This window comes from Molothrus ater, chromosome 1 (genome assembly GCF_012460135.2).
Source record: "Molothrus ater isolate BHLD 08-10-18 breed brown headed cowbird chromosome 1, BPBGC_Mater_1.1, whole genome shotgun sequence".
Classification (NCBI taxonomy): domain Eukaryota; kingdom Metazoa; phylum Chordata; class Aves; order Passeriformes; family Icteridae; genus Molothrus; species Molothrus ater.
The window spans coordinates 13,895,694-14,472,409 of NC_050478.2; the positions used below are offsets into that span (position 1 = coordinate 13,895,694).

At 38.9% G+C, this 576,716-nt stretch overlaps 1 protein-coding gene across 11 annotated transcripts; it reads left to right on the top strand.

Moving 5' to 3' along the window:
- The first annotated feature begins 24,616 nt into the window (after positions 1 to 24,616).
- On the top strand, positions 24,617 to 476,957 carry PARD3 (par-3 family cell polarity regulator). 11 transcript variants are annotated; one of them, XM_036401877.1, is made up of 25 exons: positions 24,617 to 24,745; positions 73,201 to 73,302; positions 173,558 to 173,738; positions 203,159 to 203,337; positions 218,153 to 218,284; positions 249,948 to 250,039; positions 252,997 to 253,080; positions 261,889 to 262,014; positions 263,379 to 263,758; positions 274,611 to 274,750; positions 276,255 to 276,383; positions 280,218 to 280,256; positions 292,883 to 293,071; positions 293,551 to 293,721; positions 303,713 to 303,863; positions 310,460 to 310,649; positions 315,478 to 315,629; positions 316,662 to 316,706; positions 322,925 to 323,152; positions 329,878 to 330,094; positions 352,087 to 352,197; positions 370,344 to 370,598; positions 461,101 to 461,221; positions 470,425 to 470,552; positions 473,947 to 476,957. In XM_036401877.1, the coding sequence occupies exons 1-25, from the start codon at positions 24,626 to 24,628 to the stop codon at positions 474,338 to 474,340; spliced, it is 4,056 nt and encodes a 1,351-aa protein (XP_036257770.1). In that variant the 5' UTR covers positions 24,617 to 24,625; the 3' UTR covers positions 474,341 to 476,957. The 11 variants fall into 11 exon arrangements, with proteins under 11 accessions (XP_036257770.1, XP_036257779.1, XP_036257878.1 ...); XM_036401886.2 differs by having other exon boundaries at positions 315,478 to 315,626; XM_036401985.1 differs by lacking the exon at positions 352,087 to 352,197.
- The last annotated feature ends 99,759 nt before the right edge of the window (positions 476,958 to 576,716 follow it).

Consider the following 576,716-nt stretch of genomic DNA (forward strand, 5'->3'; position numbering starts at 1 on the left):
ATTGTCTGGGGCCTGTGCAATGTGCTTTTTATTTTTCACTATTTTATACCACTTGTGTTGTAACTCTGATGGTTAGGCTTGTAAAAGAAGGAAGGTTTGTAAGTGCGAGAAATATGTGTGATTAGATCAGCTGATAGAAAATGTGGTCAAGCTTTCCAGTCTGCATGCATTTCAGCAAGTCTGATGCAGATATCACTGGAAAACCATTATTCCCAGGCTGCTGATATATCTGTTGGAGCAGCAAAACTGATCTAGGAGTCCTTCACCCTTCTAGAGCTTCTCACTCCTCCCCCATCCCTGCATTGACTGTTCCCTCAGAAAAGGACTATGCTGTAAAGCCAGTGAAGTCCTGCAAGTCATTTTGAAGTAACCAAACAAAAGAAAAAGTAATCTGTAATTATGTTAATGAATTAGTCTGTTTGTGGGAGAAGTGATTTTACCAGTGAGTTTCAGTACCAGGAGAGCTGACAGATTGAAATGAAGAAAAAGCATTTGCAGCACAGAAACAAGGAAACAGAGATGAGACGCTGAGAGAATTGCAATGAACATAAACTTTATGTCCCTATTTATTCTCTATTCAATACTGCATCATATTATAGTCATATTTGAGCCTCAATGTTTTGTAAGTCTCTCTTCAGAGTCAGATGTGAGAAGGAGATACTGTTTTGTGATATCTCTTGGGGAGGGGTAGACGATAACTCTGCTTTTTATTTATAATTCACTTGAGTTTGTTTTGGCATGTAGGGGTTGACAGGTTTCCCCCTGCATGCTCTCCAAGGAGCTCTGGCACACTGCACATTGTGCATCCATCACAGGCTGCTGTACAGTCTGATGGCTGAGGAATTAGGAGCATTTCTTGTAGACCTTTGGGGGCAGGCTGGCAGCTTTGCATTTCTGATTCTGGCAAGGTGTGGTTGTATTCAGTCCTCTGATCCTTTCCTTTTTTTTTTTTATTTTAGAGTCTGAAAGATTGAGTGTTTTCTTGAAATCTCTGAGATTGGATTCTGGAGAAAGGCATCCTTGACAGACCTTTCTTCCCTAATAGGCTGTATTTCTCCTCCATGTGGCTGCCAGTTTGAGGCAATATGTGACAAACAGAAGTGTCTTGTTAATGGGAGTTTTCTTACTGTATGTGGTGTTTGCTAGAGAATGAGCCCAATTACTTCTTATATTTCTCATGCTCTGACATGAAAGTAACATTTATGCCTATCAGGTTTGGGATATTTAGATATTTGGGTATCTTCTTACTGGTGTAAGAAGATGTGACAAGTAGAAGCTGAAGTTTGTCATCATTTGTTTTCTTCAAAATTCTTTGCTTCCTCTATTTCTGCCCCCTCAGAGTGGGTGGTTATCTTAAATGTGTCTAAAATTGAGACCCTCACAGCTGTGCAAATTGTGCAGTAACCAAATGTTTCAGGTGTCCAGAAAGGAAAGCTCCTTCAAGAGCAGGAGCTTTTTTCGGAGTTAAAAAAAAGAAATATTTAGAATTCTTTTGACCCTGCATCATAGCATGAGCAGCTGTCACCACATCTGACTGGGAGCCTGAAGGATTAGAAGGAAAAATCTTTGTTCACTGCAGAAAGAAAAGTTTTTGTAGTGGTTTTATGCTGTTGTGCCTAGTGGTGGGAGCCCTTCCTAATTCCTCTTCACCCCCTTGAGCTTTATGTCATCCCCAGCTCTCCCCTTGTCTATAAAACTTTCTGCCTTCATGGTTTCCTTAATTTTATGAAGATAATTTTGTTTTTCTAAAATGCTGTCTCCCAGCACTTATGTACAGAGTTCCAGCCCTGTCTGCATTAAAAGCTCCACTAAAAATTCCAGCCTAGCCCTGGCTGCCCATCCCTGTCCCCCATGGCCACATCTCTGTGCTGGGTCTGCTTTGGGACAAGGACCCCCTCATCTCAACCTGAGCAAAACCAAGAGAAACAATTGGACATAATAATCATAGTGCACACAAGGTCACTGTGTTAAATGTGGCATGGGTATCTTTCCAAAGGGGTTTTTAACTTCCTTAAGTAGAATCTATTAATATGGGATGCATATTGCAAGTAAAAGTGTGCCTTCAGCATGAAAGAAAGCCCTAGCAGCTCAAGCAAGTGGTTAAAGAATGGTAAAGCAGGAAGAAACACATGTATTGTTATGAAAAACATATGAAAGAAAGCTACCTAACTAGATTCAATCCTTATGCCTTCTTAAAGCATGTAGCAAAAATAGCAAATATGATTGTCTCTCTGTAGTTTTCAAATTTCAGGAAATAGCAAGTTAGAAGGAGGGAATATCAAGTACATACAAGATGAGGAATTACAGGCTTGAGAGGGAGACATTCTGATTCAGCACTGTTGTGTGTGATGCTCTTTTCTTAGTTTGCTTCTTGTAAGCTAGAATTGACAGCCTGTGTTTCCTTCCATATATTTTGCTAATAATGCTGGTGGATTTATGTTGGGGAGAATTTCACTGACTGCACAGTAAGAAGGTTTCTTTGATGTTTTTTGGTGAAGCTTTAGCAAAAGATTTTTAAATCTAAACTTTCATCTCAGACACTACTCTGAGATGTATTTCTATTTCTGCTGCTGAATTCAGACAATGAAACTGGCTTGGTAAGAGTAGATCAAATTCAATATATTTATTAATTAAGTTTTCTAATAGTTTTTTGGCAGTGTCCCTAGTTTGTATTTTAATATATGTATTTAAAATCAGCATTTCCATATTTTGCCACATTGTGGACATTTTCTTTTCTCTGACTTGTTGGTTACTAAAGAAGTGGACACGTAGTGCTCCCACAGTCAAACCTTACAGAGATTGAGGCAGAATTCCTGCCAATGCCACGTGGTGTTTTGGGCTGAGTGAAGCCTTTCAGGAGAGAATCACTAAATAATTGATCTGCTTCTCTGTCTCAGTCAATTGCCATGCTCCACTTCCCCTGCCTGTGCTTGGCTGAATTCTCTGTAAAGTGATGGCTGGAGCAGCACCTGTCTCACAGGACAGGTGGTGCAGCTGTCCTGGCTCCACCAGGATCCTGGGACACAGCTCCTGGGATCACAGTTGCTAGAGGCAGGAAAGCTCTTTTGATAGATCTACATCCATTTTACTTTATTTTATTTTATTTTACTTCACTTCATTTTTTAAAATTTTATTTTATGTTATTTTATTTTTTATTGTTATTTTATTTTATGTTATTTAATTTTATCTCAATTTTATTTTGTTTTAATGGCAAAGCAGAACAACTCTTGTTTGATCAAGACATGAGGATCATGTAAGAAACTACCCAGCAGTTTGCTTTAGCATCTCACCAAAGTCTACACAGGCATTTAGAAGTTATTTCTTGTATTTTTAAACTCAGAGGGGGTTCTTGTGCTGCCCTCCAAGCAGCAGCTGCCCTGTCAAAGCAGCAGAACTCAGCCTGGTGAGTTCTTTTCCTGCTGTTGCTGTGCTCCCCAGGGTCATGCCATGGGCTCTGTTTCTGGAATGCAGGATGAGGTGCTCATTCACCACTGGAGAGTACATTTGTGACATAGTTGAAGGGAGCAGCTGGTTCTTGCTGAGGTCCCTGTAAAATTTATTGGCAAGGGAGTAGCAGCGAAAAGCAAATTTCATGCAGAAGTTTTGTTTCAAAGACTCCATAGGTGACTGTGATGTTTCCTGTAGAAAGAAATATTTAGGAAAAATATTTGCATCCATATAGAAAATTGTCTTAATGCCAAATTCCTGTAGGTTTTGCATGTTTATTTTAACCAAATAATGAACTGTCCTCTGACATTAATTAAAAGGATTATATCTGAGATACATGAGGGTCAGTACTGAGTATCCTGCCATGGAAGGGTGACGTGGAGTTCACTTGGCAGCAGCATCAGATCAGCCTCTGTCCGTCCTTCAGCTGTGTCCTTCAGACCAGGTGTTCTTCATAGTGAGATACCAGGCTTGGGGTAGAAGCCACAAGAGATGCTCAGTGCAGCTGGGGCACCTGGAAGTGCTCCCTGGAATGATGCAGACACTTTGGGTCTGCATTGGTGTTTATAACAGCAGGGGCAGCTTGGCAGGAAAGCACAAGTTCTTTGTAGCGAGGACATAGCATGGAGGTGATGCAGCACAATAATTACTTGGCATTGAATTATTTTATGTTTTTTAAAAGTGGGTTCTGGGCACATCTATGCAAGCTTTTTTTTGTAAACCATAGTGAGCTGCCAATCACATTTGAAGACCTGTCCTACAGAGGAAGCTTTTCAGAGCAAATGTTTGCCAAGAGCTGAGCAGCTCAGTGCAAAACTGTGAGGTTGCACAGATGCACAAAAAACCCCCCCAAAAATCCTAACCAACAGACAAAATTAGTGCTTACTGTATCTGTTATTGATTTGATTCCAGTATCAACTCCCAAGGGATTGCCCTGAGAGCAGACTCCTGTGGTTCTTACAGTGGTTAATTCATGCTGCCCCTGTGAGCACTTCCATCCCAATCTACAAGGGCTGGTCAAGTAACTTTGAGAAAAAACCTAAAGCAGTGCATATAAACCATATAATTTGTAATGATGTATTTTAGGACTTTTCAAGCAGATTCATTATTTGGGAAAGTCAAAATAAATTTCCTACTTGTGAAGTTCATGGACTTGCTGTCTACAAATTTATCACTCTGCAGCTACCAGTTATACCTAATATAGCATATGCACTCAATGGGCTGTCCCCAGACACTGTGAAATTACTTAATGCTCCTTCATCAGAAAAGAGATATTAAAGAAGGAAATATAGACACTTTGGTTTGGAGTTGAAATAAGTTCAAGTTAATGGAAATAAATAAAAGATGAAACCATAAGACTACAAATTATTGCTCAGTTGAGCTCAGTGAAAGCATGAAATCTTAGAAGCAGAATTGTTTGTCTGTGTCATTGTTTGTTTTTTACATGATGTATGTAAATGTATCATCTGGTGGTGATGTACAGAGGGAGTGGATGGGGACGGGGGTTTCACCAGCAGCCAGGGATGGGCAGGGTCAGGCTTCTGCAGGAGCTGGGCATGGGAAAAGGACAGTGCAGCATTCTGAGAATAATGCAAGCTCTTTGAAGGGTAGCTTTTACCCATGAAAAAGGGCCTGGGGGATTCATTTATCTCTGCTGCTGCTTTATGGGCAAAACCCACCCCAAATCCAACATACAATAACCACCAGGGCGTTGGAGATGTCAAACTGAGAAATCTGCCTGTTCTAATGGGGTTCTCCAGATAAACACTAATGTTGCTGTGCTCACAGTCTGGCTGCAAACCTGCCTGAAATCAAGAATTTTGTTTCAGATTGTATTGATTGGTGATATTTTTACTGCTGTATGGAATTTGGGGTTTATTTCCAGTGGATGAGGGGGAGATCAGCCTAATTTCTTTAGCAGCCCATGAAGTGCATAGCAATATCCAGGTCCTCAGTTTTATTACTTTTGTTTTATTTTTCATATTTATATTTTATATATATTAATTTCTATGTATTTCCATAAGTTTTATATATATGCTATATATATATTCCATACTTACTTAGTCTTATTACTTTTATTGGAAAGTAAAACATGCTACATAAATTTGTGATACAATTTTATGTTCATGGAAATAATATCTAAAATTCTGTTATCTGGAAGATAGTAGGGATAAAACAAGAGGAGGTAGTTCCTTTTCACAGCCTCAGTATCTCAGTATTTGTCCTCCCAGCCCTCTGGTCAATATGGACTTTTGTTGCCTTTTTTAAGTTTTAAGTAAAGAGCTTCGATCTTGTTTCATTTTGACCTTTTTGCTGCCTTTTTTGCTTTTCCCAGATCATTCCCACAAAGCCATAAACTTCATCTCCTTGCTACAGTGTTCCTCACCACCACCTACATTGTTAAATTTCCAAACACTGCAACAACTGCCTGATGCAGTAGTTTTTCTCATTTTGGCTAGTTTGTTCCTAAAAGGAACTTACTAATATTTCTTGTTATTCTGAAAGAAGACTACTGGAATGTCCATATTCTGCTTCTGTCAGGTGTTTTTAGATCTTCACAGTATTAACATAAGCTGTAATTTTTTTCAAGAAGTTCTTGAGAAATGTTTTGATTGATGATCATCAGATACTCTGTGCTTGGCAGGACAGATGCAGCTGAGAGTACATGGAACCTGTGCATTCCCAACCTTCCTGTGCTGGGTCCTTCATCTTCTCTGCTCCCAGTGTTCCCAGTCAGCCCTGGGCAGAGTGGGGCTGGGCAGCAGCTCCTGGGCACTGGCCTGGCCTTGGGCCGCCACCCAAGCTGCTCCTGCTGCTTTTCCAGCAGTGGAAAGTTGCTGGGGTTTGTTAGTCCATTCCAGATTCCTCCCAGAGTCTGCTATTGCTACTGGTTCTGACTACATGAGAATATTATAAAGGCACAATCCTGTCCAATTCAAAGGAGGTTTTGGTGGGAAAGCAGCCCAAGGTTGTCATTCATCACCCCTGGGGCCCTTGCCATGTGTTTGTGTGCCAGCAGGAGCTCCTTGCTGTGTGCCTGGGGAATTGATGTGTCCTGGTCTGCCTTAGGAGTGCAGGGCTGAACAGCAAAACATGCAACTTTGCAGGAAAAGTAAAAAATTAATAATAAAAAGTGGGAGCACAGAAAATCTAGAGATGAGGGAATATTTTTGTGTTTCTTCAAATTCATCAGAATGTGATTTATGGCAAAAAGTGTGGCATTAGGTCCTGCTGTATGAGACAGAAGGGGAAAATTATGTTTTAGAAAATCTCAAGGTGAGATGGGATATTAGAAGCATGATGGAAATTTTTTCCTGGTAACTAAACCTGCAAAGCAGAAAACCTTTTAAAGAAAGCCTATTTGCTGAAATGGAAGACAGGCAGTAGAGGGGGTGGTGATACATGAGAAACAGTAGGAAAGAAAACCCAGCTGGGAAAAGAAACCACCAGACCATCTGTACCAAGAAAAGGGTGCACATGGCATCCTCTTTTAGAGGCAAATCCCCACACAAAGGTAGGACTTGCCATTAGTTTCAGAAAAGTATTTGTTTCAGTCTGATTTTAAAACTTGTAAAACTTTATATACAAGAAATCACTGATGTTCAACCAGGGTCTATCAGAGGTTTTATAAAGTAATGGGCAATGGTAGAAAATTTTAGACAGCTCAGAAGACAGGAGCTGCTTCATTTCATGCTTTCATTTCTTTAGGAGATCATTTCAGTATCTGTTTCTATGGCATAGGAAGGGGTGGGGTGTCCCCTCACCCTGGGGAGCTGAGCTGTTCTGGGAGCACCAAGCTTTTGTCCCAGCATCTGGTGGCAGCAAGGTTGTCACAGTGTCATGTGCTTGCACTTTGCTGCTGCGGGGAGCTGAAAGCATTGCTCCCAGAGAGAAACCAGGGGGCTTGCAAAATGTGATTTGCAATTCCCCTTCACTGTAGCTCTTTTAATTACTGGGGTTTGGGATGTGCTGCAGTAAGCCAGCACATTCCTAAAAGTGTGCCATTTTAAACAAACACATGGTTACACACTGGTCCAATTCCTTTGTTTTCCTCCATGGGGTCAACAGTATTTTCTTGGATGCAAGACAGCCTCATGCCCACAGGCTAAACTTCAGTGCCCTGAGACAGAAACATGAACTTTAACTAAGGGCTGAATAATAAAACAGCCAAGGATTTCACCTCTGGGGCCCTTGAGCAGAAGGTCACTGGGCTGATACTTGGAAAGAGATGTCTGTGTGCTGGGAGGTTTGTATGTATAAATAATGCAGTGACTGTGACTCTGCCCTCTTTACTATGGTTTTCCCAGTGTTCCATGGACACTTAGCCAATCTCTTAATCAAATGGTTTTAATGGACTAAAGAAAATGAGTGTGACAGTGCAGAGTTTGGTGATGACAATTACTGTAGATGGGTTAATTCTGATTAGCCTGGAGGCTTTAAGTCTGCACTAGACGTTTTTTTTTTATCTTCTAGCAGCAGGGGATCTGAAAACATGGAAATATGTAATATTAATCAGTCATATAAATATTTAGTGTGGTGCTGGAAGCTGTGAAGAAATGCCATGTGGAGATTCACACTAGAAATACTCTGTCTTCTGTAGTGTTCCCCAAAACATCTGCTCCTAGCTCTGAGGTTACAGTAGTGAGCTAGATGGATCAGGGTTCTTGGCACAGTGTGGCAGGTTTTATGTCCTTATACATGTGGTGGCTTAGTCTGGCTTGTGGCAGTGGTGCATTTCCAAAGTGCTTATGAGTTAACAAAAGAGGAGGGAGCAAAATGTGTGGATTGGAGGATGAGAATCAATGGGTCTTTTGATGCTTCCATTAAAATTTAGAGACAGTTTAAAATTTCTATTTAAGTGTTAACAGAAAGGATGTGTGCAACACATTAATGAATATAACTTGGTAGTCAAAGGTGTATTTTGACTGAGAAATATTATTTGACTGTTTATTGTATTGGAATCTAGGTGTATTTATAGAATCATGTAGTTTGTGTTCTTGTAGCCTGGGCCACACTCTGCTTGTACTCCTGGTATTAACCTGGTAAACGAGGATTCTGATTGCAATACAGATATAGAGATGGTGCTGCTGGGAGCAGAATAAAGTAATCCAGAGTTACTTTTGAATTGGCAAACTTAGAACTAGTAACATACCAGATCACAGCCATTGATGAAATTCAGCTGATGAGAAAGATGCCCAGCTTAGATAAGTATTCTAAAAACAGAAACATAACTGTCAGCACGTGCATTTATCTGTAATATTTAGTAGTTCCAAAAGTTTATAGTACTTCATTAAAGTAAAAATGTCAACTGATGTTATGGCTTGCTAGCAAGTGTGCTGACTAGTTTTTCAGAATTTCCTGTGTACTTTTTATTTCCCCAGGAAATAAAGGAGAGCAAAATTTGTCTAAAGCGATATCACTCAACTCACATTAAACCATGCAATCTAATACAATATAACTGTTGTATTTCTCCACAAAGTTGATTTATTTGCTCCTGGAAAGGCTCTTCTTTGGGAAGGATGTCCTGTAGGAATTTTGGTCCTGAGTACTGTTGATTGTTTGTTACCTGCTGCTCCAAATGAGTCAGGCAAACGGAGCAGAGATGCTCAAAACTGCTCAGGGAGATGCCTTCCCAGGATGCTGCTCCTGAACACCTTTTGGGTTTATAGCACTGAGACATTCCCAGAGCCAAAGGAAAAAGGAGATTCAGAAAATTATCTCAGGATTAGAGTGTTAGAAAAGTGATCCTCATGTCACCTTTCCAATCTCTGACTTGCAGTCTCCCGTTGTGCTACACCCAGCTGCTGGCCCAGTGCTCTGCTTTGGAAAAGCGTGGTTGCAAGTTGGGGCAGGTTAGTTTAGGCAACACTTGCTTTGAGAAGTCATTGCCTTCAGATGCCCATGCACACACCTACTGCTTTGTCCATAAATAATTATATGTGCATTAGATTACTCTGAATCCTAATTATGACATACATTTAGTAAATTTGAATGAAATTGTGTGTCCATGTTATATTTGGAAATGGGCTTGGTTTTTTTTTTAAGTTGAAAAAAAAGCCTGAGAGAGGCTGATTTCACTGATAACTTCTTTAGTTCTCTCTTTCATCCACCTGTTGTGTCTTCTTGTAACACTTACGTGGCAGGAATTATTTCTATAGACTTTGAAATGCACCCAGTGCAGCTGCTCATCTTGAGCCACAGACACTACAGTCTGCAGGGCAGGAGGCAGCCAGAGAAGGGGCTGGCAGGAAAATAGGGCACTTTATGACCCCTCCCTGTCTTGTATGCCAGCCATGCCTAGGAGACCCCTCTTGTTGTTTTAACTACCTGAATAGTACATGCAATGAGAAATATTCTGTGTACTGCAAATAAGTCACAATATTTCCAGGATTGGTGTCACACTGAGGAAGAGGTCATCCAGTTCTTACTGATAATGGGAGAATATCTTCCTTATAATTCACATGGAGAAAGAGGCATTTTTGAGTCTAATAACTTAAATGAAAAGGCAGTGATCATGGAGCTTACAGCTCCTAAAATATCTCTGGCTCTGCCAGTGACTCACTCCACGGCCCTAAATACCCCCAGACTTCAGCTTCCTCCTCTGTCAGAAGGGGAGATGAATAAGTACTTGTGTTTAACTGCGGAGATGATGCAAGACTTAATTAGCTATGTTTGTTGAGAGCTCTGAAAATGTGGAAATGTCACTGCTCTTGATCATCTTGAATAGCTGAGGGCCTGGCTTGTCAATGTGTTACTGCCAGGCCCCTCTTCAGAAGCGAGTGGGACACGTGGAATCTCCTGGGTTTGTTTGCCTGCCTCGGTGCACAGCTGAAGCTTGGCTTTGCATGTCTAAGTAGGTGGACAGAAACCTGCTGGTTTCAGGAGGGAGGGTCACATCCCACCTGCTCCTGGGTGCACCAGTTCCAGGTTTCCTCTGGGGCCACGTTAGAGAAGGTGCTACGAGCGCCTGCCTCCTTAGCCTGAGGTTACACCTGCCTGCTCTACAACTGTGTTTTCTCTTCTGTTTTGTTAACAGGACAGCTCATTGGTGGAGGCTATTAAGAAATTATGGCTCCTCTGGCAGGGCTCCGGCAGGAGCTGTACCAGCAGAGAGCTGCCTAAACTTATAAAAACAAATCAGAGAGGAACATGATCAGAGGAGAACAACTTCCATGCCAGTGACCAGGACCTTTCAAAGCATGAGTTTTTCAAGCCTTTTTTTTTTTTTTTTTTAAATGAGGCTGTGCTCATTCAATTATCCATTATCTCATTCTGAGTTCTCTCTTCCTGGGGCTCAAACAGCCCTTGGGGAAAACCCTTGTTCAGGGCCGGAGGGTTAGGCAGGCTGCTGGAGGAGGAGGAGGGCTCTCTTCAATGAGCTTGTCCTACCATGCTGCAGTGAAGTTTCACACACCCAGGCTGTAAAATGGTTCTCAATGAACTCTTAGCCCCAAATATAGGCAGCTCTTCCTACAGATGTACAGGAAGGAAGGAACTAGAAACATGAGTTTTGGATATGACCTTGACATTTCTTCATACCTGTATTATACAAGAGCCTGTATACTTCATATTTCAAATGGCTGATGCATTTCACATCCCATGCAGTTCATACATGGCCCACAACTTTACTGTTGTTCATTAATCAGGTTAAACCCAGGCTCCTTTTGCAGAACAGGTGGAGTAACTCTGTGCAACTCACAGAGGCTCTCAGTAACTTTAGGTTTGTGGCCCATGGACTCTGAGGTGCTACCAGTAAGAAGCAGCAGGTAAAAAACTCCCCATTTACTGTCAATAGGCTCTAAATTTTAATGGAAGCATCAAAAGACCCATTGTTAGTTGTTTGGGGTCTACTCACTGAACAGGACTGAAGCCACTAAACATAAGTTCCCTAAAGAAAGGCCAATGGACTGTGGGTATCGAGCTATCAAGCACAGATGGCCCACAGAGAGAAACGCCCAAGCAAGATGAAATGGTTACAGCCTAAAATTAATCTTTCTGTAGTTAACCTCGTGTAATTTTGTGGTCACTGAATTACAGAATAGAAAGAAATGAGGAAAATGCCTGGGGCCAAAGTATGATTTTGGTGATAAGTGATTTGGAAGTAATAATAAAAAACCTTTGCTGTGCCCACCTAAATATAGGTTAAGAAAATAAAATTTATTACCTATTGCATACATTTTGACAAAGTTAGAAGTATACACACATAATTAATTGTCTTGGAGGTTTTATTTAAGTGACAGTAATGAGACGTGCAATTCTGTACCTTTCTTTTAAGTTGTATCAGCATGTCTGTACTTGAAAAATGTTAACAGGTTTGTTGGAAAATCTTGCTGTGATTGGCCAAGTTTTTATAAGTTGCAGCCTGATCCAGTTTGAACATCTAGATAAATATTAACCACTCTCAGGCAGAAAATCAATATTGGCTTTATTTTGGTTTCTTTTTCACTCTGTGACTAGCCTGCCACAGGTAGGTCATGCCACCCTTCCTACCCACCTCTAATATATATATATCTATATATCTATATATATATAGATATATATATCTTCCTTCAATGAAGGAAGACAAAATGAAGACCTCATAGGGTGACCTGGCAATTCCTCCAAGGTGCAGTGCCACGTGGCACACACGAACATTCATCTCCAGACCTCCGTGAAAGAGCAGAACAGTTTTTCTTTCACATAACTCAATTTTATTTTTACAAGAATGCAATGCCATTGCTACTACTCTCTTCCCTCCTTCCCCATTTATCTCTACCCTGCTGAAGGTGAGCTTTCCATTCCTACTTTTCTCATATCACCCCAATACTCTCGGGCTGCCCTTGGCCCCCTCCCTGAGCTCGCTCACAGGCAGCAGGTTGTGGTGGGCGGTTGTCTTGCTTCAAGCTCCTCAAGCTGGAAAACTCTGCCAGATGAATCACTTTGCTGCCTTATTACTGCAGTTAGAAGCAAGCCAAAACTTGCCATTCACGAGGTAACTTTCATTTTGTTCTCCACATTGTTTCTTTGCCCTTGGCTTCCAGAGCTGAGGTATTTTTCTCTTCTGCCAGCTCTGCTCAGATCCAAAAACAGGCTGAGTGAAGTAGTAACTAAAACTGTCTGAATTCAGGTTACTGCTAGAGATCTTCACTATTTGCAGTTATCTATCTTTTAAACATGCTGGACTCTTCTGGTTGACATGAACAGTCAAGTTCAGTGCTGTGGGTTATTTCACAGTCTGATGAGAAACTGGTGATGAAATAAGGTGTGTCTGTGGCACAGTCCTGTTTATTTATAATCAAAGCCTTGTTTTCCACTACTATAGGGTAGATCTTAAGCAGCAACAGTTTTTCAGATCTAAATCCTATTTCAGGCTCACTCAAGCCTATTCTCAGGTCCATATATTCTTATATGCTTCTATTGCTTGCTCTCTCAGCTTCATGGACTTCCAACTCCTCTTCATCTAACATTGCAAAACAATACTAAAGAAACTAGTCCTTTTACATGTGTCTCTATTTTGGGTGGTGATACATGGAATGGAAGCTGTGTGTCATAAAGCAGAGTTGCAGCTCCTCTTCCTAGTCAGCCTGCTTGATTGCAGATATTAACACGGTCAGATGGGAAATCCTTGCATTTCTAGGGAGAAGTGAGAGCAGGCAGGTAGGGCAGACAGTGCTTGTGTCCAAGTTGCTTTTGGCAAGAGAAGACTTTGGCCAGAGAGAAAGGTGTCAAGAGGAAGAAGAAAACTGGTCCTGTCAGCCTCAGATTCTTATTGTTCCCTGGGTTGCAGGAGAAAAAGCAGATGCTTGAGATAATAGATTGGGGTTTTGGGCAGGGAGGTGTTTGGCTGTATTTTCTCCAGGGCAGTGGTGCCTTACCAGGTGTCTTTCACCATCAGGTGAAATGCTTCTATAAAATGAGTGCTGAGGACATCTGCACTGCTGGAAGAGTAAACTGGATTAGGCAGCTTGTGGAACAAAGCTCAGGAGTCCAGAGGAACATCTGCCCCCAGGGAGGGCAGGACTACCTGGATGTGTGAGTTACTCCAGGGGAGGCAGTGTAATCCTCAGAGCAGATATTCAAATATGAATATGAGCCTCAGCCCCATGACAGTGAGCCAGATTTTCCTGCAGTGAGAAGGCAATCAGACTCAGGATGGATCCCTTCCGCTCCACTGTGAATGCTAAAGATCATTTGGAAATGTGCTCTCTTGTAAGTGAAGGGTGCTGGACTGAAGGCTTTGGCATGGGGACACCTTTACTGAAAATGACCACCAACACTCTCTGCTGTGGCTGATGAAACTGGTAGCTCTGATATGTCTTTTATTTCACATCAGAAAAGCTTTGACTGTCAGTTCCAATGGCTGGATGCTATTCTTTGACCAGTGGAAGGTCCAGTGCAAAAACTAATATATTCTTCTTCTGCCCTTCAATAAAATCCCCATAGTTCAATGACAAAAATATACTGCATTTCATCTGTTTGTTTAAAGTTTTCACTACAATTATCAGAACACTGTGGGGAAAGCCAAGAAATAAATTATGTTTCAAATAAGTATCCTGCCTCTCGTGAGTAGGGTAACACAATATGCACTTTTCCTCAAGGCTTTCCAGAGTTTGTAAATACTAAAAAAGCATATTTGTGTCCAAGAAAGTACAACAGAAGACTATTCAAAGCTGAGTTTGTGCCCTCCAATAAGAAGTTTAAGGCTTCCCTGTTTTGATGTATAAGAAAGCTTATTAATTTCCTTAGCTGTGGTACCAAAGATATATTGAATAATTTTGTGTGCATGGAAGTGCTAACTCCACAGCAGAATAGGCAGACACCAGAAGAATGATGCTCTTGATCCTTCTGCCTATACAGTACTGGTTCTGTGAAGAGAAAACTTTGCCTACTCATTAGTGCTCAAAACAAGTGTGCTAACAATGATTAAATCAACCCCCCTCCAGTCAAACCAGTAATGTTTTGTTCCCCTGAGTTAGAGTAGACATAAGGCACTACACAAGTGAAATCTAGAGCAGCATCTCCCATGTCTGATAAGTCTGGCACTTTTCACCATCACTAAAATTATCTCCAGCCTCCCACGCACTAAAACAGGGCTTTACAATTAGTTCCACAAGTGCCAGTGAGAAGAGTCTCCCAACGATGCCAGCAGCTACAGCAGAGTTTATCCTTCTGTATTTGCAGAGAAAGGTTGGATCCTTCCTGTTCCACTTGGGCAGCCTCAGGGAAAGGCCTCACTCAGCCCATGTGTCTGGATATTTGGTTTTATGTCCCTTCTGTGGGCACTGTGATTAAAGGGGAGCTTTACCTTTTCTTTAGTAGCTGAAGAAATTTGAGACCACAGAGGACTGTGGCTTGCTGCAGGGATGGCTATTTCTCAGCTCTGGTGATTAGCTGCAAGAAATATTTAGAGAGGAGAGGAAAAAACTGCCAAAGGAGAAGAAGAAGGCTGCATTTCAAAAAATGAACAGAAAGAGAAATCATGGTACTGATGGGAGACCAGAGCTGCAATGTTAGCAAAAAGAAGCTCCTGCAAGGGCTTTATATACACAGCTCTCACATCCCTCAGCTGGGTGTGTGTTTGTGTTTGCATTAGGGATGAAAAGATTTTATTAGTAAGCAGCTGTGAATTATTGAATATATCTTGGATCAGTATACATAAAGAGAAAACAAAAATAGAAGAAGGAATATCAATATTGCATAAGCAGTACGAAAAAGCTGAAAAAATGTCAAAGGGAATAGGTGAAGTTATGATCTGATGAAACAGAGAAATATGCAACTAGAAAAAGTATCATATCTGAAAAGCTTGAGATGAGAGTATATAATATTATATATTAATACATACAAGAGAATATGTAATATTATGTATTAAAAGAGACAAGAGAGTATATTCGGTGCATAGTAATTAGAACTGCAAGAAGATGCTATGAAAACAAAGCTGTCCTGTAAAAGTGGGCAAAATATATAAAATATTTTCATGATGAACAGCATGAATCCAAATTCGCAGCCATCACAAGTGAAGAACAAGTTCAGGTAATTGCTATATGAAAAACAGGGTGCCAGGCAGTATGCAAAAAGAAAGAGATCTACACCTAGTAGATGTTTCTTGTCTGAAAAAAACCCTAATCTTGAACAGATGCATGAATAGAAGGATCTGACTGAGGAAGGAGAGGGTGTGATCAAACCAAAAATTTCTCAGGGAAAAATCACTCCATGCATCCAGCTCTCTGATGAGGCTGTTATTTAACCAGTGGGCCTTGTGGCAGAAGTGTAATCCTATGCAAATATTAGGAGTTTAAGTACTGACCTAAGTCATGTAATGTATGAGCAGCCACATTGACTACCACCTTACCTTTACCAATTTGCCCATGTACATGGCATTCAAATCAGCCATTTTACAGCGAATTTCAGTGCTTATGTGACTGAGCTAAAAACCATCAAATTATAAGATAAATTTGTATAATAATTTTTTCAATTTTCTATGCAATCTAAGCACATGTAGAGATACAAGTGTACAAAAATATGTAGAGACAGTTAATTTCCAGAGTTAATACACTGTAAAAAAATAAGACATTTTTACAGCATTGCTAATAGGAAAAAAAGAAATATTCACATACGTTGCTTACAGTTGAGAAAAAATTAAAGCAAACCTAAGAGAACACATGAAAGTGGAAGTCAAGTACACACTAAATATGCTAAAAATTCCTTCTAGATCTAAACCAGGTTGAGATCTACAGATGCTAAGTGGTGGATATTTAGTGTTTCAGAAAATTTTGATCAATAGACTTGCATAGATGACCCTCAAGCATTACTACCACCTTCCCCATGTCTGAACCATGCAATTCAAAGGGTGTGAAAGGTTCTGTCCTGGACAGGGTGCCTGTCTGTAATGGCTCCCCACCGTGCTGAAAGAAGCAGGGTGAAATATCAGAGCTATTAATCTTGGAAGACAAAACCAGGTACCCTCACAGAAGGGACACCCTCATGGAGCAGGCAGCCCAAAGCTGTAACCAGTGTCTGCTCTGTGTCCTGCCAGGGACAAGGACAAGTCAGCAGCACAAAAAGCAGCTCTTGAGCTGCTCCAGTTGAGTCGCTGGGATTTTACCGTGCCCTGGCTGTTTCAGTGCCTTGGGACACTGTGAGTGACACTGCTGTGATTCAGAGTGTGTCAGCTGGCTGTCAGGTCAGTGGCCTGCAGGAGAGAGGGGGAGAAATCCCCAGGCAGGATAAACTGTTCCTCTCCAACTTTAAGGTACCCGTGTCCATCGCAGCTGCACTTTGTGACAGTAAGAACTGAAAGACATGAGCTCCCTCCACATCCCTGCTCAGGAGCTTTAGACGTTGAAATCTGTTGCAGGTGGGAAAAACATAGAGAAAACAGCACTCATTGCATTCTTATTTTGAGCTGTGAGCTGGGTAAGTGTTGGATTCTGCAGGAAGAAAGTTGAAAAACTTTAGCAGTGTATTGATAAATCTTGTGGGGAAAAAAAACACATTTGCAAAACCCTACATCAAACAATTTGCCTACCATGGTACCATTTCAACAGCTTAAGAAGAAATTGCTTTCCCTGATAGAAAATAATTGTTTCACCCCAGCAAATTTAAATGGTTGAACTCTTACACTTCCATACCAGAATCAGTGTTTTATTTCCACTGCCTTTTTGCATGAAGCAGTATCGTGTACTAGTGACTCTATACTTCAACTCATCAATCTGAGACATAATTTAAGTTCTTAGTAATTCATTTTTAATGACTTTTTTTCCAAAAGAGAATATAAACTTTAGGTAACTTACTGAGGTAATATAATATGTATATATGTACATATATATATATATATATATATATAAAATGCACACATTCTATATGAAGGAAGAGTTTTTAAATCTAGAATAAACTGAAATCCTAGAACAGGTGACATGATAAATGAAGGTGCAGTGTCAGCTGGATTAGTGTGGAGCCACAGTGTGAACTTTGGCAAATTAGAAGGCTCTTGAGTTGCTAATTCCGGCTGCAGGAAGATTGGTAGAGCTAATCTTGTCCATCTGATCTATCTGTTTTGGTTTGGATGTATGAATTAATCTGCTTTAAATTCTTCTCTCAAATCTGAATACACAGCCCTTGCTGACAGTAGCAGGACCTGTGCTCAGGTGTGGTCCTGAAGACCATTCTGTAATTATAACGTGTGGGAAATGTTGGTTTTTAGAGATGCTCCTAAGTGTTTCCTTGAGCCCTGGAATGTCAGTTGCTGAGGGGCCTTTTTGCCCAGTGAAACAAGATCAGACCTGAGTGAAGACTTCATTTTGGCACTGAGCAGTGGCTCTCAAGCTGTTGTACTGCTGCTCTCCACAGACACACTCCTGCAGCATGCTCTAGTCCATGTGTTATCATAACAACAGATTAAAACCCAAAAGATGGCCTTATCAAGTGATTTTGTTGTCATTGCTTTTAGCTCTACTCACCTGTTGCACCTTGATGGGCCTGATATCCTACCTCTGCCAGGACTAGTTAGTTGACTTTGTATTGGAGAAGACAGCTTGGCTTTGATTACAGATTTTGAATCTTTGCAGATCAATTTAAGCTGTTGGGCTTCTGTGAGGAATCAAAACATCCTTATGCTGTATAACACTGTACTGAATTTTGGAAAACCTACACATTTACTGTCATAATCTTTTCAGTCTTGAATTAAATAGATTACTGGTGGCATGTCACAATCTGTCATGTATTTTAGCTCTTGGGGATTCTCCTATTTCATGCGAGTCTTCCTTTTTACTGATTTCAGCAGCTGCAAATACTTTTAAGCAAGACAACAAGAAGGGAAGGCAATAAAAGGATGTGAGGTGGAAAGAGAAGTGGGACTGAGTATGGAAAAGAGAATAAAATAGAGAGGAGGGGAAGAAAGAAGATTTTGAGGCTAATGAAAGGAAAATAAGAGAAATCAGAATGAAAAAGATCATGTGTCACCTCTTTCTGATTAATTTTTTCTTATGTTTGTCTCCTTTAAGTCAAGAACTATCTTAAAAGCAGTGTTCAAATTCCAGCTGTTTGCTTTTGCCCCATTCCTCTTTCAAGTACATGATTCTGGTCATAGCATGTATTTGGAAATTTTTGGAAGTTCTCAGTGAGTAGCTCTGCTGCAGCAGTGAAGGTGACTGTATATCCTGGTCACACTCCCTGCAAGGAAACGTGTAACACATTCCCTGCTGGTCCTTCATGCTTTGACACTTGACTGCTGGCCTGTGCCCTAGAAAAGGCTTTCTACAGGTGCCATGGGACTTTGCTCAGGAGCAAATATTTATGCAGGAGTGATAGCATGTGTTTGCAGCAGGAGTGTATTTAACTCCATGTGGAACAGAGATGAAGGTGTTCCAAGTGCATGCCCGTATTCTTATCCCTCTAAATTCCTGTGCAAATTGGAAAGTCTCTGCTGTAATATCCTTACCCCATGCAGTCCTCCCTATTACCATCAACACAAGCACAAGCTGAGCAAGGGATCTATTTCCCTTAAAGCTTTATCAATGTTTTCCTGCAAACATCAAGATAACATGTTTTTGAAAGCCATGACACTTTCCCATTCACTTTCAGTCCAGTGAGGATGAGAACAGGGTGTGAAATTAAATAGAGATTCCTAAAGAGGAACACCAGCTGAGAAATATATTCTTAATATGTTTATAAACCACATGAATAATTTGTGAGGCAGAATATATGTTCTATCATGTTTTGATAGGCCTTTTGACTAACATATCCCGTGGGTGTTCCTCTTCATGTCACAGGAAGGTATTTTTTCAGGAATGCTCATCAATAGATAAAACCTGATAGTGGCAAATAACTTGGCATAGCTTCTCTTCAGCAAATGGGTTCCTCTGGCAGTATCTGAATTTGTTCCACCTCTGGCAAGTACTTGACAAATGAGCCCAGTAGTGTAGCTCTGTGTTGATATTGTTTATTCGTTATTTGGGTAGAGCAGATAAGGCCTGAGGGCTTGATCCAAAGCCCACAGAAGTCAGTGAAAAGACTCCACAAACCTTTTTTAGTCACTGGAATTCTGTATTCTGTGTTTCAGAGCTTGGAAATCTGTGCCAAAAACTTCATCAATAACTGAAAGGCTGGAAGAAATGCAAAGAGCAAACTTCTGAACAGGCAGAACGAAAAAGAAGGAGAAGGAAAATATCCAATAAATTCTCATCAGAAACAAAATGTCTCCAAGTAGCTTTTATAGGTGAGGCTTAAAAGTAAAGTAACTTCTGACATTTTCAAGGAAGTACCAGGCTTCTAAAAGCTTTAGGACAAAACTCAAATGGACATTTGAGAGTCTCAAAATCATATATTCTATAAGTACCCTTTAGTTCAGTCTACTGTATTAAAACACATTCGCCTAGATTTCTGATGCTGCTTTTAAATCTCTTCAATTCTGCTATTTTTAACAGCTTTATTTTTACGATTTTTAATAGTTGCTGGTAATTGATAAGTTGCACAAATTTAATTTTACTGATGATATGTTTATGTTTGTGTTCAATATTGTAGGGCTAGGCAGCAATTACCCCTCTACTTATATTATCTAGTATTTTCCATGGTGGGAAATATTGTGTTTAGTTTTTTATTTTTTAGGTTTTGGGAAGCTTTGATGGCTGAATGCCTGGAGCTGTCCTTTCAAATTGGTCAGGGATAAAGTTCCAAATCTGTATAAGTGCTTCTTCTTTGTCCTGTGAAATTATGCATGGATTTTCTGGTCTCAGCTGCTGACATTCAGCGTTCCTGTTCTCCCTTTTCCTTTCCTCTGTAAAGATTGCTGAATGATTCTAATGATTCTGCTTCCTTACCCGTGGGTTGCCTTTAAGGGCCCACATCAAAAAGTAACTTAATACATTTTAGTTCAAGCCTTCCCAGATCTCTGCTCAATAAGCTATTATTGATAAAAGTTAGAGAAAGCAATTCCATTTAAACAGTACCATGATGACTGAAAACCACCAGAGCATTATCAAGAAGCATTATCAAGAAAACTATTCAAAATCCTTGAACATAATTCTTTTAAAAACAGCATAAGACCAGCATAGATATGGAAAAAGAGAGTAGTGAATTTACCTATACACATTCTTTAGCCCTAAACACCTTCCCACTACCTGAAGTTGCTTGAGACACAGGTTGGAGCCCCTGGAAAGGGTAACAGTCTTGTGGCTTTTCTTGAAAATCATACATTGTTCTTTGCTACAATTTCCTTCTTCTATTATACCATGAATAAAGTCCTTGTCTCCCCAAATTCGTGTGTCTGCATCCCCTAAGTCTAACATTAATACATGCACGATTCTGTGACTACCTTTTACTGATTTGAGGGCTTTTCAGTCCTGAAATCCTGGACTCTTTTGAGAAGTTCTAGAAAATAAGTTTTTAGTCAGTTTCATTTATTTTTTTCAGATCAAGGCTAGGCACAACTATTTAATAAGCTTTAATGATTTTCTAATTCATAAAAGAAAATCCCTTACTCATTTGTGGAAGAACCATCTGTATGGCAGGAAAAAAGTCACAAAATATAACAGCTGAGAAATCAAGCCACTGCTATAGCTGAAAGATTATCCATGGAAAGATCTCAGTCACAGACATGTTTACTTTGGTTAAATTTCAGAGTAAAATGTAAATGATTCCAACTCTAAATTCAGAATTTTGAAGAAGTTAAGGCTTTACCTAATAACTCAGCAGAAGTGTTACAGCAGGTAGCTATCTTAAATCATTAAAACTAGTACTGTTTGGAATATCCCTAAAGCTTTTTCACAAATGGCACTTTTTTAAAAAAAATGTAATTCTTCAAGGAATACTCTTGCTGTTCAGTTTGACATTGATCATTCTACAGTACTGAATGAACTTTAATTGGTTTAAGGAAATATCTTTATTTAGAATAGAGTGAACTTAAAACATACTGTACCTGGAGTTGGTATTTTATTGTGAAACCAGGGAATATCTGTATGCCATGAAAAAACTACTAAACCTGAACACATCCAGAATTATTCCATAAAAATTCTCTACTGTAGAGTATAAAGGTGGGATAAACTGTGAGACAGCTCTGGAAATCAGCATCATTCCACTGTCTGAATATTTTAATATTCACATAAAAAAGGCTTTTTATAATCTGCATTTAATTGCAAGATTCTCACTCCTTGCATGTTTGCAGTGTCTACTCAGGGGCTTTCAACTGGTTGGCTGTTTTGAACAAAACTTGACTAGTGATTATTAGTAGTTGCAAGCTCTGATTCCCTCCATCCCTTGCTCCACCACCTTCCCGTGAGACAGATGATGTCCTCATGGAAATCCTCCAGCAACGTACTGTTAATAAATGAATTGTCAGGTTCTGTGGAATGTCAGCTCAAAAAAGTTCAACATCCAGAGCTATATATGTGCCACCCATATTGCAGCGTGGATAGTAGTGGTAATTTTTGTAAACCAGCAACTCTTGCCAATTCTTCTCCTGATTAGTATAATCCTTTTCTCATAATCTCTTATAATAATGTTTTATACTTCATTTATCTTGCATAATTAGACCTCATACAATCTCACAGCCTTGTTAGATTTGTTTTTTAAAGTTCATTCTTGCTTTTAAGGAAGAAGAAAACAAAAACTATATGTGGTACATTTTATTAAAAATGTTTTCAGAAGGGTGTATGTATAACTTGTGTGTGTATCTAGTGGGGAAGAAACTCAAATCTTGGAGGTTCTCATTCCTGTTAGGTCTATCACTATTCATGTGCAAGTCTTTAAGTTTTGGCCTCAATCAGATCCCAGGATAGACTTGATTTCTTGTACTTCATTACTGATTTTTCCCGTTTCACACATTTAATGGAAAAACTATCAATATTTCTTTCTAAACTGTTGGAGTTTTTTTCCAGGAGAGTGTTAGAACAGCTGGGAAAACTGCCAAGTAACTTGTTAAATACAGTAGGAGCAGGAATTAAATCACAGAAAAACATGAAAAACCTGTAGCTGTGTCTGAACAGTGAAATAGTTACTGTTGACCAGCAACAGTATTAAGCTTTATAAATGTCAAGTTTTAGAGTAGTGTGTGAAAGCTTCTAATATGCAACATTATGTTTTAGCAGATAAATGCAGATGACAACCAAAGTATAATGTGGAATATTACAAAGTCTATGACATTGTAAATTCTTGTTAAAAACAGCCTGGGAAGAGGCTCTACTGACTTCACATTTTCATAGTCCTTTCTGCAAGTTTCTTAGGTGATGTATATTAAACCAAGGATTTATAGCTCTTTCATCCTTTCCCAGCAGCTCTTATGATCATCTAGAAAGTACAGAAGCAGCAGGTTAGAGGACATTTTCATCTTTTTCCAATAATAAACTTGATGAGCTATGGTCATAAAGCTGCAGAGTGTACCCAGTTGTCTCAGTCATGAGTTCTAAACTGTTTACACTGGATTTATTTTATTTCTGCCTTTCTGAACTCCTGCACGCTGTCTTGATTCCACACAAGTGAACACTGGGGATATGACAAAATGTAACATGGCAGGTGTGCTTGTTTCCTGCTTTAAAAGACAGACTAGATCTCATATTAAATTCAGATATATTAGTCCAGATAACTCAGGTGGGTAACAGTAATAAAAATGGCATCTAAGCTAAAAATTATCTGTAGGTCAGGAAATTAATTCTTTGATTTTGTTAGTGTCCCAAAGCTTTCCAAAACTGAAATTAATAGAAAAGGTTCTATGGATTTCAATGAAATTGAACAATATGCATGGAACCAAATTAATATAAACTGACTCCTCCATTTTCCATACTGGAAACTTAACTAGAATGCAAAGGGTTAGGGATGCCATTCTCACCCTTGACTTAACAGGGCAATAATTCTACCTTTGATGTTTTAAAAACATCATTAATCCTGCTCCTTACCTCTGTACCTACTAAGCCGCAGACAGCTTTGCCATTTGTACCAGGTTTGAAGTTCTTAAATTTACTAATACTGTTGCTAAGGGAACAAGAGCATTCTGCCAGCTGGGACAGCTGCTGGGCAGGGAGCACCAGAGGACACGTGCTGAGTTGTCCGATGTTGTAGAAGGATGTTGACATTATGTGCTACAAAGATTGCTTGAATTTCACATCTTTAGTGCTGTGTATAAGTTCATGAAAAAAAAATAAAAAAAAAGGAGAAAGTTTTTTTAGCTGCTTTCCTGTCTTCCAAACTCTGCTTTCACTCAAAAGATATATATTGTCAGGCACACTGAATGACCAATGAACTGTGCAATTCCATTGTCCTCAATGAAATCCGTGGAAAAAAGTGCACGATACCTATAAACCCCTATGACTTCTGACGGCTTTGCGGAGGAGATTGCTCAGCGGTTCCATTGATGCCGGTGTTACTGATGATGCAGGAGGTTTTGCACAGTGTAGGTCCTGTTGCGTTAACAGACGCCCCAAAGACCAGGGAGGCCATCGGGTTTCGGCCGTGAGCGGTGGCCGTGGCCCCGGACCCCGGGAGGTACAGCAGCCCGCCGTGCTGCCCTGCCGAGCCCCTTCTCTGCGGGGCCGTGCCTCGCTTTCCCGGAGCCGCGTACCTGAGGCAGGGCGGCGGCAGAAGGAGCAGCAGCGGTGCCCGCTCCGCCCAGTGCACCACCGGGGCCGAGAGACCGGGATTTCGCGGGGCTCCTTGTGCCGGTGCGACCCCGGCTCCGCATCCCCGGTACCCGGCGGGGCAGAGCGAGCCGAGGGCAGCCGCAGCCCCTCAGGCTCGGTCGGGGCACTCTCCCCGACCGTGTGCGGGGCCCGCCGGCTCCCCCGCCCCGTCCGCGCTGCCGGCGCCCCGCGGAGCCGGCCGGCTGCCCCCGCCCCGCCGCACCGCCCCACGCCTCCGGAGCGGGAGCCAGCGCCGCCGCCCCGCCCGCCGCCGCTGCGCGCCGGGGCAGGAGCCGAGCAGGTGGCCGCGGGCAGCGCTGCGGCATGTGAGCGGCCCCCGGCCCTCGGGAAGGCAGCACCGGCCCCCGTCCTGCGCTGCCCTCCCTTCCCCGCGCCTCGCCGGGCCGGCCGCGACGCCGGGGCGGAGGCAGGGCGCCCGCAGCGGCAGCCCGGCGGCGGCCGGGGGCTGAGCGCCGCGCCCCGCCGGGGGGCGGCCGTGGCGGAGGGCGGAGGGGAAGAGGAGGAGGAGGAGGAGGAGGAGGAGGAGGAAGGCTGCGCGGGGCCGGAGGGACGCGGGAGCCCCCCGGCCGCACAGGATGAAAGTCACGGTGTGCTTCGGGAGGACGCGGGTGGTCGTGCCCTGCGGGGACGGGAACATGAAAGTTTTCAGCTTGATCCAGCAAGCGGTGACCCGGTACAAGAAGGCGATCGCCAAGGTGAGGGGCGCGGGGAGCGGCGCCCGCGATCAATATGGCGCTTCCCGGAGTGGGGAGGGAAGAGAGGGGGAAAGTCCGGGCTGCCCCGCCGGGGGGAGCGGCGGGAGCGGGGCCGGGGGCGGCCGGCGGCGGCGGCGGAGCCCGCGGGGAGCGAGTGCCCGGCGCCACCGCAGGGAGCGGGGGGCGGGGGGGCTCGGCCCCTCCGCAGCGGCCAGCGCGGCCCCTCCGCGGCTCCCCGCGGGCGCCTGGCGGGCCTCGGCCCTTTGTTCGCCGGTGCCCGGCGGCCCCCGGGGGTGTCGGTGCGGGAGCCGCCCGAACCCGGCCGGCAGAGCAGCGCGGGGGCCGGCGGTGCCGGGTTTGCCCCGGGGCGGGCGGCGGGGCCGAGGCGCAGCGGGCCGGGCGGGAGTCGCGGCGGAGGGCTGGAACTCCAGCTCCAGGCTTCCCGGCCCTCCAGGCCCGGCGCTGAGGGCGGTGCGAGGGGACCCCGCCGCAGGGGCGTCCGGCGGCGCCCCGCGGGCCGCCCTCCGCGCCGGGCGAGGCTCCGAGGGCCCCCAGCAGCGCGGCCGCCCGCGGCACCTCCGCGCCCGCCGGGCCGCGGGGGAGGCTGCGCGCTGCGGGACGCTCCGCGGGGCCCCGGGGTGCGGGGGGCGCCGGCCCGGGCCGCGGCGCAGCCCGACAGCCGCCCGCGCCGGCCTCCCGTAGCCCCATGTTGAAATCCCGGGCTGTGCGTGTGCAGGCAGTTGCAGACTTGGCTTTCCCTCCATGGGCAACTTGTTGGGCTTTGAGTTTCTTCCCTTCCTTTTTTTTTTTTTTTTAATTTTTCTTTCTCTCTTTCCTCTCCTCCTCCCTTTCCCCCCCCTCCCCCCTCCCGTACTTTCTTGCTGCTGCAAACTTCTTTTTAATCAACTGGTTTGTTGGGCAGTGTAACCATCGTTGGCTGAGAACTTCGGCAGTGCCTTTCCCCTTTCCTCTGCCTTATCGATCCAAGTTTTAGTTGTGCTTCTCCCCCTCATCCCTTGTGAGACATTTTACACTTCTGATCCTGGAAGTTTTACTTTGGCAAATGCAGACTGCCAGGTTGTCCTGAAACATGCAGTGGAAGGAATATTATGAGGGGTTCATTGATTGGTTCGAAGTGATTGGCGAGAAAATTTTTAAAATCAGTTTTTTCATAGAGAATTCCAAATGCTGGAAGAAGAAAAGTAACTGAGTTTCCCATCACCTCCCCACCTGATTCTTAAAGAGCATGGTTTTGAAGACCACAAGCATATTCTGATTCTACCTGGAAAAAGTAAAATGATTCTCGAGGATACGGCTGTGGCTGCATACCAGCTGTCATTCATATACAGCAGTTAATGCAGATGGCAGTCTACTTGCATATAGGAGGCTGTGGCTGAGAGTACCTCTCTGGTTAGGGAAAGCAGTGAACACTCAAGTGTGACTGTGGAACACCGAATGCCTCATTGGGCCATTCAGATGAGAAGTGTTTGCAGCATTTGATCTTCAGTATTACAGCATTAATAAAAGTAATTATTTTGTTGTGTTTTGTTCCAAAACTGGCCCATATAACTCCTGTGGCAATGGGCTGCATCCTGGCTTCCAAGTATTTAGTTACATTAAGGGGTAGCAGTTGCCTTCTGCAGCATCATGTTAAACCCGGGAGGGATTGAAGTTATAAGCACAGGGGAGACACACGACAGTCACGAGGAAAAGGTTACATCATTGCAAATTTCATTTCGGAACAAAAGTGGCCCACCTGTGGAAGCCTGGGAGGGAAAAAAAAGTAACTCTGAATATGGCCATGTAATTAAAGAGACAGTCTGCAGAGGGGCAGCCAGACTTTGACTGGTATCAAAAGCTCTGCATCTTGGGTTAAAATGACACAGTGGTTTTATTTATTAGTATTTATATGGTGGTTATGCTAAATGCCACTGGTACGGACTTGAGGTAGCTGCAATTACCAAGATTGTTTCTATTAGATGGAAATTCTGTGGTTGGAAACAGTAGCAGTGTCCATGGACTTTCTCTGAGTGTTTTATATGGTCACTGTCAAACCTTACTTCTAACTTAAATTTGCTGAACATTTTCTGTGGTGATGTTTAGGTGGGAGGAAACTGGATGTTACAGTAAGTCAGTTTTGTAAGTAGGTGTATAATACTGTTTGCTGTGCTTGCAGTAGTGTAACATAGTAATTGTATGGTTTGGATGCTGGAATTCCACAGATGACTGTATTTTCATAGCAGTTAGATGGTTCCTTTCTGTGCTAGTGTAGCAGATGAGCAAATCTTCAGTTCATAAGGAGACAGGAAAGGCGACAAAGTAATTCCTAACTGAGAGGATCAAAGTATATGTGCCCATATGAACTTACAGTCTGGCAGCTGGTATCAAGCTGACACTGAAATCTACAGCACCACCACTATGCTCGTATGGAAAGAAGCATATCTGGTGGAAGATTATTCAAAATATTTGAATGAAGTTTTTGGTTTTCATACTTACAGGAAAAGCAGCATTTCTCATCCTGCAAGAATGTGTGTGTCTACAATGTGCAGCAGTTCTTTCAGGAGAACTCCTTGAGAACTGAGCTGTCAGCCCTTCCCAAATTTCCCCCTGCTTTGTCACGGTTTCCCAGTTGTGATTAGCAGTAGGTGATCTGCACAGTGCACTTATGATGTCCCTGTGCAGTTGTAGTGAGGCAGTCCAAAACCATGCTTGACGAGTGCCAGCAGTGAATAACTTCAAAATTTGACCTCAGTGTTCTGGCTTGGTATTATTTAGGTTGAAGAGACATGTTGAGAATGGAAAAAGTACTTATGGAGAACAATCCACATAACAGTACAGTTCTCCTCTCTGTAAAATTTTAGGAGTTCAAAACATACAGGTAGCAGAACTGCAGATAACTGCAGTTAGTTCTGGGTGCTATGTCTTTGATGAGGATTCTGAGTGAATCCTCAAATTTATTCAAAAATTTATTATGGATTAACACTGCTGTCAGTGCTAAGTCTTTGTGTATGAAATTAGTTATTAATATGACAGGCTATGTTTAAAGGCTGGTCTTTGTAGCATGTATAAATTTTTCTGTTCTTTTGCTCTTATTCCAAGAGAAGCTTTGTGTCTGAAACATGATGCATTCTTTCTGCAGGTTGTGTTTGCGGGAAATGAACAAGCAAATGATAAAAGATGTTTGAAATGTCCACCTTGTTCAGGGCAAGTGGAGTCAGCAAAATCGATCATGTTAAATGAAACCCAGTTTTCATGGGGGCACGCTAATGGTGCACTTTGGTGTGGCTGGATGGGGTGATGCAGCCTCTGGCACAATCTCTGCCTGAGCCTTAAAGGAGTACAACTTGGGCAGGGGACAGCTGGCCTGAGGAATGGTAGTTGCATTTTCCAGACCCTGCTGGTCACGGGTTGTGGAGATTTAGAGTAGTGTAGTGCCAGCAATTAATTTAATGGTTAAAAACTTGCAAGAAGGTAAGGGTGATTTAAGAGGGGAGGTCAGCCACATCTGAATGGTTTAATGTTGATGGCAAGAGATGATGGCCTGCACCAAAAAGGAGAAAGCAGACAGGCAGTTGAGATGAAACATTCTTATCAAATATTGAACCAGTGTTAAAAGGTGGAAAATTATATGAAAATGATATATCGAGCAACTATTGAAAGAAAGTAATTGTGCATCTTGTAATTTTGGTTTGATCTAGATGTTGCCAGAGATGTTTCTGACTTTTTTTGTTGACTTTTCACAGTTGGCATAATTTCTTGTGCTTTGATTTTTGCAGAGGATATTGTAAGCAGTTTAAATTTTATCTTCTTTTTCTTGCAAGTAAAAATAGGTATGCATAAGCAATGGGTAGATATAATTAAAAAAAATCATGTGATGTAAATGAGCATGGTAAGCAAGAATATGAAATAGGAAATTGTAGATTTGCTGGAATTGTTCAGTGTCATGTTGAGTCCCTAGAGGAATTGTTTGGTTTCCATGATAGTTCAGGCTGATGCCCTGCATATCATGAGCTTGCAGTGGTGTTCCTAGATGTCATATATAACCCTAATTTTCCAGTTAAAATAAGTAAATTAACAGTTTTTCTGCTGAATCAAAATGAATTTAATAGAAGTCTTGAGACACCTTTTCCCTTTCCTATGCCAAATGCTGTAGGAGATGAAGTTTTGTGGGGGTTTTGATGTTGCATGGAACAATACTTCAATTGTTAATTTGAAAACTGCAGTGCAGTAATATTTGTGAAAAGAAATTGTAATCTGCTCTTTGATAGTGTTAGAGGCTGTTGCTGATAAGAGACCAGAACTCCAGGAGAGTTGGCAGTGTAAGCAAAGGTAACAGGTGTCAGATGACCATATTCTCGTGTAATTTCTACACTGGGGGCTTAGGCCACCCAAAGCTTAAAGCTCCATCTCTTTGGTAGGTCTGACATTCATCAGCAGGGAGTTGTGAGGGAGGAAGGTTGAAGCCTGAGTGATGGTGTCTGTGAAGCTTGCTTTTTTTTCTGTTTTTGATTTTACCCCCCCCCAGTGCCAGCTAACGGGGATTATTTGCTTAAAAGTCAGTTCTCAGACAGCTGGTTCTCTGTCAGGTACACAACGGCAGCTTTGATGCAAGTTATGTTCTGTAGAGCAAACAGTTGCACAGTTCCTCATGACTGTGTCACTGGGGCATCGTTTGTAGAGCCTGACACATGGCTGGGTCGGTATGAAAATCTGCTGATTTTACTTGGGCTTTGTGTTGTTCTTGGCACATTCTCTCCTTGAGCCTGACCACTAGGTTTTTGCCACAGGCTTAAATGGATCTGCCACGATGCCCATTCAGTGACCCCTTTGGCAATACTCAAGGGCAGCAGTGGCTAAATTTAGCACAAAAAAGATTTCAAGTTCTTTTTGATTGTGTGTGTGGTTTTTTTTTCTTTTTTCTTCTTTTTTTTTTTTTAGATTTGGATTTAATTTTTCTATATGTGCAAATCTCAAACCTTTTTTAAGTAGAAAGAAACCTTACAGGCGATTTCCAGAATACAGAATACACAGGAATCCTCTCAACCCCAAAAAGGAACCAAAATGCTAAAAGAATCCTTGTCACCCCTGCTGCTCAGTTGGCTATCAGTTTAGTTCTGGCTGACACCCCAGGATGATGTGTCTGGGCTCTGCATTCAGTATTGGCTGGAGAGTATTTCAGTCATTTACCTGAGGTCAGCCAGGATTCCGTGGGGCTCTGGGCAGTTTTCTCCAGCTGGCTCTTGACCTCTTCACTGACGCTGGGCTCCCAACAGTGCAGTGAAACCCAGCTGATAGGAAGGTCATTTTGCTGGGGCTTGGTGAGCAGCACTGGAGAGATGCTAATTTAAGGAAGATCAGTACTGAAATGGGTCATGATTGCTTCACATTTAGAAAGCTGCTGTGTGATCCTGCAGGTTTGGTGCTGGAAATGCAAGGCTACAGTGATAAAGTCCCTCTGCTCATAATGGAAAACTTTGTTTTAACCTCTTTTCTCCAATTCTGTCTGTGTTTTCAGCCAAATCAATGTTTTCCTGTTATTGGCTCATCTGTAAATACAGGTGGCTCTTGCCCATGGCTAGAGAAGTTGCAGGGTGAAGGTAGAAATGAACCTTTGGGGTGAATGTGGCAGTGGCTGCGGAGGTCCCTGGCATGGGGACTTGGCTGTACAGCAGCGCTGTGCCCGAGGGACCTGGGGCTTGCAAGGCAGGGAGCTGCACAAGCCCTGCCATGCCCTCTCTGCCAGCTCTTGCCTTTGTTCTGTGCCATCCGTGCTGCAAGGGAGGAGGCTCGTCTTAAAAAGGCCTGAGCGCCATGCTGGGGCTGTACCCCTGTGATTTGAGCAAGCAGACACTTGGGATTATTCAAAGCTACTAAAGAAGACTGAATTCTGTAGTGTTGAAAAAGAGGGTCTTGAGAAGTGGATACCCTGTAAGCCCTTCAGCTTTGAAGGTGCTTTCAGCGAAGGATGTGTGTGGTACTGCTGGGGCTGGCTGGTGTGAGCAGCACCTATCTCTGCCTGGATGGGATGCACCATGGATTTCAGTTTGGCATGATGTGGTTTCTCAGTGTTTCACTGTTACTTACAGAGATCAAAGTGAAGTGTGTGTTGGTGGAAGAGTGGCTGGAGAGTGATTTCCCTTTGAGCAAAGCACCATTCAGCTGCTGAGCAATTCCTGTAGCTCTGAGGAGAGCACTGTGGGGGAGACTGTGAAAATGCTCAGTGCATTTGGGGAACGGTTCCTGCAGGCAATCTGGGGTTTAGGGAGTTGCCAGCCTTTCTTCTCCTGCGCAATATAGCCTTCCACCACTGGAAAGCCATCTGATTCTCATAGCTTTTTACACTTTAACTTCACTTATAACAGTCACAGATGTTTTAGCTCTGTTACAAAAACACCACTGGAAGTAACACTTTCTCAGTTGCACCAGACTATGACATCTTTTGGTCGTGGCACATTTAATCTGGTAAAAGAAGATGGAGTAAATGGGGGAGAAATGCTGGTGATCTTAGTTATACAGAATATGGTTCATGTAGCTTTAAAACAATTTCCTGGTTCTTCAAAGGAAAACAAACTGTTTCATCCAAATATAAATTGAATGGATAAAACATGCAACAATGCTGAACCAGTGCTTATGTATATTGAAAATAAAGTGGAATTCTTCTAACATCAATCCAGAAAATAGCACAGATGTTCTCACTCAGAAATATTTTCTGAGCAGTAAGAAAATAAAAAGTGAAGCAAAAAGTATTAAAAAATTCTGGAAGATACTTTAGGGCATCTGTGCTTTATTTTTTTTTCCCTCCTTTTTAATATACATTATATACTTTCTTTGTTTCTTTGAGGTCATTTTGATGTAATGCTCAGCAAGTCTGGTACTGGAAAATGGATAAAAAACCACCAAAAACCAAACTGCCTTTGAGCTAAGTTACATAATCCAGTGGGGCTGTTTAAAAAACCAAGAAAGTAAAAAGAAAAACAGCAGCACAGACATACATAATACTTGTCAAAATGACTAATATTGCTAGTGAAAGAGAAGTGAGTCAAATTTTAAGTTGGGGAAAATAATTTTAAATTAACAGCAAATATTAAGGCCTTTTTGTTTTTTGAGAGAATCACATTAGTTGCAGTGTTAGGTTTTTTTTTTTCTTATGGGTATTCTTAGTTATTTTCTCAAGTTGGTCCCAGGTATTTGTTAAATTTGAAATAATTTTAATAACTATTTTGTGGCAGTATTTTTTTATTCTCTTTTTTTTTTTTAATTAGGTAACTTGTTGGTAACTTATTTTCTACTTCAATTCCCTGTGGCACAGTGATGCACGTTAATCACCTATTTAGTCCCAAACAAAAGGAGAAATGCATTCCTACTTTCATACTAAAACTCTTGGACTGCATCCCACGCTCTGCATCTCAAGGCTAGGGTCTCTGGTGCAGGAGAGGAGGAGTGAAGACCAAGAGGGTTTCTGTGCAAGGAGATGATCTTTGCTGTCCAGGAGCACAGATGAGCATCCCCTGGAGCTGGGCCCTGGGGTGCTGCTGTGTTCCTGCCAGAGACCATGGCTTGGTGCTGGACAAGTTGGCTGGTGTTGCCTCCAGCTTGTCAGGATGTCTGTGGTGACAGAAATAGAGCTGGCAGAAGGGAAATGACTGTGGGGAGAAGGATGATTTTCTGTAGGGTTGAAAAAAAGGATGGGGTGTCCTTAGAGTTTGGTGAAAGGAAATGTGTAGGGGGATACACTATAAGACAATAGAGGTAGTATAGAAAGTAATCTTACCCCTTAAGGAGTTGCAGCTGAGCCAATCATTAGAGATTGGGAACAGGCCTGACTTGAACGGGCTGCAGCTGTAGCCAATCAGGAGAGTGTTATAAAAGAGTGGATTGGGTGGCTGGGGGGAGCTGGGCTCAGTTGGCTGCTGTAAGAAGAAGGAAGAGTCAGTGCCTAGAGGAGCTGCCTATGAGAAACATCAAGGAGGTATGAAACTCTTGGAATAAGGAGACAACACTGTGAAACCTTTGCAATATAATGATAACAGAAATGCTTTTGAAGGATAGATGGATATGGCTCCCATTGCTTTTTCTTTTCACCTGAGTGGGAAATGGGAGTTTGCATGGAAGCTAGACACCAGTGCAGTACATGAGGTACAGAAAAATGGAAAGATGGGAAGAAATGGGTTAACTTGGTGTCCTGGAGGCTAGCAGTCCATTTAGCAAGAGGATGAAAAATTGACCTCAGTGGTGCAACAGATGTCACCCAAAGGCTTTTTTTTAAAAATCAACCTGTGGAATTTATTATAGGAAGCTTTTTTTTCTGGGCAATGAGCATAGTGAAAGTAGTGTATCCCTGATTTGGTGGGGAAAATAGACTCTGTTTTGGAAAAGCAGTGTCACGTTTTTGGCCGTACTCTCCCCATTTGCTCATACTCAGCCTGCTGCTGATGCAGTGAAATTACGAATTTGTTGCAGGAGGAGCAAGCTGGTATATCGTTAGCAGTTTTCTTTTTAAGTGGCAACATTTATAGGATTTTTTTTTTTTCCGGGTGTGCATGTCTTTACAGACTCAGAATAGCAATTTAAAATGTTTCTGGTGTTGATGTGTATTGCTAGAAAAAAAATAGTTACGTGGGTATAAAGTATTTTAAATGGTGATAGAACTTCTGGGAGTGCCTGTATGTTTGTGTGTGCACCCACTTAGGTGTTTTCATTTGTTTGAAGAAATGTAGCCACATTTAGTAAATGGAAAAGTAGTTTCACCTTACCCCATGTTTTTTGCATGTGCTTTCAAAGTTGTGGAGTTACTCTATCTTCCCCCTAGGCAAAGGCCACATAATGTTTTTTTCTCCTTTGTTAAATGTCAGAAGCAATATCTTACTTGTGAGAACCTTGCAGCAATACACATCCTTGTGCATATAATGAACAACTTTGTTCCCAGTTCTTAAGGACCCGAACAGGAAGGAGCTGAATTCAGCAAATATTGGAAAAATTACTTCTGGGCTTGCTGGAGTGTCTCTGAGACCATACAGCTGAAAGTTTTGTTGCTATAACAACTTAAATGACAGTTGGAAAACCCCAATAAATTGGAAGCTTTAGAGCCTTTTGCTTCTTTAATAAGCTGCTAAGTGAAATAACAAAGCTTGATTTAATTTGACCTCTTCAAGAACCTGTTGGACCATATATTATTTGTGTTGTTTTAAGTGTGTATTTGTTTGTGCTGTCAGTTTGCCCCACTGCCTTCTTATGAAGACTCTGTGCCTGCAGCTGTGAGCACCAGGAAAGCAGCCAGGTACCAAAAGAAGAAGAATTTAGGTAGCAAGGCTGTGGTGGCCATCCATTCCTGGTGAATGAGCTCTGGCCTCAGCACTGTGTGCAGCCTGAGGAGGGAAGGGATTTTACTCAGCTTGAATTTGTCTCTGGCAGTAGCAGGCTGCTGGAAGACTGCTAGCCTGAAGTGTTAGGCTTTGCTAAAAGTTGAAAAGTATTGTGCAATTATAGCAATTTGGAGAGTATTACAATAGTAGGAGAGTAGTCTTCTCTGTACACCTCAATTGTTCTGCTGGGTGTTTCTGGTTTTTGTTGTAGAGATGAATGCTGGTTAAGAGAAGAAATGCTGCTGCTTTTGCAGGGAGATGAGGGGAGGTAGCCCAGCAATGGCTGTGGCTTTCCTGGAGTGGGGTAGCCAGCTTTGCAGGGCTCCTGTGAGGGGGGTGTGTGTGGGGCTCAGTGAGGCAGCAGGTCAGGTTTGCTTCAGGGTGAGCGTGTGCCCTGGGTTAACCCCTAAACACTGCCAAAGCTTCTCTTGTGGCATTGTAGGAATGAGGTACCTGGGGTGGGGGAAAGGACAAGACCCAGCACAAGGGACTTGTCCACCCTCAGTCAGACTGAGCCCTGTCTTCTGGACATGGTGCAAGTTCAGAGCATTGTTGCCAAAACCTCTATTGAACTTTTTTTAATGTCATTAAGAATACTGATTTTCGAAGATAGGTTTGATGGTTTTTGGTCTCATTGAGTATTTTAAAGCTTTAGTTGTTCTTTCTAGTTCTTTTACAAATGAAAAACAACGTAAATGCTGTCTGTAATAATGCTGGAAAATTTGAAGTTTGAACAAAGAAATATCAAGAAAAAGTGGACTGGCTGAAATAAAGTAGCACTTTTAAATTCAGGATACTGTGTTAACATAGGCTCTCTTTGTAAAAAGGCCAATGAATATGACTTTAAATGACTATAACTGTATGCAAAATATGTATATGTTTAAGAACTTCCATTTGAAGAGAAAACCTATATTTTCTTGACTTAACTAATCTCATCTGAAAGAAAATGTTTTGCTCTGTATGTAAAACAGCATATTTAACTTGTGGTTGTGTTAGGCAATGGATTAGTCTCTTCACCGTGTACCCAGTGATCATTCAGGAACGCAATTCTTTGGTAAACTAAACCCAGATGTTAATGTGTGTGAAATGTAATCAGTGTCTTATAAGTCTCTCCTTTATTAGTAGAGCTGTTTGAAGTAAATTCCTGATGACCCTTTTGTTGCTTTGGTGTTGCCATAAAATAGCTGTTGTTAGCTTGAAGCCCCTGCTAAATTGGAAGCCACAGGTAATGAACATCCTGCGTTGTATCTTTTGGTGTTTATGAAATATTTAGCTCAAAAAGCCTTACCCTGTCTCTGTGGCGGTAAGAAGTTTCTTTTGCTGGTGGAATTGCCTAGCTGAGGAATGGAAGCAGCAGTGAAGGGGAGCTAGCTTGTATGAAAGGCTAATTTGTGCTGAGTTAAATATTCTTGTGATATTTGAATATGCGGTCGTTAGCTCGAATGTACTGCTGTTTACCTTTTAGCACCTGGAAAAGTCTAAACAATTGGCTGCAGGGAACTGTGTCCTAAATCTGCTTCCAAAATACTTCTTTATAACTGTGTATTTCAGACTTGATTAAATCTGCTTTTTGTGGTGGTATTTTCCCAGTGGCCAGTGTAAATGGCTGAGGAAAGGTTTGGGCAGTGCTCTAGTGTTGTGCTGTGGGCTGTTCAGTTTGATGAGATAGATCTACATAGTTGTTCCCTTTATAAAAATGCTGTCAAGGTGGGCCTGTATACGCTTATGCATGCACATTGCTCTTCTCAATTAAAATCCCAATATTTACCATAGCCATCCACTGTACTTGAGTCCAATTAGTATGAAATGGTCTTTATTCTAAATTGCTTTAATTTCATAGTTCAGTACTTGCTTGGTCTCATATCAGAACAAAATAAAAAGGCTTTAAAAATTTGCTCTATGTGAAAGTTATTAAACTATTTGCAATCTTTAAATCATAATAGCTAATTCTGTAAGCTGTCTGTCTTGTTTTCATAGATGCATAGAGTGGTTTGGGTTGGAAGGGACCTTAAAATCACCTGCTTCCAATCCCCTTGTCATAGGCAAGGACACCTTCCATTAGACCAGGTTACTCAAAGCCTGATCCAACCTGGCCTTGAACACCTCCAGGACAGCAGAGAAGTTGCAGATTTTATGGGTTTTATGCGTGGTCTGTGTTACCCTTTATAAGACCATGTATTATGTCTGTGATTAGACAGTGTGTAAAGACTGCTTTAACTCTAGCAGCCTTCACAAGCTGCTTCTGATTCAGTGAGCCAGTGTTTTGTTGCCTTCTGAAAGACTTTGTTTCCAAAGGCTGGTGGATGCCAGAGACATGGTGAATAGAGAGAATTAAGACACAATGAGTCCACATTTTTGTCTTGGTCACTCTTGGGGATTAAAGTTGTGTGTGATACTGAAGTAAAAAATAATAGCTTTTCTGTAATTAATTAGTGTTTTAGAAACATGCTGTGTTATCATTCAAAATTTTCCTGTCACTTTTTTCAAAAAGTGAGCTGTTCGTCCTGAGCTTAAGTGTGGAGTGTGATAATTCACTTTGTGTTTTGTGTTACTCTTCAGTGTAAGGTAGAAGCTGAGATAGGAAGCAGAGATCTGAACTCAGCCCTTTGCAGCCTGCCTTTCACCTGATGGGCTGTTAGGGAAGCCAGCCTTTGGGGAAGACCACATGGCTTTGGGTTTGTACATTGTGTCTAGATGCAATAAATAATAGGGTCAGTTCTTTGCAATTGCAAATTGTGCATTTGTCAGCATGAACAGCAATTCAGAGACAGCCTGGTGCTGCTCACTTGCTTTGCTGAGAGAAAAGGGCTGTGAGATCAAACACTGAGCTCAAAGATGCCAAAGTCTGTCTATTTTAACTTTGTGGCTCCCCTCTCCCTCTTTCTGAATAAGTAGGACTACAAATACAGCATGGTATGTAAAAGCAAAGCTGTGGAGTCCTCCCCCCCACTGCTTGCATCTTTATATATAGTTCATTCTGCTGATCAGACTGTCACACCTGCTACCAGCCTCCTTCAGAGAGCAGATTGCAGCCTTGCAATTTAAGTGCTCCTAGCATATGTTGGTGATATACACCAGCAGCAGGACAAGGCTTTTAGCTTTGACAGGCTCTACTGGTTTGGGAATGTTGGTAAATGGACAAGGGAGAAAAAAAATAATGGAGTAATTTTGAAAAAATTTTAAGTAAATATGCAGAAGGATAAAGTGAACTAATGAAATCTGCCACTTTGTTGTTTTGGTTTTTTTAAATCATGGATTTTAATACATATTATGCTTGGTATAGAACTCCACAAATAAAACTTTCCCCTTTGTGTTGTGACTTACACTGTTGCTCTGGTCATTGCCAGAGTGTTGAATTTCCACATATGTATCCAGACTCGCTGGTGCTGGGTTGTACTTGCTGTGTCCCATTGCAGGCACCAGCTCTGTTACTGCAAGGTGAGCAGAGGCTCTGATTCGCTGTGTGGTTGGGCTGCCATGGTATATTCCTCACTAATAGATGAATAGTTTTCATAACTTATTTTTATTATAGGATGAACTACTTCAAATTGCCTAATTTTTAACATGGAGGTAGGGTTATGTGTACAGGTTGTGCAAGTTGTTAGAAAAGACTGAACATTTTATGTCCCTACACAGTTAAAAGATTCACTAACTCAGCTCTAATTCAGAAGTCAGAGCATCTTCAGAGAAGTTTAATGTGGCTTCAGTAATATACAGTAAAAAAGTGAGTGGTACTTTTTTGTGAAAACTATTGCTTACTCCAAGTTTCCTGCTGCACAAGAGCCTGAGTTATAGAAAGAGATATATGTGGGAGTGAACAGGAGAGACTAAAAGTGCTGTGGTTCAGATTTAAGGAACAGTTACAGTGTCTTTTGGTTCTTTTCAGAAACATTGGCTGAATCTTGTGGTGAAGATGCAGGAAATAGCTGGTTAGTTTTGCTTTCCTGATGCTGTGCTTTCAGAAGGGAAATGCATGTATCAGTGCCCTGCTTCTTCAGCTGTGAAAGAGGGCACAGAGTAGGAGTGGGCTCCTTTCTATCACTGCTTACCAAGACAGGCCTGCATTAACTGGGAAGCTGTGTAGGTTTATTCCAAACACAGATGATGGAGTATGGGATTGCTCACCCGGGAGCAGCATTGTGTATTCCTGTGGGTCATTCTCTGCAAGGACCTCATTAACACATGCATTTCACAACAGCACGATGTTAATTGCAGCGAGTACTGGCATTAAGTCCTTCTGTGGTTTGCTCTTCATCTTTCTTTGACCTTAGGAAACAGAAATGTACTTTGCTGTACTTACTGCTTGTGCTGCAGCAAAGCTGTGATGCGCCCATCAGTAGTAACAGCATGCAACACCCAAACTATCTGCAAGGAGGTGGCTCTTCAGCACCCACTCCTCTTAGCAGGGCAGTTTTCTTCTTTGCTTTGCCACCTTTCCCTTCAAAAACAAAATCGGCAAGCAAATGTCATAGCAGGAGATGGGCACGTATGGATTTATCCCTGCAGAGTGCATAGAGAAAGCAGGCACAGGAGGTCACTGGCTGATCCAGGACCACACAACCAGTTTGGAACCGAGCTGGAAATAATGTGCTGACCTGCTGACTCCTTCATTGCAGGACTGTCTTTCCTCCCTAGTATGGATGTAGTAAAATATTGCTGTACTCAGGCCTTCTCCTGTCCTGTAGCTCAGACACTGTATGAAAAGACACTCCAAGCTTCCCAGGCTGAAAAGAGAGTAGCTTGTGGTAATTGGCTGTTGGAAAGAAAGTCTCTTAGTTTTAGACAAGTGTGGAGTCCATCATGTTAAACTACTTAATAATGTCTGTTGCTTATGTAATTTTTTCCAACTTGGGTTGAAACTTCCATATAAGATTAGTCCTTGACAGTGTAGGATGTTGATACCAGTGTTGTTTAAATGTTTATAACTTAGAATGTAAATAAAGGAAATGCTTTTGTTTGACTTTAGTATAGCTATCTAAAGGGATTTATAAGTAGTGATTTTTGTTTAAGTGACACACTGAAGCCAGATGAGGTCTGTCAGTGATGAATTTGCTTTAAATATGAGAAAATTGGAGAAGGGAGAATATTAATCCATTATAGTAGAATTTAAGTCAGCATTTCATTTTTTTCCCCATTCAAGTTCTGTAATACTCTCTTAATACAGAAGTGTTGTAAATAAAGGTGGACATGGCCAAGAAATCTGGGTAGTGGGTAAGTGCTCTAATAGTGTTCAGCTGCAGGTAAGAGCGAGCTGTGTTCGTGGTTATGCAATTTTTTTAGATTGATGGGGTTAATTGCCTTGGTCTGAACTCTCTAGCTTGTAGACTACTGTGCTACAGATGCTGATTTATAAGGAACTCAATCTACCAAAACTTTTTAATCCCTTCTGCATACAGTGCTGAAAAAAGGTGTTTTCCCTTTGTTAGGTGCAAGCTGTCATATTAGGGTCTCTATATTATAATTATAATGTTGTATTAGGATGGATCTCTATATTGTGAATGAGGAAACGTGCAGGGCTGCAGTAGGGCTAGAGACAGCAAACAGGCAAGTGCTTGCTGTAGTACAAATTAAATAATAATAGTATTAAACCCTGAAAATTGGCGTTTTTCAAATCATAATAAACCAGTTCTTTCAGAATGATTGATTTGAATTTATCAAATGGTTTAGCTTTTGTATTTTAAAAGCATTCTACAGCATATCTGCCATTTATTAAAACTGCTTTTGTTGAAGCCTTCAGGTTTTATTAACTGCTGTAATAGTCATTGTGTTATCTCCAGCATTCTGCAAAAATGTGGCTGGTGGACTATGCAGCTGGGGGAATTTATGAAATAATTTTAGATGATATTATAACTGTTTTTCATCTTTTTCCTCTAGAACCTGTATTTTCAAGTGACTCTGCACAGCTTTGATAAACATGCTGTTACTAGGCATGGAGAGCCTGAGAGATTTCCATGAAAGCTTGTAGAATATATTTCTTAACAATTTACATGAATTATTTTGTGTTTCTTGTTATTTTGACATATCCCTCTTATTTTAGACAGCTTTCTCCAGTAGAAAGCTCCTGAGAAAAGAAAAGCTGCTTGTATTTAGATTTAACAGTCCTGAGGGTAACAGTGCTGATGCTTTGCTTCCTTTGCTGCCTGTGGAAACAGCTGTTCCTGACCTGTTCAAGGGCATCTCTGTTCCTGGCTTTTTCAGAAAAGTTCATTCTGTTCTACTACATTCTAGCCTTATTGTTTTCTTCTGCTGTTGTTTCTGATTCTTACAAATGATTTTTGCACAGCCGTGTCCCCCCCTGTTTTTCGAATGTGCTGCTTGTACATCAAAGATTCTAGTTTAGAAGGTTTCCTCATCCTCCTGCATTTCTGAGTTGTATAATGATGCTATGGAAAGAAATAATGATACTTTGCAAACTAGTACTGTATTTGTTTTATTTTATTTTTAGGCTTCCCACTAGCTGTCTTTCAGCCTTTCTTGGAGCTTGTTTTTAGCTGTTTTAAACTCAGGCTATTCCCTATACCAGAACAGTAATCAAAGGATTCTGAGCTGTCCTATTAATCTTGCTGATTAACTGATTAGATGAGTTGTTCCTTAAGGCATGTAGTAGCAAACAGAAGGGGTGGCTGCTGGGCAGGAATGGTCACAACAGCAAGCTTTTGCTCCAGACTCTCTCCTGAGCTCACCCTGTGAGGAGGATTCACAGTGAAAGATTTTTAAGCTACCAGCAATACTGTCATGGGAGTCCTGCAAATGCTGCTGAGTCAGGGCTTTTAACAAAATAGTTGAGTTTTATTGAAAGCAATTGAATTGCAGTGAGTGGTGATGAATGGATGTATGGTGGTAGGGCTCTGCAAATTCAGATGTAGATATTTTTCTTTACCCTGTAGTTTGTAAGTGGGATGTGTTTCCAAACGAAGATTGTTCTGATAATGACTTAAAAGGCTATTTCTGTTTCTGTTCTATCCCAGGTTGCATTTATATTGAATTTGTACACCATTAAATAACTTTAAAATATTTATTTAAGAGCTAGTGATACATTTTTTTCATGTGAACGCTTTTACTTAATGTTAAGATGGTGTATAGTCAGCATTTCATCCACAGAAAATGCTTTGGATGAGCTTATTACCAAGCAAGCTGGATATAGAATCAATATTAGAAAAAAACCCTCTGAACTGAGCAATGTGAAATAGAGGAAATAATTTAGTTAAAAATGGAAATTGATAATTGTACTATATATCTATATACTTTTCACTGAAGTACAAAGCCTATAAAATCAGGTATATTCATTGATTTACAGGTTGCTCAAACATGACTGTGATCTGAGTCAATGGAACTTCTTTCCCAGGAGAAACCAGCATATCCTGAGGGTCAGAAACCCTGATGGACACTTCTTTTTTGAATCTTGTTTCCAGGCAGAAAGCAAAATGTTCTCATTTTTTCTCCATCCTCTCTTTTTTATTGTTTTTTCCCCCCTCATCTGGAATTGATTGTAGCAGTGGGCACTGTGTTTTCACAAACCAAGCATGCTTCCATACAATTGTGATATTTGCTTGCTGCTTTGTCAGTCCAGGGCAAACTGTTCAGTCTCTTTTCTTTTTTTTTATGGTACCTCCTTTTTATTTCACTTTTGCAGTGCATGAGCATGGCTGTTAACATTCAGCTGTATTTGCACAAAAGAATAAACAGGAGTTATCCCAGCTCTACTGGCCACTGAAATACCTTATCTGCTTTTCTGTAATTATTAAAAAGCTTATTCGTGTTTTTCCCTGTATCTCATCTACAAAGCATAAAAACTTTGCCAGCATCTTGTAGTTTGTGCTGTATGAATCAATGGAGAAAATAGTCTGCTGTGTGTCTGGAATTTGATATTTACCTATGAAATCTGGAAGGTAGAGCATTTGAAAAAGCAAACCATCTCAACCCTTCTTTTGCTGTACTCTGTGAGAATGCCATGCTTAGTAAATATACTTTGGAGTCTTGGAATGAGCATGTATGGTACCAGGCTGCTCAGGGTAATGGTTGTTTTGTTGTGGTGTGTTAGGGGATCAGGTTTGCTTAGAAACTGGGTTAGAAGTACCCTGAAATCAGCAGAACTGTGCCAGGCAAAGGGATCTGCCAATACAGCTGCCTGTAAACTTCTGGAGCTAAAATCTTAATGATGCCCATTTGGCACTTTGTGACTTGCAGTTTCTTCAGGTAGCAGCCCTGCAGTGGGATATATGTGGTGTCATGAAATCTGTGCAGTGCAGCTCCCCACCATGAGCAGGGGTGGCCTTGTTCCCAGGAGTGACCTGTGCAGTTCCCAGCTCTGATCAAGGCTGGTGCTTTGGTATGATTGGATCACTGGGGATTACAGCAGGGAATGGTGGTGGGAAGGAGAGAAGGCCAAAGGGTTTATTTGTGTTGGGCAGTTGATGTCTGTAAGCCTGCTCTTTGGATGAGGTCAGTGTCACTGGTGTCACTTGCTTGGGTCACTCTGCAGTAGCACTTGTGGAGGGAATTGCTTCATGGGGGATTGTGACACTCGGGGACAGAGGGAGCTGCTGGGTTATCCTGTGTCATTACCCTTCCCAAAGTTGCCATGAGTGAGTGACAGCCTCTCCTGGACACCTGTCAAAGAGGTTCCCAGGGTTGGCCCTGCTGGCCTTTGAAGGACCTCAAGTGAGGCTGCAGCCAATGCATTTCAAGGTAAATATCCAGCTGAGTGATTCTTCTGCTATTGAGGATTTGCACTGTAGTCTCAGTTTGAATACAGGACATGACTATTTGGCCTTGTATGTTGACACTGATGTGATGGGTCTTTGGTTTTCAGGAGTAGATTATCTTTGAATTTTTCTGGTAGCCTTGGAGATCCCCATGAATAACATTTTTCTTTACCTCTGGATAATGGCAGGCTCTGTGATGACAATCATCCTTCCTGTTCTGGGTAAATATTTTTAACTAAAAAATAATTGATATGGAAAACTGAGGAGAAAAAGGGTAAAGTAGTAAGAGACTACATTTGATCTTGCAATGGTTTATCTTCTGGATAACCACAGGATTGAATTTCATTGGATTTTAGTTACAGGAACAGAGTCCATAATTAAGGAGTTAAGTGTGTATCCTCAGAGTCAGGTTACTGACATTTTGAGGAGTTACTTAAGTTAGCTTAATTTTTGTTCAGAGGTGGAATTGTTATGGGTTTGTATTTATTTTGATATTTCTTTTATTATCTCTCTTACACACACCAAGATTGTTCTGAAGTAGAGTTTAGTTGCTGTTTTATCAAGAAAGAATTTGAGTTTTGTCCTCAAAAACCCCCAAAGTTTCCAGAATGTGTTTGGAGTGGCCCTCTGAAATGCCCTCCTGTGACAGAGACCTCTGCATGGGTGGCATTTCTCTTTGGTTGGGGGTGTATGGAAGCACTCAGTCATTCAGAAGCCCCTCTGTGCCACTGCAGTAGTTTGGGAAGAGCATGAAGTTTCCTTTTGGAGTGAGCTGACATCAGTTGCTGTAGGTAGACTGCTTCTCCTCATGGGCAAATATTGAGATTTGAGCTGTCTGGCAGTCTGGGGAATGTGGTTCCCAAGTGAGGGGGCTGCTCTTCAGCTGCTGATAAATTGCATGAGTCCAAGGATCTGCTGGATTCCTTTCTAGCAAAAAAAACCCCACAATGATGTAAACCAGTAACTTATCTTTAGAGTTTTGTTTTCTGCAGTTCTGCTGAACCCTGTTCATACTCCTGAGCAATGCATGTGCATTCTGAAGTGTCTTTGCCTTTGTGGCTTAGGGCTTACAAATATCAAAACTCTTTGAGAGTAGCCCATTCACTGGTGAATGGTGTTGGTGATTCAGATAGCTATTTTTGGGGGCAAAAAAAATCCCAGAAGATCTGAGCATGATTTTTTTTTTTTGTTTAATCATCATTTTTTGCACAAGAAATGATGCATTTTTATCATTCACAAGCTAAAAAATGTAATAGAATAAGTTTTCATATAATTTAGAGTAATCAAGTAGTATCTTACCTTATGATCTTTTCTATGCACTGCTGGTTGTGTCTTTTTGCAGTTGAGAGGAGCAATAAAAGGAATGGTGAATCAGCTGGGATGACAGCTGAGTCAGGCAGCCACCCTGCTCATGTGTGTGCCTGGACTCTGAGCGCAGCAAGGCTGTGTTGAAGCTTCAGGTGTGCATTGAGAGAATGTGTTGAACTTAGATATTCACAGTGGAGTGGGGGTGTGTACCAAGGTGTCTGTGAGGAAGAACACAAAGGTCACATTTGCATGAACAAGGAGAATAAAGATGTTGAAGTTTTCATTGAAAAGGCTTGTGCTTGTCAGGATTTATCCACAGAAAGTGTTTGGCACTTGGATTTGTGTGAATTGTTGCTTCTAGATGTGAATGCTGCTATCTCCAAAACTCTTACTCTTGGTTTTGTTTCATATTCTATACTGAGAATTAAAACCCACTTTGAGAGACTTACAGGGGTTGTTCTGTGTAACTGTCAGCTTCTTGTCCATGACTTAAGACACTCTTGTAGCACAATTTCTTCTATTAAATGCTGCTGGTTTACACAGAGACTATGCACAAATCTCTAATTGATACTAGAAAAGCTCTTATTGATACTACAAGTTCAAATCCTCATACTTAGTCTGTCTTCATCTCCTTCACCTTGGTTAAGTTTGATGTGTAGGGCAGTGTTTATGTAGCCTAACTGTTAATCTACAAGATTGGAGTCTGCATAAACTCTGTTTAGAGGCAGTGCAGAGAAATAAATGTGTTTAAGATGTGTCCTGAAGTAGCCATGTGCAGTAGCTCAGTTTTAGAGTGCAGCAGCTGGCTGCAGCATGCTGCAATCACTTTGGCACACACATTTCCAGTCCAGGTGGCTCAGGTGGGTCTCAGTCATTCCATGTGTCCCTTTGTCACAGGCCACTTTTACACTAGGGTGTGATCTTGCTGAATGGCTGCTGTGTGTATAAGTAAATATATGCATGGAAAAAACACAGCTACCTCCCTGAAAATTGCTAATAGCTCATTGTGTGGCCATAGGTGGGTTGCACTGTCTTTACATGGGATAGAAATGTTGATGCCTTGCAGGATGCTGTGAGGGCTAGACAATGTCTGTGAGATTGAGATTGTGCATATTTATTAATTTCTGAAGAACAGACTTCCCTCTACTCTGGGGACTATTTAACTCCATGGAGCTGAGCCATGTTGAGAAAGGCTTCTTTGTATCTGTTCTTGGGAGGAGGAATTGGTGCACTCCAGCTTCTCCCACTTAAGCCACTTACTCCAATTCCATCAATAATTTAATGGTTTTTTTTTTTAAGGTCAGCAACTTAAAATTATTTCAAAAAATCATACCTGTGTTTTTCTAAACAAGCTCAGATAAACTTTCCAAACCCACAGATTTAAAGAAAAGGAACATAAGACCCTGTTCGTAGCTATCTAATTTTTTCCGTGTTACTGCTTCCTAGTTGTTTAAAACTTCACACTTTTTACATGTTACAGTACATAATTTAAAATTGGTTATTTCAACCAAATAATTGTTTCAAGATCCCTGCTCTTTGTACAACTTTGAAAGCAGACAGCTAAGTGGTGATCACATAGAAGCAGATAGGTTTTCCACATGCCTTACTCTTACAGATGAGATGTGAGGTATAAATATTAGGAACCTTGGAAAAAGTGCAAGAGAAGTACCAGGGTTGTATTGCCACTTCTGTGTAGTGAAAAGTGGTGTCAATCAGGTTCACAGGCATGTTGCAGCACATCTAGAAGCTGTTTGAAAAGAAATCAGAGCCATTGTTACTTCTACTGTAAACATTTTGTAACTCTGATTAAAAAGTATAAGCTGAAAACAGTTGTTCCTGCAAGTAGGGAATTGTTATATAGTGTGTTGGGGCAACCAAAGTGTATTGTTAGGCAATTTAATGTAATTTAAAAAATGAAGTTTGTAGTGGAATGCCCTTATGGAGGTAGTCAGTGTCGGGTAAGCTTCATCTACAGCCAGCCTGTTACAAAGATAAGGAGGTCTAGAATTTGCAGGCAGTTACTTGCACTGTTTTGGAGTAATGTTGATGTTAACAGCTTGCTGATGTTGGTAAATTTGGCAGTAAAACTTTTTCCAGTTCATTTCGTAGCATAAACACTATCACACACAAACAGGTTGTCTCAATATGTTGGATTTTTTTCACCTCTCAGAAGATGTACTGAGAGGTGAAATGCTCATTTGCAGTCTTGAAGGGCAATGTTTCTAGTTCAGGATGGGCAGGCATCAGGGGCTTTGTACCACTTCTGTTGTTCTTGAACTGAGATTTTTGTAATCCCTATTATTATACTATTTATTGCCTGCCATTGCTTAGCACAACACTAAGAGTTGTTTCAAGGCTACAAACCTAGCTCTTCTGCTGAAACAGTTTTAACTGCCAGAGCTGTTTTGTGCTCAAGTTAGAGGAATATGGAATATTCATATGGAATATGCAAATACATTTCTCTTGGTTGTTTTGCAGGTCATGTCTTTGTTTATGTGAACAATGAAAAGCCCTTCTCCAAACTTAGTGTTTCTTAGGCTAGTGATTGCAAAATCTGTTTAGAGATTTTTTTTTTTTATTTTTTAAAATGTTTTTAAAAAAAGGAGGAAACTTTCAGAAGATCCAGCTTCTTTCTCAGGACTGGCTACTGGTGTCTTATCAGGGAGCCTTCTTTTTGTGTCTGCACTGCTTCTCACTGTAATCCTTAGTAACTCCCTGCTGTGTGACTGGTTTATTATTGCTATTATTACTGTTTTTCCCAGTGTGGGTCTTACCCAGTGTTTTTCCCTGCAGTATTTGGCTGTTTGTTGAGTTGGCAGATGAAGGGCAGGTGCTCGTGGGCACTGGGCACTTGGGAGCAGAGTGCCCAGTAAAGCAAATCTGCTTCTCAGTGCAGAGCCCTGTGAGTTCTTCCACAGTTTCCATGTTCTTGCCAGTTCTTCCTCAGTTTCCATGTGGCATTTTCCCAACGTTTCCTGGTGAACACTGATACTTATATTTGGATGTACTAAAATTCACGTATAGTATTGTTAACATGGTGTGAAGCCAGAGGAGCTGCTTATGTGGTGAGGACACCATTAGTTTTTTAATTTGTAGCTGCTCTTGTACTTTGAAATGATGCTTCCCAGCTGGGAAATCTTGTTTCTGTGAATCCAGGTGGGAATTCTCACCCTAGAGAATTTTATCTCTGCCTAGTGTGAACAAATATAAAATATTATGAATAGCAGTTCCCATGAAACAGTAAATCAGGACGTGGTGAGTTAGTGATGAAGGAGCAGAGAATCCATTGGTTCAGCCAAATTCTGTTGAAAGGCAGAAGATGCTTTGCTATCTGCAGAGACCTGTGAAGCAGTTGGGTTGGTGCACTGGGTGTTCAGGACAAAAAACCAAGCACCTTTTCAGTGCACAAAGCTTGCCTGGTCAGGCCTTGCTAGCATGAGAGTTCACACCAGGTAAATCCTAAAATTTCAAGTTTATTACTTACTTCCTTGAAGTTTTTAATTTGTCAGAATATTCACTTTAGACATTTGCACAAATTTGAGGTTCTTGAAAGTCTTGCTGTGCCAACATTGTCAGGCTGATACAAGTGGGCTTTGAACACCTTGACGTTAATAGTGGTTTGAAATGGGGTATTCAAATTAACAACTCCCAGCCTTAAACTAGACTGCTCTAAAATCTTTCATGTTCTGCATGGTGGATGTTCAACATAGAATTTTACTGTGAATTATTTAGAATATCTGTGCTCATTAGATGTTGGTATCTGAGTGAAAGAAGTAGGGCTATCTAGCATTGTAAAAATATATACCAGTATCAGCACTGGTCAGAAGAAGGAATTCTTCCAAGGAAAATGTAATATCTCTTTAAATCACATTGCTTTCAGGTGTTATTTATTCTACTGCAACTTAAAAGATTTTTTTGGGAAAAAACAACATGAGAAGACTGAAAAAACTGTTAGGAGTAATTGCACACCTCATCAGGGAGGTTAGCATACAGTTACCTGTAATGACCATAAGATTGTATTTGTTATTCCTACCATTCCTCTTTATTTGGAATGATATTCTCAGTCCTATAGCCAGGCTTTTGAATAGTGCTCTAGAAACTGCCACTGCTTTGTAAAATGGAGTGAACTTGCAGAACCAGTAGGTAGCTGGAGTGTGAGAGATTCTAAGTTTTAGGCTGGTTTTTTTTTTTTTTTTCTTTTTTGTTTTTCACCATCACTGATGGTGAAATCAATAGCAGTTTTAGGCTGTATGCATTTGTCATCCTAAACATCTTTTTTGATCCTGAAACAAGATATGTGTTAACTTTTCACTTGTGATTGGGGGCTATTGCAAGTTGAGGTGTTGACTCCTGTAGAAGCAGCAGCGCTTCCCTCCTTAATGGGCATAGGGAGGGAGCTTGTGCATGACTGCCCCCAGGGCTGTGGGAGGGAAAAGCCTTCTGCTGAGAATGTGTTGGAGCCAAAATGGAACTTTTTGGGTGAGGCAAGCAAGTGGTCGCTGTAGGAGAAGCTTTGGAAAATGGCAGCAGTGGCAAGAATGGGGAAGAACCTGATGAGCAAGTAGGTTAGCTCCCAAATGGAGAAGGGTAGCCAGAGGCAAGGAATAATAAGGCCAAGGATAATCATCCTTCTGGTAATGCCTGTACTGAAGAGGGAAGAAGGTTCAGTTATGGCCCTGCCAGCAACACTTTGAAGTGGACCAGAAACTTCTGTAGCCTTTGGACAAAATTAGTGAAAAAAATAGTTGTGAAAGTATTTTTTTTTTCCTTTTGCTTAAGAGTTCACTGGTGAGGGGGAAGGGAGAGCAGTCTGTCTTCAAGGAGTGGGGTTGAAGAAGCATTTGTGTTACGTATGAAAGAAGAGATAGGAACCAGGAAGGGAAATGGTTGAAAATGGCGAGTTTGTTTGTAATCATGGGAGAGCTGGAGGACAGCAGAAGTTGCCTGAGTGTATACACCAAGATGAACTTGTAGTTGAAGGCAACATGCAGTCAATTCAAGTCCTCCTTGAGCTTTTGAAGGGGTTACCATGCTGGTACTGCTGGGGGTAACTCAAAAAAAATTTGTGACCCAGAAACTACCACTGTCCTTCTCTGAAGGCACCTCTTGGTTTCATTTGATTAATATTTTAGTAGTGAGGGCATTAGTAACACCTAATGCATGCTGACAACATTTTTCTATATTTAAACACTTGCACATTTATTTCCCCTCCCCTAGTTAATAAGAATGCTTGATATTCACATTCCTCTTTCTGCACAAAAGAAAAACTGGGGCAGCAGAATGCTGAGACTCTTACTTCAAATACTGTGCACCTACAGGCTCCAGTGAAATCCACAGGAGGAATATATAAAGGTTTTTCCAAGTCTGAGCTTTGTTACCCATCTATAATTCTTTTAAGAAACATTGGAGGAAAAATTTGTGGTTTTCGTCTACCACTGTGTTCTGCCTTTCTGCAGCACAGAAGCTAGTAGATCTTCCCCTCCTCCCATCATTTATGCACATGTCTACCTCCTTATAAATTATTGGCATGTTCTCTAGTTAATTCTTTGATGACAACAAAACGATGCTTGTGTCTTGTTTCAGTAGAAAGCAATTTCCCTGAGGTGAATATCTCATTGCTTTTGCATTGCTGCTTTGACTTAGCTTCCATTTTCCCTTCTTCTTGCTTTGTAAATTGATTTAAAAATAAAATCATGAAGGACAGAGACAAAATGTTTCATTTTGCTACAGGTATTAGGTTACCTGAATGATACAGCTGAAAACAGAAGAAGTACTGAAGGGACAGTGCAGAGGATATGCAGCTGCAGAAATCTCTCTTCCACTATTTATGCTGCTCCTTGTCAAACTCAGCAAATGATACCAAAATGTGTAATTGCTGGATCTGTAAATAGGTCTGCTATGATGTAAAAATCTGCTGTTTTCCAGGTGGGTGGTGCCCATCTCTCAGCAGTGCATGGTAGTGTGACTGCCCCTCTCAAAGGGGGGAGATGGGGTTTCATTGCCTGGTCCCACTGAAATGCACACACAGCATCTGAAAGGTGGGGCCTCTCCCCATCCTGCCTGCAACTGGGATGCTTTGCCTTCCTCTCAATTAATAAATGCTCAGGTGTTTGTTAACATGATTTATTCTTTTATTTATTGTCAGAGGCATTTAAGTGTAAATAATTGCATTCAGTTTCACTGTTCATTTCTTTGAGGCAGTCTCACTATTTGCATAGTTACTTGCAGGGCTTTCTGCTATTCATGAAAAGTTTCAAGATCTTGCTACTAAAATATTTTAGTATAAAATTAACTGTTATAAAAAGTGATGTGACTTTTTTCTCAGTGAAATCTGTAGTTACCTTAGGCTGGGAGGAGATTGCTCTTTCAACCACTGAAAAACTTTGAGACAATTTTCTATATTGACTTTTTTTTATTCAGGAGAATCCAAAAATTGATAAATCCTTTCCATGGAGTAGTATGGTTTGTTTTACCAGAAGTTTTACTGTATGTCAGGATATACAGGTAATTACAGAAGCTCATTTGAGGTCCTTGGGGGCAGATAATGAAGGTGTGAAGGTTACCCTTGTGTGTGCTTCGCTGCTTTGTTGGAGAGTCCTGTGCCGGTGATCCCACTGCACTTGGTGACTGACAAAGAACTGTTTTGCAGCATAGATGGCTTACAGAGGCTGAGGTTCACTGGCAGGGCTTGCTGAGTGGTACCTTGTGTTCCCTGGGGTCCTGTGCACCTGCAGTAGGTCCAGTTGTGGCTGTGGCCCCTCCAGCTTCCCTGGGCACAGCGTGTTGGGCAGTCCCAGCAGTGCTCCCTTGCCCTTCACCCTGTACTGGACTGCACCTCATTTCCCATCTCCCTGCAGCATCCTGAGCTGAGTGTTGGGACTATACAAAATGTTGCCACCTGCATTTGCAGATATGTTTGGTGCCCAGAGCAGCTGCTGACTGGGCTGTGCTGCTGGGAGCCACCACAACACTGAAGAGTGTTGGTATTTGTGGCAGGTGGCATTGGTGTCCTTTTTAAGTTTATAATGTGTTGTGAGCCTCATTTCTGCTTCTGCACTGGTACTGTATCTGTTTAATAACCATGCCCATGTCATTAACAGAGACGATAAACACTATCTCTAAGAATGGAAGCTTTTGTTAGCTTATTGAAGGCACAGTATTTAATGAAAAATTGCTTTGTGATATTTTGCTTTTATTGCAAAATTCTCACTTGAGGTCGTAAAAGTCAGAGTCTTGCTCTAAGTTTTCCAGCAGTGGTATTCCCAACACACCCTGTAACTACAGAAGGCACTAAGCATCCTGCCCATTTTGTTAGAACAGAGCTCTCTAGAGTTCTTGAGAGGCAATTCTTGCTATATAAATACAGCATTATGCTAAATGTTCTTTGAAATGAAAAGCAGGTATTCCCAAGTCTACTGTTCAAGTACTGTTCTTGCAGAGAAAATCTGTTTTGCTGCTAAATCTTCTGATACTTGAGGGTAGCTGTGAAGTTAAAGAACCTTTCCAACATAACAACAACAGCAGATTAAAGAAAACCACTAACAAAAAAAAAAAGCACCCCAAAGAATCCCCAGCATCCCCTCCCCAACATGTATTGCCCATACCCTCTTCCTCTCCCTCTATTTCCACTGTACTCTTATTTTCCCTCTCAAATGAAGGAACCATATTCTTTCCAGACAAGATGGCTGAGGCTTGCCCATAATTTTTCTTTTAGAAGTATGAGCTTCTTTCAGTCTAAATCAATGAAAAAAGTAATCCTGAGAAAGCAAATTGTTTGCTTGTACTTCAGCATGTTAGGAAGTGCATGATGTGTTTTTTAATGGGGGCAGGAATATGCAGAAAATGGGGGAGAGAGCAGAATGTATGTGGCTGTTGCAGACTCCTTTTTGAGTGTGTTGTTGAAGGCTTCTGGCACCAATTCTGAGCACAGTCTGTCTGTTTCAGAGTGAGCTTCCTTTCCTAAAGCTCTCACTGGAAATAATACTCTGCAAAGTATAAATGTACACTGAGGGACATCAGGAAGGGAAACCTTTAGCCCACTTAAGTGTAATGCACAGCATTGATTCCTGCAAGAAGAACTGCTTAATCATAAGCTTTAAAAAAACAAAACAGCTGAGCTTGTTTAAAAGTGAAGCTAGTGAAAACAAACCTGAGTCAGGATGTACTGGAAGCCTTATAAATGTAACTATGATATATGGATGCACCAGATTTTTAATCAAAGGAATAATTTTATCCTAAAGAAAGCACCTGGGGGAACAGAAGGGAATTGGAAGAACAGAATAACCTACTATCACCCATGTTTAAATTTCCTTTGCCCATCTTTGCTGCCATACTCCAGTCTGCATTTGCAGTGAGGTATATTTGTATTCACAGTCCAGCAACTCTGGGTGTTACAAAACAAAATGAGATATGCAGGATGGTTATATTAAGAAAAAAAAGTCTGCAGAAAGTTTTAAGACCAGAAAACCAGACATCCATAGTGCCAAGAGCCCAAGTGCAGATTGGATCTCATGAATGCTTCACGAGGGGGGGAACAGTGCCTTGGCCCTGCTGGGTCTCATGTTGGTTTTGAGTGACTGACCTGGGGTGCAATCTGAAATACAGTTGAATGCAAAATCATTTTCAATAGAATAGGACTTGTTTTAGCAGTGAACTCAGTTAATCAAAGAAACTGGTTTATATTTGTTTTGGTTTCTGTACAACACGATGTAGCAGCTAAATTCTTGGGTATGGAGTGGCCATCTACACTGTGCAGCAGTACCTACATTTTAATAGCACCAATAGCTATTTCTCCAGCTAATGTTTCCTGTTTTAAAGGCTGCAATAAATCAAATTCTTTTTGCTAAGCATTTTGTGTAATTAGCTTTATAACTTGTGTATATAGGGAAAGCCATTTTAGTAATACTCTTAAAAGTTGAAGCAAAGCAGACAAAATATTTTACTTGCTTTGCCCACAGAGTCACTTCCCATCCCTGTCATTTGACAGTTGATTCTCTTGCTTTCTAGTACCTTTACCAAAGAGCCCCAAACAAACATAAGCAATGATAAAAAAAAACCCCAAACCAAAACAAACAAAAAATTCCTATGTTTCTTGGAGGACAGATGAATCATTTTGTAGAAGTGGCTGCTATTTATGATTTTGTGCATTTTCATTTTCCTTATTATTTAAGAAGATTCAATAGCCACAAAATGAGTAAGTTATCAGAGAAACTTAGTGTTTTCCTGCAAGAAATCTTGCGAAATGTATAGGTTTTTTTTTTTTTTTTTGTGTAATGCCTGTTTGCCAAATGGTCAAGGCTTCACAGGAGCTGGTCAGAGTATGTGAAGGGCTTGGTGTGATGTGACACTGGTGCTGGAACCCTTTGGTGTGTATGTGTGAACAGCCAAGGGACTGTTGCAGGTGTGAATGGTTTGGGTGGTGGTGTTGGCAGGAGAGGGAAATTGGGAACTCGGTGGTTGGGGGATGCTTTGTCTTAAGGATCATTGAAATAACGGGGTGCACATGACTGCAGAGTGAATTCATTAAGCCACAGGGGGACTGCCTTCCCCTCTGCATTTCTTGCCTTCCAGTAATGATTTGTAAGGAGCTGGTCCATGCTACAAGCTTCAACAGTGCATTATGCTGGGAATAATTCCTCTTGTTCTCTCATAGAAACAGTGGGGATTTAATGTACAGAAATGGCTGCTCAGTGGCAGCTTAGTGTTTGGGCAGTATATTTGTGAGGATGTTGAAGACTGTTTGTGGCCTGGTTATCTGTGGTTTCCTGGTTTATGGTGGCTGGTTGACATGGCCTTTCTCCTCCCCCAGAGATAGATAGTATGCATCTGTGATTTCTGCTATGGTATCTTTTCCTTGGTCTGTGTGGTTGTAAACCTTGCTTGGCAGAGGGCTTGGAAAACCTACATAATTTAGACTTTTTTCTTTGTATTTTTCCCCCCCAGTAGGAAAGGTGAGGAAGCTGGGAAGGATCTTGTTATCCTTTGCCAACCTGCAGTGAATTTGCCTAGTGAGCCTCCCATCCTCCCCTGTATCTTCAGTGACAGTCCTTGGTGGAATGGAGGAGCCTCTTTGCCTGGTTGGTTTTGCTCACCTGAGGTGCCAGGTGCTGGCCCTGGTGGGAGGAGAAGCAGTTGCTGTCCAGCAGACCAAGGGCTGTTGGTACTGCTGGCCAAAGTGCCTGTGAGTTGAATTTGAGGCTGTTTATAGCAGCTGAAGCCAATGTGAGCCAGTGCTGGTATTTCTTTCCCCACCCTGTTTTCCCTGCTGTGCTTTGCATTGCTGCAGAGACAGCATTTGGGAGCTGCTGACTTGCAGACCTTGTGAAAGCCAGTTAAGGAGAGATGAAATAGCAAAAAAAACCCCAAAAACCCTAGGCTGTACTGAGGGGTGTAGGGGAGAGCTTGGGGACATGAGCTTGCTTAAGGTGCTTAATTTCCAGGGTCCACTGGTCACAGCAGCCTTGGGTAAGTCACAGTGCCTGTGGGTCAGCATCAGGTGGGTGGAGAGCTGTGTTCCTCAGGCTCTGGCTGGTGTTTTGTGCCTTGCTGATGCCATGCTGTCCCAAGGGGAATGAGATTCCTATTCCATCCTATCAGGCACCTCTGCCCCACCTCTGGTTTGGGGCAGTCCTGTTCCTCTACCCCATCCCTGCTGTCACCCATGCTGCTGAAGGCCAGGCTTCTGCAGGTGGTGGTGGGGCATGAAGGGATTGCCCCAGGTATGCCAGCATTTGAATTTTGTTTGAAGACCTATTAGATAAGTACTAGATTATTAAGCCTTGGTTCTTCATTCTCCTTTCCAAAAGCAGCTGAAAAAAAAAAAATCTGTATCTTGAATTACAAAATAATTTTAGTCTAGATTTTAGTTTTTTGAAAATGAAGCATTTACCCATATTAATTTAACTACAGTAAATAAAATACTTTTATCAACCTAAACAGGAACAGAATTAGTAACAAAAATGTATATAAAAATACCTTAATGGATGGGTGGCTTAGGTCTTGGCAGTGGTGCTTTTTCAGGGACAGGATGTACTGTTGTGCTGGGGAGTACAATATATGACCTCCAGTTGTTTCTGTCCTGCATGTTGTAGCTGAGCAAAACTTCTAGTAATAATATTACACTGAAATTCCTTTATTTAGCCTTTCTTTCCTTGAAGTCACAGGCGATATGTTTGAGAATTCTCTTTTAGTTGTTCTCTGATATAAACCAAATCTGCTCTCATCTGCTGAAGGAGGGGTCATATAAACTAATGAGCTGGCTCTTGTATAGACATCTTTCATATTATGACACACTTTCACTATTTATGCATATGTGCCAACTGCCCTGTGTCATAGCCCGGTGCCTGCTTTATAGCAAAATGACAATTTTCCTCTTTGCACATTTCATGGGTTAGGGAAACCAAGTGTATTTCTGAAATTCATTTATTGGCTTTGCTTCCCAAGTGCTTCTTACAAGAATTTCACTAGAATAAAATGTGATGCTCTATGCCAAGTTAAAATGTTTTCTTGAGAGTGAGCAAGAAAAATAATGCAGATGTGGTATACACATCTTGGCAGAAGACTGGGGCTTTTTATAGCCTATCTACCATCACAGCTCAAGCTTGGCAAAACATTCCTGTAGCATATGTATATGGCTTTTCAGACAAACAGTAAACAAAGTTTAATGTGGCTTTCAGCACAGACTGAATCTCTCTGGAGTTGGGGACGCTTTCTCCTGATTTCAGTGCCATTTGAGCCAGACCAATTATGTGGTTGCACGTTTGTCTTGGCCTTTCAGGATAGTCTCTTTTGGATTTAGTCTGTAATCAAAAGAGAATGTCAGAAACAGAAGTCTCAAATAACCTTTTCCTTTTGCCTATAAGACTGAAACAAGAGAGACTTATGTAGGCAGGAACAATCTAAAGCTAAATACAAAGTAATTGCACAAAATCCTTATTATTCCACTGTTTCTGGGCTGCCTTGTGAAAGTTTGAACTGCAAGTTGTAGTCAAAAGACAAACTGTATTTTACAGAGTTTGGCCAAAATGATAACGAGCTTTTCTTTTAGAGGATAGAGAGAGATCTGTTAGAAATGACAAATTCTGAGTTCTCCTCAATCCCTCCTTTTATATCTTTTTCCTGTAACATTTCTGTGCTGTGCTTAGAGCTTCTTCTGCTTATCTTTAGAAGATGGATGACCATCACTGAACTGATCCTGTGCCTTCCCCCCTGCTTGCCATAGCTAACCCATGCTTCATCCATATAATTTAGACTCTTAAGCCTTGGTGTGGGACAAAGCCCCAGAGTCTCTAAGGGATTTGTGTAATTTTCCCAAAGACTGTTTTGCTGCTGGTTAGAGTATATTAAAGTTTATTTCTGGTCTGAAGCCCCCTTTTATGTTCTTTCTTTTTGGCTACAGAAGCAACCAGGCAGAGAGAGGCAAAACAGAGGAGCCCTTCTGCCATGCGACACAAGCAGTGTAACAGGCATGAATGCTGTACTTCACTCCTGTCAGAGAAGTGGAAAGTGCTTCTCATTTCATTGAACTCGCACCAAAATAGGCTGGGTGTTCCAGAATTATAAATAACTAAATTAGCACTGACAGCTTATGGTTACCTCCTACTTGTGGAACACCCCTGTCCACACTTCTCTCTGGAAATAAAATGAGTTTTAGGAAATCCAAGGAAGTACATCAGTAAAATTTCAATTGGATCAACTATGAGCTGTAAGTTTTCTGAAGCAGATGGCCCATCTCTGGCAGGATTCTGGTTCCTGCTGAAATCTCTGGCTTCTGTGTTACTGTCAGAAATAAGGTGGGGTAGAGGAGGAGGTGGCAGGGAGCTTCCCCGTGCGTCACCGCATCAGCCACGCGCTGCTGCCCTGCAGTTCTGGGCGTGCTCTGCGCACCCCACCCAGCTCTGCTTCTCTTCACGTTTTTCAATAAGTACCTATAGCCTCACCTGGCTTGGATACTCACAGAAAAGGTGAGCTCAAAATAAAGCCTTGCATCTACATGTCTAGTATTTGAGATCTGAAAATCCTAAAGAAAATAGAACTTTTGTCTTTTACCCTATTGGATTGTCATGGTGGTCTGAATAAAAATACACACATATTTTTGGTTGTGACCAAGGTCCAGATTTTTCATCCTGAAAAATCTCTGTGCAGAGTGATATATGCAGTTGTAATTATTTATGGAACCATTTCTGATACCTCTCATTTGTACATTGACTTAGTTGTTTCAGTGGAACATTTGTCTTCTGAACATGAGTGAGAATGAAAGCTTAAGCACAATCTTGTTTGTTTGTTTGGTGTTTGGAAGAGTAGCTGTTTTGAAAACATGACCTTTTTCCTGTGAATCTTGAAGGTGGCTTGTAGCTTATCAAAAGACAAGTGCTAAACTATTAAAAATTTCAAGGAAATTTAATTTTTAATTAAAAAAGTTTATTCAGAAAAGACTCATGTAAAATTCAAAGTTGAAGAAATGTTGTTAGAGTTATCATATGAGGTTGTAAATTACCGCTCTAAAACATCAGTGTGCTAAATTCAAATTGATTTAATTTAGAAGATGTCTTCTAATTATCTAATTATTTCATCTGATAATTCAGGTCAATTCACATTGATCTGAATTATCTGATAAATTTACTTATCAGATAAATTTTACTGGTCTCCTTTTACTTTACAGACCAGTGCAGAGAACAGCTTGAATATGTTCTGTTGTGTTGTGCACCGTGATTGTACTTCTCATAGGAAGGATGAAAAACTCCAGAGTTCTAGAGGATGTGTGGTTTTTTTTTTTTCCCTGTCTTTATTTTAGGAGCATGTTTGGCTATTACAGTATTCTATTTGATCTCATCTGATGTAGATAGTCCAAAAATAATGTTTTATACAAGCTTTATGATTCTACAAGTTTTTCAATCCAAGGCAGTTTAATATTTTTTTTCCTAAAGCTAAATGATTTTGCAACAGCCATGGTTCCAAGTAATAGAACTAGCTAGTGAACACATTTTTTGTTGTGTAAAAGTAAGGTTTTTTTTTTTTCCCCCCAACATACAAATGAAAGGGATAGCTTTTGTGAAAACTACTTCCCAAAATGCCTGGGAGGGCTGTTTCAGAGAGAGCAAGTCTCCATGGGACAGGGATGCTCAGCTGGGAGGAGGGAGAGGACTGGCAGCAAGGTTGTACTCTGCAGAGTTTCCCATAAACCTGCAGCTTTTTCAATGCATGTTGGATGTCTTAATCACTCACATTGAAGTCTTTTCTAGAAAAGCTTTGGATCAAAGAAAAGCTTTGAGTAAGCTGACATTTTTACTTCAAGCTTGGTTTGCACAAAGCTGGCATTTAAGAAAGCTTTCTCCTCAGGGTGAGGAGGATTCCCAGCATCTCTAAGTTGGCTAAAATATTTCTTTTTTCAAATGCCAAAATTTTACTTCATTGCTAATTTTTACGTTTTACTTTGTCTTTCTTGATGAAAGGGAACTGCATTCTAATGTAACAACGTGCAATGTGTGTAGAAGACCAGAGTGAAATGACATCAGTCTTTTACAAAATCAGGAGAGTAGAAGGTGTGTGAGTCATCCAGTGAAATAAAAGGTTATTAAGGCTAAATTTTACTGTATGATGCAAACCTCCTGATGAAGTCCAGGCATATGGACTTGGAACAGAGTTTTGGCCTAGCTGAGGGTGTTTCTGTGAGTCAGTGTCTGATTTCCAACAGCTGGGAGAGTCCAATCCCTCCCTGTATTCTCTGTGTTTGTGTCCCATCACCTACCTTAGAGTCATGGGATTTATTGCATCCACTCCTATAAACAGTCTGGTTTTTACATTGAGGCCTACATGACTCTGTTTCTTGCCTCTCCCTTTTCTTCATCACTAATGCATGAAAAAGCAGCAAAGCTTTGGTTTAGTTTTAGAGGAGCTGGGGTCTGTGTATTGGAAATGCTGCCTGTTGGGAGGACAGCAAAGATCCTGTCTAGCTTTATCAGTCTCTTGCAGCTGGTGCATCTTGCTCTGTGTCTTAAGCAATGAAAGTTCATGACCTCTGAGCAGCTCACTATATATAGACCAGGATCTTGCCTGGGAATTCTCCTGGCAGCCTGTCTGCTGCAGCCCTGGAGCAGCTCAGTGCCCAGGTGCAGGTGCTGTGTGTAACCCATTTGTGTGTGCAGTTGTTTGTCCCACTGGTGTGTGCTGGGGCTTTAATCTGTACATGGCTGGGAGTTTCTCTAGGAAAAAGGCCTGTGAAAGCAGCTCTAAGACTCTCTGCCAAGCTGAGGATTTCTCCTCTGGAAAGCAAAGCCCCCTGTTCCTGGAAAATAAAAATGATGTTCTCTAATGGAATATTTTCAATTGTGTAAGTGTACATAATTATTCTTCTGAGTCAAAATAGAGTACACAGAGTACATGAACAGTCTGAGAATCAAAATAGAAAGATTTTGAGGTGGACTTCTTCAAGAACAGTATTTTTGGCTTCAAGAACAGGAGAGCAGGTTTCATATACAAAAGTGTGTGTGTGTATATATATATATTTATATATAATATGTAGGTATACACACAAGGTTGCTCTTTTGATGCTTGCAAGCTTCTATCAGTCCAGACATCTTGATATTTAAAAAAGTATGAGGGACTTATAAAAAAAAAATCATTTAAGTTATTGAAACCTCCATTGTATTTTTAACAGTGCAGTTGCTATTAATATAGGAGAGATAAAACAAAAGCCTGTTGGTTGCTACAGGAAAATTGACAAAGTAAAATTAGTTTATTTCAAGTGTTTAACAAAAATACATGGATGGAGCCTTGTGTTTAGATGAAATGATTTAAAACTTTGGTTGGTTTGTTGCAGCCCTGGCTGGGGAATTGTTAGTGTATGCTATCTAAACCATATGCTAAACCAGTCAAAAAAAGATGCCATATTTTAGTCTCTTTCTATTCATCCAAGTATTTTCTTTTTTCTCTGCTATGCTACAGAACATCATGCAGATTTTTCTCTGTAATGGGGTTTAAGACACTATCTCTGTGTACCTGCCTGTAGCCTTGGTTGTGCTCTGATCATTCAAAACTAGCCAGAGATAGTACAGCCACCTTCTCTATCTGCATTTGGGTAGGAAACCCATTGGAGAGATCCCAGGTACTTAAAATCAGCAGATTTTCTGAAAGAAAAGTTGTGCAGTTTCTAAGAGCCTTTTTTTTTTCTCTACACCTTATTAGACTGATTTGTTGCTTATTCTTCTTAGTCTCAAGCACACTGTATGTGTTTTATAGGAGTTAATTGCAGAAGACAGAAGTTGAAGTATTTTAAAAAATACTGCTTTTCTGTGGACACATGTGAGCTGCACCTAAATAAACACGTGACACACGTTTTTTTTCTATTTTATTTAGGTTTTAATCAGTCCTGTGTGAAACCTATTTTTGCCATGTTATGAATAATTCTTAGATTCTCTGTATGTATACAATATAATTAGGCTGTTACATTGAAAACATTTTCACTAAGGCTCTGAAAGCTCATAAAGAACTAGAAACCTGGAGTTTTCCAACTCTGGTTTGACTAAGTAGGGGATACTCTCTAATTTGTCTAGCAGAAGAGAGGAAAGATAATTACTTGGGTTTTACTGGACTTGAAGGTATAATTCTAGGTGGAATATTATGATGTGCTTGAGTATATTTCTAACATTGTCACATTGTCCCTGTGTTTGCAATTGTAGTAATTTCTCTGTACCTTCTGCCAAAATTTACTTTGTTATGAAGATGGGAATTTCTAATTTAGGCCACAGTATAAGTTATGACTGAAAACATCCCTGTTATATCATTCTTATATTAATCAAAACTTCTGGAGATGCAAATTTTCTCAGCTCTGAGCTGAGAAAATTAAATAGTTGTTACCATTTTTCATGTGATAGACTCACAACTTAGCTGAAAAGACTTGAAGGTTTACTTCTTGTTCAAAATAGGACTTGGCATTGCCTCACTGATTTAATAGTTATTTTTTTAATGCTTTCTTTTCTGGTCAAGAAGACTAGCTGGTTTTGCTTCTCTCTTAATAAAATCTCCTGTTTGAATTGGGACGAGTGCAGACACGCTGTTAGAGATTGAAGTGATTTTGGAAGCCGTGTAATGGGTGAGAGTTCAGTGTAGTGCTGTTAGCTGCTCCCTGTCACTGGAGGTGACAAGGGACAAGAGAACTAAGGAAGTAAAAGGAGGTTTTAGTGCATTAATGGATCCATTCTCAGGGCTTAGTGTGGTGAACTTTGCTTATGTTAGTGGGTGCTGGTGCAGTTGGCTCTGGGAGGGGATTGCAGTGTCTGGTTGGAAGAAATGCTGCTGTGGTAAATGGAAGGGGTGTGCTTTTGAATAAGTGTGTTCCAAGAGCTGTCATCTCTATTTGCTTTAACCTCTTGGAATGCCTTCTATTTTCTGCTTCTGGCCAGGTATGGAAGTGTTGGTGTGTAATAAGCAGATGTAGGTTATGGAGGAGCAGAGTGGATTTTGAGAAGCCAGAGTGAGAGGGGAGGTTGTGGTGCAGCTGGCAGGTGATTTTTTTGTATTTATACCAAATTATGGAACTGGAAGTGAGATTGAGGGAGGAGATTGAAAATGAAAAGAGTCCTCATTAAGTCATGAGTAAGGTTCCTGCATTAGAGTTTTTCTGTTATGGGCTCTCTTGACTACTCAGGAGTGTGGCAGTGAGATTCTGATTATACTGGGGCTAGCCTCAAGCTTAGACCTGAGCTTAGTTACTGATTTGAAAAAGAGGATTACTGTTGATTTGTGAGGAGGAACTGTTACTGTTGATCTCTGATCAAAACATGGATGTGAATTAAAATGGCAGGAAAGATAAAATGTGGAGCTGGTACCAGTTAGCATTAGTTCTGCCTTGATTTCCTGGTGAGGTCTCCAGCCAGATATGGTGCTAATATTTTTTCATCTTAAACATGGGAATACCCTACAGCATGCTCAGTCAGTAGCATGTAGCACTACAGCCATAGTAAACCTTAGTGTCAATTAAAAAAAAAATACCTTCAGAAGTAATGAATACACTTGAAAACAGAATATATAATCCTTGAGAGTATTGTTTATAGAAGTTTAATTTTAAGGTACTTCCTCTCCTTCACACTAACATAAAATGCTGCATTGCAGTTTGTGCCCTGGGTTAGCAGCAATCAGAACCTTGAATTCAAAGAGAATTGCAGATCTGTTTTATTTAACCTTATAAAATAAGCATGATTATAGTAGTTGAATTTATATAGTGATTGTTCTTGAAGTTTCAGAAAAGCATTAGGCATGTTTAGAAGAGAGTGACTACATACTTAAATCAGTGCCGCTAGAAGGAATTGAAATTACACTCCTTCAAAAAAGATTGAGCAATTTGGAAAAGTAATAGCTAAATATTATTGCTACAAATTGTTCCCTGGAGATGAAAATAAGGCCTGCTTTGGTTAAAGTATCTTGAAAACTATTTAAGAGATAAATTAACAGGATACCATGATTATTTCCACATTGCTTTTGCAGATATTTACTAGTTTTCCTTGGTGGGTTTGACCTGGAGGTACCTGCTCATGTGTCCAGGAGTGTGCTAAAGACAGATTCTGTTCCATGGGTGTCCTTTAGAGATGAGATGGTGGAGTGGTGGGGTCTGGGGGTCCTGGCCTCGTGTCAGCCTCCTTAGGCAGTGTAGAGAGCTCTGTCCATGAGCTGGGAAGTGCACACAGGAGAGGAGGACAGAGATGGGGAATATAGTTATAGTCTTGAGACTGGTTTTGTAGAACACAAGGCAAACAGCTAAAGCTTTCACTATTAGCAGGGTTTTCCTACAACAGGGACACCAGTAGAAATGCTCCATATATCTCTTCTGGTGTTGATCTGTAGGTGTTTTTCAGCATATGTTAGTTTGCCACTTTACGTGTTCTGTTTACCGGCTTGATCCAGCAGCCATAGGAGGCGTGTTGCTCCTCCTCTAGAGCAGAGAGGGAATCGCTGTGCAGGCAGTGCCCCAGCACCGTGCTGCTGCTGTGTGTGCTGCGGGGCAGGGAGTGTGGGGCATCCCCTCCCACCCTGCTTGCAGCAGCTGCAGAAGGGCAGGGGACCCCTGTGCATGGCTGACAGGGTGTCAAGCACTAGGGATGCAAAAGCTCTAAATCCTATCAAAAACATGCAATATCATAGCTGACCTAAATTGAGATTAATCTTTCTGTGATTCACCTAACTTGTACATTCCTTCCATATGGTTCAGCAAAGCTGTTTACATTGCTAAGTCCTACCCACCAACCCTTGAATTTGAAGTTCCCTGAGGAATAATACAGCCATGAGGACAGAGAATGGTATTTAATATTCTGTCTTAACTTTATATTTACCGTGTGATGGATGTGCGAGGCAGTGTATGTAAGAATGATTTTGCAGTTCTCTGTGTTAATAGTTGTTTGGAGTTCAGATACTGCATGATTAATTGACTGTGCCCATTTGGGAACATTTATCAGAAGTGGTTGTTTCTATCTTTCATGGTACTTAAGATTAATGGCCCCCAAATGAAAATCTTATTTCAAGTACATTTCTGAAATAAATTAGGCTCTTCCTCTTAAGCTGGTTGTCACTTGGGTAGACAACTCTACCCTCCTAAATTTTCTCTTGAAACATTTTACCGGAGTCACTTTTTTTTTGTTTTGTTTCATTTAATTAACATCTATCAGATGTTGGTCTACAACATACAGATCTGTATGTGCAGACATGTAAACGTGGTTGGTTATTCCAGTAAAACCCATCATTCTGGTCTAAATCTAGTAGTGCATTTGAAGAGCTATTGTGGTGGCCGAAAAAAAACCAATCAACTGCTTGAATCCAAGTAATGCTGCAGTGATGGGTGGAGGTAAATCAACTCGTGGAAGAAAGAGAAAGCAATTCTTTCATCAGACTCACTTATGGTTCAATTGTCAAGCTGCAATCCTAGGATGTTCTGCATTTCTTCAGCATTGTTGCCCAAATTCTAAATCCCTGCATACAAGATTGTGCACCATTATAGACAGTACATTTCACTGCATGTTCATGAGCTATGGATTTGATTACTCCAAGTCATATCTGTCACCTGGAATTAATACTAATAATTAAAAATTGTTATCAAGAAATAGTTTTGTTGCATTATTTGTTGTGTATGGATGCAGATTATGAAGTAAGCTCTGTGTTATGGCAAAATAGGCTAAAAAGGGCACATTTATGTTTCCTTACTTGTGGATTTGCCACAATTGGAGTTTGTGGCAGTGCTTCAGTAGATGTCTTGAATTTTTTTTACATGGGATTGAAATAAATCCCATGTTAAAGTTTTTTTGCAGTTTGGGCAGGACACTGTTATTTGGTGCTAACAGCATGGGAATAATGGAGTTTAGAGATGCAGTGTCGTATTTCACTTCTTCCCCTTAGCAAACAGAACATTGTTGCTCACAGTGTAAACTATCAGTAATTGTGGTGAAAAGTGTGTTATTCTTTCAAAGCCAAAGGTAAAGCTTTATTCTTCATTTAATGATTATCAAATTTGGCTGCCTCATGCGTTCTAGTGGCAGCACAAAGTAACTTTTCCTTTTTTGCAGGTGCCTGACTTGGTGCTAGTATCAGAGTCCAGGTGCTGACCTGGACCTGCCCTTTGGTGGTGGCACCTCCTAGTGGTTACAGGGCTGTGTGCTGTGAAGAAGTGTCATCGTGTCATTAGGTTTGACAGTGAACAATGTTTTCAGTACGATATTTTTGGAATAGACTGCCAGGAGACATGGGAAATATAGCCAGAAGCCCAGGACCTGGGGCTGTTGATCAGCAGCTGGGCTGACTATGAGCCAGTGTGTGGCCAGGTGGCCCAGAAGGCCAGTGACATCCTGGCCTGTGTCAGCAATAGTGGGACAGGGCTAGCAGGACCAGGGCACTGATTGTCCCCCTGTAATGACACTGGTGAGGCCACACCTTGCCTGTGTCCTGCTTTGGGCCCCTCACTACAAGAGAGACCATGAGGGGCTGGAGCATGTCCAGAGAAAGGGAGCAGAGCTGGTGAAGGGTCTGGAGCACAAGTCCTAGGGGGAGCAGCTGAGGGTTGCTTAGCCTGCAGAAAAGGAGGTTCAGCAGAGACCTTATTGCTCTCTACAACTACCTAAAGGAGGTTGTAGCAAAGTGGGAGCCTGTCTTTTCTCCCAGCTAACAAATGGTGGGATGAGAAGAAATGTCCTCAAATTGCACCAGAGGAGCTTTAAATTGGATCTGAGGAAAGGTTTCTTCACAGAAGGAGTTATCAAGCATGAAAAGAGGCTGCCCAGAGGAGTGACTGAGTCAGCATCCCTGGAGGTATTTAAAAGATGAGTAGATGTATCACTGAGGGACGTGGCTTTGTGGTCAGCTTGGCAGTACTGGGGTAACAGCTGAACTGATGATCTCAGAGATCAGATCTTTTTCCACCCTAAGCAATTCTGAGATTGTGCCTAGTCCTGCATTGACAGAGAAGGAGTCCCATGCAGTGCCACAGGCTGGGCTGGGGACAGTGAGTGGGCAGGAGCCAGCCCTGCACACTGGCAGCAGGGCATATCCAGGAGACAGAGGAAGGGACCATCCCCCTCTGCACAGCATGGTCCCTGTCCAGTTCTGGGATGTCCTCAGGTCCCTTCCAATCTGAATTATTCTTTGACATTAAGCTATTGGGCATATAGAGGTTCTGTTCTATTTAATAAGTAATGAAATTATGCAGTACATAGGAAAGTTGATTTAAAGCAATTAGTGATATGATTTCTCATGGACTGGTATAGATTGCTTCTAAGTCAAGTGGATGAGTTAAATAAAAATTCCAGCCTTTCCTGATGCATGAGGGTAATGTATCAATAGAAAGAACTTGCATATCCTTGTAGGGTAGGAAGACAGGAAGTTTACTGCTACAGCAGATCTTGGACTACTTTCCTTACAGAAGGGGAAATTACCACTTCATTTCAGAAAAGCAAGGATTTAATATATGTATTCGAAAGTTTATGTAAACTGTGGAGTGGCTAACAGCCAAATTTACCATTTTTAATACCAACCTTTTGGCACTTGAAGCAAGATTAAGTAGTTCCTTGATGATTTTTTGTACTCCAGTAGTAATTCAGCACAACTCAATATGTAGTAGTGTTCCAGCATTTTACTGACCAAACCCAGTTCAATTAATGGGTTTTAGGAGACATTTAATTGCTGAAGTGGATGACTATCGGTCTCATTTTTTGGCTCACAGGCTTCTGTACTGAGGACTGGCATTGATAGTGTAATGTGATTAATTTTTAAGTAAATGGTTGTTGAAACTGGGCATACAGGCTGCATGCAAAGCCCAATATTACTTTTTTTTTTTTTTGCTTCATAAACACCCTGTGTAACATTTCAGTGTCAGGAAGAGTGATATTTGCCATATGTTCAAATTCTGTCTTGGATAGATTTCTGGTAAGCTACAGCCCTTTTAGCAAGGCTGGGAAAGCATTGGTGAGTGCAAAAGTGGAACAAGATGCTTCAGTGATCAGGCTTCTCTGCTTCTCTCTTTTTCATAGCTGGTTCATATCAAATCAGTGTGCATCCCTTGGTTGAAGACATTATGTGTAATCTGGTGTGTTTGAAAAAAGTCAAATCCTAGACCAAACCCTTTTGTTACAGCATGAAGTGTAACCTTCCTGTATGTGTATTCCTCTTTCTCAGTAAAACAGAATAGCAAGAAATTAGCTGTAGTGTGGTGCATCTTCAGAACAAAGAGCAGTTTTACAGGTTAAGGATCAATAGGATGAAAGGGATAAGGTTTATTTTCTGCTGTACAGCATTCAGCTGTGTTCTGTTGTAGTCTGTAGACCTTTTTTTTCTTGACTTCATGGGATACTGGGCAAGTCTATGTGAATGTGCTCTAAAATTCATGTGAGGGGAGTGATTGATTGCAGGTGGAGTGAGGTCAGAAATGGAAAAGATAACTGTCCCTTGAACTCATCACCTGGTAACTTAAGAGTTGCTACAGGTGTCAGTTGATTTCTGAGCCTTTAGAAGGGCTGCTTTCATTTATGTTAAGTGTTTTTGTGGCTTGTGCCCTTGCCAAGACAGTGAATGCACTTATGTTGTACCAGTATTGCCACTGTCTGTGCTGCAGCATCAACGTCTTTTCGAGAGCACAGTCGGCTTTGGAGCTGCTTTTCCCACTGCTGCTTGTGTGTGATATGCAGCAGATTGTGGGCCTGAAATTCGAGGAGACAGATGATGGGATAGAGATGCAGTTTAGACCCAGGGACTTGTTCTTGCTGGTTTCTCAGGCTGTGGAAGGTAACTGGGAGCCAGCTGACGTTGCAAGCCTTCATGGCTGTCTTTTGGCACCTGACTGCTTGTTTGGATGGTTCCCGCCTGCAGCACAGGGCTAGACAGGGAAATGAATGAATTCACTGGCAAATTTTCAGTTATATTAGTTTTTTATTAACCATAGTTTCCTTTCAGACAGCATTAACACGCCCAAGTGCCATATGCTGCTGAACAGACAAGTCCAGTACACACCCTAGCCTGGTGATTTAGTTGGTTTTTATCTGTGTGTATTGTTGCCACAAAGGCTTTATCTATTCTCAAAAAACTCAATCCAGTGAAGATAGCCACACACATGGCCTTATAATCTTGAATTCCAGATGGTTTTAAACAGAAATGAATAATATATACTCATTTCCCTTTATATCCTGATTTATAATGAGAAGTTATATTTACGTACTTGGTTATGCTTCTTCTCTGTCCTTCGTCCTGGTGGGCGAGTCTGTTTTCCTTTGAGAGTTACACTGAAATACCTGTTCACAACTGTCCAGCTGATAGTGGTTTTTAAGAATCATATAAGGATCTGTGTTAAAGCAAAAACCTATAAATGATATCTAAATTTAAATAATTTCAGTTGGCCTTGATAGGCAATGGTGAGCCTCTAGGAGCTCATCATGGCAAAGCCAATCTGTTTCCCAAGAGTGTTGTGTGGTAAAAAATACACTTCCTCTTTGGACAAGAACAGATCAGAAAATATAGGAGTGTAGAGGGGAAAAATACCTGTCTTACTTGATTTCCAGATGTGTAAAAATTTGTAGTGGCAACTGGTCTGCACTCAGTTCAAGGGAAATGCAGTTGGGAAATGTGGGCCAAGTTAAGAAGTACAGAGACCTCTTGGGGAGAGCTCGGTGTCCTCCCTCAGTAGTGTTCTCTGCATGGGCTTCAAGCAGCACACAAGAAGTGACACACACACTGCTCTGCCATGCCAGCTCCAAGTATGTAATCGTAGCAGGTAAATTAATGTCGTTTTTCTGATGCTTCAGGACATCCTGCTGGTGACAGGTGAGATCAAATCACAGTAGTGGGCACAATTAGTAAACACTAAGCATTGTTCATCAGGCGTTTAGGAGCCTGATTTTCTGCTTTCTGTTAGATTGCTACTTGTCAGAGGTTTGTGGTGCTGTCTTGTAAGATAGGGACAAAGTATTTTCAAGAATAATCTTTTTTACTGTTACTTTTAATGTTAAATATTTCAATATATTTTTGGAAAGGGTAAATTTGTGAAAACCAAGACACATATTTAGATGTAAAGGAATAAGAAATCTTCCTATGCCATTAATAAGAACACATTGCTGTTTCCATTCTGATTTCTAGATATTGTTTTCCACATATGGTCCTTGTTTCCATTATGTGGGAACATGAAATTGTTAGCTACAGAATGCTGAATGATACTACTTAAACTAATGGTTTTCTCAGTTTTTCCTTTGTGCTTTTTAGAAGTCATTTTATGTAATAAATGGAATGGGAATGGCTGCATTCTTGCTGCCTTTGTAATGTGCTCTTGCTTCCAGTCTCAGTGCTGGTGTTCACTTAGCAAATATTTAACTTCCATTGCTGAGGATTAGAAAATGTGGTGCTCATGAGCTTAAATTATGAGTACCTTTATAATCATCATCAAGTTGAAGAGTTAAATGGGTGTAGACAGGAAACAGGAGATCTGACTTGCTTAGACTTGAGCTGAGTGATGCAATATTTAAATGAAGATATTATAAATCAGGTTTTGCGTTACTTCTATCCTTGTATTCATTCAATGAACTGAACTTGCTGGTTCTTCTACATGAACTAGTGACAAAGGCATCTATGCAGCTTTTTCAAAATAATTGTACTTTGCTAACTTACACACTGGTGGAGCAGTGAAGCTAATGAGTTCTCATCACCACTTGTTTTTCTGTCTAAATGCATTGCAGATTTGGAGGGTGCATTGTTTTACACAATCATAGCAGTGAAAGAATATAAATGTAGCTGTGTTTTATTGACAAAATACGAAAATCTGGTTCTACTATACAAATTTGGATTTTGAAACGGCAGCATCATGTCTAAATGGTAACTCTGAAGCAGGTTTCCTGAAAAACTTGTGGGAGGTGTCAAAAATTTTCTTTCATAGTTTTTTTCCTATTTTTTTTACACCAACTTGACTTTTATCAACTTGATTTACTTAGCACTTTTTTTTTTCTGTTTAATAACTAGAAGACATTTTCTTGTGTTAGCACTCTGTTGCACATGCCCTGAGCAGATTGCTGTGGATAAGTATTGGTGACAGTCCCTCGTTTTTGACATCTCAAGGAGATGAGAGCCCCACACTGCCACCCAGAGAGGGGGATCCCAAAGGTGTTCAGGTGTCCTGAAGGAGTGACTGGACCACTTTGCTCCACAAAGTTATGTCAACTCCAGTAAACTCTGGAAATAGCCAATTTTCATTTTAGGAACTGGTCTGAGCCAAAACAGTCTATTTGACTACTTCAGAAAATGTTTGAGGACTGTACTTCTGCTATTGCATAGGGAGCTGTGAATATCTGTTTACTGACTGAGACTGAGAAATGCAGCTGGACTAAGCCATGAATACAGATGCACGTGTAACATCCATTTAGGAGTACTTGAATTCCAATCTGTGTCAAGTCTGGTTCAGTTTCTTTCCTATTTAGCAGACAGTGCACATGAGCTGACTCTAGTACAACATTATGTTCCTTTTAGACAGATCACAGAACAGGAATTTAAATGTGAACATATATGCAGTTTGGTTTTTTCATGTTGTTTGGTTGAATAATATACAGAAATAATTGCTAAAACTGGGAACCATAAATGGCTATGGATTTTCATAACTTGGTAAAATCACTAGTTTCAGTGTTGTTTTTCTTTTTTTTAGTTTCTTTTTCCCCCTAGTATAGTGTAACTAATCTCTGTACAATGTGAGTACTCCTTTCCCTCCTAGACCTCTCTCTCATCCCAGTTCTCCCCCACCAAATCCTTGATTTATGCAAAACCTTTAATGGAGTAAAAGGGCCTCAAGAGAAGTTTGTTCTGATGTTTGGAGAGGGCTTTAATGACAAGTTGCATTGTTATTTCATATTTACTTACCAAATCCCGCCAGAGTAAGTTCTTGCCAAACTAGTTTTCTATATTTCTTGTCTGGTCTTGCTCACATATTGTTTTGTATCAGGACCTTGTCTGACAGGAAAAGCGACCAGAGCAGTTCAGGCTATGGCAGTACTAATAGGTGATGCAGTAAAAATGAAGTATATCTAAAACTTCTTATGCAATATTGAGAAACTTTTAAAGGAAGTAATTAGTAGAAGCAGCTTATATATCAAAGCTATTTTTAAGTAGATTGTGCATGCTGAAATAGCACAATAGTTATTCAGAAATGGGTGTTTCTGCTATTGATTCTGTAGTTGTGAATGTTTTTTTACATTTGCCTTGGAGGTAGGAAACAGTTGTGGTAGGAAGCAAAAACACGAGCATACGTGGATATTGAAGTTGTAGTTTCAGCTTCGGTGCTGTTAGTTTTGATGGATGTAGTCAGGTCACTGAGCCAGTATTGCAGTTACCTGTTTTTAATGTTTCCATTCTTCATTAAGAAGATTAATTGTTGCAAACAAAAATGGTGAATTGGGTGACGTATGAGGGATCAGGCTCTCTTAAAGCCCAAAGTAAGTTTTCTGTCTGTGATTTTGCAGTGAAGGCTGGCTTATGGTTCAATTCTAACTTAGCTTTGAGATGGAGAATCTCAGCAGAGGAAACCTGAGTTGAGTCCTTCAGGAGTGCAAGGTGCTTCACAGCTTGTCTGATTGTGTCTTCTAAATCTTGGTCTTTGCAAATGTGTTTCAGTCTTTAGTAGATATGAGAGGCAGAGATTTTATAATGGGCTGGAGGATGACCAAAAATCGTTTTTCATTTTAATCTGAGAGCAGAGTTTGTAAAGACTTCCCTTCCAACATGTTTCTTAAGAAATCTTGAAAGATTTCTGGTGTGCACAGGTGACTTTGTCCAGCCCTGTCTGTGTTAGTGCAGTGGAGTATTCAAACTTACAAGTTTATCCTAGTGTTTCCATTCTGTACCTTTTTTACAGAGCAGGTTTGTGTATTAACTAGCTATGTAGGCACCTCTATATGCATGACAGTGTGAATAATGTAATACCATTTTTAATTATTCCCAAATCTTTACTTTTAAAAAATGTATGCTAAGTTATCTCCTGTAATATGCTACAACAGTAAATCAGTTTAGAGAAAACCCACATACTAGAAATCCAATTAATTGTATAATAAGTGCTTGCTTAGAAGAAATGGAAGGTAATGATATTTAATACTTAGAGAAATCAGAGAAAAAAGTCTGTAATTTAACTTTTGGAATAACTAGCCTAATTACTGGAAAATGAAGTTCTGAAATCTGATCATCTAATGATGATGACTTACAGCAGTATTTAGGAGGGTGTACTTATACAAACAGTGAAGTAAGTTTCATAGTCCCAGATATCTCCAAATTATTTGACCTATGCATATATATCATATGCAAATACAGAGAGTTCTAGGATATTAAAGCCAAGATGAATATCTGCTTGTTCTTTTGTGCAGCATGTTCTGTCAGGATTTAAATACGTATATGGATTTAAAGGAATTCTGGTAGTCCCATTTCTTGTCCTGTTCCAGCTTTGAGAAATCAAAATATTTTCAAGCCTTTTAGGGTGGAGGTTATTTATTTATTCATGACTTCTATTTTTAGTGTGGGTGGGTTTTTGTTCAGGTTTGGCTTTGGTGTGATGTTTTTATTATTTTGGTTTGTTTTGTCACTCCTAGACATCATACATAAAAAGGCTCACGCTAATTGCTATTTTTAGGAAGTCGGGAACTTTGCAAGTGGATGCAATTTTGATGATCCTCCTAGCAGAAACTTTGTGCAGCCATGACTTCTCAGTGAAAAGCAAGGGAGCTCTTTTACTATGACACACTGAACAACAGCCCAGGGCGTTGGGGGGTGTATTGAGAAGCAGGATTATGTAGCATGATCAGGCCAGGTGGTTACAGGGCAACTTTCCCCCATTAGGAAACAAATCCTTTAAGAACAGCATGTCAAGTACTAACCAGCACTTGGGTCATATGCTGGAGACACTTTGTGGCACAGCCTTGCTCCCTATGGCTTCCTTTGCTATCAAAAGTAGTAGTAAAGACTGTAAAGCCAGTCCTCCCAGTTACTGCTAGACACCTGTATAAACACAAAGCCACATGCACACATTTGTATGCATATATGTGTGTGTGTATATATAATTTTTATTTTCAAATATGGAAAATGCTCTTAGTACAGGTTTTAGATATTCCATTTACCACCTCTAGTGAAGGACACGTAGAAAGCATTTTGGTGGTGTTTAAATGTTGGTTTATGCCTTTTATAACTGTTCTGTAAAACCCTCACATCTTTTACAGCTGTCTGTAACCTTTTGTGCCTGTTGATCACTACCTGGCATGCTTTATTATGTGGACAATGTATTTTTCTTCCTTTTATGGAAGGAATATTGGGAATGTAATGTGCAGTAATATTTGGAATATGTTGGAGTCCTATGTGTCAGTGATGGGATTGTGACTCATGCAGATCTGATAGAAGAGGGAAGACTACATATCTAGTCTAAAGCAATTTAAAAAAAGAATGTGGGCTTTACATCTCAATTTACATTTATTTACAGATATATGACCTAAGTAGATGTTTGATGTCAAGAATTTGTAGGGCTGTGATGCTGACTATATGATGGAATAACATTTTCCTGTTGGCATATGATAATCTGATACTATTTTCTTCTTCTTTTGTGCAGGATCCAAACTACTGGATACAAGTCCATCGACTGGAGCACGGGGACGGTGGGATCTTGGATCTTGATGACATTCTTTGTGATGTAGCTGATGACAAAGACCGTGTAAGTACACATGGCTACGAAAGCAGCATGGGCACAAACTGATGTCAGCCCATCAGTGGTGTGTTTCCTCTATGTGTCCCAAAGTGGGAGCCGACACAGAGGTTTTAAACATTTTTTTATGTAGTTTGCCTGACAGATGTGACAAATTGGTTACTGTCAGGGTTTTTCTTTCAATTGAAATAATGGGTTTTCCATCCTTTCTGGTTCTTTAACAGTTCAGATAGGAAAAGGAGGTTGCAGGGGTGAAAATACCTCAAACAGTGGAAAATAAATGTGCAAAAAGTAAGTTGATATTGTAGCTGTGTGTTACCAGTTAAATATGTGCAAAAAACCCTGCTGGTTTTAAACTATTGAGTGTTGGCTTTTTTTTTCCCTCCAAAAATTGTTTTTGGAGGAATTGCTAGTTACACAGAACTTGAGACAATAATTATACACTGCTGAGCCTTGAGTGCTTTTATTCTTTTTTAAGTAGTGACTTAGATCACAGTCAACTAAGAGGCCTTTTCTTTATTGGCTATTTGTTGAAGTTATAGATACAAGTATCTTTGAATTACTTGTTCAAAAAAATGTGCGTAAGAAACACTGTGGCAAACTGCAAAGTCATGTAAATATGCGACTTTTCTCTAGAAAGCTGAAGCTCTTGAAAGCATCTGAGCCTGGTACAGACTTCAGTCTGGAAACATGTTTCAGGACCACACTCCTTCACAGACAGTATCTTTAATTGCCTCTGTTGGAACTGTCGAGGCTCCTTGAAAACTGGCCAAATGATGACTCTTAGGCTAATTTTTCAGAAATACATACTTTGCCTGTAGTTATTTCTTGTGACAAAACTTAATTGACATGGTTATTTGAACCAGGACTTTTATAAAGAAAAATTATGTGAGGAGTCTTGGGACATGAAGACTCCTCACTGTCTGAAATGTTGGGATTGCTCAAGCTGTATAGAGTAACAGTGCTGAGTTTTCAGGAATTTCTTCCATAAAAATAGTGCCCAGATAAGATTTCATGAAAAGCTAATTAAAACCTCTAGTTGGTTATCTCATATTCAAGTGCTCAGCTGTGTGATTAGTTTAGCTTTTGCTTACAGGCCTTGGGGAGGCTGGTGCAAGTTGTCACTAAATATAAATATTTATATATATACACACACACACACAGACTTATTTGAATAATGCACTTGTTAGCTCCTCATGTGCTTTTCCCCTCAGAAGTTTGAATTCTGGTGACTTCAAGACCTTATTCTTTGGCTGTTACCTTGCCTTGCTGCCTTCAAGTGGGGTAATTCCTCACAGTGAAACTCTGTGGGTGTTTTTATGTGCATGACTAATAGCTGAAAAACTCTGACTGCAATTGAAGCAAGCAAAGTCATTATTACAGTATTGGTTTTGTGTATAGATGGACAAGATACTTAGCAGTTAATAATATTTATCTCTGCATTTGCCAAGCTCATCTCTACTGATGGCACCTATGAGTTAAATTTCCTTTTTTTAAAGGACCTTGCAGCATTGATTAGGAAGGTGCAATATGAACATGCACTGTGCTATCCTGGTTTATATCCTTGAATTAGTCATTCTCACTTGACCTTCACGTTTGGGCCTTTTCAGGTGTTTTGGTCATTAGTCATGGGTTTTTAGTTTCCTGTAGTGTGTTTTAGAGCAGACCTTCCTGGCTCCCTTAAGTTTTGTGTTGTTACTTTGCCTCCATAGCAAGTGTATCAACTGGTTTTGTGTTGTTAGAACCTAATACACACCTCATTAATGCCAGGTTTGCAATATATTTCCAGTTAGGGATATTTTGTATCTTATCTGTACACTTAAGCATACCTTATAAAAAGGCATTTAAACAGATGGTGTCTAAACATGTAATTAAATGATTACTGAAGTCTGTAGGATTAGCTGTGCTTAAAATCAAACATTTGCCTTTATCTCTCTTTTTTAAAATTGGGACAAAAATGTCTAGGATATTGGAAAATTGAACACTTAATGTTTTAGTGTTCATTTTCACGAGGAACTTCCTTACATTCTTGAAGAGAAGTTTGTTGTGTTACTTACTACCTGGCATCTGAATTTTTGAAAATCAGTTTGCTCTTACCATGGTTCTTTAGACTTAAGGATCAGTGATGAATGTAATTTTTGTCTTTGGTGATGCTTTTATGCTATAATTGTGCAGTGTCATATCAGCACAATACAGAATGCAGAGCAGCTAAGGACCACTTGTCCTCTTGATGGATTTATTGCTCTGTGTAGTCAACTGCCATAGTAAAATAAAGCACTTAAGTGATGTGAGGAATATATTTACTCCTATTCCACTGTCTCCATGGAGAAAATGTTTTGTCCTATAACAAATACAAAGACCCTTAGAGCAGCTGTTCTGAATGGAATGAGAGAAGTATCTTTGATGGTGTCCTTCACATTAAAATGTAGCATACTAGGTTGACTTTGTTAAGCTTCTTCTGTGCCTATATTTTGTAATTCTCTTGTCACTTACTACAGCAGAATGGATGAGTAAGGGTTAGCCCTTTCAGTCGCTTTCTGGAATAATTTGTGATGCTCAGTGTTGTTCCTCCTTAAAAAAAAAAAGAGTAAAACATGAAACAAACTACATGGAAAACTGATTTTGCTAAGCTGTTTGTTCCTTTGTTTGTTTCTGAAACAGCTTTACTTAAGCCCTTTAACTTATTTCATTGAGAAAGTGCATAAATGACTCTAACTTAGCCAGCATAAGATGTGGGCATTTATTCTGCACTTATCACTGTGTGTTAAGTTGCTTGGTTAATGCAGTTAAAGGTAATAACCTTATAATAAAAAAACTAAATGCTTATTTGAATAAGTTTTTTTAGAAAACTTTTTAATATCTATTGAAATGTACTTTTTTCAGGTTTTACTATGGAAATATGGGTAGTTTTCAAATATGGAAACACAGAAATGTTTTTTACATTTATATATCTCTGTGTATACCTGAATACAAATGGGCTGAATTGTTACTGTTTTTGAAAAATATTTGGCTACAGGAAACAAGATCCCATTTTCAGCTAGCATTTAGTCAGCTGTGTAACCTACTTTGATTATTTTAAAAATACAGGTTTCTTCTGTGTGTAGTGATTAAACCAATATTTTAAGGATAGGTTAATAACCTGTTTTGTTTGCATTTCTGTAACTTGCAAAAGGAGCCCTCTCCATGAAGACTCTCAAAAAACATATGTCATCTTGGTAAGTTTCCAACTTGATGATAGCATACATGATGACCTCAGTTCAGTTTTTAGTAGGCAGACATTCTCAGCAGCAAAAAAACCCAACAAACCCAACTGCAGGAAAAAAAACCAGAACCCAACCGTTTTTAACTGTGTTTTCTTCAGCTAGACTGAGGCACGTAGACACTTTGGTAATTCTCATACTTTGGATGCAATATGGAAGAGCTTATTCAAAGATTTCATAGACCCTCATTTATCCATGAAAAAATGTTGAGAAAACTGTGGTGTAATCTCATTTAAAAAAAAATGAGCAACGAATAAACCCAAAGTATGTGTATGAATATAACTTGCTCCCATTTGAATTCTCAGTGAAATAGTAATTTATATTTTGAAAAACTTGAAAAAAAATTGTTTGCAATTATATGTAATTTTTTAATTAATAGAAATGCTCAGACTGTTGCTCAGTGGGAAGCTTTAGAGATCAAGATGTCTGTGTTTGGTGTAGCTATATTGCTGAAAATCAGAGTTTCTTCTTCCTGAGAGAAGAAGGATCTGCTATTAGCAGCCACAGGTTGTGATGATCAGCTTGGCTAATAGAGCTACTTTGAAACAATGTAGGTGTGAACCTAGTGTCAATTATTCCTAAATTTGTTTGCTCCAATGTACTTACTTTTGCCAAGTTAATTTGGGATTAACAGCCTGTACATCCTAAAAGCCTTAGCATCTTATAAATTCCTTTATCATTGCTAAATTCAACACTGGTTCTTAAAAATAACCACAGTAATTTGGTATATGCTTAGATTTACAGCCTGGCTTTATTTCTCTAAACTAAGGCAGGCATGGACCTTCTTTGCTTGACTTAACATTTTCAAATGTTCAGTCAGCTCTTCACCCTGCACAATTCCTGCTTACATCCTCTGAGTGCAGCGATAAAAACCAGAGCAATATGGTTTGGTCTGGAGTGGAGTCTCCTGCTTCCCACAGTGTTTGTGTGTGTGCTGCTCTGTCTGGCCCAGGTCACTGGAAGTTCAAGGTGATGTTGGTGCTTAGTGCTGCTTAGATGAACTTTGAACCTCCCAGAAAGACACAAGAAGCTGTTGGTTTGAGTGGAATACTTCTGGTGAGAATGGGATGGAGATTAATTTCATGGATCTGTGTTGAAATGAGATTTGTAAACATGCATGAACTAGAGTTAACTGTGTTAAGTAAGCAAACTGCAGCTGAAATTCAGTGAAATCAATTGTGCTTCATTTGCATCTGCTTTTAAGAGACCTACAGAGATTCTATTAATATTATTATGAAGGTAGTGCCTGCTTGCTTGAAGTATGAAGATTTCTAGTGAGAAAGTCATTGAGCAGCTTCTTCACATAATGTGAAGGCATATTATGACCTTTTCCCAGTGTAGTGGAAAGGAAATGAACTTTTGGGTTTTGTGTTAAAACAGATGGTCAATTCTAAATAATACTGTTGTTTTGTTTACTTCCTCTTGGAAAGCTCTGTTGAGTTAGAGAGGCATGTGATACACAAAATGTGGTTTGGAAAGGATGACTGTATTTTGTTTGTAACAAAAGTTAACTGGATGCCTACACAGAAATAAGGCTATTTTGAGCAAATGCATTCTAATGTTAAGGTTAAAGGCTAGCTAGGGACTGAAGGGCTGTGATTACAGGATCCTGCTGCTATTGATGCTTGCTTTCTCACTCTTATTTTTTGGGCCAGTTATGCAAGACCCCACTGTTGTAGTAAATTCAGGGTAGGCCAGTGACAGCAGGATGCTGTTAGAAAGAATGAGATTCTGCTAACACTGTGCCTGTTCATTCACTCAGAAATCTTCAAGAGCTTTTGAAGTCAATGAAAGCTGTGCAGATAAAGTTGTTATCTTTAGATTTCCATCATTACATCATCAGAATACTCAAAGTAGTGTTGTTTATTCTAAGTTTTGGGTGTCTCTGCCTCATTTAAGCAAACGTGCAGCAGAATTTACATGTGATTTCTCTTTGATTCTGCAAGTTAAGAATTAAACCTTAAGAGTAGAGAATAACAACTTTTTGTGCTTCTTGTTTCTGCCATTAACCGATTAACACCCTGGAGTGAATGAAGAAGCATCTTTTCCAGGTCCCATGCAGCATATCTGACAGCAAAACCTTAAAATGCCCCAAAAAATTACTCAGAAATCTGATTTGCAGTATTTACTATACCATGATTGGTATACCCTTTTTCCCCTCAAAACCTTTCTATCAAATTCATTTTCAACTTACCAACTAACTTTTCAACTTCCATGATTATCTTCTGCCACACTGTGCAGTTTCTCTCTTCTTGTTCTGTGCCTTCATTCCCAGTATCCCAGGAAAACAGATGACCTTGAAACAATTTGTTGTTACTCACAAGTGACTTGGCAAAACACATTTTGAGCATAAGGCATTCTTTTCTTGTAACAGCTTAAAATAACTGTTTGAGCCACCAAGCTTGGGAAAGTATTGATACTGGGAAAGAAACCCATCATATAGCAACCCCATGATTATTTTCTGTTAAAAAACTTCAGTTTTTGAACAATGGGCTCTTGATAGCATCTACTGTTTGGTGGTGGTTTTTATTTTAATTATGCTTTTAGAGATTGACGTTTTGTATTACTGCAATTCTGAAAAATTGGTAAAACCAGAATGTGTCCATTTAAACCAGGTGTTTTTGCATTAACACTATTGACTCAGTGCTGGGATGGCTACATGATGCTTTTTAGGTCTGTCTTGCTGATGAATCTAAAGTAGAAAACAAAGTATTTGCACAGCCTTTATTTTCAGTTGCTGTTTAATGAAAATGTATTTGAAATAGCATACTCAAAAGATAAATATTATCTGCAGTCAAAGAATGGAATTTAAATGCTTGTAGTATTTCTAATAGTAAACTAAATTTTAATTTCAGTGTTTGTGGATGAGACTAATAAATAATTATATATCCATGGAAGCGAGGAAGTGAAGGTCATAATACATGAATATTGGAACATGCATTTTTCAATCCCTAAGAGATATTAGATGTAATTAAATGTTGTCTCCTAACTGTAGTACTTAGTTTTTCACCTCAGCACTGTTCTTCAAATTGTTAATCTCATCATCACTTAGTTTTTTCTAGCTATGTGGTGACAGCATTTTCATTCATGATTTGCTGTGGATTTTTGAGATAAATTGCAATTCCTTTCCTGTAATGCTGAAACAGTTGTATTTTTGCACTAAGAACTCTCATGTAGGAGAGGACTGACATTTGTAAATCCATAAATCAGTTTCCAGGGAGATCTGAAGAGCTGCAGGTAAATCTGACTTCTGAAAATTGAATATTTTGGTAAAAACTGTCTCTGAGGAGTAGCAGGCTCATGCATGAATATGATATACTGGGGAAGATTGTGACAGTATTGTCAAGAAAGTAATATCTCACAATATTATGCCTGTGTTCTCAGCAGAAGGACAGACCTGAGCAACAGTGACTGGATTAGCACAGTCAAAAAGCTCCACAGACCTGGCATGGAATAAGAGGAAGGGTTTTATGGATGTGTAACTGGTTTGAAGTTGGAAAATAGACCATGTATTGTTCAATATATTTGCAATTGTTCTGAAAGAAGAGAAGGAAGATTTGAGTACTGGAGTGACAAATTCCATTATCGTGTGGGAAAACGCACATGGATGGTGGATGCTGCTCATGAAGAGTTGCAGAAGCATTCAGGGAGTAGGCAATAACATGCTGGATCATTTTGGCAAAGGTGATGTGCTTGAGGAGAGAGACTGCTTTAACTGAATACGCAAACTAATGAGTTCTGAGCTTGCTCTTAGGATTGGGAGAATGTTTCTGATTTTGCAATAGACCTCTGGACACAGTGGCTTATGTGCAAGGCACATAACCAGGTCTCAGAAGGCTTCCAGCAGTTTGCCCTGTCTCTGCCTCTCCCCAGTATTTTCATCCCGGTGCTGCTGCTTGGCTCATAAGGGCTCTGGTAGATTTGTTCACTCAAGGGGCAGAAGACTCTTCCTTGCAAAACAAACTGAGTATTTTTCTGCTATTTCATGAATATTTTAAGTTCACCAATGGACCTGGCAAGTTGAGGAGCAAAGGGAGAGGACTTTGCAGCTGGGAGTGGTTGAGGTATGAAGGAATAAGAGGAAGAGTGGGAACATGACTGGGCTGAGACCTTGCTTTTCAGTGGTGCCTATGGAGCTGCTGGAGTGGTCTGTGGTGCAGCAAGGTGTGGTGGGATCTCTCTGCTGTGTGTGCTGCTGGTGAGCCCTCTGCTTCCTCCAGCACCAAACCAAGCAACCAAAAATGATTTTGTAGAGATAGCAAAAAGCACAGAGCAAATGCCAACACTGACTCCAGGTACAGATTAACATCCTCCACCAGCAGTATCTAAATGGACCAGGATCTCAGTCTTGAAAAGATGTTGTCAGAAGCAAACTGTAGATGGCTGTAGAATCAGAGGTGATATTGAGAAGTGGTTCTTTGTTTTTTCAGTGCACGCTCTGGGGTGTCAAGTGAAACTGTCATAAGATTAGCTGTCTGCAAAAGGTTTTCCAACTTTTCTTGACCTTAATTTTAATCAGAATATCTGTAATGTTTATCAAATGTCATAGATACTTAAAGTTTTGGAGGACATGTTTTTTCTTGAGATGTCATTTGCAAGCACATAATACTGAATTTTCTGCTTATTTTAAGCCTTCGAAAAGGTGATGCTTGTAAATCATGGAAACTGGTAGTTTAAATAGGATTTCAGTTTGTGAGAAAAAGTTTCTTTAATCTAGACTTCGGTGAAAACCACAGACTATGTTGAAGTGATGATGGTCTCAGTGTCAAATATTATTAACATTGAAGGGTCAGTATGTGGCTACAGGTAATGACTGCTACAGTATTATAAACACATCACAATTAAGAGACTTAGTACTAAAAATATTTAATAATGGATTTTTTCTATATCTTGTAATAATTACAGAGTCACTGGTTAGCTATAGTTGTAGATAATATAAAGCTGTGCTTTCTAATCCTTCACAGTGTGATTCTCCACAAAAATGTGCAGTGAATCTAGAATTAGGCCATTATGGCTAATAAATACTTAACATTCTGATAGCTTTTGGTTAATTTTAGCAACATCACTGTGTCCTAGAGGTAGATTATTCATCCTCCAACAAAGGAAGAAGTTGCAGCAAAGGTTGGTTATGGGGATTCATTAATACTACTCTCTTACTCCTTGATATCAGCAGGTCTTAGAAGAAATGCTGTTCCAGCTTCACAGATATTTCCTAACAGAGGTAGTGAGACTCATACACCAGAGGACTGACCCATATTAGAGCTTAATTATAGTAATGGATAATCCTGCAACTATAAATTATTCATAGTTGTTTTGTACGCCAAGTAGCATCCTGAATAAAATAGGGAAAAGTTTCTGGAAAAGACCCTGGTTAATGCCTAAGTTTGTCAAAAGGTAGTTTTCCTCCTTGTCTTTCAACAGGGATGAAATGTTTTGTAGAGCTTGGCCCTTTGGATGTGTTTTGTTTAATGGAAATCAGTAGCAGCAACTCTCGGGGCTCTACACCCTTGTAGAGTTCCTTGACTAACACCTTATGTGAGAGAAACACTGCTGCCTAAACACAGTCCTGTACAAAAGCTGCAGTCTCAGCTGTCTGATAAGATTCCCACACTGTCCCTGGGATGAGAATTCATTACCCTCTTATCCATTGATACCAACAGGCTTGAAGAGACTGTGGTAACTGTAGTTATTTCCAAGGAAGGACAGTAAGGTTCAGAGTCAGGTACTTTATTTTCTAGTTGAGTTAGAAGTTGAAGTATCTCCTAGGTTTGTAGTGTGAGTAGTCTTACTGAGTAGGAGAGAGCACAGAATATTTAAATTAGATTAAAATAGGGCCCCTAGAGCATTTAATGGGGTGGTTACTGCATGCTGAAGGTTTCTTCAGAAAGGGCCTTGGATCCAAAGAGAGGAAAATAATGCTCTCTTTTTCTGCGGAGCTTTCACCGGTCTGACTTTTCAGTTGACTTCACAACAGTAGCCCAGAGAGGAAGGAGTTAAGAAGATGCTTTGAACCCAAAGTCTTCTGCTTCATCCCCACACCCTGTTGGTGTACTTCCACACCCAGTTGGTGTGCAGGGAGCTACCTCCCGTTCACCTTTAGCGTGCTCAGCAGGATAGTCACTACGTTTTCAGATTAGCATCACTGCTGAAGCCTGTCTGAGTTTAAACAGCAAGAAGGAGTTCTGTCTGCTCTTCAGTGACATTCAGCATTGCAAGACCATTGGATTCTTTCATTTTTTGCAACCTGTTGGAAGTACTGAAACTGTTCTTCAGTGGGCTCCATTCCTTACAGGCTGCTAGATTTTCCTGTAGATTGAAGACTGTTTCATACAAGCTTGGTGGGAGCTTGATGATACTGAGTTTTTACTTGCTTGGGATGCTGTTTACTTGAAGGTAACCATACTTTGGATGAAATGGCAGACACACCTAAGAGGAAAATTACAAAGAAGTCATCGTCTTTTTCATATGATCGCCGGAGAGATTCAGTGAAAGTTAGGAGACAGTCCAAGTCTCTCAGCTTTAAGTCTGCTACATTGGGTGCTCAGAAAAGGCAGGCACAGAAGAAGCAGGTTTGTATTTGGATATTCCTCGCAAAAAATTATTGCCTTCTAACTTTTTGTGGAGTTTGTAAATCTTGCTGTGTTACTATGAAGTGGTAAGCAATGTCTGCTGACTTGCAATCTGTGTGTCTCTAGGTATGTGTGAGCATACAAGCTCGTGTGCAACTAAAGCTGGATTTTTTCCTGTAATATTTCTTAAGAGCTAGGTAGGTTTTTGATGTTAATTTTATGCTGAGAAAAGTCTGCATCTTTTCTGCTTTTAAGACGTGATTTATGGTTTCTGTTTTGTCTCAAGGAATTGGTCCTGTAGTGCTCTAAGTGTCCTGTGAGCTTTGGTAGTGTTGTTTGTTGTGCTGAAAAACATGATGGGTGCTGAAACTTTTGAAATTATTCTTCAGATTACAGCTGTTCCACTGCTCTTCATTGTTATTATTTTTTTTAATGTTGAAATGTACCAGACTGAGAGCTTTAGGGAGTGAAATATCTTACTTATTCCAGAACAGGTAATGCAAGTCAACAGAAGCACCTGTTCTGGTGGGACCAGTTCTTGGGTTAGAGGGCAGTTTAATGCCTTGGCAGTGCTGCTCTGCTGTAGTAAAAGACTTTCATGCACAGGTCTTTCTTTATATTTTGTTGCTGGGATCTAATGAAATGAAATTTCTCCAAAGAGAAGAGGCACTGTGAACTATTGTAAATGGAATAAAAAGTGAGTCAGTTCGTTAAATATCTTTGTGTACCGATCCCTAAAATTTCATCTAATATGGAAGGAGTACAGGATCACTGACTCTGATCCATCTCTCACTTGTGTGCACATTCTTGAAGGGTTTAAATGAACTTTTACAGGGAATTTTTCATTAGCTGTGTACAACATCAAGTGCTTTAACATTTTGCAAATAGTGTTTCTTCAAACTTTGGTATAAGATTAAAAAAACAATGTATTTTATATGTGTAGGACAATATTTGGTTTTATTACTATTTCTCTTGTTCTTGGAATGTTAAAATGTCTATTTACATAGCAAGAAATTCACCAGTAAAATACTAGAATATTCCAGCTTATGGGGGTTCTTTAGTGTTAATTATAGGCATAGCTGAAGCTGTTTTTCTTGAATTGAAGTTCCAGAAGTTCAAATGAGGAAATACTTGAAGAAATCAGAGAAACCTTCAAAAGTTCTGCAAGCTCTGACAATCCTGCTGCGCTCCTACCCATTATTTGATGCGTTTTTTAGAAGTAAAAATAATAAATCTCAATTTTATGAAAGTGTTAAATACTCAACGACATCTGTGAACGTTCAAGTTCATTGAATCTTTTGGGGAACTAGGCTACTCACATCAATTTCAGAATTTTATTTGTGGTTGCAAATCAGTGAGTACCCATGTATTTTGATTTAACAGACCATATGGTTCTTGAGTCCACTCATTTTTTGGATGTCTGCCATGGTTACTGTGTGACCTCTAGTGGTTAATGAAAAATATGCTCAATTACTGAATTCAGGCTGTTGCTTGAACAAGTTCTCAATGTGTGTTCTTGTTGGTTTAATTATTTAATCTTCTAAATTCTATTTTTATGGAAAATAAAAGTGTATCATCTGCTTTAGCTACATCTTTTATAGTGTCACTTCCAGAAAAAGTGCTTTGTTAAAAATTCTTATTCAGAGGGATGTGTGTCTGAACTCCAGTACTCATGGATGCAGAATTATGGGAGTACTTTTAAGAGACTTTTACTACTTTGGCTTGGTTACAGTGTGTTAGTGGGTGATACATCTGAAATGAAGCACTCTAGACAAAGGTCCATTCTGATAACTTTTGTGTATTGGAAAGATCTAAATAAGGGCTTTTCTTACTCAAGAATGTATTTTTTCCCCTTCTAAATGCTCCAGTAACTGTAAGAACAGTTAATTTTTCCTACAGGCTTGGTCTTGTTTCCATCTTCAGATCATTATAATTGAGACAGAACCATTCTTACCTCCTCCCTGCCCTCCCCCCTTCCCACAGGGGCAGCCACTTCTGTGTGTATTGGAAATGCTCTTGAACACAAAGCACAACTGCATTTGTTACTGTTGGACTTTAAAATGATGGGTTTGAAGTTAGCAGAATCTGATCAGTTTTTGAGCAGCCAGCCCTACCTGTGCTCAGTGTCACTGGTGGGCACACAGGCTCCTTCCAGGCCTGGGTTACTGAGTGAGCAGAAATTCACTTACAGCACCAGGAGAAAAGTTACTAAAAAATGCTTTTCTTTGTTGATTGAGTTTCTTTCTAATTTTTTTTTTTAAAATTTTCTAATAGATGCTTGACATCTGAGAATATTTAAAACTGTGCTTTGGTCTTTGCTGTTTTAGGAGACAATAGGAGACTTTGCTGCTCACAATGTATGTGGTTTTACTTGGGTGGTTCCCTGGAGGAACAATACTTTGCTTCTGCTTATACAGGCAGGCAAGCCAAAATTATTCTTTTAATGTTTTGGTAGATTGATATCAATCAAAGTCTCTCAAAATCACAGCATGTTGCAAAAGCTTTTTCTGCTTCCTTGGCCTCCCTTTTTTGCAGTTTAATTTCTTACTTTACTTTTTTGTGGTAAAATTTCATTTTTATCTCTCCCCTAATGAAAACTATTAAATTACTGGTAAAATAGTAATAAGAAGCTCAGAACATTTTTAAAGAAACATTTTTTTCATTTTCTGAATTACAGTGATGTAAGAAAATGCTAAGGCCAATTGCTGTGCATCTCTTGCTGTTCTGTGCGTTTTTTTGTTAGCTTAGCTAACTTACTAGAAATGGAAAATCATGAAGTGTTCAAACCCAACAATATCAAATATCCTATCTGATGTAGCAATGAACCTCTTTCAAGATAATCTTCCCATCAAATTATTTATTAGTACAGACCACTTTTTTATTCTATTGCTTTCTCTAGGCTTATCTGTTCTGAGGTAGAACATCTGGTAATTACATTCACTGGTTGCTGGTATTGTCATATTGGTTGATCTGGATAGAAATCACATTCCAGAAATATGTAGGCTGATCTTCTTAGGTGTACACGTATTATGCAACATAATGTATAAAATATTTGATAGCTTTGAGAGAAGTGATTGTCTCTTGTTGTGTTTTGAATGAAGAACAAAGTCAGTTGCATGATGTATAAACTGTAAATAAGTAAAAATTTGACATCAAAATCCATATGTGCAGGAGACCATAAAAAATAGATCCAGTTTTATTTTTAGCTGTTTTGTGAGAGCCTCTCAAGTCTTATTTCTCTTTTCATCACCAGCCGACTGATTACTGGGACATGGGCTGGAGCCTCAGCGGATTAATTAAGATCTGAAATTGTTTTCCTGATAACTACTTATGTGTTGCACACAGCATTTTGGAACCTGGCAAAGTTCCATGCTCATACAAGGCTTGCATAGATTGCAGATTTGTGGTTTATTCACTAATATTCTTGTTTTTCTTCCATGGAATGCTACAGAATTGAGATGACAAACTTTTTTTTTCCTTTTAAGCTCTATAATTCTTGAACCATGTGGGGTTCACTGCCTGCTATCCCAGATGCAAGGCAATGCATACAAAGAGGGTGTTTTTAGAAAATCTTCCAGTCCCTGTGTTTAAATATGACTCAATTAACAGAAGTGTTCCAGATGCCTTGTTATGAGCATCTGAGAGCAGGCAGAGGCCTAGGAGTTACACTTTCTGCTGTCTTATTAGAAAGAAACACTGAGTGGAAAATGGCACTGGGAGGGTTGGTGATGTGAGGGAAGAGGGTTGCCCAAAAGGGTAATGATTTTTCACATCAATATGTAGTAGATGTGCCAGGACCAGGACTATTGGTGTGGGGCAGGTCTGGTGAGCAAAAAAGCCATAGCACCAGCTACCAGCAAATGGTAATCACTAAGATGGTGTAATCACTAAAGATGTGTAATCACTAAGCAGTAAAGAAAAATCAATTAATCTCATTTCATTTTAAGATTTTTTTTGAAAACCATGATCTACGATTACTTTTCATCTAGTGATTTTCTTCCTATCTTTTGCAAGAGTTTGTTTTGAATTCTCTGGGGAATCTTGAGTGCCGCCTTTGGGGAGAGGGAAATCAGCTTTAAGTGTGAGCCTGAGGATTTGTTGTGAAAAATATGATCCTATTTTTTTATTTTGAATGAAACCAGACAAGCGTGTAAAGAGGAAAAGCATGTGATGTGTGTAACAGAGCACTGGGAGGTAAGAGTGTGTAGGTTCCTCTGGCAGCTGCATTGTTAGTAGGAAGTTGGTCTAGCAAAACTCCTTCCCTGTGGAGCCTGGCAAGCTGTTAACCATAGTGATTGGCTGTTGTTATTGAAGCTGTGGTTGCAGCAGGTCAGGTGGGTTGTAGCTGCTGGAGTAGGCTGACCTTCAGTTAAACAGAGGAAAATCAAAGCAGAGTGGAATGATAGTGAGAGGTTTGGCCATGGTCAGTCTTGAAGTCATGTTTTCCTTTTCTTACTGAGGCTTGTTCATGGAGATTGTGGTAGATGTGTGTGTTGGAGTGCTCCCTACAGCAGTGTAAATCATTGGGCCTTGATGGCATTTGCTGTGGTGGTGTTGGTTAGTGCTCTCCTTGCTACTGATTTCCAGTGCACTGAGAGAAGCTGTCCTCTTCCAGAGTCATGGATTCCTTCTCTTGGTGCCTTGTCCTGGAAGTTATTATGGTATTGCATACCATCTCAAGACTTATTTTGTTGTGGTCTTCGAATAACACCATGTTGCCAGGAGGTTTTCAAATTTAGTTGGTGATTTCTTTAATGCAAGCAAAATACTAGACTTTATTTCGACAATTTAGAGGTTCATCTGATCTCAATTGAGTGATTATTTTTAATTCTGTTTGAGTAATTGTTGTTATATGTCATGTAAAAGCTAACATGCTTCACCATGCTTTTTGGTTCCTGAAAGTGTGGCTTTGTGGCAGATTTTAGCTGATCTAAGACAGTGGTGGTGCTGCAGATGAGTGTGACCTCCCACCTTCCCTGGCCATGGCTGTGCTTCCCACCTCTCCTGGCTTCAGCCCTGGGAATTGTTGGTTGTGACAAATGGAGTCTGTGTGCTGATAACTCTGCCAGAAAAAAAAAGGACAGGTCATAGGAGAAGGGGAAATAGAATGGCCTCTGGTGCAAGGAGCAGTCTGATGCTGGGAGCAGCTTTGCTGTCAGCAGAGCTCTGGACATTGCAGGAGAGAATGAGTGTCCCTGAGCAAAGCTGGGTGAAAAAGGCATTCAGGGCTCCAGCCCTGCTAGCCAAGGGAGCACAATGGCCAAGTGGCCATTCCATTTGGCAGTGCAGGATGTTACCCATGCTGAGACAGGAGGTGCCAGGGAAGGCAGGTCCTTGTTCTTGCTTGTGCCCACAGAGGGCTGGTGGTGTCCCACAGAGTACTGGGTTAAGTTTGGCCAAGTGCAGTGTGCTGAGCTGCTGGGTTCTGGGTGTATTCACCAAACTTCTCCCAGCTGCAAATGCTCACCCTACCTTGGCTGAATGCTTTTGATCTGCTGTTGCAATGTAGGCACTGAGGAGAGTAAGAAACAAAACAGAGTCAGAGCTACAGTGGTTGAAGGGACCTCTGGAGGAGTCAAGTCCAACCCCTTGCTGCAAACAGGTCCTGTGTGGTCTGGATCTGAGCATCTCCAAGGCTGCAGATTGCACAGCCTCTCTGTGCACCTGTTTCAGTGTTTGCTGACAAGGTGAAAAATGGTTTCCAAAGCCTCATCTGACTTCCTGGTGTTGCAATTAGTGTGACTATTGCATCTCCTCCCATTTCTGGGTCACCTCTCAGAAGATCCCAGCTCTGTTTTCTTTCTTCCCACCCATTAGGTCACAGATGACAGCAACAATCTTCTTTTAGCTTCCTCTTTAAACTGATTAAGCCCAGCTTTCTTGGCATCTCCTTGCAGATCCTGTGGTCCAGCCTCCACTGTGCTGGTGGCTGTGACAGCATGTTGCAGCTACTGCTGCTGTCCCAGCCTGCTCTGCAGGAGCTGCCAAGGGGGTACACTCCTGCCTGGCCTTCCCAGTGCTGCCCAGTAGGGATCTGCCCACCCTTCTGTGCAAACTCAGCTGGCACCCAGCCAGTACTGCTGCACACTGATTATTAATTTAAAATTCTTGGTGGCATTCCCTGATTAGCAAGAAGCAGCATGCATGCTTTTTTTTTTTTTGCTGCTTCTTGTGCAGCATTATGGGGATAGGTGCATTTCAAAAGAAACTGTTACCTGCAATAATACTTTCTAGGTTTAGCCATTTTGTTCCAGTTAAGGAGGGAAAAGCCTGCCAAATACAACTAGATGGGGCAAAAAAAAAAAAAAAGAATGATTTCTGGATATATGTATCATAACACTCCATTTCAAAATGTTCACATTCTCAGGACTTTAGCAGAAACAGTTAGTTAACTAACAGAAAATTAGTGTTTTAGTACCCTTTAGTCCCCTTTAGTACTTGTACTTACAAGTATGTTTTAAGTGCTATGCCACTGTTTTTGTGGAATGGTGATCCTTGCATGGTACAAAAATTGTGTGAGTTTTTTTGCTGTATAAGCAGTATTTTGACATGTATTTTGAACAGTTGCTGAAGTTCTGAGCGAATGGTCTTTGTTTTCATTTTAATACTATAAGATGAAGTTATGTTTTAATGTTACAGAATTTCCTAATGGAAAACGATTTTATCTCATTTCCAGCTAAGATGATGTCACTTTTGTAATAGCAACAAAGTTTTGCCCCCTGTTGTCCTGTACAAGAGTGAGCATTTTGCTTTACAGCAGCTTGACTTTAATATTTCTTGACGAAAATGAAAGAAAATTATTTTTAATTGTCTAAAAATATGTCCCCTGGCTCAAAGTATACTTCTCAGATAGAAAGCAAGCAATGTTTTGCTTTCTCAGCAATTTCTGTCACTTGAAGTGTGAATTGATCATGGAGGTAATAGCACATGGGGAAAATCCAGTGGGAACTGTCTGATTTCATACATGTTTCAGTTCAAACACTTAACATTCTTTTGATTTGTAGACTGTAATTTTCACTGACAGTATTAGTGGCTTTTAGAAGAACAGCCCCTGACAGATGACATCCATCTAACCAGCTGCTGCTTAATCTGACTTCAGGCTGAATATTGTGTTATCTGACTAATTTGAAATACAGTAAATATTAATGACTGTTCATCTGTTATTTAAAATAAACAGAAAGTAGCGAGAGAGTGATGCTCACATTTCACGCTTCTGCTGTAACTGGCTTCTTGTCACCTGTGACTGACAGCTTTTCTTCTAGGGTACTTTCTTTGTGGAAAATTGATGTTGTTTTAATTTTCTCTTTTCTCCCACAGGCTGTATTACTGTAGTTTTCAGTAGGGTCAGTAATAGAGAGATGTCTCATGTGGTCTAAGTTTAAAACTGAAAAGTCAAGATCTTAGTGTCCTTGTCAATCTTAGGAAAATTACATTTCAGATGAATTAGATGTAGTCAAGAAATGAAAAATAAAAAAAATAGCAAAAATAGTGCATTATAGATTTAGAATCATAGAATCAAAGAATAGGTTGAAAAAAGCCTCTAAGATCATCAGTCCAACTGTTAACCCAGGATGTCCAAAGCCACCACAAAACTGTGTCCCTAAGTGCCACATACACACTTCTTTTAAATACCTCCAGGGATGGTGACACAATCACTCCTCTGGGCAGCCTCTTCTCATGCTTGATAACCCTTTCTGTAAAGAAGTCTTTCCTAAGATCCAATCTAAAGCTCCTGCCTCTGGCCATTTCCTTCTGTTCTAGCACTTGTTAGTGGGAGAAGAGACGGACCCCCACTTTGCTACAACCTCCTTGGTTGCAGTGAGCGATGAGGTCTCCCCTGAGCCTCCTTTTGTCCAGGCTAAACACCACCCCCAGCTTCCTCATCTTCTCTTCCTAAGACTTCTGCTCCAGACCCATCACCAGTTCTGTTCCTTTTTTCTGGACACACTTCAGCACCTCAGTGTCATTCTTGTGGTGAAGGGCCCAGAACTGGAAACAGGACTCAAGAGTCACCAATGCTGAGTTCAGGGAACAATCACTGCCCTGGTCCTGCTGGCCACGCTATTGCTGATCCAAGCCAGCATGTCACTGGCCTTCTGGGCCACTTGGGCACAGGCTGGGTCATGTTCAGTCCCCCCAGGTCCCTTTTCTTCCTGGCAGCTCTCCAGCCACTCTTCCTCCAGCCTGGGGTGCTGCAGGGGTTGTTGTGACCTAAGTGCAGCATCCTGCACTTTGCCTTGTTGAACCTCTGACCGCTGTTGGCCTCAGTTCACTGATCCAGCCTGTTCAGATCCCTCTGCAGAGCCCTTCTGCCCTCCAGCAGATCAACACTCTTGCCCAGCTTTGTGTTCCCTGCAAACTGACTGAAGGTGCCCTCCATCTCCTCATCCAGATCATTGATAACAATATTAAACAGATAACGGAGACACTGAGCCCTGGGGAGCAGCATTGGTGACTGGCTGCCAGCTGGGTGTAGCTCCATTTACCACCACTGAGTCTGGGCCTTACTCAGCCAGTCTTTTACCCAACAAAGAGCATGCCTATCCAAGCCATGAACAGCCAGTTTCTCCAGGAGATGCTGTGGGAAATGGTGTCAAAGGCTTTGGTAAAGTCTAGGCAGACACATCCACAGCCTTTCCCTCATCCACTAAGTGGTCACCTTGTCATAGGATGAGATCAGGTTGGTCAAGCAGGACCTGCTTTTTTATCAACCAGTGCTGGCTGAGCCTGATTCCCTGGTTGTCCTGGATGTGCTGGGTTGTGGCATTCAAGATCACCTGCCCCATGACCTTTCCCCGATCTGCGGTCAGGCTGACAGGCCTGTAGTTTCCTGGATCTTCTGGGACCTCCCTGGTTAGCCATGGCTGCTAATGAATGATGGAAAGGGGCTCTCTGAGCATTTCCCCCAGCTCCCTTGGTACTCTTGGGTGGATCCCATCTGGCTCCATAGACTTGAGTGTGTCCAAGTGGTGTAGCAGGTTGATTCCTTTGGGTTGTGGTGGTTTCATTCTCCTCCTCATCCCTGTTTTCCAGCTCAGGGACTAGGTACGTGTAGAACTGCTCTTTAATATAAGATTGTGGCAAAGAAGGCATTCAGTTCATTGGCCATTTCCTCATCCGTTGTCACTGTGCTTCCCTCTGCATACAGTAAGGAATGGAGACACTCCTTAGCCTTCACTTTGTCGCTAATGTTTTTATAGAAATTTTATAGAAATGTTTTTCTTGTCTTTCATGTCAATAGCCAGATTTAAGTTCCAGAGCCAGTTTGGCTTTGGTCCTTCAAATTTTCTCGCTGCATAACCTCACAACATCCTTGTAGTCTCCCTTTGTGACCTGTCTCTTCTTCCAAAGGTCATAAGCTCTCCTTCTTTCCCCTGGAGTTCCAGTCAGGCCCATCTTTCTCCCCAATGACTTGTCTTTCAGCATGGGGGGCCATCCTGCTCCTGTGCCTTTGCACTTTCTTTCTTAAAAAATGTCCAGCCTTCCTGGGCTCCTTTGTCCTTCAGTACTTCCCAAGGGAATCTTGTCACCCAGCTTCCTCAACATGCCAAAGTTGGCCCTCTGGAATTCCAGGGTCACAGTTTTGCTGCCTGTGGCAGTTCTGCCTCTTTCATATTTCAAGAATCAAAAGTTATCATTTCGTGAACTCAGTGCCCAAGACTGCCTCCAACCATCACATCACCCATTAGGTCCTTCTCTGTTTACAGATAACAGGACCAACAGGCACCCTCTCTAGGTGACTTCCTCACCAGCTGTGTCAGGAAGGTCACCTTCCATAATCTGCAGGTACCTCCTGGACTAGTTCTCTGCTGTATTTCCAGAAGACATCTGCTAAGTTGAAGTCTTCCATGAGAACGAGGGCCAGCAACTGTGAGTCTTCTGTCAGCTGCTTATAAAGTATTTCCTCTGCAACTTGATTCTGGTTGGGTGGTCTGTGACAGATTCCCACCAGGATATCCACCTGGTTGGCCTTCTCCCTGATTCTTTCCCATAAACACTCAGCTCTAGCATCACCATCGTTTAGCTCTAAGCAATCAAAACTGTTCCTAACATATACAGGGCTACCCAACTTCTCCTTCCTCTCTGTCCCTTCTAAAGAGTTTATGTTCAACCCTTGTAGTTGTGTGTTATGTTCCCATGATGGCAAATATGGCAGCTTTCTCCTGCACCAATGGCTTTTATCTCCTCTTGTTTTTTATATTCAAATAGAGCCATAACTTTTGTAGGAATGGAAATGGTTTCAAATCTTTCCTTGCATGGTTGCTGAAGCATAGAATAGAATTCATGACCAAAAGTTGGAAAGAGGTAGTGCAGAACAGGATGATGGTTACAGTTATTCCTCCTGGTCAGAAAAAAAATTTACACAGCTTCTTGAACTTAGATCTGCTGTGTGCGATACATATTAAAGTGATGGTTGGGAAGGTTACTATCAACTTAAAAATGCTTTAGTTGTTCCTGTGCTGATCATGTTTAAAATGAGTGATGGAAAATTTTTATAATGTAGTTTTCTATTTAATTTGCTAATTCCTTGGATTAAAAAAAAAAAACCAAACCCCCAAACCAAAAAACCCACTAAAGAGAAGCCTCACAAAACCAAAGAAATTGCACAGAATCGTTTCCTGAAAAGAAAACCCCAGAAAATTGAGGTGGCAATAACTCTACCGTTTGTCTTTCATTGCTTTCATTCTGGTTTTATTGAGAGCAAGATCAAACATGAAGTGTTCGTGCTTGAGAGAGCCACAGTGTTCCACAGTCTGTCACATTTGGGGTCAATTTGTTCATTAAGGGCTGTTCCAATATTTAAAATATTGTGAACTTTAAACATTGCTGTTAAACTGCCTTAGGTCCTCCTCTACAGACCTCACTTTACTGAGTTACTTTCTCTTCCTCTGTTAGTACTTTGGCATGTTCAGGCAGACTACATTGATTTCTTTGTTTTGAATATTGTTAATCTTGTTGCTCATTTTTCATCAAAAATAACTTTCATAAATCTGTCAGCTGTCAGAAATAGAAGTCAGCTTTGCAAACTTTTAAAATATTGCAATGCATTTTCATTAAAACAAGTTGACAGCAGAGAACATATTTCTTTTCTTGACACCATCACAATGCTTTGATGAATGACAGCGGGCAGTGGTTTTTTCACTTCATGACATTGTTGAGGCACAATACCAGTGCTGCAGATGCAGACTGAGACTCCCAACTCTTCCCTATCAGCTCCTGCACCTGTTTGCTCCACAGACAAGTGATGGAGCATTGGCACTGGTGCTTGCTCACAGACATGGGCAGATCTGCATTGGGGGAAACAGATGCAGACAGTGGTGTAATAGTTTGTCTTCTTAGAATGACAATCATGTCCTGAATTATTCTGAATGTTGATGCTTGCTGCTACAAAACAATGCACTGAACTTCAGTTCTGTACATGTAAAAATATGTTGAGTTACTGAAATATAATGAATTCATTTTTCTTTCTCCTTCCATGCTCCATCAGAAGTCAGATGGAATGAATACAGACACTTAACTCAGATGCAAATGAACTAAATAACTTGAGCATTGCCTTTGGCTTGATGTCTTTGAGTTGGCATTTAGGCATCTGAACAGCTACGTGTGGATTACAGAACAGGGAAATAAACTTTGTTCCCCCCTGTTATACATCTTAAAAGAATAATAGCTGACATCTACTACTTAGTAAAAATGTAAGACTTTAGTCCTTCCAAGTGATAAAGTGGTGTTTAGTAAGCAAATAAGCTCTGTAATAAACTATTTAAATCTTTGGATATGGAGCCTTCCTTGCTTAACTAGCTTGCAAGTTAAAGGTTTGTGGCTGTAGGCAGCAGGGTGCAACCTGAGCAGGGTAGGTCTTCAGGGCATTTCTGTCTAGCTCTCTGCATCTTGGCTCTCTTCTCTTAATTCCCATTCTCAGTCTTCTGAGTGGCCATCAAATGCAAAAGAGTATTTGCTAGTAACGTGAAGGTTTGTTCTGTAAAGGTGTTACAGAGCTGGTGTGTGGTGCCTGCTGGTGCAGAGATCAGGATAACCATCTTGATATACCTGTTCATTCCCTTCCCCACTCCCTTCTTTTTTATGGCTTCCAAAAAGCAACTGTGTTTTTATTTGCCAAAATAAAATAAAAGGGCTGTTATGTGTACACTCACTTCACTTTTAGTGGGAAGTGAAGTGCTTGTTTAGCCCCTCTGAATGTATTGCATCCATCTATCTTATGGAAAGGGCAGTGTTTCCTTCAGATTTCCATAGGACCTTCTAGTTACTGTATGGATATTGAATCCAGGTTAAACAAATACTTGGAACTGCTCTTACCTGTTCTTAATCGTTTCCAAATGTAACAGCTTGGTGATATGGAGCTCAAATAGGCTCCTTTTAAATCACTCCAAAAGTTGATAGGTACTTATTGATGCATTCAGTGGATTTATGTTTTGGGAACTTGCAGAGATTAACACATTAATCTTCTGCTGCATTTTAGTAAACACTTAATGATTCTCGTATACTGAAATTGAAAACCTGTTGCAAATTTGAACCCAGCTTGTCTTTGCTCATACTGTTTAGATCAGCATTTGTGTTGGACTCAAAAAATGGAGCAGCTGTATCTCATGCTTTGATCAAACAAAAAAATTACCTTTAGGCTTACTGATTTTGATTCAAGTTTCTCTGTTATAATCCTAAAATTGTACCATAGAAATCATAATCTGAAGAAAATTGTCCCTTAAAAAAAATTCTAGTTATATTAATTTCTAAAATGCAGCCTGCATTTTTAAGTAACTTGTCCTTTCTGTTTGTTTTCAAGTTTCTTTTCATCGCTACATATTTTCTTAATTCTACTGCTAGAAAGCTGGTTTTACAGAGAGACTGAAGTGGAAAAGCATATGGTTTTTTGTTGCTGTGGAGGGAATTATTCTTGGAGCCATGACAAAATTAATAAGAGGGAAAAAAGCAATAATTTTTTTTGTTGGTTTTACTTTCTGCTTCATTATGTGTTTAGTTCAGTAGATAAATCAATAGGAACATCTGTAACACAGTGAATTAATTTAATAGAAAAAGTTTGGAAGGAGTAAATTAGTGACATGACAGTGAACTTCAGTGTAGATGGAATTAAGACAGGACCTATATATATTTTTTAAAAGTGAAAACTTTTTAGATGATGGTGAAAGAAAGTAGGAAGTCTCCAGATTTTAAAGAAGAGCATTCCAGTACAGCATATAAGCAGAATAAACAGAAATCCCAGTGATGTAACTGTGGAAGGAGAGAGGATGCACATATTTCTCTTCTGGGAGTCAGCAGAACAACTGGAGGACCTCAGGGGAAGAACTGATTTTCCACTCCTTCTGTAGCTGGCTGTGTTTTGACTCTGTCACAAACATCCTGTATGACTTTGGGCAAGTCTGTTTTGGAGAAATTGTTGTTATGGTACACCTTGGTAATGAGGAGAAGGAATGTGGCACAGCCAGCTCGGATTTTGTTATACAATCCAACTGCTTGCAAGCAGGAGCAGAGTCTGAGTTGACAAAGGAACAAACACAAAGGAAGACTTTGCAATTGTTTGCTCCTCTTACATCCTGATGTTTTCATGAATCTGATCTTGTGGGGAGGGTGGATGTATTTTCTGTCTCATGTGTTTGTTAGTATAAGTCATATTTGATACATCTGTTTGGGTTACTCTGGTGGAATTTGGGTGATCCATATAGTATTTCTCACTTGGATTTCTGAAAGATGTTTGACAAGCTCTGTCCCCAAAAGCTCTAAAGACTTAACAGCTATGGAATAAGGGAGAAGTTTGTCTATAGCTAACAGGAAAAAAAAACAAAGTGGGAAATAAAGTGGAAGGGTGAATATCAAGGTTTTATTGTCAACAATAGAAAGTCACCAGCATTTTTTTTTTGAGGTGACTGAGACTTGGCTCTTAGACAGAACTATAAATGAGCTGTAGAGGGAAGGAAAAGATGCCAACACTGAGGGATGATCCCAAACTATTTGGAGTAGTAGGGAAGGCATCTGTCACAGTCTTTCATGTCTGGTGATCAGAAGACTGATCACTGTGTGATGGGCATTACATTGATAGATGAAATGAGTTCAGTTAAAGGTTGTGGGGTTTTAGGGGGTTATTTCTCCCCTTTTCAAGTTTATATCCAAAGTAATGAGCTTTGAGATAGCTGTTGGAACTAAGGACAGAGATCTTGTGCTTACAGTTTCTAACTTAACAAAAATATCTCTGTAGTCTGTAGCAGAGGGTCGAGTAATTTTTTTTTTTCTTTTTATATCACAAAATGTAATGATTTGTAATGGTAACTTCTTTGTAAAAGTTATCTGTAGAAAAAAAATATTTATCATACTTCAGCTATATTTAGCTTTCTGTATTGGCATCAGTAGATGAATCTGTAAATTATAATTTTATTTTTAAGAAACATAAATCTTTCTACTTTTCTAAGATTGTTGTGCTGATCTGGCTATAGCTAGGTATTTTGCATCCTCAAATAAAGATGTTGAGATGTTATTTGTCTGTGGAATTACAGTATAGAATGATATTCATTATGCTTTCTTTAAGTGTCTAGTTTATAAAATACTTTAAATTTTATATGATGTTTGTTGATCTAGTGATGTGGATTCTTTTATAGCTATTTTTATGCTTTTTTCCCTACTTTTACTACATTGTAATTGTTATTGATATGATGGAGAGATGTTTCTCCCATCTAGTGATGTAGCAGTATGGAAATGGATTCAGTAAGTGTAAGTATGAGCATTTGTTTGTGTTCTGTCCATAATGTGATAGAGTACTTCTTCATCTAGACTATTTATATGGAGGTCTAAGTGAATAATAAAAGACTACAGTAATTCAGTTTCCTGTTTTTTAAACTGAGAAAGATCTGAAATAGTCTAGGCAATTATATTGGAGTAAATGTGTTTGTGACCCAATAAGAAGTACCTCCCTGTCCTCCCAGTCCATTTAAAAACCAGTATATTTGCCCTAACCCTGGCAGTTTTTAAAGCCAGGTTGGGTAATGCCTCGAGCAGTCTGACCTAGTGAGAAGTGTCTCTGCACATGGCAGGGTGAGTTGGGATTAGATGATCTTTAAGATCCCTTCAAACTCCTTAACATTCTGTGATTTTGTGATTTGGAATATGCCTAATTTGTAGTATTCAAAACAATTCTTAATATTAGAAATTAAACAAATTATATTAAAACCTTTTCAGATATGTTTGCCTTGATCAGATGCTCACAAATGTGATGGCAACACATCAGTGTGTGATGTCCCTCCCTGAAATTTAACTCTGACTAGTGTGAGGCTCCTCTCTGTGTGACACCCCCCTTTTTGGGTGACAGGTTTGTCTCTGGATCCTGCTGGAGAAGCAGCTGTGCTTTGGCTCCCCTGAGCTGTGTTTGGTGGAGCCTCTCTGGGTATGGGCCACCAAGGGAGCGTAAGCAGATGAGCGAGTGGAGCTCAAGTCAGCTTCTGCAAAAGCTGTGTGTCCAGATGCTGTCAGAGCTCCAATTTAAAGAAGTGTCTTGGGTGCCTAAATCCCTTGACTTGGACAGACTCCAGGCACCTTACCCAGTGCTGATAAGTTGTTTGTCAGAAATGATTAAATTATAGGGGCATGCTTGTTGTCTGAGTCTGGTTCTCTCTCCCACCCCTCTCTGGTAGCAAGCCTGGCCTTGGCCGTCGCAGTGGCTCCTCTTGCTCCCCTTTGTCCCTGTTGGCAAAGGAAGCCCAGGAGTCTGTTTAAAACTGGGGATGCAATAAAGCAGTTTTCATTAACAGCATGCAATTAACTGGGGGGTGATGCAGGTCCTGGCTAAGGGCTCCTGTTGCTCTGGGCCTTCTCTGTTGGCTTTCCAGTCAGGTTACCTGTGTTCTGTTTTACTTGAGCTCAGGCCAAAATGAAATGGCATCCAGCTGACCTAGTTGATATTTAATCTCCTTTGGTGCTTCAGCCTCTGTGTGTTCCAGGATTGGATTCCTCTGGTTTGTCTTGTCAAATAAACATCAGCATTTAAGGATGTTAGGTGGGTAAGAGCATTAGGTGAATTACCTGCTTCTCCCTGTTAGCAGTCTGGCAGTTCATACAGGTAGTGCCAGCATTGTCACAGGTACTGTACACTCAGTTAAACTGGGAAATTTGTATTTTCCATTGAGTGGCTACAGCTGTGTTGAAACTTAGATGTGTCGAGCTGCTTAGGTTTCACTAAGTCTACTTAAGTTATTTAAATAAAATTTTTTTTTGAATGAATCATTGTTTCAGGTGTTTTCAGCAGTACTTGAAGTGGGTACATGAAAAAAGAAATGTAGACTATAATAGATTTACAACTTATGAAATGGATATTAGTTTATAATAGTCTTTCCCCTTTAAAATTTTAATAATGGCATATTTTTATGTGATGTTAATGAGCCCTGAAAGTAAATCAGCATTTAAACTAAGGTCAAAGTATCCTCATTTGTTTTCAGTAGACATTGGGAACTAGTATAGTTTTTAGCTGCATTTATATCTTTCTCAAAAACATGGTACAAAGTTAAGTGTTATGGGGATTTAATCTCAAATATACACTCAGTGTATTTTTTTCCCTCTGTGTTTTAGAATTTGCCCATTTAAGGGAATGTGCATTATACATCTGTATATTCTGTATCTCTATATTTGTGGTTTCTTAGGTTTTTATAAGCATTTGGTAAATTTTATACTGTAGAGATCATATGTGCAGTTCACTGCATACCATGCATTAAATGTTTTTGTATAGATTGTTAGCTTTTCAGCATAAAACATTAAGTGCTTTGAGATCTGTTACATAAAGATTTTGAATGGGAACTGGGTACTGAGATGACAGTAAGATGTGATTTGTTATGGCACAGAATATTGCACATTACTGTAGCAATTGGCAAAATTTCCCTCACTCCATTTATCCCATAGGAAATCTCTTGTTGATAAGAACAGCTTTTATTCAAAATAAAAAGCTCTGCATGGTTCTTTGCACTGTTTTTGTGGTAAAGGTTAACTGGTAGGTCCTAATTGCATTTTTCATGTTGAGTGCATTCATATATTTGAAGAACATTGGCAAAAACTGAGGTTCTACCATTGCAGGGGCATTTCGGCCCTAAGGGTGTTGTACTGAAGAACAGATCATAATCTGAAATTCAGTTAGGTTTGCTTGATTGTGTACACACACAGGGGAATGTTGCTTCTAACTTGAGTAGAGACAGCTTCAATCCTGCTAGTGGTTGTGAGAGGTTACTTGATTAAAATTCACCTGCAACTGTATCTTGGTTGAGTAAGGAGCTGTACCTGTAGCATTTGCATACAGGCTTTTTTTATTCTTTTGCAAAAGACTTTAGAAAGGTCCTGGGTGTTATTTTTGGATCCTTTGGGATTTAAATAATAGGTAACGTGTACAATTTGCATGAAAATTGGGATGATCTGTATTTCTAGGCAAGCCTTAAAGATCTTTGTAAAAGTCTCTTTTTCACAGCATATTTAGTATGGGCAGGTGAGCATAAGCTTGGTGCTCTCAGAGCTGCTCTGCAGCCCCTGGTTTGACACCTGGCTGTGCCCCTGCCAGGGAGGGGCAGCAGTCAGGGATGGGGAGCTGCTCTGCCTGCTGTAGGCTGCTGCATCCTGGAGTTGTCCACCATCAATATTCTCTTTTGATTCTCTGCATGTGTGTAATTAATAGGAGAAACTATTTGAGAGTGACCCGCAGACAGGTACAGGGCATTGTGGCCAGCTGCCTAATTATTGGCGTTAGGAAGCATTTGGAAGTTGCTGGTGTGCACTTTTAGAAACCTAACAGTGAAGAGTCTGTGTAGATTTTGATGGATTTGTCCATTGTAATAAAAGATGATTCAAGTGATTAGATGTGCAGTGATGAAGCATTAATTTTCTAAACATATTTATCAGGAAAAGGTAATAATTGTAGTCTACTTGATAATATTATACACATCACACTCCTTTTAGCCAATTTTTCCCTGCAGCTGTGACATAATTTAGTTGACATATTTGAAAACAGGTATGAGAACTTGTGCATTTATAATTGCATCTTCAGTATTAATATAATTGTGTTTTCAAAAAGGTGTCTACCATACAAAAAGGGTCTAGAATTAGGGTAAGTTATAATGATCCTCAAGAAAATACTGGGGTTATATGTGAAGCAGATGGCCTTCCTTTTCAGTGGAGAAAGAAGAAGCAGCCTGGATGAAAATGAACTCTTCTCTGTGGACTCAGGGCTTTGCTGTGAAATGACTCAGAGTGAACAGGGTGCTTTCCACAGAGGTACATCCAGAATAACCCACTCATCGCCCTCCAGGAATTCTTTGAGCCCACAAAAAAATCCCTTTGTCCGTCTAGCTTTTAAAAACATCTTTCATTGTGATAGCTGTATTTGCTATTCCATTTGCTTTCCTGTTTCTTAGTCGAATGAAGAACATGGAGACACGAGCTACCTCTTGTGTTCAATCTGCTTAATTACACTCAGGGGCTTTTTAATTTTTTTCCCTTTCCATCCCCACAACAGGCTGGGCAATCAGTAGCTTTTAGTAAGATTTCAAATAATTTTCAGAAATATTAAAAATAGTCATGTAGTGTTTTTGCTCTTATGCAGAGAGGTAGATGAGGCATTATTTCTACCTGTGAGATACATACTTTTTTGAAGACTATTTATGGAAGAGCTGTTCTTCATTTTGCATTGATGAAAATCAGTATATGCTAAAGATATCAAAGATAGGAGTTTACAAAGCTGTTTTTTTTAAACTTTCTATTAAAATGTTACAAAATCTGTAACTTCTTCAGAGACATGTAGGTCACTATAAATGAAGATGGATAAAATAACCATAGGTGCAGTTTTATGACATTCATTTTTTAGTGTTTGTTCAATAGACAACAAAAAGGGTATTGCAAATGCCAACAAATGACTGTGACTGTTGGATCATTTTTTCCCTAGGTGTTTGGGAAATCTTTGTTATATTTAAAAACTGTTTATGGGAAATTTGGCCAGCTAATTTGTAGTACTAGTGTATCTGTTTTGTCTTAAAGGATTCAAACATGATTAGCTTCTGTAAAAGGAGCAGATAATGCTACAGCTTTTATAACATATTATAGTATGATCTCAGCTATCAAATTCATGTCATTGCTTGAAAGTTCAGAGTTCTCTTTTCAGGAGGATGTTGTTACAGCCTACAGTTCTTTGCCCTTCTTAATTTGTTGACTCCTAGACATTTTCCTTTATTAATTTCTCAATTGCTTTTTTCTATTTCTTATTCCAACTTATTCCAGCTATTGGAGACATATCAGATATATGAAACTATTTTGAATCTGAAATTAAGAAAGAAAATGAGAATTTTTATAATTTTTGGAGGACAAAGATGACTAATTCTCATTTGGGGTGATAACAGTATAATAGCAAAAGTAATTTCATAATGTGTTTATCTTCTTAATCAGACAGCTTAAAAACTAAAAACACTGCTTTATTTCTATATTATTTGACAGCAGAACAGCAAGGTACCAGAGCATGACTGGTGTCAAGTGGAAGTTTATTACTTGAGTTCCAACACTGTACTTGATCCAAGCCAGTAGAGCTGCAGATTTGCACAACTGTCTAAATAAATAGCTGAGAGCATGGTGGTGTGACAGGGAACTTCCTGCAACTGCAGAGTAGCATATAAGAGAAAAGTGAAATATTCTGGATTTGGGGTCTTCTGTCCAACTTTTGTACATCCATATGTGTGTAAACATGAAGATAGGCTCTCTGGAACTGTGGAACTGAGTTTCTTTCAGTGGATATCTAGTACCAGCTGTAAATGAGAATGCAAAATATTAACAATGTATGGAGAATATTACAAGTCTAGGGATTTTTGAGTGCTTGACTGCAGTCTCCTCTGTGATGATTTAGTATGGTTTAAACCCAACAGTTCCTGTTTATGTTTGAGGTTAACTTCTCAGATGTTTAAAGCTGTCCCTGTCAATAATTTGATCCCCTGTTAATCCTTAAATTTTTGCCCTGGGATGCTTTTGCTTTCTTGTTACTGACAGGTAGCTGAAGATGATTTTTCATTCTCCTTCTAGTTTATTTGAGCCCTGAAATGTTTCTGTTACCTACAGTGTAGCAGGAATGTAGTACAAGATATTTCTGCTGGATCTTTCTGTGCATTTTAGAACACCAGAGTTGCTTGTAGAGAGCCATAAGCATGAGTTTGTTTCCCAATTCAGTAAACTGTTCCATTAAGCACAGTACTTCTTGATTATGGGGTCTGCTTTCTAGTTCTTTATTTCTTACAGCATTTTATATGTGACACAGATATATATCACTGTGCAGGTTTGTATATATTTCACATGGCCTTGGAATGTGCTTTAAGTGTTATTATTTTTCAAAATATAAGCACACTTTTTCCCCCCTTATGTTATCACAGCAGACAGTGAACCCAGGTGCAGTTTTTGAGGAGTTTTGATTTTCTGGTGTGGTGTATCCCTGGCCCAGTATCCACTCAGCTGAGGGTGCTGATGGATGGGCTGCCTCACTTGTTAGCTTTCTCTGGATACACTTTGCTTATGGGCTCCCCACAATTTGCCTTGTGTGCACAAGTTTTGCAGTTTATTTGTGCACAAAATCCAGTGGAGATCCCTTCTGAGATTTGTGTGTGAAGGTTTATTTAGATGAGGGGGAAGTGGCTTAAGGCTTGCTTTCAGCTGAGAGATGGAAGCAGTGAGCTTTCCTTTGATGCTCTTGTCCAAGCTCTGCCAGGGCAGGATGGAGATGCCTCATGGGCAGACCAGATCATGCAGCTGCTGCTCTGAATTCTGATAAATGACACCAGTTTTGCAACATACCCATTTTCCAACATCCACATTTTCAAAATTTGTTCAAAATGAACAGTTTAGCCTTGGGTGTGGTTAGTTGTTTGTTTAAATGCACTGCATTGCAGCCTTGGGCTTTTCTCCATTTAAGCCCTTCCCTCAGGTTGTTTTTGCTGTGTTGGGTGTCTCAGTGTGAATTGAAGGCACTGTAACGTGTGGCTGCTATGGGCACGTGGCTCTGGTAGGGGGGCTCCTGGCCAAGCCTTGGACCCAGCATTTCTGTTCCTGTGGACCTGGCTCTCCAGTGAATGCTGCTCATCCCAAAGCAATATTTTCCCCTGGAAGACAGTACATTTAGTGCTGGGCAAGTAGGTAAAGTCATTTCAAGGAGGAAGAAGTATTTCACTCTTGTTTTATATATTTAGGAAGCTGCTACTGGTTTTTTCATTTGCCTCACTTTCAACTGTTTTATGTAATTCAGCTTGTTTCAAGTTATTATTCTAGACAGTCACTTAAATAAAAATAAACAATTTAAAATACATCATTAAAAAGTATGTTGTTCCCAAAATGGAGTCAATGATGTGTCCCACAGGACCAGAAAATGAACCTCAGAATATTATGGACAATTTAAAATGGGCAGATTTAATTATAGCAGGAGTGTGCAATTACTGAATGAGGTATGAGAGACATGGGAAATGTTCCCATCTAAATAATGACCAGAATGTGCTTGTTCTAATAATATTCCATAACACATTTAGGGCCCTAGGATTACAACACTTTCAGGTTATTAGAAGATGATGATAATAGTGTGTTTTATTGCCAAATTACTACCATACTCTCTGAGGTATGAAGTGATATTAATGGCCATTTTCAATAAGGAATAACATTTTGCAACATCAGTAGCATTTAACCATATTAAAATATGTTGTGTTGTGCAGTAAAGCCCTGGGGTATAGAGATGAAAACTAAAGGGTTTAATTTTGAGATGCAATTGGGAAATTATTTGGACATTCCGAAAAGCTTTAGGGTAAAAATACATTAATGAGGTAAGTTTTTTAACTATTTGCAATAAATAAAAGATGCATGTGTATTACCTGATTGTAATTTTGGTTTATAAAAATGTTAAAATCAGTGCATGGCTTATATTCTGTTTAGTGTGCTATATAAAATTTCAATTATCTACATGTCTGTTAAATCTAGAAATGAACCAATAAAAGAGAGAATTAGTACATATATGTAAATGGATACTGCTTGGAATGCATATTAAAAATATTTTTCATAGCAGAGGAAGCTTCACAGAATAGGTGACAAGATAACATTCAGTTTCTCTGGTAGCATATTCTCTTAATGAGGAGAGCTCTGTGTTCATATAATTTACCAACAGCCATTCTATACAGATTTGTCTGCCTCTTTAACTGTAAATATTGCAGTATTTGTTTTGCCAAGGTCAGATGCTCAGACTTGGTGACATTATTGTCATTGATCTAATCAACTGTAACTCTTGTACCATCTGGTTAAGTTATTATGTTAATTCAGAGTAAATAAGTTAATTCCAGTCACTCAGAACTGCCAAAGATGGGAATTTTTATGATGTCAAAATATGTCTCTGAAGCTAAATAAACCCTCTGTACATCTTGTGTTTTATGGAATGCTGTAAAAACTAAGGATGGATTTTCCTATGGGAGCATCACTTTCATTTGCTTAAAACAAATCTGAGTTTTATTTAGAGTCGTAAAAATAAGGAAATCATATTGTGGTTTTATAGTTACTGTAAAATACCATAAAATATTTCTAAGTTACCATCTTCTGTTGAGTCAGCAGCTGAAGAGTTGCATATGATACACATTCTAATTGTACATGATATCATTTTATACAAATACTGTTAAATGGGCTCCATAGAATACATTAAGGGTTGGTTTGCAGCCATGATCTTGCATTTAATGTCAGATCTGGAAGTGTCAGAATCACAAAGCTTGACATGGATCTGTGCAGAAATAATGTGAACAACTTGCTGTCTGTTAACTTAGAGCTTTAGTTCTGCTTAGAGATATGAAAGTGAAATCTGTCCTTAATTCTGTGCTAGATCATGGAAACTTCAGTTCTGTTCTCCTGTAATGTACAAAGATCACGATTTGAGTAAAAATTCAAGAGGTTACATTTTAGAAATCCTTGGAATTTGTTGTAAGTTCATAATGAGAATATAATTCTTATGATGATAATGTGTCTTCATAACATGAAGAAGCGTTCAGTGTTTAAGCTAAAATCTATGTTTTGAAATCCTGGATTAGAATCACGAGAGTCTGATGAAATATTAAGGACTGGAAATCCTGAAATTTTAGTTAGGACTTGAATGAATCCTGGTTCAGCTCAGATTTGATGTGTATCTTTTCTTTCCATACTGTTATGAAATGGTCAGTCTGTGACTTTTAACCTAGGGATGCTCCAGCTGTCGTAGCTTTTCTTATCTCACAATTATTTTGGTATTTAGGATTAAAATAAAAAGTCTTGTCCTCATCCTAAGCAGAAACTTGGTTAGGCCATGTCAGGGTAATAAAATCTGGAATCCCACAAGTGTTCATGGTTTAGAGCTGTGGGGCACTGCAGAGGTGCTGTCTGGTAGCTCTGATACAGGAGCATGGCCTTGGGAGCTGTTGTGTCTAAATGAACAGAGTCATTTGAAAGGCTCTCAGGCAAGTATTGGTGTTGATGGCATAATATGCAAATCATGTGCTTGGCAACATGGTGTGTAATGCAATTTGAGATGCAGTTTTAACTAGTCCAGTTTTCTGCCTAATCACTTAAAAGCAATATAGAGACTTAAATATTAAGCTATTTATGTTGCTCTCACAGTTTATTATGGTTTATTTGACTGGATATTGTTTAAATAAAAGTAAGTTTGCATATGGAGGTGCACAAGTGGATTAAATGGCTCTTGTAAGTAGGGATAATAACTTGACTTTTGTAAACACTGGTAGGTCTGAAATGTATATGGTTTTCTGATGGCAGAAACAAGTAAATGAGCTATTTTCTCCCATTCTATATTCAGAAGTGCAGTCACCTGCTATGAAGTAAAAAAAAGTAGTAAGTAGGGACCTCTTCTCCTAGCAAAATTTATTTATGCTAGGAGAATATTTTTAATGCATTTAGTTTGTCTGGCTTTGAATGAAATGTACCATGTCTCTGCATACAGGATTTTTTTCTCTTTATTTCATAAAAAAAGATGATGTAGTTGCAAAGTAACTGTTTATTCATCTGAAAGGCTTTTTCTGTACCCCTGTGTGGGATAAGTGCCCTGAGACCCCTCTCCTGTTATTTCTGGGTCCTCGAGTAAATGCTCTGGGGTATTGTTGATTTAGCCTGAGACTCAACTATTTACTTTCTACCAGGAAAAAAAAGAAAAAAAAAAATCAAGATTACTTAAATCTGAATAATCTGAATAGAACAAAGGGGTCCACCAGCAGAACATGGTTGCTGTGCCTCAAGACAGGAAGAAAATGAGAGCTATGGAGGGAAATGGACCTGAAGTGATATTACTCCTGCCAGCCTTGGAAACAGAGTCCAGAAGGAGCAGAAGGAGTTCTTAAGTTTTTGCTGAGCTTGATTTTTTTTTTTTTTTTTTTTTTTTTTTGCTCCTGGATAGACACAGCTGTGGCTTGGAGTAGCAGTTGGGTTTCTCCCATATACCAGGCAGTGTGGGAGACTGCCCAGGGAGAAGGTGGGAGAGGAAATCCCATCCCATTGTCCCTGCTGTGCACTGTGGAGCCCAGGCTGATGTCAGATGCCCAGGGCAGCTCTCTGCTTATGCTGCTCTGCTGGGGCTCACAGCTGGAGAGAAGCAGCTGTCCAGTGTTGGCAAGGCTGGTTTGAACAACTGCATCTAGCCTAGGAAGAGGATTTTGAGAAATAGAAATATTTGCAATAGTCTTAAAACCCTGTCAGACCGAGATTTCTGAATTTTCTCATTTATAAAATCAAAATATTCTTAGTGTACAGCAGCCAGTGCTGCTCTCACCAGAGTCATTATTTAGGCCCTGGAAGCATAAGCAGCCTGATGTTGTTTAATTTACTGAAATAAGTGTAATCCCTTAGTGAATAATTGAAATTACTGGATGTAGCCAATAGCATTAGATAGCTCACAAAGTGACATGTAGGGCTTTGGGGAAAGCTAATCTTTTTGTTTTGGCTTATCACAAGATTCCTCTTGATATTCTGCATAAAATTTTATCTGTTCCATATCAAACAGAGCTGTGGGTTTTGTAGCTTAAGCAGTGACATTCCTTTCAAAGTGCTGCTTGTGTGACAGATTTGCATGTGCTGGGATTGGCAGCGTAGCAGCTCCATTTTCTGTGTGGAAGATGCACTAACTGTTCAGCAGAGGTCACTGTGAGTTTGTGCTTGAGACATTTTAGTGCAACTTATCAAAATGTAGTACTGAAAATATTAATATTATGACTAGGAAATTCTTGTGCCTGCATTAGCTTTGAAATGAAACTGTGTGAATTTTAAGAAAGATCTTATTTGTGAAAGTAGAACGTGGAGGTGATTGTAAGAGTTCAAAGAAACCTGAATAGCCTTAAGAAATGTGGCATGTGTCCAGAATTTAATCATCTTTAGTATTACTTATCAATATTTATCCAAATGATCACTTCTGTGGAAGTCTCTCTTCCTCCTCCTCTTTCTTCTAAAATGTGTTGCTTCTCCAGTTGCCCAAGAGCCAGGTGTGTCTGACCCTTGCACAAATGTTTTACACCTTCCTGAAGCTCAATTTCCCTGCACAGAAAAGCACCAAGATGAAGACAGAAAGGACTCTGCTTTTCCTGTTTCTTTGTTGACTTACTGAAGGCAGCATTGAAATCAGCTGTGAGTTCCATCTATTTTCCCAACTGTGTACATTTGGTCTTGTTCCCTTCATCATCACAGTAAGCTTTTTAAGTTTATGGCAGCAAAATAACCTTTTGCTGCTGTTTTCCCCCTCGACTGTGTACCTCTACTCTGCCATTGCCATGGGGGGATCAGTAGCTCTCATCTGCTGTTGGAGAATGTTTTCAAGTTACAAACAAACTAAACCACCCTTAGAGCTTCTGAAAAATGCTGGTTTCAAGCTTTTTCTTCTCCTGCTACCATTTGATAATTACAGCTGTGAAAACAGTCCTTGGACAAATCTCAAGAGTCCCCCTTCTTCTAAAGACAGTTTCCGATTCTGATTAACCAGAAGCTAATGAGGCTTTCAAGTCTTCTGGATTTTTCACTTGATCTTATTTCTTCAAGGGCTTGTATAATCTTATTATGGAAATAGTGCCAACAGATGTTCACAATTCTGCATCCGCTGCAGCTCCATCACTGTAAAGGCATGGGAGGCTCCAGAAGCTGATAGCAGAGAAAAGCAGGTGGAGTTAGATTGTTGCTACGTGTTTGCATGGAACAAGGAGCTCTGATTCCATTCAAGAAAATACAGGAAGGAAGAGTTCATTTGAGCATGGATGTTGCAGAAGAAATGATGTTTGTGGAATTTACACTGGGAGTCTTTTGTTAGATCAGCAAACAGAGCCTTGTCCGAACATCTGTATTCTCATTTTATGTTGATCCTTTATCAGTTTTATTTTTTGTCATTGCCCTGAGGAGAAGTTAACTGGAAACTCAGCATGGTGAGCCTTTCAGTGAATCCTACCTCTATTTGTGACTTAGGAAACAACCAGTTTTGGTGGTTGCCAGAAGTGGAAACTGTATCATTAGGTACAAGCTTCTTTAACTTTGTGGCTTTTCAGTTCTACTCCAGTTTACTCATAGTACCATAATTTGAATACCAAAAGACCTCAAAGAGTGTCCTGAGGGTGGAAGGACATGTAGTGGTCAGTGGCATTTGTATGTTCCTCCTGCTCTCTGTAGTGAAGTTTTCTGAGTATGCCTCATTCTCAAAGAAGCATCTGGGGCAAAGATGGGTGGCAAAGGGGTTGATCTGTCCCCCACAGGATGAAGAATTGTGGGTCCAGCTTTGGCAAGGACTCAGAAACTCAGACACAATCTGTAGTTACAGGCACCCTCCTTGGGCAGAGCCCCTGTGGTGGGTAGGAGTTTGTAGCCAGCAAGTTGGAGGTGGAATATGAAGCCTCCATCCCTTTTGAGTGAAACAGGTACCACAGGGCAGGTGTGTACAGCTGTGATCAGAGCAAATGTTCTGATGCTTCCAAATGGGTGGACTGAAAACAGCATTGTTGGTGTGATGTTCTCTTTGTTCCTTCTCTGCAGCATAATGAGACCAAGTCAACTAACACAAAGTGCAATAGGAGTGCTGGCTTAAATGGGCATGTAAAATTTGTGGCCAGAATTTGAAAAATAAAACTGCCTAAAAGTGTCAGTTCCCCCCTTGCCCACCAGTGTTTCTTCTCTGCAATTGTATCTATATATTGTTTTGTCCCATCTGAACATTGCATGGTGCTTTCCAGCTGGGTCTTCTGAAGATGAACTGTACTAATTAAGATAACATTAAGATAGTAACTGGCTGTACCTCAGTAAGATCAGTAGTTTACTGTTAGACCACACCCTATCACAAATTTTCCTTTGACTAAGATACAAAATATCCTTTTGACCACAACAGGTTAGTCTACCCACAGAGCATCATTCTGTGGCAAGCCTGTGCTGAAGTATTCCTCAGCTTGTAATGGTTCAGATGTTGCTGTGTAGGTGCAGCTGGAATTCCTGGCACAGGTATTTCTGAAGTAAGTAACTGTGACTAAGCAGGTGCAAACAGCTGATCTTCCTCATAGTGACATGACAAAATTTACAGTTTATGGCTTTTTTCCTGTTTGAGAACTTAATACTGGAGTCTTGGTGTCTTCAGAATGGAAAGATTTTGGCCTGACCAGCTTGCTGTTTTTGTGTTGTTTTTATTGTTGTTGTGAGTTTTATTATAATTATTATTGTTTTTATTTTTTATGATTTTTTTAAACTTTAGGTAGGAGGACATAAGGATTGGAAACAGGCAGCAACTCATCATAGGATCTGAGCAATGCTTGCCTGCATGGCATTGGGGTCTCAGAGAGGGTGATCCTTTCAGTCATTATTGTTCAGCTTTTGTCAGTAATCAGAACATTTTGAAATATTAAAACAGAAATTGCCAACTCATCTTCTTCGTGATAAAACGTGCATCAGTTTTCTGGTCCCATTCCCAAATTGAGTAAACAAAATAGAACCCCTTCACTTGTGCTGTCTTTATGGAAAATGGACATGATGTTGGGCTTTTCTGAATAAGATGGATGAAAAATCATAGACAGCTTATTCATGATAAGGTGTGGAGAAGAACATTGTGACGGGAATGTAATTTTAACACTGCTATTACAAACATATAGAAAATGTTTCATGCATGGCACTAGTGGTCAAAAGCATTCTGCTTGTTAGAACTAGTACCTATGGTGTGTGTATGACAGATCCAAGATATGAATAAGTTTTATATAAAACCAGCTTGTAACTATCTTATTGAAATGTATTTTTATAACTGTTAGTGCTGTGGTGTGATTCTGCAGTCTCTTCAGTGAACATCCATAGTTCTAAGGCAAATATATAAGTAACAATGAAGAAAAAACTTTGAAATTCAGCAGTAGTTGTGTGCTTCAAAGCATAATATGGTTCAATTCAAATAGGTGAATCCTCTTCCCAACCCTCAGCCATGTTGCTACAAACTTTTAACAAAGGTAAGGCAGAGGGCATCTTCAAAGTCTCACATCATTGGCAGCCTTTACACAGACATGGCCTTGCAGTGACTTCAGCTGCTGCTGTTTGCACTTCAACAAGAAATACTGTTCCTAATCCCATTCTTCTCCTCTCCATATCCATGTAGGGAGTAATTAATTATGGTTATTTATTTGTTCTTATTTGTTTACAAAGTAATTATGAAAGATAAAAATAAGAACCTCACCATCCCATTGTTTGGTGACCAGCTGCTGCCCAGGATTCAGCTGGAGGGCATTTGAGAAAAGTGATGGAGCAACTTCCTGAAAAAGGAGGCTTAGTCTGCATGCTTGCTTCCTTAAATCTCCTTCCCTACCAAACTTTGTTTCTTTCAAAATAGAGTATTTAGTGTCCTTTGATATGCAAAGTATTAAAATGGTGATGAGCAATGAAAACTATCTTTCATTTTATCTCTACTTTGATTAGTTATTGACACTTTGTCTCCTTGTGATCCTCCACATATTAATATTTAATATGCAAAAGGCTAGGGAATTCAAAATTATGCAAACCTTTCATATTCTTCCCAGCAATAACCTTGCATAAGAAGAAATATGGACCAGTTATAAGAAGAAATAGAACTGCAGCTCCTCTGGGCTTGGGTTGGTTTTAGTTCTTTGTAGGTTAAGTTCCACTTGGTGATAGTGCTGAGTGCTTTCTACACCTTTTCAAATGTAGATACTGAACTGGGAGTGAAGTTAACCTTCCAAGCAATTACACAGTCTCCTTTCACAACCAAGCATCACTTTCTTTGCTGCTGTTTTGGAAGTATCTTTGTTTATTTATCTGTGTATGTATAAGGATTTTGTAGCAGTTCTGAAGCGATGTCTCAGTTTGGGTTTTGTAGCTAATTATGATCTTTTCTGAAATAGTCTTCTGAAAGTGGATGTTGCAAGTAGTTAGCTAAATTGAATAGAATTTGGAAATGTTTTTTGGTCCAAATTTGGTAGACGTGTGAAAACTGCTTCCCAGCTCAGAGTATCACTCATCCAATTTGCTGATTTAAAAGATAAGATTGTTGACTGTAAATTTAATCTAGGCAAGGTCATTGGGAAAATTTGGAATCAGCTAAACTGGGAAAAGGAAGAATGTCTTTGTGTGGAACACAGGCTTGATCTGCTGAAATTAATTTTCTCAGTGGAGAGGGTAAAGGCTTTCTTTCTTTTCTCTCGTTTTCTCTCTTGAGGTTTGTTGCCTTACTACATGCATTCTTAAGCTTTCAAAACAATCAGAAAACTGGAGCTTCTTCTGAAAACCTACGAAGGAAAACAAAAAAGCTCTAAGGAAAACTGGCTGATATTAGTGATTAATGTGCAAATTAAGATACTAAACAGCTCAGCATTAAGTCTGGCCTGGCCTATAATAGTATACTATGGCAGCAATCTCTAAAAAACCCCAAAAAATTCTCTTTGACGAAGAACTGCTTTCTCTGAGAAGGCTGAACAATTCTGGAAGCGTCTGCCACTCTACAATATGTGCATACTCTCGGTGTGTTTGGCAGTGCTAAATGCATTTGCTTTTAAACCAGCTAGCATATTTGCAGCCAAATTTATTTGTCCTCCTGCAATCAAGCATCCTAAGTATGACTGTTTAGCATCAAAAACTTTTTGACAGGAATGAGTTTGCTGCATTTCCTGTGGCTTGCAGGGTCTTGAAGCCATCAGTTTCCTTAATGCAAAAGTCTGCCCCAGCCTTGGTGGACATGTCTGTGAAGCTTCACCAGAAGGTGGAGATTCATGTTCCTCCTCTGATTCCTCTGAGCCACAGCAGTAACCACATGTCCAATGGCATTTCTTCCAGGCTGGGAAGCACATACACCAGGAGTGCTACAACCTTTTGGACAAAATTTTGGTTCCTTGTTTACAAAAATAACTAGGGAGCATAATTTGACATGAAGACTGAATTAGTGGAGAAGAGAGCTGGGCAGATGGCTTAATACTAAGATTTATCAATCACCTGAGAGGCTGAACATTAAGTACTTGCATACTTCTTCCTATTCCTAGGGATCTGTGCACTTTTAATTCCTCTAGTACCCTTATTTAGGTGTCATCTGGTCTTTTGTGATGTGTACTTTTATAAAAACCCAATTGGGTAGTGAAATATTTTTGCTACAGGTCTGCAGCTGGAGTGCTAATGAAAGGTCAGCTGATCACTGTAGACAGTCCTTTCATTTGTGTTATTGCTGTTCTTTTGGAAATTACAGTCTCTGTTAATTCCCTGGCCAGCAGAAGAAATCATGTCAGGCCTTAGCTGCTTCAGTGCTGAGCAAGGTGTTTGAACTAACCTGGGTGCAAGGATGGGGTCTGCAAATCACACCCCAGAACTCCTCACCTTAATGCTCTCTTCAGTGTCAATGTAGCTTCCTAAGTGTTAGGCCATCTTCTTTTTCAACTGTAAGATTTATTAATGACTTTATATTTATTGCTTCCAGTAATGGAAAATAGTGAATTGAGTTTAACAGAATTTTCATTTAATAAAAAAAATAGTAGTTTTCTGGATGTCTTTTTTTCTTTCTTCTTTTTATCCATGTCATGGCTTTTTATTTTGTGCAGGGTGTGGATATATTTTCATTTCTGTTGGCTGTGTGCCTTTCCCACCCAGCCACACGAACAAGAGGGAACATCTTTCAATTCAGAAGTTGGCAAAAATAACGGAGCAGCAAAATTCTCCCCTTGGGGAGAACGTTAGGTGTTCTTTTAAGAATGTGAGAAAAGCAGCAGGTTTTTCCTTCAGGTACCGGGGTGAAAATTGTTATCATTGCATGGGATCTTTCATTAACACAGAACAAAGGCAACACATGGGAAGATATACAGAAAAGTGCTACTACTTGTGGGCAATACCAGCTTTTCCTTACCAAGGATTTGGGACATTTTGGATATTCCTTATGTATATTAACATGGAGTTTTGTAGTTGGTACTGAATGATGTTTCTGCTTTTCTAAAATTCACTTTTCATCTTTACTACCCTTCTTCAGGAGCCATGACATCACCATGAAAAATTAGTTGAATACAATAGTTTAAATTGAAAATCATTCATTGCTGAGGAGGTGTAATAACAACATGTATGGGAATAGCTTCCTCTTTTCATATTTTATGAATAAACCAAATCCAATAGATTATTCAGTTATGAAGGATCAGAGAGTTTTAGTCTTGATCAGAGGGTGCACTGATTTGTGCCATTAAGCAGTTCAAATACTTGCATTTGTCACAGATCTACTGTGGCAGATGGAGGATCCCAAGGGATAATTTGCTGAAACTCAGTAGGAACTAAAACGTAGCTTGCAATGGAATGGGCAGCAGCAGGAGAGTGATGAGGAGAGCAGCATAAGAGGAAGATGAGCAGCAGTCTTGCATGCTGTGTTCTGGAGCAGTGTGGCTTTTTGGGTCAGATTAATATTAGAGTTAGTGCTTCTGTTGCAAAGTTTCTGTTTGGCTGCACTCTTTTACAAAGCACGGAAGACAAGTCTTGTCTGCAGGTGTTTGCAGGTTTTGAATTCAAGGTTGACGTGAAGAAAACTTGTTTCAAAACATCTGTTGTGCTGAGGGCTGTGGTGAGAGTAGTAGGAAATGCCTGAGTGTGTTTCTGTGTATCTGCTTAGACATAGTAGGGAGAACTCCTGTCGTGATGTCTCTGACAATAACACGTACGTAACTGTAATTTTTACCTTGGTTTCCAGTTTATTGATTGCAAATGGTGTAGGTTGTTGCTAGTGGGAAATCCTGGTAATTGCAGCAGAGAAATGGTGCCTTGACTGCTAGGATGAAGAAACCTTCTGTGTTATTGCAGAGGTCACTGAGGTTTGTAGAAATTGGCTGCTTTCTGGAGGATGTATTTATTGCCATATTTAAGATATACTAACTGTGATATCTATGTTCCCAGAAGAGCTCAATATTCTGATGTTCTAATGTCACTGTTTGTAGTCAAGCTTTGTCATTATCATTTATAGGGCACAGTCAATGAGATCAGTGCTTTACAGAAATGAAGTTCCTGGTCAGAGGAGTTTTCATTCTAATTATGTAATTAACATGAGTTAATTTATTAGCTTGCAGATGAATGAGGATTAGCAAAATGATAAAAAGTGGAAAAAACCTATTAAACTCCTATATATTGTGCTTTTCTTGTGTTTGCACAGACTTGGACTATACCATCTCATGGAACAGTTGTTTCACTACAAGAATTTACACACTACATTTCCTATATGGATAAAACTGTTGTCCCTGGTAGGATGGAAGTAAAAGAAATGTTCTAAAATTAAAGCAAAACTAAATTACATACTGTGATTGGATAAATTTAAAAAAAAATACATTTCAGGGAATGTACATAATATATAATGCATATATTGGTAAAATATTTAACATCTGCTTTATATTACTTGCAGTGACACCACTACAGCATTTTCTCAAGGAACTTAAAATTGCTAACACAGTTACATAGCTGTAAGTTACCAGGCTGCTTGGGACTCGAACATCTGTGGAGTAATTGCTTCTCTGTGATTTTTAATTCTTTCCCTATTTCCTTAGATGGTTGGTTTTTGGTTTGTTTGGTTGTTTTTTTTGGTTTTGTGTTTTTGATTTCTTGTTTCATAGTGACAGTTGTAGTTAGCTGCCTCATTGCAGAGTCATTGCAGTTCTTCCTTCTTCAGAGGCTTGCTAATGGCAGTAATTGATTAAGGAGAAGCATGTTAAGGTGTCATTATATAACCACTGAAATGCTTCTTCCCATTTCATGGTCAGTGGCTCTTGTTGACCCTGCTGATTAGATCATAAATGCAGAAATGTCCTACTGGAAGTTCCGAGGTTCAGCTAAGGGCAGGAAAGAAGAAGCTTTTAATGCTGTTTTTATGTCAGGCCTTGTTCAAAAATAATACAGATTTTTATTGATGCATTTCACATCTATGATATAAATTGTTCTTGGGAAAAATAATGCTTGCAAAGGTAATTTGGAATATAGGCACAAAAGAATATAGACATTCAGTGTTTATTCTCTAATTTAAAGAAGTGGTATTTGTGTTTGTATTTCATAATACATGACACATAGGTATACATGTATATATCTACCTAAAAACATCAGACTGTGGCAAAATAGGCCTTTCACTATTGACTTTCTTGTTTGTTTGCCTCCTACACACAAACGTTTCTACCTTTATGTGTAAATAATCCATAAGTACTAGTAGGTAGAATGATAATAATTACAAAAGATGACTAAAAATAATTATGTAACCAAATGAAGCACCTCCATGATGCAAAATGTACATAAAAAGCTTTAGAATTAAAGCTTTTTATGTACATTTTAAGCTTCCACACAGTAGTTTTCAAGATTTTTCCTTTTTGAGTGTAATTTCTTGTGGCTGGAAAATGCAAACTGGAAACCACATTTGGCTTTAGCTGAATGTGGAGAGCTTAGTTCTGCTGCCCAAAGCTCTGCTAATGTTGTAACACATAGAAGTTGAGTATTTCCTTGAATCTCACTTTGCATGCAGGCAAGCAGGAAATAATCCTCATGTTTAACCAGTGCTGTACACAAGAGGAATATTTTCAGTTATTGACCAGAAGAGCTCAAGTGTTGGTTGGTAAAGATTTTTCTACCCCTTTCTACTGAATTACATATATTGCATTTGTTCCCTTCTAGCCTCTTCCGTCTTGCCTTGCTCTTGTCTTGGCTCCTTTATCTGTGTAGTTTCAGTTCTTCATTCTTACTCAGGAGATTTTATTATTATTTTTAGTCTCTTCCTCACTTTCTCACCTTTGAAAAGATTTCTTTCTTTTATCAGTTTTCCTCTTGTATCAATTTGATTCCATCATTAGTAAAAGTGTCTGCTGTACTTGGCTTGAGAGGGAAATAAAATCAACGTGCCCCAGCAACTGATGATACTTACAGCAAATTATAATCTAAATTAAACAGTGTACTAAAACTTGCTGTTATTTCTAAAGAATCAGTTTCTATAGGTTCTGTCAGATTTTAAAAACATAAACATTTGAAGGCCTGCATATTCGATCTGTTTGGTTTTATGGCTTTTCTGCACCCCAAGTGAAATGTATTCAGGTTAGCTGGTTCCTGTGTTGCCATCCTGTCTAACCTTTCTTCCGGGCTAGAAAATTGATAAGTATCTGATAACCACTGTGGAGACAAAACAGAAACATAAAGATCATATGTTGTGTAATCATCCTGATTACTCTGAGCAGTACAATGCTGCAGGTTTCACTAATCAAGATTAATTGTGATCTAGGCTACCTGGGCTGTCATGTAGAGTGGATTGTAATTAAATAAAAATATAATCATTTTAACATTGTGCCACTAATATGTATTTACAATAGGTAGTACTTTTGAAAAGACTCTTTCTCCATACAGTGATTAGGAAGCTGAGTTGTATTTTCTAACTGCACAGATGTTGTTAAAAGCTCCTATTTCAGGCCATAAAGACTTATTATATTTGAGGTTGTACAACAAAAGAAAAATGGTTAGTACATCTGTCTGTTATGTGAGACGTTAAAACTGAAAAATCTGGAACAGTAGAGATGTATGGAAAGCCTCACTTATGTGTATGTGTATATATATTTGTTTTAAATATGTGATAGATAATTTATAGTGGGGTATTGCTGAGAAAAAAATGCTTTGACAGGTCTTGACAACTCAGAAGAAGAGAATATTTAATACAGCATATAATAAGAGAATTGCCTCTGTTTCAGCATTCTCAGCATTAGCTGGCAGGTCTTAACTTGACTTTCATATGGTATCTTACTGTTTTTATCTCGAATGGATTGTACAAATGCTGTTCTTTAAGGCCTAATGAACCAAAACATTTTGGGCTATGTATGCTCAGGTTGTTTTTTGTAGGGGCCTAAATCTATGTTTCTGAACATTCTGTTTTGTATTCTGACAGCTAGAAATGTAATAAGCTTAAATATGTCTTCTTTCCATGAGGAAAAAGGAGTGCATCCTAGGCAATCATATGGAAGAATAAAAAAAATATTTTAGCATGCAAGTGGATTTCTGCCCATGTACATACAGAATGTTCTTTTGGGTGACTTTTCCCTCTGCTGCTACTGTTTCCAACTCTTGACCATTGCTTTTATTAGGTACTGCTTTGCTGGGTGTCTGTTCCTTGCTGGTGACACTCAGTGATAATGGAGTGCATACGCTTCCCAATGGTACATACATGATGGAGTACATGCAATGTCAATATGCTGGCTGCGTCTGTTCTCTGCTGTCCAAGGCTCTGCCTCCCCGTGGCTTCCTGCTCAGGCAGGATATTACCTGGAGAAGGTTATTTACTGACCTTGCATGGGTTTGTTGAGAGCCATGCTGGGGTTGGGAGGGTATCAAACACTTGCAGGGAGATTGTACTGATGCTTGCTGGGGGGGAAGCCATGGTGTCGTGAGCAGCGCCGTCTTGTGTGCTTATCCGAGATTTTATCTGTGAGCACCAGCTACAGTGGGCTTTTTCTAAGTGTGATTTTCTTTTAGAAGATGTTAGAGTTTAAACCAAAGGAAATGAAATTCAAATGTGCTCTCAGGTATTATTGAGTCAGGCAAATAAGTGGATAAAAGCAGGCAAGCTCTTGCAACGTCAGGGATCTTTGCCCATCCCTACAGGCTGGCCGGGCTGTTGTAGGTGCGCTGCCTTATGTGTGGTCTCCAGGACTGGGTCCTGCTCTGTGGTGTCCAGGCCTGTATTATTCACTGGGCAGGCTTTAATGGAGTGACCTGTACACAAACACTTGGGTGGGGCACTCTTCTGCTTGGAGGAAATATTTTTGAGCCTCATTCCCAACAGTCCTTGTGATGTGGCCGCCCTAGCAGGCAGCGCTGATCTTTGGATGCTGGGTGTCTCCCAGGGCCTTCAGAGAACACCCTGTTTGCAGCCTCAGACAGGCTACAGGACATCCCTGTTACTCTGTCATTTAAGTCTAGGCAATGAAATCACATTTCCTAAATAAGTTATGTCAGAAAAAATTACTGTTTTATATAAAAGCATAATCTTAATTAAAAAGCACAAAGCATATGGGTTTTTTTTTTAAAGAATCATATCAGGAAAGACAGTATATTTTTCCTTTCTCAGAGCTGGAAACATAAGAGACACTTCTAAAGTGGGTTGCCTTTATTTATTTGGTGTCTCTATGAAAATGTGAATATCATGCTGTGTGTCAGATACTACTGAACCTGCCACATGTCCCAGCTCTTCTCCTTGGGAGTGAGTAGCTTTATGCGACCTCTGAAAATGATCAAAACTGTCTTGTTTCATGGCTGACTTTGAAGATGAGTCGCTCTAAATTGCTTGTGCCTCAAACGCTGCAGTGTAAGTAGCAGGGCTCTGAAGAGGGACAATTTCTCCCCCCATTTCTGAGCTGCTGAGTGGGTCAGAGGTGTGGGTCACACAGCTGAGAGAGGTTGCACTACAGGATGGAAACAAGAAAGCATTGCTGTGATTAAAACCATCCTTTATTCAACCTGTATAACTGCACACTATCAGAAATTTGTCTTTTCTAAGCAGATGTGCAATGAGTATTATTTATCTAATCATAGTAAATGAGGCAATTTAATTTCCCAACTGAATAGAATTAAAGCATGCCATCAAGCCTCAGCAGCCATAGTTCTGCCCAAATTCATGAGACTGTGAACTTCATAACCACAGCTAAGTATTGACACACTATTGACATCTAGGTCCTTTTATGCCTTCTATTCCATGTAATGGTGGAAGCATTTGGAGGGTAGCCTGAAACGATGGGCAGTTTCTGTACTTGTGTGGGGGAATAGAATGTAAGAAAATAAAGACAGTGCGAAGGTCATCTCACCCCTGAGGAGTTGCAGCTGTACTAATTACCAGAGATTAGGAACAGGCCTGCCCTTAACAGGCCACAGCTGTGTCCAATAAGAAGAAGAGTGCTCCAAAAGAGTGGGTTAGCTGGGTGAGGAGAGAGTTGGAGTTTGTTGGCTGTCCTGTGAAGATGGAGTCATTGCTGTGAGGAGCTGCCCATGAAAAATCATCAAGAAGGTATGGAACTTTTGTAATAAGATGACAGCATACTTGTGCCTACTCCTACTGTAATCTTTCTTTTAAAGAGGACTTCCATGTATTTCTGTATACATAAAATATGCGATTTCCTCCCTGTAGACACAGTTCACTGAAGAACTTGAACAAGGAACAGTTACATTCATTTAATTGCAACTATTTCAACTGAAATTTAACCTTGATTATTAAATGCTTTGTGGAGTCTGGTTTTGATTGGGATGAAATGGTTGCAATAGGAAATGGATCCTTCTTGGCACTTTCCCAGGCTTCCAGGCTTGTAGAGGTGTTGCTAATGTTGTCTGTGGTTAGTCTTTGAGGATTTTGAAAAAAGGGGGAGTGAAATCACTTGACAAGATAAAATGCTGCTTCTTTTTTTTTCCCCATTTTCTCCTCCCTGAGGGAGACCAGTTAGTTAAGTCTCCAACTCTTCTTAGCTCTACCTTATGGAAACTTTGGATTGCCAGGAAGTTATGGTATTACCAAGTCAAAATAAAAATTTGACCAAGCACTTGCTAAATTTTTAATTGTGGGGGTAAAGAAAAGAAAGACCTCATTATTTTCCATCATCCTGTTTTGACCTTTGTGTTACTGATGTTTTTCATACATCTATTTGACTCTTTTGCATTGCAAATGTCTCAATTCTGCTTCCTTTTAATGAAACTTGATGGAAAAGAAATTATAATTTCCTTATTCCTTATCTTTAAATATGTTTTATGATTTTTTTAATTGTTAATTTTCCCTTATATTTGAGCTGTTTCCTTTCTTGGGTTTTGTAATAACAAGGATTTCCTTTTAGTTTCAATAACAGTTTTAACTGAGCTAAACAAATGTGTACATTGAAACCTCTTTTGTGTAATTGTGTTCCTAGATATGTTCCACAGTTTTCCCCTTGATCTTTAAGTGACAATAGTGTCTATATGACATGTGCATATATAATTAGTACAGATATATACTCACACCCGTGTGTGTTCTAACTTAGGCTATTGTCGCTTAAATTCTTACATGAGCTGTTGGCTGACTTGTTCCCTGGAAGCTCATTTTCTTTTAAAGTTGAAACTTCTCTAGGAGATACAGTAAAATGAGATTATGGTTAGATTTCCACTAAGTAATCTATATGGATTGACTATTGCTGAAGGCACTTTTATTTCCTGAACAAAAGAAATGTGACTTTGTCTGCTTGGGTTTATTACTTTTAAATTAATGTGACTAGTGTAAGTCAGATAGGCTTAGTATGCCAAGTATAGTGCAGCTGTTTAATACTTTGATGAAATGTACTGGAGCAAGTGGCAACAAGGCATTTTACACAAGTAATCATACTGCTGAAACCACCAAAAGTCTGTGTTTTCTTTTGGTTAGGCTTTGATTTTTATGAACAGAAGAGATGTTCTGGTCTTCAGAGGTGCTTACCACTTATTTAGGAAAATTGGTGTGTGATCTGACAGGGGGTCTCTTTCAGCTGGGATTTGATTTTTTTTTTCTGTGTCCCCCTCAGAGATTCTCTGCAACTTGCTGTCAGTCCTTCTGGTAACTTTGCAAGTTCAAGGAGTTAAACTGCAATAAGCTCTTTAATCTTATAAGATTTAAAAAAAAAAAAAGAGACAACATCCATAAAATTACATGTTAGGATAAAAAATTACGGTTTTCACAGTAAAAATGCTTTTGGGAGTTGTTCTCATTAAATTTGGCTTAAACATTTGGAGTTGGAGTTTCAGTGTAACAGCCTATCCAAGGGGGTTGGAGGTCAGGTCTGTTGTGCAGATGTTTATTTCAGCTGGAGGCAGCCTGGCCAGTTTGAGCAGAGCAGGACATGAGCTGGGGACAGTGGGCACTGCAAGGGCTGGTGGGGGCTGAATTACACAGACTCAGTTATTTCTACTGAGCTGCTTTACAACAACAGATACCTGGAACAGGGGTGGGAAGGAAGGTGCTGCCTGTCTGGGTGTATGTTTGACTAGTGGAGGAAACCAGGTAATGAAAGAAGAAAAAAGACTTGAGGGAAGGGAGCAGTGGAAATAAACAGTAATAAAAAAAAATAAAAGAAGTTAATCTTGTTTTTCTCACAGAACTGTGAGAAAAAGCAGCAATGATTTAATAAAAACCTTTGTTAGTCAGAAGTGTTTTTTTTTTCTCCTCCCTGTTCTCATTTAGGGTAATAACCTTATTCAAAGTAGCAGATTTTGATGGAAATGATAATTTAATAATCTTTGGCTCACCTATTAATTTTTCTGTAATGGAAAACAAACTATCAGATTCCTGCTTCTGCAGAGCTTTTAAGCCCTCTACAAAAAAAAAAAAAGGTAAACTTCTTTCCTGTCTAAACAATTTTTGTGGGGATGGCTGTTAGCCTAGGAGTAGATGAAAGAAGCAGTGACGTACTAAGAATTGTTTTTACTAATAATCCTTATATAGGTACATTTTTGACAGAGGTCTGATTGAACAGAGTTATGTAGTTGAATCAAAAGTATTTCAGACACAGACTCCTTGTTCTGGGAGGGCATGGTATGCAGGAGGAATCCACACATCCTCACTTTTGAACTGTGATTTATCTTGTGTTTTTTTTTTTTTTTTTTTTTTTTTGAGTTGTGGCCTGTAATGCTGGCACTTGACTAGGGCAAAAGACATGTTTCTTTCCATGCTTAGTAGAGGTCTAACTTTTTTGAAAAGTGTCTTGTAGCAAAACAGTAGCACTTATTTGGTTAAAATGTAAGTCCCAACTGATTAAAGCATTTCACCCATATCTGTCTTCAGATTAGAAAGTGCAAGGAAATGAAAATCTAACTTTTCTCACTAGCTTGTGATAGCAATTAATCAAACTTTCTGTAATGACCACAGTCAAACTTTATTGCTACCATTTCCCATAAGCTTTCTTAAATACTTCTTTGGAGAAGGAATTTTAGAAGTAGCAAGATCAACTCAGCTGTCGTGTTGTGCTTAAGAGGAAGATGTTTTCCATGATGATTCCCTCTTCTTATTGCTTTGGTTTTTTTCCTAACAGGGTCTTTTGCATTATATGTCAAGTCCTTTGCTTGAGAACAATTTGCTTTTTGCTTTAGAGAAGTGACAAGATTTAATCTCCACTTCTATTGAGGAGAGAGAGAATTAATAGAAATTTTACTGAAAACACTAAACAACTAAAAATATGCCAGTTTCAGGCAAACACAAAACAAAACAAAGCCCATTCTGTATTTTCATGTAAAGAAGTTCTTCTGGTGGGAGAGAAAATGAATGTTAAAATTTACCACTGGTTTTAAAGACATATTTATACATTGCTAATATAGACACAAGTTGCTTGTATGTGAGAAATCGATAAAAATCTTCTAGATGTGATTTTGTTTCTTTTTCTTTAGGAAGAAGATTGACAGATGATTTTGGGATAATACATAATAAATCATTACAGAAAATTGTTTTGTTTTTGATGTAGAAAAGGAAGAAAGCATTGTTAATTTAAGCAAAATACACTTTTCTTTATTCTTAACAATAATCTTATCCATCAATGGCTTTACCAGAACACCATGCTTCTCTCTTTACATACTCTATGTATATACATTAGTCTGTATTGGCCTTAAATGATCCAAGCAGACCACCAATTAGTAGTAAGGAATCCTTCACAGTGTATTCTAAAGGTTGCAAAAGAACCATGGCTTGAATCATTATTGGATGCTTTATTGAGGCTTGTAATAAATGTTGCTTAGCTCTTTGGAGATGTCTTGTTCCTCTTCAGGTGGCTTACTTTAGAGGTTATAGACTTCAATTTATTTTTAATGCTGTGATATAGGATTACTTATCTTCTTATTTTTACCTGTTAAAATTTTGTCTTTTCCTTCCAAGTATACTCCACTGCTTGTGACATCTGACTATTTTTCATTCTCTCTTTATGTTGGTCATACTGCTATCCACAGTGCAGCTTGGCTGCTCTATTTCAATACAACTTGTAGGAAAGATCCATTGTAGATACTCAAGATCAGAAGATGTAGATACTGCCCCGATCTTTATTTTACTGCCTTTTTAAGTCATTTACAATAAATGTAGTTATCCACCAACCTGGGCTACTGATACCTCACTTTTCCTGTATTAAAGTATTGCTTCTTTACCTTCTTGTCGGTGCTTGGGCAGAAAAGTGTGATATTTTCTTCTGTGCAACTGTCCTCTTGGCTAGGGGAGTCTAACAGGAATAGTTGTGCAATGTGATTTAACAGTTTTTATTCTTATAGGGGAGCGTGAGGAGATGAGCAGACAGTAAATGGAGAGCACTCTTGAGGTGGGCTCCGAGCTCCTGTTCCCAAAAGTTCATCTGACAGCAGAGGGAGCCTTGATTCACACACCTGAATTCCATGCATACATTTCAATTAAGCTGATACCAATTACAAGGGAATTTTTCCCTGGCACAAGGGTATTGGGACTGTTACGGAGTTGTGGCTGGCAGTACCTCACGTCAGCCACCAGATATTGAGCCTTCTAGCTTGCAGACTTAATTACAAATCCATGGTTTACTTCTGCAATCTGTTGTGCTCAGCAGTGCTGGGACTGGTGATAAGTCTATCAGTTTTTACTAGGTCAGTAACACATCACCAGCATTAAATTCTAAATGGCAGCTTCTGTGTACGCTGCCCAGGCTATCTCTGATAAAACATTAATCATTTCAAGGTTCCATTCAAACCCATTGATAGAAATTGCAAAATGTAGTTTAGCTTTGAGAATTAAATTAATGTTTTCTAATAGCTCTAACCTATTCTATGATTTATTGGTTCCACTGCTTGAGGGTTTTCATAATCTAAATTGGTGATTACAGATGATACACAACATTGTGTATCATAAATAGGAATTATGTGTCTGGTGAAAATGATAATGGGTTTTTGTACCTTGTATGTATATTAGTACATTCAGTAGTATATTAAAGCCTATTTTAGAATTGGAAGATGATTTTGCCCACATATAGATCTTCCCATCTCATTCAGTCAGTGCATCTGCTGCTGTTTACTCATCCTCCTCTAATTTGATAAATATGTGCTGTGTCAGAACATTATAAAATTAAAGGGTGTACCTGTGGAATCTTGTTTTCTGTGATATGCTTTTCTTATTATTTTTTGCTTGTTTTTGAGGAGACAGTTTAGACTGTAACACTGTTTATGATTGCTGAGGAAATTTTTGCCCAGAGCTTGATTGGTGATGAATGAATTTACTGGTTATGCCTGGGAGGATTATTTTTGCATAGCCAAGCCCACCATTGGATGATCTTAGTAAACATGGAGAAGATGATGTGAGTATCTTTGTGGACAGTGGAAGTTTTATATGTTTTCATTAAAGATTTGGCATGTGCTGTTATTTTTCTTTGCTGACCCGAATTTCCACCCTACAGTGCTGGTGGCCAGTATTGGGCTGCTCTTTCTGTCATCGTGGAGTTAGTGGGCTCTACAGTCTCTGTCAACAAACAGTGGTTTTGAAAGGCTCTTGCTGTTGGAGGAATTGAAAATATCTTTTTATAAAAAACAAAATCATAGAATCATAGAATGATTTGGGCTGGAAGGAACCTTCAAAGGTCATCTAATCCAGCCCTGGGCAGGGACATCTTTCACTAGACCAGGTTGCTCAAAGCCCCATTAAACCTGACACAGAACACTTTCAGGAATGGAGCATCCACAACTTTTCTGTTGCCCCAAAGATGAAGTATTCATAACTTGCCTGAAAATTAGTATGATATCTCTAGGAAGTTACCTGGAACAACTGGCTTATAATAGTGATCTATAAATTCTTCCCTTAAACATTTGCTTTAATTTAAATCTTATGAAGAATAGATATTAGAAAACCCCAAATATTGCTTGCTTTTCCTTTTGTTCTTTATAATGTGAAGATATACAGTAAAAGTTAATGCCCAATTTAAGTAAAATTTAAGTAAATAGTGTAGTGATTTTTTGATAGAAATAAGCTATACTTTTAAACAAGGTATTTCTTATCAAACAGTGCAAATCCGTGTGTATTTCTTATTTATTGTCTATACATTGAATTATAGAGAAACTTGCTTTAGACAAGACTTTCAATGAAACAAGGAAGTCATTTATTACATACCTCTTAGAATTTGTAAAGCACTCAGCTTTCATGGTGATGACCATTTATTATTATTTTTATTATATAAATTCTTAGATAAAGAGAAATGGGTGCCAGTAGTGAATTAAATAAAACCCTGAATTGATCAATAACTCAATTTAGTTGAGAATTTCTTTAGAAAATACAGTGGTATTAATCAGGAGAGAACACTTCAAGTATAAAATTTGATTTTCCTAGTGGAAAATCAGTTTGCTTTATCAAAATCCTAGGGTCTCTTTCCCCCTTTCTGTCCCCCTCATGTGATTCTTCTTCTTCAGTAAAGCTAAATCAGATTTGTCTGAAGCAGTAATTGGTGATTATCTCCTAACTGCAAGACACAGTTGAGCCTCTTTGGTTAATCCTATCTTGCTTGCCATCTCTAGTGAGTCCCAGCAGGCAGGAGAGAGGACTGCCATGTGGTTTGTTTTTCCTAGGAGGTGTAATTATGGCCAAGAGCTCTGCAGATTGTGGAGGGAAGGACAGTTTTACCTCAGCAAAGAGATGTGAAATGGTTGGGGTGGAGAATGAATTCCTTCCTCAGTGTAAGGTTCTGTGGCATCAGGAGAGATCCCAGGTTGTATTCACAGAGTCACAGAAGATGCTGGGTTGGAAGGGACTCTGGAGGATCCCAGAGTCGAGCTCCTGGCCCTGCAGAGCCCCATCCCCATGTGCCCAAGAGTATTGTCCAAATGCTTCTTGAACTCAGTGTGAAAAAGTAAAAAAACCTTGTGGAAAAGTTTCTGTATTTTTTAAGCTTTCTTGTGTACTCTTGCATGATCTGTTCATTATTTGGACTAATGAAGTGTTACAAAATGAAATTTACCTAATGGAAAAAATCCTTACTTTATTCTACACAGAAATTAAAAATGAGAAGTGAGGATTATTTGTACTTATGCAATTTTCTATATTCTATTAAAAGCTGGGTTTTGCTTCACACTTGAGGAAGGATTTATCTGCACTCAAGTGTCATTATTATTATTGTTGTTATTATTAACAACGGGGTAGTTTAATAAAAGTTATCTATCACTTCAAATCCTGACTAACTTGTTTTATTGATGCATCTTAACAGCACTTTGTCAAAGATAACAGTTTCTGTAGAAGTAAGTCTCTTCTGAGAGATGTGGAGAACCTTTCAAGTGACCTCTGTTGGAGCCAAAAGGGTGATTTATAATTTTATTAGCAAAGTTTTCTCTTCTAGACAGCTTCATTAGATGTTTTATGGGAAAAGAAGTGTTTTAAAAGTCAGCTACTAGTTTCTTTCATTTATATCCCAGAAAACCTGACTGCACCCTTAGTGCCAGGTTTGTGGCTCCTTGGCTAGAGTCCCTGTTGCTATCAGAACAATCCTATGTAGTATGGGAAAAGCAAAATGGTAATGAGATTGCAATTTCATATTTATGAATTCATTTTACATCCTCTCTCTAGTCTGTGTTGCTTTCAATTTTGGAGAGCAGATCAATATGATAACTTACATATCAATCTCTAGGTAATGTTGCATAAAACTAATAACCGTAAAGGAACTTTTTTCATAAATTGCTGATTTTTATGCCTTGTGCTCTTTTAAAGCATTTTTACAGTATTTTGATATGCGTTTTAGTGATATTGTGGTGGAAGGAAGATTTTTTTTAATGTAAGTCTTTGATATGTAATTTTGTTAGTGCAAGTGAAAAAAAAAAATATATATATAATGTTTCTTCAAGAACTTCCCATTTTCAATTTACCATACATTTGAAATTATGTTGCATCAGCAGACTGCTTTGTTGTCTTACATATTGTTGTAGAAAATATACTGAAAATCTCTCCTACCTGGCAAAAATCTATTAGTTGTTCCAAAAAAGCATCTTGACAGTATTAGGACTGTCTATCTTGTATGTCTGTATAATACAGTAGACTGAATTTTCAGGCCATGGGCAAATCTTGTGTATGCAAAATCCATTTTTAGCTACTTTGTGCCTGTTCCTAAATCCTGTCTCTTAAAATGTCAGTTGAGTAGAAGCAAAGCCTCTAAAAAAGCTGTAGCACAACATCTGTGATTTCAGCAAATCTCCTGCTTCTTGTGTTTGGTGCATTGCCTGAGATGCAGCCAGGCTCAAAGGCTCAGTCTGCAAGGTTAACATGGAGACACTCACATCATCAAGGATATGTTAAACAGAAAAGAATTAAGGGAGATTGAGGGGAAAAAAGTATTTAATTTGTAATAATTGTTATTAGCATTTTATAGCTAAGTACCTTCCTATAGATCTCCCCTTCTCCCCTCTTCTTGAGGTCAGCCAGTGTAAATAGTTAAATGTACAATAAGCTTGACATTCCTTGTGAGTCCCAACTCAGAGTATTTTGTGAAAAACTTAAGAACTGCAAGCAGCTGTCCAGTCCTTGTAGGGGAAGGTATAGCATGGATTCCCTGAGTAGTGCTTGCACCTTGTCAGCTCTGGTCAACCCTGTGGACGCTGGTCAGAGAGTTCAAGATCACAATTGCCTCCAACACTGTAAAGGCCTCAAGAGGGAGCTTGCTGTGAGATAAGCCACCACATCAGGAGTGTGAGATAAATGCAGAAGAGAGGAATTTGCAACAGAAAGGAGCTGATTCCAAGCCTGACAAGAGATGATGCTTGGTTTGCATCCTGGTTAATGCATCTGGACAAAAATTCCCCACTCTGGCAAATTGGAGAGGAAGTAACTGCTTATACACCCATCACTCCAAGTAATGGGAGTGGCATCAACGCTCTGTGGGTACCTGGAATTTGGACTGTGTAAAGGTGGTACCCTGGAAGAACAGCTCTGGGACTGCCACCTGCCAGAGGCCCAAAGTGAAAGAAGGAGCAGCTGGATGCTGCTGGATCCATGATGGGTGGGGGTATCTTTCTGCTTCATCTATCTCTCTTGCTCTCCTTTATTTTTCTCCCCTTCTGGCACCCCCTTTGCCCCCTTCTCCTCACTTTGCTATTCCTTTCTGTCTCTCTGCCTCACATTTACTGTTAAATAGAAGCTTTTGACTGTGGCTTTTGATCTTGTTTGAACCATAACGTAGGCAAAGGCATCTCTCAATAATTGAATCACAACAACACATGGTGTTCTGGCATAGGAATGAAAATTAACCTACATGTCTCTAATTGTTATATTTTCCTCCTGCTCTTCTTGCTTTCTGTATTTGGCAGTAAGACTTCAAGTTCCTTTTCAGAAAGTGCTGAAACTACTGATGGTGTGTAGCTTGTTTTCATTTTGTCCCGGACAAATTGCAGTAGTAGAGTGGAGCCTGTAACTTTGGTAAAGTCAAACAAAGATTTTGTCCTTTAAAGATAAAATATTAGTAATTGATACATCTTTTTTAGGCCAAGGGGGTATGACAGTAGTCAGATTTTTCTTCTGATTTCTAGTAAGCAGGAAACTGTCAAAGCTTGCTTTATTTTCTGGAAAAATGTTCATTTTCTTGTGAGGCATTTTTAGTGCCTTAAGCAGTATAATTACTGCTCTTCTAAAGAATAGGGTTTGTTTTGTTGAATTGCTAATTGCCTAGTTTTACTGAGAATTGGTATGTGCATTTTCCTCCCATCCCCCCAATGATTGTAAAAGACACATGGGGTTTTCCTCTGCCTTACATATTTCTTATGTATTAGATGAAATTCAGAGTGGGTGAACAAGGAATAGTAGGCAAGTTTCTGACCTATTTACTCTATCTTGTAGTTCCTGTGAGTCTCTCAGAATGCAGTTTCTGAAAACAAGTAACAAATACATAACTTCAAGCTACTTTTTGGGGCACAACAGCAGTATGCTACTTTCAGCATTTGCATTTTCAATACTGTTGTATGATGGTGCATGATGAACCTGGCTGGTGGGGTCAGAGCAACTAATTTCCTGCTGATATGGGTTGGCTTTTCAGATGTGGTAACAGGATTAAAATAAATTCTGTGGCCAGGAAATGTTGCCATCTCTAGTTGTGTGCTTGCAGATTATGAGAATGTATATGTTCATGGATATTATGTGCTGCATATGAAAGAAATAATTACCTGATTTGGTTGTTTGAAATCTGAATTCTCATTTCTTAGATAATTACTGAAGACACAATTATATTTAATTGTTTGAATTTTCAGTTTAATAAGTATTTTTGTAATTGTGGCTTCTTTTTGTTCCATTCAAAATTCAATGAGAGATGAGATTTTTCTTTTTTTTGGCTAGTCATTAGTATTCACAGCTCTATCAGACTGCAGTTCAAACTCTTCACTTGTTTTTGTCACAGAAGATGATGGAGCAAGGTTGCTTAGAAACACTGAGCCACACTCGCAATGGGAGATATCAATCTGTTGTGTGTGCTCACCTGCACATGCAGGGCAGAAAATTGAGTTTTTCTGCAGATTATGTTAATTCATTGCGAGTTTGTTTCATCTGTAGTATGCTTAAATATAGATAAACAGACATTTTGTTTTATTAGATATAGTGAGAAAAACTATTGACTTTTTTAAAAACAGTCATTTCCAAGTATGACAGTTCTAATTTGCCTGCATGACTTCCAAAAAGAAAGTGTTACTATTCTTGGCTGAGTTAATCAACTTGTCTTTTATTGACAAGTTGCATAAATTGGAGATTTCATGATCTATTTATAACATTTTTTTCTAAGTTCCCAGCTTTAGTCTTCAGTTCAAGAAAATATGTCTGCTTGACTACCAACAGCAATTACATTTTTCCCTAATCCAGTGGAACTCTTGATCTTTTTAAGACTGGACTAAAAATAAACCAAGTCACTCAAGTTATACAATTTTTGATCTTTTCAGCTATGAGTAACTTTGCCTATTTTTAGACCAGCTGTAATTGTACACTAATGTGCTGGAAAAGATAAATGTAGCTTTTAATCAACTCTAACTTCTAAGCATTTCAATTATTTCACTTATTAAATATGCTGAAAATGCATATATTTCCTCCTGTGAGTCTGGAATAGACTTAGTGTATTTTCAAGGGACTTAAAATTTTTGCATCACTGAGCTCCTACCTTTCTCTTTAACACACAAGCTGTTGTATGGGGAGGTTGTTGACATGGGACCCAGCTTTATTTTCCTTACTTTATGATGAACTGATTCTCTTTAAGTCTCAAGAACAAGAAATCAGGTTAAGAGTTGTACAACAGTGCTTCTGTAAAGCTATACGATTCTTCTGGGTAGTTCATACAGTAACACAACAGAAAATTAATAGTATAACTATAGTGGTGCTAATGTAGTAACAAACCAATAAAATGGCAAGTGTGAATAAGCAGGAAATAATTTAATTCTCAGTTCAGTTTTCACTAAGATTTTAATAAAAATCAGAATGAAGTTCTGTAATTTATTAGAGCATGTTATGTGTTGCCAATAATTGAATTATTCTGATGCCCATAGACTTAGATATTTTTGAGCTGCCTCCTTGTCTGAATTTTTTGCATGCTTAAAGATAATTGAGTCTGACTTTTCCTATAATAGGTACACTCTAGTAATAGACCCAATACAACCCCCGAAACAAAACAGCAATTTATTATGACATACATCCTTTGGAGTTACAGGAAAATATTTGGCAAACTTTCTTTTCTTTAATTCATTATGAACATAGTACAGTGTTAAGGAGGAAATATCTCTAGTACTTTATAAGCCACCATTGTCTCCTGTAGCTTCTCTTTAGATCGGGTGTGGGCCACAACAAAACAAGAACCCAGAACTATGGTCTTTGTCTTTTTACACATCTGTTATTTCCCCACATTGTACTATCACAATCCCTTTTATATTTTTGTGTTGAGCACTACTTTGCATTGTATAACTTGGTTATATTCTTTTTAATTTGACTCTGCATTGATTTCCTAGTCTGTGCAGTTGGTTTCCTGCCTTTCTGTTGGTGCAGCAGGTGGCTCTATGTTTGAACACAGCTACGGATGAGATGTGCAGATATCTGGGCAATTTTCAGTCCTGTAGTTTCTTATTAGGAAATAACATTTTAAAAATGCATGCTTATAATGCTGCAAAGTCAGAACACTATCAAGTCAGCCAGGTAACTTGGCAATGGTGAGGAGCCAGATCTTTCCTGAAAGTAACACCGTGGAGATGAGGTTTCAGGAGAGCAGGGGAGATGCACTCTTGTGTTAGTATGGATGAATCTATTACTGTGGCAAAGTAAAATGTGCATTCTTCATTACACTTTTCAGGTTGCTCAGACTGTGTATGAAAACAATCCAGAGTTAAAACCATCCATGTCAGTAGTTGCTAATACAACTTCACTACAATGAGATCCCAGCAGAAAATACAAAACCTCCTACGCGTATTAATAAGAGGAATTCTCAGGGGAGAGTCTGTAGATCGGCTAAGGCAGAGGTATGAGGAAGCAGAGACAAAAATATTCTCAAGAGTAAAATTGAGAGGGGAAGCAAGTTCAATATGCTCTCATTTTCTTCTGAGTTTTTCTTTCTCCTGGCTTTGTGGTGAGTCCTGCCATTTCCCTACTGCAGGAACCACCAATAATTTGTAAGAGCAAGTGTGCCCAAGCCTCTGCCTGCTGCCTTCAGGCTGCAGTGAGAGTGTTTTTGTAGTGTTTGCTATGAGTTGTTAGCATCATTTTAGAGCATTTGACACACGATTATGAGGTCCAGTATTGCAGGTAGATTGTTTGGGTGGTAGGGGAAGGGTGGGATTGACATGCTGTATTGATGAAAATGGACTTGGCTATTACTACAGACTCTTCCTTGTTTGTTTGTTAGTGAAGATGCAGGTAAAGCTGCAGAGGGAATGATGGCTGCTCTTCTCGCCTCCCTTTACTTACCTAATGATTATTTGAATTAATATTTCATAGCTCTAGGGTAGGTATCTTTTTCACCTCTTTTGAGCTCCCTTACTGCTGACTCTCAAAAACCCCAGAAACACCCCAGCCATAAAGCAACAGCGACTAAAAAACTTAAGCAAAATCAAATAAACAAACAATCCCTCTAAGATGCTGAATACCAGGCACAGAATTCAGTTTTTGGTATGACAGTGGGTGATAGTGAAGTTGCAGGAGTATTTTTAATATACTTGAACAAGATTTTGTTTTCCATTTGGTTCTTCTTGGTCTTAGTTGCAAAAAGTTAATACTTGGTTGTGTATGTGTATTTGTAGCTTCTCATGACTAGAATGCTCACACATAGCAGAGGCAAAATTTAATTCTAATGCTGCCTTCTCAATGTGTTTAGTAAAGATAGGGGGCTTTTCCTTGTAGTAAAATGAGAGGGTAGGAATTTTTAGTGTCATCATTTCTGTGAGTTCCTCTGGAAGGTGGGCAGTAGATAGTACATGGAGGAGAGTTCTGTGTCTGTGGTTCAGGAATGAGGAGAAGGATCAATTGGTGAGAGCTCAAGCACACTGCAGTAGGAAATGGGTGTACAGAAACTCTTTCTCTCTCTTGGTCAAGGGTAGAAGTCAAGTGAACCCATATGTATGGTGGAACGATTGTAAGGTCTTAAACAAATTTTAAAACTGGAAGGCAGCATTATAATGTTTAAATTGAAGTGGCTGTACTTTGTTAGGCAGAGAGAGTCATTGTCTTGAGCCCCCGAGTCTTGTATTTGTGCTAGAGAATCTCCATTATCACATGCACAGTAAGACTATCTTTTTTTTCATTTTCTCTAATGCAGAAGTTAGTTCACAAATTGAGCTTGTTTAACTGAGCTAATTTGGTGTCATTATCAGTCAATATATCAATTGAATGTGGCTTGTGTTTTGCTGATATTTGGGAGCTTTTATTAAAATGAAGACCTCTGCCTCTATGCAAAACATATGCATCCTTTATTGCCAAAGTGTTATTTAATTCACTTTGTGTTTTGTGACATTTTACTCTTATTTTTTGGAGGAAAAAGAATTGTTTTTCTCAAACAATGCTTTGTTGCTGTTTTTTTTCAAAGTTAGAGTGAATTTTTTTTATCCTACTTGTTTAGGACAGGGCTAAACCTATAAAATTTGCTGAAATTTCCTTGACATACAGAAAGGAATAGTAACTTGCACATTCTTCTCCTGTATGCATTTTTCATTATAAGAAAAGATTTATGGTTGTAATATGACCCTGTGAATTGAGCCACTTTCTGCAGAGTGTTGTTTTAGCACCTAAAGCAGCAGGAATTATTGGAATGCATGTTTTGCATTTTGATTTCCATCCTATAAGGTTGACCTTTAGTTTCTCTTCATTTTTGTCATGTTTGCTTTTCTTTATGCTTAATGGGCATCAGTGTTGCTTTTTCTTCATATTGATAATAGCTTTCAGTAACTTCTGTCTTTGTTCACTGGGAGAGATAAATAGTTTAAATCTTGATTAAATGCCATGTTAGATGTTGAATTATTCTTAATAAACCCTCTGCTATAAAATCATGCATAAATCTGAGTGTATTCTTTATGTTCCTCTGGAACTGCTGACTGTGTTCAGTATGCATTTCTGGTGCAGCTTTGATTTCAGAGTGAAATGGAAAACATTGTGAGAAAAGAGAATATTGATTTTTCTTCTAGTTAAGCAATGGTTTTCCAGGTGACAGAGCTCAATTATATTATACTGGATATTGGACTATTCAACATATGCCTTTTTAGTGAAGTGATTCTGAACAGTAATGTCCTATATCTTAATTAAACCAATATTTTGAGGGCAGTTGGATAGAACATACATTTGAAAATGTAAATGTCAAGTATATTGTACCAAGGCTTATCTGTTAAATACTGTGAGGTTACTGCCCAGATGAGGCTGCTGGGAATAATAACAATTGTTCAGCCTTTTCTTTTTCTGTTGCTGTGTAATTGGATCATGATGTTTGTCCATTTGATAACTACCTTAAAGTGCAAATTAGGCTAAGTTGGAAGTGGATGTAAAAACATGTTATTTAAATTTTTAATTACTGAGTTGGAGTAGGTGCTTCATGGGAGGTCAGTCTGCAGGCCTCTCCCTAAAGCCTTGTCAGAAAATTCCACTTAATGGTAGAGAAAAATGCTGAAAGAGAAGAGGTGTCTTGAGTGGCAAAGACAGCTTAGTCACTTAAAGGAATTGAATGCACTCTTTAAAGTAGGTGAGAAGCTGGCAGTGTGTAATGCAGGCATGGTTTGTGTTCTATATATACAATTCAAATTCTGAGGTATCCTGACTTTGTGCTGTGTGGGTGTGTGAGTGTGTAGGGAATCAGTTTCAGGGAGTAGGGACACATTCATGGCCTGTTTGGGAAGCACTGTATAGATTTAGTTAGGTGGGTTGCAGTTTCTATATTGATCCAAAGCCATTGCAAATAAAGTGAAATGAATGCTAATAGGATCTCATTAACCTCGTTGATTTATGCATGTTAAAAGCTCTGAGATTTGCTGTCTGCAAGATCTTTAGCTTCCAGCTTTTTCTCCCTTCCTCATCCCCAAGTAGGCACCAGTGCTACCAGTGCCATGTACAGAGAAGTTAACTGTATCAGTGCAATGCAGACATGTTGCTCTATAGCTGGAAATATTTTAATAAATCAGGAAGAATAATATATTTTTAGGTTGAATGTTTCTGCTTCCCTTAAATAACAAGGACAGTTCTGAGTTTTAAAAACTGGTCAGGATAGTGATTCATGCTAAAAGTACTGTAAGGGACAATTTACAACTAGTTTCAGGAATGTTTTGAGATTGGATAAGAATATGGTGATACATATATGTGTGTATATATATATATATATATATATATATATATATATATATATCTACTGGTGCTATCCCAGTACCAGTGTGCCAGTATGACAGAAATAAATGGCTTGCATCTTACACACTAGCAGTTTTGTATTCCTCTTGGTTTTTCCTACCTTAGTGTAGGTTCTCTGAGTTATTCTTAAAGGAAAAATAAGAAAAATTTCCATTTCTTTGAAGTTAGCAGAAGAAAGCGACGTCTCATCTGTAGATGAACAATCAAGATAAAAATATGCCACTCTTTCTTTAAGAGACAAGTAAGTGGTGGTCCAGCTATCTCAGAGCTTCTGTGTTGCTTTGGAGGATGTGACCTTCAGTTCAGTGAGCACACAGGGAGGGTATCTGTAGCCCTGTTTCTTTATTAAAATAATGCAGAGAGCCTGGGGAGAAGATCAAAAAGCAAAGGCTTCTCCTTGTGCAGTTTGGTGGTGTTTACCTTCATTCTAGCAGCGCTTGATGGATACCATACGTGTGCATGCCGTGGCTGCCAAATGCTGATGCATTTCTCTTTGGGCTTTGGTGCACATCTGACACAGTTCAGACTTGGAAGGTTTTGTTCATCTGGATTAGTGGAAATTGCTGGCTGAGGGAAGCTCGATGAGTGATCAGGCAGTCTGACTGTAAACCTTTTGTATTGGAAAAAGATTAAAAAACCAAACAAAAGCCACCACGCCTTACTTCATGAAGTTGAGATCTTTTGAGAAGTTTTGTTCTATTCTATGTGGAAACAAATTAGCATTTCCAAGCAGATTAAAAAGAGGAATCAGCAGAACTATCATCTCAGAAAGATTAACTAAGGCCTTGAATTTTGTGAACATTTTGTGATATTTCTTCAGTTTTCTTTTTTTTTCTAACTTAAGGGTCCCAAAAATGAATGCAGAAAACAACATACTTCCACATGGTTGCTGTTGTATGATCATTCTTCTAAAAAAATGCACCGAAATTTTTGTCCCTTGCTTAACCTATGAAGATATGCCCTTTCTGTCTTAAAAATGAGATTAAGATCTGTTTTAAGTATTTTTCATAATAAATGCAACCTCCTGTTCTTTAAGGACATACAGTTCCCATATTCACTAAAAAAAAGGAGAAATAAGCCATTTTAATTTATAACCAAGAGATTTTTTTTTCTTTTGACCATCAGTATCTTTTGACCAGTGCCATCAATATTGACAATATGAGAGCCCGTGCTTTCCATACAGCTACATGAGCCACTGTGAATGGTACAGGTTTGCTTATGCTCTGGTAGCTTTGAGATTTGTAACCTGCTTTGCTGTCTTCTGGTGAACAGAACATCCCCTCCTAAGCAGGATTCCCATGGATGTCTTCCTCCTCCACATGCACTTTGCACAGATAATGTAGCTCTGTGGAGGAAATACTTCCACACAGATGTTACATGAAAGACATATAGGAAAAATAACCTTATAATCTGATTGATGTGTTGCTGTCCCATATGAAGCACAGGCCCCAGCTCTGCTGACCTTTTTTGCATGCCAGGAGCTACCTCTGCCAGGTGTCCTATTGAACTTGGGTGAATTTTCTGGGCGTGGAAAATTCTCCTTCCATGGACTGGAAGTTTGTGCTTACTCTCTTGTGTGAATCACAATGTGTATGGGTGAGTCTTCTCAAGAGGGAGTTATTACAGATTTTGAGCTGAACCTTGGGTTCTGAAAAGCTAATATTCCCACCAAATTGAAATATGAAAGACATGTCTTGTGTAGCTTGCTGCTGCTTGCAGCAGTGATGGGCTTTGTTATCTAGAAGCTCTTTTAACACTTTGCCTTGATAACTGAAGGCAAGAAATAATATGGCTGCATTTTCCCAATAAAAGCATTCTGGTTTTTTGAAGTTAACTTTGCAGACCCTTGTTGCCCATATCTCTGAGAAGGAAATGCCATGAGGAGTCCAGCTCTTGCCATCTCTGAGGTACAAGGGTGGTGCCTGGCCTGCAAGGCAAGGGCAGCCTGTGGAGGATGTGGGTTCATATTTGTCTCTGTCAGTGTGAAAGGGGAGAGGTTTTGAGCTGCAGATGGAGAGCTGGAATGAGTCAGGAGAAACAGCAAGGAATTCTGCTCGGTATGTTTTTTCTTGGATTTATTTTTTCTCACCTGCAGTTTTTATTTCTCCTAAACATTACTGAGAATACTGGACTTGTATTTCTTGATATATTAATAAGTTTGTTGCCTCTTTAAATTGCAGTAGTTTACTTTTAATCTTAATGACATTTTCTCTCTATGGAGGTTCTGAGAGTAAGGAACTAGTAATGCTGAAACTCACACATCTGTTGGTATATGGGGTTAATGTCCTGTCTCAAAATTTATAAGATCATAATCTGTTATAAGGAGTTTGAGGGACATTTTTCAGACTTAGCTATTGAAGAAAAATCAGACTCAAAGTAGCAAGAGTGTTCAGCCAGCCCTTCTGCATTCTCTCTGGACCATGGCAATGTAAGGGCTGAGTCCTGCGCTTGCTCACAACAGCCCTCCCCATGCACCACTGCAGGCTTGGGGAAGAGTGGCTGGAAAGCTGCCTGGTGGAAAAGGGCCTGGGGTGCTCGCCAGCAGTTGGCTGAACATGAGCCAGCAGTGTGGCCAAAAAGGCCAGTGGCATTCTGGCTTGTCTAAAAATGGTGTGACCAGCAGGAACAGGCCAGTGATTGTCCCTCTGTGCTCAGCACTGGTGAGGTCCCACCCTGTGTGAGTCCTGTGTCCAGCTTTGGGCCCTGCACTAAAGAAGGACATTGAGGTGCTGGAACATGTCTGGAGAAGGGCAACCAAGCTGGTGAAGGCTGTGGAGAGTCATATAGGAACAGTGAGGGAGCTGGAGGTGTTTAGCCTGGAGAAAAGGAAGCTCAGTGGTGACCTTATCACTCTGTAATTCCCTGAAAGGAGGTTGTAGCCTGGTGGGGCTTGGGCTCTTCTCCCAGGCAACCAGTGACAGGACAAGAGGAAATGGCTTCAAGCAGTGATAGGAAATGTTCAGGTTGGACCTTAGGGTGAATTTTTTCACAGAAAGAATTGGAATGGGCTGCCCAGGGGAGTGGAGTCATCATCTCTGGGAATGTTCAAGAAAGGACTGGATGTGACATTTAAAGCTAGTTTAGTTGACAAGATGGTGTTCGGTCAAAGTTTGGACTCATTCATCTTGGAAGTCTTTTCCAGTCTTTATGATTCTATGAAGTAAAATAAAAAATTGGCTCAATCCATGAGCATGTTGGGCTATATGCCCTGATGTTGGCATTAGCTGCTATCTATAAATATTCTTGTCTCAGCTTTACATGGGATTTAACTGGGAGATGTTGGGTCATTGTTTTCTTGGCATTCAAATATGGAAACCAGCCAGCTCAAGTAAAACATGTGATGCTTGTTAGGGCAAACTAGACACGAGCCAAGTCTCGTGTCTGACGGCAACAGGAAGGCAGTTGTTTTAGCTGCCATTCACTGGTGATTTTGCTGAAAAATGATGTATAGTCTTTCCAAATCAGTTATGGTCTTTGGGAGATGCCAGTCTTTGCCAAACTTGTCCCCTTGCTTTTTGTCTTGTATTCATTTTGGAGTTATGTGAGAGCATATTACTAGAAAAAGTGGTTTTTATTTTTCAGGCCAAGTGCTACAATCTGGGATAACTCTGTCCTTCAGTCAGTCTTCATCTCTGTGGTACAGTTCTTGTTGAGACAAATGCCTCACTTATTTGTGTCTGAAGAGAAACCAAAGCAATACATTCCAACTGACAAAAACTACCACCGTTCTGGATCAGCCTGTTTCCAAAATGCTTCAGACCCTTACTGAGAGTGTCCCAGGAGTGCAACGTGTCCCCAGTGCAGACTGGAGCTGGTGGCTCTGTTATCTACAGCACATAGTAACTGTATCTTATGTATAAAAACCATCTTTGCATACATATGGCAAACAGAACAGTTTATTTCTGAAAAACAGCTTAGCTGTTACTGCAGCTTGCTGATTCTGACCTAGGAAGTCTTCTTGAGGCCCAAATTAGAGTTTCTTTGGGTTTGCTTGTGCCTATGACATCATTTATGCAGACTGTGGGCTTCACTATAATGCCAAGTATGAAACAGCATCTTGTGAGGAATTATTTTTGAACAGCTAATTATAACATTATAAGTAAAAAACATTCTGTATTCATTTTCAGCAGACTCTTCTTTAAAGTTTCTCATCAGTTAAATTTATTTTATACTCATATCAGCTCTGGTGGTAAATACTTTCTTCAACTATATTACTGCAATTTCTGAGAAAAATCTTGGATTTTTATTTCCCCTGTTCATATGATGTTCATATTGTGATGATGATGTTAGGAAATGTTTCATCTCTCTGTACAATCCCTCATGTGGATGTGGACTCTGAAGAACTGTCTTGGAGATGTGTTTTGCTTTCTTCTGGTTAACATGTCCTAAGTTTCCTCAGAGGTCTTAACAGAGGCCTCATAATTTTTTTATCAAATACCTTTTAGTTAACCTTCTTAAAGGATTCATAGCTGAAGATCAGCAGGGAATAAAATATATTGATTTGGAGATAATGACTCAAATTCTTCTGTGCTTTTTTCAGGATGTATTTTGTATGTATCTTATAAAATGTGAATTCTGCAAGCATTGTGAGCAGCTTGAGGATAGAAATAGTTGCACAGGATAAGGAATGCAGGGACCAAATTTCTGACATACTGGGGCAAGTAGTGTTTTTCAAATTGTGGTTTTAGCAATGTGAAAGGTGATGTCCTTGCTGAATAAAATGTAGGACTACAATTGAAGAATGTAGGTTTCTGTTCTATGTTCTACAGATTTCTGAAGTCACTTGCATAGACATTTAGTCTCTTAATAACCTTAACCTGACTTAATAATAGTGTTACAGGCACTATGAAACATTGGCTTGCCTTGGAATGCTAATTAATATAATTTGGACATTTATGTGGAGATGCAAACATACTGTGAAATAATTTTATATTAAAGCTTACCTGTCCAAGAGAGTAGATGGAACAGGTACCTTGGTAGTTTCAGTCTCTCCCCTAGGGTTCTGTCTATAGCAATCCATGTCTGTGTCCCATTAGTACTGAGGTGAAGTTGTGGCATTACCCTGGTGTGACAGCAGTTCCAGTTATTGGAACTTTGTGTTTGTGGTGTCTTAATTTCTAAGCCAAGCTGCAGTGGGCTCTGCCAGGATTTGCCAGGTTAGGTTATTCATTGGAAAGTAGAAAACTAGACAATCTCTTTCTTTTAAACATGGTGATGCTAACACCAAGTTGCAAGGCCTTTCTATGCAAGCATTTTGTCATAGCCTTTTAGAATTTTTTTTCACTTTCTTTGGTTTGCAGAGACCTTTGGAGTGTGCTAGTGAAAATACAGACTTCCTGGCAGTGAACACTTCCTGGCACATTAACACTTTTTGATTTTCAGAATTTGTTTTTGCAGGCTAAGGAGTGGTTCCCAGACCACCAGCTGTTCCAGACCTGGAGGTGAAATCCTGTTGTTTTAATGTTTTTTCTTGAGCACTTCAGTGTTTCTATGGTTTTGCTAAAGCCAAAAATGTCTGTAATTTTGCTGTAGGGTGACTGGAGTACATGAAAGGAGAAAAAATAAGGTTCCATCTTAGTATGTTTTCATGAGGTGATCAGCATACACATGTATGCCAAGTCTCCAAGGATTTTAAAAAGTGTTTGATAAGTGCAGTATTGAAAAGGTCATAATACAGCAGTGTGCAAACATGTAGGTAATCATGTTCTCATGCCAAATTGTATTGCTGCAGACTTCCAAGTACTGGATTTATTATTAGAAAAGGTGGACTTAAAATGAACTCTGAAAGATGCCTTATGGGAGGAAGCCAAATCTATGAGGACTTTCAGAGGTACAGGAGGAAGCTAGTCTTATGCCACACACACAAAGTCCTGTTCTCAAAGATGTTTTATTCTTTTGACTTTCATTTTGTACATTATTTACAGAGAACATAGAATGGAATTTATTGATGGAAAAATAATTTTCTTTTATTGATGGAAAAATAACATTTTTCATTAATGTATGCCAGTGTTTGATGTTTGTTTTCCTTCAGTTTTTGTCTAAGAGAGTAAGTCTGGCATTAGGATTGAATTTGCCTAGTACAATGTTGGAAGTAGGTAATCCAATCCTATTTTTTTCTTCTTGGCACCTCAAAAAGGTGCATGTTTTACATGAAAGTGATATCAGAAATGGAGTAACTAAAGGCTTTTTATTTCAACATTTATTCCAGGAAAATGATCAGGCTAATAAATAGCCAGTAGGGAGAATGATAATGGAAGAGCAAGTCAAAAGTATCATGTATAATGCTTTACATGTAACATATTCTGAACTATTTATTTCCTTGAATGCCCCTCAAGTCAATGTCTGCCAGCTTTAACTGGCTAGAAGGCAAACCCTCTGGGTGGTTAGCAGGCTGTGTGGACCCCTCATCATGTTGGGTTCTCCTTGCTGGTTTCAGTTTTAACCTAAGCTCTAAAGATCTTTTGAAGGTCTCCTGAGCAGTGGGTTGATACAGCTTGGGGAAGCACTGTGTCAGTTATATTCCATCATCTTGGATGGGCTAAGGATAATTGCTTGCTGCTTTTCTATGGATGTGAAGGCTCTGGATGCTTCCCATTACCCTTGCACCTCATGGTGTGTTTTTTGTCTAGTAATTGTGGATTTCAGCCTTTGTTTTACAGCCCTCAGCATATTTTTTTTCTTTGTAGAGAAACCAAAACTCCATTGGTTTAATAAAAGCATTTTCAATAATTATACACACTAATGTGTGTCCTTTTATTGTGATATTAATGATACATAACCCCCCCTGAATTTGTCAGCCTCAGTCAACTATAAAGATAAACTGAGGAGCTGTGATTTTTAGCAGAACATTTTGAAATATGAGCAGACTGAAAAAAAAATTACTGCTATTACAAACCATACTTCTCTGCAAAATTGGTATAAAACTGTACTTTAATATAGAAAATCACATTGTGGATCATATGGAACATTTCTAAATGGTATCTGCATCTGTTGTGTTTTTCTGCTAGCAACACTTACTTCAGAAGTGCTTTTTTGTTGTTCATGTTGTGTACTTTTAGTTACAGTAAGTGAGCAAGGTCAAATCTTATTGCGGTTCTGGGAGATTTTTTTTTAAAAAATTGCTTATCTGCATGTTTTGGTGGATGGGTAAGAAAGTCTATTAAAGTATAGAAAAATAATTGAAATTATAGTACAGTTCTTCTGTTAGGTGCTGTAGGAAACACATCCTTATGGTAAAAGGTACCCTTTAAGTTTTTTGGGAGGCTGTATCATTTATTTGTTTGGCCCTTTTCTTTCATAGCAATGGTTGGTACTATACAGTTTGTACTATAGAATGAGCAGCAATCCTGTGCTTCTCCCCCTTGTGCTAACCTGAAATAAAACATTAACCTGTGGGGTTTTTATTGCTGCATTGTTCCTGTTACTGCTCACTCCATTAGAAGTGTCAAGCAATACCAGGCAATGGTACATACAAAGACACTTGGCTTCTGCCAAGGATTTGAACACTAAAAATCTTGCTTTGAAATTGCCATAGTTACATATTTTCTATAAAAGTAGACCAACAGATTTACAAACTTGAGAGAAAAAACTTTTTCTGTGGGTGGCTGAAGCCATTGCTCACATAAGGCCTCCAGGCATTACTGAATTCTGGAGGCCATGATTTTGCACCACCATTGGAAGGTGTCTGGACCATTTTCCCACCTGCCGTGTATTGCAGCCTGTCCCTGCTGCTGAGTGGTTTGAAGTTTGAGTTTGGAAACAATTGCACTTTTCTGACTTCTCTCCCTGTTCTTCACAGCATGAACAGGACTCGTTTGTGATCATTGGTGGATGTGTGCAGCCCGTTTGCTGCTTCAGGTGCCATCCCTGTAGGACCCTGAGATGAGGCAGCACTGGCTAATCCAGTAGCTGCAGGAGACATTGTAGTTTTGTTTTGCTGAGCAGAGTGAAGAGATAGATAAGAGCCTGTGCTAATGTGTTACTTCCAGAGGTCTAATATTTATGCAACTCATGAAAATTAAAATAGACATTTATGTTAGTGCAAGAGTGATGAGGGAAGGATTGATGTGTCCAGAAGTCTGTCTTTTCTAAGCATACTTGTATTAACTTATAAGTAGTTTACTTTTCTCTATAACAGTTGTTTCTATAAATTTACATGAATTGAATACTCTCATGCTATGGAGTGGCTTTTCCTGGTTTCTTTGGTCTGGTTTGTCAGCCTTTGTATCAACTCTTATGTTTGTCAGTGCAAAATTGATTTACTTTTAGGGGAAATCGGCTGGGCCAGAGATAAGCAAGTGGGAGAAAAGTTTAATCTGGTGAGCTTTGATGAATATTGTATTGCTGTTTATGGCCTCAAGCAAACATCATTCAACTTAATAAGACTCATTCAAGTGTATCGAGTGGGATGTGGTTGTTTCCTGTTTTGTTTTTTTAGAGACACACAGAGTTCAGTGTGTCAAATTATATCTAAATTAAAGGCAACAATCCTTGGAAAAAAGTATTTTTTTCTTTGGTCTTTCAGACATTTCATGGTTATCTTTCATTCATCTTCTTTTCATTTGCCTTTTGTATAAAATACGGCTTTCACCCTTGATTTCTTGGCAATTTTCTGTTTTTAAATCACTACACTGAGATTAAAATCTCTTTTTTAACTGAAAGTTATATTTAGGTAACACTTATTATGTATTTTAATGCAGCCCATATTTTAAGAGAAAAAGTAGTTTCTGTTTACTGTATTAAAAATGCCTGGTAATATCACAGTCAGTGATGAGTAGGGGTGTTGGTAATTAGCAAATAACATTTCAGCAGATACAGGACTATCTGTGAATTATGAAATGAATTTTTTTTTTAAGCAAAATGTCTGGACTTATTATTTCTGGTAAGAGGGAGTAATAAAAAGGAGAGGCAAAATGTATTAATAATTTATGAAAGTTGTCTCTCATAAAAACATTGCTTATCTTTGATAATGTATCACAATCAATACATCAAATTTCTGTTTCAGACTGTTTATTCATACCATTTTATCTGACAGTTGAAATAATTCAACTTGGAAGGGTGGGTATATACAGATGGACTATTTGACTACTGTGCATCAGTGGGATTTCAGTTTGGCTTGCTTGAAATATTTTTCAACATTTTTTTGAGATTCCTGACTCTGCTTATCTGTGACAACAGGGTAGTATACCTAGAACAATAGGAGATTTGAAGAAGTTCCTTGTTTTTCAGTAGTCTTACCCTTTTTAAAGACCAAAAAAACACCTGTGAAAAGAAGTGGACTGTGTTAAAATGGTCAGTTCAGTGAAAGATAGTGTAACAACTGAAGAAAATCCGTATTTGTTTAGAAAGAGCTGAATTTTTTTTTTTTTTTTACATTTCCCTTGTAAATGTGCAGGGGCCTTCTCCATGCATGCAGGTATTCCTGCTTATTTCTTACCTTTAGACATGTTTGTTCTGGGACAGGATGGCTGCTTAGATTATTGCTAACTTCACCCATGAAGTGGAAACAGTAGAATAAAACCACAAGCAAGTGATTTTTCTAGAGCTAGTGTGTCACACCAAGAGCCATTCACAAACTCCTGTTGAGCTTTAAGGAGACTCCTGTGTCAAATCCGAGCACTAAAGAGCTTGACTATAGCTGAAGGCTCATCAGTTTCTCGGAGTAAATGAAGCTGTTTGTATGTATTATGACTTGAGGACTGGAATATCAAATTGTTCTGCTGGGGAGAGGGAGGGCAGAAATTGCATGCTCCAAACCAAGAGATTCTAGGGTATGAAATACACAGTGGATTTGTTCTCAGGATATTTTTTTGCTTATCTGAAGAATTATTTGCTACAAATTGAGCAGACTTTGTTGTAATTTATAACCATATTTTTACATTTTATAATTTCTCCTTTGCCTTTTTCTATCCTTTCTCTCTCATTTGAAAGTATTTCCTGTAATAAAGAAGCAACCTCACACACTGCATGTGATAGAAACTAATGATAAAATGATATATGCAAGAAGTATTTTTCAAGTGTCACAGAAATCTGGAAAAAAAATTAGAATGACTGTTTTTTTTGCTTTGATTGTCACTCCTGCTCAGTGTCACAGTTTCTACTAGCATTGGCAAAATCTGCAGCATGGTACATGTTGCTACTTGCAGGGTTGGAAATAAGTAGATTGTAGGGACTAAGACTACTTGTATCTCAACTTGCAGAAAAAAATAGCAAGGGGGTTTTGGGGGATGGTGGAGTTGAACACTTGTTGAGCACAGCTGACCTGTGCTCATTCCCCATGCCTGGAAGATAAGCAGTGACAAGGAAAGCATTGAAATCCTTGGAGGTCACTGTTTACCACATCTGTGTCTCTTGTGCCAGTAGAGAGAGACAGGAACCAAAGAAAGAGAACACAATGTTTTTTTCCAGGCTACTACCTTAATGGAACTATTTTGGGGAATTGCAAGGTAGAAATAGATTACTGTTAAGATTTACCCTCATGTTACTCACCTGTGTTCAAAATCCCATCCTGTAAATGTAAGAAATTAATTAATTAAGGCCTTTCTGTTCAGACCTGTAGTAATGTTTGCCCTGAACAGCCATAGATTTCTACTTGCTACATGGCTTTCAGTGTGACTGTTGTTTTTATGGAGACTATTTTACAGCAAAGCTAGCCAGGATTATTTTACTACTGAATCTTCATTTTTGAAGATTTCAAGGGTTCTTTTCAGTTCAAGTTTTCAAAACTGCTTAACATGTGGACTTTCATAGTCTGGTTTACAGACATCTGGTTTACCTAACATCTGCACAAGTTAGGTATTTCCCAAAAGGATAAGTACATTTTATTTAGCTCTCTGGCTTTTATTTCTCTGTCTATTTGAGGAATATTTTCCTTAGCATTTCAGTAAGGAAAGACTACATAAGAGGCATGTTACTCAGAAAATCAGACTTTGAGCTCAGGCTGAACCTTTGGTTCCTCACAGAGGAATCCTACATGTTTGTGTCCTGCAGGTGGCTGGTGAGGAGCCTTGCCTGGGGTCTCCTATGCCAGGTGCCTTTTGAATCCCCTCCTCCTGGGAGCTGCAGGAGGGAGCTGTTGCTGCAGGGAGTGTGCAGGGCTCTCAGTTCCTCCCCTGCAGATCTCATTTCTTGTTGTCAGTGCAGTGCTGATGTTGCTCTGAAGAAGCTCCCAGTCTCTGGTGGGGTTCTCTGGCCAGAGCTCCCAGTGCTCCTGCAGCCTCCCTGCCCCCATGGCAGCTGTGTGGGCTGGCTCAGTGTGTGCTCCAACCCTCTCCAGGCAGGGTCTGCACGCTGCCCTTGCAGGCAGAGCCTGGCAGGACACACAGGGCCCTGTTCCCAAAGGGCTGCCCAGGGGCTGAGGGTGTGTGAGAAATGCTCTTGGCATCGTTCCTTGCACAGCTTTCTGAAGCCTGGACACCTCTTGGAAACCAGACTTCCTGGTGTTTCAGATGAGGAGCTTAGTGGTGCTGATTGATTTACTTTGCCATTAGGCAGAGTCCATTAATCACCTCCTGTCCTGAGAGCACGAGTGGGAAGCTGCCAGGCATGGGGACCTCTACTCAGCTCTAGGTGCAGTCTGGTGTTGTGTGGGATCACCATCTGCACAGGCTAGTCTTTGATACAAACCTCATCCCCTGCTATTTTTAATTAGATCTAGTTTGAAGTATAATATTCTTCTAGTAGGAGAGACAAAAGATGATATTTTATTAGGCTACAGCATAAAAATGCCATCTATCATGCTGTTCTGCTAAAATAGAATTATCGAATTTTTAATGTTCCTGTGTCTGGCCTGTCTTGTGAAACATGGTGTAGTTTTCTAGACCCTGTTCTTGGTCATGTGGAGACTCTGCTTGGGTGGAATGAGCAGTCTTTATAAATATGAGATAGATTTAAAACAATTCAGTGTATGAATTGTACATTTGTGTGTGTGATGTCACCCTGATTATAGACTGGACCAGTGATGCCTTACTCATCTTGCTTTTTTATTTTTTGTTTTTAAGGTTTGGGGAAAAAACAGCAATTGGAACTGATTGTGAAAACTGATTATGGTGTCTTTGGACTCAGTTCTACCTTTTGCTCTGCTTTCCTTCAGTTTGCTTTCATGCAGAGGTTCTGTTTGTAATGGCAGCTGTTGTTTGGGCTGGGTGTTGCTTTGCTGGGTTCTCAAGCTGTCCCTCTTTCCTGTTCCTTTCAAATCTGCAGTGGGGGAGGCTGGTGTAGCCGTGAGTGTGCTGGCCCCATGTGAGAAGTGTTTGACTTCATCTGGTGAGTCAAGGAGGTCTGGAAAGAAGGGTCTTCCTTTCCCCCTCCAGAACTTTAGTACCCAACACTGTTGAGTGCTGATTCCTGAACAGTAGAACAGGTGGGTGCATAATGCAGAAGCAAACCTATCAGGTCTGATTGTCCTAGAATCCTGACTTGAACTAAATATTTCAAAAATATTTCTAGGACTTCTTGAGTAACATCTATGTTTCTAATTGCATCTTAAACATTATTATTAATATGCTATTTCTAGGTAGTGTTAGGGAAATATTTTTAACATCATTACTTATGAGCTTCTGAGGTCTAGTGTACATTTCTTTAATTTAATTTGGATAATTTAATTTGAATTTTCCTGACTTGGCTCATTAAAGCCCCTGAGAGAGATTTACATCAAAATTAATTATATCAATGGTTGAATTGCTTAAGTAACTCAGAGAACTCAGTTTTGAATAGGTTTGTAAGATGCTGGTTAAATAGTATGCTTGGGTTTCCTAAAATAAGGTTATATGAACCCTATGGATTCTCATCCAAGATGGCTTTAGTAGAAGCCATGACCTCTGACAAGGACCACAGAAATAACTACTGCATATATATTTTATAATTCAGGTTTTTTTCTCTTAAAATTTAGTTTCAGAGTGTTGGAAATTGTAAAAAAAAAAAAATGCAGGTATTGTAATGAAAATGTGTACACAAGTAGGCTTCAGTGGAAAGTGTTAATTTTTGTGAAAGGAAAACAAACTTAATGGAACAAGGAGTGATATTTTACTTCATTATTAAAAAAAACTTCATAAAAGCCAATTCGAGTTCTAGACCTGTTCTAGACCTGATTTTTTTTTTCTTTTGTTGCTCCTTCAGCCCCTTCAGTTACTTTTCAAGCAGGGTCTTTGTACGTTTTTCACTTAAAATAACCCCAAGTTTGGAGTCAGTGGTTCTTATTTGATTCCTATCCCTCCCACCTCCTTTTTGTGGCAATGTAGGCTTATAAAAGTATGAATTCTTAATATGTAAGATGAAGTACCTGGTTTGAAAGGCATTATACAATTACAGGTCCAGAACTTCTGGCTTTTATAGAAAGATTCCTAACCATGTCATAGAAAGTGAGCATGTAAACCTTATTTGCAAAGTACTTTGATATTTTTAAATTGTTTTGAAATCTTATTTAGTTATCTTTTTTTTTCCCAGAAAGGGGCATAAAGTACAATGTAATATGATTTAGAATAATGAAAACCAGAATTACTTAGAAAACAGAACATAATAGTGTTGTGGTCCTGTTGTTTTATTTTACTCTGAACAGTTAAGGGCTAAAAAACTATTTATCCTTTGCAGATGAGGAGAAAATACTTCATGATTCTACCATTTTGTGAGTGCAAAACTTATTTTCACAGAGGGAACTGTGTCCCTTCTGCTGAATGTGCCTTGAAGTGCAGAGAAACCCATCAAAGTTCAGAGCAGCTCTTTATTACTTTAGCCAGTGTTTGCACTGCTCACTGGGACTTTGCAGAAAGGCCAAGAGAGTTTTCCAGGAGGAGTGAGATGAGCTCATTGCAGAGATCTGTGGGCTGGAGGTAACCACAGCTCTGAAGGAAAACCTCTGTGGTTGGTCTGCAGTGTGAGAGAATGCGGGTGAACATTGAGTCTGGCACTCCTACAGAACCAGAACCGACTATTAAAATGTGAATATTGGCAACTTTGATCCTTTAGGTGACAGTGGCTGATGGGTGACACACACTGTGAGATGCTGTTATCCAGGGCCCTTTCAGAATTTTTGTAACTCAGAAAAGGAAGCAGTGCAAAAATTACTTTGTTGGTATAAGTAAATAGTCTTTAAATTTGAAAATACAGTAAGTCTTTAGAGGTAAATAGGACTTTTAGAGTTATTCCCAAGGATATCACACATGCTGGATTTTCAGGGTCATTTGAAACATTTTGAAGTTTGTGCAGATCAACTTAATACAAATTGTAGCAGGAAAAAAAATAGTGAAAAACGTCTTCATTTTATAATTTGGAAGTTTTGGGTTGAAATGCACTGCTTGAAAAGAACAGATCTGATCAGCTCTGAACAAGTGGCATAAATAGCACTAAATCCCAGGGCCTGGATTTAGATAATTTTCAAAATATTTGTATAAAATATTTGTATTATAAATCTATATTTAATTTTGGCTTAAAGAGCCTAAGCAGAAAGACTGTAAGTGTGATTTAGGATGTCCTTGAGCTGCAGGTCATGAGAGAAGAGGCAGGAAATGTTTTTGCCCTGTTCTTTTGGCATCTGCTGTTGAAGGTTGTTAGAAGAAGAATACTGGGATGGGTGGATCCAGGACATCTGTGTGTTTGGTGGGTGTTTGGTTTGTTTTGTGCGTGTGCTGTGGGGTTTTAAAAACTTACTGAGTCCATGCCTGATTTTCTAGAAATGTTTGAGAATTGCTTTTCCACATGGAGCTGTCTTTAATAAATATAGAAGGTATCAGTGGACTTGACTGCTCAAGTGTCAAAATGGCCTGCTGATAAATGCTAGTGCACAGTTAATTTGCTTTAATGGCATTTTTAGGTGCAAGCTATCAAGGGATGTGATTTGATGATCAAACAGTATGGATCCCTCTGGATGGCTCCAGGCAGTAAGGATGCGCAGAGGAACCCGCTGGAGACAAGTGTCCCTTTGGCAGCTGCTGAGAGCAGTGCTGGGGGCTGCCTGGCTCCTCCCTGGGAGCCACTTGTGCTGAGATTGGCCTCAAACCAGACTGGATGTGTCTTTAAAATTGTAATAAGTACAATTTTCAGCTCAATTCTCCTCTCACTGCTGTGCTGGGAGAGATGACATCTCAGTGATTTTCACTTTGCGGTTTCTACCACCACTCGAGTGTGCAGGATAAATAATCTCCCTTTTCTTCACTGTTGTTCCATTGTTCTATATTTCTCAATTATTATGCAGAGTAGATTGTGCTGTCTAATTATAGGTGAGCCTAGTTAAAGAAGGCAATCTCCTATATAAGGAACATTTCAGCCACAGTGTTTGTTGTTGGCTTGTTTTTGAAGTGCAGCAGGAAAGAGGTTTGAGAGGTGAATGCTCTTATTTAGTGCTTCTGGCTTTATCTATCATATCACAAATCTTACTTACTGTGAATTTACTGTGCACTAAAATGACATTACCTGGTTGATTTAGTGTGTATAATTTAAGATATTAAAGTAATATTCATGTTTTTCAATAATTGCTCTCTCATTTATCAGTATTTTGATTAATAAAAATTAATATCCTGCATCTTTCTAATGGAATAATTAGGATATTTCAACACAGCAAAAACAAAATCCAACTCAAACCTATTTCAACAAGAAGATAAGGTAATTTTCCCACAAAAACCTATGAAATAGGGGAAATATTTTTCCTTCCCATTTCCATTTCTAGCTTGTCTTCTGAACCATCAGGCTAATAACTTCTTGCCATGTTCAGAATATTTCATTTGAGTTCTGACAGTAATAACCATGTTTTATTTGGCTGTCAGGGGCCCTGTAAGATGGAAAGATAATGTGTTCATTCTCTGTCCAGTGGGAGGAAAATACATTGACTGTCTAAAATAATATGAGAAGAATTGAGAGCTAGTTAAGTTGATTTTGGGGAAAATAAAAGCAATATATATATTTTCAGTGGTACATTGTGAGCTCTTGGTTAGATGGACATGGGTAATTTCTTGGTGTTTCTATAAAACAAACCAAAACAAACACAGCCATGTTTCTTTGTGAGCACAGGCACCCACTTGTTCTGGAGGTGCCATCACTTTGAGATGCTGCCCTGTTTCCTGTACTTTGAGGTTTGAACCTTTTCTTATCTGTGTCATAGGAGATTCAAACTGTTGAAAAGTCTGCAGTGAAATATAGCCTTTAATAGGGAAACGCTTCTGGGACTTCTGATGTACCAAAACTGACTTGAGGAGCTCTCTTTCAAGGGATGTGGCTACATCTCCATCATGTTCACAGCACTCCAGCAGTAGGGCAGATTTGTCTTTCTCTGCACTTGCTGGGTTGTGGCACATGGAGAATACAGTCTGTGTTTGTTTGCTTGCTCTAATTTTAATTTTGTTTGCTTGTTGTCCAGTTGCTGAAAGTCAGAATATGTTCCTGATTTCTTTCCTGGTGGCAGTGGTATGAGGAAAGGAACTGCTGCCCATATATATATTGCTTTTCTTCTTTGTCAGTCCCAGCTGCCTGAGTCTGTTCTCCACCTCAGTCACGCAATTAGTCTAATACTGTAGAGTGGAAGTCTTTAATGTAAAATAGCCCATGCATGTGATTTTAAAGCACATGAAAGGATTCATATTTCACAAGAACACAGTAGGTGGATCATGAATAATGGACAGACAAATCTGGAATCCTAAATCTGAAGAGACACCTGCTTTTGCAGTCCCTTATGTCTCCCAAAGCTGCTGTGGTGGCAGCTCTGCCCTAGTTAAGATGAGAAATTCTTTCCTGGTTGATTGTTGGAGTGTAAGTGGGTGGGGGATTCCACTGAGGAAGGCAGAGTTATACTTGGTTGCATTACTGGGTCATATCTACAATGACCTGCAAACAAAAACTGGGCTGTGTTCCTTGTAAGTGCCTGTGAGGGGCAGTTTCAGCCAAGAGTCACACAGGGCTCAGTGGCTAAAAATCAAATCATCAATTTATTTTTTGCTTGTGGACAATTTCAGGGAAACTGGGGCAGGCAGCCCCTTATTATTTTCAGCTCTTGTCTAGACTGTGTCATTCCTGACACACTGCCTAGTGGGCCACACTAGGACCTGCAGGCACTCAGTGATTATGGTTACATATGTCACCTAGATGGTTTTGGGGATTATGAGTACCTTTAATGGGAGTTTTTTTCTAACTTGCTTTCAGTATTTTAATTAAAATGATGCTGTAGCTTTCCACAGTCCTCTGTGTGACACCAGTAGACACTTGACGGATTGGCTGTCTGACTAATTCAGCTGGACACTTGTCAGAATAATCTAAGATCTTTCCATATATACAGGAGTAAAGATGTCTGACCATGCAAATTTTTGTCTCTAACTGATGCATTTTTTTACTTGAGCACAGTCTACTCGTATTAGCTTGCTGAGTCCAAGATGTGAAAATGACCTATCATGTAATTTCAATGCAATTTGAATTACTCCTTTAAAATAAAAATCATATCATGGAATGGGTGGTGAGCACCTTTGTAACCTTTTGTTTCTTGCTCTCAGATTAGGCTTAAAACATCAGCCTTGGCCTGGAAAGCAGCTGGTGAGCACTGTATTAACAGCCATGTCAGTCTCATAAACTCCTTTTTTGTAGCCTTTTAGTCAATTGTTCCTTGATTTAAGCCACGTGATTAAGATGATGCACAGCATGCAATACTCCTGTAGTTGTTCCTCTTTGAACATAGATTCTGTAGGTTTATCCATAACTGTTCTAAATTATATTTGGTGTTAGTTCCCATATTTTTTAACATCTAATAGTTTAATAATTGGAAGTACAACTCTTAAGTAGAATTATACTATGTTCTTTTTTTAAGCTAATATTTTCTTCCACCACTCTCATATAACTTTGCAATTGAGTAACACAGATGCTACTTTGTTTCTTAATTTTAGGCATCAGAAGTGTGCTAAAGTTAAACTGGTATCCTCATGTCTTCACTGCTAGTGGAAGATAGCTAACCCTCCAGAGAGCCCTTTAGCATCAGGCACACTGAATTCCTGCTGGTATGCAGAAACTGGTTTCTCAAAACAAGAATCTGAGGTTGATGTCTGAAATTATGCAATGCTTCTCCAGGAAGAAATGTTACTGAAGTAAATTTTTTTATGGTTTAATGTTAAGGTCAATTTGCAAAATTAAATCTGCTGCATGACAGGGTCTAAATAGAATGAGCTGAGTGTGTAGGAGACTGTTTGGTGCCCAGGTTGTAGGAAGTGTGTCTGGCTACTGAATAGGTGCCAAGCAATACTTGGTGCTCCTTGCTGGTAGCTGTTCTGCTAACAGTCCTGCAAAATCCCAGACTTTGGGGTATCAGAAGAACATCTCCAGAATTTATGTGCAAAGTCAGTACTAGGGGTTTAGCTGGCATCGGTGACTGGGCTGCCTCGGTGAAGCAGTACAGCTTGAATATAGTTACAACTTTTATCTTTAAAGCATCTTCTAGTTTGTAACCACCAATATTGGTGCCTACTTCCGGTGAATTACTTAACACAGAGCATAGAATTTATGTGTAGTCTCAGTTTTCTTACTTGATGAATTAGACTTTGACGGAGACGTGTGAGGAGGAGCATACAAAGGCTCTCTGTAGCCAAGAGTTGGCCCATGGTTGTAACAGGTAGCCCTCCTCTTTCTCCAGCTGTGGTGCCTCTGCTGGTGTTGGCTGGCTACTCTTACACTGGTTTGGAAGGGTGCACTTGCTTCTGGAATCAGTGCACAAATCACTGCACAGTGGAATTGTGTGTGTGTCCTGCCCTTCTCTGGGCAGTCAGGAAGCTCTGTCTGGCTAAGACCAAGCCAACAGCTGTGGCCTGTTTGTGTGCATATTTTCTCACACCAAAAGTTACCTGGAAGGCTCTATACTGCCCACTGGTTCATGTTGCATGGCCCTTCTCCAGGAGAGTTGCCCCATCCTCAGCTTCATGGCTTATGGTGGAAGGAGTTGAAGTTAAGCTACCAATTCCCAGGTTTTGGGAGCAAAACAGAGAGATGATATGTTGATCTAAAATTTTTCATTCCAAATTTGGTCACTGATCTTAAATTAATTTTTCTACCAAATATGTCAGAAAATGACAGATGTCCTAAGCTTTCCAAAGAGTTATTTAGGGTTTAGAGGAAGGAGGAAGTAGAATCATCCCTTCAGATTTCACCACCAAATGCCTTTTGCCAACACTGAAACTTGTCCTGTTTCCTTGTCTGAGTGTGCTCTGAAAGGGAAACCTTGCAGGAGGAATTTAGGAAGCTGGTCTCTGTCAGCTCAGTTTGAACTCTTTCTACCTGACTGACTTGTATGCAAGATATACTGGACTTTGAATGAACCTCTTAGAAAAACAAACCTCATTCCTAGGCTTGATGTTATAAAGTAAAAAAATTGGGTTGAATGTGTGTTTCTGATGAGAATTAATCACAGCTTGAGTGCCTTAGCTGAGTGATTTTTTCAAGTTATGTAGGCACAGGGTTTTTTGTTGGTTTTTGGTTTTGGATTTTTTTTTTTTCATTCTTCTGTATTACTGGATTTCTAGGATCAAAGTGGACATGGTGGAAAGAGAAGCATGCTGTTAAATCAGTATAGTTTTATTTTACAGGATTTAAAAAACATTCTAACAGTTCCAGTTCAGGGCTTTCTCATAGGAAGTGTTTGCTGGAAGGTGAATTGAAAAGTACATTGGATCAGCAAAGTGTAAATTAGATTCCAATGTACTTCCAATGCAATATTCAGAGTAGCCTATGTTGAACTGTTCATTGCTTTTGCTCAGAACTCTGAAAAGTTTTTTGGGTTTTTTTTGGAGGGGCTGAGTGATCTGAGCTGTTCTGTGCTTTTGAAAGCTGAGCGTGCTTTGCATTTCTTCACCCACCTTTCCCTGTGGTTTTCCACTTTTGTGCAGTCAGCTGAGGGGGAGAAACCTCTTTATACAAAGCTTATCCATGCCCTTCTGGGCTGGCCATGTACCATGGTCCCTGTTTTGGGAAGCATGGAGTGTCAAGGTGCATTGTGTGAATCCAGAATGTGCATCCAGAAGACAGAACATGGACAGTGTTCTTGCTTGAAAGAGCAGTGCAGAACCCTGAATTAAGTTCTTAGAAACACTTCTCCTCTTGGACACCTCATGATTCAGCACTGCTGTGATTCACACCAGGGCCACAGGTTCTTCTCCATGTTAGGAGTAGGTTCATCTGCTGGTCCATGACTGTAGGTATTCAGATACTTAAGAAAGTTCCTTTACCTCATGAGTTTTAGGGATGGGAGTCAAGGGAAATGAGCATGTAAATAGTTCCAAGTGGAGCTAAAGTTTACTTGTGGGAAGGATTGTTGGAAAACCAAAATGACGATGCTCAGTTGTTTTCTCAAAGGATACTTCACATACCAAAGCCTTGATTGGATCCTTCTGACATTTTCAGGATACAATTTGCTAAATTAGAACTGAAGGAATATAGCTGGTAACAGGCCCAAAATAAACTCATAAACTAAACTTTATTCATTCAAGGCAACAGATAAAGAATGAACAGAAATATGTATAAAGATTGCGGCTTTCTGGCAGTGATGGGAGAGTGAGGGGAGATTAGGCACCGTTGTGCTACTGGGGGTAGAATTAAGTGGCCTCAGAAGAAGCAACTGTCGTGTCTGCTCCTCAGCTCAATTTACCTCCTGAATTTCTGCTATGAATTGATGACTGCTGCATCCCACCATGAAGGGGTGGGGGAGGCTGCTTTGCATGTGCTGGCTCTGAGATACATCCCTGTTATCTGTTCTCTGCTGGTAGCCTATGTGAATCATGTGCTTTAATTCCAGCACTGCATCCACTGTGCATTCCTTCTGAGCTGGTCCTGAAACCTCCACTCCTGCACTGGAGTCTTCCCTTTGTCTTGGCATCGCTGCCTGGGCTGCTGCCTCCTGCTCCCACCCTGCTGGCCCTTGTTACATTTAATGCTGCCAATACACATTTCCAGAGAAAAAAAAGCATACCTGTCCACTGGCTGGTGCAGGGAGCTATGGTACAGCTGTGTTTTTTACAAATGCTTACATGATTCTTCCTGTACATAAATGCACAAATGTTTGTTCTCCACTCACCTCCGAGAAGTGTTAAGGCATCTGAGATCATACAATACCTGTATTGGACAATGCTATACTGCCAGTGAGAAAATAAAAAATACATGTTCCAGTACAGTGTAACTTCTCTTTCCTTTCTAGTTTGTTGTTTGCTATTTTTCCTTCTCTTTTCCTCCCGTCTCTCCATGATGTCTGAATGTGAAAGGATGGTGGAGATAGTCCAGGCAGTGTTTGCCTTTCCCATCTCAGAAATATCTGTAGCAGAACATCCAAAGTAGATGCTTAGTGGGCATTAGAAGTGAGTCTATCTTTAGAGCTCAATGTAATAATGGCATTGTAAGATTTTTGTTGATGTTGTTGTTATTGAGGTTAGTTTTGAAATATGTTTGTGCTTGGCAGTGCATGTGGGTGAACTGGGCTGGGGGATGTGCAGCCCCTCTGCTCTTTGCCTTTTGATTTTACTTTGCTCACTGCCAGGCTGAGGGAGCATTTCTGGGAATTGGCATGTAGTGGAAGTGCATTTTCTTTCTGTGTGATTTCTAAGGGAATTTCAAATTTCAGTTTGGATTGAGCTTCTCACACCTTAGCTGGGGCAAATGCGTCTGCATGTCCTGGTACCAGCACAGTGGTCTGACAAATTTAAATTTGTTTGCTTTTTTCGACAGCTGCACTAGTCCACCTCTGAGGGCTAATCTCCTTTTCTTCTGCATTAGTTATTTTGGAATTAAATGTAATATGGAAATATTACATATTTGAAATGTGAGGGTTTATCACTTGGAGTTTTAAGGGACTTAGCACAGCTCAAGTACTCTTGATAAACTAACATAATTTAAAATTTTAATTTATATCAGCTTAAGGACAAAATGCCTTATCAGTGATCTGTAAATTGTACTGGCTACAACTCAAAATGCTAAAAAAAAATTCTTTTCCAGCTATTTGCCACTTCTCATAAGGAATTTGATAACGATAATGATTATGGATATGATAAGGAAATGCATTGTCTCTGTTCATTGTACAGTCTCAAGCCAGTGCTTTCAAATATGTGTGCCTAAAATTAGGTCTAACCAAAGTGTATTTCAGTACCTCATGGTGATCTCTGAGGAAAATGTTTACAGCCATTCTTTGTGTCTGCAAGTTGGATCACTTTCAAGTGTCTTGCCTGATCTTTATACCAGTCAGGTCAAGAATGGTTGGCATTGTAGAAAATAAGAACATAAAAGGAAATGACAGTTCTTTTCCTCAAATTATTTCAACTTGCATATACACACAGAGCAGGATACCTACAGAGGTTAGCTCCTTTTCCAGAGGCTGGTCCATGAGCTGCCAGTTTGTACACTGGTAGTGCTGGAGCATCACGACAAGGAGGAGACTTCCCTCCTCCTCCCCCCGCTTCTGGCAGCCAACCATTCTGCTGTTTTTCTTGCTCATCTGCTCCATCAGATGTGCATAGCCTGCACGCTGCCTCTCTCACACTCTGCATTTTTGCATTATATCCCATTTTGCTCTACGTTTTCCCCAAGACGTTTGAGGTTCCCATCTCAGGAATTCCTGCCAAGTTCTGATCTCAGCATCTGTTCCTGACATTATCCAGATGCTCTAATTTTGGGGCCTTGAAAAACATGACTTTTCTAATTCTGTTTTTCTCTGAAAACCAGTAACCTGAAGCACAGATAGGATCATGAAAGTGTTAATCTCATTGTTAAACAATACAGTTGTTTTGGAAAGGACACTTTTGACCACAAGAGTTTGTGCAATTGCTGGTATGTGCTGAATGTAAATTAATTCATTGTGCCTGGGATAAGGTTACTTTTGTGTAGCTGTGGCTAGATGGAGCTGTCAGAATGCGTAACACAGTTTGATTTATGTGCAGAGGCTACACGTGTTACGCTTTCCTGGTATGTGCTATTCATTTCACCTACTCTGGGGTTCATTGGTGATACCCTTTTAATGTTTTAGCATAGGTGATATAATGTTTGGTAATTATTTTGGAAAGTAGAGAAATCACCTGGGATACAACAATTAGGCACAGAGACTTAAATACGCTTTGCTTTCAGTGAGGGGCAACATTATCCTAAAGCAAGGACATCTGAAACAGTAATGAATGCATAAATGTTTCTGATTAAATGTCTATTTTTTTGTTTTAGTGTGGGCCAAGTTCTTTTAATAAGTGAATGGCCTCCAATGAGGCAGGTAATGTACAAGTGGTCTTGCACATGAGAAAAGGTGACCCCTAATGAAAAGTATAAAAACTATTCTCTTTAGAAGCTATGCTGTCTCTCATTTTCAGTCTTTGCCTTTTAATAATAATTGCTAAGATGTTTTAATTAAAAGCGGGTCTGGGAGGTATTATCTGCTTCCTCTGTTTAGTCTTTTTAAATGTTAATCACTTTTGACAGCATAATTTACCCAGCTACCTGTGTTACCCTTATGCAATGTATCTGCTTTGTGTGGCACCAAAGTACAAACTGCACCCCAAAAAGGCTTTCTAAAAAATTCATACAATTGTGAAGATTAGATGTGGCAGGAGAAATACAAAGAAAGAAGAATTAAATGAAGATTTAACGAGACATTCAGAAAAGCTATTTCAAGATGGCTGGAGCTTCCCAAGAAATTATTCTTTTGCGAGAGGTAACCAGATTGCATTCACTTCTGTTTCTGCTGAAGGACATTTAGAGAGCAGTGGAAGGTAGGAGGCAGGATTGGAGGCAGCCTTGGAGCTTATGGACAGTTTCTATCAAGCAGGATTGTTAGGTGCACGCAGAAGAACATGAAAAAAAAAAAGTGAGAAATGAAAAAAAGCTCTTGCCTCCTCCCCCCCACAAAAAGGCAATATTTAACTTCTAATTCTAAAAATTAAAGGACAGTATAAATTCATCAGAAGAATTTATTTGTCTGTAGGCTCTAAGTAAATAATCTTTTGCTATGTAAGTCAAACAGCTTGTTTTGTGTGATGTTTTTGAATGGAGACTTCTGCAATCAGATTCCACACACTTTAACCTTGTGCAAAATTTAATGAAAAACAGAGTTACTACTGAATATACTGTTTTGCCAGCTCGACAAAAGATGTTAAATTCTGCATATTTTTGCATAATAAAGATGAGTGTTGACAGTGTAATGATCCATTTGGCACAGATAAAATCATGAATGATTTTAATAACCTTACAGCAATATTTGAAGTCACTATGAAATATAGATACTTCAGCCAGGGATGGGCCTGCTGGCCTGGTATGAGGTGTCAGCTACTTTTATAACCTTAATTTTTCCGGGAGAGAAAAAAGGAGAAATATAGGCTAGATGAGCCCTGAGGAGATGGGGAAACATTCGGGGACCTACAGAATGGAAGCGATCTGGTTTGAGATTTCAGAGCAGTCCTTGTCCACAAGTTGAAGCTGATGGGTTTTGGCAATGCTTGTGTCTCCTTCCCTAGGCTGCACTACACTTTTATTATGTGTTGAAAAATGCATTTTATGGATATGGGGTGAGTCAAGGTAAAATGTAAGCATCATAGTCTGGTCCCAAGTTTGGTAGCTTGAAATGATTGTGCATACAACTGTAATTTCTCTTTTGGGTATTTTTTTTTAACAAGTTTTTTGTATTCATCCAGGCGATGTAGTTGCATTATTCCCAGTTGCACAGTGATCTAGGGAATTAATTTTCAAAATTAGTCCTGAAAATAAGTCTGTAGTCTTTGAAGCTTTCACAAAAAATGATTTAGGAGTATAATTCTGTCAAAAGTCTCTATTTATGTTCCTGTTTCTTTGGTTACAATGCACTACATCCCTATTTAGAGAAGGAGCAGTGCAAGGTGGAGGCTTCTGCTACAAGTAGTCAAGAATCACAAACTGAGGCAAAATTATTGTTAAGGTAATATCAGAGATGTCCTTTACTGGTCATTCCTGCATTTCAAAGAGGGAGAAGCACTTGACTACCAGTGAGTATGTTTTCAAGATGGATTTGATGTTATTAACCTGCTAGTTTCCTTCTGAGGTTCTGCCTTCTTATTCTCTTATTTCTTCCTGTGTTTTTTTTTTCCTGTTTGTGTTCATAAGGACTTAAGAGGACAGATTTTAGAAGTTACCAGGTGGTTTTTAAAAGCAGAGTTTCAGAAATACCTGGGCATCTGATTTCTAGCATTTTTATGGGGAGAAAATACATGGGATGCCCTTCCACAACTTTATCTGCCAGAGTATTGTTGAAAAAGTGGCTCTAGATCATTTTGAAAATGGTTTTGGCATTGGGAGCCCATGTTTTAGTGAATGTCCCTGGGGCTGTGCTACTAAGTCATTAAACCTGGTATTTTGTGAGAAATAAACTAGTGTGTGGTAGATGGAAATCCACCTGGATATGGATGAACCAGGCATTTTGAAATTCATACAGAGATCACTGTAATCTTCTTAGTAGTAGAAAACCTAAAAGTGTTTAGGAAGATTCTCTTCTTTTCTTGACTACCAAATGTTATCTAAGGCAGTGTGTTTTGGTTAAGAGCTGAGCTCTGTATTTGGCAGAGGTTCACATCATAACTGTGATGAGTCAAGATCCAATGTCTGGGGATTGCCACAGGGTGGGACAACCTCCATGGATCTCCTGGCCTGTGTCATTTACAATCAGCCCAGTGCTGTTGGACAGCTACCTTCTTAATTTTGGAAGGATAGCTCTAATGTAAGTTAAGTTGCAGTGTTTTCACTATTGTTGCATGTTAAAATAATAAAAACTATTAGTCATGAGGGAACAAGGAGTCATTTGCATTTAGGATATTTTAGAACCTTATTTAAAGAAGAACTATTGTCTAATGTGCTGGTTATTTTGTCATTATACACAAAATGAAGAATACAGTTATTGTTGTCTTAAATGTCAGAGTTAAATGCTTCTCTCTGATTTTTTTTTTTTAATCTACATAATGAAGTTAGTTAAAAAAAGCACCATATCTCATTGTTTTTCAGACCTCTGAAGAGTTTGGGGGGTGGGGAGGGGATGTGTTATACAAAAGGCAAAAGGCACACAGTTTTACCTTTTGAACAGACCTTGACGTTTATTTAAAATAAGCCTAATTTAATCGGTATTGTATTGCACGCTGAAGATAATTTAGGCTAGTGTCAAGGACAAGTGTTATCTATTCCTTTGTTGTAGTGAGGTATTGAAATAATGAGTGGAACAGAAGGGAATCAGAAAATGTTTGAAGTTTTTCATCTGTGTCTCTAGATGGGTATTTTTAATCACATTCTCCTGGCTTTTGCATGCAAATTACACTGAACAGCACACACTATATAAAATGAAGAGCTGTATTTTGCAAAATCTATTTTCTTGAAGTTTAATAAGCTTGCAAAGATTGTCCTATGCTTTAACTAACTAGTTACCTTTTTGTACCTCAGCTGAAATTAAAATCTTAGAATTTAATGCTGCTGTTTTGATCCTGTAGCAGAGGAATGGAAAGTCTGGCCCTTTTATTTGGAGGTTTTTGAAACCATTTCTTTCTTGGTACTCAATGACTGCAGCTCCCAATGACAGATGAGACAACTGTTAAGATTTAATACATTTTTATTTCAGCAATATATCTTGCTGTGTGACACCAGCCCCTCTAATAACCCAGTGTCTGGATTACTTACTGCATAGCGTCACTGCTTAACTGCTGACCTCTGTGGCAGGAATAAAATACTGAACTCCTGCATGGTCTGAGCTTTTGACTTGGAAATCTGCAGACCTGCAGAGTCATCCCATACCACAATCTCAGCTGCGTGAAGTACAGTCAGGGTATCCTCTAGAGCCTTATTCTGTAAAAAGGCAGACTTTTATAGTGTGCTCTAAAAGTGTAAAATTGTCTTGAAAGAAATACTAACATCATTGTCCTCAGTGTGGTTTGCATGTGCTCATTTGTGCTGAGGAGTCAAAAATGGAGGAGATGAAATTGGCTTACTCACATGCTCAGATGTGCCCCAGCTACTTTCCAAGCACAGCACTCTCTCTTCTGAAACCATGTTTTCTTCATGCACCACTTTAAAGCCAGGATGGAGATAATTTTTTTCGGTTTCTTTTCAAAATGAGCTAAGGAGATACTGTGTTAAATCACATATTGTGATAATTTTGCAGAGTATGTCCTTAGCCATGAACAAGAGGACTATTGGTACAAAAGGATTTGGGAAGAAATCTTTTCTGTATAAATTGAGAATTTAAGAAAATAACAGGGCAGCATATACAGAAAAGTATTATATATGCTTTCAAAGGAAGAGTTTGTGAAGAAACAATCCATTAAAAAAATACCATGATAAAAACTTTGTGATAGAAAAACTGTCCTATTTAGGACAAAGATATTTTTTCCTGCTGTTCTCATAGCTCAGACAAGCATGGATTTAAGCATTTTTGTACCTGTCATATGGAGGGCTTGTAACAATTGTGGGAAGCAAACTTCTCTCTAAGCATAATATCTTAATTTTTGCTGAGAAGCATAAAAAAAACCCAAAAATGTTTAAAAGAAATTGGGATGATGTTCTCTCTTCTTGCACTCTTAACCATAGTTGTACTTTTAGTTGGAAGCTGGGAAGTGTCTTTGCTCCGTGATCTGAACCCAACCAGTGAGATGTGTGTGCAGCATTTCCTGTGTTTGGGCTCCCATGGCTGACTCCATCCTTGGCTGGATCAGGATGCAGTGATGGCCCTGCAGCCCTTTCAGCAGGGTTTGGCCTGGCAGCTGTGGGTGCCAGTGCTGGTGGATGTGTTCACTGGAAGGCTGGGATCAGTGGCTGATTGCAGGAGCTTGTGCAGCGTTCCTTAGCATGGTTCCAGTTAACAGCAGAAGTGCAGCATTCAAAGCATGATTTAAAGTAACAAACTGCAGCTTCTAGAGCTGTTCCTGGCCAGGTGAGCATGCCCTGCTGAAGAGAAACTCATCTCCTCCTGCCTGTTCTGTCAGCCTCGTGAAGTGTGGGGTGTTTCTGCGTTTCTGGGTTGTCTGTCTGTAAGAGCTGACCAGTGTGGATATCTTTGCATGCTAGCTGCTCATGAAGGCCAAGATCCAGCCCTGGTATTGGGCTTGCTGTGTCCATGCAGTAGGTTTAGCCAGGTGAGCACGTCAGAAGGGTTTTGTAGGATAATCTGTGTGTGCTCTGTCTGTCCTTGTGTCCGTCTGTCAGTGTGTATGTGTGTGCTGGTGGTTCAGCTCTCAGACAGTGCATTGTATGTAGAAATGGTGTCTGGTACAGTCAGGGGGTGAGGTTGTGGAGAACCAAATCCAGCCAAGCAAGCAGGCAGCTCAGTGTCAGCTACTGCTAATAGTCCTTGTAATAATTCTAACTCTGTTCAGTTATTGTTTTATTTCTTTGTCTAAGCCTCAGCCTGATTTACACCACCTAAGTCAGGTCAAGAGCAATTCAGACAGAATATACACAAATGACTTTTCCAGGGTGCCAAAATCACACTTGCATTTAGACTATTGCTCAGCAGGAAGGGGGAGAAGAGAAAAAAATCTTTTAAATATGCATTATATGAAATTAGTATTTTAAATATTTTAACATTTTAAATATATTTGAAATATTTTTAGTAGCATGGGAACTTACAGGATAGTACCTAAAACTGCATTTAATTCTACTGGGAGAGGATTAGATTGCAATTTAATATTGATTCTAGAATTTCTCAGATCAAAGTGCCGTGGGAAATGAATAATCTAAAGCGATGTTTTAATAAAAAGCTTGTATATTTACTTCAGAATCATTTCTTAAATGTAAAGAATCACGAAAGCAGAAGATTTTAAAACCACCTGTAAAATTAAAGTGTCCTTCAAATCAGTAGATGATATGATTTAACTTGGTGTGTTCTGTTGAGCTTTGAAAGCGAGGGGTGCTTACTTAGTCAGCAGATTTGGGAATGACTTTCAGTGAGACCTGTGATGTATTTTCCAGCACTGGTTATTTTATCTCATGGGTTTTTGGTAAATGCAGAGTCCTGGAATGTGGGCTGGAATAACCCCTCTCAGCAGTGTGGGCTGGGAGGCTGCTTCCTGTAGGGACCGACCTGGTGGAGAACCCGATGGTGAGCGTGGGTCAGCAGTGCCCTTGTGGTAAGGATGACCAGCTCCACCCTGGGCTATATGAGCAGGTCTGTAGCCAGCAGGTTCAGGGAGGTGTTGAGACTGGGCCTGAGGTGGCAATGTGCACTGACAGCTCAGAAAGCCAATTGTATCCTGGGCTGCATCCAAAGCCCTGTGGGCAGCAGGGGAAGGATGGGATTCTGCCCCTCTGCTCTGGTGAGACTGGTCTGCAGTGCTGCATCCAGCTCTGGGGTCCCAGCACAGAAAGGGCATTGACCTGTTGGACTGACATCACCAGGATGATGGAGCACTTCTCCTATGAGCAAAGGCTGAGAGAATTGGGATTGTTCAGCCTGGAGAAGAGAAGGCTTCAGGGTGACCTAATTGCAGCCTTCCAATACCTGAAGGCAACCCACAAAAAGAGAGAGAAGGATTTTTGCAAGGACATGCAGTCACAGGGCAAGGGGGGATGGATTCCAACTGAGAGTAGGTTTAGATTACATATTAGGAAAAAATTCTTTACTTTGAGGGTGGTCAGGCACTGGAGAAGGTTGTTCAGAAAGTTGTGAATGCCCCATCCCTGGGAGTGTTCAAGGCCAGGATGGATGGAGCTGTAGTGAAGGATGCCCCCATGTCAGGGGGGTTGGAACTGGATGATCTCCAAGGTCCCTCTTAACCCAAATGCTTCTGTGATTTTCTCTCTGCTTGTGGAATATTTTGGGCTTCTGAATACAAGGAAGACATAGCAGTGATGGCCCAGCCAGAGTCTGTCAGGGTGAATTAGTGGGCTGGAAGCTGTCACAGGGCAAAGAGACCTCTAGGGGTGCTCCCTAAGGGACAACAGCCTTGATGTGTCTGCTCTCTGTCAGGGATGGTGGAGAGGGAACTGGGCTTTGCTCTGAGGTGCACAGGAGCAGTGTGAGGGACAAGAGACACGTTGTAACAAGGGAAGTTTCAACTCCATACTGGGAAAAGGACCAAGAGGGCCAAATGCTGGGAGTGAGCCTAGAGAGGTTGTGGACTGTCCATACTTCAGGTTATTAAAAAATGCAACTGGATGTGGCTCTGAGCAGCCTCCTCTCACTGACCCTGGTTTGAACAAGGCCATGCTTGGAGTAGTTGATCTCCAGAGGTCTTTTCCAGTTCAGGTTTTACTATACTATAGTGTATATATATATATACACTCATACTATAATTCTGTATGAGCTTACACTTCTGTATAATTCACTGAAAACGGAATACAAGGTACTAATATGATGGTGGAATGTGACCCTTTAAATGTCCTTATTGTTCCAAAAGCTATAATGCAGTAAAGTTATTGTGAAAAGTTCTTTGTTTGGCTCCTTTCCAGCTACTTTACTTGGAAAAGTTTTATGAAAAGCTAGTTCTGGTTTCATGGCTGAAGTGATTAATTAGGACAGGTAATGATTTTCTTGAAATTATAGAGGTTTGTTGTTTGTGCTACAGCTTATCCTAAATTGAAACAGTGCTTTCCCTTTTTCTCCTTTTAGAGTGCTGGGTGATGTCTAAGTCTGTGGAGGGGTTGCTCAGGTTGCACATCACATCCAGCACAGAATGACTCTTAGATGCTGCTATTTTGCTAATTGATTTTTTTTTAATATATCTGTGGGCAGTAGGGTATTATTGTGGAAGTATCTATTTGTTTTTTCTCTTCCTAGCTCATTGAAACAGTAGTTATATTTAAATGGGTTTTCAATGAGCCATGTAGAAAAGTGAAGCTCAAGGAATAATAAGAATTTGGGTCTGCCATGGGGCTATTAAAGTGAGTTCAGTCATCAGAAAACCTACGAATTGATTTTGTATTTAGTTTCTTTCATTTCTAAATAATAATTGGCTACTCCCTTGCTAGAGATTTTCCTGAATTTATTTTTTTTCCCTTACACTCATCTGTTCATTCACAAGCAACTTGTGTTTTGGGATGTTATGGAGTCTGAGGTGCCATTAGCTGAAATTTGATTTACTGCAGGACCTTATTAAACAACTACCCCTTAGTTCTGCATTGTAACATGGACTGAGTAATACATAGACTGCTTTGGGTAAAAGTGGTTTTTGCCAGCCCTCAGGAGCTGCTTGAGAACTGTGCTTGTGTTCTCTTACAATCTCCCTCAGCTGTGCTGCTTGCATAGGATGTGTGCAGTCAGTTCTGTTGGTACCTTGCCTGGTTCACTGTACTGTCTTGCTTGAGACTGGAAATGCTTTTTGCTGAGGAAAGGATGCCAGTGAGGTGCATGTTTAAATTTTTTGCCAGCCTTCTCCATGTCCTTTTCCCAGGCACTTGCTGCACATGTCTGAAAGCTTATGGCTGTGCTGTGAGAGAGGTTACATCTCCCTTATCAGCAGCCCATGGCTGTCACAGTGAGTGCAGAGACCTACACAGGACAGGGCTGGGCTTAACCCTCTGCCTTTGAAGGTTAAAGGAAATGTTTGAAGTAGCTACTGATATTTCCACAAGGCTAATTTAGATTTTGGAGTTTTATTTGAACCATCAAAATGTATTTTCAAGGACCATAAGTCCCCTGAGAAAAGGTTCAGTTATTAAGAGTGAACTGAGAGCCAGAATCCTTGACAGCATTGGTGCCTCACCAGAGGTGTGTGGCTGAGCTGCTCCATCACTTGGAGCTGTCTCACAAGGTCTGTGTTCTTGGTTCTCCTGGGGCCAGAAAAATGACATCTGGTGTGGAAGGCACTTCTGCCCATGGATGGCCACCCTGCAGGAGAAGCTGTGCAGCATAAATGCCAGAAGACCATAGCAGCTGTGGAAGGGAGCACCGCATCTGGAAGTTGTAGAGTCCAGGAGAGGAAGTACAGGGTTCAGCCAGGGGAATCCAGACATTTTAGGTTGCTCAGCAGAGTAACTACTGAACAACTGGCCACTGAACAGCCAGAACAAATTGGGCATGTTCTTGTAGGCATGTATCTCCTAAGCGTCCTGGTGAGAAGAAACCAGATATTTAAAATGGCTCCTAATAATCTAAAGAGGTGAGTGATTTCAGTTTCACTCAGGGTTAAAAAGAGTGGATAAGAAGTGTGGAGCCTCTGTGAAACCCAGAGGGTATGATAACCAGAGGATCAGTTGCTGTCTTTGTAGCAGGAGAATGGAGCTGTAATCCCCACTGATACTAAAATAAATCTGAAATCATTGCTGATGCCTACACATGAGCCAGTATCAGATTAAATATCACTGAAGAATTAGCAAATTTTGGACAGGTACCTAGAAATATGCAAAATTCAAGGGATTCTTTGGACAACCTTGTCACAGTGGTGGAAGAATACAGCAGAAGTTTCTAGCTTTATGTATTTCTTTGGAGGAGAGGATTTCTGGTTTTGTTATTTGGTGCTGAAGAGAGATGACCTGATCAGACCATTTGATAGTAATGAATTGGTTTATATGATAGTAATACTTAATGAAAATGTAAACAGCCATTGCTGGTGGAAATAGTTTTTTAATCCAGTTAATTAACATTCAAGTGCTTAATCTAGCCTATTAATTAAGACTGCATATGTGTTTACTAATTTTTAATTACTTTAGAATAGACGGAAATTGTAATAATTAATGTTGGAATGCAGACTGCTGCTGCTGTGTCAATATTAAAATAAATCAATCTTCTTGCCTTTTATTTATTTAAGTAAATATAACCTGGTTAGCATCATGTGTTGAGTCCCAGACAGAGCAATAGAGATGCTCATCCTCTCTTTTAGAAAGAACAAGATGTTGGATTGTAATTAATTCGGTAAAACCTGGTGTTATAGAGGGCTGAATACAGTAATAGGCTGGAATGCCTTCCTCCTACCCCAGACCCAAAGGTGCCTCAGTAAAACATTGTTTTGCTATCTCAGGCTATGAAATAATTTCTTCATAAGGCATTTGCTTGATGAAGCTCACATATTTAGCAAAAGAGAAAATTATGTTACTCTCCCTTCATTGTCTGTCTGCTGTGGAAAGACTCTTCTATCAGTCACAAGAGAAGAGCATCAAGTCACTGGTTTTAAACTGTACTCCTATATTTTTTTGTCTTCAGAGGGTAAGAATGGCAATAAAAAATTCCCTTACACCTCCTGAAATATACTAGTGATCAGAAGTGTGCTTTTTACATCTGGGGTAGTTGTTGAGTTTTACTGCAGTTTTGTATTTCTGAAAAGAGAAAAGCTGTTGGTCAAACACTGAATACTATTGCTTTTTAAAATAATTGTATTTTTTGTTGCTAATTTACACAAAATTGCTTGTATTTGTTCCTGTGGCCTTTAAAAAGTATTTTAGCATGTGCAGTTGACCATTTGAAGACTTAGTGTAATTCCATTGCTGCAATGGGATTAACATTCCATAAGTTATGATCCAGACAAAACTGCTGGTTTTATATCTGAATGTGTTAATGAACATTTGAAACTTATTTTTTCTTGAAAAGTTACATACACATACATTGGGGACCAAAATCTTACATTGTTCAAACTGGTGACACTTCCTATGCTGTTTTGCCATGATAAATGGTGATAGTAAAGCCTCTCACTTTTCTGTTGCTTTTGCCATATTACAATAAGAAATGTAAGCATGCCAATCTAAATTAAGCCTATCATTAATTAAATTTGTTTCGAGATGACAAGGTGCTTTGTTTTTACTTGATTTTATTTCCTATTTGCAGATTTTTAGTTCAGTGATTGAGAAATGTAGAGTCTTGTTGTCTCAGGTGATTAAAACTACTGTAACCTATTAAACCATATTCTCATGTCTTTGATGCTTTCAAGTTGCTGTCTCATGGAATATGGGGTGGATAAAATATATTATCATTATTAGTTAGTTGTTCATATGATATTTTGTCTTTGGTGTGGGCTTGTCTTCACAAAGAAAAATAAAATTAAACTAAATGGCAGCAGTACTCACTGAATTTTGGTTGAAGCTCTTTTAAAGAGCTGATAGTGGTCTAATATTGACCAGCTAAGCTATTTTCTTTATTAATGCATTACTATGGTTTGTTCAGTCCTCCTCCTGTTCATTTCTGCATAAGAGTGGATATTATGATGAGTTTCTCAGGTCACTGCAGGTGAGCAGATCTAAAACTGAAGGACAGAGAACAGGCAGCACAGCTCATCTCAGGTATTGGAAATAATAGGGTGATTCTCAAAAGATCAGGCTAACTTTATTTCTTGTTAAAGAAGAAAAAGATCCACATGGAAGCAGTCTCCTGACAGTAAAGATGTGTCCAGAAAAGGTAGTCATCTTCATTTTCTGCTCTTGTTGTAAATCTGATGTCTAAAGCCCAGCAAAATACCATAGCTTACTGTTGACTTTAAGGCTGATTGAAGCTGGTCTAGTAATGGTGTGCTCCATTCTTTGTCAAATTAAAAACATCTCTGTGTTCTTTAAACATGACTCATCCAGAGACCTTTTCCCTGGCACAGAGCAGTGTTTATGGCTGTGGATTCGTGCAGCAAAGGATTCTTCATAGCTCCAATGCCCTACTCCTGTGGTTCCTTCCACGTTGCATAAGGTTTCTCTGGGAATTGTTTTGTTTCTTGTTCTTGCAAGGATGGAAGTCAAGATTTGATCTCTGGGCCTCCAGCAGTACAATTCCTCTCCTTAAATAATCTCTTTTAATTTAAAGAAAGGGTGTTTGAAGGGTCATGTAAAATAAAGGGTCTCTGAAGAAATCAGAGATAAATGCTCGATATCATAATACAGCGGAAGATGTTTTGGCTGTCCTTGTTTCCCATGAACTCATAATCTTGCAGAATGGCATACCAGGGTCTGGAAATCAAGATTCAAGAGTGTTTATTTGCAATAAATCTTCCAGTTCCAAAGACTTTTTGGCTTATTATGAGGACTGAGCTATTGTAGTCCAGATGGCTACTGTACCATTGTAGTGCTGCTTCACAATGTACTTCCTAACCTGTGTTCCTCATGCTAATTAGATTTGGATAAGACTAACATGGCTTGTGTTTCTTCACGCTAGAAAAAATGTTACAACTTGGTATGCCTTTTAATGGAACTGAAGCCTTTTGAAGGTTTGATGCTGTCAAAACTGTGAATACCTGAAAAAAACCTGATTAGATCAAAAGCTAAGCTTGAAATAAGAAACATTAATTTTTAGATGTTCTGAAGTTATAGGTTGTAGACTGTCTGGAATAGGCAAAAAGCTGGAGGCAACTTAGAGTAGGAGATAACATATATAGAGATTAACATGCACCTACCTTTTTGCATATATATAATATCTATAAAATACTTGCAGCTGCATACATTGAGTAATATTTTTCAATCAGCCTCAAAGGAACAGAATGTAATTGGGGAATTTATCTTGATACATGACATGTGAAGGACAAAAAGATTTGGTGTTTCATAGGATTCTTAAATGCTTTGTTTGTCTTTTTTTGGAATATCTTACAGACCTTCACTTGTGGATTAATTTATTTTTAGTTGCTGGAGATTGGTAATTAGCTTGCTATAAAACAGTAAGAGAGTTATGAGTAAAGTTTTAGAAGCATATTTTTGTAAGCATTGATATTTCACATTGTGTTAGAAAATTAAATTTCCAATACTCTTGAGCTACTGACATTTTGGTGTTGTCACGTCTCTTTTGTTTGTAGATTTCTCAAGCATAAAATAATGACTTTTATGGTAAAAGCATGTTCTAGCTGTCTGCAGCTGCAGTCTGGTTTTCCTGCTGCTACCTGCCTTTCAACTAGCACTGAAGGAGAGCATGGATCCTTTATCCATTACCAGTTTATTCTTTCTGTTTTTTGCGTGCCTGAGCCTAAATTTTGCATTAGATATGGAATTATTGGCAGAAGTTTGCTGCTCTCTGTAGTTTCAAAATGACTGGTGAAAAAGAGTAAATGCCTGAGAGTACTTTCAAAAGCTGAATTCCCAAATGGTTTCCACTTGGCATTAGAGTTGCATTTTAAAATTTTTTTATTGATGCTTATGTAAGTTAAATTTGGGTAAAGGGACTATTATTAAAATCTTTTGGCTAGGATGATGTTGAAATCACTTAAAAAAAAAAAAGAGAAAATGACCTCTGGTGCCTTTTGGTTGCATAAAGTTGTAGCTGTGTTGCTAACAGAATAAACAATTTGCAGAGACCAGCATAGGTTTAAGTTGATTTGCTCCATTTACCCTTGCAGTTTGGACAGAAGAATGTAATGCTTTCTTGGAAATGTCTTTCAAATATTATATTATAGATTAATTTCAGGCTGCAGACTGCTGCTATGCATAACACTTTTTTCTCTGTCTTGAAAATTAAGTTTTAAAATGAAATGTGTGTAAGAGCTGTCGTTATCTCTTTCAGTATGTTATGAAAGATAAATTGGGATAAATTATTTGTTTCAAATAAGTGCACAAAATCATTTACAGTGGAAAAAATATCTCAGGTTTATCAAAAATCACCGTGATGTTTTCCTATTTTTTTTGCAGTGGTGAACACAGACTTAGTAAATATTTATTAGATTAGTGACATGGCAAAGTTCTAAATGGGACTTGAGATTTCAAACTTGTCTTGGAGAAGTTGATGGCTAACAGATACCGAGTATTTCCGTAAATCTGACTAAAGAAATTTTGGAAGAGAAGCCCACAACTGAAGTCATGATAATAGATGGCCGATTAATAAGTGATGATTGGTTGTGATTATAACACTTCGTTGGCTTTCCATTTTGTCTGTAGCGTTCAGTGTTTGTAAACATGACTACTTCTTGGATGTTTTTATTCTGTAAAGCTGTGGTTTTGCTCATGATTTGACTCTGTTGTAATGATGTGTATAGAGGGATCTAAACTACTCAATTCCAGTGCACAGGCATCAATCCACACTCAGGTAGTTTTCTGCATTTCTGGGTAAGATGAAGTGGTTTCCTCGGGAAGGTGCAACCCTTGCTTTCCTGCCTTGGTCCCATTCTTTCTGTAGCTCACAGTGATGAGTTTTGTGTCCCATCAGAGCTGTTGACCCCTTGTAGGATCCAGTTAATGGCTGCCTTTCTGGGCTGATGATGTTGTGATCTAGGCATTGATCGGAGTCTCTGCTGACAGACACTTCTTGCTCTTTGGTGGGAAGAAACGTTGAAATACTGATCTGCAATGACATTTTGATGGTGTTGAGGTCTTTTTTTAACAGTAGATTAAATTGTCATTTTCAGCTTGTGGCTGTGTTTGATGAACAAGATCCACACCATGGGGGTGATGGCACCAGTGCCAGCTCAACAGGCACGCAGAGCCCGGAGATTTTTGGCAGCGAGCTTGGCTCCAACGCGGCATCGGCCTTCCAGCCTTACCAAGCAACAAGTGAAATTGAGGTCACGCCCTCAGTCCTTCGTGCAAGTGAGTAAATGCTCTCGGTATCTCCATGTGTTTTGTCTAAATTTACAAAGATGCCAAGTGCTGTTACCCATCGATGCTGCTGGGAAAAATGATTCATTATCTGTCCTTATCGAAAGCTGATCAGAACTGAGAAACTGCGTAAATGCTTCTTGCATGCAAGTAAACAAACCTGTTCTGTTTTAATAAATTATTTATAAATTGCCTTTAGGAGCCATAAGCTTCTTTTAGGCTGCCAGTTTAAAATTATCCTCACACTGAAAATCACAGCAATATCTCCAAATGTAGTTGCTGCATGGTGTAATTTTCGGTTTGCTAGTTTTGTTCCATTTAATGAACAAAATGGTAAAAAGAAACTAAAGATAGGAGCACTTTCTACTTAACCTGTCAATGTTGCTAGGTTATGCTGTCACCTTTCCATAAAAACACCTGCTAAAATATATGCATTTACTGTGTTGCAAAAAGACACTTTGAAAAGCAGAAACTACATCCAGAAACATCCCTTTATTTTATTTCAATGTGATGAACATTTGTTGGAAAACCACATAGCAGGAATTACTTTTTGCATTTCTTGCTCAGGCGGGTTCTTTGAATATTTGATCTTATTAAGAAGAAAAATTATGGAATGTAATTTACTTTGTAATTTTCATTGTTATCAAAAGTAGCATGCAAACAAGACAATGTGGATAAGGCATTGTGTCCTTTTATGTGTAATGTCTGTAATTTTGAACTTTTGAAATAGGGACTACACTCCAGAAGATTCTTAGCAGAAGTTAGTCTTGTCAGTCTTTTGATATTTTACAGATAGATTGTTTAAAACAACCATGTGTAATTTCCAAGAGACTGATTTTATGTAGGTGTTTTATTAATAGATAAAATCTTTGTTTGAACGGTCAGGTAAAATGCAAATTTCAAAGTGACCACTCTGTTAAATTTAAGGGGTTTTGTACCAGAATGTTTTCTGTACAATTGAGGGAATAGCTTTTAAAAATTAGCTTACCTAGAGCTGAATGTGTGTCTTTTCAAGCTATAACTATGCTCCATTGCAACACAGAATTAAATTAGGGAAGGATTAATGGCAGAATAAAGAAGTATCCTGGAATTTCAGGACCCTTCCATTTTGCTGTCACTAGAGTATGTCACTGCTAAATGCACATCTCATTTCCATGCATAAGCCAAAAAACTGTCCTCCTTGGTTCTCAACTTAGCAGGGGTTAGAGCAGGCAAATGCATACACATTTTCTCCTTAGTGTGATTATCTGGTATATTATACAATACATGAATTTTAGTGCATCAAAATCATATAGTACAGATAAAACTCAGTGATATACTGGACAGCTCACTTATCATTGGTGTCATTCTGGAAAATACATGGAGCACTTGGCTAGTTCACTGATTGCTAAGATGACCAAAAAGGGATTTGAGACCCTTTAGTAGAAAGGTCTTTAGAAATACCGAAGACTTCTAAAATTGTTGGTAAGGATTATAGCTCTTTGACACTTTTTGTCGAAGCATGCACAAAAAAAGTGTGTGAAACAATTTGTAATAAATATGCTATCAGAAATGTTCTCCTATCTATCTAATTCCTTTTTTTAAATGTTTTGGTTTTAAATGTTCCAAACCACGGGCTTGGAATCCCAGTGCAGTAATATTATCCCATATTAAACATACCTATTTCAGGAATTTCATTTAAATATACATTGAAAATGGAAATACTATCCTTATTGTTGTTCCTTTATAACTTGTGAAGTGAAGCATAGCATACAAATGGTATTCTCAGTATTTCAAATAATTATCTTCTTACTATGTAAGTTCTATTCAGCAAATAAAATCCATCCAGTTTTGCGGTAGATGCAGATCCTGATTATTACATGTTGACAAGGTCATATATCTATTAATTGGATTGGAGATGGGATACAAAATTGCTGTAATTATTGTAATTTTCCAGCTAATTGCAGGGTTGGCGGTGAATATTTTACTTCTAACAAATGAAAAACAGTATTCCAGCTGAAATAGGTTTATAGCATTTGAGTCGTTTTGTTTTGCATCTCGGGTGCTTTTTGCTGGTGCGTGGGCTCTGCTCCGCGGCCGTTCCGCGCGGTTCTGTGCCCTGTGCTGCTGCTCACCTGCACCCTCTGCTCCCAGGCAGCAGCTCCCTGCATTGGGCTGGGGCTCAAAGCCTGCTGAGATTCTCCTCTCTTTGTTCTGGTTGCCATGCTACCCCTTCTGTTTGTTTATAGATCACACCATCGCTCCTCTCCCAGCAAGGGAAAGGTTAGCTAGATCAGGTCCAGCTGGAAAAGTAATATTCATCTGGAGTCCCTCTTTTCACATGCACAAACACAGCCTGTACTTTGCATGTTGGGGAGGGGGGGTGTGTGTGTGTCAAATTCCATCTTCCCATATAAACATGGAAACAAAAATGAGGCTGGCCCATACCCCCATGTTGTTTTGCACTGTGAAAACATAATTCATTGATATAAGCAGTTGATTTATTTATGTTTTTTATCTAGCTCTTTCTTTTGTACTGCTTTTCTGTTACCCAAGTTAAACTTCTTATTGTATTTCATCACTTCAGCTGCATTCTTTTTCTAAGCATACAGTACACAAGGCGTTTTTTGTGTTGTGCCTGCGTGTTTTCTGGGAAGAGGTTGGAAGCTCACTGCAGAAGACTGTTAAAGCAGACTGATGTTTATTCCCTGCTGAAATATAAACTGGAGGCGCAGGTGAAAATTGCCAAACCTAATGAGCAATTTGGCAGATAAGACAGGATGTCAGGCAGTGACAGTTCAGCAGCGAGTGCACTGCCTGTGAACCAAGTTGTTTGTTTCACAGTACTGCATTTAAATATTGTAAATAAAATCCCTTTCAGCTTCATGAGATACTGTGAAAAGGGTCATCTCTTTGTCTTGTTTTCCTTTAGAATTATTTAGCTTGTTCAAGAACTAAGACCGCCCTTGGTTATTTGTCTTGGGGTGATTATGTGTAACAAGTCTCTGAATATTTCAGCAGTTACAGTGAATAAACAGTTTCCATCCATAACATTATTTGGAAAACATTATAAGAGAGGTAGAGGGGTTTGGAGAGCTGATTTTTCTTTTTTCCCTTAAGGGGAATAAAGGGGCTTGGAGAGTCTCTTTTTTCTTCAGCTGTTAATGGATGGTATTGAGAATATGAAGCCAGATTCTTCTCACATAGACACATTATTGCTGGAGACAGCAAGCACAAGTTTTGCCAAGGAAAATGCCAGTTAGAAATAAGGAAAACCATTCACACCTGGAGAGCCAAACAAGTTTCTCAGAGAAATTGTGGCATCTCATGTGCTTGGAGATGGACAGAACTTGACTGAACATGGCCCTGAACAGCCTGGTCCACCCGGTCCTTTCTTTGGACTGATTAAACCAAATAGCCCCCAGAGATCCAACCTTTGTAACTCTGTGATTACAAATATAATTAATAAAATTAAACTGTTTGCTTCTCGAAGCTATTGCTTGTAAAAGTGAATGATGTCCACAGTGACATATTTAGCAGACAGGTGTACAAGCATATTATGCATGTAGAGCTTCCCACCTGGGTTTGTGTGGTACTGCTTTGTGCCAGTGTGACACAAAGCAGCTGCCTGTGCATTTTAGAAGACTGCTGCTTTTGTTTTCAGGATGTCTTGTAGGTGCTTGAGTTCCTTAAAAAGGAGATGTGGGATAATTGTAAGGTTCTCCTAAAAGCTGGAGGGTGGGTATCTCCCAGAACACTGGCCAGAGAGCCTAAAAAATTGCTAAGAGCTGGCTGGAATTGGTGCACTCCAGTGAATTATGTGCTCAGGTGGTCTGTATCATATATTTTAGCAGGACTCTCAGCATCAATTTTGTATTCTGGTCACAGAACCAGACCATGAAAAAAAAAAGGTTAGATGAGAATATTTTGAAGTGAGTGCACAGCTGGCTCTGAAGATGTGCAAGAAGTGCAGAGAAGCAAAGAAATTACTACAGCTTCACATCATTGTTTACCCAGCAGCGTGGCTGTTGCTTTAAGGTTCCCTCTGTGCAAGTGTGCTCTTACCCTGCAATCAGCACAACTTTATTCCTCACAGGTAAGAGCATGCATGCAGACTTTGACTGGGAATTCATTGCTATAATAAAGTTCCTGACCTTGCTTGCCTTTGAATTTGTGTCTCTTTCTCTGCTCTCTGAGTAGTTTTCAGTTGTTCACTGATAAATTAGTAGGACATATCAAGTATAGTCCCTGAGGGCTCTCTTAGTTTAAGGACTGTTTAGTATTTTAATAAATCCGACCTGGAATGTAAAGTACTGCATAAAAAGCTAAGATGGAGTTTCAGGCACAATGTTTCAGTTGAGCATTGACTTTTGATATGTTTATTAACTGTTTTGAAATCAGTGAGATGAGCACAGCCAATGAATCTAAGAAGGAAAAGGTCATTTGCGAGGTAGTACTAATGAACAGCAAAGTCCACAATACTGTTAGAAGGATCCTGGCAGTATGGTCACTATTATAATTCAACCAGGCTTTATGCTCTTCCATCAAAAGACCAAAAGCAAATGCTGCTGTGGGCTCGCTGTTGTGAGCAGGAAGATTTCCACTGGAGTGACCAGTTGTGGAGCGGTGCCAGCCGTGGGGGAATTCTAAATGAGCTGCAGTCAAAAGAGAGCAACAAGAAAGAGTTGCTTTGGGGAGACTATGAGGAATTGGTAGGAGTGGTTTATTTAGTTAAGGAAAGACAAAAACTGGTAGGATCCAAGACTTCAAATGTGTTGATGTTTTTCTCATTCTTCATGTCTGATAAGAGAAGTAGAGTTGGCATTTCCTGGGCAAAAGTCTTTTTTGTAACCCATAGGGATAAAAAACATGTTTCCACCTCATTTAGCAAGGCAGTATTTGTGGGAATGGTTCAGAGGCAGGTTCTGCGTGCTGCTGGGCACTGTCCTTGCTGTGCTCTGAGGCAGGAGGGCTGCTGGGGACAATCTGTCCTGTTCCTGGCTAAGCCATTGGGTTGTTTGGTGACCCCAGGTGAGCCATTTCTCGTGTCTGTTGTAACAATGTCTATGTCTTTGCATCTAGGATTTGTGTTCAAAAGATCCAGTGCTAAGCAAACCATTTAAAGATGGGAGTGCATAAATGTGTGAATTTCAAGTATTTTAAAATTGCTTTAAATATGTCACTTCACTGATTTGATATGAGGATTTATCTAGAGTCCCAAATGTGTATTCTGAGAATTATTATGGAAATATTTATAAGGTAAGGGCTTTGCTTTTGTGATTTGGAGCACTCCATGTCAGTGTGTTGGCAGAGGTGTGTTCATTTTTGTTCTGGTCTCAAAAATGATCATCATTTCAGCACTCTTTCTCACATATGGCCACTAGAAACTTTTTCATTCTTGTTTATGTCTCCTTGACTCGTAATTCAACTCTGAGTCATCTTTATGTATGGAATAAAGATATTTTCAAATGTTGAAGAACTAAAGAATTGAGAGATTAGAAATGGAGGAAGAGAAAGATGAGTTCATCAAAACCCAGATGTTAGGAGCTTTATCAGATCAAGTTATCTTGAGGATTAAATAGCTGAATACAAAATATAGAGAGAAAATCATCCACATTTATTGTGAAAGATTAAGACTTTACAGACAGTGCTTGCTGAAGTCAGGGGGAGGTTTTCTACTCTGTGTCGAGTTTTGGATCAACTCAGCTTTCCCTGGTCTATCTCCTTGGTCACCTTCATTGATGTTCAGATGCCTGTCGTTCCAGTGAAGTTCCAGCAATGAAATACAAAGGATTTCCAAACCATCATTCGCACTGTTACTCCCTTGTCAGGTTCTCCTAGGTTTCTTTTACTGTCTGGATAATACAAAAAGAACCTTGAACTGAGGCTTGCACCTCAGTTGTTAGCATCTGAATAAGGAAGGTTTCTCATGAATTGGGGTTTGGGAAGATTTAGCAGAGTCTGTTTCCTCACCTTCTGGTGCTCTTGCTGTTCAGGAATTCTTATCACATTTTATCCCTAAAGCTCTGTGAGGGATATGATTGTTTAAAAGCCAGAGTTATTGAATCAAAAATCAGTACCAGGTGCTGCTTTCTTCCATGAGGCTAAATTTGATCTTTGTACAGCACAGTTCTGACTTGAGTGATCTCCAGTTGGTGTTTTCTCCAAGCATAGTGCTCTGCTGTTAATTTGGGATTGTTGAGCAGTTTAAAAACCATGTGTTTTTGATGAGATTGTGACACGTTTGTAAAAACAAATGGATTTTAAACTGCTTAAGTTTCTAAATTAACCTTTAATATCTTCAATCTTCTTGGTATACCAGCAAGCAAAATACTGTTGCTCCTAGTAGGATTAAAAAAAATCCCTGAAACCAATAAAGTAAAAAAAAATTAGAACTTACTGATTCTCTGGAGGAAACCTGAGTAATTGTGGTGCATTTCAAGATATTATTCCATATGGTGAGGACTTCTATCTACAAGTACTAATAACAAGAAGTAATAAAAATACAGTATTGTATCTGATACCTGGTTAGAGGTATCAGGTAGCTAGAGAATATTGTACAAGAGGGATAATAAGGAAAGGTTATGAAGATGTTAGGTATTGAATTTGAACAGTTTTAAGAAGTCAGGTTTGAATATTAATCTAAATTTGATCATTAAATCTTAAATAGATTTAATGATCACTTGAACAACAAGCTATTCTGAAAATCAGAGCTCTATTCTCAGAATATTTCAACACTCAAGTGGTGGTTGTTGGGTTTTATTTTCCCTTTCTTTAAATGAAAGGCAATTCTTTCCTTAATGGAAGTGTGGTTTATGTATGCAAAAATATTACACCATTTCATCCAATCAAATGTGGCAGTGTAGCTGCTCAATTCTGTCATATTTTGGTTTAGTGATTATAGGTTTAATACCATTGAGATAAAACTATATGTTTATTTAAAGAGTTTATCATCACACATATCAATAAGTATTATATCCATAAGTGTCATAACTCTTAAAATAGATACTTTCTTGATTGCTTCTCTGTTTCTTGTAATTGCATTATAAGCAAATGAGGAGTATAGTGAAGGCAAAGGAATATGAATCTGAACTGAGTAGGGAATGCTTTCTCACAATACAGACAACCATCCTGTGAAGTTTTTTACTCTATGAAGACATATGTACATATTACATTTTTTCCCAACAGTTTCTAAAAACCTTATGCAGTATTTATAGATACTTGTTCTGAAATGTGATAAAACAGTATGCTTCAAGGCATCCTTAAGATCCAGAGCCACTAGTCTGCAACAGTAAGTGGCATCCCAGTCTTGTTTTGCTTTGCTTTGAGACAACAGGATTGTGCCTTTGAAGGGGTATGGGGGGGGTGGGCAACTTAGATTAATTACTGACCAAAAATCTTTCAACAGGAGAGGATGCAAAGTTTATCAAATGTACTTAATTACTCACTTGGTCTTAAGCAGGCTGATCTAGTGGGATTGATGTTTTAGGGCTAATGAAGAGAGGTGTGTGTGTCACTGTGCCACACTGTCTGTGGTGCTACCCTGTGTTCAATGCATCAGCTAGTACATGTCCCCCTCCCCAGAAAAACATGTGGGTATTTTTGATCACAAGCCCAGTGTATTAAGATATTACATTTAAAATATATCCTTTATTATGCTAAACTATTACTGCAGTGTTGCTTGCTTTTGTTCATTATTCACTAGAGATCTTCTCGCTCCCTTCCTTATAACATTTGCAGCATATTAACATACTCTTTTAGATGGGGATGTGTTTTGGAGATAGTCCATCTCATTGGGTGATTACTGGAAAAAAGTTGCTTTAAATTTTGTGTCTTTGGACATGTTCCTTTGAGGAGGATGAGAGAGAGACAGATGGCTACTAGTTGAATAGGGTTGTTTTTTATTTACTCTCATGCCCTGAAAAGGACTGAAACATGATACTGAAATAAAGGAGTGGGTGAGAAATAACTTTCCATTAATTTATTGCTTTATTTCATACTTGAAACAGAGATAAAATTTTTTGCTTTTCCTATCCATCTCTTGCTATAAATCTTAAATGAATTATGTAATTAAGATGAGTGCCAGCTTCAGAATGTTGTGGGTTCATGTTAGGGGCAGATGAGGCATTCAGGGTGAGAATAAAGAGTATGTATTTAGAAGAACTTTTCTCTTTTTGACCCCTGGCACTGGATGCTGTGGAGGTGACTAGCTTGGCTTCAGCCCATGGAGCTGTTGTGAGCTGGGAATGAGGCACAAGCCCAGCACCTGCTCTCCTGCTGTCACAGCTTGGCCTGGCTCCCTGTAGCTCAGTGTCCCCAGTACTCTGCAGCCAGGGACCCTCAGCTCAGCTCCCCTTCTGTGACACTGCAAGGACAGACAGGATCCCCCTGTGTGACACAGCTGTCACCTTGCTTTTACTGCCTGGGCTGTTTGGGGTTGGAGTGAATGTGAACTCAGGCTGTGTTCCAGGCCTGGGTTTCTGGCCTCTCATATGAATTTAGGCAACTGGCTCTATCAATAGTTTTGGATTGACAGAAAGTAGAAATGATTGTATCTGTAGACAGGGAGTTTGGGACCATGTGGGTTTACAAACAAAAGCAAACAGTGGCACTTTGGGTTAAGAAAAATGTTACTAGTGCTTGTATGCATACAGTAAAGGGGTGTACAAAGACAGCAAGAGCAATCTTGCATCAGCTTCCAAATATTGTGCATGTGACTCAGAAACAAGGCTTCTCAAAGCAAACTGTGATCAGCCATTAAAAACTTATCCTGAGGCATTGGATTTGATTCAGTTCTCTGTACAGCACTGTTCATATTCACAACTTAAAGTAAAATTGGACTCTTTTGGCAATTGCTGGGCAACTGGGGATTCAAAGCAGACGTGATGGATGACATTGATACCAACAGATTTCAGATTCTGCATCAGAGCTAAATGCTGAAGGGAACCCAGTTTCTCATTCTTGGATACCTTTAGGGTGTGTTCATCTGACCTGTTTTACTGCTTATTTCAGAGTGAAATGGGCCATTGGCTTCACTAGGTGCACTGGCTAATCTCTCTTGTTGTAGAGAAGTGGAGTTGACCAGTTCCAAAATACATCTCTGCAAATCCTGTTCTGCCTGTGATTTAACTCCCACCATGACAATAAATTCTTACATGAAAGATTTAAAAAAAAAAAATCTTTAAGTAGGAAGTTACCTTTTTTGCCTTAAAAAACTTCATTTGCAAATTTGGAAGACAAGGGATAAGTGGCATTTTACAAGTAAACAGCTATTCAGTTTTACTTACTGAGCAATTTTGCATGGCCCTAGTAAGTTCCTATACAGCCCTACTTATGCTTGGGAGGTATATTTGGGTTGTGGACAGTATGTCATTATTGCAGAAAGTCCCATGTTCAGTTTTTTTTTCAGAGTAAGAGATTTACTGGGTTTGAGACACTTTGATGTAATTTCGTGGTTAAACCAACAGTGCCATCTGCCTTGGGTCTGACACTGGTATCTGGTCACTTTGTGGTGCTGGTCCCAAACCTCTGCAAAGGGGGGTGGCTGTGCTTTTCCTTGCTGTGTGTTCTCAGATGTTGAAGCATCAGAGGTGCCATGTGACCCTGACAGCCAGACCAAATCTGGAGGAATAAACATGATGAGGAGTTAATGGGTTCTGAAGCATGTGAGTTGCTTTCAGTGCTCTGTGCAGTTGGGTGTCTCTGTACCCCATTCTCTCACACACTGTGCAGGCTGTTACAGCCATCCTGCCTCTCCTGCTGTTCAGAGTATCCTGGCTCCCCGTGGACTTGGCAAAGTTCTCTCTATACACACTCAGCCTCTGGAATGGGTGGCTGTGTAAAGGAGCATCCCTTAAATACAGGCTATTAAAGTAAATGCATTTGCAAGTTTACAGACAGAATAATGATGGGCAACAACTGCTGAAACTGTTTCAAATGAATTAACATTTGAAGCAATACTAGCAGTTTTTTTTAGTAGATTATAAAAGAACGAAATTCTGTTCACCAGTTTCTAACAAGTTGGAAAATGGACACATGTGCCTTGTTAACCAGCCTTATATAGTACACAAATAAGTCTTTCAGTGTTTTTGGTAAGTCCTGACTTGAACTCTCTGCTTTTAGGCTTTTTGGAGGTTTTCTGCCTATGAAAGCATTCTCCACCAAATATAAAAATGATGTTAGCTTCTTCTATTCCAATCCATTTTGAGCTCTGATGTTTAAGACTTTCATTAGATGACAGAGAGATTGTAGGTCAAACACTGCCTGACTTACACAATGATTTCCATCTAAAGGGTCTTACATAGTGTAGTCTCTTCATGTTTTATTTAAAATTTTAGTTGGATTCTTGACTCACGGAAAAATAAATAAAAATGAAGGTCTTACTGCAGTGAAAAAAACATGAAACTGCTCTGTCAAATGAAATACATGACATTTATCCATGGGAAATATCCATTAAGTGAGTGAGTAAAGTTACTGCTCTAGTCTGACATAGTAGGCAATATTTCTGTGAGTATTGTACGTGTAGATGATTTACTTCTACCTCCGTTTTAAGTTCACCTTTAAAATAATAAAACACAAGTGGGCAAAGTCTTCCCGTAATCCTGCTTTCCCATAGCTCTTTGTTATGTTGCTTAAAACATAACATTACAGTGTAATAAGTATTTTCAGTTCTTCCACCCATAAAGGGTAGGGGGAAAATCTGTTTGCAGTTAGTGCTGGTACCGAGATATTATTTCTGGTTTGTGCTTCAGCAGTGACTGGGGGAGCAGGATGTACAGCTGAAGGCTTGGGGAGAGGTCACTGCCAGGGTCCTGCTCCAGGAGCTCCAGGAGGAGAAGCCATGTGCAAGCAGCAGTGGGGGGAAGGAAGACAAAACTGGACTGTTTAAAAACCTATCACCCAAAAAGTGAAGGGTGAAAAACCTTCCACGAAACTGCAGCTGGGAATACTCACAGACATTTGTTTACTGCAGCTTGCTCTGTGTATTTCTTCTGCTAGTTGAAGAGTTGATCCCAAACTGTGTGTCTTGGCAGCTGCTGTGCAGTAGTTGTTGTGGTGGCAGCACATGCAGAGAACGCACAGAAAATGGGGTACCGAGCAGTGCATGCTCGAGCCATGTCCTCAGTGGCGCTGGGAGTGAGCAGCTGCCCTGTGAGGGTGCAGCCTCTGGGTTTGCTGTGCGTCATCTGTGCCCAGAGTGTGCCACAGGCAGGGAAGCAGTGCCCAGGGTAGTCCCTGCTTTGCCGGGCTGGGGGGCCCTGTGGCCGGGCTGGGGGGCCCTTTGGCCGGGCTGGGGGCCCTTTGGCCGGGCTGGGGGGCCCTTTGGCCGGGCTGGGGGCCCTTTGGCCGGGCTGGGGGCCCTTTGGCCGGGCTGGGGGCCCTTTGGCCGGGCTGGGGGCCCTTTGGCCGGGCTCGGGGGCCCTTTGGCCAGGCTCGGGGCCCTTTGGCCGGGCTCGGGGGCCCTTTGGCCGGGCTGGGGACCCATGGCCGGGCTCGGGGCCCTTTGGCCGGGCTCAGACCCCGCAGTGTCCCTGCTGCAGCTCCAGTGCCGGGTACGTGCCCAGCAGAATGAGCTCTGGGAGCAGAGCTGTGCCTGTGTGTGTGTGTGATTCCACTGCTATATGGAAGTTCCATCTAGTTCCAGTGGCTGTCCCTTCAGGGTAGGTGGTAATGCAGCTGTTTATGTGCTGTTTGCCTGGGTGGCTGCTGGTGTGTTAAGCCAGCTTCTAGGAGTCTTCATTCTGTGTTTTACCAGAATGGTTTTGTGCATGTGAATTTTTTGCATGGGATTCCTATTATGCGATGAATTGAATATTAAATTACTCCTCAAACCCTGAAGGCACTACATCAGCTTCACTCATCCTGAGCAATTTGTGCTATGCTGTATGAACCATATCCCAGGTTCAGTTTCTCAGTTTTCCCAGGGCTGGGATTTTGCTCCATTTGTTTCCATTTTTCTTTTTCAAAGTCAGAATGTTTTACTAAGGGTGAAAAATATTTTTAATGAAGTATTTTAATTTGCTCTTCTGTTATGGGCTTGTGTTCCACCCTCCCCTCATCCAGGTTTTGCCAGATGTTTTAAATATCTTCTCAGTACATATGCTTTCAAGGTTTTTCTGCAAATCCAATTGTGTTTAACAGGCACTGAGTCCTTGTGAATCAGTGTTGTATTTTTCTCTACTTTATGCCTCCCAGATCTGGCAGATGTCTTGAGTTTTAGGATAGCAGGTTTTCAGTGTTTTCTGTATGAAAGCAGATAAGATTGGTACATAGTTAGAATTTCCTCAGAAAGGATCAGTTTAGATGTCTGTGGGAGGAAGGCATTTCATTGACCACATGTTTTTACAGCATTTAGTGAGTTCAGTAAGTAATTAAATCCAATAATTCGTCTTATGCTGTATCAAAAGTGATGACTTTTGTAAGGAAAGCTGTATTTTTGAGACCTTTTTTTGCATTTTTTCTCTTTCTTAACTTTTTTTTTTTTTAGAATCCTTGTATATGTAACATTTTAACCAAATACAGTGTTTCATTTATCTTTCCTTGGAAAAATTTCTTAAAGTCATAGTTTAACTAGAGGGATGATGATTTTCACCCATAGATACATGTGGTAATTCAGTTTTATTTTCCTTTTGACCAGCCAAATTAAATACATTTGTTTGACTTTAGTCATAACTATTTTATTACTTTCACTGCAATGTAAACTGTTTGCTATGTGTTTCCTTCCTTGATTTTTTTTCCCCTCACTATTTTTCCTGTCATTTGCTTGTAAGATACCCGAAGGGTCATTTTTAACAATGAAAAGTGAGGAAATGTCAAAGGTAGGGCTGCTGCTGAAGGGTCTTTGTGTGCTCAGTGCTTTCTGTCTGTAGTCATCAAGCTGTGGAATGTGAGATGCTCAGCATGTGTGATGGGATGAGGCTTTTACCCAGAGAAGGTTAGCTGGTGACTTGATGCTCCTTCCTTCTGCTTCCATTTGCTGACTTTGACCCAGGCATCTGGGTAACCTGATGCCTCATGGAAATTTTAGAAAGGAGACAACCACTTTGTATCAGCTTGTGATCAGAAACAGAAGGAGAACGGAAAAGGGAAAGCATGAAGAATTAAAGAACCAAGATGCATGGATCAGAAAAGGGAAGGGGGAGGGCAGGAAGAGGAGCTAGTGGCAGGGAATGTTTACCTCCCTGGGGACAAATAAAAATACATAACTGTTTCCTTGATGTTACTGTGCTGTATAAACAGTTACCCTAGGACCCATGTAAATGATGTATGACTAGGAGAGAGAAAGTGAATAGGTTGCTGCTGCCCTCCTGCTCACCCTTTCTCTTTGCAAAGCTCTCTGTAGAACCTGAGACCTGGTCCATGCCAGAAACTGAAGAAAAAAACAACCAAAAAAAAAGTTCAAGACATGAAAAGGAGGGATAATCCCACATGAATACACTTTTGTTATTTCTCAAGTGTTAATCACAAAATGAAAAATGGTAGTGTGTAATGTTAGATTTGTGTAAGTGCATGATGACATTTTGAATTACCTTTCCTGAAACACAAACTGGATTGTCTGACATAGAAGACATTCACTGAATTGCAGAGCTTTAAAAATGACAGTCCTGGGGCTGTGATGGATTCTCTGTCTCCTGAAGTCTTGAAATTAAAGTCAATATTTTTCTGTATTTCCAACAGAAGTTAAAAGACTAAATGCAGACATTATTGCACGGTGTACCTGGGCTTATATAGGTGTTTGACAGGATGATCACAGGGTGTCTTCAGGATTTGAGTTATGAGTCTTGTTTGGAGTCTCACAGCAGTGCTGCAATGCATGTAGTGAATGATTCTTTGCATACTTGGACCTATGCTTTTCTCATTTTAGGATTCTTCTGTATTTGTTTTATTAACATCTTTTTGTGGTGCAGCTTTTCCCCCTTTCTTGTTGTTTACAATGTCCATTCCAGCCAATTCTGTAGTCTTCCCATCCTGTCTGCCAGAGAGTATATACTGTTCCAATACCCTTTGCTCCTGCAAACCTTCCAGCAGCCAGGTTTCCCATTTGTCCATACCCCACATTTTGTTTGTAGGTGGAGTGTGTTGGTTAGGTTTGCTTTGTGTTGCTTTGCTTTAAAATTAATTTTAAAGGTTTTTTTTATTTGTTTTTTGGTTCAACTCCTCCTTGGTGCAGAGGAAGTGCAGACTAAGGAGGATAGACAGCATCTGGCTGAGTCACCATGGCTTGGGCTGTTCATGTTCTCCTGGGGGACTGGCTAGCGAATCAGCTCCTACCCAGGAAACTGAGGCTGACAAAAATTCTGGATTAACTTTTAATACTTTTTTGGCCCTTCAACAGAAACTCATCTGTTTTGGCTCAGCTAAAAAAATTGATGTTTTGAGCCCTTTTCTTCCTAGAGTATTTATTCTCTTCACTGTACTTCATGGCCAACTGCTGGCATAGCTGTATTACAAAAAATCCCAAAGACTGTATTTTGCAACAATGGCTTCAAGTGTGCTCTGACTTGATTAGTAGGAAAAACCAGCTTATATCTCTGGCTGTATTAGGGGCATCGTGCTGTTGTGTGACTGCTTATTGTTGAACGTTTAATGCAGAAGACAGTTTACCTGACAGATTGTGGAGGGATGTTGGAGAGAAAAATAGGTTAAATATGTAAGTCACCATCTAAGGGCTAAGTATGATTATAAAATGCAAAAATGATGATACAGAAATGTATGAGGAGAGCCATGCAAGACTGCCTGTGGGCCTAGGATTTTAGTCCTTTGCTTTTACAGCAAGAGACTAGATATGCTTATGCAATATTAATTCAGGATATACAGCAAATTGGCATTTGGAAGCATTCAATTTTCCTCATAATTGTTCTCCATTCACTTGGCCGATTATCAGTAATTTCACGGAATTAAAGATGCTCTTTTTAGAAGTTTCTAGTGAACTCTTTAGAATTGTCAAACAATAACAAACCTGCCACTTAGGCAGCAATTTTCCCTCTTGCTGTCCTCACACTGATGTTAGATTGCTGTTTAGAAAGGCTAGACAAGCAAACTACCATGCAGTAAATCAGCAGGAAGTTTTTTTCAGCCTCATGCTGCTGAGTGAATTTTGATCCAAGATTTTCTGTGTTTGTTTTGTTCATGCAAAGGCTTTCATCCTTCAGTTTGGGAACAGAGAGGTTGGTTTTCTTTGATAGCAAATCTGCTAAAGTGTATTTTGTTAAAGAACTTAATATTATATTTTTGTGGATTAAGCTTGTTATCCTTCTCTAGGTGAATCTCCCCGGAATGCAATTCAAAGCATGTGATGTCCACTTCTTTCCTTTTCCTCTCCTGTGGTGTGAAAATGGAAACAAAATAGTTAAAAACCCCTCAGGAAGGGGGTTGGCAAGTGCCATTTACTGAAAAGGTGGCACTCTGTCCTCTCAATCTGTGTCAAAGGACTTCCTAAAGCACGAAGTGTGCACAGGGACAAGAAGTGCAGAATGTCTGTGGTCAGAAAGGGGACTGTTTTATGGTGATGTGTCACAGCGTGATCCAGTGACCTGCTGGAGCTATTGTGTACCTGCCTGCAGGTTTTGGATGTGCTGAGCATAATCATCTCTCAGTCTTGTGATCTCTGCCTTTTCCTTTCTGCTGGAGTTAGCAGGCCAAGGGGGCAGCATCCCAGTGCTGTCCCTGTGCCAACCAGGAGTGAGGAATGTGGACATCTGAATGTGTGTGGGCTTGGGTCATTTTCCCAATTCCAGCCCTGCTGAGGTGTTACAGCTGAAGAGGAGTAATAGACCTGTCCAAGATGTTTAACTGCTTTTCTCCTCAGCAGCTGTGTGGAAACAGCAAAAAACTCTTTACGTTTTACAGGTGGTTTTAGTCCAGCACTGGTATTTGAGATAACCCAGCTGTTTCTGAGGGACATGGCAGCAGCCTTCCTTTGCACAAATGGTTTTGGTCATCTCAAAAAAAGCACATATGGCTGTTTGGTTTGTTTTTATCTTCCCTAGATTAGAATTGCCGTAGGAATCACACAAAAAGGTATGATGATGGTTGTATTCCAAGAGGCGATAAAAACTGAGGGAGGTTAGTGAAGCCTGCTTGATGCTGGGCATGGAGCAAGGTACAGCTCAATTTGTCCCCATCTTGAGGTTTTGTAATTCCTGCAGCCAGGAGTTGTTCCTCCATGAGTGGTCTTGTTGGCTTTTGCATGATAAAAACCCCCACTTTCACTGGAAATGTTCTGTAGTGGAGGGGATGAACCCTCCATTATTAAGATTCAGGCTTCATTTCCCACATATGCAAAGTCTTGGCTTCCTTTTTAAAATAGTTGAGAAGTTTGCATTTTGTATGTGTTGCATGAGCATTGGGTAAGTTTTCTCTCCTAGGTTTGAGCTTGAGAATGAAAATGTTAAACATCCTTTGGAAGTATTTTCAAAAGCTTGAAAAATACATTAATCAAAATCTCATCTGACAAAAAGAAAAGTGAACTCTGTCATGAATTATTAACTTTTAAAATAGTTCTAAGAATTCCAGAGAAGAACACCAAGTAATGAACTTGTCCTCAGAAAACTATTTAGTTTCATAAACGTTTAAGGAGCATTTTTTGTGGTTATGTGAATGGTATAAAAGGTAAGGTTTCAGTTTTTCTAGAGACAAAATCCCAACTATTCCTATCTGTAGGAATACAAGTTTACTTTTCTGTAATGACTTCAAAAAACATCTGCCGGGGTAACTGTTTTAGGTAGCCTTTGTGTTTGTAGTTATGAAAGTATCTTAGATGTTATTTAATGCAGTAGATTTTTGATGTCTCATATGAAATATTAAATACACTAGCTCTCATATAGTTATAAAAATACTCTGCCTTCAGAGATTATATAAACATAGGTAGCTAAACAATATTAACCTATTTTTCTTATTTCTTACTTTATATAAAACACAAGATAGCTACTTTTATTAACCAGTAAAGTGGTTTTAGTCAGACGCACCATATTTAATGTAAAAATGGTGTCGAATGAGAACATTTTGAGTTAATTTTCAGATTTTTAACTAGGCACTTCAAAAAACAGAGGTGATTCCTGCTGGGAGCACATTGACTGTGTGGTGCATGCTGCAGAGAAATTGATGATCTGTGAGAGCCTATGGGTGTTCTCCCACTCAGTTGTTTGTGCATCTTCCTTGTGTTTACTCTGTGAATGGAAAGGTGTTTTGCACAAGCCATGTATGGATGCATGGATTAAAATCAATATGATAGGAAGGTCTTACTACTAGCAAGTGTTCTAAATGCTAATATAATATAAAATGATAATAAGACTTGTTCCCTAAAACCATTTTCTCTTAGGTAGGTTAAAGAAATAGCTCCATCAGTACAGGAGATGGCTCTCTTTTCTCTGTGGCTTTTTTTTTACTGGTTATGCAAAGTAATTTCCTTTTGAGGAGTGGAAAATTTTGAGGAATTGCGTTCCACAGAGCCTTTGTGAAGAATTAACTTAAGCTAAAAGTATTGTTACACTGAATTTAATTTTGGTTATAACAGGAGCATGTTATGGTTTTGCAGGTAGAGGGTGGGTAGGGGAAGCCCACGGATGCTGAGGACAGGATGCTGTAGTGCTCTTACAGCTCTCTTTACATCCTGGCTGGTATCCCATGCAGCTGGGGCACTTAGCTAGAAAAGTAGCTCTTCCTTTGCATCTTCATCTTGGCAGTTGGATGGAGAGTGACCCTTCCATATTCCTGCTTTGCTCCTGGATCCATTTTGCCATGGACTGAAGTCTTAGCCTTGACACTGCGGGGCTGTGTCTGGTGTGTGGCATTCAGGGAAGTGAGCACTCTGTCCATGAGGAAAGCAACCCTGGCCATGGGCTCATGGGAATCAGACCAACTGTAGTTCCTTTGTTTTCCTGGTTTTCCTCCTGTCCATCCTCAGCAGAGATTTTGTTACCTTACAATCTTTCTGCAGGGAGGTCTTGGGAGAGAGCGAGGTGCCCAAGTGCAGGAGGTGCTTGTCTGGGTTCAGGTGCAGAATAAGCCATTCATTTGCCAGACCAGTTGGAACAACATGTTTTCTCCTGCTTGGTGTAGAGTGCAGAGTGTGAGGGGTTTTGCAGAGTACTCTTGTCCAGCTGACTACTTGCAGGGCATTTCCAGATAACCTATCCTGGGCTATTGATTTTTTTTTTTGGAATCTGTTGACATTCCTCATTTTTAAGCAACAACCTCCAATTACTCGTGCTAATGGAAGAAGACCAAGTAAAATATACTGGTAGTCTATTCTTTTTCTCCTTTCAGTGTATCAATATATTTTGGGCTGCAGAAAAATAACTGCCTTATTAATCTCCTTTGAAGAATGAAGAAGTGAGAGTTTCTTAATAACATAAAATGAATAATAATAAGTATTATAAATACATATTTACAGATTTTGTAAAATAAAATTTGTCCACCTCATGTGCCCTCTCTGCATGCAGATACTTGAAATTATTGTAGCACATTCTAGGATGAGACAAGGAGGGAGCCTTGTAGTGAGGAAACAGCTTGGAAAAGTTAGCTGCTGGGAATCTGACAAATTCTGGCACAAAGTATATACCATAGTATTTCAGTAAATATCTTCTGTTAGTTCTGGCTAAAGCTGTTTCTCCACTAAGAAAGATGATCTTCATCTCTCGGCTAGAACCAATCACAAATTCTAATGAAATTTGGCAACTGCAAGCATGAAAAGTCATTGATCCAAAAATTCATGAACTGTCTTTCATGTAGCAAGATTTTTGAACCTCAGTTGAAGCTCTTTCTACTGGCTTATTTTTGGTTTTGAACTTATAGGAATAATTTTTTACTCTCTTCAGATTTGGCAATGTGAAATTAAAAAATGGAGTGAGAGGCATATAATTAAGCATGCAGTGTAACTGCATGTTTCCAGGGCTGTAGAAGGAGAGGAATGGGGGGGGGGAAACCAGAGGGGAAATTAAAAAAAAAAGGAAGAGAAAAAGGAAAGACAATGCCACAGTTTTTCTAAGGTGTAGAAAATGTTCTTCATTTCCAAACCAGAACAATTTATGCTCCCTGTTGTTTTAGGGGGCTTTGAAAAGTACATGTAAAGATGCTCAACTTTGCACATGCTTCAAGCATCACTAGTTTCCTGCTGTTCACTAGGCATGGTTTTAAACAGTAGGGGGCTATCTAGAAAAGAATTGAGGATGTCTGCTGGTCTGTCACCCCATGGAGAAGAGCAGGCATTATGTGTTATTGTCCCATTGTGGGTATTATCTGAACAATCTGACAACAGCTTCAGTGTAGGCTGGATTGCCTTACTGTTTGGCTACTGGGAACACCAGAGTTTTCTGCAGAAGGTGATCTTTAATGTTAATGATTAAAGAAGATTTTAGCATGTTGTGTTGAAGTTGGAGCTTCTTATTCCCCTCTCTGTGGTTGAAAAGACCTTGTTTGGTCACCATTAGTTTTGTGTAGTCACCAAACTTTGCAGCTTCCAGATTGTTCTCTGACCTACTCCAATGAAAGGTCAGGCACAACATCTCATACACTGGCAGGGAGCAGCACTATCTGCCCTTCCATGTCGCAGTCATGGCAGCTCTGCTGTCACGTGTCCCCTGTGGATCAGGAGGGTTGGTGACATTTCATCTCATTACTTAAACACGCAAATGTTTCATTTGTCTGTGGGGATTGAGCTTGATACTTGCAACTGAATGACAGAAAATAATATTCTTGAGATCTTTATGCTCTGTGCTTTGCCTTTGAGCTGTATTAGTCCCTGCGTGCAGAAGAGCCTTCTGCTAAATCTTGTTTATGGGCACATGGGGTGGCATGACGTGGCCTTTTCCTACTTCTGCTTGAGATCTTTTGCTCTTCTTGGTCATCGGCAGCAGATAGGAGTTGAGTGCAACTTTAACTCACAGATATTTGATAATGAGAGCGTTTGATAATGACAGCATGTTTCATGAATGTACCAACATGCTTCTAATAATCCTAGTAAATGTTTCTGTCATGGAAACAAGAGCAAGTGCCATTAAAATTGCAGAAGCTGTTGGTAATTTTTAATAGAAGTTCAGGACTCTGTCTTATTATAGACATTAGTTGTAAATGTTGTTTGCTGTGTTGGAAACTCAGTAGTGTGCATAGAGGCAATTCCTTCCCACGTGTTCTGGGTTTTTTTTTTGTGTTTTGTGCATGTAGCTATGCACATATAATTTCTGTCCAAAATCCCTAACCTTTTAAATGATTGTGGTGAAGTTTACTTGGTTGTCATAATTATTATGCTTCTGTTAAAAATATGTCTAAATGATTTCTGAAATGAAGCTATCTGGATTTTGTGTAACTCAGCTTCAGATCCACCTCCAGGCACTGATATCCCAAATTGTTGACTTGTACAGCTTGACAGTGGCCTGTGATATACAGGATTGCTTTTATATCTCAAAGTACCCCACAGCTCAATTCTTGATGTCTCCTGAACTTCTCTGCAGTGGAGCAAGGCTGGAGCCAGCCATGCTCACCCCAGCCTGAAAAGGAGGGTTGCCAAGTGCCTGCTCAGTGGCAAGGAACTGTTCCACACAAGCATGGACAAGTAGCAGATTAACAGCCAGACAACTCCAAAGATTGAGCATTCATCTGATGATTGGCAAAGAAATACTTCTTCCATTACTGCTTCAAAAATAACTGAGTAAATAACCATCCCATGTAACTTGTTCGTAGTTCCCGTAATTAGGACCCCAGTAGGATCCCAGCTTCTGCCCTTAATTTACCTTTACCATACCCTGTGTACCACCAGACTGTTTAGTGATGGTGTCATGGTGATATCTTACTAATTCAGAAGTTTTGGGGTTTTTTCCCATTCTGAACCATGGTAGAAATGCTGCAAGTTTTCATTTCCTTCCCAGGGAGTGGCTGGTGTGTAGGATTTCCTCCTCTGGGCAGTTCCCACAGAGGGATGCTGATGGGCAGCCCCCAGGCTCTGAAGCCCTCTGGGCAGTGCAGGCCTTTACTTCTCTGTCACTTTGTGATGTCATTCATGAGCCAGTGGATGAGGCATTAGTCTCCTGTTTTTGATGGAGAGTAGGAAAGGAGGGAGATTCCAGTACTGGCTTTGTAAGGACTTGTGTTAGTGACAAATCTCTTGCTAATTACATACATAGCTGCTGAATTGCAATTAAGCATGTTTAACTCTTTGGCATCTGCAGTTGATCCACATAGGAATTCTCACTTCACACATGAGGTCATGCAGTGATATATGAGGCTGTGTTGGCCACTGATGTTGAAAGAAACTTTATTCTCTGATAAGTCAGAAATGGACACAGACTTACAAAGTAGTACTGAACCCCTGATACTGGTGCTGCAGGGTACTGCTCTTCCTCCCACCCCTTCTCCTCCTCATATAAAAGCACAGTGGGGACCAGAAGGGGGTCATGGCATTGGCAACCACAGCAGGCTTTCTCTGACTGAAACTCTCTGATGAAAGAACTGTACTGTGTATTATACACATTTAAACATTTCTTGTTCTTCCCAACCGAGCTCTTCAAGTTACAATGTAAATCCTATTGTTGCATCTGTATTTTTTCTCTTCTATCCAGGAAAACATTGCAAACATCTTCCTTCTTTTCTGAGCGTACCCAAAGCATTTAGACCATAACCAATCAACAGTTTTCATAGCACTACTGCATTATGTTTAGTAACAGGAGGAATTTTTCCATTAAGTTTCAGGGGATGTTTCAAAGTTGTGGTAAGAAAAATATCTGCCAGCTTCCTTCCTGTGTCTCAGAGTGCTGAAGTTTAATCAACTCAAAGCAGCCAGGAATTTGTTCCTGTCACTATAAACTCTGGCTTGCACTGTAGAATGAATGAAGATGTGTAATACAGTGTCTTCATTAAAACATAGCTAAATACCAATCACAGTATTATTAGCAAGGTATGATCTCTAATGAAAGCAAAATAACTTCAACAGCAGCAAAGTTGATGATGTTGCCTACTGTCACACAAACTATTTAAGAAAGTAAGACGTAAATGTTTTGCAAAAATTTTGGCATCTGGGGGACCAGAAGTGAATTTTTCTTATGTATGTAGCAGTAGCATGAAAATAGATAAAGAGGTAATCCAGCATGTTTTAAGGAAATAATGAAGAATGTACCCAAAACCTAGGGACTGTAGCTCATTAAAATATACTGAAACACAATTTTTTGACAGAGATGAGTAGAACATTTGTAAAATCTGACATTTTTGTCTTTTCTTTTGGCATATAAAGATATTTGCATTTTAGTAAAGAGCCCAGAGAAAAGAGACAGAGAGGGTGAAGGTAATTAAATTTTAACTTCAGTTTTAAAGATCTTTCTCTAATTAGCTTTAAAAGTCAGTGTCTAAGTAAATTGAGTTTCAGGGTGCAATCATCATTTTCTTCCTGGATCCTAGTATTCAAAAGTAAGAAGAAAGAGTATTAGAAAAAGAGAAGGAAGATTCTTATTTTAAGGCCTTTCAAGATAAGGATTTAACATTACCTCATTATTAAAATATTACTGTGGCAGGTTGTTTTTTTATTTCAGAATTTCAAAGTCATTGAGCACTCGTGGTTGAGGAAATGAGAAACCTAGGTTCTATTAAAAGAAACTGAAAATTATACCAGGAAAGTGAAGACTTTTCTTCTTTCTTCTGCTTTGTAACAAGATTTCTTTTTGGTGGCTTGCTTGTGTTCTTTTCTCTGTTATCCATTCTTCCAGTTTTGATCATAGGCATGCTAACATAGTGTACTATGTTTCTTAAAGGTGTGCTAACATGCAGTGGGCTCCTGTTGGTGTGTTTTACATAGCCAAGTGTCTTTTCTCTGCATTTATGTGATGGCTGGGGACAGAACTTGCTGCATTCTTCTGCCATCTGCCAGACCTTGCTGTGTTTTCAGCGCTGTGGCCCAGCCTCTGGTGTGGCTGCCTGCCAGAGCTCCAACTGTGTGGGGCACTGGTGGGAGGAAAACAGGCTAATGGTGACTTGTCATGGTTTAATGTGCAAATGATTATAAATGTGCCATTTTAAAACTAAAGATACAAGAAAACAGAGAATATTTGATAACATTGAAAATATGTCTGTGAGAAGTACATAAGCTGTTGTTTGACAATGAATTGCTAGAAAAACAACTAAAAACAGTTGGTTTCTACATGAAGTAGTTATAAATATCTAGAGTTGTGTGAAACAATGATTTTTTTTTCTCTGTAAGAGCTTGTTGTTTAACCAAGAATTCTGAACGTAGAAAATTTAATTTTAGAAGTTGATCTTTTTATGCATAATCATATTTTCAAGTAGAGAAATGCTAATTATCTAAACTATGTCACCTTTCTTGTAATTCTGAAAGGCAAAGCCATGAATACAAAATACTTGGCATTTGCAGGTGAATATTGGGTAATTCATGTAGTATTTGCAAATGTTGAAGCATTTGATAGAAATTTAAGTGTCTTGAAATGTGACCATAAACACTTCATGGATTAAAAATCAGCATAGAAATCTTAAAAGTTGGAGGCAGTCTTAGTCTAGAGATTGTTGTCCAATAGGGTTTTGTGAGGCTTCCTGTCACTCTTGGTTTTATTTAACATCTTTAAATCTCAAAGAATCAGTACTGTAAAGAGTATGTTAATTAAATTTCTAGATGTTAATAGACTGGGAAAATAGAATAGCATGAATGAAGGAAAGATATATATAACCCAACAGATATGTACTACACAACTGAATACAGTTTGATTCAGCTTGACTAAATAGAAGATAATGTATAAGAACATTGATCTAAGCTGAACTTATACTTTAAATATCAAGACAGATGCTGAAGCAAGACTACAGAAGACATTTCAGGGTTTCTTTGGATGTTCTGGGTTGATACCATGACAATAAAATACCCAAATATGATTACTGCTGACTGTGTATTAGCATCAAAGTTCAAAAAATTACAGGGATGATTTTAACAGCACTGAGGGTATTTCATAAAAGAAATGCACTATTCAGGGTGCCTTCTGAAGAAGTTAAGACTGGAATAATATTTACAAAAATGAACAGCAATAGTGACTTAAAAGAGGCAAAGGTTATGTGCTGTGTAGCACTGTTTAGGGGAGATTTGAGAGGTCTGTGACATATGAAAAGAGAGTTTTTTTAAAAGGGTGGGGGTAACTAGTGACAGGAGGATAAACTTGGGGAGAATAATACAAATAAACAAATTCTGGAGATTTTGGCATTCAGAAGTGCTGAAAGTTGTTTTTTTTTGAGTGGATTCCAGGAGGGAGAAAAATACTGTTCTGGGCCATGAGGAGAAAGTTGGTGGTGTATGTATAAATAAATAAGTATATGTATATCCTCCTCCTTTGCTGGGACATTCAAAAGTATGTTTCTGAAAGCACCTACAACTGGTGGTAGCTTTGCAGTGCCCCTGTTTTGTATCCATCCCAGCTGCCATCTCCCTGTAGTGTGCCTGTTTTCTTCTGCAGGACAGATGGTGTTGTCTTCCCAGCAGTGGTTCTTCACCTCTTGGAATGGCTTAAGGGTGTTTTTTTCCTTTCATTTCTAATTCAAGATATCTACATTTGATTTGCACTGTTTTGTTAATCTTGTAGAGAAGTGCTGGCTTATGTTAGCTGCTGCTAGGGTTTAATGTAGTTTGTAGATAAGTTCACAGTCAGCTGGTTTTGGCCTCCAACTCTTTTTTCTTCTATCCATAGTCATGTCTACAGCAGCCTTGGTGGTCTTTGGAAGTTACCATCACCTTGTTTTTAGAGGTTTGCAAATATCAAAGTTGAACAGATATGGAGATTTGAGCTTTTGAATGTCATAGGGGGTGTTTGGCTCTTGCTGTGTCCAACTGAGTGGAACAAGGAGATGAACTAAACCTACTGAAATTGGAACCAGAGCTCCAGGAGCTGTGTTAGAGTGTGAAACTCAAGGCTACTCTAAATATGTTTAAAGAGATATTTCAATTAAAAATAGGCAAAGCCTTAAATTGTAGTACCAAGTAGTTCAAGTTGAAAGAAGCAGTCCTTCTTTCCTCAGCCTCAGAATGACCCTGATTCATCCTTTCTCTTGGGCTCCAGATGAGGATTTGAGCAGAATGATGAGCTGGATGGGTGGTGGAGACAGCAAAACTGTTCAATTTCTGTCTCCCATCCCCAGAGTGGTTTTTTTGATGCCGATGTAGGATCTGTGTGTGTCTTGTGTATACAATGCACCCTGATACACATACATGTCTATGGGATTGCTTTCAGGAACTCTGTCTAACCTGAGCAGCTTTTTGGTTAAAAGCTACTCTTTCCCACAGGGTTTTTTTTTTGGTTTCACTGATTTATCATTTTCCCAGAGATGTCTCCTAGAGTGTGGAGAGAAAAAAAAATCCTCTTCCGCTCTGCTCATCTGTCATTAACCTGATGGTCTGTGTGAGATGGCCAGAATGACTCTGAGATCATTTTTTCTTTCCTGTGCCTTAAATCCCCTGCACACCAAATTGCACAAACTGTGGTGGCACTAGGGAGCTGAAACCTTCACAGAGTAAAATTATGTTTGCCATGCTATATAAATATAACTATGTATTTTTCTAGTCATGCCCTCCAAGCTGACATCCAAGAGGAAATTGGGATGGGAAGGTATCTATTAGCTCTGCTCAGGGGGACCACCATCCATTGTGCTGAGTGCCTGCACACAGGGTAACATACTCAGCTTTATGGATGAAATTTGCCAGATCCTCAAATACTTTTGCTCGTGAGCATATTTGAAAATCAGAGAAGGTGATGACCCTTTTAAAATAAAAATGGAATTGCTGGCAGGAAGGGAAGGTACAACTCTGTGTTCTTTACATTTAAAGATGGTTATAAAATGTGTATTGGCTGTTTTTATAATTTATAGTGAAACTGCTGTTGCTTTTAATAAAATGAGACTTCCAGTCAGAATTTCATGATTATGAATGTGAGCATTTTGTTATACAGCTTGGATCTATCCTACAAATAACCATCTTCTAGCAGAATTCTGGCTATATACATAACTTAATGGGATTCTCTGTCAACATAATTCTTTCTGAAGTTGACTCTTGGTTGAATACTTCAAGTCCTTGAATGTGACTCAAGTGCTGTGTTAGTGGTAACTTTCAGGATTTTTAATTTAATTTCTCTTTATTCCTTAGACTTTTAAAACTTCCTGTAATTCATTATTAGATTTACCATTTCAAGTGCTTATTTAAAAGGCACCTTAGCTGCAGAAGCAAATCAATATTTACAGTGCATTAGTGCCACAGAGAATTTGAAGCCTTGTGATTAGAGTTCATTGCTGTTTTATCCACTCTTCAAAGAAACCACAGACTTCAAACAGTATCAGCCATCATCCTGGAATCAGTGACATTGCATCGGTCCCATGCGTACTTTATCTTGTGGTTTAATTATTAAGTTCTTTTCCTTTGATTTTCCTTTTAATATTTCAAAGTATATCCTCTTCAAATCTATAAATTCTAGTCAAATTCTGTAAACTAGAGGATTTTAACCAACAATATATTGGTTTAAAAAAAATCTGTTCAGTATATTCTTTTATGTTGTTGTCTTAATGGAGAGGAAACAGAATTGAAGAGAATGCAGGAGATGATGTTTCCAGCTTGTGGTTAACATAGTGTGAACAAGATTTACTTCTTAGATTGAGACCTATTGACCATTACCAAGCAGCATGTGTTAGAGCCAGTTCTGTGTGTCTGTCCCCTTCCAGTAATAAAAAAAAGTAATGCCAGGTGTTTAAGTTTCTTGTTAGCTTGGGAAATACATAGATGCAACAAACACTTTTTTTTTTTTGTTTTCTAAATTCACTTTATTGCAAAGTTTGCTTTGTAACACAAATAATTTCTCCTTATGTATGAAACCATTTCCATAAGAAGAGACTAGAAGAGATAATTTATATCTTCATATTGACAGAATACCATTTATTAAAAAGATTTGATGAAATGTTCAGTAAACATCTGATAATATCTCAATAGCTAAACTTATTGAAATGAAACTAGTCATACTAAAGGTGGCTCATCTGTGAGTAGATTTTGTAGAGAAGCTTCTCATGTCAATGTCCTCTCCAGAGCATAGTAATATTTGGCAATTCTATTGTAGAATTGACTACCTGTATTTTGAAGAGTCTATACTCACCATTGTGCAAACTGTCAGGTTTTGACTACAAAGCAGAAACCAAGGCAAAGATAATGGCTTGCTCCTCTCCAGAAATGCTGGTTTGATTTCCTTTCTTTCTTTGTTGGCAGTTTGGCTTCTCTTCTTACAGAAGTTCACCCAACTGAACTTTTGTTTTGTCAAGCAATTTGAAAAAGAAGTGTAAAAATACAAGAACATTTTGCTATCCCCGTGCTTATATATAGACGTACAAGCATAAGGAGCAAGTGAAGTCATGTTTGAAAATTGTAATTCTCTGTTGTGGGGTGGGTAGTGAAGGCAAACATGATAATATGCATGGGCTGCTGCTTGGAACAAATATAGATTGGTATTTTTCTTAAGTGGCACTACATACTAGAGAGCCCCTTTTGGCTCAGGCTGATCTAATAAAGGAGAAAGTGTGTTGGGGGCTGTGCCAGCAGCACAGCACTGCTGGGAAGGGGTCACTTCATCCAGTGCTGGGGCTGCAGCTGAGCCACCTCTGCTCAGGGAGCTCCTGGGGTTTCATAGGGCACTGTTTGTGTGTTTGTCATCGGGGGAAAGGAGATGCTTTGCCTTCAGCTGCTTCATGAAAGCTGAAGTAGTTGAAAGCAAGGCAATCAAAGAAAGACCCTCTATTAGAGTCTGTGAGTATATACTGAGAAATCAAATTCTTAGTAGGCTTAACTCTGCCCATTAATACTTTCCTTCATAATTAGTAATCTTTCATGAAATATTCCTTTAATTAATTCTAGTTCCATTATGCACTTATGTGTATATTTAAAAGTAAGTGTATACATATTTAGAAAAGGAAGTGTTTTATTTGCTGGAAATTACCTTTTGTTATGAAAATTAAAAAAAAAATTAAAAGCAAAGAGAAATAGGGAAAAAAACATTAATTCTTTGTTTTTCTTGTTTACCAGAATGAGCATGAAATAGATTGACTGTTTTAGTGTTCGGTCATGTAACACTTGTTTATATCTCAGCAGCAGGAGTCCTTGTAGATTAAAAAAACTCACATGCTTTCATTGTGTGGCATGACTGACTGTATTTTCAGTGTATTCATACTGCCCGGCAAAATAAGATTCGTTAATATTATTAAATGTAACATTAACATGAAGCTATTGTTGAGATTGAGACAAGTCATTTAACAAACAGCTCCTGTCACTGTGTTTTCCTGTTAGTATTGCCAGACATGCACCCTCAGTTTCCTTGGGAACTGTTTCATTGAAGCATTAAAACCTAGTCCTGGTTTTTATTCTCAGCTGTTGCCCATTGTGCCTTTCCCACTGACTCAACTGCTTAGGTGCCATCGCTTTAACCTTTTTCCTTTGCACTTTGCATTCAGAGTTCTCAGTGCTGCAATAAAGAGGAATAAAACTGATAAATCACAGCCTCTCTATTCTGATGCTGAGTGGGAGAGTACTAAGAGGTCACAAATTCAGGCAGTGAAACTTCTGTTTGAGCAAGAAGAGGACAGATGTGTGGGTATTTGCTGTAGGATAATAAATGAAATTGGAAAAAAATTAAGTTCTATTTCAAAAGAAACTAACTTTAATGTGCCATTACAGTTTCCAGAATGGATGTGACCTCTACATATATTAAGAAAACCTTATCTCTTTCCAATCAATCTACCTTCCTGCTGCATCATTTTTTACTAATGAAATATTTTTCTCCTGTCAGTCACGCCAGCTGCAAGGCTGAGGGAATTAGGGTTAATCAGCACAGATCTTGCTTGAGCTGTCAGGAAGAGGCAAAGGAAGAATGCAGAGGAGAAAACAGTCTCTTCCATAAGTTTTGAGAGGGAAATGCAGAGTATATTTTAGAAGCTCAGGAGGCTGCCTTGGCTGGCCTGCAGCTTCCTGGCAGCACGTTATGCTAGCAGTGCCCAGGCTGCAGCCCTGGCAGTGGGGTGGGGACACATTGTCCAAGTCCACGCCTTGCTTTGCCACCAGGCTTTGCCTGCCTGCTCTTCCAAATACCTGTATCTCACCTTAACCTCCTGGTTGTTCAAGTTCATGTTGCATTTTTTTTTTATTTTGCATGCCACCCAACAGATAGCTTTGTACTTGGAAAGCTACTGAGCTGTGCTTGGTTCAGAGGGGTTGGTTTTCCCTTCCTTTTCTCCTTGTGCAGCCAAGCAGCAAGGCTGTGGTTTGAGGGAACAGACCTTGTCCTTGAGGAGCTGTGCTGAGGTCGATAACTCCTTACTCTGTGAAACCACATTTGGTCGCAGCCACCCTTCCAGAGCTTGAAAAAATATTTTTCCTTTGTCAGAAACATTTGAAATCTAGTCAATGTTTATTTACTGTCTGTTCTATTCTTCAGATATGCCCCTCCATGTCCGACGCAGTAGTGACCCTGCACTGATTGGCCTCTCCACCTCTGTGAGTGACACAAATTTTCCTGCAGAGGAGCCTTCTCGCAAGAACCCTACCAGGTGGTCCACGACAGCAGGCTTCCTCAAGCAGAACACCCCTGGTGTGCCCAGTGCTCATGACAGAAAGGTATGCTTCTTTCATCCTCTTTAGTAAATAAATTACAAATGTGCATCAATCTTGAATTGTTTTCTGCTTCTCTTATCTGCTCCTGGTTTAAACTTGTGTTTTCTGACCTTGTCCACCCAGCCCTTTCAGCAGCAGTGAAGTGTTTGAGTCACACTTGTCCTGCCCTTCCCAGACTCTCGGTGATAACCACAGCAGTGACCCTAAAAACTTGATTTTTGCACTTAGCTGTAGTTGAATCTATGATTATTCACTATTCTGTTGAGTTTTTATTTTTCAACTTTTTTTTAATGCTGGTAGGCCATGTCTGTAATAATTTTTACTGATCTCTGTAGAAGGCCTAATGTCGGTGGAAAATCTGCATGCCCACAGCTGGTCTGGTTTGTCTTGCTAACCCAGCATTGCTAATTTGTACTTTCTGAGGCTCTAATGAAGTAATACAAAACACAAATTTCAAATAATTTCTCTCCTTGATAACAGTCTTAAAAATAAAACAGTGAGATGTAGTGTGAGTATTTTTTCCTTCATTTTTTCAATATGATTTCTGTATCTCTCCATGAATTGCATTATTTGCTAGAGAAGTCAGCAAGAAGCACTCTTCTCAGTGTTAAATTAAAAAAATTGCAAGAATCATGGCCTTTTATACAGATCCCACATTGCCCATAATTGTGATGGTAACTTGCAGAAAAACTCAAAAGGAAAAAATGTGTATTTTCTAATAGAAATGAGTAATTTTAAAAGTATGTTGCACTTTTGGTTGCCATTCTGACTATGCAGGACAAAGTCCTCTTGGAAAATATGCAGCTTAATACAGCTTTTATTTTTTTCCCCTCATTCTTGTTAACTCTGTGTAGTATAAATGCAAACTAAGTCTCAGCAGTCAGGATTCACACACCCCAAATAAAGAAGTCTTTATACACTGCTAATGAACCAAGCTATTTTCAGTGGGCCTTTGGTCATTTCTAAAGAATCTCTAAAAGCTCAGTGCTCATAGGCATTGAGGTCCCTGTTCTGCAGAGGTGTCAGTCTAACTTGGTGTCATTACGTTTCTGCTTAATCAGGATTTCAGGCAGGTAATAGTATGTTTTCTGTCACTTGCACTGCTATGGCACAGAAGTGTGTACCCTTTTGTAAATATGTGTTTTGTACTACTCTGATTCAGAGAAGAAAAATGATAATCTAATCCATTTGAAGTATTAACATTTTCAGTTAATTTTTGTGAAATGATAATGAGATAACACTTTTTACTCCACAAGCATAGATATGAAGGGTTATACACAGCATAATCAGATTTCTTTGAGTGTCTGAAGTTAGCAGAAATTGGAGAGAATTGAACAGCAGCTAATCTTTCACACTAGTCTCATCATTAGTTGTTCAGCATGTACTTACTGTTGGTTTCTATGAAAATATTTAATGTCTATTGGAGCATGGTGACCAAACTGGAAAGGAATGTATATGATCTCATGTAGGGATGGGAAGCAAGGCACCAGAGAACATTAAATCAAGAAGATTGGAAAGAACTGAAGTTACGTTAGTCAGTAAATAGATGCTGGTAACTTCTTTTATCATTTTTGGACATTCTATATACTGATCATTTGAACAGAGCAGATCACTATTTTTAATAGGTAAATTGCAGTAAACACATGGAATTAAATAATTGCTTATGCAATGTGTATTATGAATTAATCCTGTGTTCGTTTATGCTAGACTGAGTTTTTTTTCCTGTTTTCAGTGTTTTGATTTCTTCATGTGAGTCAAGATTTTGTAGCTAATCCTATTTATCTTAGGAATGGACATTAAGAATTCTTATTTCCTTCCACAGTATTAGCAACAATTTCATTTGTATTATTATTCTAAATGGTGGCATTTTTCAAGTCCCTGTCACCAGTCTCTTACCCAAGTACTAACAATGAATTTTTACAAATGTATTTGTGTTAGTTGAGCTATAACAAGTCCTCTTTTCTTATGTTAGGTTGTTTTCTTCAGCTACTCGGATAACAAAGAGATGGCTGTGCTTTGTTCCAGACTGTTTCATTGATTATAGATGACACATACATTTTGAGAAAAGCAATGAGAACAGTCTTAATTTTCTGCTCAGCGCATTGGGCCTGAGCACCCATATATCTTTTGTGAGTGGTTGGCACTATGTAATGTTTTCACTGCAGTTCTCTTTCTTGACAGCACAAGAACATATGTTCTTGGGCTGAGATTTGCAGCACAGTTGTAGATTAGCAACTTTGCCCCAGCAGTATCTTGCAGAAACATGAAAAGGGTTTCTGGGAGAGTTGCCAAAAGCTTCATCCACCTACTGACTCCAAGAAGTGACATTACTTTCAGCCCGTCACCTCTAAAGAGAAATAATTGACAGGTAGAAACCCTGTCCAATTTTTGGAGGAATTAGCACAGGGGAAGCTGCATGTGTCTGGCAGAAAGGATTTATTTCTCAGGGACAAGTGAGAGAGGACGTCTTACTGGTGTTTGTTTCATTTTGGGTATGAAGAATTTGGAATGGCAGGAGAATGGGCAGATGCCCAAGCTGAGATGAAATGAAGGGGTGAGAGTGCTGCCATGCACAGAAGGCTGTGAGGAGCCAGGACATATGCCAGTAGTTCTGGGCAAACAGAAAAGGAAAAGGGTGCTGGGCAAGAGTAAAAATACAGGCTGGTGGAAGGATCCTACTGTACTGTAGTGCTGCCCGTAGTTACTGGGATAAATGGAATGAGACACCAGATCTCCTGTGTCCCTAAGAAGAGAATGACCAGAGAGAGACAGGAGTATGCTTTGAAGGGGCCTGAGTTGGTCTTGCAAAGATTTGGATGTCTGTTGAACTTGAGATGCATTTCTGTTACAATAAGTAGGATGTTGTGATATGAAATCCTTTCCCTAAACTGAGCCTGCATTCTCATCCATTTTTCAAATCATCTTGTAAAGAAACATACTTTTATTATCAGGATATTGTAATACATTCTCTATCCTTAGAATTGGAATCTCACATAATTTCTACTTTCTATGTTTTTCATCTGTAAGAGCAACTGGCACCCAAGTGTTTTTTGTTCCAAGGTACTCATTTATTTGCAGAATTATCGATTATTTACAAGTTATTGTAGTGCTGCTAACTGTACTTAGCTAGGTAATTCCTGACCTAATCCTTCCTATGAATGGTTTCAACCAAATGAATAGATCTTCCCATCTGTGAAATATTCATAAAATTGGCTCCTGATCACCTCTAGTTGGTAAATTTGCTTCTTGGGATTAATTTTTTTGAAATTGAATGTTAAAGCCATTTTCAGATTCTTTTGTGAGAGAGACATGTCTGTATTACCTAGTGACTCATAGCTTGACTTAATCCTGTCTCTTGCTTCCTTGAGCCATTCTAATGAAAAAAGAAGAAATCTCTAAGTAGAACTCTCTTCTCAGAGGCCTGGAGTAATACCTGATTTGCAAGGTGTAATTTTGTTTGAACTGTATTGAACTGTACAGGTGAACAGATTGTACCCAGCTGAAGCATATCATACGTGCTTTTTTCCACTGCAGTAAAATCTGTTTTGGTATTGTTGTTTTCTGAATAACTGTTGATGTGAATCACATTGTTAATAACTCAGTACCAAAGCCTATTGGGTCAACTAGCTGTCCTTAATAGAAGTGAGCTGCATTGATAAAAATCATGTTTCTTTCCCTTAGATGTTGTGTTACAGCATTGGAAGAGTGTAAATGCAACAACCAGTTATGCTGCATTTTATAATGACAGTGAATTGATTATCCCATATATTTTCAGTGTGGTTTTTTAAATTTACAATTCCATTTATGGTGAGAAATGATTTATCATTACAAATTAGTTACCTGTCTTGATCCTGCTTCTCTGAAAGACTGAAGGCTTATCTAGTTAACCTGCCTTGCTTAATGCAGGGATACACTGTGGATAACAGGCTTATGACAAACTTCCCACTGTGACTTTTCTGATTTTGATTCATATGTTGCCCTGTCAGAGATAACAACATTGGTACAGCAGAAAGAATTGAAAATGTAGGTTAAAAAGGAGAGCTCAGAGAGAGAAAAATGTTTGTGCATGTGCCTCTGTGCCTCTGGCTGCTGGGTTCACCCACCTGCAGCAAAGCAAATGGCACACAATGTGCTCTGTGGGGTGGATCAGCAACAGCAAGCACCTAACTCAGTGTACTTGGCACATCATTTTGTAATTGCTTTTTTCCTTTGCTTTTTGTCTTTGCTGTTTAGTCAGCAGCCAAATTTTTTGCCTATTTGTTGTTAAATGGGTTTGTCCATATACGTGTTTTGAGGTGGAATATCACTGTGTCTTGTAGGAATAATAATTCTTTCTAGGATATGTTTTCTTCCTACTTGGAAAGCTAATTTTTTTGGGCTCTGTAAACCACAGAGAAATAATTTGAGACTTCCCATGAGTGCTCTAAGTCTCATCCAGCATCAATGACCTTACCTGCAAAACAGATTGTGTTTCCCACATCTCCTATTGCAGGTAGTTTTGCTGTTCCTGTGGGCTGAGACTGATGAGTACAAATTTTCAGATTGCTGGGTTGCAGGGATTTATATTCATGTAAAGATGCGGTCCTTTCTAATCCTCTTTGTAAAAAGAGTGAAAAAAAAAAATTTCTCTAATGAAACATGTTTAGATAGGAGAAAACCATGCATACATATTTTGAAAAGCTCCCACAGCAATGATATTTCAGTTTCAAAATCAAATTTAAAGTGAAAATTAGTTTCATTTACCTTGAAGTCCTTTTAAACACAGTTTAGTGACAATTGTTTTGTCACTGTCACCAAAGACGTGGTATTTCACTAGAATTTAAGTATAATTCAGAGGATTGAAGGGCTCAGTATTAAAATTGTGTGTTGGTGTCATTTTGTAGCCAGGAAGTCTAAATGTCAGAGTGTAAATCTATTAAATTAACTGGGGAAGGTTGTGGACTAAAAGACTGGGCATCATTCTGGGAGCCTGAGACCAAAGTGTGGCTGATGTTTCTTGGGAACCTCAGTCTCTGGTTTTGACTCCTTCACAAGGGAGGTACTGGGTGCTTGGTGAGCAGTATTGATGAAGTGCTGTAATACAGGTGAATCCACTGAGGAGAAGTTCAGGATATCTGCAAAGAGCCTGGCATCTCTGTCATGAGAGGCTTTAAACCCCCACATGATGGATACAGCTTCCTGCTTTTAACCTAAAAATGCAATGTTTTAAACAGAAATTTTGAGGGATTTAATAGCCATGAATATCTCTTCATCCAGGTATATTTGAACAGGGTTTTTTTCCTTTTCAGTGAGATGGTCATGAGCTTTGTAATTTCAGATGTGGTTTTGCATAGACTGAGAGGAAAGGAGAATGAGCATGGGTTATCCACAGGTGGTGAAATAAAGTGTTTTAATATGTACAATGTTACAGGAGAGAGATTAATGGAAAGTCAAGAAAACAGGCATTGTATGCATCAGTTTTCTTCCTTTGTAATAGTAACTTGTTGCTGGCAGCTTGTGGCATGGTGATTAAGTAGTTAAGAGGAATTGTACTCAAAGAGAGTGCACTATGAAATCACCACAGAATGTGTTATTTTTGTCCTGGGTGTTGTGTAAAATTCATGACTTTCACAGAATCACAGTTCAGCTGAGGTTGGAAGGACCTCTGGAGGTTGTTGGGTTCAGCCTGCCTGGTCAAAGCAGGGGCAGCTAGGGCAGGTTACTCAGGTCTGGCTCCAGCCAGGTTTTGAGAATATACATCTCCAAGGATGGAGCCTGCACCACCTTTCTGGGCAACCTCTTCCAGTGTTGAATCATTTTCAGAATAAGAAAGTTGTGTTCTTATGTTTTGATGGAATAATTTGTGTTTCTTCATGTTCCCTCTGCCTCAGGTGCTTTCATGAATACCATGAAGAATTGTCTGTCTTTAGTACCGTTGCTGGTGATATTTTAATGCAATGAAAACTCTATGGAAGAGCTCAAAATTCCTGACTTTCAAAATGTGAAAACAAATATAATATTTCTTACCATCACCAGCAGGTTGGTAATAATAGACACAAAGTGAAAAATCCTTGCCTATTGCACAGAGGTAACAGCCAGTGTGCATCATTTGATGCTATGCTGTTCCATTAGCTGAGAGCTGTGTACATGGACAGAATTCAGCTGTTGGCATTCAAGAGTCAGTCATGACCACATGCTAAGCAGGCAAAAAGCCAACAACAAAACTAATACATCCTAAGTGAAGGTATAATTTTCTCCATCTCCTTCGTTGTTTTAACTCCTTTTGCTCCAAGTCATCCATTTGTGGATGCCCATCTGTCAAATCTGCTCTCTGCCCCTCTAAAGATATCAGTGCAAGATCTGAGAGCTGGTGAGTGTTTCCCACTTCTGCTCTCAGGCTGAGCAAGTCTGTTAAGCACATTGCCTTTGTTTTTCATCAGTGATGTAGGAAGGATGTGTGTTTGTGTCCCAGTCTCACTGCAGGTGATGGGTGAGCAGTGTCTGGGTGAGCAATGCCTGCTCCACAGCTGAGGGGACTCGGTGCTGCATCATGAGCTGGGAGTGCCAAGGAGGGTCAGGGTGAGAGAGTCTCCTACTTGTGATAAAGGAGTGCTGGAATGTGCACAGGTGTTGTCTTTCCACTTGAGTAAATGCAGTGTGCAGCACCTCTCTGAGAGCCACTGAAAGCTATAGTGAAAACAGAAAGCTCTGAAGTACGTGGTATAGGATAATTGAAGACTTTTCCTCTGCCATTTTTCTAAGTGAGGGTGTACTTTGTAAATTCCCATGTTTAAGTGTTTGTCTCTATTGGTTTTAATTTTTTATGTTTTTGCAGCTCTTCCTTGGTTTGAGGGTGAAAGGCTGGTCCTGAAAGAGTAGGTTGATAAAAGATTGAGTAAGTTTAAAAAAAAACCCCTGACAGTTAGATGTTCAGATTTAGTGATTTTTTTTTATTTCCAAAGGTTAGAAGCACATATATTTTTCTTGGTAATAGGTATGGATCTGTGTTTTGATCTGCTTTCATCTATTTAGTTGCAACCTACAACCATGTAAACGTATACACTTGTTCTTGAAGAGCTTTTGCAGATTAAAATATTTGTCTGTCTTGCTTTCTGATTATTAAGGTTATGTATTGGTGCAAAACACATTTGGACTTCGGCTGAATGTATAGCTAGCAAGAAAAAGAAGTTTCAAGTACAATTCAGGTTGCAGGCTATGCTTCCCAACAGTGTACAAAGATCAACCTGCAAATTTTAAACAGTGAATATTTAATCATTTTTTGCTAAATTTTTTGCATTTTAAAATTCACTTATCTCATCTAGCAATGAATAAAGACAAGACAACCAAGCAGTATCAGATTAAAATTCACTTATGTGTGGAACTAATCAGTGCAAAGAAGTAGTAAGGCTGGGAGGAAATGTTAAGCTTTAGTTAGTGGGGAAAATCAGCTCCAGTCAATACAGGAATTCCTACTCACCTTTTGCACTTACTTCTGTTATGACTGATTTTGAGGCTGAAACAGAGGTCACTTAGCCTGGTTTTGTTTCACAGCCTGATGGGATGATCATTGTGTGCTACCATCCAATTTTGTTGTCTCTATAAATGAGCTCTTGTGTCCAGATGCCCAGCTAAAGAGCACTGCCTGCTGAGCCTGTGAAGTAAACAAAACATGGACAAAAGCTAAAGCAATAAGGTGAAGGAAGATGGGAAGCTGTTCAGTGTGAGGAAACCCAGTGGGACTGCAAGGAGCTGAGGGTGTGTGAACTGCTGTAAACTCAGATAAAAGAGAAACACTGCTACAAGGCCCTGGCCTGGTTCCTCTCTGGGCCTTCCTCCACAGACCCTGGGAGGAATTCTGGCTGAGCTCTGAAGTGAATTGGCAGGTTGGGTGAGGTGATGGATGCTTTGCTGGGAGCCCAATGGAGCTCCTGCTCCATATCATTCTTACAGAGGAGGGCAGTGCTATGTGAGTGCTGCTGGGAAGAGGTACCATGGATTTGGGACTTCACCTTTGTGTTCTGACCTTAAAAACCTGCTCTTCACCATGCAGGCCAATGTAATGAAAAAAGGGGAAAATCAGTTCCATTAGTTAGAGAAGAAAGACTGGTTACCTCCTATCCCAGCCTCCTTTCTTCATTTCAGAGCATCAGATGCAAGTTTCTAAACATACAGACAGTCAGTTGCAGCATTTCAGTGGTATGGCCAACTAAAAGCATCTACTTGGCATTTAAAAGGCTGCTGCTGGTAGTTTATAAGATACTCTTAATTTCAAGATCTAAATATAAGGTCTTTGTGAAGTTTCCTATATCCCCTTATTTCCTGTTTCTCTTAGCTTCTCGAATGTATTTAATATTTGCATTCTATTTGTTAAATCAAATTTTCAGAGGATGCTTTGAAATTAAGTAATTAGCAGCTTTTTTCTTTTTTTAAATTTCTTGGCTCTCCCAAGGAATCAAATGCATTATATCAACACTTGAAATAAACAAACAACTTTACAAATTATATTTTCTCTAAATCCAAATTGGCATAAAATGTATAAATCTGGGTACAAAAGCAAATATCTGGTGAAAATGACAGGACTGTGCATAATTATATTATTGCATTTAATCAGATACCCATAGAGATTCATGTACAGGTGGCTATGCATAAGAACTCTTTAGATGCCTTTAAAGTGGCACAGAAAAAGAGAATATTCACTTGAATGAAAAATAGTGGAAGGGGAAATGGTTTTCTAAGTATAATGTGTAGAGAAATCAGAACTGTAGCTTCATGACACTTTAACTTAACTGGTTCATTTATTTTTCTCTAAAATGGAGCAGTGGAAAGCCATGTCTTTTTAGTTACAGTTTCTGAATTATAATTACTGAATATAAACTGCTGTGTGTTATTTGAGTTGTTTTGCATTATCCCTTGTGGGGTTTTATTAGGCGATTAATAGGTAGAGTGAAAGGAAGAAGCAGCTTCTTTCCTGTCCCTCCATCTGAGAAATAACACTATTTGGAAACTTCTGGCTTTGCATGTGAATGTGCAGAGATCATGACATTTTTAATTTTTGTGTTGTAAACAAGAGACATCAACAGAATATTTTGGATGGGCAGTATCATGTTTTTTAATTTACTCTTAATTGAGCCAATATTCTTTGTCACTGAATGTTTACATATAATACCACTTGCACAGAGAACTGTCTGATTATCATGGCCCATAGTTATTCCTTTTTTTTAAGGTCAGGCCTTGCTAGTCAGTCAAAAAGTATGGAATATATAAATTGGAGTAGCACAGCTCTGGAAATTTCTGAACTTAAGGTGATAGAACTTAAACAGAACACTGGCTTTTCAATTGCTTTTTTCCTTTTTGTCCTTATGAACTCTTCTAGAAGCATAACACACTAATTCCTTTCATGGAGCTATACAGAGGGTTGTTTCTGAGAAAGGTCTTTCTGAAAATATCCAAATAAATGTGGAGTGGTCATTCTTCTCATCTATTTTCACCATAAATAGGGCATGCAAGTTCTTTATTAGACTATTATATTTGTATCTTCTGCAAATCAGTTTTTACTAGTTGGAAATGACCCATGTTCCGGGTCAGAGCTGATAGAAGGGATGAAGCTGTGGTAATTCTTTAATGTGGGAGTCCTCTTTTACTTTCCTCCTTGCAGAGTGGCCTCAGATCAAAGGTTTCTGATATTGGGTGGCTGTAACTCATTCCTTCTTCTCTACACTAAATGGCTGGGCTGTATCTGCATTATTGCAGCTTCTGGGGTCATGTTCTCCAGTATACATCAGGAAAAGAGCAACCTTGGAAAATGAATCTACTGGGAATAAAAGGAAACTCACCCAAGCAGTAGTGTCAGTTTCCTGAGGTACATGGATAGTTATAGGAAGTGACTGGCACAATTAGTTTGGGGGTAAATTACTGACATTTGGGAGAAATTCTCGTTACAAAATGCTATGTTAATAGAGAGAACAGTTCAAATCTGACATCTATGTAAGTAGGGTTTTTTTTAAAAATGGAATTTCTCTTCATGCAATGCATCTTCTGGGTTAATTAATTTTATATATGTAATGTATTTTCCATGTAAAATAGACATTATTTGTGCAGCCTTCTTTGTTCTTTGGTTTTGTTATTTTTTAGAAATGAGGATCAATTTGGTCTTATTCCATATTTGTCTAAAATCCAGTTCAAAAGCAGCCGTGAAACCTCATCCAAATCTAAAACTCCAGGAATCTATTTGCTAGACCATCAGACAGCATGGAAAATGGATCTGTGTGTATATTATTTCATTTGCAAACAGATGTTTTCATCAGACAGAGTTACTTACATAAACTGTGTGAATGTTTTGGTAATTAATTACAGCTTTTAGCATCCTGTCTGAGAGTGACACCAAATTGTTCAGGGTCTAACATGGTCATAGTGGAGCATTAAAAGAAGAACAACCTTTATAACCTGTATAGTGATTCAACAACATTAACATGAATTTGGCCAAAGTCTTTCAGGTGGAATTACAAACTCAAAAGACTAAATAAAGTTTTTTTTCTTCATCTCTCATCACAAATCCTATCTCAGTCTGAGGCCATCACAAGGAACTGGAGTCAAACAAACAAGCAGCCTTTTCCAAAGTGCATAGGATACAAGGAAAAAGACTGGATAGCAAAAAAAAATCAGTGTCCAAATTGATCTCTCTTAGTGACTGTCCTAAAGGACACATGGGACATATTTCTGTTGCTGTAGAAATAATTTAAGTGAAAACTTGGTTTGCATTTTTGAATTGTCTTTCAGAAAATGACTTTGAAGATGTTTTCAGTTTATTTTACCCCTGTTGTAATGCTGTCTAGTCTAGTTTTGTTTTAAATAAGCAATCAAAATTTGCCACACTTTAGTCATTCAAGAGGTGAAACAAAGTGAGAACCCATTTTTTCACTATTTAAGAAGTAGCAAATGATTTAACAGATGTGGAACTGTCACCACACCAGGTGGAGAATGTTCTGGTTGGGTTATGATGCTGGGAGTTTGCAGAGGTATAACTGCTAGTTAAAATCACAAGTGAGTTCATGCAATGACAGCTAGTAATTGAAGTACACAGACCATTCTAATGCATAATTTCATCTACCAGCTACAGAATCTTTGATGAGACTCTTGTTATATATTGCAATTCATCTGAAATTAAAAGTATAGCAAAACTGCTTCATTTTTCCTGCCCCCTTTCACCCAATCCTCTAGCAAAACCCCACAGGGACACCATGCTGAACTAAATCTTAAAGTGTTAGATTATGTGTCCTCATTAAAATTACTCCAAAATGCTGCAGTTAAGTGTACTGGTGGTATTATGACTTGGCAGTTTTAGTATTTTATTGATCAATTTCCATTTCAAACATGATAAAGCTGACATGGCCCATGGTCCCCAAAGATGTTTGGGAAAGAAACTTCTTTTTAAAAAATTAGGGCATTTAATTGTAACTGATGATGCATGTCAGCCCTGGTCCCAGGAGGGCTTACAGCTGCATTTCCAGAAGAAATGGGAATTCCCTGAGTGACCCTGATGGCTTCTGTACCATGAAATCTTCTCCTTTATGGTATTGTAGCTAAAAGTGACACACACCTTTTTCAGCTGGATGTTGGGTGCATGTGTGCTAAAGCTGGAACATGCTGAAGACAAGCACATCTTTCTGGATTAGCAGTTGAATATTTTACACAAAAAAATCCCCAAACAATATATATTTTAAATAGCAGCATCACAGCTGGCTCAGTAAATCCCAATGTCTAAGCTGCAGTGATGTTTTTCACCTGTTCCTCTGTAGTTTGTCAGCACAGCTATCTTTGAATTAGCTCTGGCAGTAATGGAAACCCCTGCAAAAATGGGGTTACAGGTAGCCAGGAGCACCTTAAGGCTGTGTGGTGGAGGTGTCTGTGAGAGGGATGGTGTGTGGCAGTGCTGGGTGCTGATCCCTCTGCTCCTCCTCTAGCTTGATGCTTGTCCCAGTGCTGCACTCGTGGGTGCAGGGAGAGCTGTTTGCCAGAAGGCAGTGACAGAGAAAGGAGTGGAGGGCTGGTCTGTGCCTGGTGGATCTTCTAATACTTCCCTATTTGGCTAACACCAACATGACTGTGTCTGTGATTGCAGCACTGGTGTTTTATTCCAATCTGGTAATAGCACTATTTTGAGCCTCTGAAGAAAGGTGAGAGGTGAAAGTGCTGAGAAACAAAAAGAGTTACAGAAACCACATCTCTCTACCCATTCTGGCTTTTATTTCTGCTGTCACAAAAAATTGCTGAGTGGCTTGGATGTCTTCTGTGTAAAATAAGCTGATTTAAGTCTTTGCAGGAGAAAGGCAATCTTCTACAGAAGTGGGCTACAAGCAGAAATATTTTGGTAGGTGGGATGAATGTACTCTTCTGTCAGCACAGATAATATTAGATTTAAACTCTTGGCAAAATTCTTGACGCTAGTATAGCTACAGAAGACAGAGGAATAATTTAACTCTCTTAGCTTAGGTAATTTCACTTACACTGAGTGTTGTGATACTTGAGACTTTTTGCAGCACAAATTTCCAATATAAACTTTGTGCAATGTGACTGTTCATTGTGATCCTGAGACCTAGTGATTAAATAATTGAAGAACAACACATCCCTAGATGAGCATCTTGCCTTCTCTCTTACTCTTGTGAAATGCTCCTGTGCAGGCATAAAGGATGCTGTGGGGAGAGAGGGCTTTGTGTTTTATAAATAAAAATGTTTTTTAAAAAAGTTTCTATTGAACATTGTAAGCAGGAATCAATAAAAAATGGAATTCTCTATAAAGTACAGAAATACAGAAAACATCTTGTTTCATAGGAAGAAATTTCTGTTCATTCAGACTAGGTGATGTCTGTCAGGTAGTGGGTTATTGTTAGGTGACAATAATGCACGCACAAACTGTATGGGCAGTTTTGTGCATAAAATGATTTTTCCTTATTTCTTTGTCAGATTCTGATTTTCTTGTTATTCCTGCCCACCACTTTGCACAAGAGAAATTGTTGTTTTGGCTTATAGGAGCTGTGCCACCCCTGTCACCTGAAGAGAAGAATTGAACAGGAGAAGCAACAGGACAAAATCAATTTGTGTACACCATTCCTTGGCTTTTATGGCATTTGCTGTACAAAGCTGACTTTCCCTTTTTAAGCAAGACACAGAGCAAAGTTCTAGTTTGCTGTGTGGTTAACCAGAACTGGAATACTCTAGATTGTTTTCAGTTGTTGAAAGGCACAAAGCTTTTGCTCATTTGTGGCAGGGTAAAGTAATTAGTGGTGGTTATTTGTTAGGCTGGTTACTTGTGCAAACCTATTTTTACAAGGTTATCTTGTGTTGGATGAATTCAAGTGTCAATGTCTTGGAATCAAAGACTTTCTCTTATACTACAAGATCTTTCAAGAAAAGAAGTTCTCATCACTTAAGAAGGCTTAGGTTTGATGTGCCTGGGAAAAGCTTGGTCTGGCATGGGAAGCTTTTGAGAACTGCTCTATTTCACAGTTATACCAAGACCTGAATTTCTAGCAAAGCCTGTCATATATATACAAGAAATAAAGTTCTGAGGGACAATTGCAAGGGAATTGTCAAGTTGTGAAGGACAATTGTAAGATGCTGCATCTAGAATATTGGACTAGTATTGTTCCAAGCCAAAGAAATATCAGTGTGGCAAATAAGGAAAGGGAATATGCGGATGGAATGAAGTATTGATTTAAGAGGGGGTCAAAAATCTGCTGTGTCCTATAAATAAAGAAAATAATAACTTTTAGCTGCAAATGTGCATTCCTGTTTGTTTATTATTTTAGAGGGTTTTGAGATTGCTCAAAGTGGTAATATTGCAAAATATCTAGGACTACAGTCCTGTTTTAAAAATAGATTCTCTGAATTATCTGATTTGGCATGAAGATAGACAAACATTGACTGGAAAAAATATTCTGCTTCTGAAGGAAGTATACTTATATATATTATAGTATATTTATAATTCTCTTTTGAAAAGCTAAGCAGAATTTTAGCTCCATGTATTATTTCAGTTGGAAGGAACTAAGCTATGTAAGCTATCAGTAACACTGACTTCAGGCTAAAGGTAACTCCCATCATTAAGAATATGCCTCTGTGCTTTTGTTGGCTTTTAGTGATCAGACTGGGTAAGGACTAATAACCTTTAGAAGCTGAAGAATTTGTACAGCTTGTAGGAAAGATGTGCAGACAAATTCATCAATTAAAAAGAAAGAGAAAAATTATCAGTCTCAGTAGGATCAGTGTATCTCTGTCAGCACAATCTCCATCTGCTGCTGTTCTACAAATGTGACTGTACTTGTACCTTCAGGCAAACCAGGCAAAGCATTATTATGTGAAATAATAAATTCAAGTTTTGAACTCTACAGCATACTATTCTGGTTTTAAGGACAGTACCTGGAGCAGTGAGACTGCTTTGATTGTAAAATTGATTACATACAGAGACTTGGGAAAATGATGTAGTGGCCGTAGCGGTCACTGAGTGCACTCATTTGGTGCATTTGCTCTCAGTGAGAATGAACTGAGGAGAATGATGCTCTGAAAGCCTTGCTGAGTATGTACTTGAGAATCTGTGCACTGGAGGTTTGAGGCTGGAAAAAGAGGAAGGGAAGCATGAGTGGGTGGAAGATCTACAACTCCACCTAGGCTTTATTTGGGTGTCCCTGGCATTAAGGAACAGGAGCTCTTGCCCTTGAGTGGCCGAGCCATCGCACTGTCCTTGGGTCCAGTCTTCCTCTTGTATTCATTTAATAACCAGCTGCATTGTTAATGTGCAAGGACTGGTTGTTTTTTATAAGACCCTTTTTTGTTTCTTTTAAACTAGAAAGATGAAAACTACAGAAGCCTACCACGAGATACTAGTAGCTGGTCTAACCAGTTTCAGAGAGACAATGCTCGTTCATCGTTAAGTGCCAGTCATCCCATGGTGGACAAGTGGCTGGAGAGGCAAGAACAGGTAATATATATGTGTATATATATATATTACTTTATCAATCTAATCTTTATGCTACTCCAAGCTATTACAGAGAAGTGTATTCTTACCTGACATAGGCTCTTCAAGCATGATAGAAGCACCAGCAGCATGCTGTCTACATTTGTATGGGATACCTTCTGCTTCAAAAAAACCTGCATTAAGACTGAAACGGACACCTGAAAATAATTTCATTTTTGAGTTCATAAATACATTCCTACAGTATATGGAGTGCTGCTGTTCTTCACAGCTGATACCAGAAGGGTTATTTTAATTAGTATTATTATGTTAAACACGCTGCCATTGAAATCCAACAATGATACTACATAGTAGCCAAATGTGGGTCAGTTTTGGCACTGCACTTTTAAATGCTTGTTATTTTTAACACCATAAAACATTAATTATAAATTTTAAGGCAGTATTGTATTTGTTTAGTGTATATTTATATTGATTTTTATCTTAGTCTTTTTTGAGACACTTAGTTGTTCCAGTTTGTGGTTGTTTTTAATTAATTAATTTCTTTCTTTATAATTAAATTTATTAATAAGCTTCACATTACCTGGCAGTCACTTCATGTCTTTGTATATGCCTGAAATTTTCAAAGTGTCTTCAGATGTATACAGAAAATGCATAAATGCATCTTTAATATGGAAATTGGGAATACAGCAGCAAGCTCACATGTTGGGTAGTGCATATGTAGCATTATTACCTCATTTTTTTTCTTTATGAAATATGCCATGAAAATACTGAATTTTTGCATTGAACAAAAATGTACAATATTTCTATTTTACAGCAATAGGACATAAACTCAGAATTTGCTTTATACAGAAGAGCTTCAAAATGAAATTTGCTGTTTGAAACAGCTCAGGGTTTGTTACACTGTACTGTGTGAATTGAGGGGAAGGTTTATAATCCAATCCCTGGTATCCTGGGACTGATCTGCACCCATAAATCCCTTACTGATATTTGAAGTTCAGCATTGCCAAATCATGGCATACTCCAAACATTCTTTATTCAAACCCCTTCTTAGTTTAAACAGAACTTAAATAATATCACAGAGTATTAAAAACCCCCTCAACCTCCTCCCAAATGTGAGTTATTAACTATTTTTATGCCTTGTAATTATCAGTAAATTGATTATATGTTCTATGAGAAAAATTCTGTCTTTGGTCTTTCTGTTCTTTCCTCTGCACATTTAATGCCAGCGTTCCTTCCATTGCTGTTTTCCTCCAAGAAGATACAGTGTTAGGTTGGATGAAGTGAGTTGCTGTCTCTGTGTCAGCCTTTGTTGAAAGGCAAAGTCAGTGCCCAGATTTGAAGGCACCTCCTGTGTCAGTTCTGCTTGTTTGATGTTGTTGAGGCAGATTTCCATGCATCGTTAGATTCGCACTGTGGCACTTAATGAAACTGTTGTCTCAGCAAAAGAAGTTAGATTAGAAATCTTAATAGTGATCATCTTGTAAAATGTTGGGTACATGAAATTTTAATATATGATGTTTCATATTAAGCTTTGTGTTGATTTTAGTCTCTGAACAGCTTAACTAGTTCCATTTGTTCACCAATTAGGTAAATAATTTGCCAGTAATGGTGGACTGGAAGCATATTTGTTAGCAGAGTCAACTGTTCACAGTTTGAAATTGTAAATGCGATGTTTCTTTAGAGCAAGTTCTCTGCTTTTTGTTTTTGTTTGTAGTGGTGTTTTTTATTAAGAAAGATGGTTTATGCTTTGAATATATTAATGATTCTGCATGTACCTGGAAGATCAGGATCCTTTTGCAATTTCATCTAGCAGGATAATTGGTTAGACTGAAATCTTTTTAGTAGGACACATACAGGAGAACAAAGTCTGTTGGGAGAGTGGGATGCACTACAGGGAAGAAGGGAAGGGCCTGGTAGGGGATGGAGTAGCTGCAGACAGAGATATTCTTCCACACCTTTTGGCATTTTAATACCTTCGGTATCCACTGTGGGATGTTATTTCCCACTGGTTAAACCTTCACTTCTGAGAAGAGGAAGCTCAAGCAACAAGGTTGCAATCTGGCATAATCAATTAATTTAGCAACTTCCAGTTGTGTTGTTGTGTGCTTGGCAGAGCTGTGGAGAGGCTGGAGTGCTCTGTGCACCCTGCCAGGACATGCATAAAGAGTAGCAGACAGCAGGTCTGGCACCAAGGGTAAGGCAGCAACAGTGCCAAGAAACCTGTAGGGCAGAGCCCATTACCCCCAGATACCAGGGGTATTAATATCCTGCTCTAACATGCCTTTATGGCTCTTCAGAGAAGAGTGCTGAGTGGAAAACATTGAGTTCATCTTGCAGACTCCAGAGACTTTTTGTTGGATGAAGGTTCTTCTGTCTGGGCTTCAATTACTTCTCTCAAAGCTGGCCTCATCTCTTTCTTTTGAATATGAGGCAAGAAAGAATTGCAGGATGATCTTTGTCACCTTCTAGCATAAAGGAATATTCACTGGAATTACTTTTTGAAAGTGTGATGTGCCAAAGAAGTACAGTTATTTTTTTGTGTGGACAACACCTCATTTCCTATAAACAGCAGTAGGGAGCAAACTGTAATTCTGTAGCATCACAGCTCATTCTGAAGATGGAACAAGAGACATTGTTTCTGGGAAACCATTATAAACCACTGTAGCAGGGATTAATAAGGGCATAGAATTAGATATGTTCAAGTAGGTGTTAGAGAAATAGTTCTGTAGACTTTTCTGGGGTTTTGTGCCTAAAAATGGAGGAATGTATGAAGCCTGTTAAAATGTCTGGCAGTAATGCTTTTGCTTGTATTTGTGGAGTTTTACTTGGGCTCTAGTAAATTAGAGTGATACATCAAATAAATGGAAAAGATTGTCTGGTTTACAAGTCCTTTAAGGTGTTATGCTTGTATGTGCTGGTTAGCTATATCTGCCTAGAAATTGTTCTCAGTTCCAGAGCCCTCTGGTTGTCCACAAGGCAAATGATCCATGTGTTTCTCAGTAACTTCTGGTATTTCTCAAGCCCATGAGATAAATTATGTGAAACTCTGTACCAAAGACTAATTTCACCACTATGGAGCCAAAAATGCAAATTCAGTTTCAGAATGCTTTTAGAAAGGTAAGGATTTTTAAGGGACTTTTACAAGGGCATGTAGTGATAGGACAAAGGGGGGGTATGGCTTTAAACTGACAGAGAATAGATTTAGATTAGATATAAGAAATAAACTTTTCATTAGGAGGGCAGTGAGGCACTGAAACTAGTTGCTCTAAGAAGTTGTGGATGCCCCATCCCATCAAGGCCAGGTTGGATGGGGCTCTGAGCAACCTGGTCTAGTGAAAGGTGTCCCTGTCCATGGCAGAGAGGTTGGAGCAAGAGGTAATCTTTAAGGTACCTTCCAGCCCAAACCATTCTGTGATTCTATCATTGTATTTTTTCCTCTTTCACTCAATTAATTCTTTTTTACAGATTGTCAAGTACTAGGGAAAAAAAAAAGTGCAATCTTTAATTTGATTTTGAAATACATTAAAAAAGAAAAAGTTGGTTTTTATTCTTTGCCTTGACCTCCACAACACCTTCCTTTTCCCCACAGCAACCAAACTTTAAAGAATAGTTGAAAAATCTTATTTTCTCTGAAATTTATTCATATATGTGGTAATGTCACTTTTATTTGAGAACTCTTTCTTCCCTCAGTTCACCTCAAGACTTGCTTGGGCCCTGATCAAATCTGGCCTCATGCTGTTTCATACCAGGGAGACATGAAAGGGAATGTGTGAAAGAGTTAAAGTTTTCATCAGTTCCTTAAGTTTAGGTACACAGAAACTTTCTCTCACATGGTCATTTTTGTTTTACTAGTCAAATATTGGAACTGATAACAAACAAGACACCATGAATTGAAACATTCCATGCTCAGCTGGTTGGGAATGGGTGCGGGGACAGCAGGAGAGGAAATCATAAAACAGCCTCACTTAAGTATGAAGCAGTTGATCAGATTTGCAAATACAAGTTTAGTGCAGTTAAAACTATATGTAGTGCTATATACATACAAGTATATATATTTTATACATTCATGTATTTGGTGTATATCTGTATTTATTGGTGCATGAAAACAAAGTAGGAGATGGAGTACAATTTCATAGTTATTACTGAAGAACGTGTCTGATCCCTAAGTGCCCTGTAGCTTTCTGGTATCCAGCAAAAGCCAGACTAGAGCAACTCAAATGCAAGAGAAGCTGGTTCTAAATGGCAAGAGAAGCTGGTTACTACTGCTCTCTTCTTGAGCAGAAATGTGCTGTGTGGAACACTTCCCTCAGTTATTTTTGTTCATGACATCTGTCCATAGTAATCTGGTTCAGTTTCTCTGGTTCCTGTTGCAGCAGGATCAGACGTGGCAGTAGCATATGGGTCTTGTATCTCCAGCTGTAGAGTACCTGCCTTCAGCTTGTATTTTCAGCAAAATAAGGCCTGCTTTTAATATGATTGAATATGCTCTCTTCAAACATTTGGATACTATAAATTAATGCGTTTCAGCACTGTCAGTTAAAAAAAAAATAAAATCAAAGCTTCAGAGATAGGTTGGTGAATTTAAACCACTAATTTAATGTGGATTTGTCAAATTTTCATGTAACAATGAAAAATCTGTTTCTATGTCATGCTTTAAGAAAGAAGGCAGTAATGCTGCTCGTTTATTTTGCTTATTTCTAAATGTTTCATAGTGTTATGGCTAATGTATATGTTTTTGTTTTCACTAGTGTACCTCTTTTGTGCTTCTCCTTGTCTGACAGGTGTGTTTTGGCTTTTTTTTCTCTAGGTTTTTTCTTTTATTGTGACTGTAACTGCAGTGGAAGGGTCTGTGAATTCTGTTTCATGGCCTGAAGATGGGGAGGCTCAGGAGTGGAGGATCTTATCTCAAACTCTCACATGTAGAGATTGAAAACTGCAGTGAAAATTATTGTCATTATAATGAGTTGGGCTTTAAAATTTGGAAAAAGATATAGTTAGGCTTCAGTTAGAGGGATCATTTTTAACTGGCTATCCATTACTCTGTAAAATGCCAGGATAGATTCTATTGCTTTCCTCTCTCTCCAAGGACCATGCACTTCATAAGTAGTCTCTTGTGATAACAACCTTAATGAACATGGAACCATGGCAGCATATACATTGTAAAACACAAAGATACTTTTAAAGCTTATCATACTCCCTATAAAGGATATCTCTCACAAAAATAGAGAAATGCAAGTGTTCAGAGCTCTAGGCATAGTGCAGAGAGCTGTCTTTTTGGGAGGTTGTCAGTGGAGGTCCCATGTGAAATGCAGGGAATATATGTGTGTGTAACCATGAGGCTGCCCAGCATTTGTGAAACTAGGCAAGAACGCTGAGGCTGATCATGGGAGGAGCAAATGTAACCAAATGGCATGTGTTTGTTTGTTTCTGGCTTGGCACATGATTTAATATTCAGTAATTGTGCATAGTTGTAACCAGGGGCAGGTTGAAGTGACCAGTGCACTGGTGGAGGATTTACTTAAAGTATGTGTTAATAAAGAGTTGGTTGGAAGACCTCAAGGTGCCTCTGCAGGAGTTCAAAGTATCCTCAGTCCCATATCCACTTGCAAATAAAGTTTTTTTTCCTACTTGAGATGGGTTCTTGGGCCTGTGATCACACTGGCTTCACTCTGTTAGGGCTGTCAACACCCTGACAGCTGCAGCAGTTGTTTCTTCTGGATTTTGTACTGTGAAGATGATGGAAATCTTGTTTTGGCCAAAGAGTATTTTCTCTTAACTGCGGCTGCTACAGGTAATAGGTATGGAGTGCTCCCTTTATTTCTTTATATTGGCAAGATGTGAACTATTTCAGCATAGGAGCTCAAATGTTTGGATGAAATGTAAGCTATCAAGTGCTGGCTTCTCAGCCTGCACTCAGCCTGAAGAGGGACCACTACAACTCAGTAAGGGCAGTGGTCTGAGGCAGCCAAATGCCCTGTCTGGCTGCCAGAATAGCACCCTGACATCTTGGAGCTGTTACTAAAGGAGCGTTTTATAATAAGCGTTTTCCTTATTTTTTTCCCTCCTTTTTTCTTTGACCGATCACCCCTATGGAATATTTTGTATATGTAATATGGTCAAAATTTGTATGCAGTTTCTAATAGCATTTGACTTCCCATAAGACTGTTGTGGTAATGGGGTATCACTGATGTTTATGGGACCACAATTTAGTAATAATTCTCTAGATTAGTTTCAGTGTTCTCCCTCTGTTGCTTTTATTAGATAGGAGAAAATGCTATGCATTTCAATTAAATTTGATTTTTAAGTCCTGTCTTGATATTTTTTCTAATTTTTTTTGTATTCCTACACCCATGGAAGAGTTTTTATGTCTCCTGAACTTAAAAGAATATCTGTGGTTTCCTGTATAAACCTTAGATGTGAATATGTTAATACAGATATTTATTAAATATTCTCTGAATGTTTGTGTATAACCACAGAAACAGGGAAGCCTTAAAGAAAAGACTTATTTTTATGCTGAATGCATCAGTATGTACAGAGATAGAATCAAATTTCAAGATACAACCAATGCAGTATGCATTAGTGTCAAGAAAATATTAATGTGGAATTTATAAGTCCGTGCAGTTTCATAGAAAATGGCCATTTCTGGACATGACCATAATTGTATACTTTGGAGAGAAAAGTCTTTTCTTATTTGTCTTGGAGTCATGAACAGATTTGAAGTTGTTTTTCAGTGCTGAGGATTTCAGTTTATATGAGGTAGGAGGTTGGAATAAACAGCTTTATTGCTTGGGGACAGCTGTAGTGGTGATGCTTTCATAAACACTGTTTCATGCTGGCATCTATCTTGTTCTCCCTTCAAAAATAATATGTCATTTCATACTGTGTATTAAATAGGTGAGGCAGTTGGGGGCTACAGTCTGCTTTCAGTTATATGCTGCTGTGTAGATATGAATTCAGTGGCAGAATGTAACTCCATATGTGTCCACATTTAAAAAATTAAAAAAAAAAGCCAAACCAAAGGCAGAAATGGCAATTTAACAAAAATACTCATAGTTTTTAATTATCATAGAAAAAAGACATGCATCATGTTTAGGTGTGTATATCCTCACACTCAAACAGTCTCACTCTAAGATGTTTAAGTATAGGCAGATGATGGACTGGTCAGAAATTTAAAGAATCATCAGCCTACATTGGAAGATACCTGGTGACCTGCTCCTACCTTTTATGGGAAGGAGAGCCTAGGTGAGAGTGTCTGGTACCCTGTCCAGTGATGGGGAATGTATTGTGTTCTTAGGGAGATTCATCCAGTAATGGATTGTTCTGACTATAACAAAATCCCCGACAATCTTGAATTAAACCAAACCAAAAAAAAACACCACCACCAAATCTTTCTGGTATTAAGATGAAATCTTGCCTGAAGCAACTCGTATCTGTAGCCCCTTGTCTTCTCTTTGTGTGTTCTCTTTGTGAACAGAAAGCCTCTGTCCTCTCTGTAGCCACCATTTAAGTACTCAAATAACGTGGTGAGGTCCCCCTGGGCCTTCTCCAGGGAAAAAAGACTTAACTTCCTCAGTCCTTCTTCACAGTGCATGCTTTCCAACCCTTTAATCATCTTCATGGGCCTCCTCTGAACCTTTTCCAGTGCATCCTTGTCTTTCATGGACTGTGGCAGCCAGAACTCGACACAGTTCTGCAGGTGCAGCCTGACAAACATTGAAAGGAGTGAGATAGCACAACTCTGTCTCTGCTACTGTCTGTTTTGCAGAAACTTTTTGGAAAGTGTTGTCACACATGAAAAGTGTTTTCTGACTTGCTAGTAACCACAGACTGCTATTTTTCTGCCCTTTTGGACCAAGCTGTTTAAATAATCCTGTTGTTAGGGTAATTTATGGTAATGAACATACCATATCAGCAGTATAAATAATACTCTCTAAAATTGCAGAGAGATCCTGTAGGAAGCTTTCTATTAATTATTACTGTTAGTTTTTTGACTGCTACCTAAATATTTTGTGGAACAATATCATCTCATTCTTTTTAGACTTCTGTCTGTCCATGGCAGCAGGTCAGATAATGACATCTGAAAATCCATTAATGGCCCTGGAAAAGATTTTTGTCAAAGAATGTGTCCAGTGTTTTTTTTCTTCTTGGTTTTCTTTCTTCATGCTGTGAAAAAGGTCTGTCTGCTCATATGTTTACTTTCTACTCTGGGTGTATATAATATATCCCCATGACTTGTTTATAACAAAAATGTTTTCTGTTTTCATAATGTGCTTGTTGGTGCTACTGTGCTGTGTCTGCAGCAGTCCTGATGGGAATGTGGCAGGAGTTGTCCTGTTCAGGCCAGCTTGGGATGGTGATGGTCACAACTTCCCCCCTGCACAGCCCTCCCTGCCTGGCAAAGAGGGGAGACGTGGCCCCGAGTGAGCAGCACTGAGCAGGAGCCTCAATTACAGAGTGCCACAGTAGTGCACAACTGAAATACATTAGTAAAATTAAAATTTGTCCTCATTCCCTCAGTGGGTAATACAGTTAATGAAAATAGATCTAACCAAATTAAGATAATTTATTTCATTAGTTTACGGCACTGTAAAACTTTTCAGGGCAGTACAGCCCTTTGGTGGAAACCTGAAATAGATGCAGTTCCACTGTTCACTTCAAAGACCACAAAGGTTAAAACTTTTAAGTGTATTAAAGCAATTCTGTTAATTGTGTCTATAGAGGATTCTCCCTTGCCCTTCCTGGTAAAGTATTCTTAATTTAAAATTCACATTATGCTCGTTCTGCATTCCAGCCTTTTAACCAAAGTGTAAATATGTGATTGCTTGCGTCTTCAAGGCTTAAAAAGAAATCATGCATTTTTGTTTCAGAAGGTGGTACTGGCAGTACATGGTGTTGGTATTTTACCTTTTTTCCCCCTTTCCTTTTGTATTCTTATTTTCTCTGCTCTACCTTTCTCTTCTTCCTATGTATGTGCTTATTAATAGTTTGTAATACAAGTTGCTATGGGGGAGGAGCCAATTCCTTGGAAGGAAAGAGGTGCCATCTCTACACTCCATTCCCCAAATCTGTTTCCTGTTTTATTTTGTACAGTATTGATGCTGTTTTTTTCCTATGTTCTATCAGAAAGACACCATTCAAAATCAGAAGGCTATCCCAGATGCTGTAGTTTTGGGTTTTTTTCCCGGAACCACAGAATGATTGGGCTTGGAAGGGACCTCTGTAGACCATGTAGTCCAAGCACCTGCTAAAGCAGGTTCACCCACAGCAATCATATCCAGGCAGGTTTTGAATATCTCTGAGGAAGGAAACTTCACAAACCCTCTGGGCAGCCTTTTCCAGTGCTCTGTCACCGTCAATGAATTATTTGCTTGTTCCTTTCAATTTATAAAAAAACCCAAGGTCCACAATTTGCTTGGGTTTGTGTCAAAGCAACCTTTTATAAGTCTGCATTATAACCCAGACTGGTCTTAGCTTAAACTTCACATTAGCCTAATTTTTAGTTAACCTTATTCATGCTGTAGAATTTTCTTGACCTTAAATAGAAAAATAAGTGCCATTTTTTTTTAATGCTCTGATTTTCTTGCCGATACAATTTTTCTTCTAAATGGCTTATGTTACTTATTTTAAAGTAATATTTATATTATTAATTTGTAATGGAAGTTTTAGTCCTTCCTACACTAAAATAAAAGTACTTCCTGCCCTAAAATAGACTTTTCTGGACTGGAAACGTGGATGTGAGAGCTCTTGGCTTCTCCTTAGAGTTTTTTGAGGAGGTTCAGGTAAATCACTGCTGAGACCGGCCAGTCAGTTAACTCCAAGCAGAACAGAAATAAAGACAAAGTGGTTATTTTGGGCAAGGGAAAAAGAAGGATTTTATATGAATGGGAAACACACATTTACCAAATTTATGAGTAATAACAGGATGATTTTCATATTTTTTCTTTCTGTGATTTTTTTTTCACTAATTGTGAGGAAGGTGCTTTCAGAAAAGGGCCAAGTTTATCCTTTCTGTTGTGGAAATGATAGTTATTTTATCTTCCATTAATGGAAATAGGAAAGGTGCTTACTCCTTAAAATCCTGTGTGGACAGGTCATTTTAATGACATGGTTGCACTTTGCTGTAAATGGGAATGATACTGTGTAACTTAGAGTTAATAATTGAGTTATGTGGAAGTAATTTGTCTGGGTTTTTGTTTTATTTTGGGTTTTAAATTTAATCTTGATTTTATTGCTTAAGTATGAGCATTTCATTATTGAATGTAGTACTCTCTGGCTGTATTAAGTGGTTACTGTAATTTATAGGATACTTTGAGAAATGTCATGATTCTCATGAAGCGACACAGCGTGATTTAGAGAGTGCAGCAACTGAGTGAATGCAATTACGTAATATGACCTGGTTGATGTGAGATACCGTAAGATCTTAATTTATTTCCTCAGTATAACTGGGTGAGAAAAGGAGATAATAGGCCAGCCCCACCAGTTCATTCAATGGTTCATTTGAAAATAAGTCCATTCTAAATTGATCTTGAAACTACTTGGAGTTGCATATGGAATGGTCAGCTTCCTATCCAGGGCCAGGGAAGGGTTGAGCGGGGACAAAAGGAACTAGGTTGATAAGGAAATGGGGCTATAGGAAGAAGTTATTTACTTCTATATATGTCACAGAAAAAACAAAAATACCCCTATTTTTTGTAAATACTTTTATTTGATCTGATTTAATAAATAATTAAAAATCTTTTCAAAAGCCCCAAGCATTAAATGCCAGCTGCCCTGTGGTACTGGTGAGGTTTTTTGCTGAATCCCTGTGCCAAAGAAAGAACATCAATGTGAAACCGATGCAGTTACTCTGGATGAGGGAGATTCCATACTCAGAATACACAGAATTAAAGCAAAACCAGCACTAATGTTTCCATGAAGAAGCAATCAATTGGATGAACAAAAGAGTTTCTGTAATAAACTGTTGTGAAGATTTTACTTTTCAAGAACATACTACTTGTAATTTTGATCTCCTGAATGTGATATTTTAAGAATAACAATTGTTGCCCAGATTCCATATTAAGATATTAATTTCATGCCATCTGCATGTGGTTCCTTCAACTTCATTTGGATTGAAATTTTTTATGCTGCTTTTTCTAGCCAAGAGTTGACTATTTATGAGTTTGAGAAAAATCAGTTGGCTATTTTTTTAATTTGCCTTTGAAAATATTGCTTGTTTTCGCAATTTAAAAATCAGGGCAGTATACATATAAAATTATTGCTAAAATGAGTGGGGAAAAAAATTATCTTTTGGTTTGTGTACTGCAGGCATTTTTACAGACTATACAAAAAACTGTGTGGAGTGAGGTACCCAGTATGATCAAAGCCTCTGGTTCTCTTACTATTTCTTCAAAATACTAGGCAGGAGGCCAGTGTTCAGTCATTTTGTTTCAAATCTTAATTTCCTCTTCCTTTTGCGGTACCCTCATTTGTCTTCAAAAATCTTTACTTTCCCAATGTGTGGGAACTCATAATTGCTTATAATTTCCACTCATTTATCCAAAGCACAGACTAAATTAAATGTCCCAAAAGAAAGTGGCCATATCTGTGAGCATCTCTGTTTAAAATTATTGCAAGTTACATTGACTATTCCATCATGACATTTTTATTTATCTTGGTTTTCTAGGCAATAATTATTACAACAAAGTACAGACTTCATAAAGCAAGCCCATCAGTAGTTCTTCCTTGTAGTTACACTTTACCACTATAAATAGCTTTCTCTTCATGAAGACTCTTTTAACTCATCCTCTCATCAGAACTGACGAACTTTTCTGGTGACTTAAAGGTCTTTAAAACTGTTCTCCATGCAAGAGACATAATATTATATTTCAGTAGGATAGTGGGTATTGTGGCATTATGGAAATTAATTGTAGCTCAAGGACTCTGACAGGTTTTTTTTTTTCTCTAAATTATTAAATGTCAGTCTTAAAAACTGAAGATTGGGTAGGAGGCACTTCAGCTCCATACTGGTATGTCAGAGGACAGCAGAAAATACTGGGATGTAGGCTGGGAAATACGTAGGGGAAAAAAAAAGTTGATATATTATAGTCACTGTGAACCCACATATCTACCTACACCATTGCAGCACAGTGCCTTAATGACTGTTTAGTTTTATGGTTTCTCATGTTTGAGGCACTTTGTGCATGTCAAATAAAAGGAGGCGCAGTTGGAGAGCTGTGCCCTCCCATGGTGGCCCCTGGGGCTTTGAGCATGTTGGTGTCAGGCACGCTTTGACTCGTCTTACTCCAAAGCCAAACCTCAGAAAGCTTGGGTGAAACCAGAGCAGTTCTTGCCTCTGCTGAGTGCAGCTGGGACTGTTCTGGGTGGTGGGAGTTGCTTCGAAACCACCCTGGGGCCGTTTCAGCAGAGCAAATGCAGCTGCTGGGGCTCGCTCTAGCTGGGTGTTCTGCTGAGAAGTGGAACCTCTCTGGGTCATCTCAGCCAGGAGACTCTACAGAGATAAAGTTCATGTGATTTGTGATGCTATCCTTGTTTGCCAGTTAGAACACAGCAAACCTTCATGTTCATTTTTATAGTTCAGTTTTGTTATTGCTCATCAATATAAACACTGGAGTTAAATGAAGTACGGGTCCATACTTGTTTGCATACTAGAAATACAGAGCAATTCATTAACTGCTCATTTTTAGGAACACTATTTTAAAGTGTTGTCACTGCTGACATGCATATACATACACATATATGAGTATCTCTGTGTTAACATGTGTCTGTATATAGCTTCTAAAACTTTTAGACAAAGCTTTTTAATGTAATTTTTTTAAGCATTCATGTTGCTGAGTTCTCAGTAGTTTTCCTTATATTTTGTGCTTATCTTGATAGCATCAGTAATTGTTTTAGATAACAAAGTGGCCAGTGTAAACTTCTGCATACTGGAAGAGGTAGTAAATAAATATAAATTTTTATTAAAATTAGACTCTGTTTTTTAGCCTTGCAAAAAGCAGTGGTCTTTATGGTTTTTTCTACAGCTAGCCTGAAATGACAGTGATGGCATAAGATGCTGGGTTTGTTCAGTCATACAGACCATCATCAACTGAATTCATTTAACAATCTGGAAAATTGGTGTTTTTGGAAAGTTGGTGATCTGGAAGAAATCGTGTGTTTTTAAAATAATAATAATAATAATAATTATTCAATTTTAGTTTCTGAGGAAATCTTTCAGGAAAGGCTGAATTTCAAACATATAGTTCTTACCCATCAGTTTCTTGATTTTCAAATCCTGGATTAATTTTGTTTCCCTGTTTTAATGCTGGTAGTCTAAACTGGGATAGCTTTTAGGTAATTGTGGTGATTAAAATCTAGGAGACCCTTAATAAGATTGGGGGTCAGCAAAGCTGTTAGTGTGGCAGTGTTTAACAACTGGAATCTAGGAAGCCCAGTCCTGCTTGCATCTGGAGCAAGAAGCTTGAATATCATTTCAAGAAGGAATGTTTCAGAAATGCTCAAATAACCAGTTCATGCTCAGTTCTATAGTATTATAAATCTGTAAATGGATTCTGCAAGTCACCTCTCTAATCTCAGTGACAAAGTTAATTTTTTCTCCCCCCCCCCGAAGACATTAATTTCACAGTGTGGGATAGTTTAACTTGCTTCCCTTCTGTTTTAGTAGACTGGCAGAGCAGATATCACCGTCCCTGACACATCATTTTTTCTCCATACAGTACAGTGTACTTTGGGACTGTAGCACAGCAGTAGACTGGCCCAGGAATCACAATCTGGGCTTATTGTCTTTGTGTATCCTCAAGGAGTAATATTTTAAAGTCACTGCATCTGTTGGTACTTAAGAGCATGATTTTTACGTTTAATTTTTGCCAGTTTTTACCATCTGTGTGTCTGTTTTTTGGCTCCTTGCTTTAATTTTTCAGTTTAATTTCTCAGTTGCACTGGGATTGCTTTCTCTTTCTCACACATGCTCTTTTTGAGTCATCCATGAACTTATATTAAAAAAAAAAAGAAATTATTTACAGCAGTTGCATAATAAAATTCTTGGCCTTGACATTTTGATTTTTTTTAATGATCTCTTTATATTGAGTCTCCTAGTAAATGCATGTCATTTTTGGAAGTGAAATAGACTTATTAGACTTTGTTTAAGTTTCAAAAAATTACTTTTGGATTAAATTGAAGCATTTTGGCGGGAAAAGCTAGCTTGATCACATTCAACACATTCTAGTCTTTCATACTCATTTAGTTTTAAATGCCCAGCAGGGAACAATTTTCTTGAGAAATCTGTGTTATAATCATAAACAGACATAATTCAGTAATTTTCTCATGAAACATTGGCTGAAGTTCTCGCAGTAATGACTTGAAGCTCACACGAGCGGGAAGGTTTTTGTTTAAATTCCAAGAAAAATACTAATGAAATACATTAAAATAGAAACAAACTATACAAGCAGTGTGTCATGGGCTGTTTTCAATCAAAATGATGTATCTTCATCAATTGAATAAATGTCCCACGAAGTCAGGCATGTTCTAGCATTTCAAGAATGTTCTGATAGTACTTGAGTCATTTTCTCTGATTATCCCTGATAATTTTTTAACAAAAGATTACATTGTGTAAATAAATATTTAATGTACAAGGGTAGTTGTATAGGACATTTATCAAATGTTTTGCTTCTGTATGCATTTGAGAGTATTGAAAGCTCCACTGCTGCTCTGATCTTTTTCTGGACTTACATATTTTGCCTCTCATTTAAAATATAATACATTCCTTAACGTCAAATTTAGTGGCTTTTTAAAAGCACGCTAGTTGCTTTTTAGCCTCTTTCAAATATTTGTAATTGAGGATTTTAGAGTTTGTATTTACCTCCTGGTGTACTTGCTTGGTCTTAGTTGATTTTCAGACCAGAATATGGACTTGCTTCCCTTTTGATCTTTCCCCCCTTCTTGGTTTCGAATGAATATTTTGTGTAGTGCTGCACAAAACACCGAGTAAGGATTACATTAAAATACCGGCACTAGCAGGTAAAAACGTGTTCCTTTTTGAATACGTGGCTCCTGTAATCTGTAGTGCCCCCTCTTTGTGTGGGCTGCTTTGCATTATTACAAATACTGTAGATTATCATAAGACCAGAAAAAGTAATACTTTGTTCACCTGAGAAACTTTTTTTTTGAAAGGAAGTGTTGCTGTGAATTTACAAGGAGCAGAATTGGATCACTTCTCTTCTGTCTGCATATGCCTCTAGCTTTTCCTAAAAACACTGCAACCACCTTTTACTGTGTTCCAGAACTGGAAGGGCATGGTGGTTTTCCCTCTAGGGATTTGAGCTTTCATTTCTACTCAATTCTTGTTGTGTCTCGCTGTAAACTTTTTCTTTTGTTTTAGAGGAAGAGGACTGTTAGTGCTTGTTTTTAATTATCAGTTGTGATTAAAAAACTTAGTGGTGTTTTCCACATTTACTAGTAGAGATTCAAACTGTATTTGAGTGGTACCAGAAATTACTTAAATTACATGTTTGCAAATTTGAATTCCAAAATTTTCCCCAGCTCTAAGGATTTTATTATTATTTTATTTTTATCAAGTTTAAATTCCCGTCTTCCTGACAAATATTCTGTTACTGTAAGTAAAGAGAAAAGCTGAGTGAGCAATAGTGGTATCAATTTCCCAGTGTACTGAGAGATATGTGCATGTTTTTATTACTCTGTAAAAACTTGGAGTTGATTTAGAGTTGATAATATGTAATCAAGAGACTGCTGATTATTTGTTATCCTGTGGTTTGACTCTTAAAAATTTGTGTTTTCAGTTGTGAGTATAAAGTAAGAATAAGAAGCAGGATGCTTTCAGTACTATGGTCTGTTAGAAAGTGCCAGTCACCTCTGGTGTCTTTTTTTCTTGCCTTTACATGGAAAGCAAGTTGTCTCATAGTCTCATGAGATGGAGCTGTAATACCATGAGAGCAAAACCATGCATGCATTGGTCTTTCCATAGTGTCAGTTTACTTTGGGCTGAGAGAATTCAAGTAGTATTAAGTGTATTCCAATATGTAATATGAGAGCTAATCCATCTGCTTACCTTGACAGCATTTTAACTAACTTGATAATTAAAGATAACTACATTTGAATGACTGACAACTTTACTTTATAAATTTTAAAAGGCTTGTGAAGCTCGATGTAAACTTTGTAGGATGGTTTCCCAGCTGACTTTGTGTGTATTATTAAAGGGAAGTGGCTGGTTCGATGTAAACCTTGTCTCTCAGTCATTTTCCAGCAACCATGCATAGATTGATCATACAACATGAGAATGTTTAGCTTGTACTACTTGTATGATAATTATCTAATATTATCTCACATTAATGCCTGTATAGAGATTATCATCTGAGTCATCCTGTTGCTATGTATTGAGGATTATTCTTTACTCTATTTTGTATATTGTTTTGTATTGATTTTGCTTATTGAGCATTGTGTTGATTCCTTGGGTCTTGTATTCTTATCTTGATGTTGACATGTTGTATTCTTTGCTTTTTTTTTGTTTCATTACTTCCTTCTTTTTCTTTTACATGCTACATGATTTTACCCATGGATAGTTCTTTCTGATTTTTTCTTTTTATCCAGCTATCTAATTTCCTTCTTTCTGTTTTTATATCTTATAGCAGCTCAATATAGTTCTATTTCTTCTTTAGATTAGTATAACAATATATCTTTTTTATAGATTTGTAAATCCATTTTTCAGTAGTATTATGATTTTTCACAGACTGCTATTCATTTTGTGATTAATCTGTTTGCTCAGCTATATTTATTGTGTGATGGTGGTTTATGTGTGCAGCTTTGGTGCCTGATGTGTTTCATGTGTGCTATGAGTGGAGTGGATGGATCTGTGTTTTCATATGAAGATGAGTTGCCTTGATCTTGGATAGCCAGTCATAAGTGCATGATGCAGTTTGGATCTTTGTTTTCATAACATCTGAAGGCATTACTTGTACTTGTTTGCAGTTTAAAACCACCTTTCTACATATTTTCCACCATCTGAACAATGGATTTTCCTTCACCAAAGAGCACATACCTAGTGAATTCAAGTGTCATTCTCTTTTCAGGCATTTAAGAGTCATGTGTCAGTGAGGTAGAGTGTAGCAGTTAGTTAGATTAAAAGATATATATGTATTTCACAAACAAAAATTAGTAATATAGTACTTTTAAACATTATTGTAGTATTGCATTGTATGTATATTTTGCACTTATGTTGTGTGTTGTCTGTTTCTCAGTGTGTTGTAATGTTTCAGTAATCTGTAAGAATAATTTCTAATTAATGCTAATTAATGTAATTTGTTGACTTATTTTCTTTATGAATTTTTATGATATTTGATGTTATTATTTTTGCATTTATTTTTATTAGTATTATAAAGTTACTTATTACATTAATATTCATACATACTACCCCAAGAGGGCAAAAGACTAAAGGGAATTGCTATTTGAAAATACTTTTAGAGCTAAATTTGATGCAGAATTATTTCATGCTGCAGTTAAAACCAGATATATTAAATATACCTCAGTATTATCACAGACTATTTATTTAATGTATGGTAATTTTTGCTGGTTTTTTGGTGGTTTATTGGTTTTTGTTTTTGAGAGGTGCTACTTTTTTCAAGATTCTTCCCTTTGAAGCTTAGGCTAGATTGCATTTCTCAGAATTCTTTATCTTGCATTTATTTGTGTTTCAATTTCCTCAGTCACCAGGATTCTCAGTCCACCAGTGTAATATAGTGAAGCCTCACAAAACTCATTGATCCATGTTTTAAAAGATTGTTTTAAACCTAAGTTAAATTTTACTGGCAAATTTCATCACTTTGTTTTTATCTTACTCTTCCATTTTTTGGAATACATGTGTGCAAGATATTTAAGTTTTGTTGTTTGCTTTTGTTTTAATCAAACTGCAAAAAGATTCTAAATATTAATACTAGGGAATCATTCTGAGCCTGTAAATAGATGAGGATAGAACACAAAAAAGAAGAGTCAGTAACCTGCTGATTATAGTAAATGAAAATTCATAGGTTTAGAACTAATCTATTTTGTTTCTCCAGTTTTTCTTCAAATAATATAATCTTATGAGAACACCATGAGCTTTATTAATTTCAGTGAGGAGCCTTTGAGCCTTTGTCACAGAATTTTCTGATTTTTTTTCTAAATTGGTTTTGCCTTTATAGTAAATCAGTTTTATAAGACTACATGGCCTTTTCCTTGTCTCAAAGGTCCATTTTCTGATTCACTCTTCTAGTCCTGTAATGGTAAAGCAGATAATTTTCTATTTCCCATCTAGTCAGTCCTGGTAGATCAGTATTGTCCTTGCACTGCCCTCTGCAAGAGCCAGAGCTGGCCATGGCAAGGTGCTGGACTAGCCCAGCTGGATTGTTTGAAGCTTGATGTGTTCTGTGACACTGGAAGGTGGAAATGGCCAAAGATCTTGCCCAGGGATGCAGAGAAAGAAGCTCTCAGTGCAGCTTGATTTCTAAAGAGACTTTGTACTGAAATCCCAGCATTTGCTTGTTCTTCAGGGTTCTTCAAGCTTTCCTTTCATAGTTTGAAGAAAAAAGTTTCAGAATGGGAAGGTAATAGGACTTGCTTCCATCTGGTTTCCTAAAAGTATTTTGTTTTCCAGGTTCAGAAAATAGCTGTGAAGAGTTAAAATAAACATTTTTTTTCAGGAGGTGTTAGACTGGACTAGCTCATTGATTAGCTCATCTGGGATTCAAATGAGATTTTTTTGGAAATTTTTTTTCCTGTACATTTTGAAACCTTCAACCTGGCTTTAGTTAGTTTGTAACTAAGTGACAAAAAAAACCATTGTGTCAAAATCAGAAGGTTAAAATGTGGGGTTTTAACAGTGTTTATACTTTCGGGATTTAGCACTGTCTATGCTTTTTTAAGCCTACTCAACAAATGTCTTTCTGGCTCCTTACTGAATTTTGCTCCCCCAAATGCTACTGTTTGTTTAAAAAGTATTCATGTAGACATCTATGCATGAAGTGCTATGGCTGATAAGAAGCACTCATGCTTCTCTAATGTATCTATGACTTCTTTATTTTCACCTTTTTTGGGGTGGCATGGATGGAAAAGAGTTCAACCACAACATGTGTTTTTTTCCCTTTCTATTCATACATCTTAATTTTTAATACCTTCAAGAAATAGAATTTAAAAGCATAGTTGTGCCTCTGTCTTAATTTGGTCTCCTCTAAGGAAGATGGTAGAATTTTAGTAATTCATATGGTTGTTTAGTAACTGCTTATATGGTGACAAATAAAGTTCTGCTGCAGATTAGAAACTTGCAGGGAAAAAACAAATGATGGAAAATAGGTCAGCAGAGTGCAAGGGCAAGAGGGATTTATTCCTGGAAAGCCTGCTCATTTTGAAAGAGGGGGAGTTGCTGATGTAGCGAGTTCAGTGAACAAGACACAATTATTTAGATTAGTTGAAAATAGGTAGTGTTTTGAAGGAGGTAATAAAAGAAGGATGATATTAAAAGAGAGAGGCATGTAGTGCAAGTTACTGAATGCTGAAATGAGTGCCTTGAGCTGGTTTTAGGACTGCAGATGAGCAGTATCCTTTCAAACAGTCTGAGGCCACAGCAGTAGAGACATTTTCAGTCATCTCTGCTGCTGAAAGAAGCAGTCTTGGCCATGCTTTGCTTCCTCCCTTGTGCCTCCCTAAGCTTTTATGAGGCTGTTAATTAGACTGAACTGGACCAGCCTGGGAAATGTAACCAATTAAAATTGTTTTTATTAAACATTAATTTTAATTTAGATCTTTTGTATAATGATGCAAATGCTTGAATAAACTGAAAGGAGAAGGTGGACAGAGAATCCTGTGCCAGACATGACCATCTGGGGAGGGGAGAAGAGGAGACTGCTGCTTTCAACAGCCCACATCTGTGGTTTGTGCTGGCCTTGCAGGATAATGAAATGCCAGGCTGAGGTGTTATTATGGGCTGCAGGAAGGAAATACAATTGCTTGGAAATACTGTACCACCATCACACAGACTGACTTCAGTTCCTAACTGCTCTGACTTGGTGTGGAAAAGGAGGGGAAAGAATTGCAAATAGAAATAAGATCTCTGAGAAGAAGTGTAAAAAGAACTAATTTTATTGAGGAGCTGGGATCTCTTCTGCTGCTACAAATGGTAATAAATGAGTTATTTCTTGAAATGCCCTTTCTTCATTACAGGTAGTTTGTGAAGAGCCTCTGGAGCTGTGGTTGTAGCAGTTGTGTGACGTCCTACACTTTGTTCCTTGGTACATTTTACACAAAGAGGTTGTCTTTGGTGGTCCCTGGATAGCTTAATGAGGTGGTGATGATGAAGTTTTGTGTTTTATCACATGTTGTGATGGGTTCTGCATGGCAGTGAGCAATGCAGGTGTGCTGGTGCAGGCCCAGGACCAAAGTGCTCTAAGGGAGCCGTTCCCAGCCTTGTCCAGCCCGTCCTCCAAGAGGTGATGGGGCCCTGGTGCTGCCTTCTTGGTGAAGTTCAGGAGTACATGTAAATACATTTACATTTTTCTTAAACCAAGGCTCTGGCTATCTCAGAGACATCATCCAAAACTGAAAGCATTTAAAGCTGGAGATGAACCTCAAAAATGGGAAAAAAAATATTTTTTTGCCTCAGTTTCCTTGAATAAATAATTTGGAGAATAACCTCTGATCTTCTTCCTGTGGGTGCAGTGAAGCTGAAGTCATTATTGTCCGTGAACTGCTTTTGCCATACTGTGCTGGAGGGCACTACAGAAGTACTGAGTAGTATTTATTTTAAATTTGATTTAATGCTTTTGATTAAAAAATGAATAAAATTGTCATAGACCAGATTGTAACCCTGTAGGCACTTGGAATGGAGCATTTGTAAATGAAGCATTTACTGAGAAGTTTGAAATTGTTTTTCATGTTGATTTCAACAAAACAAATTGAGCAAAGGACAATGAAAAATGCTATAGCATTTTCTGTTATTAAAATGGTGAATTTGTTTGGTGCCTAAGGTAAAAATCATGTTGTGCAAAAGACCAAAAAAGAAAATTTTACAGCATAACAGGGAAACTCAATTGAGGCAATTTTAGTGGAGTTTCTCAGTGGAATGAGGTGGAAAAAAAGTGGAAGGCAACTGTGAATTCAGCAAAAGACAAGTAAAAGATGAAACTGCAAAATGGTGAAATCTCATCACTCAAAATTTCATAGGAGCTGAGAGGAGGCTTGGATGCCTTGTCCATCTGCATCAAGGCCAGGTGTCCTGCACCACCATCACAGTGCTGGTGCTCCCTGCTGGGTCTTCTTTCTCTGGCACTTGGGGCCAGAGCCTTGCCTGGTTTTGTTCTTTTAGGGGAAGGAAGAGCTGGAACAGGAAGACCTAATGTTAAGATATGTGCACATTAGGGCTCCTTCACCTCAGGTGTGTTTGTCCATCTGCTTGATGTGTAACACAAAAGACCTTTTGAAACAGATGTATAGAGATTTTTACTTTTAATCAATACGAATATAAATTTAAAAAGTCATAAACCAAAGCTATATGTTAGCAAATTCTAGCAAGTGAGAAGTGGCGATAAGTCACTGTCTAAATGAGAGGAAACCTGTGGATTTTTCCTCAAGCAAGATGATAAGATATTAAAATATCAGTGGAATTGAGGGCATCCTCATTAAGTTTGCTGATGACACCAAGCCATGTGGTGTGGCTTGACACTCTGGAGAGAAGGGATGCCACCTGGAGGGAACTGGACAGGCTTGAAAGGTGGGCACATGCAAACCCCATAAAGTTCAACAGGGGCAAGTGCAGGCTGGATGAAGAGTGATTTGAGAGCAGCCCTGAGGAGAAGAACTTGGGGATGTTGGTCAAGGAGGAGCTGGACATGACTTGAAAATGTGCTTTTGCAGCCCAGAAGGCCACACATGTTTTGAGTTGCATCCAAAGCACCGTGGGCAGCAGTTAGAGGGAAGTGATTCTGCCCCTCTGCTCTGCTGAGGTCCCACCTGGAGCACTGCATCAGCTCTGGGGCCTCACATCATAAGAAGGATTCAGACCTGATGCAGAGGAGGCTGTGAAGATGACCAGAGCTGGAGCACCTCTGCTATGAAGACAGGCCCAGAGAGTGGGGGCTGTTTAGCCTGGAGAAGAGAAGGCTCTGGGGAAACCTTAAAGCACATCCTAGTACTTAAAGGGGGCTCACAGTAAAGCTGGAGAGGGACTTTTTACAAAGGCATGGAGTATGGGAGAAGGGGAAATTGCTTCAAACTGAAAGCTGTTAGGTTAGATACTAGAAGGAAATTCTTTACTGTCAGAGTGGTGAGGCACTGGAACTTCTAGAGAAGTGGATGCCCCATCCCTGGAAGAGCTCGATTTTAGATGAACTTCAAGAACTATTTCAAGCAAAGCCATCCCATGAGTTTTATGATTCTTTGGCAAAACTAACAGTGGGATTGTTAGTAACACAAAACCAAAAGCTTTAAAAGTTGCATTTTCTAAAGGAGACAGAACTCAAAGGATTTGTGCTAACTTTAAACTCCCACCAATGTAGAGACTTTTGCCTTATTGGAAAGCAGATATTTTAATAAAATTTCTAAAAAGCTAAGTCTTCAGTGAGCTTTCTGATGTAATTTCTGGACAGTCCTGAACCATGCTGAGAAAAATATCCAGAATTGAATTTTGTTATTAAGATGCCTGTGTGAGTAAAATGATGTTTTGTGTGACAGGGAAGAGAGTGCTATACTTTTACCTTGCTTCTAAATTGACTCTTACGTTCAGTGCTCCAGGGGATTGAACTGTTCTGTACTTGGCTGAAGCCAGCAAAATCCTTGCATGCTGATACAGATCTGCAAATCAAGCAACAAGGGACCATTTCAGATTAAAAAAAAAAAAAAAAAAAATAAGGATAAAAGAGCTATGAGACCTGTTTGAAAATTGCCTAATGACAAATTCAAGTTGCTAAATAAGAAATGCTTTTTGTATCTTTGAAAAAAAAAATCCTCAGAAGAAAATCACGGTCTTTGAAAATGTGAGGTGAATAATAATATATTCAGGAGTGTTACAGGGAAAATGTGAAGTGATTAATACAGAGTTGTCTCCTTTCCTTTGTCTCAATATCAAGGGGAAACTGTGTGACTTATCTATAATACATCTCTGCAGAAGTCTTTTAGATCTCTAAACTTATAGGTGAAGGCGTGTACACTTGGTTTTCTGCAGGGAAAGTGTGTCCCAATTTCATGTTTCCATTGTCATTTTTTTTTGGCGTTTTAAAATCACACAGGACTTAATGACTTTTTTTTTCCTGCTGTCTGTATACAGAATGAACTAACTTGTCAGATTAAAGGGAAAAGTATTTAAAATTCTGTTGCTCTACATTAGTTACAAGCAGGTGAATTCAGTGTGGATCTATTTATAGGAGAACTAATGGATGTGCCTAACTTGACCTACTTTAGACTACTCAACAGAAAACAACAAACATAATGTAGTTGTAGCACTGCCATGTAATCTGGTTTTTTCGTACCTTAAGAACAAAATAATGTCTTTGTGTCTGTGGCCTTCTGAATATATATGTATATTTAGAAGCTTCTATATGTATATAGAAGATATCTATGTCTAATCTATATCTATATAATCGATATAAAAAATATATATTTGTATTATACATATGTTTATATTTATTTCCTGGATGCCATAGTAACAATCCATGCTAGGAGTATATTGTGGAATTTTTTTAGCTCCATAAACATCAACTTCTCCATATCAAATGAATGTTTCTGGTCCTGAAATCCCAGAACTGTATTACCTGGCATTGTGGAGTAGGAAGAACTCAAGTTCTGAAAGAAAATTAGACTTCCTTTAGTAAAAGTCACCCCTGTTGTGAAAAAATTCTAGTGAAGCACCTTCTACCAAAGCAGGGGCAATTTCCCCTCTGTGTGCAGGTATCACATGAGTTGGCAAGGGCTCATCTATAGGAGCAGTGTGTGTATCAGTTACCACAATGAAAGGGAAAATAAATTGTATATGAAGACATCAACCAGAGTGTGTTTGTTACATGCCAAGTGCTACACTTACGTTGGTTCACCATGTGGGGATGTCTCTGTAATTGAGGTAATTCCTGCATTATGCAAGGTAGATGATAACCAGGCCTGGCCTTTGGGCTGAACTTTGCAGGGGAATTTGATTATACATTGACCTATAATTGTAGCCTGGTTTCAAGTAAAGCTGATAACTATTTCCTTTAAAGATACTTCCCATGATTCTGACATCTAAGTAAGACTTTGAATCTATATTTAATATGAACCCTAATATTTGTTTTACACTGGCAGGTCGTGGTGGTCTGTATGTTAGTCTGTGAATCATATGAAAAGAGTATAAAATTTCAGAGATTTGAACATGGAAATATTTTGTAGATAAGCCTTATTTAAGACAAAGAGCAGACTTACACCTGTGAAACAGATATTTTTTGAATCTGAGGAAAACCAGAAAATGGAATAAAGACTGTAACTAGGCAGTTACACAAAATGAACCCATTTTTAAGGCAACAATCAATTTGAGGTAATTTGTTATAGTTGTACATGGGTTTGTGAGAGTGTTACTTCTCTTTGTAATACGATGGACACATCTGTAATTTACTATTGATCAGATCTTCAGAAAGCTCTTTGGATGCTTCACTTAATATTAAAAGTGTGACAATCCATGCTTTATATATTTCAAATATGTAGCACATGAGAGGATAGTGCTCTATTGTTGCATCCAATCTTTTGGTTGACTTTATCACTGTGCTTGGTTTTAAAGATTAATTTTAGTGGGCTCCCCAACAGGCAGCACTATAAGTGCTGGGAAGCCTTGTCTGGTCCTGCCAAATCTTTTCTGGCTATTCTTGTTAGCTGTGGTTGGTTTTACTTACAAGCTGCTCTGTAAGTGAACTGTCTGACAAATTCATTATGTGATGAAGTGCCTTGAGTTTTGTAGTTCTTCATATACTCGGCATCTAATAAAATGTTTAAAAAATAGGTTATGCAGTGCAGGTGTTACTAAGGTGCTAAGAAAAGGAAGAGATGAAGCACATCTGGTGTCTTTGTGCAAGAAGCATTTTGTGGCTTAGCATCCTAAGCTGCTGCTGAGACATTTGAGATCCATTTTAATATTTCTGGTGTTCAAAGTGTCACATCCAAGAGTCTTATATTTGCCTTTGCAAGCATGTAATATTATCCCCAACATGTCAATAAGGAAATACACTTTTGAGTGATTTTTACCACTATCATATAGCAAGTCAGTGTAGGAAATTAGAAGGACCCAATATTGTCTTCATTTTAAGTTTCTCTTTAATATAATAAATATATCATCAAGGTAGTTTTTAAAGTTCAATTTGGCAGCACTTTATCCATTTGCCAGTGAACAGAAACTAAGGGCAATATTTTGTTAACATTATATTATTTTATAATATGCTATGAGTGTTGTAGTGGTGCACATTATATGTAGACTTGGAGCTGTTGCAAAATGAACGCAAAAATAGTTTTGTGCTCCAGTAATACTTGAGTCTTCTCTAAAATGTCTTTTAAATATGATCTGCTGGGAACAGCTACATATTTTTGTTATCTACTTGATACTTGCCATCTGTAGAGGAACCTAGATGTATGGATTTGTTCTGGTAGCTATCGCTTCGCAGCACATCTCCTCCCTCTGCCTCCCACCCTGGACTGTCAGTGGTGCTGGAGAAGTCATTGAAACAATCCAGAGTGGGTTGACCTCAGTCTGGGGAAAACAAACCCTGTAGTTTTCAGGCAAAGAGCAAATATAGTCTGTGAAATATGATTATAATGCACATTGTGAAATGCTGGAGAATCAGTGGTGCTTTAGACATTACTGATGGGCTTTTTTTCTGTCAGATCCCATTTGGTGCTGTTTTCCTTGTATGGGGTTGCCAAGGTGCATGAGTGTTTGCAATTTTTGGCTAATAATTTTTGCCTTTTCTTCAATATTATTTTCTCTGCTGGTAGGCAGAGATTATTCACATGCATGAATTAAGAAGCACTTTCGATCAACAACACAAAAGCCTTTTGACTTCTAATGCATTTCTTGCTGTTTGTTGGTAAGCTATCACTGTAGGGACAGACCCAGGATTTTCTTGAATGTGAAGAAGAAGAAGCAGCAAAATGTCCCAAGTTAAATTCACTAGCAGGAAAACCTTTTGCCTAACATACTGAAGCTCTTAAAAGGCTCTCATACTTTTTGGTGCTGTCTGCAATGCCTACTGTAAAAAGAATTAACTGCAGCATAATCTTGTAAAAATCTTTTTTACTGGAAGCTCTGCTACGTGGCCAAGCAGCATTTGTGTTGTCCTCCTGCCACCAGCCTGGCTTGCTGTGTGATAGAGACACATTTGGTGTGTGCCACCAAATCATTACAGAACATATGTGTGTCATTTCAGTGATGCATCACAGGTTGTTGAGCCCCTAAAGACCACTGACTTCAGTGAAGCTCTAAATTGATACACACTACAAAATAACTGGGATATCACAGGACTTGTTCAGCTGTTATTAGTATTGCCAGGTTTTTAATAGGTGTTTTAAAAAGTCATTATGAATGAAAAAAATGCTAATTTTTCAAAATTGAATGAATTGTCACATACGTTTGCCAAAGGAAGGTTGTATCACATTATATTCATTGGCTCTCTGGTGTTCTGCTTTTTGGACAATAGGAAATCAAATTAATCTCTCTTTAAATCTGTAAAAACATTTCCTTTTAAGGCACTTCAAAACAGAAATAGTGCCATTGTAAAGCCAACCAGGCTTAAGGCTCAGCTTGATCAGTTTAATAAATGGGAAATAAGAGATGATTGCCTGTGATAGCAGGGAATGAATTTGATATTCATCAGAGACCTGAGAAATCCCTTCCATTCTGCACTCCTCTATGTCTATATGATATCTATTCACTGATTCGACTGAACAAGGAAAATTTCATTTTAGAGTAGTGAGGCATATAAAAACTATGTGAATATTGTCATTTCCAATTGCAGGGTGACCATCCTGCAGAAGGATGTGGGTAACATAGGGATTATTGAGATGTAAAGAGAATATTAACTTGTATATATGTCTGTGTGTGTATATATATATATAAATAAAATATTAAATAATTTTTGCATGGGTTTTTTTGTGTTTAAGTGGATGATGATTTAATGTAAGGTTTCTCTCTCCCTGGATTACTCATAATGGCAGTGCATGAAGTACAGGGCTGTTGTGAATTACACAAAGCTCTCACCTAATTATTTGTGCATGTATATGTATGTTCAAGAGGGAACATAGCCTATTTTTTGTATTCAATATTTTTTGGGTTTTCCCCATGTTGTCTTTGTAACTGCTCTTCAGATTTGATTGAAAATTGCCATTCTCTGGAGATCTGGCCGGTTAATCAAAAAGTGAGAACATTAGCACAAAAGCCTGATGCTGGTGTATTTGTGCTAGTTAAGACACAGGAAAAGAGGTCTCTTAGGAGCTGTTTCCCATCAAGTGTGATCATACAGAGAGAGAGAACCTACTTTATGTTGCAAGAACCAAACAAACATTTATGAAGCACAGCTGCCAGGAGACTAATAGCGAGTATGTCTCTTCTTCCATAATCATTACAGAGAAGTGCAGGAGACTAAAGGGGAAATATGAAGGGAAGGGCATATTTTAATAGCAAAAGCTTAATTTGATTTGTGTCTTAGCTGAGGAAAATAAAATATTGTCAGGAGCTTGTCATTATAGATAACCTGTCCTTCTCTGCAGTAAAATCTAAAGCACCTGTTGGGTGTTGGATCCTTTCAGTTTGGGATTTACAGGACTTACATTCACTGTGCTAAAATAAAAAAAATTCAGTGGTAGAAGACAAACAAGCCAGTGTCTGGTGCTCCCTGGGAAGGTGAATCTCACTGTGATGCTCACTGAGGTGATGCTGTCTCCAGCCAGGTCTCAGGCCCCATAGCCACTACTGAGGGACTGAGCTGGCTGAATACCACACTCATATATGGTGTTAATTCAAGATACTGAAATAACATTATCACAGCTTATCAGTATTGCATCAGCTCAATAATATCTGAAGTTTAAATCAGTCACATTCTTGAAGGAGGAATGTATTGAACAGAGATGAAGTGGGAACTTCATCTTCACTTTGAAGATGAAATTGTGGATTAATTGGGGGCAGGAGCTGATATTTTGGTAATGGACATTAAAATTTCCAGTAAGAAGGGGAAAGCATGGCTGGCTTTGGAAATTACACTAGACAGATTTCATTCAGAAATTTTTCTGAGAAAATGTAATTAAAATAACTGTTTGGGTTCGTATATATTGGATAGGGTTCTGTTGGCAAGAATACTGCTGACATTCCTTAACTCTGCAGATTTTGTAATCCTAAGTGGTGATAGAGAGACTGTCTTCAGAAATAAAAACCCAATTTGCAACTTTTCATATGTATTTCATTAACACTGTGCAGGTGAACTGTGACATGGACCTTTTTAGAGGTAGAACTTTTAGCACTAATAGTCCATTTTGAGGAGTTAAGATAATTTTTCAGTTTTTGAGTCATTAATTTTATTACAGAGCTTAGAAAAATACTGATATCTTTTTATTTTTCAAACAGTGGGAAATTTTACACTGAGCACATCAAGATATGGAGAAGTACATTGGAAGAGATGCTTTAAATTTTCCTCTGTGCTATAACGATGGAAAGCTCTTTTAATTACTCTTATTTCAGTTTTGGAAGAAAAACACATTTTGTCTTTAGTAGCTGTACATTAAAAACTGCATTTTTTGATATAGTGTATATCAGTAGTTTTATGTAGAGAAAATAAACCTTCCACTTTTGGGAGCTTGCTCAAATTAGTTAATTATGAGAAATATCTGCATTAATATCGAAGTGGGTTCACAGAAACTTTCCTGCTCTGTTAAATGTCCTTTTCCTTGTTTACCTCATCCAGGTGGAATTTGCCTTTCAGAAGAAAACTGCTTTCCAAATAAAGAAATAATTGCTTGATGCAAAGATTTTCACAGCTAGTTAGTTACTTTTCATAGTAAATCAGAATTTTAAGTCAAATCCCTCTGCAGGTGTCCAATTTTTCTCTCTGTTCACTTCAGTATAAATCAAAATCTGTGTTATTTTGAGAAGAAAAGAGAGTCTGATTACTGTAATATTAAAGATTTTTAAAAGGGTACATCATACATCTGTTGATCATGGCAGTAGTGCTTTCATTAGGATTCTGATTGCTCCTCTAAGCACCTATTAATGGGCACATGCATGTTTCTGATACAGATCTGTCTGCTGTCCAGGAAAAGCCAGACAGAGGCGTGTGGGAGCTGCTGTTTCTTAATTGCTTGGATAACTGACAGTCAGTGTGGTTCCAAAACTTGCTGTGTTTATGATTCTTGAAACAAAAGGCACAAAATGTAGATGTGATGGTGCCAGATAGCATCTGTTATACGTAGCTTTTGATTTGCAGTTTCTGATTTGTTATACCCCAAGACTGGAAGGTGCAGAGGAGGCAGCTGAGTTGGCTCTTTGCTCTGACCTGGCTGCACTCGAGGTCAGGCAGAGGGATGCTCCTCTCCTTGACAGGAAAAGCCTCCAGACCACCAGGGGGGACAGAAAGAAAGGAAACAGAATGTCCAGCAAATGGAGAGGCCTAGGTGTGGTGGGAACAAGAGCAAAGACACTCTTAGGTTTGGGAAGGGTGGGAAGGAGGATTTATGCAAGGATTTAGCTCAAGTGTTGCACAGGGGGCTGTGTCCCAGGAGGGCACTGAAGGCAGGTCTGTCAAGAGCAAGCCCAAGGACTGCTGCAAACACTGAGTGGGGCAAGGGGAGTTCTGTTTACAAAATTAAAGTAGTCAAGAGAAAAGCTTTTGGAGCTAAAAAGTGATGAAGTGTAGGACCCGAGGGTTACTAAATGAATGATGCTTACATTGTACATATAGAGATGACTGCTAAAATGACACAGCATAAAGCCAGACATTGATTTTTTGGCAGAGGCATATCTACAAATAGATAGGATGTTATTTCAATCTCTTCTTCTATGTGTGTCTGTGTATATATATACACACACATATATGTATATATATATATGTATGTATGTGTGTATATACTTCTTGCATGTTTGCTTGGAAAAACCACACATGAAAATTTGCTAAAAACCAAATTATTAACAAAGTCATGTTCATCTGTGATGACCTTTTGTCATAACTGAGATTCAAACTTGGGTTTCATCAGCAACTCTCATGAAAAGAGTTCTCTTTAATCTTGTAACAGCTTCATTGCAATAAAAATACATAGTTTCCTACAACCAGCAGTGTCCCTAACTTCAAACCAGGAAACCCATGGTGACAGTGATTTGAAAGATGCTGTATGAAACAAGATGTGGAATACCTCTTTTTTGTATGAAACAGCTCTAAATCTTCTGATTTTCCTTTATAAACCCTTATGCGTGTGACTTTCAAATTGGCATGGAGATTTGAATATTTATTTAATTTTAAACTTAATGCAGTGGTGCATATAAAACTTCAACTGAAATCAGTAAATATACATTTCTGGGCAGGTTCAAGATGCTGGTTAACCTTTGAAATGTATTACTTACCTTGTGTTTAACAGAGGGAGACGACAAGGGAGGTGCATATTAACGCCTCTTGAGATACAGGGTCATCAATCTTCCAAGCAGCTTGGCCTCACAAAGCGTGCTGCTTTCCAGGGTGCAGAAGGCATGTCCATAGCCCATGGAAGCCTGCTGCATCCAGCCTCCTGCTTTTGCAGATTCCCTGTGGAAATCTCAATTAGACATTACCAACTGACTTTGCCTGCCTTTAAAATGTCTTCAATACTTCAATGAGTTGTCTCTGACTCTGTGTGCTAAACTCATAACCTATCATGTGTTATTTCACTGACCTGATTGCTGTGGCTCTGTCTGTGTTTGAAACCTACTGTTCACACTCTGTAATATTTTCTTTTTGATTACATGGGTATTTAAAAGTATAAGCTTCCAATAATTAGCATACACATAAGAATGGGTTTAGAGCTTCTTATTGGAAGTCCTTGAATTACCCTGATCTAAATTTGAAAGTACAGCATTCACAACTTTGACATTAAAGTTATACATTTGGTGAATAACATATGTACTTTTTGGAAAGTGAAATTAAAAATAAAATAAATTGGTTAGCATTAGAGCCTCACGTAGCTCTTTGATGTCAGCCTTCTCTGGCAAGCTATTAATAAAGGCCGTGATAAAATGTTTAAACAGCTCTTGGTACTTCATGGAATTACAGAAGCTACATTTTCTTATATTATTTTTAAGTCTTTGCAAATGAGCCTCAGTGATCTGCCTTGTGTGCTCAGTCAAGCCCCCTACCCAGGGAGAGCCTGGGAGGAGTTTCCACAAACACTGCTGACCGTCAGCTCCTTTTGTGCTTTGCTTGTCAACCTTCTAAAAAAATGCTGACTGTGATAGCTTCTGTAGCATGGTTTTTAAGTGTTGTAGAATTATGATATAACACTGGCCAAACTATAAATATCATTGCAAAAATGTTTAAAGTGACAAAAAAATTTAGAACAGCTTCAGACAGTTGTGGAAGCATTTCCACTGCACATGTGGTAACCCCAATAATCATTACTAAATTCAGTTAATAAAACTAAATGTAGGCTTAAATAGTTTATTTTTTTAAATATCTAGGATGAAGATCGAACAGAGGAGGACAACAGCAGAGTTGAGCCTGTTGGACATGCAGACACTGGTTTGGAGAATGCTACCAATTTTTCCCTGGAGTAAGTTACTGGCAGAACATATTGTTTTAACAAGTCTTAAGACTGAACACAGACTAGTGAAGTACTCAGAATAATATGAGTGATACTACTCTTAAGAAAGTGGGGCAATCTTTTTTAGGTCATGTGTCATTTTGGTTTTAAAAAATGGATCTTTTTAAAACAGATTTTAAACAGTTTAAAAAGCTTGTATTAAAGATGAGCATTGGAAACTTGACATTTATAAGTGCTGATGCTACAGTAGATTTTCTGCCTCAAAGAATATGCTTATTTGATGGAACTTTGAAAACTTGACAAAAGGAGTAGGGTCAGTGCTAGTACAAATAGATCAACAGGCAAGAATTTCAAAGGGGAAAATCCTAATTCCAATCACTAGTTCACAGTCTCTAGGAAGATGTGTCACAGTCACAAGTTGTGTGGTCAAAAACCTCATACTTTCGAAAGGATCAAAACTAGTGTTGTGTTAGCTCCACCTAATTTAAAAATACAATCACTGAATGATATTTTATGTAGTCAAAAGATACTGCAAACTTGACCTTTTGCATTTCATTGGAAAGAACTGATCCATTCCTTGTTATGGAGTTAATGAGAAAATATCCCTTCTAGCCTTAAATTAAATCTTTTAAATTTATTAACTTAAATTTTAAATAAAATTAAATCTTCTGCTCCTGTTATTTTTGAATTAAATTATGAATTAGGGACAGAGGTTTTAAATGTTAGATAAAGATCATGGTGACATCTATTAGGCTGTAGAACGTGCATTTTACTTGTGTCCATTTACAAAATCTGTTACATTGTAAATTCCAAATGCTGTTTCCTAAATAGAATTTGCAGAACTTCTGTCAAATGTAATGCTTCCTGGTGTTGCTTTTAAGTAACTTATTGACTTTTCATCATATGCTACTTCATTTATGTATTGTTTTCATCTCATAATTCTTTTGCATGTTCGTTTGAAGCAGTTGGCCCAAACTTCTGAGAAAATCAGAAAGCCAGATTGAAAGAATTTCTCTTAGGAAACTATAATTTCCTCTTTTTTTTCTGTTCTACAAAATTTAACATTTAAATTTGGGATAGAATTTTATTTTTTTAAAACAAAAAAGTATAAGAAAAATGAGTGCAAGGATGTTAAATGTGCATTTTGAACAAATGAAAAATTATTGACTCAAGCTATAGAACAAGCTAAATGGTGTATGCTGGATATGGAAAATAAATGGATTTTTTTAAAATTTAAGCCGTTTCCATTTAGGCAGTTCCAGGTGCATCACACAGATTCTCACTTGTTCTCTTTCTTAGCCCTTAATTTTCTTCTAAGCTAATAGCAAAGTCAGAAGACAGCTGATCATAGGCGATCACAGGCCTACCAATAGCAAACACTGTCTTTTAGAGTTCCCTTTGGAGATCCGAGGAGTTGCTTGAATCCTGTGAGCTGCTTTGCCCACTAATTAATGACAGTTTAGCCTTAACATACAGTGAGAAGGAAATGAAGTCAACCTATACAGAAACTGCACATGGAACAGTATGAAATGCTGTATTGATCTCAGGCTTAAAACATTGATCCATGTCTGAAGAATAACACATTTTTGGCTGAAGTCTCTCAGCTCTCCTGTTGTTGCACTACTTTATTGAGCTAACAGTGACAATAAAGATAGAGAGCTTCCATTCATGTTGTTTAAAAATCAAGGTAAAAATTCAGACACCAATTGAGGCATACAGCAAAAGTAAAAGCTACCTTAAAATGCATTTAGAAAATGTAATGTAGGGCAAAAGTAAAATAAACTGTAACCCAGGACTTGTGTTGACTTCCCAACCATATGTGGTCTGGTTATTCTCAAATTACAGATTAAGAGCTGCAAGCTTTCATGATGGGCCACCATATGATCAAGAGCTTATTGAAGGAAGTAGAAAATGTTTTACTGCTATCACAGGGAATTTGTCTTGCTCTTTGCTCCATTTTGAGATTAAATTTTATTTGTGTTCTTATGAGGAACAAGCTTTTCAATGATCTGTTTGTATATATATCTAGTGCCAGGAAATAAGGAAAAAGTATGTAATGCTAGAGAGAAGCATAAGCTGCAAATTTAGATTGTGGCTTCTGTTCAGATCTCTCACTTCCAGTTTTACTGAGAGGTTTGGCTTTTGTGTATTATTTTCTCATTTATGCATTTATACCTCTTTATGGTTCATGGGCTATATTCCACCTTTCCAGATGTGGGCATGTTTCAAACACATTAATAGATTTGGTCTAAATCTATTTCTACAATTTTTACATGTCTCTTTCTGAACCTGTATTTTCTTCTGCTGCTTTTTTCCTCACTACAGCAAAATTTATAATTGAAAACTAGATGCATGGTTGCTTCAGGGGACGTCTGGTTGGTTTTGAATGTTACAGTTAAAACTTACTTTAGAAACTTTACTTAGTAAGTAGATGCAGGAATCTTCCAGTAAAATAAATGGAATTACAGTTATACAGATTAATGTGTTTTTAAACTGGAAGGATTTAGCCAATTAAAAATTTAATAATTCTCATTCAATTATGAGGTAGTTATGGGAAAGCTAATGTAAAAAAATTAATTTGCTCTAAGATAAAAAAGTAAAGCATGATGAGCTTTTAGGTTTCTGAGGAAAAATTGTGTGTGGCATTTAAGGTATTTCATGGTCAGTTTAACTTTAGAATAAGAAAGAAATAAAGCAATATGCATGCAGTGATGATGATGATGAGACCTATTTTTATGTATTCAGCTAAATTAAAAAAATTACTATATTTTTCTTGGTTCTATTAATTGAAGTATTTTTGATGATTGATCTCCTTTCATGCCATCAGATTAATCTTCAGGTACGTAGTGTTCAACAATGCTTTCATCACCATGACTTGGTTTCTGGAATGGTTTTGTTTTTCTGTGTATGTTTGTGTGGGGTTTTTGGTTCCATGTTCACATTCCTCATTGGTCATTGTCTCACAGTGATATGGTAAAGCTCGTCGAGGTCTCCAATGACGGCGGGCCTTTGGGAATCCATGTAGTGCCTTTCAGTGCCCGAGGCGGAAGGTAACGTATCGTGTAGGATTTTCTTTGCATTGTAATTTGCTGTGCTGTATCTTGGTTGTGGTAATTTCTGTGTTGTGTGCCTTTGCTCTCTGTAGAATATTGTCTGTTTTTCAAGAGGCAGTCTCACTGATTAGGAAAGGAAGAAATGCAAGTTTACTGACTCTGTGCTTGAATGGACTCCATGGTTCAAAGGCTCTGCTTAGGAGTTAGAATTGGGTGTTGTAATCTCAGAGTAAATTGAAGGATAAAGACATTTCCTTTTGGACTCCTAAAATGTATAAACTTCTGCTCTGATTCAGGTGGATATTTGTGCAATATTTCCCTGTGTACTGTTTAAACCACAAGTTTCCAAATAACAGCAGGAGTCTAAATCAGAGGCATCCTACGCTTTTCCTTGTTAAGAGTAGGAGAGAAAACAATTGCCACGCTTTCAAAATTTCATGTTGCCCCATCTGTTGGGGTTAAAATGAAGTAGCAAAACCAGTTGAAACATTCTGGTTTGGGGAAAAGTGAACCTGTTTTACAGGCTGAAATTCCTGAAGTTTGATTGCTTACCCACCAAAAAAAAAAAGGGTAAAGAAAGAAGTTTGGATAAAAAATACAATGTGGGGGATGTTATTAATGAACAGAATACATAATCTCTAATGCTTAATTTGCTAATGCAGAGTTTTAGTGTTTAGGGTCATGAAAATAATCTCAGAAAAAAAAGCTAAACTTTTGTATTAATTAGTGATGGATTTGAAACTTTTAAGTACCGTGAGAAATGATAATTTTTCAGCAATATATGCAAATTTTATACTGTGATTGCATATTCTAAGTACACACTGTATTTTCCCTCTTAAAGGAAAAGGGAAACAAATATATGTATCTTAAAAGTAATCTTTGCACATGAAAAGGAGTGTTATGTTCTCATGTCTGTTGTCCCAGTAGCAATTTCAGTTTTATAATTAAAAACTAACAAATTAACAAAACTAATTTGCTATACAAGTGTATCTCTCAAATATTAATATGCTATATTCAGAAATACTAGAGTATTTTAGGTATATTTCCTTCCATACCAAATATCTTCATGGGATTTTAAACACAGTATAAGAGCTTTATTTGCACTTGTTACTTGAAACCCAATGCTTTCGTAGCCTGAGCAGTAGGAACTGTTCATACACTGACATGCATTATGAGAAAATGTAATTTGTCTTACTTTAAAGCTACTTTTTCTAGGGACTACAAGTATTAAGAGCAAACTTGTGTTAAGTGGTGAATTCTTCTCTTCATAATCTGAAATTCAGTAAATTCAGAGTGGTGATGGGAAGGCTGTGAGTGAACAGTACTTCAAACATAACTCAGAAGTAAATCCCATCGAGTTAGGAACGGTTGAAATGTTCACACAGTTATCTGGGATTTCAGCAATGTGAAGGCCAAGGAAAAGACTGGTTTAAGAATGTCAGCTGCCTACTAAGTACTTGGTTAATAATGCTGATGTTAAAATATGTGTTTTGACATTTTGAATAAGAATTTTAACCTGAGTAAAATTTGCTTCCAGCCTGTGACTGTGATTGTCAAGTCTGAGGCAAAATTTAAACTGTTCATACATAATGAGACCATGTTAAGGAAAAGAGCCATAAACACAGAAATAAAATAAATATACAATTTTTTAAATAAGAAATTTAACTATGTCATGCAAAATTATATGATAAAGTTTTACTGCAGAAAAGCCAATTTTAAATCAGGACATACTGGAAAAGCAAATTCTATTACAAGGGAAATAATTTTTATATTAAAATGAATCCTCTTTCTCTTTGTACTACTAGAACTCACTTCATTGAAAAATGAACCATATGTGTAATTGCTGAGTTTTTTTGACCCTCTGCAAAATAATCTGCTGAAGAGGGGAGACACTTGGTCCCATGTCTTAAAAGTGTAGAGGAGCAGAGTTGGGGAGGATCTAGAATATTTCCAAAAGTCTTCTGCCTTGCCCTGTGTCTTCTAATGAAGGAATAGCAGAGTTCATTGCTTGGCATTTATTCTAAGTGCTTGTGTTGTGCTGCTGCTTTGCTGTCTGCATACCCATGTCTCTGCATGCTTTCAGGTAGGATAAACATTTTTCTCCAGCTGCCTCCAGTGTGGACAGGGGAAGGAACACACTCAGTTTCAGGTTTGAAGTAATTGGTGGGGATTTGGTTAGGTTTTTTCCCCTCCTGGTTAAGACACACTTGTTTCTCCTTTTGCTAGATTCAGGGCAGAGCAGATGCATGACAGGAATCTTCTGCTTCCTACTTATTTCTCACTGAGGCACATGGCTGCTCTTTGTTTCTCCCCTGGCTGCAAAAAAATAATTCTCCCTGCTACAATCAACCTAGAACTCCCTGCTTTTAATAACTTGATCGGGGATGTGCTTAGTACAAACCTAATTATAGAAAACCAAACACAGGACTGAGTAAAGACTTTGAGGGATGTCCAAAAAGACAAGATCTCATTTGTTATGTAGTTAGTCCACTGTCCCATTGTTGTTTTAGATTTGCTTGCTGTTCAGTTCCAGTTATGCTGTGTTTTCAGTTACTTTTCTTGTAGTTCCTTTCTCTTGCTTTTGAAAATGTTACTCAATAGGCAATGGTTATTAAATCAATAGCTTGAAAAAGTATTATGCAATTCACCTTTTTTTCCCTTTGCAATAAAGAGGAGCCTTCTCCTACCAAAAATTTTTACCAGAAAATCTCACTTTAAGGAAACACTCCAAAACTATAAAAATTATATGCCATAACTCTGTTCTTTACTTCTGTTAAGAAAATATTTGACTTTTTCATGGTCTCTTGGGAGTTTGGAATAAGAATCTTTTGAGTACCGGCTTTTGATCTTGAACAAAATTTGTAAAGGTCTCTGCCTCATCTCTATAGGTGCTACAAATTATTTCTCTTTCCAGTAAAACTGAGACTTTTTAAAATTAAAAACCCCAGTATTTCTCTGGGAAAAGTACTATTGATTTGTAAAGACATGGTGAAACTTTATTCTATGTATGTTTCCTTGTTATCCTTCTGGTTTTGCCTCTAGAAATGTATCTGTCTTTTATTGGGCTATTTGATCATATGATTTTCCTAGCAGATTTTATTCACCTTATCAAAAGGGAGGAGGGTATGCATATTCATCACCTTATGGTTTTGCATTTTTTAAGGATAAAAGTTTTGTTTGCAAACCTGCTGGCACATTTTTGCAATGGCATAGATGCAGTGCTGAGCAGAAAAGGAGGCATGAAAATGAAAGTAGAATGAAGGAACAAGAGAAGGCAAGCGGGAAAGTGTTCAGATAAGAGTAGAAAAAACAGGGAATGAATGAGATAAAAATATGAGAGGAAAGAAAATTCTAACTGTGCAAAATTACCATACCACCAATCCTTCCTTCTTATTAGGTGCTCAGAGACAGGAGCAAACAGTCCCTTAAGAATCTCATTTGAGCAGCCTGGATGATGTGGGATGTTCTGTTGATGTTTAAGTGAGGATGCACCAAGTTCTCTGAAAGCTCAACAGTAATTATAGCCTAATTTACCATTATATGGCCTCTTCTGCTTTTGAAATCTCAAGCTCTATACCCTGGCTGCTCTTCTGAAATCCTGCCATGTCTGTCTTTGGAAAGAGATTCAATTGACACAAGGAATATATGAGAGAACATCAGAAATCTCTGTGAATAATGATATGGAAATCAGAGTCCCATAGTCCCAAGTCTACTCTGAAGTCTACTTAGTAAAGCAGAACTGAAAAGGATTTGGATATTCATCTGAAAACTCCACAATGAACATCCACTAATAAGTATCAGACATGTTACTTTGATACAGACAGGTATGCACAGCTCTGCCAGCTTTTCTTCTGTTGAAGTATGCCACAAAATCCATGATGAACTGTACATCTAAAACTTGCAGCTAAAAATGTTTTTTGTTATATATTCTAAATGTCTTAAAATATTAGGAAGTCTCAAAAAAGAGGAAAAAAGAGAATTTTTGTCAGTTTAAATGACAAATTTAGCAGGTTTTGTTAAAAAGAAAGAAAAATCTCGAATAGAGGTGTGTGTTTAAACATAGACAAACCCTAACTACCCTTACTAGAAATCTAGAAAGTTGAAATTTTTTCATACTTTCTATTCTTTTTTTTTAATTGGAAATATCTTCACTTTCTAGAGTTTATAAAATCACCTCATGTGGCACTGTAAAAAATTTAGCCTTGTACTCAAGGTACCAAGAAAACTGAAGTAATATCTAATTGCCATTGTCTATAGTGAGAGTCCATAATATTGCCTTCAAGATGCCTCTCTAGTGATCATATTCTCTTTGATCAAGTAGGAGGTCTGTGCTGTCTGCCTCTCCATTTATTCTTCTGCATTTCCAGCCTTTTAAGTCTCAAAGGTAGCCATGACTTACAAATTCTCTGTGGAGTGAACGTACCATTCCCTCACTCTTGTATCTGAATTCAAACTGTCTGATCTCAGCCTTTAAAAAGTTTTATAAGCATAATTTGAAGTATTAGTCAAGCTAAAAAACTGAGGAGTGGTTACCAAAGATTGGGAATTGGTTCTGGACTTCAAGCATGAAATTTAAATGCCTCCATAGCAGTCCTGTGATGTCAATATTGGGTAAAGGAGTTGATGTGCAATTTAGCATTGAGTTGCCACAATAATTTAACTTGAACAAACAAGCCAATTTGCCTACTCTGACCACTGAATTTAGGAATTTTACACTGTGTTTATGTTCTTGTAGAACTTCTCAAAGATCTTTCTAAGCATGAAACCACTGCACATCAGCTTTTCAATCAATCCTTATTTTTGTACCTTAATCTAGTTTTTGCCTTTTCATGTTAGTGACTTTAGGTAAACATTTAAATTGGCTATTTTCTATTCTGTCTGATTTGATTACACTACATTTAGCTTGCAGGTAAATAGATAAATAACTTCAGTGTGTACATACAATGGGCCATGATGGCTGAATCATATTCTAGATGCTCAGTGTCAGTTTTTATTTTTACTTCCACTGTCAGTTTTTATTAAGGTAAATTATCATCATTTCCATACATCTGGATGGCATGTGGAGAGTTTGCATTTCACCAACTACCCCAACTAAGTCAGGCAATTTAGATGTCAATAAAAAAAATCACGGCTTATTTCTAGTTTTATCATTGGTTGTAATTTATACTGAGAACTGAAATGTTAACACATGTAGCTGAGTTTATTTTAATAGTATAATTAGAGTAATGAACCTCATGGAAATACAGTGGTGCAAATGCTAATATAATCTCAGCTGCTTACATTCCCAATTAGGTACTTAAAATAAATACAAAGACTGAGCTCTGTGCTTTGGCAGTTTCCCTTCTGTTTCTGTGTCAGCTAATGTTAGTATAAAAGAGCACAGGTACAAAATTTTTATTTATTATTGTTTCAACAGGATTGTAGGCTTGCAGAGTGTTTTGCAAAGGCTCACGTGATATTAAATCTGATTCTTGAAAAGGTTGGAATTGAAAAGTTTTGTAATGGAAGAATTTGTATTAGAAACTGTGTTGACTTACTTTAACTGGACAAAATTAAGCAAATTCAAATATACCCATCCATTGGTACGCTACATGGTTGTGTTTAAAAAAAATGTATATACTGACTTTGGTACTTTATACCAGTTGAGTTTTAGATGCTTTCAAAATTTATGTCTTCCTAATGTAGGAAACATAATATTCAAGCTGTAGTATAACTCCACTTCTCAGGATTAATGATGGTGGCATATGGCAGGGAAAAAATCCAATTTGTTTTTAGGTTACTGCATATTTGCAATATCAGGTCTACTCTGTTTATCTCCAGTTGCTGCAACAACAAACATGAATTCCCAGAAAGTCTTTTTTAGAGTCATATTCTTACATTTAGCCATAATATGCTGAAGAAACACTGTAGGAAGCTGGAAGGCTTTTGTTAATTTTTGAAGAACATACATTTTCCATAGTTCTAGTTTTTTCTACCATGCAAACCCACATTTGGGAAATTGTTTCTGGAATTGTGTCTAAAGTGATCTCTTGTGCCATGTGTTTATATAAAAAATTAAATAAATGAAAAGGCACTGTGAGAGGCCTGGTTTTAGGTTTCACTCAGTCTGTTCATCCAGCCTTGAATTTGCTGTCAGTGACTTTAGCTTTATATGCCTGGTTAACCTAGCTCTAACATTTGTTAAAAAGCAAAATCCTCACGAGCACCATATGCCATGTTAGAGATGAGCAGTCTTTCATTAGCAGAACTTGTAGCCTTTGTTTAATGAGATTATTTACAATTTTGACTGGTAGTTTATTTATCTGTTACATTATTCTACTGTTGGTTAGGATTGGTAAAATTTTTACAGATTTGAAAGCCTAAGTGGAATAAATATAAGAAATGTCAAACCATGCATAAAGGTGCATCTTGCAATAATAATTTGATATAAATTCAGAATGTGAGACAGTAGAAAGCAACATTTCAAAAAATGCGATGTCAAAACTATTGATAGAGCAATTATTTTGTAATCATAAGTACATGGAGACATTGGGACGAAATAACCACATCATTTTGTGTTCTATATTGTCATTATATTAACTTAGATTGTTGTACTTTGTGTAGATATTGTTTTGATATTTTGGTATTTTTTATAGTTAACTGTATAAACCAAACACCTGTTGTTGTTTCTTTGTATGCTCTTGTGCCAGCATTGCATGCACATGCAAATTCTCAATTGTCTTTGGGCATTGCAGAGGAGTACACCTGCATCAAAGAGCTGTTGGGCATCAAGTGAAAGAAAAGGAGGAGTAGATACAACTCCTTTCTTTCCTGCTCAAGTATTTCGTTGATTTTCTCTTAAATATAGCATTGCCTATTTTATACTTTCCTTTGCCTTTCTCTTCCCCATTTACAATTACAGTAGCTTCACTTTGTGGCTCAAAGACAGTCTCCCCAAAAGAAATTCATCAGCTCACAAAGTGAGAAGTCACAAACTTGTTTTCTAACACATCAGTTTTCTATGTGTCAAAACTATAATTCTGATAAAAATAACATAGTGAAGCCATACGAGTAGTTTTCCTTTTTACTCTTAATATAACTGTTAGTTTGGTTCTTCATGGAACTATCAAACCACCCATAATTTCTTTATAATTATTTATCAGTTTTAAAAATCTGAGACGGCCTTCAACATTTTTTTTTTAGTGAACAGAAGGAAAAAAAGGGATTGAATCAATATTTTAAAGTTTGTTTTGTTTTACTTCCTGTGACCACTTAATGTAATAATGAATAATTGTAGTACAACATGGTCATTAGGTTAGTGTGCCACTGTTGTGGACTTGTAGAGTTTTTTGTCATGGAAATGTCTGACTCAATCTTCATTTGATGATTTGTGTTGTCAGAATTTATGTTGTTTTTCTCCTCATGGTCTGTTTACATTTATAGATCCTTTCAAGATAATATCTTAATGTCTCTAGGTAGTTCAAAAATGGAAATACTACTAGGATCATTTCTCCTACTCCTTCATCTACCCTGTGGGAGAAAATGTATGACTATTCTGTAAAAAAAGTGTATTATTTGCTTGTGCTGGTGATAAATTGGTAAATGAAGAGTCTAAAGTGGAAGAAATTAGTTTTGCTTTTTTGACCTGTTTGATGAAGTGCTCAAGTGCATACATAACTTTTGAGCACTTGAGGAGTCCTTTTAAGCACCACTGACTGCTCATTTACTCTGAGGTATTATGTGTGAATGGAAGTGCTGTGACCACTGAAAGGTTTCTGCTTAAAAGTCATCTGTGCTCTTCCAATTCCTGCTGATTTGGACCAAGTGTTTTTCATGCCATGCCTTGAAATGAATTCTGAAAAAAATAATGCTGTTGACTTGGCTGATGTGAGTTTGACCCACTGATACAACCTGTGGGATTTCACTGTGAAGCTGACCTTCTTTAAAAAAAACAAAAAACCAAATGCAGTGTCGATGCAAGAATAATCATAGAGATTGAGTTGTCCTTCAGGTAGAGAGTTCAGGTATAGAAACATCACTGACTTTGCATACTATCCTGCCAGTACCTCAGAAGTCCTTTCTTCAGGATCCTTTTTCATAATTTCAGGTTGAATATTTTTCTACCTTTTCTCTCTAAATATGTCCTTAGGATGATGCTGTGGGTAAGCATGAAACAGAGGGGACTAACTCATTGGACAGAGGCTATCAAATGGAAATTTTCATCAGTCAGTTAATTTAAGATAAGATTCTGAATTTAGAAAGAGCATTTAAATTTTTAATTTCATCTTTTTTGTTTAATTAAAAATGTTAAGAATTGAATTGTTTGGCCCTCATGAAATTATTGAATTCTCTATCCATGCCTCATTACAGGCTGCTTATTACATGAGATGACCCCACATTTCACTTGCACAGAAGGAGTAGTGAAGGCTGTGGCATTGTCTTCTAATTCAGAAATTCAAATTTTAAGTTAAACCTATTCAGCTTCAGTTAACTAGCAGAAAAGAGATCTTTTCTCAAATGTGTGGTGATTCTTGGAGTTTTTACTACGCAGAAATTATCCTTTTTCAAGAATGGATGTGCTGTCATCCCACAGCCTGTTCATTCTTACTTTAGATGTGTTTGATACACCTAGGCTTTTTGTTTTATGGAAAAGGGATAATAAATCAGATAATTCTTGAAGTTATTTAAGACTGTGCTATACTACTTCAAGGTAAAGATGGTTTAAAATATAGTTTCTGTAGTGATCATGATAAAACACTTAATCAACAGGATTTTCTATGCTGCAAATTATTCAGATAGTAATAATTTGTAATCTTAATGTTCCAGAACGCTGGGGCTGCTGGTGAAGCGACTGGAGAAGGGTGGAAAAGCTGAACAGGAAAACCTTTTCCGTGAGAACGATTGTATTGTCAGGATTAATGACGGAGACCTGCGGAACAGGAGATTTGAGCAGTAAGTGTTCTTACCACACGTTCCATTGCATTATTTGGTTTTTAGCACCTTGGAATAATTTGAGGAAGGTAAGAAAGTAACCTCTAAGCTTGCCTTTCTAATAAAGAAAATATCCATTTAGGGACATTAGTGGCTTTTATATATCCAGACTAAAAAAACCCCAGGATAATTATTGTCATTAGAGTATATGCAATTTTCATTTGATTGTTTTTATACATGATAGATTTTTTTCCTTCTTATATTGGTAATCTGTTTTTCTTGAAATTCCCATATGACTTTTGCTCTTATATTTCCAATGCACCATTATAAATGCATCAATATAAATGGACAACATGAGGACTTTGTTTTTAACATTTTAAAAATATGTGGTTTCTTGATTGTGTGAGAACTAAAGGTGCTGTATATGTAGAAACTTCCTGGAGAAGTTCAAGAGAGAAGTATTTGCTTAGTGGTTGTCTGGACTTGGTAGAATCTCAAAATGAATCAGAAAGACTTTTAAGAGGGATTGTAGTTCACACTCAGGTAAGAGAAAGAAAAATAGAAAAGAGTTATGCAGGTAATGAGTGATTTCATGGATGATCATATTGTTCTGAAATTCGTAACACACTGAGGGCCAAATAACATTTGTTCTGATTATCTTAATATATATTTGAAATGTGGCTTTAATTTCTTTGACTCTAACCTGAATTGAAACATCACCCTGTACCATATGGTTGAAAGCAGCTTGTCTCTGCTTGTTCTAAGGTTCTGAATCACAGTTTGTTAAGACTGTGAAGAGACCTTGTTGTTTTTGTATACTTTGGATTGTGACCTTGAAGCCCAGTGTCTGTCTGTATGGGATTGAGCATTTTTTTCTCATCTCTTAATGTTGTACTTTGATATACTACCAGCTGAAAAAAATTGAATTGTAAGCTAGAGTGGTTGCAAGATTCCATATAATCAGAAAATTGTGGAATACATAGTCTTTTATAATTAGTCATTTTTATTCTAATAATTCTGTTGTCACTGTGGTAACAGTTATCGCAATTATTACAATTATCAAGGTTCAAAACAAAAGGACACTGCAGTCCTGCTGTAGAACTGTCTGCATTTCACGACTGTGGTTAAAATTTTTGCTTTTCTGAATTCACTATTTGCTACATTAGTCATGAAGCATATTTAACCATAGTGTTGCCCTGAAGCAGTAAACCTTAGCGAAAAGCAGACCAAATAGGCGAGCGAACAGATTCAAGTGTTATGGTTTATGCTTGAGTGCAATGTGTCTGTCAGCTCGTGTTGCTTAATTAACATCAGTAATTATGCTTATAATATCTCATAGTCTCCCAGTCCTAATTTGCTGATTTTGTGTTCACTTGAAAACCTAGAGCACAGCATATGTTCCGCCAAGCCATGCGTACGCCGTTCATTTGGTTCCACGTGGTGCCCGCGGCCAATAAGGAGCAGTACGAGCAGTTGTCCCAGAGCGAGAGCGTGTTCTACTCCAGCCGCTTCAGCCCCGACTCCCAGTATGCTGAGGGGAAAAGCATGAACAATTCTGGACTTCACACCTTACAGAGAATGTCTAGAGTGGGGAACCACTCTGACCAGACAGACTCCTACTCACAGCTACCTCATAGTGTCAACTCATCAGGGAAACCACCCTCCGGCCTGGTACCGTCACCTCAGAAAGTTCTCACCTCCACTGCCAACAGTGGCTATAACACCAAAAAGATAGGGAAGAGGCTCAGTATACAGCTAAGGAAAGGTAAGGCACCAGCATGCTCCTCGTGCAGCAGGAGATGTGTGTGTAGGGTATGTGTGTGTGCCCAGCACCCCTGTCCTGGGCAGAAAGGCTGGCAGGAGCACGGGGAGTGCAATGTGTTGGGGAAGATGACACAGGAAAGCCTTGTAAATATGATTGTCTAGCAAAAGATTTTGAGAATATAGAAACCAAAAGCAAGATTGAAATGAAAGCAAGCTTTGAGATACCTTAGTTACTGAACAACTAGAAAACAATGGTGCAGCCAGACTGAAAGTAATCCCTTTTTAATGAAACAATGCCCTCTACTTGCAGACAGGTCCAAGGGTCAGAGCAGACCCTACTAGCTTGGCAGAAGGGGTCCAAAGAGGAGTTTTTAGGGTTTAAAATGTAACACAGTATGGTAATGGAATTATTCTTGTAGGCTGTATGTAAATACTATAGGATATGTATATTGTACTGGATTGGTTAGTGAGAATCAGAATATTCAACACAGAAGAAGATTTATTGTATTGTAACGGGAGCCTCGCTGTCTTACCCTTTTACTCTCTTACCCTTTTACACTCTTGCCTTTTTTACTCCCTTAGGCTCTTACCCTCTCACTCTCTTACCCTCTCATCCTCTCTCCCCCTCTCTTCTCTTGGGCCTGCTCTGAGCTGTGGCTGGCAGCTCCCAGCTGGGCCCTGCACCCAGGCCCTTTGCAATAAACCCCAAGTTCCATGACCTGGCTTCAGAGATGTCTCCTCTCCGTCCATCCCGACACTCTGACACAATGGGTTGATTTTTGCAGCCAAGGCACTGAGTTGTCCCTGAGAGACAATGGGCCCAGGAGACCCACCCTGCATTCAGCATGTGTGGCATGCCTGCAAAAGGCCATTTTGAGGAGTGCTTTAACATTTTTTTCTGTTTCTCAGCTAATAAAGTAGTGCTGTAAATGCCTCAAATTCTGGTGGCCAAGACCCAGGGAGTGGTGAACTATTTAATGTAAACAACTAAGCAAAAATGGCCCATGTTCTGCACTTCACAGTTAAGACTTTTCAAATTGAGTTTTGCCTTTGGATTTTAAGAGTGTTTTGGATCCAGTTGGTAAATTGGGCATTCTAATTTCCAGCTAAAGCTTTCAATTTTTTCCACTGAGATGTTAAAACCTTTGGTTGAGATGTAATGTGATATTTCCTGTCTTGGCCCTTATGCTAATATAATTTGAATGGGGGTGAGAGATACTATTTAAAGTAGTGTGTGCTTATCTCAACATCTGTGTTATATGTGCACATGTAGATGCATCGGTACATCCATGAAATTTTTATGATGTGAGAAAATTTGGTGTTTTTTTGTAGTTAATGTGTAGGTGCTTTTCAGATAGTTGAAATTATAATAAAATGACATTTAGATGCCAGTATTCTTAGCTCTTGTGAAATGATTTTTTTAAAGGATTATACATGCTGTAAGCTTTTTAGTATTCAAATGAGCATGTTTAAGATTAGCTATAATTTGGTCTCTAGCAACAAGAACAGTATTTACATTACACAGCAGAAAGTTTACCCATATGACAATATTCTCCATGAACTTGGGGTACATTCCCCTTAAGATATTCTTATGTGCTTAATGTTAATGATATTTATTAATTAACCTTTTTATTGAAGGACATTGAAAACAGTGCATTGAATGGTAGAGATTTTACAGTTGCACAGGTACCAGGCTACTTGTCACATTATCATTATGCTTTCCTTTCTATGAACTTCACATGAACCACCAGATTGCTTCTTTCTGGTTGCTGAATTTTAAGCTCTACAAACTTGGATGACATAAGGTTGAGTTGACAGTTTGCTTCTGTTGTTGATGCTCCTTCAAGAATTTCTCTAGGCCATCAGCTCAAATCAGCCTACTTGGAAAAACTTGCTGTTATTGGTTGAGTAAGGAATCAGTTGCTTATTAACATTCTCTCAGTCACTACAGTGATTTTTACCCGGGTTTTTTGTGTCTGTGGACGTCTTTAGAAGTATTACTTGGACAGTACATAAAATAATGCTCAGCCAGAAGTGGAAATAAACATTTCATATTATTTTAAAAGCACTAACAAATAAATATGTAATTTGGGACCATAATATTTTTGCATGAAACAAATATGGTGTTACAGCTCCTCATAAGATGCAAGAATATAATTTGGCATTTTATGGATTTTTGACTGTGATATATGTTATATTTGGTTATCTTGCACAGGATACTCTTTTAGAAATACTCCCCCCAAGGCTATAATGTAATTTATCTTTGATGGTGCTAATATCTTAGGTGGGTTTGGAGTAAAGAAGATGCATGCTACCTGTTGATGAAAAGTGATCTCAAAGATCACTTTAACATCTAGTTCATACCAGAGGAGTCTGATGGCTCTTACAAAGTTCTCACTTTCAAAGTAAGAACTTTGAAATATATTTAGAATATATTTTAGAAATTTAAAGGAGATATTTGTTTCTAAGGGTTGGCTTATTTGAGAATACTACTTATGGTGGAATGGCACCTAACTCAGGCTATAGATAAAGGTAGAAACTGTGTTTTATGCATGGTAAAAATAAAGAGAATAGGCATAAGGAAAGATGCATTTTTATCATTGCTGTCTTTCATTTGTTAATATCCACTGTAGAAAGCAGCATGGCCTCCCATTTTGACTTACATTTGATCACTCTGAGAACACACATATGGAGCAATGAATGCAGCAATATGCTTGGGAATATTGTTGTATTTTGTTGTAAATATGAGTTCGGTAGGGATGTTGATTCTTTTTGATGATTATTTCCAAGGAAGGAAGTTTTAATAATACAGGCTTTATAGATATTTAACAAATGGTCTTTTTTGTAGTTGACAGGCAGCTGTTGTTTCACCAGTTAGCATCATTACCTTAAAAACTCATTGTGGGGTGCCTAAAGGCATGCAAAGTGTCGTCTTGAAATTCAGTTTTCATTTAACCTGTACATTCTGATAAAGGATGTACTATATGAGAATTGACTCTTTTAGTACAGACAGATCCTCCTTATTACAGCTGTATTTTTATATATTGCATAAGCTTTATGATATAGGATGACAATCATAGAATAATATTACAATATGTGCCTCTGTAATTATGATTTCTTAATATTTATTGCTGATTTGGCATTTTAAAATAACCTGAACTTTCATAGGATTTAGCAGTTTAATAAAGTCAGAAGAGAAGGTCAGTCATATGTTTCAGTCAATGTGGAATGTTTGTTGGCTTTTCTAAATGAAAATGGATATCTGTTTATCTTGCCTTAAAGGTCAAGGCCTGAACTTTTAGCATAGAGATGTAGGGTTTATTGCTGATATTCTAATGCCATTAAGGCTGTATAGCAGTCTAGCTTAATAGCTCACACAAATTAAGATAATGCAAGACATGACAGAGAGTCTGTGTTTGTATACATTATGGTGTAAACTGATACACAAGTAAGTATAAATAAATAAAAATAGTTCTTTGCAGCTAATGAATAAAGAAAATAAGACCACTGATACAACACCCAGAGTGTTAGGATGAACCTTGAGCTCATATGCACCAGGACACTCCCAGAGTTTTCCTTCTTTGGCTGCAAGTATTTGAGCCAATGCATCTGAGAGGAATTTAGTCCAACACTTCTAAATAAATAACCAATTATATAGCAAATGGCTCTAAGGCTCAGTCTTTGAGCACTTAGTAACTCACAACATTTAGTCTGATACTAAAGCATTCAGAAGACTGCTTTTCTCCTGGACATTGTGCTACTTAGATTTCATATCTACTGCTGTACTAAGACAAGCTTGAAGTACTCGGTCTGGAAATTAGCTTAATCTTATTTGTTTGCCCTTCAGTATAATGCTCATTGCATCATATGATTTCTATCTATAACTACATGTTTGTATAGCTAAATTAAATATAAAATCCAGGAAGTAAAATGTCAGCACTGAGCTCATGTTTCTTAAGTCTTAGTTCCACCAAATATTTTGCTAATTTTTTGTCTGAAGTATTCAGTGAATTAGGACTTCAGTCCACATCTCCCCACTTCCAGGGTGTCACTTAGCTACCAGCCATGGGAGTTGTGATTATCTCTTCCTTTTTGGCCTCTCTCTTGCAAAACAAGAAAAAGTAAGGGAAAGAAATGAGTGACAGAACTGCCAGGAAAGCTGTAGCAGTTACTGCATCCATCACAAACAGGACATAGCAGCTCTGTTCTAGAAGGTGAGTCCTGGAACAAAGGAGGCCCCTCTGCACAGTGCAGGAGAGAAAAATGGTTAAAATGTAGATGTGAGCAGGATTATGAGACTTTGCTCTTCAAAGTTCCTTGTGTTCCTGTTTGCCTTGCTGAGGTTAATAATGCTACATCTTTTATACAGAGCTGACCTGAAACTCTGCAAGTGCCACCAGGGGCCTGGGCATTCAGTGCTGTGGCACAGTGACACCCAGCCCTGCTGCACCCAAGTTCCTTTCTGCAGGAAGCTCTTAGAGACACAAATGAGTTGGCATAGATAGTTTGTGACTATGCTAATTTGAAATGGCATCAATTTGCTCTGGAGTGGAGCACATCTATGGACAGTTACTTGCTTTGCTTGGATTCATACATGAGAGTGTATAAGACAGGACCCTGAACTTGCCTGTAAGATATCCTGCATCATGGAGCTGAAGTGTACAGATTTATATGCATTTTTCATTATACTCTCCTGTTTTCCCCACACAGATTCTTGAGCCAGACTTTGAACTGACATTTTAAATTTTTGTTTAAAATTTCTTTTGAAGTGATATGTTCTCTTGAAATTCCTGTTCAGATGCAGAGTGTTTGTCAGTTTTGAAATGAAGCATGTAGATGCCTAAATTACTTCAGTGACCTTGAGAAATGAGATTCAAAAGTGAAGCAAATAATTTTGAGCATTATTAGTCACTGAAGAAGCATAAACTGCATCAGTTTCATCTTTCTATTTTTTAAAACCACTTCTGATCACCATTAGCAGGCTGTAGCATAAGGGGAAAAGAACATTTCTATTAGGTTGATCAAACATCTTCTTGAGTGGTCTGAGCTTTACTTGGAGAAAAAAACCTCACTTGTTCCAAATCACTCAACTACATAAAAATGGGCATGCAATTAGTCTTGATTGTGTATGTGGCTGCAGAAATTTTGTAGACAGCTGAGCAGTCAGCCTTCTAAGCAGTCATTTGCATGTACAGTAAGCCTGACTACATGTGCACAAATTCTGAAAATATGGGGCTTAAACTAGGAGCAGTAAAATGATCTTGGTTAGTTTAGTGATGCCCCTTACAGTAAGAACATATTTGCTGTTCAAATCTTACATTTGAGGTTCAGTCCTTCAAAAAAAACCCAAAAACCTGGTTTTCAAAGTGGAACATTAGGATAATTAGTTCAGCAGTCATCCATCTGTATCTGGATCTTCAGAAAGAGTCTCCTGTGAACAAAACAGGAGGTTGAAGTGCTTGGAAGGACTGTCTGCTCTATTAACAGAGAACATTTGGCCCTTCTGCTTAGTTTTATTATAATGTTATCTCTCTCCTTATTCTCAGTCCCAGTATAATCTACTCCTTTCATTAACCGGCAGTGCTTTATTTTGTAATTTTTGTGATTTTGTGTAACACACTTTTTCTATCTGCAACCAACTTTGCCTATTCTTTCAGGAAAGGGGGAGTGTGTTCTTTGTCTTGCAGGAAGAATCTACACTTTCTCCTAGCAGTCCTTTAATCTGTCTGAGGACTGTTGACCCACATGAGTTGTTCTTGTTAAGATTGCTCAGAAATGTTCTCTACATTTCTTGGATAACCACTAAAAAAATATGGTGCCCAATTGTCAGTTTTTAGATGTTTTCTATTGTTTTAGGAGTGAAGTTTTCTGCATTGTTTGTTCTTGTTGTTTACTTGTTTGTAGTTGTTTTTTAAATTTAGAGAGATCTGTGTTGAACTCCCTGAGAACTCATATGCATTTTCTTAAATTAGACTTGAAGGAAGAGCATGATTTACTTTTAGCACTGCTTACAGTGCTGAAAGGCAAGACAGCTGTAAGAGAAGTATCACAAGATGTTGACAGTGTAGGTCCTTCAGATATTATTTACTGGTCCCTGGACCAGTGTTGTTTTGAGAGGATGAAAATACTGCAGAGGTGATCCTGGCTTTTTGTTTCATATCCTGTCTGTATTTCTATCCAAGAGCAAATTTTTCTGCTGAGAATTTAGACCTGCAGTTGGTGCTGAGTAAGGAACCCACAACTTTTTGCAAAGGATAGCCTTAGAAAGACAGGAATGTTAGGCCAGATATTCATTCTACAATCAAGAAGGTAATCCCAGCAGTAGTGAGAAATTAAACACTTCTTCTCTGGGAGATAAGAGTCTAGTCACCAGTAGTAAAATTTTATAAAATTTTTAACATTCTGTCAGTTTATGATCAGACTGCTTTCAAATGAAATTATGATGTTCATTTTGAAAACATGTTTAATTAAATTTTAGGAATGGATTTCCTCTCCCTCTTACCTTAAAGCTATTGGAACTTTTTTCTTCCAAAACAGCAACTGACACATCAAATCTGTCACTTTCCTGTTTGTACAAAATAGATCTTTACCATTGTAACTGCCCTTTTTATTCATTTAAAACTTTGTCTTCAGCTCAGAGCTGGCTGAGTTCTTGAGGGTAATGAGACTTTAGAAGGTGTGTTCAGCATCACGTTCAAGAAAAAAGGAGAACTCTTACTTGTTGAGAGAGCTGCTGATTTATTGAAGAAGCCTAAGAATTTGAATTACAAATTAGTGGGTAATTTTTAAATGTTATTATCACTTGGTGTAATTTGATCATTGTCAGAGATGACAGCTATAGAAGGAAGAAAATGGTTTCCACCCTTTCAAAAATTTACCCTTTTTAAAATCTAGAAGAGATTAAGGTGAACATAGCTCAAAAATCTAAACATTGCAAAGTAAATCTCCTAGCTTTGTGTAGGATGACTCCTCTGTTTTCTAAAATATGGAAGTTTCTTCTGTTTTCTATTCATTGTGGTTCTACCTGTATGTGTGTCCAGTCTTTCCTGTATTACTAGCATAAATCAGAAGAGCCTACAATATGTTTGCACAGTTCACTCATTATTATAATGCAGTTTTACACCCTAGGAACTGAAAACATTTTAGCAGCAGGGAGATATTAAGATCTTATATGTATTTCTATCAACAGGAGAATGGAAATGAATGGAGTGGAGAGAACTAAATCAGTTAAGTGTGTAAAAAAGAAAAAATTAAAATCAATTCAGTCACAGAAGTCATATTTATTTTTGTCCTCGGTTGGATGTATCCATTTATTTCCCAGTGTTGTGAACATCTAATTTATATATAATAAGCACAGTAGTTTATGCAGCCATATCATCCAGGGAAGAGCAGCTATGGGGTGTGAACGGCCAACTGAAGCAGAGAAATGGTAGAAGGAAAATTGCACCCAAAAGCTGCCTCATGCAAAGCTGCACAGAGTAGCACAGTAAAGCACAGCCCATTGAGGCTCCTTCTTTCTACAGAAATAAGTAATTAGAATTTTCTTCCTCTAATATCTGGGCTCAGTGTGGATTTGTGACTATCTGCAGGATTTGGTAAAGACTTTCTGGAGGTTTGACAGCAGAAAATGTCACAGTCCAAATTTATATCCTGTGTGCATTTGTAATGTGAAAATTTCAACTTCTGTTTTTTCCATGGGGGTTTGAAGTGCTGTGTGTGAACCAGACATCTGTAATGATGCTGTAATCAGGCAATGGGGATTGAGCTTATTAATAATGAAATATTGTCCTGGGAGTGCACTCATGTTCTGATATTACTTTAGAAATTTTAGCAGACAAAACCTGTACCCAAAGAGAAGTATTCAGTGCTGATCCTTATAATGAGAAAAAGATAAATTCCATAAAAAGCTGAGATGTGACTTAAAAAAACCTTATTCAGATCATCTTCACATATTGCAGGGAATTAAAGAGCTCTATGAATGTTTGAAGCATCATTAAAATTGGGAGGTCTCCTAAGTAAAATATGGATGTTATGAGATCTAGTATTTTTTTATCTCTATGTTACAGCACAGATAAATTTTATATTTGCCTGAAAGTGGATGAAGACTTTCAAATTCAAATGTCAACTGTCTTGAATGCTGCAGAAGGAAGGGAAGCTGTCTCAAAATAATTAGCCTAGAGAAACTGATCCATTTTTCCTGAACAATAAGATCTGCATGCCTTTGCTATGTACAGGAGCACATAGTTGTGTTCAAGATAAAGACTTTAAAAGCTTGTGTCACGCCCAGTCATGTCACCTGTGTCAGTTTACTTCTTAGCATAATTTCTGTCTTGATAATAAAATGTAATATATATATTGTAGTATATATAATTATATACTATATTTATACACACTACTATATATGTAGTAGTATATACAATATATATTTTATTATATATTGTATATATAATAAAATATAAAATACATTTTAATCAAAAGCAATTATGCAGATTTCAGAAATCTGTATGTTGAGTTACTGGTTACTATATTTGACTTCTGCTTTCTTTTCATGTGTGACTATTAATCTGCTCTTTAGGAAAGTAGGTTTAGCAATTAAACATGGGCAACAGAAATTAATTTACAGAAATTAAGTAACATTGTGGTGAGTTGACCTTGGATGAGGTGCTCACCAAGCAGCTCTATCACTCACCCTCCTCAGCTGGACAAAGGAAGCAAAACACAGCAAAAAGCTTGTGGGTTGAGATAAGACCAGGGAGAGATCACTCACCAATTACTGTCACAGGTGAAACCAGCTTGACTTGGGGAAATTAATTTAATTTTTTTCAATCAAATCAGAGTAGGGTAATGAGAAATAAAACCAAAACATACTCCCCTGACCGCTCCCTTCCTCCTGGACTCATCTTTACTTCATGAATTCTCTACCTCCTCCTCCTCCCAGCAGTGCACAGGGATGGGGAATGGGAGCTGCAATCAGTTGTCTCTGCCAGTCCTTTCTCCTCAGAGGGAGGTCTCCTCAAAATCCTGTGTTGCTCCAGATTGGGGTCCTTCCTATGGGAGACAGTCCTTCCAAGGTGAACCTTACCCACAGGCTGCAGGTCTCCAGGAACTGTTTCAGTGTGGGTCCCTTCCATGGGGTCAGTCCTTCAGGAATGGGTTGCTTCAGTGTCAGTCCCCCACAGGGTCACAGATCCCACCAGCAAACCTGCTCCAGCATGGGCTCCTCTCCATGGGGCCACAGGTCCCTGCCAGGAGCCTTCTCCAGTGCTTCCCATAGGGAACAGCCTCCTTTGGGCATCTCCCTGCTCTGGTATGGAGTCCTCCACATACTGCAGGTGGATCTCTGCTCCACCATGGACCTACATGGACTGCAGGGGGAAAGCTGCCTCTCCGTCATCTTCTTTGTGGTCTGCAGGGGAATCTCTGCTCCAGCAGCTGGAGCACCTCTTCCCTTCTGCTCTTCTGACCTTGGGGTGTGCAGAGCTCTCTTGCTCTCTCATCTCTCTGGCTGCTGTTGCACAGTTTTGTTGTTTTTTTTTTTCCATCTGAGATACATTAGCACCTCAAATGGTTCAGTAGTTGAGTGTCTTTAACACAGTTTGTGTTAAGCTTCCCAGGGCTTGTAGCTGGCAACTGTTTCATAAAAGTTTGGTTTCTGTCCCCATGGCATTTTACAGAGGTGCATGCTGTGTAGCTTTTAGGGACCTACCTGACGCTGCTGAGTCCTAACTGCAGTTGCCATTGTAGGTCAGCTTAAATGTAGATTGGGCCTGTGTGTGCCCAGCAAGGTGCTTTGACAACCTCTGAAAAATTTCAAATGCAAGCTGTGGGTGCTGACACTGTGTTAGGGGCTCTCCACTGGATGGCCAGCTATTTTCATGCTGCATTAAGTGTCCTGAGAGACTTCATGTATAATGTTGAAGGGGGGCAGTGGCAGGTTTTTGTAGAGTTTCAGGGGTTGTTGGTAACATTGCATAGATTGTGTCTAAGAGAGCATCACAAAGGAGCTTTCTGTGTGGTAGGGAAGGCTTCTGTTTGTCCTCAGCTTGTGAATCCCAGAACTGATTGCATGCCTAATTTCTCTGAAATACAGACAAATCTCATTTGCTGTATTGATTGGACTCCCGCTCTGGATTTCTCCAGGTCATTTTAAGTTCCTCTATTTTGCTTCAGTCTGTCTTGGCCAAGTGTAGTCACCTGGATGTAGAGCAGGACCTCGGAAGTGGCAGCCTGGGTTTGCTCCCTGCCTGCACAACAGACAGTGGGGTGGAACCCAGCGAGAGCTGAGGTGAAGCCTGGGTGAAGCAGAGAAGCTGCTGAATGAAAACAGCCTGAGGTCCCCAGAACAGGAGAAATGAGGCCACTGAGCTCCAGTACCATCACCTGCCAGTGTCCACCAGTGAGGCACACTGCCAGTGTCCACCAGTGAGCTGACAGGGCCCCATGCCCAGGAGCATCGGCTGACTGTTGCCGTTGAAAGAGCTGAAAAGGAAAAAAGGAAGGATCATTGATGAGATCCAGATTGACAAGGGGGAAGACAGTGATAGGATATCAGATATGCTTTGTTCTGATTCCTTGTCACTCAGCTCATCTGAAATAGAAAGTCAGAAATATGGCAATGACTTGGAAGTCATCAGAATAGCAAGTTGCAGGGAGTGCCTGCTGAGCCACCTGTGCCCAGACTCAGTGCTTCAGCTACAGCTTTCTTGTAGATATTTTGTTTTCTTTTTTTGTCATGAAGTAATTCTTCCATCTTATATGTATTTTCATGGATTGTATCAGTGAGGTATACATACATTCTGCTTGGTGTAATATAAAATGTGCATTTTAACTAGTAATGTACATTCTTTATGCAGGTACAGAAGGCTTGGGATTTAGCATTACTTCAAGAGATGTCCCAATTGGTGGCTCTGCTCCAATTTATGTGAAAAACATCCTTCCGAGAGGTGCAGCTATTCAAGATGGGAGATTAAAAGCTGGAGACCGATTAATTGAGGTGAGGAAATATTACACGTTCCTTGTCTGTGTTTTAGCATGAGCCCACACACTATATCACTTCCAGAGGCTTATAGTATTTTATGTTACAGGAGACTTTTTCCCTCTTTTTCCTTTTTTTTGCTTTATATTTTTAGGTAAGAGATCAAGGTGCTGGGCATTTTCAGTACATAATTGTTTGAAGAGCTTAACCCAGACACACTACAAAAACATAAGTTTACATATCCTTAGGTGAATAGAGTGTCATAGTCTTGCATGGCTGTTCAGGAATATATTGAAGCAAAATGATTGTTACCTAGTAAGTAGAATTAAATCAGCATGGAGTGAGAGACCAGAAATTATCGAAGATGTTGCCAAGGATGGGAGGTAATACCCTGAAAAGGTTTAGTGAATTAACAGAAAGAGACATAAGAGGAGAGAAGTCCTACAGAGAATCAAGGCCACTTCCCTCCTGAAGTAAGGATGTCCTCAAGGGAACTAAATTTTTCTTAGATAGGTGCCCCACAGAGAGCTTTCAGCAAATCTAGCTGGAGTGATACGTTACCACCCACAGCTCTTCATTACTGTCCCTAAGCCAAATGTCACCGGAGGTACAGCTGAGTCTGTAACTGCCTCTCAGGGCTCTAACTTCACTTTACTGCAAAATTGGTTAAGTCAGCTTGAATTGTTGCTGGAGGATAGCCCCCTGTAATTACTGAAATTCAAGGTAACCCAGATGACTTGGGTAGAAGGGGACTGAGATGCATTTAAGGTGAGAGCCATGGCTTCTCAACTGTGTGAGCTGTGCTCTCTTGTGAGGGGAAGGAAAAAGATGGTTTGCAGACTTCTGAGCACCATGCTCCCTTGCTTTACACTGTTAGTTGTTCTGCCTTCATTTCTAAAATGTTTCTGAGCAGGCAAGCCTGAGATTATTTGATCTTTCTCTGGCTTCTCCCTTACTGAAGTTAGCTCATGCAGTGGGAAATCCTGCGTGTATTCCATACCTGCCTGTCCTGATCAGTGGCATGTGGAGGCCAAGGGATTGGAGCACTGAACAGAGGCAAGAGTAGCAACCCCAAGGTCATAAAGGGAAAGAATTGCTTTCTACTTTTGTCACAATTCCTAGTGCTAAATATGTTTGGAAGGTATGTATAACATCAAGACATGTGGGAACAGGACCAGTTTGGGATCATATGTTGATTTTGCTAAAAGATATTTATGCAGAGGTTCTTGTAAGAAATGCCAGTAAATGGAATTAGTTGGCTTTAGTGTGTACTGGACTACACTGTTGTTGCTGAAAAGGAGGAGAGTATAAGTGTCTGGCTTATTATTTGAATTTGTATAGCAAGATGACCATTTCATTAGTTGTCTTAAATGAAAGCTGTAACGTGAGCTAATAAGCAGATTGCTCCTGTGAGAGTTTTTTTAATACTGTCCCATATGATTCACATGACTTTTTGCTGTACGTGTCTGCTGGTTTCCCTGTTTTGGAGTCTTACTGATGTTTAACATTTCCTTTGTTGCAGGTAAATGGAGTTGATTTAACAGGCAAAACTCAAGAAGAAGTTGTGTCCTTGCTGCGAAGTACCAAGATGGGAGGAACCGTTGCCCTTTTGATTTTTCGACAGGAAGAAACATTCCATCCAAGGGAACTGGTGCGTAAAATAGAGAGCAGCTAAGAGATTTAGATGAGTGTGAGCAAATGATTTGATCTTGTCTCCTGTTAGTAAACATGCATGGCCAGCACTGAATATAAGAAAAAGGAAAAAAAAGCTATTTTGCTTTATTTAGAACATTTTACATGCATGTTTTTTTATTTTCTTCAAGATCTGCTATTGGAATTAAGTATTTGTTGATAATGTATAAGTGAAAAATTTATTTGGAGTGAAAATGTTTACTATAGGAGAAGCTATTGCATAGACTTCATTTGGATGCATGCAGACAAGTAGATTTTCATATCTTTCATAAGGACAAATCTGTGTTTGAAAGCCTGCCATTTGTCCCACTATCTGCTCACTAATATGTTCTCAAACATATAGTATTATGCCAAAATAGGATATGTAAATACCTTTCTATCAAAAAGTGGAAAATATAAGAAGTAGTAGCCTTTTTTGAATATAAATGCAATCTCTGTGGAATGGAAACCCTGCAGTTGTTAATTTAGCAGGGCAATTCAGAAGATGTTTCTAAGAAATTTACATTAAATAGGAATAAAATGATGTTTCATACTGTACCTGCTCCACTTGCACAGTGTATATTGATATTTCTCTGATAATTACTCAAGATAGCTTCTGTTATGAAAAGGTAGACTCTGAATGGTAGCAGTCTCACTTTGTTCTGTACTCAATTAAACTGCTGAAGTTATTTATTATTTGTATTATTGTAGTATAAGCAATTCTAAAATAACTTACTTGGCTGCATTATTGTGAGAAGATAGACAAATATAAGTATGATGAATTAATAACTTCATTTTTCTATTGGATTTGTGTTATTTTGAACGCAAAGCAAATGAATTTTTGTTAAGCCATTTCAAGATACTAAACATTAGTTTTTACTTTTCAAAACTGCCATTAAACCTTAGGAAGTCAAAGTGGCAGGGAAGGTTGCAAATGAACCAACTTTCACCTTAAAATTCTTGGAACATGCCTTCAAGTGCTGAAGTGAAAGCTGTCATAAAGTGAAGAGAAATAAAAATTTCAAATCCTATTACACCCTACCTTATCACTGTAACAGTGAAAGCAATCTGTTTATAAGTTCCTGTGGTACAATTTTCATGGCACTGCTATCTTTCATAAAGGTGAATGAAAATGCTTTTTGAGATTTCTAAATAAACTTAGAAGTAAGAAAATATCTTAATTTTGTGTATATTATTTCTGTGGTAAAATGAGAAAGTTTTGATGCATAATTTGACATGAGATTTTGTTTAAATAATTGTAAACAAATATATGGTGTAAGTAATGCGGAGATTTAATAGCAATACATTATCTAGTTTTAAAATAACAGCAAGTCAGCCCCTTTGAAGGAGTCCAAGCTCAGCAGCCTCCCTGCTATGGCTCAGGAAACACTCAATTACTTTGGCAAAGTCCAGTGTAGGGAAGCCAGACCTTGGGTGTGGGCTTTGCACTGTGTAATGAGATCAGATCTGAGCTGCTGTGTTCTTCTGCAGCTCCAGTTGCACAAAAGGTGGTGTGAGGATCTGTCAGTACATGTGTGTGATGATCCTCTGTTGCATAAGGATTTGTTTGTTTGCATTCTGATGTAAGGAACTCGTAGGTATGCGCTGCTGGCTGCTGTCAAAGAGCAGGAGCAGAATTGCTGGGGAAGGTGTTGAACTAAAAGTCATCATAAAGGCTGTTTTTTCTGCTCTGGTAAGAAATAATCCTTAAAAAAAATTAAAGCAAGTCTTTTCAACCTGCTCCTCTCACTGACTTTTACTGGCTTATTGAAAAAAAACCCCAAAACAAATAAAAAAACAACCATCCAAACAAAAGAGACAAGAAAAAAAGAAAGAACATTAATTTTGAAGTAGGAAGGAGAATGAGCTGAAATCATGTCTATTCATCTTTTTCACATGCAGACCTTCTCTGGCCACTTAGGAACAATTTGTCTTTGCATCCTTTCCCTATTTCTCTCATATTTTCTACATTTGTGTGCTTTAAAATATAAACTGAATGAGATGTGTCTCAGAAATCATATGTAGGAAATCATGTTATTTGATGTTATCCATCTTATTGAGGGCAGGACTTGCTGTTGCTTACTGAGAACACTCAATATTAAAACCATTTTATATTTGCCAACATTTGTGTAGATAGTATCCCCAATAAAACAGGTGTTGACATTTTATGTTTTATGTTTTGGGTTATGGCTTAAATAACTTTTGAAAAAAATTACACATCTTAGGGTTTCATTTTAGGCAAAATGAAGATAATAAACTTTAGGAAAGTTAAGGAGTTTAAGATTGCTGTTATTATGAAAATGTGTAGTTTTAGCTGAAACGTAGGGGATTGTTAAACTGAGCCAGCTTAGGTTGGTATGGGATCTCTGACACTTGTGTGGATCAGGTCAGGTATGTGTGCGTGATGATCCAGCGCAGCAGAGCATGATACAAGTGAAGAAGATGTGGAAGCAGGGAATAAAATCAAGTTGGCAGAAGTCAGCTTTTGTAATTAGTGAGATCTGGAAGAATGACCATGTTTCTCCAGCATACTGGGCATTTTAGTCCTTCCACAGTTACCTAATGCCAGATGGGTAGTGTATTAGGGCTTGTCCACACTGACATGAGCTAGAGCCACATCATCTCTTAACAGCCTTCCCTCCCTGCCTCCTCTTTTTACAAAAGGGCCAAGGATTATTCTGGTTAAGGAGAGCTCCTGGAGCTCTGTGGTTGCCTCACATAACTTGTGAAGAATTTGCTGAGAGCTGCTACTGACTGTATGAATCCTCTGAAGGATTGACTTAGGCTATTTAGCTTTTGAGCTATATTCTTAGTGCCAGCAGATACTGGCTGGCAGCATTAGTCTCCAGTACCCTCAAAATTATTATGCCCATTGGTACATGTGGGACCTTTACATTTTTTCTTGTAGCTGTCTTCATTTTTTGTTCTTACTGGTTGTTGGCTTCAGGTTGAAACTTACTGGATGTTTGTGTTACTGCTTTGCCACTACATTTTTGTGCTTTATCATTTGATTCTCCTGCAAAACAGCCTAAAACAAAAATGTCCAGTAGCATTTCATTAGGGCCCAGCAGAATGGAAAGAAATAGCTGGTTAGCCCAAAAGTGATCAGCCAGCCAGCATTAAGGTGTCTCCTGAGTTCTCAAATGGGTTTTAATATAGGTGGGTGTGGGCTTGGAAGAGCCATAGTTTCTTATATGTGTTTCCAGAATTGTTATGGGATGCATTTTCCAATGATGTGTGTTTGCCTTATGTGCCCTGAGACACAGGTGAGGAATGGAAAGTACAGGAGGGTCCCTTCTCTGGTGAACTGAATGCATCCTCCTGTCCTGGGATATGCAGAGCTGCAGTTCTAGTTCATCCAAACATGCACAAAAGGGGAATCCCTTGCTAGTGAGAGTGGATTTTTTAAAAAATAGGTACTTGTTTAAAATATTTGGAAGGTTCATCTGGACTGGTGAGGTCATTCTCTGAAAACTTCAAAGTAGAAGGCAAAAGCCAGGGGGGCTTCCCTGAATTAAAATGTTCCACCAGCCAGTAAATGGTGCAAGCAATTGTGGTTCTTCCTTGGCCACCAGTCACCACCCTCACAGTCAGGGAGAGTCAGGTGCATGTAGCATAAGGAGCCTGGAATTATTTCTGTTCACTTCTCATGTAGTGGTTGTTTAGACAAATTTCAGTCAGGGGTGTGACGAACACCCTTCATTTTTTATTACCACTTCACCTCAGAATTAGAGCTCTTTGTTTATCCCCTTGCTGTTAGATAGTATGTGTCATATGTAGTTGTGTTCTTATTTATTTTTTTTACTTCCTTTAGAATGCAGAACAAAGCCAGTCACAAATTCCAAAGGAAACGGTAAGAGCTTTGTCTTTTCCATACTGGAAGACTCCCAAATGTTTTTAAATTGATATGGCACTTCTCCATCAAAGTTTTACAGATCCTTCTTTCACCTTATATGCTGTAGATGACTCTCTGTAGCTTTACATTTTAAATGCATTTTTAATGTAATTTCAAATACTGTTTGAAAATTATACACAATTCTCTTACTGCATATGTTCAAGTGCTATTTGAAATTACATCTCTTCTATACAGCCAAAGGCTGAAAGTTAAATGATAAGAGTAGACTTTAGCTTGGGTTACATATTGAAGCTAATTGTTTAAATCATGGTTATATGACAGAAATCTGAGATACAAACACAAAAATTAATCAACTAGGCTTTAAGTCTTAATTGTATCCTCATAGCAAACCATTATTAGCTATTTTTAAGAAACTATATGGAAGTAATATTAAGTGTAACCTTCTGAGGGCTGCACCAGGTCTGTGTGTGGTATTCCAATGAGGCTCTAGATTGAGGTTGTGTAATGTTTAAATTTTCCCATTTTAGTCAAGGGAAAATGATCAGTCCAAGATACAGTATACTAATACATCTAACAAATTTGTCTGAAATAAATGGTGCATTTTATGAAATACCTACAGAGAATATAACAATAATATATTACCTTAAAGATATACTGGATCTTAGTTCAAAACATGCTTCAAAAAACTCCATTCAGTTAGGTACCTATTTTAAAATTAAATAATAAATTAAGTTCTAGAGAAATTGAGAAGATTCCTGTTGGGACTTGAAATGAGTTAGGCTGCTGCAAAACAAAAAGAGCTTGTCTAGATAATTCAGAATGTCTTACCAGCAAGGGCAAGATGGTGTCTGGAATAAAAAGAAAGTCAGGACTAGGTAAAGATATGTAAGAGCCAACTCAGTGAGGTAATCAAGGGTATGTTGGTTGGTACTATTAATTTTTCAGGCCAATGGAATGTAACTGTAAAAATGGGAATTTGAGTTAAATGTTGGCAATATTCACTTCTATCCTTCTGGCTTTTAATGTCCTTCTCTCTGAAAATCATCTGCTTAAGGGCTCTCCAGAACTGTGGGTGTATCACTGTTTCAGACATGCCTTGCTGTATCTCTTTACTGCATCTCATTAGAGGATGTGTTTTTTTCTTGATAGTTTCTTACCACGTACTGCTGATACGTAAGGAGAGCAAAGATCAAAGCCCAGGATAGTATTTCTATCTGTAATTGAATACCATTGAGAATTGAATACCATAATTTGTGAATGCAGCCTTATAAAAGTATCCTGGTTTTAGGAGTTGAAATTCCACCTCAAAAGCTCATTAAGATAAAGCAGATTGCCTACAAGGTGTTTATAGAAATCAGTTGCTCATCTGTTGCAAAGTTAATGTTTTGTAGCAAATTCCATGGTGAAACCCCTTCTCTGGCATTCTTGGAACCAACACTAGATCTAAGGAAAGAGCAAAATAAAATAGGTATCTTCCATTTGTTCTCTTTAGATGTGGGGTAAAAAATGCTTGTTAATCAGGAGATTATACAGGAGGCACAGGGAGTGTATGAGTAGCTAGGGATTTCTGAGAAAAACAGCTAGAAAGCTCTAGCAAGCCTTGAAAATATGGAAGTGAATTGGAAAACATATGAAGACTGTAACATATGGTTACTGAGGGAATGGGCTAGAAACCTGATCAATACGAAAAAATTTGCCTAATGTCTTGGGGTTTTCATTCTTTATGCATTGGGATTTTTTGTTATTTATTTAAAGGCTCAGAACAATTCTGATACTAGGAAGACCAGGTCTCTTTATATTTACCTACTCCAGTAGGTGAATAAAAAAAGGGACTAATTGTGCAAGGTTTTGGTGGGTATTTGTAATGCACAGTGCTTTTGCACTTATGTCCCTTATTCCAATCTACTTAGCTTTGGATAAGTGTGATACTTCAATTTTACAGACCTAGTTTTCCTAAGCTGCACTTTAATAATACAGTCACACATTCTTTATAATTATTTTTGAAAGTATTTCTCTTTGCTTTCCTTTATTCTCCTTGGTTCTGCTTCAATACCTATTTATTTCTCCTCTGTCTACTTTTCAGGTCTTTGAGATTTCTAATCTCGCAATTTCTATTTCTGTGCCTGCTCTGATCTTTGTGCTATTAGCAGTGAGGTTTTAGTCTCCAAGTGTCAAGGACTTGATAGTCAAAAGCAAAGCAAAAAAACAAAAACCAACAAAAGAGCATGATGAAGGCAGTGAAGCTACAGAAATGAGAGAGGTGGAACGCAAGTCTGTTTTTCATTTAAAGGCAAAATGGTTGTGGGGTTTCTTTTTGTTGTTGTTGTTATGTCTTTGTGGAGAAATAGAAGGAAAATGCAGCTTTGAAATTTCAAAAAAAGATATGAAAAAACACTCCCTTGAAAGTAGAAGGCCTGAAATAAAATAGCAAAATATCAAGCCTAACTTATCATTTTTTACTCAGGGGTTACCTTCATGTAACTGTTACTTTGAAATGGTTTGCATTAATATTGTGGCACTTGGATGCAGTAGTTAGTCCTCAGAGAGGTAATAAAAGAAAATCTTGAAGGTAATGTTTTTCCTAATTTGTGGCCTGAAATCCTTGACAGTGTTATTCCTTACAACCCATATAAGAAAGCATATGAATTCAGTTTTTTTATGCTCCATCACAGAATACTGATTCTCAATCTTAAACTTCCATATAAGAAGATTTTGTAATTTGAGAGGCTCACACAATTTAAGCTCTGCTCTCCAGTTTTACATAAGAAATGCAAATTGTTGATGCAGCTTCAGTCTCCATTCAGTAACTGTGCCCTGGTGAAAACAGGACTGATGTTTTCACCTTCTGCTTTGCTTATGAACAGAGCCATTGCTCTGCTTCTTTGTGAAACGAGGAATCTCCTGTATCTTGGTTGAAAGATTGTTTCACCCAGCCACAAGTTTGTGCCATTTGTATAGCTGATGGCAGCATAGAACACATGCACCTATTGCTAAACAGGGTGATTATTTGGAATGTAGGAGATTGCCTGTAATATGAAAAAACTAGTAATTTATCATTATTACATTTCTGTTTCTAAGCATAATTATCCTAATCCTGTTACAGTGCATTGAAATGAACTGTTAATTATGCCATGTAAAACATCTGCCAATTAATTTTTCCTCATACTCTTTGAAGGTTGATAGTGTTGCAGTAATATTTTGCTTTTACAATTGTCATTCACTGTTAGTTTTCTGAATTCAGAACCAGCAAGTTAACTTTCATATAAGCATAATGCTAGAAAAATAATAATTCTCATATGAGTAAGTATTTTCTAAGGAGTGTTGTTTATTGATAAGAAGAGATTCGGAGTTAGAATTCAGAATATCATTTCATGATTGTTGCACTCAGAAGCATGGAAAAGCTTCAGTTTTCTGTTCTCATTTGTTTTTCTGTCAAATTGCTGTAAGTGAGCAGAATGTTATGAATTTGAGTGCAGGATTCATAACAGTGACATAACAAGAGTGGTTGGTGTGTTGGAACAATATATAAATGATTAGCAGCACTGATAGAAATGGCAAATGGGATTGCTTTTTATTTTCTTCTGAACTCAAACATTTGATATTCCAGCTATTACCTAAATTTCATTTTGATCACTGCTTTTTCAGATCCAATTGCTGTTCTTGCCATATTCTTCTGTGTGTGATTCTGAGTAAATTAGCTAGCTGCCCTTTTTATGCAAGAATTCATTGCCTGTAGGAAAGGGGTGATGCTGCTCAGAGGCATTTTGTAAGAACTAATGAATAGTTACTTTTGTACGCTTTTTGCTCATAAGTTTTCATATTGTGAGTATGGGAGGCAATATTAGCAAATGCCTAGAAACACATGATTTGTATTGTTTATTAGATAGAAAATTATTGTGGAAAAATAGCACAATCAGTGTTGAGCTTTAAGAGGATGTATTCTAAGTGCATGTGTGTTTGTCTTTTGCTTAGAAGCTGTTTGCATTATTTCAAGATACCTAGTCACTGGGGATGCATCCAGAGATACTTTTTAAAAGCTGTAATAAATTCTCAACACTTCCTATTTAGCACCTATATAGACCTTCAGCTTGGTGATCCAAATGTCTGAACATTGAGCCAAAATCATAGATGGACTGTCAGACTATACCCCCAGCAGTGCTGTTATCAATAGGTACAGAATGATTTTATTGAAGGACTGACTGATGATTAAGCTGATGCTGTTATTTCCTCCATGGTACTTAGGAATGCTGCAGATATATTTTTGTACCTTTTTATCTTCTAATGGTGGGAGGCATAAGGGTGATTACAATGTTTTAAAAGCATTTTTACTGCAATTTTGAGTGGTTTCAGCTAATAATTTTCATCAAGTTTTAGATCACTGCCCATATGAAAGAAATAGGTAGTAAATGTGTGATTTCTGCCAGGTACTGTTGTGGTTTCAATCTTTTACCATAGGAGATACTCCAGTATTAAATGCATGTTTTGGCATATTTATGACTCGAGATAAGACATTAATTCCTACTGAATAATTAATATAACAGTTAAGTGGCTGTGATCATGAATGCTTTTTGACCAGTCTGAATTTCCTGGAACATTCAGTGATAAGGAACATAAACTTCTGCATAATGCAGTACTTAGAACTGACCCTCAGGCTCAGTTTTGACTGTTAGCAGCTGGTGATTTACCTGGGATGTGGTGTGGCACATTGAAACTGGCTTTGTGCAGCACCATAGAGAGCTGTGGCTGCCTTTGGAGCACTGGCATTGAAGACACTTGCTGAAAAATTCCCAGTTTGATGGAAGACAACATACATGTCCCTGCACCGTGCTAGGGTTGTCTTAGTGCCACCATTGCAGTGTCATCCTGAAGCCACACCTGTGTGTACAAACTTGTTTATTTGGAGTAAACCTTGTTTTACTGCATCATTGCCTTTAGACTCTTGGTGTTGATTCTCCCTTGATATTAAATGCAGGGAAAATAGTGAGGTGAAATGGTTTGCCATGGTTGCCTGAAAGTTTGCAGCAGAAATAGGAGTGACACACAGATCCCTTTGAGGTTCTCCATACTGGCATTACTTCATGAGGAATGTGTTTCCTGCCGTGGATTTATACATAGGCATTATTTCTTTTTCAACTTGTTTTTCCTGTCTGTCTTTTCCAGACTTTATCTCTTTCTTTAGTCTTTCAGGTCTTCTAAATCCTATAGGCCAGTGAGAGGATTTTTAGGGAGCTCTGTCATTAGTGTGTTGGGCATTGAAGTTTTTCTTGAAGAAAGGATAGTGCAGAGAGCTGTAGCTTTACAGGCTTCTTTGGCAGAACAGACACCTACTGTGTACCTAATCCCTTGGTTTTCACTTCTCTAGGATAAGCAAAGTGTAAAGAAACAGAGTTAGCATTACAATCACGTGTTTTTGTTTCAGGACATACAGCAGGGACATGAAGTTTGAATAGGGCAGCAGTTTTGAACAGAGTATGTTGGCCTGAATAAAGGACAGTGATTATGGTACCTGCAACAGACTGGTCCTTGTGAGAAGTTCTGAGATTAAGAACCAACAGAATGTAATTTTAATGGTGTGATCAATTTTTGAAATGTAGAATCTTGTTTGATTAAACCAGTTTCTATGACAGCCCAGATCAGAGTGTTGGCATTAGGGAGAGTAATGTAAGTAAAGTCAAGCAATGAACTTATTATAAGGAGAAGTAACAAACATGTGGATGTACTTAAACATGGGCTTTTGCAGAGCTTTGATTTCCATTTTAAATGAAAATCACATGCTTGAATTTTTATGCTTTGGAAAAGCATTTAATTTTTTTCTAAATCATATCTTAATCCATCCAAACCTTTAAACTGAAGTTATTTTTGCATGTGGAACATCTTTTTTGATATTAAACTAAATCCTTAAAATGGACATAACAGGAAATGCAGTGGGGCTGTTTTACAGTACTTTCATGAGCTAGCATTTTTGCCTATAAATACTTACCAAAGTTAATCCACGTCTAATACACAAAAAACTCTTCCTTGATGGGATTAAGATTAAAGCAGAGCACATTTCCCATAAAATCTCAGAATTCAGATCTAGTTTTTGATATTTAGCAGCTGCTGTTTGATTTGAATGAATGCAATCTTTGCCAGATGTGACGTATTAACTTTGCTAATATGAATAATGAGTCTCTGTATATGAGCAAATAAGATTCATTAGTGTTTATTTAACATATGACAGATATTAAAATTCTTAAGTCTAGGAAGATATAGAAAAACAAAGCAAGCATAAGAATTCTGGTTGTTTAGTTGGCTCAAGCCCTGTATAATTTTCTAACCAGGTAAGTAGACACTTTAGGTCCTCAAAACCTATAATGCAACACAACTGTTTGATTAAAAAAAAAAAAAAAAACCAAAAAAAAGATAAATGGCCTTATATTTCAGGAGAAAACTGGGTTGGAATGTGCATGCCACTACTGGATTATTAGGCAGGATTTTCTCTGCTTATGGAATTGCTCTAGTTATATTTTTCTTTAATGCCACCCCATGGTGGGATGCACCAGCTCTCAGTTACTCCTCCTAAGGAGGTCCCTCTACTGTTGTTGGGGAGGTGTGTTTCAGGCCACCTGCATTGCTCTGTTTTCAGTACCTCCAGCAGTAATACATTACATTTTTATAAGTACTAAACATCACCCCCCACAAAACTGTTGTTGACCAAAGAAGCTGTTTTGCATTTGTGTATGTGATGGCATAAGATGAGAGTGAGTCATCATTTTTTGTGTGCCTCAGTTTAGAGGGTGGCCTGATAAGACAGTAGTGTCACCCAGTTGAAGGGCAAAACAGTTTGAGTCACCTCTGATGTTAAGAATGTCTTTGCACAACAGCTAAGTGAAATCTCCTCTCTTGCATATATCCTGCTGCATTCTATTTTGTTACAATAATACAGAGATAAGTTTTATTGGTTTCCCAAACTATAGGGCTTATGATTCCTTAGTATTGTGGCTACCTTATCAGAAATAATTAAATAATGGATGCTGTATTAAAATCTTCTAAAGACTAAAAATATCTTGGAAAAAGCTGTTATGTTAGGTCAGAATTCCCCGTTATTGGAACCCAATGACTAAACTTGGGATTTTGAAATTCCCAGTAGTTTTACAACCTACACTTCCTAGAGAGCTCTCACATCCACCAAACTCGTCTTTTGAGAACTTCAGGTTTTCCATCTGGGTAAATTGTAAAGAGAGAAGACACGTTTGTGAGACAAAAGGTTGATAGATGAACAAAATAGTATTTAAACAGTTGCTAACAGGACTGTAATGTTAGAAGGCTGCACAAACAGAACTTGAGACAGGTAAATTGAATGGTGAATGGGGTCACTCAAGTTGTTAGGTAGTGTTTGTGCTATAGTTAATTAGTCATATGAATGTCATTGTTGTGGTGTATATATATACACTTATAAGGGTGTGTGGTATGTGTGCATGCATATATGTGTGCATTTAAGAGCTTTGTGAAAGTTTTCTTGCACATGTGTTATATATATACAAATGCAGATGCAGAGCTTTACTGATGGCTCTGTGAAAGGGAGCAGAAGCACATTTCTGTACACATAGTCACAAAGTAATGTGCAGACAAGTTTCAGTGACTGAATAACTGCTGAGAAGGCAGCAGGTCTAAGCTTGCAAGAGAATGAACTTCACTGGAGAGAATGCTGCCAGACTTGCAGCAGCAGTGAGTCACTTAGGAAACCTGTCCTGGCTTGACTGAAAATTGCTTCCCCCGTTAGGTGGGAGGAAGGTTTTCTTTGCAGTTCAGTTTCTGTTTTCACTCATCTCATGCTGCTTACTCACCAGCTGAACCCTGATGAGGTCCTGCAGAGGGAGGAAGTCCCAAACAATAGTGTGTAAAACATGAACCCCCAGCTGCTTGAGAGAGGCGATTGTCCCACTCTGCTCCTCACTGGTCTGGCCTCACCTTGGAAATTGTGTGAAGTTTTGGGCACTACAGGATAAGAAAGTTCTGAAGCTATTAGAGAGTGTCCAAAGGAGAGCAATGAGGATGGTGCAGGGCCTTGAGGGGAAGCTGTGTGAGGAGCAGCTGACATCACTTGGTCTGTTCAGCCTGGGGGAGACCTCATTGTGATCTTCAACATCCTCCTGAGGGGAAGAGGAGGGGCAGGTACTGATCTCTTCTCTCTAGTGGTCTGTGACAGGACCTTAGGGAATGGCCTTTAGTTGTGTCTGGGGAGGTTTAGGCTGGGTATTAGGAAAAGGTCTTTCACCCAGAGGGTGGTTGGGCACTGGAACAGCTCCCCAGGGCAGTGGGCACAGCACCAGCCTGACAGAGTTCCAGAAGCATTTGGACAATGCTCTCAGGCACAGGATGTGACTCTTGGGGTGTCCTGTACAGGCCCAGGACTTTGACTCAACAATCTTTCAGGGTCCCTTCCAACTCAACATATTCTGTAATTCTGTGATAAAAGGATCAAGAGGACTAGAGGCTGTTACTAGTATGATGAGAAAAGTAATGGCACTCTAAATGTTGAAGTCTATGTTAATGTTGTTTATAAAATTAAATCTTAAATGTTTATAAAATTATAAAATTAGATCAGAACTTAGGTAGAGGATAATGTTATATGGAAGAGAAAAACAATTCCCCCCCCCCCCCCCCCCCCGTTTATCTTATGGCTTGTTAAAATCTCTGTATACATCAAAACACTGCCATAAGTTTGCTCTAGTCAGGAAGTTTATATTTAAATTTACAATATATTTATGTTGTATATAAAAAGTGAAAAACTTATCTCAAATGTCGTTTAGAATAAATTGATGCTAAATATGATTTTGAAGCCAAAAAAGTCACCTACATATTTTATCACCAATCAAATTTTTATTATAAATTACATACTTGAGCAGCTTCATTCATCCAACTGAAGTCATTTCAGATGACCTTTTCCTCAGCTGCCTCTGTCTGAACAGAATATTGTTCTGCTGTTAATTGTTTTGGACATAGTGTGTGAAAAATCTTAAGGGAGTTGAATTTTGTTGTTCAGGGTTCACAGTACATAATTTTGCTTGCATGTTTACTGCTGGCCTGTCAAAATATATGACGGAATAAATTTCTCCTACAGATCAACTAATCATGAAAATAGTGTTGAGGTGTTTGATTGACATAGTGAAGCTGTTAATTTAGAGAGTATCAAGATCAAATGGAAGCTACTGCAATTAAGAAGTGACTGTGTTCTCAGCAGAAAGTGTTTAATGCTGCATTTTAGATTTTTTGTGCATTTTTATGCTGTCTCATGGATGTATTAGGGAATTTCTGTGATTTGTTAGATTTAAATACTTAAAGTTCAACACAATTTCAGTGCAAATTTTACTCTTTTATAATAGCTGGTTTTATATTGATTGGGGAGAGTTGCTGTACATTTAATGTTTCTGTACTCTAAAGGGCTTTGGAGAACAAAGGATTCAGCCATTACAAGATTTTGCTGGGGCTTTTTTGTTTTGTTTTCATCTTTACAACTTTGGTTCAAAATATTGTAGTAGCAGGCTAAAAATCTTCCTTCCCATTTCTCTGTGACTGGCTTCTTTATGGCATGCCTAGAGTTTCTTTGTAACTATGTGGTACTGCTCCAAGGTTTGTATTATGAAGTTATATTCAATATATCATACATAGTAAAACCTTCTTTGATACTGTGGTGTGGCACAAATGTTAAATTTGCTACTTTCATATCCATAGCTCTTGAAAGTTTATAGTTCAGTTTTTATTGAAAGCCACATTTTTAATGTTCTCCTTTTTTTTTTTTTTTTTCAACTTTACATTCAAGCATGCTGTTTCATACTGACAGGTGTCACACAGAGTCTGGAGGGCAAAAGGCTTCTTATGTCCCTAAAATTCCAGACACAGATATGGTGGAAAAGCAAGTGTACTTAGGTGGGAAAAACTGTAGATATCCTATGAGGTCCCTAAAGAAATTTAATTTAGCCGTAGCCTAGTGTAGTGGTAATTTTCTTCCTTGGGTGAGTTGAGCAATTTTCTCATGCTTTCTGTACTTCTGATCCAGTGCTGAGGCTGCTGTTTCTCATTTTTTCATGAGCATGATCTGGTTACTCATGTACAGGTTTTGGCCTCACATGTCAGCTGCACACTCAGGTGTCTGTAGCCTGATATTGCCTTATTTCCTTATTCAAGATTGCAGGAAACAAGCAAGCATAAGCCTCACATTAAAGCAGTGCTGAACTGATAATGCAGCTCTTTGGTCTCAGTGAAGAGAGGTAGGGTAGAGTCCATTAGCCAAGTCTTTGGGGATGCTTGTGAGATGCTCACTCCAATTGACCCTTTGTCATATAGAAATGCACCTGACAGGCCTGGGAGACTGCTTTGCTGCCTGAAGTTTTGGTGGATTGTTTGAAGATTAGAAAATACTGGAGGAAGAGGGAAATTGATTCTAAATTTATTTTAACAGTAGTAAACAAAAATTCAGTAAGCATATCTGCTTTCTTGGATAAGCCACACATCCTACCTTGGCTTTATCTCTCTTTTGGCTTACAAGCTTTATTCCTACTACTATTTATTAAGGAATATGAAAGTGATCAGTGTTACAGAAACTGTAAAATAACATGTATCTGTTTCAGATTGTTTTATTCTGCAGCCATCTGACAAAATGTGGTTTCAAATGTATGCTGGAGCTAGTGCTTCTGTGAGCCAAGCAGGAAAATTAGGGTGGTAATTTTCCCATAATTTGGGAAACATCTCGTAGGTAGAATGTTTTTCACTGGTCACAATTCACCTTTCCATTCCTCACAGCTAGCATTGGTCATGCTGTTTTGTGTGGCCAAGAGATGTGTTTGAATAGTGGGATTCACAAGCAAGCCAGCCTAGCAATGGCATGTTGATAGGGGTATTTTAATTTTGTCATTGTTTTGGGGAGTTTTTTTGGGTTTTTTGATGAACCATTGTGCTTAGTTAGAAGCAAAAGGAGTCTCGTGCAAAGGGAAGGGCTGGTGAACACATGAAGGTTCACACTTTTAACAAATGGGAAAAGATAAAACTCCTGTTTTTCTTCCCTCAGCTGTCACGGCTCTCTCAGCAGTCTGACTGCCTTCCCATGTGACATTTTTGCACTGCATTTCTAGGTCAATGGTGACACAACTAGCATGCTTGTGCCCAAATTGATCATCTCAGTCTGCTGTACTCCACATGGCTTTCACATCTCTCTTTGCCATAGGCTGTGTTTGCATTTCCTCAAGTCTTAAGAAACAGGGACAGCTCAGCAGGCGCACGTTAACTTCTCATACGTGTTCTCACTCATATGAGTGAGCTTTGCAAATAGATCAGTGATGTGGGAAAAGTTGGTATGAAATCAGTGTCAGAAACAGAGGTGACATGTTGCTAAGAAAATTTGGCCAGATTAATTCTTCCAGAGAAGAACTGCTGATGCTGGACACTAGTGTGCACCTTCTGCTGTATGTTCTTTCTCCTTCATGAGGGTGAAAAAAGCCCCGGCACAGTCGGGTTCACAAGCAGAGAATCATGCCTTTAAGGGTGTGACTTTTTTTGTTCATTGATAAAGTTATCACCAAAAGTGGTTATAACCACTTTGTTAGATTTGAAAGAGGATCAGAATCAAGTGAACAGCATCTATTGTAAGAGATAGGGCTGGTGAACAGCCTGTCCCTCCCATTCCTCCCTTTGTCAGAAGTCTCTTGGACATGAGCGCTGCTCCTCAGGGCATGGCCACTTTCATTCCTGGGTGTTGTGCTCATGCTGCTGCCCCCCATGAGTGTCACTGCTCTGTGGGGACACTGCCAGGTCTCTGGTCCCAGTCTGTTGCCGCCCTGCATTTGGCAGGAGGTGAAGGGTGAGGCCAGTCACCTGTGCTTGTGTGGCTTTTGGATGCATGGAAAGGTGTCACTGAGCAGCTCCTTGCTGGCAGCTGTGGCAGGCCTGTGACTGTAATTCAGGGTGCTTAAAACCTGGGATTTTCCCAGCCAGGCTAAAACTGGGTGTTGAGGACAACAAAGATCCAGAGAGGTGGGTAAGAGGACAGAGGTGAAGGACAGAGCTGGGAAAAAACAGGAAAACTGGCACTCAGAGCTGGATTTAGTCTGGCAACACCAGAGAGATGGGCTTTTGCAGATCTCAGCTCGTTTTATTTAAAATTATCTGTGTTTTTCCTAACACAAATAATTTTAAATAAAACAAGGGGAACAAGTAATTTTTGAATTTAATTTTCTTGCACTTAGTTTCTCCTTAAGACTGCAAAGCTCCATAGCTGATGATGGTCCTTTAAAAATTCTGTAGGTTTGCAAGTAGGAAAATATTTCTGATAAAGCTCTCTTTTGGCTAATGAAAGAGCAGCTTACATGTGAGTTAGTATTGATGGCAGATTCAGTAATGACATGTAATGCAATTACTTTACTAGAGAGAGAAGCACTTAGACACATATTTAAGATATTTCTGAACCTAGGCGTCAGCTGGAGGTGATTGAAAATACACTATTTCTGCAGATTTCTTCACATAATTACTGTGGAAAATATTGTGGCATTGTAGTAAAAAGCAGAGAGTTTTGAATGCTGATAGCTGTAGGGGGAAGAGAATTCCCAGAGAAATTCTGTTCTATAATCCCATGCTAATCTCCCCAACAGAAAGCAGAAGAAGAGGAGCTTGTCCTCACACCTGATGGCACCAGGGAATTCCTCACTTTTGAAGTTCCACTGAATGACTCTGGGTCAGCTGGGCTTGGCGTGAGTGTCAAAGGTAACCGGTCAAAAGAAAACCACGCTGATTTAGGAATCTTCGTCAAGTCCATCATTAACGGTGGAGCAGCATCCAAGGTAAGAGGGAATATCTGTGTCCTTTGGTCTTCCTAGGTTTTCCATAATAAGTTATTTTGAAAATATCCATAGATCAAAGAGGAGTGAGATCTCTAGTGTTCACCAATTATACCATCAGAGGTAACATTTAGATTTCTACTCACGTGTTTGCACGTCCCAGGATTTAAACAGCCCTAACAGATTCGGGAAGGAGCGAGCCATCTCTGGTACAGTTCCATTAGTATGCTGTTTGAGCAAACAGATTATGATAATAGCTTTCAGTGCAAATCTGTAATTGGAATAGACATTTCCTATAGTGGCTGCAATGGAAGCTATTATTGCAGTGTTCATTTCCCCATAAACCCTTAGGACTAAGTATAGTTGGTTGAATGTTTTTCTTTTGATTTGTGGTTTGGTTTTTTTTTTTTTTGTTCTCTCCAGTAGACAAAGCTTCCTTTGTGTGTGTTTCATGTAACTATCTATACTTTTTACTTTTCCAGGATGGCAGGCTTCGAGTGAATGATCAACTAATAGCAGTTAATGGAGAATCATTATTGGGCAAAACAAATCAAGATGCTATGGAAACCTTAAGGCGGTCCATGTCCACTGAAGGGAACAAACGAGGAATGATTCAGCTCATTGTGGCGAGGCGAATAAGTAAATGCAATGAGGTAATAAGCTTTTGATATTGGGATTGACAATTTTCACTTCTGAGGTATTTGTGTTTACAGGAGATGTCATGTTTCCTCTGGGAGTTGAAAAATAATATCTGAGAAGCTAAAGAAAGAAAGAACTACAGAATTATCTGAATTTCAGTGTTAGACATGCTAACGTTATTACTGATCAATAAAGTTTTTCTTTCGAGAATTTTTGTCAATGAAAAACAGGAAACACTGAATAAAACTATATTGATTTTGTAATTGGATCTCACTGTTTACGTGATTTTTGTTCAGTGGAGTTTTTTATGGAGGTCTATTAGATCTTTCATTTATAGACTTTGTGTTAACTGACTTGTTTTTTTGTCACTTCCAGTTTTTTTTAAATAAGAGTAGAGCTCTTATGTTTCATTATTATATTTTATCTAAACAAAAGTTTCATGTATAGATTCTACAAAACTTTGTCTTGGCCTTAATTGTGGGAGAGGTTGAACTACTGAATTCAGGGTGAAGTGGTGATTCTTTTGATGATTTGCAACTTTGTCTTCTCTAGTGCGATAATAATGTGTTGATGTTTTGAAATATATTCATGATTTCTAATAGTTTATCTTCTATTTAATGTAAATAATGTAAATAATGCTATATACTAGGAATATATGGACATATAATGAGAAGGACTGATGTTGGGGGAGAACTGAATTAGACTCAGAACAAATTAAAGAAAGGATTGAGTTAAATAGGATACCGCTGAATGGCGTGTCAGAAAAGCATCTCTTTTTTAGAAATCTAAAAGTCATTTCTTTCATTCTTGCTAAAATAGTAAGGTCTTATCAGGAATGTTATTTCTTGATCATCATGCTTCAAAAATCATGTGCACAAATTGGTTTAGTATCACTGCTCCTGCCTAGGGGAAAAAAGAATGCTTTGCTTTTTAATGCATCAATCTAACCTTCAGAAAAAATCAGTCCATAGTTTATTATAAAATCATTTCTGAAAAAGTCACCAGTCTTTTTAAAAGTGTTAAGCTCTTTTTGACTAACTGCTTATACAAAGTTTTACTTGTACACATGCATGTTTATATATGCACACTGCTAGAAAGCCAGCTTGGATTGCTGCAAACGTGTCTTGCTGAAAACATGTCTTGCTTAGTGTTGAAGGGATTCTGAACTTTTTGGATGTGGTGATGTCCTTATCTAGGCCTAATTCAGAGTGTCCTTTGGAGACTGTTCCTTATTTTTACCCAATTTCCAGTTTGTAGATGCTACTACATATTATTACATAAAAAGGGTGAAATATTTTACACTATTTCTGTGTTTAGGATTTTTTTTCTAAAAGGATGTAGAAGATGATCCCTTTTCTCCTACTGAAAGTCTTCTTGATTGAATTAATCCAGACAGTGTTTGTAAACACAAAGGAGGTAATCCAGCAGTGATGAAACAAAGACATTTCTCCTTGAATCCAGCACAATTTTTACTCGTTCAAGAGTAGCTTGGTCCCCTATATCTGCTTGACATTTAGTATGATTTATTTTGCAGAAATCAGGTGCCAAAAGCAGCACAGCTGACTGCAATATATGTGCTTCAAGATAAAAGAACTGATTGTGGAAACAGATTTAGATACACTGAAATGTACCTACACAAGGGCAGGATAGGCCCTGTCTTTCTGGGCCTCCTTTACGGTTTTTTGTGCATTTTCCCAACTCTTTAAGAAGCTGGCAAGATCAGCTATAACGATTAGGAAAGCATTGATATGTCACTATTGCTGTAGTAATCATCTCTACAAAGTAATTTTTGTAAGTATTTTTCCTAGGAATTATTGCTTTTATCACACTTATCCAAAGGAAATACCATGTCAATACTGTTTGCATATTTTAATATGATGAAAGGATGACTTGCATGGATATAAAGCTGTTTACCTGCTGAGCTAGCAGTATGCAAGAAGTCACTTTTCTGGAAGTCTTGCAATGCCCAGACTTCAATGAAATGAAAAGCAAAGAGAGGTTTTTTTCTTGGTATTTTGCAATTAAACCCTATATCCTCTTTCAAGAATGTGACCAATTTAAGCTTTAGATATTATTAAGCTGATGTGACACAGATAAGCTGTAATAATGTTATTTCTGAATGTTGCAGGAATGCCATATATGAGTACAGTTTTTAGTCGGCTCAGTCCCTCAGTGCTGGCTGTGGGGCCTGAAAACTGGCTGGAGACAGCATCACCGCAGTGGCTGGCCTTGTCTTGGCTATATTATGCTTAATTTAGCAACACAGATTGCTTAGACATGCTGGTATACAAATTTTCCCCTTGGAACATTCCAGTAACCACCAGGAAAGATTTTTAATATTAGAACACAAAAAGAAATGACATTTGAGTGGTGGCAAATTCAGGAGCTTGCAGATTAGAAGCAAAAGCGTAAAAAGGGCACACCCTTATCTTAATAGCTCCCACCTTTTCTCACCATAGAAGCACAGAATCATTTAGATTAAAGACTATTGACTCCAACCATTAACCCAGCACTGCCAAGTCCACCCCTAAACCATATTGCCAAGTGCCACATCTACCTACAGATGTTTTAAAGACCTGCAGAATGCAGCCACTTCCCTGGGCATCTTGTTCTAAAGCTTGACTCTGCTTTTCATGAAATATTTTACTTAATATCCAGTCTAAATCTTCCCTGGCACAACTGGTGACTGTTTCCACTTGTCCTATCACTTTTTACCTGGGAGAAAGCACCAACCCCCACCTGTCTAAATCCTCCTTTTAGGCAGTTGTAGAGAGCAAAGAGGTCTCTCCTTAGCCTTCTCTTTACTCCAGGCTAAATGCCCCCAGCTCCTCAGAAAGGGGGGTTTACTGGTTTAATTAAATATAAAAAGAAATGTTCAACTTTTGAGAAAGCATTTCCCAGTGTTTTCTATGCTCTTCTCCCTCTTTTTGTTTTTCAAAGGAGTCACCATAAGAAACCAGCAGAAAAAATATTCTGTTCAACTGATTTGTTTCCTTTGTTGATTCAGCGTCGTATGTGTCCACTTTGTAGACAAAAACATAGCTTTGTTTCTTGTTAGTCTGAACTACAGTTAAGTGGAACTGGTTTGGTGTTATTCCATTTTGTGTGTCACCAAGAAGAGTGTTCACTCTGCTCTGTTCCAGTGTCCTGTGAAGTCAGGTCTTGGCTGATTCTCTGCCACACCATGGAGCCACCCACAGGTGTCTCAAAAGGGAAATCTGTGCAAGGGGTGATAATGCCAATGCAGAAATAATTGTGCTGAACATCTGGATGATAAAAGCAGTTGCTCTCTGGATGATAAAAAAATACCACAACAAAATAACAGCAAAAAGAACAAAAAAACCCCAAGTCTTTTTTTCCCCTGCCATCAAGTCCAGCAATTGTTTTGCATTTGCAAAGTCAATCTGACTTCCTTTCAGATAGACTACACAGTCTGCTTCTTTCTTTGGTAAAACTGAGTTTGAATTGGATTTTTAAGGCAGTTAGTGGTATGAAACTGTTCTTTTGGTTTTAATGTTAATTTTCATAATCACCCCTCGCAATTGCTGAGGAGAGAGAATTAATTTTGCGGCATGATTCTGCAGATTGTTGTTTCTGCATGTTTCAATTTCAATTTATACTAGGATTTTGGTGTACTTTTTGTGTTTTGTTCGCTGTCTAGAAGTGAGTGACAGAACCTCTGTTGTCCTGGGTTGAGAGAGGCAGAACAGTTGCTTCTGATCTGCTGCAGAGGCACTGTCTTTGTCAGAGAGTTTTCTTTGGCTTCTTGAACATGAAACTGTTTCAAAACTTGAAGTGACCCCGGATACTCCTTTCCCATGCCATCATTATTCTCAAACAGCTTCACAAGTTTTCATGTTGTAAACTAAGCCTTCAGAGCAATTGTAGCAACAATGTAAATGTACATAAATACCGTAAGAGTATTATTTTGACTTCAGACAGGCAGGGAAGAGATAATTTATATCATCAGCCCTTCTATAACTGTAGTCAAAAGAGACCACAAACTTCCCAGAAGGTTAAAAGAGATTTTGTGCTGCTGTGGTTTTGCTGAAGATTTGCCTGTAGGAAGAATTTTCATTGACTCACCAGAAGATAGTGTGTAATCCATCCAGGTTTTCAAGTGAATTGTCTTGTAGTAAATATTGATATAAGCACAGAGTGTTGGTTATGAATGAGCTCTAAGGCAAAGCTGTGCATCTGAGTTTTTCTCCTGTTTGCATTATGTCTATACAGAGTACAGCAATGTGGAATTCTGCAAGCTGCACTACTACAAACCTTGCAAAACTGTGTTTAATAACACAGTTACCCCACTCCAGATAAAAACACACACTGAATATTTGATGGACACTGTTATATTAGTCTAACAAAAACATTTAATTTGGGATTTGGCTATATCTAGGGTTCCCTTGCCCCCCATTTAAAAAAAGTTAAACATTCTGTTACATTCTGTGTTTTCAGCTTCCAGCCTTGCTTGTGAACTCATCAAGTTTCCTACATAAGCATGGAGAGATTCTTTAAGACACATTTCCAAAGCTGTGAAAACAGTGGGGAAAAATGGAGAGAATAACAATAATATTGTCTTGATATTCATATATGGCCAGTTTTTAACACGTCATTTTTCAGAAGAGGCAGCCATCAGCTTTTTAGATCTTTAACTCAGGTTTGAAATTTTTTAAATTGCTCAGATTTAAGGCAAAACAGTGGAGTTCCTTGTGCTGTGTTCTGTTAATTAGTGATGCTGTTGTGATTAGCCTTTATGGGCAAACAGCTGGCGGCTGCATCGCCAGAACGTGCTCAGCACTCGGGCACAACTGCCAGGCACATCCCTGCAGCTGGTGTGTGCTCCATGTGCTGATTCAAGAAAATAAAGGTAATAGTTACTTTTGGAATCCTGTGCTTTTCAGTCCTGCAACCTGGACAGCTTAGAGACACAGATTGCTTGTCTGCACTCTGTTCATGTCACAGGCAGGCAGCACTTGTCTGCCATTAAGTGAGAGAGCATCACCATTTTCCTCAAAATGAGAAATTTCAAGGGTTTTTTCTTGTTTAGACCTCCCCCCCACCTTTTTTTTTGACAGAATGAATATTTTGCCAAACCTGCCTGAAATGAAGCTTTGCAAATGATTTGCAGATCCCCAGATTTCTTCATGCATGTCTGTTCATTTTTTTCTCCCTTTGAAAATGAGCAAACTGTGAAGCAGAGTCCTGATTCCAGTTCGTATAAGGACCTCATCATTCATGAAATAAATTGACTGATAGATCACTGAGAGTTTGCAAATGAGTAGTTTCATTATAAGAGAAACAAGCAAGCATCTTTTCTTTTCCAGTATGTGTGCAAGTATAAAATATTCAGCATCATTTTCCCCTGCGTGCATTGCCGAGTTAGCTACATTGAAATGTAGGTGACAGGTTTGTTTTTTCTTTCTCGCTAGATTAGTCTTGTGATGACCTTTTGGAATTTAACTGTCAAAAAGTCTTTATCATCTCCTCCAAACACAGTGATTTCCCTGTTCATTCCCATCTCCAACTCATTGATAAAGCTGTTTATCAATTTAAGCTATTCCCAGCTCTGATTCCTAGGGGAATCTACAACTCTTCTCCATCCTGAAGATCAATCTTTGTGTCCAATTCTTTAGCCAGTTTTCAACCCAGAAAATGAAAATTTAGTCCAGTCCTATGAAAACTTAGTTTCTTTAATGCCTTTGATATTGATGCTTTGATATAGGTTAATAGTTTTTTAAAAGTATCTATGTTGGAAAATGAAGCTGTAGTATTTTGAACATCTTAACCACAGTATACACAGATAAGAAGGAAAAAGAAAGCCAGGAGAATAATTCTGTGTGAAAAGGAAGAGCTTCAGCATTCTGGATGCAGTGTTGTATATAGTAAATTTGTGTACCGACTTCTTTAACACCCATAACACTTGCATTCCTATATTTGGACAATTTATTTTCTGAAGGAAAAATGGAGTCTGATTCTTGTTTCATTAAAAAAAAAAGTTTGTTTATGCTTTGAATATTTTGGCACTCTTCTTATGCAAAAGCCTTTTTCATATTTATGTACATAACTTCAAATAGGATGGATGGTGGTGTTTAAGTAAAAGGGACTGCATTATTTGTCCTTTTATCATCTAGTTAAGCAGCAGCTGGGCTAGCTGGTACAGACAGTACTTTAGCAAACAGCTGTTTTTTATCTGAATGATAAAGGGTCAGGGTAGAGCCTTTTTTTTATTAAAAAAAAAATTTAATCTGGCTTTTTAAATTTAAGAGAATGGATGGAAAAGGAGCTACAGGCAATCTGTAGCATGGGAGGTTTTATTGCATTTTTACAAATATGATCATTTAGTGCAGGTCAGTGCTAGGATCCCGAGAGGGAACTCTCTCTTTTCAGTCTAGAGAGAAGAAAAATCAGGGGATCTTTAGCAGTCAGTGTCTATAAATACCTGATGAAAGTAATAAAGAATAAAGAATACTGATCCAGACTCTTCTCAGGGCTGCCCAGTGCCAGGACAAGAAGCAACAAACCAAAATACAAGAAATTTCTTTACACATAAGAAAAAAAAAAATCCTTTTTAGAGGTCAACACTGGCCCAACTTGCCCTGAGAGGCTAAGGAGTCTCTGATCTTGGAGATATTCAAAACCCAGCTGGGCAGGGCACTGTGCAACCTGCTCTTGCAGACCTTGCTTTGGGCAGGAGGTTGGATTAGATAATCTCCAGTGGTTTCATCCACCCTCAGTTGGTCTGTGACTCTGAACTGGCACACCAAGGGGTGCTCCAGCAGCTGTTGACAGGGGGCCAGTTGCCACATGGATTCTTTTCTTGCCAGGCCTTTAATGAAGCTAGGAATTTGTACAGCTTTGTTTATGTTGCCCACTCTTTATCAGTCCATCAAATCAAATTATACCAGATAGCACTGAGAGTGGCTAAGAGAAGAAGCTAGAGTGTGTAATTCCAGCTCTTTATTAGAAACACATCATGAAGAACAAGTCTATTTGAACTGCAGTCTTGCTTTGGACTGTTGGACTGTTTGTCTTGCCCACAACAACAGTTTGCAAATTCTATGTTTCTTTTCTTGCACAGACTTTCTGTTAACAATGTAAGGAAAAGGCATTTTGGGGATTTTGTGACGGCTGATTGTCTAATTTTTGGTGTTTTATAAAAGACATTCTCTCTTCTGTAGAATGTTTGTGTAGCCGGCTGACAATGCCCTCGTTTAAACTCATCTTTTAGGATGCTAATTTAAAAACTGATCAAGTTTTACTTATGGAAATGATAAAATATATGATTCACTTTACAAAACATGGCCATATAAATGCAACACTCCTGCTATTTCTTTTATTTATTCTGGACTTTACTGTATTACCAGGAATGAATTTCTATATATTTCTTTGCTTCTGAACCATCTTCTTGTCAGTGTCTTTCTGAAAATCCCTTGAGATCTTTCTACAAATGAATCTGAAAGTTGATGGCTTGTCACACGAAGGACTGTGTGATATTGCTCACTAAAAGCTGGACACTTGTTACATAAAGTCATCAATATAGCACTGGGAGAATAAATCCCAAAGCACTTTGATATTTTCACACCTTATTTAAAGGCGGTGAAATAAAGGGTAGTTCATAATTTAGTACCTTTATCATGCAAGTTTAAGCTCTCAAGCAGTCTAATATTGTTATGCTCTTTTTTTTTGTAAAGTGTTTAGAAGTTAACATTTTTTTCAAATGTGCCTTAGATTCTTTATAACAGAGTCTACAAATATTGTTTAATTTACTTTCAGTAAAGCTGTCAGTTGTAATCTGCAATTTAAAAAAACTAATAAAACAAATCCTCATTTCACAATTTAAACCTTATTGAGTCTAATTCACTTGCACTGCAAGTTTATTATTCTCCTGCAGCTTGACGTGCCTACAATTGTAATTGTGTTGACCCTCTGATGCAGTAAATCTCCCCGGTGCTTATCAAACTGGGAGAGATAAGTCTACAGTTTGGAACTTCATTAAATATCTCATTTATATTAAACAGATGATGGCTTTGAACAGTAATAATAATTTTTAGAGAGTCTGAGACCTCCCGATCGCGGTCTCCTTGACCGTAGCGCGGCGTTTCGCAGCCCTCCGCCCCCGCGCCCCGGGCGTCGTGCCAGCACCCGCGTGTCAGGAGTCATCCGCCCATCGGGCTCACTTCAAAGCCTCTGCTGGGGAGAAAGCCCAGGGCTTTGTAGCCCTTGAAGCAGATTTTTTAAACTTTTTCATAGCATACATTTCTTAGTCGTCTGGGGAGTGCGGGTGGAGTGATTGATAATGGGCAGCTGTTTTGAAAAGAAAAAACAACCAACATGTTGCTTGTTCTTGTAATTCCTGAAACTATGAACTATTCCTCTCGTGCTTGTTTGGAGATCAGTCAGTACTTGGAATAAGCATTTCCAGTGGCTTTAAATAGTTTGCAGCATGCTCAATATCTTTGAGTATCTGGTCCCCACTGTATTTGGGTATGTATAAAATAAATGCTGTGGGATTTGTGTAAGGACACTGCTTTTAAGATTTAACTATTTGCTTCAATATGAAGAGGGGTGTTGGTAAGAAGAACTAATGCTTTGATATCTGATTTCATACTACTTTTCTACAAAATACATCTATTTTTTAATAGTTGTTTACTTTTTGATAGAGCTGAATTCAGCTGTTCAGATGAATTGGTTTATGGTCTTGTCAAAGTGCCTTGGTAGCATTACTGAGAGGACAGCAGGGTGCTGGAACCCAGGTGAACCAAGAGCTTTAGGGGCAGCAGGAAGGCTGGATGGCATGAGGATTGAGCCATGGTGTGGGGAGTCTCTTATCTCTGCAGGGAGCTACCCTGGGCATCCACAGTGACCTGTGAATGCACAGGTACTGATTCTTCTCTTTCCTGGGAGCTGTGCTGACAGCAGAGCTGTGGCTGATGGGGTTGCTAAATCCAGGTAGATGATAACAAATTATTTTCTTTGCCTCTCTTGGGTGCTGTGTTCCCCTGAAATCTGATTCACTGGGACTCACCAAGGAGAACTTGACTTTTTCCTGTCCTCTGGAAAAATCTGAGAGGCCACTGTAGGAAAGCAAGGGATGACCACTTCTGCAAGCAAAGGCTGGGCTGGGAAGACACTCAGGCAATCTTCTGAAGGAGAACAGCTGGGGTGGGCAGGAGGCTGTATATGCAGCCTTTCTCTTTCCTGTGCACGTGGCCAAACAGCCTGTGTCCATCACTTCCACCACATACTTCATCTCTCTTGTGATGCCCTGGAGAGTCTGGCCTCAGTTGTGATGGGCAGGGACCTGTCAGTTCCAGGGGTTTGAGGGCTGGGGTGAGGGCACCCCAGGTCTTGCCAGTTCTGCTTTTGTGTCTCTGCCTGCATGCTGCAGCAAAAGATTAGAGGAGCTTGCAGGCTGAATGAGGCATGTAAGACCTCTTTACTCTGCAGCAGGAAAGACAGAGCAAAGAACTCAATTTGAAAATAAAATTACAGTGAAGTCTGACAACTTTTGTGTTTTTTTCTTTTGTTCCTAACTACAAAACTTCAGAGTGTGATGATTTCGTTTGAAAGTAAGTTGCACCACTGTGGCAGCAGCAGCCCAATTCCATATAAGAGTTCCTGTTCCATGCTCCTGACAAGGGGCTTGTTGTGTTCAGCTGTCAGTGTGCAGAAGATGGCCCAGCTGTCTGCTGATGGTATTGGAAACAGCCCAACTGTCTGTTTAAGAAATTATCCAACAAAGAGACACCAAAATGGAATGGGGTTTTTTCACCAATTTTCTGCTGAAGGATTTGAGATTTGACAGGGCACCATGGGGGGTGCAGTGTAAAGGGGTTAGAAAGTTGGTCATTAGGCAGAGCTGTCATTGCAAATTATCTCTGTCCAGGATGAGAAGTTCTAGCTCATTTGGTGCTCAGACAGGTCCAGGCCTTAGGCAATTTGTTACAGTTCCCCCATGTGGTTAAGGGGACCCCAGGCACTAATTTTCCCCTCTCTTTGCAGTTGGAATCACCTGGGAGCCCCTCTGGGCCAGAGCTGCCCATAGAGACGCTGCTGGATGACCGGGAGCGGAGGATTTCCCACTCCCTCTACGGCGGGATCGAGGGTCTCAGCGAGTCACCCACAAAGAACATGGCACTGGGCAGGATAATGGGTGAGTCAGAGCAGCTCTGCTATGCAGGGCATGTTTTATTTCTCTCTGTGATTCATTGAAGGGTGGTTAATGTGTTATGTGGGAATTGGGAACATGGAGGTTGCACTGACCAACTTAAAACGTGCCTTAAAATTCTTCTATGCAAGCCTTCCGGATAGTTAATGTGAAGAAGAAGGTAAAGTGGGATTCTAAAGTGAATTTTGCATCCTGTGACAGGTCATAGAATGAATAATAGTAGCATTTAACATGGTCTTTCAGTGTCTGGTTTGGGATAATAAATTATTGGTCAGTCTAGGCTCCATGTTGCATCAAAATCAGTGACTCATGGGAATTTATAATTTTTTTTTCAATATTCCTTCACCTCTGTTTCAGTCCTACTAAAATACAAAAATAAATAAGGCAAACTTGCATCCATTTATGCTTATTAGGGGACTTATTAATTTATTTGAATGTTTGCTTTGTAGGACACCAATTTTAAAACCTCATAAGTAATTATAAGCATCCCTTGTGTAGATTCTATGCCTTGCCATCTGCATGGTCCCAGTGGATAATGAGGTTATTAGTGCTTGCTTTGCAGCAATTCAACTTCTGATGTACAGAGCTAGGTAATAAAGACTTGCCTTGCCACAGGAGTGGTTAGATTTACTGACTAGGATGGGATTAATTTGAAAGGATTTTCAAGTTTAAACACAAAAAGCAGCTTGATGAAAATAACACCTGACAGAAGACGTGACGATTGCTCACTTGAGTTGTGAAAACGTGGCTATTAAATCTAGGACTATATTTTAGCATATTAGGTACACAGAATATGTTAGAGGATGCTACTATAAACTTCATATGAAGTGAGGCATAACTTAGTTTTCAATTACTTTAGATTAGTTTTCAGCCTTAGAAAATTAGTCTACCACATAGGCTTTTTCAATCAACAGTCTGTGTATATTTTTCACCCTATTTTTTTTTGGGGTTGGGTTTGGTTTTTGTTTCCACCCATGTCTTCTTTTAAAAATAATTTTTGTATTTTGTATTTTCTTTATGGTAGCAAAATAGGACCACTGTTAAACTCTCTGAAAATCCACAAGTTTGCTATTTAGGGTATTTCTTCCAGTAAGTCTTCTGCCCTTTTTTGTTCATTTGGGCAATAGTAATTAGAAACATACCATATTCTGTTCTGTTGCATTTCATTTTGTGCAGCTTGGAAGAAAAAATGTGCACATGAAAATCAAGGCTGTGTGAAACCATGTCACCCAAAGTCATATGCTCTTAAAGAGAAAAATTTAGAAAAATTTGTATTTGTTTGTCAACAAATTTAAGGAGTGATAAAATAATTTGAAGTCTTTAGCACTATTCTTCCATAGAAAGAGCTAGTTCTTGTGTCAAGGCTTTAGATAAAACATTTGCAAAGCTTTGCCTTCTGCTTTTTCCATCAGTGCTGCAGAGGATTTACACACAGAGCTCATGTAAGTGTTAACAAATTATCACTTAAACACAGTGTCCATTTTTGTTGGGAGAGGGAGCCCTGAGAAAGTCTGGGTGCACTTGTGTCAGCAATGCAGTTTGCTTCAACATCAGAGGAGCACAAGACTTGCCATGCCAAATTGAACTAGTTGTTCATCAGTCTGATATCATCCCTTTAGCAGTAGCCAGTAATTCATGTTTAACCACAAAAACAAAAAAGTATTTCCAAAGCTGTTAGCATCTAATACCCTTAGATACTTTTGCATTGTATACATAGAAAAATAAAATCTATCCTTCATTTTCTAAGTTTCTTATAAACTGAAGTAAATGTTTTGATTTCCTTTGATTGTTTTTTCTGAATTGTTTTCAGGGACCAGGAACTATGTAAAAAATTGGTTGGTTGTGACTTTAATTCACTGAATCTTTAGTGGAAGCACGTTAGTGGAAAATCAGATTGTGCCTGAACCTCATAATAAATGTGATCTAGCGGCGTGTAACTAAAACTGGTCTTTTGGGGACTGGACTGTTCCCTTCTGCAATCACAGCAGAAGCACAGATCTGTGATGTTTAAACCCAGTTTTTGGGGAATGGTCAGTTTTCTAATACTGAATTAATCAGTTCTACTAAATTAAAACTTCAGTGTTCATAATCTTTCACATGCAAGTTTTCTCTCAGTGCCATGCAACAGAGAGGTATTGCCTGTTGGGAGAGATAGGTACAGTTGCTTGTTTCAGAATAGCTAACATTTTAAAGACTCAGTCACTTTTTATGCAGTGGAATCCCTATCTTTTTAGGGTTGGTAATGAGAAAAAAAGAAGGGCTTTTCTTATTTTCCTGAGAATGTTTATGTGGTGTTACATGATTCTTCCTCTCTTGAAAATTGGCCTAAAAGTGAGGATTAGTCCTGAGAACAACCTGCCTGAAGAACTTTGGAGTCCTATATCTTCCCACACCAGTCCTGCCCATGAAAACAAGCCCAAAGGAGTGCTTTATGTAGTGCTGCTTCCCTTGAGTGCTCTCCCCATATCAAGAACCCCTCTGATGAGCTCTCTGAATCATCTGATGTCTTTTGAATTACCCCTCAATGGATTTAGCTAAGTAAACTTTTAGTACTCAGTACTTCTTAGTGAGGAGATGACAGTTTGTTTTCATGGAAGGAGTAGGTCTTCCTGCTGCATTTGCTCTTGGATGGGTTTTAGTTTTCTTCCTTCCTAATTTAAAGTATTCAAAAGTAATAATTTTAAAGTCTGGAAAATGCCTGCTTGTTTTAGTCATTGCTTTAAGTTGGAACAAAGGTTTCAAGAGTGTTTTTGTTCTTTTAAATACCATTAATGTAATTTCAGGAAAAGTATTTAAGACAATTTCCTTACTCCTTCATAACTGACAAGCAAGAACTGGCTGTCAGAGCCTTGCTGTGAGAGTGGGAATAAAATAGCAATTTTAGGATGTGATTTAAATTATGTAAAATAATGTTTGCTTACTGCAATAAGGCTACGTGAATCTTTTCATGTTTCTGATGATTCTCATGTTGATCTACTTTTCTAGGTGGTTATTGCTATTATAGATTTTTTTATGCTTTTTCATTTGATAATATTTCACTGAAAATTTCTGATGGAGAAGAGATACAACTTTCTGTATTCAGGGAATACTTTTGATTTGGACAAGATGGGATATTTTATTTATATAAATTGGGTCTTTTAAGAGTTAGATGGCTGTAAGAAACCCTTATATTTATTTGTTTTATTATTTCCAGGGTGCATGTTATTCAGTAAACCAACTGTGTTATACTGGTTTGCTTGGCTCTATAATTAAAAATTCAAGTCTTCTTCTGACATGCCATTCTTGTATATCATGCATTATGCTCCTGAGTTTTACAGTACACAAATACATGGCTGCTGTCTATATAAATTATTCTTATTCAACAGACAACTTAGTACAAAGTCCTCTTTCATCTCCTTCTTCTAGTTGCTGATTTTTTTTTATGAACGTGGCAGGTTTTGTTGCTAACGGTGACTAAACAGAAGATATTTTTCAGGGGGTACACAGAATAACAATCACTTGCACTGAATCTGCTTTTCATCCTGAGGGATCCCCCAGAACTTTGTGAAGTTTGATGGTTCCTACACAACAGGAAATACTCTGTTCTCTACATAAATAATTGCTGTCTTAAGGGTAGAATCAGGAGGAAGCACTACTGACAAAAATTTAGCTAGAGATGTAGAGTGTGTGTGAAATGAAAAGAGCCCTTTACAATCAGAATGTAGTTCCTTGGCCAGGAATCCCATCAAAATGTGATACTCTTCTACAATAGCTGACAGATCTGAGCACTTTCTTGAAATCCAAGACCTGTATACAGCAGAGAAATCTTTGTTGTTAGTCATTCTCCAGGCATTCATTGTACTATTGGTCTGAGTCCCACAGTATCAACATGCTCATGAGTCATTCATAAGGTAATGCTGGATTTGGAACATACGGTGAGAGTGTTCAACAGATTTTGTAGACCATCCTTTAAAGAGAAAGCAATAGCAAAAGCACAAAGGATCAAGCCAGAAACAGTTCCATGACAATGCAGTGTCAGTGTGGGAGCCAAGTTATCCCAGCAAACATATTAACTGAACTTCAGGGAATTTCAAGATTTGAAAGGACCTGGAGCAGTTTAGTTCTTCATGAATAAACCTATTATTCATACTATGTACTCTGTGTGATCAGGGTTTTTTTATAGGGCTCTCTGTTGGTGGTTTAATTCAGGTAAAAATTATTTTCTGGTGTATAATAGGTTTGAAGGTGTATAATATTTTTTGAAATATGCTGCTTGGCATATTTTTCCTTTGTAGGATGAAAATCCTCATAGACCAGGAGACCAGCCATTTGGTACTGGAGCTCTGAGCCTTCTTTTTCTGCACAGACAGATGGGAACCCTTCTTACCCAATAGTTTCGTGTAGTCCACAGGCTGTGCTCCTTTAGATTGGTAACTTGTCCAACAAATTTGAGCATCATTGTTCTGAGATGAGAAACATTTGAAAGGGAGAATGTTTTACCTTGCTTAGTACAGTGTCCAACATACTTTATGTTATTACAGATTACCTCACTGAAGCTGAATTTATATATGCAAAACTGGACTTGAAGTGTAGTCAGAGTCTAAATTTCACAGAGTCTAAATAGCACTTTTCCAGCCCGAGGGAAAATTATTTTCTTGAAGAGGTTTGTAGACAGGTTGAGCAATGCCTTAGATTTGTAGATCAGTCAAATATACTGAAGATTACTGGGTTTGACGTTTCTTTGATGTTTCCTTGTAAGGTTTCTCACAACACTTGTGGAATTAATTCTCCAGGGGTATTTTCTATCCACTTCAGCTGAGTTCTCTACAAAGCATGTATTGAGTCTGGTGCTGAGGTTTGTCCAACCATCTGCTGGAGGTGAAGCCTTTCACCTGTTTTTAGCTTCATCTGCAATGAAAAGCATAGGCATGTCAGATGGGTTTTCTCCTTAATTCTAAAGCAACTATTAAAATGTCAGTCTTCACCCTTGTCAGATATAAAGAAGGGTAGTGAAAAGTTAAAAGTGTTACTGAATTACTGTAGCCTCTCAGATGGGAAGTTCAATCTGCCGAGTACCATAAGGTTATACCTTTTCACAATCAATTCTTTGGAGACATTATTAACTACAGAGTTAACAGTCTTGTAGGCATTATGTTTGGAAAGAAGTACATTACCAGGCTAAACATTAACCTGTCCATCAAAGGAGCTATTGCTGGGCAGAATCAGCTGTTATGCAAACTGCATACATTCATTTCAGTTTGACAGTGATGAGGTGTTCACCATGCAGTACCTTTTTCTTCCAGCCATTTTTTCAGCCTTCTTTAATGATCCCTTTGAAGCCAGTTTTCCCCTCTTTAGAAAGATTACTATATGTATTATCTAGTGCAATGAGGATTTTAACTACTGCTTTACACATAGGATTATGTTTGTTTGTTTGCTTGTTTATTAACAATTGCGTGCAAAGGTAGTGATAGTAACTGAAACCTTTACAGAAAAGAGGAAAACTTTATTTTCCCCTAATTATTCACACTTTTTCCATATCTACAGTGAGAGTAAAGTGTGGAAATAATTGATGTGTCTATAGAAGCAGTTTAAAATATGGAAATAGAAGTTTTATGATACATTACGCTGGTGCATCATAGTTTTAGTATAATTTTCAGTTTGTTGTCAGATTAATGGTTGATTAAGCTAGTGTGTTTCTTCTCATGAGATGTGACAGTTTCACAAATTGTTTTAGTAAGATCATACCATCTTTTAACTTGTACTCTCACAAATTTACCTGATGAAGTCTGCCACTGAACAGACTCATGCTGAGTCTTGATGTAGTCCCTATCATGTATGTGATGGTTCTTGTGTAAGTGTTTTAACAAAAGTGTTAAAACTTACTTGAATTTGTTGATAATAGAATTTGTTAATTTTTTTTCTCCAAATTTTGCATGTGTCCACTTCCCAGCACCACTTGAATAAATTCTCATTTCATGAGGGCCAGATTGATCAGGAAAAGTGATGGCCTCTGTTAGTCCTTGTGGAACACATTATTTCTACCTTACAAGGTGATACAGGAGGAGATGTTTTTTTTGGGAGAGGTGCTTTTGGACAGCTCCTCAGCCAGGCCTTGAGGCTATGGGCACAGCCAGGAACATGGGAGGTTCTTCTGAACATCAGGAAACCCTTTTTCAGTGTGAGGGTGACCATGCACTGGCACAGAGTGCTCAGGGAAGTGGTGCAGAAGTATATGCCATACTCAGAAGCAATTTGTTTGGGGTCCTGGCTACAGGGCTGTAGGTGTCTCTGCTTGAGTGGAAGGGATTGGACTAGAAGAGAGGTTTCTTCCAAACCTCAACCCTTTTGTTGAGCTTGAAGACCTTGTGGTCTTGCAGTAGGCCACAGAAACAACTGGTGTATATCAATTTTCAGACCTCTGCACAGGAAGATGGGTACAAAGTGAGACATAGTTAATTTTATTATCTGCATTGTGTCACTCTTATCAGTGGCACTGTAGTTTGACATAACCTTTTATCATCTGTGATGAAATATTTTTCAAGGCACTCTCTGCACGCTGCTGTAATTTAGTTTTGGGTTTTTTTCTCCCTTTTGTCCAGGTAAATATCAGCTGTCTCCAACAGTGAACATGCCCCAGGATGACACTGTCATTATTGAAGATGACAGGCTGTCAGTCCTTCCTCCTCATCTCTCTGACCAGTCATCATCCAGTTCCCATGATGATGTCGGGTTTGGCACTGTTGATACTGGTGGATGGGCTAAAGCTGCAATTAATGAGTCAACAGACTGGTAAGAGCATGGTTTAGTGGAAGGAAAAAAGAGAGAACTGTAGTTGCATCTTTTCCTTTAGTTACATTTTGACTACTGCTATTTTATGTTTTTTTTGGTCACATTTGGATTTTACTATTTTCAAACTGGTAATTTCCCTTGTTTCAGGGAGGAAGTCTATACAAATACCTCTGGTTTCAGTTTTTTGCTGTGTGAAAGCATATTTGTGGAAATATTACTTAGACAGTACATGGCTGTGTTATTTTGATGATGATCTAACTTTAATTTAATTACTACCTGACCTAGCTTTTGTTAAAAAATTAGCAAAATTTAAACACTTGAGTTTATGAAAGACTGATTGGAAATTGTAATTTATAAACATCACTGTGAATATTTCAAAGTTTATAAAACAAAGGTTTTATTTTTATATTAGATATTTTATTTTTATATTGGATATTGTATATCTAGGAGCATCTCAATACTTTTGTATACTTCCTTGCTTTTCCTAATAATGTACTAACCTTTCAAATCTACTTAGAGGTCAAAGCTCTTTGTTTTGCCTCTGTGTTAATGCTCATGCAAAAAGAGCTGGTTAAGATTTCTTCATTATTTGTGAAGAACTACTATTCATATTGTTAGATGATTTGCAAAGACAATGTACTGTAATAGCTCTAAATTTAAATATACAGAAATTAACAGTTCCACATTTAAAGGTATGGAAAGTAACTTTATATGTTTAATCCATAGTAAAAATAACTTCTGTGAGTCTTAGGTTGACTCTCCAATTACTTTAACACATTTTAACATAAGAGCCTTAATGAGAAATGCATTGAGCTCCATTATTGACTTGCTTAAGTTCCTGGCAAAGAAATACTGTTTATTGCTTAGTTAGTACAATTAATACAGATCTAAGATTTAATTTACAAGTCCAGTAATTATCTATAGTAATAGCAAAATAAAAGCCCACCTCTGTACGCTGCTACTTCTTGAAGCTGGATAATTACCACAAATGGTGTGAAGTACTAGAATTTTCTTATTTTTCTTGTCTCTTGAGCCTGTTATGAATGTGTCAGCAATATCTTAATAGAACAGCAATAGCACCTGCTGGCTGATATGCACCTGTCAGCTTCTTCTCTGCTTTAAACTAGTTTATTTCATCTTATATCCAGGAATTGAGTTCTGTATTTTAAGTTCTGTTTTAATGATTGTATGGAAATTTAATTTTTTCATACTCATTTACTTTTTTTTTTGAAGTTGCAGTTACTGTTATGGACAAGTCATACCTGTAATCTGGGTCCCTGAAAAGTCCATTTGTCTTTTGTAAAAGCTGAGAATCTGAGACATTTAAATAGAACAGTCCTCAAGCCTGCATGTAATAGCTTATTTCTGAGGGAGTATTTTTAGCTGAATGTGAGCAAAATCCTATGAAATAAAACATTTGAACAAAACTGCAGATGCTTTTACATTGACTTCTGTAGTGTTTCTTGCTATTTATACACTTCTTTGTAAATGAAGTAACAGTAAAGAAAACAGGGATTAGGTATTGTAGAATTGATCACACTTAAAAAAGTTTTAAGTGTATGTTTGAGAAACTGTAAGGGTCTTCAGATACAATGGCACTTAAAAGAGTTAGGACACTTAAAGCAGCGTCATGCTTTAGTACCTAATGTATTCTATTTGTAAAAAAAAAAAAAAGTAAATGGCAATAGAATTAGATTGTTGCTATAATTTCCTGTTGCTAATGGATGAAGGAAGACTTGTAAACGAAGGTGCATTGTATGATTTTGCTGGAAGGCACAAAGGGTAAAACTAGGAATATGGATGAAGGGTTATCCAAACAAGAATGGCAGCTGTTCTGAATCACAGAAGAAAATATAAGCTTTTTCAGCCTCACAATATCTCCCTAATCCTTGATGAAAATGTTATGAAAACAAAGGGCCAATAAGACAGGATTAATAAATGGAATTTTAATAACATTGAGGGTCAGAAGACGGTTACATTCTTTTAAGGATCAGCTGTCATTCCAGAAATCTTATTTGTTAAGTATTCTAGAATATAGTAAATTGCATTTGGCATTGCTTAATGACTTGCACTAAATTCACCTCTGTCTTTTTATTGATGTAGTTGAAAAATATTAAAATGAGACATTTTTAGGGGCATTAATTCCTCCTCTTCGCTCATTGGTTTTGCAGTTGTTGCTCTTCTTGGGGACTTTTGAATACTTTTAGACAATGTACATGCATTCAAACTCCTGTGATCCACTCCTTCCTTAATTACTGAAACACTCATGGATCATTAATAATAGAATTAAAACAGGACATGAAAATTCAGACGTCTGTGTAAGGTTCAAATAAAGCTGCTAAGTAGCACCTTTAGGGTGCAGGATACTGTGAAACATGTAATAATAATTCCCTTAATAAGTATGTGTGGAAGGGAGGTGTGACAAGGCCAGATCAGGGAAGCAGAAAGTCTCTAAAAGTGGTGTCAGTGGAAATGCTGGATTCCAACCTCCCAAATTCCCAGTTGCTGATGCCATGTCCAGACCCTACTGCTCTCTCTGGGACCTGTGGTGTCCTTTTCAAGTTATATTTGAACTGGAGTTTTAGTCTGTTCTTAGGACTTCAAGTTCAGTATATAAGTGTGTGCTGTGTTTACATGGAAATGATATTTTACTCTAGTAGAAGTTTTATGTAGGAGGATCAAAGCAAGCTTGTATGAGAAAAGAAGCATAGAGCCAAAACAAATAATTTTATAAGTTCACCTTTCCTGAAGAAAGTGTCACAGGATACATTTTGTTCAGCAAGATGAAACCAGTAATTTTAACAAACGTGAGCCTGTGCTAACAGATGTTGCTGGAAAAAAAAATTCTCACTTAGTAAAACCACATTTTTCTGGCCTTCAGAGACAGGGCTGACTAGCAGGGAGCCAGAAACTTCTGTGTGGCCTTGGTAAAGTCAATTATGACCTGATTATGAAAGGTGTTGAAACCCTGTAAGTTCAGTTGGAGTCACTTTGGAGGATGTTTTCAGATTTAGGTGGTTCTTACTCAGCTACATATTGCACTGCTATAAATGCTAGAAGTGTATATTGGCCTTGTCTGTTTTATCTTTTTATCATGTGGAGATAATTTTTTCCCTATTTTGTGGGAGTCAGTGTTAGGACTAAATAGTTATTTTTGAGTATGGTTCTGATTCATCAGAGCTTTTAAGCATATGCTTGAGAACATTGCGAAATTGTGCAGACATCTCTGAAATAGTTGCAGTAATTAAATGTAAAACATTATGAGCCTGAGCCAGAAACATTAAAGTCAAAAGGCACTTGACATTGGCTTTATTCACATAAGCTCTGATCCTGCTCACATTGAAGTATTATATTCCTGTCACAAGCACATATCTTATTATTTGTAAATCTGCCATTACTAGACTGAATTTTTTTTTGGCTGTCTGGTAATGAGGGTGGTGATTTTCATCCTTTATAGTACTTTATGCCTTTGGACACTTTTCCTTACCTCTTTTTCTTTGTTTTGCCTAATACCCAGGTGTTTCTTGATTAAAGATACTTCTGTAAATTAGAGTACATGGCATACATAAACAAGTGTATGTTACAGAATTTAAAAGTGTAAGTTTTTTTTTGCAGAAATTCACTATTTGCCTGTTTCTCACTAGGAAAGAGATGTGTATTATACTTAGCCCTTACAGTAAAAAGAATTCTTTAGGAACATGGTATTAAACAGTAAGATGGTACTAAACACAATATTTTGAGTGGCATGTGGAGATCTATTTAGAGATCTCAGTGACAAAATATTAACTTTTTTAATCTTGAAGTACAATATTCAAAGAGGGGATTTTGAGGGATCATTTATATATAGGATTGATAACAATGGTCCAAAATAATGATTTTTTTTCAGTATTTTATGCTTTTGATTTCTTTTTGTGCCAGCTGAAGTAGAGATCTATATACTATGCCCTTTCCTAAGAGCCAGAAGATCTTTTTGTGAATTTCCTTTCATGTTGTTTATTAGCAGTACACAATCTTGCCTTTTGAAAAAATGTTTAAATGTTTTTAGCTTGCGCACCAAATTTTGCCTGCATTCTTGCACTCATGATTCTGCCAATGTTTGAACACCATTAATAAATCTATCTTCAGCATGTTTCTGAGGCAGCTCACTGAAAACCTGACTGCCTGAGCTGAGGTCAATTTAGAAACCTGCAGAAGAAACAAAAACCAAATACAGTTCCCCCCATTTCTGATTAGGGGGTGGATCCACTGTGGCAAGGACTTGCTCTGTGGGGAAGCAATGAGTAAATATATGGTTGTTTGTCACAGCCAGGCTAAAAGCAGGAGAAGCTATGAAAAATCTACAAGAAATATCACATATGGAAAGAAATTTTAATGTAAAGTTTTTAAATTAAGAAGTTTCAAGCTCTGTGGGCTTCAGGCAGGACAGTTTCTATTTATGCTTTACTAAAAATATTTTCTGATAAAGACAGACCAGATAAATTTCTATCAATAGAATAAATATGTTTCTCAGGGAGAAAAAAGAACTGTTTTATTCTCCTACAAATTATTCCTGTGTTGGACTTTGTGTTCTGATTGACTATGTATAGTGCACCAGATGTGTATATCTTCTGTTAAAAATGTAAGTGAAATCCTTGGTACTTTTTACCTAGAATTGCTTAATGCAGTAAAACAAATCCATTGTGTGTGTAACTGAGTACTTGCAGTGGTGTATTTAAAACTGTGATTAATCGTTGCTAGAAGTCACATGCTAAATAAATGATTTTCTCTGAAGAGTGAAAGGTTGCGTGATCTTGATAAATGTTCGCATGATTTTTTTCCCTTCCTACAGCACTCTTAGTCCAGATGTTGATCCAGTACTTGCCTTCCAGCGAGAGGGTTTTGGACGCCAGAGCATGTCAGAAAAGCGTACAAAGCAATTTTCAGATGCCAGTCAGTTGGAGTTTGTTAAAACACGAAAATCCAAAAGCATGGATCTAGGTAGTGAGTGATGTTTTTTCAATTTTTTTTTTATTTGAACCTGATTTTCATGTTGTAAGTATATAGATTTTATAATTCCAAACAGATTGTGTATGTGCAGTAGTACTGCACATAATGTCTACTTGTGGGTAGTAAAGTACTAACTTGAATGGCCAAGTGGCCTGGGTGTTGTTTGTTATTTGTAAATGTCCATACATTCAAATATCATAGCCCTCTGGATATATGGTTATGCCTAAACACAGTAAACAGTATTTATTAAAATGGAGGTGAAAAATGCATTTACCAATCCATACAGAATGATTGTGTAAAACTGTACATGCTGTGGTTCTGGGTAGCCAGGTTTATTCTCAGTCCATGATTATAATGCAGTTAGCCTTAAAGGTCTTTCATAGTCTCTCATTTTATAGATGAATTCAGAATTAGAAAATGGGACTAGTCTGACATCTGTTTGAGACCCAAGTTTTAATATTTATATCAGAAGCCCTATAAAGTAGCAGTGGCTAAGACAGGCAGTCACAGTGATCATTTAAACTGATAAACCAACTGAGAATAAGTAATTGCTAACAAGCCCATCAATTTTTCTGCCATTACATTTAGATTCTGAAGTGCAGACTCTAGTAACCTCAAACAGTGACTTTCAATGGCTTAAACACACAGAATTCCCTCCTCAGAATAATAAAATACAATGCAATTCCCTCCTTTACAATAGTTGTCTTGCCTACAATCCCTAATTCAGAAACATCCTCAGGCTGCAGTCAGGTTGGAGGTGTTGGCTTGTCTTGACGAGTGCCGCGTGCTAACGTGTCAATAACATATTGTACCTGCCCGTGATGTGAGCGACTGACACTGCATGAGGGTTACTGGTTTGCTCCCACTTCTCCCCAGAATGTTTGCTTACTCTTGCAGTTTATTTGCATGAAGTAGGACATTTCTAAGGTCCCCTAACTTGAAAAGAAAATATGCAGGAGGAATGTTGAGTGCATGTGAGGCATGGACACTAACTGGGCTAACCGTTATGCATTTACCTTTTAACAGTAGCTGACGAGACTAAGCTCAGTACAATGGATGACCAGAAAACAGGTAAGAATTGACAGTAAGGCTGTTGCTATAGAAACCTTGGTCAAAGCAGCTTACCACAATTACAGAACTGCCAGTCAAATTGCATGAAAACATGAATATTCCAGTACTTGCATGGCTGCTTTCTATTGTGAATAATCAAGTCGTACAGAAAAAGAAATTTTTTCTATAGGATAAGTATCAAGGGTAGTATATTCAGCCGGGTCATTTAGGCAGACACCTGTTTCTGCACTTTAAACTCATCAATATTCAGAGTTGTTTGGGGCTTTTTGTCCTTTCAAAAAAAAAAAAAAAAGAATCTTGGAAAATCTCCTCCTAGCTGCAAACTGCAGTGCACAGAGAGAGGATTTTTAGAAGAGTCGAGTGTTTGGCTATTACAGTGCTAACACAGTGCTTGAAAATAATTATTTTAATTAGAAAACTGCTGCCTTTGCCTTAAGTGGTCATCAGATACATGTTGTGCATTGAGTTGAAGATTATTTGTGCAAGTTGATTTGCTTTTGGAGCTAAAACCCAAGCATCGTAACAGAACAAAAGAATATGTAAATAGAATCTTTTCCACATACCATTCATTGTAATGTTTCACAAATGATAATGAGAAATAGCTTTCAAGGCATATTTTTTTATTATTCATTAAAATAATGCACCAACTGCAATTATGAACGTTTATGATTTATTAATATAAGTTAGCTTTTGACCTGCAGAATGCTATTTTAATTAGGCTAGATCCAGAGGACACCATAACATTACTTAGCTCTAATTAGGAACAATTCACCTTTTTAACCTGAAAATATTATTTATTTTATCATGATTTGACGAGTAGTGCATTCAATACAGAATTTACATTTACTAATTCACCACTGCATCTCTGTTTAACTGGACTGTATAACATGAGTAGGAATACTGAAAAGCTATAAGTAATCAAGTGATAAAATTATCATTTTTATTTGAACAGATAAGTCTTCTAGCTTTTAAAACGTTGCAGAATATGGCCACAGACTTGCAGCTTTGCAAAAAAAGAATGGGTAAACAAAATCAAAATGTATGAATGTTTTGGAGGATTAAAGCCATCAGAGTGTGAATGTATGAATTGTGTTAATGGTTGTGGTAATAATTGATGCTTAGGAACTGTCTTCACCTCTGAGCATTATTCACATAAAAGCAAGTTAAAGACCAAGCTCAAAATTTTTGTAAATTATTTTTCATTTTCTTATTAATCTGTATAGTTGACTGGGGTGTGATTAGAATGGTGTAAAATCTGTTGTGTTTTAGTATAATACAATCCTCAGGTTTTAAAAGTGCATAGTGGTCTTGGTGGTATCAGTAGAGGGTGGTATGAACTGAGTGCAGTTTTCCTTTATGTGTAACACCTGGATTAAATTCCATAAAAAGAGACAAGTTGGACAACTTGGGTGAAAGAGCATGACCATGCTGTCTGGACTAGGCAGTTACATATTTTGTGCACAGCAAATGTGCTGGAAAAAAATTTCAGTGGCTGGAAAAAAGGAAAACACCTTTTGCTGTACTTTTGTTTTATTTATCTTGTGTGCTTTTAACCAGGTTTTGTATATAAACACTGGATATCTTCCATTACTGAAGATGGATGTAGCTGTTAAACAAACCACTTACTGTGGTTTGGCTTAAAAATTGTCTGGTTCTAAGAAAAAAAAAAGCTTCAAATGTGTGGTGAACTATGCTTTAATGAACTCTAAAAGCCAGAAAACTTCAACATGTATTTACTTTAGAAAAGATAAAAACAAACTCTGTTACTGTCACAGTTGGATTTAATAGTATTGGCTGAAAAGAAGAGCACAGAACTCTCCATCTCCAGTTACTGTAATAGTTTTTTAATTATTTTTCTTTCTATAGTTCACTTGAAGTACCTAATCCTTGCAGTGTTTACAGTTCATCCTAGAGGTTAGAAGTATATTCAGTAGCAATTGAGCATGGCTCATTTATAGAGTAACAGACATACTAGCTCTAGGTGGTACTTTTTCCATGTGCATATTATGAAAATGAAAAAAAATCAAATAACATTTATTTAAATTATTTATGGATTTATTTTTACACAATGCTTTTTAATTAAACTTTTATTAAACTGAATCAAAATTAAACTGGTTTTGATGCAGTTTCTTACTTTATTCCTCCCCTGCCTTCCCCAGATGAAGTGTTGAACTAAAAATGGAAAAATTTATCAAATGTAATGGAGCAGATATTACTAAGTAAATAGACTCACTGATAATGTCCTTCAAGAAGGTGTTTAGAAAGTAGACTTTATGCCTTTGCAAAACTGGTTTAATGAAATACAGAGAGGTTTTTGGCATCATTTGCAGGTAGCATTTGACTTGACAGCTCCTAAGACTAATGTTTCAAAAAGAAAAAAAAAAAAAGTCATTTAAAATGATTTAAAAGAATGTGCTGATGAAAAATTTGCTTTATAGACTAAAATTAGCCAGGAGAAAACATCATCTATCCCTTGACACCATGGGGTTTGCCTTTGCAAATCGCCCGAGCGGATTGGTGTCACTGTATAAGTGATTGCCTTAGGGTGAGATGAGGGGAGGCACAGTGAGTTGTTGAACAGTGTCAGCACAAGGGAGAAACAAAGGGTAGGGGTAGGGAGCAGCACACAGGCTGGGTGTGATGTCTGTGTGCTCAGTGTCCCCTCGGTGTGTGTGCATGGAGAGGCACCTGCACAGTCACACGTGACCTGCGTGGTGGCTGCAGGGCTGGGGGGCAAGGCTTGGCCCCTGTCCCCGAGGGCTGGCCAGCTGGGGACACAGGGAGGAGCGCAGGGACATGTGTGGTGGGCAGGGGCTGTGCTTGGCAGGTGCCAAAGCCCTCAGGAGATGGACAGGGTGTGGGCACTGCTGAGCTGTGAGGAGGATGCATGGTGGCAGTCAGAGCAGGGGGACTGCTGGGATACAGAGGGATGAATCCACCTCAAAGGATATTTGCTAAGGAAATTGTTGGAAAGGGAGATTTTGATAAACTTCAAATTTTAAAAATGATAAAAGCATCCCTTTCATCCTCAGGCATATAAATATGCTTTAGGTAGATGTGTCTTTTCCTCTCCTTTTTTCTGCTTTAAATTCTGGTGTCAAAATAGAGGTAGGACTCATTCTGAGCAGATAACGCTTCTGATGATTACCACCAGGGCTGTAAAGGCTGGAAGAAAATGCTGACATTTTTGTGTTTAGAAAACAGTGTTTTGATGTGACTCATAAATTTTAAACAAAATCCTTTTTAAAGAAAGTTTTACCAGATTATGGGTAAACGACTCACTTTCTGACTGGTGAATTCTAGTAATAAATTCTTAACACACTATTTACAGGGACCTAACTGTGTACTTTTAGAATAGTTGATTTGCCATGAAGTAGCCATAGAAGATAGTGAAGGCATTAAAATATACATAGCTCTATGATCACACTGAAAAAATTGCTTGTGAGAGGAGATTTCCCCATTTCAGATTCTGCAACCTGTTCACATTTGTGTTCATGGCCACCCAAGTTCAATAAATATTCTTATCATTTATGTAATTCATTATTAGTTTTACAGTACTCAACATTAGGTCATATCCCAGATGGGATATCCTTTGGGAAAACACAGCTTACATAAATACAGTTCTCACAAAGGTCTGTATTGGGTGTCAGGAAATTGAACTTCTTTTAGTGTTCTTTATGAACACAAATGGGCACATAAATGCCTTCGTTATAATTACTGTTTACAAAAACAGCCACTCAGTAATTAGGAAAAGATATATGAGCATTTCATTTGGAAGGTTACAAAGCAGATTGTGGAATAAGGAAGTTTACAGTAAGTTGCTATGTAAGAGGACACCCTTTCCTTTTGTATATGAAATTGGATCTGTCAAACAGCTGGTTTATATGATTGTCCCATTTCCTCTTTTTTTTTTTCCTCCAAGATGTTGCATTCTTTTTTTTTCCTGTCTCATAGACAATTAAAAAAAAATACAATTAAATACTTTGAAAAGTAAAAAGCAAAATAAAATCTCATTTCTTGTATACTGCAGGCATTAGTGGAGGAATAGCAGATTTGACCATGGACTAGAAAGTTAGACAGTTTTATAGGGCACTGTCTAAATTGGAGTGCTTTTAGTTGGCAGAGAGAATATTCTGTAAAACCCTCGCCTTAGACTTCAGGCCATTTTCAGAAGTTTGGCAATTCCAGACTGCAGCTTGTTTGCGCAGCTGGGAAGCCACCAACCCTCCCTGGTCCCAGCTGGCCCTGTGCTCTACCCCCAGCCATCCTCACAACCCTCAGCCCTCTAATAAGTACAGGCTGTGTGTGAGAGGGTGGCTTCTTCTAGGAGGTAGGAATTAATGAAAATAAAATTTCTTATTTGTTGGGGTGCATTTATTTCTGACCAAGGGTGCAAGCAGCAGGACCACAGACTGCTGGGGGAACCAAACTGCAGAGTTGTGTAGACCTGGGAGGGTAGATGTTTGGTTTGTTTCTGTTTACAAGTTAGTCTTAACAGGGCAGCTGAAGGGAAATACTTTGACAGCTGCTGTTTGAATTTATTTGATCTGAGGGATTTCAGTTTAACATAATTGCTCAGACTTTTAATAGCTGAATAGAAAATGACAGCATTCACTGCCTTGCTTCATCTCATACCAAGGTAACAAATGATGTGGAGAAAATTTGCCATGCTGCTGTTCAGCATCTCTTCTGTGGGGGCAAACAAGCCCCTTTCCTCCCCAGAGAATACTGAATAGTTTTAGTGGAGCAGTAGCAGTTTTCCCCAATTTAAGGTAACTTTACATACCTTGAAGAGCAGTGACAGATGCAGTCTCCCTTCTGTCTCCTAATTTCTTCCAGAATAGGGATCATCTTCAGAATTTTGTACTACTCTGAGATAAATGCTTAAAAGAGGTAGTTTTCTTTTTTTACACCTTTATTCACACCTATGCTTACTAATGTACTGTTAATACTGGAGATTCTTGCCTTGGCTCTGTCTCTCAGTGGTGGCTGGCTGTGAAATTTATTTTTGCCAGATAAGGATGCTGATATCAACTAGGTAACAACCTGCCACCTGGGACTGTTGTGGTGCCACAACAGTTCTCTTTTGTGCTCCCTTTGGGTAGAGAAAAAATGCAAATTTCATATTACAGGTGAGGGCTCTGGTCTCATAATTTCAGGAAATGTAGCCATGATGATGTTGTCCCACCTCATCTTGATCTCCACTCCTAAATCCTATAGAAAATCTAGCTAAGACTGTACTTGCACTTCTGAATAAAATCAATAAAATGGGGTGTTTTTTGGTTTTTTTCCCCCTGAAAGATTCTTCCCAGTTTTTACTTTAATTATGCAGTTGTGAGGTGATTTGCAGTGCAGGTGGTAGTCTAAGAACAAAGGCTGTACATTTAACCCACAAAACTGGGGATTGAAGTCTGGATGGAGAAAGGCTGTTGCAGGACATTGCCTGAGGCTTCCTTGGCACATCTCTGGACATGCTGCCCTCTCATCAGTGATAAGAGCTGCCCTCAGCCCAGCTGTAGTAGTGCTGCCCCAATAGTCTCTCCTTGTGACCGCCAGGAGTGTGTTTATTTTCCAGCTGGGTAACTGGTATTGCCCGTCAATAATTCCACAGATTATTGTTAAGCAATTTCACAATCTGAGCAAGTCATCTGATATTTCTCAGAAGCATTTAATTATGAAGTTGTTAGCAATTTGATGCAAGTCTTTAAACTCAGACAAACAGCATGTTCCTTGATGCCAGAGGTCAGGCTACTTTGCAAGACTTTTTTTTTACACTAAACATGATAGGAGTCATGCCCATAATCTGCTCTCTGTTCATCAGTTGCTAGTACAGAGGAAATTTTCTGCTCAAACCAAAAATAGTTAATTGTTTTGTTAGATGCTGTTAGATATGCATCTGTGCTGCTTGTATGAGCTAAGTTTTTAAAGCCCCTTTATCATTTAAATTGTGTAAAATAATAGTAATGGATGTTGGTCTCTCTTCACTGATTTGAAAAGCCAGACATTGCTAACATTGTCAGTTCCACTGACTGTGACTTGACATACTCATTTGCTTCTGAGACCAACAAATCTGTGGAGAATTCCCTACAGATTATTGAGAGATGATGTGAATAATGTTAAGTGTGTCCCCAAAGACTTTCAGGATGGATATGCATAATCAAGCATGCCGTTCTCAATACTAATTCTAATTACTTTTTCTCCCCCTTTAAATCACTAAGGTTCCCCAACCAGAGATGTGGGGCCTTCATTAGGACTGAAGAAATCCAGCTCATTGGAAAGCCTGCAGACAGCCGTGGCTGAGGTGACACTGAACGGTGACATTCCTTTCCACCGCCCACGGCCGCGAATTATCCGAGGACGAGGCTGCAACGAAAGCTTCCGAGCTGCCATAGACAAATCATATGATAAACCTGTAGCAGATGATGATGATGAAGGCATGGAAACTTGTAAGTAAACTGTTGTTTTGCATAATGAGTGTTAATGGCATAGGTTAATTCCTTTAGAAAGTGACTAAAGTAGCAGAGCATAATTTTAGAATTTTAAAAGACTAGAATTAACTTCATCAATATTTAGGCTTTTTCTCTTGATTTGCTTTAACAGATCGCTGCACTCTGCAGCTTTCTTCCTTTCTAAAATAAGAGAATAAGATTATTGGGAATGTGTTTACTTAAATTACTGTGAAAATATTCTGTAAGATGGCTAATTAATGTACTAATGTAAACTAGAAAAAAATAGGTAGAAAGCCAAACCCACTAAATTTATGTTACGAAAATATAGGCATCTAACTTTGAAATAGTACATTTGTAGTGTTGGGAGGGGATAAAAAGAAATCACTGTCCTTTAATTAGAGTGAGTAAGGTTGGCAGATCTAATAAAATATAAAGTTAATGATCAGCTATTACCCACCCTAATGGGCATTCATTTACATCTTCAGTTCTTTAACCCGAAGTATGACCCAACATGTGGAAAATGTCATTAACATAAAAGAATCACTTCAAAGCTAACCTTATCATTATTGAACTATGTAAGAATGGGCTGGTAAAATGACAACTCATATTGAATGAAAATAGTATGAATGGTAAATTACCTCAATCAGGGGTTGTATTAAAATCATTGAATTTTTAACCTTCATGTTGTACTACTTTCAGCTTGTCACACACCAGCAGAATTTTTTTTAATCAGCCTGCAGATAGTTAGAAGTTTATGAATGAAGATGATGGTGGGAAGGTTGAAGTAGTAAAGTATTTATTCTGAATTTAATGAAGGCTTGAAAAAGAATTTTTCACTCTTTTAAAAGTTTTTTAGTTTCAGAAATTTGGTTTTATAAGCATCATTCCCTAATACTCTTTTATAAGTTACTTCTGTAACCACTCTTCCACTCTTATTTTTAAAAAACTCTTGGCTTTTTTTTTTTTTAATCTGCCTCTTTTTAAGAGTGTTCTGAGGCCACGAAGGAGATCATTTTGCCAGTCACTTTTCTCAAAGGTAGCTACAGATGGAATTAATTCTGCTTTACTTTTCCAGCATGTAACAATTTCATACAGTAGTGAGGCTAAATATTGGTGTGGTGCTGCTGGCTGTCAATCTATTTCTGGCCAGTAGAAGAATAGGTGTGAGAAAATGTATAATGATCCTGCTCATTCTTGCAAGCTACATGCCTGTGTTCTTTTGGGACATCAGACCATGTTTTTATAGAAGGCCTTGTTCGTGTGAGCCCACTGATAGCAATCCTGGTTTGAGGCTACAGGTATCCAAGGTTTATCCAGAAGTTACAGATGGTTTAACTTCAATTGATCAAAAATATAGTGAAACTGTTGTTGTGAAGCGCTTTCAAGGTGAGTATAGGTTTATGAGATTCTGGTAAGGGTTTTTAAGCTTGTTGATGCAATGCATAGAGAGTTAGCAGGGAAGTATTTTGGAGCCCTTTGGATCCTTCACATGGGAGCAGCAGTGTTGTGGCTTAACTCCTGCAGTAGCCAAGCCCCAGGCAGCTGCGTGCTCGCTCCCCCACCAGTGGGACTGGGGAGAGATTTGGAAGAGTGAAAGCTGGAAAACTTGTGGATTGAGATATAGTCAGCTTCATAGGAAAGCAAAAACCACACACACAAGCAAAGCAAAACACTTAATTCACTGCTACCCATGGGCAGACAAGTGCTCAGCCATCCCCAGGAGAACTGGGCCCCATCATGTCTACTGTTACTTGGGAAGACAAACACCATCACTCCAAATGTCCCCAGCTTCCTCCTTCTACCCTCAACTTAATATCCTGAGCATGATGCCATGTGGTCTGGAATATCCCTTCTTTGGTCAGCTGGGGCCACCTGTCCTGGCTGTGTGTCCTCTCAGCCTCCTACACATCCTCAACTTCCTCACCACTGTGGCTGTACAAAAAGCAGAAAAGGCCTTGGCTCTGTGTAAGCCCTGCTCAGCAATAACAAAAACATTTCTGTATTATCAACCCTGTGTTGAGCACAAATCCAAAACACAGCCCCATAAAAGCCACTGTGAAGAAAAATAACCCTACTAGCCAAAACCAGCAAAAGCAGGGACCAGACAAAGCCTTCTGGCTGAAATCAAAATGTCATGGGGTGAGTCTTTACCCTCATCTCTGGATGAAGCTGTCTCACACCAGTGGACCAAGAGCCATCTCATGTCATGAGAGAGCAAGAGCAAGGCTTGTCAGCTCCCACATTGTAAAGAAGGCCTGAGCAAAGTGTGACCAAGCTATATGTGTACAAATATGCATTTTGTTGTGTTCTAATAGCTTCCACATATGGTAATGAAACATTCAAGAAGTATTCCAGAAATTTCAAGTGCCAGATTCATAGAAGCAAAGCAAGAAGAATGTAAGAAGTTGATTGGACAGAATTCAGTCCTTGAGGATTTTTGCTTCTCATGGTGATGGAAGAAGCTTAAGAGCTGTCCCAGGCCTATGTCACCTGCCTTCCTGAAAATGTCTGTATCTGCATTAAACCTAAAAGCACTGCAGTCTGCTTCACTCTCTGTAAATTTTATATGGACTTAGGCTTCCAGAGAATTTACCAAATGGTGTCTTCAGCTGGACAAAGTTTGGGCACATATGAATATGTAGGAGTTTAACAATCTGGATCTAATGTAACTAATGCCTCACTGCTGCCATAACAACGTTGCCTAAGTTTTTTTGAAATTGTATTTAATTATTCCATAATTGTTTGAAATTAGAATGTGACTTTCTCTCATTATGAAACCTAGGCAAACATGCTGGTGGTCAGTTTGGTGATGCCCTTGAGGTTGGATCCATTTGCTTGCTTGAATTGTTTTGCCTTTCTCCAAGTGTTTCAGTACTAGAAGTGTTTCTTTGTCTTTCAGGCAGTGACCCACTTTGGATTAGCAAATAATAGCACTGCAATGTATTGTGTAGAGGAGTTCCTAACATGTTCATCATTCCATACACAAAAGCCATAAAGAACACAGGTAGCATATGTGACAAAGGGGCTCACTCTTCTAAATGTCCTTGCAACAATGTGCTATTAAATTACTAAATGTAGGATTAAAATCAGATGGCACTGACTGGTTCTGAGGTAACATTTTAATTATTTGAGAAGATATATGTGAGTTTTGAAGGAGCATTTGTGGAAAGAGGTGTGGGTGTTCAGCTTTTACAGATAATTTTTCCTGATTTTGGTTTTTTTGTTGTTGTTGTTTTTTCCTTTTTTTTGAGTTTTTTTTGGTTGGGTTTTTTGTTTTGTTTTGTTTTTTTTTTTTCTTAAATACTTGAAATAGCTGACTAGAAGCAAAATGTTTATCTTTAGTGTCATGAAGAAGAACAAGGAATTTTGATTGGGAGAGATCAACAAAGCTTTCTAATCTTTTGCTGAATCTTAATTGCTGGAATCTAGGGCTGTATTAAATATCACAATAAGAGGCCTAGAAGCTTAGTGGCAAAATAGTTTCACATTAAGTAGCTTTGATTCCTCATGTGCATCTTTTCCATTTTATGGGCTAATTAGGAGAATAGCTTCATAATACCTGTTTGTGTAGTTCTCCATACTGCAGTGTGGTTCATGAAATGACACTAGTGTTCAGTTTAATTGATGTTTAAAGTATACTCCAATTTAATTTTTTGGCTTCAGCATCCTGAATGGAGAGGCAGGAGGTTGCAGGAAGAAAAGGAAATAAGAGCACCAAAACAAATACATCCTGCGTTTTGCAGTAACCTAATGTCATTACTGCAACATAACAAAAATTAGAAGTTTCATTTGTAGCCTGGGTTTGAATTTTAATTGAGCAGCATTTGCATTTGTTCTAAACACTAGTAATTATGTGTATGTTAATTGCAGGATGACTGCACTGCATAAAAGTGAAACAAGCTTCTTCATGTCGGGTCCTTTTAAGAAAACTGGAAATCTATTTAGTTCAGTAGAGAGACCAGTGTTTACTCCAGGAGAACAGGCATCCCAGTTCACAGGCCTCAGTCTAAGCTATTGAGTTAATTGCAAGCCAACTGTGTATGATAGACAAATATTAATTGCAACACTAATGCAGAAAGGAGACATTGTTCTCATGGAACGTGCAAAATAAATAGCAAGTGGGAGCTTTGTGTCCTGGTTCTGGCCAGGACAGGGCTGACTTTTGCCATAGCCAGGAGGGGGCATGGCCAGGACCCAGAGGTTATTCCATACCACCTCACATCATTTTCCAGGGATGGGGGAAGGGGTCCCTACCAGGTCCTGCAGAGTAGTGGATGGAACAGTTAGGTGTTGTCAGGATCATGGTGTTGTGTGCCGATCATTCTTTCCTTGTGTGCTCTTTCATTTGTGGTGTTGCTGTTACTGTTGGTTTTCTTATCTCATTGCTGTTTCCAGTAAATTGTGCTTATCTCAATCTGTGATCTTTACCTTTTGTGCCTCCAACTATCCTCTCCATCCTGCTGCGGGAGCAAAGGGGAAGGGAAGGGGAGTGATTGGGTGGCACATGTTTTGGAGAGTCTGAGTAGGAGCACCAAACTGGGGAGTACCCTTCCTAAACCATGACACGCTGTTATGACAAGTTGTTCTGCAACTCAGCATAGCACAGTAAACAATATATATATATTTATGATTTATTTAGTGTATTGTTATGTGAGTATGAACAAACATAGGTCAAAACTGATTGATCTTTAAAATTCTAGCTGTGAAGTTCCAAGTAAACAGTTGATCTCAAAATTTGTCAGGAATTTCATACAGTTTTTTTTTTTTGCTAATTATATTCGTTTGCAAGTACAGTCTTTTAAATGTCTAGTTAGAACAGATTGTAGCTATAAATTAACATGTAAAAAATTAACATTTCTATTCCAAAGTGTTTTTCCACAATTCTTTTAATAATAACTAAATATCATTCCAGACACTGATTAAGAAGGGCTGGGACAAAAAAAAGTAAAAGAACAGCTAGTACAGAGGCATGTATAGGACCTATTAGTTTCCTAAAATACAATAACATGAATATTAAAACTGTGTTTACAGTTGAGAAGCTGCTGTATCATCTGCTTTACTCATAGAAGTCCTGAATTAAATGCGAAGGCCTGGCCACTCTGGTGGTTTGTACTTCAGAGCGCTAGTTAAGATTCAAAAATAGTTACTAATGTTGAGATGTACCTGACACAGTATATTTTTCTTGAAATATGTCTGTGTGATCATCCAGGGCTGGAGAATATTTATAGAAAACTTGATATTTGGTGAATAAGTGCAAAGTCTATTGGACACATCTATGGATTGTAATATTAAGGAATAAAGAGTATTTTGCAAGCAAGGTTCTGAAAGAAGACATTATATTGAATGGCTTTCAGTCAGTGATTTGTAGACTTTTCAGGTTCAGTGATTTACTTGCAAGGTGAAGATGAATGATGACTAAGAAAAGCAAGTTTATATTCTACAGTAGTCTACAGATGAGAAATTTCTGAAGAATTACACTCTTCTGTTGGCTATAGAAGAGGTGCTGAGATCTTGAGCAATATTAGCGGAATAATATTAAGAAGTAGTAAACATAGGTAACTAAAAAACTTTTTTCTTTCTGTAAGCCATGACCATTTTGAAATCTTACTGAGTACAAATTTTTTTTTATTTTCCATAGACTGTGTATATCTAAGGCAAGACTGTGGTTTTTTTCAAATTCTACTGTCAAAAGTTGTTTGGAGCCTTTGTATTCATTGGAGCTACAGGAGGCAATACTAAGTATGCATCTGTGATCCTAATTGCTGCTTTGTGCAGTCTGTTGGAAAGCTAGGAGATGGTTGGAGCCCTACTTAAATGTGATGATATAAAATGTTAGAGCTCATGGAAAGTCCCAGCTCCACAGGGCATGCAGTGCAGTGTTCTGACCCACCAGCTTGAAGTGTTTCATTTCTTTCTTACTAAACTACTGAAGCAGTTTTCAGGTTTTCAGTGGATTTTCTTCTTTTAGAAATTTTTCTTTCAAACTTTCTTAACTACATGTGGGCTGTTAAATCTAACCTTGGGTACGCTTTAGGACTCCTAGTCTTGGGTTAGAAACAGAGAAGGAATATTTTATTTGCCCTTAAAGTATTTTACTTGTTCCACTGGATGAAATCTCCCCACCTCAACCTCCCAGGCTGCCCCATCTCAACCAAGAATAACACCAAAAATAACAATCACAGTGCATGATGTGTTCTAAATGGCTCCAGGAAATGAAGAAGCATAACAAAACTATTATGTTACTTGCAGAAGGAAAAAAGTCTATTATGGCTTGCATTGAGGTTCAACACTCCCTAATGACTTTCATATTTTTATGAGAATATAACTAAGAATTTATGGACAAGGCATGCTGCGCTGCTGTTGTTGCTTCTTGCAGATGTTTCTAAATCTCTCTTCAATTGATTTAGATACTCAAACAAAATGGACCAATTAATATCACTTTGCTAATTCTCTTTATTAATCCATACATTATCCAGAGTACCCATAAAGTGCAAATTGTGTTTTGCAGAATGGTCTGCAAAGGTGAATTCCTTGCTTTTATGAGTTTAATACTTCTCATGAACACTCTTGGAAAACCATGTAAGCAGATACTGATTTTAAAAAAAAGAGTTTATAGTGGTTTTGCATATATCCTGCTTCAAAATACCTTATGGAACATACTGAAAAGTCTGCCCTTTTTCTTTGTTCTTATGTCACTGATCTTTCTTAATATGTGCTTTCAGTGGAGGAAGACACAGAGGAGAGCTCAAGATCTGGGAGAGAATCTGTGTCCACAGCAAGTGATCAGCCATCCCACTCATTAGAGAGACACATGAATGGAAGCCAAGATAAAAGTGACAGAAAAAAAACTGGAAAGGAAAAGAAGAAAGATCGAGATAAAGAGAAGGATAAAATTAAGGCGAAGAAAGGAATGCTGAAAGGCTTAGGAGACATGTTCAGGTAGGTACTTGGCAATCAAATGTAGAATGAATTATAAAAAGAAGTTTATTTTTCTAATTAGTCATTATTGTAAATTCTTGCTGAGGCCATATTTTACTATGCAAATCCATACATGATATATATAGGCTGATCTCTCAATTTTTGGATCTATGGATGGTATCATAGAAGGGAAGCAGCTCATAATGAAAGAGAAGGAGATGGCTGGCAGGCCAAAGGAAAGGAAAGGCAAAGGAAAAAGTAATTTTAAGGCACAGACTGCTTGGTTTTGAAAGAGTCTTTGGTGATGTCTAAGTAATGCACATATCCTTTGACAACTCAAAACATTGGGGATTTTGTTTTATTTTTCTTCTTTAATACTGTACCCAAAGCTTATGTGTTGCTAAATGAATGTTTTTCCTTGCTTTACTATTAAGACTATTGGTATCATGGAAGCAGGATGTGAAAGAGATTAATCAGTTTGAGATTGAGAAACAGCATGCTTCTCTCAAGGAAGACAGGATCTAAGGTTGTGTGCTCTGAGAATCCATAGAGAACGGGTCAGTGAAAGACCTGATTTACCAAACACTGAGTTCTTTTTAAAGGAGTCATCTCTCCAGCAGACATAAGTGATCTGAAAGGAGCACACTGCTGAGGTACACCCTGCTGTTGTGGGTAAATGTTGTAACATGACAAACATCTTTGATCACTTGTGGAAAGGGGTGAGAGAGCAAGAAAACTAGTCCTTCTTTTAGCCAGCTAGAGTAAATAAACACATTTCAAAGAAAACACAATATTAAAGCAGTGTTTGTTTTGTTATTTAATTTTAAAGTGAGGTACTGGTATTATTTTAATTATTTATTAATGATTCTACTCTGAAAGCATATAAGGGGAGTTTCAGTTAACTTTCATTCCATTTCTTTCTTTATCCTGTAAAATATTATTTTAACATGTGTTGTAACTGCACAGGTTCTTGAGAATTGTTCTGTGACTGAGAATGATATCATGAGAGTAGTAAGTTGAAAAAGTGGTTTATTAGGAAAAAAGAGTAGTTAATTAGAAAATATGGTTTTGAAATCTCCTTTAGAAAACACTAAATAATACCAGGCTCTTAGACAGTGTATGCCATAGAACAGAAGAAGAATTATAGGAGTAAGTCCCACATGTCAAGTAGGAAGAGTCCTTCAGCCTGTGAAGCCCATGGGGATGCCCTCATCCTCTGGATATTTGCCTGCCTCAGTTCAAGCCTGGAGCAGAGCATTGCACCCCACTCTGGGAGAGTGTGGAAGGCAGGAGATGTGAAATGCTGAGCGGTTCTTTTCTGCACTCTGTCATTTTTAAACAGCAGAAATGACAGGTAAAACTGAGGCACAATATGCATGGTAAATCCTATAGGCTCTAAGTAGTAGCATCTTGGATACCTTGAGAGTTGTCTTGTGAGTTCAGTCAGAAAGTGTTTACAGCATCTAGAAAGCTTGGGCAGCTCCATGGGCCAGGCAAGGTAACCTTTTCTGTGTGCTTGACACAACACTTCTGAAATCTCTAATTTGGAAACAACACTAATTTGAGTGATAGGATGATCCAATGCTTTGTTGTTTGCTCTTCATAACAGTCAACATTTTCGTGAGATTTTTTTCCTTCACTTCCATTTCTGAGTGAACTTTACTTTTCAGTCTCCTCTTAATTAATGTGAGAGCAGTGCTATCTGGATATAGCTGACTCCTCCTGGATCTGTAAATTAGCTTGCACCTTGTCAGCCCACACAAGAGAGGTGTTCCTGGCAAGGAAGAAAATGCTGATTGAGAGAATTAAGCATTATGTCTCATTTCCACTTGGTGCTTGATTTGCTTTGTTGACAGGCTTCTCAATAACATTTGAGAGATGGGCTTTGTTATGTCTGCAAAATAAGCTACTACTTCTACCTATAACATGTTTTGTTTTTCTGTACATTTGACATATATCATAGATATCAAGTAATCACTGAAAGAAGTTGTGTGATAGAAAATAATGATGACAGTAACATTTAAAATTCAAACCAGGATCAAAGCATAATTGGGTGTTTTAGTTCTGTACAACTTTGTAATTTCTTTGTTATTCTTTTTCTTTTCTCCTTTTTCACTTTTTTCTTCCTTTTCAGTGCTCTAATTTAAAAAAAAATGTTTCTTCATTAGGTTGTATGGTCAAAAACACTTGTGGGATGAAGTTGCTATTAGCTGGCACTTTATTCCAATGTCTGTATTTAGCCAAAGGGATTTTTGTTACCTATATGCAAACTGGCATCTCATAAAGAAGAGTCTGTGTGATGTATAAAAATAAGTCTCCTTGTGTTCAGTAAAAATCTTAGCATTTGCTGCTGGAATCTTCATTAAACTCTACTGTGAGATGGAAAGTCTCACTAGAGAACCCTAAGTTACCTTTATCCTTCAGCATCCAATCATCATTTCCATGAAATCCCTGGATGATTCAGATAAGAAGTTAAAATCATAAATAAATCTTCTAAACACCTCCATTGTTTTACTGCTTGTGTCAAGTGTAGTGAAGAGGATTGACAGAACCTTGGTGGGGAGCTGCAAACTGCAAAACTGTGTGGCTCTGACACACACAACTCCTGGTGTCTCCAGAGACCTTTGCTGGCATTGGGCTGTGGACAAGCTGGAAGTTCACCCTTCCTACTGTGACATAAATCTGCCTGAGCATATGTGTGTTTCAAACTGACACTTCAGGACACAATGGATTATTTAATTATGCCATTTGGCTGAGAAGTCTTCTTACAGATAAAAATAGGACAGAAGTTAGCCTAGAAAAGTGTTGAGCAGAAACATTGGTCTATTGGAGGAGAGGCAGGTGCTGCAGTGCTTTGCTTAAACCTGAATCTGTTTGTTTTATCTGAGTATTGGAATCATTCTTAGCCTTTTAGGAGGATCATATGCCAGGTCCTGTGGCCTGTGAAATGCTGTGCAGTTCCTCCTTCTCCAGTTAGAGGGTGCCTGGATGGCCACTGCCAGCTGAGCAAATAGCTTTTGGGAAGTTGAAATGAAGTTCTACTAGCTTTTTTTCTCACTGCTGAGAAGCCTTCAGTGAATATATGTATTGACATCAGAAGTTTATAAAAATCTGTATGCTTCTCCACATGCAATATGAAATACTCATTTTGAGTCTGATTTTATTTTTAAGTAGAGATTCTGTTGATAAAAATTAACCAGACAAATTTGTTGATAAAATTAACCTGACAATTTGTTGATAAAAATTAACCTGACAAAGCCAATCAGTAGTTGAAGAAATTATTATAGTGCTGCCTTAAGAAAGAGTCTCCACAGTTTCAAAGAGTGTGCCTGTAATTAGTGCTGGTAAATGTACATTACTTTAATGGGTCTCTGTGTTGTGCAATTCTTTGACATTCCTCTCCTGAGAGAGAAAAATGGTATATGGTGCATTTTTCCTCTTCCTTTTGCTCCGATTGTGTACAGAGTATTTTTATGAAAATGGATCCCCATAGGATATGAGAGAGGAAGATTTGAGATGTTACATATGAAGGTTTTGGATGATGATGAAATGACACATCTGCTGTGGTGCTGCTGATCACTTACAGTCCCTTTACTTAATTCTTGCTTCCCAGTGTGCAAGCTTGGATACAGTTGTTATATGGGTGACTGAACTGATGATGTAAAATATGTCCAGCAAGTGGTCAATCTCAGGACAGGATGTGTCTGAGGAATCACATCTTTAGGTGAAAATGAACCTCCAAGACATTGAGAATAATGAGGAGAAAGAAGCAGCTCTGGGTTTCCAAAGGCAGGAAAGGGAATAGTAGGGAGGCCAAGCTAGCTAGTCATGTCTTGCTGAAAATATCTAGGGACAGTCATTGCCTGATAAAAAATGCCAAACTTACTGAAACAATTAACCCTTGATAGGATTGGAGAAAAATGGCTTTGAAAATTCATATGCTATATTTAGATTTGTGGGGGGGGCAGATGATGAGAACAAAAGATGGGGAATATGACTTGTATCTTAACCTGGGGTTTAAGCAAGAAATATCTGCATCAGTTTTGGGGGTCATTTATGGAATAGATGTAATATAATTTGAAGCATCTGTGGGTAAGTATGTTATATTAAGTAAATAATTTTTTTACTGTAAGAATTAATACCTGCGTCCCACATAAACTTGACTTTTCAATGGAGAACCTAAGCACTGTGTATTGAGCTTCACAGAGGAAGACTGTATGCTCAAAATTATACATATGCATAGATGTTTTTTGTCTTGGAGGTTGCACATTTTAAGATCTGGCCCGTAATATTGATGGAGATGTAAAGTCATATCATATGGTAGCTGATCCTTAATTCCCATTTTAAGTGTTGTAGCACATAGGTGGGTAAATCAATGCACTGAATAACCAATGCAAATGTAATATCCCCAGATTACCATTAAAATCTAATCCTAATTAGATTTAATTACATTTAAAATGATTACTGTGAGCCTTGCAGTGTTGCATCTTCCAGTTCTGTGAGAAGAAATAGATAATTCAGTTTGCAACCTTGTTTAGCTGAAATCAGATATACTGCTGGCTGGTTTTTTTCCCCCCACACAGCTGTTTCCAAGGTGCACTGGACATGTCCAGATTTCTAAACATACTATTTGTAGCTCTGAATTACACATTTCAACCACATGAGCTATCTGAGACCACTGACTAGGCATTTGGGAGAATAACCTATGTGGATTACTGTTGCTTGTTACATGACTTCCTTGTATTGCCTATTCTGGTTTTCATTTCAGTTTTCTCATTGTAATGTCTGTGAGGAGATGAAAAGCAACTCACAAAGGTTATACCACTGATTTGGTAATAACCTTCTTTCTCTTTCATTTAATAGCAATCTTCAGACTTTTAACTGAGCACAATAACAAAAACATGTCAGAGTTGTGTAAAATACTATTGAATTATATCCTAATCAGCAGGACTGGAAAATACTTCAAACTTGATAAAACAAAATCTGTGGTCTGATTTCTATCATTCAGTAACTTAAGATGCAGCAATAATGACATTTTCCTTGGAAGCTTGACTAATAGGACTTTGTATTGGTGAATGACACTTACTGATATATGGACTTAATAGAAAACATGGGAATGAGCTCTGAAAGTTAGTGGTTTTTTTTCTTGAGTGCTCATGGAATAAAACACGATAAATCTTGAGCCTTGGAACAGAGAGGAGGAGGTTAGTGCTTAAACACCCATCAGCTGCATCATTTCAAACTTGGAAGCTCATTGTGTGCACACTGAGTTGTGCCTGGGTTTGCTAATGCTCATATGAGAACGCTGCCGACAGCTTGTGCTGCTTGTGCTGAGACTTTCACCAGAAACACTGAGCTGGGTCGTTGGTCAGGTAAATGGAATCTGGGGCCATTTGTGCTCTGGTTTTTGCCTGCTGCTATTACAAGCCAGCTGGCACAACTGTCATTAAGGCCACATCTGCTTCCCCCCTTCTGCCACCAGCTAGAAAATGCATGGCTTACTGTAATCCTGAATGCAGGGTCTAAGCAGGATATCCTTTCACTTTAGAGGAGGAGCACCAACCTTATCCTGTCTGCAAGTTGGATACTGTTGATGCACCTTTTCTGTGCTCCTTTGGGCTACTTTGTCCTAATCCATTTTCAAAGTTTCAGCTGGCCATTGGGACACGCAGCATTAGAAGAGCCTTTCAAATGAAATCAGCCATGCAGCAAATTGTCATCTTTGATGCAGACGATTACCCAGGACTCTTACAAGGGTCTTTCAAAGCATTTTCATATTCTTCACTTACTTCTTTCCAATTAAAACTAACTAAGGGACTGAAAGAGATAAGCCTGGTTGGAAATAACTTTTCTTTTTTTGCAAAGATAAGCAGTGCTCCTTCCTTTCTCTGTGCATTTCTGCCTGCTGCTGGATGGAGGCAGCTTTGAGGAGAGGTGTGTTTCATTGCCTGCAGCCCCGAGCACACCCACTTTGGACTAAGATGTCATTGGGGCAGGGGGTGGTGGAATGGCAAATTTATGTTTCTGAACCAAAGAAGTTCACATAATCTGTCAGGGATTTAAGGAATGCAGCTTCATTAAGTGCTTAGTAAACTCTATGACTTTTAAACGAAACACAGAAAGCAGTGGTATGCAATAGTGCAAGGGAGATTTGAAGTGGGAGATTAACATAATAGTATGTGGCTTTCTGGTTTGTCACTCTGACAGAAAGCAGGGATTTTGCTCTGTGTGTTCTTTACTCTGGATTTTCCCAGAGTAAATCTTGAACTTATAAATCTGATGGTGATATAGTGTATGGGGGTTTGGTTGTTTTGGTGGTTTTTTTTTTTTTAATTTCAATAGAATCAGGGCTCTTGTTTCTAACATCCAGAAGTGTCAGGATGACTTGTTACTAGAGATGAGTTCATAGTGGCTGCTAACATATTCTCCCAGTGTTCTTCCTTTGCTTGTCAGCGACTTTAAATAGAGAACCTTTGACACCTTCAGCACTGTCTTTGCCTGCAAAGCAAGCGAGGGAGGCAGGCAGGGTGACAGCTGAGCCCTCCGCCATCCTGCCCGGCGTTCTGCACACTTCTCTTCCAGGCCTGCTGGATGAATATAGAACACAAGTGTCAAGGATGACACCTTCTTTATAATCTCTGCAAAGCCAGCCTTTTCAGGGAAGAATTTGTTGACAGTTAAGAGATTCAAAGTCAATTTCAGTTTAAGCTCATATAGAAATAGGATTTTTTCTTCCACCTCATGTGATAATTGAAGACTAAACAGGCAGTGCCCTAGTCCATAACAAAGCATCATGAATACTGTCTTGAGACATGAAGTATTTGTTAGGTGAAAAGCTCTATTAATAACATTTGTTTTGTTATCTCTTGGAAAGCTTCTTTAGAGGTTTAATTCACTATTGATAGCACCTGTACATTGGTATATATTGTGGATGCTGTAGATTATGTTCTTAAAGCAGACTCATCTTTGAAAATCCCTTTTAAAAACAGGAATAGGAATGTTGACTTAGAGGAAAATGAATGCAACTCAATATAGCTTTGTATCTGGGATGACATAGGTGGTTAAGTCACATTTTCTTAAAGTACTGAAGTTGGCAGCTGCAGGACAGTTGATCCTTTTCTAAAAGGCAAAGCTCCAACTTACTACTGCATTTCAGTTCCCAGGAGCAATGGTTTGTATTTGTGCTGTGTTGGCAGGCTGATGCCTCCTGGTAAGATGTTAACTTGTCCTACTATTGTGCAAAGAAAGATTCATTGAAGACGTAATTATGCAACCCCTCAGTGAAAATGGCAAAATGGGATTAAAGCAGTGTATAATTTCTGGAATAGAATACACTGGCACAGAAGTAGTTGGTGAGCACCTGTGTTTCCCTGAATGCAGTAGGAAAATAGTAGGTATAAGGCTTTCAAAGGCCTTATTTAGGCTTTTAAATTGTTGCTTCAGGATAAACTAAGAGGAGCACAAGTTCTGTAGAAAGAATAAGAGAGAGAGAAATACTAGAAACACAGTGACAATGGGTATAGAAGTAGTATTTATTTCTGCCACTTTGAATCTGTTGATGACTTCTAGAGGAAAGAAAAGTAATTATAAGGAACTGAAGAGATATTCAAAGTACTGCACTTTTAGTGATTTGAGCAAGAAAGGTTTTCTGCTTGGTTCATCTCCTACTCACAGCAGCCCAGCTTCAACTTTTCATCAGCTGAGTGTCATGGCCAGTTTATTTTCAAATATCTCCAAGGATAGAGAGTCAGCAGCCTCTTTCAGCAGCCTGTTCCAATGCTTAACCACTCTCCTGGTGAAAAGTATTTGTCCTTGGTAAGATAGGAATGAGAGACACTGAATAATTGCTGGTACAAAAAAATGTGAATCCATCAGCATGTACTTAAGCTTCTCATGAATCAAGAACATGTGGATGTACAATAAGATTTTCATGCAAAAAATTGACATTTTAAAGGACCTTTGTGATACAGTGTTATCCTCAGGGATTGCTGCCCTCACAGGACCCCAAGAGTAAATGAAGTAACATACCTGAGTCTGTATTTGAGACTCCTTACATGCTAAATGTTAAGGAATAATTTTTCTATTATAAGAGGATTGTTTTTTTTTCCCATTGTGCTTCCAAGCATCTTATTCCAAATTGTCTTGGACTGGCAACTATTAAGATACTGAGCTGAATGTCTGATGGGGTAATAATGTCTTATATGATCCACTGAGCTAGAAAAGGTGATTATTTTCTGTGGAACTAAGGAAGAAACAGTTGACAGGAATCTTTCTTTCTACTATTCCATGCTACACCAGAAAATGTCACCTGTTTTTTGTTAAATTTCTAAGATTAGTGTTGCATTAATGCTGATATTTTCCATTTTCATTCCAAAGTACATATATCAAGTAAAACCTCAGGTATTTGTAGTTCAGCCAGTCATAAAAGGAGGAAGTTTATTTTACTTTTGGAGGGATAGAAAGAGCTCTTTCAAATTCCACTCATGTTTGGCTGATTCCTTAGAATTTAGTATAAAAGCATAAGAATTTGGTCACACAAGAGTTAAATGATACCCAGGAAGTCCCTGTATCCCAGTACTTTGCCTCTGTCACTGAGCAGTTGTGGCTCCCAAGGCTGGGATACCAGAACTGGGTGACCAAGTGTTCCCAGGGCTGTCTTCCAGACTTCAGGGATCTGCAGCTCAGAGGTTTCTTGAGACACTGCCTTTGTGCTCAAGTACAAAATACAATGTGTACACATATTCTGTTCTGGGCAATTTGTCCTGTTACTGATCATTTGGGGTATATTTACCTAATTCCAAAATACTACAAAATTTGAAGTATGCCATATACAAAAATGTCTTTTAGAGATTGGGTAAATGACTTTTGTATCAAGGAGCTGCTTTTGCATTTCAAGTGCCCAGGCCTGATTGCAGTGCACTGCAGTAGATCTGGCTCATTATGTCAGCATTTTATGGCACTCAGGTAAGCATGTTTACAAAGTAGCAGTAAACCTTTTTGATGTGCAATAACATTTCAGTAGTTAATGTAGTGTTCCACCATGTATTAAATTTTACCACTTCTGGGCAAACTTACAATAAGCAGAAGTGAAAGAAAGGGCTGTAGATGTTTATAAAATAGACTCTACTGGAATGAATTCAAGAACTAGTTTTACAGTGTATGTTTGGTCTTGCTGATGATGTGGTCAACAGTAAATTTTGAAATGTTTGCTTTTGCAGAAGATAAATTCTTAGTTTCTATGAATGTTAACACTTTTTTCAGGACTTTTTTGCTATCAGTCTTGTAGCTCCAAGTCCAAAAAGGAATAAAAGCATAATTCATACAGTTTCATGAAACTGCTTGGTCAACTTGACTAATTTCAATAAATATAACAGCCTACTACTGATAGGCTGTTTTTTTTAAGAGTTTGTATTTCATGTTAAAAGTATGTTGGAAATGCTATATTGATAGAGAAATTCTCTGTTATAAATAACTACTTCAGCCAATGTTAACTGATTATTAACTTCATAGATTTAGCTTTGTCAATGAAATCTGCATAGTTAGTCCTAATGTTTTTTGGGCTTGCAGTACAAAAACTCTAGGAGTTTGGCAAGCTGCTTAAACTTTCAAGAGGAGCTATTTTCTCATTTTAAAAATAGGATAGTACCTTGTCCATGCTAGTGTCTCCAGGGGTTTTGATGTCATATAATGTTTCCTGCACTGTATAAATATGAAATATATGTATGCTAAAAACATATGCTTGAGCTCCCAGATACTGGTGGTGAGTGTAGTTTGAGGGTGGTTGAATGCTGGATGGATGTTGGATAGATGAATCACTGAAAATGTAGTTTCCTTTTTCATGCTCTGCTGTTATAAGTAGTGCTTGGTAAAAAATGTCTAATCAATGACAAAGTTTATGGATTAGTTTTAAAGGATCTGAAAAAGAAGATTAAAAAACAAAAAATGCATCTAGAATCTTTATCAGCAATTTTCAGTACCACAGTAATAAAAGTAGTATATTTTTATACCAATTGCAAGTGCCTCTAGCATATTCAAGACCAGGTGTGTTTAGCATGCAAGCTGAACTGCTGTTACACATTTCAACAGCAGCATACCACAAATAAATCTCAAATATTTCACAATGTTGTTATAGATGCTATCATTGTCTTTAGCACTATGTGCTAAAATCCTGAAATTCAGAGCACAATATGCTGGCACAAGCAGGAGTTTTAGATGTAGTGTGACAATTAAAGTATTTCTTTTCTCTGATGTTGCTGAGCAGGTAATGATACCTACAATATTATAATCTCTAACCATTAGGATTCCTGGTATCATCTGTAGAGCTCCAAATACTTTGCTAGTTTTATTTGCCTTTTATAATCCCAAAGGAAGAAAGCTGCTGATGTAAGTTAAAGGAAATGTGAAGAATCAGTGCCATTTTCATTGTTGGGGTTTTTTTTCAAGATTTATTTTAGGCTATATATTCAGAAGAAACAGTGAAATGGCAGTGATAATTGCTGTATACTGTGTGCAACACTGAGCCTGAACAGAGCTGTTATCATTTCAAGAACATCTCAAGAGCCAGATATCTTTGAAGTCAAGTCTGGGTTTATTTTAAACATCATCTCTCTGGGTTTCTAAATAAATACAGGCCTAGTCATTTGCTTCTTATAGTGCCTGAGCATGTAGAAATGAGAACAAAAATGTCAGTGTGTATGGGGCTGGTCCCGGTCTGAGATTTTCTGTGCTAGGGGCTTATTTATATGGGTTGGAAAAAGAAATGAAACCAAACCAAATAACAAACCACCCCAACTCACCACCCCACATCTCTTGCCTGTAATTAGTCCTGAACAAGTCCTGCTTTGTACATCTTTTGAATCTGAAAAAATCTCAGTCCCAGCTTGGCCCTAAAATAATCAGCAGTGTAAATCACTATTGATATAGTTATTTCAACTGCTTTCAAATTCTTACCATGAAGACAGCTCAAGCTCTGACTGCTGGCAGCTACAGGATGCCAGGCATCTCCAGGGCTCCAGGTAGCTCTGGGCAAGGCCTGGAAGCAGCTGCTGCAGGGACCTGCTGTCAGACTGCTGTCCCAGCAATGATCCACCTGAGTCTTACTGCATCTGCTCCAGAGATGGTTTGTTCTAGTGCTGCTGCTGCAGTGCAAAGCCTTGCTCTTCATTCTCCACCCAGAAGATACAGCATGTGGAAACTAAATTTTCCTGCTGCAGGGTATATAAGCTGATAGAAGAGACAGAGGTATGTGAAGCCAGCAGTGACATATTAATATTTATTACCCAGAGCCTTGGTTCAGGCTAAGTCCCTGTGCCATAGCCCTATCTTTGTAGCAAACTTTCAAAATAATGTGCCTGTTAGTTTTTGCTCTCTGCTTTCTATGATAATGTGGATTCATAGAATCACAAAATGGTTTAAATTGCAACCTAAGGACCATCTAGTTCCAATAGAACCCTTACTGAGTGGGAATATCTTCCACTAGATCAGGTTGCTCAAAATCCTATCCATCCTGGTCTTGAAGACTTCAAGAGCACTTAAATGAATTGTGTTCTGGGGTACCTTATTAAGGTGTCCTGTTGGCATTATTAATTTGGTTATAGAATTAAACTTTATTTTTAGCCACAAGGAGACTTGAGTGGCACTGTGAAACCCAGAATGGGACAGGAGACCCTAAACTGTAACCCACAGCCATCAGCACTAGGGTGCTATGACTCAGTGAGGGGAATTGATTTTTGGTGCTGTAGAGAAGAGAGTGACAGCTGCACACTTGTCTGGTTTTAGGAATATTTTGTTTAGACTTACCCCACAAGTCCTACAGTGTTGACTGTGGTCTTCTGCTGGAAATTGTCTGTGGCTTCTCTACCTTCTGTAAGTGTAGATATGTGAATGAGGCTAAAGATCCAGAGACATCACCTATTGCTTAAGTTACACTGCAGAGGTTATTTTCTAGGAAAATATCAACAAAGATCTCTAGTAACTGACAGAAGATGTGCTGACTTACACATTAACATTTCTAGGTAATGAGATCTCTAGGGAAAATTTAATCTTTGGGAGGTTCTGGATGAACTGCAGCTAGTTTGATTAACTTTTTGTGTCCAAGTTAACTATTGCTGATTTTATACAGTTTAATTGCATGACTGCAGGACTTAAGTTCTCGGAATAATGTAACTGCAATTTCCTGGTCTAGCTAGCTTGTTTACTACATTTTTGTCCTAATTTCTCTGCTGTTGCATGTGCTTAGTGAGCATTTTTAGTGATTTTCATGTTGTAGCTCATGTTTACCTACGGCAGGCCTATTAAGCAAAGCGTTTTCGTTGTAAAGTGGAGCTGTGATGCCTCTTAGTATTACTGAGGGATTTTTTTTTTCCTTTTCTGGCAGGAAAGTCTTGAAGCAAATTTCCCTTGCAACTTTTTCTTTTTATTCTCTTTTTCTTTGGCCATCTCTTGAGTGCCAGTAAAATGGGTGGGTTTTTATGTTTCATTAGCATTTCTTATAAGGTCTGCCTTTAGACCAGTACCCATTTTCTAAATTGTACTTCTGTAGGGAGGGCTGCAAAAAAATCATGGTAACCAGATGCAGTATTTGTCTCTGGCCTGGAAAAGTGTTAGATTTAACAAAAGAAGCTAATAAAAATGTTCAAATTGACCCTTCTCATCATTTGGACTTCTTGGAGCTCACTCAATCACTCATTATTATCAGAGTTATTCACACAGAGGCAGAAGTGCTAGTGTTTCTCATAATCAGCCCTTGAGCCAGACATAATTTGCAATTTGAAGCATTGTATTTGGAAACAATAATGCATTAAAATGAACAGAGCAGGAATTAGAAGTATAGTTGTGGAGAGAGCGTGTTGCTGAGTAGCCATGGTTGAAACACTGTCTCTAAGGATCCTGAGTGGACACCAGTAATTAGAGGCACACAATGTAGTATTGTTCCCACCTAAATGGGTCCACAGTTTTTAAACTCCTCTGTGGAGTGTGGCAAATGTTGCCTACCTTGCTGCATGGCTGCAGGGCAGCTGTGGGCAGGTGGGGAGCACTGGGGTAAGGTGGTGTCACCTGTTTGGCACAGTGTGAGCCAGAGATAGGGGGCAGAACCTGGCCCCCAGTAGGACTGGGATGTGGGATTTTACTTCATAATAAAATTGCTTATGTTATAGAAGAATGAGCACATTTTACTTTAGATTGTCAGGAACTTGTTAATAGTAGCAGCGGTTGCTGCTGAGCATTTGGGAATTTTTTGTTATCCCTCTGTATGCTATTATGTATTGCATATTGTATGTATGCTTTTATGTATGCAGTCTGTGAGTTAACATACTGCAGGCCTTCACTCAGGTTTTTTCAGGAGCCTGCTTTTGGCTCTGTATGTGAGGCTTTATTTTGTTTTTTGCTATTTGTATTTACAATCTTTCAATTACTGTGTAGTATCTTACTGCCCAGTATTGCATTTTAGAACGGAGCGCTGCTGTCTTGAAGGGCACATGCTGTTTGAGAGGGGTGACAGGAGAATTTCTAAGTACATTAAATCACACTATAAAAGGATATGTGTCTGATTGAGATTATATATTTATAAAATACCTATTATGCAAAAATACTGAATTAGCTTAGTTGGTCACATGTATGAGCTACTGTCTTCAATGACAAGTAGCAGACGTTGTATCAAATTTAAACTTGAGGCAAGTAACTGTGGTCAATAACTACTCTCTTTTTTGAATGCATACATTACATTAAAGAGCTTTGGTCACAAACTTTAAAATGCTTAGACTGTTATGAAATGTCCATTAAAATGTCATGTACTACTTCTGTGGTTGCTCCCATCACTGATGACTGTTAACACAATTGTACCTACGCAGAAGATTTTTTATATTCCTGACTCCTTCAGGGATACCACAATTCCCAGTTTTACAGGTTTTGTCTGAATATGAATAATTTATGGTGACTTTTACTATGTTGTAGTGCTGCTTACTGAGTAGATTTGGACATCTCTGCTTCTTGCTGCCTTCTTTACAATAGTATCATTGTCAAATTTTTGAAAGTTTCTTTGAACTTCTCAGCCTGCTTTTCAACTACAGTGATTTGAAGTAGTTAGGGCTTTTTTTCTGATTGCTTTTCCTTTATTTATTTATTTATTAGAGCTGTCCGTGGCTCCAGCTAGCTTCAGGCAATCACGAGTAGCAATGCAAGAATATTATCTTCTGTTTAGAAATTTGCAAACAGATGGTCTTTCCATAAAAGAAATCTGTTTTTCAAAGTTCCACCATTTTATGCTGGAAGTAAATATTACAAATGTTTAAGTTGTGAAAAGAGAGCGACTTGGTGTGAATAATATTCTGCCTGTTGTGTCATGCCTTTCAGGAAATGTTATCAAAACTGTTTAGGAAAATAATTGAATTAAACCTCATGACATGTCTCTAGTTTGGCTTCATACCCATTTTTTTCGAAGTTGGGGTAGTGGTTCCCAAAGCCAGGCAGATTACATTTCACTGGCTGGAAGCAGCTATGGATCACATCTGTTGTCTGCACTTCTTTTCTGGAGGTTGGTGTGGGAATCACCGGTGCTGCTGCACATGAAGCACTGGGTCACCCTGTCTGTTCTTTTTGAGTAAACTTAGTTTGGTGAGATGTACCAGAACACCCCCTTGAATGGGGCTGAAAAACGGTATTTTAATGTTTGGAAAGTGATATGGAGGCTGCTGGGAGAACATGTGTGAATAGAACACAGAAGACCTTCACATGCTTTACGGTATTCAGGCCCAAGGTGGGCACTTCAAAGGGCTGGTAATTTGCAGTAACAGCCTCTTGGGTTCTTGTGCTTTAAATTTCTGTGTTTGTGGATAAGCATGTGAGTTTCTTTATTGCTTGAAGGCAAACATCACTGGCCTGAAGAGATACAGGTGTACCTTTTAGAGTTTTCTTAATTTTCATGAGTGACCTATGACCTTTTGTAATGTGCTTTTCTTGATTTGTGACAGTAGAGTTCTCCAGGAACCCTCCTGGCAGGGGTCCTCTGCTGGATGTTGCACCAGAAGGATTGCTGCTTTATCAGTTTTAACATTTGCAAGCAGATCCATGGAAAATGAAGTTATCAATGTCTGTTTTAATTATGCCCACAAGCTCCTGCATCAAGGTGCCTGCACATCAGTGCTTTTGTGTCATCTCAGGACAGTGCTGCTGCTGAGTCACTCCAGCAGTCACTCCACTCCCTCCCAACAAGTAGAATTGGATCTACTAATTTGATTATTAACATGTGATAACAGGCTATTTCTAGAAATCATTTGCCAATATAGAAATGTTTACACTTTAAAACATGTTTTTAAAAATAGCATTTGCGCAATTTTGCTTGGAATGGAAAGCTTCTAAACCTTTAGATCATCACTAAAGAGGGTGGCTTTTGTTTGTGTGCTGTATTTTTGTTTTTGTTTTTTTTTAGCAACAGAATAGTTTTGTGTGTCCCAATAATGTGTTGCAATATAAATCTCATGATTTTGCTGATACAGAAGGGTGAAAAAGAAATCATTGCAAAATCATTCAAGCAGTGTTTACATTAGGTGTGTGTCTGTGTGTGTGAATACTGTTTGCTACTAAGGGAAGAAGAGCATGCCTTGAAGCTAGAAAACTGACAAAATAGCTCAAGACACTTACCAATTGTTAATTTTTAATGATGGTCTTTTTTCTATTAAGGAACATAATGCTACTGAAGTTGTCTCAATCAATTTTTGTGTTTTTTTCATTAATCAACTAATGCATGTTTCTTCTGTAGCTCTTTATTCTAATGAAATATGTGGATGATTTGGCAGACGACAATGATCTCATCAGTAACGCATCAGAGTCAAATCCTTTTAGCAGATTACACATGTATTATTTTTGTTGCATCAAGGATGCTGACATATATTCTTTTAAACTGAATCTACATTTGAGATAACTTCTAAATGTGGAATTTCTGTGGTTACTCATGTATCCTTCTTGCTTCACTTGTCCTATCTGTACTTCTATCTATTTTTGCAAAATCATTTACATATTCTTTATGTCTACATGTGTACTTTATGTACATTTCACATATTTTTTTATATATATTGCATCATATTGTAGCTTGAGCCTGTTCTTTAAATGTTCTGGTAAGCTGTCTTCTCTGTCGAGCCTCATACTGTTCATTTGCTCTGATGCACTGGCCCAAAGCCACTGAAGGCACTTGTTAGTCAGTGCCTCTCTGTTCAGCATGATAGACTTTGGATTAGGTCACCTCCTAGTTGGTGGCAGTCATTCAAGTAAGTAAGCTTGAAAGTGAGCCAGCTGACAGAGAGCTTTGGACATTCATTTTAGTTTGATTAGATTATCCAAAGTTCATGAGATTTCCTATTTGAGGGTCAAGCTTACGGCATACAGGTCTGTGTTCTCATCTTTTTATTAATAATAATGTGAAAAACCAGTATCATGGGGTCTGAGGATGGGCCTTTCCTCTAATATGACCTGGCTGTTACATATTAGAATTCACACATTTAGAAGATGGTCCTCTTACAATTTTTAATTTCTTCACTTACTGTGATTCCCGTTGTTGGCTGAATTTAAGAATTAAGTCTGTGGATCTGTAAATAGGACTTTGAGCATTAACACTTATCTTGAAACTTTGTCCAATCCTTAATGTAAAAGGAGAATTAAGGAGATATAAATTAAGTAGAACTCTGGAATATCTTGGCAATTAGAGTGAACAAGATTTCAGCTGCTCTCTTTCATCAATTTCTCACACTCTTGGACAGACAGGGTATTTTTAATTTACAACCTGTATTTCAGTTAGTCATAGAAGTTTTTTCTTTGCTTGTGCAGCTACAAAATAAAATTAAACTACTTTTTAGCTATACTTTTTCTAACAGGGTTTAAATGAGAGAGCTGCTGAATAAACAAGCTGTTACATGAAGTAAACATTGTTAGAATTATGGAGAGATTATTCTATAACCATGCAATTCGTGTCCTCAACGAAGTATTAAGCTATATCTGTGAAAGGATATTTTTGAACAGAATGGTAATTTTTTTATTACTTGGGTTTTGAAGGAAAATGTGCACTTCTTTTTTTCTCTTTTATTTTCTACTCTGAGTAATAATAATCTGTGCTCTGCTTCTAAGAATTGAGATTGAGGCAAGTGGTGCCCACAGGTCAGTGTTGTGCTTCTGTAGCTGCAGATGCTTCGGAGTAGCTGGTATAGCTCAAGCTATATCCAAAGAACAGAACTGTTTTCCTCATGAATTTAGTGACTTGGTGAGGCAGCTGTGTGTGTAATTTGGTTGCACATCAGGTACTGGCTTGTGTCTGTGCATTGGTGTGTTCTGCAGTGATTTAGGCTGGGCTTTTATTACTCGTAGTCAAATTGTTGGCACCAAACACAGCAAAAGAAAAGAGCTTGGGATTAGATTCTCAACACTGTCTGAACATCAGTGCCACAGATACTCCTTTTCTGCATGGTTTTGGGTTTTAATTACAAAATCAGTAATTTCTACCTTTGTTTTTAAGCACTGTCCTCCTTTTCAGTAATGCAAGGAGTGTTGCTGTGCAGATGCTGAGCGATGGAGTTCTCATGTCTGTATCTGAAGGAAAGTTGTCATTTCATTTACATTTGTAAGAGCTGCAACAAGTATCCCAGCAGCCAGCCCCCAGCAGTGAGAATGAGACCATCTCAGGTTCAGACAAGTGCTCGAGGCACTCTGTAAGCAGCTGCACACAGCAGAGACCTGCGCCTGTGTCTGGGGAGGGAGCAGCGAGGGCCAGGATCACAGCACTTGGCGGTGTCCTCAAGGCCTTGCACAAGTCTGGAGTCTGTCTGACACAGCACAAATGGGTGGTGATTTCTGCTTTACAAGGGAGATATCTTTGATTGCACTTGGCAAGTCTCAGTCTTAGGCTGTTCCCAGTCACTTCAGTGGAAGAGCTTATTACGTGGGTGTGCCAGGTCTTTCAATATATGGATTATGGAAAAAATAGTATTGGAAGCAGTAAGGTTCCAAATTTGCCTTGGGTCATGTATGGTACATACATCCTAATTCCATCTCTCCTTCATTTGAGTACCTGAGCAGTAAAGGAGGAAGATTCACAATGGTGCAAAGCTTTGGTGGTTTGCAGGGAAGGTGTCAAACACAAAATGTTCATGGGGCAAGTCGGGGACTGGAGGAGTTGCCCTTGTAAGGAGGTGAAATTGTCACATAGGTAAGCCAGATCTTTGCATTGAACCACTGCATTCAATTTAGGGTGTTGTACATACCAGGAGTGATTCTGGGGACCTGACACAGGCTTTTGACTCACAAAACTAAACAAGGGCCACCAAACAGCAACAGAAAGGGCTTTACCTCTGGCTGTGGAGACAGTGCACAGTAACTTAGGGATGTGTTTTTGGTGGTTTGAAGGGATATTGCTCTGTTGCTTGGGATATTGCCCTTTCTGTTGCTGTTTGGTGGCCCTTGTTTAGCATAGGTTGCTTGAATTTCAGTGGTCTGAATAGTCTTATTTCTAAGTGTCCTGTTTAGATTAATGTTCATGAATATGAAGCATCATTTATATGAGTAGGAAATGTCTACCTGAAGAAATTAGGACAGGTGATTTTCAATAGCTTGACACCAGTGTATTCATACCCAAGTACAGCTGAGAGAGTTTTAATGGTGTGCCTTAGGATTGCTGGATGTTGTATTTCTGTAGTTAAACTTAGCTTGATTATGACTGTTAAATAAATAATTTATAAATGTCTGCTGTAAATTTGGTGGAGAGGATGCTGATTTGGGCTGTGGGTTTCGTTGTGACTGTAAATCATACCTCATGAAGCAAACACTTATAATAGAAGTAAATAACAAACACAGTTATTGCTAGCAAGAGTAATCTTACCAAAGATGTAGAATGATGTTTGTAGTGGAGAGTGTTGACTGCCCCTACAGAAATAAAGGAGGGATGTGGGGGAGTACAAATGTCTCTCCATCACAGTTCTTTTCAGCACCTTTCTCAATTGCTTGGTGGCTCTCTCAGCATCTTCTTGAGATGCTAGCTTGGCATCTTCTCAAAGCTTTGTGACTGTTAAGCCACAATGACCACAACTGTGCCTTGTGCCAGAAACACGAAGCCACAGTCAGGGAGGGGGGAGGATGGTGTTTGTTTTTCCATGCTCCAGTGTAGGGACAGTGTGGTTAACGTTGCTGAACTTGTTACAGGCAGTGGTGATTGTGGCAAATAGATCACTTCTGCGGGTGACAAATCCAGAGAAGGCACCTGTGCAAGACCACCATGGTTCCTACTCTGCCAGGCTGTCCACTGCTGGGATGACCACTGAGCTTGCCAGAGATGGGCACTGGGAAGGCTCCAGTCAGAGTGGGAACAGTGTGGCCACCCCCTGAAATGTCTGGGAAAGAACCTGAGCTGTCTTCCAGAGACTTTTATCAGGATGGTCCTCAGGGGCAGAAGGAACATTAATTCCCAGATGATTGGAAGAAAACCCTGAAAGAGAAGAAGGGTTGATGCCACAACTTGCTCATGACTGAAAGCAAACTGAGCCCTGGTGCTGCTGCAGGTGCTCCCTGTGTGGTGCCACCTCTGCCTCTGTGGGAATGCACAGGAACTCTGTGTGCTCTGGACCTGCCTGGCTGGATCTGCAAATTCAAACCTTTGAATTCTGCTGGGTTTGCATTACATGTTAGCATTAGAAATGCTCTCCTCACAATCATGCAGCCTGACCAGACATTTACTAGATTGCTTACAATGATTATTAGAAATTTCCTGTGTACTTTATTTTTTTAATAAGGTATTGATTTCACTATATATCTGTTCACACTTGCAATGAGTTGATTTATGGTGGCAGAAATTCTGTTTTGCTGCCAAAACCTAATGGGCAATAACTAATTCAATTTTTTTCTTCCCCCCTCTTCCCCCCATTTTTTTTTAAACAACTTTTTTTTTTTTTTCAAGAATAAACTGGGTACTCCAAAGTTTGATTCCTTTGCTTTATGTGACATTTTAAATGGGTTGAGGAAGAACAGTAGACTGAAGCAAATGTGGGCATCCCAGAGATGCTGTGCTAGAGTGACACATATGCTGCTTGTCTCCTCACAGCTCTGCATGTTCTGTAGGTCAGACCCATGCTGCCACCTCAGGCACTGTGTGTCAGGGTAAAGTGGCTCAGTTCCACTGCTTTTCTGCCAAAACTCCTCTCCAGTCTAGAGGTTTTAGGGCTATTTTAAATTAAACAATCTCTTCTGTCTGGTGTACAACATCCAGAACTTGATTTGAATCTCTTGTGTCAGATATGTAAATGCTTTGTATAATGGTTTTGATTACTCTCTAATAAATAGGTGGATGTTTTAAAAGATGCATGTTGGTGTTTTGAATTTAAGTTTCACATATAACGTTATGAAGTCAGAGACTTTAACTCTGTACCCTATTTTGCATTTCTTGACCCCATCATGTCCTCTGCCTATCCCTTTTTCAGGTGGTTATTAATAAACAGTTTTAGTTTTCAGATGCCTGAATTTCTTTGGAAATGAGCAATCTGTGTGGAGAATGGGCAAACAGTTTAAAGCTTATTTACATGCTCCTATGCTGTATTTTTGTGTTTTGGTTTTAAAGAGCTGCCCTAAGAGCTGTAAACATCATTGCACAATATAAATAATATCTCTTGATTGAATGGCCAGAAATTAATCATTCTGTGGGGCTGCTGTGTGGTGTACTTCAACACACACAATGGCTTTGTCCTAGAATCAAAAGGAACCAATGGGAAAATATTATAAATCCCCGGTGAACTCAAAATATTTTCAAGATGTTACATTAACAGGTCAGAAGGAAGCTTTAAGAACTCTGTGGTTTATTTCACTGTCCATGAGCATTTGTGGTGTCCTGTTGGCACTATTGCTAGACATGTTTGGTTGCAAGTCTCAGTGCTTTAATTTCACTTTTGATGTGAACCTGAGTGTGAAGTGCCACAGTGTCAGTCAGCTCTCAAATCAGCATTTGATATAAAAAAAATAAAATTCTTGCTGCTTTTGTTGTGATAAATGATGCCGCATTTAACTGGTATATATACTGTTTAACAGACACGTGTTAGCCCTTCTGCCTTAAATAGAAAATTTTCATCTAAAGTTTAGATCTATTTAAAGGTTATATTAAAGTGTTTGTTTGGTTCGCTCTGTATGAAAGTCATTCCTTCCAGAATAGGTCAGAAATATCTTAAGAAATAGGAATTATTTTGTCCTAATAATAACAACTGAGTATCTCAAATGCCAAATTCTTCACTCCCTGAAAGTTTAAAGAAAACAGTGGAATGTGCAAATATGGAAGAAACTTAATAAATTTGAAATGTAGCCTTTAGAGGGGGAGATGTGAAGAGGGCAAACCCTGGGTTGGCAGCCACAGTCTCTGTCTGGGGCAGCCCAGACAGCTCCATCCCTCCATTCACCCTCCCACACTGGAACACCCTTGGGGAAAGAGTCATGAGTAATGAAGTTTAAATAAGAACCCCTGGTGCTGAAAAGGAATAAATTGACGGTTTTGATGGTGTCCTCTGTGGGGTGAAATGGCCCTTGTGGGATGTGGAGGCTGGTGCTGCCCTGGGAGCTGTCAGACCTGCAGCTCCCTCTCTCCTCTCCAAAGTGGGGAAGCTTTTGCTTAATGCAAAGCTGAGCTGTGTCCTTGAGCACAGATGCTGTTCTAAAACATTGTTTGACTGTCTCTTTAAGAATAGTGGCCCCAAAATCATGGCATAAAGGAGAGATGTGGTCCAATTATTATTTTTTTGTCTGTTGTGTTCTTCAGTGAGGAATTCTATAAACTTTTAAGAGGAGTGAAATGAAAATAAAAATTAAAAAAACTTATGTAAAAAAACCAACAACCTGGAAGCAGCCTGAAAATACTAAAAAATGAGATTCTGAGGTCTTTGCACTTTCCCTTCCTGGTTTCCCAGCAGTCCTTCTTGGAGAACTCTCTTTGTCTTGGAAGAAGGAAAATACAGTTTTGTTCATGTCACAAGTTAGATTCTTTTTTTGTGTGTTATTAACAGGTTTGGCAAACATCGCAAAGATGACAAGAGTGAGAAAACTGGTAAAATAAAAGTGCAGGAAGCTCTTACTTCAGAAGAGGAGAGAATACGAATGAAGCAAGAACAGGAGAGGTAGACTTCAGTATTTGCTTAAACCTTGATAGACAGAGTTTGTTTTTTAAATTAAATAACTGAAGTTCAATTTCCACTGATGAAATTTTCCACATGTTGATATGTTTATATTCTTTAAATAACAGGAAAAAGCTGGACTTATTTTGGACATTAGTATGAACAGCTCCTTTGGCTGTGTTAAGCATCTTTTATAGACGCAGAGCTCCCTTTCTTATTGAGGAGAATGAAGTAATAAAATGAAATGCTTTCTCTATATAGTCTATAACTGATTTTATTGACATTTTCAGAAAACAAATATTTATATAGAATGAAGTATGTTTTGTATTTTTCTTCAGAGTTTTGCATATCTAGATTTTTCATTGATAAATTTAGGAGAAACATAAAAAATGTGCTTACCAGTATATTTGTCACTGGAGTTCAGTCTATTTATGTGCCATGCAATCTGTTTATGGAATGATATATATATATATATATATATTAAACTGCTAATTGTAAAAATGAGTGGTGAGCACCTCTATTTTTCCTTGTCAGCTTCTCTTAACATAAAAAAAAACCCTATATAATATATATGTCGTATGCTCTTCTCAATATTTCCAGTCTACTTTTCATCCTATCTCTTGTAGTTCTACAAGAACAATTTGGGGCCTAGACTCTGGTGTCTCTCAGATCAATTTAATCAAAATCTTGAAAAGTATAGGTTACCAGTTAACTTAAACTGGGAAATACGAGTTGAGAGACAGCCTCTTTGACATAACTTCAGAAAGGAGACAAACTTTACAAAGTTTGATTGCTGAATGGTAAATAGATTCAGACACATTTAGCAGTGAAAGTGAACTATGCATTAGAATTATTTATCTAAAAATCATGCTATAGCTCACCATAAATTTAGGATTGATGCAGAAACTCTGGAGGGAAATTTTCTTGTCCTTGTAGAGGAGATATCACTAATTAGAGATCATTAGTCATAATGGTCTCTAATTACCACCTCTATGCACCTTGGTCTTCTGCAAATAAGAACAGAAGTTCATGAATAGTGGCTTCATCATTAACAGCTTAATAGAGAATATTAGAGCCACTGTATAATAGAGAGCCACTGTAGCTCTTCTGTAGACTCCTTAGTTAAACCCTAAAAGGGTTTGCTTTCAGTTCTTTTAGGGTTGAGTGATTTGCAGTAAAGATGGGGTGGGAGTGTGTGTTTATTGGTTTGTTATTGTCAAACTCCAGAAACGTTATCATTTATGAACATCTGTTTAGATTATGTAATGGGAATTTTTTTACTCTTTAGTAGATATAAATTGATGTAAATTTATATCATAAATTGATGTAAAAATTTATTCTTGTCTTTGTCCATCCATTCTGATTGTAGAAGGTGGCTGGATTACAGTGCCTGGATGTTTTTTTCTAGTCTGATTGGTTTTTATTTTTTCTTTTTTAACAAAAGTGAGGCAGGGTCATTAAATTTGTTCCCGTTTTTATAAGTAAAGTGCTTGCAGATTAAATGGTAAAGAGGAAGGCTGGAACTGAAGGAAATAAGTGATGAGGGTTTTTGTGCAGCCAACTTCCCTTTTCATGGATGGAGCGGCCACAGAGCTCATGCCAGGGGTGCAGAGCCATGGAAAGCTGCCTTGGTTGCTCTGCCCAGCTCAGGGCAGGGGATGGTTGGCCAGACAAGCACCACTCTGTGCCCTGGCTTCACACACTGCTGAGCCCCAGCTGGCCCTTAGGGTTTCTTAGGAACACGAGGTCCCCAGAAAATCAGCCGTGTACATTTATAAAAAGAAGAAAGACTTGACGCCTGGGTTAGTAACGTTTTCTCTCTCTTCATTCTCTCTCTCTGTCTCTCTGTGTCTCTCTGTCTCTCTCAGTAAGAATGGTCAGAGTATAGACTGTCCATGTGATGGTGTAAGAGAGGTTGCAATAGTCACGCTGGGTACCAAGGTAGAATTATGAAATTATTTGTATAGCCCCCAATGCATGGAGCAAATCCTAATCCCTGTCCATCAAGTTATGCTAACCAATTTGAATCTTTCCTGGAATCTCACTCCTCATGTGTCATAAAAACAATTTTATATGTTCACTGAAACTGCAGAAAATGCATGTGCCAGAACTTCATAACAGCTTGATGTTACAGTAACATGGGTCCTTATCCTCCCATTATTCTCTTTCCCTGTGTATTTGCTTTCCTTTGTGTTATGTCTATAAGAGAATGCAACTTCTTTGGGGTAGTCGCATGTACAACTAATAAAAGATAATAAAATAGCAACCCAATGTGTGAGGTGCTTCCTTATGTTTCTAAAAAATTCAGATGTTGATTTGGTCCATAGAGACTAAATGTTTTTGCAGTTAGATTGCAGAGTTTCCTTTTGATCCTGTAAAATAATGATGTTAGATACATGCTGTTAATGAAGAGTACTCTTGCAAATTAACTGAACAATCCCTCAAAATGTTTACTAGGAGACAGAGTGAAATATTACTGTCAGTGTTGGCTCATAATGGCTGCTATTTTAACTTTGTTTTCTGTGGGTTTTTGTCTTCTCAATTTTTTTGGCAGTGCAATTCACTTGTTCTATTTTACTTGGTATTTGATACTATGTACCTCTAAAATGATGCAATGCTTTGGGGAAATAGGTTGGATTTAATGAATTTACTATGTATGAGAGGCTAGGAGCAAAAATCCTTAGGGGGGTCAGAGAACAAGTGAACAGTCCATTAAAAAATCAATCATGCCCACAATTTTATGGAATTATTAATTTTAATAGTATTTTGCTTACAATAGTATTTTCTTTAAAACCTAGAATTTATATGGATTATGAGACAAATAAGAAAAATGCTCTTCAGTTTACCATGATCAAATTAATAAAATGGCCTTTCATAAATATATTATTAATAATAATTTCTTGATTCTGTGATTCTTTGATTAAGGAGTGTATCTCTTAAGCTACATCCTATATATGTTGGATATATATGTATATGGTGTGTGTTAACTGAGAATCTTAAAGTAATTTTGAATGAAAAAGGAAGTTATCTAGTTGAAAATACAGCCAGCTTTCAATGACAAGGAATACTGAAACAATTAGGGGTGTACTTGATGAGACCACCCACTAGTCTTACAAAAAATTCTGTAAAATACTTGCTATTTGTAAATCCTCCAAATGTTGGAACAACAGTTCATCCAAGGCCATAGAACATTGCCCCATGTCACTATGCTTTGACACTGGTTTACTGCACAAAAACAAGTCTGCTTGCATGATCCTTGAGTATCTGCCAAGCACTGATCTTAAAATCTGGCTGGGCTCTGCTGTGCTGTTAGAAAGGGCTCTCCCCAGCAGTGGCACCAGTCAAAAACTTTGAGGCAAGACTGGGCAATAGGATTTCTGACTGTGGCCTTGAGTGTCCTAAGAAAGAGTCTTGAGGAAGCTGAATAAGAACCAAGTTCAGTTAGCTCTGGTCCTGTGCCAGATCACAGCTGTTTTTCATATATGCTAATTTGGAGCCCCTCTTTGCTGTGTGGTCATCTTGTCTGCCTATTGCTGGACTGCTCAAACTGGGCACCACTGAGATGCTACATTCACATGGATGGGCTGAGAAAACAGCCCTGGGTCTTTGTGGTTTTGTTACAGAAGGTCTTTTATCAACTCCAGAGTCTCCTGAGGTACCTATGGTTTGCACATCTTGCTGAGATCTCTTGGATTTTGCAGACTGGAGATGTATGGAATATCTTGAGCTTTTAGAGATGCTTCCAAATGCTTATAGTTTTACACAGGCATTGCAATGTTGGATAGACTTAAAAGGAGATTTTGAAACTTTTGTCAGTGACCAAGAAGAATCAGTTAATATGGATGGTCACCTTGTGCTGTGCTGCTGCATTTAAACCTCTGGAAGCCCACAGAGCTTTCCAATCCAGAAACCCTCTACATCTGGTCTTTGGGGGCCTCACAGAGTAGGTTTGCTCAATATTTAGCCAGTGTGTCCATTGATATCCTGCAACCTGATTGCCCTGAAATGTTTTCTGAATTCTTCAAGGCCCTTTAGTGTAGTCTTTCTTAGGAGATAAAAAGACAGAATTGCTCAAAATCCCTACTGCTTTTGTCTTCTGGTTGTTATTGGCGGTCTTTGCTGGAGAGAGACATAGCTCCAAACAGCAGGTGCCAATATCTTTATTTCTCCCTCTTCCATACCCTTGCATTTTTCCTTCAATTTTGTTTTTTGATGTTTTGAGCTTCTTTTTTTTTTAATTCTTTTTCTTTTCATTTCAACTTTGTGTTCATTACAAAATATATTGTCAGCAAATACAAAACCTTTGCCTGTGGTCTTCCCTTCTTTAGCACAGGCATGTGCAGTTCTTGGCATACATGGCAAGGCCGTATGTGCCGGTGATCTTCAGCCTTGGACTGAGTTCCTTTAGCAAAGAAAGTTCTCCCTGACCTGAACAACTTTACTCTTTGTACCTGAGTAGTAGATAACAGAAGAATGAGCTAAGTGCACCTCTTTGTGAAGTTTTTAAGAAATTCATCTGAGTCCAGCATGCTTCACTGCAGGATAATGCTTAAAAGATGAAAGTTGCAATTCTCATGTAATCTCATGATTCAGAGTTCGTGATCCATCTATGGGCAAACAGTGCTTATGCTGTAATCCGCCTCTAGAGGCACTTCTCCTCTTGGAAGCAAAGTCTAGAGGATATTTTCTCTGTTTGGTTAATACACTGATTTAAGAGCTTTAGTAATGTTCGTAAATCTCTGTGTTACCATAAAAGTGTTTTAATCTTAGTATTGTATTCTTCCTCAACTTCCACTGAAACGGATGCAAAATCAAGCGCTTAAACACCTATTTTGGGAGGATCAGTCTTGAGGAGATAAGGAGAAACCTTTTGGGAGAGAATTAAAGTGTTGTGCTGGTGGAAGTGCTATGGCAGAGGCTTCGGAGACGCTGGCAGGGCGATAGAGCGGTCAGATGGGGGCCTGTGTGGCCGGGGGCTCGCTCTGCTCTGTCGCAGCAGTTGCACAATCGCAGCCTGTGCTGTGCTGTGCTGTGCTGTGCTGGAGCACAGCTAACACAGCAGAGCGATGCCGCGCTGGGTGCGTGCATGGGAATAGCTCCCGTCTGCACCAGAACCCTCCTGCTGTGCTGGTTTCCCCCCTTTCTGATCCGGAAAACATGACCTTTTGTTTCTCTGGCTTACAAAGGCAGCTACATGTACACGATTCTGCCGTCGCTGTGCCCCAAGTGCCGCCAGTTCCCGGCCCGGAGGTGCCTGGGGAGCGCCGGGGCCGGGAGGGGGAGCTGCGAGCTCGGCGCTGCCGGCCCGGCCCGGCCCGGCCCGGCTCGGCCCCGCCGGGATCGCTCCTGCGGCCCCGCCCGGCGCCGGTGTCAGCTGGGGACAGCCGTGCTGAGCCGCGGGGATGGCTCTGGGCGGCCGGGGATGGCTTTGGACAGCCGGGGATGCTCTGGGCGGCCGGGGATGGCTTTGGACAGCCGGGGATGCTCTGGGCGGCCGGGGATGGCTTTGGACAGCCGGGGGTGCTCTGGGCGGCCGGGGATGGCTTTGGACAGCCGGGGATGCTCTGGGCGGCCGGGGATGGCTTTGGACAGCCGGGGGTGCTCTGGGCGGCCGGGGATGGCTTTGGACAGCCGGGGGTGCTCTGGGCGGCCGGGGATGGCTTTGGACAGCCGGGGGTGCTCTGGGCGGCCGGGGATGCTCTGAGCAGCCAGGGATGCTCTGAGCAGCCGGGGATGCTCTGGGCGGTCAGGGATGCTCTGAGCGGCCAGGGGTGCTCTGAACAGCCAGGGATGCTCTGGGCGGCCGGGGATACTCTGGGCGGCCGGGGATGCTCTGAGCGGCCAGGGATGCTCTGAACAGCCAGGGATGCTCTGGGCGGCCCGCGATGCTCTGGGCGGTCAGGGATGCTCTGAGCAGCCGGGGATGCTCTGGACGGCCGGGGATGCTCTGAGCAGCCGGGGATGCTCTGAGCGGCCAGGGATGCTCTGAGCAGCCGGGGATGCTCTGGGCGGCCGCGGAGGAGGCGGTGCTGGCTCTGCACGGCGGGGAGGGAGCAGCGCGGAGCCGCGGGGGCGCTGCCCGGGGAGGAGGGACAGGCGTGTGCCCTGCGCTGGCAGATTTGCTGTTACTTTTGGAGCTCAGTCAATAGGCTGACAGCACTTTTTTGTGCGGATGTAAACAAGGCTGCGAGTAGAGTGGGTGTCGTTCACGCGTTATTTGTCCTAAATTTAGAGGGAAACATTCTGCCTGTTCATTAATAGTTAAAATAAGACTGATTTTTTTTTTCCCCAAAGGATTTGGTTATTCCATAAAATGCTTCCTGTATTATATTTTCCTAAGGGTATATGGGTCTTTATCTCTAACATGTAATAAACTTCTCTTCATCCTTCTCTAGTACCATTAAAGCCACAAGGCCTTTGTTGTAAAAGTATACTAATGAATAGAAATGTTACAACAAGAACAGAAGTCTTGTGTTTTCCCTTCATCATGCATCATCCATTTTAATTAGACGAAAGGGTGGTGAGTACTGTGACAAGAGTCTGGAATTAAAATCATTAATTGATGTCAAGCTGACGAGAGACTGCTAACATGAATTTACTGACAGCAGGAAAGAAATTAACCTTATTACTTTATTTAGTACATTGGGACTATTTATTATTCTTTCCTGTGTAAGTTCAATGTGTTCTGTTAGTGATGATAGAGAAAGACAAATAATTAATAAAACCTACATTGAGTTTTATTACCTCCTATCAATGACATTGGGATGAAAACCACATCAATAATTTACAAAAAACAAACCCACCACATCCTTCTAATCAATGTAACTCATCAAAACTGTTGCAGCAATATTTTTGATATTTTAGATGAGTATAACAGGCTATGCTCTCTAGCCAAGTAGAATTGCAAAAGTGATTTGATTTAAAACCGTGCCTTAGTTTCTTAATGTCAGTGTTTCAAAAAATGAAACATATTTTCTGCAGCAATGACATTGATTGGAATAACTGTCTGGTTTGATCATCATTGGAAGGTCAGCCTAACAAAGATGAGTTTTAATGTTAAGCATCTTTATTCTTTAGATGAAAGAGTACAGCAGTGTCTTACAGAATGACAGCAGCATCCTATAGATAATTTGTGACCCAAAGGTCATAATAAAAGAATAGAGGGAAGGTCATCCTGTAGTAAAGGCCATCTGGAACTGTTAAAGTATCAGATGGAGTAGGGGGCTGAACAGCAGGACACTCTTGGTGTCTTTCCAGATTTCCCAGAGAGACCATAATATTTTTATTGGAAAACCCGAACTTTTTCCCCCTTAAGCAAAATATTTTCATCGAGCAGTTTCATCTTTCTTTAAGGAAAAAAGACAACATACTGTGATAAGGAAAGGATTTTTGTTTCTTACAATGTCTAAGAGTTATCTGTGTTTTTGAAATAACTCAAAGATTCAGCTTTACTTTCGCTGCTGCTGTATTTTGATGCCACTTAACAGCTTTCAGAAAAACTGTCACCTCTAAAACCATTATTACTGCAAACATTCAGAATATAAGTAATTAGTGAAGTTTCCTGTTAAAACTTTCACCTTCTTTCCAGCCTGTAACAGAGGAGAGGAAAAATTCCTCAGTGATCAGAAAATCAGAGCGTAATGTTCCTCATTCTCACTTATTTTGTGATGGGGTCTGCTTGTCTCAGTTTCATGGAGATTTGTAGCATTGTTTTTGGCAGTGGTTTTTTACATAATGGATAAGGGTGCAGGATATGAAAAAAAAATCAATGGCAATAATTTTTGGAAGGGAACACAGAAGTGAAGCATGTGAATTTGAGCTTTGGAAAAACATTTCAGGCCAGTTCCACTTCATAAAACTACTGACTTTGGGAGCTATGTAAATTGAAGCCTTTATAGAATAAGAGTTTTTCAATAGTTTTTTTGGAGTAGTTTTTCAAACAAAACATATTCTCTAGCTACATATTGTAATTACAGAGATTTTAAGACATCATGCTAAAAGCATATTTTCTCTATTATTTTTCTATAGTGATTCAACACATTGCACTGGGCAAGGTCTAGCCAAGTCCCAGCTAAGTCCATTGCAATATATTGAAAAAAACATAATTTAAGTGGTCTTTATAATATTCTGTGTCATAAATTAGTTTAAGGTGTCTTGTGGATCATATAAATTCAGTACTCTCTTAGACATACTAGTTCAAAGTAAGAGCACTAAAATGTTTCACTTTAGAATGCCAGGAACTTCAGGCTAAGGAAGAGCATGTCCTCTGATGTCATATGAATTCTCCTTTAGTGGCAGAGTTACTGTGGCAAAGACTTACTTGAGAATTAAAATAGCTATATCAGAGTTACAAACTCACTGAATTTATTCTGTCTGAATTGAACAGAACTCAAAACCTGTCAGGTTTTCCACACTACACAACAGGACTCTGACAGTAAAACAAGGCACTAATCCTACTCCTTTTTATAATTCTTAAATGTAGCAGCAAGTATTGGACCAGCCAGAAAGACACCTAATGATGCATCTGTAACAGGCAGATCCATCCTCTCTCCACAGCACAGCTGCAAACTTTATTTTGTAACCTGTTACTAGAAGAAACCCTTCAGGAGTTATGGGACAGCTGGCTCTGTTTCTGGCCACGCTAGAGATTTGTTCTGTCCTTACTGTGACCCAGTGAGGTTTTAGAAGTGAATACTCAGAGGTGTTGTAGGTGTGAATTTGAGGGTCCTGAGCTAAGATATTGACTTATAAGCTATATTCTTTATTGCTTTGTTTTTTATTTTTCCTTACCTTTTCTTTCATCTTCAGTGTATGAGATTCACATAATCCTTGCTTTGTTGTGAGGTTTTTCATTGCTTTTTTTGTCCCTTCATACTGTTTCATTTTCCATCTTCCAGATTTGGCTATTTTATACATAGTACTCTAGAAACACAGAACAATGGACCTGAAATAGGTGAATTTTGTGCCCACTTCTGTTGCTAGAATTCAGCTAGAGGAGCATGGCTGGTGGATAGGCTCAGCTCAACTGACTGATAAGAGCATTGTAGCTCAACCTCCAGTTGCTGCCTGCAGTGTCTGGGAATGACTGATTTGATTCATGGTATGATACATTTGAAATGTGGTTTGCCTATGCCATTTGCTTCTTGGACACATGGGAACAGCTGCTCCTTACACATCTAGCTGCAGAATTCAGATGTTACCCACCAGTGCTGCTCTCTGGAATTATTCTCCCATCGGGGGGAAAAAAATGTACAGGAAGAAATGGTCCAAGCAAGTCTGCATGAAGGAAAGCAGAGCCCTTAAAGTGAGGAGGGAGGAAAGCAGGAGCCTGTGTTTCAGCAATGTCGTGTTTCAGCAATAGTTGAATATCATCATCTCTTCCTTTCTACTTCAGTCCAGCAGAAGAGCTAAATAGGAGATTAGAGCTAAGATAATCTAATGATGAAGGACCTGTTGTCATAGGTGTAAATATCAGCCTTTCTGGCCAATTTTGTTACGCAAAAGACAAACTAATTTCCATTTTACTTTCAGACAGCAATGATGTTCTTTGATGCAGCATGGTACCCAGCAGGGTACCAGTCTCATTTGCTCATTTGTGTGATCCTTCACTTCTGGGGTCACTGATCCTTGGATCAGACATGAAAATAAGGACAGAAAATTTCAGTCAAGGTAGTGTTTGTTCTGGAGATAGGAGGACGTATGCTGCTGTGTACCTGCAACAATCTCCTTTGGTTGAAACATACGTATTCTTTAAAAAAAGCACAGCAGGCTAACTCTCCACCCTAAAATGTGGCAGACTGTTAACTGTAAAGTAGGCTGAAAGCTCCATTGAAGTGTAAGTAAGATAATTTGCAGATTTTTTTAACCCAAAGTAAGCAAGGATCTTCACTTGTTTACTGCAACATCCAAGAAAGCAGGTTTGAGATACTGACAAACCTGCTGACATGGATGTGTCGTCACTTTGTAAAGACAAAGGGTGAATCAAGAAGGTCAGGTGATAAGGAAGGATGGGGGTGAAATATATGAGATTCCACAAGGTTAGAGGAAATAATTTTAATGTCTCCTTTAGTTTCATCAATGTCACTTGATTTCAAATTGGTGTTTGCACTTCACCTGCTCATATGCATAATATTTACTTTCTCTCCTGCATTTTTTCATTTCTTTACGTCTTCATTTGTATTTTGCTGCCTTCTTTAATAGCCTTCTTTAATATAACTCCTTATGAAAATGAGCATAATGTTCTCTCCTTAATATATTAGGGCACTTAAAGTAATCACCTTATCACCTTTATCCTTCACCTTTTTTTCTTTTTTAACTGCAGCCCTCCTGGGTTGTAGCTCATTAAACGTTTTTGAAATTCTCATGCATCTCTTCTGATTTGAGGAGGGGGGATCTTCAGAGAGACAGTAAGTACTATCACATATTCTAATTGGCAGATAGGCTGTGATTGTTGAAGGAGAAAGAAAATTAAGACTGTCTGATTATGTAGATACATTTCTTTAATTTAGAGATGATGGGCAGCCTTTTAAATGAAAAAAAATGTAGTTCTTGTTATATTTCTCAGCTGTTGTAGAACCAATGCGTAGGAAATACATGTATGTAAAATTTCTGTGTAGGTGCAGAATTACAGATCTTTAAGAGAGACCATATCACTCTTTCAAGGTAGTATCTGCAGGGTGTGCCATTCCTGCAAGATGTTTCTTTCATCCTGGTGTTTTTTTTGGTTTTTCTTTTTTCTTTTCCTTAGTTTACAATAAACTCTGCAGCTTCCTATGGCAGTCTTTTCCACTGCCTTTTTTTTGGAAGTTGCCCTGCTCACAGTATCTCAATTATTCTTGCTTCAGTTAAATACCTAACACATTATTCTTTTCCTCTGGTGTTTGCAGATGGCTGTTATGTCCCCACTCTGTCTTTTTCTTCCCCAAACAGCTTGATGTTGCTGACTCATATATGTTACCCAGTAGAATTTCCAGATCCATTCTTGAAAAAGCAACTCACAGGTTTTTTTCTCTACCTTTAATTGATTGTTTATTTATTTGAACTATGTTAATTACCTTCTAGTTGCTGTTATTTAAGTTAATTCTATTTTTGTAACCTACTCTGTATTTCAAGAACATTTGAAATCTTAATCCTTTCCTCCAAAGTTCCTTCATTTGGGTTTTCTGCAGATTCAATAGTGTTCTAATTAATAATGAAAAACCCTGAGTAAATTCAGAGTGATCCACATAGAAAATATCTTAATCTGTCCATTCTGGTGACTGTGAATCTATTCTCTAGATACTCTGTAGGAGCAGCCTTGTTCAACCTATTGTATCCATCCCATAGCTGTTTTTCTTAGCCTGGGACTGTTTCTGCTCTGTTCATAAGGCCATTTCCCATGTTTTAGAAGGGAAATCTGACTGACTTTAACCACATCTGTTCTTGATAACTCTATGGTGGCTACTGCTTGTCCCATTATCTCCTCTGTGCTTACCAGTAGTTTACTTAAGGAGGGATTGAAGTTAAACTCATGAGTCTTTAATTCTCCTCCTTCTCTGAGGTATGTTTGACTTTTCCTATTTTTTTAGTATTTTAGCTGTCCTCAACAAGTTCTCCTAGTTGCTGAAAAAGCCTGAGGCTGCCTCAGACTGTTGTGTGTGTCAGATGAACTTCAACTACCTTAACCAGTTTCTAGCTACTTTTTTTGCTGGTATATTGAAGATATTTTTGTTATTGGTGGTAGTCAATTATGCTGGTCATCTGCTTGCAGTCAACCATTTCAGTGAAGACAGATGCAAAGGGAAAAACCATTAAGCCTCAGGTCTCCTCAGCATCATCTGTCAATATCCTTCCCTCACTGCCATGCAGGGGAGCAACCTTTTCTTTGCTCTTCCTTTTACTGCTAATGCAATTACTCAATGATTTATTGTCATCTTTAAAGCTCCCTGCTACTTTTATTTCACATTATGCTTTGGCCTTTCTGATTTTGTCCCTGTATGCTTGTGCAAACTGACTACATTTTGCATGTGTTTCCTCATGTGTCTGAGGTCAGAGGATGGTCATATTTCAGTCAACTGGTCACACATGTATATCTATAGCAGATAAGGCAGAACTCCTAATTTTTTTTAATGACTTGAGAAAGTTGGGTCTCTAGCCTTTCAATTAAAAAATTATATTTACATAGCAGTATTTTCCGACTTTTTAAAAAATGCATTTAAGTTTTGAATGAAATGGGGGGAAATGAAGAAGAGGAGGTGTCTTTCTTATTTAGAAGCTGTGGCTGTTGGTGGCCGGGATTATCAATTGTGCACAGTGATCCTTTGGAATGATTTTCCCAGGGAAGCAGATGGCTCTGCTGAGGGTGGTTATAACTGTGATAACTGAGTAGCTCTAATCATGGCAAGAAAAGCTAAGTGTCATATGCTGGTTCAGAGTGAAATCACAGTAATGCCTATAATCAAGGTACCCTCATTAGAAGGCTAGTTGTCAGAAAAATTCTGCTTGGCTCCAGACAAAGGTCAAAGAAAAATAGAGGAGAGGACAAACTCCCATATTGACTTGATTGCCAAAAATTAGAAAAAGGGCCATTAAAGCCCTGAAGGCAGTAGAGAAGGTTGGGGGAGGAACAGTGAGACGTGGTGTGCTGTGCCTGCAAGGTATTTTTCACTAGCAAAGAAGGAGGGGACAGATTTGACAAGATCTGGCTGCTGGCCAATGCACTTTCTGACCTCTTTATTAGAAACAATATCTGGCAAAAATTGGGCTGAATGTGTTCATCCCGCTGGACTAACTTGAACAAGCTGCCTGGCTTTCTAAACGTGTTGTTGTTTTTCTCTGTTTCCAATCCATCATCCCAGTGCATGCCAGTCTGATGGTAGAAGAACTGAGAACTGGCAGCCGTGAATGGCTTGTCATTAAGCTTCTGTCCTTACACAATGCTGTTTCCATCCTTAATAAACATTGTCAGCCATCTCACATATGTGGGACTGCAAGCGTTCAATACTGATTTTGTAAATGAGTGAGTCTCGGTGGAAAAGACGAGGGTGTGGATTATCACTTGGGCAATAGCTGAATCCTGGCAGCAGCAGGAGGATTAATTGAATTGACCAAGCAATTGCACACCAGAAACAGCAGCCAACCTTTTTCTGCTCTTAGGGGAGGACATTGCTGCCATTGCAGTGGCAAATGTAATGTACTAGCCATGAATATTCTTCCCATGCTGTGTTCATCAATTAAGATAAGTAGTGATTTTTTTGCAAGGACCTAAATCACTAATATGAAAAAATCCAAACAAAGGAGACTGAAGGTCCCGGGGGATTTGGGATATACTTATATTTTACTCCCAACTTTAGATGAAATAAGGCTGATTTCTTTTGACAGCTTTGCTTATTCACTTTTACCAGCAACAGCTCATCCAGCTCCATGGATTTGACTTTTCTGTTGCTGAAAAAAGTTAAAGTATAGTTCAGAGAACGGCAGTAAACATTTAGCCCAGGGTGGAATTGAACCCCAAATCAATAAGATTACTTAGTACCCACATATGAGTTACATGGCTAAATGCCCTTTATGGTCAAGGAAGGGGTACTCAACATGGTTGGTAGAGCCTGGAGAAGAGTTTGGCTTCACCTTAAAATGTCCATGTTACAGATGTTCAGCTGAACTGTGTGCTGGACCATGCAGCAGCTGCCTGATGTGACTGAATCTTGACCAGCTCTCCTGGGAGTTCAAAACATACCTTGATACCTAAAATTAGGTGTCTAAAATGGTAGATGCCTTCATCTGAAAGCTGAATATCACTCACAGTTTATAAGAAGGGAACAAGGTAGCTACTGTTTCCTGGGGACAGCCATGCAAAAGCTTTTGCCTTCTTTTTGGGACCACCATTTCATGTGCATAGGAATTGCTGTACAATGGGTATGTCTATCATTACTGGATTAGCTTGCAATGAAAAGCTCTTCTAACAATTATAGGAAGTTCTGCAGCTAACAATATTGTCATTTGAGGCAGTTATCATTAGCTTTTGAATTGAATGGCACACAAATGCATGAGGATAGTTTATACTGAACATTATAATTTGAGTCTCAAAAGTATGACAGTGTGTTGTTGACATTTTCAGTGTTAACACTTCAGCAGGAAGGGTTTAGAAACTTCTTGGGGTAGCTTTTGTATTTTTAAAAGTTCAGTTTAAATACTGAAAAATTGATTAGCAGTTTCTGCAAAAACTCTTTGACGGTGAAACGAGTTATGTGAACATTAAGCATTAGCATTATTATTATTGTTATCAAACCACCACAAAATCCTTAGGACGGTCATAAATCCTCAAAATTAGCTGATCTGAAATCTCAGACATAGGCATTTTTATTGTGCCATGTCATGAAGGAATACAATTCAGTGAAGACAGCTTAATACACTTATTCACATTATGAAACCAAAGCACTGTGGTCAAACACTTCTCCAGATACTGGATTTCATTAGTGGGGGCGTTGCTGATTAGGGCTGAAGCACAGAGCAAGTTCTAGGCTCTCATCTGTGCTGCACAGTGTGTTTACATAACCATTTTAATCTTCCCCACAACAGTCTGCACTGGCATTTCCCACATCCATACTTGATATGCTATGTGCTAACAAATGATTTAGGGCGCATCAAGCATATACACACATGAGCACACAGAGGGGCCAGCATAAAATACAGCATCACATTAAGTTCAAGTCCTTATAAAAAAATATATTCAGAGTTAAAAGCTATTCTAATTCAAAAGGGATAGTGCAGTATTCAGCTGAGAGCTCTTACTCTTTTCAAGAGTATGCCTGCATATTTTTCCCTAGTCATTTGGTTCCTTCAAGCTGAAAGACATAATGTTTAAATGTGGTATGTCCTTGAAAAGGCAAACCCAAACATATTTTAAACAATATTCAAAAATATGTTGAGCAACTGAAATACCTATACTTTTGTCATGTGAAAGTGCTAGCATTTTCACACTGGCTTAAATGTAAAGCACAAAAGAATAATTAAGAGAAAAAAATCAGAACATTTTGGGTTTCAGTATAGTCAGACACTTTATACCTTTAATTTTAGTGTTATCTTTTGTTAAATGTTATTGCAAACAGTTACTGGGTACTTTGTTTATAATTAACAGGAAGATGAATGTGTCTAGACTCTAATTTTTAATACTATGTATGTGTATTAATACATTTTATTAGCAATTGTAGAAAATACTCTAAAAATTTTCCTGGTAGATGTGGCCATAATTACTTCCATAATACTTCAGCAATCAGTTCTTTCCCACTTGAATGGGAATAAGTATCCCTCATGGAGCCATGCATGGGAAAACATGAATGCTCTGGCTGCAAATGGCTCAGCATCCAAACTATTAAAGCCAATAAGCAGATGCAGGAGAAAAGGTTTTTCACATGAAGCAGGGAACTCATGTCTGCACCTGTGGGGAGTGATGTGATCTTCATGGTCAAAAGGCACAGAAGGTCACTGCCCTCTCCCACAGTAGTTTGTGTAACAATGGCAGGTATCACCTGTAACCACCAGGTAATTCTGTTTTGTAAGCACTTCAGGTAACAATGTTTTCTTCTGATTGAATTACTCTATGCCACATTATTGTTACACTGTCTGATTTCATGCACTGAAATTTTGGTTATCTAAAATGCATGGATTTTTTTCCTTCAAATTTGTGTCAGTGTTCCCAAATGTGATGATAAATTATCCATTTAAAGGAAAATTAAAGCTACCAATGTCTAAGAAATTTCTGATTGCCTTTGCTTCTCCCATTCAGAGGACAAATATAAGTAGATAAATACATTTCTTCACAGCGTAAATAGTACTGGACTACAAATTGGGAGGTAAACTACAGTGAGAGGAATCAACATGCACAGGTGGTTTTCAGACCTGCATTTCCCCTACATAGATACCTTCCAAGTGATTAAGGCTGTAACACTTCTGAAATAACAGTTTTGGGGTATTGGGGAAGGTAAAATATATGCTTTTATTTTAAAATAGACCTGCAGAAACCCTGTTTAAGTTTGAAATGAGTTTTGCATTTAAATTTGAGTCCCTCTCCACTGTAAATTAAACAAAAATCAATTCCAGTCTGATGTTGCTGGAACTGTAGAGGAAAATTCTCTCAGCTGACTAGTGTTATAGTTTTCACTTCCATTTTTCCCTATTAAAATAAAAAGCAACTAATAAAGAAAATAATTTAATATTTGCAAAATGAAAAAGTTATGTTACTTTAAAATGAACTTTTAATTTTTTTTTTCTTTTCACTGTGACTGAACATGGGGCATGTAAATGGATCATTGAGCCACCAATGTAGGTAGCTCTGTTTGTTGAAGGTAATTCAGTTAATCAGTTGTATCCCAAATCACTATCTATGATCAATACTTTCAGAATTTGTGGGGGAAAACATGTCTGTGTATCCATCCCTGTATTCCCTTACTTTTTATGGTGATCTTTGTAAAGGAATAGTTTCCTTGGGATTCGTCTGACAAAGAGCCATTTCTGATCTTCACATACCAGCTCAGGGCTGGATTCACATGCTTGAACACAGATGACTTGTGTCATTTGGGCTGTCACAGTCTTTGGGACTTCAGCATGACCTGGGGGAGTCCTTGCCCAGCAGCTGCAAGTCCATTAGGATTACCTGGGGATGTCAGGTGGCCAGAGCTGCTTATATTTGAGCAGCTCAAACAAGGCTGGGTATCCAAGCTCCCAAGGAAGACCTAAGCAGCAGCATCAAGAGTGTCTCTAGAGTGACTTCTTTCTTTCTCTGACACATGGATAGTTCCTGACTGGAGTCTGCTGCAAACAGCTCCTGGCCACCATAAGGGGAACCTGCACACGTGGCTGCTCTGAGCTCACCTAGTGTGAGCACTGGGATTTCATCTCTTTGTCTGCAGTCTGAATCCCACCCTTTGTGTATCCTCTTTTGTTTTTGCAAATCTAATCTTGAGGGGGCCATTTTAAAATTCCCAAGAATGTCAAAGTTACCTAACTTTAGGGCTTTTCTATTTTCAGAAGAGTCGAGGCTTGCTTTCAAAAGAGACAGACGCTTTGAATGGGCTGTTCTTGTAGAAAGTTGGCAAACAAGATGCCCTTGGAAATGGCACACAGCAGAGATGCACAGAGCTGTAGTCTGCACGGATGGATGCTGTCACTCTGTAGCCATGGCTGTATCAGATGAAAAAGGAGCACATTTTATTAATGGAAGGGAGGAGACAGCTTCATATTGTGATGATGACAGAGCATTAAACTGCTCTGGGGCGACAGTGTAAAGGGGGGCGTGGTCAGCTGGCTGTGCATATATGTGTGTGCAATACATCAAATTTCATAAAATACCAAAGAGACTTCGAAGCCCAGATCAAATTTTTGTAATAGCTTTATGTGCTTTTGAAAGTATGACCTCTGCTCGATTTGTGCTTGTCAGATTCCTAAATGTCATCTGTTCTATCTGTCACTTTTTATCATACAGCTAAATTAGTGCACATAGATATAAACCCTGTCCAGCATCACCTTTCATTTGTAACTTTAACACAAGGCATTTCTGAGAAGATACAGCCTGCTTTTGAGAGATGCCAGATTCTGTTTATATTTTTTAAAAAGCATGCACATCTCAAAGGAATCATACAAGAATCTGCTTCTGCTGCTTACTGCATGCATGCAAACATAAATATATCCATGTATCCTATCCCTACACAGTTTTTAAATTCTGGAAAAAAAATCTTTGTAGTATTAAGCTAAGAAAATGCATTAAAATTCCTCTCTAAGTACATGCATTAGAACCATTAAATCTGGTAAGTTTTGATGAAGTACAATACAATATGAATGATGTCAGGCCAGGTAATAGCACAGGCATCCTAGGAAGCATGAAACAATAGATTAACTCTGTTTAGCAGCAGCTATGGCTAGTCATTATTTAGCTAATAATGAAACAAAAAACAGTGGATAATCAGATGTACTCCTTAAAGACCATTGTTGATTGTTAGCATTGTTCAAATCTAGGCTTTAATGTCCAAGGTAAACTTGAGACCTCATGGCAAATGGAAACTGTAAACCTTCACTGGTTTCCACTGAGATAGGCTACCTAAAGTGTCTGCTGACTGCTGCTTTCAAATGCCTCAGGGGGGACACCCATCGGTTTCAGCCTTCTCTTAATTTTTCAGAATCCAAGCGAAAACTCGAGAATTTCGAGAGAGGCAGGCTCGGGAGCGTGACTACGCGGAGATCCAGGACTTTAACCGGGCGTTCGGCTGCGACGCGGATCCGATGTACGCCGGCATCGCTGCCTACGACTCCCCAAACAGCGGCACAGTGACGCTGAGCGCCCGGCCACAGAGCCCCAGGGAGGGGCAGACTGTGGAAGCCTTGTACGCCCAGGTGAAGAAACCACGGAACTCAAAGTCTTCACCTGTGGACAGGTAAGCGCCACACATCAATCAATGCACCCTCTCAAAACCCGCCCTTGTGTTGCTGTGGTCATGGGAGGTGGTTGTCCACGTCAGTTGGAAAGGCAGAGCTGCATTGTTGTTAATGGCTTTTTAAAGCTTTTATGTAGCACAGTGTTGAACTCACTCAAATAAACCTGTTACAGAGTGGAACAGGAAAGTTGTTCTCTGCAGAGCAACTACATTTCTTCTCTTTCTTCAGATGGTTTGGAATCTTGGAATCACTGTTGGGTATCGTTAGAATTAAATTCAAATTTTTTATGTAATCAGGTTTATTTGTCAAAGCTCTAGCAGATATGTTTGTGGAATACAACATTTCTAATCTATTTACAGCTATTACAAAATCTCTAAAAGGTTACTGTTGTTATAGCAAAAATGGATTAAAGCTTACGGGGATTCTAGTCCTGCTGTAGTCCTGAACTTCAGTCTAACAGGCTGAGATTTTTGATTAAGTATAGACCAAGAGAACAAATTCTAAACTTCACTCTTGAGTTACTTGTTGGGTTGTAGCTTATGATTTGTACTCTTCCTGCAGTTACATTATCTGAACTGTCTTGCTTGTTTTTATACTGAAACTGGGGCAAAATTCTGGTTTCTGTTAATGGAGTTGTGAGTTCATTTGAAAACCTGAAGCTAAAAGAGGAATGTAAACTAACATAAAATAAAAATAGTGAGAGGCAGAATTCACAGGGGTTTTTTAATGCTTTAACAGTGAAAATACACCTGTTTTCTTGGCTTACTATTGTAAACTTGTAGTTCTGCATTTTCTCAGCATTACAAAAATTAGCACTAAAATCCTAGTGCAGGATGTATTGTTCACTCATTTGGAAGTTACTTATTTGGTTCATAGTCAAGCCATTCATTTTGTTTTCTACCTCATTGTTTCCAGCAGAAAAATATTGAATTTTCAGTAAAATCAGCAAAGCAATGTCTTTGGTGCAGTGTTTGAGATCTGTGTAGCTTCTACATGACCAGTGGCATTCACCTTGCATATTCTGTTCTAGGTGGTAATGGAGTAATTTATATTTCAGCTAAATATCTAAAACTCTTTGAGGACTGAGAGCATTGTACTTGACCCTCCACTTGATCTATTTTGGAAATTTTTTTACATAATATTGATAAATATATATCCTCTAATATGACAAATAAGAAAATCTCAGCTGCATTGTGGAATGTGTTCATTTTTACTAAAAATTGGTTGCACAGCCAATTTTTATTTTCTCAATCATATTGTTCTCTTTCATTGTGTAAAAGGTCTACTTTTCATAGTAAATAATTTATATATTGAGGTATATGTATGTTATTTCAGTGAATGAAGCAAAATAATGTTAAAAGATGACAGCATCTGTGTCCTTGGAATTTTGTATTCCTCAGCCTTATATTGGCTGGCACTGGTATGCCCAGGTGCCTGACATTTCAGCACTTTTGTGCCTTTGGAAATCAAGATAGCTTGGTTGGATATGTCTGCCACGTGGTGACTCTCATGGCTGTTTTTGTTAGACCAAAGGCAGTGTTTCATGCTGGAGTTGAATGGCATCAATGTCACATCAACAAAAAAAAAGTTCTTTGATACAAACCTGGCACAGCAAAATAGGAGACCTGTGTGACCCAGTTAACTCTGTGTGGTGGCTGATAAAAGAGCCAGGAGAGAGTGAGTAAAGTGGAAGATAATGGAGTACCAGGGGAATCTGATGTTAATCAGGTAGGTAGGACTAAAGAGCAGTGCAGTAGTTTTGTACATTCAGGCTGCTCCTGGAGCACAGAGGGTCCTGTCTCTCACTGCTGGATCATGCTGTGACAAAAGGAAAGACCCAGCACACACAATGGGCCTGAGCAAAGGGATAAAATGCAAGTAGGGTACCAGAAATGGGGCATGAAAAACCAACCCTAGTGCTGTGATAAAGGGGGACAACATTTGACAAGAAACACCCAGAAAGAAATATTTAATTCAGATGTAAAAATACTATTATTTGCTATAAGTGTACTCTGAAATGCCTGTTCAGGGGTTTGAGGCATGAAGGTCTGGTGTATTAGGGTTTTCTTTCCTCTCTCCTCTCACATCTGTATCAACAATCAAGCTGTGGAGCTGATGAATCCCCCTGGTTCCAGGGGACCTTCTGGGAGTGTTGCAGTGATGTGCACAGTCTCAGGCTCACAGTTACCTCTCCCAGAAGCTGGGTCTGCACTTTGGGCCTAGTGTTGAGAGTGTGTGTCACAGAATCATGTAACAAATGGTTTGGATTGGAAGGATTTTAAAGACCACCTTTAAAATCTGTGAGGGAGCAGCTTTCAGTTGTCCTTAAGGTGTGAGAGGGGTGTCTGGGAGCTTGACCTTTGTAATGTTCAGTGTGAGAGCCTGGATTATGGCTGAGATACCTGCCCAAAGGCTGCTCTGTCTTTTACAGCTTTATCTTAGATATACTAAGAAAGCATCATCTGAGCATTTTTCTAAGAATCAGTTATCACCATGTGGACCTGAGGTGCTTTTAATTCTTTTGTCTCCTTGTCTGTAGAATACCCATTTCCTCACCCCTTGTGCATTGCAATCTCTTTCTTGCTATCCCTTTCCAGCAGTGAGACTTTGCTCTTTCACTTGGCATTGCCTTTGATGCCCCTTTTGACATCAAGCATCCAAATGCCTCTGCTCAAGGCTCTTCTCCATCTCTCTTCTCTGCAGTCTGATTCATTCTCAGAAAGCTACAAGAAATTTGATGACAAATAGTTGGTTGCAGTTCTGCATCCTTAAAATATTGTGTACATGAGTGTTCACCCGTGGTGAGTGTTATTTTCAGTGTGTTTTACTTCTTCTCCCTCCCATCCTTTCCTTTCTTCTGGATGATTCAGAGGTTACCCAAGTAGAGACAGTTGCTTCCAGCCTTTGTGGATGGAAAGGGAAATCACTCAGTTGTTACCCTTTGCTGAACTGCCAGGAGCTGGTCATGGCCAGGCTGTCTCAAATCTTTAGCACGTTCATATTAAAAGCAGCATTGTTTACATGGGAAATGTTATTTCTATTGAAGTTTGATGCTTAGTGCCAAACAAAATTTGACATTTAAGTATGTCCAAAAGGTTATTTAAAAGTCTGTTACGAGGAGTCTATAACAAAATGCCCCTGTAATAGTTTGCATACCATTGCTGAATACTTATGACAATTTTTTTTGTAACTTGAAAGAGAATTACTGTGGCTGTGTGTGAGGCCTTGTCAGGGTTTGTTTTCCTTTAATATTCCCCCAACTTCTCTATTACTTTCATCAACACATGCCACCAACCATTGTAAGTTTAACTGTATCATGGCAAATAGTGAATAGCAAAGTGGAGGACAAGTATGTCAACTGCTCATCAGTGTAGACAGATAGTACAAAACACTAAGAAGCACACGGTGATTCCCTAAACTTTGTCTGCCAATTTCTCTAAATAGAAAGTAGATCATATAATGTCAAAATACAGCAAAGGAGAAAAAGATTTTAACTCACTCACTGGAGACAAGCAGAGCTAGATGTGTGTAAGTGACAATGACTTACCAATTTTACTGACAATGGCTATTAAAAAAACCCAGCCTGTAAATAGTAAATGCTACTCAAATATATTCTTACAGGATTTGAAACTGGTTTAGAACTACTTTAATGCAGATTTGTATTGCATCAGAGTTCAATCATTTATGGATATTTGGTGGGGTTTAGACGGGAAAGTGTTTCTTGGTTGGTTGGTTTGGTTTTTCAGTGATTGTATCAGTTACGGATATAACACTAAAAAAGTTATTTTCTGCTCTTTATCCTAGACAATCAAAGCAGATTGTCTTTCTTAACAGAGGAGTTTATTGCTCAGAAGAAAGGAAGCTCTAGCAATAAATAAATAAACAGATACATAAATATGTTGGGAGAGATTGATGATCAGCCTAACTCCATATACACGGGCTGCCCTTGTGACATCAGCTCCATCCAGTGCACTGACAGCGAATAGAGACAGGCTGCTAAGAAGTTTTTCACTTCTATGTTAGGCATTGATGGAGTGAAGCAGAGGTGGAATGTATAATCTATGTTTATTTTACCATTTGGGAAAGAGGTGTCTCAAGAACATAGTTCTTGAGAATAAGGCTTTCAGCTTAGCTGAAAAATGTCTCTAGTATGTTTTGCATTACACAGAAGAGAAGCTGAATGACTGATCAATACTGCTTTTCATGTAGATGACAAGGATGCCATACAGTGGGGCTTTATGGCAATCACCTGACATCCATAGCTGAGCACGATGCAGAAAGACAACTCCTAATGGCTGTCACTCTTTAATCATTTCCCACCAAGAGTGCATTGTCCTGAAATAAAATAGGCACTGTGCTGCTGTAAATCTAAATAGCTTGAAAATAGTAGGTTAGACTCCTCCAGCTTGCTGAGGACATTTTAATGGAAACATAAATACCATAATCATATGCTTTTTGCACGCATTTTGCCATTAAAAGAAAAAACCTTCATTTCAGAAGGGAGACCTTTATGAGCTGCTTTATTTTCTATCAGAAGTGGAATCAAGTTATGTCAAAGGAATATCTGGGAACTGAAAATAACCCCACTTCCTTTAACTGTCATCTGCTCAGTGCAAAGAGGCAAGATTGTTTTTTTCAGGTCGGGTCACATACTTTCCTTGCTGCTTTTCCAAAAAGAATGGGAGAACATTTTATTAAGTTGTTAACTTTGATTCCCTCAGTAATATCTTTGTGCGTAAATTGGCATGAGAGTAATGAAACCTGGAAACTGCATAAAAACACTCTGATATAATAAAAGAATATGTAAAAAGTGAAATAAGCAGACCCTGTCTTTCTAGTGTATATAAAATAACTCTTAGCAATAGCAGAATGGGTCATGAAAGCTATGAAATACTATATTGCTGTGCTTGGATAAATATTTGTTAAAAAAGCTGGCTCTTGCGCAGCTATATTAAACTTCTTTATTAGTAGTGTCAGTCACAGGAGTGTTCTTAAGTCTGTGGGATCATTTATGCCTAGGAATTGGAGCTCACTGCTAGGCCCACCAGAGATAGAGATTGGAGTTATTACTTAGGGTGATGCATCCTGTAAATGCTAGGGTGTTTCTCAGAAGAAGAGATTTTTTGATGGTTCTGGAAGTTGACTTGAAGAGCACTTTCATGAAGAGAAAGGCCATGACACTGAAAACCATCTATCCAGTGACATTTAAAACCTTCAGAGCTGTGCAGAGGGCTAACAACCTATATTGAATAAGATTTTGAGTAAGCTCTTCCCTCCTACCTCTGTTTACTTCTCTTTGCTGATCAGGGAGTGTTTTTCCATCTCCTGGATCCCTTGTTCTTCCCTGTTCATCACCCTCTGCCATCAGAGCCCTGCAGATACCATGCTACAGGGGAAGGAACCATTCATGCAGGTGAATGTGTTGAGAATATTGAGAATAAGTTGCAGAGATCTTCTAGTTTTGCAAACACCATAAGTAATTGGTAATGTTTCAGAAATTAACAGTCACAGGTTTTAAATCCTTACCTTCAAGTCAGTGTCTCTCTTTTGTGGCATTACAAAGCTTCATTCCTGTGAGAATCTGACTTCTGGAAAGACTTTCCTGGCCTAGGAAGTGGCACATATGCCATTATGGAATAATCAGACTCTCCACGGCAACCTGCTGGAGAGCAGTGGGTTAATGAACTGTTTGCAGTCCTCTAACATGTAAAACTGAAAAAAATACTTGGAAGTCATTGTGGTATTTTTCTTCCTCTGTCTGTTATAACCCAGAGAAGGATTAGTTAGAGCCTCTGTGAGACTCTTCATGGGGTTTAATTTCACTTTAGCGCTAACACATTGGGGTTTTTTGTTTCTCTACCCTTCATCCTATAAGCCAGTAATCCTTGCCCCCAGGACTGCCTAAAAATTAGCTTGGTCTCTCATAGACCTGTGTATTTAGAACCCAATAGACACTATTAGCATTGGCATTTTATTATCTTAGGTTGGTTGTTTTCTTTTGTTCTTCCATCTTGATAGAATATAAGACAAGTTTTAATATAAATTCATGAGGATTTATGTGGGCTCCCTATTGTGAAAGTATGCAACTGCACTCCCCTGTTTGGGTTACCACTTTGGTGGAATAAATGGCCGACTTACAGTGAACTCTATTCAGGTCTCCTATTTTAATTACTTGGAAGTCCTGGTCTCTCTCTGAATAGATCCCAGGCACTGATACTGTTGTGAGAACCACATCTCTCTCCATTTACCACAGCCTCACTGAAACCCCAGTGGTTTCTCTTCCCCTCTGCTCCGGCCAGCTTGCCATGCAATCTGAAGTGTGACAGCTATTTGTTTGTTTTCACAAAAGCAGCTGGGGTTAGTACCTCTACAAATGGTTGCAGTGGGCAAATGCACAGAGAGATAAGAGAGGTGAACTTCCCTCCCTGGGTTACAGGACCAGGAGGTGAAGAGGGGCCCACCCAAACGTGCCCTTGGTGCCCCTGCTCTGGGAGACGGCGGATGGGCTCCTGGGCTGGAAGCTGGGAGTATCTGCATAGCTGGGGGATTTTCAATTCCTTTAAGTGCAGTTGAGAGACTGTTTATAAAAGGGGGGTCAAAACCTGTCACTTCAACACAATATATTGGTAATTTAGATATGTTGTAACTGAATTATGCGTAGTATTTTTTGCTGGTATATTAGTACAATTTTCACACAGATATAGATCAGTTGAGTGTTTTGTTGCTTGGATTAAAAAAGAGAAAAGCATTTACTTTGTTATTCAGATGGTAGAAGTTAATACTTATTTTTTTTTAAAAAGAAGAAAAAGGAAAACTATAATTATATATCCCAGTATGAAAAACCATGATGCAAAAGCTGGAAAAGGCCATGTCTCGGGCATCAAATGGTTATTGTATGGCTTGAGATTGCAGTCCAGAAACCCAGCTGTGTGCATAACGTGCACATCTTTTTTTCCCACTAATGCCATCAATGCAACTTGAACTTCTTCATCCTGAGAAAATTATGGGAAATATTTGAGTACTCAAAGCTGAAAAAGCAAAGGCTTTCCATTCATTAAATCAAGTGGTTTGATCCTACCGATGTAAACTGCTAAAATCTGTTCTTTGCAAGTCCTACTAACCAAAATTTGGATTGCAAACTGATGTTGTGCCTCACTTGAACACCATAATTTAATCAGTTTAATTTGTTGTTGCTATTGAATGTGGCCCTTTCTAAATAGAATACAAATTTATGATCTTTTTGTCTTTTATGTCCCTCCAGTCAACCCATCTGTTCCTCTTTGGTGAAGGATTCAGGCTTCTCCTTTCCAAGCATTTGAAGAGCTAGGGATTTTTCATTTTAGATTTTTCTGGCTATGGGAGAGGGGTGCAAAGGAAGAGCTTGTAGAGAATCCTGTATTTTCACAGAATCTTGGATTTTTACTTTCTTAAATTAAATATGCAATTTGAAGTTAGCTCTTTAATGTAGTTTAATGGATGAACAGTAAAATGTTCTTCTAATGTTGGAGGATTTGAAAGGGTTTTCCTTCTTTGCTATTTTTGTGAATGATACCTCCTTCACAGATGAGACAAACTATATTTAACTACACTGTTTATCCTTATGGCCAGCCTTGTTTGTTTATGTGACCCACAAATCATCCTGCTTATGGTCTAAGTACTTTGTCACTGGAGGAAGTGGTGGAGTCTAATTGTGGGGAGGAATCCTCTGCAGTGAACTTCAGGAAGGAAAATAGCATCACTTCATATGGCAAGGGGAAGTGGTTAATTCCTTTTAACATATTGTAAACTCATTGAATGAAACATACCACACTGGCAGCCCTGGAAACTGAGAAATTCCTGAAAGATCTCATTTCAGTTTGTTCTTGGTTAGAAAGCTGAAAAACAGTGCTTTTCTACTCATCACTCAGAAAACAGTGTATATTCCTGCAGCCTTGTACTTCATGATATATTGTTAAAGAATTGGTTTATAAGGTGTTTGAAATCTTGTTCCTTAAGGCTCAAACACTGTGATGTGAAACATTGAAAGGTTTCTTGCATGACTTATTTTATATGATTAGGTATTTCTGAAAAACATCAGACTTATTTCTAAAATCAGACTTACTTGCCATGATTTTTTTTTCATTCTTTAAAATACTAGTAGCATTTAAATAGCTTTTCAATTTGATGTATTCATAGCACTCTTTCTTACATGATGGATATATCAAATGTTATTATGGTAAATAGATGACATATTTGTAATGGATAGGTAATTTCATGTACTCAGAGTTTAGACAGTGATATAACATATAAGACTTAATTTATGAAAGAAAAAGCAGAGGAGCAGATTTTGCTTCATTTTAATTTGTGTGTAGTTTTGTAACAATGCATGGCATGCCTGAGCTGCATTGCTTTCTGTAATGAAATGTCTTCTGTGGGCAACAATTCATAGTTTAATACAGCCTTCCCCTCATTCCTAGGTTTCCATTTAAAAGGAAACACAGTACAAACTGGGATGGAAAGAGAACACATAATTTCTACTCCGAACATTTAAAAAAAACAATTAGACTTCAAGGGATGTGAGAACTAATGTCCCTCAGACTTTTCATTTCCACTTATCTTTGGGATGGGAAGAGCTGTGACCTGGCAAACAAAGAAGACAGAAAATATTAGCATGGGTCTTTATTTCCCAAGACATAGTTCATGGCTCATTAACAGTGGTAGTATCTGTTACTATGCTGCAGAGAAAACAAGCAGAAGTTGCCTGTTGTTACTTTGTAATTGCATTAGTAGATATAGTGTGAAAAAAAAGAAAGAAAAAAGGAGAAAAAGAAGGTTTAACTGTGTATTATTTTGTACATCATCTTAAACTGTGCTGTGTCTGCCAGCTTAAGATAAACTTTATGCATATTGGCTAAAATGTCAACCCACCCGTTTTTAGGATTTCTAAATGCCCATCAAGAAATTGAGGCTTGTGCTGAAGCTATTTTAATTAGCAAAGTGTGATTTAAAGGTTGCTAAAATCAAAAAGAGCTTATTCATTTTTCATCAATAATAATTTTTCTTAATATTTCATCAGAACCTGCTGATTCGGAGACCACCTTCTGGGCTTTGATTCATTAGGACTGCAGACATAATTTAATTTTTTCCCCTTTCCTCGTTCTATGATATGCTCGTGATATGCTCTTTCATCTTTGAGACATTGTTAAGATGTTTCTAACATTCACAGATTGCTAATTGATCCAACTTTTTTTGAAACTGTACTTAAGACAGAGCCTTTTTTTCTGTGGAAACAAGTTTCCATGCATTTGCTTTTATTAGTGTACTTTTCAGTCTCTACATCTGATAAAAGTTCTCAAACAGACATTGAAAATGTAGGACTTGTATGGTTTTATATATGGCAAGTGAGGCAAAAATATTAGGGACATGATAGAGGGAATTTTAAAGAGTTGGTAGAGTTATTAAGATTATGCAGTTACTACATTAGGCCTTTGTAGTTCATCTAGAACTAACTTGGTATTAAAACAGTGCTGTAAGTAATGTTTCTTTTTGTCTAAATCTTTGGGGGATCATGGAGAAGAGCAATTATGGGAATTTATGCAAAGGCATTTTATGAAAGGATGTACAATTAAAAGAAATTGCTCCTTTCACTTTAGTAGGGCTCTTCATCTAAGTTTTGTCTACATTATCATACTCTGGTAATTTCTAGTCCCCAAATGCACTTCTGTTACTATTTTAAGTTGGGCTTCATAACCTGCTTCTTCTTGGAAGATTTCCCTGCAGAGAAGTATCTGGAAAGTATCTTTCCATTTGGGTGCCTTGTTAGAACAAGAAGGGCTGGTTGCTCAGCACAGTGGGTTGGAGCAGTCCAGGTGCCGTGGGCTGTACCCTGATCCTGTTCTGTGAGTGGCTGGAAAACCATCACAGTCCTCATTTCCCTTTGCTCATCTCAGTTGTGAAATGTGTCACACTGGGTGGGTGCACCTGATTCTGTGGAGTGAATTAGAGAAGGGCCATCTTTTTCTTTTCTTCCATGAGACCATTTTCCTCAATTCAGTCTAATTAGAATTTCAGGAACGTCCTCTACGTCTTGCTTAGATGGCCAGAGCTGAGTTGTTTGTCCTGTGAAACCACACTGAACAGTTCATGCAGACTGAATTTCATTAGCTTTCATTAGTTGCACTATTCTGCTGTAGTTAAAATTGCTGCAGCTCAGGATGTCAGAATTTAGCAGGAAAATAGGCAAAGCCAACATACCATTCAGTGTGAGAAATAATCCTACTTTATTGGAGCTCACACTTACATTTTTTATTATTCCTTCTTATGGCTCAGATGTGTGTGTCCATATTCAGTAGAGCTCATGCCCATGGGCAGAATGAAATGCAGATACAAGGATGTGTTTAGCTGTGACAGAATTTTTATGTGCATGTGCTTATGTCTGTCTGTATGTTTTTGTATTTAGAAAATCTCCAAAAATTCCTCTGCTCCAGAGGAAGTGACCTCCAGAAGTCATCTAGTCCAACCCCCTGCTCAGAGTGGGTTTGCTCAGGTCAAGTTGCTGAGGTCTGCAGTTGTGTCCTGAATATCTCTGACGATGGAGATTTCATTTAGCTCCCTGGGTGCCTGTTCTAGTATTTGATCAGCTTCATGCTAGCTAGAAAAACAAAGGCAAAGAGAAAAAGCTTTTTATATCAGAATTTCCTGTCCTACTGTTTGTGTCCATTTTCTTTTATTCTAATGCTGTGCAACTCAGAGAGGAGTCTGGTGTGTGTCTGTAAAAAATAAACTAAAAAAACCCAACCAAAATTAATGACTCACTTAATGTAATACTTTGAATATGCAATGAGATTCAAATTTTTCAGGCATCAAAAGAAATTTTAAAATAATACGGATTACCTTACAAAATAATTGTTATCATTGAACTTCTCCTTGAATGATTGTCAATGTTGGCTTTTTTTACCTATTGTATTTTCATATTTCAGAATGCACTTACCTACATCTTGTTTCTCCCAATTATTTTGAAAACATCTATTTTTTTTCTCTACTGCACTCTCAAAACTTGAATAATAAGTCTTAGAACACAGTATAACGCTTGATTCATCTTTAAATAAAGGAAGCTGCATAGGAAGTTGCCTTTTGTCCCTTAATTCACAGGTTTTGTATTATGCTTACAGCATTCAGCTCCACTAAAAATGATGCATCTTAAAGCACCCTTAAAATGACTCAGAGCTGTGTGTGTTGTTGGATTGCTCCTTATACACACTTAGTTCTGCTAGGGCAGGATTGCTGCTGTGTGGGACGTGTGCCTCTGACAGCCTTTCTTTTGCTAAAGGATTTTCTGTGTTTCTCTTTTAACACTGAGGTTCTGCAGCTCATCTGCACAATTTCCTGGACAAAAAGAGATCATAACTCCCAAAGAAATGATACTGTGTTGGCAGTGAAACAGAGGCTTCTGAGCATTTCTTAAAGTCCTGCTTGCAATGTTCATTCTGGGCTAGAATTTGCAGATGGTGAGTGCATTGCAGGAATGGAGGCTCAGGAGACACTGGGTCTCCTGTGGAGCTGAAGGGCCACACCAGAGGACAGAGGGGGAAATGAAGCAACTCTCCTGTGGAGATCAGGAGCAGTGCAGGATGGAGATCAGGGAGAGGAAGCTGCCTGCTGAGCTCTCTGGGACAAAGGGGAGCCAGCTATCCCCTCACCTGCAGGGAAAAAAATAATAGAAAAATCAGCTGCCCTCCTTGTAAGCACAGGTGAGGAATAGGATGGTCTGTGTGGGGTTATCTTTCATCTAGAGAGTATATTTGCAAGGATCCTGAGGAACTCCATCACTTTTAATGGGACTTGTAGTTAATATAAGTACACCTTCAGGCCTCAGCTGATCCCCTCCCCAGTCCCTGCACTGACACCTGTGCAGTGACACACTGCTGCTCTTTAATTGCACATAAATCAGGGCCAGAGAGTGGAGACAAGCCAGGACAGTATGGAAGGAGAATTTAAGTGTAAAACGTAATTACCTGGGCTGGAACATGGCCAGGGCACCAAGGTTAACACCTGTATGCTGGTGAGAACTGCCTGTTGATATTCTTCCAGAAACCATTTTCTACAGAGTTACAGAGAAGACCTTGTTAGTCACTTGGTCTGATCTCCTCTGTACACAAAATTTGTTCTTACTGTTGTGTATTGTCACTTGTGTAGTGCACATTGAAATGGGCTGTGTTCAACAGCATTATGTGGGCTCTTTCTCTTATAGCACTTGTTTGAGAAGACAATTGCCTGATATTTAATCTATTTTTTTTTTATTTTATTGCCTCCATGTTCTCTTGAATGTACTAAGGTCTACAACAGAAAGACAAAAACCACCTGAGATTCATGGTACCTGACCATGTCTCTTGAGATGCTAAGAAAGGAGGAAGAAAATGTTTTTATAAATATTTGGGTTCCTCAGTCACAAAACAGCAAGTTAACTGCTGCTGAGAACTGAACAAAGCAAGCTCAGCTATCACCACATCTCACCAGGAAAGACACAAAGTGTTACCATCTTCCTTTCCTTCATTGTTCGTAGACAAATGCAACATCACTCCTTTTGTGTGCTTAGTTTAATCATATTTTTCATATTTTACCCTCTTATTTCATTATTTCATCTTCAGTCAATTTTTATTCTCTGGGTGGAACACAGGAGTGCCATTTCAAGCAACTCAACAGTCACATCCTTCCTCATTCTGCCTGAGCTACTCAAAGCTTCTCTTCACTGAGGTAATGCTGAGAGCAGAGCTGCCTCTAGTCATTCAAGAACTCTGAAAAGTGGTTTTGGATTTCTTTCTCAGTCTGGTATTAATCCTGTCTTAAAGTCCTCCATATTTTCATCTGAAGGTAGCTATCTCTTGAATACATATCTCTCTAGTAGAAGGAGAAATAAATTTTGTTCTGCTCTTGACCTTGTTCTTGATGGGTGTTTTTCATTTGTAAGATGCCTACAAGCATTTCAGAGGTTCTGCACAGTCTGTCCTGATTTCATATTATGCCTGTCAGTGTTACCTGAGCATATTTTCAGAGGAGGTCTGCAGGACATTGTATCTATTTGTCATGTGAGGCTGAATGTGGACATCCAGAAGGAAAACTGTCATTCCTACAGATTGAGCCAAGTCTTGGTAGCTGTGGCTGCAATATTTTATTCCTTACAGATGAGCACTGAAAAGGACTTCTGCACATTCAGCAGCTGGGTACACAATCTAGCATTCAAGTTAGGCAGTGTAAGGTCAGAGTTTTATTTTTTGTTGTTATTGGTTTTTATGGTTGATAGTATAATGATCATTAATATTTCACTGGCATTTATTATAAAAGATTATATATTGTAATGTTAGAGGGAAATATTGAAACTTTTATGTGATTTTAAATTGCTGTGTATCCAGTCTGACAAATTGTGCTAGTGTATAGGAAATAAAAGGAATTAAGAGAAGTTTAAACTCATGTGAGCAGAGGAAGGCAATTTTATTCAGTAAATGAATACAATATTAGGAAGAATGACATGAGAGAAGTGTTGATGTGAGAGCAACATGTCAGATCAGGAGGAAATGAAAGTTAGAAGCATCATGCTGAGGACTAAGGATGAGAATGAGGTTGTGTGCCCAAGGCAAAAAGAACTCCCAGGCTTTGGACTTGGAGATGACAAGAAGGTGGGATGAAGATGGCTATAGGGGGTAAAGAAAGGTAATAATTACATTCCAGCAATCTTTAATGTATGTCAGTAAGGTCCTTGGCCATGATATAATTCACACACAATTCACCAGAATGCAATTAAATTCTGTTGTTATACTTCTTCCCCCCATATGAGCTCTCTTCCACGATTCACCTGAGATTAGGAAAAATTACCTGAGCTCGTTTATTCCCACCCTGCAACTTCAGCAGTGCTGCAGACACAAAAATGAAGCCTTGACTGCTGCATCCCATTTGATACCACATCAGAACAATTTAAAGAGGCATAAACCAGCAGGAGCTGCAATGTAGGTGTTCAGGTTCTTGCTGCTCGGCCACATTACTATCGTGCTGTAACTGCAAGGGTGTTGCAAACTTGATTAAAAAAATTAATGATGAGAAACAAAGGATTGAGCAAAGAGACCAAAAGAAAAAAGTGAAGAAACCGTGCAAGAAGTTTATTGCATGCAAGTCATCCAATTATCCCTCAGAGCCCGCATGCCTTGTCTAATTGCCTAAGTTGATCTTTCTTCAGGACTGAATGGATTAAATGAATAGCAGGGCTGGTGGAAAGCAGCCTATGGGAGGCATTTGGTGAACAGGCTTGCATGAACAGCAGAATAGAGTTTCTATTTGCTTCTGTTTGTCTGGGCCTTCTGTTATCAAAGAGGAACAAAGAATGAAAAATATGAGGGCTTTTGATTAGTAAATAGTCCCTTTGGCTCGGAGTTGAGACACTGGGGGATGCTGCAAAGCCTATCCTGATACTTTTTATGCTGTGCTAGTCTGTATGGTATATCTCTCTCTGGGATCATAAGCTCTCACTTTACACTATATTAAGTTAATTTGAAAAACTGAAGGAAAAGGAAAACTTCTTCAGAATATCTCACTACAAATCCACTAGGCACTGGAGAATGTCAGGGTTGAGCTGGCATTAAAACGAGAGTCAGTGGCAGCCTGGATCCTTGTCTCACAGCAGTCACACGTGCCAAACTCACAATGGAGGAAAGACAACGGTCAAGCTTCATGTACCTTAAAGAACTTCTGTTTAATACATTCCTCTGCAAACACACCAGATAAGAAAGAGTCCTGTCTAACAGCTTAGTGGCTCACCCTATTCTGCAGAATATCTCCTGCAGTTATCCCCTCTAGACAACACCCATCCCCTTTTCTCCTGCAACCTTAGAGGTGGAAATATTATTAAGGGAAGGAAATAAAGAATATCCTGTAAAAGAATGAAAAAGAGAGGAAATCAGTCTTCTTCCAGCCTTGTTTCCTGTTGGCTAAACCTTCAGTTTTGCCCAGTACATTGCCCTGTGAAAGAGTACATTTAGAGCACAGAAAAATCCTCAAGGGTGATGTTATCTTACTTTTATTTGTTCAATTCCATAGAGCGTGGTGCAGTATTTTGTAGGGTTTATATTAAGATCAGGTTGTCTGTTTTACAGTTGTTATGTGAAATGTGAAGAGGTAGCACAGCATTAGAAAGAAAGGAGGCTACAGAGATGGTAGGTGGTTCATTTGGATGTCCTCAGGTGACATCAAGCTAAGAAATTAATTTCCTGAGAGAAGCCTGCAGCAGAATGGAAACATTATCTGAGCTGGAAAGGGCTTAGCAGAGGGGGCAGAAAAAATTATGTTTTCTGAGCAGTCCTAGACTTATACCTGCTTATACCTTCCTTACTTAAACCTCAAATTTTATTTAAAAGTAAGAGTTTTAAAAATTCCTATGCAGTTATTTCATCAGGACCTTTCTCCAACTTGCTCTGAGGTGAACACTGAAATGATTCATGCAGTCATACTGTTCTGACTGAATAATTAAAACATTTTGACAGCCTGAATGTACAATGGATTACATATGCTTCTCTCTCTAGATCTCTCTCTGTGTATATATATGATGATTAACAGGACTAGGTCTTATGTCATAATTTTTGATGGTTCAATGAACTGAGCTTTCCTGCTGCACTTAAGAGTGTTGATAGAATTAAGATAGTCATGATGGTTTATGGATCTAGCTGTCAAATTAAAAAAAATTCACAGAGTTAAAGGGAAAATGTTTGTAAAATATAGAGAACTTCAAGAAGTGCCACTGGTATGTTTAGATCCCAAATTTTTCCTTCTAAATTCTAGTCTTAGCTCCTGGAGGATGAATGGATATCTCTGAAATACTCTGATTTAATGTGGTTCCATCAGGCCTAAATCTGTTGGGATGTGTCCTAGCCAAAGCTACATAGGCTCCACAAAAGAAGAATTCAAAGTTTTGAAAAGGAGCTTGTTCATGCCTAAATTAGAAAGCCAAGCTATCTATATAGCCAAAGGAGAGAGCTAGTATCCTCAGGAGGGCAGTTCAGAGCATCCAAGTGAGACAGCTTTAGGCAGAGTTGCAAATGCTCCCTACCCATACATATTAATCCTGCCCTGAGGTCATTTAGTTACCAAGTTGAAATGAACTCCTAAAGTCCAGAGCCAACCAAGCTTCCTCTCTGGGCATGGTTCAAATGAAAGTCCATTCAGTGCAGGCTTGGCCATCCATAGCTCTCCAGGGCATTGTCTGGTTTGCTCTGATGATGTTTTATGATCCTGATGTTGTGGTGAATCAGCATCACTTTTGCATCTGCCTTTACAATCTTGACATTCTCATTAAATGGAGGCACTGAGGAGGATATTCACACTCAGTATGGGTGTTAAGAGAGAGAAATCCATGTAGTGCATAGATAGAGATACCTCCACAGGGAAAATCAAAGCACTCTAGAAACATGCCTTTCTCTAATGCCTGGGACATCCAATTTTCATGACACATGTACTGAAAATTAGATGTGTGAATATCCCATGAAAGGCAGATGCAATGCCTAAATATAAATATTTGGAGCAACTTTGGAGGTTCTAAAGGTCTGGAGGTTCTAAAGGTCATAAATCTGATCTATAGCTCCAGTCATGAAGGATCTGCAGCTGCTGTAGGTCTGTTTCATATTTCAATGGAAATAAGTCTTTGGGTCACTAACATGACACTTAGATTTCCATGTTTATGCATCTGAGTTGATGATACTCACCAAATGACTTTTAGCTACAATTACAGTAGTCAGGGGGAAACTTAAACCTGTATCATATGCATGCAAGATCAAGCTTAAAGCCTCTCCACCTTTCTGCCCTTTCCTGTTGGTTAGATCAGTGTCTGTCCTCATTCCTGAGCATGAGAAGGCAAAGTATTATGTCTGATCTTGACAGTGTCTGGACAGCTATTGTGTACTTTCAAATACTCTAATGTGCTTAAATGTTACAAGATTTAAATAAATGTAAATTCTAAATATTTGTATGTAAAGGAATTAATCTATAGGATTATAATAATCAAGTACTTGCATCTCTTTCCTTTGATCATCAAGTGTTTTCTGGGGCAAGACTTTATGCAAGACAAAAAGCAGTGAAGATTTAGCTTGCTGAATCTGGCCAGTTTTAGAATGTTTCTGGGCTTGTATTCTTTTGGAGACTCAAATATTGTTAGCTAAACACTGCCTGTTTCCTATTTCAAAGCTTTTCTTCTTGTAACGTGACTTAAATGCATGCATGTTTGTTATCTCTAACTAGCTGTCTCTTTTTGATGGGTATTTAAATATCACAGAGCCATAGATATAACCAAATTGATAAATAACTGGGGTTTTGTTTTCAAGAAAGGTATTGTTTCCATTAGTACTATAAAATTTTATATGCTTCAGTGAAATTAATGCCTGAATTGTTGGATAATGTCTATTTGTAGCTTTTGAGTAAACTCTCCTGTGCAATCTCTACATACGTGAAGTTGAATTTAAAAACTAAATGTTGTTTACAGACATTTCCTCAGCAATTTCAGTTGCATGTGATAGCTCTAATTTGGCTGCTAGAGAAGAATTTGCCTTTTAGGGACAAAAAGGCAATTGTATACAGTCATCTACTTTTACATGTTCCATTAATGCCATTTACTCAAGCAAGACAAGAACCAGTTTTGTAACATATTTTGAGAATCTGTCAGACTATAAAACTTTTTGCTTTATGTAGATAATATAGTATATGATAGATTGGGGGAGACATTGTTCAAAGAATAATTTCAAAAAGCATATAAGAATTTTGATATCTGAGCAACTGCAATATTGCTTAAGAAGTCATGGCATTATGTAGTCAATCCCTTAAATGCAATAATAGATTATTTTAATATATGTAATGGAATTTTTCTCACTTGATTATTATAATTGGCTCAATAAGTAAAACATTTTAAAAATTTTATGTTGGCAGTGCCAGCATAACAAAGGACTTACTTGACATGAGAGTGTGCAAACAGATGCAGTTTAACTTCATGGACAATAATTATTAATGGAAAGATATTTCATAAATGATTTTCAGAAGGATGCACATCTTTTCTGTACTTTATCTTTACTGCTGTCCAACTCTGAGAGCCCCCCTCATATGATGTAATAGGTTTCTCAAAAAAAGGAAATGGTATATTCTCCCTGTTTGCAGTGGCCAGGACAAAAATACTGGATTTACAGGGGAAGTAAAAAAGATATTTTTGTCTGGTGAGAAAGAGGATGAAGCACAGGAAGTAGATTACTTGTCAAGACTGTGGATTTCTCCAACATGAAAACTCTTTATGGTTATGTGAGATTGGCATAACCAGGTAAAGCTCATTTTTATGAGAGCAGGACTTTCAGATCCCTTTCACCCAGGGAAAACCATTTGAATTCACTGAGCTTTTTTTTTTTTGTTGTATATTATATGGTATTTTATAGAGGCCCCAATGTAAACTTATTGATTTGACTTCTTTTTGGGGTAAGGACATTATTATTTTTCTGTTAGTCATGTAAGATTTTGTGATTTTTTTAGGAATATTTGTCCTGGTAAAATAATTTTTGTGGCATGCTGTTAGGTTTTATTAATAATAATGTTATTAATATGATTGTTATTTACTAGTAGTATATACATAGAAGTTTGAGAGAATGTCTTGCTAGGACTAAGAGGAGCAGAAAAGAAAAGGAGAACTGTTAGAGGTGATAGCATGATCCTTTGTGCTAAATAGTTCAAAATATAAAAAATTACCTTGCCTTAACATAAGCTCAATATGTTATAGGAATTTGGAAGTTCAAAGCTACTGCTTTGAAAATTTGGACCAAAGTATCTTTGCCACAGAGGCAAATGTTTACTTTTTGTGTGTCTGGAAAAGAAAACTACAACTACTATGTTTAAACTGCTGTTATAATAAATATTTTTAAATAAGTATATTGCTTTGGCTTCTTTAAGAAACACCTCATTACTACTGCAGTGATCTTCAGGGTGCTTTTAATCAGAAAATCATGTAAATTGGTATACTAGTTGGCAGCTAATAGTCTTCAGGCTTTGGATGAATTATTTTGTGCTCATACAAGTAATAGGCATATTAAATCTGAGCATTTCATCATCAAATCTCTAATAAAAGTGAACACATTGAACAGTCATACTTAGCACTTGTAATGTGCTTTGCTGCTCTGGAGCATTGCACAGACAATTGGAGCCCTGCGTGTTGTTACCACTGCCTCAAAAAAACCCAAAACAACACAGCTAAAGCTGGATTAAAGTCAGTAATGCACATTGCATTGATGGGAGGTGTTATCAGAGAGGTTGTTTTATACATTGGTATAGCCTCTCTGGATATCTGCTGTTACAAGACATGGAGCAGATGGACCTTTTCTGTGATCTAGTCCAACTGGTTTTGTTTCTTTAAGGTGGAAAATAATTCGGTAAAAAAACAAAAAACAATCAACCAAAAAAAAATCCAAAAAAGGGACATAAATAAGAAGTCTATGGTTTTGTGAACTCATTTGCATACACAGTTCACTGACTCACTGACTTCTGGAATTCACATGCAGGCACTTCGTGAAGCAGATAGGAATCATCAAGTCTAGCTGTTAACCTAAAAGTTTTATGTATCTTAATTGACTTAGTGACACAGATATAGGTATCTCCATTTTATTAGGTGAATCCCACTCTGTCTGACTCCAGATACTTATGAAGTTGCCATTTAAGTCTGAGACAATTTGCTCTTGACTGACAGTGGTGAGAAAACAGATGGTACTTCATGGTAACTTCATGCCCTAGAATTGCATGTAGCCACTATGCAAGTACACAAGTTTTATTCTTGGGGATTTTGAGTGGAGTCTTTTTATTAAATCACAAATTAAGATGAGGGGTAGAAGATGAAGATGGACTTTGGAGTTGGCTATGGGGGCTACCAATTTCAGCAGCTGTGGTAAAAATTACCACCACTTGCAAGATGTCTCCTATTTTTTACCTCACTTACTGCTTTGTGTGGCACTGTTTAGAGCTGTGGAGGGAAATATGAATTATGCAGCTTGTATACTAAATTTTTGTGGCCAAATATTGTTCACTTCAGTTTTCTGACTGCTTCATATTAAACTTCTCTAGCCTCATTTTCAACTGCTTGCACCACTTGTCTGTGTCAAGAGAAATGTTCTCAAATCAAACCTGAGAAAAGCAGGGCATTCAAAACCATCAACCACGTCTGAATCTTTTTCCCTGAATTTGCTGTCAGATTGTTGTGTGAAGGCTGCCTTGGAATCCCAGTGCTGAGCACATCCCATGTGCAAAGTGTAGCTTTGAGCTGGGTGTGTTGCTGTTCCTGCTTCCAGATTGCACTGTGGGGTCAGGGCTGTATCACACACAGAAATGGTTTGTGCTGCTTTAGATTAAATTACATTCCATCAGTGCTCTAGATTTTATTATCATCAAAAGAAACATTCAATTCACCTGCCACTTAATCTCCCCTCTTCCTTCTCTCCTATTCAAGACTGAGAACAAATGTTGAATGAAATTATTTTAAACCCACACATTTGAGACATATTAAACTTAATCTTTCTTGTCCTAAGATGTTTGAAGTTGTCTGCTTCGTCAATTATCAACATGTTGGCTTCTGCTGGACTATATTCAATACTCTTCTGTTTCATTATAGAAAAGTAAATTAGAATTGTGGGTTTAGCATACATTTTCTCTGTTTTTATGCAGTCTTTCTAATAAATAGAGGTTTTATGTTTTTAAACATTCAGATTTTTAATCTTCAACCTACAATTTGTCTTTCAACAGTGGCAAGACACATTTGTGTATGGAACTCTGCAATGTCTCTTCAAGACAATACATCCTCTACCCTAATGTATTGTATCTACCCATTAGATTTCTCATATTAAATGAGTAGGAATCATTTTAACATTCACTTTTTTTAATCATGTATCTAACAGCAGGCAATGTTATTTTTCTTCCATGGGCTTTGCTTATCCACCCACTTCCTTTTTTGTCATGATGAATTTCCTTTGTAGTTGATTATAGTGATTTTCTGGTTTGACATCCCTCAGGCTGTGACTTCTAAATCAATATCTTTCAGAGAATGTTGTTGTGATGAGCTCCCCCCCCTCTCCAATTTAAAGAATACTTAAGGATAACCTAAGTGAAGATTTTTTATGATGTGTCAATTTACCTTCTCTTCTTATGTCTGTTTCTCAGTCAAATCTAAATAAATTATTGTCTAAAGGTTCCTCATTTTCTACTCTTTTAAATTGCTACATTCCAGATTTTTGTTTTCCAGGCTGGCATTTATCTCTGTCTTGTAGCTGTCCACATTTTGAAGTATACAAATACCACAGACCCCTGATGTTCCTTCATTAAAAATATTTGAGGTGTTGACCAGATTATGGAAGTCATCAATTCCCTCTTAAGACAAAAAATGCATCTCAAGTTCTGTGGAAGAGGGGGAAAAATAAACTCTTTGTTTGCTTACTCATCTGGGAAACTACAGTCTGTTGCCAAAGTCAGTTATCATGAGCTTTGATTAGAAACCAGCAAAGACAGCTGCTGAAAACCATAGTGAGAAAGATTTTATCCGCTTAGAGAAGAGTTCCTTTGACTTTGGAAGAGCAGAGGGACATTGCTTAGAGAATATGAATATGCATTCCTTTTAATATGTAGATGGCTATGGATGTAGATATTCTAGCTTGCAGTGGTTGTTGTTGTTGTTTTTAGTGTCACTCTGTTTCTCTCTCTCAAGACTCTTTTATGACCCGAGGGTGCTTTTTTCTTCAGTTTTAATTATTTGTGTTGCATCCATATGTGCAGACTTGTAGTGTATCCGATTTTGCAAAATGTGCCCGTGAATTCATTTGGCTTTAGCTGAGTGATCACAAGTTTACCAGTTTAAAGTCTTCCAAACAGATGAAAGGGGGAATTTTTTCTGGTTTAGAGATACATGGTTAGAAGCTACATTTCTGAGTGGTTTTGTTCATGTCGTTCCATTTATCTGGCGATTTTCTCTTCTCAAAACAAAATTTCAACAATAAATTTTTAGTTCAGAATCTTAGATACTTTGCTGGCAAGGCTTTTTAACCTATGAAGCTTCTTGACTGCTGCAGTTTTGGAGGTTTTCTTGATTTTGCAGTTTTTCCAAGTTGCTAAATGATTTTGTATACAGAAATATTGTGTTGTTGACAAAGTGAACGTGAGAATGTCACCACTGATGTTAATATTTCCATACTGAGCCACTTCCCTTTCCCAGAACTCTGGTGCTCTGCTACTGTAAACAACTGGGCTACTGAGGTGTCTCACCAAAAAGAGGAATGTTTTGTTGCCTTTCCAGTTTCCTCCATTTTGGATGGTCTGACCTCCTCCCAGTGGCAGGTCAGGAATCACAGAACCATTTGCTGAGCCAGATCTGCTCACTGGCTGCACTGAAACTCTCTTTTCCACCCAGGATAATTTCCTGCTGAGCCTGAGGCATCACTTGTCTTGTCACAAAGTGCCTGGTGATCACGAGGGCTGGACTTAGGTGAAAATGGTGTTAGTTTATGAGCATGGGTGTGGGAGAGGGAAGAAAAGCTCATGGAAGGGGCACAACAGATAATTCTGTGTGCTTGGATGGCATCACCTTTCTGTCAATGGGCATTTTGAGTCAATTGGCACATTGGTGGATGTGTATTGTGCTGTGCCTTTCCCCCTTCAAACCTAGAATGATATCAAGAGCTTCACAGTCAGGAGTCAGACCTGGCTTCTTTCTGTCATGGTTCCATGGTATTTGTACTTACTTTGTTATGTTCACAGCTGACCCTAAAGTACAAAGTAATACTGTTTGAATCCTGTAGAGTTTTGCAGGTTTGTGGTAGGATTTTGGTAGGGGTGATTAGCTCAGTTGGTTAGAGCAGGATGCCACTAACACCAGGCGTGTGGGTTTGATCCTTGTGCAGGCCATTCACTTGAGAGTTGGACTCAGTGATCTTTGTGGGTCCTTTGCAATTGAGAATATTCAGTGAGTCTGTGATTCACTCTCTGTCATTACTGTAATTGACAAAATAGCCATCTTATAAGGCTTGTTTCACCATTTCAATTTAAGAACTCCATCTTTAGAACAACATTTTTCAGTTTAGTTACTTAAATTAGGACTGACATCCATTTTCTATAATCCACTATGTCTTATTTTCAGTCATTATCTATGATTTTGAAACAGGTACCTGAAGTTTTCTGCATTTTAAATTTGGTGCCTAAGAGGAGATCTCATCCATGGAAAATGTTGACTGCATAGTGTGCAAGTATTGCTAGACCAAGATTAATACATACAGACATATGTTTATCCAAGGGGAGCAAAAGGTGTTCTTAGCATTTCTGAAAGTGGATGATATGAAAATAAAAAAAAATGAAATTACATGGTAAGAAATAGTGTAGTAACTAATCACAAATCTTCTGAAATTTGAAGTTACTGATACAGCACAATAGCAGTAAAATGAAAATATGAGGATCAGCTTTGACAGAATGACTAGCAGAAAGCTTTGAGAAGGGTGAAGAGGTTATTGATACTCCAGATGAAGAAGGGCAGCCCGAGCAATGTCAGTGACCCCGATGGCAGGAGATACAAAAGGAAGATTTTGGACACCTGAGCCTGGGTTGCTCAGGCAGAGCAGATGTTTTTAGTTTCACACCTGGCTTCTGCTCAGCAATGTATATGTCTATGGTGTAAATGCACAAAACTAATGTGAAAGTAGCTGACATGTTTTTATTCTTTTATTGTAATTGCTTTGTTTCCTTTACTCCTCTGTTTGAAACAACATTGTTTAGAGCAGAGCAGCAGTAGTTCAAATTCCATTTTTAATTTGAAAGCAATGGGATTAAGTTACCTGGCAAGAATTCAGTGGTCAGAGTCTTGACATTTAAAACCCTTTATTTTACAGGATTAGACAGATTTCTTTTTCATCTTTAGTCATTGAAAAAAATAAGCACATTCCTTGCATTAACATAAAAACCACTGCCTACAGAAGTGTAAGTAACTCTTAGTCTCTTTCATGGCATCCTTAAATTTTGAAGTCAGTAGGTTATGATCCACTTTATAAAAACACATTTTTTCAAAAATTATAATAATTTCTTATAAAATTGTACTTCTATTTCAGTTAATTTGCACTCTGCCTTGCAGTATCATTAGCAAAAGCAAACATAAAATGTATTTCTTGTATGGTAGTGAACAGGGTGTTGTGTGGGGTGCTGCAACACAGCAATGAATGTAATGTCAGTGCATTTTAAAGGTCAGACATAGTGTATCAGGTGTGAGGGTACCTGACTCCAGGTAAGAAGAGCTTCTGGAGAAGAAAAGATGCTGAGACATTGAGCAGTAAATTTGCCACACTGGGTCTTCACATCCTGGCACAGACTTCCCTGTGTTCAAGGGATCTTCAAGGAGACCTGAATGAGCCTTTTTGGGAATGCCTTTGCCTAGACCTTGCTACTGTTTAATTTAACATGGATATTGGAGAAGCTCCATGTACTTCAAGCTCCACTGTGTTGGGTGTAACTGTATAGCAAATAACTAATTTTGAGCCCTTGCTGCTCATAGTTAGGGTGAGACAAAAGCAAGAGTAAAGTCAGAATGAGAGAGAAGGAAAAATATCAGATAGTTATAATTTTTAGGAGAATTCAGTTAGTGGAAGATTATAATAGCATATTTTATACTGAAAAATATGAGTATATAAATAGGGATTATATGTATTTTGTAATTATGGGGTGTGATTATGTGATACATTTTGTTCGTTCAAGGACATATTAGGCATTAGATAATTATACAGCAATGATGCCAAATCTGACATTAAAATTAGTGCTTTGAGATTTATACCTTTTTTTTTTTTAAGAAAGACCTTAAACAGTGAGGCCTTCAGGTATGTGCAGTGTTTACTGACTTGTTAGGGGTTAAGATGTTACTGTGCCCTTTCCTGAATCTGCTCATTTCCAAGCTTAACCCTTTAAAATATTCTATTCAGCTCATTACTGTAGCAAGCTGTGACACTTAAATAAAACAAAGATTACATTCTCAGATCAATGACAGATCACACAAAAATGCTTTCTTCCATCCTCACTTCTGGCCATATGTTTAAAAAGTCACAGGAAGCCAGCCTGTAATCTGTGGTTAAGAGTTTAAAATCACATGCATTTTTTGTGACACATACATGTGGAGTGCTGTAATAGTTTGTATTAGCTCTAAAGACTCTGTGATTTGACCTTGACATCTGTCAGATATCCTCTCTCACGTCCCCACCAAAAAGAAACAACAAAAAACCCCAAAAAAGCGGGGAGAGGGGCATTTTGGAGCTCACATATGTGTATGTGATTTTACTTCCCTTAAAACTACTTCCCCTGGTTACTTTGTATTTTAACTGCTGTTTTTTAAAGCCATCCACATATATTTTAGTGTTATTTTCCTGTGTGCTAAAATTTTACATCTGATGTATATGAATATTCTTTTCTTTTTGAATAATTTTGGTCTGAGAAGTCATATTTTCACACTGATTCCTCAATGCCTTCAGCAGATAGTCTTCAAACCTAGAGTGATGCTTTAACTGGAAGCTTTTACATGGAGGTTGAACAGACCTCACACAAAAATTTGTCATGAAATCCTGAAACATGCAACAAGGGGGAGAGAAAATTGTACAAAACAATACTGCAGTACCCATAAGGAAATTAAGGGGGTGTATTAGTTTCTGTGACAGATGAATGTTGTCTCTGCAGCATTGTTTTCCATACCAATATTACCGGGGTAACTTTAACCAACTTAACATTTAATGCCTCAAATAATGGAATATCCATTCTTATCCTAAGAAATTTTTTGCATAATAAAATGCATGTGAACCACCTGATTTTTTGAGGATGAATGTTTCTGGCTTATTTTATAAGACAGCACAATACCTGCAGTGCTGAACCAATCCCACTGAAATTATTGTGGCTTCAGTGGATAGACCTGTACATTCTGTTCGGTGTAGCCCGTTTAGAGAGAATTGTTTTGCAGTCATTTTATAAAGACAGAGGAGAGGGAAAGATGTCTGTAAATATTCTAGGCATATTCCAGTTTTAAGACAGTGTCTTGACCCTTGAGAATATTCACTTAAAATCTCATTTTTTTAACTGTTCCTTTAGTTGCTTGTATTTCAAGGATATTGGTTTCTCTGATTTAGCTGTTTTTGTAAATTTTATGGATAGACTGCAGTGACATGTAAATTTTCAGTAGTTTTTGGCCCTTTGGTAGATAAAACCAGATAAAATAAGAACATTCTATCTTACAAAAAATGTAAAAAATTTCAGGAAGTAAGTTTGCTCAAAGAAAGAAGCTGATTTAACAGTGCTGTGATTTATGTATCACCAGTGGGAGGTGGCATGTTTAATATTGTGTAGAAGCATAAGGCTCTTATTGTCTGTGATAGTATTTGAAATGTATTTTTCCCTTCTAAATTTGCAATCCATAGCTATAGCAACAAATAAATATAGCACTCACATTTACAACACAGTTATTATGTTTTACATTTGCTATAAAAGGTATGTTTTAAAATAATTCTCAGAAGATAGATTATAGCAGTTTTATATCAGGGTTAGCTTCCTAATGGGTCCTCAGAGTGAGAATGTGCAGCATTTGTTGTTTATTAAAATGAACCACTAAGTTTTCTAGACCTGGTGTTAATGTTATGAATTGCATTAGGAATTAGATTTTCAAACTATGCACGTGATTGTATTTCAGAATACTCTGTTCTTTTTTTATATCAATTATCTCAGGAATTTCATGGTTAACTACAGTTTGCCACAGTTATAAAGCAGGAACTCTTATTTATTGGTCAAGTACTATATTTATGTTTGAACAAAACACCTTTTGTTTTACTTTGCTTATCAACAACCACTACTGTTTTCAGCTAAGGTTACATTTAATAATTAGGTTTTCTAGGGGCAAGAAGTCAACTATATCTTTAATGAGTTCCGTGACATCACTGGTGCTGCTTATGCTCCTTGGCAATAGTCTGCTTTGTGTGAGCAGATCACATTAGCTTTAAGAGAGTAGCACAGATGCCAAGGTCAGGGCATTGGTAAGTAAGAGATCTTTGAGTAAAATAAAGGCCTAAAACTATCCAAGGCAAGGGAACAATGAACTGCTGTTCAGCAATATGGTAGCAGCTCTCTAAAGTTATTTTGTTCCATGTTCGAGTGTTTCCTATGTTCCTTTGCCTGTGACAGCTGGGTGAGGAGCAAGGAGGATCCTGAAGGTTTGGGCTAAAAGTGGTAAGAAGAAAAAATATGGTGCCGTGGTAGTACTGCCCTTTCTGCTGTTTTTCATGTTTGAGCACTCCAAACATGGTGGCACCTTTAATCTATGATGCAACCCTCATAATCAATTGGAAATTTGCAAAAGGAGAATTTGTGGTGGAACTCTCTTAATACCTGGTTGAGAAGTTCTGCTTTTGTAGTTGGTCTGTGGGTTAGCATTGACAAACAGAAGTATAGTGCAAAAGGCTTCATCTCTGTTCAAAAGGTGAAATTGGCAAAATCTCACTCATTTACTACATATTCCTATTGTGTACAGAGGAAGAACTGGACCTGCTTTTTGCCTGAAGTCAGAGAGGAGACCAGGGGACAGAATTAGTACAAAGAAAATGGAAAGGAAAGCAGTGAAACAAATCCCTGTAGAGAGTGAGAGCCAGTAATGGGTGTTTCAGCAGGTAGGAAAGACAGGAGAAAATGCTGAAGAAAAAGAGTCTGAACTGGAAATAGCCTTCAACCAAAACCAGAGTGTTCACAGAGAGAAGTGGTGGAATAATACACAGATATCTCTATGAGATTTAAAAATTGCGCATCCCATCAGGCTGAGTAACATTCATCCATGTGTTGCGTACTTTGGAAATGTTAATTTTTTTCCATGGCACTTGCCAGCTTGCTCTCATAGATTCAAAATGCAGCCTCTACTGGTTGAGTTAGAACTAGCTGAGGAATAAACATGCCCAATTACTGAAATATGTCAGACAAAAAAGATGCCATACATAGAATGAGGGGAATAGGAAGATTGCTTTTCCCTCAAGGGGATTGGCAACAATAACAGTAAAAGTTAACTACACTCATGCATTCCAAGTGATTTAAAAACTTAAAACGTCATAGCACATTTCTTATGTGATGGCTTTATCTCATTGCCAGGGCAGGGTCCCATTACTGCCAGGATGTAGAGCTATGAAAGCAAGCACTTAAAGCCACAGCAAGACCTACCAGCTTGGAAGTTCCTTAATGACTAATGCGTGAAAAATGAGGTGCCTGGACTGGGGAGGAGGCTTCATGTTTAATTTGGGATTGTTCGGTGCCCTGAGCTCCGTTTCTGTGCGTGACCACAGCCGAGCTAATCCAGGCAGGCTGACATTTCCCTGCCCACTCCCATCTGTGTGCGGAGCACAGCGGGCGAGCACTGACTCAGCTGGAGGCCTTGCACAACGTGTGGCGGTGCCTGCTGAAACAAAGGGGGGCCAAGCTCATCATCTGACACCAGAGTGGGTACAGCAGCATTTAGCAAATGAAAGATGGGAAATTGTTTTTCACCTTTTTGTGCCTCGTTTCTTCCTTTGGCACAACTGTGCCATTGTAGAACAAAAAAATTCCCTGGGACAGAAGGCTCTGCTTTCCCTGAAGTGTATGAGGTCTTGCGGAGGATTCCCAGCTGTTTATGCCCTTGCCTTTTTTTTTATTCTGGCTGGTGACTCTTTGAATGTATTTCGTATAAATGGATCTCCAAATTGTTTGAACTATATCTTTTATTACATGAATCCCAGTTCTACAAAGCCAGGGGATGGCAGAGCTGAAATGATTTCTCTTGTCACATAATGTCATACTCAGTTTTTCAGGTGCTGTTGCCTTGTATGTTTAGAGAAACAGCTGGTTTCTAGGGAATGGTTGGAGGCCTGAGGAAGAAATTGTTTTCCTCTAAGCAGGTTTATGGGAGCTAGTTTGCTGTGATTGATTGTGAGAGTCTAGGTGTCTGAACACCAAAACAAAGGCAGGAAGAAAAAGGTGGGGGGAAAGGAAGAAAAACTGACATCTGAGAAAACAAGTTGTTCGATAAATACAAGCCCTAAGAGCTCCTTCATTCTGTATGCAGCTTGCTCAGGTTTCCCTGAGAAAATCTTGCCAGTAGGAAATGGCAATACAGATTTTAATCTGTAGGGAAAAGCGAGAGTGCCAGATCAAATATGGCACAAATGCCCACATGTTGCTGTCTTCTGGCTCAGAGACCCAGGCACTGTCTCCAGCCACTGCTCCCAGGTTAGTCCTGTCTGCCCCTCTCAGCACCCTAGGTTTTCCCATGCAAAGTTTGCCATCAGTGCTTTCCACTCCTGCTGAAATAATGGTATTTTCTGTATGAAACAGTAAATGGAGCTGGTACCTTGCATCCTAAACAAAGGAAAACAAACATCTTTGAGATCTCTCCTCATGAAGAAATCTCTGTTGATTAGCATTATTCACCCAAATATGCTATCTCAGGTAGTTATTTCAATGATTCTCCTGGAGCTCTTGGGAAACTTTCCTGAAGCTTGCCACACATTAAGGTTTTCCTGCTCAGCATCCTTTCCTGACAGAGCTCTCAATGTCCTGTCACTGACCTTGTGCCCTAGAAAAGCAATGCACACATCACATGCCTTGGGATTAGACAGGTGCATTTCTGTGGTTTTGACTTTTAATATAGTGTACCAAATACTCAGTTTGGACTTGGAACAGTTGGCTTACAGGATACCTTGTTCATGCAGTAGCATTTAAATAGTGAGTCCATGAAATAAATGCAGAGCTGGCCCAGCAGACAGTGCTGCTATTTATTGAGAGCTCAGTGCTGCCCTGAAACTTCATATCTACAAAATTAATGTGTTATCAGACATTGATATCAGATATTATTCATATCAGATGTTAAATAGTGTATTGTTAGCACCACAGGCTTTCTTCAAAGCCTGTTTATGGTTCAGGCTGATGTTTTAACTCCAGTGCAGGGATTCCACTGCTGGACAAACAAACCTCTTACTGCTGTGGCATATGTGCAGTAACTGCCTGCCAGCCTAGCAGACCATAAATGTGTAGCAGCTATGAAATCCAATGAAAACTGAAATGAAGTAATTTGCTTGGTTTATTCTCTTTTGGAGTATCAGGAGCTCAGATCTTGAAAACTTGGTGATGCATCATCCTATATTCTGCTGCTGAAAAGCAGCATTAAGAAAGTTGTTGTTTGCCAACTTTTCAGAAGTGTGCTGTCAAATAAACCCGTATCTTATCTAAGATAGGAATTGCATTAGAAACCTCACTAAAATGTAAATTAGATTTTAATTCCTTCTAGACAGAGTTCATTCCTTGAAGGTATGTCTTTTCCTTCAGAAGTATTCACTGTAGGTTTTTATTAGACCCTTGATCATAGTTTACCACGTCTGCCTTTATATTTCTAGCTGCCCACAGAGTGTGGGCTCTCTGTGAAGGATCTGGTGCTGAGTTTGATGGGTAATCTCAGCAGTCCTGTGGACTGTACAGGTTAGAGCTGGGAGAAGTTCAGATGTGACCAGACTGGCCATGTGTCATGGCACTTTATGCCTGCCTATACTGCACCAAATGCAGTTATGCAATGGCGAAGAATATCAAAGATGTTTTGAAGGTTGCAAATGGGTTTTATGAGTGAGAATCATCCTTTTTGTTGCTTAAAAAGATGAAAGCGCTCAATTTTCACACACATGAAAAAAAAAGACTGTCAGATGTTTTAAATGTAAAAACTGCATAATGTGGCGTCTTGTCATATCTGTGGTTCCCTTGTGGATGAAAATTTTAATCAGATGGTTTTGTACTTTAAAGGCTTTTCATTTGATTTACAACTTGTAGGAGTGGAGTAGCAGTAAGCAATCAGGGAAAATGCCATGAAGAGGACAAAAGGAAGGTGAAACACAGTGTTAATAATTTAGTTTCAATAACCTTAAAAGGTTTACCAGTCACTTTTAACCTTGTATCAGAAAAGAGAAGAGCACAGAAAGCAAGCTACTGCAGTGAATCATAACAACGTTTCTTTTAATTTGTTACTCATTTATCTAAGTCTGGATAGAAAACAACCAATACATTTGTTAAACTCAAGGGCCAGAAAGACACCCACGCATCAATTTGACTTAGTCCTTTCGGAAGGACTGCCTGCCATTTCACCAGAGCCAGTAAAGTCGTGAACTGATGGTGATTGTGGCTGTGGAAATGGAGCAGTCTTATCAGTATCTCAGACTAGCCAAAGCAAGATTCTAAGCAGGCAGTAGTGTTTTCAGAAGTGCTTAAGCAGGTTAAGTACCTAAAAGTTATTGATCTCAGAGGGAATTAGATACCAATTCAAAGCTTCACATACTTTCAAAAAACAGGTAAGCACCCATGTTTGGGTTTCTTGCCTACTGATCTGCAGGGTCTGAATCTCTATCTGGTCTCATGTAAGCCAGGGTAACATAAAAAGTGACATCTTCATGTTGCTTATGTGGGAGTTTTAAAAAATGAGTGTAGTTTTGGTTTTTGTTACAAAGGATCAGGACATCATAAAAATTCATATGGCGTTTGTATACATAACTTCTCAGCTGAACAGTTGTGCCTCCATCTCCTGAACATGTACATTTCAAATTTTGCCGCAAATGTGCCTCATGTATTTCAATTTTTGGCACAATACTTTAAAACCGGTTTTTGTAACTCTCTGTCTTCATGGTAGTAGGCAGTTTGCACCACACTCTTGAAAATGTTTCTAAGTAAAAAACTGAATTCCTGAGCTGCAGGGTGGCGAACCCAAACTTTGGGACCTACTATGATCTAGTATAATTTTAATAAAAATGGTCCAACACTTAAATGTCCAGATACCTGGGCTGTATCGTGAATTATAGAGTAGTTTTTGCACACACTTATAAATATGGCACCACAATTATAATATTTTAATTATTATTTATTTATAAGGTTCTCCATAATTTTTTATACAGAAGGCCTTAAATACCCATTTATCTATTTTCTGTGTGCTTTCCTCTCATAAAGCCAAGCCTTTAAAACCCTTTAACATTAATTATTCCACTCAAAACTGCGAGATGTAATCTCCTTTTTTGGCAAGTAGACATTTGTTGCCATTTGACAGCAAGATTCTGTGCATGCCTTTGTTTTGCAATTTTATCTTAGAGTTGGAAAGATTTTGTACACTCCCTGTACACTTTTTTCTTACAGATCAGAGAGAATAGTCATTTATTTGCATTGCAGAAATGATCAGTGCCTTCACTTGTAGGTATGAAAGAAATGCATGTGAAAACAGAGTCCCCTCTCCACGGAGATGAATTTTCACTGTTGCCGAAGCTGATGATTGAAAAGAATCAGGTTACTTTTTTAAAAATATATGAGCTGGTAAAATGGTTTATTTCCATCTTGTGGCATTGTTAATTGGCTAATTACTGTTTACTACTACAGTGGCATTCTTTTTATGGGAAGTTGAGTGAACAGTGAGGGATGAAAATCCACAGTTTAATCTAGAGAAGGAGAAGTCATGAGAACAAAGCTGAACTTACAAACATTGAGAAATCCACAGATGGGTTTCTCCGTGAGTGGGTCACTAGGATAAAAAACATGTTCCTGTTCTTAGCTGCTCTTGGGTATGATGGTCTCTGCTGAGACAGGTAATGGTGTATTAGGGATTAAAGTAAGGTCTTTTCTGAATTGTTTGCATTTTAATGAGAATGTAATTTCTTAGTCTTACCTCCATGTAAAACCTCCACACTGTCAGATTTGTAGGGATATTCATGAGTTTAAAAGGAATGGTAGTTAATTAGCATTTGGAATATACTATAGCTTTGAAAATGTGGACTGGAGGTGGGATAAGTCTGAAACCAAAATAGACCAGCACACCATAAGTTTCTATTTGAAGTGAACTAATTGAACTAAATTACTGGGTTTTACATTAATGTATAGTCTGTCTCCTCATTTTTATTATTTTTACTAAATTGCTCCTTATTAGAAATGGCTGTTGAGTCCATGAATTGTTGACAAAAAAATTTCTTCAACTTTGCCTTTGATATTTCATGGTATGCTGTTGATCTTCAGAATAATATTCTATAGTTTAGGCTTTTAGAGCACAAGAGCAAAACTTTTATAAACTGAAAGAAGGCAGGTTTGAAGAGATTTTAGGCCATGTATGCAAACTCTTTCCATTTAAGTCTTTATTCAAGAGAGTTTTGTTCGCAAATAAGCCTACAGATATTGAGTTGATTTTTTTAAAATTTTACTCAAAAAAACTTCATTTCCTCATCTGAGGTATGCAGTGTGTTGTAAGACTTCTAGCTGTAAACAACTTATTTGTTAAGTAATGTACAAATATCTAAATAATAATTGTTTCGTTGCTATTTCCTAATCTTAGCCTCAGCTGTATTGTTCCTGGAACCTTTGCTAAATTTATTTTCAAGGCTCTAACTCATGGGAGCAGTCCCATGATTTCAAGCTGAAAGACTCGAGCAGGCTTTTGTAACATTTTATTTATGGAGTTCATTTATTGACTTTTCTGTAATGCTCAGCACTGTGGTGTCTGTACACCTCACAGACACTAATGCTTTGAGTATCTCAGCACTCCAGTTCAGTTGGGGAACTTTTATTTTATGGATGGAGAGTTGAAGCACTTAAAAACTGGCTGGCACAATCACACTGGCACTTTGTAGCAGAGTTGAGGAAAGAACCTGTATTGTCTAATTCCCTCTCCAGCACCTACAGGAAAACACCATCTTTCCTCTCTAAACAAGTTTGCACTTGTTTTCCAATGACAATAAGACAGTCAGAGTGGTTTAAAGGTCTGTCATGGTTGGAAAACATCAGCTGTGATTCCAAAGTTAACTAGGAGCTTAAATTTCCTCTCTGTTGGCAGTGGCCATGGCCTCTTCAATTGCGGGCACCACAAGACCCCCAGGGCCGCACCATGACTTTGTCATAGTTCAGCTGAAATTGAAAACTCTGAGTGTTTTGGGACATGGAACAGGCACCAGTGAACTGTGAATTCTATCTATATGTATGTCTGTATTTTTGCAGGGAAATCATTGAAAATGCTGTGAAGGAGCAACATAATTGCTAAAAGAGAAGTGTTTCCATGTGGGAGCATCATCAGAGTGAAGGAGGGGCTGTTAGGAAAATTATTCTGATCACCAAAGTTTATTTGAGTTTGGTACATCTGTACAAGTGCATTTTACCTTTAAGTGTAATTGGCTGTTGTGTTGAGCTCCCTGTCCACTGTGAGGAAATCACCGTTATGGCTTTCATATGGGAAGGAGTTCAGGAGTGCCTTGTTTACATTGCTACCATTTATAAAACATTTAAAGCAGCTATTCTGCTGAATAAACATTCAAGAGCCTGAAGGATAAGCATATCGCTTAAACTTCTTAAGACTAAACTTTCCAAACCATTTCCTGCCAGAGGGACCTAGCAGTAAAATTGCAAACTCTGTGCTCCAAGATGAGATAGGCAGAATTAGATTAAGCAGCTTACTGTTGACATGTCTATTGATCTGGGTTCAGCGCCGTTTCCTGTCTCTGCTAGCAGTTAGATTGCTGTGTACAATAACACAGTGGCCTGGTTTATGTGAAATTGGGGGACTCCGAGCATCAATTACTCCAGGAAGGCAGTGGCACTGGGAGATAAGGTTAAGCCGCTCACAGTGTTTAAGACTGCTGAAACCCAAGCAACATATTTGCTGTCTAAATTGCTGCTTATAAATTTGACAGCGTTCCGTTTATGTTGTTGGTTTTTTCCCCCCTCCAAAGAGAGATCATCCCGTATTGTTCTCTGCAGGTAGCAGTTTGGTTCTCATTATAAACATGCATTGTTCGTTAGCCTTCATTTCCTATCAGCCCTTTGTTAAAAGTTCCAAAGCATCACCTGGATATTTGAATAAAAAATACTTAGACGTGAGGGAGAAAGGCATGAAAATGTTATAGAAAATACCCATAATAAACTAACAAAACTTTCATGGTCATATTGATTCTGGTATTACATTAAAGGTATTCTTTCTTTTTCTTTTTCTTGCTGTTTAGGAGCACAGCATTGAATAACATCAGCAAAAAGGAAAAAAAAGCTGGTACCCTTGAATTTCTCATTTTGTGTTTTGTTTTCTTCATAAGCAGTTCTCTCTTATGCTCTGTGACTTTTTTTCTTTCTCAGAGACTGTTAACAGAATCAGTTAGAAGCAAAATGATGCTTTTCACATTTGAAGAAGTCTGTAGAGAATTGTTTCAGGGGTCTGCTTGTGATTAACTCAACCTGGATTTTTTTTCCTCTGGAAGAGGGTCATGCAGAAGAGGTTTTCTCCAGGGGGCACCTTTTAAGTCACTTTACAGGTGGCTATTTAAGTTTTATGCCACACACATTTCCATTGTCTTAAAATCAACCTTCAAAAAGAAATTCAGCATTCCCATAGAAGTATGAGCAAAGTTGTGTCAGTTCTGGCATTGTGATGGGAGATCTGTGCTGTGAAACTGATGAAAGGAAATATTTTAATAGTGACATTTGAGTTCATTTATCATGACATTTTAGGGACTTGGTGGTACATATTTTTATCTTTGAACAATCTCCCAGCAGTCTACTGCCATTTAAGTGGGGGAGGGCACTCCTTCCACACAGAGCACAATGCTATAAAAGTCCAAAAAGATACAGCAGTCAGCTGTGATGAACTGAATAGCTCTAACTGGTATGTGACAAAAAAAATGGAATTGTCTCCTTTTATTAATTTTTAAATATCTTGACACACTATAATTAACATTGCCCTATGCTAAAATTACAACAACATCTGAGCTTCTGTATATTGGCTCATACCTTGATGCTATAAATGAATATAGGAATATGGGAAAGCTAACAGAACATATTTCAAGTATGTTTTAGCATTTCACTGGCATATTTTTGAGTTTTATTTTAATGAATTGCTGATTGATGTTCTTGTTGGCAATGCATATGGGGCACTAAAGTACTACCAGCAGGTGGGCACTACTAAATACTTTATATTGCTGAAGATTATAACTATCAATACAAAACTACTCCAATTATTGCAAGGAGGCTGAACCCACAAAGTCCAATGTCACTGAGGTTTATAATTCCATCCTCATCTAATGCTATTGTGCAGGTACATGTGTGATCTTTATGGGGAGTATCCACTTTCAGACACTGCACTGCCTCATCACAATAGGTTTCTGTCATTTAATGATTTAAATTACATCCTTTTATTTTGTTAACTCCTTTAATAAGTGTTTTAAACTACCACCTTTCTGCTCTTTCTTTCTTGCACCTTCTCCCTCCTGCAGAGTTTCCTTGCAGGCTTGCTAATTCTTCAGGGGTTTTCCTGACACTTTCGTGTCCGTCAGTCCTGTGCAGTTAATCAAGGGAACCAGTGAGCATGCAGGGGTTAGCCTGGAGCAGAGTTAATCGGGTTGGCTTTGACTTAATTGTGCCTATTGTTATAGGGGAAATCAGCACCTGGTGCAGGGGGCCAGTGCTGCTGATTGCTTGAGAGGCTCAGCTTGCAGTACTGTGTACAACATGATGACTTGCCCCAGAGTTGCTTCTAGTTGTAAAGAAAGAATTCTAATATTTTTAGCCTAGAAAAACATGAAAGTAGTAGCTTAAAAGTAGATAAGCTCATACCCTGGGAATTAAAACAAAGAACAAATGAATAATACCCATCGTAGCTACTCTTTTTGGCTGCTAAAACTGTATTGGAAGTGAATTAGTTGTAGCACACAGGTATTTAACTATGAGCCCTCTCTAGCACATCTGTACATTGTCTAGCATAGTCATATAGTAACAAGGAACTATGGGAAAATGATGTGCAGTGACACAAATCAGTGTCTGGAGACATCAAAAAACCATGTTTTTTTTAAGGTCCAACACAGCTTTATCACAGACTGCCACTGATTGTAGTTTAGCTCATTTTACACCAAAAAAAATTAGAAAAACAAGTGTTGGATTCCCACTGAAAGGGAGCTCATGTTACGTGAAGAACAGTTGCATTTGTTTCTTGCTTTGATTGAAAAGCAAGCTAAGAATAAGGAGATTTGGACAAAATCAATCTTTTGATTGTTGACTTGCAATACCTAGATGACAACAGACCTTGCTATAGCTCTGGAGTTGTGTCTCTTTGATGGTATTGATATTACAAAATGAACTCTTACAGAGTAAAGACATACCAAGCCACTAAAAGCCAGCAGAAAGCAGTGTAAAACCCAGGCAAATTAGAAAAGGATAGAAATGGCTCTGCAGATGCTGTCAGATGAGCTGTCATCCAGTAGCAGAATATTTCCAGTTCAGCCTTACAGACCACGTTTTTATGTGACAGGTTTTTCATAGTTTCTAAGTTCTCCTGTGTTGGGGTAAGATCCAGAAGCCACACTGTCTTCAGCTACATGGGAGGTACCTGTAGTAGTGTGATAAATAGCTCACATGTGCCACAGGGTGGATGCACTTTCTCTTTTCATGTTACAAGTGATACATTGGTATGATTCCAATATAGTAATAAGAAAGAAACCACATAAAATTATTATTTTCCAATATTTAACATTGTTTTCCTAGATAAGTATGAAAGGAATTAAATCTTTTTGAGGTTTTCCAGATGACAAACTGCCAAATGGTATCAGGGCTCTCAGCATCACAAAGGAATGTATTGTAAAGAGTTAAGCAGTGTTTTAGTAAAGCACTGGATTTTATGAAATTAATTTGAAGATGAATTTATAATTTGTTAAATAATTACAATAAACACTCCTGAGATTATTTACATTTTCTTCTCATTGATTTCATGTGACCAGAGCTTTAAACTGAAATAAAATCCTTTTATTTCTCCTTAGATCTCCGTTTCATTATATGTAAGACTTGAAATCCAGTGCCATTTTCACAGTACAAAAAAAGTTATTTTATTCAATCAATTTGATTTTCAACCTCCATTTAGGAAATCCTACAACTTTTAAGTTCTATCAAAATAATTTTTAGTGATTTTTCTTTCATTTGAAGCTGGATTGTTTCTTAAGAGGAAAGTTTGTGCTGTTCTAAAGACATGGAAGAATTGCACATATGACAGCGCTGTTCATGCTAGCTTTTTGCCTGAAGCTGTCATGATGGAGTCATTTACAATCTTACTTCTTCATTGATAAGCCATTATCTCTAGACTGTTTTTATAACTGCAGGGTTTTGCACTTTGCCACAGAAGAGTAGGACTAAGTTCACAGCAATCTATTTCCCTAATTTCTCCATAATGCACCGTGACCTTTCCCAGGATGGTGTTTCTTTGTGGCAAGATGAAGAGGAAGGAAAATAAGAGTTTGCCCTTTCCAACTAATTGACCAATGTTTTGCTTTAAAGGTAGTGTTACCTTTTTAATGCAGTTGTTAAAGATATAATTTCTTTATTCCTTTGTTCTGTTGACTCCTCCAGTACTCTGGAACGTACCATAACTGCAGTCTGAAGCTTATTATGTAGAAATTACAAGTAGAGTTCTATTCAGTCTATTATTCAGTTGCAATGCTTGCAAGTAATACCCTTGGTAATGTTTGTTACAATATGGTGATAACAATTGAAGTAATTGTTTACTAATTTGTTCTCTTAATTGTGTTTTAACATTCTGATCTTTAAAGGATGTCCTATGGGAGGAGGAGTAGTTTTTCGAGCTATGTATTATGAAAGAGTGTAAAAATCTTTTATTTGTTGGTAATTCATTTTAGGAATAAAAGTTAAATAATATTCTATGAATAAAAATGTAATAGGCTGTAAGAAAACTTCGGGGTTCTTGCGTTTTGATGAGGAAAACTTATTTTTGTAAAATGTTCTCAGGAGGATGTGTGATCTGGATTGCACAAGCAGCTATAAAGTGAGACTCAATGAGGAAATAAAGGCACTTTGCATTTACTGGTTCTGCTCCCAAGCCATATGTTTTAACATGCATGGGGCTTGTTGTGCTGTTTCAGGGCGGAGAAGCAGTAAAAGCAAATATTCACATCTACACGCGCAGCAGACTCTAAATTCAGCTCTTTCTGAACATAAATTTGCTGTCTTCCAAGGAGGAATGGAAGGTTCCCTGTGAGGTGGCAGAAGCTGCAGTGCATAAGGAACAGTCGTACACTGGATAGACAGACATTCTCAACACGTCAGACTTCTCCGTGCTCAATTGAAAAAGCTATTAAGCAGTGACTGCAGGGCAGTGTTTTTACTTTTTCCATGTCTTGGCTTGTTTATGTTAAATCAGACCACAGGAGGTCTGTTGCGTTTCTCTGGCAGTTATTGCAAGGCTTGCTGTGGCAAATTCTATTTATGACACTTGCTGTATCCTAGGTGCAGTGAATCTTGGCAGACAATCTGGAAAATTTCCCATCTTTGTACTTGCAGAATATAATATCTCAGTAATGGTGTGACTGTGGTGACTCACTGTGAAGGTCCTAAGTTCAACTACCACAGTAGCCAAAAAATCTAGACACGTTTTAATTGCTGGCATGACATTTGAAGTATTTGCTTCATCAGTGGATGTAAAATATTAAACTGAAACTCCTCCTGTTTTGGCTAGAGTGTATTCAAATTGAAGAGAAGGTCCAAGAGCAGCATTTCAGAGGTGTAGGTTAATGGCTTCCTGCCAGCTTGTTTTTACCAATGTGATGTCTGGTAAGAGCAAATAATCTCACATGTGTGTGTTTTGGCATTGCAGCTATTCTCACTGATGTGTGCACTGTCAATCACATGATTATCCTACATAAATAACATATTGGTGATTACAGAGATCTGGGATTCTGTTGTGATTCTGCAGGAGTGTAAACAAGTTGTCAAAAATCATTTATCCATCCACGAAATGCCATTGGTTATTCCATTTTAAAGTCTCACTTTAAAACTGCCAACCAACTTTTCTTAAGGCAAAAGTGAACCTTGAAAAATCAGAAACCATTGCAACTTTTTGGTAATATATTTAATATTAACTTAGGGAATGCAAACACACATGTAGTTTATTTACAAGAGAATAAACGTGACAGCGAACAGTTGAGCTATTCTCAATAACTTTCTTCTGGGGCTTTTAGAGTCTTCTGCTGCTTTTAAAACCTGCATCTCATGGTCAAGCAGGGGGAAATTAATCTTCTGTTTATGAAACAAACCAAGTTATGGCTTCGGGACCCCATTCTCTAGAGTGAGAATAATGATTATATAGATGGCCATCAAAGGGCCAGTGCTCATATGACCGCTGGGTGAATAATAAGGCTTCTGTGGGGTTTTTGGTGTCTTGTCTTTGTGTTGGGCTGCTGATGCAGTTTGATAAATGTGTAGAGCTGGAGGATCCATGGGATAATTGGCACAAGTGCCACAGATCTCTGGGAGGTTGCCTGGAGCATCTGCCCTGAAGCTGAGAACGGGCCCTGGCGATGCCACAGACCTATTTGCCATCTTGCCATTGTTTCCATGGAGTGACAGAGCACATGGGTCCCCTCAGTTGCTTGTGGAGGCTGCATCAGCATGGAAGCACAGACTAACCTTTTCCTGGCATCTCTTTTTTTTGATGCCATATCGGATTTCCAAATTCTCATGCAGTTTCACGTCTGTCATTGGCATGGAAGTGTTGACAGCTGCTACATGATGGCAAAGCAAATGCATCCTTGCCTCCTTGCAGTCCTCCCACTTGTGACTCACATGGGGTTTTTTTAAGGGAGAGTATAAAGACTTTAAGGACAAAGGATTTCTTTCAGCATTTTGGGGGGCTTTTTTTTTTGTTGTGCTAAGAACCATCAGAATAACAAATTTTGTAGTAGGGGATGTACCTGCTTTGTAAGACCAACACCTGTGGACTGCCATAATTAATGTGTGAATCTAAAAGTGGTAAGAGAAGACAAAAGAAGTGAAAGAGAGCTCAGTCTTGTGCTAGCCAGCTGCTGATGCCAGTGACTTCAGGAGTGAATGCCGATCATGCCAGAAATGCAAACAGCATGTGGATGGGTTTGTTTCCATTGTAAAGAGATAGGATACTTAATTAATTTCATGAGGCCTCTGGGCTGCTGTTGACAAAAAGTGCTTACACCACCAAGTTAGGTTGTGGGTTAAAGATAGGGCTAGGGAAGGTATGAAGTGCTGATCCCTAGACTCAAATTACCTTTAACATTTTCTTTAATGATACAGATACCCTAGTTTTGCTTAATTACACTTTGCTGTCTCAAGCAATCTTTCCCTTGAGTCACTGAAAGTTTTATTACAACACTTTAATCTGAAAATTAATATACTTGTACCATCTTTTAATTTGCATGAGTAAAATCTGCTTTTTTTCACATTTCAACCAGATTAGAAGTATATAGTAGAGACTTGTGAGTTTCAAAGTCTTAAAATCTTCCAGTGCAATGTGTTATTAAGGCAATATAATAAAAAGCAGTATGTTGCTGACCTGATGGAAATGGGCACAAAATTATTTTAAAAAATATTTAGGAGTTGAAATCATGTAAGTTGAACTTAAGAAATGCATATCTTGAATCAGCCAGGAACTTGGATGAAATATGGAAAAGCTCACATATAAGAAAAAATAGTGGGAGGAATCCTGAGCAATGATCATGAGAGCCTGAAAACACACATTTTGTTTCCTAGCACTTGTGTGTTTGGGTTTAGTTGAAGCAGAATGTATAAAGTATATTCCCTTCTACTGTCAGCTTGAGGCAGCCCTGCTTCTAGGGCATTGTGTCCACAGTGACCCTGGGTTTTGCCTCCAGTGCCCATGCCCTGCAGAGCTGGAGTGCCCCAAGGGCCCCTGCAGAGGTTTGAGCTCTGCCTCAGGGGTGTCACCCTCACCTGGCCACCCCTGGAATGGAGTCACTGCAGGGTGTGCCCAGCACACACTTCTGCTGCCTTCACTTGAGCTGAGCTGAAGCCCTTGAGGGCTGAGTTATCCCTGATACTGAGCTGTGAGTTACTGACACCAGGGACATGGTGAAAGCTGATAAAAGTGTCACTGTGGCTGACAGTGGGATGTTTAGCAAATCCGACCCATGATTATTTCCAGAGACCACTTTTGCACTGCAGAATTTCCTAATGTGCTGCCTTGGAAAGCTCAGCTGTAGGACAGCATCTGCTCCATGGTTTTATCTTTCTTTGCCTTTCCTGCAGTTTCTGACTTTACTTGCGTGCTGCAGAGGCATGGTGGTGTAATAGGACACAGGTTGAATGTGATGGAGAAATAAACTAAAAGAGTTAAACTGTGTGCAATCTCTAAGGAATGAGAGGCCATTGGCCATCTTAATGCTGAGAACAGATATAGTTTAGTACCAGCTGATTAGGAGTACAGCTGGCAGCCAGAAGGGTTGTGGCTGCATATCAAAATGGTATCTTTACAAGGCTAAGAAAATATGCTGAATGTAAGTGTGAAATTACCGAGAATTTATTTGAACACATTTTAACATCATCTAAGACATAATCCACAGACAGTATAGGACTTAAAATCACTTAAATTTGTACATGCATGTTACACCATTTTTTCATTAGGGAATCTGTACTTTTCCCCTCCTGAACCTGGCAAAGACTGAGGCTTAGAAAATTAGGAGAATAAAAATTCAGAGAACACCCAGAATATATCAGAATGCTGATTCACCTTGCTAAGAAATTAAATTCTCTTAAGGGGGAAAAAAAGGTTGCATTTTTTTATCTCTTTACATCAAAAATGTTCTGGATTATTTTCTTAAACCTACTAGGTAAAAAAAAGTCACCATTTCTGAGAGGTTCCATTTGATATTTATGAAGATAATAAAAGCGATGTTGTAAGTAAAATAAAATAAGCACTCAACGTGTTTTTTACAGAAATAATATTTTCATTTAAAGTCAAAATGATAGATTTCCTTACTACCCTTTTTCAGCTTTTTGTGCAAATTGTATGTAAATGAATGCAAATAAGGAGTCCTCACTACTAAGTTGCTTAGAAGTATAAAAATGCATAAAATTAAGTTGTTCAGACAGAGCTGTGCATCTCATTTATGTAAAGAATGTTTAAACTTAAATATTTCAGCTTAAAGTGTTATTGTTTCTGGTAATAAAATGCTTTTTTGTGCATTACAGAGGAAGTGCATGGAAATTTTGTTACCTTCTGAAGACCTATTACTATATATGGGAGTTAGTCCTGTGTCAGCCAACCTAAGAAAACAAACAAACAAACAAGAACCTAGGAAATAACTAAGAGGTCAGCACTGCAATTGTGAATGTTTTCCACCCAAGTGTGGACTAAGTTCCACTAGGTTTCATGACCTGTTTTTGTCTGCCTTTCTAATTAACGCTTCTGCAGTAGATAAACCTGAAACCTCGTGGAAAAGAAACCTTGAAAATCAGAACCACAGAAAATTTTCTTTTTTATTCAAACCTGCTTAAATTAAACCTGGTGCTACAGCCAGCAGACTCCCCACCCAACTCTAATGGGGCTGTGCAGCATGAGAAAGGAAAATTGTGCTTGATTTTCAATAAGATACCAGGCTTGAGTAATGCCTGTGGTGCTGTATGGGATTAACGATCTCTGTGCTATTTATAACGAGGCAAACTAAAATGCAATTTTTAGAGAATTATTGGAGTTTTATTGTGCTGCCCGGCCAAATTCAGTGAGTAGGACTCATTAGTGTGTAAAACAGAGTTAATTTATACTGAATATCCCCCATCTTCGGATGGGAGCTCTATGTAAATCATCTTTTCTGGTCATTAATTTAGGCTGTTTGCATTTCCTTTTGCTTTGGGAGCATAAGTATGAAATATTAACTAAACTTCCCTGGTGAAAGTGCCCCCTCATGCCTCATACTTGATGTGGAAAATGTTTGCTCTTCTTGCAGAACTCCCCTGCAACTGAAGGGTGAGATCTGTATTATGCATTTGAAACACCTAGTGATAATTGGCATTTTAAAGAAGTTTCCGTAGCTCTAGAAACAGGAAACCAAGGTATCTCTAGAAAGGAATTCAATGAACACTTCCGAAATATTGGGCAAAGTGTAGGGAATCTTTGAATGATTGATTCCATCATGATTGATCTTAGAGTTTTTTGAAGTAATTGATGGCATTTTTTTAGTTCAGTCCGTTAGTGCAAATAATTATTAATCAATATGCACTCAGCTCTTACTTTAGAAGATAATTTTAACACATGATTTATTCTGAACATTTCAATTGAACTACCTTTACAAGGACAAAATCAATTGGCTAGTGGTCTAAAGCACTTTAATTATCTGAAGAGCTGTATTCCATTTTAGAGGGGTTTTTTTAGTTGTTTTTTTTTTAATACATTGTCCCATTGTGATATAATCCTTCTGCTGGACTGTATTTTGCTATCCTCAGAAATACACTAATTCTCTATTTCAGGTTATTTAGTCTTAGAAATTTTCAGTTCAATAGTGAAAACACTACGATTAAACTCTAACATTGGAAATTAAATAATATGCAAAATGAAATTAAAATGTAGCTTTTTCCAGATGAGAAAACAGTTGGTTGGGTTTGTTGGTTAGGTTGGGTTTTTTTGTGAATGTGTCAGCACATTTGTAATTTCTTTAGATGTTTTCTCATTCATAGCAAGCATAGCAGTGGAAAATTACAGTTAATTTGAAATGATAACGTGATGCCAGAACTTAGACAGAGGTTTGAAACATTATAGGACAAAAGGTGAAATCATTAATTCATTTGCAGCGAATATTAAATTCCTGAAATATGCATTACTCTCTCATTATATTTATATTTATGTGCTTTAATATGCCTGTAAATATTATTGTGAGTCTGAAGGAGCATTTGTGCCGTGTCCATGAGCATGTCAATACAGCCTTTCAAAGTAATTTGCACTTGGGCTGAGGCATAAGGTTATGGAGCCATCTGTCGCCATGAAAAATCATTAGAATAAAGAGTGAGGTACAATTCCACTCATATTCATGATATGTTGCATTTCAACACCACCAGTACAAACATTTCTCTCAAATGTCCTTCATGGGCCTAACAGGGAAACTTGAAAAGAGTCTTGTGAACAAATGGATCACATGCCAGTGGATTCACAGAGCTAAGACTTCAGCCTGCAGACAGTCTTGTGGTGGCTCTTTGGGATCTGAGTGGGTTGCCCTGCAAGTTCCAGGGGAAGAGTTTCTGCCTCTAACAATAACAGGAGTTGATGTTCTTGAAATGGCCTGAAGTTAATGTTTGATTATATATCCGTTCTTTATTGCATTTCTTGCATTTCTCCCAAACTGGACAATGAACATATAATCATAAACATCCAGTTTGCTATTCAATGAGATTATAACAATTGTTTCTCAGTTCTCACTCAGTTCTCATGGCTTTCTATAAAGCTGCAAGAGATGAATCGTTTGCCCCTTTGGAATAGTACAGAATTTTTATTTTTTTTTTTGCTTGGGATGCCAGAAAAGCTATATATCTTCAAAGCAGGAAAGTTTAGATTTTAGGGTTGTATTTTGCTGGAAACATTCCTTAAGAAGATTCCTTGGAGGATGTTAGTAATGCACTTGTAAGATTTTTAAAGAAGCCAATAATAAAGAGACTGCACTACAGTCTGAGGACCCAATTACTGAAACACTTGTACATATGTTTACTTTTAAGTCATTAAGTACTGTGCATATGGAAAACATCATGTCCTTCATTTCTGAGCCTTGATCTTCAAATGTAAGTGTTGTAGAAGCAGGGTTTTTGAATTTTATCCTGTTAGATGCTGAGTACCTTATTTACTGTCTGATCTACTGGGAGATCTGCCTGCTCGATAGCTTGTAGCAGGTAAATTTGTTATCCAGGCAATCAGAAAGGAAGGAGTGAGTTTGCTTTAGGGTGTAAAAATATATTTTACTTGATGTAAATTCCTACATCTGACAGCATGACTGGCTCTGAATGACCTCCCAGAGGAAGTCCTAGAAGGAATGCTATGGTAGTGTATATTTTCCTGCTAAGAGCCTGTGACAGATGATCATACTTTAAATTATGTTTCAGATGAGACAGACAGAAGCAATAACAATGTGAATATTAGAATAAACCTTTGTTAATTTCAGTTGGATAATTAATATTGTCAGTGGCTTGATCTGAGATCAACATTTCTATAGGAGTAAGAGAAGGGTCAGACTTTAGACATATTTGCTGCTCTTGTTTGGTGTGTGAGAGTCTGTGTGCTATCTCCCCTTCTGCAGAAATAGCAGCTCTTTTGTTTTCCTCTGTAACGATGCCTGTAATCTGAACTTTTGCATTGGTCTATGTAGCTAAAGTTATTAATGAGAATTCTGACCTGGTTCAAATCAACCAGATTTTTTTCCTTTCAGTTCAGTTAATGGCTTTTCTATTTTTTGCTCAATAGCCTGTTGGAAGAACAGCTTTTAAAAACCTGGGATTGGAAGCAGTGCTATATCGTCTGCCTTATGAGAAAACAGATGAAGAAGATGTGTTCATGTAGCCAAATCAATAGTTTTTTATCCTGGCTGTTTTAACTAAATTTTTTTTTGAAGGTGATTATCTGCAACACCAGATAGTCTGTCTACTGGGTATAGTAAAGGTGATCTCTTTTAGGTTATTTAGTTCAATTTCCAGCAGAAGTGAACTATTCAGGAAGTGTATTTAGAAAAGTCTATTTTTCAAGAGTTCTAAGGCTAGAACAAAGGACAGGAGATCATGGTGGTGTGCTGCTAGGGCTGCCACACACAGAAGTACAATAGTGAGCACCTCTGACTGCAGAGGAACTGTTGAAGCACTGTAAAATCAAGTTGCTGTGTGTGAAAGATCAAGCAGGTTAACTCCTGGGATTTTTTTCTATCAAGATGCTTTCTTCCTTCCATTCTGTTGCCTGCTGTCTTCAGAGCACAGTGATATTGAGGCTCTGCAGATTTAAAACATCTGTCTTTCCATCTCCAGTGTACTACAGAAGGATAACTCTCAATTTAATCCTAAAAAATTTAGCTGAATGTTAGGGTGCCTTTGCTTTTAGGAATTTTTATCCTTCTTGAGGCTAGAGGCTAGGCAGCTATATTCTATAGTGTTTTTTATATCATGACCCTATTGTTATTTTTTAAAAAGAGTATTTTTAGGAATTATTACAGAATTCATATCTATTTAGGTCTGGATTAGGAGCCTAAATTATTTTGTATTGCCCAACTGAGTGTTTTCTTATGTATCTGAATGCTGGTTTAGAGATGCATGAAAACAATGTCAGACTAGGTGTTGTTATAAGCCAAGAGTCCATAGTGTTGTTTTAAAACATATTTGAAAATAGGTACTTTTTATTAATTTTAAATCATGGATAATGCACTCATATAAAACACTGGAATTTTCATATTGCAATGAATTTGATTAATTTGGCTCATTGGTTACAAATAAGTCTGAACTAAAAATGCAAATACATTTAACACCATATGCAGAAGTGGGCATTAAAGCTAGGTCTTGAGAAAAATGATTAAGTTTATGTTTTCAGGTTATATGATGCAAATATAATTATAATGTCTTTATAGGTGCTCACCACAGGCTTAAGCTTTCAGGTTTGAGCTCACATAAAACTGTCTTAATTTAAGAGCTATGTCGTGTTAGTGTTGGATAACTAGCTAGAGGATAAATCTGTACTTAATACAAATCTGTCTGAGTTGGTGATGTTGAATATAATTTATATAGGAAGTATAGGTTTTTTGTGAGAAACAGAGCAGTTTTATTTGACAGCTTTAGTTGTAGGCATGGTTATTATCCTCTATTGTTGCATATATTCTCAGGAACATTTTTTTCCTTTTGCACCTTACTTAGCATTTGAGGATTTTACTTTTTATTTTTGTTTTCTGCTTACTCACAGTGTGTTGTTGTGCTACAGTTTGGAGGGTTCCATTGTTTACAGCCACTTTTGTAACCATAAAATCATAGAATTGTTTGTGTTGGGAGGGACATTTTAAAGGCTATCTAACCCACTCCCCTTGCAGTGAGCAGTGAAATCTTCAAGTAGATCATGCTGAGATCTTTGTTTACATCTCTGATGTCTGCTGGTGTTTAAAAGGAGGAAGGAACCCACTTTGTGTGGTGATCATGCAGTATAAGGACAGCCAGAGATGGCTCCTTCATACTGTGTTTTGGGAGGGCAGGACCAGAGGCTCATGGCTTGTTTCAGAAGCCTTCATTAACTGGATGTAGGATGAACCAATCTCATAACAGATGAGCGTGGTATGCTGTTCATAAATAATGTGCAATTAGCATAGGTTAATAATAAGCAATATTCAGCTGAAATGTCAGCATCCAAGCAGCTTGGACAACATCTGTTTGAGGAAAACATGCAATGCACATTCTACCCCTGTTTTACAGAACATCACTTAACCAAAATTCTTGGTTAACCAAAGTTTGCTTATCTCTCCCAGAGTTGTACAGCATACAGACATTAGTCAGCTTTGCTGAGCATAACCCCTGTAAATCTGGTATTTAAGCCAGCTGGCATATTTCTGCTGTATTCTGGGACTGAGAACATGAAACACTGTTTGGAAGGAAAGGAATCCAGTGAGCCTTGGAAAAGCTGAGAAAATCTCTTCCTAACTGATAAAATAAATGAAACTTTAGCTGAAGGTTTTGATGGTCCCTCAAGACATTTGACTAGGCACAAAGATGGAGGGGTAGAAATGTGCACTGTGGCATGTCTGCAACTCTCTCTATATGATGTATGTGTATGTTCCCATATAATACTGATATGGGTGTGAAAATCACAGGAGAAATTATGAATGCATTTCTAAATATAATATTCTGCCAGGATATTAAGTCCCTTTTGCAAGAAAACCATGAACTTCTTTGCACTAATAATTTATTTGAGAAATTTAATAAGTGCTTCATGTTTGTAGTCATGTGCAAACCACCTATTTTTTGTAGGGCCTGTTTTCAAAGTTAACTTTTGTTTCTGATTTAAGACCTTCTTCCTCTGTACTGGTCAGTGTCTAAAGTATTATTTATTTGTTCTTATTGCTCAGGCCATGGTTCCATGGACTAGTAGCTCTTCTGCAGTCAGTAAAACAGTTCCTTTTGTTACCAAGCCTATTTTTCCCACTATTACCTTGACTTGAAGAATGGATTTGCTTCATTGTATCAGAGAGAATATTTTCTGACAGCTTTTGAGTACAGATCATTAAAAAATTACCAGTTTGAAATGTTGACTTTTGTCTCTCTCTCTTTTTTTTTTTTTGTCTCAAAAATAGCTTATCACATCTTTCAACTTTCTAAATAATTAAATCTCCTTGAAAACTCATGGGAATTCTATGTTGGATAGTACAGGTTGTAATTAAGCAGAGTTATTAACAATTTTGTTGTTGATAAATTTGGGCACAACTCTGCTTTTGCAGATGCCAGTTGACTTTATAGGTCTGATCTTTCTGCACAGAGAAAGATTGATGTACTCTGTGTACTGTTGACACTTTTACACTGTTGTAAAACCAGAGTAACTGAATACAAAACTGTGCCAAAATCATGTGATAGCTGTAGGAATAGTAGAAGATTTATGGTATCTTTAACTGTCCATTTCTTTACATTTAATGGCTCCTGTTCTGGAAATGATGAGCTAGACAAGCGTTTTGTTGACACTTGACAATTGACAGCTGATTTGGGAAATTAATTATATTTACTCTTTTCAATTAAAACAGAAACTCTGTATAGTCTGGAGTTTGTCCAAGTTCAAGCCATGCTAAAAACGAAGTTCTGTTTAGGAACTGTCTCTGTTGAGCAAAGGATGTTTTAGGATGTTTTGTCATAACCATCAGTATCAGAAAAGAGCATCACCATTTCCCAGCCATGTTCTTAATTTTTAGCTCTTAGTAATGGATTTCCAAGAAAACCCAGTGCATGTTATTGTTTTGAAGTTTATTCATCAGCTACCTTAGAGCCCCAGATATTTGCATTTTGAGTTATTTATATTTGTTCTCCTCCCATACCTGTCTTTTGTTCACTTGATGTGTCTGTATGAAGATCTTCCTGGTCCATAGCTGAAATTACTGAGTAATGTTTTCCTGTGACTGTTTAAGTGATATTTTGAAAGGAGCAGAGTTGCTAATTTTAGTGCAGGGGTGTCCCTCAGTTATATCTCGGTTTTTAGAGGAAGTAACCAAACCCAAATCTCTTCACTAGAGCTTTGCATGTTACTTTATTCAAGCTTAAAGGTTGCAGCCCCTCATATTTATATTTTTACACCTTGTATTTCTGACAGAGTCAAACCAGGCTACAAAACAGGACATTTTACATTCTGGAAATGAGAGCTTTTATGCAGCAGAAATGTGAGCTGTGCATAGAAGTGTGTGCTTCCCATGCTGATTAGAAAGGTAACCAGAGCTTCACTGTAGCACGTGGGGCAATTCTTCATCCTTAACTTGCAGTGTTGAATACTACACAGAGGTTAGTCTTCCTCAGCTGTTTACTCAGTAGAGAAAGAATTTTGCTTCCCTAAAAGCCTGTTTCCTCCTCCATTGAGACCAGCCTGCTAAGGAACAGGAATGTGTTCGTGCTTCTGCATCATGGCCTCCTTATCCCAAGGCAGTAAAAAAGGGTTCATGTGGCTCAGGACAGGAGTGTAAATAATCTGAAAGTGTCGCTGTGAGGGCAGAGAGGGGCTGCCAAAGCACCTCTGGTACTTCAGCACATTGAGCAGAGTGACTTCTTGCCATTTTAGAGGGATCTTGTTGTTCATGACATGCTACTAAGTAGGTAATAGCTAAATTGCAGGTTAATGTAGGGGGCTGGTTATTTTTCCATTGGATTAAAGCTTGCAGAAAATAGATGAACAGAAGAGGAAAGATCAGAATTAGTGGAGAAGAAGTGACTTTGGGAGCTTTTAATAATTTTGCCTTAATTAAAAACCATCTGGTATTTTTAATTTTTTTAGAATACATAAGACAAAAAAAGAGTCGGTTTCTATCATGGATTTATTTTTCTGCTTCAGCAACCAATATTCAATTATTTATAATGATGTATCAGTAGCTGTGGAGGGCTCAGATTTAATATGGTAATGGCAGTTTTATATCAGCATGCAAACTTTAAAATGAGGTGGAATGAAATATTTTGAAGTAATGTTTTAATCTCTTCTTTCTGTTAACCTCTTTCTGTTAACCTATCAATAGCTTCAGCTCTTCTGTGCAGATGTGAATTTTTCTAAAGAACAGTCTATGGAGATTCTTCCTGTAGATTCTTCCTGTAGATGCCCTATAAGCTTCTTAGCCACAGATTCATGAAAATTACAAAATAATTCTGTCAAAATGTTGTGTGTAAGCAATGCTTACGGTGTCCCATCTGTTCTGAATCAAGGCATAGTAAATGGGGGCAACTCAGACCCCATTCTCAATTCCTTGTTTATATTCTCTATGGAGAAATTCCCCTTCTGTATTTCTCTGAGCATTGCATCTCAGATGTGTTCCACTTTTAAACAAGGATTTGGCACTGTCATGTTTTTGATGTTACTTCTTACATCATGTTATCAATGCATGCCATTCCAAGATCATGAGGGTGCTTAAAGAAGTCTTGAGATTAAAATTTTTCTGTTCTTTAGATGCATGTTATTGATTTTTGAGCCTTTAGAGATTTAGTGGCTTGTGTTTGCAGGCTTTTCTGCACCAGTCATGTGCAGGTCTTACTTTAAAGGAGAAAATTTTTTTTTTTTTCAGTAGCAGAACTGAAAGTCTTATGTCCTACAGATTTTCTAAACTCTTTTTTTCTAGAAAGATACCAGCTCCCTTCCTATTGCACTCCCACCTGAAAAATAGGCACCAGCTGTACAAAGTTCAGCAAGTCTAAAGCTACACATGTGCTGAGTAGCCAGGATAAGAATGTTGGTCAACCAGCTGGCAGCTCCACAGCACTGTCGGAGGGCTGAGTTATGACCACAGTCCCAACAGAGGGGCCAGCAATTTCAGTTTCTGTCCTTGACCCAGACAGTGATTTGTATAAAACTTTAAGGAACTTATTTATTTTTGATACTTTTATCCCTAATTGTATCTTAAATCAGGCTGTAGTTGGAAAGATATTCATAGTTGGAAATACAGACCAGCATGATCATAAACACTTCCTTTTCTTAGGCAACTAGATTAAAAATGCAAGGGATGTGTAACTTCCATCACTTGGCACTTTGGGAAAATACATAAATGTCATAAGAGTAAGGATTAAATTGTGAGACTTGGATAACAGAACTGTTCTGCTCATAAACTGATCTAATTTCTCAGATATAAAATGTGTGATCGGGCTGTGCAGTTTTGAGAACATTTTTCCTATTTACCATGGCAGACTATTGGCAGGAAGAAGCAAAACTGCCTATTACATAGGTGCTGCGGTGCTGGGGTGATGAGTTTGCCCGGCTCACGTTCAGCCCCGATCAGCGGCGAAGGGGCGCTTGAGGAGCCCGGAGCTCCTATCGCGCCTATGGGTCCCGATGAGATCCACGATGCGAGAGCAAAGGAGGGCGGCAGACGCAGGGAGGCGCAGGCAAGGAAAGGAGGACTCAGCCTTCAGGAAGGGTTGGCAGGTTTATTGGAGGAAGGTCGAAGGGGGAGAAAAAGCAGGGTGGAGGGAGAAGGACTGAGCGGGGTGAAGGAAGAAGGACTGAGCACCGAACTGAGGGCAAGTGACAGCTTATAAGGGAAGGGGGAGGGCCTGGGAGGGGCAACACGACAGCAAATGAGGGTATGAAAAAACTGATACATAGTTTGATGAACGCATGAGGCTAACAAATCAGCAAAAAACTGGGGAGGGGTCCCTGCCCTTGCCCAATCACTTGACACCCTGGGGAGAAGGTTCTAGAAGGAAAGGCAGGGCTGCCGAGTGATGGACAAAGGCCAGGGGTGGGGACAACAAGACACATCTGATGGATAGGGGAGGGGAAATATGATAGACAAATAACGATAAGAACTTGGGGATTTCCAGGGAGAAAGGGGGAGCGTTTCAGGACGAGCCAGACTGAATTAAAACAACATTACACTACGCACCACCACATCTCCCCCTTTCGCAAACAAACAAAAAGGAAAGGGGGGATGGGGGGGACTAACTTACAAGTATAAGTGAGAAACATAAATATCAGGGAAAGAGAACGGGACTTTAAGAAATGTGAACTAAATATTCGAATGGTTCTGGCTCATCACTGAATAAAAAACAGATAGGCGGAAGAAGGGGGTCAGGGGGCTTCCTTCGGCGCCTCCAACTGGCGACACGGACTTGTTGCTCTTTCGCCCGGTGTTTCGCTTCCCTGGGCACAAAAGGCCGAACCCACTTTGAGGGCACCCACTTGGGACCAGAAGGAGTGAGGACGCAAGCGTACCCTCTCCCCCAGGTCACCAAGTCAAAGGGCCCCTGGGTCTGCCAAGTCTCCGGGTCCTTAATGAGGACCGGAGGCTTGGCTGTAGGTTGCAGCGCGTTGTGGCTCCCGAAGTGTCTAACCATGGGCGGGTTCAGACTCTCAAAGGAACAGTTCAAAAAATTCAAAGTGAACATCGCCTTTGAGAGTCTGATGTGAGGGGGCTCTACCTTTGTGGTGGATTTCTGTCGCTCTAAGATTTTCTTAAGGCTTTGGTGAGCCCTCTCTACCATGGCTTGGCCTGTCGGGGAATAGGGGATGCCTGTTCGATGTTCTATTCCCCATTGCTGCAGGAACTGGCGCAGTTCCCTGGACTTGTACGCAGGCCCATTATCAGTTTTGAGCAGCCTAGGGATGCCCAGAACAGCAAATGCCTGAAGTAGGTGTTTTTCGACATCTGCTGCCCTTTCCCCCGTGTGGGCGGAGGCGAATACCACGCCGGAGAAAGTGTCTATCGAGACATGAACAAAGCTCAACCGGCCAAAGGAGGGAACATGAGTGACATCTGTTTGCCACACTTCACAGCTCGAAAGTCCTCTAGGATTTGCCCCCAGGCCCAATGATGGAAGCTGGTGGGACTGGCACTGGGGACATGTCGCCACAATAGCTTTGGCCTGTTCGCGCGTCAGATTGAACTGGCGAACAAGGCCAGGCGCGTTTTGGTGGAACAGCTGGTGGCTTAGTTTGGCCTGACCGAAGCGATCAGGGAGCGGGGCCACCTGAACAGGAGCGGCAAGGGCATCAGCGCGCCTGTTGCCCTCCGCAATGAACCCCGGCAAGTCGGTGTGCGACCTTACGTGCATTACGTAGAAGGGCTGCTCTCGGTGGGAGACTAAATTTACAATTTTGGAGAGTAGCTCGAAAAGACGAACATTCGAGACGTCCTGGAGGATTGCTCCCTCCGCTCTGGACACTACACCGGCTACATATGCCGAATCAGTTACCAAATTGAATGGCTCAGAGAACCTCTCAAAAGCCCGGACGACTGCATCTAACTCAGCCACTTGTGGCGATCCTTCCACCACAGTGATGTCTGCCTCCCACCGCTGAGTTTGAGGATCCCGCCAAGTCATCACTGACTTGTGGGATGCTCCAGATGCGTCAGTGAAAACGGTCAGGGCATCGAGGGGTCTCTTGCTCTGTACTGACTTGATGGTAAAAATAAATTCTTGATTAAACAATTTATGGGCCGGCCGATCTATCGTAATTTGGCCCGTGTAGCTGTCCAAAGCTAGTTGTAAAAGTTCGTTCGTCTGAAGGACGTTCTCAAACATTGTTAATTTGAGGTGGCCCGTGCCAAATTTAATGGGAAGATGAATGCACGTCAAGTCCTCACCTGCCAGCTCCCTGATCCGTGATCTCGCTTTCCGGATCAGGTCAGCCACCAGCTCCAGTGGCGATGTCATTCTCTTGGACCTGTGGTGGCTCAGGAATACCCACTCTATAATCAAGAGAGGGTCCTTCGCCCCGCGGTCCTTGCTCTTCCCGATGACTCCGTCCCACTGGAAGAGCATGCCGTGAAGGTGTGGCAGTTTTCCCAAAACAATAAAACGGAATGGCAGGCCCGGTTGGTACCGGTGGGCCTGCCTGGCCGAGATTAAACTCTGAATTTTCTCCAGAGCGGTTTTGGCCTCCGGGGTGAGGGTCCTGGGAGAACTCAGCTCCTCTCCCCCCTTCAACAAATTGAAGAGAGGGGTTAGGTCTTCCGTGGGAATACCCAACCAAGGTCTCACCCAATTTAAAGAACCACACAGTTGGTGGGCATCTGCTAGGCTTCGGATATTGCTTTTTATTGCCAATTTTTGCGGAACAATGGTCCGCTTGGTAATTTCAAGGCCAAGGTACCGCCAGGGTGGCATCCTTTGAATCTTTTCCTGCGCCAGCTCAAACCCTGCAGCAACCAACGCAGTGGTTGTTAGGTCAAGCGCATGAGCCAACAGGTCGTCGTCTGGCGCACAAATCAAAATGTCATCCATATAATGATGGATGACGGCTGACTCCACAGCTGCACGAACAGGGGTCAGCAGGGAAGCGACGTACCATTGGCAGATCACCGGGCTGCACTTTAAGCCTTGTGGCAATACTGTCCAATGGTAGCGCTTGCCTGGGGCTTCACGGTTGATGGATGGAACCGTGAAGGCGAAGCGCGGCGCGTCATCAGGGTGTAGGGGAATTTGGAAAAAACAATCTTTTATGTCAACTATTGCCAAATTCCAATCTTTAGGGAGCATCGCAGGGGACGGCATCCCTGGTTGGAGGGGTCCCATATCTTTAATAACTGCATTAATTTGACGGAGGTCATGCAGGAGTCGCCATTTGTCTTTGTTGGGCTTTTTAATGACAAAGATGGGAGAGTTCCAAGGCGACATGGACTCTACTAAATGCCCTTTCTGTAGTTGTTCCTGCACGAGCTCGTTGAGCGCCGCTAATTTTTGTTTGTTTAGCGGCCACTGCGCCACCTGTACTGGTTCATCCGAAAGCCAATCCAGCTTCCAGGTGGGGCGCTCAGCAGTGGTCGCTGCCCGAAAAACCTGGGGAGCCACTGGTAGGTCAATTCGGGCTCCCCACTGGGCCAAGAGATCCCTCCCCCACAGGGGTTCCGTATAATCTAATACAAACGGACGAACAGAAGCCAATTGTCCGTCGGGCCCCGTAATTTGTACGATGCTCTTCGATTGTTTTGCCAATTGAAGCCCTCCTACACCTCTGATGTGGCCAGGGACGCTTTGCAATTCCCAACGCGACGGCCAATCCCGAGAGGGAATAACCGTGACGTCTGCCCCTGTGTCCAGCAAGCCGCGTAGTGCGACTTGCTCTCCCCCCTTTTTTAATTTACAAATAAGTTTGGGCTTTTCATGCCCAAGAGTTTGAGCCCAGGCTACTGTGGGTATGTCTGGAGCCTGGGTTGCCGATTGAGGTTTTAGAGATGGTAAAACGGAAACAGTGGATGGTCGTGGCACGACGAAGAATTGGGCTATTATTTGCCCCTTCGGTAGGAAGAGCGGGGGGTGGACACAATGCAGCATGAGTGAGATTTGTTCCGAGCCAGCGGGAAGCAGGCTCGGGACAATACTCACTTCTGGTGGGGTCGCCTTTGTGTCGCCTAGGACGAGGAGACTGTGGCTTTGACGTTCCCAGTTTGTTAGACCCTCCGGGAGGACAGCAACGTGGTGGAAACCGGCGGAACGGAGATGTAATGGTTCCGCAAGCTGCAACCTACGGGAGGAAACACAGGATGAAAGAGCATGAGTATTAGTAGGTGGTGTTTGTGTCAGTCCGGCATGAAGGTCAAGTCCAGTTGGAGGCATTATCTCACTGTTCTCCCTCTTCTCCCGCCAGGACGGATGGTGTGAACAGGCCTCCGCATTTGTGTCCTGGCGCAGGGGGCCGCTGCGCTGTTTAATTAGTTTTTTTGAACAGTTTGCCCGTGGGTCCCCTGCACGGACTTTTTAAACTCATAAAATTGTTGTTTGAGGGGACATGCGGGCATCCAGTGCCCCAGCTTCCCACACAGATGGCACGGTGTGGCTGGAGGCTTGGGCACCGGGGCTGATGTTGGTGGCAGTGGCTGCGCGGTAGTGGGACAGACGTCGGTGGTAAATGGGGGCTCCTCGACGGCAGCGGCGGCAGGACGAAAAGGTGTCTTCAGGCGGGCGGCTGCGGCAGGTGGTGGTCCGGTACCTGATGGAACTAATACCTTTTTCCCACACACCAAAAGCATGTCCCGCAGGGTGGGAGCTGGCTCCAGAGGGAGGCTGTTGATTGCATCTTTGCAAGCCGAGTTGGCATTGAGGAATGCCATCTCTTTTAACAGCTCAGCTTGCAAGTGTTCTCCTTCAACCTGATAGTTAATGGACTTTCGGAGCCGCTCCACAAACTCGAGGAATGGTTCCTCGGCACCCTGCAGGACTTTGGCATATGGGACCTGGGGTGTGGCCGCTCGCAACCCCAAGAAAGCTTTCTCAGCCGCCCGGGCAGTTTGCTGCAGAACCTCTACGGGTATGGCTCTGACTTGGGCTGCTCCGTCACTCCAGTTCCCCGTCCCAAGCATATGGTCAATGGAAATGACGTCTCCATCTGCACTCGTCCGGGAGTTCGGGGAATCCCATAGGGACGGGAGCACCTTCAAGGCTTCCTTTCTCCACGCTGCCTCCCAGAGCACTTGCTCGGTGGAATTGAGGAGGCAGCGGAAGACTCGGCGGAGGTCGGCAGGTGTAATGACCGACTCCGCCAGGACGGCCTGAAGGAGTCCCCGAAAATATTCGGAGTCCCTCCCGAACTCCTTCTGTGCTTTGCACAGCTCCTTCATGGACGAGTGAGAGAAGGGGACCCATTGAGCCAGGGTTGTCCCATCTCCCGCGGGATGAAAAACGACCGGGGCTGCTGATGGGACTGCAGACAGCTCCGGTCCCCGGCTCGGGACCCCCCCCCCGCTAGCCCCCAGAGCGTGGGAACCGGAAGGGAGGGCGTGGGAACCGGGAGCGGGGGAGGGAGGGTCCCGGCGTGGGAACTGGAGGGAGGGTTCTGCAGCAAAGTGCCTCCCCTTGTGGGAGGGGCCACATGACGTCGTTGCGGAGGCGGGGGGTGGTGGGAGAGGAGGGGAAGGGGGAGGAGTTGCAGGGGGTGAAGGCGGGGGAGGAGGGGGAGGAGTTTCGGGAGCAGGGGGCGGAGGAGGAGGGGGAGGAGAAGGGGGCGGGGGAAGGGGAGGGGACGTGGGAGGAACTCGCGAGGGGGGAGGGGGAGGGATTTGGGGGGGGGCTCGGGAAGGAGTGGGGGAACTCTGGGAAGGAGAAGGGGGTTTTTTAGGATTGAACACGCGGTCCCCTCCATTTTGGGATGATTTGACGCCATCTTGGCGAGAGGACCGCGGAGAACTGAAACGAACCTTGGGTTTAACAACTGGGGTCGAGGGGGTGCGGAAAGAGGGAGCAGGAACAGTCTCCTCCGGAGGTTGGCCAGACCTTCGGAGGCTCGGGGACCGAGTCGCCCGCGAGGAGCTCAGGGACGGATGACTCCCTGGCGCGGGGCTGTCGCGGGCTGCTCCCCGCAGGGACTCGGTTCGGGAGGGAGGGCGCGAGGAACGAAGGGCAGGCGCATGGGGACGGGGAGAACTGGGGTATAACTGGGGGTCCGCTGGCTGGGTCCGGGAGGAGGGTTTAACAGTGAGGGCAGAAATCAAAAGGGATATTAAACAAAAATGGCTCTGAAAGGATTTGCCGCCAGCTTGGATCTCTCTCTGAAGGCGGGATTGGACTCGCCTCAGGAATTTGGGATCCCGGACTGACTCGGCATTTAAATCGGGGTAGGTATGGGTCAGCCAGCGGACTAAACTTTTAACTTCCCTTTTATTGAACTTATAATTCCCACCCCCCAGGGTACCCACAACTTGGTAAAAAACCCCTTTCTGAGTGGCTGACAGTTTAGCACCCATATTTGCAGATGGAATACGCAGGGGTCAGCCACTCGCTCTACCGCTAGCAACAGGAAAATCAAAAGGAATCTAAAATAAAACTAAACGGGGTCCCCACTGACCCTGACCTCCCCCTCCCACTGGCCGAGGAGAGGACCGGGATGCCTATGCCAGGTTTTCCGTGAGGTCAGGTGGTGGGCTGTACAACACAGCCAAGAGACTCACCCGTCAGGGGGACGAACCAAGGCTGCTGCTAGCGGGAGCTGCCTGCGCCGAAGGCGGCCTCTTTAGGGTGCGCTGAGAGGGTGTCGCCTTCTTCTCTCCGGAGCACCGCACCTCCCGAAACGAGGGCGTGCTACACGGAGAGCGGTGAGTCGCCCAAAGGATTAGAGCAATCCAACCCGCGCGTCGCGGGACTCCTGCTCCGAGATGCAGTCCTCCGAACGGTGTTCAGGATCGCAGACTGCCTCAGATGCAGGGGTCTTCACGCCACGCGTTGGGCGCCAAACTGCTGCGGTGCTGGGGTGATGAGTTTGCCCGGCTCACGTTCAGCCCCGATCAGCGGCGAAGGGGCGCTTGAGGAGCCCGGAGCTCCTATCGCGCCTATGGGTCCCGATGAGATCCACGATGCGAGAGCAAAGGAGGGCGGCAGACGCAGGGAGGCGCAGGCAAGGAAAGGAGGACTCAGCCTTCAGGAAGGGTTGGCAGGTTTATTGGAGGAAGGTCGAAGGGGGAGAAAAAGCAGGGTGGAGGGAGAAGGACTGAGCGGGGTGAAGGAAGAAGGACTGAGCACCGAACTGAGGGCAAGTGACAGCTTATAAGGGAAGGGGGAGGGCCTGGGAGGGGCAACACGACAGCAAATGAGGGTATGAAAAAACTGATACATAGTTTGATGAACGCATGAGGCTAACAAATCAGCAAAAAACTGGGGAGGGGTCCCTGCCCTTGCCCAATCACTTGACACCCTGGGGAGAAGGTTCTAGAAGGAAAGGCAGGGCTGCCGAGTGATGGACAAAGGCCAGGGGTGGGGACAACAAGACACATCTGATGGATAGGGGAGGGGAAATATGATAGACAAATAACGATAAGAACTTGGGGATTTCCAGGGAGAAAGGGGGAGCGTTTCAGGACGAGCCAGACTGAATTAAAACAACATTACACTACGCACCACCACACATAGGCATGATAAAGCTGCAGCATCTAAATGGAAGCTGAGGTGGAAACCCCAGACAGGGGACTTTCATTAGGAGAGTAGCAGCCTCTACTCTCTCCCAGCATTGCTATTCACTTCATATTGGTGATTTTATAACCACAGAAAGCTCTGTGAATTTAATTGCTGGAAGTTAGCTTTTATTTTTTTTTACCAACATCTAAAATTCATGCTCAGGGGCACCAGTCAGTCAGGAAATAAATCTTTGCTCCAAGTTAGCCTTTACAGGTGGTTTAAAGAAAATTTAGTTCCTTCCCACTTGGCCATGCCAGCACCTTTATCCTCTTGATGAGTTCAAAGTGAAAGTCTCCTCTGAGCTCACTGTTGGTGCTGATTGGCAAGCCTAGGGTGCTAAACAGCTGTGCAGGTGGCAAGCTTTGCCCCTCTGAGAAAGCACATCACCTTTGTGCCTGTTATTTTGCCTGAAAATACGTAACTGCACCTTTCCCAGAAGTGGCAGCAATGAAAAATTGTACCACTTTCTGCATCAGCAATTTTAAATGCTAATTGTACATGGTAGTGGATAAACACGGGGGCTTTTCTAACAAGAGCATAATTTATCTTTTTATCCCTTCATCATCATGTCCACAGTGTTCTAATTAATAGGTTTTCTGAAGTCTATTGTGTGGTAACTTTGTGGTATTTCTACTGTTTGGTGTATTTTCTACAGTAATGTGCAACTTTGTAATGTCTTCCTAGGTTTTCTGCTTCTGTCCTCTGAACATATGTTATGCCATTTGTCAAGTGATTTAATAGCACCCCTTGACCTTAAAAATAAAATAAAGTTAGATCAGTGTATAAAACCATGAAAAACTTTAAAAGCAGACTCTACTGCAGCTTTTCTCACTCAATCCAAGAGCCATGAGACAGAATCATTCATTACTTGCTGTTCCTGCAGTAGCTGAAATGACAGGGTAGGTCTCCTTATTTATCATAATGTTTAGTTTACATCATGGAAGGTTTAATTTTTGGTAAGGAGAAGTTATTAAAAGAAGGTACAAAAAGAGTGAACTGTTACAGTAAAAAATTATTTATAATACACTGAGTGTTGGCCAGAAACATTGATTACTTAGCCCATTGCAAGCACCTGTACCACTATCTTATGGTGTTCTTTATCACTGAACTAACAGAGATCATATTTACATTAGTGCTTAAATTCAATGGGAAAAAACAATGTGGCATGAATTTGACAGATGTACCATAAGAACTTAAACACCTGTTTTCTGTTTGGTAATTTAAGAGCTTTGGAAAGCACAAGCACAATGCAGACCTAGGGCATGTGTGACGAACATAATTTGTCTTTAAGATTCTCAGTCATCACATAAAAGCGATTTTTTAAAAATGTTTAGGATTTTGGGGGTTTTTTTGCAATATTTCAACTTTCATTTTCTGCTATTTTGAAACTGATAGTTGTTAGTATGGTCTTAAAATTTGAGCAATTCCTCTATCATGAAGCATGAAATACTGCAGTGCTTGAATGCTCCACTTCCCCAGCTCAGTAATTTGCAGAGAGGGGCTGCTCAGTCTGCTCTTCAAAGGGGAAATTCTTTAGACCTATTTGCAAGTGTGAATCCGGAGCAGTGTCTCAGAGGTCAGTGCATTGCCATATGGAAGCATATTTCAATCTACCTTTCATCCTTTCTGCTTGTGCTGGCATGGTCTGTGTATGAGAAATGAGAGCAGAAAGAGGTGGGTGGAAAGGGGGAGATAATATACTTACCATATCACTGATATCACAAGAGATGGAAATGTACAGTGCATCATTTTAAGGAAGGATACTCTGCTCTCTGCTTTATTTGCTGAAGCAGCTTTTGCTTAGCATCTGAGGGACCTTTCTCTAATTCTTTACCCTTCTCTAATTCTTTGTGTTCCTCAATTACGATGCCACCTTCATGTGCAAGACACGATTTTTAGCAAAGTCATTGAGAAAGTTCTGTGGTTAAGTTGAAGTTGTTCCTATCTATCTGTGGGTCATCTTTTTATTTTTCTAAGATAGCAGTTGGTAGAAAACAGATAAGACTTTCTTGGGACCAGCTGTAATCCTGTGTCCCTGAGTCAGCCAAGACCTAGGGATGCTTTCCTCCCTCCTCTCCTCTCCTCTCCCCAGCATTCTCACCTGAAGAGGGAAGTTCAAGGCGAGTGACAGCCTAAGCAGTTTGGCTTGCTGAGGAATCTGCCACACTAGACATAATTTCAGTTTACTGCTGTCCAGTAGAAAATGGAATAGAGCTAGAGATCTGCCTCATGTCAGCTAGAGAGTTCTGATTCTAAAGGGAACTCTGCAGTGCTGCTGCAGTTGCACAGACCTAATTGTGTGTGTTCAAATACACAGCCAAACACACTGAGGAAAGCAACTACAAGACATAGCAAGCAAAAAATTGCTTTTTTTTTTAAGTCTTCCTTTCTGGAGTTCATTTGTTCTTCTAAAATAATACATATATTACTTTTTGCAATGAGGGGATATTATCATGCAAATTCCATAACTATTAGCAAATCTTTCAGCAAGAAGAATTAACTCTTACCTTACTACTGCTTGTGGTTGTGAAGTAAATAAAGTGAGTACTTGCATAGTCAAGTGTCTCTTTGGCTCCAGAAATTCTATATTAGGGTTTATCTGTTGTAGCTGGGAACTCTGGTACTGGTCTGCACCAGGTGATTTTTTGAAGGTGAAAGTGTAAGGTACATATTGCTTTGCTCACTGTTACACAGAGCTGATCCAGGCTTGTACCTATTGTTACAATCTTGTTTACAATTTGGGTTTCAGTCTCTCATTGAGCCTGCAGGCTGCTTTGGTCCCTGGTAATGTCAGTGGTGGTTTGAACCATAGTTTGAAATAGTCTCATTTAGAACACAAGAGAGCTAATGAATAATATTGAAATGCAGGAGACAGAATCAGTAAACAAGGAGGAACATGTGTTTATTCTCTTACATTTTGCATTGAAATAATTTTACCAAGAACATTAAAATTTATTTCAGCCCCACATCTCCCGTGAACTACAAAGGCATTATCAACACTGAAAGGGTATTTTTCTCTGTGCAAATATATTCCCTGTGCCAAAAAAGGTTTGCTGGTCTGAATTTTCTTAATCTGTTCCTCTTTTCCTTGTTCAGTGTGGTACTTCTAATCCATCCAATTTAGGGTTTCAGATGAGAGAAAAAACAACTGCGTATACTGTAAATTATTTCAAAGGTTTGTCACTCTTATGGTATATTCTGTTCTTCTAATAGTTCAAAGTGTGGTGACAGAAATTGCAAATTACTTTCTTTTAATGTTATCAATGTCACATGCAGATATATGTGACTTTTCTGCTCCTACATTGCACATCCAGGTGCAAGAATCCACCGAATACACAAGCTCAGAGTTGCTGTGTAAGAATCCATTTTCTATTGGTTGTTTATTAGGACTGCTAAGATCTTTTTAGTTACACTTTTGCCCAGAATTTTGTTCTGAAGGTTTCCATACATATCTTGAGTTTGCTGTTCAGTCCTGTTGGTTCTTCATTATGCATGTCTTTACAATGTCACCAAAGATGTTCCCATTAGCTGTTGATTCCCTACCAACAAATTGTTTTTTAGATTCTCAGTGTTCTTTAACATGTTTAATAGATGAGCCATGTTGATTTTGTGCCGTGCTACTTTTTCATCAGAGAGATAATAGGGAGAGATATTTATACAGAAATTAGAGCAAGTATTTTCAAAAGTTATCTTTATCTACTGAATTTGTAATATCATCACAAAATGGTATGAAATTTCCAAGAAGACCTGTTTTCTATTAAACAGTGTTGATTGGTATTAATCATGCTACCACTCAATCCCACTGATTGCCTCTTTTAACACTATTTTCACCATTTTTCCTTACAATGAAGTCATGTTGAGATGATCCCATTTATTTCCTTGAAATGTTGACACATTGTGTTTTTTATAGATTTTAGACTTTCTGCTGTATTACAGTAGATATTACACTTCAAAGTACTTATCCAGAGAAAACCCTCAGACCATCCCTTAGAAATTGTAAACCACAAGTAATCTCCTGCAAATTTGAAAAAAAATCATGTAGACGTTTGCTCTTCAATAATCTTCTTATTTGCTATTCAATTGACAGCATTCTTTCTCCCTGAATATAAAAAAAAATTTCCTTTTCATTATTGCTAATAATTTCTGTGTAGTAAGGGACATGAAGATAATTCTCATTTCTTCTATGGTCTGTAATTTTCTTTCATTAAAAAATGTCCCTTTTACATAATTAAATACAAAAATGAAATGGAATGATGACAGAATTCTCTTTTCTGTGCTTCCATGAGCTTGGGATGTGAAGGATATTATTGTGGAATACTTAGCCCACAGTAAAAAGTGATGTTTGTATATTGTGAAGTTTAAAATTAATCCTACTTCATCATGATTTTCCTGTATTTCAATTAACCTTAATACAAAACTGGTCCAAATAGTTGTAAATTCAAATCCTAAAGAAAACTATGAACATGAAAGAAGTGGTTGAAATGCATTTTGAAATTATGTTGCCCAACATTTGGTAACAATAGCATCTTATGTATTTCAAAGTGCATGTGTCTTGGGTTGGGTCTATTTTGTTTTAAAATCCATTTGAGTCTTAAGTTCTGCTCTTCTGGTTTCTTACATCTTCTTTAAAATTTTGTTTTGACATTGACAAACTGAACGTACAAATGCCAAGAAAATTCTCACACTGTGTTCAGAAGATTTTTAGTAGCCCAGGCAACTGTTTGCCAAGAGTTTGAAATGCTGGAATTTTTTTTTTTTCCATTGACCAGGACATTTTCACACTCTGAAATATTAGAGCATAATTATTTTTTTAGTTTTAAATAAAAATCCAGCATTTTGCATCATAAATTCTCTTTCCATTCTCTAGCAAAATGACCACGAAGCTTTCTTCTTGCCTAGGTTAAAAAAGAATGTTATGTGATTCTTGTTTACTTTGGAGAGCTGTCTGGATTTTGAAAAGGCAACACTTCCAGATTGCCTGGTTTGAAATAAAGGGTAATAGTGCTCTTGTAGTATTGAAAAAATAATCAAGGGACTACTAATACTTTTATTGTTCTTGAGCTTGTTCCTGAAAGGAGGATCATATCCATACTTCGCAACATTTTGCCAGCTTCCTAAAGGCTTTTTGCAGCTGCATTGATTGCTGCTGCTAATTGGGAAAGTAATTGGAACATGCCTGCCTCTTGTGTTTTACAGCCATGCCCTATCATTAGCAAAAGTGATGCCCTCTGACCCTGATGGCTCTCAGAGGTCAAAATATATCATTATATTGGAGTGCAGTATTTCATAACAAAGGCCATAGCAGTGGCATAGCTTAAACATTTGGGTGGGTTTTTTATTGAAAAGGAAAGCTTATCAAGGGAAAGAATGACCTGCTAACTATATTTATCTTACACTTTGAGTAACTGCTGGCAAAATACAGAGTCCTGAGACGTGCTGTGTAAATATTTTATGAAGGAAGCTTCTTCAGCAGAGATGTTAATAATTTAAAATATGATGTACTACATACTGAGTTTTAGGCTTAGACATTTAGTAATAAATTTGTATTTTGCATGAAAGACTAGTAAATGACTCCCTCGCCACGTATTTTGTGTTACAATTGTGTTTGCATGTCTTCCTTCATAAATTATGCCCATGCATATGTATGTCACAATAAACTTGGATTTTTGAACCAGACATGATTCCAAGGTCCATTTAGAAAGGATTAGGAGTCACTCCTAAAAATTATGTAGCCTCCAAGTTAAAAGTGTCTACCTCCAAGAATATTTTGTTGGAGATTTACATTTATTTTGGTTTTCCTTCTGGAACTTCTTATGCAATTCAAGGGAGAACGGTCCCCCAGAAATGCAACTATTGTTTTTAAGTCAGGTTTTAGTCTGTTAAGCATGGCTGCAGCAAGGGTAGCATTCCTCTTTGCCTTGGCAGTCAGGCAGTTGGAAAAATTGGCCAGGAAACTGAGGACCTACTTTGCTGATACTTTTCTGTCCTCATCCGATTTAGCCACATAACTCCTCTGGATTGAGTTTTAAATTCACTTTGTTTAGAAAACTAATTTATGATATTTGCATACTACTTGAGTGCTTTGGGTTGTTTCAGAATAATGTTGTGGTGATAAATATTCACATTATATTTCCAATTTTCACAGTATTCATGCTGGGCAAACAAAGTAGATAGACCACACGACAATAAAACAGTGTAAGGACAGGCTTATAAATGTGTCAGTCAAAATATCTTTTAATTCTTCAGGTTTAAAATTTTATTTTCCGGTTCTGCTGTTTGTATTGTACTCTTATCTTTTTGTCCTTAGTTGCACTTGCTATTTTATTATCTCATGGTTTTTTAATAGGAAATTAAGTCTCTGTTCTATGTAGAATTAACCAGAGAGAGCATCCAGAGCATGCAGTTATTTTCCAGTTTGTCAGAATGGGTTTGCCATTTCATACATGTATGGTATTTATGACTGCAATATAATAAAATATTTAAAGTCCAGATTATGACTCTTCTGTACTAAAATTCAGAACATCTTCTGTCAGGTAGAAGTATTACATCTCAGCATTAACTCTATCTCTATGCATCAAATAATGCTCTCTTATTTGTATTTGTTAATAAGTGCAGACATTTGTACTTTAGTACCTGATGGGGATGTAAGAGACAGAATATAGATTTTTTTCCCTAAATTAGAAAATTATCTGAACGGATGGTTGATTAATAATCATTCTAAATTGAAGTGCTTTCATAAGCTACCATACAGAACCTCATTTTTAAAAAATCAATCTTTCAAAGCTGTCACTTTTGTCATTTTTTAAGCATTTGTTGAGGAGAAAAGAGAATATTTGTCCTAATTCTGAGCTCCCTAAGCTGTGCCAAGAAAAAGAAAAAAAAAATTATCCATCCCACTAATGCACTGTATTGCAACAGAGATTAAATTGATCAGTCTGCTTAGGCATTTCCAGGGTGTCCCTTGCTGTAATATCTGGGCTCTGTATTGATGTGCTCCACAGTGCACTAATAGGTAATAGAAAATACTTCAATAGCTAGCAATATATCTAATTCCACAAATGACTTTTACTGTGGTGGATTATTGAAATCATAAGCCTGGTGTTTGAAAGGGCTGAGACTGTGGTGAAATGCTAAGAAGGAAGGACGAGCACATTTCTCAGCTTGTGACAGCCGATTCTGAGGACGTGATGGCTCCAAGCCGGCCCAGGAAACTTTCCCAGAGAGGTTTATTGCAGGGCTGGGGCTGAGAGTGAGGGTGAGAGACAGTGATTTATAAGAACTGATCCTGGATCTGTCATCTACTCTTTGAGTGGTTTTAACACTGAATTCTGCCGCAATTTCCTCTTCTTAATGAGCCAGTGAGGATGAATCACTTAATGTTTGAACATATCTTTTAAAATGTTACAGGCTGTTCTTTGTCAACTTCCATTAAGCTTTTATTTTAATCTAAGACGACCAGTCAAACACAAAAGATATGCAAAGTACTTCATATTTTGGCAAAGCCTGTTTAGAATACTGTACATGGATAAAAGGAAAGAGAGAAAAAGAGAAAACTGGATCAAAGAGCATTTAAGTGCATTCTCTGAGCCCATGTCTCCTGGTATGACTGAACTGAAATACCTAATGCTGAAGCTTCTTGTGGAGAATCTTATCTTGGGTCTTGAACAATGTGCAGCACAGACTGGGTAGGAATTTGTAGTTTTGCTGCAGGTGAACTTCCTGTCATAATGGATGTGTTCAATAAGCTCTAGTTATTGAATTTAAACAGAGTCTCAGTTCTTAGAGCAATTCAAGGAGTTTTGAACACTGAGACCCAGCAAATGCCATTTTTGACCTCTTAATAAATTATAAATACATGACTCAGGGGCTCAGAGCATGGATGCATTGCGTTTTCTCTCTCGAAAACAGGGAAGCAGAGTCAGGGAAGAGGCACTCAGCTGGGGAGAATTGTTCTTTGTTACTTTCTTCCTCTGTAGGTTCTTTTATTGCATTTAGACATGCTGTAAACAAACACCAATCTCTCTCATCTGTCACATTAACTCGCAGGCTGCTCAGCAGTCCTCAAAGTCTCACAAAGGTCGTAACATTTCTTTAATCATATCTAGTTTACTTTTTCTGTGACTGCCCATTTTCCATGCTGTTGTCTTGAAAATAAAGTATGTGATATTAACCTTTGGGTATTTGATTTGTTGGTATTGCCAAGAGGAAGTTGAAAGCAGACGAGATCACAGTTTGTTGTTTGTATCTGTTGTTCTGAATTTATGGTGTATTTAATTAATCCCATGCTTCATGTCATCCATTAGTCACCTGAAAAGGCCAGAATTACTTTGACTTTTCAAGGCAGGTGGTTTGGGGACAGGGCTTTTGTCTGAAGTTTCAGAGTTTAATCACATCTTGGGAAATGCTGATGCTCATGATTGCACTGACAAGCACTGCTTGGGTACTTCCCACTAAAATCAAGGATGGCCTGGACACCCCGTTTGAAGTCAAGACACATTTTCCTAATGTCTTCTTGTTGGAGACCTCTATGTGAAAGGGAAAGGTTTGTTTTCATTGTAATGCGAAGTGTGGTTCTCAAAGCACCCATGTAGACATTTTATGTAGGTGTCTTGCTGATGCCTGTAGTCTCTGTCTGTGGCACAATGGGTTTCATATACTTTTACTGTCTTTTGTATGGAGAGTTTTAATTTTTTTTTTCTGAGAGTATTTTGTGGCTTTACACTGTTCCTGGCTAGGAGGTGGAAAAGGAGGATTTTTCTGGAGTACAGTCTTGCTAAGCCTGAGGCTACAGGGTGCAGGGGTTGGTGGATTTTCCTGAGCTTCCAGTCCTATGCTGTTAGATGTTCATCTTCTGAAAAGGAAAACCTGCTTTTTTGCACATACAGTTTTCACACTAAAACCAAAGGAACACTGTATTTCCAAGTATAAAGGCTATGATCTCGGAGGTGAAACTTTATTTCACTGCACATTCAAAAATTGAATGAAACCAACTTTCTATTAGATCTCTTCTCCTCAAGTGTTTCTTTCCTCCATTAACTTTCCACCTCTGCCCACTTATGTGATTTGTCCAGTGGTTTGTCCCCTCTCTGCTTCTGCCTTCCCTTACCTTGGTCCGGTTCTCACTCAGTTAAAACATTTGTCTTCACCTTCTTAGTCTCATTCTCACAGACTTGTGAATCTTTTCTGAAGTTTGGCTTCTACCAAAGTCTCTTATATCAAGTAGAAAGAAACCTCTCTAGGGATCATGTCCTCTGGATCCCTTAGGTATCTAAGGTAAAATTTGCACCCATCATTCATAGACTCTGTGTACTGATTTTTCACCCTAGAGTAAAAACTGACAAGCTTTCATTCGGAAATTTATCTTTAGATGTCTGGAATTTAAGTGAGATTTGTCACATTATTATTTATAGCTTCTTTATAGAATCCCTGAACCCCGTTCTTTTTTCCATATTTTCCCAGTACCTTCTCCAGTAATATTGTCACATTTTATTATGCTATTCTCTATCTCCCCTTCAGATTTATGCATAAGTACTTCATCAACCTTTAAATCTCCTGGTATCTCCATAAACATATGTTTGTTCCCCTTCTTCCCTCCCTGAAGTTCCCTTAAGTCTCCTCTATTTTAAATTTGCTTCTCAAAAAATTGGTTTCTCCCATATGAGTTCTCCACAACCTTTTTCACTTTATTTCTGTAATAGGTGATCTGCAGAAGAAAATAAGAGCTGAGAGGCAGAGGTGTCTGGGATAATGTCTTCTTTCTGGCTTTTGTGCCAGCTAAAACTGGAATAAGGAGTACTCAGACAGTTTTCACTGCTGTGCTCTCCTCGCTTTTCCCCCTCCCCAGCATCCTCACAACCCAGTTCTGTTGACTTTCTTCCTGCAGAAGGCAGGTGGTTGGATGCCCTGAAAGGAAAAACATGGAGCTAAACTCTTGAAGAGCAGATGTGTGTACTGACCTGCAGTAATAGCCTAAAACCTCTAGAAATCCTTTCCCTTTACTCAGAAACAGCTCTTTCACACTATGATCATTAACATTTGCTTCCTGCAGTGGCCTATTATTGTTTAAAGCCTCTGACACATAAAACCAAAGTCTTTAGGACAGAGTAGGGAGGGGAAAAATTTACTTTCCATTCAGCAAATTTGGTCTACTGCCATATGTTTTTACTCAGCAGCTTCTTTTCCTGGCTTTAAACGCTGTGGTTGCAGCAGCAGCACCTGCCTGTCCCAGACTTCCCATGAATACTCCAAATCATCTCTGCCTCATTCCCCCTCCATCTCAGACAACCTTTGCTTGCTAGTGGAGAATGAAGCAGGAGGTGAAGTGCTTCTTTCTTGTTTCTCATCTCCCTTACATGCATTATGCTTGTACAAAACTCTGATTGTTTGAACAGAGGAGGGAAAGGTCCTTGTGAAGGGATCAGATCTTAAACAAGCTTCTTCTCTAAATTCCTCTTAGCAGCCACCAGCTTCATGGTGCTCCACGTGCCATCTGAGATGAGGGTTGTAGTCCTTTAATCACAACACACTTCTTTTATCAATTTGGTCAATAAATGAATGATATGAGGTGTCAAGGTTTACAAACCACTGAACTCTATTCTTGTATTCCATTGTTCTCTTACTTGCTTTTCCATTGAAAAGTAATTGCTTTGAGCACCAGGAGTGATTACAGAAGATGACACCTTTATAACCAGCCTCAGGATCTTGTTCTGAGGAAAAACTCAGCCTGTAAAATGCTGTATGCCTCACCCAGCAATTATGCTGTTGTAGCTAATTTCAGAAAGCACAAATTGCCCATTTTTTCTGATGAGGATTGGGGTTTTTTCACCAGTGGTACTGAAAATGGATTCTTTTCCTATTGATTTTTATATGGCTTCCACAGAGTTATACAAACAAGAAATACATGATTTCTTTTTATTTCTCACATTTTTTTCTTTAATTTAAAACTCAATTATTTTAGAATAAAATTTGTTAATGAGCAAAGATTAGTAAATGCTTAGAATCTCCTAAAATATAGGTTTTAATTTTTCTGTATTAAACATATTTCATTATGAAGGTGTAATTGTAACATATTATAATTACAGATCAGGCAATTCAATCTATGATAAAATATTTAAATGTGTTTCACAATTTTTTTTCATGTTGATACCACCATGAAACATGGATATGGTCTTCTGTGGCAACTCATTACTGAATGTTATCTCTCATAAGGCAGTATATTCTTATTTCTGCTTGAACTTTCATGGTGTGCATCATGAAATACCTAATTTTGCTGAAAAATCCAGTATTGGAGAATAACTGGATAAACTGCTTCAATTGCAGTCCATGAGAGCTTGTAGCAATTTGGGAGCAGCACAGGAGTTTCTTCATGTGATCCCATATGGAACATGTACAGTTCAGGTGAATTAAAATGAATGTTATGATTTAAGGAATAATGAAGTATTTCATTTTGGTAGATGATTTTAGCAGGTTTTCCACCATTTCTGCATCCTAGCTTTTTCCAAAGCTGCTTCTTTCATGGAAGAATTTAGTATTTGGCTTTTCACCTGCGTCTGAATTTTGTACTTCATAGAAATTCCAATTCTTAACTGGTCATAGAAATCAGTAACATTTCCAGTGCAAATCAGTAACAAATCCAGTGCATTTTTCTGAGGCAGGAAATACATTAAAAGCAGTGTCTTTAGGAAATTGGTATGTGCAACCCCCAATATGATCTGTTGTTAACACAATGTCATTTTAAGAAACTTGATTAGATTATGCAAAAGAAGTTCCCTGAAATTATTAAACCAGCATAATAGATGTTGGATGAAGAAACTGTGGGACAGTACTGAAATACATAGTATTCTGCCCTCTTCCATGCACATGTGAGGACATAAAGAAGAAAGAATTTCTCTGACTCTCTTCCACTTGTTGCTCCTATTTGTACTGCTCCAGGGTGGCAGTGGCTCTCTCACAGAGCCTCACTGTGTTCCACAGGGAAATGGACCAGATTCAGGGTGTCCTCGTGTGTCTTCCACCACAGGCACTAAGAAACCACAAAGCAGGCAGTTCCATTCATCACTGTTTCCTTCTTGGACCCAGGCTGAGGAGGTCTGACCTCAGAGCTTGTGGCAAAGCAGGAATTTGAGAGCATGGCAGATTATTTGCTAGATATGCTTATTTAGATAAGAGGCACCATTGAGTCTTTCTAGATGAAACTAGAATAGCTGTGATGACATTTGTTTTACTGTGCAAAGTGGTCAGTCTTTCATGGAATATTAAAGGGAGAAGACAATGTCAATTTTCAAAGCAGGTCTGTTTGGACAGCAGTCAAATCCAAACTACTAGGAGAACAAGAAAATAAAATTGCAGCTAACTGTAAGGGACCATTGTGTTAATATTGAAAAAAAAAGCAGTGTCTGAAATGAAATTGTGAATAGGAAATTCTTGGATGACTGAATATCTGAACAGTTGAGCACAATGTGAGCAAATAACTTTGTGTTCCACACACCAAAGCCTGATTTTATTTTAAAACAGAGAGCAGTAATTGTTCAAGACTTTCAGCTGTCTTCATGTGACAGGCCAGGTGTGTGTATGCTCATTCATGTATGGCGTTGTGCATTTCCTACATAATTGTTGAGATCATGCCATTTGTAGGATCTGTAACTCCATATTCCAGCATGATAAAAGGGGAGTCTCTGGGGGGGTGGGGGAACTGAAAGAAGTGTATTCCTCTCTTCATAAAAATAAACTTACCTGAGCTCAGTAGGGCTTCCTTAACAAGCATTATTAGGAACTGGCTGATCAGCAATACTACCCACCTACATCTGGCACTGAATTTCTCAAAGATACAGCTTTTTCATTATCTTAGGGGAAAAAAAAAAAAAAAAAAAAAAAAAACAACAAAGCTGTATGCTTATAGGGTAAATCCTGCTCCTTTAGTGCATTGTTCAATTGTTCAATATATAATATTTTCTGTCAGCTCTCTACACTGCAGCATTGGATACTATGGATCTAAAAAGTAAGTGCCTGAACCAGAACAGAGAAGTGTAACAGATACTTTCAAATACAGCCAGTGCTTTGCAGAGTAATTCAGTTTTCAATTAATACACAGCAGCAAAGTCCAGTTGAACAAAAAATTACTGGAATTGCATGCACTTCAATCACCATAAAATCCAGAAGAATGCTGGCTGGCCGCAGATGAAATCTGATTTCTGAAATAAGGTGTATTAAACAGTTGCTTTCAGAAGTTTGGGGGGACAATGACTCCTGATTATAGAAAGAAGCAGCAGAACGCCTGCCGCTTTTCTCCCCGTTCCCTTATGGGGAAGGCAAGAATCAGGCAGAACCCGTGAAAAGTGACAGCTCATGTGAAGTCTAATCCTGCTGGTTTACCACTGAGGATAGTTTTAATTTCCAACTGCCAATGGCATTTACTGTTCTGTATATAAAATTGCCCTTAGCTGGTATTTTTTGACTGCTGATGAGCTTTATTCAATTACTTCCTGGATACTCCCGGCTCCTGTTGACTGCTGGGGCACTGGGGACAGTGCAGCTGTTAAAAAGGGCTCCTCGAAACATGTAAATGAAGGGATGTGAGTACTGCTTCCTCTGCACGGCTTGAAGTCAACTTCTAGCTAGGTTGGTTACCTGGGAAACAGCTGTCAGCACAGTGGAAAGGAATCTATTTAGTATGGTGGATAGGTGATGGTTTTCCAAAAAAACCAGAAACAGCAAAAAACCCCACCACCACTCCATAATTTAGGTTTTTTAGTGTATCATGAAAGAAATAGGAGATAGGGTGTTCTTTTAAAGTTTGTTAAGAATAAATTATTCCCTGAACAAAACAGTCTGGAACTGCAGAAATGTTTAATTACTGGGAAGAGTCTTTTTATAAGACTCTTTAAATTTCAGTAGTAGCTCAAATTTTGTTTGTAACAACAATACTAAAAATAACATTTTTTTTACTTGCCGGTTACCTTCAATTAGTATGCTGCAAAGATACCAAAATGGAGAGTAGTTTGTTAGGTTGTTGGCATTTTTTATCTTCAGGATTCTTCCAGTAGCACTAGTCTTTAGATCAGTCCTCCAGTTAAATATTGTTGAATTTTTCAGATAGTTTTTCCTGCACCTGCAACAGAGACAGGTTAAGAATAGCTTTTTCAAAGTGGTGAGAGTTAAGAATTCTTGGCTTATGCACTGTGCTCAGATTCACTGACCCATGTCATATCTCAAAGACAAAAGCAGAAAAGACAGTGAGATGAAAATGCTGGGTGTCTTGGCACCACTTACGCATTTCTGATGGCCTAATGATAGCAGCACCATCAAAGCTCAAGTTGTCACCTGTATTGTTGTGCAGTTTCCCTCTTTTTAGAGGGGGTTTCGTGCTGCTGTTTTGGCAGAGGATAACCACATCCCTTTGAGCTATAAAATGGGTGCAAAGTACATGCCTGCCTATCTTCTTTGTTCATAAATTTTTGCTTTAGCTCTTAATGTCTCAATTTGAGAAGGACTCTGAGCATCTCACCACTGATTTGTCTTCCTCATGTGACCAAATGGATTTCCAGACTCTCATTGCAGAGATACTTTCTTAGGTTCCTCTTCTACCTTACCCTGGTTTCCTTAAGGCTGTCTGAGGATCTAAATGCCTCTTGTTTTGCTACACAGTGAGTGCAGGACACCCTAGGGACAAATTTCCATTGAAAAAGCCATACTCCTGCCTTGTCCTCTGCCCCATGTCATGTGTCCCTGACTGTGATAGAGCTCACAGAGGGATCAGGGCACTGATCTTCCTGAAAGCAAGCCCATTTGAAGAGATAATAGAAAAGAAAAGAAAAAAAAAAACAAACCAAAACAAAAAAAACCAAAACAAAACAAAAGCAAAAAACCACATGATTTTTCATTCAGCTCTTTGATTTGGATAATTTCATGAGTGCTTTGTGGCTCAAAGGTTGGGACAGGAACATTCTGCTCAGAGAACAGAACTTCAACATCAGTTCAAAGAAAGAGTGAGACACACCGCTGTTGTCTTAGGCAGTTTTGAGAATCTTAGCCTAAAAAAATCATGTGATTATTTTATAGTAATAATCTCCCTGTCACTCAATTTGATCCTGTAGAAACCAACATGTCTGTACTCCTACACATAGTGAAATTCTGATTTTTTTTTAGGAGTGTCTTTTGAAAAGCTCCATTTAGTCTAACCACTTAGTCCATCAACTGGAAGATTATCATCTCAATTACCTATGTATCCTTGTCCAAGATCTAATATTTCTCAAGCTTCCAATATGCTACAAAAATGTATCAAATACCATTCATTGGGAACACAACTGCTCCATAATGCTCAGTTTCCATTGCTACCCTTGCTGATCAATATCCTTAAAACCACAATCCTTAGCTTAAGTTAAATATAATTGTCCTATAGGAAAGATAGGAAGGAAAAATATCCTGGGATCTATTTGAAGGCAACTACAGCTAGCTGGGAGCAGATGATGAGAGGAAATGATGCTAGATGAACACAGCTTGTTCCATGAGTTCATCCTTTATGGTTCCAGAAATAAAAGTACTTATCCCAAACACCATGTATATGGTTTTACTTTTGAATCTTTTTTTAAGCAATCTCATGACAGCATTATTGCCTTGAAACAATTAAGCCCACCTAAAGGAACCAGGCCTAGGCTGTATCTATTCCTGCAGAAGGAAAAGCCAAATTAAGCACAAGAGGTGTCTATGAGTAAAATTATAGGACATGAAAAGGTTCCTCCTCAGAAAAGGAAAATTTCACATGGTTATAAGCATACGTTTATGTTAATTAAGGACACATCTAAGGTTGGAAGGCTTGAGAAATTGATATTACTCTACAGAATATACATGATCACTCTTAAGTATGTTGTGCCTGTAACTGCATATTACTATATGCTCCACACTATACTTAGCAAGTCTGTCTGTCAGAAAGCTCTAATTGCTTTATGTGTGAGAACATTAAGCTGCAATAAATTTATATACACAGCTGTTCCATTACTGTGGAACAAGTTTTATCTCTTAATAAATTGATGTTTCTTTTTAGTGTCAACTCAACCCAAAATTTACACCCAAGAAGATGAACCTTAACCTCACATAATTAGCTCAGTGACACCAGTGGTAGTAGAGGGTATACACTGTACATCTCTTAAAAATATTGATGGAAAAAAGTTTTGACTTCTGTTAATTGTTTCTTGAAAGCATAATTGTGATTAAGAGCAGCTTTAATTGGAAAAGGGAAAAAGAATCACGACCTTTAAATATGCATTGCAAATAGCATGTCTGCATTTACAAGGAATTGCACCATAGCAGGGGAAAAACTAAAAGCCTTCTTTAAAATAGAGCATGGGGAAGAAAAGGCATTGTGGTTCTGTGTCGAGTCACATTTAGGTTAATGGAACAGAAGCTTAGACTGCCCTGGACTTTTGATTAATATTTAATTAATCTTCTGTAGAAGACTCTGATTTGAATTAAACTGGGTACTAATAAAGGAACCAATTCACCAAGGAGTTCACATAAATTTGACCTGCCATTATGAGAATTTAAATTAAAATGGCCAAAGTTTTGTTTTCTGCTCATTTTATGCCTGGTCTATATCAAGTGCAAGTAATTTACTAGGAGTGATGTAACTGGAAAAGTGCAACAGGAATTGGTCACTAGTAATAGAGCCATAGCTACAATATGACATGCCATTTGGTTTGTTTTAAGTACCATGAGCTGAAGAGTTGTATTGTTCTCTCAGTGCCCGCTTTTACAGCTGGAAAAGAAGCATTTAGCTGTACACAACAAAGGGAAGTATCAATTGATTCAAAAAATGTTTCTGGGAGTTGCTTATACTTCTACATTGTCTCTTAATCAGAGTGGCATTAAAAATGATGCAAATGAAGTCAATTCCCCAGGTGCTGTGACTTCCTTGGCCTCCCTTCCCATTGTGTAGGGGTGTAGGTATTGCCTTGCTATTGAAGTAAGTATTGCCTACTGTGAAGACAGGGAGGGATTGAACTGTCTCGTGAAGGATTCTCATTTTTATCAATCATGATGGATAATAAAAAGTATCTATACAACTTCAACATAGGAAAAATGAGTTTGTAGTTAGCTCACTCACAGTTTTTTCTGCCAGCTCTTTTCATAGTCAGGGTAGATGCCATCACCATCTTGTGTGCTAGTCAGCTCCTGACCTAGTGAGCAACTTTGACCTGACCCTCTCCATTAGTTTGGATGACACCTAAATCCCACAGAATTTCTTCAAGTCTCATTACTAAGTTCTCATTCAGATACTCTGACTTCAGCAGCCTGCTCTAATATCTAATTCATCTGGTTTTAGGTGTCTCCAGGGTAGTCCTGTATAGTTTGGCTCCTTTTGCAGTCAGTCAGTCACTGAGCTGAGCCCTCACTGCATGCATTTGTTCTGGGGAAAAGGAACATTTCATAAATGTGTGTGTGCCTCCATTGTGCAAGAGCAAAACCGTTCTTAAACTGTGAAATCTTTGGCTAAGGTCTGGTTGTAGGCAGTCTGTGCAGTGTCTGCTGCAGATAGGGGGGCTGCTATTTGAGTAATGCTTAATGATGCAGAAATCTGGAAAAAAAAAAGTAAATAGCAAAAGTGCAGCAAAGTCAGATCTTTGTGGGTGCTGCTTACTAAGGATATTTCATTTTTTCCTTACATCGACTCTAATTCCTGGTTTTGGTTTCCCTGGAAAGCAAATTACTGTGTGGCTCAAATAGGAAAATTCGTGGGAACTGAACTTAATCTGAGCTAGCAGCATAGCAAAAAAACCTGCTCTCTGGAAGCTGTGTCTTGCATTAATTCTTTTTGAAAATTCCAGTAGATACTCATGGAGCTTCTTTTACCATTTTTATGGGAGAAGTAATTTGGAAAGAAGGCTGGAGCTTACACAAGTGATGTCCAATGTCTGGTACTGCTTCTCTCTTTACAGGATCATGGCAGTCACACATGTAAAAAAAAAAGTGTGACCTGTTACAATATAACCCTTGAATTACGAAGTCAGTACTACATTATGAGCTTATTTCCAGGATTAATCTTAAATACCAGTGCATTTTTGTGCTGATGTTTCATTAGTCTGTCATTTAACAGCTCATTAATAACCCTCATTGTATTGAAAAAGATTTTTAAGAAATTAATTGCAATTCTTATTATTTAAGATAATTGAAGAAGCTGCACTGAGTTTTAAAATTGAGGTAGAAAAAAATGTGGTAGAAAAAATAGTTTTAATACTTTTTTAAAATAAATGTATTTGTTAAAATTGACATAGTCTTGTATATGTGCCTCTTGGACATTTCAGCCTACTAGGATTTTGACTAGTGAAGAATGGTCAAAGCCAGTGGAAATAAGTCTATAATTTGCATTAAATGGAACTGGCTGTGCAGTATTCCTTATGGTAATAGCTACAGTTACTTGCTTATAATATTTTATCTTGTCTTCTGAGAGCACAAAAGAGCATTTTGTAGGTATGTGTCAAATTCTTCAGGTCAGTTGAGTTCACAGTTCTGTGGTCTAATTTTCTTCTGCTGGCAGAAGTTCTCCTTTGCTGGAAATACCCAAAGGAAACTCTAAAAAAGATGTGGAGAGTGTTGGAATGTCAGGGTACAACGTAGCCTTCTGTCACTTCTTTAATTATACATTTTCTGGTGTTGTAACAATTAATTCTTTCTATTGGAGAGTGGTTGTATATGAACTATAGGTGGCCTGATTAGCTATTTCCATGGAATATAAATTGTTGCCAACAGTTGTTTGAAATACTCTGTTTTTATCTCACTGCAAGTGTGTCATCCCATCACTGCCTTCAGAGTCTTAATCCTGAAATAAGAGAGGAAGGAAGGAAAATATCTTAAATAATGAGTTGCAATGGCAAATTCTTTTTGTCTTGTTTTGGGGGGTTGCTTTTCATAGATATTTGTTTACTGTATAGATCAAATGCTTAGTGTGTCCTTTGACAAGTGCAGTCCATTAAATGCTTTATTCATGAACTGGGATCAAGGGATTGTCTCAGCTCTAGCCTGCTCTCTGAAATAAGATAATACAAGCAATTTCTGTTAAGTATTATGGTTTAGGAGAGTGCAGGGAAAAGAAAAAGTTCTTTAATCTCTTTGATCAGATTTGAATGGCAGTAAAATCTTATGCATTAATGCTTAAAATTCGAGATTTTATCAGCAATCATTTTAGTAAGTAGAACTTGAGCTGCTGTGCTGAATAAATATACTTCTCAGTACATGTAATGTGTTGATTTCCCTGGAGTTGCTCTGTAATTCATTGTAGAGAAAGAATGAAGAAATAGTAAATAATAAAAAGAAGAAACTGAGTGATATAGCTATCAGTGGACATGTTCCAATTGGTATGATGTGCATCTTTCTGGCAGCAAGGGATAGCTTACCAGATAATTTCTATAGCAAATTGTTTCAGAATTAATCCCTGAATTTCATACTGGTAACAAGAAGCTTAGAGCTGAAAATTATTCTTTATTTCTCCCCCCAAAACCTTGGTCAGATCTTCACATGTCCATAAATTCTGAAAGCTCTGTTGGATTCAGTGGGTCTAGATGGGTTTTGCACTAGCTAAAGCTCAAGCCCAGAGATGCATTTTAGAGCTCTGTACAGGAACTGGCTTTGCTGTTCTTTAGTTAGAATCACATATGTAGCTATTTCCATTTCAGCAAAGCTCACGAATTAGAAATCTCACTTTTTTAATAGCGTTCAGGAAATATTTCTGGTTTCTATAGCGGGGCCATGAAGCGAGTGCACGTCAGACGCTCCAACGGCAGCAGAAGGTTCTGGTTTACAGCAGCGTTTGTGCTGCTGGGCCTCCTGCCTCCAGTGTCTGAAATAGAATTACAGTACAATTTATTATATTTATTATCCTGCTGTAGAAGAAAAGGCATTTTCGTGCTTTATGATCTGAGGCCCTGCGCTGTGTGACTGGTCTGTTACATTTTGGGATGTCTGGCCAGGGCAAGTTTGAGCAGCATTAGTGTGTGCTACACAGTCATGTTTGATATCTACAAAACTTTTTTTTTTGGCACTTGCCACTTGGACTGAAATCTTTCTGATTAAAGATGTCAGAAAAAAGCAGTATCTTAGAAATCCAGCTAGGTAATGATGACAAAATAAAGTGATATCAGTTTGGATATATTTTTAACAGGATGTCAAAACACATTGTCATCAAAATCCCCAGAGACACCATTATGATGTCAAAATGAAACGTTATCAACCTAAGACTACAAGAATAACAACGAGAAATAATACTATTGTAACTTTGTAATGTACTGCCAATATCATGCAAAATAAATTTGATGTGCTAAGTGGAATTACTTAGTATGTATGTTTCATTTCTTCCTGTTTACTAAAAAGCATGTGGCAATTATGTTACCCAAGGAAATATTATAACATTTGCATAGCATTTACTGAAGTAATGTAAAAGTTGAGATACAAAATTAGTCATACTGATGAGACTTTGACCACAAACTGTTGTGTTGCAGTCCTTGGCTTATCTCAGGCATGCCTATACACTTCTATATGCTGCAGAAACTAAGAAATTTAAGGCTTTTTTTTTTTTTCATAAAAGAGAATTACAAATGGTAGCATAGTGTACTCTGTAAAGAATCCTTAAAATTATACTGAAGTAAATGAGATCTATTTATTGTATGAACTATATACAGGGCTTTAAAAAAGGGTTTTACCCATGTGTGGTTATGTGAATGCAAACACAGAGAGGCTGAGCAACTTGATTTTGTTCTAATGAGTTTTTCTGCCAAAGTATTAAAGTGTTACACTGCTGTGCCAGTTGACCGTCACCTCCTACCAGGCATTCCTAGTTCCAGATTTCTTAGGATGATTCATTTTCCACCTACTTTAGACACAATTAAGCCATCTAGAGTGGATTCATCTGCCCCAATATAATTGTCTAAAACTATCCTGAGCTTGTCCCTCTACTCTTCTTTGTCAATGAAAAAAGTAATGAGCTCTTGAGAGTAATAATTGCATCCAAAGACAAGTGCTGTGATTGCCCTCTGGAATAACTTATTTCTCTGTATTTCCCAGAGAAAGGGTCAAGGTGACTAGTTTGAATTACATTCTTGCCTTTTAAATGATTGCAGTTGGTTGCAAAAAATTGCATCTTACCTTCTCCTGGTAAATAAATTAGCTTTACCATAACCTTTATCAGGCTAATTGTCTTGGCAAAATATTGAGGTTACAAGTAAATGTTGTATTTTGTCTGCAGTATGAGAGATACACGCTTTTGGGTTTCTGAAATCTGCACTTAGGTTAAGGCTAAACAGCCCAATGGCAGGAAATATAGAATTCAGGATTTCTAATCCAGTGTTTCAAAGCATAGCAAGACCCTCATCAATTACTGGGCATCCTGCAAAATACATATGAAAATGAATTCCCGAGGAAAAGGCATATTTAGCATTTCCAAGAGGAAAAATAAGTGAAATAACTTGAAAATATCTCAAGTAGTAAAAGTTGAGTTCCACCTAACTCACTAAATAACCCAGTGAGTTTTTGAATAAAAGGTAATTGCTGTTTTTTCTGTCCTTATCTGGAGGTGATTATTTTTTTAATACAACTGTAATTTCACAGCAATTTATAGTTTTAAAGTCAATCAAGACAGTGTGGTGATAAACCATGATTAAAACATCTATTTACTAAAATCTTCATTTTTAAAGTAAAATGCTGAAAGGATTTATCCAGAAATCATTTGTTTTGCAAGGTATAATTCTGAGATTTGTTTCTACTCTCCATATGCATATAATTAATTTAAAAACCTTAATTAGTTTTTATGGTAATCAGTGTAAATCTTAGTGATAAACTTCATAAGAAGGCAACAGGCGGGTGAATTTAGGCATCAATTCAAGTAATCAATCTTAGCTTTGATTTTATTTTTTCTTGGTTGATTCATATTGTGTGCACAGGCACTGAATGATGAAATGCTTAACTGTAACTTCTGATTTAAAGTTTAATTTACAGATTGCAACTTATATACTTTGAAAAATAAAACAATGATCCCACAATTTTCTGTTTTGTATAGTTTCTGATCTACTCCTATCAAAGGGAGTCTCCTCAACTTTCACATACATTTGGTATCCTTAGGCCAAGTCATTTGTGTTTGTTTGTTTTTAATGGAAAATTTCTCATTCTGCAGTTTGAAATTAGCCTATAGTTAAAGTAAGATATAATGTAAAATCAATCAAAATATTATTTGAAGATTTATAATGCAATAGCCCCTCTATCAAAGTACAGAAAAAATTATACTATAATTATGTAAAAGGCTGGTAAGGACAGGGCAAGACATGTGAACTTGGTGTAATGCATTATCTTTTTTAATGTTCAGGCTTTTTAAAGAGATGTCTTAGTCCATAGGTCAGTGTTTGTCTAGCAATGTATGGCTTAATACTGTAGTTTAAGGAATACTTTAAAACAAGATGTAATTTTTATTAAGGGCAAGTGTTCACAAGAGTCAAAAACATTCTATTTTGTTTTGTTAGTTGCAACACCCTGGTACCTATTTACAAGTGTTTTCGCTAATTAAAGAGAAATAAACAACATAATTTATTTTTTGGGTTTCCAGTATAACTTATGTCAATGCATTAAGCAAGATCTAAATACTTTTAAAGTGAGGTTTTGCATTGAAACAGAGCTAAATTTCACCATTTACATGATATTTTTAATGGTGCATTATTTAAATAAACCTTTTATTCCAAATCTGTTTTTAAATTTGAACATTTTGAATAATTTGAATAATTTGAATAATTTGAATATCACTCTTGGTTTGTCCTTCAGATGGTGCAATCAGGATTTTTTTTTTTTTTCTATTTTTCGGTGTTGCTAGACCCAGCATTGTGGGCTAGAGCTGGGCTCTGAAGCAGATTTTAGAGCCCGGTGTCAGCACAGAGCAGGAGCTGAGTGGGGTGAGATGAGTGGAGGGGGCTGGGCTCTCCCTGCGTCACTGCATTCACACCTCACAGGTGGTGCTGGCCATGGACAGATGTTCCTTTTTGCAAATCCTGCCCTGCTTTAACGAGTGGCTGCTCCCTAGCTGCTTCTGCTGCCCCTCTGCTGAAGGCTTCTGCCCCTGCCTCATCCTGAGAGATCACAGGGAGCTCTCCCTAAACAGCTCCTAGCAAAGCAGCTGGATTAGCTTAAATGGGAACAAAGGCTGCCATGGCCTGGAGCCTGCTAGGGATCTTCTGGATGATCCCTTCTGCTGGCACAGGAATGGCAGCTAGGTCCAGGAGGGGATTTCTTCTCTGTGGTCTTTGTTAAATGTCTTTGTATTGCTGTGCCAGGCAGCTCTCGCATTGGCACAGAATAGCCTGTGCTGTCTAATTGTGGGTGCTCATCAGACCTAGCAGCACTGGAGCCATCACTGTCTGTTCCAATTAGGACAGGAAGATTCTTAGGTCAGAGCCCATTTCTGGCCACCCGACTTTGAAGTAATTTTGTATTTCATTTGGAATCAAAACTGCAAATTTCTCCCTTGCTTGATCACTAGTATTTTTTTAGTTTTCTTTTTTTCATGATTTATTAAATCTTTCCCTGTGTATTTCTGCTATTTCTTTCTCATTCTCATAAGAAATTCACAATGAGATGTCTTGTATTTTCTTTTAGGTTTTCTGGCATTCTCTTTTTTCTTTTCCTTTTTTTTTTTCCCCTAACTCAGAAAGTGCAATACCCTATGAGAACAGCTGTAACAAGTTGTGTGTGGCTGAAAATTGGCTTGGCTTATATCTGCAAAATCTAACAGCTCTAAAGAAAGGCTTAGACTGTGTGATAACCCAGTAGCTGAGTGTCTGTTTTCAGATGTTTATAGCAAGCTCCTAAAATCTCTGCTTTTCCTTTTAGTAGAAGAATTCCACTGAAAAGTAAGACTGGATTTCAGTCTCCGGTGTGCAGGCTCTGACAGGCTAATAAGGAAGAGTGATGGTGGCAATAAAAAGGGTCTTGGGTGCATTCTTCGTATTTCACTGGTTGTAAAATGATGGCCCTGCTACAGAAGGGCCACAGAGGAACTCAAAGTGAAATCTAGTCTGGAAAGTTTGAAGAGACTGTCATGGTGAAGTGACCTCCCCATCAGCCCCACCTGTCCACGTTGTTTATGGCCATCACATCAGAAGCAAGTGCCGAATTTCGAGCATTTGAGGTTACCATTTTAACCTAGAGAAGAGAGGTGTATCTTTTTAATTTTTAATTATTTTCTCTGTTGAAATTGTGTAAGATGCTCACCTAAACACAATGTCAAAATCTGGAAATTAATTTTATTCACTGAAGAAGAAAGTGAGTGCATTGGAGACTTATGTACTTCATGGTATTGTAGTTGATGAACTTCCACTGTGAAGGTAAACTGGAATGACACTAAAATTCCCAATAAACTGATTTCACATGCATACATATTGACATAAATCCTGAAGTTTAAATCCTGTTTTGATGGAATTACTATGCTGAAGTGTGTATGTATGTGTAAAGGTAACATGCTATATCTTGCCTGTCATATTAAGCCAATCCCTGAATTTAGCTGTCTTTAAAACCTCCTGACTTTAAAGGATATATAATGCTCAGTGTTCATTTAGCAAATACAAGATGGCAAAAGAGGATGAGTTTTATAACTGGGTGAACAGTAGAAATAAGCCAAAATTGAAAGAGATCTGGGGGAAAAAATTTCTGGTAGAATGTATACCCTTCAGCATGCAAGAAGCTGCCCTTGTTAGAAACTAACTTTGCATGCATAATTAATTTGAGCTGCACATTTCGTTTCTTACAACTAGAGGAGAAATTTAATTCAGGTGTTTGGTGAACATATGGGGGATTTACTGTGAATTTATGACCTGTGGTTTGAGTGTAAAAACCCAAGATACTAGCTGATAAAACTTAATGAAGCTTGTGCAGAGAAACTATTTTTATTTGCAGTTTAGTAATTCTTACATTTTTTGGTTTTTAACACCTCTCCTCTACCTTTTTATGCCTTATTCCCAGTAAATTCTTTGACAGTTAAGAAAAAAAAGTAGTGTGGAATAGGGCTTTTTATGCCTCTTTCCAGGTTACAAGCACAGCACATTTGTAGTCTAACAAATTTGATCTCCTACTCAGCTAATTTTTTTTTCTCGGATGACTGTAGCAATTCTGTAATCATGTAACAGCTCTTTTATATGGCACTGTCCATGGTTGCTCCTGTTTGTGTACCATGTCTGGGTGTGTTAATATCCATGTGTTCATGAAAATCTGATGTCTCAGGAAAGGACCATATGTAGGGCACAATGGAAGGAGAGGACCGGCCAAATTGTTCACACTAACTTAAGCCTGAGGAGTGGCATTTAGATGTCAAAAAATAAACCACAGAACAAAACAGGAAAAGACCAACCTGCTCTGGCAAGTTGGTGGCAGGAAGGAGAGAGTACAAACTGTGCTGCTGCTCAGCTCTCATTGCCTGTGCTCTGTGGGCACAGTCATCTGTGTCACTGATGATTAACAAATCTGCTTAAAGTGAGCAAACCAGCAGGCTGTGCATTGGGACGTGGTGGTAACTTCAAGGCTGGTAAAGGGCACACTTTCATTTTATTTTATGTCCATGACTTTTTGAAATAACCTGACAGTTTCTGCTTATTCACCCTCAAGGGCCATCTGAAACAGACAAATCCATCTGCTTGGGGTTAAGCACTGTGGAGAGAGGGTGCTCGAGTTCCAGTAAATGTAGCAGAAGTTTTTATATTAGATTATCACCACTCTACTTTCTGTTGGGCTGTTTCATCCTGCTCAAGTGATGAAGAAAGGGGCCAATTTTGTAGGCATTCAGTTAGTCCTGTACTTTGGTGAGGATGTGTGCCACCAGCCATGGTGTGGCCACGTTGCCAATCCTCAATAATGGAAATAAATTTGTTCCCTGCTCCTCTCTGTGTGTAAACAGAAGTAGATACAAATTCAGACCTTAATTTTTAATATGACACAGGTAATCTGTTCAAATGAAAAGAAATTTATATCATACAAATGGAGGATAGTTATTTGCCAGCTTGAAGCAAATAAGAACCCATCTGTGTTTTATTACTGCTATCCAGAGATCTAAGCAGCCGCTCAGGCTGGCGAGGCCCCGGCAGCTCAATAGAAGATTTCAAGGTGTAAAGAACACTGTTTGTTTACTAACCTTTTGGTTATTCTAGTCAAGTTGCAACTGCCTGGTGGTGTTGTTAGGACCCTTTTCCATGCTTTTTCAGGCCAATAAATTTTTTTCCAAAGCTTCAGTTGTCCCTGTTCAGTGGCATGTTTCTATCTACTTTATCACACTGAAAATCTGTCTGTTTTGAAAGGAATACAGCTCTGCACATCAGTGCATGACATCACACTGAGACATTGCTTAATGATCTGAGACTCTGATGGTCATTGCTGCAACTGCTTGTTCCTGGAAATATATGACAGCCCTGGCCTATCTGAGTCTTGCTTACCATTGCATTTTTAGTCGGTGCTGCTGGTGGTGTGTTTTGAAGCAGCACTCAAAAAACAACTGATTGTGAAATGTGCCATCTGCAGATGGAAGGCAATGGAGTGCCAAGTAGAGCTGTGATACAAGAAAGCACAGATGCTTTGCAACCCGAGTAAACTTTGGTCCTAAAAGCATTTCCTTGAATTTTATTTATTTTAAGAACATTTAACATTGAGAGCACTTTGATAGAAGAACATCACTGGTATCTGATGCTAGGAGGTGCTAATTGACTTCTGTAAATTCACAGCCATCCTGTTATTAAGTAGGCATAAGGGAAGGCTGTCTGGGCAAGCTGTGGTTTCTGTAGAGAGTTGTAATTTCAGTTTTGCTAAAAATTTTAAAGCTTGTATAGGTTAAATCTTCAATGAACATTGGATGTATTTCAAGGTAAACTGCTTCTTTCCTGCTAGTAGTCCTGAATTCTTTAAGGTGGATCTGCCTTCAGATTTTTCAGTGCATTTGAATGAAGGACTCAAACAAAACATGGTACATTAAATTGAACTTTTGAGGACTTTCCCCATACACCCACAATGGGAATTTAGGCAGCAAGAACACCTGCAGCCTGCATCCTAGTAGTCTGTTGATATGACCCTATCTTTCTTGGGTCAATTCATCCAATAAGTCAAAAATTATTTTGCTTTAGACTGGCTAAGGACACTTCACATGGGATATAATTTGTTTAGCTCTGCCCCAAGGGATAATGATGTGACTTACATAAAGATTTTTAAATAAAGCAGAACATCTTGGGATCTGAAAAGGAATAAAGTTAGGTTCACACTGTTGACTCCCAAATTTTATTGGTGACAGTTTTCCCTAATGATTATGATTTTTACATTTTCCTCCTTCTAGAAGTATTAATTGGGAGTTAAATGAGATACCAAGTGGGTGTACCAAGTGTTCCCTGAGTGCAGAGGGAGTGCAGTAGGAGACATAAAAAGCAGCAAAAAAAGCACTGATGATAAGAGTAACTGGATGAAGAAAATCACAAAAAAACAGAGGTGACAGCATGGCAGGCTAGGACAGAGATATGCAAGCCCTCAGTGGTGAGAAGATTAAGGCAGCTGTAATTTAACCTAGAGAATTAGAACAAGGTTGAAATGAAAATGGAAACCAAAGGAGGTGAATCGAAGATATAGTCTAAGCCCTCAAATAATCTTTTAAGAAATATATCTTAGTGCCTCCTTAGCTGTCTGCCTTTTCCTCTTCTAAATAAAAATATTTAATTTTTTGATTATTATTAACCCACTGACTTGATCTCACTTTCTGTTTCTTAGAGACTTTTTGAGCTGAAAGAAATTTGAGGAGATACAGAAATGCCTTTTTTCTAATTTTTCTCTTTTTTCTTCTGTGAAATAGTTCTTTTTATAATTCACTTCTTTTGCAGTTTTCTAAATCTGAGTCACATCCCTTGCTTTTCAGATAAAATAGAAATATTGTTAAAAGATTTATCTTCTCTGCCATTATCAAACCTTTAATAAGTTTGAATAACTTTTCTTAAATCAGCATGACTTCTTTTTTCTTTTCATTTTTTGTAAGGGTTTCTTTGGCATTAAAATAAGTCCTTAGGTCTGGAGACAAGTTGATCATAAATCCCAGGATCCTCCTTGTCCTTTGTTACTCCTCTCTGCGCTGTCTGCAGGGTGTCAAGTTCATGCATTTGCTGTTTGGGAAAGGACACATTTTGGCTTCATGGCATGGACACTAAGCATTTATTTTCTTGCTATTCCTCTGATAAGGTAGTTGTTTTAATGAATAACTATCAAAAAATGTGCAGAAGCCCTCAGGTCTGTAATAACCCTTCCAGTAGCCCATTTTGGGGCTGGTGCAGTGTATCCTGGATAGTGCACAAGGTTTAGTGCAGTACTTTGGAGCTCACCTTCTGTTTGCCATTGGATAAACTGCTTCAGTGTCACTTCTGCACTGTGAGAATTTAAAAATCTGAAAACAATTCTAAAATCTGAAACAATCTTGATTACGGAACCCTAATGGGTTCCATCTTGAGTACTACAAGGTGTCTATGGATGCCATTTTTTCTAGTAATTTTTGCACAGAAATTCAATGACTTATCTCTTTTAAACATATTCTTATACCTAAAATTTCAATATTTACTTCACTCTTTTTTTTTTGCTTATTATATTATTAGAATATATAAATGATTATTATATTACATAAAAAAGCAAAAATTATTTTTTTTGCTTTTCTAAGTGCAATTTATCATATAGGAAACACCTGTCTGTGTCGAAAGCAGTGGACTACTTGTTTGTTGGATTAACAATAACAGTTTTAAAAATCAACAGACCTTTTAAAAGTGTCTTGTATTGGATTGTGATGAATCCCTTTAAAATGTGAAGCGTATAGCAATGCATGGGAAAAAAACAAGTGGTTGTATAGTAAAGCTGGGCAGAATTTGACAATAAGGAATAAATTTACATAAAATAAAACTGTAAATGGAGATAAGCTGTTTCACAAAATGAAGTTGAATTAAGGAAATAAAATTAGCAACACACCTACATTGAAGTGGAAATCTTGAAAATACCAGTATTTCATTTCCACCTGTTCTAAATTAAGCTTTCTTTTAAATGTAGTTTTCAAAATGGTAATTTGCACATAGAAATTGACTTACCCTACAAATAAAGCATTTCCTAAAGCTCCCATTTGGGTTTTAAAAAAGCACGAAAGAAAACACGTCTCTAAATTCCTTCCTTTTCTTTTCCTTTGGTTTCAAATAAATTTTAAAAATAAATCAACCCAAACCACTTCAAAAATTAGCCTTTGCCAGAACCATACTAATTTTTCTGTCTGGCCAACCAAGCACTGATAAACTCTATTTATTGGCACTGAAAAGAGTGGGAGGTAATGTCTCAAACATCTATAACCTCCAATCCCCTGCACCTACCAGTCCCAAAAGACATGGAAAACAGTCACAAATGGGCTCTAGAATTGTCTCTTTTCATACAAAATGAGATACAGGATATAAATTCACTGTGTTTTATTGTACCCTGTGTCTAAGAAAGGAAATCTACGGAATTGCTTTCCATTGTCTCTCTGCATATTTCTCTTTTGAAACAAAGTAATAGAAGTCCATTCCTCATCAGCTCTTTTGAAATAAACAATGAAATGCAGGGCACAAGAAGCCCACAAGAATAGATGAAAATGCTTCTGGTTAGTCTTGATATAGCATATTTGTTTGTCAGGCTTTCTGTGGCTCCCACATTAACATGTTTGAAAGAGGGAGGTTGTAGGGTCAGGTGGGAGCTGCACAGCTGGAAAAATGTCAACAAGATTAATAAATACCCACTTTCCCCCTTCTCCATGAAATAAGCCATTCCTGTGCGTATTTCATTACATGCACATGGTTTCATGTACACCTGCACCGTGGAGCATGGATTACTGGGTATTGTGGAAAAATTGATGGTTTTGAAGGATTGAAGGTCCTGGGTGTGCTGGTTTGTATCAGTGCCTCTGGGACTGAGTCCTCCCCAGCCACCAGTGTCTGTGGGGCCAAGTGAAGCCAGCTCTCCTCTGCTGCCCAGATCCATTCCTGCCTATGGCCCTGTCAAATGGATGGCTTTTTACTGGCCCCCAAGCCTTTTAATGCTTTCAGACTGATCAATTTAAAAGACTTGTTAAAAACAGAACTAAGGGATGACAGGCTCTTATTGATTGGGGAAAATAACCAAATTTTATATAGGTAGAGCCTCCAGACATTGTAATTAATTTGATGTGAATAAAGATCGGATAGTACTACAGTTTATTGATCGGGGAAAAGTATCTTTCTTGTTTATTCAGTAGCAGAGATCATTAGGACTTTTAATTTCCCTTTATGTTAAGTCTGACACTACTATATCTATTCTTCTTCATTCTCTAGGAGTGACATATACTGAAAAGGTGCCAACAGCTTATGATAATTTTTAGGAATATTCTTATTTGTCTTGTCCTTGCAACATCTGAAACTTCTTTATTAGACAAACAGCATTAATAATCTTTAAAAACCTAAAGATCTTTGGATTAAATGCTTGTAAATTTTTTTCATGTCTGCAGTCCTGCACTGCAGCAGCAGTCCCAGTCACAGGTGGCAGTTCCCAAGTATATTGATCATTTCCATCCTTCTCTTTTAGCAACAGATCCACCCCCAACAACCACGACCGGATACAGCGCCTGCGCCAGGAGTTCCAGCAGGCGAAGCAGGACGAGGACGTGGAGGACAGGAGACGCACGTACAGCTTCGAGCAGCCGTGGGTGAGTGTGCAGGGCCTGCCAAAGCTGGGACACCTGCCTGACTCCTGCTCTTCCTGGGTGGGTTGGGAGCAGACCAAAAGGGAGGCAGGGTGCTCTGCCTCCACGCTTCTGCCCTTGCTGTGATCCTCATTTTAGGCTCATTGATGTTTACTACAGTTCTAAACTTCTTCAGCCATCTGTCATGGGTGCAGACAGCATTATTTGCTCCATGGTTAGACCCTTGACTCTGGGAGTTACTACTTGGATTAGTATCAAAAGCAGTACCTATTGATCTGAAATTTTCAAGGAAAACCAGAATAAAATACATACTAGCAATAAATAATGGAAGATGTAACCTTGTAAATGCTATTTTCTCTGAAGCAATATCACTGTTTTGAGTTATTTTCATAAAGGCAGAACTATGTCTTTTCGCAGTAAAAGAGAGATGAGCCTCCTTTACAGTAGTACCACTCTGACACTTACATTAGCTGAGACAGTTCTATACTGAGATATATGTCCTAATTGATCTTTTAAATCCTGTTCAAACTGATCCAGTAATGTGATACAATTATTTAAATACTCGTGCTTATCTTGATTAACATAATTGAATGAATTAGTGCTGCTTTTTAATCAATTGCATATCCTAAATTAGGATCCTTTAAATATGAGGCAAAACCTGTAATTTTGTTGAAAATTCCATGATAAAGACAGTGAACAACTTGTTTGTGTTCCCAAAAAAGTGGGAACTGTGTGATGACAGCAGTAGAAACTCTCACAGCTTCCTCTGAAGCAAGTGAGGGTGGCGAGTTATGCTCAGCATTGCCATGCACACGGGACTGAGGTGAGAATAGCCAAAGAGCCACCATGTCTGTGTATGAAGTCACTGGGAACAACAGTATCAGCATATTGGCTTCTCTTTTCTTGTATTAGAAAACATCTCTAACTTCCTCTGAAATTGAATAATTTTTATGAGCAGATGCTTTCAGTTTGAGGTGGGGAAGACAATGTGCTAGCTCATCACAGGGAGTTCAGCCATTTGGGGTAGGTTGGGGGTGGGTGTAGTTGATACCTTCTGTTACCCATATCAGCTACTGTTTGGTTTCCAAATGAGAGATTTCAGCAACACTCTTGGGAAAACTGTGTATGAGAAAAGCTTGCACTCTTGAAGACTTGAGAACTTAACTACTGGAGGTCATGGGCCAAATTGTTGTATATCTAAATGCCATAGCAACTTTAGACAGTCAACTTGGCTTTTATTATACTTTCTTGTAATGAATGAGAAGGGAATTATTTGGATGACAGACTGATTACCTTAGGAATGGAATAATTTCCTAAATTCTGGGTCAGAACATTGACCTTTCTATTTTCTCTTATTCAAACAAATGTTATCTCTCTGTTTACTCCCCTTCTACAGATCATGCAAATGAGCTCAAAGTGACTAATTCAACTTAATGTATTAATATTAGTTCTGAAGCTTATTGTTGCTTTTGTAGGAGCTGCTCTGCTGTTAAATACAAAGGTGACCAAATGTTTTATTTTAGATAAGTACTTTAAAAAAAAGTTGCCCAGAGTCTATTTGACTTATAATTTTATTTTTCCATCGTGTACTCCAGCCTTTCAAGATCACAATGCTTGGAAAGGATAAAGCAATGATCTCATCCATTTCAGCACTTCACAGTTTTAAAGAGCCATTACGCTCTTTTTTAAGGAGTGTGTTGTACTACTTTAACATGTTAGTCTAAAATTATAGACTTTCTTGAGACAACTTCTCAAAACAGATCCAGATGTGTTATTAAATACCGATGACACCAAAAAAATGCAGAATTGGTTTAAAATACATGTGTAGGAAAATACTTAGATACATTCATCAGTGTGTTTTCAGTCTTCTCCATCTGGGAGCTGTTGGTTCCAAACCACAGCAGTGCAAAGTGCAACTGTACGTGGGCCATTGTTGAAAAGAGAGTTTTCACCTGAGGGAGATGGGTTGTGCAGCCTACATAAACAAAAGGCTTTGCATACAGAGAAGCCTCTGAGCCACAAGGCAGCAGTCAACTCTGACCTGGTTAGGATAGAAAGAGAGGAAAAACCCATCCTTGGAGAAGTGTGTGCTATGAGGTGATAAGTAGTTTGCATTTCTCATTACCAAGCTGATGGGATGGTTGAGGACAGGGAATGAAGTGCTGATGTGATGGGGGACTGTTGGTTACTTTAAGGAAGTATAAAGGAACATGGAGTTTGCAGTGGAAGTAATGGATGCTGATGGAAATCTGGCAGCTCTGAGGATATTCAGAGGAGCTCAATGCCTCAGAAACCCACTAATATATTATAAAAATAGTCCCGTAAACCTCACCAACTCCAATTTCTCCCAGATTATTAATGACCTGTGACACAGGAGTCCAGTTACCTGTGGCAGATACCTTCAGTCTCCTCCCTGGGTGGGAGGCAGATCTCATTCCATGGAGCACAAGTGGCTCTGAGTGGTACCTGTGGGTGCCTGGCCCATCCCTTCCTGCTGAGGCCCATCAGGTGAAGGTCATTTCTCTGTACTTGAGCAATGCAACTGCACTGGACTTTTTGCCCCACTGTGTTTGTCCTGCCAGTAAACAAAGTACTTGACTGCCTGTGAGTGTTCAACAGCATCAGGCAGCTGAACAGACACCAAAAGTGATAGTGCTGGAATGAGATGACACTGTCTATTAAGCAGCATAACATTTCTGCTCAAGGCCATTTGAATGACACACTGTTAGGGTTTAAATAACTGCCTAAATGTTGCAATATCAAGCTGTGTCTAAAATTCACTGGTTCTGTAACCTGAGCCAGAGCTTTATGGAAGGGATTTTTGCATTTGTTTATTTTAGGATGACTTTCTCAGGCATCATAGCTTTTCTTTTTTTTCTTTTATGTGGTGCTTTTTATGTGTTTGTATTTCAAAAAGTGAGGTACAAGAGGCTTTTAAGGGCAATACTATAGGCCTGATGTTGCATGGGAAAAAAAGATAAAAATAACATAAAATTTAATTAATCCATTTTAATCCTGCTGGTGTTAATTCCAGTCAAAGTGCAGAAATGTGTATCTGGACATGCAGAATTGCATGGAATTACAGTGTGTCTGCTAATATTTAAGCCCTTGATGTTGCTATGACACTTTTATACCAATGAGGATTCTTTTGGGGCTGATTTTTCTGTTTTGTACCAAAGCTGAGCCTGTGTTTTCTGTGCTTTTCTGGATAGGTCTGCTGAGGCTTACTTTGTACCAGTTCCAGACTTCGGGGGACTTGGTTGTAATTTGTTCCACATCTTGTATTTTTGCCTAGTCACATCTTGATTAACAGACACACCCACCCCTTCAATAACAAAACCACAGCTCTGTAGCCCTAAATGCCATGGGAGCGAACAATCCAATTAAAAAAAAAGCATTTTAAATCCATGGAAAACACTACAGCTGCTTGCCAGTCCTGCTTGTGGAAGCACACCAGTGATCCAAAAAAGCCCACAAAGATGCTTGAGGGATAAAAGTTGGTGCTTTATTTCATCATATTCAATACAATAATTGGTGCTGAAAATGGGAGGTGGCAAATTCCATTCACAAATACATTCATCTCAGTCATGCTGGATCTATTTGAATGACAGGAAAAATCTGGTTTTGAGAGAGCAGCTCAGCAAAATGTACTTAAAATATTTAGGAGTCAAATAAAAATGTGCTTGATTTTCTAAAGATAACAGCTAACTAGGTCATAATATATACACTACCTGACTTGGCTGACTATAGCTTTAATTACATGCACAAATTTGTGAAAAGTAAATAATTACATGATTTTCATAGAGGAAAGACTCCAGGAGTCCTAATAATATATTTATACATGGCTTGATAACTAAAGGCTCAGAAGAGCTGGGTTTTTTTCTGCTTGGCTGTTTTCTGCTGTTTGTTGGTGTGTAGGTCTTGTCTCTATAGAAAAAAAATCTTTTTTTTCGCTTTAATATACTTATTTCTTATCCCTGTAGTTAAGTCCTTGACCTTCTCAAACCCATACTAAATTTTAAATAGTCTAAGATTCTTTAGGAAACATTTTTATTGCTATAACTTTGACCATAGCATATTAATATTACATGAAAAAATGAGTAACAGACTTTATTCAAAACAAACATTGTAAAGTTTATATCAGTCTGTAAATTATGTAGAATTACTCAACATATTAGTGAGAAAGATAAGTATTGTAATAATTCTTTCTATTATTAGTCCATTTCAAGCATCTATTTTCGGACATTTTATGCAAGATATTAGGCAATATCAAATGGAGTATTGCAGTAGACAAAAACCTTAGAAGCTAAATTGCAGTTTCTCCTATCTCACAATCTCTTTCAGAGAGGAACCCAAAATTATTATTATAATAACTTTTAGGAAAGTGTATCCACAGGTAATTTCTCTTTACCTGTGTAGTTAATATCCATTTTATATATCAAATCTGCAAAGGATTTAATAAAATACCAACAATTTTTGCTAAGGTTTAGGCTCTAACTTTAACATTTTTTTTATTTTTAACTTTTTTATCCACTAGCTTTAATCTACTGTTACATTTGAAATTTAAAAACTAAGATATAAGATTTTAAAATGAAATTAAATCATTTTAGTTAGTAAAAAAACATATTTATAGCTCACAGTGAGCATAAATACCTCAAGCAGAATTTCAGGGCTTAGTGGTTTGTTTTTGCCGTACTGAAGATTTTCCTTCTGCTGCTCCTAATAGAGAACAGAAATCATTGTTCCATTCTGCTCAGCTTCCTACATATACACCACAGAAAGGTACAGAAAGGGATGGGATTTTCTTATTACATGTTGCTTGAGTTAATACATGCACCTGTTGGCAATTTTTAAAAGACATGCTGCTATATGTCTGTTCACCATAGCAACATAAACACAAAGATGGAAGTAAAAATAGTTTCCAAGGACATCTCCCTGAGACACTGAATGTCTTTTATCATTCTGAATTTTGATATACACAGTTACTGGATTGTCTGTCATCTGTGCCAAGTACATTTACACATAAAGCAGGCAAGGTCATTTAATCTTATCTATTTCTAATTAATGCTGCACTATGAGAACCACAGATTTTTGGGGGGCCTTGTACCTGCCAAGTTCCCAGGTGAACTTGAAACTTCTTGGTTAAACACAGAGCTTAATCTAGAAAAAAAAAAAATAGCACATTTATTTTAATAAAATAGTGGGGTTTTTTAATAGCTGGGAAAGTACTAAGGGACTTGCTCCTTTAGTAATCTCCTTGTTAACTATTTCTTTATCAACCCAAAGCGTTCTGTGAGTCTGAGTAAGCACTTCTCCCAGCTTGTCCCCGTGGCTCTAGGCTGTCAGATAGGAATGCCACTGCCATTGGTAGATCTCCTGTCCCCTGAACTGGCTGGGTCTCCCTGGAAAGCCCTGGATGGCCCCATGATCTCCTCTCTGTAATTCAGTGGCAGCTTTGACCTGTGCCCTTCCTGAGGGATCCCTGCTGCCACCACACAGGACTACCCTGTGTGGGTAGAAATGCCACTGTGCATTTCACTACAGGGACAGGAGCTGTGTAGGCAGCCCCTGGGATAGGTAGGAAAAGAGAGGAGGGACATTTGTCCCTAAAATATCTTGCTCTAGCCTGCTGATAATGGTCACTGCAACTTGAGGCATGAGGGTTACATGTTCTGTTACAGAGCTACTCTGTAACAAAAAATGTAACAAAAAATATTGTTTGCATAGAGTGAGAAGGTAGAAACTTTAAACTTTGCAGCCCTGGTTTTAAATTAACGCATCTTTGGGAAGAGGGCTGTGTCATTTCATCCATCTTAAAGCACAGTTTTATATGCTGAATATTGTTTAACAATGCTGAATGCACTATCATTGCCACTTAAATGTATTGTGGAAGACATGAACATACATTTGTTTGTATAACTCAGCCTTGATTGTTATTGTGGCCTTGACCACATCCTAATTTAAAAGGTCAGTGCTTGTCATACATCTCACTGCAAGCAAAGCCAGAGTTCTTATCAATCTATTCTGTGAGGACAGAGCTGTTGCCAGCTTTGTTGGATGGTTTCAGGTTGTTATAATTGTACTTAGCCTTGTGTTGATATCAGTGTTATAATTACTGTGTTACGTGTGTTCCTGTAAACGTTTTTTTGCTCTGTTCAGATCTGAAAGATCTGAAAATAGCGCAACATTCCTAATTTTCTCCATTTTATGCTATCATAAATGGACTGGGTATTTATATAGATGTGTGTTTAGGAATGGATTTTATTAAAATATATGTGTATAAAAGCATACTATGAGAACTGAGACAAAATTACCAATTCATTTTTGAAGAGCAGTTTTTTATTATATAAATATTTTTTGTTTAGTTACTTTAATCAACAGCACATTGAAAAGTTATATCACTGTATGGAGATTTGTGTTTTACTGAGCAAGTTAAAGGTCCAAAATGGAATATATTAAGTCTTTATATCATCATAACCATATATCGAGGGCATTCACAATGAGGTTTTGAATGAAAAGTTTTGAAAGAATTGCCTTTTCATTAATAAAATGGTTGAATGTACCTGTCTGTGTGTATATATGTTATGATATGGAATTTATGATCACATACAAAGGGAAGATTTTTGTGTCTCATTGACATATTTTTGGAAATGAGATAATAGATTCAATTATATGAACAGCTTATTCTAGATGTGAACAACATTCAGACTAAATATATGTCCTTTCCAGATTAGCTAAGTATTGCAAATCCTCTTAGTTTAACAGGGCATACCTTCAGTAAATCAGATAATGGATTTGAGATGTTTGCCTTTAGACCCATCAAATTATAAATGTTGTCCATTAGATGAAATTCTTTCTGAACTGCAGAGAATCCAGACCTGACTCCTCAGATCCTGTCATTCTGGCCATGCACTACAGCAGGCAGACAGGAGTGACAGCTCCTGCCTCTATTGAGCCATTGGTTCCTCTGTGCATTGAAAAGAAATATCTCTGAAGTTACATTTTGATCTTAGTCATCATACTGCAATAGGACTTTCAGAGCCTCTGTCACTTTACTGCGGGCTTTTGTGGTAACTTCATCTCTCCACACATTTGTGTTTGCTTTCTAGGTGATGCATATTATGGTCCTGTATAAACCTAAACTGAGCAGCAGCTCAATCTTATCTCCACCTTTTTGGTGATTTAACCATACTCTGTACTGTCAAGTTCTTTAATCCATTATATTTACAGCCAACTGAAAAAATTGAAACTGTTTTCAAATAAAGAGAAGCAATTTTGATTTCATGTCTTATCTATGATAACTACTTTCTCACATATGACATAATGTAGCTGCAAGCTTTCCAATGTTGTTGAAGTGAAACCCATGAAATTAGGAGATTGGCTGTAAAATCTTAGTTTAAATGTTTTTATTCTTTATGGGGAACTTGATATGGGAACTTCTGAGTTTCCCTCTAGTTTGCTGTAAGCTGCTTATAACCACACAGGAGAGAATTCACAAATAAACCCTATGATTTTCAGGTAATCACTCCCTTCCATAAGCTGAGCCCTTCAATAAAATACCAAATGTCAGAAGACTCTCAATAAAGTCAAGAAAGTTAGAAATGTTGACATATGCAATAACTGAAACGCTGCTCTGTATGTGTAGCCCTTATTTAATATAGTAGGAAATCTCTGTGGGGGTTGTTGGTTTGGACATACATATGTACAGCTTATTCATCTCTAAGAAAATTTCCCACAAGGCTGACACATGATTCTGTTTTCTCAATTTGTTGCTTCATCTCACCATTGCTAAAGCATTTTTTCATTAGAAATGCTGTTTTACAGAGGTTTTTACAGAGTAAAAAGTAACCTGTTCTGAAATAGACATTACTGTTACATTCAGGATTCTCTTAAATGAGTTCACTGTTATTCCTAGTCTGTGCTTTCACATTCTGATTACTTCAGCCAGGAATCTTCTTATAATGGGAAAATTGTATCTGTTAAATTCTGAGCTGAGACTGATGCTCTGTCTGAAGTGCATTCTCATTGACAACAAATTTCTAAAAGTTGTACACCTGTTTAAAACTTGTTGTTTCTGGCTACCTGCAGGTGCATGACTATAGTGAGACACATGTCTCAAATGACAACTCTAGTTTCTAAAACTTGTCTTCTATGTGCAAAGCTTTTGGAAATCTTTTTTCTCTTGCATATATTTGTGAGCCATCTCTTTCTGCTGCAGAAATTATAATGGAAAAAAAAACAAGAGATGTTTGTTTTGAGGAAAAGCAGAGATAAAAAGGCAAAACGTGCTTTTAAAAGTAAGTCTGAGACAAGCTGTTTCAGTCCCAGGCTCAGACAAGTGCTTATGCTCCCTAACCTCCCCATATTTAAACTTACATATTTTGAATAGTACTGGTAATTTTAAGGAGAAAAAAAATAATGCTCTGTTTCTTTGTAGGCAAAACTTTATTAGTAAAACAACAAGAAAAGCCCATAGCATTCTTTGATTTTTATTTTGCAAAATGAAATCACAAAATCTGAAGAAAGTGATAGGTATCTCTACAAAAGTAACCTTTTCCATGGTCCAAAGTTTGAATCCAGCCATTCTGTCAGATCTTGACCTGTAATACTCTCTATTCCCAGAAAGACCATCCATTTTCACTTGCTTTTAGTATTGGCTTAAGCGTTTCAAATTGTCACCTCATCAAGATCCTACTCAGAGATACAGGAGTCCTCATTGTCCACAAGAGACTTGCTGAATTTATCTCTGTGATCGTATTGAACCAGAAAATGTTTTCCCAGTCTTTGGGCCAACTGAAAAATAGGATGGTTCCAGTAAGGCAGAGCATCACTTGAGTGTTTTGGTGGGGTTCAAAGGAGCTGCTGTGTTCCTTCCCCCCTCAAATCCTTAGGGAGGTGTAGAACTTAGCATTAGCATGGCTAGGCTAACTTACAGTCTGAAAATCTGTTCCACTGACTTAATTTAAATTACAGTGCTGTAAAAGCATAACCCATTCTGGATGATTCCTTGCTCATACATCTCAGAAACAGAATTTGTAGCACAGGCCACTGTTACGGGTCAGAATTTAGCCTAATTATTGTGCAAGAGCTGCTCGAACTGCGTGTTAAAACAAGTATGGCTGTATTTGTACAATAGCAACTTAAATGACAGCTCTTTTGTGGGTGTTTTTCTGCTTTGTTTAAGACACTTTCATTTTGTTTTGTAGCCAAACACCAAGACATACTCACAGAGTGGAAGGCACTCCGTGTCAGTGGAGGTCCAAATGCAGCGGCAGCGGCAGGAGGAGCGGGAGAGTTTCCAGCAAGCCCAGCGCCAGTACAGCTCCTTGCCCAGGTATGGGAACTTCCAAAGCTCTTTGTGCCTAGGAGCCTGCAGCTAATTTCATTTGTGGTGGAAAATGTCAGACTTTGTGCAGACACTTTTGTTCAGCATTGATATCAGGTGGAATGTATTCACTGTGGAAGAGGCATAGAATTTCTTAAGTGAGAGCACGTGGTAGCTGAGAATTGCTTCAGAGAATTTCTTCAGAGCTGATTTCAGGGGAATTTGATGACATTCAGCACCCAATAGAATTGAAATATTAAAACAAACCTATTCTTTGTGGGACATCATCCAGTTTAATTTTCTGCAATTACAAAAGTCTCCTGAGCATGACATGAGGTGTCCCATTTTGATATGTCAGATGATTTTTTTTCTCTTGCCTAATTCCTTACTGGGTAGAAATTCTATCTTTGAGATGTTACTATGGAAAAAAAATTAAAAGGGGAAAAAAATTTCAAGACCTCCAACAAAAAAACATGGAACTGAGAAAATTAACCAGGAAACCAAAGGTCTTCAAGTTTGCATATATACATTTTTTAATAGATATAGAATGCTGAAATTAATTGATTTTTTGTGTAAACAAAACTACATTTTTTAAAATAGTAGATGTTTTAAAGGACTAGTTGTTTGGGCAAAATGGCTTTTACTTGATATTTATTTTAAGAATTAATAGAAGTTTAGCCAGCTTGTATTACAAATTAACTCTCATAGTTAAGCATTATGCAAATAGTCTTTGCATTTTGAAATATCAGCAATGGTTGAATGGAGAATAATTTACACCAGAGCTTGGTGTCAAATTGCTTTCCAATAAGGCTGTATTATTTTTCATTACTTGTGTGGAAATGGTGTGGAAAAAAAATTTGTTGTGACAAGATATGTTTTACCAGGTATAACTCTTTTTTTGGAAACAAATATAAGCCTTATCGCAAAGTTATCTAGCCATGAACTCTTATCTTAGCAGTATCTTTGAAAATAAAACAGTTTCAGATTTTCAAATGCTTTAACACCTTTCAGTGTAAATTTTTTTCTGTTAAGTTTGGAAGGTGGGAAAGGGAAATGTAAAGTTCTTGTATTTTCTGAGATCATTAGTTTCTCATCTTGAAAATCTTTATATCCCCTCTTTGTTTTATCTCTGCCTTCCTTTGGAACTGACCACACCTATTAATGCCATATTGTTTCTCCTAAGTAATTCTCTTTCAGTTATGCTCGCCCCACTCAACCATGTTCATTCATAGTTTTAAAACTATGATGCTTAAAACTTGCTTCCCCTGTTCACAATGGCTGGTAGCATTTAAAAGTTGGAATCAGTTGCAGTGCTGTTCAGTGGCAGAAATTAAAAACTCTAAGGTGAAATTTAATCTACAAGAAAATTAATCAACAAGAAATATGAAAAATAGATCATAGAACAGCTCATAGAAATGCTTGTTTTGAAAAGAGTTACTGAGAACTTTACTCAAGGTGGTTTTCAACATGAGAAATGGCTAGCAATCTAGCAATGCACGTTACTGTGTAATTAATGATAATTTAATGGATTAGTTTGAGCTCTCTGGGTGTTTCAGCTGTGCTGAGAGCAGACAGAACTGCAGGGCTAATGTTCAGCACTGTAAATACCACAATACTCCTGTAACAACCTGGGGCACTGAGTTCTCCAGCTTTACAAACTGTTCCTACACTGTGACTGATCTTTAAAGAAATCCTACTGTTACTCTGAAAAATCTAGGTCCCAAGCTTAGTGTTGCAAGCATGATTTTGTAAGGATTGAAGTTTGTACACTGGCTTCATTCTTGAGCTTTGTTGCCTTTCATGCTGTGAATTCTCTAAGAGCCTCCTATTTTTTCCCCTTTGCACATTCAGATCTTTAGTACTGAAGGCAAATAAACTCTTGAGTCAATTTTAAAGGAACTTCCCAGAAAGACAGGGAAAGTGTGCCAACTAATTTTGAACAAGTACCAGAAAACAGTCAGTAAATTAAATTGGTTCAACTAGTCATCCTCTTGTCCCATGTGAAACTGTAAGAGCAAGGTTTGACTCCATGTTAATTTTGTATTACTTAAAATTTATCTTGCTCTAGATCAGGAACCTGACAGTTTCGTAGCCTACAGAGGTTCGTTCAATTTGCTCTTGTTCCAGGGATTGATAAAACATGACTCAGAAGCATTGTTGCTTTGGCAAAGTTGGATATGAGATTACAAATAACAGCTATAAAAATTTTGTAAGAATTTACATTATGTTGTAACTTTTTTTGCAATAATTCACATTCATCTTGCATAATATTTTTCATCCAGAGGCCTCAGAATCAGTTATGAAATAAGGTAGATATGGTAATTTTCAAATTATACATGTAGAAGGAAGATTGCAAAAGCATTAGGTGACTTTTTACTTTTAGTAATGGTAGAAAAATTTTCCAGTTCTCCTGTCCCTCTGCTGCATATTCATTGGATGAGGCACACTGTCATATGTGATGACATGAAAAACCAAGCCATATATAAACAACTAAATTATTTTCTTATTGATTTATGTCGCAATATATTTTATTTTATTGCTTGATTCTCATACTCTAATTTTAATCTCAAAGTGGGTATCTCTTTTGCTGCAGCACAAAATTGTTTTACTTTATCACCACCAATCTTATTTTAAATTCATACAAGCATCTAGCAGTTTGATAGTAAATTAAAGTTATTTCAAAACCATAATCTGTCTTCAAAATAATGTGGTGATTTATTGTGAAAAGAGATAAGAATTTGTAATTCCTGTGTGTATTTGGCCTATTTATCTACTCTCTGGAGCCAAAAAATGAGTAAAAAATGTTCTCTCTCCCTCTTCTTTTACGAAAGCTATAGCAGACTGGGAAACACTCCTTATAGCACAAAATTCCTTAGTTCTGGACATGAGAGGAAGAAACTGGAACTACCTCTCAGTAATGGGCTTTACCTTCTGACTTGTGCAGTGTTAGGGCACAGGTATTTTAAGGACCTGCCTGTTGCACTTGATTAAATAATCAAGTGTCAGTCTAGATTCAAATCTTTCATGAGTGACTTTACAATTGTTGGCTGTCACCTGCATTCTTAGGAAGCACAGAAACACCTATGGTCTTTCCTAGTCTGCAACTGAATTATAACACTTTTCTTGAGAACATGAGAGGAATTATAGCTGGATGGGTTTTCATGGTGTATTCCTCCTGCAGAGGCCTAGAAATATAGTTCAGCTCTCTAGGAATTGTTCTCCCAACAAGAGAGACAAGAAATCATTTTGGGGCAGAAGAGAACTGTGACTCTAGAAAGTGACTTCTGGAGAATGCCATCTCTGGGCATGGCAGAAGCTGCTTTCTTTCCAGTGATTGTTGTCAATAACAGTCAAAGGTGAACCAGAACATTTGTCTTAAAAACCCTTTTCCTTTTTCTTTCAGGCAAAGCAGGAAAAATGCCAGTTCTGTATCTCAAGACTCCTGGGAGCAGAGTTATTCCCCTGGAGAAGGGTTCCAGACTGCAAAGGAAAATCCCAGATATTCCAGCTACCAGGGATCAAGGAATGGCTATATGGGGGGACATGGCTTTAATGCCAGGGTGATGCTAGAAACACAAGAACTGCTCCGTCAAGAGCAGAGGCGGAAAGAACAACAACTGAAAAAAAAAACTTCTTCTGAAGGGCCTAGCAACTATGACTCATATAAGAAAATTCAGGACCCTAATTATGCCCCTCCTAAAGGTCCTTTCAGACAAGATGTACCGCCTTCACCATCTCAGGTAGCGAGGCTGAACAGATTGCAAACACCAGAAAAGGGAAGACCGTTCTATTCTTGAGGTGAAGAAAAGGAGGATCAACTTTCCATGCAATAAGGAACATTTTCATATAAAGACTTCTATTTTGAAAACTTTTTACGCTGATGGTACTAAGGAATATATCCGTTTTCTATTTCAGTGCCTTTGGAAATCTGGGCAAAGCAATGGTGGGCCTTACGTCTTTGCCGTTCTGTCCCAAGTGTTGAATCCATGGAAGGGCATTCCACCATTTGACAATCATAGTGGAAGTGAGCAGCACTGTCCCTGCCTTCCCAGTTCTCTAGCCCAGTCCTGTAGCTGTCAATGGCTTTTTGCTAGGATTTGTTGTAATGTGTTTTACTTTGCAGTGACTTATTACACCAACATGCAGCTTTGTGGCATAAAATTAATGAATTTGAGGTTGAAGGAAGCATTGACATGTCCTGTATTATTTCTCTTGGGTCAGAAGGAGGTGTACATATCGCTCTTGAGTGGATAAGGCTGAGCTGTACTCTGAATTGCAGTTGGAGTTCTGATATGTTTTATGGTGGAGTCATTACCAGTCTTTGTTGATCAATATTTAAGTGTCTATATGCTGAAAAACTATCCTTCTTCTATTATGCACATACGCACTCTTTTTTTTCTCTCTCTCTCCCCACTCTGAGCTTATTAAAAAAGCCTTTATCCTGACTCATGAGGAAAACAATATTAAGCTTTCAGTTATCCTGAGAATCCTGTTCCAATTGCCTTATAATCTTAATGCACAGTCCATTACAAATGAAATAACTGGAGAGAGATTATTTATACAGACACAGGGAAGCCTTTGATAAGTATATTTCACTATTTTATTAAAGATGGGAAATTATGAACACACATGCAATTGAGTTCTGCTTTGCTTTGCTTCTAAATTAATTTGGTCATATGACATTTGTATCTAGGAAAAGAACTAGGGAGGGTGTCATGTCAGCTCATCTGGTACACAGTAGTCTTTGGACAAATTTTGGAGATAGCTCCAAGTAAGAGCAGAGGAAATCAAAGTTTTTCTTTGGATCAAATACCTGTAAAGAGAACAATTCCCTCTTTTTAGGCATTGTGAATCTTTGTGGACAATTTCCTTTGTGCTTCCATATACCATATTGTTACATCGTGATGCTACATTAAAAAGAAACCTTTAAGTACATGAATGAGAGATAAATGGAGACAAGCTGTTACACATCATCCTGAAAACATGTCAGTATCCAAAAATTACTAAGAAAATGATTGCTCTAGCAGAGAGTAATATTCGAATGTGCATATGGGATATGAGAATTTCTTTTGCAGCAGCTGTTTTTCTGTTTGTTGGTCTGAACTTCATGTATTGTAAAAAAATATAGCTGGGTTGCTGAAGTGCCTGCAAATCCTGATGTGAAAAGGCTTGAGAATGGATCTCAGCATATTGTGTAAAAAAAGGAGAGAAAGCAAGAAAAAAAATCATGTATTGCGTGGTTTAAAAAAAAGAAGCCTATTTTTTTTTACTGGCACATTTTATTTTTGCGCCAACTCATTTCTAGAATGTATGTGAAATATCAGCACACATATCTGTCTTTTATGCCTGTTTGTTAACAGTTTTTGTTGTTAATAATGTACTCCATGTTTAAAAGTTCTTAGTGTAAGCACAGTGACGTTGGATGACAGTAGCTTTTTTACACAGAATTTACAAAACTGTGTAAAATGGCTTTCCTTGTACATATGAAATTTAGAATAAAAGGCTGTTTCCATCCTTGTCTTGTTATTGCCTGTAGACCCCTATGAAAGCTGCTGAAGATATTGAGTTCAAAAAATTCCCAACAGATGTTGTTTTATACTATTCCTAATGGTTTGTGTGTGTCATCCTCTGAACATGAAGAGAAGAAAAGAAAAGAGAAGAAAATAGAAGAGAAGAAAAGAGAAAAGAAAAGAAAAGAAAAGAAAAGAAAAGAAAAGAAAAGAAAAGAAAAGAAAAGAAAAGAAAAGAAAAGAAAAGAAAAGAAAAGAAAAGAAAAGAAAAGAAAAGAAAAGAAAAGAAAAGAAATTTACAGCCCATCTGAGCACCTGAAGGCTGTCCTCAGAGGCAAAACCCACATTGTTTAATGTGTTGTGTTATTTTAGGCCATACCTATGACATTTAAGAGGCACTTTTTTAAGACTGACCTCTGTGGCAAAAATCTTCTTTTCTGTAGCATGGAGTCCTTTGCCCAAGGACAGCACTGTCAGAAGGACACCCACTGCAATCTGGCCCAATCCAGGCATGTGTTTGGAACCCCCTCTGCATTTTTTCTGTGTTTTGGGGTCTGATGGGAGCCCTTCACAGGAATGTTGGCATGGTGGAAAATGGCAGAAGGCAGATTTATGAATAAAGCAATATTTACAGTGCCAATAATCCTCTGTTTCCCCCATTAGTATTAGAGCTGAGTCTGGTTTTCTCCTTCTTCCCCTCATTTCTCATTTTGTTGGTTACTGCAGGAATGTCAATCATGATTCTGTGTATGCATGACATCAAGGTGTTGCCATGGCAATAACAGTGTCAAATTATTCACTGTGACTTTAGAGCGGGATCTCAAGGGGAAGAACAACAGGATCTGTAGGGTGGACAGGCAGCTTTCAGTGCCCAAATAAAGTAAAGGCAGGATTTTCCAAAAGACTTAAATTGTAGTCTCATGCATTTGGGCGTGGGGAAATAATTGCATTTGCAGTTTTGCAGGCCTTGCTGTCTCATCTCCTGACTGCACTCCCAGATTACATAGTTTGTCATTTCTGCAGATTTATTTGCACTGGCAAATAATTGCAAGCGCTAAAAAAATGCACCAACAGGAATAGAAAACAGGTTGAAGTCCTTTTCAAAACAAGACCTTTGATAAACTGTTGTAGGAAAAAGGGCATGTGTTTGGAAAAGTATGAAGTACAGGATGTTTTATGTGTGAGGATGGCATATGTTAAAGTTTACTCTTCTATGAAACTCCTCTTCAAGGTGTTAACAATTTACCATAATTAGATGTGTTCATGAAAGAAGGCAGATGTTCTCTTTGGGCTGTGTCTGTGTTATGTTAGTAAAGAATAAGGTCTTTTTCTGGCTTTGTCACCCTGTCTTCTTCCTGACATAGTGTAGACAGGATTTCTAATATTAACTCCCATAAGTTGCAAAGGGTGATAAGGAAGTGGGAGGGAGATATTTTAATAGAAAATGACCTTTAGTTCTGCCTAGTGAATAGATTCAAAAGTTAATTGAGCTAACCACATTACTGCAGTAATCTGTTTGTGGATGCATTACCATTATGAGATTAAGTCTGTAACATTAGTATATTTGAGAATGGTCACAGGACAGACTGTAAGGGAGCTCACAACATCGAGGAGTGGGTGTGCAGCTTGCACATTTTGCTCTGTTGAAACCCTGAGAAAACCATCTGCAAAGCCTCCTGCATTTTATCAAAATAATTTGTTAATGCTATTGAAATTCCTTGGGAAAGTTTAATATTACTAATGCAGAATACTGCTGCCTTTCTCAAAAAAACCTATTTCCCCTCTTCTTATGGGCCTCCTTGGAAGCATGAGTGCAACCCTAGTGAGTTATTGCATAGGCCAGATAGTTTAATGCATGCTTTGAGAACTCTGCCATCAAAAACAGTGAAAAATGGCGTAGAGCCCAGCCGAACATGGCTGGAAAGTACAATTGCCATTTACTGCTGGCAAACAGCTGGAAGAACAACAAAACAAAATTTAAGCCCATCATGACTGTAGATATGTGACCATGACTGTAGATATAAGGCCTGCCTTTCAAAGCTGTGCTGATGTTTCGGTCATGTTCTCTCTGTTAATGAGTATCTGTAACACTGCATTTATCTGTTCTGGGTATTTTGAGAAGGGGAGGGTTTGGCCAGACAAAGAAGAGATGTGCCAGATTAGCAGTGTTGGCTAAACATAGGATATTCTTGAGTAATTCAAACCTTTGAACTTGTGTTATTGAGATTTAAAGTGAATTTGGCTATTGCATGTCCTGGCTTGCAAGACTGTTTTCAAAATATTTCCTAATTCTATTTGCTGTGCCTGACTGTTTCTACATCTTTCTCTCCCAAGTCCTCAGTCTAGTTAAAAATAAGCATTGTAAGGAATCTGTCAGGAATGCAAATGCAGAAAAAGACCTCATCTATTTCTTATGCTGCTGTTGTGCCATTCGATCCTAGCCTTCCAGACTCAATTTAAAATTTGACTTTAGCATGGCAGAGGAAGAGTGAGGGTCAGAAATCCACAATGGAGGCTGATTTTGTGAAAGTAGGGTTTGTGTGTGTGCATGTGTGTACATGGGAAAGGCACAGACTGGGTTAATTTGCCTTTAATTCATGTCCCTCTTCAAAAAATAACTTGTAGCATTTCTTCACTGTTTTTCCTATCTGTGCAGAAAACAGCTATGATTTGATGCACATGGTCATTGTTTCATGCCTCCTTGTAATCTCTTCTAATTTGTATCAGCATCACACTCTTTTACATCTGCTGATTAATTCTCTTGCATTTATTTGTTTCTCTAAATGACATGCAATTCATTCATATCCTAGGCTACTTCTTGCCAGTGATTGATTTTTCTCTCTTAGATTTGTAAACCTATTGTAATATTTTTCTCTCCTTAGGAGTAGTATTATCTTTTGTAATTTACACTTTAATCAATTTTAAAAATTGAGACTGGAAGCTTGAGTTGGGATTACACAAAAGCAGACTAAATAATATGGCTTTGATTTCTATTCTGCATGCAGTGCACACTTCCTAGGCACTTACAGGGACTGGACAGAATACTCTCTGAATGAGATGAAGAAAAACATTGAGCCTGGGATCTTTGGAAGAAAAAAAAATAGGGGAAGTTTGGAAGATATTTATGCCCACTGTGTTCTGTCTACTGTGAAAAAAAGCAAAATTCCTTGTATGTGTCACTCTGCCTGACTGATGGTTTCAGAGCTCAAACTGACATGACTGTGGTTTAAAGGCAGATGGATGGAAGAGGAAGCCACTTGCACCATTCCAGAGGATGCCAGGACCTGCTTCCCTTGCAAATAGGCTCCCAAAATTCTGTTTTCAGATGCACATCTTACAGCATCCTGGAAGTCTGGAATGAGCTTACATTCACAAATTGAGCTCTCAGTGCAGTGACATCAGTCAGGGAGGGAGAGATGACAGCCACAGGTGATAATAGCTTCAGGTATTAGATTTTAATCTGCTTGTTTGTAGGGGTAATCCTTGTCTTAGAAAATTAACGAAAAAAATTAAAAGGGAGGAGGAGTTGTAAATGTGAGTAAAAAGGTTCTCCACTTCCCTTACACCCTTGTCACTGTTGCAGCCACTGGGATTTGGTTGCCTTTTCTTCTCCTTTTTGCCCCAAAGGCATAAAAAGGAATAAACTAGATAGCAGTGAGCTCAGCACAAAAGTCACCACTGTCCTAGAAAGTCACTCTATTGTGTAGTGCATAAGGTGTGAATTAACAGGGCGACAAGGAGAACAACGTTTCTGTCCCTCTGTTATTTCCTCTGTGGGTTTCCCTGGAGTGTGTTTAGATTGTCAGTCCTTTGGACAAGGAGCTGCGTTTGTTTTTTATCTGTAGGACAGAATAGTATTGTTGGCAATAAAAGCTGGTGACTATTTGGTGGCAGAGGGGGAGTTGATGTGAAAAGAGTTTTTTAAAGTTGATATACATGGACTTCTGCAGTGAGTGCATGATGTATTCCTAGTTGTAATTATATTCTCATTTATAAGTACATATTGCAGGGCTCTTTGCTACAGTTAAAATGAGTTTCTCAGGTCTCTTTTTTGATCTAAGGCACCACTTCTTTAAAGTTTTTAGAGATTGAAAGAAATTTCTTGTGGAAACAGGAGACACATTCCTGAAGTCACTGTTTGAAGACTGCAAACTATCAAGAGGTATTTTAAGAGATTTTCAGGAGCTGCAGCCTTCAGTCAGTAGCCCAGAACCATTATCACCTGTTTTCAGAAAGCTGGAGAAGACATTAGTTTTCACTGTTCCACCGACGTAATTCTTATTCCCACTTAGAATATGCTGAAGTCTGAGACCCCTTTCTGGGGTCATTTTTTTTTTTTTTTTCATATTTTATATCTTCCTTAGGAGCAAAGGCAAAGCCTTGTGATAGTCCAAATGTAGCCAGGCTATTAAAAGCCTGTAGGTTCTTAGGAACAGGAATGTCTTTGCCTAAAGCTTTGCATCTAATGGTGGTGATGTGTGTTTTGCTCATTCTACCAAACATCTGTTGTTTCCTGCTGGTGACACACATCTCCCTCAGCTTTCTCAGTGTGTGGTACATTCAGGCTCTGCCCTGTGGTCCAGCCTAACCTGCAAGAACCATTTTAGTAAGTGTTTATAAATAATATTAATGACAATTTATTACTACATGATCAGTTGTTTTCTGCACTATCAGCTACAAAGGAAGGGAGATTTACACGTGAGGAACCACTTTTGCATTTGCAAAGGAAGTTTAGGCTGAGAAGTCTTTTCTCACTTTTGCTTCTGAAGCTCATTGAAGGCTACTATCCACTGCAGCACAACAGGACTGGAAATGGCAATGTCTTGCTTTAGTGCCTGGTTGATGATTTGCAGAAGTCTGGTTTATAATCTGGACTGAGTTAATTGCAATTTTCCACATATTGTTCCTCACTTTGAGAACTGAATAAAATAATATTAAAAATTGAAACCACTAAATTATGCAACCTGTTGCTAGTCAAAAGCTCAGTCAATACTATAGCCAGTAAAGTAGAAATAATTTGTCTTTGCATATTTCATTCTTTTTTTACAAAATAAGGCACAGCATTTTTATGAATAGTAGCATACAGAATTTAACAATTGTTCATTCTTTTTTTTTAAGTCAGTTTACATGAATAATTTTCTCATCTTTATGCAGAAATTTTCCGCGTTTTTGTTGACTAAAATATTACTAATCTAATTTCCTATTAAAAAACTCATTTCCAGCATTGCAGAGCTGAAAGGTGCTACCAAGCATTTAGTCTTCAATTTACATACAACAAACTCTGTAATCTGATGGGGGATTTCACACAAGGATGGCTGCATGCAATTACGTGGGCAAAGAAAAAATTCCATCCAAGGATCTGCTCTACAACAATTTCATCTGCTGGTCTCCCATTAAGAGTTCTATTGTTAAATTGCTTATTGATGTGGACTTAAGAGTAGAAAAATCTACACAGTGTTGTCATGCCACGTTTTCATTGCTGTTTGCATTTCCTTTTCTTTTTCCTTTTTAATTATAATTTGCATTTGTTAGAAAGGGACAAAGTAAACAGATTGGAATAATTCATTTGAGTTAACACTCATTGACAAGAAAACATTAAGCATTCTCCAGATGAAGCATCAGTCATGAAAGACAGAAGGATAATCCTAACATTACAACTCAAGTAAATTAGTTTTTGGATATATATTCCAGCATTGCATGAAGCTGTACCAATTCTTAATACTGTCATAATAATATGCACTTCTAAATGCTGCCAGAAATCATGATTACAACAGAGAGAGGATTCACTGTTTGTGTTTATTAATGTGGGAACGTTGGAAGAGTATTTGATATTAAATGTCACAGTCTACAGTGATTGGAGCTAAACTGTAAAAGTGGTTGGGAAGGTTTGTGCAGATAAATACAAATGGCAAACAGCGCTCCACACTCTGCCATGGTGGAAGTACATTCTGGAGTTATGCCTCTGGCTGCACAGAACAAGTGCAACCTTGTGAACCTGGTGCCACCCCTTTGGAAAGGAGGTGAGAGAAAGAGGAGGGTGCAGAACCAAGGTGAGCACGAGCCTGAAGCGCATTTGCCCCTTCTGAGTACAAGGGAGCCATTTGTACCTTGGCTGGCCCATTTTATTTCCCAACTCAGCTGTGTTTGTCCATAGGTGGGCAAGTGGGTTGTGTTTTTTTCTTAATTTGCTGAGAGTGGATACAAAATTCTGCCCCACTACTCTGTGCCAACAGCACCATCACAATTCCTTCTTAGAAGCTTTGACTCAAAAGCTGACAACGTTTCTTTCAAACAGGATGGAGGAAAGCAGGGCAGGGAGCTACCTTGCCCTCTCTGTGTGTTAGGGAGACATTACCACAGAAGAAACCTTTGCAGTAGTGTTTACTTAGCTGTTACATTTCTCTTTAATTAACTGGTGTGTTGTGAATTTCACAGTAGTGTTCTTTGCTGCACAAAGTTTTAGATGCAGGACTCAGGCTGGGAAGGAGCATCTGGAAACCTGACTTGTAGCTCTGAAGATATTTAAAAAAAAAAGTTACAGAGCAGCTGATTTATCTCCTAGTGTCACCATGAGTGTTGTCCCAGTCCACGCTAAATTATAATTGAAATGTGATTAAGGATTAATCTCCCTCTAAATACTATGTATCTTTATTAAACGGTGAGTAATTTGCAATATTATGACATTTGATATGTGATATTCAGATCCAGCTGATCCAGTTTCAGCAAAGAGCTGAGAGAGCAGCAAGAGCCCTTCTATTGTCTTGAGCTGGCATTTTGAGGCAGCAATGAAAGCAGTAGAGCTGGCAATGCAGTAACCTAATGCAGAACACAGGCTTCTTCTTTTGTTAAACATCTCCTCCTCAAAATGCTGGCAAGTACACATTGTTTCCTTATCGTTCTTTCCTCTTGAGAGATTTCAATTCCATTTACCCCACAGGCCCAAATCCTCCCTGAACACACGAGTTAGACAGTAAGGAGGATTACCAGAAATAGCTCAGACAATGACCAAAAGCCATCTTCCGTGCCTTTTCTTTCCAGCCAGCCACCCAACTTTCATTATCAAGGGGATGAATACCATATCTGACTGCGTAATCAAAATCCAGTGACCTGTCAGAGCAGGCACTCTCTTGCTGTTTCCTTTTGACTAGGCTTCAGTTCTGGCACCCTTTTAACCCAGATTTCCTGACACATTGTAACTTGTAGACATTTAAGGATACAACCGCTGAGCTAATACGTTTTAGATTGTGCCCTTATAGTATATATGGCATATTTAGTGTCATGCTTTCTAGTAAAATTGGAGCACCCTGATGCCAAAGAAATAGCATTTAATTTAAAGAGCACAGCAGAGTGAAAGCATATTGAATAATAGAAATCTCTGCCCAGTTTTTCCAGCAATTTTTCTGCCTGTGATATTTGCCAGCACATTCCTGATGAATGTCTAAGGTAAAAATGACTGCTCATTTGGATCTTGAATGTCATTCAACATATGGAAAGAACCACTGACTTTTCTTTAAATATAGTCCCACGCAGTCACCATTGAAAAATACTTTAATTTTTTTTTATTTTCCCCTCCAAATACATTACTATGTGCTTAGTGGATTAACGCTCAGCAAAGTTCAGAAAAGTCATACGAGGTGCCAAAAGGGCACATTCTCCTGTTGCAAAGTCTAAACCTAAACTCTGTTTCTTAGAGCCAACTCTGGATTTTGTAAAGAATGAGGGAGAGATTATTTTTAAATGCTTTTCCATACAGTATGTTTCCCTTTTTCCCTCTTAACTGAGTCAAAAAAGCAGCACAGCTCAACACAGACATAATATGCTTTTTGTGGGTTGGTAAGGGAAAACAGAAGGGCTGATTTCACACCTCCAGGATAACTGTGCTACCAAAAGGGGTCCCAGAGCAGGTGCCCTGGCAGGCCCCACATATCTCTATGGTTGATTTGTCTCTGGGCTTAGAAAGCAGGAAAATTTCTATGAGGAGTCCTCTCAAGGTTTTTTCAGAAGGTTACAGTAAAGAACTTCTCCATAGTTGTCCCAGATTTCTAGGTGTTTTAATAAGGATTAAGTACTGAGCTGACTTATTTTAACAATAGATATTCTGCTCTTTTAGAGAGGACATCTCAAGAAAAAAATATCTGGGATTCCTTTTATATTTTTGTCCTTTTCTTTCACAGACGTGTGAAGTTGGTTACCTACCCAACCATTTTACCTGAGGAGGATAAAAAGTGATACCTTTTGCAGCAGACATTCTGAGGCTCCAAAAATGAGAAATGTTATTTGTCCCATTTATTAGCAAAATGTGAAAATGTCAGAAGTCAGCCTATGAGCAAGGTACCAAACCCAGCAGCAAGTAGCAGGCTGTCCCATGTATGGTGTTGGCACTAGACCTAGAGCTGTCTAATAACTTAACCAACTGTGTCTTGGCATCAGGCCCTGGAGACTTCAGTTACTTTTTTTCATTTTTGAACTGAATGAAAATTCAAATTTAGTACTGATAGCTTTCTAACTGGCTGATTCTTTTAGTATTTTCAGATTAGGCTGTGTTTCTTCGCAAGCAGACTTTTATAGACAAGTTCTTCACAGCCAGAGTTGCATCCCTACTTAGTGTGCAGAAGTAATATTTCTTAGACATCTAGTTTATGTGACAGAGAAAAAGCATCATAAGCTAGTGAAAGTTATTAATTTTTAATATTTTATTTCAAATTTTAAGGTGTGCAGTTGCTGGATAATGAAAAATACTTGGAAGCAAGCATTTGGGAGAAAATATACATGAATCAGAAGGATGCTTATTTTGTATTTTCACTTCCTATGATCTTCAGAAAATGCTGACTGCAGTCAGCAATGTTGGCAACAGTCCTTTTTCACAGAACCCCTGAAGTATTGCAATACTTCATTGCCTGCAACAGCCAGGCAGGCTTTTAATAAATTAGTCCTGAAGGTAGAGATAGATTCTGGAGAGATTCTGAGGTCAGAAGAGACTGCTATAATAATCTAGTTTATTACCTAACTTCCTTTTTAACACCAACTGTAGAATGTCGTTCAATACTTCCTGCATCACACGCAGTTTGTGGCTGAAATCAAGAAAATCTTTCAGAAAGACGTCGAGTTTATATTTAAGATGATAAGGGGCAGAGAATTTACCACATCCTTTGGCAATATCCTTAGTTTTTAATTGCTTGTACTGATAAAAATTTATGTTATTGTTAGTCTGAAGTCTGCTAACTTCATCTTTAATGATCTTGCTGTGGATTTTTGTTTGCTCTGTTAAAGGCAAAATTGCATAGACATAATTTTACACACTGAACATGACTCAATAAGACCTGGGTTCCAAATGAGAAACATCAGCCTTGAGTCTCAGAAATTCTGATCATGGAGGAATGAGCACCCAGGTGAGGGAGAGAAAGAGGAAAGGCAAACCCCAGATGATGTTGCCTGCTGAATTTCCAGCTGCAAACTGGACACAGTCAAAAATAGAAGCCAATTTTGAAAATCTGGCCTGTAAATATCACAACTAAGAAATACACTTTCAAGATACTGGCTGCTGTCAGGTGAACATTTTCTTGATGCTTCAATATAATCTCTTTTTAGTGGGTTTTTTTGGCTTTTTTTGATGTTTCTGTAACTAAAACCAGGCTTGTGTATCAAAGAGATGGTTTGCAGGCTGCTAGTCAGTACTGTGACCTAGAGATAATGCTTTTTCTATTTGGTATAAAATCATGATGCATTGTCACCTTGAACCTCCCATCCTCTCATAAAGGGCTTTAATCTTATTTTCCCTGTTGAACAGAGGCATTCTCATCCTTTTGTAGTCAAATCAGAGGATCTGACTAAAGCTGTTTTCAAAGAAAGCAATGTACCTGGTAACTGAAAACCTAAATTTGATTTGAAAACAAATATAAATATTTTGTATTCTAATAATTTTTTTTTTTTGTACTGAGGACAAAAAGGAAAACAGGAACTTCAGCTTGAAGATTAAAGTCAAGATAAATGCCTAAACCAGAGCCACTACTCCAAATCCATTTTTTCCTTTTCTTGGCTGCCAAGTTTTTTTTCTAAACTAAGAAGAATATTTGCCATTGCAGTGATAAAACTGTGAGCAGCAGAGTTCAGTCACGCCAGGGAGAGAATATGATACTTTACATGAGGATGTCAAGGTAATGTCAATTAAAAAAAAAGAGAGAAAGGGGGAAAAAAGAGGCATAGAGTGACTTTTTAAATCTTTCACACAGATCTTATCTATTCATAACCGAAATCAAAGCAACTCTGATTGCTCTATCAAGTGTAATATATAATTAAGGCAATTCAGTCCTAAGGTTTGGGGTTATCGCAGTTCTTTTGACTTGAGTCGCTGATTGTCTTTGAAAGAACTGATGGGGAGTTTTTTGACAGAGAGGTTTTCATCATAAAGAAAACCATCTGTCAAAAGGAAAACTTTACAGTGAGGATAAAGCCTGCAGAATAATCAATAGCCCAGGACGTACAGCATTTCCAAGAGCGTGGTAGTGCAAGTCCCCGCTCTCAGCTGGAGCAGTGCCCGAACCTTGGAACCACTGTCTGGCCAAGACTGGGCTGGGCACTGTCTCCTCTGGCCCCCATTTAAACTGTATTGCAACAAACACCCAGCTCCTGGGCTGCACATTCAGTCCCTCAACCTCTCTGGCTGGTTTTGGTTTGGCCCTGGCACGGGGTGAGAGAGGTTTGAAATGTTAAGAAAGCACTCTCTAACACAGCACATGTACGCTCTGCGATCTCTGTGAACTCGCCTGCCCTGGAGCTTGACCTCTGCAAGTCTCTTTGAATGTTCATTTTCCGAGAGGCCCAGAGCACACATGAATTCCTGCCTTTCCGTGGCACCCCTGAGACTGGAGGAGCTGGGTATGTGCTCGCACTTTCTGTGCTCATTCCCGCCGTCCTGAGCCGGGGTGTGAGCCGCACGCAGATTTTCGTACCCTTTATCGGTGAGGGTGCAGACATTTCGAGGAAAGGATTGCGCTCGCCTCTTACACCTCCAGTGTGCTTAAAGCTACGTGTTAGCACGATACGGTTAGGCTGAAAGGTGTTAGTGGCTGCCAACAAGGATGTTCAGGCTCCAAAGAAAATAACGATCCTCGTTAAAAATAATGGGCGTGCCAAGCAATCGGCTGGGCTACGGGAACAAAGCAATCAAGGCCCTTTATGAGGTAAAAGCAGCTGGTGGCTGAGGAAATACCAGCGGCACTTGGATGTGGCTTCACGACACAGGAGCTTTGCAGCAACGAGCCGGTGGAGTCCGCTCCTTCCTGCCCCCCTCCCTCCCTGCCGCCCCTTCCCAAGGCTGCCGCCCCTTCCCAAAGCTGCTGCCCCTTTCCCAAGGCTGCCGCCCCTTCCCAAAGCTGCTGCCCCTTTCCCAAGGGTGCCTCCCCTTCCCAAGGGTGCCTCCCCTTCCCAAGGCTGTTGCCCCTTTCCCAAGGCTGCCGCCCCTTCCCAAGGCTGTTGCCCCTTTCCCAAGGCTGCCTCCCCTTCCCAAGGCTGTTGCCCCTTTCCCAAGGGTGCCTCCCCTTCCCAAGGCTGTTGCCCCTTTCCCAAGGCTGCTGCCCCTTCCCAAAGCTGTTGCCCCTTTCCCAAGGGTGCCGCCCCTTCCCAAGGCTGCTGCCCCTTCCCAAAGCTGTTGCCCCTTCCCAAGGCTGCCGCCCCTTCCCAAGGCTGCTGCCCCTTTTTGCCCCTTCCCAAGGCTGCTGCCCCTTCCCAAAGCTGTTGCCCCTTCCCAAGGGTGCCGCCCCTTCCCAAGGCTGCTGCCCCTTCCCAAAGCTGTTGCCCCTTTCCCAAGGCTGTTGCCCCTTTCCCAAGGGTGCCGCCCCTTCCCAAGGCTGTTGCCCCTTCCCAAGGGTGCCGCCCCTTCCCAAAGCTGCTGCCCCTTCCCAAAGCTGTTGCCCCCTTTCCCAAGGCTGCCGCCCCTTCCCAAGGCTGCCGCCCCTCAGCGCTGGCTCTGCCGGGAGCTCCGCCGGCCTCAGCAGGGTAAACAAAGCAGAGAGGCCTGGGGGTCTCCGGAGCTGTAGCTGCTACCAAGAACCACTGACTGAAATAACATTGAAACTGTGGTCTTGTATTACATTGACTTTTTTTTTTCTTTTACATTTCTGGTGGTTCAGTATGATTTTTTTTTTTTTCATAGAGAGTGGAAAGGAATAAAATAATTCAGTTTCTCTATTATCTTTAGTGTAAGAATTTAGTGCCTCCTAACACATTTTACGGAATGTAGGACTGAGAAAACGGAAGTAATAAATTCCTATCCCAGCCCTGCTGCTTGCTAGGAGGTGTGTCTGTCATGGGCACTCCACTCAGGCTGGGATTTACATTTTCCAACTTGAGTTAGTCAAAAGTGTGTAAGGTAAGTTACTCATATAAATGTATTTCTGAGTCAGCCGAGGGAGAACCACCTACACAAAGAACTTCTGCCTTCCCTAAAAAAGGGTTCAAAATGATGCTAAGATTGGCCTAGCCTCAAGGAAAGCCTGTATGATTGACAGTTTTAGAGTATCGAAGATAGGTGTGATGAATTCCACTTTTTTAATCTCAAAATCCTGTCCTACCTAAATTTAAACCAAGATTACTTCATATTTCAGTGGGAATATGGAGGGTGTGTCCTTTACATGCCTCTTTAAGAGAATATCTTTCTCACTAAAGTCCCTGAGAGCCCCGATCCAGATGAATACCTTTCTCATGTCTCATGTTACACTAGCAAGGGCTACACTGGTTAGTGCTCAGTGGGAGAAAAATACATGTCTCTTTGCTTTTTTGTAAATTCCTGATCTTTATCTACTCACAACTCTGGTACTTTGGAAATGTAATTAATGTTTGTTAAATGCTTCCTAGGTGGAAGATATGAAAATCTCCCTGCTTGTTAATTACAAACGGTTAAAAAGTGAATATTGAAAGCTTACTCCTAATCATGTTTGCTACTGATGTATTATGGAGGAGATAGAAAACCAACATAAATAACTACCAGCCTGACAAACCATAAAGCCCCAGTCAGAGAAATTGCACAATTCCAGCAGGAAACCATGTTAAAAAAGAAAGATCAAATAAAGTCTTTTATTCCAAAAAGTTATATTGAAATGCCCACCATCTGCTTTAACCTCCCAACAGTGAGGAGATTTAATGTCTGCAAATCTCTCCTTATCTCATCTCATTGTGCCCTGTAAATGGAAAACCTATTTGCATCTAATAGAACAAGGCATGCCAATAGAAATCTCATATCTATTGGCAAGTTGTGTAATTCTTTATAGCTATATAGTAGATCCAGATGCTTTGGAAAGGGATATCTTCCTTCAGGAGTACTGCTGGAGGGAGCCTGGATTGATTCTCTCTGCAATTATAGATTGGACTATGGTAATCACTAAAGACGGGGAAACATTTTAATTCTGCATTGTGTAGGCTCATTCTTGCCTTTAAAAGAAAGCAAACAAAAATCCATCTATTTTTCTTGTCTGTATAATTTTAGGTGTATCGTTAAAAAAAGTATTCAATGGGCTATTAAGGAAGCTGGCAGTGTGTCCTGCAGACATTCCCAGTCTTCACATGACATTCAACCATTACAATTATTCAAGGAAGATCCAGCTCAAAGTTCCAATAAATAACTGTAGATCAGTTAAAATCACTGGTTGTCATTAGACTCTTCCCCCAGCCCTCACTAATAAAACTTTGGTACCTAGGTTAATCAACAGGGTGGCTGCTCCTTCAGAGCAGACCAAGAAAGCTGCCAGGTCACTGGTGGCTGTTGCTCCACTGCATACACAGTTGCCTTTGTGTTCAGAGCCTGTGACTAGACACAAGTCAGACTAATTTGTCTTAATTCAGTTCAGTTAGAGGGGGGCAGGTTGTAGATGGGCTTATATTTAACATTCAGCAAATCAATTTATCATGAGCTTGTGGCTTTACAGGCACATCTTAAACTGACATAAGTAGATGGCCCATGCTGTGGCTTCTTCTGGCACACACAGATCCAATTCAGCATAATAGCATCAAGTCTCATTTGAAGATATTTATCATAGTGTCTAAAGTTTTAAGTGGTAATTATGATATTTAGCAGTCTTTTAACCTAGATCTCTAGATTTCAGTAGACAAATTGAAGAGGGGTTTTCATCAAGATGCTTGGGGAACTGGTGTTTAATCTTATCTCAACAGAAATGCTTAAGAAAACCAGAGGTCTATGTACATTTCCTACCTGTTCCATCCACATTTTATTCTATTTCACTGATCACTCATTCCATTATTTGACTGCACACATTGATGGCAATGAGTTTAGTGCACAAAACTTCTTTAACTTTGCCCGATGCTATCCCTTTTCAGTGGTATAATTAACATAACATGTTTAAAAGCTATCAGCCTGACTCTTCCAAGTTACTTACTTTGGAGTATGCCCCTGGCACAGGGTAGTTTTGCTCTAACTTGCAGCCTCTGTAGAAAAAGAGAGCCCCAGTTGGGGATAGCATTGCCAGCCTCAAGAGAATGTAGCCATGGAAAAAATGATAGGAGGAAAAAATGCAGGGAGTGTTACCTTCTTTACTTAGACTGTATGAGAAAATATAAGTATCACTGCTTTAAGTCTTGCCCATGTAGCATGAAATATGAAGTCTTTCCCTTAGATAAGTTACATGTACAAAAAGAAGTAATAGTGCTATAGAATTTTCTGTGGGCAACTTTCTTATTTTGAGAAACCTTGAGTTCTGCTGTGTCTTTTATGACAGTTTGCTATAGGGAAAATACTGAATTCTACAAATAATCACAGAGTGTGCTAGATACAGTTTATTGGCTTGATCTTTCGTATTTAATTGATGTTTGCTATGAAAATAAAGTTCGGCCAAGCATGAGAGAAAAAAAGTATGTTGTGCCACATTAATTTTTGTTGTACAAGCACATAAATGGCCATGTGATCATTCCATAGGTTAATTTCATACCCCTGAGAAAGACTCAGTCTGGTTTTTGTTCCTTGTCAATATTTCACATTAATAAATAAATTGAATGTTCATGCTTTGCTGGACAGTCAAAACTCAATGATAAGAAACTACTACTACTACTTGTCTTGCCCACTCTGCCTTTATTTTCCCCTGGACACCTTCTAGGTAAGGTGAAATACTGTGCCTCTGTGGCTTGAACCCCATGTTTTCTAAAATATTATAGAGAGGAATGCTTTTCAAATGGAAAGATGATTTTGCTGCTGCGTTCCAGAAAAAAAAAATTGCAAACAGCAGCACAGAATCACAAAAGAATAGGGGCAACATCATTTGACACAAATGGAAATCTTTCAGTTCACATCAATAGGCTTTAATCAGACCAGTATTTCCTTATTGCCTAGTTTTGTTTAGAAACATCCTTTAGACTTAGAGTGAGAACTAAGCCCTTCTCTCCCTCCCCCTCCATATTTATGATCCAGGCTTTTGTCATAGTAGCATTCTCCTGCAATGCCTGCAGAATACCAATGAAATATTTCTTCCCATAGTGACACATACAACCATCCTCGAGTGGGAGGCACTCTATTTACAATATCCTACTAGGCTCCCTCTTTAGCTTCCTTCATCTGTGTCTCATGGCTTATTACCAAATGCTGTGAGAACACATGGAACACCTACACCTCACTAGAAAGACAAACTGAATGGCTTAAAACACACAGCCTTTCAGTGACTGACTCACAAATTATCACTTGGTGAACAGGGACTTTATTGCACCTACACTCTTGTGCCAAATTCCAGCCAACAAAGTGACACGGTAGATAAGTTTAGATGAAGGTGTTTACTGGTGGATAAGACAATAAAAACCTCGTGGCTCAAATGTTTTGAACTCCTGGACTTTTTCCCAGCTTCACTTTCTCTTTAAGAACACAGCATGGCAGAATTATCCAGCAGCCAACCCTGCTGTATATGGATATTCTGTATATGGGATTCTGTAATGCATATTTGTTTTTAAGCATTTCTAAGGGTGTTACTCTGGTAGCAGTCAGGGTTTCTGGAAATAATCAGTGAATCCCAAGTCAGAACAAAGGTGCTAATGTGGTACCAAGTTCCTGAGTAAATAAACAATTGCTAAACAAAATCTTTTCAACAGCATTGCATGTCTGTGTCAACATTGTGTTTCTTCTTGAGTCATCTGGTCAGCAGCACTCCAGCTACATGGGAGAGGTCTCCCACTTCCTACAGCTGGAGTTTTGTGTCAGAATATACCACTCAGGATTTCCTGTGAGCCACAGGAGTTGCATTTTTTGGCAGGATTACAGAAAAAAGTCAGGTTAGAAAATCCTGATGGGCACATTTGAGGGGAAAAAAAGACATGAAACAAATGCTGTTTGTGCCAGCCTCAGTGTCCATTAGCTAGTCAGACATAGGAACATTTTTGATCTTTATCACCCAAACACAGAATTTTAATACATGGGAAGGATGCCTCAGATATTTCTTATTCTGCAGATTCTGCAGATTTATAAGAAATTACTAATAAATGGGGGGGGGGGGGGGGGGGAAGACATCCACAAAGGCATTTATTTGTTTCTTTCTAATACCCAGCACTTCAGTAAAAACTACAGATCTTTTTTGTGTTCATAACTGGATCCAGGAACAGGAGTTACCTACTTTCTAGCTCAGATGTCATGGAGTAGCCATTCTCTTGAGATGTTTTTTATTAAATGCAGGAAACCTTACAGAACTCCTTGATTTCATATGATTGCTGCTAATTAAGAGATGTAGAAAGCATATGATCAGTTCATCTGATAGAATTTTTGCCAAGGGAGTTTAAAGGGCTTGCAAAAATTTTGCAATATGTATGTTGGTCCTGATTCAGTTTGAACCTGAACTCCAGGGTCTGCTTTTGAATGTCCTCTCAACTCATTATCTCTTCCTATCTCTTGTTAAGATGCTTTCCCAAGTCCCAGCAGAGATGTTCAGCCTTTTTTATAACAGAAATACAGTAAATCTCTCCTCTGTCATCATAATGTGAGATTCCTTAAAGAATCACTTCACAAATTTCAAACTAATAACTTGTTATTTTTCACTGATGTAACACATAGGTGGATAACATTCCATCACCAGTGACTATAATCACCTTCAGCCCCAATTCAGCATCCCAGCTTCTGGCTTGATTAAGTATTTGTCACTTCTATTTCATCCTCTCCTGACAGAGATAACTTTCTTTTAAGTCAAACTGTCATACTCTGGAGTTCAGGAAGGACATGAAAATGTCAGGTAATAATCCCTCCTCAAACTTGTGAGTGGGTAACATTGCTAATATGCAGAACCATTAGAATGTTGGCATGAATTTAGCTTAATGATTTGCAGCAGTTCAAGCTTTATTAAGATACCTTAAGGCGGATCTGGATAAGCTTCTCCCATCTTTACATGGTTTGCTCTGCTTTCAGTACTTAACAAAAGGCACGTTTAATCTTGCAAATTCTCCTGAACCTTTGTAACTTTATTTTAAATGAATTTTGCAGTCATTTGAGCACTTCAAAAAAGAAAATATATTTTTTTTTACCAAGGAAATAACCTTTTGAAAAGCAACCTGGCTCAAAACAGTGTGTCTGTGTGGTCAGTGCCATCTCTGGATGTTGGAGACTGTCATGCTAACATCATTAGTCATGCAAATAATCAGAAAAACTGCCCCATTAAACAGATATTCAAAAGCTAAATAATACTTGAACAAACTGATCAGGCATTAGTAATAAATAGTTTTATGTTCTCTCATTTCCATCTCTTTGTCTTTAGAAGAATAATATCTGGTACCTCATTCTCTCTCTCCAAGTCAAGAAGAAGAACATTGACCTCAAGAGTTAAAACTTCAGAGAAAGAGAAGAAGCATTATCTTTTCAACATGTTTATGGAACATGTTAAACATTCAGAGTGTTTAAAGAAAATTATCTTTGACATATTTATACTGTGAAGGGGCTAAATATAAGGTTTCCAAAGCCTTTGTCCTCTTCAAGGTGAAATTGAATTTCTATCTAGATCTTCTATTTAGACAAACCCATCTTTTTACTTTAGCAGGATGGATTATTGGTGTACTATACCCATCCACCCACCCAACTATCTTCTCTAATTTCTTTTATCCTTTGAATCAATGTTTTTTGTTTTGTAGCATAACTCAGTAGCAATATTCAGAACTAGTTCACTTTCTTGTTGCTTAAATGTACTTGCTTGAAATGCGTGACACCTGCCATGTCTGTACCTTCAATAATGATGACTAAACACAGCCAAAGGGCAGTTTTGTGGCTGATGAGTCAATTTATCTGCAAGAGTAAATGACATACCCTTGTTCATGAGTAAGTCTTTGTAAATAGTCAGTGAACACTTCAGATGTGAAGAAATATTTTGGTTTGAAGACTGCAATTTTGTGTACAGTACCCAGCTCCTCTATGATGTGGCTGCAAACACTCTGTAGTTTTTGTGCTTATTCACACAGAATCTGCTTGTATTCCTGAAACCTTTTAATCTGAATAAGATCTCTCTTGAAAATCTTGAACTTCTCTCTTCACTTTCCCTCATTATGTTTGTAGCCTCTCTCCAACTGCAACACATTAAAAGCAAGTATTTTACTTTCAAGCTGACAACTCAGGAGCAAACTAATGGTTTCTAAGTCAGACCTTGGTTGAATTTAAGTTGTTTCCATGAATTCAGGTTAATACAGAATTGATAGGGGAATATTTTCTTTGTGGGAATTCAGACTAAGGTCATAATCACCTTTTTTCTCAACATTTTAGAGTGATATGAGGTTCTGCTCTGAGATTTATTTTCAATTTGTCATTCCAGAGCTTTATGGCACTGTTAGTTCGTTTTTCCACTTTCTTATTGGCTCCAATGGCTTTTGACACATCATCTGTGCTTAGGTGGTATCTAACATGGACCAGCAGTTACTGCTCACTTTTCATTTCTTTCATCATTTCCCATGACTTTTTTTTTTTCAGAGTTGTAGCAGCACCTACGAGATCCTCTTCAAAACCACCAGGGTTTTAAAAAAATAGCTCAATAACACATTTACTTTGTCTTTTGCATTTCTGTATGCCACTGTTTCCATTTCTCCTGACTGCAAGTATTTCAATGTTGTGAAGCACTGGAGCCTGCAACAGCTGCTTCTTGAGGTTCCATAGAAGTAGGACCTCATAGTCAAGATTAATTTACACTCTGCCTTACACACATCAAATTCCCTAAGCTAGAAGAAAAAAACTTCTAAATATTCTAGAAGTAAGCTGAAGTGTGCTGTGAGTGACTCACAGTGCCCAAAATGCCATTCTGTGCAAAGTATGCCTTAACTGAAAAACCACTTTTTGGCCTATCACTTTGAATAGCTCTGAGGTGTAGTAGAAGGTAGTTCTCTCCCTTCAGACCAGGCAGAAGGCATGTACCTATTTTAATTGTTAAAATTCAAAAGTTAGGAATCCCTATAAGAGATTCATTTATTTGATGTTTCAGGCCCATCTTTCTCCTTGCAAGAACACTTTTTTTCATCTTCTTACTCGCTTCACAAAGCCATTTGAATTTACTGATGAAAAACTATTTAGCAAAGATTAAGTATCTGTAATTCATAAAGCATCTGGTTATAAGGAATCAAATTTAATAGCACTGAGATTAAAAGTTTACCAGGAATTGATTCTAGATATTTCTGCTCTGACTTTGTAAAAGAAAGAATCTGAAAGGCCAATTTTTCAACTGATATACCTTGCTATTGCTTCATAGTAGGAAGGGGATTCCAATGAACATCAGCTGAATACCTGGCTTTGAGATCGTCAAAACTAGTGTGTATTATCCCCATGTGTTTATTGGTCACACACTTCCCACTAGTATGTGCTGATGTGAATACATTAAATATTCTTTTGGGAAATTAACTATTCTTATTATTGGGAGACATTAATCCTTACAATATAAGCTATTTTCTTGATGGAAGTTGTCATGGTTTAATCACAGCTAGCAACTAAGTACCCTGTTCCCTTGCCCCCAAGGGATGGGGAGGAGAATTAGAAAAAAGGTAAAAGCCATGGGTTGAGATAAGAACAGTTTAATAATTGAAATGTTATATTAATGATGATAAAATCATAATGTAATGAAAAGGGATTCAGTGAAGAGGAGGTGGGGGAAAAGAAAGAGAGAGAGGGGAAGGGAGATAAAACCCAAGGAAGACAAGCGAGGCACAGTTTTTCACTGTCTGCTGATTGATGCCCAGGTTCTTGAGCAGCAATTGGCATCTCCTTGCCAACTTCCCATAGTTTATATACAAAGTATGACCTTCTGTGGTATGGAATGTCCTTTTGGATAGTTTGGGTCAGCTTTCCTGGCTATGGACTTCCAGCTTCTTGAGCACCTCTTTGCTGACAGAGCATGAAACACTAAAAAGTCCTTGAAGTAGTGCAAGCACTGCTCGACAGTAACTAAACCATCAGTGCTTGTCAACATTATTCTCATTTTAAATCTAAAAAATGCAGCATTGTACTAGGAAGTTAACTCTATCCCAGCTAAATACAAGTCAGAGGTACTATTAAAAATAATTTAAAAAATATATAAAGGAAAAAAGAAAGCATCTGGGAAGTGAAAGGTGTAAGAATCTAATGCAGTGTGCCCCAGATTTTCTCCAGGTGGGAAGTAAACTTATTGGATTAGTATATTTGTCCTAATGGGGGTGATGGGTGTTCTATGTTTTAGTTTTCAGGTGTGTGTTTGAAAGGGAAATTGCCTGAAATGACAGTACCAGAAATCTACATGTGCATTATCATATTCAATATGAGAAAAGAAGTAGATGAATCCTCAATGGCTAATGACCTTGGAGGACTCTATGAGATTGAAATACATTAAAAACCTTGGTGGCCTCCATAAAGGGAAATAAATGACAAGTGAGAAAAGAAATGGAAAATAAAATGTGTGTGTTTGCTTTGGCTGGCCTTCCTGTTTTGTTTTTTTTTTTATTTTTAATTGCATTTTTATTTCCTGCACAGATAACCAAAAAAAGCTTAGAGCAGACTTTATGAGAAAAGGAATTTGGCTTGACTTGTCTTTATTACCAGCAACTTTTCAAAAGTAGACTTCAGTATCACAGACTGATATGATGAGTGAATCTCAAATAGCACAAAGACATTTGCGTATTGCTCCCCATGGGGAACTGATTTGTTATTTGTTTTATTATTTTATTTGTTTTAATCTTCACGTTGTAATTATATTGGTTCCTGGACATCATCTCAGGGGTGAGCTGTATTTCAGTGAGAACCCAGGACAGTTTCAAGAGAGTGCTGGGTAAACTGATAATTCAACAATTCCCTGTTGTTTCTTCCTACAACTGACGTATTTTAAGATAAGAGCAAGAAGAAAAAATGTCTTTAAACTATTTGTTGTGTCCTGGTAAGCAGTGTGAACCATTGTCATGTATGTGCAGTGCTTGAATGGTTCAGTCACCTTTATTCCTTTCTCTCACACCAGAAAATATTGTTTACATATTTAACAGGTTAAGAATGATGAAATTCACATGGGAAACATTTCTACAGGAAATGTTCTCACTAAACTCAAGTTATACATCATACCACTCTTTCTTGTGTGCTTTGGGTTTTGCTCTCTGAAAGAGGAGTTTGCACAAAGTCACCAAAACCCATGAGCCAATTTAGTGCCCAAACTAAAACTTCCTGGACTATTCTGATGTTCTTCCTGCCCCTTTCTAAAATGTTGGTGTGCAAGAACAGAGCTCTGGGGTTTTTTTTCACTCTGAGAGTGTTAAATCCAACAGAAAAAGTCCTAGCTGTTTATAGGAGGTTTATTCTGCAGTAAATGTCCCTCTTCATGTAGCTCTATTAATTAATTTGGCAGACTTCAAAAGAATAAAAGACCTATTAAATACTTGTCCTAGAGACTAAAACATTTAACTCAAAAGTCATATGACAATTGCCAGGGACTGTGTTTGTAGACACAGTGAAGTAAGAATTCCTTTAGGAAAAAATGAGATTTTAATTATTGACTTCTAGAAAGACATGATTAACAAGGGATTCTCCTCCTCACTTATCAAATCCCCAGTGTCTGCCCCTGCATCTACTGTTTCTTAAGTAAAATCCCCAAACTTCCTTCCAGTTCTCAGAGCAGCCTCATTAAATCAACTGTAGTTAAACCTCCAGTAGATTAGGACTGGTTAGGGGAATGTAGATGTAACACTTGATTACCTTTCTAAAGCTGATGACATGAATTGATTTTTAGAGATTGGTCAGTCCTGCCACTGCCAGTGAGCTACCTCCTCCCACCCCCAGGTTTCCCAAGAATGGGAGTTAACCCCTGCATTTAAGAGGCTTGCAGTAAACATGTTTTTCTGCTCACAGGTGATAGCTGGAGTTTTTCTCAGAATAAGAAAGCCCCACAAATTCTGGGATCCATCAATGCTGTATGGTTTGTATTATCTTTAGAAAAGACACACTACCAGGGAAAAATATTGTATATCATCTCAGCAGGGGACTTGGAGCTGTTTAGCACTATGTAATTGGATCTAGGACTAATCCTTAACTTTGATGAGGCCAAGAGGAGTTACACCACTGCTATTTCCAGCACATTAACGATAGACAAAATGCTTAAACACGCTGTCTAACACTTGATTGTAAAGGATTAAATACATTTCAGAGTCAAGTTTTGGTTCTATAATATGCCTTTGGATAATTCTTGTTTTCTTTGGTCAATACACATGATTTCTATCATTTGAAGCACACAGTAATTTAGCAAGAGTAATAAAAAAAGCATTCGCAATAATCATTTTACTAAATTATGATGTGCCTTAGAGAAAATTTTTTAATAGTCTGCCTTTATTATGTAACAGATAAACAAAAGGAATATTTAAGTCAAAGAACTGTCTGTTGCTTTAATACAAGGTAAAACTTCATCCACTTTGAAGAATTCACAATTGGTATTGCATTTCTTGGATTGGCTGTTTGTCTAGCCATTGTAGAATATTATTGTAAAGTAAGTTAGAGGGAACAGAGAATTATTCCTCTATACTTTATTCGCTGTGGGATTAATTATCAGGCTGATTTTAATATTTGGTCACTAACAAGGCCATACATAGTTTAATTCACCTTTTCAACATGGTTTTTTGATTGCTTATTCACAGGTTGGGGTTTTTTGGTTTGGTTTTTTTTTTTTATTTTGGTCATCTTCCAAGCTTTTTCATTTGTCTCATATGCAGGCTACAAATGTTTTATATGGCTCATATGCATTCACACAGTAGGTGCCCAAGGCAATGAAGTTTCACTACAAATGTAATGATTTCTGAACCAACTATACAATTCCTATGTTGAAGTTATATCTGCAAAATCTTTTGGGTAGTTTATTTCATTTTAAAAGCTTCATATGTTTACTTGAATTATCTGCTTAATAAAGGATGTATTTAATGATTGTTTTTCTCTCCTAAGCAGACTTCATGCTAAGGAAATTCTCAAATTACATTTAGAAAGGAATTTTCTTCATCCACTCTCAAAATTCAGTGTTGAGAGAGAATAATAATTTTTCAGCTTTGACCAAGAAAGTCTGGAAACATATGTTTCCCTAATAGAAAGTGTAATGGCCTTTGTTGTCTGTGAATTGCAAGCACAATTCCATTTTGAAGAAGATCTTGCCTCTGAAACATCATGTACTAGGCTTCCTAAAGCACAGTTTTTCTTACTTGGAAGCATAAGAGTAGGGTTAGTAGTCTTTTGCCAGTTTTGAACCTATAGTTCAAGGCAGTCTAGGTTTTTCAAACCTAACTTGTAGCACTAGAACAGCTCCTCCACTTTTTGAAGTGCCAGCTTAATGAATCATTCCCCACAAAATAGTTGCTTCTGACATTTCAGCCAAAGCCCTGCTGCTCTTGCAGGAGCCTATATGCTTTTATCTTGCACATTGGTCTGAGCTGCAAAAATGTTCCAGTTTGTCACATACTGTTCTGTACTGTCACTTAGAAATATGCTTGTGCTTGCTGAGTGAATATTGATAAGATACCTTGAGACTGTGATAAAAATGGGGCAAAGAGAAGATATCTTTCAAATTTGATAAATAAAGTCTTTAAAATACTGATAAAGGACTTCTGAGAGTCCATTATTGAGAATGAATTCTCAGAGGTGTTCATAAAGTTGGGGGCTTATTGTTTGGTCAATGCTCTTTCAAAGGTTTAGAGCTTTTACTCTGTGTTCTAAGAAAAAGCTCTTTGAAGGTCATGTTTGAATTCAAAGCCGTACTTATTGTCTGTTTTTCCATGCTATCTACATTACTGTTGCATATCGCATTTGGGAGCCCAATAGCTCCTGAAGGTAATATTTTCTAATTCCACTTATCCTACCCTCTGGTGTAGCATTTGTCAGTGCAGGTTTGTGTCTGCAGGTGTTGATAAGGTAGAAAAAGCTACCTGACTAACATTATTATATTGCTTATTTTTCCTAGGTAGTTTGAAATGATTATCACTGCTGGACTATAGTCATGTGCTAAAAGATAGCCTGCCCTCCTTCTGCTCTACCACCCTCAGTACTTTAAAGCAGAGGCAGCTGTGCAGATTACTGGCTGTGAAAAATCTTACAGTAGCAGAGAGTGGGAAGGAGGGAAGAGACTGGGAAGAACAGAGATGGGGGAGGATCTGCTTTTCACTGCAGGTGTTTTTCTTGTACTGAAGGCTGTGGCTCCTTGTTCAGGTGTCTTAGTGGGCAATTAATCTCTTGCTGTTAGAGAGCAGCACAGAACATAACCACTAAACTACTGCTGGTAATGGAGGTCATAGAAAAAGAAGGGGGCACTAAAAGTCAGCCATAAACCCCTCTGCAGCTGATTTTACTGTGAGATGTTGGATTCTGCACCTACCATCCTCAAAAAGTGAAACCTGTGGGTCCCCCAGCCCTGAGATGTACCCTGAGAGTGGCACATCTGGGCTTGACAGGGGGTCACTACTGTAGGACCATATGAAAGGGGTGCCTAGCCTCATGCCTCTGCAACACTTGAGCCTGAAAATTAATCTTGTTCCATTAATACTTTTCCTGTGGAACAAAAAAAAAAAGTGCCCCACTGACTAGAAACAACCACACTTTGATTGCCACATGATCTTAAACCCAGTACTTCTATGAGAGGTAAAAAACTTACCTGTGTGCTTGAATCATAATAAAACAGATGACCTGCTCAGGAGCCTTCCTCAGCTGTACAGACAGCTCAGCTCCACTGCCTCTGCTGCAGCTCCCTGTGCCTTCCTCAGCAGAGCATCAGACCAGATGTAGGCATAAATACAACTTGGCATGTTCGACCAGACCTGCCTTTCAACACCTCCCATGTGACAAAACAATCCCTCTTTTTGTTTCTGTAATAGGAACAAGCACCCTAAAACATGTTTAGCTCTAATGGAGATAGTTAGCTGAGTCTCTCAAATCCCCTTTTTCCCCAGGCTCAGTAATAACAGCACTGGGATCAAAACGTAGGTAATAAGCTCCTTGGAGAAAGGACATGTTCCTACATCATAGAAGAAGTTTGTGTAACTTCAGCATCTTTTGCCCCCCCTATTTGTGTGTTGTCTTTTCATCTTTTTACTGTCTTAGCTTCAGGAGCTGCTTATGCATTTACTCCATATACCATCATGATGACCAGTGTAGAAGTGCACAGGCTGGTGACTAGCATATTCCATGAGAACCCAGTATTTCAGTCAGCCATGTGGTTGTGAACAGGTTTCTTACTCTGAACATTTCTAACAAAGATATCTAAAATGTTAGCATTAGACACACGAAAAATATTGTTTGCAAGGACAAATAAATGGATGACATTTTTAACAACCAATTTATATATGTTGGGCTAATCTCTTCTGCCTTAGTAACCATAAGAGGATAAAAATAGATTAATCATAATTCTGGTTTAACCAGGATCCTATGAAGATTCATTAGATAATGTGTGAAAGTAATAGAGAACTGTTTTCTGTGACTGTCTCACTCTAGTTTTGGAGGATGAACTAGTGAGCTTATTCTCAAATCCTCCTTACAGTTTGAGAATTATTATTCTCATTCACAAGTCTAAATTCCAATTAAATCGAGATTTAATCACACTTCATTGGCTCAGTGCTAAGCAAAGGCATCCAGTATGTTATCAGACAGTGCTATAGATGTGGCACCTGTGAGAGATCTGATAACCTTTCGGAGCAGCATCTGAGAGCGGGCACCCACCAAAGGTGCTAGACAGATCTGTGAGAGCAGTTTAGCTGAAATACTAAGGGAAAATTCAAACTGCTCTCTAACATTCTACATAAAGCCTGAAAGTGTCTGGCCCACTAAAGCTACATACTTTGGAGCCAGAAAAGATTCCTCAGGCACCAAGGCAGAGGCTTCTGCACCTGGTCAGAAACCCTGGCAGGAGAGGCGAGGCACTGTGCCTAAGCAACCATGCAATGTGATAAGAATGACCTTAAAAACCAGTCATGCTGGGTTTGTATTGCACTCTTTTGAATAATTATGTGGTTTCTCAGAACAGTTTGAGTGGTTTGCTCTCCCAAGCATGACAGTTTGTTTCCACAATGTCCAAGGTGCAAAATAAAATCAAGCCATGAACAACCATAGGCTAGACATTCTTGGCACATAGAAGAGAAGCTGACACCTTGCCTTCCTGCAACTTAAAAAAAATCTAAGCACAATACAAGCACAGTGTTTTTAATCTCTTAAGGATATGGATATGGCTGGGAACTCTTCTTGGCTTTAGGTTTCTTACTTGACACCCCCCTACAGCCAGGACAAGTCTCCCTGGTTGCTTGTGGGGACAGATGGTTCTTTGAATATACATCTGATTTCTGGAGAGGTCACATGAGAAAATTAGGCTTATTGTAACTTGTGAAATTTATCTCACAATTTTTATATTCCTTGTGAAACAAGATCATCTCACTACCCTACCTGTCCTGGGATTGAGTGCTTGGAGAGGGAGTTATGCATATGGGTCTAAGCCTCTCAAGGTTATATCAGAAGTACATGGCAGGAACTGAAGCTACATCTGGTGAGTTTTGGTCCTGGCCTATGGATCCAGCAACCCACAGATTTGCTATTTAATTTTGGCTATGAATACAACATCCTGGGTTTTTCAGCAAGGACACTTTTTTATGATAGCAGCTGAAATTGTAATTATTAGTTCTGAGCTAAAATAGGCAGAGGAAATGCTGAGGTTTTTTATTACCCACAGTATTTATTGTCCAATATTGCTTCTCAGGTAATTCATGGTGAGCATTTTTTTTCATTTTGCTTTTTAAAATGCCCTCTTTGCTTGTACCATTTAAATTTTATAATTTTAATTCTTGCTTTGGTAGCTTATTAAGTTTTTGATTTATGGTGAAGATTTTTAGAGTCCTGCTCCTTCATTAGTATATCCAACATTTACACTCCTTGGAATAAGCACAGATCTAAATAGAAGGTGTGTTCATTTAAGCAAGACCTGGAAATGTTTTTCATATTAATCATTAAAATAATGAGCAGCTGATTAAATTATTGATCTTTCAGGATAAACAGTGCCTTAAAAAGCCATGGAACTAGGTGTTTAAAGCTGATGGAGACACTTTTTTCATTAGTGTAAGATCTGACCCATGAATATAATATGCCCCATCTGATGAAATAATGCCTGTGTGCATATTACCAGTCTCTCTGACATTTTGTTTTCAAAAATATGGAAATTATTGTTACTTTATGGCTATTCTAAAACCAGAATAATAAGTTTTTTCTACCTGGTATGGCCATTATTCATACATATCTCTTATTTTAGCTAAAGCTGTATTTCATGAAGTTGAAGGTCCATTTATTCCAAACATTCTTGGCAATATGTAGAAACCTCAAAGTGCATTGTTTTCATTTCTGATAGAAAACAATGTATGGCATATTTTTGTTAATGTATTGAACATATGTAGAACCTACTCTATAACAAAATGTACAAAATTAATAGCCTGTAGCTGTTCCTTTGAATTCAGAACTGATGCATGAGCAAAACATATGCATTTAATCTATCAATATAAGCCATTAAGATTAACCTGTCCTGTACTTGATTCTCAGTGTAAAGAGCTCTTCTGCTGTGATAAGGTAGGTGAATTATCAGGTGGTACCATTCTGGCTCCCAGAAAAGGTTATAGTGACTCAAATAATTGCAGCTTCTATGCCTTTGCATCATGATTTCCCGTTGTATTTTTACTGAAAATCTATTTAAACCCATACTTTTGTCCCCCTGCATAAATTTAGGCTGATAGAGTAAACCACTATGGCCATGGTAATAATAGTAATCAGGGACTGAAAATTTTGCATTGCTACTTTTGGTCAGTCACAGGAATAAGAGTATTTCTCCACCCATTCAAACTATTCAGTTTTGAACCTTTAAAAAATTAAAATTACTTTAGATCCAATAAAATGGTCTATTTCTTCAAGAACTCTAGTTGGAGTAAATTATATCACTGGCCTAAGCTATTTTTTTTTTTGTTGCAATTACCATGTTTAATGAACTGAATGCCTGATGATATGCTTTCCCCTTCTGCACCCACAAAATCTGCTTGTGCTTTAAAATATTCCTTCACCTTCTGAAGTTTGCTTAGAAAAGGTTTAACTTGCACTAGGGGTTGGAATATAAAAGCAAATTGATGCATTGATTTCCCCATTTCGTCACCTCTAGAGAACAATTCATAAAGCACGGAAGTCCTAACTAGTCAATCAATAGTTGCTACTTAAATCAGAGACACTGCAGATAGCCTGTTGTTATTAAAAGTGTTCTTCAGAAGATGATAATAAATGAAAAGAGAGGAACCAATTCAACCTCTGAGTGGAGTTCAAGATTGACACATCGAAGGAAGGGAAGCTGCACATGCAGCTCATCCTTTTTTTTTTCCAGAGACAAATGGGAAAAGTATATTTCCCTAAAAACTTCCCAATTCTTAAGAACAGGGATAACTTGAAATACCAAAAACTTTGTGAAAAATCCCAACAAGAGAATGACATGGAAGTCTCTGTCAGACCCCTGGGAGGTTGTTTGAACCCCTGACTTCCCAAACCCAATTCAGAGGCTGGGTCCTATATTGCAGCCTGCTCTTGCACCAGACACCCTGATGTTCCCACAGCAGAGGAGAGGTGAAAGTCTCAAGATTAAAGTGACCTGTCTGAACAGACAGTCTGAGCTGGGAGCCTCCAAGCAACCTCAGAGCCAGGCAGGCTGAGTGTTTGATGCTCCAGCATGATTTCTTCAACATGGTGAGAAGATGTGGGAGGCAGGAGACAAGGTTTTCATTTCCCTGGAAAATTTTAAAGATTGTTATTTCATTCTGGATGAAATGTAGGGATTTGGTTTTAGCTAAAAAAAAAAAAATTAAAAATCATACAGAACGGGAATTTTAGGCTTTGAACATTTCAGCTATAAAAGATTTCGCAATACTCCTGTGAATGATGCAGCTGACAAACGTGTCCCTCCATGTGATGGCAATGAAGGAAACTAAATTTACAGCAGAAGATGCAGTTCTGAGTGTTCTTGTTCTGAAACTGAACTTTAGAGCTGCGAATAATGCACTCTTCAAATTAAGTTGGTTAGGCTGTTTATGAGCTTCTGGGAATTTCTTATTTTCCTAAACCCATTTTAAGGGCATACATCTTAATTGAGGACCTAAGAGCAGAGTGGGTAAGGTGTGATCTTGCTGCCTTTCAGCTGAGAGCACTTGAGTTGCTCAGGCACATGAGGTGGCACATGAGGTGGCACATGAGAAGTGGGGCCGTGGTGGGCACTGTATGGATGGAGACAGGAGGGACCACTGTAGAACAGTGTGCCCTGAGGTAGAGTGAAACAGTGGAGAAACCCCACTTTGCAGTGAAATTTAACCATTGCATGCATCAATTTGCTATTTAATCATCGAAGAAGCATATGGTGAACATGTTAAAACCCACATGACAGAAAATCTTGCAGGTACTGGGGACTGGAGGCACACACTTGTTGAGGCTCAACACTGAAACCAGTGTCACCCTTGAGGGAGTCACAGTGGGATAAGGACATGAGAAATCATTTTGCATTCACAGCAGGTCACTGTGAAATAAGATTGTGCACTCAGGGGGTTTCTCTTGGGTCCTGAGTACACTGCAGACCCACAGCCTTCCTCACACAGCAGTGGTACAGCCATGTGCCAGGATACCTGTGCCCTGACTGGGAACAGATCGTGTTCTTTGCAGTCACACCTTAACCACAAGGGTGGACTTTTCTCATATTGTTCCATCAGAAAGAATGGAGAAGTGAAGAGCCTGTGTCTCTGCAAAAGGATCATATTTTAAATTCACCACCCAGTAATGTTTGAAAAAATAAACCTGGCCTTGCTGTCTCTTTGGTCTTTAATAACGGGGAAAAACCTCTGTTAACCCATGGATAGCGAACTGCAAAATGAGATTTGGTGTCTAAAGATATTTCTACCAGTATTATTAGATTTAGAGACCTCCAGCTATATCAGTACCCAGAATCAGTGGTGGGGTCAATGCTGTTCTGCTTATCTGCTTAAGAAAACATTCTCTTCAGCTATAAAGTTTTCTGAATCTGTGAGTCTTCCTCTATTGTTCATCTTGGTGCTCTTCTGTTGCTTTTAAACCATATTAGATTTACAGCAAGCTGCCATTGAGATGGTACCCAGTGACCTATTTGCATTGGCCATCTCTCACATGCTGATGTAATGGTGCATGACCTATCAGCAGAACATTCAAAAATGGAAGATTGATTGGGCTAAGTGTTAATTGTTCTAATAAAGGGGAGAAGAAATGCCGCACACCCTCCTTCTCTTAACCTCAAGTCTGACCCTGATACTGTCTGTCACAACTCAAAATATCCTTCTACTTCCACACCTGTACAATTAACCCTAAATAATTACAGTCTCTAATGGACCCAACATGTCAGGTAAAAATCAGATTCTCCAAAGAGATTTGATGAAGTGGGTTGAGGTAATTCTGTTCCAATGTAGCAAATGAAACATACATTATTATTAGAAGATATGAGATGATGCTGATCATTTATAAGGTCCCTCATTCTGAGAGAAGTGGAGATAATATATCACCAGGAATAAGGACAGTGTGGTAACACTTTTGATGTGAAAAACATATTTTAAAGCATGAGTGTGAGACAGAAAAACTGCCTAGCTTAAAACCCTGATGTATTGTTACTAGACAGTCCTTTGAGAAAGATTTACCCTGAAAATGAGATAGCCTTTCAATATGCCCACATTTCTCCTGCAGTGGGTAGATAAACACCAGATGTGTGACTCTGCCCAGTAAAACATCAAAACCCATGTCAGAAACAGCAGCAATTTTATGAAGCACAATGAGCTGACAGTCAGCAATTTTTAGTTCTGTTTCCTCAGTGCTGTTTGTTGTCATGCTAAGCCTTGCTTGGGGTTGCCAACTATGGCATAATAAACAACCCAATCAACTGGTTAAATTCAGCATTACTACTAGGATGCATAGGAGGTCCTGAGCTGGTAGCCCTCTAAATCACAGATTCTTTCCCAAGTATGCTAGGGATATGCAGAAAATTGATACTGGGTAGCCTGAGTCTAGTATTCATGTCGAACAGGATACTTGTGTTATTGCAAAATAGAACTGCTTGCCTGGCAGCCTTCTCTGGATGGGCTTGGTGACATTGCTGACCAACAGCAGCTCACAGGCACTAAAGGCAATGGAATGACTCTGATAACAATGCAAAGCTGCACAAAGGGACAGAATATACCAAAGGGGACTAAAAGAGAAACTGCGAAGGGTTGTTGGGAGAGCTGGCATCAAAAAGGAGCATATAGCTGGAGTTCATAGTGTATGAATTTCATCTCCCTCCTAAGTAATTTCAGGCTTTTACAGAATGTCTCCCAGAGCTACAACATCACTTGGTAAAGGGCAGATGTAGACAATTGTCAGCCACTCCTTGCAGCAAAGAATAACTGATGCATTCGTTCAGCTCCTAAATTACCTACTGTAATCTCATGATTGTTAATAGATGTCAAAAATTCTCACAGGTGCTGTTGGCCACATAAAAGCCTGTCATCAATGGCCATCAGTGTGCATCAGCTTCCTTTGAAATAATGTCAACACAAACTAAAATTCCTCTGTGAGCACCTACACAGTGGGGTGTAATAGAGACACAGGTAATTTGAAGAGACCATTTATCTTAGAGTAGCATGTACTTTTTACTTTTAAGCCAGTATCCAGTTTGTTAAACTTTTCATGGGAAAAGGATTTGGGGATGTGGCTCATATTTTAGTTTGGTATATTTTTGGCATATTTTAGTTGGGAAAATTTTATTTTGATGTATGTTGGTGTATGATAGAGCCAGTTTGTAGCAGTGCCTAGTGTGTGCCCTTTTTTAAAATTGAATACCTAAGGTCTAGATCTTATAAAACCTCCAGTGTAAGTGAAATAGAAATAGTATGTAACTTCTCACAGAAGCAGACAAGTCTTAGTCACTACTGCAACAGTGTGATGGGGAAAAGAATTTTTCAGGAGAACAAAACTTTACAGATACGGAAAGAATTCAGGAATACGAATCCCACTGTCTGTCAGTGGCACAGTTTCTTATAAACTCAATGACCCAATTTGCAGAAGTATTTAGAAATCTAAAATTTAGATAAGCACCTCCTGCCATTTCAAAAAAGCACCCATTCCACTGCCACTGAAATCTGCATCTTCAAGTGAAAAATTACCTTTGAAAACATGTCTGAAGTTGCTTTAGAAAGGATTACACTCTTGCCAGTTAGACATTTGAAAACTTTACAAGATGATATATCACAAAAGCCAGGAAAGCAAACAAGCCTTCCAGTTCCTCCCAAAAATTAAAGGAAAATAAAACATTATCCCTCAGCTCTTTAAACTCGCTGATTAAAAGCACACTGCATTCAGATCAAGTTTAAATGTGTCTCTTTTTAGGCTGATAGTGTCTCTTTAAGGTAAGTACTTTCAAATGGAACAACTGCCAATTTATGGAAATTTTAATACTTAACAACCTTGACAATGTCCTTTTGATTAGCCTGCAAAAATGAAGTTGCTTTTGATAGGAAAGTTCATTCACTTGTTTAAAATCTCTCCATATTATGCTGAACAGTCTGAATATCAGCAATCTGACATTGGAAAAATTTGGTAACATATGCAATTTTTGCACCAAAATTCAAATATGAGAAGCAAAGATCTAAGTTGTCTTCTTAGGCTGCTCTGAAAGATGCTTATAGCCAAGTAACATTTGTCTTTTGTGCTGGATACAAAAAAAAAAACTTAAATAGAAAAAAAATGTCATATTTAGTTTAAATCACACATGATGACTGACCCCTTGCTAGAAGTGAAGAATTCAGCTGGTTTAAGGATATGAATGTAATTTTATTATTTCAGAATCATGTGTTCCATTAGTTCCTATAATTTTAGCAAAATTACTGAGGTGAGAAAGTTACTGCATACAAAACATAATTCGTAGTTATCCATAATTTGGTCAGAATAAATGAACAGTAATTACAGAGACATAAGACTGGGAAAAATTCTTAAGATCAGATCTCTTTAACAAGTGAAGAGGTGGCTGGTAGATATAAAGAAATTATGTCTGACGTTAAAATAAACCCAAGGACCCTGTTCTGCTTTCATTGAGGTTTTTTTCCCCCACAACTGCATTTAATGCCTAAAATCTGATCTTTTTGTTGGCTTGCCTGCCCAGGAGCTACCCTAGGGATATATTGACCTTGCAAGGACCAGGGAAGTGAATGTTGAGTGACTGAGAGAGAAGAGGATTTTTAGTCTGACATTTTGGGTTTTGGCTTGCTGCTTCTTTCTTACATTTACTGACTTCACTGATGAAATAGCTGCCTTGTTTGAATAAGTGGTAGCAGATTGCAGCCTGAGCTCAAGCCCTATTAAAGGAGAATAGTGGAATATTATGGCTGGGGTTGACACATTATGGGTATTTCCTTTTGCTTTTAGTCCTCTTGTACTTCTCTCCCAACAACGTTACTTTTTAAAACAAAATCTGAGCCTTGAGCTGTGTTTCAGCACCCTTAAAGAGAGGCTACATTATTTCCTTGCAGTGTATAAAGAGCTTTGACAAACCTACTGCTCTCGGTATGTATTAAGATGAAACTCTCATGTCCATTCCTGTTAACCCAGCATCTCCTTTTTTTCTCCTTTTATTTTAGCAGGAGAGCTTTTTCTATGTCCTGAGTAATTACCACAGCCCATTTTGTTCTCACTTTCTCACTTTTCTACTCTATTCCTTCCTGTCCCCTCTTTGCTGACTTCCTCCTCGTAGTCATTTTCTGCCCCTGCTGTCCCCTCTCTGTCCCACGGCTGTGGGCATTGCTGGCATCGCTGCCAGCTCTCATGCCAGGGGGATGAAGGGGCCAAGAGGAAGAGGAGGGATGTTTGACCTGTAGCTGGGTTCGTCTCTCTCTCTGGGTAAGTTACATCTCTTTCACTCGCACAGTGAGCCACCGGAGGAAGAAGGCAAGTGAGGAACAATGAAGTTACAGGCTACAAGATTGGTTTTGCCATTTTTGGCACATCAATGGCTTGAAATGCAGAAGAAATTAATAAAGATAGTGATTAACAGCCATAGCAGCAGAAACAGATGGACTCCAATTCCTAATGGATGTGGAGCATCCTCATTAAGATCTTGTCTCCTGACCTGGGTCCAAAGCATGTTTGTAGAACAAATAGGTGTTATGGTGTTATAAGTGCTAGAACTAATGTTATTGATAAGACTGACATGCTGATCCTTATCTAATACTCTTCATTCATGATCTGCTTTGGTTTTTTTGTTAATTCATCATGTTATTTTCAACCATTTTTCTGCAATTTGGACTTAAGGAGCTACTTTACTTATGAATGATAATATGCCAAATTTAGAAGTGTTTTGTACAGTGGCTATAATTTTATTGCTTATCCAATAGTAGCTTAAGCTATGCTTATCTAATAGGAGCTTAAGCTAAAACAACAAATGCATCATTCAAAATGGAAGAAAGGATGCTTCTTAGGAAAAGTTTTAATGGAGGCATTAAGATTATCAAGTCCTCAGGGTCTTTTTCCAAAAAAATATGAATGAGGGAAAACAATGAATTGTATTAGAGGCTTGGCTGAAATTTTCAATATAATTTCTGCCGCCATGAACACCATAAAATGAAACTATATGCTTATCTGCCCAGAATATATGGCTCTTTTCTGAATAACATTTTCATGGGGAATAAAAGTAGCAACAGTCACAATGCAAATTCAGTCTTACATTTTTTAAAAGTGACTTATGATTGCAGCCATTTAAAATGGGAATTTTACACTGGACAGAATAAAGCATGGTTAGGTTTTTAATAAGGATGTATTCTTTAATCTGGATTAAAAAAGCTAAAGGGAGAGTACAAAAACTTAAGATCCCTCTAAAGGCAACCAGAATTTCAAACTAAAACAAATCATTGAAAATAAAGACAAAAAATAATGGTCCACATGTAAAGCCCTGGTGCAGAGAGTTAACTGTGCATTCAGCTGAGCACGTTTATCCTGCTCTGCTGAGACAGACTGGTAGGGTAGAAGATTTTCAGCATTTGTTCATTTAAAGATAAGGATAACTCTGTGCACAGAGCACTGCACGCAGAATGCAAAGAGACTCCCTTCAAAGTCTGCTCAAGTCAGTAAACAGACTTCTTCATCTTTATAAGAATTCTTGCCCATCCTCTTGAAATTCCACAGGCAAACTCTGCCAAGGCAGCTACTTCTAATTTCTGTTAAATGAATGATGTCTTATTCAACTCAGACTGATAAATAATTCTTTCAATTATGGGTTTGAGCTTGCTATCTCACAGACTCTGATGCATTTGGTTTAAAAATCAACATTATGACTCATCTGAATTATGTTACAGCAAAAAACCTTATTTGGTTGACACAGTTTTTCCCTATCAAAATGAAACACAAAGTAGCTGTCCCCCTGATTTTTCTCTCTCCCTCTGTCATTAATTTTCTTGTGCACATTTTTAATACAGAAGCTGACTTTCTGAGAACTATATGTTTTTCTACAGCTCAAAAGTGACACATGACCTTACTTGTCTTTCATTATTTCCTTTACAGAATTTTTTATTCAAATAATGTTTCTAAACTTGTGCTCACAAAATCAATATGTAACTATTAATACTTACCATTAAGGCAATCCTTTCAGTTTGGGGGAAAATCATGTTCAGGATCTGAGAAAACAAAGTGGAATATGTTCTTTTTTGCCGGTAGCTTTGGAAACTTGAAAGTCCCATTATCCTAAGAATTAAATTGGCTTACCCTAATGCATACAGATGGCAATGCCTTGTGCTAGGTACAGATGCCATTTTTTTTCTTGTTGTCCTCAAAGGAGAGAAGGAAAAGTCTAGTCTGTCCACCTCCAAAAACCAGTGAGATTTCGTAAAATAAAGGTGAGTTTCAGGGTTTATTCTACATAGTCCCATAAACATACTTCAAGATGTCTTTTTGTGAATCTAATAATATTTTTGACAGTTACTCCTCAAGTGACGTTTTTTGGATGGAAAATAATTTTTAAATGAGATGACTGCTGAAATGGTAAAAATGTAGCTGCTGAATCCTGTGGTCAAGAAATATTATTGACAAAGAAATAAAACAAAACTATTTTTTGAAGCACATCTATTCCTAATTTTAAAAAAGGAATCAATATAATCTTCATTAGGCATGAAGGTCTAATGCATGAAAAGAGAAATCTTCATTTCAGTTCATTGACTATTCATGCAAATTTATTTCTAACTTGTTTTTTTTGTGCATGACAGTCAGTGATTTTGCTTAAATTCCTATTTTCTGCTCTCAAGGCAAATAGCATCATTTTCAGGCTCAACATTGACTGCAAAAACTTCTTATGAATAAAAAATTCAGGCTTTCAACTCTGATACCCACAGCCTTTGTTTCCAGTGGAGATCTGTAGGCTACAGTAAGTACTCATATGGATGTTCAAGGAAAGCATGTGGTTCTCAATATCTGTGAATAACTGCTGATGAAACTGCACAACCAAATGAAATTCCTGGGTTGTCTCTCTCAATTTTGATAACATAAACATTCATTATCCAGTTAGGTGGAGTGTGACTGAGGTGAAAGTGCTTGTTCTTAGAAAATGTGAGTAATTTAGTCAGTAGATCATAAATTATAGAAAGACTTTGGTCACATAAAACATCAAACTATTCAGAATATAAACTGGTTTGATAATATGTACATATACAGCCTTATTTACATGAAGCTTACACAACCCTTATATAAGAAAGGAATTACCTTATCCTGGCTTGATTCATGTAGGATAATTAGATGATTGTTTCTTTGTTAGAAAACTTTGGAGTCATTCAATACATGTGAGTCACTGGAAGAAAAATAGCTTAAAGTGATAGCAAAGACTTTGCAAACAAACCCAAAAAATCCAGAAGAAACTAAATCTTTGCATGTTATATAAGGACAGACACCATTTTCTTCAAACTCTAATGAGTGCTAAAATGAGTCCCATGAATTGTCTTAGTTGTGGCATCCACAGATTTTCTATCTGGTTAAAATTTAGTCAAAATCCCATACTTAGAAAGAGGACTTTGGAGGACAGAATGTAAGAGGAACATTTTGTCATTGGTCCTAGAGAAAACGGGAATCCTGAAGATCATATTTTTAAGATTCTAATTAAGAGGCTTCTTTCAACCATCTGTTTTCAGATTTGAAAGTCAGATTTGAAAACAACTTTTTATGTTTTCCTCTGCCTTCTTAAGTACACACTCATGCTTCCTGTGTGTCGTGAATGAACAAAACAACCCACAAACAAAGGTTACCCTCTGCTCTTAAATCCTTCTGGTCCCTAGACATTTCTGACTGATGGAAATTGGATGTAAAGGTAAGGCAAACTTCTCTGGCTAAATGCTTCTGAATAGGATGATGGTCTGCTGCTACATAAATCCTGTGTGCTGTCAGATCCCTGGAGCATTCTTTGTTCTGGCCTTGGAGAGATTTCTTGTCAGCCCAGACAGTAAGAAGAAAACTGCAGTTGATTCCGTCAGAACATCACACCAAATGAAGAAAGTGATAATTCTCCCTGCATGTACATTCAAACTTCTTTTTCAGAGATACCCCTGGATCTAGCTCAGTTAGAAAAGGCTGAAGAAAAAAAAAAGAATTTTCCTTTTAATTATCAAAATGTTCTTTTCAGAGAACAGTTACCAATGCAATTTCCTTGAACAACACGTATTTTTTTTCTGCAGAGTGTTGCAAACAGGGAGAATGTAGGACAGATGGGAAAGAGGAAAAGGTGGTAAAAGGAATAGAAATATTGTGCAATAATTCTTCTAAATCTTTCCTTTCTGATGTGCTGCGTTGTAATCATGCACAACTCATGCCACTTACCACTTGAAACTGCAAGCAGTAGAGATTAAACAATAAGCAGTTACTGAGGAAGGACAGTGGGGTGATAAAGCTTGTTGATGGGGCTGTTACTCAGGGTAGTAGAAATGACAGCCCACATGGACAAAGTGTCACAGAAGGACCTCATGATACTGAATGATAATAAAAATGGCACAAGAATTCAATATAGTTAATATAAAGTGATGGACAAAAAAAAATCCAACTTCATGATAAACTCTGAGGAATTTAAGAATTAAATTGTGGGGTATGAGCTCAGTGTTCATTAGTAGTAAAACCAAATCTAGTGTTAAAAAATCCTAGGAAAAAGGTAAAATATTGCTTTATTGTTTAAATTCATTTATCTGCTCCTTGAATAATATGTACAATCTCAGCTCCCCCATTTAGGTTTAAACTAAGTATCCAATCCCTGTAAGACTTTGAATGGCAATAAGCCACTTCAGATTGACTCTGACAAACGTGTATAAAATGATGAGAGGCATAGAAAAGGTGGGCATGGATCTCTTGAAGCACAAGCACTAGGAGAGCACCTATACCTACAAGTTAGTAGTTGAAAAGTTCAACATAAAAGAGGAGAAGGTCCCCATGGCATGTACATAAGCTGTGGAATTTCTTGCCACAGGATATTGCAGATGATAAAAGTTTATTGAGTTCAAAAAGCAACTACAAAAATATATAGTGAGAGGGCTAGTAAGTTCAAAGACATCATCTGCTAAGGAAGATGTGTGTTCCAAATTGCTGGGCAAGTGTCACTTTGTGCTTGCCTTGTTGTTACACTGGTAGATAAAAGATGCTGAGTAGATGAACCATCAGTCCGGTTCTGCACAAGTGGTTTTACATTCTATTATGACACAGGAGGGTGTCCAGGTGGAAAGGATGAAGCCCCAACTCTGTTGGAACAAAAAACCTCAACATTCTTCCTCAGGATTGTGAAACAAATGCCATTCATGGACTCTTTTTACAGAGCAGCATCATTCAAGTATATACATATTTGCAGCTGAAGTGTACACAGGGTGGTAAATACAGTTTTACATATAGATTTTGACTCTCCCAAGGAGAGATGAATTGATTGATCACATTTTAGAGATGGAGAGGAAGTGTGCAAACACTGGCATAGAGGTACTTTGATTCAGTGACCTAAACTCAGGATTGCAACTCACAACACCTTTGTTTCTATTTTTGGGGGAGCCAGGGCCATGCTGTGAGACACGGTCAGGTCAGGCCATTGGAAATATTTGCTGTTGAATCAGGGATATCGATTTGATTTCACTGAGAAGAAAGGCATTTGTGGGAGTATTTATCTGTAACTACAGTTTATTGCTTCTGGTTTTTTGTCCATTAGGATGCTCTCTGTTTTATTATTCTTGATGTTAATTTACTGCATCTCAGTGAATCTAAAGTATGAGTTTTTTTCTGGCATTTTAGCAAGTAAAATGTGATTCTGAGAACTCTGAGAAAAATCATGACCTAACCTTTCCCAACATAATGATAATAATGATACCATTTACAGGAAAAAAATTGCTTTAAATTGGTTAGAAAACACTTATGTTAAAAGACACCTTACCAACATGAGGGAAGAAAATGCAGAGTACATTTTCATAGTTAATTTTGGTTAAATAGGCTAATGAATGTTTTCTGCAGAGCAGCCAAGATTACCATGTGGCTGCAATCGCTGCTGGGAGCAAATGCTGCTTGTTTTTCCTTTTCAGTTTGTTCTTGGATTCTGTGCCTGGCTTTATATGGATCCTGTGCATGGCATCAACAAATTAAAAAAATGACTTGTCTGATGCCTGAGAAATAGAGCTCCTAATAGGGTGGCATGTGTCTGGCCTATTCAGGAGGTAGATTTGCATTCCCTTCACAGATTTTTGCATGCCATTTTCTGTGTTTGAGCACAGAGTTAGAGCACAACATCCACATAATCCATCTCAGCAGGTTCTGGGTTCTGAACAAAAAGTTCTGGGGTGAGAATAAAACCTGGTAGTACCCAGAGTACCAAGCCTTGCCTCAAGCTGGTTACTGTGCAGAAGTAAAGCTTGGAGCACACTAAGAGATGCACAAATCAACCATGACTGTACCAGCATCTTTGTCACACCCTCTGTTTTCAGCTCTAAAGGATTGTCTCTCCCTACTCTTAAAATTTTAAGCATGAGAGTTACACTTTGCTTCATTCTTTGTAGCTGCCTGTTTACAGTCCAAAGTCCTTCCAAAACCTTGAGTTTTGCTTAGAATATGGTTGTCAGAGAAATAATTTCTTAACTCTTTTCCTTTGCATCCTCCTTGGAGCCCTGCAGGAACACTTCAGACATGGTTTTTTGTGACTTTTCTCTGTAATTGTCAGAGATAATAACTTTTTTTTTTTTAAGAAAAAAGGAATCTGGTCTTTATAATCAACTGACAGCAGGAACTGGGGTTTCCAAAAAAGCATCAGAGATGGTGAGATTCATGATAAAAGTCTGCCTCAGGAGACCTGCTTTCATCTTTTACTCTTTCCATCTTTTTCCTTGCTTACAGGTTGCAGCAGTGAAGCCCCGAATAAGCCTCAAACAGTACTAAAAAAAAAAAAAAAGACTTGGAAACTCACCCATTGTGACTGCAAATAATACTATTGGAGTGGCAGCAGATTTTCTGTTCTTGTAGAGCTTTCTGATTTGAGCTGTCCTGCAACAGAAGCTACCCATGGTGTGAAGTAGACTTTGGTCTGAGACTGCAGTGGCTGTAATTAAACTTAATTGAAACTATATCTGTGAGACAGAGGGACAAATGTCTTTAGGAGCATCACTACAGCTGCATCAGTTCTGAGCAGAAACCATATTAGCAAGGGGAAAATAAAACCCAATATAAGGTACTGTGGGTAAGCTAGTGCTGTGTAATGCCCCAGATTGTACTACAGGAAGAATTTATGGTAGAACTATAAAGCTGTTGGGTTTTTTTAAGTATAAAAAGCTTTAAGGATGAATAGTAGTTTTAAATATATGTATTTCCTTTCTGTTGGTCCTTTACAGGTTATTTCACTGTATTTTTATTGCTTATATCTAGCCACAGGGGAAAGCTGATTAAGTGGTCTAGTTTTTCCTTATCTCCTATCTTCATTGCTTGACCTTCCTGTTTGAGCATATTGGGTATTTCCAACTGAGTTGTATTATGAAATCCAGATTGTGTTCTGGAAATATGTAGTTTCTGATGAACTACAAGAGAAACACAGGTGGATTTCTGATAGCAACATGCTTGAGTTCTTGCCAGTTCATTCTATGGGCTTCCAGAGGCTTCAAAGCAACCGTGTTGTGCAGAATCTGCCATTTTGACAAACTCTGTCCTGCTGGTGCCCTGGGGCTGGATTTCCTGTGAGTCTGCAGAGTCCCCCCCATGCACACATGAACCACGGGGCTTTGGATCAGCTTTGCAGGTGAGATCTGCAGTCTAGACTCATCTTCCTTTTCAGCTGAGATTCTTCAGCATGCAGTGCTTCCCAGCATGAACTGGGGATCCCAGGAGTCACAGCATCACCACCTCTGCATCAGTGCTGCTCTCCCATGCTAACGTGACAGTCAACAACCAAGCTCAAAGCTATTGTGTTGCCCATTGACCTTTTGATACTGTTACAACCAGTGGGAAAAGATGAAACTGGGAATAACAGGGAGATCCCAGCACACTGTGAAGGATTACTGTGATGAGCTGGGGAAAGGCAAACCTTGGTGCTGTAGTGTCCTGCCTGTGCAGCACTCAGCCTGGAAACCCTGAGGACTTCAGCTCTGTTTTTCACTCCTGCAACACTGTGTTTGGCAGCCTTGTAGGTTCCTCTCTGAGCCAGCCATCTCATGGCTTCATACCCGTTGCTGTGGAAGAGCAGGCAGCAGTTTTCCGAATTCAGCTGTAAATTGCAGCACTCCTATAACTTCCTGCAGTCAAAAGAGCCATGCCAGGTACCTCACAGCTTGTGCTTCTTCCAAATGTTGTTGTGGGTGTCTCAGATGGTACTGGGCACATATGGTTGTGCTGCAGCATTTCCCATAATTTTCTTTCAATGGAATGTTTTAATTCTTTCAAGCAGAATCTTATTACAATTAATTTTCACCAGCATTTTCTACTTAACATTTCATTCTGAAATGAAAGGCTGTGTTACTTGGAATTTCAGAATTCTATATAAAATAGAAACAGTTAATTTAGACCAGGTCAACATTGGCATTTGAAGAGACCTGGATCTCTTCTGGCTCCTTCAACTCTCTGCTTATAGAATCTCCTTGGCTTCTCCCAGGAAAACCCTGAGAATACTGATGCTCACATACACTGTTTCATACTCATTTAATCTAGTTCCTTGTCTAAGACACTTCACAAATTATTGTAATATTACCATTACTGGTCAGAAATATTATATCTAATTATGCTAACACTGCAGCATTGGCTTCACTGATGAGATCAGATTCTATCTGATCAATTTGAATTATTTTCCTTCAAATGCCATCCCAGGCTGTCCTTTCAGGATGAAAATTCTCACCAGTTCAGTCTTCTTTTAGTTGTCCCCTTGCTAACCACTTCCATTCTGTTGTTGCTCACTCCTGTTCTATAATGTATATTTATAAAATGAACATAAGGGCTCCAGTTGTGAAAACATTTGGTTTGTTTAAAGGCAAGTCATAAGTACTACTTTTTTTCTTTGTTCCTATTTGTTTGTGTCATCTTTGTTACTTCCAGGAGTAATTCAACTCCAAGTTTTTCAGGAAGGGGAACACATTTTCTGGCTTGGCACAGTGTGCCCCAGTATGGACTAAGACCAGGAGGGATTGCTATTACATAAATAAATAATAGTAGCTCTAAAAATCTTTTCATCACCTTAATGGCTATGTGATCTCTGTGCATTTTTCTGATCACTGTAAGTACTTGTAGAAAGCATTGTGATAACGTCAATAGAAGCATGGTATGGTAATGTAAAATTAATGAGCTAGATGGTAATCTTTTTAAGCAAATCATGTTCTGTAATACAACACACCCTCTCAATTAGCCTGTTCTCAGGAGCCAAGGAATCAGTGTATTGTGTGTCAAGTGCAGGGTAAAATTGACTGCATTGTTCAGGAAGGTCAGTGCAGCTGATAGACAAAGTGACTAACCTCATATGGAACATAACCTTACAGTGGAGAGCATTACAGAGGGGATCCATGGGGCTTTCATGTTTTTAATGTCCCACAAGTATCTGTTAGAAAAGACAATGAGGCTTCCGTGATTTTTGCTATGAAAACCAAATTAAGGAAGCTGGGCTGTAGTCTTCTGAAAGCCTTTACTCTCCTGGAGCACTGATCAAGTCATTAATGAAAAGTATAACTAGCAGGGGGTGAAGGTCTGTTTCATACTTTCCATGGCTATTACCTCTCAAATCATCAAGACAAGGATTCAGACTTTTTACCTGGTGCAGTTGATATGTGAGTCACTCCATGATAAACACTATGAAGCATGATATGGAGTAGAAAAGGTATGTGATGTGCAGTCATGGCAACTGACCTCCCAGTCTGGAGGGAAAGGTTCCCTGGTGGAGGGCAGCCTGGGGGTTGTACAGTGCTGACAGGGAGTGAGATTGTGCTGCTTTATCTGATACTGCTGAACACCAAGCAGAACCTTCAGTTCTGCCTCTGCTGCCTTTTTTGCGTGTGCATGGAATGTTCTGGGCAACACACAGGCATCATTAACACAAAGGAGCTACAAGCTGATGGATCAAACTCACTGCAGTAGCAGTGATACAAAGAATATATTTGATTCTATAGTTCACTTAGAGAAACTTCCAGTTTTTTAATGAGTTCCATGGGAATTGGATTAAAGATTTTCGGACTGGGTTTGTTATTTCTGATGAAGGACTAGTGAAGAAATTCATTAACAGAAAAATTTCTGGAGGCTAGGACTTAAATTTCGTTTACATCATGAGAGAGATTAATTTCATCTCAAACTACAGCTTACTGGACATTAATCTATATTACAGTTCTGCAGCCAGTGAAAGTAGAAATTTGTGTTTGGGATCAAAACCGGACAATATAGCCAGTTGTGGGTCAAACAAGACCTAGTACAAAATTTTTTTGACTCTCAGAAAATTCTAATCAGATACTGATTAACTGAAAATTTTGATTTAATACAATAGCTCCAATTTAGAAAGAATGCAGAAAATCAAGTATTTTATTTAATAAACCAACTTTAAACATGCCCTGGTTTGTTTGAATGCTTGGGGAAAGATACCCTAGGTCACAGAAATGAGAGACTGATGTTGACTATAAAGGAAGATGAAGCTTATCTTCTATTTTAAACTGCTGCATGCTCCAATCTCACTCTATCTCTCATAGAAGAAGCATCTCCACAATGTCAAAAATAGTAATCATGGTAGAATAATATTAAAAGCACATCAACCCTGATTTTTCATTCCATGTCCCTAACCTCTCAAAAAAAAATACATGCTTTCTTTGATGATTGCCACATAGACCAAAATCATATTTTATCTTTCTCCTTATGTTCTTTTATTGTATTTAGTTGCCATTTACTGCAGTGATGTTACTTGGAGAATATCCTGTATTGGTTGTTTGGCAAAGGGCTTCAATTAATTTCAAAAAGCAGGCATCACTTTCCATCTTAAGCAATTGTAGTCTACAGTGTTAATGGTGTCTGCATTAATGCAGTTCATTTTATGAAAAAGCTACTGGACTCTATTTTATTTTATGCATTAACATTGTTAGAGAGTCTGTTTTCATTCAGGTCTTCAGTAATGTCTAAAGAGCTACTTTTTATATACAGAAAAGTTATTGACAACTTCAATTACAAAAATCTCCCTTTGTTCAAATGGCAAAACATAATCCTGGAAAATTTCCTACCGTCTTTGGGTTTTGTATGAAAGTTAATTTATCAGTTGGCATACCACTGGGTCCAAACCTGCTTCTACTGAAGTAAGTGGGAATTTTGCCATTGGCTTTGATGGGAGCAGGTGCACGCCCCTAATGAGGTGTGTAATGGAAACGGTGTACACACAAAAAACCTGGACACAGGCAGCATGAGAAAGACTGAATAAGAAGAAGGATTTCTCAGAATCCCAGAGCACATGAACAGTGTGTTGCAGTGACATTTAAGCATTGACAAGAAAAGTGAAGAGATCAAATGAAATAATAGAATGGACAAAAAGATATTGTCACACTGGAACAAGTCACCTCATGCTTGGAAAAGTTTATAAAAACCTTGAATGGAGAGGGAAAGGGCATAATGATAAATGGGAACACCTAAGCCACATTAGATCAGCTGATAACACTGTCATCTTTGCCAAAATCCCTGAAGACCTTGGAGCACTGATGAGAGAATTAATCATGAAAAGTAGGCTTGAGCAATTAGGATAGGAAGAGTTGAGCTGTCCCCAGTGAAACTTGACCCCAACCTTCAACCTGTATTGAAATCAAGTATGACCCAAACCTTTGCTGAAGTATGAAAAAAGGCAAAAGGGAGTTTTTTCCACCTCATTATTCCTCATTTCACTCACTGTACTCAGTTCAGGGTGCTGTGGATAATATCTCAGACTGGTATCAACTAAAATAGTACCAGAACAGCAAGACACTTTGGCTTTATCAGCCAGCGTTGCATCCTCAGTAATTAGGCCTGCTTCTTAGTGGCAAGGAAGGGAATGTTAACGAGGCTGAGTGCAGGGATAACTAATCCTGAGGAAGCTCCTGTGTGAACCAAGTGAGACAAGACTTTGTGCTGGGCTGCTCTGTGGGGATCAGATCCTGTGGTGGAAACTGGGTGAGCTCAGCACAGTGAGATCCAGCACACAGCAGGATGTACGTATCCCAGGCAATGCATGTGCCAGGATGCTGCAGGAGAGCCTGTGCTTGAAGAAACTTGATGGTACCTCATGTTCAGGAGAAGGAGTGATAAAGTAGGAAGAGGAAGACTGTGGCCACTTTCATGCTGCAATCTTAATGCAAGTTATGTGCTTTGACCTTGGGTGAGGTATTGATATGATAGGCAGAAGACAGGAGAAAGAAAGAGAGGCTGGCTGATGCTCTGTTTCTCCTGTTGATTGGCACAATGTTTATTTCCTGGTTGTGATGAAAGAACCAGGCTTGTTTTACCCAAAGGTGTTAATGCTCATGAGCACAAGGACTACTCACATCCTGAGTCCCTGGCTGTCTGAAACAAGAGTGGGTGTTCACACTGCCAGAGCCAGACTGTGCCGTGTGCGGAAAAACGGAGGTGTTCTGTGGTCTGGGCTTGGAAGCGTTTTTTCAGACCTTTGATGGTCTGGTATTTCTGGTTTGTTTGTTGGTTTGTTGGTTTTCTTTCACTAATGTTACTCTGAGTTTGGAAAGCATCCTCAAGGGGCACCTTTGCTAGACATAACTACTGCTTTCTTGTCCACATTGAGTGTTCTATCTTGGCCACAAGCTGAAGGACACATAATGAGGAAAGGAACACCACTCATTATTTGTTTTGTGGATTGGCAGAGTTGCATGGGTGAAGGCAGAGGCAGATCTCTTGTGATGCTGCAGCTGTTATGGTAGGAAATTTTTCCACTCAGATATTTGAATGAGATCTGGGAGATGAATGCAATTTGCCTCTAGTTTTATTTTTAGTGATTTCACTTTTCTGGCTTAAGTATTTCATTCCCTTTTATTGTCAAGATTTATTACCAGCACTGTTGTGAAATGCAGCCAGTTCCAGTCCTCCAACTCCTTCTTCCTAAACTTAATTTTTGTCAATGGAATAGTTTCCTGTAAAACATGTAATTGTTGGCTTATTGGCAGATTACATGCACAAGCTTTTTTAAAACTGACTAAGGCCAGCACTAATTAGGTGGCTGGTGCCAAGTCCCTTGGTTGCCGATGGAATAAATGAGAATTTCAGTTGTTTCAGAGCTGACTGGTTTTGGACAGTGAAAACTTAAGAACAGTAAGTTCCTAGTTCCTTGCTATGGTATCAGTATTTGTGTTCCCATAGCTCAGTTTTTTGACAATTTTAATATATTTGTTGACACAACTTTCCTATTGGGTAGAAGATGCTATTATCCTAATCATTATAAATAATTTTCAATGGGGAAAACAGAACCCCAAGAAACTATAGTCATGTTTATATTACAGAATACATCACAAGCAGGAGATGTCACCTTTCCTGGAGGGGACAGTTGTTTATACAGGAATGTCTTTTTTGTGATGAACTTTTCATTGGATCTGTCAAGGGATAGGCTAGACTGAAAAAGGGGAATTCCATGCTGTATGTTTGCATCTGTACCAGAAGATTTTGTTCATAGAAAATCCATGGAAGAAATCATAACTCTCTAGCCAAAATACCTTGCCCAGGCTGTGGTATCTGGGATAGGCAATGAGTCAGGTCTTATGTGAGAATCCCTAGAGGGGATCCCTTTCTCCCATAGCCCTGCTGAACTGGGACTTCCCTTGTTGCAGGCAAAAAATGTCTGCAAAAGCAATTACTGGAAGGATTTTTTTCTTGATAGCAGTGCCTTCCACAAGGTAATATTTGAGTACAAAATACCAAAAGGAACATTTTTGTCTTCCTCTTCACAAAGACAGCATTTCCAGGATCTCTGTATTTGGATTTTTAGCAGCTGGTATGTTCTTCTTCTCTGCATGTTCTTTCAAAGCATGGAACCCACCACACTGATTAAGGGTGGGCTGTGATGAGCACCTTAACTCCAAACACACAGAGCTGCTCTGTGATGGACTAAAAAATCACATGCCTTTAACTGTACCTTAGGGGAGGTTCAGCTCCTCACCTATACCTAAAATTTATTGTTCAAACTTGCATTTAACCTGAACTTTAAATTATTCTCTACTCTAAAGGAAAGGAATAAAGAATCAACAAATAAGGGAAAGCATATGGGCTTTACCTTAGCTGAGATTTACTAAAAATATAAATTTTGGGTGGCTGTTTTCTTTGTTTATGAAAGGTCATCTAATTCTTTCATAAAACCTAATTTTAAATTTTTATTTTCCTTTAGATTTATTCTCTCCCCTCCCCCCCATATACAAATAAAAAGGTTAAGAAGTGAAGTTTGACTTCTGTGTTCCTGAATTTTCTTTAAAAGTCATGGAGCTGTCAGGATGATGAGTTATTGGTTGTCAATAAAGTAACTATTGATCATAATCTTCCAAAATTCATCCTTCATATGTGTGTAAGAACAGAATATGCTGTGAACTGCAGAACAGAATTAATTACTTTGTCCCCGAGGGAAGAGCAGATAATTACCAAATAACATTTCTATCAAAGCTGTAGCTAAGTCCTGAGTATTACATGAAGCAAATTCCACACTCCTACAAAATGAATAAACTTGTTGGTACTTTCACACAAATTAAGCCTTGTAACATTTCAGTAAAATCCCATTAGGAATGTCCTCATTTTTATAATTAATTTGAATTTCTTTAAGGACAAAGGAAAAATAAATCTTGGAAAGAGTAAGCATATATTCAGAAAGCTTGTACTTTCCTGTGAATATTTTAAACTCACTGGGTTTATGTTGTTATTTTTAGAGGATTCTTTTATCACTTGTTGATCAATATAATTTTAAAGACTTTCATATTGCCGAGGTCTGCTCTGGGATTGTTGAAATATAAATTTTGGAAAGCAGCGGTGTAGTGAAAGGATAATTTATGCTTTGCACTAATTCCCTCCTATCTATTGACATAAATTACAGCTTTGAGAGAAGGAGATGCCTGAAGCTCTCATTATTTTATGTACAGCTTGAGCTCAAAGAGCAGAGGAAATTTTGCAGCTGAGATTTTGCAACTAACATTTTGCAGGACATCCAAAATATTTTCCTGAAACATATACTGCCCTCCAGAATCCAGTAGAGATGACTTTGAACAAATGCTGCACCAGGAATAATTTCTGCAAAGCCAATTCTCTGTTTCAGAATGCAGAACTTTTTATTGGAAGAGGTTAAATTATTTATTGGAAATAAACTACCCAGCAAATGTAGCTTTTTTGCCTTGTTTGCAAGTTAAGGTCTGATTCTGGATCCCATTAATGTATTTGTTACCCAGGAGTCTTTTCCAATAAAATGAAATATCCTGCTGTGCAATCTGAGTGCTGGCTGTTTGTGGTGGAGGGCCAGTCACCTCCACAGCCCATGGCACAATTACTGCCTAGCTACAGCTCCCTGAACAGGGGTGCAAATGCATTTCTCCAGTCACCTACCTCAACATGTCCAAACTAAGTGAAGTCAGACCCCTTGTTTGAAGGAAAGTTCACTCACAACTTCAGAAGTAGGCATTTTCTTCAAGTGCTTTAATGAACAGTGAAATCACAAAGTCTGAAATGCTATTTCTTGGCAGCTGGATGTCCACCTCACAGCTAGATTATAAGGACACTTCTTTTGTCTTAACCAACAGTAGTGTCCCTCAAATACCCCATCGCAGTGCCTCAGCCAGTGAGGCTTGGTGGTGATCACACTGAAAATGCATCTCTAGGGGAAGATAAGAGACAACAGAGCTGCCTGACTTGTCTCCTGCTGCTGCAAGAGGGACAGGTTATTTCCCTGCCTTCTCCCATTCTCCCTGCTTCTGCCTCCTGTGCCTTGCACATCCTTCCCTTCTTCTTCTCCAGTTTGCACCAACTTTGGCACTTCTGGACTCTTCACTGAGACTATTTAACTCACAAAGCCTCCACAAAACTGCTGGTTTTCTTTGGCTAACTCAATATTCTAATTATTGAGTTATGTCAGTGTTTACAAGAGTCTGTTGACCACCAGAGCTCCTGAATATGAAAGTTCGGTTAACATACTGGTCTGAACAGTGAATTTATTTGTGTGTGCAATGAATAGAGAGACTCTTCCATCACACACCTAGCAAGGATCACTGAGTAAAAGATTTGCCATGTAAGTGGTACCTTCCTAAAAGGAAAGTATAGGAGTTGGACTTTGATGATCCTTATGGGTCTCTTCCAATTCAAGGTATTCTATGATTGTATGATTAGAAATAATATTCATAGGGGAAAGTGGCTGTACTCATAATGAGATTACAAGGAGGAAAAGTTTAATTCCTAATTAATTCCTTCTTCCTGAACCAGAGGACTCTAAGCAAGGGTCTTCTAATCTCTGGGCCATGGAAATGCTGTCCTTTAGAGGTCCAGAAAGAGGCCTGGGGGAATGAAGATGAGAGGGGACTGAGCACATCAGTGTGCAATGCCATTGGATTAACAGCTAAGGGAAACAGATCTGTAAAGGAGAGGGCTATCCATGACCACAATTAAAGGTGCAGTAACATCAGATTCTTGGGATGGGTAGGTATTATGGTTGTGACAGACTTTAAATAAGGACTACAATTTTTTCAGGTCAATTGTCTGCTTTCCTTTAAAGGGAGAGAAGTGCAGCTCTGAAGCTCTGGTCACTGAGATCCACTGAAACATTAAGCACTGATGCAGCTCCAGGGAGAAATGGATTTTATTTTTTATGTCTTTCCTAGAACAAGGAAGTGCAGGAAAGTCTTTGGACTTTCACAGACCTATTAACTGTGGCGTTAGTTTGTACTATATCTGGGAAAAATGCTGGAGCTGGAATCAAAGTCTCAGGACTTGGGAGGTTTCCCACAAAAGAATTATGAAACTGTCAGAAAAAAAACACAGACTGAGGAAAACACATCATGGGAGAATGAGTAGATCAGAAGGATATTTCCAGTAGATCTACTGCAGATCTGTGGGAACAAACTCTGCTTTTGCTCCAAAATGATTGTAAGCTTTGAGGATGTGGCTAGTCCCGTGCCAAAGCCCAGCAAATACATTATGCTATAAAAAACCCAGCTGCTGTCTTGGAGTACACTGTGAGCGCCTATCTGTTCTCAGAAGACTACAGAGCACAGCCGTGGGAGCACTAACAATGTCTCTGTGGTGTGAGCAGAACTTTCCTGTATGTGACCTGGGAAGATGAACTCTCATGCTGGAAGGAGAAAGAGAATCTAGGAGATGAAGACTGGCCAAGTGTTTTGAGAATGTAGAGAAGTTGGACAAGCAGAACATCTCTTTGGCCCTGTGGACTTGACTTCTATCTTGGAGTGGAATTTTCTTTCTGTGCATGAAGGCTTGGTGCAGAGGGCTCCAGAGGGATGTGAAAGGTCCAGCAGCTATTTCCATTGCCTGGATCAGGAGAAAAGAGGAGCTGTTGAAATTAATATGGTGGGGTCTGGAAAGTGTTAGGGGAAGGAAGTGAGCCAGCAAAGGCTATTTTCTCCCTTTCCTTATTGTCTTCTAGATGCAAGCCTGAGCAAACCTGAGAAACCTCTGCCTGTCCAACTGAATGCAGGTGGTTCCTGGAAGACGAAAGGGCAGACACTTCAGGAGTTTGCTGAAGCCAATCTTGATGGTCAGTTCAGGAATTAAATTGCCTCCAGCAGAGCTCTGCAGTGAGACTGTGTTGTGCAGCCACTCTAATGTGACAAAAAATGAGAAAAGAGCTGTAAAGAAAAGTATTATTTTCCTATTGGCAGCTTGGCAGGTCTTTCTTCTGGGCTTAGTAATTGTTGAGCAGCAGTAGGTGGTAGGGTAACAGAACCTGGCATAGGGGTAGTTTGTAATAACAAGGTGATGTCTTTTAAATGTGTGCATCTGAAAGGGATTTGAAAAGGGAAACATATAATCTAACAGACACAACCTCTGAAAGTTGCAGCCGTGGTCAGATGTTGCAGAGTTCTGTGGTAGAGTTCTCAGGCCACTGTTTGGTCCAAGTTCAACCAAGAGTCTGTGGGACAGTTACTTTTGGCTGGGCTTTTTGGCAGTAAAGAAGTTGTTTGTTCAGTAGTGCAGCTACAGCTAGGAAGATTGGAAGCATCGTTAGGCAACAAAACTCAGTGTTTAGGGATTTTATGCATCCCAGATGGAATAGTGGATATTGAGCAATAGGATCCTGGGGGCCCCCCTCTGTTTTCTCTCAGGATATTTGTCTATAGAAGATTACAGTCAACTATCATGTCAGAGATCTTTGTAGCCAGGATCTGTAAGCTAGGAATGTGTGGACATAAGAGCCTTTAAGGGAATAAGGAAGGAAATACATCAATGTTGAAGAAGAGAATAGGAAATTTGCAAAAAGCTTGAAGACAAAACCAAAGGTCTTTTCTCTGGTATATTTGAAGGTTGTGATAGAAAGAATTATGGAGGAGATATTGAAGAGCACACAATTTTGTGAGACCCACTAGGCCAGAGTGGGATCAAGCCTCTGAGCTACAAAAAGGGGGAAGAAAATGGTGAACCTGGGCTTTAGCTAAATAGGAACCCAACTACCTCATCTTAGAGCCCTGATCAATACTGCTGTACTACTGACAGGATCATTGCTCTGGCTGATCCAGAACAGCTGAGCTGATATTTTGAGAACGCTTTAGGACTAATACAGGTGTTTTAGGAGCAGCCCAATGGAATTTTCTGAAACCTATTTTGTAGTACTGCAGACAGTAGTGTAGTACACAGAGTGACAGGGAAGAAGGGGACTCCTATGCAAGACTGACAGATATTCCTCAGCTCTGTTGTACATGAAGGAGACAACTTCCTATGGGGCAAACAACTGACAGCAGCATTGCATGTTCAGGTTTATTCACCCTTTCTGTACAGTTTTCAATTATGTCTTTGGTAGTGGCATCTTACCTTGAGTTTCTGTTGCAATACACTAGCAATTGATACAACTTAGAACCACTTTCTGCTTTGCTTATACTCTTGAAGAGTGATGTTTTCATGAACTCAGACAGAATGAGACTTTATTTGCAGATTAGAGCAGAAAGTATTATTATTGCTATTATTATTAATATTGTTGTTGTAGCTGTTGTTGGCCAGTTTGCAAATAAGAAATGTGCCCCTGCTATATCAAGTTTTGGCCATATAGTGGAAAACAGAAACAAATGCCATCAGCTTTAGGTGATAATTTCTACTGTATAAATAATATTATGATAAATTCACAGGGTGTTATCTCTAATGAATAATTCAGCCAGTTGCAGTTATAATGAGGAATGTAGTGGAAACTCAGTGACTGAACATGTATTTTGTGGTGTCTATTACAACACCTTAGGCAAAATTTTACCAATCAGGTTTTATTCCTCAGGGCTTTCTTTCAAGTCTTGGAATCTTTAGTATTTATTTATATGGGGAAAGCAGAAATGGAATTGGTTGATTTTTTTTCCCAATGTACATTACTCTGCTTCATTTACTTTGACAGAGCAGTATTGTGAAGAATGATACACTTGAAATATTAAACATTTTGCTGGATGTCTGGTCTTGCACTCCCTCTCTGTGCTGAACTAATTCACTTTGATATCCGTATGATTTTTGCACACAAAATAATTACAGGATCAGGGCCTTCGTTTTTGACAATTTTTTATACCAATAACAGGAAAACCATACTGAGATAATTGACCTTGACTCCTCACACATGCATGCCTCCTTATCTTGCCATGTAGAACATCCAAGATGGTTAAATCTCTTCCCTTGCAATAGCAGCCAGAAGGACTGATACTTGAGTGGCTGCTGGAAGCAAAGTGATTGCAGCACCAAACGTGAATTTTGAGTCTGTTGATAACACACAAGCCATGATAAGAAAAGCACGCTTGTCTTATTAATTATTTATATTTGGAATGCACTAACAATATTCTAACATAGACAAGGTTTGCAGGGAGATATAATTGGGAATCAGTTGGGCTAATAAATGACAGACACAAATGAATTTTAATTAGATTAGAAAAACATTCCAAAGAAATCATTGTATGAGAGATGAAAATGAGTATACACAGACCATCTCACCTATTCTTATTCACAATAGTGGTTGATAAGGGAGACTTAAGCAACTATTAGTATCTGTGCAGTAGGCTGATTTTTCTTGCACAGAGGTAAATCTAACAATCCCCATGTCTGAAGGTGGCCCTTTGTAACCACAGCCTTGATAAATTGTAATACAACTTAGAATCCTGACTTATGTTTGGACTGTCCAATTGTTCTGGAAAAAAAAAAAGTCTATGCTGAAGAATGAAGGAACAAATAAGTGGAAGTTGATTTTTTTTTTTTTCCCAGTACCATGGAAAGGTTATAAAGTTCAGTCCTTTTCATAATATTCCATTGCAGTATAGGAAACCTGTGCTGGCTTCAGTGTCAATCACTGTTTAGAAATGTCACCAATAATTTGTACTCTGTAAGTGCTCAATGTGTGAACCCCTGGCTCTAATTGGATCCACTGATTTCAGCTAAATCTCGTCCTGTCAGCAGCTCAGCAGTAGGTGGGATATTGAAGCTCTAATGAATCCAGTAGTAACTTTAAATTGCCAACCTGGATTATTTAAAATTTTTATGATGTTGAAAATAGTTTTGCTTTCCTGAGGAAAGAAAATAATCTCCAATTAGTTTTAAATAACTATGCTAAATTACTGACCAAGCAAGTGAGACATAGACATTTTGGGTGTGCATGTGTGTGTGTATCTGAGTTCTCTCAGTAGAGAAAATTAGAAAAAGAAAATTAGGAGACAATGATGTCCAGATAAGTTGGATCAGAAAAATATGATTTCATGCTTTGGTCCAGCAAACATAGAACTAATTATTTAAGTAAGCCTTTTTTCTGAGAAAGAGGGGTGACAAATCCTATATTGTTTCAGTAGCTGCTTTGGTGAGATAGAGGCAGTGCTGCTTTTTCAACTTCTTAGTTTCTTATCCTGGTTGTCTAATGAAATGTGATGAGATGTGCAACCAGAGCTGTTTGTCGGTGTCCATCTGTCTATCTACTCATGTCTTCACCCAGGAATTTTAGAAGTTGTGATGAAAGTTTAGCAAATTTGACAAAGGATTAAATGTCTCAGAGATATCAAGGGTATTCAAATTTGATGTTGCCCAATGCAGAAAGATCCTATGCAGAAGAGACAGCTCAGTCCAGGTCAGGCTGCTCACAGCTCAGCTTTAGCAGTGAGAGATCCACGCTGCTTGTTTGGGCTTCTGGCCACAGAGGTGCTAACAGTGAGTGAGACTGAAGCCCTGCACTATCAATCCCTCCATCTCCTGCCTACGTGCAAGGTCTGGAAAAGGCCCCTTAGTGATAAAAGCAAATGTCTCAGGCTGTTGTAGTGGGCAATCCCCACTTTATGAGGCAAAAGAGCAGCATCATGGAGAGCAGAGAGGATGAGGAAAGCTTCTGGAAGCACCAGAGCTCAGTGGGTGCAGGGACATTGAAGGCAGCTGCAGCTGATGAAGGAACACAGCATGGAAGAACTGGGAGATACCACACACTGGTGGCTTGGGCTTGCACTTGTGGGGAAGATTTAGGGAAATGAAGGTGTGAGATTAGGAAGAAATGTAGAGTTACTGGTGATACAGGAGAACATAGGATACAAATCCAACCACAGCAAGGCCCCACTAGCTGTGCAACACATGGAACACTTGGGTTTGGTTGGCTTTTTTTAGATATGACTCATTTCTTCCTTGAGATTTCTGTGCTGAAATGGCCCTGCCTTAAGCTCTAATGCAGCAGGAGCTATCCACTGAGATGCAGCAGGAATACTTGCAAGAGCACTGAGAGGATGTTCTTGTGAATACCTCTCTAGGCTAAAGCAAAAGCTGTTTATCACAAATAAGATACAACTTTTTATTATCCAACTACATAAGTGCATATTGTGTATCATGAAGCTGAACAAGGCTTACATAACCCATAATTACAATAACATTATAGCTTCCTTGTCCTCAGAGATGAACATATCTATCCAAAATATGTGTGCTCTGTCTGAAGACAAGAGCCTGATCAATTCTGCCCCTGCTATTACGCAGTCATAGTAAAGCCAATGACCTAGAATTAAGAGCAACTTTTAAAGCATTGAATTTATCCTTTGGCAAATTATGGACCTTATTTTTTATTGCATATGAAGCAGTCATTTGAATAATCACTCTAAGTATTTGTCCACCCTGCCCTTTCTTTGTGCTGTTAAAAACAATAGAAAAAATAGTAAAGTAATAGCAAATCCTGCATTGTATTTATAATTCCAGTTTTCCCAGTTCAAAATATTCAGGTTTAAAATATTTTAACAACAAATTACATATTTTCTAGATTATTATCTCATTATTAAGATTTGAGTTTCTGTTATCCTTATGTGACATTCTTTTCTTTAGTCCAGCCCCAGCCCTACATTCACTTACTACTTTCAGTATTTGTTCTCCCTCCTGAATTCTTGCAATATTTAAATGCCAGTACATTTCGTTTTCCTATGGTCTCAAATAGCTGGAATTTAGTCACCTCAGGCCACATAGAAGAACTGCTTGATAGAATTTTAAAAATAATGAGATAGGCATGTATTTCCTAGCACTGGAAAAGCAGAATGTTCTTCTGTGTGCTTGACTGACTGAACTCTCCTGAACTGATTGCTCAATACATCTGAGATTGAGTTGTACTACTAACAGCATGCTAAGACACTGAGAGTCTAGGATAGAATCTTTCAATTGTTGTTTCATGCCAAATACATGAATGTTGGACAGACATTGCATTTCACTATGTCATAAATTTCCCAGGTTTTAATGTGCCTTCATTCAGTCTCTTAATTCCTTCAGCTTGTTTTCTCTCAGTTCCCTTTGATTTGCCCACATCCTCCTGATGCTGAAGTATCCAGAGGAGAGGGGAGGAAAGTGATTGCAGAAGCAAGATAAACTTGGAATGTAGGAAGCTGCGGTTGAATTATTCTATGTGTAAGCTGAGTTGGAAACTGCAAGCACAGTACAGAAGAATATATTCAGATTTTTCCTTGCAAGAAAAGGAAGAGACTCATATGAAAAATGACCACAAAAGGAAATGGGGAGCTGAAGAACAGGAGGATGTAAGCCTGCCACCTGCCTCCTTTGAAACGAAGTAGCTGGTGTATGCATGTTTTCCTTGGATTCATTTCAGTCCAGCTTTCTAAACTTCTGCTTTTCTTACTCTTGGCTCCTTTCATGGTGGGATTTCCCCAAAGATCCATTATTATTTTGCTTCAGGTAAGTTGGTTTCCTTATGCTGCTGCATCAGCCAGAGCTGCACTTCTGTGAACAAATGTTGCATTAATTATGAAGAGTGGAAAGGAGAAGGAGAAAAAAAACCCATTAGCAACACTTAGATTGTAAGCGTCTGATAACTGTTTTAATAACTGTACATTTGTCTTAAGGATCAGAGACTCCAAAGGCAAGTATGTGGATTTGCAGCTTGTTTTCATTGCTTCGTGTATCTGTAGGTGGAGGAGGAAAAAATAAACATAGATAACACCAAATGGAATGAGTGACTGGAAAGCTAAACTCCTAAGCTCCTTTGAGATATTTTATTCAGCTAGTAAACTCTTGCTAGAGATACACAGTAAATGCTAAAGGAGCAGTGTTATTTAATTAGATAATATTTGCAATGTAAATGTTGATAAATTAGTTAATGGGCTGTATTCCTTCCTTGCATAGGGCTGCTGAAAGTGACAGTCCTTGGAGGAAAGGAGAACTTGCAGCATAAGGTGCCTGCAGCTTCCCCTGTGCCTTCACTGGAGACATTGAGGACAGCCAACATGACTGGAGGGAAGAACAAAGAAGAGTCTTTTCTGGTGGTGTGCTCTGCTTCCCACTGACTTTCCTTAGTAGGAATTTCAAGGGAAATTGACAGAAAGCTTCCTCAAGGTGTGCACCAGGTGTATGGGCATATCCTCTCACTGAGGATATCCTGAGGTCTGTCAGGATTTGGGAAGAGCAGAAAAAAAATATTCAAGAATCCGATGCTATGAATTTACAACAGGGTTCTTCAAATCAGAGGTGCCTGAACACAAAACAATCTCCCAGCCAGGTATTGGTTGGGAATCTTGTTAGATGGGGAGCTTGCTTAAAGCAAGGTCCCCTTACACTCATGGCAGAAAACCAAACCAAAACAGCAGCTAGGACTATATGAATGATGACTCCTGTATCTGTAGTCTGAACGGCTGTCTGTGTTTGGGGGTCATAAAAGTGTCAGAGCTGGTTTCTTCTGGTGCACTTTAGCAAAAGTTCCATTTTAGTGCAAAATGTACTTTTACGTGTGCCTGACCAAAATGCAACTGTTTAAACAGAAAAGCTTGGCCAACATTGCAGCAGAGAAATGTTTGGGAAATATTGACTGGAGCATTCCTTACTAATTTTTCTAGGGCCAGATTTTCATCATTAAGTTCTCTTCTTGCATATAAAATTTCCTGCCTGCAAATAATTACAAACACATTTTTCCTATAGCAATAAGTTTTAATTCAAGTTTTAGAAACTAAAGAGTAATATTTACACCTCTGAACAAAAGGTCAGGGCCTGAAGGACCTTTACTAGACTTTCAGGTCTACATTGTTTTTTACAAAAGGTCAAACTAGCACATTTTCTTGTCCCATTTAAGCAGTCATGAAAATTCTCACTATTGTCACTTACCTGCTCTTTGGCAATGATTAATCCAAGTCTTTTCAATGTCCCCTATGAGCACAGGAACAACTGCTGCTCTGTCTCTGCTTGGATACATCTTTCTTATGCAGGGGTGATTGTCCACCACTTTTACATACATCCCCTGCCACCACGGCATCACTTGTGCCTGGCAGAGTACACAAGCATGGCAGAAAGAGTTGTTTTGAATATCTGATTGCTCAGTAGAGCTCTCTGTAACAGGGGAAACAGAAACAACCTTTTGCACTGAGTTGAGAGTCCCCGACAGAGGCACCTTTAGCAAGTGCATGAATGAGTTCCCTGTACTGAGCACAGAACCCTGTGACTTTTCTGCTCATAACTCTTTGGTGATGGTGGCTGCATTCCTCCTTCAGGTTAGCCCTAAAGCTGAAGGTGCAGCTCTCCTGCCATTCAAACAATGGTAAAGCCTCAGGCTTTTCCCTCAGGGTGGCTGGCCATGGGTGCAAGGCAGAGCCACAGGAAGGACTAAGCTGTTCTTGCCTTGCTGCTTTGGCCAGGGTGTTTCTCTGCCCTCCTGTCAGTTGATTTTACGCATGGACAGCGAGCAGTCCTCTGCCTCTGCAGCATTCTCCTGCCATTTCACTCAAGTCTGAAAAACCCCAGAGTGGCTGCTGGGTTTGAGTGTTCACAGGTAGCTGGCAATTAGCACTAACCTGCCTACCCCTGCTTGTACCAAGACAATGAGAACCAGAATTCCTTCTGCTTGATGATGATGATAGCTAAGAAACTCTGGCTAAAATGTGTCTAAGCTGTTCCCTCCCTCTCCCTCATCCAGCTGGCTCTATAATCATCCACCCTTTTCACTCAGGTTGCAAAGTAGCTCTTAGCAGAAGAGCAGAGGTTGAAAAATGCCAGTCACTTTCATAACCATATGGCAACCACATTGATTGGGTGGCTGAGAAGGGCTGTGATGTTACCACATGTCTGTAATTTTTCTGTTTTAATGTGGACAACCTCAGGTACAATTTTAGCTTAAGCCAAAGGCAGGTTTGAGTGTTTAATCTGTCTCAGGTCATATTGTGCAGTAGAAAAACATAGGTGCATTCCTAGCTGTAAAATAGTTTTGTGAGTCTCTTCAGAAAGGAAATGAGACTGATCTAAGAAAAGATTCTGATGTCCTAGGGGTAGAAGGTGTAGCCACAAAAGTTTTCCTTTTTACTGTACATTTACTTTTAATACACAGTATAGTAAATATGTAAGAAAAGCAATGCATAAAATGAGGTCTGAAACAAAAGGTCTGCTCCACCTCACTCTCACCTGAACTTACTCCTGCTCCTTGCCTCTTGCTGATACTAGCACCTGCATAGTGGCAAGGTGAGATCAACTTACTGAGTCAAGAGACAGGTAAACCTTCAAAAAATTAGGAAAAATATTGGGATAGTTACATGCTTGTGCAGAATGATGCACAGGTCAGGCAGGAATACCTGGGACAAGTACCAAGTGCTGGGACCATGCCCTGGCCTCTCACACTGAACATGAGGAGCTGGTGATGGACACGAGAAGCAGGGAGTGCGCTGAGAGGAACAGTGTTTATCAATACATTTTCTGTTTGGTGACCTCGCAGTCATCAATTAATTACCCTGTAACCAATGCCTTTCAGAAGAGGATATTTTTCCTTCTGCGGGCATTCAAAGACAGAAAATCATATCATTGCTGTTTTTGAACCATTCACACCACTTGTGACTGGGAGAAGAAAGAATACTTGCCCATCCCTCAGCCTGAAGCAGACACTTGGGGTTTTGGCAAAGTCAGTGATTAGATGGAAGCACAGAGAGATAAATGTAGAGATTCTCACACTGATCTGTGCAGCATACGTGGTTTGAGAGGGTTCAGGGGAAAAAAAATGTTTCATAATTCTCTCTGGTTAAACATGACTAACAATGAGGTAATGGTGGCTCAGAAACATGTTGTAGTTAAGGTTGCACTCTAGAGACTGTGGTTAGCTTCCCAGGCTCTGCAATTGGGCCAAGAAAAGTAATTACAGCGATTAATAATAATGTTTGTTTTGCCAGTCACATAGTCCATTCCTCAGAGCTGGTTGGTCTGGAGGAGGGGGAGGTAAACTGTAGGAAGGAAATTGGAGCAACAAAGTACAGCTCTTGCAGTGTATAACCAAACACTGCTGGAACCACCTCAGTCTGGTGTCAGCAATTTTCATACAGCTGCAAACAGCAGCCGTGGGTTTGTGATGCATGGCAGGAGTTAGGCAGTGTGTGTGTGTTGTATGGCAGGAGTTGTTAGCCTCTGTGTGTGCTATATGGCAGGAGTTAGGCAGTGTGTGTGTGCTGTATGGCAGGAGTTGTTAGCCTCTGTGTGTGCTGTATGGCAGGAGTTAGGCAGTGTGTGTGTGCTGTATGGCAGGAGTTGTTAGCCTGTGTGTGTGCTGTATGGCAGGAGTTAGGCAGTGTGTGTGTGCTGTATGGCAGGAGTTGTTAGCCTCTGTGTGTGCTGTGCTGTATGGCAGGAGTTAGGCAGTGTGTGTGTGCTGTATGGCAGGAGTTGTTAGCCTCTGTGTGTGCTGTATGGCAGGAGTTAGGCAGTGTGTGTGTGCTGTATGGCAGGAGTTGTTAGCCTCTGTGTGTGCTGTATGGCAGGAGTTAGGCAGTGTGTGTGTGCTGTATGGCAGGAGTTGTTAGCCTGTGTGTGTGCTGTATGGCAGGAGTTGTTAGCCTCATTGCGTGTGTGATGCTGGGGTGGATGTGGGCAGTGCAGTGCAGGGTAACTCACACTGTGCCCCACAGCTGAGGCACTGTGCTGAACAGAGGAGGCTGCTTTGTGTAACTGAACACCAGGCACTGTGATGCTGTGCTCTGGAGAAGGGCTGTGCTGCTTTGTAGGGCTGGACTCCACAGCCAGGATAACATTTTGTATTTCTGAGGATGAACAGCTATGAGAACCTCACCTTTCTGTCGGGGATTTACTGGGAATGCAGCAGTAAACAGCAACGTATAACGGGAATTGAAAAGGGAGCCTTGCCTGTATAAAGCAACTAATCATAAAACCTTAGTAACATCCCATTGTGTGTTTCCTACCCCTGCCTGTCAGTGTGCCTGTTGGGAAGGTGGGGCACACAGGAGGAAGCAAGCAAGGGCTGCCATGGCAGAGCCAGCGGGAAAAAAGCAAAAGCCAATCCCTTGGCAAAGTTTGGCTTCATGATTACTGGAGTCCTTGGTGTCACCACAATGAAGAGGAGTTGCCATGGAAACCATTGCAAAAGATTAAGCATATCAAGGAAACCTGATTGTGAGAGAATGGTTGGAAATATAAGAATTAAATTAATGTAGAAATGATGTTTTTGTTTCATTTCACAAGTCATGGTAGAAACCTTTACATTCACAAACATCCAATTAAGAAAGAAGTTATAGTGAAATCTGAAAGCCTTATTTCAGAGAAGCATGATTGCTCTATAATTAAAGGAAAATAAATAGTGTTTTACTATCCAAAATGAAAATCCAGTGGTGCAGACTTTGTTATTCTTCATTTTCCCACTGTAGGATCTGCCGAATTTTTTGACATTTAAGGCAGACAGGCCGCAGTGACCCCCTGGGATATACTCACAGGTGCAGTGGCTTCCAGCCATGGAGTGGCCAAATGAATTTCAGATAGTTGGGAGAGGAAGGGAACACTTAACTCCTCATTCTCTTTTGTCACATGCTGGCCAGGGTCCTGGACCAGCTAAGCTATGCTCATTTGCAAGTTATGAGAACAGAATGGCAAAGGTCAGTGTTTTATTCTGTCTGCGCTGGGCACTGCCTATGCCAGTCCTTGGCATAAAGCAAAAGATGCTTCAAACTCTTTTATAGTGATGAGAAATTACTAGCACAGCTGGCTTAGGCAACTGGGAAGAAGGAAGGCATGGAGCTCATGACCACTCCTCCCCCTTCTGGTAATGCCCCAGGGACAGCCAGGGAGTTGGCATCTGGACCCTACAGAGGAAACTGAAGCCAAGAAACAATTTACAGCTTTCATGCAGTACTAGAAAATAACTGAGTATCATGGATGGACTGGAGAATCCAACCCACTAACCCCTGCCCTTGCATCAGCACTTTGATGTGTCACAGTCATCAAGGGATTCATCCCTTAAAATGGTATTACTGGCCTAGTACAAGATCAATGGCACTGGTTTCACCCTGCTGCTCTGAGAACGTTTCCAGGAAAAGGGGGGATTATGTTTCATTAGTGCAAGCACTAAACTCTGTGTCAGGAAAACACAATGAAGTGTTTGGCAATAACAGGAGACAACCCTGGGATGACAGAGTGTGTGTGCAGAGGCTCTTTCTTGGTTTGGAATAGATGTGTTGTGTCATTAAGGCTGTCTTGTTCAGCTCAGAGTCTCTGAAATAACAACACTGGAGCATCAGAAGAACATGGCTCCTCCATCTCCTCCTTGGAACGAGTAGTATCCATGCAGCTGAATCTGGCCACAGCCAAGGAGCTCAGGTTTGGTCTAGAAGGTCATTCACTCTAAACACCTGTCCATAGACCAGTCTTCATCCAGTCTTACAAATATAGAGCTCCATTTCCCCAAACAGTGCTACTCCAAAATTAAGATGTCAAGGGAGATAATGAAATTATTAAGTGCTTCTCAGTCAGGAAATACAGAGCTGCATAATTTTTTTATTGAACCTCTGTAATGACCAATGCCTTCCTTCTCTGTTTGCTTAAGACATTGCCTGACATGACAGAAACTCACACCACAGAAGACAAACACAGTCCCTCCTGATTAAGTTTTATTGCTGCACCCCAAAACTTTCATCCAGACAGTGTCCTGCACTACACTAACCCCGTCTTCATGAATAAAGGCCAAATTCACTTTCCCAAAGTGTTATGGTATCAACACTGTACTGGAAGGTGGTTGGTGATTAAACTTCACAAGTGTGTCACTGAATGATGGAGGAATGTTGGATGTTCCACAGCAGGTCCAAAGGTTGTGTATTGAAGCTGGCTTTGGCACTGCAGCTGGACCCTTTCATTTACAGCTATCACATAAAAACTGTGACACTGGGAAATCTTTGTCTCAATTCTGCAAGATCTCAGACCTGACTACTGCATGGTGCTTTTCCTAAGATACCTCTGAGAGCCCTTTGGAAACCTGAGTTGGTGCACATGATTGTTTTAGATGCTGTGAATAGAAGTGCCCTGATACCGGGGTGATGAACGTAAAATAAAACCCCAGATAAAGAAAATAAGTACACCAGCAGACACAAACAGCTGTACTGGTTTCCTGTTTGCATCTGGCCTCAAGTCAAGCTGCTGAGATAGCTCTCTAAAGTCCTGCATGGATGGAGTCCGGCTCTGCTGTGACTGCCTCAGCCTAGAAATTTTGCAGTGATATTAAAATCCAGTTGAGATAAGTGCTCATATTTTGCTGCTGGAGGCAGCCAGGCTGTGTGGAGCGTCATGGTCTTGTCTTCTCTGTTCAACAAGAGCAAGCAAGATGTTCTCAGGGTCTGGCATACAATTCAGCTTTCCTCTCAGACTTTCTCAGAAGGGGCTTGGCATTTAGTTTGTTGACTTGGTGGGTTTATATGCTAGCACTGATCAATAGCATGACATGTAGTGTTTGTCACTGCTGCACATGGATTCTGAGCCTTGTATGGATCAGGAAAAAAAAGTACAAGGAAATTAATCCCTAAAAGTGTGTTTTCTTTTTTGTATTCTAGCAGACTAGGGAAATAAATGTAAAAGAAGAGAAAACATTTTCAGTTCTTATAATTATTTAAGCCTATATCTCAATGTGAATCTCTGTTTAGAATAGTGCAGTAGTTTTTTCTTTCTTCTGCCTTTCCCACACTGTTGTGCTGTTCACTTTATTATTGCTGTCACAATCTGCTCTCTGTCCAATATGATTGCTATCCCCAAAGGTTTATTCTACATAGCAAACATCCTGTAATAGTGACCTACTCTAATAACAGGAAATTTATTTTTAAACTGCATAATGCCTGCTGCATATTAATCTGCTTCTTTTCAAAAAAAAAAAAAGAAAAAAAAAAGTTTGACATGAAAATCTACTAATATTGCCCGAAGCCTGATAATTTTCTACAGAATTTTATATCTTCTGAAGTTTGCAGTGTTCACTAATTTGAGATAGCAATGAGGCATTTTTTCCTTTCCTCTTCTGGTCAATAAATGCTAAATAATAAATATCAGGAAACAATCGAATCAGTCAAACATCAAAGGTCAATGCTCATCAGTCACAATCTTTTCAGAAGCAACTTTATTCTCCTCCTTTCAACCAGTAGCTGCAGAAAGAAGTTAACCCTTGGTGTGCATAGACAATAGTCTAAAATACCTTGTGACTCTTATTATACATTCCAGAATGGGTTAATTTTTATTCAACTTCATTCCTCTTACTTTTTCCCTACCTGGCTTTGCCTTTGTGATACCACTTTGGGGTCAATGGCACTGTTATCCAACAGGTGATGAGATATCAGTCTTGGTTTTTCTGTCTCTGAGTGATTTTCTTGGGAAGCAAGAAAACCCATCCTGTCAGATCCTTCTTCAAAGGGCCCAGTAAGTTTGCATTCACTACATCTGCTGGAATATCTAATGAATAAGTGTAATCCTTTTGGGTTTGCTAACACAAAGAACTAATACATCTTAGACCATATTTTAATACCCTTAAGCCTGAAGGGTCACATTATCAAATCTCTGCTCTATCAAAGTATTTTCAATTGCATCTTTTTTTTTTAATGCCTTTAAACATGACTTGACAGTGCTTCTTCCAGATCCATTTTATATTCTGCATTGTCTGCCTCAAGGATATCGTATGCATCTCTATCTTAATGAAGTTGAGTTCTGTATCTACTACCAGGCTATTTTCTCCCAGATAAATCATCATGTCTGCTCCTGTCAGTGCATCTAACAGAACAGAGGGATGAGAACTCCAGCTGATTTCTACTGGTCTGTCTCTCTTCCCCATGTATCCCTGCACTCTGCACTGCATGGCTAGCCCCTAGTGCTTCCCTCATCACTGCTCTGACACTGATCACCTCTATGCTTCATGGCTTTCCTTTTTATATGTTGAGTGGGGCCTCATGCACTCAGGCAATATTGCAGGAAAGAAAACTTGTTCTGTGTGTTAGGCTATCTGAGAATTCAAACAGAAAATAAAATTTAGCAAAACTTCAATGTAGTTTTCCTTCCCAGCTTGGCCAAATCCTTCTTCAGATAAAATACTCACAAAGCTGTCACTGATTCTGACAGGAAGTATGTGCTTAACACTTTATATTGGTGCTTTCCCATGTTAACATTCAATTTGGACAATATTTAACAAAAAGCCTAATGAGTCGTGTCCTAATGTTAAAACTGAGACAGAGTGTAAAGCCATTAACTTTTGTATCTGTTGCCAAAATATCCTGGGAATGACCTGGTTGCTACCAGTTATAGTTGATAAAATGTGTATGCTGTCCACTGTCTGATGGGCCACTGCCCTCCCACTGAAGAGTTTTGAGTCTTTTAATTAAAACAGTTACAAGAGGTATGGTTGGTTGTGATTCCCAATCTCTAGGTGTATTTGACTTTATTTGACTCAAGTCTAATTAAACTTCTAAAAAGATGACAAATGTCCTTTCCAATTATTGGATGTGTTTGCTTTTCAAATGCCAGTGCATTTATGGAATCCCTGTTGGTTGGAGCTGCTTGGCCAGTGTTATGATGAGCTCTGCAGCCTGTCCCTCCACACTGCCATGGTGACAATTGTAAAACAGTGCACAAAATCCTCCATACTCCCATGGACATGAGGAATACTGACAGGAAAACTTGTCTTTGTATAAACTTCTGTCAGCATTTTTCAACTTTTCCTTCTTTCTGGCTAGGCAGGATTAAAAGTGTGCTAGAAAAAAAGGGGTGGGGGAAAAAATTCAGTATGTTCTCTGAATAAATGTCTAATTTCTTTAGTGTGAAACATCCTCCTTTCTGCTTCTGTTTCACGTTTTAATAATTGTGTCACATGCAATAAAAATGATAGAAAAAGTACATAAAAACATTTTGGGTTTTGTTATCCATTTCAATGCGCGCATTTTCCTATCCAAAAGGAGAACATCTGTATTCATGAGACCCTGCAAATATCAAAAAATGACAAAAAAAGCAAAATTTCAAAGACTTCCTTAGAGTTGTAAAAGTTCTGCCATGCAGACTGCTGTAGCAATTTCCTATTAATTTTCCTTAGAATTCTTTTCCATATAAGCAAACTCTCTGATAATGTAAAAAAAATTGTACCAGTTCAACATTTTTGCAACTTCTAAAGAAAGGCCTCCTCTCCTGCTGGAATGATCACAATATTTATGAAAAAGTAAGGATTGCACCTGTTACAATCACTCGTTTACACCCTTTTAAAGCAAAGCAATATTTTCCCCCTCAGATCTAGTTCCAGCATTCAAAATCTTTACTAAGACAGCTGAATGCTGGGGTCAGATGCAGTGGGGTGGAGCTTCCCCCTTTCTGGCATGAAAGTGTTTCTGCATTTTTATACTGAACAAGTCAAAGCTTGTAAAAAGTAATTTATGAACTTGGATAGGAATCTGTGCTTGAAGAGAAAACAGTTGGTGTGATTATGGACAATAATGAGGAAGCAGGTGGGATACTCTTCAGTTTCCACTGACAATATGCAGTGGATAAATAGAAATGAAACTTGAAAGAGAACTTTCCTTTCTTGGCATTTGCACTGTCAGAACGACTTTGACCTTTAACTGGCACGTCCAGTACCTTTGCCTAGCTGCTGTGCATGGGGTACATTTTGCTGACAAGGCTCACCTAGTATCGAAAGTAAATACGTTTATAACTTTCTCTTGGCCCCTAGTTGGGTCAACTAAAAAATATCCAGGAACTAGATCAGAGAGAGAATGAAAGATTTTGAAGGAAAATAGTGCATCATATGAAAAACAGCTATACAGGGTGAAGGAAATTCAGGCAACAGCAGCCAATTGGGATGGAAGAGGATTTTGGGTTGAAAAGTGAGCTCTGGAAGTTGTCTGGTCCACCATCCCAATCAAAGCAGGGACAGAAGTTCGCTTGCAAAGCAAAAATTTGAAGAAAAGGCATTTTTTCTGCAGTAAGCTGCTAGCCTTCTCTTTTTTTCTGAGACACAAGGTACACAAGGTGCATATAAACCCCACCATGACACCAGTCAATGTCCAGAATGCCACATTAAGCAGACCTCTGTATCAATTGCTTTTACTTCCAATTACTGCTTCCCAACCCAGCTCCTGCTCCCTGCAAAGGCTAACTGACTGATGCTGCTGAAGTCACATAAGTGCTGATAATACCAAGAATTTGGTCTGCACTTTATCAGCAGCCCTCAAATCTCATTACCAGGTGGATAGACATCATTATCTCTTTATCCTGTTGGGAATAACAGTGTGCAGAGAAGTTCCTTGCTGAAGGTCATACAGCAAGTCACTGTAAGAGTCTGAAAGTGGAATTAAGGTCAGTTGTATCCTCATCACAGACACTCACATGTTGATAAAGCTGCTGGCATTGCACCCATGCAGTTATCAGGACCATAAACTGAACCTCCTGGTAGTGGGGTGGGAAGGCTAGTGAGTAAGAACTGTCAAATGTACCTGTCTGGAAAGATGTTCTCTGTCCTGAAAGATAAGAACTAAGCTGGTGTTTATGTGATGCTTAAAATTCAGGCTTTTCTAGTGTTTCCTCTTGATGTCACTTTTTTTTTTTTTTCTGTATAGTGTGACCAGTATGACCACACAAAGTATTTCTTCTCCCTCAGAAAAAACAACAAGACTAGAAGACACTTAAAACTGAAAGTGTTGCTAAAGTCAGGACATAAACCTGAACTCAAATGTGCATTTGAGGTGTATCAGCTATGGAAGACTCCTGAAGATAATAAGAGTGGCTACCGAAGCTTACCTCTGCTATGATAAAACATGTTGCCTGCTGAGAGAATGTTTGTTTGGAGCGAAAAATCAATGGATCATGGCTATTCCTCACTGTTAGTTATTTTAGAACAGATCCAGTTTGAACAGTGGTGCATTTGATTTAGCAAAATGCAGTAATTTTTTGCTACTATTTCCATTGGTGAGTTTTGTTTCATTTCTTTGTCATGCTTTGTAGGTTCAGGAAGATCTTTCTGTTTATCTATGCAAATATTTCATTCATTGACTCTTTATTTTCTTTGTTTCTTTCCCAGGAGGTATCTTTATTCATTACAAATCTAAGTCCTTTTCTTTAAGCTCTCTAGCTATGAAATACAAGGTATAATCCCTCAATTTATTCCAGTCTAGGAAAAAAAATCAACAGAAGAAAGGCTCAGGATATGTCATAAGATTTATTTCCACTTCAGCATTTTAGACAACAGATGATCCATTTACAAAGCAGTGATCTGCGTCCAAGACTGGACTTCCTGACAAATGGATGTACAAGGGAAATACACATTCTGAGTATGATTTCTGATTACCTATGACAGGTACCTGAGGGTGTCTGTCTCTTTACAAGGTGAGAATCTTTGTATATTTTTTATTGTAAAAAATAAATTCCTGCTGAATTGAACTGAACTGATAAACTTCAGGGATGAAATGAGGTCCTGATTGTTGCCAAGAAAAATAGTATGATGTTTGGTTATGCTATTAATCTTGAGAAAATGCTTTAGGGTAAAAAATTATTGTTTCAAGTATATGTGAGTACTTTTGAAAAAAGTAGAACAGCTGAGAGTAGTAGAATAAAGGCAACTTTAAAAAGAATAGAGAACTTTTTTTTAAATTCAAGCTGCTTAAAATTAATTTAAATGTCTGTTCCTAGTGTAGTGTCTAAGATAAGCTACAGATATTCACAGTTGCCAAGAAGGTGAAGGTGCAGTGAAAACACCACTGGGGGAATTAATTTCAACCTATTATTCTTCAGCATGTATATTGTTCACATGATAATTCTATTACCAGACACTATACTGAAATGGAGCAGGCAGAGCCAGTTGGAGCGTGGGGATCTTGAATAGATGCTCACAATAGCACATTCATTTTCAGCCACCATACAATATGCAAATCTATAGACTGTGATTTGTAATTGACCTTAAAACTTACCATCTACATGCCACAGTTCCTGTGAGTACCCCTCTCAGTTTTCCTGCCAGTTTTACAATAAAGCATCTCATCACAAAAGTTTCACAAATGATTTAGTCATCAGTACTTTGAGAATTTTTTCCTTTCTGTTTCAGAATTAGCTGTATTCCAAGCTAATAATTACAATGAGCTTGTGACATTCCTTACCTAAGAGTAGAACAATGCCTTAATAAATAGAAACAGTTCCTTTTTATGGTTTATAGAAATAGAGCCATTTGAGGGGGCAAATGAGACTTCTTTGATTTCTGTTGTATGTCCTATATGATAACAGGGGGGCAGAAGTAAACGTGACTCTTTCACCAGCTCATCAGGGTCTGGTGAGGTGCAGAAAGGGCCAAGGACAGAGAAACTTGTTGCCTTAGGCAGTGGGGTGTTAGCAGAGTCAGTACCTGAGGCAGCCAGCACTGGGTGTGAATGTTTGGGGAGTGGCAGCAGACTGACTGCTCTAACTTACCCAGGGCAGTTGTTCATGCCCATGTTTCTGCTGTAACACAATCCTCAGCAGAAACCCAACAACCTGGGTCTGAAGGCAAGGGCTAAAGGGAAGGGCTGTGCCTCTGCCTCTGGCCTTCTGCATGTGTGACTAGAATAGAAGTAACATCACGATGGATTTCCTGTGCTGATGCTCCTTCCTATCCTGTCCCTAAAATAATTCTGTTTCAACCCAACAATACTACTGGGAGTAGTAGAGGAGATGAAAATGGCACCAAGCCACGCAGCCAAGACACTCCCTGACCACAGAGAGAGCTGGAGATGGATCAGCTTGATCATGCAGCTATTGAGCACTATTGACCTTCTCTGCCTCTTTTCCTTATCACTGAGTACAAACAGGTATTGAGGAAACCTAGGACAATGGGTAAAACATACCTTTTATCCACAGAAATTTACAGAATGAGGGCATTTCCTTTTACAAAATGTGGGTATTTCCGAAATGTGTGCCCATTTACAAAATGTGGGTATTTCCCTGTTTTGTGGGGATCTAAAAATCTGCAAACAACTCTGCTGATTTTATTCAAGGGACTGTTTTCTGCAGTCTTTCTTTACATTTTGAATTTTTTTAATCTGAGAAATTCTGCTGAACAGAGAACTTTAAAATGGCCAAGATAAATACCATTCCACTAAGCAAAACTATTCTGTGGAGCTATGAAACCTACTCAGCTTACCAGAAGGTTCAGAAAGGGATAATAGGACCGGAAATTTAAATTAACTAAGACATTGTAAACCGAGATCTAGCCAACATTTTTGGAAAATTAGAAATCAAGAAAATAAGTCCAGCTATCCAAATATTCTTACCCCAACTATTTAATTTGCTAAGCACACTTGCATTGTGTTTATATTGTATAGAGCATTGTATTTTACAGGGGCTTGGAATATTGTCTCCTGGTAGAAGGGAAGTTGTTAAACAATTGTCCTTTTACATCTGTCATCTCAAGGCTATTCATATTTATTCTAGTGGAAGCTGAACCTTTCAACTATTTCCTCACATTCATCTGTCTTATCCCTCCCACGACAGACAGTCCTCCAAAAAAAGTCTCAGACTTTTGTGAATGACAGGTTACTATGTGCAACTTTGAACTCCCCACATCGTACCCAATAGAAATAAATAGATTAGATGTCCTCTGATTATAAGAAGCCTTGTCAGAAAAAATGCTGTTACACATTTCTGTCATGCAAGATAATATTAGGCACCAAAATGATGACAAGTTACACATTTTGAATAGGCCTAGCTCATGCCTAATGTAGGACCCACTTGAACATTGTAGTTTTGAAAGTTTGGTACAGGCTGATAATAAATGACCTCATATTCCACTAATAAGAGATTGTGGGAAAGGGGGAGAGAACAGAGGAGACAAAACCTAATGAAGAGTGAAAATACAGAGACTGAAAAATGAAGGGAAGAATGTTCATCCATCCTTATTACTTACACAAAAGTTAAAACAGGATAAGAATAACTGTTGAAATGTAGACCAAAAAAGCGGTTTCTGGCATCTCTCAGCTCTGCAGAAACATTCCTGATAATTTGTACTTCACACAGGAAATCATAGCCACATATGTCATTTTGAGAAATTCAGACTTCTGAGATTCAAAAAGTTCCTCTATTTTTTCGAGCACAATACAGCTACAGTGCTTTAAATTATAAGGGAGTAAATCAAGAATAAAAGACTTGACTTCAGTGAAATTTGACTGGATTTATGTTCTTGTAATTGAAAGTCTTGTTGGTGAAGAGCCATGAGATGTTACATATACTAGTTCCAAAATGCAAGAGGGCTGATGGGTTATCTCTACAGCACGAATAATGAGACTATTCCTAGCATTTTTCAGGAAAGAAGTAATTTGTAGGAGTTTTCTTTCATTTATCTCATGTAACAATGAACAAACACTCTGAAGGAAGCCAGGAAGGAGAAACAGCAGCAGGGATCTGGCAAAAACAACACATTAAGTTGCTCTATTAATAAACTGATCAAGGCCAGAGCTTAGGCACAGGCACTGGCTGGAGACAGCCCTGCCCCTTTCCCACTGCTCTGCCAGGTACAGCGTGGGCTGGGTCCAGCTCCTGGCACACAGCTGGGTGAAGGTCACCCTTCTTCACAAGGGTTTAGCTGGGAGGGTTTAGGTGGTTCCTGCCACCTGGCACAAAGCTTGGAGAACCAGCCCCAGCTTGTTTTATATAGAAGTGGTTGGTGAAGTTACTCAAGGTCATGGGAAGGAAATGAAGTGCAGACACTTTGGGAAGGGAGCAGTGGTTGGCAAGAACTCTTTCTCCATATCAGTAAGAACCTGGAAAACATCTGATGAGGAATGAAGAAGGTTAGGTTAGGCCAGGTCCCACTTCCATTAATTCTTGGTTTGGGGTTTTTTTCCTCCACCTTTCTGGGTGTGAACACACACTAAGAGAAAACCCATCATCAGTTCAGCTTCCTTGGGGCTGGGTTGGAAGGCTAAAACAGACATTGTGTACCTCAGGGCAGAGCAACAGCACCTCAGAATCCCAGGATATCCAAGAAGGAAGACAGCAGCTGAGGGATTTCTGTACTGATCAAGAGTAGGTAAAATGTAAATTCATGGAACCCACACTTCCCACAGACCTCTAACACACTCAGATCTGAGGAGTGGGTGTATCTGTCTCACACACTGACATAATGCTAACACCTGTATGGTCCTAGGAAAAAAACACAAAGGGAATCCACAAATGTCTCCCTTCCTCACAGCCTGCTCATACTGGTCCTGCAATGACTCCCTGCCCTGCTCCTTCCCCATCTCCAATCCTAAATCCACTGACTGCATCATCCCCTCCCACTGTTTCTCCCTCCCCTTCTGCATCCATGGGGCTTCTTCAGTTTGTAAATTCTCTGGGGCAGTGACTGCTCATTTAAGTACAGCCCTAATGGACATTGCTCTTGGCTGGCCTCAAGGCACGATCACAATAAATGTGAATAACAACAATTGTGGCAAACATCAACATTAGTAATTACAATAATTATTATTGTTATTATTATACAGTCACCAGAATGACTTGGTAATTATTTGCATAATTTGTATAAATAATTTGCATAAGCAGAATAAAAGACTGCTCCCATATCCAGAGATCTCAACCATAACGTTTTGTTCCCCGTATGTGCCAAGGATTCCCACTGATGTCAGTGGGAGATTTTTTCCTTGCTTATCCTCAAAACCAATTGCTCTGATGACAGAAATCAGTGGGAGTCCCAATAACATGTGGCTTCATCCAGTGGGGTGCTGAAGGTGCTTTGCTACCCCTGTCTCCAATTAAGCTCTTTAGAGATGAAGGTTCTCAGCACTCTTCAGAACCTCCTCATGATGTGCAGGATTGAGCCCCTCAAGACAGCTGTCTTTGGGCTCTGACTATGCAAAGTGAGCAGAGATTTTTTTCTCTTCTTCATTTTAATTGTCTATTTACAAAACAGATTCCAGCAGCTCAAGAGCATTTATGGCCTAATGGAGAAAGCCACAGTGGGTGGCTTTTTGGCTCTCAAGAAGGGAGAGCCTCATCAGTGGCAGAGGGAGGAAAGTACACAATGCAGGCAGGGCAAGGAGCGCTGGGGGAGCAGAGGAGACTTACAGAGGTGTTTGCAGAGAGCTCTTCCAAAGGGCCTGGCACTGCCTCCAAGCTGCCAGTCTTAGGGGGAAAAACACTGTATTTCAATGTAGAGCACAGAATAATCTGAGAGGCACCAAATGTCTGTGACAGTATGTGCTGTCATTTCAAGGGTGCAGTTTCTGGGGCTTCTTGCACAATTTTTTAGTTTACAAGCTCCTTCAGGATGTGCCTAGGTCTCCCAGAGAGGGATGTAATCTCTGGCACATGACATTAGGGCACTTTGCTCCAGAAGCAGTATGAAAATTAAGTTAGAAGAATGCTGAGGAAAGAGCTGCAACATGAAAAGCTGACATAATAAGGGATGGCAGGGCAGAAACTTCAGGTTGTCACAGAAAAGCACTTCTAGGCTTAGGATTTGTGGCTTAATGCTGAGCTAAATCTCATATGTTGAGACAGTTTGACTTTTCTTGTAGACAAAAAAGAGTCAGCCTGAGAGGTTAAAGCCTGCAGTGCAAACTCTCCAAAGCCCAGAGAGCTGAGGCTCTCCCTGGGCTGGGAGTGGGGCTCTGCCCTGCTGCTGTGAAGGGGAGCCCAGCAGAGGCAGATGAACGTGCTGTGTAAAGCCTGCTCATCTGTCCCAGCACCAGCTGGGTTAGGTTAGACTGCAGGCAAAGGCATGTTTTCAATGTTTGCTTTCTTGTTGGGCAGTCAGTGCTCCCTTTTGCTTCTGGAACTGCTCTGGCTCTGTGGCTGGAGTAGAGAGCAGCAGGACAGGCTGCAGTCGCTGCTATCCAAACACATCATTAAATACAGGCATGCCAGATCTTACAGGCATCTGGCCTTCCTGCACTTGTTTGGCTTAGTGATGAGCAAGTTAGAGCTTGCTTCCACTCCACAAAAATGCATCTGCACAGGGGGGAGAATTTCAGCTGTTTAAATCTGAAAACTGGCAGAAAAGATTATTTGTTGTGCGACTCTAATTTGTTTCTTGCCTCTGTAAAACTGATCCTCTCCTTGATTATGAGGACACTCCACAGCTCCTCAGGAAACTTAGTTCTAATTAATGACCTGTGACTATGAAGAAAAATATAGTGACCTCTCTGACCATATACCCAGACCTACTCACAGTGCCTGCATTTTGTATTTATTTTATGGCCATGATAAGGATGATTTTGGGTTGGTTTTTTGTGCTGACAAACCTTTTAACCCAGCTATTCAGCCTCCTCAAAAACCTCTTTTCTTCTTCATAAACCACAGCCCTACACACTGTCAGCTGCAGAGTTAGGTGGGTTTTAACAAATGCCATATTACTACCCCTTGGGGAAGGTCTGATTGTGTACCTTGAACCATTTGTCTCACTCAAGATTTTAGTTTTGAATATTGACAAATGATCTAGGAGGGAAGATGTTTCTGAATTGTTATTTGCCACCTTTAGAAAACCCTCTATGCCTAGGAGAAGATTTTCGTCTCTAAAGTTCAAAATGCTAATCCAGCTTTAGTGGAAGATAAAGGGAAGTATCCTGTACACTAACTATGGGAAAACAAGAAATCCCTACAGATTGCTCCCCATTTCACATTTTGCGTATTTTCTCATACACACAGACATTATTCCCAAGGCCCTCTCTTTTTCTTTTCTTGTAACTGAAAAAACAGCTTAGTGCCTCTAAGTCAGAAAAGAATCTGTTTTCCAAGTTTTTCTTGAAGTATATCTCCATTTTTTCAGCTGATCTCCTGGTAATTGCTTCATCTTACAGAGTTAATTTTCTCTTCACTGTATTGCTATCTTCAGATTGCCAAAACTGATGCCAAAACTGACTCATAATAGATGCTCACTCAACATTGTTTTTGCATTATACATTATAGGGGTCAGGATGTGATTACATTATTAAATTTTATACATGAAAGAAGTATCTGCATTTGAGGAATCAGTTGAGAGGAGAGGGGGAAGAAAGCCTTTGTGTCCTATACTGAAAGAGTAATCCTTAAGCCTTGATTTTGTGTATAACCTTGGGTTTTTGCACCTGCATGAAACTAAAGGCATTTACATGTCTAGCTATTATACCTGATTGCTGGTTAATTATGCATGTGAGAATGGCAGTGGGGGAGGGAGGAAAATAGATCTAAAAATATTTCTTTCTTGGTGTTTTAGATAAACTGAGATTTTTCCCACATAAACCCCTTTACAATAAAAGACATTTGGCAGGGAAGTGAGAGGTATGGCTTATGAATACCAACAGAAATACCATTTTCTAGCCATGGCATCTGAACATAAGTGAAAATGTGTTAAATACTCTCCCAGCCAAATTTCAAAGCCAATTAATCTTGATTTTTTTTTTTCTTCAAACAGTCATTAAGGGCTGGAGAAGAAAATGCATATGTTTCAATACCAAAGGTATAGCAGGTTATTTTGCTCATGTCTTTGTTGAGCAACATTTTTTGCTTTAGGACTGTGCTTTTCTAAAACTCCTTGTCCTCACTTGAAGCAACACTGTGTGGAGTATGGATGATTTGTCATCCTCAACACTGTAAATCACAGCTGCATCAAAGACACTTGATGGAGGGAGAGGAAAAGATAGAAAATATTGTATTAGGGCTCCTGTATTTTTATTACTCTGGAGAGGCTAAGAAAAGGGAAGAAATAAGAAAGATACATTGTATTTGTTCAGCAATGGAGTATGCATCCATGAGAGCTGACCAAATGTTCACAAATATGCTCATTTTGTCTGGCATTATGTAGAAGACATTTTCAGGGGTGCCAGGTTACTAAGTCCTCAAATCCATTTACTGTGACCTGGAACAGTTGTTGATTTCCATTTCAATAGTTATTAAGGTTTTTTTCCCTAACCATCAACGAAGCTTGAAATAAATACATTTTATTAGAGTTGGCAAGTCTGAGAACAGATGTGAGATCTCCCATAATCTAAAGGCAGGGAACCCATGGGACAGCAGCGCTCAGGACGAGGGCTGTTTCCTTCCAGAAGGCATTGGCTGTGGAAATTCTCAAAGTGTGTGAGGTCTGCACACATTTCAGTTATGTAAAAGGAGAACTGGAAGGTATTTTACCCAGTTCTGGTGCTTGTCATTTTATTCTGTTAATGCACAGGAAGATATAATGTCATGATATATTTGTTTGCGCTTGTTTGTGATGCCTAGTCCAGATTGCACAGACATTTTACAGTATTAGACCCCAAAACCCAGACCCATAAATCACAGAGAACATCTGCTATTCCCTTGTGGGGAGGATCTTAAAAGAGTGTCTTCTGAGCATCTCTGTTGCATGTCATTTATTACAAGTGGGCCCTGGGCCTGGAACAAAAGAGACCTCCTACATCCTCTTCCCCAGGCAGCAATTAACTGACCTCATCTTCCCACCCCCTTCATCAGCCCCCACAACCAATTATCCCAATCAGCCTTTCTGAAGAAGACAACTGGGTGAACAGGTGGACCATTATTCTAAACAGTTTTGGGCACTTGAAAAAAAAGTTTAATGCAACAGGGTACTTACACAGTAGAGGCTGATATTGTAGAGAAACTCAGCTGTGTGAGAGAATTCGATTGCAAAGATCGTTATAATATTTTTCATTATCTTTTTTTCTTAAATACAAGTGTGTATACATGTGCCTGTGTATGAAATAAAATTTTGTAGGTCTTTTGAGGTCTTTCCAATTTACTGGATAGAGCTTATACAAGTAGTAGCAATTCTATGTATCAGTTGCTGGCCTTTCAGAAATAATCTCTTGGTAGGACAGTATAGCTTCTGACTATTGTCAGAAAAGAATGTGTGCATAGAGGCTGACCTCAGTCCACAGGGTCAAATAGTAATATGGTGGAGGGTAGCAAAATATGTTGAAGTGCAGCAGAAGTACTTTTGGTCCCTGGACAGTCATGGGCCATGGTGATGAGCATGCAAACTCTGTCATGCAGGTGGGAGAAGCAATTAAGATCCTCCCTGGAAGAAGACAGCTGAAACAATAGATGCTACTGTCCAAATCACTGTCCTTGGGGCAGGCCTTGACTAAAGGAGAAGAAGGGGAGATTTCCTGAATGGGAAATAAACATTGCTTCAGTTATATGAGTACAGAAGTAGAAGATGAACAGAAAGTGGCCTAACAAAAACAGGAAGATACTGACCCTGTGGTCTGGAGAGAAAGCAAAAAGAGAAACAAGGTCCTTTGGGCACATAACTGGCCATACTCCAATTTGAACTTTTGGGCAAGAGAGTATTTATATTGGTCATGGGAAAAATGAAAGCAGAAAAGTAGAATATACTTTTATATTGTACTTTTATATTCAAAAGTGAAAAACAGTGATTTGTTTCATCAGTGCTACCAAAACAAAAATACTCCCGAGGTCTAAAGTACTAAGAAGAGTATATGATAGAGGTAAGAATGAAAGTGTTGAAGAATATTGTCCAGATAGTAAGTATAGAAAGCACTCTCATATATTTTTTGAGTTTCTATGTTTTCTGTGCAGTTGTCAGCATACAATCAGTTTAAGCTATATGGAACTCTGCTGTATCAAAGTGTGTATGAGCATGTGGCTACAAGAGTTCATGAGCATGTGATAAACAGAAAACTGGTACCACACTGGCTATAGTGTGCACATGCACATGTTTGATTAATTTCATAGATTGTGCCTCAGATCTCTGAGAACTAATGCAAAAATAATAAGTGTCCAGCTCTGTAACGTTTTCCAGACAGTCAATCTTTTAGCAAAGTAACAAGTTTACCGACTGCATCCTTCTTGGCTGGCTTAAATTACTTCAATATTCAAAATGTCTTTTCTCAGCTTCCACTGTGAAATATGGGAAATCAGGAAAGTAGCTGTTTCTAATCTAATTGTTTCAAAGTCCATTCTGAAATCTGTACCCTGCCGAATCAATGGCAAAACTCCAACAGACTGAAGTGGAGCCCAGATTTTATAGACGATCTGGAATAAAGGAGTGATTTTTCAAGCTTTCACAATAAGTATTTTAATATGCAGCTTATTTATGTACTGCTACAAAAAAAGTTAAAGATCTTGGCACTCTTTTATTGGCAGCATTTTGCCAATGTCTAGTGAAGGGCAATGAAAATTATTAAGGGATGAAGCATCTCTCTTACAAGGACAGACAGAGAGCTGGGTCTGTTCAGCCTCAAGAAGAGGTGACTGAGAGGCCACCTCCTCACGTCTATCACTATCTGCAGGGAGGGTGTCAGAGGATGGAGCCAGCCTCTGCTTGGTAGTGCCAAGCAAGAGGACAGGAGGCAATGTGATATGAGACCCCTGAATGTGAGGAAGAACTCCTTCCCTGTGTGAGTGACCAGGAAGTTGTGGAGTCTCCCTCACTGGATTTGTTCAAGAACCATCTGGACGCAGTCCTGTTCCCTGGGATGGCCCTGCTTGACCAGGGAGGTTGGACCAGAAGACCAACTGTGGTCCCTTCCAACCTCATCTGTTCTGTGATTATACTTAGTATTCTGCCAATTTACTAGAGATGAGCTCCAAAAGTGCATAAAAACATCAGGCCTTATGTTAACAGAGCTTGGAAAACACTCTGGCTAAGGAGGATGTAGCTGGTTTTGTAACTAAAGTCTCAATCTACTGGAACATTTTTGCTGTTAATGAAGACTATTGTGGTGCTTTATTTGAACAAAAAAATCTAATGGAAATAGACCCCCAAAACTAGAAGTTTTGAGTTGATTCATTGAAGCTTGCTTAAATATTTTCTACTGCATTTGCCATGTTGCATTATTATTAAGCATGCTATTAGCAATACCAAGTGACCTCCTTTTTGCAAATAACACCAAGCTCTTGTCTCTAAAGCACTCAATTGCATAGCAGATAAGTATTATTGCCCCATTTTATAGACATGGAAACAAAGAGGGAAAAAGCATCTTTTTCAAGGCCAGGAGCTCGTGTGTTCTGTGCCTTAGTAGAGCTTACTATGCAGTAGGCCATACAGCTTCCAGCTGGTTGCTGGTGATTGGGTGTTTTTATAGCAAACTCTTTGTAATTCTTAATTTTTCCTAAGGTAAAGGATTGGTGCTTGGCAGTAATGTCTATAAAATGCTAAAGCTGTTAAAACACAGTTTTGTTGTATGTCATCCAATTTGCAGTTGGGAAAGAGTAAAATTTGCTTAAATTGAAAACATATGTTGTGCTGGAAAGTAGGTAATGGAATTGCCACCTTTGCATATTTGAGTTCCATGCCTTCTCTGCAATTTACACAACAATAAACTGAACTAACAAAGCTATTTTAGCCATTATAGATCATTTTAGTTGGTGATATAAGAATCTTCATGGTAGAGCTGGACAGGAAACATTTTTCATGTCTTGTAAAAGCTTTCTTGATTTCAAAGCTGTTCCTGTTTGAGATCAGGTGGCCCTAGAGGCTACTAAAATGTGGTATGAAAGAAGCTCCTCACCCACCCCAACCTGGCATAAACAAAAGGCCAAATTCTCCTTCAGATTATGAGATGCTTGTCTTAGAGAACATGGTACTTTCTGGTCTTCACCAGAAACTCCGCACTTTTTAATGGTTATAAGCATTTTACGAAAAAATAAATAAATTAACTTTTTTCATTGATTAAAAAAATGTGTTTCAAAATTTCTGTCAAGCACCCGTTTATATTTTCAGCAAACATGCTGTGGCTGAGATATGTCTCCCAAGAGACTTTGGGCTGAGAGATTTTCTTACTCTCTCCACTCAGAAATGGGTATATTTTCTGATATTTATTTTATGAATCACAACCAGCCACCCTTAAAGTGTGGATTCAGAATGTGCTGTGAGAAAATCTTGTGACACAATTGTAACACAATTTCTCCATTGCTGTCCTTCCCCTTTCTTCTTTCTCTGCTACTGTGTCACTGTACTTGTTAAATGTCTAAAGGAAAGGTTTTGCATTTATCTTCAAACCAATGTGTCTTAGGCATTTTATTTTGTTCTGATGTGTTAAATTTTTCTTTTAAACCTTCACTCTTACCTTCCAGAATTTCTTTCTGTTTTACTTTACTGTTTTCTTCCTGTCATCTTTTCCTTTTTTCTTTCTATTTGTGATTGTCATTGCCTATGGGATGGGAAATGGCTGCAAGCCAAAAGCCAGAGAGCAATCATAAAAAGCTATCAAAGGATGAGTAAAAGATGAGAGTAAAAATGATAGTGTTGTCCTCTGAAAGCATAATTACAGCACCTACCTGCCTCGCCTGGCTATAGACAAGGATATCTTTGGGACTGGTGGAAGGACAAAATTGTATACTCTGTTCAGACAGATACATGACTAATTCTGGATGAGCACTAGTTAAATTACATCTGAGAAACACCAGGCACATGGAGGAGAATACTCTGAACTTTGAACCCATATCTAGTTCTCCAGCTGAAGGAGGAACTTTTTAGAAGACCTGACAAGTGTAAAGGCTTGGATTAGATAACAGAATTTTTTTCCCCTAAATAATTCTTCACCTATAATGCTAGAAACTTTGCATTGTTGAAAAAATACCATGACAGAAAACATTTCAAGTACTCTAATAATTGCTTTCTCTCATTGCCCAAGAGTTTAAACAAGCTTCTGCCAAAATGAACCCATTTGCTGAACAAAAATTGCTTATCTTTTTGTTGCATTGTTCTTGTCTTATTGTTATCATAGTTGCTATTATAATTAGTCCCATTGCTTCTGCCCTTGTGCCCCAGACATGGTAAAAATCTGATGCTCCTTAAGAATTCCTGTTGTAAGGAACTCGTGCAAATCAATCTCAGAAGGGTCCCCTTTCTCTTTCCACTGAGCTTTACCCCAATATATATTTCAGATCCATACCTCAAGGACACTCCTGACCTTTTACAGCCAAATGTTTCAGCCTTAACAACTAAGCTAGGTTAGTATTGATAGATCACAGTGGAGAAGAATACTGGTGTATCATACACCTCTGTATCATGTATTTTCCTGTAGAATTCTATTACTGTTTATGTCATCCCATCTTTGTTATATATTTGTAGCATTGCCTAAACCACTGGATTTCTAATCTGTGATTAAGAAGTCTGGATAACAACACCATGAGAATAACATTTTTACTACATGTTTGAGGTTCAAGTGCCAGATATATTCCTTTAAAATCTACCAACCAGTATATTAAAACTGGTTTAGGAAACTACTGGAATGCAAAGTGTATAGTTGATTTACTGTACTAGGAAAAAAATTATATCTGCCTCTTCTATATATAACTCATTACAATTTGCTTTCCCATGGTGAGGCAGAACTGAATAACAGTATTATCCTCTGACTGTGTCTATGGAATAAACCAGTGCCTTAACACACTCATGCTTGCCTTAAGAGGCCAGTGTAGGGATCTAGTAGTGTTGTGAGCTTAATATAGTTAGTCTTTTCAAAAAATCACGTCAGAACTGAATTCACCATGTCGAGGAACATTTTGACATGACCTCATGCTGGAAGCAGCTGCTTGATTAGAGTGACTTCTGGAAGAAGTTTGTCTGTGTTCTGCTTCAATACATTCCTTCTTTTTTCATCATTATGCTAGAGGTGTGCTTCGACTGCAAAGACCAGATCTGTATTCAAACTTCTTCAAAGTTGGGGAGTGTTTGATGTCTAAGGGCAAATGAAGGTTCTGCACAAAATAAGGTTGCAGGCAAAGGCACGTAGCAATTACTTTGAGATGCGGGATGAGAGTTCCTTGAAAAACGTTGATGCTCTTGTTCTTTACTTTGTTTATGGCTCTAGGGATGAGTTTCAAGTGGCAAAAGAGTGGAAACAGGCCAGGATATGTCTCTGTTGGACACTTGCTGTCCCAGATGTTCTTTCAAAGTTCTTTGTTTATATATGTCTAAGTCTGATTTTCTGCCACAGCAAAAAAAAAAAAAAAGTATTCCCAGAGAAAGCAAATATTCTCATAGTCTCTGGAGGCAAAATCAATGCAGTGCATCAGACTGTGGCTTTGAAGTCCCAGCACAGGCTGGAGAATGAGCTTGAAGCAGAATTGATACACGGACTGGATGAGAGGTCAAATACCCTCGAATCCTGCTGGCTGCAGCTCCTGCTGCTGATGCTGAAGGAGAGTGGCAGGTTTGTAGCAGGATGTGGTGGCACTGACTGCAAAGAACCTGAGGAGACTGTACAGAGCCCCTGGCAGCTGGAAGAAGCCTTGGGGAAAGGAATAAGTTCAAAAGGGAATACCAAGACAGACACAAACAAGACAATAAAGGATGCAGGATATTATATACTGTCCTATATATATGCTTATATATAGTATTGTACTGAGATAAGTCTTGCTGTGATTCAGCTTTATCTATCTGGTCATTAACATCCCTGGTGTGCACAAATTTAGCTGATTTTACTCAGTTTCATATTAGCAATTTAAGGAACCTGGGCAGCTCACCTTCTTTTTCCTTCCTGAGTCCCTCTGCTTTTTCTCCATGTCTCTTGCACTGGGGAGCCCAGAACTGGACACAGTACTCCAGCTGCGACCTCAGCTGTTTTCAAAAAATAAAAAGGATGACATTCCCAACCTGCTGACCATACTTTGCCCAATGCAGCCATGATAACATTGACCTTCTTGGCTGCAAGACCACAATGCTGGCTTATGCTGTCTTGTTGGGGGTTGCGCTAAAGGCCCATTTCCCCACTGACTTCTTTCTGGCCACCAGCTAAAGCACATCTCTGACATTGCTGCCAATTGCTCAGGAGAAGATTTGCTCCCCAGAAAGTCTCCCAGGTGTTTCTGCAGAGCATGCCCAGCTCTGCCACACTGACAGGCATGGCAGAAAGTGCAGCCTTTGCCAGGATTTGAGCTCAAGGCTGAGTCGGTGCTTCCTGATGGAACAGCTTGGACCTCCTGGATTGTGAACAAAGGCACAGAGCTCTGCTGTGCCTTGCCTGCTCAGCTGCCCCCAGGTATGGCAGAGCAGAACAGCTTCACCTATTTTCACACAGTGGCAGCAAGGCTTGTGAAGATCTTCACTTTCTGCACAAGCTAGCCCACAGGTTTTGTGTAGGAATTGCACTTTAGTCATGCTCCTCCAGTGTTGGTACCTGAGAAGGGGATTAGCTGCTGTCCCCATCAAAAGCATGGAGCACTAAAATAGTTCCACATGGCAAAACATAGCCCCGAGTGACAAAGCATGCATTATTTTCCCCTCCCAGAGTGTCTGGAACAAGCCATACTGAATGATGTGTCACATATTAAGAACAACTTTATTTTTATCCTGATGGAATTCCAGGAAGCTAACTCCAGTGCCCTCACACTGACTGAAAATGCATGATGTGTCCTAATAGCTACAGGCAGGACAAGGCAAGTATGTAAAAGGGACATTTAATTAGTTGTTCCATAAGGAACTGAAGTGTTGTTACATAAATAGTGTGTTTCTGACAGGCTTGAAGGTATTTAATGATTTATAACACTAGAAGAATTTTGATATATTCGGCCTAGAAAGGCTGTGAAGTTTATGAGACAGATCATTTTAAGTTTCTTTAGTGAGGTTTATTGGAATTTAAACTAAATTCAAGAGAAAACCATGTTGCATGTCATCTTAGCCTTTAAGCAACTTCCCATAGTTGGAGTAGGACAATATCTCCAAGTTCAAAGTTTTGGTTGCAACATTCAGTCCAGCAAAAAAAGTGGAAATCGTCATTTTAATAAGACGGTACAGTTGTTCTAATTCATGTTTTAGAATAATTGCTATTGATTATCATGTGCAGTGCAACACCCACACAAGCTTACTCAGTGGCAAGGCCCCATTATTCTCAGCATGCTGCATTTGGATCTTGTTCTGTCTGCATGAGTCACACAAAATGTGTTTGTGTTTGAGCAATTTGCACAGTGTGTTAAGGTGAGTGTGAAGATACTTTGTTCTTCTGACCAACAATGTTTGGCACCATTTACTGAACTCTGCTGTTGTGTCTCTTCGATTTCCAGCTACATGTGGGTACTACGAGTCTTTCTTGAAATACAGGATTTCTACTCATGCCCAGCAGCCTCCTTAGAGTGCCAATCAGATCCTCAACACATGTGACTGAGGGGAGATTTCTCCCAAATGCACCAGAAGTGTCTGATACTCCTGGGATGGTGAAAGGAACTGAGAGGGAACCAGGAAACAAAGAGTTCGAAAATTAAAATCAACCCAGTGGCCAAAACTTTTTTACAAATTTCATAAATAATTTAATCTGGTAGGCTTCTCTAGTCAGATAGGTAAAATATTATACCACGCAATTTTCTTGTCTTTTACAAAGCAGTGAACAGAAACAGTTACTGTCCTTAAACTAAAATCTAGCTATGCAAATTTTCATACAGAAGTGAACATCTTAGGTATTGTGATACAAAACAAAGTAATTACACCAAAACATTTTAGATATTTAAATGTCAGAACTAGGAAGTGCTAAACACAGTTAACAATTCAATAATATTTTCTGAAGGAAAAAAACAAAAAGGTGAAAGAAAAAATTTTAGTTAGCATAATAATAAGGCTTAGCTTTTAGCAGCTGCTTTACATCTTCAAACCATTGCTAAATTATTAACTAATTGATACCAGATCCTGCACATGCTAGCTCAGTGCAGATTCATGAGGAGGAAGCCAGCAGAGTGCTGTTGGCCGGGTAGGTGGACAAATGTTGCAATGTGAGTGGTAGGAAGTAGTAATGTTACCATATAGAGCACAGCCCCAGCCCCTCTGAGCACTGGCTCTAGGAGCAGTAACCTTGCCTTCGAAAGGATATAATTGCTCTTATGGGGTTGCCTTACATGGAAACCAAAATGATATCAAGCTTTAATAATTAAATTATGCAGCAAGTCAGAGAAGGACGGATTTATTCTCAACAGAACACAAGAGACTACTTGCTTTGGTGACCTAATTGCTGCAGCTTTAAAAAAAAAAAAAGAAATGATTATGATAGCTGATTAAAAGGAGCCAGGGAGCTTATTCACATTTGCCAAGAGCACACAGCAAATCAAGCTTTATGACTTGAAATGAACTCAGTGCTTTGTCCAGATTAAATTAAGAAAGGCGGTCACTGGAGTGAGGAGTTCAGAAGAGCACTTGAGATTGGAACTATGAGAAGCGAACAACAGAACTGAAATGAGAAAGGTATAAGAGAGAGAGAAGCCATTTTCTTTTCCTACCATTTATTTTCTTCAGAGGCTTGTGAGCAGAGAGAGGGGAAACTTATTGAGGAGCAAGAAACCACAACAACCCATCCTATAAAACTGCATTAAAAATGTAGTCATGGAAAGGAGTGGGCAGTGATGGGAAATCTTTGGCACACATCTAAGCGGTACTCGTGGGATTGCTACTGCACCTGGGCACTGTCAGGGGAGCTCATTCTGTTGTCTGCGTGAGGGATATGTGCCACAAAAACTAAAACAAAATCAGAAGATTCTGACACTACAGAGGTTTCTCTATAACATGCCTAAGGTTTTGGAAATTTGTGGTACATTCTGTGTTTATAAAGTAGTAAAAAAATATTATTGTTAAAGTCCACAAAGAACATTCTCTGCCACATTGCAAGCTGCTGTTTTCTGGCAGCCTCAGCCTTCCTCCCACTGCATAGGCAGGATACCCTTGCCTGAAATAAGAAGGATTTAGGTATGGAAGTGTTGAATTCCTTTGTCTGAGGTCCACATCTGCACAAGGCACTCCCATTTCCTCAGCTGTCAGGAGAAAAAAATTCCTCTGATCTCTCTTATGTGAGAGATCTCCAGGAGGTGAAATGTTATCTAGATGTACATTCTCCCTGTTTGCTGCCAGTGAGCTTAAGGTGGCTGAAAAACAGACTGCTACATTTTAGTGTCCCAGGGCACGTGACTCACCAGAAGTGGCATCACCAAGCTGCTGTGTGGACCTGGAGCCTTTTGCATTTAGTAAATGGGAGGGGGAAGCAGGTGAAAGCTCTTCCCTTCTGTATGATCAGCTCATGGCTACCCTAAGGGTTCATGACAGGAAATCGTGTTACTGGGGTCCTCCTTCCCTTAGCTGAAGAAATACCCTTCTTCACCCTTGGAGCTGCCAAGGGGCAACCAGGTTGGAGACAAAAGGTGTGGGCAGGTTATGAAATGCAATTCCAGCTCTTCTAAAATAGTTTAAAGTTTCCTGAGATGCAAACAACAGTATTTCAGATTACCTGCCCAGGGCCAGTGGGAGATAGAGGATTTAGCTCAGAGCATGTGTGTCCTGCTTCACCCAGCCCACACAAAGGAAGCTAGAAATCTCTTCCACGATTATGCACATATGTATATATGCCACCAGCAGGATATTTGCCCACTGCCATTAAATAACTTTGCTATGATTCCTGCCATGTGGAAAATGTCTCAAAATCATAATTAATGGCATGTAAACACCAGCTGGCCAGGTTAAGTCTCCAGTGCAAGAATACCTTTGGAAACATGAGTGTATCAGCTCTTGGCACATAGAGAGTGGAACAGCACATGAGGCTGCTGGGAGACTCACCAGGCCACGAATGTTGCTGTAGTGCACTGCACTAAAGGTTTGTTCTGAAATGGAGTCTTGTCAAACATTTTTCAAGGACCTTTCCTGAACCTGGGCTGAGTTTTCCAAAGGTGTCTCTGGGAGTTAGCTGTTTCTCAAAGATGTGTAGTGGAAGCTGTTCTTTGTTCTTTTGAACGTCCCTGTATGGGCAATTTATGGCAGCTCCTTAAAAATGCCATTGAATCTTCATCAATTAGGTGACTTGCTATGTTGAAAAATACATAAAGGAACCATGACAATTTTAATAAGGCTTTTCAATTGGTTTCTATGACTTCTGCTATTTTGTGAAATATGCCCTGTGAATTACAAATTCTTTTATTGAGAGAGGGAATCTTGGCCAGGGCCCCAAGGTTATTACTCACTGTATTCAAAGGGTACTTGGGATCTTTAATTTCCAACTGGAGAGCTGGCAGAAGGACAGTAGGTTTAACATTTCCTCTGAAGGATGACACCTCTAAAAGTGCCACACGCTGCTTATTACTGCAGCACACTGGATGGGAGCCAAAGTCCCAGTATGGGACTTGAACCCACAAGTAGTTGGCTGTGAGACAGACATGCTACCCACAGAGTCACAATGACATCTAGTAGCATCTTAATTTAATAAAACACTTTTTTCAATGGCACTTTCTTGTCTTGCATTTCTACAGTCTGGATCACTGAAAGTTTATTTTTCACTTCAGCATGCATTTAAGGAGAATGTCAGTCTGCTTTGTTTTTCTTTATTACTTTTGGCAACTATGAACAATATATTCTTCAATAGCTGTGTCCATTTGAAAGTAAAAATTTTATCACCAGCTCCTCTAAGATCCTTTAAAAGTTATGGCAAGAAAAAAATCTAACTTGGTTTAAAAATAAGCTGGTGAAACATCTAATTTGATAGAAAATCCTGGGAGCCATAAATAATTGTACCTTTTTTCAGATATTTTCAAAGGTGTGAAGACTGAAGGCATGACTGGTTAATGAAGCCTCCTTTTCTGAAGCACAACAAGTTTCTCAACACAGGCATCTACCACTTATATCTGGAAGTGAAGAAATTTGGGTCCCCAGACATCTTTGTGGCTGCTTGGTAAGAGCACAGTGTCAAAACTTGCCATTGGAGCTGGAAAATCCAGAGTATGGAGTGAGTCAGGAGGCAGTGGGGTGCTGAGGAAGGAGGAGGGATCCGAGCTGGGGGAGAGAATGCATTTAATGGAAGACAAAGACGGACAACACTGCAAACACTTGGGGCAGAGCTTTCTCACTCTGGCACAAAGACCCAGCACTTGTGCCAGTGATGGAACCAAGGCTCTTTTTGTGTTTTATTTCTTGGCTCTTGAGCTGCAAAAGGTTGGGCACTGATTGCCTAAGCACAGATCCAGCTTTGCAGGTGCCTGGGAACAGAGCTGAGAGAACGCTGCCCCAAGCCCTCCCAGGCTGACTGCTCCTCTCGCTTAAATGAGCTTCCCAGTATTTGAGTGTTTGCATAATCCAGGATTAAACTGTGAGAGCCTTACAATGTGTTTGCCCTCCAGATCTGAAAGTTTATTTTTGACCATAGCTAATAAATAGTTAATACTCACATTTGATTAAAAGAAACCTTTACTAAGAAAAAAACAAACCCAAAGCAAAACTCATAAACTCCGTAAATATCAGAGAGATTTTTAAAAAATAAATATATATAAATAAAACATTAGTGCACTCAAGGGAAAATAATGCCATTTTGATCTCAGTTAGAAAATATATTTGTCAGCATTTAATGAAAAATATAAGCTGTTCTGTCAGGTAGCTATCAGAATTTTTAAGATGGGTGAGGATGATACTACTTCAAAAGCACCGCCAGTAATTTATCTGTTCATTTGAATGCACCAGTTAGAGCACGAGTTGTTCCTCACTGCAAGGAGAAGTTGGTGGGATTTTTAGCTAGCAAGAATTTCTCCATGGGGCTCTCAGGCCCTGCTCAGAAACCAGCTCTCCAGTAACCTTCCAGTGGCAGCAGAGACTCCCGGCCTTCGGGGCAACCCCACAGCCTTTGAAACTCTAGGCATGCATGGAGATCTTCCCTGTAGCTACAGCTCGGATTTTGAGTCTTTTTCCCTAATGTAAGCATAAAAATTGCCCATATTAATCATAGGTGCCTTTCAAAGGACCTCAAGAGGGAGGCTCCTATAATTTGTGAATCCCCAAAGATCTGAGGCATCCCAGACACCAAAGCAAAGTCCAGTGCATGGTTGTCTGATGGTGGCTGTTTTAGTCCTGTACTGTAAATATGTCACGAGGTCAATGGCACTGATTTTGATGGTTAACTTTTGGATATTTGAAGTTAGATGATCTACCCCATGGTGAGTATGAAGTATTCAAACAATTCATGCTCCCTTAGCAAACTACATTCCTGAGAAGAGCAACCTAACCTTTTAAAATCACAGTTTATATTTCTCTATCTTTTCTTGGCTTATTCTTGGCATTAGAAACTGTTACAACAATGTCATCAAGGGCAAAATGACTACAAAGACAAAAAACACACTAGGAAATATTTTTAGAGGTGAAAATCATTGGTGGTGTTCTTGCCTCAGGGATGTTTGAAATCTGGTCTCCACTACTGATGGGACCATTAATTTCTGCAAATAATGTATAATTGGTTTTGGAATCTAAATCCCTTCATTGTTCCCATAACACTTTTGAGCACCCACCACAGCTTTGCATATGCTCAGCCACAGAGTGGGGCCCTCATCCAAAACGTGATCTTTATGTGTACCCCAAACAAATAATTAAAAAGAAGATTTGCCAGCAAGATTCATTATTGAGAAGTAACTCAGAGGTTCATATAACTGTTACAAGAAGAAAAAAAAAAAGAAAAAAGAAAAGTAATCAGGGACAACTGTTCAACAAACATTTACCTATGTGTCTATTAATTAGTTAAACAGCAATTCTCACAGTTTTAATATGGAAGCTATCGAATGACAGCGTGTTTATTTTAATTCCATTTTGAGGGTGGTGTGATAATACCAGCCCTCAAAAGCTCCTTTCATTTGATATGTTTTTGAAAATCCTAGCTTGACATTAGATTTCATCTTTAATTTGGAAAAATCAGAAGAGCAAAGAGGAAAAGACTGAAACCAGGAGTAGCATCTCAAGAATTCTAACTTATAGAATCTAAGTAAAAGGAGCCCTACAGTTATTTTTTAGTCTAAAAGTTTACATGCTATATTTAGACTATGAAGGAGTAACTGGTAAACTGAATGGTTTGGGGCTCTTCGAAGAAAAACAGAAAGTAATGAACCAGAAGGGAATGTTAAACAGGGACAAGCTCCTCTACAGCACTGTGCAGGTAAGGGTATTTCCTCATTGTCACTGGCATTTACAGTCACAGAGTTAAATGGCTTTGAGTGCCTGCTCCACAGTTCCGCTGCAAGCCATAGAAAAAGGAAATACTTCTTACAAATAAATCAGTGTCACAAAAAGTGCAAAAATGACTGCATTTTAGCCTGAAGTGAAAAGATTCTTGTTAATGCACTAAGTATGAAATCCGTTAAATTCAGAATTTTTCACTTCAACAGCTCTCAGTACATATGAAGTTTTCTTCTGTGTCTTTAGAGAGACAAAATGGCCATGGGCCTAAATTGTTAACTCAGTAATTTTCACTACCATTCCTTTACCATGGTGTTCAGGTTTGTAGATTATATAACTATTTTCATTGGAAGGCACTTTTTAACATCTGGGAGTCATTTGAAAGAATGTAATCAACTTTGTCTCTTTTTTTTGGAGAATATTTTCTGTTAATATTTAACCCATAACTGATTGCATGATTTACCAGTTTAACCCTGACCAACTTCTAAAATTTATCATCCTTGGTTGTTACTGCACAAATCTATCACAGTAACAGAACTTTTTCCCAGTTCTGAGTGTGTACAATGCTGTTCTTGTCTGTGACAGGCTGCTCCATTCATGCTGCTCTGCTGCCTTAGCAGGGCTGACACTGGAACAGGAATTTCCTAAATGGGGTGGGAAGTCTTCAGGGTGAAGCTTCTTTTTTGATTTTAAAAATCCTTTCTTTTTCAACAGTGGGTCAAATCCTGACATCTAGCCCTATTTCCTGCATATAGTCTTATGTTTCCAGTCTTTAATAAATGGTATTATGTAGTATAGTGTGACTCAGAAAACCCTTAGAAGTTGATAAGAAGAATGCAAAGGTGATTATAAATGTGCATACTGCAATATTCCTAGGCTAAGATCCTAGGATTTTGTGGTCCCTCATAGCTTCCCAAATTTTGTCCAAGCAAATTTCAGCTATTTTTCAAGACTCTAGTGAGCCAAATCAGTGTCAGCTTTGTCTTACCCTTACTTTCCATTCATCCCTTTCCCTTCTGAGTGAATTAAGAGGTCAAAGAGGGGCTGGGGAAAAAGGCCAAAAAGAACAATATAGCAATAGAAAGGGCAATATACATCTTTTAAATAAGGTCTAGGAAAGACCATATAGTAAAGAAGTGAGAAAAAAACCCCCACAACAAAATAAAAGGGCAGGTGCAAGCAAGAGAGCTATTAAATCAGAGATGAAATCAAATTGGCGAATAAATCAAACTATAGAGTCTAGACAGAAGAAAAGGTTGCAAGCCCTAAAAGTGCTGGGAGAGAGAATATATCAGTGAAGACAAGACAAATTAGGATTTGCACACTAGTAGTGAAAGAGGGCCCAGTACAGTGCATCTTAGAGGGGAGTGAGATGCACGGGGGAAATTCATCTTCTGTGTGTACAGTGAGTGTGCAGAAATGAGAGCAAAATCAGTTTGTTTCTTGATTCAGAAGGACCAGCTCTGATTGCTCAAATATTGAATCTCATCATGATGGAGGAGAGCAGCAGCTTCCACCCAGTCAGGGAGCCAGTATTGATAACATTTGTGTCCAAGCAGAGACAAGGGGGAAGATCAGAGAGTTCCCCAGACACAAATCACGCCCTAGTTATGTAGAAATTGAGTCTCCCTTCCTGCCATGATAACACCACAGGCACTAGGGGGATGATTTTATTTGGTTTTACCCTGAACTTTGGAAAAGAAAAGTTTCTGCACATTTTGGAGAGCTCTCATTCAGCTGAAGGCAGGAGCTGTGATGGTTGCATGCACAGAAGATGGATGGTTTTTGTTGTCTGATCCACAGAGCAGCTACACTGTAACCATGCATATTATTGCCCCTGTAATTGCATCCATCATACCTCCTGTGAAAACAAACAAATGGGCTCCCATACTCACTTAAAACTAGATAAACAACTGTTCTTTGGCAATGTGACAGATACTTATTGCCTGCGAGTAGCCCATAACAGATAGGAAGGACAAGGATTAGAGTGGATTTGTAAACCATAAATTGTAGAAATCCACTTGGGACTCTCCAAGCCAGACTCTTCTCTTAACTTTCCTTGAGTTATGCCCATGGACAAATCTGCCTTTCTGTCGAAACTCAGTGAAATTTTGTGCTGTCTCCTTTTACTGTGTCAGTCATTTATGTGTCATAAAGGCTAGAGCTTCAGCAAATCTAAATTAGCTTGGCAATTTTTTCCTCCCAATGAAGGATGAGATGCTGCATTTTCTGTAGCTCTGTATAAAAATGCACGAGATGAAATTCATTAGAAATCAGTGAAAATGCTGCAGAATAATTATTTTATTCATATTGGTTCTGAAAGAGCTGAAAACAAAATTGCTGCTTCTAAAATATGTCTATTGATACACAAAAAGAAATCAAACTTTTGCTTGTTTTTTGCTTTTGCCCACAATAAATGAAACTACAAAGTAATTAAACAAAACTAACCAAACCAAAACAAAAAACCCACAGCATAACAAAAACAAAAACAAAAAAAACCATCCAGAGGATTAGTAAACATTCTAGACACTAAATTATTGCATGGGTACACAAATTCAACATTAGACCAGATGTGACATTACTAATGTAATTTCCTGGGAGCATGTGGATAGTGGGAAGCCAGCAAGCTGAATGAGGAAGGCCCCACTGAAGTTGAAAGCAATTTAGGTCACAGTGACATCGCAGGCAGGTCTGACATAAAAAGATGAACATTCCCTCAGCTCTTTGCTGCTCTTCATCTGCCAGACAAAATGTTTGAGTGCACCTCTAAATTCAATCTAAAGTCACTCAGGGTTGAAACTATCACAGGTTCATCAGAGCTTTGCAGCCAACACACCCTTGCAGCAAGCAGCCCAAAGTACTAAAGACACTTTTGAAACTTGGAAACTGGGTTGTATTTGAGTAATAGCTAAAGGAATAAAGTTATTATGGAGGAAGTCTAGAAGGAAATACAGTAAATTGAAAGTTTACAAATGAACTTTTTCCTGCACTCTGTCCTGGCAAGACAGGGACGTTCTGACAGGGTTGCTCTGAATACCAGTAACTCAGGGCTGTTCTGGGTTGTGACAAAATTTACAGTTTGTTTTGGTTACTCCACCAAAATTCCTTCTTTCTGTGATCTCTGTTGACCCTGTGTTCCTCACACTGTTCAGAGGTTTATCTCAGTGCTCCAGGCTCTCTTGGCCTCTGCTGAGTCCCTCATGCTCACCTTGCATACAGAAAAATCCCTTTTCCTGTACCTCACTATGCTCTATTGTTTCCTCAGAGGGCAGGGCCTTACTCTTCTGCAAAGTTCCTTCCAATCTAGAGCAAAAAGAAGCAAGGAGGCTTCTGTTTACTCCCCTCTGAAAAAAAAACCAAACCCAAACCTGACATGCATTAACACATGGTTCCCATGGAGAACAAGAGAAGTCTTCACAGTAAGTTCATGTCATCAAGGGAGGGGTTAATAAGTTCATCTCAGCAGCTATGGTCCAGTGTTAGCCTGATTCAGCTACAAGCATCAGTTACCTGGTGCTTAACATCTGTTGCCTTTCAGGGGTCCAACTGCTATCTGCACACCCAGGTCTTTGGGGAGGCTCCAGCCCCTCCCCACACGTGGCCCCCATCTTTCATCTTCCAGTTCAGAGTAGGTTTGGAAACTCTTGGGTTTGTGCAAACTAAATCAGATGCTCTGGGAAAGACGGCATTTTCCTGAAGGTGAGACAACCCATCTGATCTGCATTTAAATGTGTTAAACAGACTTCACATCCCATTTTCCTTGGGCAGGATGATTATTTCTGACCACCAGCTGGGAGCCATTGGGAGCTGCTGCATCTGCACGGCTGCCTCCAGAAGTTTATCTCTTGGCTTTGGCCAATCTGTGTCTAATTTTCCCCCATGTCTCCCTGTAAACAAGCATTGCTTTGATTAATCTGTACATAATTTTCCTGTATGTCTCCCTGTAAACAAGCATTGCATTTCAGTTTAACAACAGCCTTAGCAGTGATGAGCATAAAATATAGCAGAGTGAAACAGAACAGCAGGGTGGCAGGAGCAGGAAAAAGCTACCTGGAAAATCTGAGATGTAGTCTGACCATTGGTTCGTGTTTCCTGACTTTAAAAAGGGACAGGCAGGAATATGGACAGGCATATGCATCCAATGGGACTAGAGGAGACAAAGTCAAACGAATAAAATTAAGTTAGAAATGGAACAAATGGTATAGATGGATACACATGGATCACATGGATAGAGCATTGTGAGAGCACTAAAAGAAACAAAGGACTGGAAAGGATGTTGTTTGTCCTCAGATGCAGCAATTGCAATCAAGAACAGATTTAGTGACAAATGACCAAAAGCAATAGCATCTTTTCCCGTTTTTCTACATGTTGTGGCCTGTGTGATAATAGTTTATTCTTCTAAGTCACAGCAGCTCAGGCTTACATCCGTTCCTGTTCCAGGAAGGCAAAACATAAATGAATAATGAAGCTTTCCAGAAGCAGGGTGTCAGTGCAGATCTAGTTCTGAAAAGGATCCAGCTTCTTAGGGAAGTTACCTAACTTAGGTTTGAATCATTGATATTTCATAGTTTTGAGCTGGTAATTTAACAACAAATAGTTGTTTCTCCATGTGGAAATATTGGTGGGTACAGATCATTTCACACAAATGCGTTACTCTCCTTTGTTTGTCTTTTCTTTCCTGTGAAACACTTAACACAGTTCTTTGGGAAAATCTCAGCACTATGCTTTATTTGAATAGAAGGAAGGAATGTTGTGACAGCTAGCAGGGGCAGAGCAAGGTGCTCGGTGTGGTTGTTTCACTGTATGTTCCTCCTTTTCATTCTTCTGAAATATTCTGTACAAAGACAGCTGCTGCAGATTGAATAGTACATCTTGAGCATATTAAATGTATCCTGCATATTCAACACTGAAAATAAATGTCAGATTCCCATATTATTATGCATTGTTCAATAAATTTGGCCCATTGTATAATTTTTCTAGCATGGTTTGTCTTTCTCTCTCACACCATTTAGCAATTTGTTTGGCTCCTTTCTTTCTAATATTAAGATATTGCAATTATCCCAGTATTGTTCAAATAGAAAGAAGTCTTCTTGCAAAGTCCCCAGGTGAACTCTGAAATAAATGGAGTTTAGTTGCTGTTGTCTGATATTTACTTGGATCTGAAACTTCATATAATTCACACCATCACAGACTGTATTTTACAATCAGGAGGCTGAATCCACAGCTGGCACAACTCCACTGAACTCACTGGAGTTGAACTGCTTTATTGAATTGCCTTGTGAACCTATGTATTGTAAGTGGATGTGCTGCAGTCCTTGGAGTGGAATATCAATGCCTCTCAATATTGCACAAATCTAACTATAGCTCCAAAGTCCCTTAATTCCTCAAGAGGCATAATGTTAGTTTTATTAATGAGTGGGGAGGGTCTTTTCTCCAATATGCTTCATTAGCCTATGTTGGTAGAGAGGTTGTACTTAGAGTCTTTTTCAATTGCAAAATTGGAAGCATCTCTATGATGTAATCACTTTATAAGGGTATTTGAAACTGGAACTGTACTTCTGGGGATGAGATCACATCATAGGCATTGACCAGTGTGGTTATTTCATTGCTCAAAATACTTGGGGGAAATCACTTCTGAGAATTACCTTGTTATTTTAAATGTGGTTCTGTGCTGCATATCCCACCCACTGCTAAGTCTGGCCTACAGCCTCTTGGACTGTCCTCCTTTCCCTCCACTCAGCCAACTTTAGCTTTAGCTGACACTTCTTTTTTGAATTTCTAGTTCCCAAACGAAAACTGTTGCCCCGTGGGTCACTGTTTACATGTTCATCAGTCCACCCACCAAGGCCCTTTATTTCAGGTCTGAACTTGAACTGATGCTTATCTGTCATCACCATCTCCCACTCCTGCCTATTTCAGCCATGCCTATACCAGGGAATTGTGCATCCATAGTTGCTGATATTGTTTAATTGTGAGGTTGCTTTTGCCACACCAGCCCCCATTCTTGCAAGTGGAAATTTGGGATAACAGCGTGGGACAGTAATGGCTCCCAGTAGGCAGAAGGGTCCCACAACTTCAAGGAGGAAGGAATTCTGCCTTGTCTACACAAACTGTCATGTGCCTGTAAGTTACAACCAGATGTGCTGAGATAAGAACCAGGATCTCATTTCAGTTGTAGACTGCACCTGCTGATGAAGAACTGCCTTTTTTCCCTGCCTTTAGTAAAATGTTAATCAAATGAGTACCAATAAAAACATGGTAACAAATAATCCTACTTTTAAGTCTTAATTAAAATTACATTTCACCTTTGGGAGAAAGGTTATACCTTGATGTTGTTTATTCTGGCTTTTTCACACACACTTACTGTGTATTAAACTATTACTCCAGGTGATGACTATCCAGGAGTTGGTCGATTTCAGAAAACAAATTTTTCATTAGGAGGAAGAAATCATAGCACAGTTTATAAATATATTCTGGAAATGTATTGCTAGCAGTAGCTAAAGCTAAATCATAAATTGAGCTGTAAATGTTCTGTTAAATGAAACAGTTTTTCAGAAAAATCCTTGCAATGTTTATCTCTGTTCTTCCAGCTACCTGGATTTCTCTGCATGTATCCTAGGAAGCACACACAAAAGATACACCAAAATAACAAGGTGAGTATTTAAAGTTACAGAACTTTTAGATATTTTGAACATATTACTACAAACTTTGATTAATACCAACACAGCTAGCAGCACCCCTTCTGCAAACAAGCAAGAAACCTCATCTTGTTACACAGGAACTTGTGTCCATATCCCACTAACTCCTCCCCCTGACAGACTCTAAGAGGATTATTCCATATGGAGTAACCTAATGATAATAGTACCTATTCAGTTACTGATCCTTTAAAAAATACCCTTATCCTCGTGTAAGACATTTATTTGTTCATGTGGACTGGCAGCAAGTCTTTATATGTATGTTTCTTGGCTGGTCTGCTGCCATCTAAACCAAGTCTTACTCATTTATTCAACAATCTGTGCAAATTTAACATCATTCAGTTAATGATTTTCCTGCCAAATTCAGAGAGACGTTGTATTTAACTACAAACCTCATTTTAATATCCTATTTAAAAGTCTAATCGAACCATCACTATTTTGCCTTTGATTTGTTGTATCTTTGTGTGTTGTCTTGGAGATTTTGATGTTACGTCCTTCCAGCTTTATTGATATTTATAACATGGACAGCATGTTTCAGGAGGCATAAAAGGGTGGAGAAGTGCTCTCTGATGGGATACATTTCAGGTTACAAAAGGTCTAAGGAGGACACTTCACTTCTATAAGATGGAAATGCTCTATTGATGAAAATGTTAAAAGAAAACAAGCATCTAAAACTGGAGTACATGTTGCGGCAATCATATTCGTGGAATTAGCCGTGGAACTTCAGGTCCAAAACAATGAATACAAACCCCAAAGCTAGCTCTTTGAAGATTTGAGGAAAAAGAAATATGTTAACATCTGCAAATAATCCCTTCTAGGAGGAAGAAAAATACATAGATTTTTAATAAAAAAAAAAAGTTGAGTCAACATACATTTTCAATAAGGCAGTTGGACTGTAAAATATTGAAGTGTCTCTTGTAAAACAGGTCTAGCCTTTAGTGGGTACTGGGATGGGGTACTTGTTGGCAAACTACTGCTGTGAAAGGACTGTAGGATCTAGTGCAGCACTTCCTAGATTCTGAAGTCCAAAGCATAATCACCTCACATGGGCTATAACACATTTATAAACAAGATGCTTCTGATGTTATAAAAACCCCTAAGATTTGTACAATCTAATAAGAAAAGTTAAAGACAAGTTCAGAAATCACAAACAGTGATTTCTACCAGTTTCATTACTTTCCAGTCTTGTAGCAGTGGTCACGGGAGAAAAACCAGAAAGAGGTAAGCAGATTACTTCAGGAGGGTTGTATTCTCTATAATTTATTACTGAGATGGCCCAACAGCCACATTTATCTCTGTAACAGGAGCAAGGCATCCATTTTCTCATGCACAGATTGACTAATGTTACTGCCATATTTTATTTCCAAATTAGAGGAAATGTCACTCAATGTTCATATTTAAAATGAGAAGGAAGAAAAGTGTTCCCTTCATTCAGTTTAAAGAGAAAAAAAAGAAGTTAAATCTGTTAAATATCCACTGACATTTGTATGAACTTAAAGCAAAGCATGCAGCACATCTTGGAGTAGCACAGTTCACATATTGTATCAGGTCATCAGTTTTTAGACTGAAATATTTTGATTTTCTGTGGGGTAAACAATTTCACTGGTTGGTTTATTATGCAGAAGGCCCAGGGAAATCTTCTGGAGTCAGGATGCAAAGATGACCTGTGTGCACCCTATAGACCTGCAGAAACATCTCACAATAAGCACAAAGAGCAAGATAAACTGTATCTATATGTGCATACCTGCATATACAGAGGACTCAGCTTCCTATGAGAAGCTCAGAAATCATTTAGCCATCTGCTCTGCAGATCACTCAGTCCAAATATAAATAATTTGGACAGCACATGAAGGAGATTTCTTTTGTTTTCTCTCGCACACATATTCAAAACCAATCTTGAATTTGAGATCTTTCATTCAAAATTACAGTCCAGCCTACAGTCCCTACTGGGAATTTACATAAAAGGAATTAAAGGGTTGGTATCTGCATGCACTTCTGAGCAGCTGGTCTATATTTGATGGATATCTCTGTTCCTGCCTCCATTATAGAAAGGGACAGCACAGAATGAACTAACTGGCAGATACCTCTTAGGATCCTTTTCAAAGGTGAAATCAGCAGGAATTTTAGCAGAGTTTCCTTTCTTCTCTGCCTGCATGGATAAGATCCTGCCAAGCTTGAACCTGCTGTGCTTGTGGCTGCTGTTGTCAGTGCTGGAATCTGCTGGGCAGTTTTGTAGGTGCCCAGGAGCATCCCAGAGAAACCAGGTTTCTCAGCCTGTGGCTGTTGTCCTGGCAGTAATGCAAAGCTCCAGGTCCTTCAGAGCATTTGAGCTCTGTTTGGTTTTTAGGAAAACATACTTGATTATGTTCTTGAAATCTTAACACTTCACTTTCAAATATTTTTCCCTACCAGCTGTTGTCTGATTCTGCAAAGTCCTGAGCACTGTCAGCCGTCACAGGGCTTTAGCTGGACAATTGCATCTTTGCAGTGCTCCTGACATGTTCCAACACTGGAGCTTGAAGCTGAACAGTTTTGTCCAGATAGACTTATCCTTCCACAGCGAGGAAATAAAATATTCACAGTAGATTATGTTAGCTGTCTGTCTGAGCTGCCTTCACACATCCAAATAGCTGCCCTATTTTTCAAACAAACCAGCAGCCTTCCTGAGTTTCATTACCTGTATCAATCTTAACACTATTTAAATAAAAAGGAAGAGCTTTAAAATGTGAGAGAACAAGCCTAGATATTTTCCCATGGGGCACCTCTGAGCACAATAGTATCTTCGCTTCAACATTTTTTCTGTGTCTCTTTCAAGCTAACCACATCCAGACTGTGGACATGCCAGGAAATGCCATTCTGGGACTAATTTACTGGTACTGAAAATGTTATTTCCAGAACTGTCACTTTCCAAGGGAATTTGAGTATCCACAAGTATTTCAGCTGTAAGGATCCATTTTCCGACATTTGGGATCCATCTGCACTTCAGTCCAGCTGGAACCAAACGGGCCCCATCCATCTGTAATCTCCCTGAAACTGTCCAGGACTGTCAAGGAAATTGCACTATGACCACACTGGAACCAGTGTTGGTGTTGGCTGGTACAGTTCAATGCTTTGTGTGGAATGAGATTTAAATGAGATCATTTCACTACCCTTTTGGTAAATTCTATTGGGAAACAGCTGGAGGCAATGATTTCATTGCCTTATTATTAGCTGTGTTATAGGACACAATAGAAGCAGAAAAGAATAGGGGTTGTGTCAGAATTTTATGTAAAGTTGTTCTCTCCTGCCCAGGCATCAGCATTGGGTCAACAAAATACTTATCAGACCTGAATCCCA

Coding starts and splice junctions, on each gene's coding strand:
- PARD3 (XM_036401877.1), top strand. CDS start 24,626: ATGAAAGTCACGGTGTGCTTCGGGAGGACGCGGGTGGTCGTGCCCTGC. Junction 250,040..252,996: donor GCTACCAATTTTTCCCTGGA/GTAAGTTACTGG, acceptor ATTGTCTCACAG/TGATATGGTAAAGCTCGTCG. Junction 253,081..261,888: donor TTCAGTGCCCGAGGCGGAAG/GTAACGTATCGT, acceptor TTAATGTTCCAG/AACGCTGGGGCTGCTGGTGA.